The following is a 576716-nucleotide window of genomic DNA, read 5'->3' on the forward strand; positions in this document are numbered from 1 at the left end:
GACTGAATGTGATGATCCATCGAAAGTCCCAAGGTATGCTGGCAGGAGTGGAGCCGTCCACAGCAGGCACCCTGACCAGAAGGAACCAGAAGGAATGTATTATCCAAAAAAAAAAATTCTTTCTCTTCCAGTTCAGTTTAATCATACCTTTATCAGTACAGCGATCCTAATCATTTTGGTAAAGTAGCTATAACAATTTCGCAAGTGTGGTGTGTGTGTGTGTGTGTGTGTGTGTGTGTGAGTTTTGTAGGGAGGTAATTATTGCCTAGGTGGCATTGTCTGTTCATCTAGGTAGAGACTGTAGTTCATTCATACCATTGGGTAATTGCAGTGAAGCAATTGTGTATCGCATTTTGAAAGTGGCATTTAAAAAAAATCCACTGTTGAGATGATTCAGACTTAATTATCTTGGCTTTTCGGCAGCTGAGTTCAAGGCACAAGGTGGAGAACACATCGGCTTCCAAAGCAGAAGGCATCAAAGGTGTTCCTCAGCTGTGGATACGTCTTCTGCTTGAGGTAAGACTCAGGAACAACCTTCAGGGCTCTGCCAGCGCATGATCTCCAGACAGGACCTCTCACTGGAGATGTCCCAGCTCTGGCAGAACCCTGAACAAGCAGCTGTCCATATCCTGGGTGGTTATTATGGTCTGCCTAGGGTTTTCTGTGTTTTTGTTCATTCATTCGTGTGTTTGATGTCATGCATGACCACAGGGATGCTTATTAGGCAAGAGGTTAGTGAATATTGAATAGCTCTAAGAAAGAGAAAAGAGTTGGTTTGGACCACATATTCAGTTTTGCATCCTGGAGCAAAGTTAAGATGATTGCTCAGTGGTCTGGACTTATTTTTGCCTCCATTTCAGAGAAGAACCTAGTGTAATGGCAGAGAATTCTGTCTCATCTCTTGGTCAGTGTGGTTAGAACTAAGGAGCTGTGATGATCCAAAGGCTTTGGAGGCAGATCTCAAAGCACATCAATGACCTAGATCCTGTCAGAGCAAAACCACCCTCCCACTTGCCTGAATCGTTGAACTTGTTGGTGTTAAGCCTGGAGTTTTGGGAGGAAAGATGCAGCAGGAATTTTCAAGGTCCTTTGTCACTGGAGATCTTGCTATAAAATCAGATGTATGGGCTGGATCCCTTGAAATATTCCCCAATTCTGCCCATATTCCGTACTTATTGATTTAAATTTCTTATGTATGTTTTGCCTTAGCCAGTATGTTGGAATACTCTTATATTCTAGACATCTTTAAACCTGTTGAACTTAACTTTTCAACCTGTGCCTCTGTTTCGAATGCTGCGTTTCACTCACTCATCACTCCCTGAAGCAGTTTTTCCAGAGTCTGTCAAAGCTCTTGCCCATGAGCAGTCGTGGTGAGCCAACCTGTGAGTTTCAGGAATGTTCTAAATTGGACTGGCATTTTCTTATTCCCCGTCATCAGAATGGCTCAGGTGAGGACCATTGAATTTAGGAGTGTTATTCTGTCTGTATGTTGGTATGGAAACATAATGACTACTGAGGTTTTGAATCTTGGAAAGAAGCAACTCCTCAGAAGTCACAAAATAGGTAGCTTGCTGGCAGGGTTTTTAAGTCATCTTGGAGCCTTTCCTTTAACAGACGACTAGCCCTGCCCTCGCTTGTCAGCCAAATTACTTAACCTTTTAGGAGTCATCACCTTGCTTGACAAGGTTCCTTTCCTCCCCTGCCCATAAATTATCATCCTAACCAAACAAGTGAACTGAAAGTTATATCCAATCCACCCCTTTATACCCCAGCCATTTCCTCCACTCATAGAATTTCTAGAGGAAAAATATGTTTTTCTATCTGCAATTTGGGTTCCTGGATCATCATCAAAGTATACCACTTCAGAAACTTCCTTTATCCAAGAAGAGAAAACAGGTTTTACTGCTGGAAGGGAATTTAAAACTCCACTTGTGCCCAAGAAAATACAAAAGGATTTGCACTTTGATGCTTAAGAATTTCCAGATGCTTGTTGAATTTTTTCACGATGAAAATGGCATCAAGCAACTCCTATTTAAAATTCCTAAATGAAAATGAAAAACCTTTTCATTTGATGAAAAGAAATTCATAAACACTAGGATTAGAAGCCAGAAGAATATGGCTTGATTCCCAGGTGCCTGACTTACTGTGGGATCCAGATTCTCTAAGCCTCCATGTGTCTAAACTGGGGGTTAGATCATCATAACATCCACCTCAAAGAATTATGAATTTTGTAAATGGTAAAGAAGTACAAATTTATCATTTCAGTTGTTAATAAGTAATATCTCTGCTTTCGTTTATTATGCTTTTACACTGTGGAAACAGAGAACTCTATATATGATGATTTAGTTTTTCATTTTTTTCCAACCTTTCCTAGAACCTTTCTTAGTTAACAAGAATCTTGTGAGCCAGCCAGTTGGCCAGTTAGCAAAACATTTATTGAGGTCCTACCGTGTGCCGGGCAGAGATATCCTTTCTGCCTTAATTTCCATACAGTCTAATAGGTACAGACATTTTCATCTAATATTCTTTCCCATTGCTTTCCAATGCTATGAAAATATTTTTCTGTTTAAAAAAAAAAAATCCCTCTGCTGCATGCTTTGGCATGATACATCCATTTATAATTCTTTGCCTACAGTGATATCAACATAACTATGTATTAGTATGGCCTCATCATTTGTTAAAATATAGAAATGCTTCTATGTTGCTTGGTAAGTAGACACTAACCTGAGCCCCAGGAGTGTTCCCCTCACTCCCATAGTCCCACCCATCTCAGCCTATTCCCCTCTCCAGGACCCCTTGACCACCCCCCAGGACAACTAAAGGATCAAGGAAGGCCCAGCACAGCAGGAGACCCACTGGACCTAGTCCTGCAGGAGGGACCTGCATCCATTCTGATGTAAGATGGTGTTAATATCACCCTGCCTGCAGGACGCAGAGGGCTTCACACTGCCCTCTCCCACTCCTCACATTTCCTCCCACCCTCCAGTCACGCACTGCTTGGCTAGAGACCCTCCCCTCCCACCCAAGTCCTTTCCCCTCGGCTCTCACTGCCATTCTTCTATGCTTCCCCTAGTGTTGTCTACACCCTGACCATCCCCAAGCCACCCCTGCTTAGCCTCCCCCAGCCCTGCTGCCCAGGTTCTTTCTGCAGCTTATCCTGCAGAACCCAAACCAACTCCGCAGGACTGAAACATCACACTGGATGCATATGGCCATATCAGTATTAAAATATTGAAATGCCTCAGTATCTAATGGTAAAGAGCCTCTGCTCTGAGTGCCTCCCTCCAAGCCCCAGTGCCCCATCTGGCCACTCCTCCAAGACATCCTCTATCCTCCCCCAATCCAGCAGCCAACCTCCTAGACCCCGCTCTGGGCCTGTGTTCAACATCAGTTCCAATGGGTGCCTATGCTCTACTCGTATGTAAATGCTTTGTTAATCACCTCTGCAAAGAACTACAATACAATGCAGAGTAAGGTAAGGGCTTCTCCTTCATTTATTAATTAACTAATTCATTCCACCAGCTCTTCCAATCACCCACTGTATGCCAGGTAGTGAGCCAGATCTGAGACCTCCAAAACAAATGCAGTCTCTGCCTTCATGCACTTACGTTCTGGTAAGGGAAAGGCAGATCCTAAGCAAGGAAAGAAATATGCACACATGGATAAATGTATATTCTGATCAAGCGTTCAGGAGAAAATGAGATTTTTCTCAGGGAAATCAGACATGGCTTCTGATAAAAGACTGTGTTTAAAGTGGACCTTAAGGATGCACAAGGTTTCTGCAGGCCTGGCTGGAGAGGGACAGCATAGGGAACCACATTAAGCAGAAAACATGGCATGTGTTTAGGGACCAGGACTTCAGTTTGGCTGGACAGTGGGGTACACAGAGGGGGCTCCTGGGAGATCAGGTGAGAGATGTAACAGGTTGACCAAGCCAGCCTTCTCAGACCTAAAGATGGACTTATCCACAGACAGGTCAAGATGCTAATTCTGAACCTCATGGCCCTCCAGCACAATACCCAAATGAACATGCACTAATCTGAGCACAGGACCACTGTGACAGTCAGGCAGTTTGTGCACTAGACAGAATGCCAGCCAAGAGGGTAAGTGGGGCTGTCCTCGCTCTCCCTGCCCAGCTGCATACACTGGGGTGAGGGTTCCCAAAGCACTTTCCACTGGCCCCACTTTGTGCCAACAGGCTGGCATCTCTCCAGAGGGGCACTTTTTCCCATTTCACACAAAAGTCCAAGATAGTCTAGCAATAGCCTTGCCTGGACACTTCCATCCCTAATCAGACTGCTCTGTTCTTTCCAAGCAAATTCTCTGGAAAACTCTTCTCTATATCATCCCATTCCCACCTCCATGGCCTCACCTTTAAGCCTACACAAACCCCTTAATCAAACCTCTCACCTACTCTGGCCAAGCACCCCCTACCTCTTACAGTGACCTCTTTCCCTTCACCCCGGGCTGCTCCTGAATCCTAGTCCTCTTTGGATCCTTACGTGACCACCTGGCCTGACCCCTCGCTCTGTCTAAACACTTGGTTCTCATGACTTCCTCTTCCTTGCCCACTCCACAAGGTCACCTTCCTTGGCCTTCCTTGATTTGTTCCATGTTGTGTGTTAACCCAGTGGTACCAGCCACCTGTGGGTCTGTAGTATGAGTGAATGTGGCAGTGAGATCTCATCCAGATTGTAAACTTCCAAAACTAGAAACAAGGCCTATGAATGTGTTGCTCACTTGGCTGTCATTAAAAGAAACCCACATCACTGTTGCTGTTGGGTCCTGTGCTTCATATTTCAAGAAAATGGGATGGCATTAATTCACTGGGTCCACTAATTCAACAAGCATGTATTGATCATTCACATATGCGAAGCAAGGCTATATAACAGTGAATAAGATGTGGTTTCTCTCCACGTTTATTTAATCAAAATTTTTTTATGTGTCTACTATGTGCCAGGCATGGTGCTAGACTCTGAAGTTATAAAGGTAAGACACAATCCCTGTGACAAAGGGACAGACAAATAAAAAGACAATCACAATACAGAGTGGTACATACCAAGACCAAGGATTTCCCCAAGTGCTGTGGGAACCCATAAAGTTCATATGGCCCAGTTCACAGCCTCGTGAAGAGACATTCATTCATTCAACATTTTGCCCATTGCCTACTGTGTGCCAGTCACTGTTCAGGGTGCTGAAGTGATGGAGTCCTCCCCAGGAAGTCCAACAAATCCAGTAGAGGAGACACACAATAAACAAATCAACCAAGACCCTATCTCTACAAAAAATGTTTAAAAATTAGCTGAGTGTGGTGGTGCACACTTGTAGTCCCAGCTACTAGGGAGGCTGAGGCAGGAGGATTACTTGAGCCCAGGAATTCGAGGCTGCAGTGAGCTATGATCACACCACTGCACTCCAGCCTGGGTGAAAGAGCAAGACTCTGTCTCTAAAAAAAAAAAAAATTAAACAAATTATCAGCTATATACTACACTAGATGATAAGTGTTTTGGAGGAAATATTAAGCAGTGGGGGAGGCATAGGGAATATCGGAGTCACAGGGAAGGTGTCCTTGTTCTGCGTGGAGTGATAAGGAAATGCTTCACTGAGATGACACTTGAGATATCTGAAGACACGAAAGACCTAGACATGTGGTTATCTGAGAAAGACTGACCAGGCAGAGGGAACAGCAAGTGCAAAGACCCTGGGGCACGGGCTACTTAGAATATTAAAAAAAGCTAAAGCTAACCAGTGGTGCTGGGGCCATGTGAGCCAGACATGTATGTTAAGGACAGAGGTCAATGAGGAAGGGATGTGTGGAGTGGGGAAGGCCTGTAACTGGTGGAAGGGCTTTGGCTTTTACACTGAGTAAGAAGGGGAACCACTGGAAGGCTTTAACAGGGTGGGGTGACATGATCTGACTTTCATTTCAAGAAGCCCACCCTGGCTGTGGTGTGGAAAACAGCCAGAAAGGGGAAAGGATGGAGCCGGGAGACCAGTGAGGAGGCATCACAAACATCCGCGTGAAATGGCGCTGGCTTGGACCAGGGTGTAGTGCTGGAGGGAGGAGATGAGGCCCGCCTGCAGTAGGCAGCATCGTGTGTCAGATGTTCCAATGGAAGCGCGTGCACTGCACAAAGAGTGGTGAGAACGCAAAGGAGAGTGTGAGGAGCCAGATGTGGAATGACATGGGGAGGGAAGTTTTCACAGAGGGGGACGTTGGAGCTGACCCTGGAAGACAGAATGTGTACATGTGTGTGTGTTTACATTGGGAGGATTGAACAAGAAGCCTCCGGGCATGAGAGAACTGGCAAATTGAGGAGCAGCAAATAGCTCAGTGTGGCCAGCTCAGGATAGCATCACTTGGGCAGGAGAGGAGGGACAGGAGCTAAGAAGTTTGGGGGCAGTTGTGTAAGATCTTGATTGTCAAGCTAAGAGTTTAAACCGCGTCCTATGGGTAAGGGGAGTCACCAAGGGTCATCAAGCAGGTGGGTGATTGCCTCACAGCCACAAAGGCCATTTTTGTAAACTATCTGCTAGTTTGTTCTAAAACTGTCAAGAATCCCCAACCCCCCAGCATCCTTCTCAGGGTATATCTCAATCACTGAGTTTACTGTAAGGCTACTGTATTGTATTGTACTATATTGCATTGTATTGTACTGTACTATATTGTATTGTATTGTATTGTATTGTATTGTATTGCATTATTGTATTGTGTCATCGTGTGTGTGTGTGTGTGTGTGTGTATCTGTGTGTGTGTGTGTGACTCACCCACTAGCCTGTGAGAAGCAGAGGTCAGGGGCCATGTGTAGCTCACCTTGACATCCTCAGCACCTAGAACACATTCTGGTGTGCTAGTACATGATGACTGAATGGATGAACTGATGGGTGGGTGGCTGGGCGGATGGATGGATGGATAGATGGATGGATGGATGGATGGATGGATGGATGGAGTTTAAGAAGTGAACAATGAAAATAGGAAAGCCTAGAAATGTTGGATGAAATTGACCAATGAGAAAGCCAAGAATAACAAAGGAACCATAAATGTTGGTTAATTGCAGATGCATACAAAGACAATCCCAGTCCTCTGGGGATGTTTCTTCCTGTGGAATCTCAGCATCTCGTCCTCTCAGACCACTTACCCTGGAATCAAGGCAAGGGCTACCCAGCGGGCACTGGACTACGGTGAGTTGGATGCTTTCCAAAGCCAGCCTGCAGCCCCCTAGGTGGGGTCCATGATCCAAACCCAGCAGCTCATAACTTGGGCTGTCTCATAACTGAGACGTGTTCTACTGTGGGGGGATCCAGTCCCTTATGCAAAGGCTGCAAAGGTGGCTGGGAAGAAAGTACTGCCTGAAAAAGGCTCACCTTGATGGGAAGCATATCCAAACACAGCCACAGATTCTTTCTCTTTTTCTCTCCTTCCCCCACACATACATAATGAATATCTCAGGGCTCTAAATATTATAAGAATGCATTATAGAATAGAAGTAAGGAGATTTGAGTAAAGCTGACACCTTAGAACTTCAGAAAAGGCTTGATTTCAAAAAAGACTTAAAATCCCCTAAGATTGTGTGCAAAATGTAATGTAGAAGATGATTTGTGCATTTTTTCTTGAGAGAGGCTCCATGATATTTATTAGACGTGCCAAAGAGTCTGAGGCACTGACAGGTTAAGAACCACTCCTTTAGGGGCTAGAGGGTGTTTATAAACACTGTGGAGAGAAAAATGTTGGAATGTGATTTTACCTTGGCTAAGGTGGGTGCAGATTGTGGAGAGCAGAGGGACTGCAAAGTCAAAGTACATGGGCCTGTTTGACTGCTGTAAAATTTTGCCTATGATTAGTTCAATGTACATTGACAGATTTTGCCCAGTCCTCTTTAACTAAAGCAATCAACCCAAGCACTACCAGTCCAACCAAGAAATGCCTCCCCTGCTATACCAGAAAACAAATAAATGAGAGAAGGAAAGAAGAAAGAAAGGAAAGGAGAGGGGGAGATTAATTTGGGAAAAACTCCTTGTTTCTCCCCTAGTACCTGGTCTGGCACAGGGGATCTGAAATTGACCCATCTTACACAATTGTTATGTGAACCATGATGTGTGTAGAAATACATACCAGGAACATGTATGTGCACGCATGTGTATCTTGTTTCTATATTGATGTGCTGACGTGGATAGAAATGCATATGAGAAATAGATATCTTGTAACACTATTAAAGTTGTGCAGTGTTTTTCACCCACTAGAGCAGAGCAGTTAAAAGAGCATATCTAAAATCCATCCACATGGGTGTGAATGTCAGTTCTGCCCCTTCCCTCAATTCATGGCCTTGGGCAAGTGGATTTTCTCATGTGGAAAATGGGGTAATGAAAATGGTGCCTACCTACCTCTAGTGTAACATGAGGATCAAATGTGATCATCCGTGGAAATATAGCATCAGGTGGTGGAGACTCTTTGAAGTCAGAATCATTTCTTGAGCATCTACCAAGGCAAAGCTCTTTGGATGTGCTTTTGGGGACTTATGTTGACTTAATTCCAACAAGAACCCTTTGAAGAAATTGTTGTCATTTTTCAGAGAAGGAATCTGAAATTTCCCAAGTCACACACCTGTAAGGGGCTGAGGCAAGATATGAACTCAGGTCTGTTCTCCCTGATCTTGAAACTTACGTTCTATCCTCCACTCCCTGTTCGTCCAAGCTCTGGCTAATGCCGCTCACTGGTGGTGGACTCCTGGGCAAGTCAGTGAACCTCTCTGGGCCTGAGCTGCCTCCTATGTGAAATAGGGATAATAAGACCTGTGTCATTCGGTTGCTGTGAAGATCCAACGAGAGATGTACGTGGAGTATGTACAGTCTTGGCACATACAGGCACTCAATACAAATTAGCTACTATTATTTTATCTCATCAATTAGTTATGCCCCTACATTTTCCAGAAAGAGATCTGATGTGTCTATTTATTAGTAGTACCTGCACAATATTTATTAAAATGGAGGTGGTAATAATAGTACCTACCCATGCGGTTGTTAGGGAACATAAATGAATTAACATATTACATAAAGCACTTAGAATAGGGTCTGGCAATAGCAAACGTCTAACAAATATTGGCTACTGTTATTCTTACATGTGTGAACAGACCCTTCATGGTTACTATTGTCCTTATGTCACAGATGAGGAAACTGAGGGACAGACACAATGTAACTTGCACAGTCACACAAGCTAGTAAGTGGCAAAGTCAGGATTCAAACCTAACCTCTCTGATAGTGTCATAGGTTCTATCTTTACATCCTTTATATTCCATCTTTGTAGCCCCATGTTATTAATACAATATTATTCATGGTCTTTTAGAGGATAAAATCTGCTCTTCTTCACAGCCAACAAAGACAGAATAACTGGAAATGAACTTAAACTGCAAAATAAGGGATAAAGACAAAATTTTCTCCTTGAGAAGATTAAAATTAAAAGATCATACTCAGAAAGCTGAGGTGGGAGGATTGCTTGAGCCCAGGAGTTTGAGAAAAGCCAGGGAAACAGAGCAAGACCCCATCTCTAAAAACATTCTTTTAAATTAAAAGATTATTCTTCATTAACTATGGAAGTTACTTTTCTCAAGCTCTTTAATGTGGGCAAGGGCTCTTTTACCCCATGAGCTCAGAGAAATGTGTTCTATAGTGCTTCCATATAAAGAAACCGATGGGTTATTCAGGATGACATAAAAGCAATGGTGTAACCTTTTTTGAGTCTTGGGATCCCTTGAGGATATGGTGAAAATGTGGCTCCTCTCCCCTGAAAAATGAGACACATACGCACACGCAACGTACTCAGTCTTTCATTAGAATTTCAGGTAGCTCAAGAGTTCCCTACAGCCCATGGACCTCAGGACAAAAATTCTTAAGCTTAAAGAATCTGGAAGGAATGAAGAATGTGGAATTTTCTAGAACTGGCCATAGCACACAGATTCCAGAGCCAAAGAGCTTAGCTTTGACTACTGGTTCCCCTAGTTCTTAGCTGTATGATTTGGGCAAGAATTAACCTCTCTGAGACTGTTTCCTTATCTGTAAAATGTGCATACTGATAATAGTAGCATACGTTAAAGAATATTTTGCAATTTTCCTATCACACGGTCATATAATAAAACTCTTTAGCCCTGGCCACATAATGAAAATCTCTCATGATGTTAGCTCTGTGGTCTTGGGTAAATTCTTTAGCCTCTCTGAGGACCAGTGTTTTCATCTTTAAAGCGGGGACTGTAATACCCACTTCGCAGGGTTGCTATTTTCTAAGTACCTAAGAGCATGTCTCAATAAATTACATTTGTGTGGTTAATGATATTATGCATGATCATCTTTGTTATTATCAATAGATACTTTCTCATTTCCTTCACAGGTGTTCAAGCTGGGTTGGAGATGATTGAACAAATGGTTAAGGAAAGGAACATACCAGATATAAATGGTTCTGAGTCTCTTGAATTTCTAAAGGTTGATTATGTGAACTACAATTTTTCAAAGTAAGTGAAAGAAAAGAGCATTTTGTCTCAGCTATGAGAAGCTCAAAAGAAACAGTGAAGGGACTTGGGGCTTTTGGCCCCATGACTTCATCAGAATCCTGCCTCCTTGTCATTTTCTGCTTCAGCAGCCTCAGCTCTGACTCCTACTCTCAGGTTTGCCTCATGGCTCAACATGGCCACTCCAGTTCCAGCCATCAAATCCATGTTTCAGGCAGCTGGAAGGAGGGGAAGGCAAGGGTAAAAGGGCTCTTGTAAGCTCAGTCAGGCTCCTTTAGTGAGGTTTTTCTGAAGCTCTACCCTAATAAAATTCTGCCCATATAACAATTGTCAGAACTTAGTCATATGGCCACTTATTAGCAAGGAAGACTGAGAAATCAGTTTTCCAACCAGACAACTTCGTAATCCCCAAGAAATTCACGTATGTTTAGGATAGAATGGAAATGGATGTTCAGCAACTGACAACCTCTGCCATAATCACCAATAAGAGCCCCAAAAGCAGTATAGAGAGAGGATGTCTTTGTCCATCTTGAGCTCAATCTTCAAAGTTAGGGGAGAGCCAAGCTTTTCTACAGAGTTCTCTGTGACTCTCATTCACAACTTGCTCCAACACTTTAACAATCCAGTGATCATTCCCTGCTACTCCAACCCTTTGGAGTAATAATTTCCCTGCTGTCAGTGATAAAATTCCATAAATCCAAGAGGATCTTTTTATGGAGGAAGAGAGATGGTGATACAGGGACAGTTCCTGCCAATGCCCTCATCTGTATAAAGTTAGCCATTCAACAAGTATTTATTGAGCACCTACTATATACCAGGCTTTGTTCTAGGCATAGGGAATAATGTAGTGAACAGCATACCTTCCCATAATGTCCAGTGGGAGAGATGAACATTAAATATTATTGTGCAAACATGATAGATTGCACTTACACAAACCTAGAGAGTATAGCCTACTACACACCTAGACTATATGGTATAGCCTATTGCTCCTAGGCTACAAATCTGCACAGCATGTTGCTATACTGAATACTGTAACACAGTGGTATTTGTGTGTCTAAACATATCTTAACATAGAAAAGTACAGTAAAAATACAATATTATAATTTTATGAGACCAATGTTGTATATGCAGTTCGTCATTGACTGAAATGTCGTTATGCAGTGCTCACATTCCTACTAGAAGGTGCTATTTTAGAAGGTGATTTACAAATATTATTTATATACATAGATGGAGATATAGAAATATAGATACATAGATATACACACACATGCCCTTTGACCCAACAATTCTACTCCTCAGCATCCTCCCTAAGGAAGCGCGTGTACAAAAGCAGTAGGTATGAGGATGTTCACTGTAGCATTGTTTATAATACAGAAGTACTGGAAACAACCTAGATTTCCACCAACAAAGGAATGGAATTTTTAATGGTCCATCCACAGCTCTGAACACTTTGCAGCAGTTATAAAGAATTGGGTAGACTTGTATGTATCAAAACAAAAATATTTCCAAGATATATGAAATGAATCTCAGTCATCCTCCTCCCACAGTGGGACTTGTGATGTGTGATAGAGAGTAGGTAGAAAAGGATGCATAAAAGAGGAAACAGCAAATAATCATTTGTTATCAGCTATCACATTTATGTTTTAATATTTTCCTAATCTCAATTCAGAACAATGCCTTTCTCCTATGCAGCAATTACACACACATGAACTCATTTTGTCTCCCCAACCTATTATACCTGTGAGTAACACTGCTTTTGAGTGATTAACTGGAAGAGATTAAGTGCCTTGCCCAAGGTTGTTCAGCTAGTACAAAATTTGGCTCCAACTCAAGTGCTCTTTTGCACAGTATGTGAAGTAGCGTAGCCTTGTGGTTAAAAGCACAGTCTGAAGTCAGACTGAGGAGAGTTCCAGGTCTGGTTCTACCGCTTATATATGACTTCAACCACTTTTCTTATCTTCTAATTTCTGAAATGGAGATTGCAAAAACAGCAACTACCTCATGGGATTATTGTGAGAGTTGAGATGATCTAATGCATGTAAGGTGCTTACCACAATTCCTGGCAGATAGTAATCACTCAATAGATGTTCACAATAATTTATCATAATGCATACATCCATCCACCTATGTAGATAACATGCAACCCACTCCCTCCCAGCTTCCTGTTTGACAGCCCAGAGAATCCTAGGGGAAGTCAACTCTCTAAGTTTCTCAACTAGAGAAGATACTATCTACACAGAGGGCATTTGCAGGAGGGAAGACCCATTTCTGGTTGTCCCAGTGACAGGTGGGGAGAGACATTTTTGGCATATGTGTCAAAATCTCCTGCAATGAATACAACAGTCCTCTTCAAAAATAGCTGTCCATTCCAAAATACTAATATCACTCCCTCTGAGAAACACTGGAACTACTGAAGGCAAAATAATGATAGCAATGCTGTACCTGTTTTTGCCTCTAAAGATACTAAAGAAGTAGATTACTGGATTATTTACAAATTTATTTCTAAGCTTGTTCATTTCCCCCTCAACCAGATACAAGGGACTTCCTGCCAATAGTTTGAGGGAAATGAAGGGGCAGTGCCTAGAGACCACACTGCAGATGGGAGGTTCCTCAATTGTGAATCCAAGAATTCACAATTGAATTCACAATTGCTTAGTGTGGGAGTTTGACAACTGCATTTCTGATTTTGCTTGACTTAAGTGATGTGCCTGAAGAGTTACCCTAACTTACCTGCTTCTTGTTTTACAGCATAAAAATCATTGCCTTTTCATTTCCAAATACTTCATTAGCCTTTGTGCCTGGGGTGGGAATCAAAGCGCTGACCAACCATGGCACTGCCAACATCAGCACAAATTGGGAAATCAAGTCTCCACTCTTGTAAGTATTCCACTGAAATGTCTGCTGCTGTTCTGGGGGCAAGTGGAGCCCAAATGGAAAGTGTATAAATTTACTGATGTTTTCAGTGTTAGGCTTCTTTCTCTCAGTATTAACAATCTTTCTCAAGAGCTTTTTTTTTTTTTTTTTTTTTTTGAGACAGAGTCTCACTTTGCCCGGGCTAGAGTGAGTGCCATGGCGTCAGCCTAGCTCACAGCAACCTCAAACTCCTGGGCTCAAGCAATCCTACTGCCTCAGTCTCCCGAGTAGCTGGGACTACAGGCATGCGCCACCATGCCCGGCTAATTTTTTCTATATATATTTTAGTTGTCCAGATAATTTATTTCTATTTTTAGTAGAGACAGGGTCTTGCTCAGGCTGGTCTCAAACTCCTGACCTCGTGCGATCCACCCACCTCGGCCTCCCATTGGGCTAGGATTACAGGCATGAGCCACTGCGCCCAGCCTCAAGAGCTTTTTATTCCAGGTGAGATTTAAATCAGGAAATCCATGCAGGGGTGTAACAAAGGGCGTGGAAAGCATCCTTCCCTTAAAGGCAGAGCAACTGATCAAATGTCACTTAAGATTTCCTAAGAACTAGAAGTCCCTGACTATAGGAGGAACTGACCTGTGCCCAGCATTTTAGATCCACCAACAAATCGCTGCATATTCTTGAGCCATACAACACACTTCCCCATCTACAGGGGCAATTAATGGGAAATGGAGCCTTCCTAACTCACACAGAGACAGGTTGAAGGATGGTTGTCAGCTTAAGCCCAATTCTCCCCCAACCAAAAAGCCTTTGCACCCTCATATAGAAGAAACAGTCAAATTCAAGGTACGTCTACAGACCACCTACCATGAACAAGTTACTGTCCTGGGTGTCATGCTTATTTCTTCCTTGGCTGATGGCCCAGAAGAACACATAACACATTCATTTATCCAGCAGGTCAGTCAATATGCAATTATTGAGTGCCTGCTGCATACCATTATCCCCGTCCTAAGCACTTCAGTATTGTAGATGAAAATGTCATGTTTCCCCATAAACAACATAGATTCATGTGTTCATTCATTTATTTGATGACTCATCAACCATATATTGAATGTTTATTCTGTGTCAGGCCATGCACACAGTCCATTCCCTCAAGGAGTTCACAGACTGCATCTAACTGACACTTCCCTGTCTGTGCCACTCCTGAATAAGGTGTTGCCAACTTTACCCCTGATGTTCTTTCTCCAAACAAACATTGTATATGAATGGTGCTCAATATGTGCTCAACCACCACCAGGGCCAGAGCACTCAGGATGAAATACCTACAATATCCCCAAAGCTGTTATCATGCACATGTTCATTACTTCATTTGTTCAGTAAATCTTCATTCAGCACCTACTCCGTTCCTACCTGTTGTAGGTGCCAGCAATCCAGAGGTGAACATGACAAAGTCCCTGCCCTCCAGGAGCTTGGAGAGTCTCTGGGTTATTAGAGAAACAAGATCTATCTCCGTGCCTGGCCCAAGCTTGGGTAACCTTGCACTTTTTCTCTACACAGCCAAGATGCAGGAGGAGCTGATCTCTTTCTCTCCGGGGTCTACTTTACCGGTATTGTTATCCTGACCCGAAATGTCTCTGGTCATCCAACCCTGAAGCTCCAGGACTGCTATGCCCAAGTGAGCCATGCCCACGTCTCATTTTCTGGAGAGCTCAGGTGAGTGGGACCACCGTGTGGGCAGTGGATGGTCTGGGCTGGATACTCATGCAGCACCCAGGGGAGGTTTATGACTGACAGAATATGCTTCCTGAGTAAGTTTTTTTTCTCTTTTTTTCCTAGTGTCTTATACAACTCCTTTGCTGAGCCCATGGAAAAACCCATTTTAAAGAACTTAAATGAAATGGTAAGTCTTTTGCAACTTAATAACTGTTTCTCAAGTCCCTTTTATGTGGCAGACTCTCTGGTAGGTGCTGAAAATGCAGAGATGAATAAAACAACAGCCTCTCCTTCAAGTTTCTCACCATAGGGCAGGCAAACAATCCACACAAATTTATTAATTATGTACCTACTGCACGCCCAGCACTTGACTAGGCTCTGTTGGGGATATGAAAGAGGAATAAACTTGTCTTTTTAGAAAAACCAAATTTAAGCTTGTGAAACAATAATGGAATGAGTACTTGAATTTAATACGTAGTTGCATGATATTCGGATTAAACTGAAGAGGTTCAGAGGAATGAAAAAGTTAAAGAAATAGGACCTGGAAGTGTCCTGGGATATATATTTTTTAGAGAATGCAGAACTTGAACTAGACATTGAAGTACAGTCAGGATTTGTACAGGTAAGCAATGAGGGAGAAGGAAAATTATTTCCAGGAAATGGAATAAGGAAAGTAGAATTATCTTCCAAAGCTATAAATATCCTGGTTCCAGAAGTCAGTGTTTGAGGAAGGGAATGATAGAATTGGCTGTGCACTTTCTGATCCTGACCGCATCTTTCCTGAACCCTTTACCTGTATTTTCGGGGAGACAAACAGGGATGAGGAGGACTGGAAAAGAAGGAGGACTCTTCTGGAAAACGCCAGGACAGTGTCTGGCTATCGCCATGTCTCTGGTGCTCAGCTTGGTGCTTTGCAGACAGCAGGTGCTTAATGAAAGTCAGTGAAGAAATCAACACTCAAAAGCATCAAGCAGCTTGTCCAGGCAGGTTGCACGGCTGGTCAGAGAACTCTGAAGCCTCACAGTCCCTCTCCATCCTTACCTGACAGGTGCTGAGTGCCAGTGAATGGGCACATTAAGGAGTCACTGGGAAAGTGTACTGTCACCTCAAGGACCCCACACTTGACCATTCCTCTGTGTGAAACGAGGTGTGATTGTTTGGCCGCTGTCAGGAGGCCAGTGAAGAATGAATTATGTCATAGCAGCCAATAGTCAAGTTTGCCTGAAGTTTATAGATGGCTTAGAGATCACAGATGCTTTGCTTCTGTGGTTTTGTCTGTGCCACTGGAAGATAGAAAAGAATTCTCAGACCACAGCTATCTAGCTGTGTCAGACAGATCTCAAATCCTAGCTGTACAACTCCTGCCAACTCGCTTGGCCTCTCTAAGCTTGGCTCTTCCTGTCTGTAAATGGGGACAATAATGCCTATCTCTCAAGGCTGCAGTCAGGATGAAACGGGGTTAAAACAATAGCTAATGTTTACTGGATGCTTCCTATGAGCTGGGCCATTTCCCATGAATTACCTTGATTTCTACTCACAACAACTTGATAAGGTAGACACAATGATCATCCTCATGTTGCAGATGAGGAAACTGAGGCCAGAGGGTACAAGTAACTTGCCCAATCAAGATTCACCCCCAGGCCACAGCAACCACTCTGCTGCGCACATCAGTGAGCACACAATAGGCACTTGTGCCCCTTCCTAAAGATATTAGTCTGATTCAAGACTAATTTTCTAATTCCAGAAAGGGAAAAGCACAATGTATCTCCAAATAGGTCTCTGGTCTAATGGGCTCTCAAACTAGCCCCGGGGGGTAGCTGGTAAAGGTTCCAGCTCTAACCACTCCAGGCAGGACATGGCAGGTGGGTGGCAGCCTCAGCAGTCAGGAAAGACACAGTGACTCCAGCAGCAGGTTCCCCAGGAGTGACAGCAGCAGCATGGACTGGGTGCATGCCCTATCATGTCACAGAGAGAAAAGCCAAGGCTCTTTTATGGGGCTGACTGGGTGTAGTCCCAGCTGCTATGAAGTTTAGCCAACATTCAATGACATGCTGCCCATACATATGTAACTTGAGACCCATAAGCATCAACTAATTTAAGGGGAAGTCTTGATGGCCAAAGGGACAGTGTCTCCTAGCCAGAAGGCCTTTGTTTGCAAGGTCTAGACCCGTCAACAAGGGTTTCCAGTACAATATGATAACCTGCATTTTTTTTTATTTCTTTTGTGGCCAGCTCTGTCCCATTATCGCAGGTGAGGTTGAAGCTCTAAACACCAATCTGAGCACACTGGAAGGTGAGTCCTAGAACTGTCTGTTCTGGTTGTTTCTCTTCCCACCTTCAAACGCGGGTGCTCTCTGAGTTTGCTTTTCAAGAAAGTCTCTAGCTCCATTCTGCTTGATGCTCTGCAAATGAGAGTCCTTGGAAGGTGTGTGGGAAGATGCACCCTGTGCATAGAACATGCTCTCTTTGGTGGCTCCAGGTGACAAGGTGCAGGTCCAGGAATTAAACCCTCAAGAGCTCTAATCCAAGATGTGGCACTAAACTCATTCTCTTCAGAAGGATTAACACTAATCTTGACCAGGCTATTCTTGGGTTCTAACCCCTGCGGTGGCTGCCTTCAGCACCAAGTCCAAGGACCTTAGCATGGACTACGAGGCTCACCATGCCCTGCTTCCTGCTCACCTCCCTCTGCTTCATCTTGCACCTTCCTCTGCCGCAGCAATCCACTGCCCCCTCACCCCTTGCCCTTCCCTTGCTGTTGTCTCTGCCTGAGAGCTTCCTCTGCCCTCCATCTATTCATTCCTTTCACAGATACGTATTGAATGCCCGGTTCTGTGCCAGTGCTGTGCTAAGCCCTGCAGGGTTCAATCCCTACCACTCTTCACCCGTCAACCTCCCCTTGTCAGATCCACTCCTCTTTATCTTTAATACTCAGATCAAGGCCGGGCGAGGTGGCTTACACCTGTAATCCTAGCACTCTGGGAGGCCAAGGCGGGAGGATCGCTTGAGCCCAGGAGTTTGAGGTTGCTGTGAGCTAGGTTGACACCATGGCACTCTAGCCTGGGTGACAGAGTGAGACTCTATCTCAAACAAACAAACAAACAAAAAAACCTCAGATCAAGCATGGTCTCTTCCAAGAAATCTTACCAGATGCTGAAATCATGCTTTCTGGGAACTTCACCCACCACTGTCCCCTGGTCTCCTTGTCTTCTACTTTGTCCTAAAAATTATAATACAAAAAATTACTTGAATTAGAAGCACTGTGCAGGAGAATTCCCTTGGCCTCTTGAACTTCATGGATTTTATTTTCTATCTCACAATCTCTTTTTTAAAAATATTTCTAATTACAACAGCAATGCATACTTTTATAAAAATATGAAGCACTAACCACATAGAAATTCATAACATCAAACTGGAAAATCTTTCATTATACCAACCCAATGTATAGGGCTTAATATTGGTAAGGGACTTTTGTTTGTGCTGATTCACTTTTTTAAAAAGAACTATGTATGCATTTTGTGTGTTTATGTGTGTGTGCACCGAAAAAGGTATACAGTAGTCTCCCCTTATCTGTGATTTTGCTTTCCATGGTTTCATTTGCCTGCAGTCAATGGTGGTCCAAAAATATTACAATATCTCAATTTGTATCTGAGAGAAAGAGAGAGAGAGACAGACCATGTTCACATAATTGTTATCACATTGTATCAGGGTTTAGTACTGTCCACAGTTTCAGACATCCACTTGGGGTCTTGGAATGTATCCACCAGGGATAAGGGGGGACTACTGTATACCAAAAATTTACTGACGTTTCTCTCAGAGGAATATGATTGAGGAAGATGTTTACTTTCTTCTCTATCTACTTTTCCTGGATTTTCAAAAGTGAACAGGAATGACTTATGAAAAGGGAGAATTGATATTTTAAACAGAAAATTAGCAATTATATTATCCTGGATAGACATCATACATATACTATGCTTTTAATGAATGTAGATTTTGTTTTTCCTTTGTCGGTTATTTAGTTTTAAGGAAGATTGACAACTATACTCTGCTGGATTATTCCCTAATCGATTCTCCAGAAGTTACTGAAAACTATCTTGACCTGAATTTGAAGGTAACTTTCATTAGAATCCTCATCCTGGCTGTGAACAGCCAATATTTAGAGCAGCAGTCCCCATCCTTTTTGGCACCAGGGACCAGTTTCATGGAAAACAATTTTTCCACAGGGGTAGGGGTTGGAGGGAGGTGGAGCTCAGGCGGTGATGCAAGTGATGGGGAGCGGCTGTAAATACAGATGAAGCTTCGCTCACTCGCCCACCACTCACCTCCTGCTGTGCAGCACACTTCCTAAGTTTCGTGGAAGACAATTTTTCCATGGACCACAGATCAGGGAGTGGGTGGAGGGTGGAGCTCAGGCGGTAATGCACAGTCCGGTTCCTAACAAGCCATGCACCAGTACCGGGCCACGGCCCAGGGGTTGGGGACCACAGATTTAGAGAACAAAGATTATGTGCAGAAGGAGTTATATATACATGCTCTTCAAATGATTAAATTTTCTTTTGAGCAACTCCCTCATGTTTATACCTTTTCAAAAGACTGTTTTTTCTGATTTGGATTGTACAACATATGTCTTCCTTCTTCAAAAGAGGTATCAGGATGTGTTTGCCTCTAGGAGGAGGTTTGAGGCTAGGAGGCAGCAAGTAGAGTGGTCTGCATTTACTAGAACTTGATGCACCAGTTGGTAGTACATGTTGGTACTTCCATTCCTAACTGTCAGGTTAATGGATTTAACTGAGGGCTGCTGACCTCCCTCAGGGCCATAAGCACAAGGAAATGGTGTTCACTGATCCTAGAAAAACAGTTGTTGTGCTTATGTTTAATTTTGCCCCAATGCTAATATCATTGTCTTTTAAAAATGCATATTAGCTTATATTTCATTCACCAGGGTCTTTCAAATCAGTTCAATGGTGTACAAGACAACATTTTGTAATAATGCCCTATAACTAATGAGAGCAGCCTGAGAAATGCCACAAAAATGCTTTAAACCATTTGGAGTCTTGGGTTTTTCTGAGTCTATCTATGACTCCCCAGGTACCCAACAGACACCGATTTTGAAGGTCAAGGGTTTGACACGTCTACACGGCACCTCAGGAACTACTCAGAGGTGTCCCCACCAGCTAAATGCACCTTCTTTCTTTGTCTGAGAAAAGTGCCGACAGGACCTTCTCACTGGGTCACTGGGTCCCTCACTGGTCCTGGGGGGAAATAATTAGGGTTAGGGTTAGGGTAAACAGATGTGCCCAATTATGCTCAAAAATCATCAGAGCTTTGAAACATAGTCCCCGGTCAAGGAATCAGAAGGCCTTATCATTTTTTCATCCCTACTGAGTTTCTGGAATTTTCCTTTCCTTACTTGAAAGGCTCCACCTTCTTAGTCCTGCACATTTGAGTTCTCACCTGATGCACTGGTCTTTCTCTCTGTTTCCCCATAGGGCGTGTTCTACCCACTGGAAAACCTCGCCGACCCCCCCTTCTCACCAGTTCCTTTCATGCTCCCAGAAAGAAGCGACTCCATGCTCTACATTGGGATCTCCGAGTATTTCTTCAAATCTGCGTCCTTTGCTTATTTCACAGCGGGGGCTTTTGACGTCACTCTCTCCACCAAAGAGGTGAGGAGAGTCAACTGATGAAGACAATTGGCGTCATTATTCAACCTTTTTATGAGTATCCCAGTGTGGGATTTTTATTCCATAGTTTCTATTCCTGGGCCTTTTAGGCTCTTGCTCCCAGCCAGACAATGAGTGAAGGAAGGAATTGTGGAAGGAATGTTGTTACAGGTTGTGTATCCCTTGTTCGAAATGCTTGGGACCAGAAGTGTTTTGGCTTTGGGATTTTTTTTTTAAGATTTTGGAATATTTGCAATATATACTTACCAGCTCAGCATCCCTAATCTGAAAATCCAAAATCCAAAATGCTCCAGTGAGCATTTCCTTTGAGTGTCATGTTGGCACTCAAAAATTTTCAGATTTTGGAGCATTTCGGACTTCAGGTTTTCAGATTAAGGATCCTCAACCTGTATTCACTGGGGAGTTGTTGGGCTTCCAGATCTGCTAAATTTCAGTTTTTTCATGATAGCTGCTGTCTGTTCTAGATTAATCTTAAATATTGCCAAGACCCCCTTCCACCATTTCTTTCCTGTGACCTTAGGTAATTTCAATTTATTTAAAATAACTTCTGTGTGCCAAAGTTTTCTCATTTGGAAAGGGGGGATAATAATAGTTCCACACTTATAGGGTTGATATGGGCATTAAGAGATTTAAATATATGTAAAGCATTCAGACCAATGCCCAGCACAAATTAAGTGTTATATAACTGTTACCTATCGTCATTGTCATTATTCTTTGTGTTATGCTAGCATAGAGTTATCCTGATTGTAATCACAATGACTTATCTACAGTGACCAGTAATAGTAAAGATACTCTGATTCCCCTGGTCATGCACCTCCCTTTTGTAATGGAGCACTCTCTCCAGCCAGTCAGCCAAAAAGTTATTGAGTATCCCTTTTAAATCTTCTCATTCTGTACATCTTAGTTATACAAGTCATTAGAAATCTTATGTTCAAAATGTTAAGTGTGGCAGCACCAGCTACTTCACAATACTGAGAATTAGACACCTCTGGCTTCAGAATTGAAAACTATCCATCTGTGAAGGTAAATTACTTAAGCATCCTGTATCTCAGTAATCTCTGAAAACAAGGACAATAGCACAAGACCTACTGTTAATGACTGTAGAATATTTATACATGGATTGTACATATACAGTATCTACAGTGTTCCCAAGGTCAAAAGGAATATAACTTCCTGTGTGACCTTGGGCAAGTCACTTTACTTTGCTGGGCCTCAGATTCCCTATGGTTAAGCTATAAAATGATAGGTCACCTTCAAACACTACACATTTCGTCATGCAACAGATTCACAATTCATAAAACTATAGGGAACACTACATTTTCCCTGAAAAGACAACCCAGGTATAAAAACCTTACAGTGACATGATGGACTTTATTTTCCAGATTTCCAACCACTTCGTTCAAAACTCTCAGGGCCTTGGCAACGTGCTCTCCCGGGTGAGTGCTCAGGTTTGATTTTCACTGTGATTACTTCTGGGAGACTTGTGGGTTCTTCATATTCCTTTTTTGTCCAAGCATGAGTCCATCTTTCCATTCTTAAGAGCTGTTTTCTCTTAATCAAATATTTACCGAACAGTACAAGTTAAAATACAATTAAAGGCATTGTAAGCTCACAAAATAAATCACCTGTTCCTTCCACAAGGTTCCACCACACTTAAAATACTTAGCTTAAATAAAAGATTTATTCACTTAAATGAAGTACTTAATCTTTAAATGAGGGATTAGTGCACTGCCTGTGACTTTAGTAAAGCAACTATTAGTATTACGCCTTCATAGCATACTAAGTATTGAACGTAATGTACCTATAGGCTCAGGTTTGCCCTTGAGGACAAGGACATGTTCATGTAGCATCCTGATTTTAGAGCAAGGACTTAGAGTCAGGCAAACCTAGGTTTGAATCCCAGTTCTACAACTCATTCTCCTAGAACCTTGAGAAAAGCATTTAACCTCTCCGAGACTCATATTCTCCATTATAAACCAGGGATACTGATAGAATCTGCCTCACAGGGAGTTTGGAAGATTAAATGAGAGAATGCATGAAGCCCCTGGCACGGCAGGCAGCATGAAGTATTGTGTTCAATAACTGTTGGCTGTTATTATTGCTTTGTTTTTGTTTGTAATTTTTATTATTATTAAAGAGCTTTTTTCTATTTTAACTGCATGATGTAAGATTTAATAAGCACAGACCACCCTAAATTTTTTATTTCTCCTCATCAACTCATGGCTCCCAATCTCCATTTCTTCCCCTGAACTTGGGCAGATTGCTGAGATATACATCTTGTCCCAGCCCTTCATGGTACGGATCATGGCCACGGAGCCTCCCGTGATCAGCTTGCAACCAGGCAACTTCACCCTGGACATCCCTGCCTCCATCATCATGCTCACTCAGCCCAAGAACTCCACGGTGGAAACCATCGTTTCCATGGACTTTGTAAGTCTGGGGAGACAACCAGGCAGCGTGTGGGTGCCGATCCTCTTCCTGGCATGGACCACTGACCAGCAGCTTCTAAATGTTGGAGGGCTGGAGGGGAGGTGGTGATACATCAGTTAAGAGTGAAGACCAAGCTGAGACTCAGGGAAGGGTGTGTGGCTGGATGGGAGGCCTGTGCTCACACTCCCAAACATCATAAAATCTCTCTCCAATCTCTATTTCATGTATGCTCTTCCCATCACCTCAGTTACATGGATAGCTAAATTTCTTTTTTCCTTAAAATAAGTCAATCAAGGAGGAACTCTAGTTTATTTGAGCATATGAAGACCAAATACAATGTGATAGAAAGGAACTAATACAATGAACCTAATCAAAATGTCACACACACACACACAGACACACACACACACATAGTGAAGAGAGATTAGGAGAAAAAAAAAATAATTCGAAGACGGCCTTCAAACAAAAAGAATTTACAGTTAGTTTCCCTACCTGAAAACAGGATATTCAGAGCCATTTCTTTTCAATGTCTTCTGAGAATAAAAGGGAAAGTTGGGCTTATGATGTTTCTGCTCTAGGAAGTTATGTGGGGCCCAAATGGACAGATTTACTCATCTTAGTAATGAATGCTTTTGTCATCTGCAGGTTGCTAGTACCAGTGTTGGCCTAGTTATTTTGGGACAAAGACTCATCTGCTCCTTGTCTCTGAACAGGTAAGATCAGTTGATTTGATTGTTGGAAACCTTAGTAATAAGTGAGTCAAAGGTCACAGAGACAAAGTGTCCAATAAGAGAACAAATTAAGTTACCCATCATATGAGCGTGAGTCAGTTAAGCGCTTCTCCTGCAATGGACCAGATCATTTTGCAGTACAGACTTAACTAAAAATTGCGTTGTAAAGTTCTTTTTTCTTCCCATTAGAATCATATTAAAGTAAAAAGGGGAACAAAATAATTATAAATATAATTCTGTAGTATAAGTGCATATTCTCATGGTACAGCAGTATAAACTAAATGACCTCTTCATCAAACGCAGAGTGTAATATGGAGGAAAGAGCATAAAATTTGGGGGTTAAGAAGCCAAGTTTCAAGTCCTGCTCACCAGCTCTATAACCATGATCAAGTCTATTAGCCTCTTCAAGCCTCAGTTTCCTTATCTGTAAAATAATGAAGTTGGCCTGGATCACGTCTAAGTTACTTTCAGACTCTGACGATCTGATCCCATTACTAGAGCATGGAATTTAACAAGATCTTGCCCCATGTGGCCCAGCTGGCCCGCAGATGCAAGGGAGGCGGTGTGAAAGGGCAAGAGCAGGTCATAGACAGAGATCGCTGAGCACTAGGTGACATTTGGAAGAACCACCTTCAAAGCTCATTTTCCTGGGCCCTGTAAGCTGGCGGTTGAAGTCATCAATCAGGCTACCTGCGGGAGGATTTATAGCAGGAGCAGATGGCCCAGACTGAGTTTGTAGAAGAAAGAAAAGAAAGCAATAAAACAGACTTAAAGCAGAGCCAGAAAAGAATTGAGAAACCAACGGGCAGAGGGAAGTAAGTCAATCATCGTAAGTCAACACAATGGTTGTAGAGACTATTGTATAATATAAACATGGAAAATGTTTTCGATAAAGCCATGTTAAATGGAAAAAGCAGAATACAAAACTGCATGAACACAACATCCATCAGTGATGTAAAACAGCTGCACATTTAGAAGAGGAAAACAGCTTTGCATTTGGACAAAGAAGGGAATCACACAAATGAAAATGAAGAGTTGTGTTAGGATATGGGATTATGAGTGGTTTTGTTTTTCGTTAAAATTTTCTTTGTAGCTATACTGTTTTTCCAAAGAAAGGAATAGATTTTTCTTAAAAGATAGTATGGGCCGGGTGCAGTGACTCATGCCTGTAATCCTAGCATTCCATGGGAGGCCAAGGCAGGAGGATTGCTTGAAATCAGGAGTTTGAGTCCAGCCTGAGCAAGAGTGAGGCCCCATCTCTACTAAAAATAGAAAAAATTAGCTGGGCATGGTGGCACATGCTTGTAGTCCCAGCTACTCGGGAGACTGAGACAGAAGGATTGCTTGAGCCCAGGAGTTTGAGGTTGCTGTGAGCTAGGCTGACGCCACGGCACTCTAGCCCGGGCAACAGAGTGAGACTCTGTCTCAAGAAAAAAATAAATAAATAAAGGTAGTATGGTTTCCCAGAGAGAAAAAGTTTCAAGAAGGCTTCACTCAAATTTACCCAGCCCTTCAAAGCAGAGCTGACTTCTCTTTTAGGCTGAACGGGGACAGTTCCCAGAGCCCACGATGCTATAGGGACCCATGAAAATGTTTTAATATATTTTAAAATAAGAATTTTAAAAATGAATACAATCCAGACTTGGTTATATTTATCTTTTTACCAATACAGTTGTAAAATAAATATATATATATATATATTTTTTTTTTTCCGGAAGAGCGTCACCCCACAAGGTAAAGTGCCTCAGACCTCGAGAAGTCACAGGTGGCCCTATTTCTAGGAGATGGGCTGATGAAACCTGCATCATGATGGGTGATCTTTACTTGGCAGTTCTAATGCTGAGAGGAGGGAAGGCAGAGAGCAGGAGGGAGAGGAGGGGAAGGACTGAAGGTGAGGCACTGGCTGCGTCTGAGGCCACCAGAAGGAGAGTTTGGATTGCACTGCCTGAGCAGCAGGACTGTGCATGCAGGTGAGACCTCAGTCTGTTCGCAGGCAGAGAGGAAAGGCCCAGGCGGAATAGAGAGGCTGACTGGGGAGGAGTGGGGCAGAGCTGCTAACTGAGGCAGCCAGCTCCTGGGGAAGGTGGAAATGACGTGTGCGTTTGAGCAGGTGTCCAGAAGGAAGGATGGAATAACGGTGGGATTTCAAGCTTGTGGTGGGCAGGTGGGAAAGACCACCTGCAGGGAGACCAGGTTCACGTCTGCTTCAGTCAAGCCGACCCTCATCTCTTAACGTTCCTAACTAATAAGCAACGGTGCGTTCAATGGGTGTGATGTTTATTTATGGGAATAATTGAAAAAACTGATTTTGATCCCCTGAATTCACATCATGCCAAGAAATGTGTGAATTCGTTCTCTGGTTTCCTGTGGTCCACAGTGTGTTTTGACCTCACAAACACGAACCCTGAAATTAGGATCCCTGCCTCCTCCACTCCCCTGCGGTGTCCTGCGCTCTGATGTATAATCTGCAGGGCCCAAGGCCACATGAAAATAGGGGGTCCCATTTCCAAAAATTATTAAGAATTTCAAGATGGAGACAGCAGGGCGTTAAAGCAAGCGTGGGGCCCCTGTTAGCACAAGGTCCTGTTGCACAGCCATTGAGTTTGAGGGTAGTTCCGGCAGGGGCTGTTTCAGCAAACCGCAGGCAGTGAGCTGGCTCGGGCAAGGCGGGTGGGCCAGGCCCCACTCCAGCCTAAGGCAGCCAAACGAGAGGAGGCCTGGCCCTGCCCTCTGCTCCAGCCGGCTCCTCCACCCCCGGGCTCCCCAAGGGCGGCTTTTCAGGATGAGCTGGTTTGGTCCTGGGTGATGTCAGAGAGACACAGCAGGAAAGGCGTACAGTGGGTGGGGATCAGTAGAACGTCTCTGAGAAGAATCGGGAATACAGGTGCACCAGGGCCCTTCTGACCATCCTGCCTCTTCCTGGAGCCACATGGGGCTGGCTGCATAGACACGAGATGCAGAAATCAGAGACAAACTGAATGTGCTGGTTTAGAGACATGGTAGGATCACAAGCTTTGGAGTCAGATTAGCTGGGTTCAGCCCTGGTATTTATTAGTGTGGGGTATTAGGCAAGTTTCTCACCTCTCTAGGTCTCCACTTCCTCTTCTATAAAATGATGATGTAATAAAACCTACTGCAAGAGATTGTGGTGAGGAGTATGTGAGTTATTATATGTGAAGTGTATGGTAAGTGCTCAAGAAATGTTGGCTATGACTATTATTTGAAATTCAGGGCTAGTCTTAGCCTAGGAGGTCCTCAATTATACAAGGCAATTTCCAGAATCTTCCTATTCAGAATATACCTCACTCCCCTGTCTCTTGCCCAGTGACAGCTAAGAGAGAATCAGCCTTTTGTTCTACAGTTTGTGACTACTCTTCATTATTGAGCCTTTGTTGTCTATTAGGTCCTGTGCCAATCATAGCACCTATATTGTTTCATTTAAACCTTACAACTCTACCTACGGGGCCTGGCACATTGTTCAATAAATGTCAGTAGATTAAATAAACAGTCAGGTAGGTAGTATTATCCCCATTTTACTGTTTAAAGAGTTTAAATAACTTACTCAAGGTTACACAGCCATTGAATGTCTGAGCAGAACTTGAACCTGGGTGGGTCTGTTTTCAAAGCCATGGGTCTTACTGCATTATACTGCCTTTGATGTGGTGGAAAGCTAAGACTTAGGGAATAAATACTCTTGCCTGGAAGAGGGAAGCCATGAACTTGGAGCCACACTAAACTGAAACAGGTAGCGTGCCCTTTTTCAATATTAAGTATTGATAGAAGAAAGAGTAGACATTGGAACTGGGTGTCCTAAAATGGGAAAAATACACCAACTCTTTTTTCATTTCGTCAAGGAATTGAGTGGAAGAAAGGATAAAGAAAGCAAAAGCTAGAAGTATTAATAATAAACTTGACCTCTTTGGGTATGTTTAGTTAAGAGCACAATCTCTAGAGTCAGGCATATTTGGATTTGAATTCTACATCAGTCCCTTGCTAGCTGTGTGACCTTCAACAAGTTACTTAACCTTTTTAAATATCAGTTTCCTCATCTGTAAAACAGAGAACCTCTGACCACAGGGTTATTGTATGGGTAGATGAGATAACATATGTAAATCATTTTGTACAACATCCAGCACATAATCATTGCTCAAGAAATATTTGTTACTAGTAGTAGTAGTTCATTCTCTTTCCCCATTCTAGAATCAAAGTTTGAGCAAATAAGAGGGAGAAATTGATCCCAAGAGACTTGACATGTCAGGATGGTTTTAAAAGCTGTGGAGTTGGCCACAAAGTCATAAACTAGATTCTTTTTTTTTTTTTTTGAGACAGAGTCTCACTTTGTTGCCCGGGCTAGAGTGAGTGCCGTGGCGTCAGCCTAGCTCACAGCAACCTCAGACTCCTGGGCTTAAGCGATCCTACTGCCTCAGCCTCCCGAGTAGCTAGGACTACAGGCATGAGCCACCATGCCCGGCTAATTTTTTTTTTTTTTGTATATATATTTTTAGTTGGCCAGATAATTTCTTTCTATTTTTAGTAGAGACGGGGTCTCACTGTTGCTCAGGCTGGTCTCGAACTCCTGACCTCGAGCGATCCACCCGCCTCGGCCTCCCAGAGCTAGGATTACAGGCGTGAGCCACCGCGCCCGGCCATAAACTAGATTCTTACAGCTCCATCTACAACTGAGATTTTTGTGGCAAATGCGGTTCTATTTGGAGGCAACCTCAGTACAGGTTAGACCAGATAGTAGACATTCTTTAGATCAGTTCAGAGGCCAAGTTAAATGACACTTTCCCTTTTTTGATCTTTATCCAAATGACTTATTAATAATTCTAACCCTCTTTTCCTAGTCATATGCAAAGCTCAAGGCAATCAAATGTGCCTTACTATTGAATCATTTAGAACTTCGGAACATTTTTTTGGCATTGCTTTGATTGAGGCTTTAGATGCTCCCAAACTGCACCCCACCCCACTACCATCAACACATACACACACACACATGCTCATACACACACACACCCTACAACCCCTCCCAAGCAACATAGTCAGAGAATGCAAATATAGCTGACTACAAGCAGATGGAATCACTACCTAACTCCACTCCTTGCAGCTTGGGAAGATAAACATTTCCCAGTGTGAGCCATCTGGAAAGAAACCGAGAAAAGAAAACAGGTCCAGGCTTCTATTGGAATGACGCTCTGAACAAGTCAGTGGAGCTCACCCTTGTCACCTGGGCTGACCCACAACACCACCCTTCCTCTGAGCTGCTGTTGAAGCCGAGGCAGAGGAATGCCACAGTGGGATGGCTTCATGGGAGGAGGAAACCCTGAATAGAACCTTCTACCAGAATTTCTAGGCTGCAGAAGACAACGAGGTTAAAACATTGGGAAACTCTTACTCAACAAGAGGATCCTTCAATAGTGGAATAGGTTCAACACATTCCTTCACTCAAAATTTCTCATTGTTGGATTAAATGCACAGCCTGGAATTTTCGAGTTCTTCCTTTACTGGACCTACCTCTCAAGCCAGCCAATCTCATCTCCCTCAGCTCCCTAAAATGGTCATTCTGCTTTGGACTGGCTCACCCTCAAAGAGACCCTAATTCCAACAAACATTCCATCCCCCACCATGTTCTTTATCTGCTCATCTATTCATGAATTCATTCAATTAGATTTATTGAACACCTATTATATGCTCTTCACTGTTCTTAACACAGAGAGTAGAGAGAAGGATAATGGTTCCTACCTTCCAGGCCACGGACTGGTAAGAGAAACACTACATTAACAGGCAATTACAATACTGGGTGCTAAGGGGCATGCTAGAGATGTGTACAGACTGCTTCTGTCTAAGGGCAACTTATCCCCTCCACACACATTCCCCATATCATACACACACACACACACACACACGCAAACTATAGCCCACACTGGTTTCTTTATCTCTTCATGCCTTTTCAGAATTCCTGCAGCAAGTCTGTGTGGCTCCTAAACCCACAAAGCAGCACCTAAATACACATCGCTTTGTATTGTTCTCTAATTGTTTCCTACATACTGCTTCTCTCCATCCCTTGTAATTATAGATTGTAAATTAAATTCTTCACATTGCCCAGCACATTACTGAGCACAGAATGAACACCTGGGAAATCTCGTAGCCTGCCAGTTTTTTTCTCCATACTGCAGCCAGTGTGATCTTTACAAAACACAGACATTATCTCCTTTAAACCTTCAATGGATCCCTTGCTTTGAGGATAAAGATCAAAATTCTAACAAGGCTGGAAACACCAAGCCTGGTCAATCCCGTCTGCTTCTCCAATATCGTCTTGCTACGCTCTCCCGAGCTCTCTGTTCCCTCCACGGGCTCTTTGCAACCCCTGCCTGGACCCCTGCCCCCTTCTTTCCCCATTTGCCTTTTGAATCCTACTCATCCTTCCTATTTCAGCCCAAGGATTCCTCCCTTGGAAACCTTCCCACATCCACCTAGTGAGGTCAAGTTCCTTTGTCACTTGAATCAATGAACTTCTTTCTTTCCTTCAGAGCACTTATCTCATTTTGTACTTAAGCCTTAATTAGTGAAGTTATTCGATTAAGGACTTCCTCCCCATTAGGCTGTTAGCTACATGAGAACAGTGGCTGTGTCTGGTTTTGCTCACAATGGTATCTTCAGCACCTGCCCCGGTACTGACACATATTAAGTGTTCAATAAATATCTGCTGGATGAATCAACCAATGAATAAAAGAAAACTAGGTGCCTGAAGGTGCCAAGCTCTGTGCTCAATCCTGGGAATACAAAGATAATTAAGACCGGCTCTCTACCCTCAAGGAGTTCAGAATCAAGGGACAAAGAGATCTTGAAACTTAACCTTGACATTTGACCTTCATTATGTCATGTTTGTTATGTTGACCAGATTATGAATGGCCTTTGCCATGCTTAAGAGTTTGCACTGTAGTTTTCAATCAAGGTAGTAAACCTTCAAAACTTTTTTTAAAGTTTTATTTTGTCTTTAACTGACATATAATAATTGTGCATATGTATGGGCTGTGGTATAAAATGGGCTCTGCTTTTATGTCTGCAAAGTAAGGCTGTTTGTGCTCCCTTCCTCCCTAAGGACTCCATGGTTCACCGTAAGAACCAGTTCCCAGTAGCAGGGCTCTGAATAACACGTTAGGGACCTGGTGGAGGCTGAAAGGGCAAAGGACTGAAGTCGGGCGCCACCTAGTGCCTCAGTTGAGCTTATCTGTTTTTCAGAGCCAGGGGCGAGGAGAGTTTGGTTTTTGCTCCACCTGTTCCTCTGCAGTTAGTGAAAAGTGTCCATAAGTAAAACCAACCTGGGAAGTGTGCCTAGAGAACCAGAATTAAGATGTCCATAGGATGAAAGGACAGCCTGGCTCGCGGGAAACCCCAGACATGCTTACCCATATCAGGCGGTCTAGAGGTGGCCTGACATGACTTGGGCTTGTGATGAAACAGAAGAAAGGAAATTCACAGGTGTGTCCCACCATTACACGGGCTGAATTTCTACACTGGAATAGCTTTGCCCATCATAAGAGGCAGTGTGGCCACGAGGAGGCATCTCCCTCTCATTTCATCTGCATTGCCTTCAAAGATGCCCTACGGATTCTGGTCCTCACTTTTTATGGCAATCTGTTTGAGCCTCAGTGCCACTCTGTGATGTCATCTCTGATCCTTGCCAGACATAACTGTCCTTATGGTTTTGATTTTTAATTGTCACTTTGAAGGAATCTCAAAACCTAGTTCATACTAACATGGTATCAGCTAATAACATGAAAACTTACCTCTTCTATGAATATCTGTTCTTTAAACATAGTAATAAAAGATTCTTAGAAGAGGTAACACCTGAGTTAAATCTTAAGCAGCTAAAAGGGGTTAATTTCTTTTTCCTTTTCTGAGACAGAGTCTCACTCTGTCTCCCAGGATAGAGTGCTGTGGCGTCAGCCTAGATCCAGCAACCTCAAACTCCTGGACTCAAGCTATCCTCCTGCCTCAGCCTCCCAAGTAGCTGGGAATACAGACACGCACCACCATGCCTGGATAAATTTTTTTTCTATTTTTAGTAGAGACGGGGTCTCACTCTTACTGAGGCTGGGCTCAAACTCCTGAGCTCAAGAGATCCTCCCACCTCAGCCTCCCAGAGTGCTAGGATTACAGGTATGAGCCACTGCGCCCAGCCCTAAAAGGAGTTAACCAGTCAAAGATAAAGGGAAAGGGCAAGTCTATAAAGAGGGAACAGAATGAGCAAAGACATCGAGGCCAGAAGTATCATGGAATGTGCAAGGAAATGCCTCACAATTGTTTTAAGATCTCCTTTGACTTTTGCCACACTAATGTTTGGAGACTCTAGCCCAAAATATATTGCATATATTCAAATTCAGTCCACATTAAATATATCTAACTATGAATGGGACTGAGTTGTAGTGACTTGTGGCCATGGGGTTATTTTTTATAGACATTACTGATTTTAATTTTTCAGGATTTTTTTGGTATGTATGTTGAAGCCAATACATTTTTTTAACCTTAGGTCTATAGCACCTGATGAATAAAACAGCATAGCACCAAGCAGTTCAGAGTTACTGAGAATAAAATTCAAGGTAGAGAACAAAGAGGTGAGGGCAGAGAGGCAACTGGGGGCCAGGGTATGGGAAATCTCATGTGCCATTCAAGTGACTTGGACTTTATCACAAGCCATTAAAGAATTTTGATCAGGAGAGCACCTTCATCAGACCTGTCTGTAATATAGCTCATTCTAGGGGTGGTGTGGAAGGTGGGTTGGAGAAGATCAAGACTGGAGACAGGAAGAGTCATTAGAAGGCTGGTGCAGAAGTGAGGTGTGGAAAGCTCAACAAGGCAGCATCCTTTAACTGAAGGGAGCTCTAAGATGGGCATCAGGATATCTGAGTCCCTGTCCCAAATCTGCCATTAATATTCCCCCCCTCCCCCGGATCTCAGTTTCCACATCTGCAAATTGAAAGATTTCCCCCTATCAATTACTATTTCTTCATGTTACTAATACGATTGCACAGAAAATCAAGTGTCTATATTGGGAGGACCCTATGGAGCAGTCTTTGGCAAAATTGGGAAAGAGACAATGTTGGCCTTCAGCTTTCTCATGAAAATCCCCAGAATATCAAGCATCAGGACATGCTGTCACCCACCCTTACCAGGTTGGGGGTGGGAGGACTCCCTGCCACTTGGACCTGCAGCAAGTGCTCTGTTGGTATTTGACAAAGAATATCAAGGACTTTATGTGCTTTCCGACCTGTTAGCATTTCTCCTCATTATAAAAATGGCTCTCATTTATAGAGTGATAGGCTATGTTAGGCACATAAGAATTTTATGTGCATGACCTCATTCAATTTTTTTTTTTTTTTTTTTTTTTTTTTTTTGAGACAGAGTGTCACTTTGTTGCCCGGGCTAGAGTGAGTGCCGTGGCATCAGCCTAGCTCACAGCAACCTCAGACTCCTGGGCTTAAGCGATCCTACTGCCTCAGCCTCCCGAGTAGCTGGGACTACAGGCATGAGCCACCATGCCCGGCTAATTTTTTTGTATATATATTTTTAGTTGGCCAGATAATTTCTTTCTATTTTTAGTAGAGACGAGGTCTCACTCTTGCTCAGGCTGGTCTCGAACTCCTGACCTCGAGCGATCCACCCGCCTCGGCCTCCCAGAGCTAGGATTACAGGCGTGAGCCACCGCGCCCGGCCTTCATTCAATTTTTACTACAGCCCTATAAGGCAGGTATTATTCTCTTTTAATTTTATTTTTAATCAACATATAATAATTGTACATATTCATGGGGTAAATAGCGATGCTTCAAAGAATATAATGTGTAGTGATCAGATCAGAGCAATCAGTATATCCATTATCTCAAACATTTATCACTTCTTTGTGTTGGGAACATTCAATATTCTCCCTCTAGCTATTTGAAACTACATAATACATTATTGTTAAATATAGTCATCCCACGTATGCTTACCCATATTTTATAGTAGAGAAAATTAAGATCCAGAGAAATGAGGTAAATCTACAGTTAGTAAGAGGCAGAAATGAGGTCCAAACTCAGGCATTCTGCTAAAAATTATACTGTATTTCCTTTCAAATCAGCTAGGTCTCTTAGCTAATGTGCTATGACTAAACAACTAAAAAACTGGCATGGCCTTCTAAGGGGTGCAACCTAGACTGAGCATAGGATTTAGAGTCAAGTAGACTGGCATTATAAGGGGCCAGGAAAGTTATAGGATTAAATTCAGAGCCAGAAGACCTAGGAACTGCTTCTTAGGATTATTCTGCATTCCAAGTTGCCAACACTAAGTCCCATATAGCAAATGCACTTGGGGAACCCACCTGGTTACAAACTCAGGACTCCTGCTGTTCCTGCTCTGCTTCTTAAACAACAAAATATAGGGGTAGAAGATGTAATGGAACTCTGTGTCCTCCCAGGTTTGTGTTTTTTTAAATAGTGACTTTTTGGACAACAAAAAAATCCCCTTTCCTTTTTGTTTCTTTCTACTAAAGTTGTTGTTTTTAAATCTACCCTCTTTTAACGTTTTCCTCTTTTCTTTTAGATTCCGCCTCTCTTTGCCAGAGCCCAATCACAGCAATATTGAGGTAGGAATCAGCTCTCAGGTTCCCTAGCAATGGAAGAATGATAATTCTCCTGCTGTATATGGTAGCAGGTTGATTGTTTTTTATGCCTCTGAGTTCCTGATTTTTCCTTGACTGTAGGTTTTAACTTTGAACTTCTTTATTACACATAGATTGAACCCATCAACTATTAAACAAGAGAACTCTCCAATTTAATTTATGCAGAAAAACTTTTTTAAAATACTCAGAGGACTGTTAAGACTTTGTATAATGCTAGAAAAATAAGCATTCTTGGGAGATTTCATTTTCACAATAAAATAATCCTCTGGAGTTAAATTTATAGTCCAGAATCCCAGAGGAAGAGGCCATGTGTAAATTATTAGATCATGATTAGGTTTTCTGATTGAATGCTTTCTACTCATCTCCTAAAATTAGGTCAAGACTGGCTGTGTAGGTAGCTTTGTTGAGGGGTGGAGGTCTAGCCTAGTGAATTCCTGATTGGAAGAGAACACCCCAACATGCAACTTGGAAACCCCCTTCCCCCGGGTCTTCAGGAAAAGCAGCCAAATCACTACTTTATCCTTTTATGGATGACACTATCATAGAGAAGCTAAGTGCATGGGTATTGGTGTCAGAATGCCTGGGCAGAAGAGTGCCTAGTTCATGAGCAGCCCTACTTAAATGTTAAATATTAGTATTAACGGTATTCATTTGTTTACATATACTTATTGAGCCTGGCACTGTTCTAGACAAAATAGATAAAGTCCCTACCCTCAAGGTACTTACATTCTAGAACATTGGTTCTGAACTAGGGTCAGTTTTGCCACCCAGGGACATTTGGCAATGTCTGAAGACATTTTTCATTGTCATGACCTGGGGTGAGAAGAGGGATGCTATAAGCACTTAATGGGTAGAGCTGTGTGTGACAGGCTGAGGGCAGCAAACAACGAACATATTGTACGTACTGAAAAATACTACATAGAAAAATAAGTCAGAATAGGCAGTGCTGAGTTGGTATGGAGCTGGGGATTACAACCTTGGTTGATGAGAGGATTTGATGAGATTATGTATGAAATACACTTAGCACATTGACTACATGGTAGGTATTAAATAGATGATGGCCATTGTTTTTATATTTATAATAATTATTTCCATCATTGCCACATCTGTGTCAAGGGGCAGTATAGCATAATAGTTTCATACATAAACTCTGAGGCCAAACTGCAAGAGTGAATGAACTCCCACTTATTGGCTGTGTGGCCTTGGACAAGTCACTTACTTTCTCACAAGGAAGTGCCAGGGACATTATAAATACTGAAAATATTATCATGTTCAACAGAAATAGCTATAAGGTAGTGATATATCTTGAGAAAATAGCCAAGAAGTCAGAGAATTTGGCCAGGAGGCCAAATAGATGTATATATGTATGTTTGTTTATTTAATTTTAGAGGAGCGTCCTGATTTTCAGGTTGGGAAGATTAGGAGCCAGGAGCAGTAGTGCCAATAAGCTGAAAATAAGTCATACATTTCACAATTGAGTTCTAAAATATCAGTATTGTCCCGTGCACTGTGGGTTAGCAACCCTATGACATAGCCATTTGGTAAGTGACAGACTTTTGTCAATAAGAATGCAAAGCTGACTTCCTCATACATAGTATTTCCTGAGTCCAGAGAAGAAGAATCAAAATGAATCCAACGCTTCCAGGAAGACCCAGGTAAACTGCTTAGTTTCCACAACAGAATGTGCTAACCATGGCATTTCTTGGAAAAAATGACAATAGTATATACCAAGCATTTCATGTAATACAAACTTATTTAATCCTGACAACAACCCTATGAGATTAGTACTATTATCTTCATTTTACAGTTGAGGAAATTGAGGCACAGAAAGGTTAAGTAACTTCCCCAACATCACATGGTTAGTAAATGGTAAAACAAGAGGTAAACCTGGCAAGTCTGACTTCAGAGCAACCCTTGCTAAGCTGCAAAAAGGTTCTTATTATTGTTAAGCATATAAGATGCTCAACAAGTATTCACTGAATGAATTGATGTTCATCTTGGTTCATTTGTTTTTAATACCTGAATCTTCCCAGGAACAGACACTTTGCTTAGGTTATAGAACTATCATAGTTTATTAAAGATAAATTGGGTGTTCTGGTGATGCCATTAGTATCAGAGCGTAAGTGATGCAAGGGAACTCCTGTAGCTGAGGTTCCCAATAACTAAAGGAAGACTGCTAATTGGGAAATGTATCAGTTGTTCTTGATTGTTTTGGTATATATCTGAGCTGCCACATGTGCTGCCACCATGTGGTCCCCCTGCATTTGCCATCACCAAGATCCAATGCAAAGGGGAGCAGAAATCCATCCTCAAGGGGGAAAATTTAGGAAACCTTGTGATACGGTTTCCTACAAAGCTACTATATCCCTAGGGGATATTCTAGGTATCGCTTGCTATCCAGATAAGGTGTGGAAAAGTGCACGTCCAGACCAAACGTGGTACTTTCAAAGTGCCCTCATTTGTCAACTGATTGTATTTCCTCTTTTATTTTAGGTCTTGAGATTTGAAAATATTCTGTCCTCCATTCTTCACTTTGGAGTCCTCCCTCTGGCCAACGGTAAGGAATCCTTGGGGAACGCTGTGACTCTGATTTGGCTAAACATTGGGGGTTTTCTGGGGCTTTCCACCCTGAAACCTATGCTTCTAGAGTGTTATTATGAATCCAGGCCAGAGCCAGAATTTAGAAAATTTGTACCATCAATGATATGGTTGCAAAATGAGTTATTCTAGGCCTAAGCCTTGTTGGCAACTCTATTTGCAAACTCAGCAAGAATGGCTAACTCTGGTTGAGTTAAGGGGATTGAAAGCACTCTTTTGAGGCAATAAAGAGTCTCCTTCAAGTCAACTAGAAATGAGATTATTTTCTCTAAAGAGTATCTTTGTGGTTCTTATGCAAGGACCATTAACTAGATAGACACAGTTTTAATGAATGACAGTCCTGGGCCTTCTCCTTGCACCTCGATTGTTCACAAACTTCAGCATCTGGAGTTTGGCTCAATTAAAATACTTTTAATATTAGACACTGAAATGTTCTCAAGACCTACTAATTAGTTATTTTCAAAATAAATTGAGCAAGTTGAAAACGGACAGCATTTTTCTGCTTTCCAAATGCACTTAATAGCAGGTGCATTTTTATTAAACATGGATTAATTAACAATTCTTCCAGGAGATGCTAGGGACAGATCAGAAAGAATGGAAATATGGAGCCAGGAGGGATGAAAAGATAAATTATTAAAAAGCTGCTTGTCAGTCTCTTACTAAAAAGTTTGCTAAAACCTCTGTGCTTGTGCCCAATTATTTTACATCTTGTTCTCTATTTCAGCAAAATTGCAGCAAGGATTTCCTCTGCCTAACCCACACAAAATCTCATTTGTCAATTCAGATATTGAAGTTCTTGAGGTAAGAATGCAAATTGCCTCTTAACTGACCCTGTTTTTTATAGTAGAATAAGCCTCGTCCTGCTTTATTTTTTATTTTGTCTGCTTTATTTTTTCCAGACTAAGGAATTTTATGAACAAAATGTTTAGCTCTTAAATCACAAATAACAGTGAAAAACTTCGGTTTAAAAATCAGACCAAGACCAATTTCACTTAGCAGCCAAATTTATTCACTCCACAGTACAGGAAGAAGCTCTTTAGCATGCCTTGTTTTGCTTACTCCACAAGACAACCTGTAAGGCTGGGATTATTAGTCCCGTTTATAGGTGAGGAAAGTAGAACTCGGAGAGGAGTAGTGGCTCAGATGTCTGGAAAAGAGTGTGGCTGGGTCAAGACTGGCCCTTCTGATTCTCCCAGTCAGTGTACTTTCCCCTAAACCAAAGACCCTCCTCTGGGTTCAGGGATCTGTTGAGAGCTGTTTCCTGGTTAATCATTATAAACTAACTTCACAATACCTTTTTTTCTTTCTTCTCGGCATTTTTTTTTTAATTGAGGAGATAGAAATAAGTTTCTGAAGGAATTCTCCAATCCTGTACACTACCCTACACCCCCTCTTATCTCCCTGCCTCTCCTCCTACCCCTTCTACAGCTTCTTAAGTCACATCAGGTGACAGTACTCCAAAATGGGCTGTTCCTTTGTCTGAGGCATTCACAAAGAGGGCAGGGGTAGGGGAAGGCCTGATGCAGCAGAACCTGGAAAAGAAACCATCCGTCACCCCTCAGGCAAACCCAGATGTGCCCGGAGTTTGACGTTATCTTCATTGTTGCATCCTTTCCAGGGCTTCCTTTTGATTTCCACCGACCTGAAGTATGAAACATCCTCAAAGCGGCAGCCAAGCTTCCATGGTTGGGAAGGTCTGAACCTGATAAGCAGACAGTGGAGGGGGAAGCCAGCCCCTTGATTTCCATTCGCACTCTACCCCAGCAATACATGGCCCTTAATCCCACAGCTACTGTGAACCCAGAGAGGGAAGACAGCGCACACTGGAATTTTAAAGCCCTTGTGAATTGCTTAGGCAGAAAGTTTTCCTTCTCAAGCCTTCAGGGACTTAGAACGTGGCAGGCTGTGTTAATGGACTGGATAGAGTGTTTGAATGTGAGTGTATGCATGCCGTGTGTGCCTGTGTTTATGTTTGTTTGTTTGTTTGTTTGTTTGGGACAAAAAAAGATTCTGGGGCAAGAGCTAGGCATATACTTCTGACCAGGTAGGTAAGAAACTAAACTCTTAAGTCCATATTTATATTGATTGTGTTTGTATTTGTATTGGTGCAGATCCCTCCAGTTCTCTAGGGCTTTTCCCTTACCTGCATATTAGATATTATGTTTTTTTTGTTTTTTGTTTCCCGCCCCCACCCCAGAGCCTTCAGATAAAATGGATGTTATGTTTTATATTCACTGTTACTGCTCCCTGTGTTTCATTAAAATTGTGTTTTATCAATGTCAATATTGTTTCTTTATTTGAGAAATTTCCTGCTCTGAACTTTTTTAATAAAATAAGACAAAGAAAATGGAAGAGAATTTAGATTTTTTTCACATTGACAAAACTGAGGTTGTGCAGATGTCAAGGCTTGATTTTAAAAAGGAATTCTTTGCCTCTGAAATTTTTCCAGTAAGAAATAGGGTGACCACAGGAAACTGTGGAATGTGTATTATTTTTTTTTAAGTTTTAGGATGTTCCCCTCCCCCACAACAGATTCAATGAAAAGGCAGTGCAGGGTACCAAACCTCAACAATTCATAGTTGATATGAATGTTGTCAAAGCACCTAATCAATGCGTGAAATAGGGGCAGAGGAGGAAAGGGGAATTCATGTAGATAATGTAAGAAATGAATAGATACAACAAACTGCGATTTGTAGGGCTAACAGTCTTAGGAAAACGGAAGAGAGCCGTTCACAGAGTGCTTGCCTGCTTGCCGTTTGCCCAGCCCCTTGCTGGTTACTCCATTTCATTTAGTCTTCACAACCACTCTGTGAGGAATTAGGATCCCATTTTGTAGATGAGGAAACAGAAGTCAAGAAGGTTTCATCCCACAAAGACAGTAAATGGCACAGAGAGAAACTGAATCCAAGTCTTCCCGATTCAAAAGTTGCTGATCCTTACATGAGGCCAGATTGGAAATTGAAATTGCTTAAAGCTCACTTATCACTGTGAACAAGAAGCATTATTTGTAAAAGCATGACCACAGAGGACTTAATCATCAAGGAAGGCTAGACTGGGAAGCCCTGGCAATCCGCAAGGACTGAGATTTACTCATCTTTGCAGCAGCTGTCTGGCCATAACAAATGCTCCCACAAGTGTCTGTTGGAATAAATGATAAACTGTCATGTTTCAGTCTTTGGGATGCTCTTTTCTGATGGAAAAGTTATTTGATGTGTATCCACAGGTTCATTCTGAAACATCATAAATTTTCGGATGTGGTGTTTATTCAAACATGCTTATCTTCCTCAGCTGCAGGCATATCTTTTTCTCCTTACTGCTGGGGATGTAAATTCCAAGCCGATGCATTCACTAGATGAGTTGAACTTGACCCAGATTCAAGGTGTTCTCATCAGATGCTGAAAAGCACTTCCAAAACGAAGCGCAACCTAGATCATACTAAAAACCACTGGATTTAGCTTAGCTGTAGCCTAGAGGAAATCGACGCATGGAGATCCAAAAAGCTAAACACTAGAGGGCAGTCTAACTAAATGAGAGGAAATCGGTTGGTGCGAAGAGTTTCGAGCCTCGGCGCTTGCCGTCGCCCATCCTGCCGCGGAGCCGGCCGCGCCTGCGCACTACTTCCTAGGAGGCGGTGCTCGGGCAAGCCGGACAGCGCGGCAGCTGCTCTTAGAAGTTTTCGACACCGCTGTTGCCACCATGAGTCGCAACTATAATGATGAGCTTCAGTTCTTGGAAAAGATCAATAAAAACTGCTGGAGGATCAAGAAGGGCTTCGTGCCCAACATGCAGGTGAGGCGGCAGAGCAGGACCCGGTGACCGGGCCTTTCCTGCTTGGGGCCCGCGGCGTTTCCCTCCCTGCCTGGCGGGCGTCCTCCGAGCCCTCGGCTCCTCTCCTGAGCTCTGGGCCCGCCCCCGGCCCCGGCAGGGTTCCCTCTTCCTCTCCTCCACCGCTCGTGTTTCTGAGACCGCCCAACCTGTGCCGGCCCCACTGCCCCGCCGGAGAGGCCCCCGAACCACGAGGACCACCCAAGCGGGGCGTATCTGGGGAATCCAATAAATACGAAATCGGCGTTTACAAAGTTTTCACTCTTAAGTCTCATCAACACACCGCGAGATGTGTTATGTCCCTTGTCTTTTCCAGGGTGGCACAGCCAGCCCCGGGCAGAGTTGCTGGGACTGGAACTCAGTTCTTCTGAGTCATGCTGGGTTTTGTTTGTTTTTTTTTTCCCCCCCAGTGGCGTTTATTGACCTGTGTTCTCTGAACCAAGTTTTCAGCATTAACTACTCCATGTTGGTTTTTAATAAAACGATTTTGTTCCTTGTAACAGCCTAGAAGATTAACAGAGCAGGGGTTGTTTTTTAATATTCACTTCGCAGAAGGACCTTGAGGATCTGTAGATGACACAGCTTCCTCTACCCACCTGGGAAGAAGCTCAGCCAGGACTTGATGTCCAGATCACTTCTTTTTCCTCTGACAGAAGGATGTATCCCAGGTGGATACTTGGAAGCCCAAGACCAGATGGCTTGAAAGCCTGAGCTCACTGTATCTCTCAGAGTTTATCACCAGTTGTGCTCGTATCTTGTATTAATGTGAAGGAAACCATTTGTGAGGTTTTGGTACATATGTTATTAAAATAATTTTTGAAATCCCTAAAGGTACCGTATAAGTGCACCAAAGGTTTGCGATCCTGTGTCTTGGTAAAACGTTCCTGATAGCCACTCCACTCTTTTATTCAAGATCAGAGTTTATTGAGTGCCCCTTGTCTGCAAATCACTTAGCCAGATACTGAGGGTAGAAGAAGTCCACAGTGATAAAACAGTGCTTTGTTTCCTGTTTGGCCAGTTTCTTTGTATGGAATCTGGTACCTGAAGGAAGGAGTAGAAAATTAAAAACACCATGATGTGATTGTCTTTAGGGTATGATAACAAACTGTCATTCTCTGGCAGCTATTCTGGCTCAACTTTTTTGCAAAAACTGCTGCTAATTCTATCTAGGAGTAAGTCTAATTTTGCTAGGCAATTCTGGTTTAACTATTTATACAACACTTTAGTACCACCTCTTTAGGAATGGAGACTTGAAATCTTCTGACCTCTGTGCTAAAGTTGAAGTGTTTCCATCCTCATGAGAGCACACTAATAATTACCTCTCTCTAATGTCCATTTCTCCCCTAAGACCTATGTGCTACACTAAAAATTTCTCTTTGTTCCCTTAAAACACTTGCCTCCCATCTTTATGTCTTCTTTGTGTTCAGTTCCTAAATGTTCTGCTGCTCTGGTGATGTCTCTTTGTCGTTAAAGAGCCGGCTCAAGCAAGACCTCTGTGAAGCCTCTCGCAGCTCCCTAGATTATTGAGCCACTTCCTCATTAGATTATTCCATAGCACTGTGTACTCCTTTTATAGCACTTTCCTCATTGCACTCTAACTTTCTTGTCTGGGCTGCATCCTGCACTGGAAGCTCCTCAAAACCAAGATCTTATTATATTCTTTTGTCTCACCTTGTGTCCAGTACAGTGTCTCATGCATAGTAAATCTTCAATTAATGTTTAGTGAATTAATAAATGTGACCCCTAGAAAACTGTACTGGAAATATTTTCTCTCAACTGATATTGTTATTCATGCAGTGGTGAAGAAGTCTTTTCTGATAAAAGAAATTTATTTGTCCAGATGATTGACCAAGTTATTTTAGTTCTCCATTACTGGACATAATATTGGATCTCTGATAAAAATGTTCTGCCCTTTGTGTGCCTCCTGTATTATCAAGCTTCTTTAAAACTGTATGGATTATAGAACTTAGCACACAGCTGAATAACTACATATTAAATGTTTTTTTTTTACTCACTATTTACCTAAGTATAGATTTAAAAATCAACATAGACCGCGAAAAAAGTGTAATTTGCTGTTGTCTTAAACATGGGAAAAAATACTAAGGTCTGATGACTAAAATTTTATATATAGAATTTGAGTTTTTGACTTGTCTGGTCTTTCAAACTCCATTAATATTTTAGAAACTTGAGAATACGGAGACATTTGGCCTTTGTGAGAGCATAGTTGGAAGACATTTCTTTATCACATACAAAAATGCTTTGTCTGTTGGAGCCTTAAATCTGGCTTTGAGTTCAAGAGAATAAACAAAATGTTTTTTCAACAGTGCAAAATATATGTTTAAGGTATATTTAAAGTTGGGAGCAGCTTGTAGTCTTTGATAGGAAGTTTTCTGCTTGCTTAAGGTAATGTGAAAGTGTTTGATAAGGAGTAAAGCAAAATAAATATTACATACAGTGTATTCTATCCAGTGCCTGTAGTTCCTATGCATGTACTCAGATACCATTTTTCCTTTTCTTTGGTACCAGGTTGAAGGAGTTTTCTATGTGAATGATGCTCTGGAGAAATTAATGTTTGAGGAATTAAGGAATGCCTGTCGAGGTGGTGGTGAGTGTGTTAAAATTTCATTTGTGGTAGTACAGTGGTGCCTTTCCTGTGGCCTGAAAAAATGGTAACACAAATAATTATAATTTTAAAATATTGTCAAGCAGCAAGCACAACTTGAAATGAGGCCAAAAAATTCATTTGTGATCACATTGTTAGCCACTTGGCCTGTAGAAAGGGTTTGGAGCTAGGTAGACTGGTTTGTTTCTCAGCAAACCTTGAACAATAATAGCAGGATCTACCATTTAATTTGCACTTAGTATGTGCCAGGCATTTCACTAGATGCTTTACATAGATTATCCCATGTAATACTTAAAATAACTTTAAAAGGAAGATATTATTATCTCCATTTTACAGATGTGTAAGTCAAAGCTCAGTGAAATTAAATCATTTTAATTTGCCCAAGGTCACACAGCTTCTTCTTGGTGGCAGAGCCATAATTCAGATTCAAGAGTGTCTGATTTCAAAGCCAGCGTTCCTAACGAGTACACTAATTAGGCTTACCAAACCTCAGTTATCTCATCTACAAAAGAGGACATTATACCTATCTTACAGGGCTGCAGCAAGGTGTAGATAAAATGTATAAAGCTCTGTGATAATACTTTAACAGTGATGATAATATAAATCACCTAGTTTTAGTGCTTTCGTTTTTGGATCAGCAAACTAAAGCCCTCCCTGCCCTTCCACCAGGGTATGCTCACCTATCTGAGATGACACAGTTACCTAATAACAGAGGTGGGACTGGCCCCCACACCCCCTGACTCTCAATCCAGTGTTTCTCAGCTCTTCCACATTGCCTTTCTTTGTCACTTAGAATAAAACCTGTGTTGGTTTTTTTGATAAATAATGTGGACTATTGAAAGAGTACATTTTTTATATTGACAATATAAAATTTGATAGTTATGTTTTACATCTCCCAGTACAACATTTACTAGCAGCCTTCTTGTGGTATACACAGAACAGTGACAGCACGTCTGTGACTCTTTCCTGTATGTGTGCTTCCTTCTTGAAAAAGCTCCCTTCCCATTTGCATCTCAAATATCTTTCTGTCCTTTGTTGTTTTAGTACCCCTGACCACTACCCCCTCATGTAATGCAGTCTAGAAACATGAATGTAATTAATGCTAAAAATCAGGCATGTCCTCTTTTCTAATATTCAATTTTTGTTTTCAGGTGTTGGTGGCTTCCTGCCAGCCATGAAACAGATTGGCAATGTGGCAGCCCTGCCTGGGATTGTTCATGTGAGTCAGAGTTCAGAGCTTTAACCATTTATATTTCTTCTTAGTCTAAAGTCTGTTGAATGGATGAATGGGCACGCCCAACTGATAGTGGTATCATTTAGACCAGCCAACCTTTTTGGCACCAGGGACCGTTTTCATGGAAGACAATTTTCCATAGAGAAGGCACTGGTTTGGGGATGATTAAAGCACATTACATTTATTGTGTACTTTATTTCTATTATTATTACATTGTAATATATAATGAAATAATTATACAACACACCATAGGTTGGGGACCCCTGATTTAGACAGTAACTTTTGAACATCTAGAAATAACCACGGACCTAAGGAAATAATTGAGTCTGGATAGCACCTCTGCTTCTAGATGCCTTTAACTAGAATCTGTAGCCATTCGAGAACCTTTGAATGGTTTTATGTTTTCTTGTTTCTTTGGCATAGTAACATCATTATTCCTGGGTCAGTGCACCACTGTTGTAGGTTTCACTGTGGCCCTATAAAGAGGATGGTTGGAGAAGCAATGGAAAGTTTAAGGGATAGGACTGAGGGGAGGGAGAGGGGACAACATACCTATTCTGGAGATGCTTGGAAAAGAAGGGTGGTGGCAGTAACAGTGATAGAACTGGATGGTACATGTGGGCCCCCACTGCAGTGTGACAATCATATACCACCTTTAGAGGTAGATGTTGAAAATGGATCCATTCAGCAGTCATTTTCTGAGGTCTTTATGCCAGTTACTATGCTGAGCTGGGGTGTAGCCATGAAATAACATGGCTTTTGCATTTAAGGAACTTGTTTGTGTCTAGGTATCTCCATATATCTTTGCCATGTTTGACCTGCACTCTTCTGGGTCAGGGTCATTTTCCAGGTCCCAGATGGAGAAGGTCTACAATATTCATACCATCAAATGAATTACATTTGTCTGATTACTTTAAAGTAATTATCTGTATAAATTGGATATTTCCCCCTTTCTAACCTGGCATGACCATGATTCGTCAATGTCTTAAGATCATCTTTAAAATGTAGTAGTACATTAAAGTTAGTTTGTGGTCCTCCTATATCATGTTATTCTGAGGCCTTTCTGTTTGTGATTCCCTTAGCAGTCAGACTTTATAATAAGTTTTTTTCTTACTGTATTTAGCTTTGTGATTAGAAGTTCTTACACCTAATTTGCACCGATAGGGAAGATTTTGTGAAACAGAACCTTGATTTGGGTCAGGCTCCAGCCTGCAGCCTATTTAGGAATTGGTATCCGGTCCGTCAGGCAACCAGAGTGCCAGGTGGAAACAGCTGCATTTCATTTTCCAATTCTCTTTCAGCGATCTATTGGGCTTCCTGATGTCCATTCAGGCTATGGGTTTGCTATTGGGAATATGGCAGCCTTTGACATGAACGACCCTGAAGCAGTGGTATCCCCAGGTAAGCTCACTGTGCATGTCTTCTGTTAGGTATGTAGCTTCTCTCTGTGGCCCTTAACCTTTCTGTAACATTACACTGCTTCTCTTTGTGTACATAACTCAGTCTGATCATATTCTATCATTTTTTTCCCTCACATTTACTGAGAATTGATTGTGGACCCTGAAAGGCCATTAAAATATCAAGCAAAGTATATATTTATTGAAAATTTTGGGGCACTCCTACCAAATGCCACACGCTGTTCAGACATTGGCTATAAAACAAGCAAATTTTATATCTTTGTGACTCTGTTACCTTATAGGCAAACCAGGTCTAATAGTGTTACTTACAACACAGCATTATGATGATTAAATGAGTTAGCTGTGTAAAATACTTAGAACAGTGCTAAGCACATAGGCCATATTCAGTAAGTGTTTACTCTTACCATTGTTGTTCATCTCTAGTTGTATATACCTTTTCTGCCGTGGTTATGGGATGCTTTCACTGAAAACATTCCATACCAGGAGTAATATCTTTTGCTTTCAAAGAGTCTGAATAATGAAAGTTTAAATGACATCTTGAGGGTTCTGCTTCAAGTGATGGAGGACTAGGCTGTTTCAGACCAATCCCCTGCTGAAAATAATGAGAAAGGCTATTTAATATTTAAACATAGAAAAACTGTTTGAAGGCACAGGGAAGTTGCTAAAGCAATAAAAAATTTGTGAGGTCAGGATCCAGAGGAAAAGAGAAAAATGCGGATATGTGAGCCCAACATTTAACAGTGTTTTTCTCTTGAGGTAATGGCAGATTTCAGTCAGTAAGAATGTAGATGATTTGAGTGATCTAGTTAACAAATTTGACAGCTTGACCTCTAATATACATGTGTGGTTGGGTGTGCACATGCAGTGCACCCAAAGAGTGCAACGTACACATTTTTTTCAAGTGGGCACAGAGTTTTTGCTGATATTGACTACATGCTGAGCCATAAAGCAGGTCGCAAATTTCAAAGCATTGAAATCATGTAGACCGGCAGTTCTCAGACTTTTTGTGCTCAGGACCACTTTACACTCATTAAAATTATTAAGCGTTGGTCTTAAAGGCTTTACCAATGTTTACCTTATTAGAAATTTTATTTTTAAAAGACAAGAATACACAAGTACATGTTTTATTTTCTATCAGAGGAAAGATGTTATCACATGTCATATATCCTTTGGAAAATCTCACTTGTATACTCATGAGAAAATATGAGTAAAAAAGACAAATAGTTTATCATTATTATAAAATAAATCTTACAGACCTCAAAGGGTCTTGTTCCCCCACTGTCACTCCGGGGTTTGTGGACTACACTTGAGAACCACTGATGTAGAGGATATTATCTGATCACACAAGGGAATTAAGTTAGAAATCAGTTTAAAAAAAAAAAACAGAAACCAACCAAATAGGGAATTAAGCATTATGCTTTTTAATAACCTATGAGTCAAAAAAAAATGGAAATTAGAAAATAATTTTAATGTTAATAAAAAATACTTATGTCTGAAAATTGAGAATGTAAATTGGTACACCCATTATGGAAAACAGTATGGTTTTTCCTCAGAAAATTAGCAGTAGAACTACCATGTGATCCCGCAATCCTCTTCTGGGCGTGTAGCCATAGGAACTGATGTCATTATCTTGAAGCAATGTCTGCACCCCCATGTTCACTGCAGCATTATTCACAGTAGCCAAGATATGGAAACAACATAAGTGTTTGTTGACAAGTGAATAGATAAAGAAAATATATATATATATATAATGGAATATTATTCAACCTTTAAAAGAAGGAAACCAGTTTTAGAAATTGGAGGGGAAAATGTGGATGAACCTGGAGGACAATATGCTGAGAAATAAGCCAGACACAGAAGGGTGACAGGACAGGCACACCTATAGCCAGGACTCAAGCATTACAAAAACATCCATGTAACCTAAAACATTTGTACCCCCTTAATATTTTGAAATTAAAAAAAAATTCTGTATGACCTCACTCGTGTGGATTCTAAAAAACTTGAATTCATAGAGACAGAGAAGAATGGTGGTTACAGGGACAGTGGGATAACGAGGAGATGTTGGCCAAAGGATACAAAATGTCAGTTGTAAGATGAATAAGTTCTGGAAATCTAATGTACAACATGGTGACTACAGTTAGTAATAATGTATACTTGAAATTTGCTGAGACAGTAGGTCTAAATAGGGGGTAACTATGTAAATTGATTAGCTTGATTTTGGCAGTCCTTTTACAATGTATATGTACATTGTATACACCTAAATGTAAATAATTTTTATTTGCCAATCTCAAAGCAATGGAAAAAAATGATTTTAAAAATACTTATGTCTAAAAACTTGATTACTGTTAATGCCATCCTTGGATGGAAACATAAAGCTTTTTTTTTTTTTTTTTTTTTTTTTGAGACAGATTGCCCAGGCTGGAATGTAGTGGCATCATCATAGCTCACTGCAACATCAAACTTCTGGGCTCAAGCGATTCTTCTGCCTCAGCCTCCAGAGTAGCTGGGACTAGAGGTGCACGCCACCACGCCCGGCTAAGTTTTTCTATTTTTAGTAGAAACAGCATCTTGCTCTTGCTCAGGCTGGTCTTCAACTCCTGAGCTCAAGCGATCCTCATGCCTCGGCATCCCAGAATGCTAGGATTACAGGCATGAGCCACAGTGCCCAGCCCAGAAACATACAACCTTAAATGCACAAAGTAGGGAAAAAGAAAGGCTGAAATATCAATGATCTAAGCATCTAGCTCAAAAAGTTAAAGAACAACAAAGTACACCCCAAAAAGTAGAAAGATACACATAATTAAGACTAAAATTAATGAAATGTAAAGATATACAATAGAAAGAACCCACAAAGCCAAAAGTTGGTTATTTAAAAAGACTAATAGAATTCATCAACCCCTGATAAGAGTGGTCAAGAAAAAAAGAGGCACATTATTGATGTTTTGATGTCTATATTAGATGTTGGTCGTTGTTCATTACTGCCTCCCTAGCCCATAAAATACCTTTAGTATGTATGTTACTTTAGGTTATTTTGGTATCATCAGACTTTACCCAGCAGAGAACCACTTTGTTGGCTACTTTAAAACATAGTAATTTTTAAAAGAATGGATATCTTTTTAGCCCAGTATTAACGGTGAGACACTGTGGGTAACAACGCCTGACCACCTGGTTTTGCTAATATTTGACTAACTGTTCCCTATTTTGTAGGTGGTGTCGGATTTGACATCAACTGTGGTGTCCGCTTGCTAAGAACCAATTTAGATGAAAGTGATGTCCAGCCTGTGAAGGAGCAACTTGCCCAAGCTATGTTTGACCACATTCCTGTTGGGGTGGGATCAAAAGGTGTCATCCCAATGAATGCCAAGTAAGAGCACAAGTTTCCAGTAAATCAAATAAGAGAGATAATAATAACCACATGACCCTCAGCTTCATTTCCAACATAGGACACATGAGAAATGAGGATTGGTCAGTCACTTTTCAGGAAGTAGTAAGAATTGTTTGTTTAAGCATGAGGTCCAGCCCATTTATTAGAGATGGTAGTTGACTGATGTTCATTATAGCAGCCTTTTACATAGGGTAATATCTGTAATAGAGTAATATACACTGGTATTTATTGAGCACTTTCTATTTGCAAGGCAGTGGCATCATGTCGTTTCATCTAGGCAGTAATCCTATGATCCCTAATTTACAAAAAAGAAAAGTGAGGTTTAGAGAGATAATAAGTTTAGTAAGTGATATCAGGATTCAAACCAAATATCCTTTGACTTCAGAGACTGTATTCTGAATCCCACTGCCTTTTGTCAGTGAACCTATTCATCCACAGTCTTCCTTTTTGAATGATAGCACTACTCTTCTTTAGCTAAGTGGAGAATTAAATGTAATGCCACAGTGTACCTACCTCTCAGACGGCCACTGACTGTACTGTATCATAGCTTATGCAAAGCAGTGCATCTTCCACTTTGCAGAGTACTTCAGTAGCAGAATAGTGTGCCAAGTATATTTCTTTGATGTCTACTTTGTCTTTTTTTTTCTTTTTTCCCTTTTTCTTTTGAGATAGGGTCTCACTCTGTTGCCTGGTTTGGAGTGCAGTGGCGTCATCATAGTTCACTGCAGCCTCCAACTCCTGGGCTCAAGCGATCCTCCCACCTTGGCCTCCCAAAGTGCTAGGATTACAGGTGTGAGCCACTGTGTTTGGCCTTATCTTTAAAATATAAATGACTTTGCATTCTAATCAAATATGTGTGCATAATTAATAGAAAAATGTTTTTAGCTATTACCTGTTATATAGCTCCCCCCAAAAAAAACTTGATGTAAAATTCAAGTACTTGGAAGATATTTGGTCTGTGATTTCACATGATCCCTGACATGCAGCCCCAATTTGAAAAGCATACATGAAACATATGAATAAATTCTAAGCATCTTTACAAATATTTTAGATAGGAATTTTGTCCTAGTAAAAAATGTTTGAAATGGGCTGTCATCTGGGGTAGTGGGAGGGGAACATTGAAAAGTGTAGTCTTTCCTGATAGTGTTTGAAAAAGAACTAGATCTTAGATAAAAATTAAAGCGTTTTCCCTGTAAAGATTTAATGTATGTGCACCTCTGCTTTAAAATGCAGGTACAGTAAGCCACTCAGTACTGTTAACAAGGTGGGAGTACGCCTTAAAATTTAAATTGTGTCTCCTGGGGAAATCTAGATAACTTTTCATTTATTATTTGACCATAATTTTTTATAAATTATTAATGTAAGTGTGTAGCTGGTCAGATTAGTCATAGAAAGTGATACCTGATTAAGGTTGTAAATTTTCTTTGGCTGCTTAATCACCACCTAATAGAATTCAAGAGAGGCAAATCCAATGTAAAAATGATTTGAAAATTATGAGGGGCCATATAAATGTCAAGTGGAACTATAATTATGTCTAATAAGGCATTGACCATTTTATATTGCAATTATACATGTGACCACTTTCCTCAAAAAACTAGAGTTGCTGAGAGCTTAAGCTCAAACTTTATATCTAGCATAAGGCCTGGTACATAGGAGACAGCAGATGCAGAGCTTTCCTCTGCCCTTTCAGGATGTGGTCATACTTAGGTTGTGATCTGCCTTTGCTGTGAAATGACTGGCACCTTTTACTGCGTACCCAGAGACCTAGAGGAGGCCTTGGAGATGGGTGTGGACTGGTCCCTAAGAGAAGGCTATGCCTGGGCTGAAGACAAGGAGCACTGTGAGGAGTACGGAAGGATGCTGCAAGCTGATCCCAATAAGGTCTCTGCAAGGGCTAAAAAAAGAGGCCTTCCTCAGGTAATTCTCACTTTGGAGGGGTAACATATTAATTTTTTTCATATTTTGTTGTTGGGGATAAAAAATTGATATCTTCCATTTAGCAAACATATCCCCAGGGTTTTTTGACAGTATATCAAAAAATACAAATTTGTTTATGCTTCATACTTACTCTAAAAAGCTATCAAGAGCTTGTAAATTGTTCATAAAATAAAACAAGATATCATGAATTAGAAGTGGATGGGAGAAAAATGGGGTATGATTATAAGGCTTACAACATATGTCAAGATTACATATGTACATACTTTGACAATCTATGGATTTGACCAAAAGTTTTCTGGCATCTAAGATGGAAAGAGGTACCTTGTTAATGCATGGTGTCCATGAGATAAGAATATACTAGATGTTCAAAATTTATAGCTAATTATGATGGCTTTGCCACTAATTCACTGTGACCTTGGGCAAGACTCTTTGGCCTCTCTGGGTCTTATTTTCTTATTGAAAGTTGGGATAGTTAAAAGTAGGCAACCACTAAAAACTATTCCAACACTGCCATTCTCTGGTTCTCTGAATCATTTATTGGCTCTGGTTGTGGGATATATTTTTTCAGTTAGAGATAATCATTGTTTTACATGAACTCATATGTTTCAAAAATCATTTGAACTTGGACCTTCTCTAAGAGTCAAGGTTCACCAGCATTCATCCCAAAATTTTATCCTTCCTTCATGAGGTTTAAAATGTCCCATGAGCCATTTAATGGCCTGGGTTGTTTTTGGTGGGCGGTGGTTATCAAGCTTTTTATATTGGTGTATCTTGAGCATATAATGATATAATAAAATTCAGGAGCTAGTCTATTTTTGTTTTGTAGAATATCATTTTAAATGAATGAAGCATTTCAAAGACTTAGGAAATTTTGTTTGTATGGTTATTTTGTTGTTGTCAGTTTGTTTTTACCTATTTGCCTTTGAAATACATTTTTTTAAAAAACTGGAATAAGAACTATTTTATCTGATATTCTAGTTGGGGACCCTGGGAGCAGGCAACCACTATGCAGAAATCCAGGTTGTGGATGAGATTTTCAATGAGTACGCTGCTAAGAAAATGGGCATCGACCATAAGGGACAGGTGTGTGTGATGATCCACAGCGGAAGTAGAGGCTTGGGCCACCAAGTAGCCACAGGTATATTCTAAATTGGGTGCTAAAAATGTACATTTTGTGAGAACCAAATGGAAGTTTAAGAGAGAAAGCTCTGGAATTATACTGTATGCATTTTATCCTGGGTCTTCTAGTTTGTGACCTCAAACAAATTAAATAACTTCACTGGGCTTAAACTTTCTTGTCTGAAAAAAAATGGGTATAATAATTATTTCATATGGCATTGTCATGAACAGTTAATGAAATAAAATATGTAAAGCATTTAAGTCAGTGCCTGACATTAGTAAGCACTCGATAAATGTTAGCTCCAGTTGCCAATCTGTTTACTCTTATGGGTTACATAATGTTCGAGCTGGGCTGTGAAGTTTGGATAATTACACACAAAGGACATTCATGAACAAAAACAGGAGGCAGGAAAGTAATGCAAAGGTCACTTTAGATGACTTATGGGGTGTGTGAAAGGATTTATGAATATATGAAAAAATATATATAGCTGGAAATTATTATAAACTTTAAATTTCATGTTACAGGTCAGCCTTGTCTGTACATTTTATTCTGTGAGAATTTAATAATTTGTACCAACCTGACCCTTTAAGCTGTTTAATCTATCAGATATATAAAACACTGACTAGTGTTTCAGAACATTTTGCTGAGTGTTTCTCTGTACTTTGTCATGGATTTGATCTTCATGCAGAAGATCTAGCAACTTGTCTCCAGCTGTTTTATGTTAAAGCATTAAAAATTATTTTTAAAAACCATGATGGTAATAAAATGTGTTTTACCATTTCTCTTTCCTTCACATGTTGGGAAGGAAGTAACTAAGACCACATTGTTGCTATTTGTATGCACATCTCATTCTCCTTATAAGTTCCTAGAGGGCACGTGTTGACTTTGTATCCCACAAAGTGTCACCACACTGACAGAGAAGATTCTTAATAAATATATCTTAACTGAGCAAATAGATGAACTCAGAAACACATTAAAGGGAAATTTGTATTTCACTTGATTTTTTTGTAGAATGAGTTTGAAAGTAGCCTACCTTTCTGCAATAAATGTGAATTATTTAAGGGAAATCTAACTGCTCTCTTGTTTCAGATGCACTGGTAGCTATGGAAAAGGCCATGAAGAGAGACAAGATTATAGTTAATGACCGTCAGTTGGCTTGTGCGCGAATCGCTTCCCCAGAGGGTCAGGACTACCTAAAGGGAATGGCAGCAGCTGGGAACTATGCCTGGGTCAACCGCTCTTCCATGACCTTCTTAACCCGTCAGGTACAGTTGAAGTCGCTCTTCTGTTCCAACTTATTCATGATGAAGTTAAGTCGTTTGACACATGGTATAGTTAAATCAAAGCCTGTGGTTTTGGAAATTTACATAAGAAACATTCAAAATATTGGAGAAGCGCCCACGGATTTGGTGTCTTCTTAAACTAAACCAGCAGAGTATCAGGGGTGGGGAATGAGAGAAGAGAAATCAAAATTATTTCTAGAATTTGTCTTGAGCAACAGAGAAAATAGAAGTGCCCAGCAAGATGGCTCACACCTGTAATCATAGCACTGTGGGAGGCCGAGGCAGAAGGACTGCTTGAGGCCAGGAGCTCAAGTCCAGCCTGAGCAAGAGTGAGACCCTGTTTCTACAAAAAATAGAAAAATTAGCCCGGCATGTTGCATGTGCCTGTAGTCCCAGCTACTCAGGAGGCTGAGATAAGAGGATCACCTGAGCCCAGGAGTTTGAGGTTGCAGTGAGCTGTGATCGTGACACTGCGCTCCAGCCTGGGTAACAGTGAGACCGTGTCTCTATTAAAAAAAGAAAAGAAAAGAAAATTATGGAGTGGAATTTGCTATCTGGTCTAACAGGCAGTTTTTGTCCTTTACAGGAAGGTTAATTGTACTGCTATTTTTGAATCCTTAAATCCTTTACTCCTAGCTTTACTAGCTGAAATCAGTAAGTTCTGAAGAGCTGGTTCTGGCTGCATTTAATGTCAACTTTTTCTCTTAGGCTTTTGCCAAGGTCTTCAACACAACGCCCGATGACTTGGACCTGCATGTGATCTATGATGTTTCTCACAACATTGCCAAAGTAGAGCAGCATGTGGTGGACGGAAAGGAACGGACACTGTTAGTGCACAGGAAGGGATCCACCCGCGCTTTCCCTCCTCACCATCCCCTCATTGCTGTTGATTACCAAGTATGTACCCCTGCGTTTGTGGTTTTATTTATTAATAAGTAGTACAGCATGATTTAGATAGTTCTGAATGTGGATTGCATTTAAACAGGAAACCGGCAGTTGTGAAAAGAAAATATTCTGTCACCCGTGAAGGCAGTGATTCCCAGTCTTCTCTGAAGCAGTGACTCCTCCCCATCTCTTGTGCTTGCAGTGTTGCTGTGTGCTATCTAAAAAATGCTGCGTTCACTCTGGGAGGCTGAGGCCAAGAGCCAGACCCCGTTTCTAAAAAAATAGAAAAATTAGCCAGGCGTGGTGGCACGCACCTGTGCTGCCAGCTACTCGGGAGGCTGAGGCAGGAGAATTGCTTGAACTCAGCAGTTTGAGGTTGCAGGGAGCTATGATGACATCACCGCACTCTACCTGGGGCGACAGAGCAAGACTCTGTCTCAAAAAAAAAAAAAGTGCCGTGTGAAGTACATTTTACTTCATTAAAATGAAGTCAGTCCTTTGGATTATTGGAAGACAGGATAGAGAATAAACTGTTTTATTCCTACTCTCCTTTGGTGTTGGCTGTGGTAGATTTAGAAAAAACCTATAGTCTACTGTCTCCTTTATAGATTGGGAAACTGAAGCCAAGAGATTCCTTGTGCAGGATAGTTGTTCTAGTAACACTTCCCTATACTTTTGGATTTTGCTTTGCTCTTAAATCTACTCTGTCTTCTACATATTCCCTGGTCCTCACGTTTCCACCCCCTTTCTCTTCACTCCATCCAAATTATCAAAGAACCAAAGTAATGTATTAATATAGTTGTAAGAGCAATGTGTTTAGAGGTCTATGTTTATCCTACAATGCAAGAAGAAATTTAAATTTCAGACATAAAAAGCTTAAGCTTTTCTAAATTTTAATTGTTTGACTTGTGTACATCCTCAGCTTACTGGACAACCAGTGCTCATTGGTGGCACCATGGGAACCTGTAGTTACGTTCTTACAGGCACTGAACAGGGCATGACTGAGACCTTTGGAACAACCTGTCATGGAGCGGTAAGGAAAACAGAAAATTCCTTAGAAAACTCTTGTCAGTTTAGCTGTTGTTTTGCATTTTGACTGGTAAATGTACCTGATTGAGCATTAACAAAGTTACGGTTTGGGTCTGTCATGTCTTCTACTTGAAATTATTCCCCATAATGTATACTGTTTAGTGAACTAACTGACTGAGGTCACCTAGTAGTGTCTCCACCTTAGTGAAGTCATGGTGGGGCCAGGGACTGTTTCTCATCTCTGCAAGTTTAGAAAATCCGAACTGGGAAATAGTCATGCTAGCTGAGCCTACTGTAACTGGTTTATAAGTGACGTAACTAACTAGTGCAGATTTACATCACTGCTTATCTCAGTGAGCCACTGGACCTGCTCATTCCTGTTTGCTTAATTTGCTCCTTCCTATTGTGTACTTGTCCACTCAAGATTGCGGGATAGGCCCTGTTTGCAAATCAGAGCCATGTGTAGTCTGCATACACATTTCAGCACATCGCTTCTCATCTTCTAAGCCCGGGGGTCAGGAAACTTTTTCTGTAAAGGGCCAGACAGCAAATATTTTAGGCTTTTGGGGCCATGTGGTGTTTGTGCCAGCTATTTGCTATGCCGTTTTAGTGCAAAAGCAACCTTAAGTATTACATAAATGGACTTTGCTATGTTCTAATAAAACTTTATTTTAAAAAATACTTGGTGGGTCAGATGTAGCGCACCAACTGTTGTTTGCCAGCCCTTATTCTAAGCCACGAGAGTGCTTAGCCAGTGTTGGAATAGCAAAAAGAAACTTTCCAGAATACTTTCTCTTAGGACAGACCCTCACAAATATATTTTAACCCTACTTTTTTCTTTGATTATTTCTCACTTCCAGCTGCCTCCCAACTCTTAGTTTTAACCCAGTGATTCCCAACCAAGATGAACTCCCTACTCCCACAGGGACATTGGCAGTATCTGGAGGCATTTTTGATTGTCATGATTTTTAGGGCAGTTGCTATTGTCATCTGGTGGGTAGAAGCCAGGGATGCTGCTAAACATCCTATAGTGCACAGCCCCCACAACAAACAGTTATCTGGTCCAAAATGTCAGTAGTTCTGAGGTTAAAAAACCATCTCAAACCACGAAAGAATAGTTTTTGTGGTGACAGACACACCGTTTCCAATTAAAAGCTCACATATTTATATTGAATTAGTAATTAGAAATACACAAAACTAAATCTTTAAATACAAAATGCCTTACGTAGATAGAAATTTATTTTCCAAAAGGCTATGATGAAGTTTATGACAAAAGGTATGTAATAAGTTTCATAAAATAGAAGATTGTTTTATAAACTCCTTTTTAGTCTTTAAAAAAAATTAAGGAAAAGGCATCTAACCCTAAGAGTTTAACACATTAACAACCATGTGAGTTGTATTTAATTCACACTAGCTTTGAGCCCAGGGCCTCCTGAAGCATAAGTAACTCACATTTCTTCACCTTGGGAACTATGAGAACTATTTTTCAAGTTGCATGTAACTCACACACCAAAAACAAAAAATAACAAATTTTTCATTAAGTTAAAATGGATCATTTTGTTTTCGAAATTTTTATTCTATTTTCATAATAAAACAACCATGGCCCCAAGGAAAAATGTTTTTGTAGTGTGGCAGTCAATGTGTTAAGTAATAACTGGGGTCAAACATACAATTTAGCTCAGAATTTATAAAGTGCTTTTCCCACACCTTTCCTGTTCTAGGGCCGTGCATTGTCCCGAGCAAAATCTCGACGTAATTTAGATTTCCAGGATGTCTTAGACAAATTGGCAGACATGGGGATCGCAATCCGTGTTGCCTCACCCAAACTGGTTATGGAAGAGGTAAGCGAAATTTTGATAAGTATTCAGCATGTTCACCATTTATGATTTATGCCAGTGCACAGAGACAGCAATTTTTGTATTATTAACAGAAATTATTGGGGTTTTTCTTTTTTTTTCCATGACCTCAGTTTCTGTTTATCTTCCTTGGTTTATCTTATTTTGGTTTTAATTGTCTTCTCTTTTGTTTGGGGATTAATTACAAGCCAAGTTCATAAAAGATTTTCTTTAAATTATCAAATTACCTGTATATATATGTACACATATGAACATATTCAAGTTTGAAGCAACATAACTCCTTTCTTAAAAATTCAAGAGAGACTAGAAGCCATTATCTTAAGTGAAATAAATCAGACACAGAAAGACAAGTGGGAGCTAAATAATGTATACCATGGAAGTAGACAGTGGAACAATGGACAATAAAGACTTGAAGGAGTGAGGAGGTGGAGGCTGGTGGATGGTGGGAGGTTGCTTGGTGGGTACGATGTACATTGCTTGAGTGGTGTATGCACTGAACTGACTTCACCACAGTGCGATATATCAGTGTAGAGAAATTGCATTTGTACCCCTGAATCTATATTATACAAATAAAAAATAAATGGGAAAAAATTAAGAGAAAAGAAAAATACTCATCCAGAAATCAGTGCCCTGACACAAATACCACCTTATTTTTTACGATACTTAACTGCCATATTTTTCCCTAAGTGCTTTTTTAAGCTAGTTATAATTATTGCTTACAAACACTTTTTGTTGTCCTTTTTTAGATTCAGCGCATTATTATAAAATTGTTTGTGTAACCTTTTAAATCATTGCTATATATCCTTAGTTTCTGCCCATAGTGGATATTCAAGTAGCTTCCACATTTTTGCTGCTATAAATTAAGTTGTAATGAGTGTCTTCATGAAGCTTTTTTCCAGATGTTTTAACAACTAGAATGAAGTCTCAAAATAGATTTATTGAGTCAGAGTATGAGAAAGCATTATTTTTCTTAATAACTGTGAATTTTCACCCAATCTTAAGAATAATATGTTTAATTTAAAAGATTTGGAAAATACAAAGAAGAAAACAGAAAACATCTAGAATTCAACCAGCCAGAGATAACAATTGTTAACATTTGTTTTTTTAATTTTGGGGGTTTTTTTTTGTTTGTTTTTTTGTTTTTTTCCTCACTTTGCAACACATGATTTTTTTCATTCATTCATTAAACTTCTGCTATAGTTAGCTACTTTTCTACATGGTAGAGATACTGTAGTGAACAAAACTAATTTAAATTCCTTCCTTTGGCAGTCACCCAATAGTAAAATGTGTAGTGAGTTAAAGACCATGTAAGTGCGATGGAGTAAACACCAAGGCCGGAAAGGGGATAAGGACAGGTGGGGAGGGGTGCAGTTTTCAGTAGGGTGGCCAGGGAAGACTTTAGTGAGGTGAGGAAAGACCTGAAGGGACTGAGGGAACAGGCTATGTGGGTCTCTGGGAGCATGCTTTCCGTGCAGAGAGAACAGCAAGTGCTGAAGCAAGTGCTGAACCCCTGAGCTGAGATTATGCAAGAATGTTCAAGACACAGCAAGGAGTCCAGGAGTGAGGAGTGCAAGCAAGAGGGAGAGTGGGCAGCGGGGAGGCCAGAGTATGTGGGTCCTTTTTTTCCTCTCTCTCTCTCTCTCTCTCTCTCACAAAAGGAGTTTTGCTTTTACTCTGATTAAAATGGAAAGATGGAGGATTTTGAGCAGAAGAGTGACATGATCTGAATGGTGTGTTTCCATACTGATAAGAATCTAAACAGAAATTGATGATACAGAAAAGGGGGAAATTACAGAAGGAGTGTCTTTGAGCAGATGAGAGGAGGGGGATCTGGTGTCCAACTTGATGGGGTTGGTCTTTGCTAGGAGTGCAGATAATTCATCCTTAATAAAAGGACAGAGTTCACAGATGCAGATAGGTGGGAAGATAAAGTAAGAGTTTATGAAAATTCTATGCTGGCTGCCTTTATTTTTTTCAGTTTATTAGGAAGTAGGGTCAGCAACTGAGAGCCTGGGTGCAGGAGAAGGTGTGAAATAGTCATCTAGGAGAGAGGATAATTGGCTCAGTGAAATTTTGGATGATTGTGCGCAGTACTAAGGACCTCCTTAGGCTAAATTCAGTGGTTGGTTGTTTTTTACAGTGCAGGCATGAAACAGGTGCTGAGCTACCTTTATCCAGGGTCATAAGTACAGCACAGTGAAAGAGAAGCAAGGTTATTGAGGGTGTTGCAAAGGGATTGTGGGTCCTAGATGGGTTAAAGGATTGTTGGAGATAGGAGACAAGGGGGAATGAGCAGGAAACCTGGGCTGTGATCACCAGCCTGGAATGCTTGGAAGTGAGATTATGGAGGGGTAGTAATTTTAGTAATGATAGGCTGTGGGGTATGACCCTGTGGGTAAAGGGCTGGGGTAAGTAGAGCCACAGTCACTGGAGGAGCAGACTGAGAAGCCACAGTACTGAAAGAATCCTCTCCCTGGATAGTGAAATCATTCAGAATTATATAGCAGGAGAGTGACAATGAGCCAGGAGCTAAAAATCAAGTAATGCTGGGAGTGATTCAGACTCCAGCAGATAACCACAAGAAGAGGTAGCAGGTGGTATAACATGGCTGTAAGATTCAAAGCCAGGAGCACTTAGGGAGGAAGGTTGGAAATGCAAACAACAGTCAAAGCCAGGAGGACATCTGTCCCACTTCTTGGGCCAATGGCATGACCTGGTTTGGGGAAGAAAACAACTATCACTTAAGAAAGTTGGGAGCCAAAGATAATATCCTCAGGGGAGATCCGTGTTTCGGTAAGAACAAGAAGGTAAAGAGAACATTCAAAGAAGAAGGGAAGGAAGAGAGGATTTTGCTCCTTCCTCTGGAAGGAGTTCCAGACTCCTGAGTGGGAAAGTATTAGAAACTGAGGAACTGGGACATGGGCTAGAAGAGGGTATGTACAGAGCCTGTGTGAGTCAGTCTGGGTGGCCTTCTTGTGTTGACATGAATAGAGGTAAAGGAGGGGTGTGATGAGGTTGGTTCTAATGGCAAGACAGTGAGTGTGGGTGCAATGGAAAGGTGGGAGTCTTGCTAGCAACTCACAGAAATAAATTGTGAGTGTAGGTACATACACATACCCACCTATATATTCGTATACACGTACAGTTTTGGTTAGTTTTATTTATATATGAATTTAATAACTTTGCCTTATTGTGACAGTAATACATGTTCACTCCAGAAATTTTGACAACCATAGAAATATATAAAGAAAGAAAGTTAAAACTGCCAATAACTCTACCATCCAGAGATAATTACCACTGACATATGATGGTTTGGTGCATTTCCTTCCAGTCAGGTATTGGTGTGTATGTTTTATTTCATCACATTTACTGCTTTGTGTTGTAATGATGCAAGTAATAAATGCTCTTTGGAGAAATTTTGAGAAATACAGAAAAAATATAAAACAAGATGAGAGTGTTTATCTCACTACCCTTTACCAATATCAAGCTACTCATTTTTTAAACTTTTGCTAATTCAACAGACCAAAAAAACCCTCAGCTTTATTTTAGTGTACATTTCTTTAATTACAAGTGAAATATAATGGATTTTAGAAATGGCATTTTCAGCAGACTTTTATATTATAATGGTTAATTCCTCCCATGCAGGCTCCTGAGTCCTATAAGAACGTGACAGATGTGGTGAACACCTGCCATGATGCTGGCATCAGCAAGAAGGCCATTAAACTGAGACCAATCGCTGTTATCAAAGGATAGAGCCTGAACAACAGGACTGCAGACACCACTGATCCTCTGAAGTGGAAGTGAACTGAAGCGCTCTTCAGACATCAGACTCGAGAACTGACAGGTTCCAAAGTATGCAGCTATAACTGCTCGTGCCAAAATGGCTGGCGGGGAGGCTGCTGCTTTTAGGAGCCAGAATTTTAAAATCACTTCTGGAAGGAGGCACGTTGCACCCATTTGGAAAGGGAGAAATATGCCTCCTCCGTTGTCCCCAGATTTTTAGGAAAATCTATTAGCAGGTGGGTAGGGGTCAAGAAACTGCCTTACTCAGTCATACAAGCCTTTAGCCATCAGAATGAACTTCTTTACACCAAGCTCTGTTAACATCCCAAGAGGTGTCATGAAGAACATTCTATTAAATAATAAGTTTTGGGGATGTTTCCCTTCCCTCGCTTTGTCAGTTTGTCCATTCAGCCACCCGTCATTACCACCCCTGCACTGAGCAAAACCATAAATACCCCCCTTCCTTGGAGAGCACCAGGGGATTGTAATCAAGATATTAGATAAATGGGTGCATGGGAAAGGAGTGTGTCCAGAGATGTAAGGGAAGGGTGCCCAAAAGAGAAAATAAGTTTTCATGCCCTTGCTACCTTTCTCGTGCTAACGCAAGGCAGGGTTTTGACTGACCTGCAATATGGCATCGCTAGTATCCTGGCAAAATTTTTTTGAGTAACGCCTTGCACAGCAGCTGCAAAGAACCCTCAAGTAAGACTGAATATCTTTACATTTTGTGGTTAAATTATTATAAAACCAAAGCTGCCATAGTTGTTAACAGTTGCTCTGTATGGACAGGTTGACTGGTCTTGTGCCACCTAATCAGATTTCATATTACGTACAGTGACACCTCAAAGATGTTAAAGGACTATAGTCACAGGTTACGAAGGCCTTAGTTGAATCTGAACAGCCAGTAAAATAGAAAGTCTAATAAAGTTGTAATATGTTGCTTACGTTTTGTGCTTAATGATTTATAGCTTAGGAAAATTCACTTTGGACAGTGTTGCTGTGCAGGTTCCCTTTAGAGACTCACCCAAAAAAATACTCTTTCCTAAAATATATCCCTCAGTTTATAATAAAAATCCCCATTAGAGTATCTTCTAGATCCTGCTGTTTGGAAGGCTGGAGAAGAGTAGACTTCCTCTGAAAAATGTATGAGATAAGAAATAGCATTAACTTTTCTTTACTCTGAGTACTCAGTAACTTAAATTTTTTTGATGGTGGAGTTTGCAAGTTATCTTAATGTGATAATTGTGGATTACTCATGCCTTCAGACTGGCCCAGCCACTATCATACACAGATGACTTAAGGATACAGCGAACACCAGCGGGCACATAGAGATGAGAAACAGGCTCCTGGCAGGATGCTGGATTCTTTAGAGATGAGGCAGCATTGGATTGCCTGTGTAGACTCACTGTAACTGGGCTTGCCTAATGATGTATCATTTCAAACTAATTCAATGCAAGGTCCTCTCCCAAAACTAACTGATGTCAGTGTAGGAAGCACTGTAGATCATCTTTAATACGTAAGTTGGGTTTTATTAGATGCACTGAGGAAGGAGTGTGTGTGGAGGTGTAAGGAAAGGGGGCCCAAAAGAGAAGATAATTTTCATGCCCTTTGAGTAATTTCCAAAGGTGTGAGAGGAGCAGGGGAGGAGGGGAAAGAATGGTTTATGCAGTGGAGTCTTCTGCTTCAGTAAACTGTTCTCATATGTAGCATTCTCTAGCAAACTTGGCCCTAACCACAACCATAGAAAGTAATGGTTTTCCAAACCACAGTAGAATTCATAAGAAAAAAAAAGTAATAGTTAATATACTGAGTTCAAAAAGGAGAATATATTGTTTTCCCTGTTCTAATGATGTTAATTTCGCATTCAAGGGAAAAGCCACTTAAAAATAAATCTTTAAATGAAGCTAAAGTAACCAGCTATTTTTATGACACCCTAAGTAAAAAAAAAAAAAACCATACCTGTGCACATGCGTGCAGCTAGGAGCACCCTTCGAGGGAGCACGGTCTGGTTCTCCGAGTTGTGAAGGATGAGCCTGATTGCTGTGCACATCGTAGTCCCTTTTTAAAGGCCTCTAAAGTCAGTCAGTTTATAATTAATACTCCTAAAAGTACTGACATTTCACATACTGACGATGGGTTTTGTCATTCCTATTATCACCATATGGTTGGGAAAACTAATTCATAAAGTAGAAACAAAATGTGGACACTCACTAATTTTCTAATTTTGTGAGTATTTCTTGGAGCAGCAAGGAAATGAAGATTTAAATATAGAATAAAATCTAGCAGATCTTAAGATGCTCCCATTTTGATCTTCAGATTATATTTCATGTAACCTCTGGAAACTTAAGCAGGAGAAAACTAAACGTGGGGGTTTTTAGCTTTTCCTGTTCCTATTTTTTGTGTGTGTAAGACTGAATTTTTTCCCCTCATGTTTATTATAAGGTTTCTGTCCTATTTGTGAAAATTCCTTGCAAGGATCATCAATATCGCTGAAACATTCTCTTTTATACTCTTGTGTTTGATTCCAATGCACAACTTACACAGCACCTTATGTCCTATTCTTTTTGCATCTGCTCCAGTGCCTGACTGTATGGGATTTTCATGTTGTCCCAAGAGCACGAAAGATTTGTGTCCATCTGGATTGGTAAAGTATGAAAATGCTGTTAATTATCAATCAGGTACCTTGGAAATATGCCAGGTCCCTTTGATAAATTCTCATCTTCAAAAGTTTTTGCTCTAAAACTTGTATCTGAAACACCAGCAATCCAAGGAGAAGATAATGTTGTAAGAGGGGCATGTCCCAGGGAAGTGAGTAATGATTTAAGTTTAACCTTGCAGATATGTAGTAAATGAACAGTGCCAAGCGTATTGTATAGGTGCTTACCATGTTAAAGATCACCTTTCATGCTTTGCAGCTTATCAAACGTTTTTACATATGGTTTTGGTTCTTAATGAATGAGGGAGGGAGGATTATGTGAGCCATTCACTAGAATTTAATGAAGTTGGGAAGGCAGGTATTAGCCCCCCTTACAGATTAAAACGCAGCCTCAAAAAGGTCTAGCAACTTGCCCAAGGGCACCCAACCAGTGACAAAGCCAGACCTGGAGAGCCAGGTGTTTTGACTCCCAAGTTTAATGCTGTTTTCCTGAGGTCACACTGCCTCCCTTAGCTATTTTGTGCTGTTTTTTCTATTCAGTACAAGAACCGGCCAGCTCCAGTCTGAAAAAACTTTTTTAAGTAATGCAGAGCACTCATAAAAATTTCTTGTAAACGGGATTAGTCCTCTTGGTTGGCCTTGTCAAGGCAGGTCAGAGATCCTCACCACCATCAAGGAGTCTAAACAGTAAAGACTTTACTATGCTTGATGAATGTGTATAAAACAGACCTCTCCTTTTGTTTTGTTTTTTAGTTCACAAATCAGTAAATTCCAGGTGACTCTCAAAACAATGAGGACTCTCCAGAGACCCCAGCACTTGTTTCCCCACTTTTGGTGTTAGGGTGAGGTCTTCCTGGAGTTTGCCTCACCTTAGTTGCTACAAATTTCTTTACCAAAGTGGAAGAAAAACTGTATAGATAGGTACCAAGACACTTGCCCAAGTTACTGAAAGGAGACCCCTTTGCTCCAGACTCCAAATCAGTGTTTTATCTAATCAATAAATAATTTTACTCTTACTGTGGGCAGAGCACTGTGCTGGGTCTTTATGAGGGTCACAAAGATTATCACACTCTGCCTTCAACAACTTACAGTCTGGTTGGGAATGTGGAACAGATGTGCATACTTTTTAGACCACAGCATGTCAAGGCAGTTTAAGTGTCGATTGAAAGACACAAGGGATAAGTTCCATAGGGAAAAGACACCGGATCATGGCCCATGTGTACACAGCTAAGCTACTGTAGAGGGATGTCCTCACTCAGTCTCTACCTCCTCCGCTCCCATTCTGTCCTGGATTCTCCTTAATCCGGGCCTGTGCCCTTACCACTCCCATGAAACTACTCACCAAAGTCACCCGTTACCTTTAGTCGCTAAATCCGTGGACCAATTCCAGTTTAATTTTTTATTTGCCTTCTGCAGTATTTGATACTATTACTCATTCTCTTGGAACACTCTCTTAAAATATATTCCCTAGGCTTGGTCCTGGCCCTCTTATTACGCATATTCTTCATGGCTCATTTTCATCCACTCCCATGACTGCAGCCGTCATCTATGGCCAACGACCCCACTTACATACATCCAGCCCACATCTGTATATCCCTAACTAGAAATCCCATAAATGTCTCAAAATTGACATGTAAACTCCACATCTTTCCTCTTTTAAAATCTGTTCCCAATCTCAGGGAAGGTAATACCACCCACCCATCCCTTAAGCCAAAAATCAGTGTCACCTTTTGATTCTTACCTCTCCCCTACCCTCTTAAGTCTATCCATTTCTATTAATAACTCCTCGGTATCTCTTAAGTCCTTTCCTTCTTCCTTCTCAGTCCCTACCACTTGTCCATATCCTTATCTGCCTTCTGTCAGACTATGACAAGTGTCTCCTTAGCTGGTAGCCTGACCCACATAAATCCCTTTTCTCTTCTGGTAGCTGAACCTATGTTTCATAGAGAACCATCCACCTTTATTCTTGGTTCATGTGGTTTGGGTCAGACCTGGATACTCAGAGCGTCACTTCCTCCAGTTCCTGGTTGAGGAATTGGCACGTGATCCAGTTAGAATAAAAGATAATTCTAGGGGTTCTATATTACCCAAGAGCAAGGGACTCTATTTCCCCCAGTGTTGCTAAGAGAATATGACGTAAGCCTGGACCCGTTGACAGCCGTCTTGCCTCGTCTTGCCTGAGAACAGAGCTCACATAAAGGAAAGCAGAGGTAGAGCTGAGGGGTGGAAAGACAAGAGATTGGGACTCCCAGATTCATTGGTGCCTGAATTCAGGATATCTTTGAATTTCCCAGGTATGTGAGGGGGAAAAATTATCTTTGCACTAAGCCAGTTTTGAGTTGAGTTTTCTTGCAACCAAAAGGTTCATGGTAGTAAGATGATAAAAGTACTGGGAGAAAGGAGTCCACGGTGAATCTGATTTTGCACCAGAGTTACTGAAAGAATAGTTCCCCTCTCAAAAACAGGGATGTGCTGAGGAAAATTGATTCCAAGCGGATCATGAGTTTGTAGTTAGATGTGTTGAATTTAAAATGCTACAGGACATTTGGCCTGCAAATGAAAAGCATTATGGAGTTCAAAAGGGAGGTTCGAAATGGAGCATGAGATGTCAAAGCTAATGAGATTTGCAAGAGAACCAATACAAAGAGAGAAGAGCAGAAGGCTAAGAATGCAACTTAGGATAGAGCTCTGTTTATGGGGTTGGGAGGAAGAAGCCAAAGTAATGACACAATAGCAAGCAGAACCATTTTGCTATTGTGTCCTCACTTCGACTTGTCTTTCTACATACCAGGAGCTCTGGTCTAAGCCTTTTACACATAGCAACTCACTTTATCCTCAGAACAATCCTAGGAAGTAGGTGTAATTCCTATCTTGCATACTATCATCCTCATTTTACACCTGCTTGCCCTAAAAGAATAAATGTTTCCTACCAAACTTTTAGAAGAGCATGAATTGAAAAGATCTTTAAAGTAATGTTCATGTGACTTTCAAATGATTCGTGCCCCAAACAAAAATTTCATGTCAGTACAAACTCAATGAAAAATCCCCAGAAAGCTCAAGTTGCCAAGTGCAGGTTCAACTAAAAAATGTTCTTTAAATATTTGCACTTCTTTATTAAATCCCAAAATGATAAGATTTAGCAACTAAATTTGGCAACTGAACTTGGAAGGAAATCACCTTGGGTTGGCTGATATCACCAGTCATACCCTCAGCGTTGGAAAGGGAAATGCCTAATGGGTGTGCAGAGCTCTCGGGTTTATTCATTCTGCGAGAATGTTGCTTAGCTATATGTGCCTGTAGCTCTTGGGAGCATGACTCAACCAGTTTAAGTAAGACAGACCACTCCTACATCCAAACCCATCACCTGGCCTTCTCAGCACCCCTGGCCCACATGAAACATGAAGGATCACTGTGAGTCCTTCTCTTTATTAGGTACATACGCCTGGAGCAGGCCTCGTACTTTTCTCTTGGGTTGAACCCAGCCTTCCAGGAACTGAATCACAAAGGGGCTTTATGCAATGGTGACAGTGGCTCATCTGACGGCTCCCTGATTTATAGATGTGTAAACAGGCTTATGAAAGGCAAAATGTGCCCTTCAGAGAAGTGACCACATTTAGAACATCTGATGCCACCCATCACTCTACCATTCTTGAATCCACCATTTTCATTACTTTTTTAAAATAATAGTAATACCAGGCCAGGCGCAGTGGCTCACGCCTGTAATCCTAGCACTCTGGGAGGCTGAGGCAGGTGGATCGCTCGAGGTCAGGAGTTCGAGACCAGCCTGAGCAAGAGCAACACCCCGTCTCTACTAAACATAGAAAGAAATTATCTGGCCAACTAAAAATATATAGAAAAAAAATTAGCCGGGCATGGTGGCGCATGCCTGTAGTCCCAGTTACTTGGAGGCTGAGGCAGGAGGATCGCTTAAGCCCAGGAGTTTGAGGTTGCTGAGAGCTAGGCTGACGCCACTGCACTCTAGCTGGGGCAACAGAGTAAGACTGTCTCTAAAAAAAAAAAAAAAAAGAAATTCGGAAAACAACTCAGGGTAATCAGTACTTAGAGAGTGGGCAAAGGAACAAAAGAAATAAAATACAAGTTCTCTGTACTATTCTGGCAGCTTCAATGTAAGTTTAAAATTATTTAAAAATAGATTATTTTAAAAACAAAGAATGACACCACATATACAAAGTACTTGTGGTAGATCATTTACCAAAGTGGCCACAATTTCTCCCACCCCAGATGCCTCTTGGCAATGTGACTGTGCAGCCTCTCCCATTAAGAGGTGGAGACTATTATTGTCCTGCCTTTTGAATCTAGGTGGCTTTGTGACTTGCTTTGACCAGGAGAATGCAGACATTAAGTGACTCCTGAGCCTTGGCCTTGAAAGGCCTTGCAGCCTCCCTTCTTGCCCTCCTGCTGCTCTGAGATCATCATGGGAAGAAGCCCAGACCTCCTGGAGCATGAATGACCACATGGAGAGGGAGGCCCAACCACCGAACATGCAAGTGAGGCCACCTTGAACCGTTCCTTCCAGCTGCATTCTGACCGTAACCGCAGATGGGAGCCCCACAGGACACCAGCAGAGGAACCACCAGTCAACACACAGACTTGGGAGAAATAATGAATCATTGTTGTAAGTTTTGGGGTGGCTTGTTACACAACATTAGATAACCTAGGATGCTACTGTTTCTGTCAGTATAATTAAGGACAGAATCAGCACGACTGACCATGTTGATTAGAATTTTTCTTCAGACCAGATAGAGTACTGCAGTTGTATTTCTCTGCAAAGCTATCTCAGTCTTCCATTAGAGAATGTATTTGCACGTGGATTAATAGTGACGAGAGCACTTTATAATTTATAGAGGTCTTTTACTTATGTAATCTCATTTCACCTTTACCATAATCCTATGAGATGGATAGATGTCACTATATTTAACTTGACAAATGAGGAAATAGGTTCAGAGAGGTCATGTCACTTACCAAAGGAAACACAGCCCTTAAGTGCTAAAGTCAAGACCAGAATCAAGGTCTTTTCTACTTTGTCAGGTTGTCCCTAAAGTTATGGGCTTTCTGGGAAAAACAGTTTGTTCTCCCTTCAGATGTCAAAACAAAAATAGATCAGGAAATGTTCTGAATCAGCCTTGGTTGCTATGAATATGACTAAGGGTTGAGAGTCCTCTAATCAACCAGGACCCCAAATGTACTTTATTACACTGATCTCTCCTTTTTTTACATGTATATTAAGCTACGAGTATGGCAGTCATAGGTCTCAAACAAGAACGTAGGGGGACTTAATGTCAGTCTTCAGATATGCTCTTATCTAAAGTCATCTAGTCATTTGAATCTGCATAGGCTGAGCCTCACAACAGGGAAAGGAGAAGAGATGTTGGTTCAAAATAAGGGTGTAGGCTGGGCGTGGTGGCTCATGCCTGTAATCCCAGCGCGTTGGGAGGCCAAGGCAGGAGGATCACTTGAGGCCAGGGGGCAACATAGCGAGACCCTATCTCTAAAAAAAAATAGAAACATTAGCCAGGTGTGGTGGCACATACCTATAATCCCAGCTACTCAGGAGGCTGAGGAAGGAGGATTGCTTGAGCCCAGGAGTTTGAGGTTGCAGTGAGCTATGACTGTGCCACTGTATTCCTGCCTGGGTGACAGAGCAAGACTCTGTTGCTACAGGCAAAAAAAAAAAAGGAAATAAGGGTGAAAAGGAATTGAACTGTAAAATTCTTGCTTTGGTTTTCTTCTTTGTCATTATGTTTATTGACATTCTTCTTCTTTCTAGAACTAAACTTCATGTAGGCAATCAATAAATATTTGCTGATTGACGAATGGATGGATGGACGGAGGGACAGATTAGTGGATGAAGACCAAATGAATGACATAGTGGAGGCTGAGCACACAGGTTTTGCAATCACATGTGGTTTTCGACCACTTATCTGTGTGATGTTACTTAACCTCCCTAAGCCTCAGTTTTCTCATCCTTAAAATGGAAATGATATATAATTCATTTAGAGGATGGTTATGAAGTTCAGATGAGAATAACAGATATAAGGACTACCCTGCCTTAAAATAGGCCCTTAGGAAATGTTAGCTGGTATGAGAATCTCTGTCGTTAGCGGTCTTTTAAGAGAGAACAGATATGCTTCTGACCTGCAAGGTTTAAACCTTATTTCTCTAAAACTCCCAGGGGTTGGATCAGGTCATTTCCCAAGGCCCTTCCTAGTCCTGTGACTCTGAGATGGGATTCCTTCTTCAGAGATTTTTTTTTACTGTCAGAGAAATGAGAAATATCTTCAGGAGTGGTCCCCTCGAGGCCCGCTCTGTAGGCAAAAACCAGTTTGGAGAGTTTTATCATCTGGACACACTTCCTTCTGCAGCATCTGAAGTTTCATTCTGGCCATTTTGACAGTGAGTAACCCACCATAAAAAGGCCGCTGACAGTTCTTCACCAAAGGATGCAGCTAAAAAGCTATGGAAGGATTAAAAACCAATCTCACCACCCAGAGAGCTTGTGAGTAAAACACACATACACAACTCGGTGATAATAATCTAAGAGCTGGAAACAGTTCTATGGTTTCATGGTCCAATAAAGAAAATATAAAGCAACTTTAGACCCTCTGCTCTCTCCCAGCACCCTGTCTGCCTGACGTGGAGATGAAAGAGTTGGGTTGAAAGAGCTCGCCTAGGGGTAGAGCCTGCCTGTAGAGTGATCACTCTGCAGAGGAGGAGTCTGCAGGTCAACATTGCTCTCAAAAGTTTCATTCCTGGGGTGACAAATGGGATTGTTATCCATTTTTGGAGATGACAGTGATAACTTTGAAAGCTTTGAAGAAAACCTTTGTCTAGACAGAAACGGTTCAGAAAGCTCTTGGCACACACCAGCCATCTGAAACCTTTGTTGACTCGGTGACAGCTGGGTAATGCTGACACATCCTGTAAATGCTTTCCCCAGCCTGATGTGACTTGGCTTGCAAATTCAATTGAAGACTTTGTCACAGTCAGTTTGGGCTGCTATAACAAAGTACCATAGACTGCATAGCTTAAACAACAATTTATTTCTCACAGTTCTAGAGGCCAGAAGTCCAAGGTCAGGGTGCCAGCCTGGTCAGGTTCTGGGAAGGGCCCTCTGATGGGCTGCAGGCTGCCGTCTTCTCGTTGTATCTTCACATGGGAGAAAGAGGGTGAGAGAACTCTCTGGGGCCCTTTTATAAGGGCGCTAATCTCATTCATAAGGGCTCCACCCTCATGACCTAATCACCTCCCCAAAGCCCCATCACATTGGGGGGTTAAGATTTCAACATATAAACTTAGAGGGAGGGGAACAAACATTCAGTCCATTGCAGGCTTAGAGCACCTGGAGGCAGGAGGACAGGAACTAAGTTCAAGGGTCCAGGATTGAAGTTATGTTGCCCACAGATCAAAAACTGCTGCTCCATGAAAGGAGTAGACTCCATCTCTTCAAGACCTAGTTGACTGAAGGGCATCTCCATTCTACTCTCCTACAAAATCTGTTCTTTTTTGCTAGGTTTTTTATTCTTCTTCCCTTGTCCCCAAAAAATTCCACAAAGGGAAGAAAATAAGGCACTGGTTTGTTTTGTTTTGTTTTGTTTCTTTCTGTCTAGCCCTTAATCTATTGCATTTACCCTGTGCTTTGTTGATGCTTTATTTTTTTTCTACATGAGAAAGTGTATTTTTTTTTACCCCAGAAGCCACAGACAAAAGGAAACTAATAAATTTTTGAGCACTTATTATTTGTTGCCAAACTCTTGGGCAAGGTGTGTTGCCTATATTATCATCATCTCACATAATAAGTGTTGTGGAACTTTCTGGAGTTACTTATAGCCACAAATCTTTAAACTATAAAACAAACATGAATATAATTTAAAATTTTGTGTCATCTGCAGTGATTTGTACAACTTTTTTAACCAAGTTATTAAAAACTGTTAACAGTGCTTTTGAAACTAGCCAGCACCTAAGAAACAATACAGTCTTAATTTTCATAAGACCCTCTCGTTTTCATTTTCATTGTCTGTAAATGGCAGACTCAGCTCCATGTTCTACAATGACTTAAACACCTATCTTAGTCTCAACTCATTACCTTCCAGCCTTCTGCCCTCCCAGTCCTTTAATCCCTCCAATTCCTAGGACCTTCACCTCTACGTGAGACTTCAGGCTCCTTGAAGCCTTGTCATCTTTGGTCCTTTGAACCAACTAGAAACTGTTTCACCTGCAAGATCTCGGGCTCAGAACTAGCTTTGATATTTGATACACCATCTTTCCCCCGTCTGGGTCCTTATCACATCACCTCAGCTTTCTTTCTCCATTCACTGCAAAGCATCATGAAAGGGCAGTCTTCAAGTTTACCTCTGCTGCTCATCTCCCATTTATTATTCAATCCACTGCGCCTTTTATGCTCTTACAAAGGTCTCCAGTGATCTTTTCATGGCTCCACCCAATGGGTACCCCTCGTACTTAAACCTGACACCCCTGATTCAAGGGATGCTGTCAACCACTCCCTCCTTCTTATAAGATTATATCCTCATTTAATTGCCATGATCTCATACTAGCCTGGTTCTCCTTTCAACTTCTCTGGCTCCTGCTTCTCGGTTCTCTTCAAAGACATTTCTTTTTCTGCCACACCTTCCATGCAGGCCTGCCCCGGCAGCTTTCTTCTCTCCTTCTCATCAACATTGTCCCGTGGAGACAGGATCTATGGCTGTTACTCCCTGAACGCTACCTACACGTGTATGACTCTCAAACCCCCAGCTATCCTTGACTTCCCTCCTGACCTCAACATCAGCATTTCCAGCTGCTTGCGGACAGGAGTAGCCTGCCAGTATGTTAAATTCAGCATTTCCAAACCAAGACGTTCACCTTCTAGATCTGCTTATCTTTCTGTGTTCCCGATTTCAGTGGATGGGAACTCACCAGAGCTGTCTTTAGCTTCTCCCCCTCCCTCAGCCCCTCCCCCTCCTCCGAGTTGCCAAGAACTGTCAGTTCCATTCCCACATCTTCCGTCACCCCATCCCTTCCTTTCTGTTCCCACTGCCACTGCCTCAGTTTAGGCCCTCACTTCACTTCTTCTCCCTTAACTATGGCAAATACCCTGTTGGGCTGCTGCTTCCACATCCACACCTTCTCTCCAAACCAAAAAAAAAATTCATGGTTCTCCATTGGTTAAAAGATAAAGTCCAAGCTTTCTTTACTCAGCCTCTCTGTGCTCTCCAAACAGCTGCCTTCTCTGCTACTTTGTCTGCCTGTCATTATTCCATTTTCACCTGCCAAATGCTGCAGCCCCAACAGCCTTTCCTCCTTGTTCTCTGCTCTCTCGAAGCTGGACCAAATCCCTCTTTTCTCTGGATCCTCATAGCATTTCCGTTTTGGACATCAGGTAGACCACTTATAACTTTCCTTCATATTGCGGTAAAATGGGTCTATTTTTGCATCAGTTTGCAAGATTCCTCAAATTCTATTCAACAAAAAATTATAAAATTTGTGAGTTTGTGTTGTTCTTGTTTTGGTTTGGTTTTGTTTTTTAATTAGGCACAGTAACAGAAACTAGGACTCAAAGTAGGCTGCAGCCCCCAGGGCTGGATAGTGCTAGTGGGAAAAGAGAAATACAGGAACAGAAAGCCACTGTGCTGTGTGGCAGGAAGTGGGCATGCCTTATTACAATTGTTTCCCCCCAGCCGAGGACTTTGTACATGTTGGATGAGGTATTTTAGGCTGGAAGAGTCTAAAAGATAATGTAATCCAATCTTCATGTGTCGTAGCGTAGGGAACTGAGACCACAGAAGCTGGGGACTTGCCCAAAGTCACCAAGTTGGAGGGTGGCGGAGCTGGACCAAGCCCCAGGGCCAGGGCACACTCTGCCACGCCCCAACACAGCACCTTCTTCTCTGCACACTTGGGGTGGGGGCAGGGTCACACAGCTATCACTCAGGGTTAGGAACCACAGTAAATATTCTAAAAGCAATAAAGTGTAATCAAGGGATATGTCCAGGCTGAGTGACTAGAAAAACAGGGAAGATGTTGAAGAACATGTAATGTTTTCTCCTTTCTTGAATGCTTCATTTCCACAAAACTCCCCTGCACTCCATTGCTTCCATAAAACTCATGGGGAATCTGTTTTGTTCTTTTTGCAAGTCAGATTGTCCTATGGTTAATGAAGTGATCATTCATAGGGAAGGGACATTTTATAAGGTCTCACTCCTGGATTGGTGCTTCTCCTGTAAGCGATCAGGAAGGTTTCAGAAAAACTGCCTGATTTATTTTTTCTCTAAAAAAAGTTATAGGATTAAGATGAGGTTTTTTGTTGTTGTTGTTGTTATTGTTGTTTTGTTTTGTTTTTGAGACAGAATCTTGCTCTGTCACCCTGAGTAGAGTGCCATGGTGTCACTGTAGCTTACTGCAACCTCAGACCCCTGGGCTCAAGTGATCCTCTTGCCTCAGCCTCTTGAGTAGCTGGGACTACAGGCATGTGCCATGACACCTGGCTAATTTTTCTATTTTTTAGTAGAAATGGGGTCTCACTCTTGCTCAGACTGGTCTCAAACTTCTGAGCTCAAGCAATCCTTCCACCTCGGCCTCCCAGAGTGCTAGGATTACAGGTGTGAGCCACCATGCCCAGCCAAGATTTTATTATTTTTCAAAAGGTTTCTCAAAATCCGTTGCTTTGGTAGAGCTTCAAACAAAACCACATTAAGGTTTCCAGCCTCTTGGTCGATTAGCTTCTCCTTTAACTCTGCCAGGAAGGTAACATGAGCATTTTCTCCTTTTTTCTCCTGATTAATAAATATACCTCACTTAGGCTTGCTTCATGGAAGCCTCCATTTGAAATAACAACCTACCTAGAAAGCACAGTGGATACAATGTAGGAGTTTGTGAGGATTTAAATGAGTAATGGGTGACCCAAAATAACTGATACATCTTGCTAATTCAAGCCAAAAGGCCTTAGCTTTTAAGAAAAGTGAAAGTTTGGTCGTGAATCACTGCACAGCATTTATCTATGCAGCCCCAAGCAATAGAATTCCACTGTAAGTCATCATTACAGATACTAGTAATTATAGGTTTTAAACTGGATTCAGTATTCAAGTCATGTCCCCTAGAACTTTATCTTTTGAAATATTGAAGAAATCACACCAACTCCATCTAGAGATTATTCTTAACCAGGCTTTACTTTCCATACAACTGAGAAATAGTATTTTCCCCAAATAATGATAACGCTATTAACTTATCATTGGTTAGCGCCTTGCAGATTACCAAGATCTTTCACCTACAGTTCTGTGAAATAGTAGCAGCAAGGAAACTGAGTTGCAGAGAAGGAACGTTTGCTCTAGTCACCCAGCTAGCAATGACAGCAAGAGAGAGCCTGGTAAGGGAGAAAGAAATCCCCGGCTTTGGGGTCAGACAGACTCAGAATTGGGTCTCAGCTCAACTAATCCTAGCAACACGAAACTGCTCAAGGTATGTAACCTCTTTGAGCTTCGTTTTTTTTTTTTTAAACTACAAAATGTATGTACTATCCACCCCATAAATTTATGACAATTAGGACAAAATGAAAAAAGCACACAACAAAATTCCTAGCATGGAAAAGATGCCCCCTGAATTGTAGCCTACTTCAGTCGATACATCTGTAAAAGGAGGTGATAATGAGGCCATATGAGGATTAAGTGAAATAATACCTGGAAAGTGCTGTTTCTCCTTGTCAATTCCATACCCCCTTTGCCCACCCCTGCATACCAAAGCTGCCTTCAGGGAAAGGACAATTCAACATATTAGAGGATGAACTTTAGAGAGAAGTTTACCTTCATATGTCAACAAGCATTTCACTTACCTACTGAATTCAAAATTGTTTCTCAGGAAAAAAATAAGCAAAATTAAATATTTTTAAAAAGACTTTTAGCATAGCTGAAGCTGCTACATAATTTCAGTATAAGGTACCTGGAAGCCCTCAAAGTGATAAAGAGTTTGAGATGTACCAACCTTCATCCATCTCTCTTGTTCCACATCCCTTTCCCCATCCAGGTTAACCGTCAAAAGGCACTTTCAAGTATATTTCCTTTTTATTTTTCAAGTCACAGTGTCACTTTAGTTTAACCAAAGGTTAGATGGAGTGAGAACTACAAAGGGGAATGCAAGGAAAAGGAAAAAACAGTGGACAAAAACAACCAAGAAGGAAAATAAGTTTTCATACAAATCTGGGTTCTCTTCCAAAGAGATGGTTAACTCTTAAGATATTTTATCATCTGCTAAATGCTACAAAGTTTCCAAGTGGCCACTTGTTGATAAAACAGTAAGTATCAAACAGAATGGCTTCTCTAGGGCCATATCATTCACATAGTCAACAGTGTGTGCTGTCAAATTCGGTCTTAACCCAAAGTACCACGTCAATTAAATTTTTTAAAAAATTGTCTTTTTTTCTAATTAAAAATGTAATACAATTCCCAAAGGATGGAATGCAAGAAAATATTCCTCTCATCTTAAGGGCTGGGGCTTTTTCCTTAGGGTTTTTTTGTTTTTGTTTTTGGTGGGGGTAGTGGTAAAGTTCTTCTTTGGTTAAGGTTTAATATTTAGGTATATAATTTACTCACATTTACCACTGACCGTGGGAAATTCTAGTTATCACTCTTTGAATTTTTAGAGTAATTGCATTTAGAATGAGGTGCTCAGAATCTGGAACAGTTTGCATTTTAGAAGTACAAGAAAAGACTTTTCTTAATAAGCACCTGTAAGTTTCAGGCGTGTAAACCAATAAGGGCAGGGGGGAAAGAACCCTAAATGTCAAAATACCCTTTCCCTCCTGCAAGTACTCATTTCTTTTTCCTAAGGCTTAGGCCTGGAGAAGAAATCAGATTAAAAATGCAAACCAGACCACCTTCGGAGAGCGCCCAAACGCGCGCTGCGCAGTGGGCGCGCGGGTCCCGGCCTGGGGTCGGCGCCCGCTAGCTGGACCGCTCCTCGGGCTCGCTGCCGGGCGACGGCGCGGAGGACGCCTTGGACTCGCCGTCGCTGTTGCATTCCGCCCCGGCGCCCGCCGGACCCTCGGGGCCCCGGGCGTGGCGCTCCAGCAGCTCCTGGAGGTGCTTGATGTAGCCGATGGCGGCGCGGAGCGTCTCCACTTTGCTGAGGTGCCTGTCGGCCAGCTCCCGGGGCAGGTGGTCTCGGAGGCGCGCGTAGCCCTCGTTCACGCAGCGCACCCGCTGCCGCTCGCGCTCGTTGCGCTTGCGGAGGAAGGCGGGCTCGAAGGCGCCGGCCAGCGGCAGGGGCAGGCACTGGCGTCTCCGCGCGCAGCCCCCGTGCGCCCGCTCCCAGCACGCGGCATCCAGGCGTAAGGACAATCTGAAGGGGTCCCTCCGAGGGAGTCCGGGCAGGGTCCCTGGCATGCCCAGGGGCACGGTGCGCAGGGGGTACGGCAAGGACAGCAGTCCTGCCGCTTTACATTTCTCCATCACTCGCCGAAAAGCAAACAAATCACCCAAGACAGTGATCTCTCAGCAGAAGATGAGACTTAAATCTTCGAAGCAGAGATGCTGGTCTATCCAGACTGCCTGGCACAGCAGGTCAGTGTTTGGAGAAGTGTGTTGGGTCCAGAAGCTAGGTTCCAGGACCGGCGTCAAGGGAACTTTGCATGATTCCCGATGTTCATTGCACCCCTCGATCTTTTTATAAAGATCCAGACGGAGGGAGTAGGCAAAGATTTAGGACCCTCTAATCCACACTTCAAACCCGGTCTTCCCCTCTGATCTTCTTATTTCAATAGATAACAAAGCGAGTTCCTCTGCTGGGTCCCCTAGCCTGGAAACGTGAGCGCACACCAAACACAGAGTAATCTTCCAAAACCACCGGAGCTTTTCAGCTCCTGTAATCCACCGCTCTGGGTCTTCGAGAGATGAGTCGTTCGCAAAGAGCCCTGGAATCTTGAAGATTTGAGAAGAGCTCCTCCCAGGAACCTACAGATCTCCTGGCGGCAGAGCCAGAGGTTACCACAGGCTTTCTTGAAAATCAAAACTTGACTGCCCTTTGTGGTTTCCGGCATCCAGGTCTAATGGAAGGAGCTTTTAGAGTGTTTGCAAACTTGCTCTTTCATTTCTGGGGAGGTGGAGGGAAGCCCTCATCAAAGGAAAGACTGCTCTCTTGTGGTTATGTGTCAAGTGAAGGAGGACCCCTGAGGGGGGGGAGGCTTGAGGTTTTCTTCTCTAAAGCCAAATCTTTTAAACGCTCAATTTGACATTTCTTCAAGAGAACAGAAAAAAATAAACACTTTAGCAACGAATATAAGGGTCCACATATTATTTTCCAACTTAATGTTTAACGCAGGGGATTTTATGCATATATAATACTTTTAAAGAGCACATCAAAAGACAGAGCAATAACAAACACTTTTAGCCGGTTATTTCTCACAGTGCTTACTGTAAACACAGCTTAAATACTGCTTCCCGACCTCTTCTGATCCCACCCAGGATATAAGAACATCATCTTTCCATAGTGCAAAGAGTATTTTTCCATTGGATTCTTCTTTAAAAACAAAAAAAGAATGCAATTTTTTTGTCCCTTGGGGGCAAGAAAACAACATTTGAAAGGTGGAGAGCCCCAATTCCAAGGAGAAAGGATGATGGCTTTGAAGACTTGTCTTTTTACACACAACCGAAAAATGAATAATTAATCCATCCGTGTTGGTAAAGGGCTTTGAAGATGAAAGTGCCATTAAAAATCCAACTGTACTGGCTAATGTGAAAGAATGTGTTATCACACTGAAAATCAGATTTCCTCTTCTGCACACCAGCACATTAAAGGCATCTTCTACTTTAAAAGTCCGACTTGAAAACAAGACAAGCAAAAACCCCCTACATTTATGATCAGACCTTCTGCCTATTCCTCAGGAACCAAAGTGATTGCCCTAACATGTTTTCTTCCCCCCTGTTTACTCTAAATGATCTGCCCGAAGCAACTGGGAAAACAAGGCAAATAAATGAGAAATAATTATTCCTTTCAGGCATAAATTAGTCGCATTTTAAAAGATGCAGCTCCCTATAAGGCTTGCACTGGCAAACAACCTAATATGTCATCATGATTTCTCAGCAGACTTGAGAAAGGCCTTTCTATTAGGAGAAAAGCCCACTAGAGAGGCTGATAGGTTGTTGGACCACAAGGTGCTTTTTGGCCATGTCAAAGATTTTGACCTTTATTCTAAGAGTGACAGGAAGGTAATGAGGTATTTTGAGCAGGGAAGTGACATAGTAAGATTTGTGTTTCAAAAAAGACCACTCTTTCTGCAGAGGAAAGAAAAGATTGGAAAAGAGCAAAAGGGAGAACAGTTGAAATACCATTTTTCATTCTCAGATTGGCAAAAATTAAAAAGATTGCTAACATCCATGTTAGGCAAGGGTTTGAGGAAGGGGTGGAACAGAAATTGCTGCAAGCTTCTGGGAAAGAAACTATTAAAACTAATAATGCACATCACATACTCTTTAACCATACAATTTTTTCCTGTAAGAATAAATACACCATACAGATGTATATATGTATAATATTTATTGCAGCATTTGTAATAATTAAAAAAAATAAGGGAACAGTCTGAATGTTCATCAATAGGGAAAGGGTTAATGTTTTAGAATATTATGCTATTATTAAAAATAATGAGTATGATCTATATGTAAGAACTTACAGAGCTGTCTATGATGCATTAAGTGAAAAAAGCAAATTGCAGAGTAATGTACACAGCATGAACATCAAACGAACAATTCTACGTGATGTGTATGTCTTCTTTATATGTGTTTGAGCACAGAGAATGAAGTGGAAAGACACACACCAAACATTTCTTTTTTTGTCATTGGCTATCTAAAAAGGGTAGCATTGGCATTGGGGGGTGTTCATTTTTCTTTATAGATCTCTCTATTGCTTAACTTATTACAAACAGTACATATTACTTTTGTACTTTTATAGTTTAATGAAATTTAAAATAATAAGAGGAAAATGTATAGAAAACTCAAATGACACTCTGATCTGACCCAAACCAACAGACTTATCATTATAAATTCAAGCTCTTGGACCAGGTTTTCTGGCTCCTTAAAAATTCTGTGTCTGAGGAATAAATATCTACAGGTCTCTCTCTCTCTCTCTCTCTCTCTCTCTCTCTCTCTCTCTCTCTCTCTCTCCCCCCTCCACCTCCCCTTCCAATACCATAATCAAAAATGGCAAAAATGGTCAGATCCTGATGCTATAGTAGTCTTTTTATAGGTTCCAAGTAATGTGATGATATAACTGCATGGTCACAAAGAATACGGACAGAGTCTTTCCTAAAGCACAAAAGCATTGGAAATAAGTGGCTTTTCCAGTGATCATAGCACTGTTTTACTCACATGATGAGGGGCGTAAGTGGGTGGGGGCTACTTTCTTCTTTGTGTAAGGGATCAAGAGAGGAAGTTTTGACTCCCAATCACTCTCCAGTCAGTTTTGACGCAGATAAATGTTCTCTCCCACTTAAAGATGTCTCACAAAAGGCTGGCTAGATCATGTTACAGATTTGGTAACCTGCCAAGAACACTTGGAACTGGGTTTGTGTAGTCCTATTCGGATCTGCTCTTAAAAGGAGGAATGAGAATTCACTAAAAATCAAGCTCAATAGATTTTAAGGTATTTCTAAGGATGAGGAAAATTTTCATGTCTAAAACTCAGGTCCCTCATCACCTGCTTGAAATGTGAGAAGTGAAGAAACTTAGATTGGCTCCTCTTATGAAATATCTGATATCACATTACAGATTTGGGTTTCCTAGGCTCATGACTCAGAGGTGTACGTACCCTTCCGGCCCCATACCAGCAATTTGGGTCAGCTGCCACAAGGGAGAGCAGGGATACCTATACGGTATTGTGATCTCATCCTAGCTGTAAGATTTCTCATAGGTGTAGTTAACTAAATCTTAAATTGATTATCTAACATGATTGTATTCAATTCTTCCTTTTCTATATAGCTCAAGTATAAATTCTCTGTATTACCATGGGCAACATCCACCAGGGGTCTTCCTAGGTACAACTAAACATCTGGACTCATTAAGACTAGCATGGGCCATTTGGCATCAGATTCATTTAGGAGGATATAGATCAGGAACGACAGCTGGCAGCAGAGCACAGCTATGCATTCCACCTCCCTGGGCATCTTTGTGGTAGTCTGTGCAGCAATCCACACAGCTGCTCCCTCCAGCTCCCCTACAGCCAAGTAATAGCTCAGGTACAAGGAAACAAGACTCACATCAGCCTGGTGTGGCAGCTGCCCTAACTTAGAACTCTCCTACCCCTCAGGAGCCAGTATTTCTTGCAAGGACTCCATGGGCATAACTTCCAGGGAGCCCAGGGGGCCCAATTAAAGAGTCCCCATACTCAGGGAAGCCCAAAGTTATGCACCCCTATCAGCTATTTATAGTTGTGCCAGTCCAGATGCAACTTACCCATCAGGTAATTGCTTTGATATAAATGAGATTGCCTAATAACATAGTTGGCATCAGCTTTCCCCGAGGAGCAGATAACAGAAAGTTAACTGAAGGTCAAATTGCCATGCAGAAAAAGGAAAGCCTTATTAATCCTTTTCTCGTACCATTACATTCAATTTTAAAGATAATACTCGCATAATTTACAGCAAGAGTTAAAGAACCATAAATATTTAGGTACAATTTATTACTGTTTTTTCTTTCCTTCTCAAACACTATTTGAATTTTAACCTAGTCTATGCAGTCTTTTGTCATATAAAAATTTAAAGTTTTGATGTAGTCAAATGTATTAATCCTTTCCTTATAGCTTTTGTGTTTTCTCTCTTGTTTAAGGCTACCTTCTCCTACCACAAGTTTTACAGGCCTCTTCTTGTCTATATGACACCTTGGTGTGAATTAGACACCAAACTCAAGGCTTACACAATGAATGACTGATTCTTAAATTCATCTGGAAGAACTGTTGGGTAAGAATGCTCAAATTCGGAAAAGAAGAACAAAGAAAACAACGTGCACTTTTAATATCCATGAGGAACAAAACGACCATCACTGATTGGGATTCTGTTGAATATAAACATTAATTTGGAGAAAACTGACTTTTTTTAACATTGTATCTCTCCATATATGAACATAGTAGAACTCATTTATTCATGCCTTGTTTTTTGCCTTTTAGTAAAATTCACAGGTTTCTCCATGTAGATCTTGCATATTTATTATTATGTTTAGTTTAAGATATTTCATAGGTTTTGTTGCCATGGTGAAGAGGATTTTTTTCTGTTATTCAAAGCTACTGACTTATTTCATGTTAATCTTTAGTGATTTTACTGGACTCTCTAATTAGTTCTAATGCTTTTCTACACACAGTTAAATGCACAGATGTTAAATATACAATTCAATGAGTTTTGAATAAATGTATGAAACAACACCCACTCAGGATAGTTCTAATAGTTTTTTTAAAAAGATGATTTTCTAGGATTTCTTAAACCATAATCATATGGTCTACTAATACTAATAGTTTTGTTTCCCCCTTTCTAATATAACTCATTTCTTATTCAGTTGAGTTTCATTGCCTAAGATCTCCAGTCCAATACTAATAGTAGTAGTAATAGTTAGCATCTTTGAATTTTAATGGAAAAGCTTCTAATGTTTCACTATCTAGTAGATATTTTTTACCAAGTTAAGGAAACTTTCTTAAGCCAACTAAGAGTATTATCAGGAAGGCAGATTCAATTTTATAAAATGCTTTTTAGCATCTATGGAGATAATCATGTATATTTTATTCTTTTATTTGTTATTGTTTATTGTGAATTGCTTTAATAGATTCTCTGATGTTGAGCCACCTTGCATTCCTGGGATTGAATCCTATGACATCAAAATTCCTTTATACACTGCTGGATTCAATCTGTTAACATTTTATTTAGAAATTTCATTCCTACAGTCCCAAGTCATAATGGCTATAGTTTTATTTTCTTGTGCTCTCGTTTTTTGGTACTAGTATTATTTCAAACTCTTAAAAATAATTTTAGCAGTTTTCCATCTATTTCTAGGCCTTGCAACCATTTGTAAAAGATGGAAATTATCTATTCCTTGGAGGGTTGGTAAAACCCATCCTAGAAAACATACAGACCTTCTTTAGAGGTAAATTTTCAATTACTTTTTCAGTTTCCTTTATCATTACAGTTGGACTTTTAGGAGGCCATTAATAACAGTCTTGGGTTTTGTTTTTGTTTTTGACAGACAAGGTCTCTTGCTCTATTGGCCAGGCTAGAGTGCAGTGGCATCATTATAGCTCACTGCAACCTCAAACTCCTGGCCTCAAGTGATCCTCTTGCCTCAGCCTCCCAACATTAATAACATTCTTGTTTTTCTCTCTCAAGTTCCCACCCTGCTTCAATGGCAACTATTGCACCTTTGTGTATCATCCTAGAATCACAGATGGGCAGTTTAGTTTCTGAGCCATAAAACCTCTAAAGTGGATCAGAACAGTACATCAGTTATTAATAAATTAACCCTAAAGTGTGGTGAACTCCAGGCCAAAAACTCATTCCTGATTCTCTTTGCTATTTCTAATAAAGACCACTCTAATGTAGCTGGCCAGAGGTTATGCAGTCAAATAAATTAGGAATAGAATCATTCCCCAAATTTAAAAATATCCCCATTATCAAATTATTAGGCATAAATTAAAACCCAAAGCTTAACTAACCTTATCCTGTAGGTTGAAAATCAAAGATATCAACAGTAAAATTTCTTTGGTTAAACTCCACAAATCATTCCCTCTGTGATATTATATTTAATATGTATATATAAGTATGTATCTAGGTATGTATATATAGCTTTTCATCCACAGTTCCTGGCTCATAACTCCCATAGCCCTTGTTACCAGTCCTTTGTTATAGTGCTGGGTGTACTTTAGACCTCAGAAAATAGAATCTCGTTCTTTCTGACCTCCTCTCACCAGCCCAAGGTAGGATTCTAATCTTCCCCTGACTTTATTGTGGGTCATAAGACCCTCAGTTCAGAAGGGTTCCTGCCCCATACCCTGGAGGAAGGAATGCTTCACAGAGAGGCCAGAAAGAATCTGAACAGACAGGACTCGCTGGGTTTCCCCACTCAGTCTATTAGCATTAGATCACATCCTTTTTGTCCAATTACATTTCTACACGATAGTCAATCATGCCTATCCAATAAAGTCTCCATAAAAGGGCCAAGAGGACAGGATTCAGAGTGTCTGGATAGCTAAACACCTGGAAGTTCCTGGAAGGTGGTGCCCAGAGAGGGCATGGAAGCTCCACGCCGCTTCCCCCATACCTTGCCCTATGCATCTCTTCATCCATATCCTTTGTAATATCCTTTATAAAAAAAAAAAAACAGTAAATTTCTTTCCCTAAGTTCTGTGAGCTGCTCTAGCAAATTAATTGAACCCAAAGAGGGGGCCATAGGAACCCCAACTTGAAGCCAGTCAGTCAGAACTTCCAGAGGCCTGGACTTCCAACTGGTATCTGATGGGGCAGGGGAGGAAGTCTTGTGGAACTGGGCCCTCAACCCGCGGAATCTGATGCTATTTCCAGGTAGATAGTAGTGTTGGAACTGAACTGGAGGACACCCAGCTGGTATCTGCTGCAGAATGGCTTGCTTGCTTGGTATGTGGGGGAAACCCCACACACATTTTGGCACAGAAGTCTTCTGTGTTATTGTGCTGATGGTGTTGAGTGAGAAAATAGAAAAAACATATTTGAGTGTGTTTTTTTCCACTCCTCAATTTCTTATTCTGCTCAGTCTCGAGGGGCGTTACTCCAAAGCCTGAGTAGAGTCAGGATTCATCCCAGCCTGGGTGACCCTCCACTGAAATGAGGATAGTTCCTTCAGATCTGCTCGACACCATGTGTGTTCTGCTTTTAAAGTCCTAAGAGTTAAAAGAACACACAAGATCACCCCAGTTCTACCTCCACATCCGCTACATTTAGAAAACAAGTAATTCTTCAGCCTTTAGAGGAGTTAAACAATGTACTTGGAGCAAATCCAAGAGAAATAATGTTTCAAGTACTAGTGCTTAATCTTCTATACCCATGAATTAGTTTCCAAAGATTAGAGCAGAGACTCAGAGCCGAGAAAAGGAGGGTCGCCTCCTCAGAATGGCCACTGATGAAACAATAAGCATCTATTTAGTTCTTGAGCCCCAGTGTCAAGGATTTAAGCTGAGCTGAGCTGAGCTCTAGCACATGTCTGGCATGGCAAACTCAGATTCAAGGGGCAGACAAGTAGACTTCACCTTTTCCCGAAAAGAAAGGGCTAAAGAATTGGGGCCATAATACAATCGATCTGTTTTACTCCCCCAGTCTAAAATAACTATACAATTTAAATGAGGCCCATTTCAAGTGATCAATAGCCACAGGTGGCTAGAGGCTACCACATTAGACAGTATAGTTCTAGTTACTGGTCTCCTTGCAATTCTTCAGACGTGCCAGGCATTCCTGCCTCAGGGCCTTTGTACACTTACCCTTGTTTCTGACTGAGACATTCTTCCTCTAGATGTCCACATGAATCATTCCCTCCCCTCCTTTAGTTCGTGTGTCACCTTTTCAGTAATGACTCTCTGTGTACTGCATTTAAAATTGCAGCCTCCATTTTCTTTCCTTCTTCTTCTTCTTCTTTTTTTTTTTTTTTTTTTAAGAAACAGGGTCTTTCTATGTTGCCCAGGCTAGTCTCCAACTCTTGGCCTCAGGCGATGCTCCTCCCTCCTAAATTGCTGGCACTGCAGGCGTGTGCTACTGTGCCTGGCTCAGAACTGGTATTTTTTGCCTATTTTGTTTACCGCTATTCCCCATTTCCTAGAGCAATGCCTGGCACATAGTAGACACTCAACTTATATTTGTTGAATTAACTCTAGCCTTCCCATGCCTTTCAGCAAATATTAAATAAAGAAATGGATCAGTTAGAATCTGACACAATACATTATAATCGTATAGGACTTCTGGGGGAGAATCCCAAAAATGCTAAAGAACGGGTTTAACCACATAAAAAGTCATACTTCCAGACCCTCCTTACCATGAGAGATCAGAAGCGAGATTTGAATCCTTAATTAGGGTCAGTTGAAAGAAAGATCCTGAGCAGCTCAATCTAGGCCCAATTTTACCCATTACTGTCCTTGTTTTTAGTGCTAGGTGACCTTTAAAGGTAAGTTGCCCTCTGCATCTGTCTTTGACATTCAGGAAAAATGTTAATGGTTGTGATCTGGTCTTGGTTTCAGTTATCTCTAAGGTTTACTCTTGATTGTACCCTATGTCTTTATTTCACTGTCTTTCTAATACATTCATGCACCACATAATGATGTTTTGGTCAATGATGAATAGCATTTACAATGGCGGTCCCATATGATTATAATGGTGCTGCTCTATACAGGTGTACCATTTCTTATCTTTTATACTGTATTTTTACTATACCTTTCTATATGTAGATATGGTTTTTTGTTTGTTGGTTGGTGGGTTTTTTTGAGACAAGGTCTTGCTTTGTTGCCCAGGTATGAGGCCAGTGGTATGATCATAGCTCACTGCAACCTCAAATTCCTGGACTCAAGTGATCCTCCTGCCTCAGCCTCCCAAGTAGGTGGGACTACAGGCTTAAACCACCATTACCAGTTAATAGATAGGTTTAGCTATACAAATACTACCATTGTGTTATAATTGCCTATAGTATTCAGTACAGAAAACATGTTGTACAAGTTTGTAGCTTAAAGGCAAGGCCATACCATATAGGCTAGGTGTGTAGTAGGCTAGACCATCTAGGTTTGTGTAAGTACACCCTACAGTGACAAAATCTAATGATGCATTTCTCAAAATGTATCCTTAACATATGACTATACTTGGGCTCCCAAAGAAGGGCTACACTCTTCATTTCTACTTGTCTGATTGATCTAATTCTTTCATTGTTTTTATTATCTTAATGGCACCAGGAGTCTCCTTAAAGGGGTAGGTCATCCTAAATCAGCAGCTAAGGCAATATTTGGGCATCTGTTTGCTATACATCTCCAAGTAAATAGATATGTGAGTCAAAACGCATGGCTTCAAATTATGACATTTTGATTTTCCTTCACTCATCAAATATTCATTGAGCACCTATTATGTGCCAGGCATTGTGCTTTGTTGTGTAGCATTAAATAAGGTAGACATGGATCTTGTCCCCAAAATTTAAAATCTATTTGGCAAGGTAGAAGATTAACTAATTAATTATAATAAAGATAGGTACAATGAGAGAGCATACAGTGGACCTAGTCTGGGGAGTGGGGTCAGAATGCTTCAATTTTTTTGGTAATGCTGACATGATTTTTTTCAAATCTACTTTTTGAGATCATAAGACTCACCAATGCTAAGTTTACCATTTGATTAATTTTGACAAATTTATACAGTCATATAGTCACCACCACAATTGAGGCCATTTGCATCAGCCCTAAAACTTCCCTTATGTCCCTTTGTAGGTAACGTCATCCCTCTACCCATCCTCAACTTCTAACAATCATTTATATGCCTTCTGTTACTAGACTTTTGCTTTTTAAAGAATTTCTTATAGATAGACTCATATGTAGCCTATTGTGTCTGGGTTCTTTCACTTAGCATAAGGTTTTTAAGTTTCCCTGGATCACTAGCTTCTCCCTTTTTATTTCAGAGTAGAATTCCACAATACAGATACTGTATACAGTCATTATTCATTCACCAGTTGATGGACATTTGGGTTGTTTCCAGTTTTGGGCTATTAAAAATAAAGTGGCTATGAACATTTGTGTACAAGTCTTTGTACATGTTTTTTTCTCCTGAGTAAATACATATGAGTGTAATTACTGAATTGTAATTGCCAAGTTGTTTTCTAAAATGGATATAGCATTTTGCATTCCCACCAGCAAAGTGTGAGGGTTCCAGTTGCTCTGTATCTGTACCAACACTTGTTATAGTTGGTCTTTTTAACTTCAGCCATTCTAGTAGGTATACAATGTTGCCTCATTGTGCTTTGATTTGCATTTCTTTGATATCTAATGATGTCGCACATCTTTTTGTGTGCTTAATTGCCATCCATATATCTTCTTTGGTCAAGCAGCTGTTCAATTATTTTGTGCAATTTTAAAAAATTGGGTTGTTTGTCTTCTTTTTATTGAGTTTAAAGGGTTTTTTAAAAAAAATATAAATATATATTCAAGATAAAAATCCTTTGTCAGATATTTGTTTTGAAAATATTTTCTCCCAATCTCTGGCTTGTCTCATTTTGCTGATAGTATCTTTTCAAGACCAAACGTTTTAATTCTGATGAAGTTCAATTTGTCAAGTTTTTAATAGTTTGTGATTTTTCTGCTCTATCAAGGTCACAAAGATTTTTGGCTATATTTTCTTCTATATATATTATAGTTTTAGCTCTTATATTTATCTGACCCAATTTTTATGGACACCGCTGAACTTAACAAAATTGTTCAAAAAGAAGGGACACCGAGAGAGTGCAAGCATTCAGCCCTGGATAAGATACATCATCATCCTCCAGGCCTCAGGTTCGAAGTGGTATTTCAAGGAATACTGTCTCTCCCTTGTGATATGATGACTTTCTCGATTTAGATTTCTATTCGTTGTCAACAGAGAGTGAAACCAGTGTGACCTGCCAACGTTCAGTTTCCTCATCCGGAATGTGCTTTCTCCTTCTGAGAAGTGAAGGAAGGGAAACATTATGAGAGTTGACACCGCTCCTGGCTCTCGTCCAAAACATTGTGTATGTCTCTGCTCTTTTATGTTAGATTGAATTTTCAAAATTCACCAGTCCCCACTAGACGGCAAGCAGTTGAAGGTCAGGACCTGAGTGTTCTTCTGTAACGTCGTGTTCGAGATGTATTCAATAAGCGCTAACTGAATGCAAGGAGGAATTGCTGGGTCTGCCGCTGGGCGGATTAGGGACGCTGCCAGGCAGTGTGGTGCAGTTGCAAGGTCCACGCCTCTGGAGCTCGGGGCCGTTTTCCTTTAAAGCCGTCTCAGCAGTCCCAGTGTCTAGCACAGTACCTGACATGCAGTAGGGAACGAACGGCAAAGAGAAAAGGGGAAGGAAATTTGTATAAAATCCCAAACATCACCATTTATGACGTGAAGCTGGGAAACTGGACAATCTTCAAGCGTAACATACAGCGACAAATATTCGGGATATAATCCCAATTCCTCCTGGGCAACACCGCTAACTCTCTGGGCTAAATCCTTTACTTCGAGTATTGGGGCTTTGTGTGGACCCACGCTTCCCAAGTAGGAGAATGTCATCAAGACTGAAACCCTGAGTCTCCGGGCTTTAGGCGACTCAGAACGCACCCCTTGCTTGCACCGGCAGCCCTGGTCGCCTAGCAACTGTGGGTCGATCGCTCGGCGTTCGATTCGATCGAGCTGCATAGAGAAGCGGCGCTCCACGCCGAGCCTCTCGCTGCCCTACCGCTCCGGCCCGGGTCCCGGCGGTGCGCACGCGCAGAGGGGGGCGGGCGGAGCGGCGGGCGCCGGGAGTGGCTGAGGGGCCGGAAACGCGCAGCCGAGGGTGCGGCCCTGAGGAGGCGTCGGGCCGGGCGGGAAACGTTAGGCCAGCGGCCCCCGGGGCTAGGGGGCCGAGCGGGCGGGGAGGGCCTGAGGCGAGCTCCGCCCGGATGAAGAACAAAACAGTGGGGCAGGCGCGCGCGCCCCCCGCGCAGCCGGCAGGTGGGCTGCGCGCGGCCCGGCCGGGGCGGGGCGAGGCGGCTCTGCCCGGCCTGCGGGCCCCGTGCCGGCGGGGGAGTTGGCTGCCCTTGGGAGGCGGTGACCGCAGCGCCTCGGGCTCGCCGGTGGCGAGAAGACAGGGGCTGCATCCTCCTCGTGTTTTTGGTGACGGCTCTTGTCCCTCCCTTCCCCCAGGTTGGGCAGCCCCCCTCCCGAAGCTTCTGGAGGAAAGGCCTCGGGTGTCCCCCGGCATGCCCCATCCCGTGGCGGGGTGCGCGGCCACCGGCCGTCGGGAGAAGTTGGGCGGCCCCGGCCGGCCCCGGGGACGAGTGGCCGCGTTGGTCCAGCGGTTGTAGACAAGATGCGGTAGCACGTGACCCTGGAACGCAAACCCTGATGCTGGTTCCCCGCCACCCCAGCGCTCTTTTCTCTGACGCTTGGCCCCTAGCAGATGCATCACAGGTGAGTGGGGAGGTGGACTTCAGCGCCGGTGACGTCTTTGGAAACCCTTTGGCAAGTGAATGTCCAGAGTTGATGCTTTCGTGTGTGCGGCTTTGGGAAGGTTACAGGTATGATTGGAAATGAGTTTCTGTTCCTAAGGGAACAAGAAATCCAGAAACTAGTTGGGTTGAATGTGCTCTTCATGCATCCTAATTTACTCCAAATGTGAAAAGTTGTTCCAAGTAGCCACACATTTGTTGTTGGCTGCTTGACACCTTTTTCTTATGTCTTTGAGTTATTTGAGTGTCTAATAATATATTTCTCGGGCTTCCAACATGTATTTTTATCTCATTATCATGCTTCACCTTGAGTTTTGGGGGTTACTGTATGGTGGGATTGATGGGGGGTTGGAAATTAAGTTCTTAATTCTTCACGCTTCATGCTGATGTTTATAGCACTTTAAGATACCATCCCAGTACAGTTAACAGAAGCAGGCCAAAGAAATAATTGTATTTCTCTGTTTTTTCAGGGCCCTTTCAAAGCTTGTGTGTTTAGAATGAGGAAGATAAGACATGAATTCACTGATGTTATTGAAACTGTCCATTGCATTTTGCAAAGTGGCTGCATTTTAGTTAGCTTCTTATATGTCATTGTAAGAAAAAGATGTGAAATCAGAAACTGGCAGATGGTTACATAGTTTAATTAGAAACACATACATAAACTATGGAAGTATGTGGGAAATGATTTTACCACAAATGCGTTGGGAAGAAGAGAGGGCTTAGTATCTTGATTCCATCCCTTCTTCCAAGATTGCTTCTTAGAATCCCATATAAGAAAGGTAGTTAGAATAGAATCGCACTTTAGAATGAGAAAGTCTTATGAAGATCATTTGTACATTCCCTTCTTATCTGCTTTCTCTCTGTGGGATACTAGTTACCTTTGGTTTATGGCTGCTGAGGTCATCACATTTTAATGACTCACAACAAAGCAGAAATCTGCTGAGCTTCTCTCATTAAACTCTGGTTTGAACTGGTTTGAGAAAGCCTAGGACTCAACCTAGACACACCATTTTGATTTTTATCTTGAGATTAGGTACATAGATTAATATTCAGGAATTTTCAGAATAAAAGTTGAAGCTACAGACTTTTAGTTGTACTTTTAAAAAATTATTGTGACCAATTGGTTGTAGGCTCCAGTGATTGTAGTGTTTTAGTTATGGTTGTAGCAATAAAGAATTACAGAAAAACTCTGTTTTAAACCAACTAAAGTCCAGAAACTTTCGGAATTAATGTAGCTTTGTCTTCTTTAGGCTACAGGGATTTTTTGCATTCTTTTATAGCATAAAGTCTTTTCATTAATGTGCTGTCCTTTATAAGGTATACCTCTTTTGCTGTGTGTTTCTAGCTGTCTTTTTGATAAGGATAATGCATTTGCTTCGCTCTATCCAATCAGAAAAAAAAATATCAGAGTGCCTATTCTATACAGAGTACTGTACTTGATCGGCCTTGTACATTTTATTGATGTTTGAGAGTTTAGTTTTATGGCATACCTGGCCAGGGATAAAGGTGAAGCCTATGGATGTAGAATAATGCAGGAAACAGGTCTATGTGGAACTTTTAAATACATCCTACAATATAAATAGGGCCTAGTGTATTGTAACTATGTAAAAGGCAATGTAGTTCTTTTACTGCAGTTGTCTTCTTATTGTAGTTAAGAACTTGGGTTTCTTAAATTAGACATATCTGGATTTAAATCGCAACTCTGCTTCTTACTAGTTAATGTGATTCTGGGTTAAGTTTCTTAGCTTCTATGAATCTTAGTTTCCTTATCTTTAAAATGGGATTAAGGTGGGATGAGGTGGCTCATGCCTGTAATCCTGGCACTCTGGTAGGCCAAGGCAGGAGGATTGCTTGAGTTTCAGGAGTTCAGAGACCAGCCTGAGCAAGAGTGAGACCCTGTCTCTGCTAAAAATAGAGAAATTAGCCTGGTGTCAGTGGCACACACCTATAGTCCCAGCTACTGGGAGACTGAGGCAAGAGGATCACTTGAGCCCAGAAGTTTGAGGTTGCAGTGAGCTATGATGACACCACTGCACTCTAGCCAGGGTGACAGAGTGAGACTCTGTCTGGAAAACAAAACAAAACAAAAAAAATGGGAGTTATGAGGATTAGAAGAGAGAGTTACATGGAAATCACTTAGCCCAGTGCCTAGCACATGGTAAGGGAGTAATAAATTTTAGCTGTTACTATTTTCAGGTTGACTGTTAAATGGCATTGCCATTTTTCAAAATTAAAAATGTATTTAGGTTTGCTTTCACTGCTAAAGAATATGTAGGCCCATTTGATTTTTCTCCCTTGCTTCATATACACAGAGAAGAATCCAATACTATGATACCTGGTGTAAGCATTACAAGTCATTAGAGACCTCCTTTGGATAGCCTATTGGCTACCCTTTTGGAATTATAATGTTTATAATATGGCAGTCTTTAAATTCTGACATAGGAAGTAATACTTTATGATAACAACCTCCGATGATATGTTCAAATCAATATTACTCTTTTTATTTATTTATTTTTTTTGAGACAGGATCTTGCTTTGTTTCCTGGGCTAGAGTGTAGTGGCATCATCATAGCTCACTGCACCCTCAAACACCTGGCCTCAAGTGATCTTCCTGCCTCTGCTTTCTGAGTAGCTGGTACTACAGGTGCACGCCACCACGCCTGGCTAATTTTTTTATTTTTTCTTTTATTTTTTGTAAAGATGGAGTCTTGCTATGTTGCTCAGGCTAGTCTCAAACTCCTGGCCTCAAGTGATCCTCCTTTCTCAGCCTCCCAAATTGCTAGAATTACAGGTATGAGCCATCACGCCCAGCCAGTATTATTAAGACATTTTTAATGGCAGTTCAAGATGGATTGCATAGAAATCATGATTCCTAGATTCTTCAGCCTGCCAGAGTGGTCTGTAGATTTAAAAAAGTTTGATGTATTGAAAAGCTTTTTGGCAGTATTTTACAGGATGATCTTTTACTTGATTGCTGTGTGATTTGGGGCATATGACATGTCCTCTTTGAGCCATATAGTTCCCTCATCTACCTTATTTTATAGAAGTGGTATAATTTGAAGTAATTTCTTTTTTCTTTTTCTTTTTTTTTTTTTTGAGACAGAATCTTGCTCTGTTGCCCGGGCTAGAGTGCAGTGTCATCATCATAGCTCACTGTAACCTCAAACTCTTGGGCTCAAGCGATCCTCCTGCCTCAGCCTCCCAAGCAGTGGGGACTACAGGCGCAAGCCGCAACGCCAGGCTAATTTTTCTATTTTTAGTAGAAACGGAGTCTCGCTCTTGCTCAGGCTGGTTTCAAACTCCTGAGCTCAAGCAATCCTCCAGTCTTGGCTTCCCGGAGTGCTAGAATTACAGGCGTGAGCCACCGTGCCTTGCCTGAAATAATTTTTAATAAAATTCTATTAAAGCTTACATGATGAACCTTGGTATGTGGAGGATATTATGTGATTAATTAAGATATTGGTACAGAATTTTAATAAAATGTTGACCCATGGGAAAGATATGGTGCTTCTTCATACCATTGATAATCTGAATCAGACCCCTTATCACTTTAACTCCTGGTAAATGATTAGTAAAAATTCCTTGAGAAGATTAAAACAAACTGCCTAAAAAACTACTGGTTTGAAGTATAAGCCAATTGGAGAAAATAAATATTGTAAAAGGAAAAGCTCAGGCGATTTAAAAAAAAACACACTCTCATTGCCAGTGTGCTCTAAGGATTGCAAACTTCGCTTTAGATGGGGTGCAGAGGGTTTGGATCAAGGCAAACCTGAATTCAAATCCTGTTTCTGCTATGTGACATTAACAAGTTAGTTAATGTCTCTGAATCCCAGTTTCCTTATCAGTAGAAAGACTATGGCACTACCTGTCTAAGAGAATTGTGAGCACAAAAATGAAGTAAAGTCCCATTTCCCCATCTGCATTGTTTTAGGTTCTTCAATATCGTAATACAGAGTCAGTCACCGAGGTAATTTTTTGCATAACCAGTTGTATATGCTCTTTTCCCAGGATGAATGAAATGAACCTGAGCCCAGTGGGGATGGAGCAACTGACTTCATCCTCTGTGAGCAATGCCTTGCCAGTCTCAGGGAGTCACCTGGGGTTGGCTGCCTCACCCACTCACAGTGCCATCCCTGCCCCAGGTGAGTGGTAAGGGAAAGCCTCTGCATTTTAGTACTTAACTGTGCTACCAGTTCTAAATGGAGCCTAGAGGAGATCAGAGCCCCTTTAGGGATGGAAGAGGAAACCCAAGCAGGCCTCAATGGTGGTTCCACATGTGGTAGATAATGGAAGAAAACATTTTTGTCGAATATTAGAGTTCTAGTGGATAGAAGTAGCAGTTTTTTCTGATAGTCCTCTTTTGGGTTGGTAGCCTTTTGTCCAGAGCTGTGATGAACTTGGCATTTTATATAGGGTTACCCATTCATCTGGTTCACACCTTGGCACCTTGTCCCTGGGTTAATAGAAGAGAATCAGTGAAAGTTACTCTAATAATTATTCCCAGAAAACATGGGGAATTGAGCTTTATTTTCTCCTGGATTTGAAACTGAATGGCAACAACTGCAAATGCATCAGGCCTAGGATTATGAGGAAAGAGATGTATCAGAGGTGCAGCAGCTACGTGGAAGTCCAAATGAGCCTCCACCCTCAGGAGAATAGTGTAGGAAAAACATATTTTTCCCCATTACTGTACTTTTAAAACTTTTTTTTTCTTCCTAGTTTCATTTTCTTTTTCTGTTGAAATGGAAAAGAAATGAATAAGCTATTCTTGAGGATCTGTGATACTGTAATGTATTAGACTTTATCAAAATAGGAGTTAATGTTTAGGAGTATTTTAAATAATTCTATAAGTTCTTTAAATAGTTTTCTGTAGAGAATTACCTGCTTAATTAGTAAAATGCAGCAGTTAAATAAGACCTAGAGTCTGTTCACATTCCTTTAAGTGTCCACAAAAGAAATTTTTAAAAAATTTTATTAGTTGTTAGCCCATTTGATTGTCTCTTAGGCATTCCTTTTAGTGGACACTCTTGTTAAGGAGGAAAAGCCTATTAAAAAATATTGCCCCTGGCCGGGCGCGGTGGCTCACGCCTGTAATCCTAGCACTCTGGGAGGCCGAGGTGGGTGGATCGCTCGAGGTCAGAAGTTAGAGACCAGCCTGAGCAAGAGCGAGACCCCGTCTCTGCTAAAAATAGAAAGGAAAATTATCTGGCCAACTAAAATATATATAGAAAAAAAATTAGCCAAGCATGGTGGCGTATGCCTGTAGTCCCAGCTACTCGGGAGGCTGAGGCAGTAGGATCGCTTAAGCCCAGGAGTTTGAGGTTGCTGTGAGCTAGGCTAACGCCACAGCACTCACTCTAGCCCCAGACAAAGCAAGACTCTGTCTCAAAAAAAAAAAAATATTGCCCCTGGCAAAAATATGCAAATCAGCACTGCCCAAGTTGGTGAGTATTCATGATACTTAGGCACAGTAAGAGTCACTTCAACACTTTGCAAGTAGATATAATCCAAGGTTTAAATTTTTTACCAATTGTGAAGTACAGCATATATACAAAAGACTGTATTAAAGTGTATATGTATATTAATAGTTTTAAATTTAATTTTAAATTAGATTATTTTCCAAGTAGAAATGATATATTCTCACCATAAAAAATGGAAGATGTAATAACATTTTAAAATGTAAAAAAGGGTCATAATATCACTAATCAGGGACCACTCCTGTGAACATTTTGTTTTCTTCCATTGTTTTTTTCTGTATATAATTTGCTTTCTTAAATTGTATTTAAACTAGATTTTTAATTGTAAATTAAATGTTTTGGCATTTAATAGCAATACACACAACTGGAGGATCAACTTGGCAGTTTAAAACTAACTTTGAGAACTAACTTTCGGACTAGGGCTACTTTGTTTAGTCCTATTTGTGGATGTTTACACAGCATCATCTGTCTAGGGATGAAAAGGGTTACTAGGTGAGATTTTTGCCCGTATGCATAAACCTTTCTGAGAGTTTAGCCAGTGGATGTACAGAGAATTTTTAAGTGCTTATCTTTTTTTAATCGGGGGAAAAACATCTTTTTCTAGGTTTGCCAGTGGCAATTCCAAACCTGGGTCCCTCCCTGAGCTCTCTGCCTTCTGCCTTGTCTCTCATGCTCCCAATGGGTATTGGGGATCGAGGGGTGATGTGTGGGTTACCTGAAAGAAACTACACCCTACCTCCACCACCTTACCCTCACCTGGAGAGCAGTTACTTCAGAACCATTCTACCTGGTAAGTGCTATAGTTAATTGGGATGTTAGAAAAAAAAGGATAGAGCCAGCTTTTAACCTCAGTTCCTAAAGATTTGAATAACATTCTTTTCTGTTTGTCACTATTAGATGCTAATCTCTAGGTGGGAAAAAATATCTTTGTATTTTTGTACTTTTCCTCTTAGAATGTACATATAACACATTAATACAGCATTTTGATTAAACTAAATTTCTTAATTGCACACAAATAGTTTCTCTTCTTTCTCCTTCGTTCAGTGTTCATAATTCTGCCGTTATAATTCCTGTCAACCACTACAGCATCCTGCTGCAGTGTTGTTTTTAAAGTTTATTGAATTTCATTCTATTATAAAAGTATATACTCATTTGAGAAAATTAAGCAAATAATAAAGGAGGGGAACCACTCAGTTCCATCATCTATCTTTTTGATGTACCACCTTCCTTTCTTTTATATTAGTATACAATACAGGTTTTGACCATTTTTCATAATTTTTCATTTTTTAGAGACAGGGTCTCACTCTCTTGCCCAGGCTGGAGTGCAGTGGCATGATCATAGCTCACTGCAACCTCAAACTCCTGGGCTTAAGCAATCCTCTCACCTCAGCCTCCCAAAGTGCTGGGTTTACAGGCATGAGCCACTGTGCCTGGCCTGTTTTTCATGATTTAATACCATGTCTTTTTTGTCTTTTAAAAGAGATGGGATCTCAATATGTTGCCCATGCTGCATTCAAACTCCTGGGTTCAAGTGATCCTCTTGCCTTAGCTTGCCAATAGCTGGGACTATAGGCACACCACCATGCCTGGCTTAAGACCGTGTTTTCTAAACAGTTGTTTTTTGGTTTTTTTTTTTCACTTAATATTTTTCTCTGCTTTTACATATTTTCTTTTGCTGCTACATGGTTTTCATACTTATTGTTTTTAATGATGTGTTACATTCTAATAATGGATATTTGGTGGTTAATTATATCAGGTTTTATTATTGAACAGTTTGGTTTTTCTAGTTTTTTATTACCATTGTGGCTAAAGCTCTCAAGAATTTCTTTGTGTATAACGTTTACAAAATGTATTTAGAGAAGATTACCTTAAGTGGAATTTTTTGTGCAAGAGGGTATGAACGTTTTTGAGGTTCTTAATAGATATACTTTCCAAGCCGGGTATGTTGGGTGCACGCCTGTAGCCCTAGCTACATAGGAGGCTGAGGCAGGAGGATCCCTTGAGCCCAGGAATTTAAGGCTGCAATGAGCTATGATCACGTCATTGTACTCTAGCCTGGGTGAAAGATGAGAACTTGTTTCTTAAAAAATGCATATATTTATACATATATACACACTCTTTCCAAAGAGGTTTTAGTAATTTACACTCCCAGTGGCAGGGAAGCACGTACCATTTCACCACAACCTTACAAGCATGAGTGTTAATTTTTTGTTTGTTTTAATAAAGCAGGTACAATTGTAAATTGTTTTGAGTATATTGATGTGCTATAATAGTTTAATAAAGTAAAAATTACATCTAATTAAATTTTATTTTTCACATAGAAAATCTACTTTTAAATCATTTTACCTTTTAATAATAATTAGTAGAGCAAATTTTAGCCTCTTAGGACTCAGGAATCGTAACCATGTATATATTAAAGGCAGCATTTAAATGATTAATTTCTTGTCAGCTTCAAAGGAATATATAATATATGTTTATATATTATATAAAATATATAATTTTTTAGGATTTCTGAGTTTTATAGGAAATAATTATGGCATATGTATGTTGGTATTTATAAAGTATGTCTATTGATTAAATTAAAGAAGTGGGAGGTTATTTTAGCTTAGTTACATTTCAAGGAAAAGAGCTATTGGTACTTGGAATTCTTTATATTTAACAATGTACTAAAAAGTATCTGATATCTCATCATTTCCTTTTCCCAGGCATTTTATCTTATTTAGCTGACAGACCACCTCCTCAGTATATCCACCCCAACTCTATAAATGTTGATGGTAATACAGCGTTATCAATTGCCAATAACCCTTCAGCACTAGATCCCTATCAGTCCAATGGAAATGTTGGATTAGAACCAGGCATTGTTTCAATAGACTCTCGCTCTGTGAACACACATGGTGCCCAAAGTCTTCATCCCAGTGATGGCCATGAGGTGGCCTTGGACACAACAATCACTATGGAGAACGTTTCTAGGGTTGCCAGCCCGATCTCTTCAGATGGAATGGCAGAGGAGCTTACAATGGATGGTGTTGCAGGCGAGCATTCCCAAATCCCAAATGGCTCCAGAAGTCATGAACCTCTGTCTGTGGATTCTGTGAGCAACAACCTTGCAGCAGACCCTGTAGGACATGGTGGTGTGATACCCATTCATGGGAATGGCCTGGAGCTCCCTGTGGTCATGGAGACAGACCACATTGCAAGCCGGGTCAACGGGATGTCTGACAGTGCCCTCAGTGACTCCATCCACACTGTGGCCATGAGCACCAACTCTGTAAGCGTGGCACTCTCTACCTCACACAACCTCGCCTCCCTAGAATCTGTTTCCCTCCATGAAGTTGGCCTGAGCCTAGAACCTGTGGCTGTTTCTTCCATCACCCAGGAGGTTGCTATGGGGGCAGGTCATGTAGATGTATCTTCAGACAGTCTTTCTTTTGTACCATCTTCACTGCAAATGGAAGACTCCAATTCAAACAAGGAAAACATGGCAACCTTGTTTTCAATTTGTGAGTTTGTTTAGCCTTTCTGTTTTGGAAATACTGATAAAAAGGGCCATCATCCCTAACAAGTTTAGTCGCAAATTTTTGGCATTGATTAAGGGAATATAGAAAGTAACTAGACTTTGGAATTTTTCTTTGTCTTTGTATTGTCCTTCATATTAAGTACCTTTTCTTTAAGTAAGCCAAATGATATATAACCATTTAGTTGGTTCTTGCAACATCCTCCTGAAGAAATGAAACATAAAGTAGTCATTTCTGTGTTTTACAAATAAGCATAGCCAGGTGTGGTGGTATGTGCCTGTATTCCCAGCTACTCAGGAGGCTGAACCAGGAGGATCTATTAAGCCCAGGAGTTTGAGACTGTGCACTATGATCGTGCCTATAAATAGCTATTGCACTCCAGTCTGGGCAATGTAGCAAGACCCCATCTCTAAAAAATAAAAAAACAGATAAATTTAATTAGCTCAGTAATATTTAAGGTATTTTCCAAATTTTACAAATAGAGAGTTATAGGAGTACACTACAGTAAAGCTATTCTGTGCAACATGCCTTGTACTTTTTAAACATAAGTCCAAAAACAAATTATTAGATCACTTTATAACCCAATGGAAAAATGTAAGAGAATATAAATGTCATTTCTTTTTTTTTGCTCAGAATGAACATAAATTACCATAGTTAGGCATATAAAAGTTTTTCTTATTGGGCAACAACAACAACAACAACAAAAAATCAATATAAAACAGTTGATTTTGGCTGGGCACAGTGTGGCTCACACCTGTAATCCTGGCACTCTGGGAGGCTGAGGTGGGAGGATTGCTTGAGCTCAGGAGTTTGAGACCAGCCTGAGCAAGAGTGAGATCCCGTTTCTACTAAAACTGGAAAAAGTTAGCCAGGCATGGTGGCGCATGCCTGTAGTCCCAGCTACTCGGGAGGCCGAGACAGGAGGATTGCTTGAGCCCAGGAGTTTGAGGTTGCTGTGAGCTAGGCTGATGCCATGCGCTCTAGCCAGGGTGACAGAATAAGACTCTGTATCAAAAAAATATATATATAGTTGATTTTTTGTTGTCACTGTGTACTTCGTACAGGAAAAGTGTTGAGTGCTTACTATATGCCAACCTCTTTGCTAGATGCTACAAAGAGTACATGTACATACGTTTAAGGGATTATAGTCTAATAGGAAGTATAGGCAAGTGAACAGTCTGTCACAATACAGTATGGTAAGTGCAAAGATGGGGGTAATTGCATGGTACTAAAGTAGCCTGAAGGGGAGCAGCTAACCAGGCCATGGAAGGATCAAGGAGGACTTCACCAGATGAGGTAACTTACACATTAGCATAGACATTAAGGACAAGAAAGATGTAGGCAGTTGAGAGGAAGACAGGAGTCGGCACCTATAAATGCCTAGAATCATGAATTGGTCAGAATTGCTGAAGCATAAAATAGAGGTGAGGAGAGGGGTCATGTGATGAGAGAACTAGGAGCTAGAATACAAAGGGTCTAATAAGACCAGTCAAAGGTTATAATGAGTGAAGGTTGGAGTGGGGTTCTGTTGCAATGTGAGGATAAATTTGTTAGAGGCAAGCAGGATCTGGTCTGGAAGATGATGCCATAATTTAAGTGAAGGATTATGATTTTCCAGCCTAGAGTACAGGTAATTAGGATGAGGAAAAGTGGAAGACACATACCTAGAACTCAGTTGAGCTTGTTGATCGGATGCAGTTGGGGGAAGGGAAGGAAGGATTAGGGAGAAAACCCCGGTTTCTGACATGGAAAACTAGGTAGATAGGAAAATGCAAGGCGAAGGAGGATTGGATGATTATTTTTTTTCTGGAAGAGTGATGGTGAGTCCAGTTTTAAACATGTTGATTTCAGTGTCTGTAAGAAAACCGCTAGAGATGTCTAATGAAAAGTTGACTGTGGATCTCAGAGAGAGATCTCTCTGGAAATATTTAGGGATCATGAACATTAAGATGTTAATTGTGGCCATGGAACTGGGATGAGGTAAGAGTGGGGAATGAGAAGAGAGGAGGGCAAAGGATACCAGGGTACAGCAGCTCAGGAAGAGCTACCAGAGTAGACTGAACAGGAGCGTCAGGCAAGCAGGAGGAAGCCCAGACGACATGGTGCCACAGAAGCCAGGCAGTGGGGAGACCTGTACTAACCTTTTAAAGTCTTGAATTTAGAATTTTTAAATATTTGAATCCAGGAATATAATTAATGTGAGGCTCATGAATTTAGTAAACAATAAGAGGTGACCTAAATAAGCCTATTGATCCTTTCCTAAGTGGGCAAGCAGAACTACTTCTAAATATGTGTATCTTTTTTAATGAAATATAATTTACATGTACATTCTAAAGTGTACAATTTAGTGGTTTTTAGTTTATTCACAAGGTTGTGCAAACATCACCACTACCTATTTCCGAAACATTTTAATCACCCCCGTAAAGAAACCTCAGACCCATTAGTAGTCATTCCCCATTCCTTCCTCCCCGCCATTCTCAGGCAACCTCTAATTGTCTTTTTATCTCTATGGATTTGCCTATTGTGGACATTTCATTTAAATGGAATCCTAATGATATATATGTAGCCTTCTGTGTTTAGCTTCTTTCCCTTAGCATAATGTTGTCGGTCATCCATGTTATAACACGTATAAGTATGTCATTCCTTTTTGTGGCTGAATAATATTCTGTAATAGGGGTATATCACATTTTGTTTATCCATTTATCAGCTGATGGACATTTGGGTTGTTTCTACTTTGGCCATTATGAGTAATGCTGCTATGAACCACTACCTTCATGTACAAGATTTTGTATGAACATATATTCTCAAATATATATCTAGGAGTAGAATTGCTCTATATTTAACTTTTTGAAGGAGTGGCAGACTGTTTTCTGTGTCATTTTATAATCCTGGCAGCAGTGTATGACAGTTCCAGTTTCTCCACATTTTTGCCAACACTTCATTTCTTTCTTTCTTTCTTTTTTTTTATTATAAGCATCCTTGTGAGTGTGAAGTGGCTTGTCATTGTGGGGTGGTTTGATTTTTTTTTTTTTAAGAGTTGGGGTCTTGCTATATTGCGCAGGCTAGACTTGAACTCCTGGGCTCAAATGATCCTCCACCTTAGCCTCCCGAGTAGCTGGGCCTACAGATGTGTGACACTATGCCCGGCTGCATAGTAGTTTTGATTTGCATTTCTCCAGTGACTAACGATGTTAAACATCTTTTATGTACCTAGTGGCCATGTGTATATCTTCTATGGAGAAATTTTCTAAGCATTTTTTGCAGTATGTTATCTGAATCTCCTCTGTTTGGAGGTGATTCCCCTACTTAAGAGCAGTGGAGCATCTGTTCTCATTGTGTATAGAGGATCTTGAATCTGATAATTCAAAGAATTTTTAATCAAGTAGTAGTTGAAGAAGTAATGTTATTACTGTTTTGTCTAAATATGAAAACTTATTGTTTTATGGCATTAGTAGAAGTTTCTAATGTGTTGCTTAAGAAAATAAGATGCTTAGATGGCTGTGGTTTATGTATTCTAACTATTTTGTGAATGAATTTGGAAGGTTTGAACTTAATCATTTACTAATAGTGTCATAAGTACTATTCCTTAACAGAGGGAAAGGAAAGTGTAAAGAATAGAACAAAAGAAGATTTATGGAAGACACTGATAGGCTGGTAAAAGTGAACTTGTAGTAAGAATAGAGAATAGTATATGAAGGTAGCACTCTCTCTGACAGTGCAAAAGGAAAGACCATGTGAACAATAAGAAATTAAGAGTTTAAAGCAAATATGTCTGAAAGAATATGATTTTGCCTGCCTTTTAAAAGAGCAGATTGCATTTTTTTTTTGACTTAAGAATGTGTTATCAAAACTTGGTTGAGCATTCTGTAGTGAAGCAAAAGAGTGCAGGGGTACAGCTGGCTCTGACTCCATTGTCCTATAATGTCATCTGCATGTTGGCTTTGCATGACTAGCATTTCAACTTAGTTTCCTCTTGCAGTTCAGAATTGGGGTCTTTTGGACTTTAGGGCATCATATCTAAATGTATTACTTGTCTACTTAATATAAGGGACAATGTACTTGATCGTGGAAGTAATAATCAATGTTTCTCTTATGCACTGAATAGGAAACTAGTCCTATTGGATAAAAAGAAAAAAAATTCATGTCTTATTGAAGTCTAAAGAGTGGTATAAAAGTGGTTTATATATTTTAGTGTAAGAAAGTGGTTCTTTGATCAGAATATTTTTACTAGAACCTTGCTTCTTACTGGTTACATGTTAGTAATTTGCATTTAAATAAAAAGCCGTGTGGTAGTTTAGCCTGCTCAAAGTAAACCCATTTGAGTTGCTCACATTTGCTATCCACAGGGTGTACTCTGTGTGACCGAGCCTATCCCTCAGACTGCCCTGATCATGGACCAGTGACTTTTGTTCCTGACACTCCAATAGAGAGCAGAGCAAGGCTTTCTCTCCCAAAGCAGCTTGTTCTCCGCCAGTCAATTGTGGGAGCAGAAGTTGGTAAGAACTTTGGAACCATAAAACTCCATCAAGTCTCTCCGTCCTTTGTAGGATAGAGTTGTAAAAGTGGCTGTGTATAATTTATTGATTATTTTTGGTTGATCCAAAAAGTCAATTTATGGCTTAAGATTTATGCTTTTAGGGAATATTTGTTTCGTCCACTGGTGATAACAGTAAATCAAGTTGAAAACTTTATTGGGAAACTTCCTCTCTTAGAATCAGAATTGAATGGAGGAAAGAATCCTGGCCTGAGTCCTTGAAGCCTTGACTTCTATTCTCAGCTCTCTCATCCTCTAACAATTATCCTAACAATACACTCCTTGGAATTTCGTTTCTTTTATAGAAACATGGAGAATTCACCACTGATAACTTTATGGCACAAAAGGTATTTAGATCAAATGTTTATAAATTGTCTAATAACTCCTTAGGAATAAGAAATGTAGACTGCCAGAGTTTACTTACCCTTATTTGAATTTAGCATGGCTTTGAGTTACTGTGCCATTTCTTTGAAAATATAACATTAGGTTCATTATTCTTTCAGCTTCAGCTTGAGCATGAGTTATTTGAAAGCACTGAATAGCTTAGATAATACAGAGTAGAGCTTTAAGCACAGATTTTAGAAGTTTATTTTATAGTAATTGCTTTATATTTTTACAATAGAATAATGTTTTCTAGATTTTTCAACATATTAACTCTAAAATTATATATTTAGAAAGACACAGTTAGGTTTCTAGGTATAAAAGTGAGTTACAGGGTCAAGAATTTTTTTTTTTTTTTTTAAGAGATAGGGTCTCATTCTGGCACCCAGGCTGAAGTGCAGTGGTGAGATCATGGTTCATTGCAGCCTCCAATTCCTGGACTCAAGCAATCCTCCTGCCTCACTCTTCCTTGTAGTTAGGACTACAGGAGCATACCACTACGCCTGGCTACTTTTTAAAAAATTTTTTGTAGAGACAGGGTCTTGCTGTGTTGCCCAGGCTAGGCTGGTCTTGACATCCTGACCTCAAGCAAGCAATAATCACATCTCGGCCTCCCAAAGTGCTGGGATTACAGGTGTGAGCCACTGTGCCTGGCCAAGAATTTCTGATACCACTTCTTGCTCAGCATTTCTTCTGAGCCCCATGTAATCTGTTCATTACGTTTCATATATTTATAGGCTAGGACACAGAAGGCTTAGCTACCTCTCAGGAGTGCTAGCGTGTCAGTTCTTAGGTTCACTGAAAATTAGATTGTTTGTGTAGGTTAAGCACCTCTGTCTCTACTCCCATGTTAGACCGGGGAGCGGGGGAAAGCACCTCTCTCTTCTGTTCTATTACTTGTTTAAATAATTGATTGTGTAGCTGGTATCCTTCCACTGATAGGTGTATGGACAGGAGAAACCATTCCTGTGCGGACTTGCTTTGGGCCTCTTATTGGCCAGCAGAGTCACTCCATGGAAGTAGCAGAATGGACAGACAAAGCAGTTAACCATATCTGGAAGGTCAGTGTTGATGAAAGTTTTCTGTGACTTTTGGCTGTTTTTATTATGATGAAATATTTAAAAAGTGATATAAAGTCAAAATCAGCCAGGACAGATACAGTGCCATTCACCTGCCAGTCATTTATTTAATATTACATCCTCTCTATTATTCTTGGTAGCCAAGGTATGATATATAGCAAAGCACCAGCTGTTGGAAATAGAGGACAAACTGTTTTAGTCTCCATTTTGTGAGGTAATCCAATGATTTTAATCATTTTATGCATTTTAAGTACTTGTGGCAGCGGAGGCCATGGACTTTGTTTATATAATAAAAGTCTTATTTTGTAATCAGCTAAAACATTCCTCAAATATTTACGTTGGGAAACAATTTTAGAATTAGAAGCTAAGGTTATTTCTTTAGTTTTCTAGTGGGATGAGCTAGAAATGCAAGGTTTTGACATAAATAGCTATTCCTGTAACGTGTTTATCTAAAAATCTTAGTCAATGTGTTGGGAATGAGGCTTACAGAATTGAAGAGGGGAAAATGAATCTTGCAATAATTGGAAAGGTAAGGTACCACTGTCATCAGGGACTTCAATTTTGGTGTCCAAAATAGAATGTAAGAATGCTAGATCCAGTTGGAAAAATGAGAGGGAATGGTCCTCTGCCCTTAATGGACATTCATTCATTCATTGCCTATTGTGTGGTAGGTGATTAAGACAGGTAGACAAGTAGACTAGTTTTTTGTCTTTTCTAGGGAAAAGGTGAATAATCAAGAACAAAGTCATTCTCTTCACTGAGCACTAACTGTAGGTCTTTAATGGTCTTTACCATGTTGCTGGGAATAGGGGGGTTGGTGAAATGACAAGCATGTTGGAGAAGGCAATCCTGTATTTTCACACTGACTGAGAAAGCTGTGACCTACTGCAAATGAGTGAATGAAATGATTGTTGACTGAATTTAGTGTGGTACTTCATTGCTTGTCAGATCATTTGACACGTGTTGGCTTTCCATTGGCAGATATACCACAACGGTGTCCTAGAATTCTGCATCGTTACAACTGACGAAAACGAATGTAATTGGATGATGTTTGTGCGCAAAGCCAGGTAAGAGTAGTGTTGGATGAGAGAAATAGTTACCATTCAGATGTTTTTAAATAGGAAGCTTTGCATGAAATGGGAAAGAATCGAAGAATCCAAATTACACCAGTACCTGGGCATGCTTAAAAGCTAACGATTTTAAACTTCTTCACTCTGGTAGTGGTTGACTAATAGTGATTATGAATTAAAACATATGAAACTGTACTTGTTTAAATGAACAGTTTATTCAGTTTACCAATGCAATAAGGAACAATATATTCACCACTAAATGTGTAAGTGGGTGCCTTTTTGTTGTATTGGCTATGAGTTACCCTGTCAGACTGTTATGGGAGTTAATTCTTGTTCATCTAACTATCTCTGAGTCTTTTGTCACATTGTTTAAGACTTCATTGTATTTCCTTTTTTTGCTTCCAATAACAGACTCTAGTGTTTCTAACTATAAAAGGTAATCAACTGATATATGGAAGTAAGAATTCTGTTTCACTACTAGTCTCTCCTTTTAGGTGGTATAGGGAATTACAAAATTGTTCCAGAGAAAATATTTCTACCTTTGCTTTCATATAGGATTTCGCCATGGGGAGAATGGTGTGTTTAGTATACATTTCAAAATTAATATGCTTGATCTATTAAATGTGATAACTTAGGAATCGGGAAGAGCAGAATTTGGTGGCTTATCCTCATGATGGAAAAATCTTTTTCTGCACCTCACAAGATATCCCTCCTGAAAACGAACTGCTTTTTTATTATAGCCGGGATTATGCTCAGCAAATGGGTAAGTTAATGTAAGACTTGTTTGTCATGAATCTAGCATAGGAAAAGCGCCAGAACCAGGAATAAAGTTTTGATAATGATTTGCATATTAGCTGAAGCAAATCACATGCCTTTGTATATATAAAAGCAAGCTATTACCTTTATATTTGAGGTATTTAAAATCTGTGAGATTCTGCATAAGCTGAATGTTATTGACCAAGCAGTATTCATATGAAATGATCTTTTACTTTGGTTTGGAGCTTTGAAGTTCCTAAGGCTACTTTCTGAGCCAGTACCATTGAGATTTAAGTTCATGAAGTACAGCAATGACCTTTGATTTGATTTAACCTGCATAGGCTTTCTCTTTGCATTGTTTTATGATGACAAGTGATGTGTAAGAGTTTGTGCTATAAAATCTAAATATTTTACCTAGGAAAGAGAACTTATAATCCAGTATTTACCAAGTGCTTTCTATGTGCCTGGTACACTATTTTGGATGCTGGGGATAGAGCGTTGAATAAGACATTTTAATTTTATAGGTAGTGGGCAAATTGGAAATTCTGGTAGAAGGGGGAATCACAAGCAACAATTGTTAACATCAAGAACAAGTTTCAAGATTTATACATCAGGAGACATTGAGTAATTTTTTTTAATAGGTGTTCCTGAACACCCAGATGTACACCTCTGTAACTGTGGCAAGGAATGCAATTCTTACGCAGAGTTCAAAGCCCATCTGACCAGCCACATCCATAACCACATTCCTAGCCAGGGCCACAGCAGCAGCCATAGGCCAAGACACAACAAAGAAAGGAAGTGGAAGTGCTCGATGTGCCCCCAAGCTTTTATCTCTCCTTCCAAACTTCATGTCCACTTTATGGGTCACATGGGTATGAAGCCCCACAAGTGTGATTTCTGTAGCAAGGCTTTTTGTGATCCCAGCAACCTGCGGACCCACCTCAAGATACATACAGGTAAGTTGTATTGGACTATCAGAATGGAATTTTCCCAGCAATTAGAAAATGCAGTAGTAAAGGCTTTGCAGAGGGAGAGTATTGCAGTTAGAGTTACGATTTTCAGAGAAAGAATCCAGATTGCTTTCAGCAGGACCTCACTGGATGGTGAACCTTGGTTGGATAATTGAGGTTCTTTGGAGGGTGTTACTTCCAGTTATTAAGATGACTCTCCAGGTGCCCCCACCGTAGTTTGAAGGTGCCTGGAAAAAATACAATTAATAATCAGGAAGTTGATAAATGTGTTTGGAATTCAATTGAAGGGAATTCTGTAGAAGCAGCCTGAGCTTCCCATTAGTGCTCACCCCTGCTCACCAGTCAGAGCTAATTTTTCTCCTTTGAATATAACTTGATAAACACTGCCAAGATTTGTTTTTTGAAATTCCATTTTCTAAAATCTCTTTCTTTTAGTACTTATTTTATTTCATGCATACTACAAATAACTGAAAGTTTTAGCTTTCTTGGTTGGGTCATTTGTTCTCCAGATCTTTAAAAGGAGGTTTCTTCGTCATCCTTTTGCATTAAGACTGAGGAGTTGCAACAGAGACCATATGGCTCACAAAGCCTAAAATACTATATAGCCTTTTAAGAAAGGGTTTGCCAACCCCTAGCTTAGTAGGGACTTATTTTTGCATTCTTGGATGGATTTTATTTCATCCCTGGTTTATGAGGTCATACTATATGTTTAAACAAGATAGGGAAATAACCATACAATGTAGCTTATAAAAATATGTTTGCCTTTAGATAAGTTCTAGAATAACTGAGTTGTTTTTTGTTTAATAATTGTGTTAGGCAGGGCACTAGGATTTTGAATGATTTTTTTTTCAAATTTTATATCATGTATCAGCTATGAACATAAAAATTATACATATTTATGTCACAGGTACTAAAGGAGGTTATTTATTAGCTTTACTCACTTTGGTTGCAGAATACAAACTCAGTGGCTCTGAGTGGTTGTGGGTAGACAGCCCTAGAAAGTAAAGATCCACTTACCAGTCAGCTCTGCATTATTCCTGCCTCTGCTGCATACTCATGCATGTGCCTATTTGTCTTGGGAATGCCAGCAGTTCTTGTATTTACAGGTTGATAATTTGGGTCAATTTACAGGTCAGAAGAACTACAGGTGTACTTTATGTGACAAGTCTTTCACCCAGAAGGCTCACCTGGAGACCCACATGGTCATCCACACGGGCGAGAAGAATCTTAAGTGTGATTACTGTGACAAGTTGTTTATGCGGAGGCAGGACCTCAAGCAGCACGTGCTCATCCACACACAGTAAGTTACCCTGTGGCCAAGACGTTGTCCCTCAGGTGGTGAGCTGTTGTGTGGCTGCAGCCAGGCCTACCAACCCAAGGGTTTGGAAGTGCTGACTCATCTCATCATCTGTTTCCTGCCTTGATGCTGTGGGAGGTTGATGCCTCCTGTGTTGCACATAGCCAAGCCAAGGTTGGAACACTGAGTTTTTGGTTTCATCCTGGAAGGTTTCACTTGCTTGCTTTTCTAAAAATTTTTCATATCTACTGTCTGTATTTTCTTTTACTCATGTTTTCAAAACATAATCTCATTTATTTATTAATGTAACAATTTTCTTAAATACTTCCTTGATGCCCAGCCTTGTGCTAAGTGGTAGAACAACAGAGATGAGAGAGACACTGTCCCTGTCTCTAAAGAGCTCACAGTCCAGTAAAAGAAACAGACAAGTAAACATTTATCATGCTGTGTTGCAATTGTTAGAATAAGCGTTGGATGCTGAAAGACTATAGAAGAGGGGCACCTAACCCTGGGGGGATCTGGGAAAGCTTCCTGGTAGTTAGAGCTAAGTTGTAAAGAGGATAAATCAGAATTATGCAGGGAGGCAAAGAAGAGAAAGGAATTAGAATGGTGTTCTAGACAGGGGAAATGGCATAGGCAGAAACATAGATGCAGGAAGGACTATTGAATGCAAGTGGTTCTTTATACTTAGAACATAGTGTGCCTGTGAGAGAGTGATGGAGTGAGAGGCAGCAGCCACACCATGAAGAGCCTTTTGTCTTGTTAAGAAAATTAAATTTCATTCCAGAACTAGAGGGGAGCCACTGAAGGATCCACCATTCTCCTTCACCCTCATGGATATCAGGAACTGTTCCATTGCTGTGTTTGTGTGTTAATTGCATAAACATTTTACCATCTTAACCATTTTTAAGTGTCCAGTTCAGTATTCACATTGTTATGCAAGCACTGAAGGATTTTAAGAAAAGGAGTGACATGGTGAGATACCCATTCTATAAAGATTACTCTGGCAGGTGAACAGAGGATGATTGAAGGAAGAGGAGACCAAATAATGAGAGACTGATTAGGAATTTATTACTTGAATCCATGTGTAATTAAAGGTCTAGCCTGTGTTAGTCATGGTGGTAGAGAGAAGAAATGTTTTGGGGGGAGAAAAATTTAAAAAAATGTTTTGTGGACTTCAGCTTTTAGCAAGTGTTAGAAGAGGGAGAAGACATGATGAGCTTGTGTTATTGAGGTATTCTTTAGAAATCCATGTTCACTGGAAACTTTATATATTATTGTAGAATTTGGATAAACACTTCGCTTTAATTTCAGCTCTTTTGTCTGCTTCTTAATCACAATGCAACCTGAAACACTGAGCAGCCAAAGAGTCTGGATTTACATTCTTAACTCTCAAAAGGACCTTTTAAAACAAAGACTTCGTTAGTTTCATTATTAGTGTGAAATTTTAGAAAATTAGGACTCATCAAATATTATATAGAATTGTACGGTGTTAGAGCTGAAAGAGATCTCTGGGATCATCTAGTCTACTTGCCTGTCTAATCAGCCTGTTGCCATAACAAAATATCACAGATCGAGTGGCTCAGACAAGGGGAGAGACAGCAAGAGATGGCAGCCATTGAGTAAGCCAGGAAGAGAGCACTCACCAGAACCCAGCCCTGCTGGTACCCTGATCGTAGACTTCCAGCGTGCAGATCTGTGAGAAAGCAAATTTCTTTTGAGAGAGAATGAGAGCTCTGATCTCTTCTTATGAGGACATTGATCCCATCATGGAGGGCCCACCCTTGTGACCTCCTCTAACCTTAATTATCTTCCAAAGGCCCCACGTCACACTGGGGGTTAGGGCTACCATCACATTGTTAAGGCTTCAACATATGAATTTGGGGCTGAGGGGACAAATATGCAGTCTGTAACACTGCCCCTTGTAATTGCCTCGGGAATGCAAAAAACAATAATTGCTGCCAAGGACCTCACCCTTGGGAATTCTAATTTAATTGATCAGGAGTAGAGCCCTGACCTTGGTATTCCTAAAAGCTCTGCAAGTGATTCTAATGTCCAGCCAGGGTTAAGAACTGCTGAGTTTGTCCAAGTGAAAGACTGATTTCCACAATATTTCTGGCAGGTGGATATATTATTTCTTAAATATCATACAAATGTAGTTTTTTTTTGTTTGTTTTTTTGTTTTTTTTTTTTTGAGACAGAGTGTCACTTTGTTGCCCTGGCTAGAGTGAGTGCCGTGGCGTCAGCCTAGCTCACAGCAACCTCAAACTCCTGGGCTTAAGCGATCCTTCTGCCTCAGCCTCCCGAGTAGCTGGGACTACAGGCATGCGCCACCATGCCCGGCTAATTTTTTTCTATATATATTTTTAGCTCTCCAGATCATTTTGTTTCTATTTTTAGTAGAGACGGGGTCTCACTCAGGCTGGTCTCGAACTCCTGACCTTGAGCAATCCACCCGCCTCGGCCTCCCAGAGGGCTAGGATTATAGGCGTGACAAATGTAGTTCTGAAGAAAAGTTTTGCTTGAACCAAGTGATATCACCCTCTATTTTTTCATTCTACATCTGCCCTTTATTAAACTTACTATGCACGTAAGTTTAATATTCCTTTAATTTGGCAGCCTTTCATACAGAGTTTATGGTCACTGTCATGTTCCTATTAAACCCTCTTTTCCTCAGGCCAAACGTCCCTAATTTCTGTAACTTTTCTTCGTATCACCTAGTTTCAAATTTGGTACCCAAAAGTGAACACAGTATTCCAGATATGATCTGTCCAGTACACAGTAAAGTTGCATTATTGTCTTTTTTTTTTTTTTTTTTTTTTTTTTTTTAAGAGACAGGATCTTGCTCTGTTGCCTGGGCTGGAGTGCAGCGGTGTCATCATAGCTCACTGCAGCCTGGAACTTCTGGGTTCAAGTGATCCTCCTGCCTCAGCCTCCCATGTAGCTGGGACTATAGGTGCATGCTACCACACCTTGCTATTTTATTTATTGGTTTTGTAGAGATAGGGTCTTGCTTTGCTGCACAGGCTGGTCTCAAACTCCTGGCCTCAAGCAGTCCTGTGTCAGCCTCCCAAAGTCCTATGGTCTTTCTTGGTCTTGACCTTGACTCTGTTCCTTCAAGTGATGCCTAATTTGCACTTGGTTTTTTTGTAGCCACTTCACAGCATAATGCTGGTGTAAGTCATTCACATAAAAAACACTATTCACTCAAAATATTTTTGAATGACACTTTAGGCTTCCTATAGAGATCATTACTAAAATTTTCAGATGTTTGTATTTTTACTTTTGGGTATTTCAAGGTGGATATAGTAGTATTGGCATTCTTTTTATTTATCTGCTTAAAAAGTAAACAGCTGCAACCCTAAAGACAAATGTAAGAAGAGTTCCTCTCCCCCGAGAGTAGAAGAGTTGTGGCAGAAACTGGCTTTGCCCTTCCTCTAAGAAAGAAGAATTTGAGAGGAAGAGTGGTGAAGTTGACTTCCTAGGTCATCTCCTTAGTCTCATGGCCTTGCACACCATCTTCATGATTTGTATCTCCGGCCTCATACATGTAACCATCATACAGCAGCTCTGATGCTTTGGATGTCTACCAGGCAACTCAAACCTAACATGTCTAAAACTTTTTTTTTTTTTTTTAAAGAGATTGGGTCTCTGCACTCTGGAAGGCCAAGGGAGGAGGATCACTTGAGATCAGGAGTTTGAGACCAGCCCGAGCAAGAGCGAGACCCCCATCTCTACCAAAAATAGAAAAAATTAGCCTGGCATTGTGGTACGCACCTGTAGTCCCAGCTACTCTGGAGGCTGAGGCAGGAGGATCACTTGAGCCCAGGTGTTTTGAGGTGGTGAGCTGCGATGCTGCTACTGCACCCAGGGCAACAGGGTGAGACTCTGTCTCCAAAAAAAAAAAAAAAAAAGAGAGATGGGGTCTCACTCTGTTACCTAGGCTGGAGTGCAGTCTCAGGATCATGGCTTACTGTAGCCTCAAACTCCTGGGCTCAAAGGATCCTCCCACCTCAGCCTCCCAAGTAGCTGGGATGACAGGCATGTACCACTACACCTGATGAAAACTCAACTCTTAATATTACCCCACAAACTTGATTTTTCCCAGTGTTCACCAGCTCATTGAATGGCATCGCCATTCAACCCAGTGGCTCAAGTACAAACACCTTGGAGTAATCCTCACCTCAGTCTTTCCTTCTTTCCTTCCTTCAACTATCATCTTGTCCAAACTACCAGATTCTCTTGTGTGGACCACTTCAATAGTCTCCCAGTTGATCTCCTTGCTACTGCTCCCGTCTCATCTGTTCCCCCAAACAGATGCATACACACACAGTATTCTGTCCACAGGTGCCAGAGCAATCCCTTTCAGATATGTCAGATTGTGCCCATCTCCACTTGTAAGTGTCTAGTGGCTTTTCACCATATTTGTGTTAAAAAGTTTTTACCATAGCCTGGAAATGCCTTCATAATGTGGTAGTGGTGGTATGTGGCTACCTCTCCCACTTCATCTTTTATTACTTTTCTTCTCATATTCTGCTCTAGCCACACTGGCTCTCGCCTTGCTACTACTTGATCGTACTGAACACACTGTAGTCTCAGGGCCTTTGCATTGCACTGCCTCTGCCTAGAAACTGCTCCCTCCATGTACCTACGTGTCTTCCCCCCTTCACTGCATTAAGGTTTCTGCTCAAATGTTACTTCCTCAGAATGGCCTTCCTTGATTGTCTTACCTAAAATAGGACCTCATCACTCTTAACCTGGCTTCATTTTTTTTCATCTGATAATCATGTTACATATTTTTTAGTTGTTTATGGTATAACCTTTCCACTAGAATGCTAGCTCCATGAAGGCAGAGACTGAGTTTATCCACATCCTGTAGCCCTAGCATCTAGACAGTGCCTGGCATATATTAGACACATCGTAAATATGTGTTGAATGGACATACAAAAACCACTGGACTGGACAGTGAGAGATCAGACTTCTAATTTGGGTTTTGTTGTGGCCTTGAGCAAGTTAGTTAATTTTCATGCATATGATGTTTCTCATCTACAGAATTAAAATGTTAGATTACACTGGTGGTTTTAAAATTGCTCCAGAGAATTCCAAGGGCTCCACAGAATTCTTTGGTGCCAAATCTTGCTAAGAGAGGGTGGTAGAAATGCTAAGGTGGCCAGGCTTCAGAACTCCCCACTGCACCCTGCCACTTCTTCAAGGATTTTAACTCCCTTTGTCTGTTTCATATTGGGCTTTCATTAAGACATACAGTTTAGCTGTTCAAAAAAAGAGTTTAAAAATTCCTGGTCTATGTGATCTCTAAAGTTCTTTTCAACTCTAAAATGTATAGGCCGGTGTTACTCAAACCTTGACACTGTTGCTGTTTTGACCCAGTTAATTTTTGGGGGGGGGGGCAGGGGTGGTGGCCTGCCCTGTACAGTGTAAAATGTTTAGCAGCATCTTTGGCCTTTAGATGTCAATAGCACTGCCCCTCCCCTGTTATGACAACCAGAAATGCCTCCAGATGTTGCCGGGTGCCCCCACAGAGGCAGAGTCACGCCTAGTTGAGAAGCATTAGTCTAAGCAAAGGACAGAAAATGGCAATTTCATAAAAGTAGTGTTTAGGAAAATATAAATTAACACCATAGTGAGATAGCATTATATACTGGCCAATTGGCAAACGTTTTTTAAATTTGAGTCTTCCAATTGTTGTTAAGAATATGGGGCAACAGGAATTCTCAATGATTGACATGTATATTGATACAACTGCATTGGAAAACAGTTTGGCATGATCTAGTAAAGTTGAAGATATGCATATCCTTTGATCCAACTGTATTGCTCTTGGATATATACCCTAGAGAAATTGATACATAATGCAAAGTAACTTAACGTGTATGGAATTGTTCATAGGACTCTTGCTTATGATAAAAAAAAACCTGGAAACCACCAAAACATTCCATTAGCAATAGACAAATCCATTACCACGGATAATTTGTGGTATGTTTATAAATAGTATGCAGCGGTAGAAGGGAACTAACAACTTACACTGGCAGCAACTTGAATGAATTTCACAAGCATCTTACTGAGTGAAGGAAGCAAGACACAAAAGAAATATACATAGTATGGTCCTATTTACATAGAATTCTAAAACAGGCAAAATCAGCCTATGCTGTTTAAAGTATACAAATGTTTTATGACTTCTGTATGACAGATCTCCTATTAAAAAAGTCTGATTCTAGAAGGGTAGAGCTCTGATAAAGTCCCGAGGTTGTGAAGAATAAGTGTGTGCCTCACTTGTCATTTATAACCCCAAATCAAATGTTTTTTCTTGTATCCCTCTTAGAGAACGCCAGATCAAGTGTCCCCAGTGTGATAAGCTGTTCTTGAGAACAAATCACTTAAAGAAGCATCTCAATTCTCATGAAGGAAAACGGGATTATGTCTGTGAAAAATGTACAAAGGCTTATCTAACCAAATACCATCTCACCCGCCACCTGAAAACCTGCAAAGGACCCACCTCCAGTTCATCAGCACAAGAGGAGGAGGAAGAGGATGACTCAGAAGAGGAAGATCTAGCAGACTGCGTGGGGACAGAAGACTGCAAGATTAACAGTGCTGTATATTCAGCGGATGAGTCTCTCTCTGCACATAAATAAAAGAAAAAGAAGCAAGCTATTTTGGATGGATAATGCAAAGGGAAAAACACACATAACCAATTATCCACTACAGTGGTTTTTTATATAAAGTCGTTCCTGATTTCTTTTCAGCCAGTAGTCAAAACAGACTGAATGGGAATGGATAAAGCACTTATAGAAGAGTATCCTAATGAAAACGCTTTAAAACATTGGGAAAAGAGAGCATGTGTCCTATTTTTAAGTGATGGATGGGGAGGAAAGTGTCAACTTTTGAGGTCTGTTCCTTATATACATGATAATCTGGGAGATGCATTTATGCCAGAGTCAAAGCTGTCTTCTGCCCATATTTATTTCAGGTTCTTCCATTATTCCATTTTCCTCCTCGCCCTATGACTTGGTAATACTCTAAACTTGGTCCCTGCGCCATAGCCATCCTGATTGTTAATTGTGTTTTATGCAGATTCTTGTGACTTATACTCATCCCAGAATGGGTTGGAACACAGCAGCGTGTCATTTTGCAGGTAAAAAGCTTAAAGCAGCACCTGCCTTATCTTCTCTTGGCTACTTAGGGTAGATCTTGCCTCCCAAATTTTCAGCAGGTACCTACAGGGCAAATAAAAAAGGACAGTCAGTTAATAGGCAGCGATGGGAGAAGAAAAGGAGGGAAGCCTGGCCACTGTCCAAGAAGCTAGCTTTGATGGAAGCCAGAGCAAATCACCTCGTTATGGTTGCATATTATTACAAAGTCAGAGGCTTAGACATTTGTCTCTCTGACTCCAGTAAAGCCTTCAGCCATTCAGACAAAGGGGACCTGGAGGGCTAGAGAGCCCAAATAATGCCTGCTGGATTGCCTCCCGACAGCAAGTACATGTGGACTCACCTGACAAAGTGGTACCTCAGCCCATGGAAGGGAAAGAAGGGTTTACCCTATGAAAAGTATCAAGACACCATTAAAATGTTGCCAATTCACAACAACAAATGACTCCAAATACATTGGTGTATTTGCATAGTTAGGCCTTCCCAGTTGTCTCTGTGCTGAAGAACCTCACCAGAGAAGCATGGACGATGCCAGAGCATTTGGAAGGTAAAGAAGGCTTAGTGGTCACCACATGGGTCTGTTTTCAGGTTCCCAGCTTAGTTAATTTATCCATCCACCTGGGCTTTGTGTCTCCCATGCACATCCAACTTTTAGAAAGAAGCAGACCCATCCTTAAGTTGACAGGGTTGATGGAATATGCGCTCCTGCTCAAAGGCACAACCTCTGGGCTGGAGTAGAGGACTCTGCTGGGAAGGTTTTGCTGCTAATGTATTTGTGGAATGAATGTATTTCATTCAAATCTGTATTCCTCTAGGAAGGATTAAAATAAAAACTTTTTTAAAATATAGGATTCTTCTCATAATCTGGTTTTGTGGAGGAAGAAGAAGATGAGTTTTCTGGAGAAAATCAAGAACAATTTGATTTTTTCTGATGTTGGAAGGGAGAAAGTATTTCTTAAGTATTATAGCTTTGAGATCATATTCTAATTGTTTCTGTGTAATAGTGTTTAGACAAACTATGTTTCCTGTGTTTCCAGCCTTCTGCCCTCTGCCTCCGAAGGGCAGAGCCTTCACTGTGCTTCCTCCCTGGAGAATTATGGCAGGTCTACAGTTGGGGGCAGGGGTGGCTGCTGACACTGGGTCATGAAGCCTTTGTTAGGGCAGTTGTGGTGCGAAGAAGGGCAGCTTCAAGCTTAGCCTTTTGTCAAAGGCAGCCTGGTGGCAGGCTCCTCCTGTCCCCAGGAAACTACTGATGCTGGAACTACAAGTTCCCTTTCTTCCTTTATCTCAAATGCACACTGGGTTAAATTCCTTCATTTCCCAACACTGAAGTAATGCCCAGAGTATTTAATAGTTATGCTCAACATCAGAAAAACAGCAGAGGAAGCCTGAAAAACTGAGTGAGAATGTAGCTGGTTTTCCTTATTATTTACAATCATCTCTTCCATTTTTTACCTCTTAGATTTAAATGGCACATTCCAAGTTATTCTCACAGGTGAATGAACGAGTCGCTGCCCTTTAGACAGGATTGTGCTCAGCCTTCTCTGCCCGTGGCAGGTGGGCTCCTACATTGCTGCTGTTGGGTAAACGGTCACGTTGAGGAGCAGCATGTGATGAATGTGGGCTCTGGAGTCCTGCTGACTGTTCTCTAATCTGGGCTTTGCTGCATGATGATGGTTTGTAACCTTGGCCAAATTATGCAGTCTCTCTGTGCTGCTTTACTTAACTGTAAATGGGGAGTAATGAGTTCCCACTTCATAATACTATTGGGATGTTAAGTTAGTTAATACATGTTAGTGGCTACCACGGTGCTCAACATATAGTTAACAGTAGCTAATCTTCAGTTTCGTATTAGTCTAAATTTTTCGTATTAGCATAGATTTCTGTGCTAAAAAAATTGGGCTATAGATGACTCAAGAAGCCCTACATTTTAGTAATACTAGTAAATTTGGAGTAATTTGAGTTTTCAAGGCCAAAGTCTAGAAACTAATTCATAGTGTTCTTGTAGATAGTGTATGCTTTGTGTTTCATTCCTTAAAAGGTGAGTTGCTCATAATCACTGCGAGTGTTGTGCTGAGGTTCTCAGCCACATCAGAGGGCAAAGAGGTGACAGGAGGTAGAGTCTTCATCAGCCTTTTCAAACTGTTGACCAGTATACACACTTTCTAGTAAATACTTCTCTACCTGTGTCCTGAGAAGCATGAACATGCCAAATGCTATCAGCCCCTCATGAAGTATGTAAACTTACATTATCTGATCACCAAATTGCATCTTGGAGGCAAACACTGAAGAACAGTATATCTTCATGTACACAGGTGATTACTGTCTGTTACAGGCTGAACTGTATCTTCCACTCTCCGCTCCATGAAGTTCATATGTTGAAGCGCCAACCAGCAGTATCTCAGACTGTGACGGTGTTTGGAGATACGGTCTTTTTTTAAAAAAATTTTATTTATTTTTTTCTTTTTGAAGTTTCAGAGCCCGTAAGAGATACATACGGTCTTTAAAGAAGTAAATAAGTTTAAATGAGGTCCTTAAGTTGGCCTCTAATTCAGTATGACTGGTGTCCTTATAAAATTGGGACACAGCTTCATACAGAGGAAAGATGATGTGAAGACACAGAGAGAAGCCAGCCATCTGCAAGCCCAAGGAAAGGCTACAACAGATCCTTCCCTCACAACCCTGAAGTGGTACTGCTGACGCCTTGATCTCAGACTTAGAGCCTCCAGAACTGTGAGACAATTAATGTTGTTTAGGGCCACCCAGCCTGTGGTAATTTGTTGTAGCAGCCCTGGCAAACTGAGCAGTTCCTAACCAAATATACCCTCTCTATAATGGTGGCTTCAAGAGGATCAGCTTCCAGAATAGTGTAACTTCAGTTTTACAGATTATCATGAGCAATATAAAAGGCAGTAACAATTTATAGTGGTATATATTCCCACCAAGCAAATTTCTCTGAATGGGATGGAATCGCTCAACTGTTTTTTTGCTCCTTTGTTTTTCTTGCACATGTGCACTTGAGGATCACCAAGCACTCAGGCCTGTGTAGCCCTCAGACAAGGACAGCCTTCTTTCCCAAAACCACTTATTAAGTGCTAGCACAGTTTAAGGCATTGTAGAGGGGAACAGAAAAATGACTAGGACTCTGCTTTTGCCTGTAGATACTCAAAATCTTGCAGTAGCTTCGAGACCTGGCCTCACATCTGGATTACCTAAGGACATGAAAAACTTTTAAGTGTCCAGGTGAACCACAGCCCTGCTTATGAGCCTCCTGGGCTCCCTGGGTGATTCTGAAGCAGCCCACAGGGGTCTTATGCTGGGAACCGTGCAAGATACACAGGCTGACTCAGTTTCTGATGTAAGCCAGAGTACAGCCAGTGTTACAGTATAGCTACAAAGTATTCTTAAAGTCTGGCAGCAGGAGTGAAAAGTTACTTCTAAGGAGAGAAGACGGGTAAAGAAAGTGGGCAGGATAAGCCTGCATCTGCCATGTAGTGAGAGAGGGCTGGGCTTTGAGAAGAGAGTGAAGAGATGGTGTCTGACAAACCAGATCGTACATTTGGATACAGGACTGAACATTTTAGAATACCTTGTTTACCAAATCAGTAACAGTTTTTTCATTATTTTGTTTTTAATTACAATAATAGTGTTTATTTGTGGCAGGCGTTGTTCTAAGGCTTTATATATAACACACTTAATCTACTCAGAAGACCTGTGATTCTTCCTAGTTTACAGACGAGACTGAGGGGCAGAGAGGTTAAGTATTAATTATTGGCCCATAGTTACACTGCTATTTTAAGTGGCAGAGCTCAGATTTAAATAGTCTATTCCTTGCCACTGAGCTTTATTGATTCTTTAAGGGTGGCACAAATCTAAACTATTCTGTGTAGATAAAGAATATTTATATCTGTGAGTTAGGGAGCTCATGGAAAGCATGTTCTTTGTGTTTTCTGTCACCTGAAACCCCCCTTCATCACCCCGCAGCACACATTTTTGCCGCTACGTACTTGCTGGGGCTCAGCCTGGACATGGGCTTTGGGGTAGGACTAACAAGATCAGTTTATGGTCAGAATAGGGAGAGAAGCCAGGTGCGGTGGCTCTCGCCTGTAATCCCAGCACTCTGGGAGGCTGAGGCGGGAGGATTGCTTGAGCTCAGGAGTTCAAGACCCGCCTGAGCAAGAGCAAGACCCCATCTCTACTAAAAATAGAAAAATTATTCGGGCGTGGTGGTGTGCACCTGTAGTCCCAGCTACTCAGGAGGTTGGGGCAGGAGGATTGTTTGAGCCCAGGCATTGGAGGTTGCAGTGAGCTATGATGATGCCACTGCACTCTACTCAGGGCGACAGAGTGAGACTCTGTCTCAAAAAAAAAAAGGGGAGGGGGAGAGAAAACCACTTATGATGAAAGGTACTTACTTTGGGAAAATTTATCTCTTGAATGATCTGTTATTGGTCAATAGACATGACTTTTGGTCCTTAGCACTATCTAGGCACTGGTGATACATTTGCTTGCAGACAGTCTCTAACAGTAGTAGTACATTTTAGTTTATCATTTGTTTAGTCCTCATAGAGCATTATAAAAGTAGGTTTTACCCTGATTTTCTAGATGTTGAAAACTAAGTTCAGAAAAATTAATTTTCTGCATTTCATATTCATTGATTTACTGCCTGGGAATATTTTTATAAATGCATGTATTTCTCCTCCAGCAGTCTCCTTCATGTTAATCTACATGAAACAAAATTATTTTGACTCTGCTGTTGTTCTGACACTTCATTTCAGGGTGCATCACACCACTACCTATACTAGTTATATATTTGTACTGGGTTGTGAAATACATATTTATTTTTTTCTTTTTTGAAGGGAGGCAGGGAAAGAATCTCGCTCTCTCCCCCAGGCTAGAGTGCAGTGGCCTCATCATAGCTCACTGCAATCTCAGACTCCTGGGCTCAGGTGATTCTCCTGCCTCAGCCTCCAGTACAGCTGGGACTATAGGTGCACGCCTGACTAACTTTTCTATTTTTAGTAGAGATGGAGTCTCTTGCTCAGGCTCGTCTTGAACTCCTGAGCTCAAGCCTCCCAGAGTAGAGTGCCAGGATTACAGGTGTGAGCCACTACACCTGGCCTGAAATATATTAATATTTTTTATAAGCAAAGAACATCTTTGTGGGCCATTGCTCTTAACTGGTTATAGCCTACTGGCACTTGGCTATGAAAAATGAATTAGTCAAAAGCATGTGAGATGACATTCTATTAGGGACTTTTGAGACAGAGTCTCACTCTTGTTGCCCAGGCTAGAGTGCCATGGCATCCGCCTAGCTCACAGCAACCTCAAACTCCTGGACTCAAGCAATCCTCCTGCCTCAGCCTGCTGAGTAGCTGGGACTACAGGTGTGTGCCACTGTGCCTAGCTAATTTTTTCTATTTTAGTTTCCTGGCTAATTTCTTTCTATTTTCTTTTAGTAGAGATGGGGTTGGAGGGGAGGTCTCATTTTTGCTGATGCTGGTCTCAAACTCCTGACCTCAAGTGATCCTTCCGCCTTGGCCTCCCTGAATGGGATTACAGGCGTGAGCCACCACTCCCAACCAAGATTTTGCTGATACGTTAGGAAATGTTTACAAGCTTTCTTTTCCAAGGTTTGACTTTGGAATGATCTCATAGAGAATTTGAGGGTTTCACCTGTTCATATGTCAGAGGCAATAAGAGATGGTAGGTGGGGTAAATGAGGAGAATTGGAATTATTTTGGAGGATAACCACCTCAGATGTGGTCGTTACAAGATATTCAAGAAAATCAGAACCATTCTCATTAGATAGGGGAGGAGCTGCTTCTGTGGGCAAGGGTTTTGGGTACTTGTCATTGGAATCCTCTCAAATATCACCATTTGACTTTTTGGGTTTGCATTATTTCTTCCAAAATAGTCTAATTTTTAAGAAACCTGATGAAACAGTGAATTTAGCCTATGTTGTAAATCAGTAACCTGGAGGATCAGGCTCTCTTCTGGTTTATCACTGTGTCACTCTTATGGCTACAAGAGAAGAAACTATCTCAGGGCAATCACAGATGACTCCCTGGTTCTCTGACCTAGCTGATGCGTCTGTTGGGTATGACTATGAAGCATGCTTCAACATCCAGATTTTCTATTCTATCAGTTTTAAGGTTTTTTTTTCTAGTAATTTGTCTATTTAATATACATTTCCAAATTTCACGTAAAATTGTTTGTAATATTGTTAGATAGAGAGTTAGGATCTCCAGCTCTTCTTGGGATAAGGGTTCCCTGTTTGGGGGCTGTTTCTAGCAACTGCTCCACCCAGGAGGAAGGATAAGGGCAGGCACTCCATTTGGTGTTGCCCACACGTAATCGTATCCTGAGCAAATGCTACACCTGCGGAAGCAGGGAATGCTTTATCAATCTAGGAATTCCCCAGCCCAGGCATAATAAGATTTAGAAAGTGACCTAGAGTAACCTAAGGGTGATTAGTATGCCATTACTTGAATGTGCATTGCAGGTCCCCTCCTCCCTCTGCAGGTGGGCTTTCTTGGAGCTCATATAAACAGATGGATTTTGACACCTGTTGATCATCTGATAACATCCTACACCTCCCAAGAGCCCTCCTCCAGACTGGGCTAATAAAAGGAAACAATCCCAGAAGTTAATAGTAAGTGAGTGGGTGAGTCAGTGAATGAGTTGGTCTGTCTCTCTCCACTCTTATGAAACTGCTCCCTGCTTGAGGTTACTCTGTAGTATTGGCCTTGATGGTGATTTTTCCAAGAAAGGAGTCAGAGTACTGGGATAACAGTCTGGACCTGACACTTTGGTGTGTCTGGTTGTTATTTGGCCAAGAGCATAAGAAGAACCGAGGGCAGACTCCCACCCGGACATCTTCGGTGCCGAAAACCCGGGATTCTGACAGTATCTTCTGTTTAGCGTCAGTAGGGTCTGTAAGTGATATCCCCCTTTCACCTCTGATGTTGATACTTTGTGTTTTTGTGATCACTATTGCTATTAACTTTCTTGGTATTCTAAATAATGCTTTTACTTTAATTTTGTGTATTTTCTGACAATTTCTACTGTTCTTTCCTTCTGTACACATTTTTAGGTTTAAGTTGCTGTTCTTTTTCTAACTACGTAAAATGGCTTCTTGAATACTGACCTTCAGTTTTTTTTTTCTAATATGCATTTAAGGGTATAAAACCATCTGAATGCAGCTTTAGTTACATCCTGTAAGATTTTATATGCCATACATTGCTATTCAATTAAAATATTTCCTAATTTCAGTTGTGCCTTCTCCTTTGACCCATGGATTTTTTAGAAATGAATTGCATAATTTCTAAATATTTGGGAATTTTGTTTGTTTTCAAGTTGATTTCTAGCTTAATTCCACAAGAGAGACCATACTCTGAATAATTTTAATTCTTTAAAATTTGTCAGTACTTGCTTTATGGCCCTGCATAGTTAATTTTGGAAAATGTTCCACGTGTTGCTTGTAAAGGATACATTTTGTTATTGAATTCAGTGTTCCGTGAGTCACAATTAGGACTTGACAATGACGTTATTGAGGCCTCTATCTTTACGGTTTTGTCTGCTTGTTCCCTCAGATACTGAAAAATGTTAAATCTCCCATTGTGATTGTAGATTTTTCTTTTAGTTCTGTCATTTTTGCTACGTTACTGGATGTTTAAAATATCTTTTATGTTGGATTAATACTTCTATTGTTATAAAATGGACACTATTTTTATCTTTCCCTAACATCTACTTTGATGTTGGGTTAGCTGTACCACCCTAATTTTGGTATTTGAATAATGTATTTTTCTACTCTTATATTCACCCTTCTGTGTCCTTGTATTTAAGTTCTTGTAAGCAGCAGTTATGTATTTTAATAATCTGCCTTTTAATTAGATGACTTACATATAATTATGAATATGTTTGGGTTTAAATCTTCCATTACATTGTTTGTCTTCTATCAATTCCACCCATTCTATATTTTTTCCTTCTTGCTGCTTTTGGATTAATCAAGTATTTATTATTCACTTTCCCTGCTTCTGGCTCGTTGTATGTTTTCTGTATTCTTTTAATAGTTAGCCTGTAGGTTACAACATGCACCTTTGCCTTATTAGGGTAGAATACTTATCCTTTCCAAAAGAATGCTGGGATCTTAGAATACCTTAACTTTGTCTCCTTCCACCCTTTTGTTGTTGTCAGGCATTTTAATTTTACAGACATTTTAAGCCCTATATAACATTATTAATTTTTTGATTATAGCCTTTTTAGTGTCTGAAGAAGTATCTCATTGTGGTTTTGATTTGCATTTCTTTCATGACCAATGTTTAACATCTTTCCAGTGCTTCTTGGCCTGATGTCTTTTACCAGTTTTGGAAAAATTCTTTTTTTTTTTTTTTGAGACAGAGTCTTCCTCTGTTGCCCAGGCTAGAGTGCCGTGGCATCAGCCTAGCTCACAGCAACCTCAAACTTCTGGGCTCAAGCAATCCTCCTGCCTCAGCCTCCTAAGTAGCTGGGACTATGGGAATGCACCACCACACCTGGCTAGTTTTTTCTATATATATTTTTAGTTGTCCAGCTAATTTCTTTCTACTTTTAGTAGAGATGGGGTCTCGCTCTTGCTCAGGCTGGTCTCGAACTCCTGACCTCGAGCGATCCTCCCACCTCGGCCTCCCAGAGTGCTAGGATTACAGGCGTGAGCCACCGCGCCCGGCCTTGGAAAAATTCTTAGCCATAGTCTTCTTGGATATGGCTTTCCCTCATCCCATTTTAATTCCAATTACTTGTATGTTAAACTTTTGTACCATTCCTGATATGCATCCTAGTCTTTTATATATACTTTTTTCTTTGTACTTTAGTGTGGTATTTTCTATTGACCTAATCTCAAATTCACTTAATCCTTCTTCAGCTATGTCTAATTTTTCATTAATCCTATATATAAAATTCTCTAAATTATAGAATTTCCATTTGATTGGTTATAGACTCCAGTTCTTTGATATATTGAAACTTTTTTTTACCTGGACTTCTCAATCCTGGCTATTTCAAACTTCATGTCCCATATAAATACAATGTGTGAATTGCTTAGAGGGCTTGTCTCTCTTTTGGTCCTATTTCTTAGAATGCTTAGTAATTTTTACTGGAGTGCCAGATTGTATGAAAAACTGTAGAAGCTGTGGATGAAATTATACTCTTCCAGAGACATTTACCTGGCAAACTAGAGTGGGTGCACCGCAATCCATTCAAAAACTGAGCCTACTGAATGAAGGCTGGGCGTCAGATTTTATAAAGTTGGCTCTACCTCTGGTTTACCTCAATTTTTAGGTTATAATCTTTGAGGGGTCACAATGAGAAAGGCTGGAGTGTTTTTAGAGACCTTCCTCTTTGAGGTTCTTAAGTTCAGTGTTTGTTTTTCCAGTATTGTGAGACTGTCAAATGCTCTGCTGCCCCCTTTTTTTTTTTTAACTTGTACAACATAAAAATTGGTAAATGCCTAAGAAAACTAGCATAGTGTAAAGGGTTACTTCTCCACATGTCCCTTCTCCTAGGACCTTTGCCTGCCCTTCAAGTCCTGGCTGCCTTAGAAATACTCCAGTGACTTCATAGACATTGCATGCATTCTCTTCAGCTTTTCTTGTTTTCAGGGGCAGAGCAGTGTCACAGCTAGAAAAGGAAGTATATAACAAGTTATTTTTGAGCTCAAATTCTGGATATTTGCCCTGACAGTATTTTTCTGTCTTATTAGTTTACTTATCCTGAAAAGACCCCCCATAAGTATATATTTAAAACATCACTTTTATTGAAAATAGCTTTTTGACATGTAGTTGGGGTTGTCCTGAAAAATTGAGGCCTTATGGGTATAACTGCATAATGTTCCGCTACCCAAATAACTTGATATTTCTACTTTGAGACAATTGGTCTCAGTGAATTTGAATTCCAGGATATAATTAGCTAGAGCCTACCTACATCTGGGTAGAATTTTTAAGTTAATATGGCTCCATAGCATCTCCATGTGCCACTAAAACACCAATCGCCAACTATCAGTGACAAAAGAAATATATCTTGTTTCTTCACTTTCCATGCCAGATAGGCATTCTCTTAGACCACAAATCTTTGGGCTCAGGTCTGTCCACACTCGGGCGCAACACATTCCCATGGTAGGAGGTGATGGGAACTCTTTCCTCAGTCTGCATGAAAACTGAGCCTCCAATTAAAATCAGTAATCCTGGTTTGCATTTGAATCTCCATATTACTCAATCCCCAGGGCTTGACCACTCCTGCTGTCTTCTCTGTCTACTCAGATGTCTCATCCACTGCCTGCAAGGGCTGTCAGCAGCAACTCCAAGCCCAGGCCAGCATTCTTCAGGTCTCAGGCACGTATAGGTTCACAGGCACATTCTCTTGGCTCTGAAAACACCCCCTCCTTAGCATTCATCACACCTAGTACTTTCAAGTTAGAAATAGAAGTGTCAATCCCATTTACCATCTAAAATTTTTGGTATGTATTAAATATGAATTATTATTTTAGGCAGATGCATATGACTGTGTAACAGCGAAAGTTCTTTACTTTTTATACGTAAGTCTTCTGAGAACTGAAAGTCCTGGAAAGATATATTTTTTTAGAGATATTCTTTATAGGAGAAAACATTTGAGAGAAATTTTTTTTAAGGGTGTGAGATGTTTTATTTTAATGATATTCAAAATAATCTAATAATTATGACATTTACTTAAGCCTCACAATCTGTTACAATTTTGTCTTTATTTTTTTTATTTCAGCTTATTATGGGGGTACAAAAGTTTAGGTTATGTATATTGCCCTTGCCCCCCCACCCCGAGTCAGAGCTTCAAGCCTGTCCATTCCCCAGAGAGTGTGCATTGCACTCATTATGTAGGTATACATCCATCCCCTCCCCCCACATCTGCCCGACACTCAATTGGTGTTATTCCCAAATGTGCACTTAGGTGATGATCAGGGAAACTAATCTGCTGGTGAGTACATGTGGTGCTTATTTTTCCATTCCTGGGATACTTCACTTAGTAGAATGGGTTCCAACTCTATCCAGGAGAACACAAGAGATTCTATATCACCGTTATTTCTTATAGTTAATACTCTATGGTATACATATACCACATTTTACTAATACACTCATGTATTGACAGGCATTTGGGTTGTTTCCACACCTTTGCAATTGTGAATTGTGCTGCTATAAACATTCGGGTGCAGATGTCTTTTTTATAGAATGCTTTTGTTCTTTTGGGTAGATGCCCAATAATGGGATTGCTGGATCAAATGGTAGGTCTACTTGTATCTGTTTAAGTTATCTCCATTATTGCTTTCCACAGAGGTTGCACTAGTTTGCAGTCCCACCAGCAGTGTATGAGTGTTCCTGTCTGTCTGCATCCACGCCAACATTTATTGTTTTGGGACTCTTTCATAAAGGCCATTCTCACTGGAGTTAAGTGATATCTCATTGTGGTTTTGATTTGCATTTCCCTGATGATTAGAGATGCTGAGCATTTTTCATATGTTTGTTGGCCATTCTTCTATCTTCTTTTGAAAAATTTCTATTCATGTCCTTTGCCAACTTTCTGATAGGGTTGTTTGATTTTTTTCTTGCTGATTTTCCTGAGTTCTAAGTAGATTCTAGTTATCAGTGCTTTATTGATGTGTAGCATGCAAAAATTTTTTCCCATTCTATAGGTTGTCTGTTTGCTCTCGTGATTGTTTCTTTGGCTGTGCAGAAGCTTTTTAATTTAATCAGGCCCTATTTATTTTTGTTGTTGCTGTGATTGCTTTTGGGGGTCTTCTTCATAAATTCTTTGCCTAGGCCAATGTCTATAAGAGTCTTTCCCACGTTTTCTTCTAGAATTCTAATAGTTTCACACCTAAGGTTTAAGTCTGTTATCCACCGTGATTTGATTTTTGTGAGAGGTGAAAGGTGTGGGTCCTCTTTCAGTCTTCTACGTGTGGCTATCCAGTTTTCCCAACACCATTTATTGAATATGGATTCTTTTCCCCAGAGTATGTTTTTGTCTGCTTTGTCAAAGATTAGATGGCTATATGAGGATGGTTTTATATCTGGATTTTCTGTTCTGTTCCACTGGTCTATGTCCCTGCACTTGTGCCAATACCATACAGTTTTAATAACCACAGCCTTGTAGTATAGTTTGAAGTCTGGTAAATTAATACCTCCCATTTTGTTCTTATTGCCTAAAATTGCTTTTGCTAAATGGGGTCTTCTCTGGTTCCATACAAAGCGTAAAATTATTTTTTCTATATCTGTGAAAAATGATGTTGGTAATTTAATAGGGATTGCATTGAATCTGTAGATCATTTTCAGTAGTATAGACATTTTAACAATGTTGAGTCTTCCAATCCACGAGCATGGTATGGTTTTCCAACTGTTTACATGCTCTGCGATTTCCTTCCTCAGTGTTTCGTAGTGCTCCCTGTAGCAGTCCTTTACCTCTCTAGTTAAATATATTCCTAGGTATTTTATTTTCTTTGTTGTTATTGTGAAGGATATTGAGTCCTTAATTTGGTTCTCCGTTTGACTGTTATTGGCATATATGAATGCCTCTGATTTGTGTGTATTGATTTTGTATCCTGAGACTTTACTGAATTCGTTTATCAATTCCAGGAGTCTCTTGGTTGAATCCTTGGGGTTTTCCAGATATCATATCATCAGCAACGAGTGAGAGTTTGATCGCTTCCATCCCTATTTGGACACCCTTGATTGAGAGAAAATTATTGAGTTTAAACCTGTAAGGCCTCCCTCTGTTATTAATAAATAATTTTTAGTGATTTGGAGCTTGTTTTTATATATAAAAGCCAAATCAAAACAAAAAGAACCAAAATAGTTACTCCATTTTTTAATCTCTTTAATTCACACATCTGTCTTGTAGAAAGAGAGGTTTGGGTGAACTCAAACTGCTACACCAATGACATTCTGTAATATTAACACTAAAATGAAGTCACATTCATGAATTATACAGGAAATATTAATGGCTCATGAACTGGTAACTCTTCTACCAAGTTAGGGTTGGGTCTCATAAATCAAACTATTAATACCTGCTAAAATTCATACTTAATAGGAAGACTTTAATTGGAATCATCCCTTGTTAGGTGGAAAGATTTTCTTATTGACATTGAATCTCCCCATGCCCTGAATAGTGCTAGGCACAGAATAGGTATTATTTTGAGAATAAATGAATGAATGGTCTCTCTCTACTCCTTGATGACACTGCATGTCACTTTTAATTTACTTACCAAATTCTACGAGTAGCACTGGGAATGCTTCTAAATCATGAGCACTGATTTGAGAACAGTTAGGAAAGTGGAGTTTCTGGGGTACCTGCCTCTGTTCATGGCCTCCTGTGCCAAACCACAACCTTTCCAGGCCCAGGTTTACTCATCTTTTAAGACCACAGGATTTTCCCCTCTTAAAACTCTAAATTACTACCTATTTTACAGACCTAGATTACCTGTGACAGATGCCATGTTTAAGGAATTAACTTTTTAAAATCTTTTTTATTCTTTTTAAGAAATGCAACAAGAGCCCTATACGTCACCTGTTTGAAATGCAATCACAAAGACTGGCTCTGTCTGTATCACCACAGTTGCAGAAAGGAATGTCAGGCAGTAGGAAGGAAGTCTTAGGCCAGCTGTTTAAAACTCTCAGTTAAGGTTAACAAAACAGGAAATTATGTGATCTTCATTAAGACTCCATTGGTGTATCTGAGCTCCTGCTCCCAAAAGGGCCACTAACAGATGAATTTCTTGCATTGCCGAGAACAAGCCTCTCTCGTCTTCCAAATGCTTCATTTACTAAAACACAAACAGTGAAGAAAGTGAGCAATAAGGTTCTCTACTCTGGGGTAGAAATTTTGCTTATGAAAATATATTTAAGTAGTACTTTATAAATGGGAAAATAAGTAAAAAAACTCAAAGTTCATGTTCTGGATGAAGTAAATCATTTTAAAAAATGGTCCAATTTTTTTTGTACTTTACTTTTTTTGCTATAAGACTTATCTAATCTACCTTAATAACAGATGTCCCATCCTTTATAACAGTGACTATCCTTCCCTCATTCTACTGCTGATTGTTTCCCCCTATATCATGACCAGCATAGAACTTTTTGGATTTAGTATACATTTTTTACACACCCCACCCCCAAGAATAACCCAGAAAGAAATCAGGAATTATACAGTGGGGACATATTATCTGTTTATTTATTACTTTCAGGTAGTCCAGTGTACTACAAACAGCCAGGATCCCCTGAAGGGAGGGGAGTAGCACCCTCAGGAAAGCTGGATTGTATAGAAAGTAGTTGAGAAGGACGGACACAGTGGCTCACGCCTGTAATCCTAGCACTCTGGGAGGCCTAGGCGGGCAGATCGTTTGAGCTCAGGAGTTCGAGACCAGCCTGAGCAAGAGCGAGACCCCGTCTCTACTAAAAATAGAAAGAAATTATATGGACAGCTAAAAAAAAATATATAAAAATTAGCCAGGCATGGTGGCACATGCCTCTGTAGTCCCAGCTACTCGGGAGGCTGAGGCAGGAGGATTGCTTGAGCCCAGGAGTTTGAGGTTGTGAGCTAGGCTGACGCCACAGCACTCTAGCCCTGGCAACACAGTGAGAGTCTGTCTCAAAAAAAAAAAAAAAACAAAACAAAGTAGTTGAGAAAAGGACAGACTTATTCACAATAGTAAGGGAAAAGGCCATTCTTTGAGACCATGCTACATTTTCTTCCAGCTTTCTCAGAAGATCTTTCAATTTAAAAATTTTAATTGCATAATTCTCTGAATATGGAAATATATTTTTTAAATGATCTACACTTAAAGTATGAAGACAAACTTATTTGTGAACATGAACATTTCCAAATTACATTTGATCTTATCTGTTTCCTACGCAGACCATACTACCTTTGCTCTCTACCTGATGTATTCAAGTCACACACATTCTGTGTTAGTCCTTACAGAATTCATTCAAAAAGAACAGGTGCTAAAGATTCTCACCTGACGAGACTGTGCTTATATCCCAGACCCGAAGCCCTTCTTTCTGACCTCCAAAGGCATAAATAAATGGCAAATCCGGGCAACATGAAGAACAGAAGAGAACTCCCTGAAGAGAAAAGAACAGTAAGTCAGTGATTTTGATCTTTTCAGAGAGCCCTAAGGTCTAGACCCTACTCTTACCTCTAAGAACCTATGACTTAAAATGTTTACTTAAAACCAACTCACCAGTGTCTCTTTCAAGCCCACTGCAAATGTAGCTAATGGTCAAGTTGCAAGGGATATTACCGCCCTATGAAGCCGGACAAGTTCAGCATGATGGCCATTCCATGGGGACATGTGCATGTTCTGACCACTCAGGTCTCTCATCTTCAGTATCATTCTATTAGAGATTCCTTAATAAATCTAATCTGCTATATATTCCCAGAAATATTAGCTCTCCTTAAAACAATGACAACGATACCAGAGGTCACTAATAAGTCTTTTTAAAACTTTTAATGTTTTCTTTTTTATAATTGTAGTAATAGATAATACATATGCATTATAGAAAATATGAACAAAAAAATATAAAAATCTCTCAGCAAGATAACCACTGTTCATTTTCTGGAATATAATCTGCTAGATTTAAATTTAAGCAATTAGGCATTTAAACGTAAGCATGGGATGGTCCTATAACAATTGATTCTGTAACCTGCCTTTCCATTTTTATATATACACACACATAAACATATGATTTTGAAGAGCTGTGCAGTGTTCTATTCCTTCTTGGTCTTACCAACCAACTGTTAATGATGTGGGTTAGAAAAGAACAGATAGTCACTGAATTCCCCCAAACTGTCCCAAATCAGAAAACTCCCACCAAATTTGATGACTTAAGCTCAAAATGAACTCCCTTAACACATCCATATTCGTTAATGCAGTGATTCCCAGAGAAAGACAAACAATAGTCCCAGAGGAAGACAAGGTCAGAAACAGAAAAAACAAAGACGCCCAGGGAAATTCTTACCATTTTCATGTCCCTAGAATGAACTAGACTTGGCCTATCTCCTAAGATGTCCCAGATCTTCACATATTTGTCTGCTGAAGCAGTCACAAGACAGCCCTTGATTTGACTGCTTAGATCAAGACCTAGAGGAAGATAAGATTAGTTCAGAGAATCTCACTTTAAAATATAGACTTATTTCATCCTAAGTTAATAAAAATAGAAGAAACACTATTCTTGCTCACCAGAGATTTCATCATTGTGGGCATTAAGTGTAAAAATTGGCTTATCTGAACGTGCATCCAAATTATATACAAAGCCATCATCTGTACTGGCCTGGAAAGAGTAAAAGATGGGCAAGATCATGCTACATGACAATAAACTTCAGCAGTGGGTAAAAAGTATAAGTCATAGTAAAAATCAGCTATGTATCTGACTTACTGGCGGAGCTAATTACTAGAAGTTGACATGGACATAAAGAATTTACTTTTGGAGGAGCTGAGTTTGCACCCACATGGACTAATTCAGTTGACATGTCTGTTAGGCCGCTGGCTATGAGCATGAAGCTATGGTGAGCAGCAGGGAACGGGGTTAGGATGTGGAGGCAGATGTGAGCGTTACATCCACGAGAACACAGGGGATACACCTGGGAGTGTAAAGTTAGAAGAGCAGTGACCTGGTGAGCACAGCTACCCCAGGTGCAGGCTGAGGAGCCCACAGCAGTGGGTCAGAAAGGGAGGGAATAAGGAAGAGTGTCAAGGAAGAGCAACACTGGCACTATGGAAGCAGAGAAATTCAATCAGATAAGGACAGAATGGCCGATTAGAGAGGGTTGTCATATAATCAAAAAAGGGAAAGGAAATGAAGGAATTAAGAGACAGACATAGAGTCAAGGATGGGAGAGAGACCTGAGCCTGTATACAGGCCAAGGGCAATAACCAGTATAAGAAAAAAGGATAAGGGAAGGACAACCGAGGAGGCTTGAAGGCTGGGCTGGGGAGGAGGAGGGTGGTCTCTTCCTTTGAGACTGGAGGGAGAAGGTGAACCATTTTATCTTCCACTTCCCTAAATATTTGTGATTTTAGTATCTATGACCATTTGTTAGCAAATAACTTTAGGAAATCTGTATGCCTGACTGCCGAGAGCCCAAGTACAACATGCAGATATAACTGGAACTTCATTCCTGACAACTGTAAAATGGAATCTGGCTTCAGGCAGCTTGGCCGGGAACAGCATTGCCTCTAATAAGGATGCAGAGTTGACACTAAGTGTCTCAGAATCATTACTTCAGGAACCTTGTTAAAACTGTCCACATCTTTTATAAAAGTTATTTTTTAGAAACTCTTTCCCTCTTTTGCAAAGCACTACATACTTACTTTAGGAAAACTAGGAAACATGGATTTCTTATATCTTCCCTTCTGGATGAAAGTTGGGATTTTATTTCTCTATGTATTGAACTGTCAGTGGAATTTTGTGATGCTACCTGGAAAATCATTATCCTACAGACAATAAGGGCATTTACAGAAAGGTCTTACATTGTTTTCCCTAATTTGGGAGACAGCTATTAAATAGGCTGGCATTCTCATCACTAGAGCTCCTCGTACTAGAGTATGAGGATTTATATAAAAGAATATGTTTGATTTAACCATTAAAAACATAAAATAATATGTGGCATACTTTGGAATGGTTGGCAATTGGCAAGACCATTTACATGTTAACTAATTTTTTGTGGCTGCCATTCTGTTTAAGAAAAAACCTTATTTTTTTAACCATAAATGCAAGTTTCACACTGTTAATACAGGAAAAACTTCTCAGAGATTGTCTCTACCATGGAATTAAAGAAAAATAAGTTGTTAGTAACTTAGAAAAGCACAACAGTCACATGTATACTATTACCAAAAAATGACAAGGTGAAAAGTGATTCCAAGTCACTCTCTCAATCTGCCCACTGAATCGCCACATTCGATGGCTTTCATCTGGACTTCGGCAGTCATACAAAGCCACTGACCTAGACACATTCAGACAAAACGAGAGTTTTAAGCGTCCGATTCTCCTGTATGTTTTAAGTTTACATAAAACAAAATGGTAATAAATTAGCATTGTGAAGTCAAAATTCAGTTAAAGGCTGTTTTAAGGTTCTAAAATAAAGTAGAAAAAAAAAGAATTGAGTTTCACTAATTGGTAGATTCTGGTCCTAACGCTTGATGGCATTGGTGACTCTGATGGCACAGTGCTCTTGACCTTCTCCAGGTCAAATCTTCCACTTACAAGATGAATCCTATTTCCAGAAGTCCAGGACAATGTCTAATGTCCCCTTCCCTGGTCAAGCTCAGAACCAGATAACTCACATCGTAGCCACACTTACAGTCCATAACCAGGTTATTATGTTGGCGGAACCAAGGGACAGAAACACTATTATAATGTTGTATGAATCACAACTAAAAATGTAAACATATCATTCCTCAAAAGGATAAGAAATTGGTTTCAGCTTCTACTAGCTGTCTCTCCCACCTTCAGACCCAGTCTGTAAAAAAGGAGCACAGACATAAATGGAAACAACCCTATAGTTAACTGTAGTGGCCCCAATTCTTCACTTCTCCCTGTATCTGTGCCCTGTGTCATGTGACATGAGAATTCTTCCCATAAAGTCAGAGTCCATCCCCCTGCTCCATGTGACCAGTTTTAGCCAAGAGAACAAGACAGAAGTGTACTAGTTCTAGGCTAGGTCTCAGGAGGTCTTGGTATCCCTGCTGTGCTTCTGACTGTGCCCTGAGAAACAGGTGTGGGCTGGCCTGCTGGGACCAGGAGGATGTGAACCACCAGGAGAGCCACAGGTCTCTGGCCCAGCCTGGACACACCCATGTTAGCAGAGCTATCAGCTGAATCCAGCCTAGATTAGCTCAACCTCACAGGGGTGTAAGAAATAAGTGCTTATTTAAGCCACTCAATTTTGGGATGGTTTGTTTCACAGCAATAGCTATACTCATACACCCTCAAAATCAAAGCAGCTTCTAGTTCTATAATTACATTATTATGACAGAAAACCATGTTTCTTTACAGACTCAAAGGACCAGAATTGAAAAGGAAAAATAAATAGTGCTAACAATTTAAACATGTAGGTGACTTCAGTAATATATTCTGTCTGGGTATTTTTTTTTTTTTTTTTGAGATAGAATCTTGCTCTGTTGCCCAGGCTAGGGGGCAATAGTGTTGTCATGGCTCACTGTAACCTCCAACTCCTGGGCTCAAGTGATACTCCCACTTCAGCTTCCTGAGTAGCTGGGACTACAGTATGTGCCCACCATGGCTGGCTAATTTTTTTTTTTTTTTTTTTTGAGACAGAGTCTCACTCTCTTGCCCAGGATAGAGTGTCATGGCATCAGCCTAGTTCACAGCAACCTCAAACTCCTGGGCTCAAGCAATCCTTCTGCCTCAGCCTCCCAAGTAGCTGGGACCACAGGCATGTGCCACCATGCCTGGCTACTTTCCTTTCTATATATTTTTAGTTAGCTAATTTCTTCCTTTTTTAGTAGAGATGGGGTCTCGCTCTTGCTCAGGCTGGTCTCGAACTCCTGACCTCGAGCAATCCTCCAGCCTCGGCCTCCCAGAGTGCTAGTATTACAGGTGAGAGCCATCGCACCTGGCCTAATTTTCTATTTTTTGAGAGATGAGGTCTTGCTATGTTGGCCAGGCTGTTCTGGAACTCCTGGCCTCAACCCAATCCTTCTGCCTCGGCCTCCCACAGTGTTAGGGTTACAGTCATGAGCCATCATGCCTGGCCTTGTGTGGATATTAAGTGGTATTCTTTTGAATTAGTTCCAGAGGATAAAAACAGAGCAGCAGTAATTCCTGATGGGCTTTCTTACTTATCATATGATCCAGAAATCAGAGTCTGTGCTTCAAATGGATGAAACTGAAGAGTCTGGACCTAAAGGGAGGAAACATAAATGAAGAGATCTGTGTTTAGTTACTCTTGGTAAAAATTACCTAATATGTGGCAAGAACAAGTTTGGCAGTGTTTCTGTAAATTTTTCCCTTTGAAATTCAGTAGTATTTGTGTTTTTTTTTTTTTTTTTTTTTTTTTTGAGACAGAGTCTCACTTTGTTGCCCGGGCTAGAGTGAGTGCCGTGGGTCAGCCTAGCTCACAGCAACCTCAAACTCCTGGGCTTAAGCGATCCTACTGCCTCAGCCTCCCGAGTAGCTGGGACTACAAGCATGTGCCACCATGCCCGGCTAATTTTTTTTGTATATATATTTTTAGTTGGCCAGATAATTTCTTTCCATTTTTAGTAGAGATGGGGTCTCGCTCAGGCCGGTCTCGAACTCCTGACCTGTAGGGATCCACCCGCCTCGGCCTCCCAGAGGGCTAGGATTACAGGTGTGAGCCACCGCGCCCGGCCAAATTCAGTAGTATTTGAAGAAACATAAATGTATTTCATAATCAAAAGGGCAAACTGTATTCCCAAGTAAAGACTGGCACTTAAAGACACAATGCAGCATTCCCCAAACTGTGTTTGGCAGAATACTTATTGTTCCTTAAATGTTAAAGGATATTTGGGGGAGAAAAAGGGAAGTGACCAAACATATCTGGACAACTCCACGTGCCCCAGAAGTCCCAAAAGGTGCATTAGTCAATTAGACCCCTGAGGCATGCTGTAGTAATGGAACTGCTAGACTCTTTAAAATCATTGTGACTGACCCCCTCCCTCCATCCCATCCTTTTTTAGGAGCCTCTGTAAAAATGTTACAGGGTACTACTGTTCCCAGTCATACCTTTCTGCATCCATTTTTGCATCTCTAAGATGGGTATTATACCCATCACAGAGGGCTTTGTGAAAATCCAATGACAGAATATGTCAAAGTGCTTTGTAAGCCATATAAAATTACATAAAAAGCCATATATAAATGTTTGGGATTATTTTTGGCCAATATTTGTCCCAGATTTTTTAGAATCCCTTTGATCCACTAAGTCACCATACCTTGTCTGTGTGTACGGCGAGGCTAGCTGCTGGTTTCCCCAAGGACATATCCCACAGAATTACAGTATTGTCAGCTGATGCACTTGCCAACACATTTCTGAGAAAGATAAGAATCAAATCAGCTAATCTTTTAAAAAACCAAAAGCATTAAATATAAGAAAAGAATTGCATTTACAGTAACATGAAGAATAAAATACTTAGGAATAAAGTTAACAAAAGAAATGTAAGACCTATATACTGAAATTACCAAAGATTGTCAAAAAAGAGTATCTAAGAAAGTGGAAAGACACCATGTTCGTGTACTTTAAGACGATTTTGTTAATATGGAAACACTACATGTACAGATTGAGCTACAAACTGATGTACAGATTCAACCAATCCCTTTCAAAATCCCAGCTGATTCTAAAATTCATATGGAAATGCAAAGGACTCAGAATAACCAAAATAATACTGAAAAAGAACAGCAAAGTTGGAAAGCTCATACTTCCTGATTTCAAAACTTACTGAAAGCTACAGTAATCACAAAAATGTGGTACTGGTATAATAAGGACAGACATACAGATTAATGGAACAGAATTAAGAGTCCAGAAATGAACCTGTACATTTACAAGGGTTTTTCACAAGGGTGCCAAGACAATAATGTTCAGTGGTGAAAAGAACAGTCTTTTCAACAAACGGTTCAGTGATAACTGAATGTCCTCAAGCAAAAGAATGAAGACGGACCCCTTCATTACATCAGACACACAGAAAACTCAAAATGGATCACAGACTTAAATGTAAGAGCTAATACTAGAAAACTATCAGAAAAAAACATAGATGTTAATGTTCATGACCTCTAGGCAATGGTTTCTTACAACAACAAAAGAAATAAGATATCACCGATATGAAAAAGCTGTGCTGCAAATAATGACACCAAGAAAGTGAAAAGACAACCCACAGAATGGGAGAAATATTTGCAAATCATGTATACGATAAGGGGTTACTATCCAGAATTTATGCAAACACCAACTCAACAAACACTACAATTAAAAAATGGGCAAAGGACCTGAATAAACATTTCTTCCAAAGAAGACATACAAATGGCAAATAAGCACAAAGATGCTCACCATCACTAATCATTAAGAAATGCAAATTAAAACTACAATGAGATACCACTCCATACCCATTAGGATGGCTGTTATCAAAAAAATAGGAAATAACAAATGTTGGGAGAGTATGGAGAAATTGGAACCCTTGTGTGAGCACTGCTGGTGGGATTGTAAAATGGTGCAACCACTACAGAAAATAGTATGGTGGTTCCTCAAAAAATTAAAAACAGGGCCAGGTATGGTGGCTCGCACCTATAATCCTAGTACTCTAGGAGACCGAGGGAGGAGGATTGCTTGAGGTCAGGAGTTTGAGACAAGCCTGAGCAAGAATGAGACCCTGTCTCTTTGAAAAACAGAAAAAATTAGCCAGGCGTGGTGGCATGTGCCTGTAGTCCCAGCTACTTGGGAGGCTGAGGCAGGAGGATGACTTGAACCCAGGAGTTTGAGGTTGCAGTGAGCTATGATCATGCCACTGCACTCCAGTCCGGGCGACAGAGCAAGACTGTCTCCAAAGAAAAATAAAATAAAAATAGAATTACTATAAGATCCAACAAGAACAATTCTGAGTACATAACCCAGGGGGACTTGAAGAGGTATTTGTACACCCATGTTCACAGCACCATTATTTCCGGTAGCCAAAAGGCGGAAGCAACCCAAGTGTCCACTGATGGATGAATGGATAACACAATATGGTATATAAAGAGTATTATTATTCAGCTTCAAAAGAGAAGGAAACTCTGACACATATTACAACATGGATGAATTTGAAGATGCTATGCTAAGTGAAATAAGCCAACCATAAAGATACAAATACTGTATGATTCCACTCACATAAGGTACTTAGAATAGTCAAATTCAGAGACAGAAAGTAGAATGGTGGCTGTCAGGGGCTGGAGGAGCGGGGAATGAGGAGTTAGTGTTTAAAGGGTACACAGTTTCGGTTTGGGAAGATGGAAAGGTTCTGGAGATGGATGATGGTGATGGCTGCATAACAATGTGACTGTATTGAATGCTACTGAACTGTATACTTAATAGTGGTTAAAGTGATAAACTTTATGTTATGTATATTTTGCCATAACAAAGAAAAAAGAATAAAAGAATGTGGATGAGGTGTGAAAACTAAATGGAGTTAATAAAAAGTCTTCTGGGAAGAAACACATCCTACTGTAGCAGCCGCACTGCAGTATACACTGTTTTTCCCCCGTGGTGGTAGAGAGGAGGGTACTTGGTCACCAACGTGTAACGAGCACCTACAGTGAAGAGCTGGCAGGTGGTGTGGGGGACGCAAAGATACAGACAGCAGAGCCCCTCCCCGCAGGCAACGTGGACTGCAGGGAAGGAAGACAGGATGGACACAAAGGCCCACAACACATGAAGCAGAGAGTACGGTGTAGGCATGAGGTAAGACCACATGGTGACAGTCTTTTACAATTGTTCAAATGTCATTTCTTTTTACCTGATTAGCTTATTCCATGAAAGGTCAAGGACAGCATCAGTATGCCCTTCTGTTGAGGAACTCTGTAATAATTGTTTTAATTACTTTTTGTTTTAAAGTCCTCCATTATTAAATTGATATGTTAATTTGCAAGATTCTTTAAACCTTAAGATTATTTTTTGATATTATTAAACTTGCCTGAAGAACTAAAGAAATAAACTTTAAATCCCTGTTACTTTAGATATCCATGATAAATATTCTTTACAGGGAAGAAACTATAGTAGCCCTTTTATTTTTATTTATTCAGTTTTTTGGAGACAGGGCCTCACTATGTTGCCCAAGCTGGTCTTAAACTCCTAGACTCAAGCAGTGCTCCCGACTCAGCCTCCCAAGCTGCTGGAGCTACAGGTGTGTGCTACTGAGCCCAGCTATGGCAGTTCTTAATCTCTAGGTACTATAATTCTACAAATATTAATATTGTTCATCATCACCCCAAAAACCTACCAGTTTAAAAAGCTACAGCAATTAATACAGATATTTAGAATTCAACACATTAAAGGCTAATTAGAAATTTTTTAAAAGTGCAAAACTAGTATATTAGTATGAATATCTAGAATATGTGAAGGAAGACTGTAACTTGAGAGTCTTTCATATATGGTAGCTATTCATACTAATACACTAATTTTGAACTCGTGTAATAAAGAATAACATGTCAATGGAGGTTTTACACAATCAGAAATAAGTTTTCCTTGGATAGACTTTTTGAAACTAGACATTGCAGTAACTTCATAACCACCTGTCCTGTTTCACCAAGAATATCTTGTTGGAAAAGTATATGTTCTTCACTCTCCCACCCGCATCCCATGCCCCTACTCCCCTGTACACTTATTTCCATTTGTCATTAGAGTTTAAATATCTGTTAACTTCTTTACCTTCTTTCCTTTCTTTTTCTTCTTTTTTGAAAGCTTACTTCCAAGAGTGAATACTGGTTCTAAAGAGTCCACTATATCAAGGTCCCACACTTCAATAACGGGGGTCATGTTTCCCACAGCAATATAATTTCCTACAGGAAGAAACAATGCACTTATGATTATAAAAAAAGAAAAAAAAGACATATAATTTCTAATCAAATACATTACGTTGTAGATTAACTAAGTAATGGTTTAGAGTAGTGCTTCTGAAACTTCTGTATGCATACGCATCACGTGAATATTGTTAAGATGCAAATTTCGGGCGGTCTTGGGTGGGCCCCAAGTCTGAACTTCAGCCAGTTCACAGATGATGCCAATGCTGGGCTGTTAGTCTTTGAATCACAATTTGAATAACAAAGAGTCAATCTCTTGGCCCCAGCATCCTCACTTACATAGTGAGAATAACCCCTTTCCCTTCCTCTCATGGGGTATGACGGGCATGAAGATCAGGTCAGAATGTGAACAAGCTTTGCAAACAAGATGTAAGATGTCAGTATTATCAGTGTTTACTAAGAAGTACAGAAAAGGGCAACTAATAGTGTGCAGATGTGGTTAAAAAGACTTATGTGAGAACCTAATTATTTGTGCCAAGTCTCTTCACTTCAGTTTTATCTGATGTTTTGTAAAACAGATTATGCCACCGAACTCAAGCTGGTAACATGAGACACATCACACCATTTTATACGGGGTCTTTATGGGACCTTAACAGTTCCACAGTCCAAAAGGCTTTCAGGCCCTGTCCTTCAGCTGCAGTGGAGTAGCTACCTCCTTAGCCTCTCTCAAGTCTAGAGATATACAGACCCCAAACAATTAAGTGATAGTGTGTTAAGAACTACATAACTGTAACTTCATAAATGACAGTAGCTTCATAAAATATCAGCAACAATTCTGAAACCATTCAAGAGAACACAGAATTTAAGTAGCTAGAAAAAAACATACAGGACTAGTAACCATTGAGCAACCTTAAGTTTTTCAATTACCAGTAGAATCATCTGGGCTAGGATCAAAATTCAGCCATTCCACACTCAGAGGATATGCAGACAAGAGTATATCATGGTGCACATAAAAAGAGTCTTCTTCTTGATTGTAAACTGAAAGATTGGGAAAAGGGACTTTATTGCATCAGAACAAGAGTCATCAGAAATCACTTCCCACCCAAAAGTAGACTATTAAACCAATAGGAGCCATAATGCTTACAGTGAGACACATGTGATGACATTAAAAGGAGATTCCAAAGTCATTATTGCTAGGTGACAATCTGCCTAATCTATTCCCACCATGTATCATGTCCCAAAAAGGAACATGAACACTGACAGACACTCCACCTGCATGCTTGCCAGATAAATGGTCCTGTTGTCTAGGTCATTCATTATAGAAAACAAACACTCATAAGTACTTACTTTATCTTCTAAAGATCTAGCTGATTATAAGGAAAAAAGAACAAACATAAAACAGCACTGGAGGGAATCTATATATAGAAATCTAAATGCTTGTCAAAAATTATTCTTCTTTAATATTTAAAAAAGTTTATGGGCTAGGTGTGGTGGCTCACTCCTGTATTCCTAACACTCTGGGAGGCTGAGGTAGGAGGATTGCTTGAGGCCAGGAGTTTAAGGTTGCAGTGAGCTGTGATGAGGCCACTGCACTCTAGCCTGGGTGACAAGAGTGAGACCCTGTCTCAAAAAAAAAAAAAAAAAAACTTTATGAAGGCCAACACTGTAAAGAAAGCTCTTGAGGACACCCTTTTGGAATATAGCAACTAACAGAATTAGCCCTTTAACATTCACGGTTATAATGTTTTTTTATTTTTTCATGGTCATGATGTAAAAGAACAAAAATATTGTTAAAATCTATGACTAAGATTTTTTTATTTTTTTTGAGACAGAGTCTTACTCTGTCACCTTGGCTAGAGTGCAGTAGTGTCAGGACAGCTCACTGCAACCTCAAACTCCTGGGGTCAAGTGATCCTCTTGCCTCTGCCTCCCAGAGTATTAGGATCACAAGCGTGAGCCACCACAACTAGCCTAAGAAGTCTTCTAAAAATTATACAGTGAAACACTGACAAAATACAGCCCAAAAGTCAGAATTCCCCTCCTCAGTATACTTTTTATTAAGATAGAAGTAAATGATAAAATAAGCATTTTTTTTTTAAATTCCTCAGACCTCTGCTTCTGGGATAGATTTTGGGATTAGCAGATTCCATGTGATGTTCTATCAGACTGGACTATGATGAGAATGCATATTCAAAATGATTAGGTTGTGGTCCTGCAAAAACCTCAACCACGTTCAATGTACTTGGCTTACATTTTAAATAAAGTTGGTAATAATTGAAAACGTACCCTCCTTTAACCATGAGAGATCAATATTCATATTTAGAATATAATTTTGAAATTATTCTTCAATAGATATGCTGGGCAGTTCAAAGATTCCCTCCAAACCAAAGTAATAAAGTACATCTATAATGATCTAACTTAGAAGGAAGTAGAAATAAAATTGCTTTATTTCACTTCTTTCTCAACTCCTCTCTGATCCTCATTGAATTCAAAGGAATGATTATAAGTTCTCAGATGAGAATGCATAAAAATCAAGACAAATTGTAACAGGGTTTCAACTTCCTGAAATGAGAATTAGTACTTTTTTTTTTTTTTTTGAGACAGAGTCTTGCTCTGTTGCCGGGGCTAGAGTGCCATGGTGTCAGCCTAGCTCACAGCAACCTCAAACTCCTGGGCTCAAGCAATCCTTCTGCCTCAAACTCCCAAGTAGCTGGGACTACAGGCATGCGCCACCATGCCCGGCTAATTTTTTCTATATATTTTTAGTTGTCTAGCTAATTTCTTTCCATTTTCAGTAGAGACAGGGTCTCGCTCTTGCTCAGGCTGGTCTCAAACTCCTGACCTCAAGTGATCCTCCTGCCTTGGCCTTCCAGAGTGCTAGGATAATAGGCGTTAGCCACCGTGTCCAGCCTGAAATTAGTCTTAAAAAGCAAATTAACACCAAATGGTTTTCATTCAAAATATGTAAAAGTTCTAAGATACCAAGAGTTAAAGAGTATAACTTCATATTAAAGTGCCTGCTATTTAAAGCCTTTTTAAGAATGACTTCAAAAATAGATGACAATGAGCCATGGGATAAAATGGGCCTAATCTATAGGCTTCCCACAGGCAGCCTTAAGGATTCTGAAGAGTTACACAAATCCGAGCTAATCAATGGGACCAGTGATGAAGCAACCTAGAAGACAGCAATAAACATTAAGCCTTTTATTTTTTCAAACTGTACAACTGTGTCTCTCCTATAATAAAAGGCCTTATCAACCCAATAATCTCTTTAAATCTTCAAAGTTTTAAGACAGATGAAGAGAAGATTGCGAGGAGTGGAAGGTACCTGGGCAAGGATGGACTTGTCTGAGGATATGTGCACAGAGAAGCGGGCAAGAAAAACAACAGGGAAAATCTGCAGAGTATATTCCACATATCTTAGAAGTCTATTTTAGCATATAAAAAATGAAATAGATTTTATATAAAAAATACCAAAGTAAGGCAAATCATTCAATTAATGTTTATTAAATTAATAAATATCAACATTAAAAAATATGATTTAAAAATTCATATTTTCATGCCTATTTCAGATTACTGCAAAGCATTCACCTCTGGCTTTGGTGCAAACATTCCCTGAAGTGGGAAAGGTGACCAAGATGTTTTGATTCCAAAAGAGAAATTAGTATGAAGAAAATAAAAATGTTTTGCAAAGGGGAAATATCTGAAATAACTATAAAAAAGCAGGATAAAATCCTATCTAGTATAGTCTATGTAAAGAAAAAGTGGCCAAGAAAAAAAGACTAGGAGTGAAAAACCAGGGTGGCAAATTATTACCTCAGGGTAACAGGATTATATGTTTTTCTTATATTTTATATATAGTTTTACTTTCATGTTTTTTACATTGGGGGGAAGAAGCAAAAAACTGGCAAACGTGTTTAAATAAAAGATTAAGCTGGGAATGGTGGCTCATACCTGTAACCCTAGCACTCTGGGAGGCAGAGACAGGAGGATCACTTGAGCTTAGGAGTTCCAGACCAGCTGGAGCAAGAGCTGGTCTCTACTAAAAATAGAAAAATTAGCTGGGTGTGGTGGTGTGTGTGCCGGTAGTCCCAGCCACTAGTGAGGCTGAGGCAGGAGGATCGCTTGAGCCCAGGAGTTTGAGGTTGTGGTAAGCTATGATGACGGCAAGAGTGAGACTGTCCCCCCCCCCACCAAAAAAAGATTAAAAACCCCTATAAGAAGTTTCCAGGGGACCTACTTCCATAAAACAAAGTTGGGTACGAAAGTGATATATCCAACTACACGTGCCCAGAACAATAACCAGTAAATTGTAGGCTGTGCAGAATTTAACTATATAACCAATTTAAATGAGGTACAACAGGATCCTAACAGTAACTATTACTGTTATTATTTTAATGTCACTTAGAAAACCTTTTAGTAAGGGATTTAATTCACTTACCATGCACCTCTAAATTGCACTGGTCCTGTTCAGCTCGGCCACAAACTATAAGATTGTCACTGGGCTTAATCAAGAAATCTTCACGTTCATATTGTTCCTAAGTAGAGAGAAAAGAAGTCATTGGCTAGAAGTAGATATCCAGTAAGGTTTCCCAAACACTTAAGAGCATAATTAGCCCGGCGCAGTAGCTCATGCCTGTAATCCCAGAGCTTTGGGAGACCAAGGTGGGAGGACCGCCTGAGACTAGGAGTTTGAGACCAGCCTGGGCAAAACAATGAGACTCAGTCTCTATAAAAAATTTAAAAATTAGCTAGGCATGGTGGTGTGCACCTGTAGTCCCAGCTACTAGGAGGCTGAGGCGGGAGGACTCAAGCAAGTTCAAGGTTACAGGTGGTAGCTCACACCTGCCTGTAATCCTAGCACTCTGGGAGGCCGAGGCAGGAGGACTGCTTGAACTCAAGAGTTCGAGACCAGCCTGAGCAAGAGCGAGCCCCAATCTCTACTAAAAACAGAAAAATTAGCTGGATGTCGTGGCGTGCACTGATAGTCCCAGCTACTCAGGAGGCTGAGCCAAGGAGCTTGATGTTGCCGTGAGCTACGATGATGCCACTGCACTCTACCCAGGGCAACAGAGTGAGAAAAAAAAAAAAAAAGAAAGACATTGAACCTCACTCCCCCCACCCCTTATTAAAAACATTTAAAAATTTTTAAAAAAGGTTACAGTAAGCTATGATTACGCCACTGCACTCTAGTCTGGATGACAGAGCAAGATCCTGTCTCTAAAAAAATTTTTTTTTAATTAAAAAAAAAGGAAACACAATTAGAAAAGTGATATAAATATTTACTGTATCTTTCAGAGTAACGTAAGGATCTTGATCGTTACTCCCATAGACCGTAAGACCCAAGAGAGATTCACCAAGAGTCTCCGCATCTGTAAGAATTCATAAATTGAAATGAATAATCATCTTGACAAAAACATTTTTTCTAAAACACCCATCTTTGGACTTGGATCCAACCATCTATTTCATAACTCACTCTGGATCATCCACGATTGGGAAAGGAAACTGCATAATAATAAACAGGAATTTAAAAGCCATTTATAGTTGACCTATGGAAGGCATTTCTTTTTATGGTTTTTTTTTGTTTGTTTGTTTCTTTTAACTCTCATTACTGGTCTGGATGGAAGGCATTTCTGATAGTCTTGGAATTCACAATCTTCCAATGGAAAAGAAGTAAATCAGGGAATTAAACCCTTTTAGCAAATATTAGAACTCTCTTCACATTCTCTAGCTTGCTCCTTGCAATCATGATTGAAGGTGCTACAGAGAGGCAGCCTTGAGAACCTGGAAATAAAATGACCCTGAAACACTGAAATCAACACAGAATAAACAAGGGTTGCCTGGTCAAATAAAATTGAGAAATGATGTATTTCACAAAGTTAACCAGGTTGCTTTATTGCATGCACTCTCAGAACTGTTGATATGCTAATATGCCTTAAAAATCTGAAAAACGAAATACTGTGTACCCTTTTCACTAAACTTACTTGAAAACGGAATTATTCTTTCATGGCACAGTGTGACAGAGTAGATGCAGAGTAACATCATTCAGGAAAAGGAAGATACCCTGAACTGTTAGAGAAAGCTACTTTAAGAAGGCAGTACTGATGGGTCTTAAATGTCTGATATACAACAGAGAAGGGAATTTCTATTGTATGAGAAAACTAATTCTGAATGCCATCTCTTCAGGCTGAGTTAGCTCTTCCTTTCTCTGTATTCCCACGGCACTCTGTCCCTAACAAGGCTAGGGCCCACAACCCAAAGTCCACTGGGAACAACTATCCTTTGCTGGACTGCACCTAGTGAAGTACACTGAAAAGAAGAGCCAGAGAATGTTCAAACCTCAGCATCATCTTTTACCAGCTGTGTGCCACTGGTAAGTGGAGGTAATATGTTCTCAGTACTGCCCATAAAGAAAAATGAGGTCAGCAGTAGTGCATAGGAGAGATGGCCAGGGAAATGAGGAATAAGGAGGAATGATCATCTAGATGGAAAAATGGATAAATGACAATAAAATTTGATGTAGACGGAGCAAAAAAGTCAGGGTTACTTCTTGTCTAGAGGAAAAGAGGCATACCAGTGATGATGAAAAGTAGGGGTACCAATTCTGGAAGAAAGCCATCTATGAGTATGATGCAAAACTCCCAGCTACCTCAGTAATCTCTTTTTTCCATGCCCTTCTCCTCATTCCTAGTGTCCCAAGCCAGGCCCTCACTGCTTCTGGCCTAATTCTTTTTTTTAATTTTTTTATTTTTTAAGGGTGGTCAAATGAAGCAGTGTGGCCCAATTCATCTTAAGTCTCCTGCTCCTCCAGGGAGAAGTTCACCCTATCTCCCAACCCATTCTCCACTGCTGCCTGCGTTGACTTCTAAAGTTCATATCCAATTATCATGTGTCCCATGCTCAGAAACTTTTAATGATTTTCCTCTGCACAGAGGACACAGAGACTCCTAAGCCTGGTATTCTAACCTCTCTGGGACCCAGCTAGTTTTTCTAGACATTCTACCAACTCCCCATCCATCTTCTCTGTGCTTCACGCACATAGATCAAAACGTTCAGCATTTCCCCCACTTTCCGTCTTTATCCAGGCTGTTTCCTCTCCCCATCGTACACATTAGGTCAAGCTCAATATTGCTTCGACACTGAAAACTTCCTATAGATTGCCACATTACACTAAATTTTCCTCTCATTTGGCTCAGTTCTAACTCCATAATGTTGTCTACAATGCTCAAACACGCCCCGTTTGAGGCATCCAGGCCAAGGCTGCTAATTTTCACCCTGACTACTGTGGTCAATTCTGTCTCCACTCAGAACCTACTTCCTTGTTTCTCCTTACCTGTCCATTATTTACTGATTTTCCTGTGCCCAACACACACCACATCTCCATGACCTATTCTTCAAACATGCCAACGATACTGACTGCTCTTCCAAATAGCCCACTGTGCCCACTATCAAGCCATTTTTTAAAAAACTTTGTATTATGGAAATTTTCAAACACAAACAAAAGTAGAGAGGGCATAATGAACCTTGTATCACCTAGCTTTGACAATTAATATTTTCTCAATGTTGTTTTTTCTACCCTCCCTCTTCTCCCATCTCTGGACTTAAAGCAAATCCTAGAGAACATAATATTTTCCTCAACTTTTCAATATGATACTCTTAATAGATAAGGACATTTTTTAGTGCCTGATTATAATCGCAACAAGACTTGCTTATGTAGTATTGTAACCATCAGTGATATGGCTGTGATTTTGCTTTGTTGCAGATAACATTAGTATCAAGAGTTAATTTTTTGTGTCAGATCATCTACACTTCCTGATTTTATGATTTGGGAGTTGCTGATTTTAGCTGTCGGATTCCCACCAGGTCCAAGAGATGCAGACTAACTGGAATTTGTAAGTTAAATAAATAACTTATTTAACCTGCTCAGTGTGCTAAAGCTGAATGCCTATTTCTCAAACCCCAAGACTGGAGGTTAGTGCCACCCAGGGCAGCACTGGACAAGCATGTCCAGAAGACAAGCAAGCGAGCTCCTCCAGCTTTTGCCAGCTCCTTTTCCCAGAAGAGAATATGCATAGCTTTCTTCCTAGCTCACTTTATTCCCCCCAAGGCTTTCTACATGAACTTCTCCTAATCTGCCTTCTGCTCTACCTCCTTTCTCTCTTCCCACCTGTGATTCTAGTCTTCTATTATGATTATCTCCAACAACAGTGTCTCAAAATGCACATATCCTTACTTATCCTTGGGGAATGCATTCCAAGACTCCCGGTGGATGCCTGAAACCATGGATAGTACTGAACTATATACACACTACGTTTTTTTCCTATGTATACACATACCTATGAGAAAGTTTAATTTATAAATTAGGCACAGTAAGAGATTAACAACAATAATAAAATATAACAATTATAAAGATACACTGTAATAAAAGTTGTGTGAATGTGGTCTCTCTCAAAATACTGTACTGTAGTCAACTATTTCCAGACCGAGGTTGACCGCGGGTAACTGAAAACTGGAAAGCAGATGGGGGGACTACTGTACTCTGAAAAAATTCATTGCATTGGAGGAAAAGGTATACAGATATAAGTTCAAGTACACTCAAATTGCACACAAAAACTCATAAGTGGGTTACAGATTATTCCTGATATATGCAATAAAATATACAATATTATTTTTTTCTAGATCTCGGATTTACAGCTTAGATTAGTGAGTTAGAGCTTATCTTCCAAACTGGCTTAGGAAAGATGTTCTCTAAGTCTTGAACTAGACTATTTAATTGATGTCAAGGACAATAAAATCTCAGAGTAAACCTCTGGAACACCACAAGCATGATCTAATGCATTGAGCTTGTAATTACAAACCAGTAGAAGTGAATGAATTCTAACCTGGGTCACCCTCCTCATCATATTTATCTAAGTCGTACTCAGCCAGCTCATCATCATCTAGTGTCCTGTCATCCTCTGGGTCACCATCCTCCAAGGGCTCCCTTGGTCGAGCCTGGGTGCGTGCACTCTGCATGCCATCTTCTGAAGGATTGCCTGGCTCCTCTTCATCACTGCCACCTTCTTCTCTGTGGGAATGAAAACACAAGGAAAAAAAAATCACTCAAATGGCACCTTCAATAACAAGACCACCTCGTCATCATTAAGATATATACTTTATTTGGACTTTACTACAGACATCAACATTCCTAAACTTACTGCAATTTTTCCTTTGCTTCAGCAATGAGACGTTTTACTTCTTCTTTACTTAGCTCTACCTATAAGAGAGCAAACATTTCATTACAATATGTTTAAGGAAATCAGAAGTTTTTCAATTAAAAAGAAGTTTGCAAACAAGTGTAATATAACTTCAAGATAAGAATCAAACATCAATCTAGACTCTTCTATATTTAACAGAAAGGGAGTTTTTACAGGTCTTTATAATTAAGATCCCTTCCCACCTTGAAACTACTCAAAAACCATGCTCATTCTACTCTACCTCTCTGTCTTTAAAACAAACAAAAGTCCAAAATTGATTTTTGTAAAGTGGCTCTATGGCAGTGCATCTGGTTTTCTTCTATCTCAGGCTCCTTCTAGAGCACCTCTCCCTCTCTTCCCTGTGGACATTCATTTCTTAACAAACCACCATTGCATTGGTTCTCTGCTCTTTTCCCTATTATCACTGCTAAGTAGTCCTTCATTAGGCTCACATCTTTGTAAAACTCATTCATTCTCAAGACTAAAATTACCACCTCTGAACTGATTACTCCAAAATTTCCCTTCTCATCTTATACTCCAGTTCCATTCCCCCGACTGCCTGTAAGACTTCTCACTTGAACATCCTTTATCCGAATATTAACAAATTCAAAACTGAAGTCACTCTCTCTACTTCAAAACTGACATTCCCTCACCAAACAATACTTCAGTACCTTTAAAACACCCCATCATTACTAAACTGTTAGTTCCTTGAAGACAGAAACTGAACTGTCTAAGCACATAGTTTAATGCCTGGCCCATGGCAGCAATGCTTAATGACTGATGATCAATCACCCAATTTCTACTAAAGTGCCTCTAGTAACATGGAAATCCTCTTGAGAATGACTTTTCAGTGTAGGACAGCTCCAGAAATTAAAGGATTAAAGTTTTGTTTTGTTTTTTAAACAGATGGGGGGTCTCTTGCTATATCAACCAGGCTGGTCTGAGATGCCCAACTTCACACATCAGCCTCCCAAGTAACTGGGACTACAGGCACGAGCCACCACACCAGCTAAAGGTTATTTCAAGTTTAATTAAAAGATACTTATTTGTTCAATATTTCTTACTGGTCTAAGTTTTCCCTTCTGGGATTTCATAAAATAAGTTCAATCTCTTCTTCCTATAAACTCTTCAAGCAGTGGTTCCCAAACTTGTCTGCACATTAGAATCATCTAGGGGATCTTTTAAAGATTTTAGGCTACACTCCAGACTAATTAAATCACAATACTCAGGAGTGGAACACAGGCATCAGTTATTTCTGAAGCTGCCCAAGTGTTTTCAATGAGTAGACTCATGTAGAAATCACTGTCTTTAAGTATTTCAAAGGATATATGTCCCTTTTTAATAACAACTGTTTCCTCCTTCAACAATTTTTAATATGAAATAATTTTCTGTCCCTATTCTACAAATAAATATTTAGTGCCTACTGTTAGCCAAACACTGAAGAAACAGTGGTGAATGAAACAGTCCGTGCCCTTGCGGAATTTAAAACTATTGGGACTATTCCAATCCCTCATTACTGTTAACTCCATGCCAGTCTACTCACACAGCTATCACCTTATCTATCTCTGTCGTCATTGCCCCAATCAATTACATTCAAATCACCCCCTTTACTTCTTTAATAGCACTCACTCCCACTGACATACCATAAGTGAGTATGTCAACTCCACAAAGGCAGGGACTTTCCTGTTTTGTTCGTGACTATCCCAGGACCCCGAACGATGCCTGGCATGCAGAAAGCACTTAGAATTTGAGTAATAAATTACTTAAGTAACCGTCACCTGTTAGACTTAGTCTCCAACTCCTGTAGGTTTTTCATTACGTGTCACATTTACCTCTCATCCCCACTGCCATCATCATCTCACTTGGATTACGTCCAAAAACTCCTAATTCAACTTCCAGCCTCACGACATCTTAGCCTGCACACCCGTTTTTCTACACCACATTCATCCTTACTCCGTCGAACACCGAGCACAGGAGCGGAAAGCGGAGTTTTCCCAGCTGTGCTCCCTTCCCAGTTACGCCTGAAAATGCACTGGGATGGGAAGGAAGCTGTGGTGCTGCCAAAAAGCCTTTTGGGGTATGTCTCAACCAAAGCAGCAGCCCACCACACCCCCCTTTTCCAGTCCGCGAAGTCCACGTGCGTGCGAATTTGGGGGTGGGGCTGGGCTTGGGGGTAGGTGCGGTGAAGGGCGCGGCCCCTGACTGCCCAGGCCCAGGAGATCCAGACGCCCCGAGCCGAGCTCTAGTCACGACAATCGGGCCAGAGCCGGCCTCCCCGCAGCAAGTCGTACTAGGCTGGCCGAGGCCCAGCGTTCCGGGTCCAGGGTCCCCAGGCGGGGCTGACCCCGCATGCCGTGAAGAAGCCGCTCCCGCTCTCTCCCAGCGACCAGGCCTCACCTTGTCTGGCGTCTCTTTGGCCACGCCGCAGCGGACCCAGGCCACGCATGTCACCTGGCGGCTGCGGTTCATGGTCCTCGGCTTAAGGACCTGTCAGGCTACAGACCCGGCCGCAGCCACTCCGGTAGCAGTCACGCTCGGGAGTCCGCCCCAGGCCGCCGCCAGGGCAGAGCGCAGGCGCGGACACTTGCTGCTGCAGTGTCGGCGCCCGCTTCTGACGTCACTGGGGGGCGCCGAAGGGGAAAGGGGTGGAGAAACGATTGAAGCGGAAGCAGCGGGGCGAGGAGTCCACGTGGGGTGGACTGTGCTGGGTCAAGTAGGATGAAAAGGCTTTTTGGGATCGCTTGTAATGGGGTCTGCTAGAGGCACAGAAACTATTTGGTACTGTGGGGGTTAGTTAGAGGCAAAGTTCCACCTTTATTTTGCCGCAGTTCCATAGACTTAAAGCTGACAAATGGTAGAGTTTTGTGGGTTTGTGGGTTGTTTTTTTTTTAAGATTTCTCCAAAATAAACTTGTCATTTCAAGGGAATTCCACCATTATATTTCGTTCCTTTTTTTTTTTTTTTTTTGAGACAGAGTCTCACTCTGTTGCCCAGCCTAGAGTGCAGTGGTCTCATCATATCTCACAGCAACTTCAAACTCCGAGGTTCAAGCCTCCTCCTGCCTCAGCCTTCCAAGTGGCTGGGACTACAGGCAGGCGCCACTGCACCTGGTCTGCGTTCTTGAATGTTACTTTCTCACCTTAAAACATTTCTCACCTATTGTTTACCAAGTATGCAGTAATGATTGTAGCATTGGCAAACACAAAGTGCTTGTTAGGTTGAAGGCACCATTGTAAGTGCCTTATGTTGATGTGGTTACTTCTTAACCCTATGTGGGACGTCTGATTTCCATTTACACATGGGGAAGTGATGAACTTTCCCGAGGTCACGCTGCTAGTAAGTGGTGTAGCTAGGATATGAGCCCAGACAGTGTGAATCCAGATACCCGGCTACCATGTTATGCTTCGTAGCTAAGGTCAGAGTCACCTATTGGAAAATATCAGTGGCTGGGAGACTTTAGAATGGAAAGTCTTAACCTAGCATCCCAGAAAGATCTGAATTTTGATCTTTCTTGGCTTCTTGGCTGTGTGACCCTATCTGGGTTATTTGCCCTCTCTGATCTTCAACATGCCCACTTCTGAGACAGGCAAACAAAAGGAACAGGAGAGTGACCGCCATGGAGAAAAAGTGGTGGCAAAGATAAGTCTTCCACAGTTGCATTGTCAAAAGGGAGGGGTCCACTGTGGGGTCAATTTGTGGACATTTTTGCAACAAGTTTATTTTTACATACAGCATTTTACTTGTTTCTCACAACACTGATGAAATATGTTCAAGAATTATCTTTATTTTAAAGATGAAGTTAGAGGTTCCAGTGGTTAAATACCTTACTACCCTGAGATCACACACATGGTTAGGAACTGATAGAACTACAAGTAGTTCTTTTTTATTTTATTTTAATTTTAATTTTTGTCTTTGCAATCGCTTTGTCATAATACAGGTAGTTCTATTACCAACTCTACACTAAGCCTAATACCCTTGGCCTTCTACCAGCCTGAGGAGGGATCCTTTCAGGAGTAAATTGCTCATTGTTGGGGAGGCAGATTATGTGTTTACTAAGGCCTCTTCCAGTGCTCTGTTTCTCTAAACAGATCCTTCGCTTTTGGCCCATTTAGAAAAATGGTAGGTGGAACCCATTCTACTAAGTGAAGTATCCCAAGAATGGAAAAACAAGCACCACATGTACTCACCATCAAAATTGGTTTTAACTGATCAACACTTAAGCGCATATATAGTAATAACATTCATCAGGTGTTGGGCAGATAGGAGGGGGGTGGAGGGGATGGGTATATTCACACCTAATGGGTGCAGTGCGCACCGTCTGGGGGATGGACATACTTGAAGCTCTGACTCGGTGGGGCAAGGGCAATATATGTAACCTGAACATTTGTACCCCCGTAATATGCTGAAATAAAAATAAATAAAAAATAAAAAACAACAAAGAAGAAAAATGATAGGACAGATTGTGTTTTTCAAAGATGGATGTAACAATATCATCCTTCACACATTTTTATAGAATGTGATCTTAATGCTCCTCCATCAAAGCATGAACTGCCCCCCACCCCCTGCCTTGAATCTGGGTAGGCTTATGACTGCTTTGACCAGTGGAGTATTGGAGTATGACAGAAGTGACACTTCCAAGATTAGGTCATAAATGGGATGCAAGTTTTGCTTTTTTTCTGCTGGAACACTCATGTTTGAAGCCCTGAGGCTATCATGTTGTCAGGAAGCCGAGCCACCTGGAGAGGCCACATGTGGGTGCTCTAGTAGACAGTCCTAGTTTTTGAGTTAACCCAGACATGTAGATGAAAGAGACTTCAGATGATTCCAGCTCCCAGACATTGATTCACCCCTAGCCCTTGAGTTTTCCCAGCTGAGACCCAGCCACCGTGGAGCAAAGACAAGCTATCCCCACTGTGCCCTGACCAAAGTTCTGAGCCTCAGAATCCATGAGCTTAGTGAAATGGTCGTTTAAAACCACTAAGTGTTTTTTTTTTATCCTTCCATAATTTTTTTTTGTTATGGTAAAATACCCATAACATAAAATTTACCATTGAAGAGTACAGTTTAGTGGCATTAAGTACCAACTCACTAAGTTTTGAGGTTTTTAAATACAGCAATAATAATGAACAGGTGAGAACTACGCTGTATTTAGAATAGAGCACATGAACTGATTTATTAGTAGGGGCTGATTTATTAACACCTGGCTGAGCTTAGTCAGGTGGCCTCACCTGGTACACAGGAGTGGGCTTGTGTTGAAATATTTGACTCTGGGCTTTTCCCTCTGGGGGTTGCCCTCTTGTGAGCCAGCTACTGCTCTGTGATGGCCCAGTCTCTGGTTTGCTGCCATACCCAGCTCGGTGCCGGGTGCAGAATGGACACTTGATAAATATTTGTTAAATGAGTGAATAAATCAAAGAGTAGAAGGTAGGCCAGGACTCTGGTTATCCTGGGCCTGCCAAGCCCACCCTCTTTTGTGGGATTTATTTCTGACATTCTGCCACCTCAGTCCAAGCTATGAATTCCCTTTAAAAATGAGAATCCAAATGTAGCAGGCATTATTAGCTCCTTAAAACGAGAATTGAAAGAGATCCAAGTTTAAGTAGCTCTGTTTCCAAGCCTGATTCTTGGGAGCTGATGAGCATATTTAACTCAGAAAAGCTTCTTTGCCAGAGGCTGGGAAAAAAATGTGCTTGGTGGCACGTTGGCTATTCTTAGAGTTAAAAGTCCCAGAGGATTGAACCCAGGCCCATGCTGGGCTCTTGTTACACCCTCTAGCTCAGTGTCATATGTGATTAGGCTCATAAACATTACTTCTAATTGGCCATGAGTGCTGGGAAGGCAGTGAAGCCTATAGTAGCCTCCTCGCCCATTATAGGAGGCTGTGTTCCTTGCCCCTCCTCTAGCTAACCCTGCAATTTAGCTGATAAAGCGCCGAAGGAATAATAATAGCTACCAGTTATCAAGTGCTAGAAACTTATACTATGAACAGATTTTACAGTGACAAAATCAGATGTACAAAAATGAAAGTTTATTTTTCTAGAACTGAACTTAATTTTCAGTTTCATGAGAACAAGAACCATGAGGATCTTGTTACCACAGTACTGCTAACACCTAGCAGAGTACCTGGCACGACAAATGCTAATAAATATTTCTTGAATAAGTGAATGATATTTGAGTTCTAAAATGAAATTCAAAGACAATAGGAAACTTGCCCAATGCCCTGTAGTTAATAATGGCAAGATATTAATACCATCCTGACTCTGGTATAGAATTCTTTCCTTTCTGCCACACAGGTTTTCTGGTAGAGTTGCTTGACCATTCATTCATTACTTGGTCTGCCAGGACCCTTTTGAATGCAAGTGACAGATAACGCAACTCTAATTGCCTTAGGCAAGAAATGCAATTTATGTGCTCAGATGACTCAAGAATCTACTGACATAAATGGCTTCAGACATAGATGGACCCAAGGGCTTAAACCTTGGTCATCAGGATCTGACCTCCCTCCCATATTTTCTGTCTCTGTCTTCCAATATGTTGGCCTAATTTTAAACCTTCAGCAGCTTCGGGCTTGCAGCATCGTTACGATTTGCAGCCCTAGCACAAAAAGCATTTGCCCTTCTCACTGCTTCTCTCTGTCTCATTTGTCTCTCTGGTTCTGGAATGGCCACCAGTCACTGTGGTCAGGAGAAGGTGATGTTCTGCTTGGCTGGGCCTGAACCACATATCCAGCCTGGGAGCCAGGAAGGGACTTATGTCTACGTGGAACACATGGACTGAGAGTGGGGAAGGAAGAGTTCTCTTGAGGACATTTGGGATGCTGCTACCAGGAGTGGGCTGGCGGAAGGACTCATGACATTCACCAAACATTTTCTCTACCATCTTTATGCAGAGCAGGGGTTGGGAGACAGGGAGCTACAAAGATGAACGTGACACAGTCCTTCCCGCCTGAGAAACTTGTATCTAATGGAGGACCAGAGGGGTATAGTCAGGGAAAATTAAGATGCAAGCAAATGTCGGTGCGGCAGCCTGATTGGTGACTGCCTCCCCCTGTTCACCTTCCAGTTGCCGAGTGACAGCTGAGGTTTCTGACCACTTACCCTTCTCTGGGAACTGCATTTCTCCAGACCCCTCCTCCGTAATTCCACCACCATCACCACTTCTTAGAAAAACTCCTTTCCCCAGGTTTTAGCTTTCCGCCTCACCTACCTTCTGGGAAACACTTCCATGTTTATCTTAAAGCGAAACTTCAACCTCATACGCTTTCCAACTCAAGTTCTCCCTTGGTTTTCTGTTCCAGTCTTTCTCCAAATGACCAGCTGTGTGGTGGTAGCAGGGTCACAATCCCAGATGTGAGGCTGGAGCAGTGTGAACAAGGAGAGAGGGCAGAGAGGTGACAGGGAGCCAGATGGTGTGGTCTCGCTGTTGCTGGTTAGGCAGACATGGGGCTGTGAGTAAGGGCGTAGGATGACGAATGACACGATCCGACTTACGTTTCAGGTCACCGGAGCTCCTGTGTGCACATCGCCAGGGCAGGGCAGAGAGAATGCAGACGTGAGGATATGAGGAGGCCATTGCAGTAATCGGTGACTTGGATGAGCGTGTTGGCTGGCTGTGGGATCTAGGGAAGCGGGAACGATCCCATCTTCTGATGGGAGGGTCTGTAAAGAATTTGTGCCATACTTAATCTGCCACAGCTGAGAAGCCTGATGAGAAAACAGGAAGTGACTGATCTAAGACCACACGTCATGTAAGTGTCAAGATGGGGACAGGGCCTGGGTTTTCCAACTTAAGTCCGGTGTGGTTCCTCCCGTGCCCAGACAGCCTCTTTTTAGAAGGGAAGACAGAAATGTGTACCCAGGTGAGAAGGGAGGGCTTTCACCAAAGTCCTAGATATGATGCAATCAGTCACATCCTTGCCATCTCAAACCCTACCTACGTGGCACTAACAGAAATTTCTGAGGGGACAGGGAGGCGGGCCACATTGTTCCCAAGAAGCAGAGGAAGGATGAGTTGGGCAAAGATTTCCATCTTTTTCTTCAGGATGCCAAAGGACAAAGGATGTGGATTTGTTTCAGAGGATCCTGAGCGTGGTTTCCAGGCTCCTGCAGGCTGAATGGACACTGGTCACATGTTTGTCTTCACCACTAGATTGTCTTGCCCATCTTAGCACACCCAGGGGCTGGCAGAGGGCACATGCCAAATAAACATTTAAGAAAGAAATGGAAGAATGACTTCTCTTGACCCTTGTTAAGGATGGAATGAATGGAATGATGTCGTTGCACGGCTATGAGATACATTGCAGAAGCAGAGGAGTTGTTGACAGATTATATTAATAATTACAGTGCTCGTGAGTACAGTGTCTAGTGTTGCATCCCCATGCCTGGCAAAGATAGATGCTCAGTACAGATTTATTGAATGAATGAATGGATGAGTGAATCAGTGAACTCAATCCCTCACTTAGGAGCCAGATTAATGCTCTTCCCTGGAAAAAAACGTGGGAACCCCTGAATGGCGGACATGTGGCTCCACCTAGTGGACACTCTAGGGTTTTGCCTGGACTGTGAACATCCCCCCCCCCCCGCCCCCCCCGCCCCTTAGTTTATTCTGGAGTTGCTTGTTCCTGTTTTACCTACTTTGTCATAGGCTGCTGAGTATGGCAGCATGGCCTTGCAGGTGAGCAGAAGCCTAGATGTCACTCTGAAATGGGCAAGATGTCATTAGGGGGCAGAATGGACTAGATGAGATGGGTTGTCTTAGAGCTGCTGGTGCCCTGAGGCCTGTCATTAGTTTGCTGTGTGGCGTGGGCAGCCCACGTTCTCTCTCTGAGCCACAGTTTTATGAGGACACAGAGGCTGAGATTAGACACACCTGTGATGATCGAGCCCTTGCTCTGTGCTCCTGGGCTAGTTCTCAGGTCCCAACATAGCCTCACTTGACATGTTCATGTTACAGCCGAGGAAACTGGCAGTAGATTAAGTAGAAAGCCCGAGGCCTCACAGCTACTAAGGGTCCGAATCAGGATTTGAACTCAGTTCTGTTTGACTCCAGTGCCTGTATTGTTGGCATTGCATGGTACCACTCTTGAGATGCTCTCTAAAGCCCTTCTATGATTCTACACATCTTGGGCTTGCCCTTTCCTTTGGAGAGCCTGTATACCAAACTGGTCAAGGGTGGTGGTCTCTGGAGCCAAACTCCCTCAATCTCAATCCTGATTCCACTTGCATACCTACTCATGAGATGCATGAGCTTGAGCAAGTCACTTAATCTCTCTGGCCTTCTCCATCTGTAAAATGGGAGACAACAACAAAGGGTTGCTATAAAACTCTGTGCACCCCCACACAGCACTTAGAATACCACCCAGCATATAAGTACATAGTTATATATACGTGTATATAAATATGAGGTTTTCTGCCTCTGACCTTTTGCAGCTCCTTATGATATGACTTCAAAGAGCTGTAAATTTAGACCTTTAATATTAGTTCCAGTTAAGGTTATATTTATAGTTACAGAGACACACTGGCAGGACTGAAGAAAAGAAACCTTTCTCTGTGCATCTTTAAGGTTGTATCCCATTCCAGGGCAATCCTGTCTGTAGGGCACTATGAGTTAATATATGAATTTTTATAAATATTGCAATTGTATTGTGAATGGTACAAGTATATTGCATTCCATTATTTGATGGGTAGAAATATTAATTTCTTTATTTTTTTAATTTTTTGTCACCCAGGCTTGGAGTGCAGTGGTGTGATTGTAGCTCATTGCAGCCTTGAACTTCTGAGCTCAAGCCATCTTCCCACCTCAGCCTCCTGAGTAGCTAGGACTACAGGCACAAGTCACCATGGCCAGCTAACTTAAAAATTGTTTGTAGAGACAGGGTCTTACTATGTTGTCCAGGCTGGTCTTGAAAACCGGCCTCAAGTGATCCTTCCACTTCAGCCTCCCAAAGTGCTAGGATTACAGGCAGCACCCTGTCCAAATCAGTTTCTCATTAGTACTTTTACACTCTCAAAGGACATACGTAAAGAAGACATTTTAGATTGCAACTTCTGCCCCCTAGAGGTACCATTCAAACGTCCTCTTTTAAGCTTTCTTAGTCTGTTTAGGCTGCTGCATAGCCTGAGTGGCTTAAACAACAAATATTTATTTCTCACAGTTCTAGAGACTGGGAAGTCCAAGACCAACACACTGGCAGATTCAGTGTCTGGTCAGAGCCTATATCCTTGTTCACAGACTGTGGTCTTCTCTCTGTGTTCTTACACGACAGAAGGGGTGAGGGAGCTCTCTGGGGTCTCTCTTATAGAGGCATTGATCCCATTCATGTGGGCTCTGTCCTCATGACCTAGTCACCTCCTAAAGGCTCCACCTCCTAATACCACCATATTGGTGATTAGGTTTCAGCACATGGATTTGGGACACGACATTTAGTCTATAGCACAAGCCTTACAAAAACTTCCGTCTCTTCAATCCCTTTCCCTGCTCCTTCCCATGTAGTGGGCAAGCTGTCCTACCTTGGACACAAGCTGCTTTTGGCAAACCTCACACATGTGTGTGTGGTTTTATAAAAAGCCCTTACCCTTCTGTGTCATCCTTCCCCAGAGTGGAATGGTTTTTAGCTAATGATTGGTAAGGAAGATATTCATAAAGTTGTCAGCAGAAACAGGTGGCAGGAAAGGATGATTGCACGTACAGTGTTCCACAGCTTTTTCACACTATTCCCCTGGTGAGAAACAGCAGGGGAAAGCCCCATCTAATGGGTAAGGTAATTTAACAGAGATTCAGAGCAGGCTTGAAAAACATCTCACACCTTTAGTCAGCGAGAAATCATTGGCAATAGAAGTATGCACAAATGACTACCAGAAGATGTCTCAGAGAACACAGTTCTTAAAATGACTTATTACAGTTGAATACATAAAACAACGGTGATGGTCTCTGCAGGCACACTTTGAAAACTCCTCGGAGACGGGGGAGTAGAAGAGCCTGATACGTCTCGGTGACCTGGGAGGACAGATGCTCCTCAGACCCAGCAGCCACCCGGGGCTCTGGTTAAAATGCAGATTCCACGGTGGCTGGTCTTGGGTCGGAGCTGAGATTCTGCACTCCCTAACAAACTCCTGGTGACGCCCTGTGTCTATCTGTGGACCCCACTTTGTAAGGTGAGGGAGTAAAGCACTTATTTTGGAAAAAGCTACACATGCTTATACAGATGGAGAAACAGTGGCAGCGCAGAGAAGTTACCTGACTTGCCCAAAGTCACAAACAACAGTGAGGGTGAGTGAGGTCCGGGGCTGGCACTCCTGGTTCCTGAGCCACCTGCCTTCGCCTCCCGAGTAGCTGGGACTTACAGGCCTCTGTGCCTGGCTTCTTATTTCCTGGTTTTGCCAAAGAAAAACAAAAAACAAAAAACCCAAACCCCAAAACCCCTCACGTGCTGGGCTTCCTCAATCTGCCCTCGCGCTCTTGCTCCCCAAGAACACAGGCATCTCGAAGACGAACTACTGCATGTACAGCAGGAAATGGGAACAAACCAAACAGTGTTTCAGCTCAAACTGGCCCATATTTTAAAAACCCACCAACCGTGAAAAGACTGGAATGCCTACATAAGCTCGAGGGTTTTTTGCTAGTTTATTCTTTTGAGTAAACGCTTTTGAAAGGTTGCAGATAAAAGGAACTTTTGTTTTCATAGCAGTCTCAGCAACAGAAAGCAAATTAATCTCTCGTCCTCCCCATGCAAGTAAACATAAGAAGCCCAGTTGCTGCTCCGCAGGCCCTGGCCTCTGAACGCTCCGTCTTCGTCCTCAGGAGCGTAAAGGCGGCTGTCATCAGCAGGCCGTGCAGGGCTTTTCTGATTTGGAAAGCTCTAGAAGCAGTTGAGTCTTTGAGGTCTTTCTCATCTCTAACAAAAGACTAAGAGCCAAACTTCTCAAGTTCAGATTATTCACTGGGCCTGGAAAGAGGCATCAAATCCAGCTTTGTGGTCACACAACCACACCCTGTTCCACCACCCCCTGCGGTGACAGGATGAGACTAGGGGGCCAGGAGGTGCCCCTTGGGTGTGTGTCCCTGGTAAGTGAAGCACATCACTGAGTCGCTATTTGGGGTGAAACCAGCTTTTATTTATTTGTTTATTGTTTTAGAGGTAAGGTCTCGCTCTGTCACCCGATCACAGCTCACTGTCATCTTGAACTCCTGGGCTCAAGCCATCCTCCCGCCTCAGCCTCCCAGGTAGCTGGGACTACAGGTGTGCACCCTCATGTCCAGCTAACTTTTCTATGTTTTGGTAGAGACGGGGTCTCGACATGTTGCTCAGGCTGGTCTCAAACTCCTGGCCTCAAGTGATCCTCCCTCCTAGGCCTCCCAAAGTGCTGGAATTATAGGCATGAGCCACCGTACCCAGCCTGACACCAGCTTTCAGGGAACTCTTCCCAGACACATTACTTTATTTACCCATGAGGCTGAGCACCCAGGTCAGTGAGACCTTGGCCCAATAAAAGCCAAAAATCTGAGTTGGGAGAGGTGGGGGCTCCCATCAAGGAAGCAAAATGGGCCAGTCACATTGCTGTTTGACCCAGCACCCTTCCGAGCAGGAACACGACAGTCAGTACCTTGGGCCCATCTGCCAGAGGTGCTGGTGGGCCTGGGGTGGAGGGTCCTCAGTGCTGGTCTGGCCTCTCCCGCCATCTCACTTTTCCCCAGGAGTTGGCTTGTGGCAACTCAGGCCCCTAGGCTGTGTCTGTGTGCTGGGGAGCTCCTTGAGGGACCCCATCTTCTGCATCTCTGTTCCCAGTGATAATCAATGCTCATTAAGTATCAGGGGGTCTGAATCCTTACACCCTTAACACCTCTGTCTCCCCCAACCAATACAACAACAACAACAAAACAACAAATGACATCCAGAGGAAGTGGACCTTGTCACACAGCTCAGCCTAGACATGCATGACTAACATTTGTCTTAGCTCATAAGGCTTTTTCTTCCTCTTCTAAATAGTTATCTGAATGCTCATATTTTTTAAAGCAGTAGAGACGAGAGTAGCATCATATTCCGTCCTCTCTCCTTAGACGAGGCATTATAAATGAAGGGGCACGTAAAAGGAAGGCTCAGAGGTCAGATCAATGGGGATCCACATTCCAGCTCTGCCACTTTTTATAGTTTTGCTGTCTGCACCTCATCTTCCCTACCTGTAAAGTGGGAATGAAAATTCTTACCACGTAGAATTTATTGTGAGGATTGAGACAAATGCATATGAAGAGGAACACGACATAGAAAGGAATGGGAAACACACCAGCCTTCCGTGCCCTGAAAATAGTCCATGATGTTTCAGTCTCACAGAAGCATCTGTGGCATAGCGTGGTACTCAGGCATGGTTTCCATTGCCTCTGGGATGAAATGTGACAACCAGCTGACAGCCATACAGTCAAATGCCCTACCTGAGAGCTAGAGCAGGAGATGAACAAAATGCTGGGGTCTCCGGGGATTCCAGGGAACGAGGCTGCCAAGAGTTTCATGAATCAAACTAGTGGATGACTCCTCACACTCCACAGTGCAGTGAGTGGTGCCATTAGGCTGCCTTGGGCTGGATGGCTTACAGAGCCACTGCTGGCCTTTGGGGACCTGAGATGCCGGGGAGGTGGATTTAACCAACCAAGATCAGAGGGGCCAGCTCCAGGGCGCGAACAGTCCCTGGCTTCCCTCTTGCTTCTCGCTGCTTGCACGACCCTCAGTGAACAAGCCCACTGCATTTTCACAGAGCTCTCCCTCCCGCCATGGTTGCAAGAGTGCCCCTCTGTCACCTGTGCATCAATGCAGTGACATTCCCATCCTGCAGGAGGGAAGACTGAGGATGACAGGGGAACTCACTCACCAGGCACTCGTGGTTTTTCTCTGATGAGTCCAGTTTTAAAAATGATTATCAGATGCGGCTGACATGTGCAAATTCACACGCCTGGATTTCATTCTGCTCTCAAAAATGGCCCTTACCTGACTTGATTGCTTCACTGAAATCCATTTTTTTCCCTTTATGAAAAGAAGTCTCATTTTTCAGTGACCAAATGGCTTCTAGCTACTTTCTCTCTTCCCAGCTGGTTCTGTGGACCATTTCTCTTCCTTCTGTATTAGATAAGTAAGAATAATGAATTGATCTGCTGCCTCACTAACGATGAGGATAAATAGGGTACCAGGCTTTAATAAAATGCAGCAGTGGCCCAAAAAAATGAAGGCTGGAAGGTTATTACATATTCTACATAATATATATCAAGATTAATATCCATTTTTCTGAAGCCAAATAGATCATTCATATCAGAAGGAGAAAACTAATAGTGACAACATCCCTGAGTTGTAAGGGACCTTTAAATTCTACCCCATTTATTTCTTGAATCTCTATCAAGGGGTTAACTGGCATTTTCTTGAATGCCTCCTATAATGGGGAACTCACTACCCCTTCATGCCATCTTTGGGAGGCTTTTCTGTGCCTGTTCAGAGTTCCTATTTATGCTTAGATGAAATCTGAATCCTTGAAAGGCCCATCATTGGAACAGCTCTAATCCCTGTGGCCATACTGAACAAGCCAATTCCTCTTGTCTATGAAACCTCTCCTGCTGTTTGAAGACAGCTATGAGGATCACCTAAATCTTCTCTTCTGTAGGCCAAACATCCCAGTTCCTTGAGCTGTTCTTTCACCTTCTAATTCCTTCCTTCTGATGAGGCCGCAGTTTCTCTGTGACCTTCATCAAGCGTAGGGGACATTCATCATGTTCATGGTTACCCATCATCTTTCTATATTTGTAGGAATCACACAGTACATTTCCTGTTTCCCTCTTGTAGCAGTGAGAACTGAAACTGCCAGCCTCCCCTGCAGCGAAGCCACAGTCACATGACCTAGGTTCTGCCAGTTGGATGCACCCAAATGAAACTCTGGTGCTGAAGGGAACGTGTGTAAATGGGAGCTTCCATTATGCAGTGCAAGTGGAGGCAGCATCGTCAAGCTTTTTGGGGTAGGTTGAGTTCCTGATGCAGGGATGGCATTGGTGCTTGAGGAAGTAGTAGTCACCAAAGTCAAGTTCCCGGGAATTCCAGAACTGCCATTATTAACTTCTGCCTCCGTAGTGTTTGGTGGGAGCAGTGGCAGCAATGACCCCATCAGGCCAGTTCTGTGTCGTGGTTTGTAAGTTATTCCTAAAGGCTCTGCCTTTAATGGCTTCTTCAGCCCTCTCAACAATTGTATGAATCCTCTAATATCTTTGAATTACTCCCCTTTCTTCCTAAATTAGCCAGAGTTGCATGCTGCTAGAAGCCTTGATTCATACGGGCCCTGAACTGAATGCAGAACTCCAGCACAGAGCACGCAAATGCACAGAGAACCATCACCTCCCTCATTCTGGCAATCATGCTTCTATTAACGTAGCCCAGAGGTAAATTGACTCATCTAAGCAACCACATCCCACAGTGACTTACATTAAACTCACTGGTCAACTGAAACCCTCACATTTTAGGGGAAGAGAGTCACTCCCTGGCCAAAGGAATTTCTAGAAAATCAGACTTTATGTACTATCTTATTACTTATTCAACAGAAAACACTATCTGAGCTTTCCCCCTCCTTTTAAGCAAAATATTTAATGTATGAGAGTGAGTTTTCTGAAGTGCTGACAATGCAGTCATTCCCCTGACAAGAAAAGAAAATAATGAGTAGTTATGGATAAAATCCTGCTACTTTTTCTCCACCCGCTCGTTCCTTACAGCGTAAGGCCGGCTGGGAAGTCTCAAGGTCACCCAGCAGCCGTTCTGAGCCAGATCCTTCACTCCTCCCTCGGCACCATCAAAGTGTTTTAAAGGGCGCATGGAAGGGACAGCTGTCTTTGATTCCTCCCTTGTTGATCCTCCCGGGGGTCCCTACCACCCCCAGGGGGCCTCTGTGAGAGTGGAAAGAAGCCTCATCACACAATCTGAAGATAAACAAGAATCTTCTCCTTTCCTTTTGCTGCCAACCCTGAAGGAAAAAGGACAAACAAAGGGGGGGGGGAGGCTTAATGCCACAGCAGAGGGGTGGGTCCCTAATGTACATTTATTACAGCATCGGCAAATACCTGTGAAATAAACAAATTCGATTTAGACCAACAACAGACAGGGGAAAAGCGAAGGTTGAATGAGGTTATTAAGCCTAATTCCTTAGGCTTAATTCAGACTGTTTTAACCTTCCACCTAGGAAAATATAATTTTTTTTTGAGATCGAGTCTCACTCTGTTGGTCAGAGTGCAGTGGCGTCATCATAGCTCACTGCAGCCTCAAACTCCTGGGCTCAAACGATCCTCCTGCCTCAGCCTCCCGAGTAGCTGGGACTATAGGTGCACACCACCACATCTAGCTAATTAGAAAATATAATTTCAAATGATTTTCTCAGATGTATTGCTAAAATGTCCTCACTGTCTGGGTCAGAAAGAGAGGTTCATAATAACCCTCGGGTTGAGATTCCAGAAAGGCCAGGTGACAGGACAGAAGCCACAGGTGGGTCAGGCAGCAGAAAGGGTTTGAGATGGGTCTCTGACCTGTAGACTCTACACCTTCGCTACTCAAAGTGTGGTCCCTGGACCAGCAGCATCGGCACCACCTGGATGCTTGTTAGAAATGCTGACCCTCAGGCCCAACCCCTGCCCCACTGAATCATTTTAACAAGATCCTCAGCGACTGGTGTACGGAGGGCGTGTGTAGGGAAGCCCTGCCCTCCGCCGTCAGCGGGATGTGGGGGAGTCAGTCAATGGCAGGAGGACCTGCTGCAGAGCTGAAACACCATTTAGCCCGGACGGGAGTGTGGCCTGCAGGGTCCCTCATCAACACAGAATTGCTGGACTAACGTCATGGAACAGGCTTCCTCAGTGCTGCAGGAAGTTCCTTTTGACATGCGCTACAGGATGAGGAACTCCTGCCCGGCTCTCAGGAGACAGAACTGTTTCCTAACGGCGATCACCAGACAGCCGGAGCCAACCTGTCTTACCGCCGTACTTCCTGACATGCTCACGGATTGTTAGAAGAAGGGACGGCAGGGAATACCACTCAGCAACAAAAGGGAACACTTGCTACATGCAACATCCTTGGGTGGATCTCGAGGGCATGATGCTGAGTGAAAACAAGCTAATCTCCAAAGGCCACTTACTGTGTGGTTCCATTTATGTAACATTCTGGAAGTGACAAAACTACAGAGATGGAAATCAGATTAGTGGGCACCAGGGGTTAGGGCTGGAGTACGTGGAGGAAGGGGCAGGGGTGAGCAGAAGGGACAGCATGTGGGAAATCTCTGTGGTGATCACTGTGTAAGGCACCGTGCTAGGAGTCAGAATTCAAGAACAGCTTGGCTTTGGGGGAACTCCCCAATAACCCCTAGAATAAGTACCATAACCCTAGAGAATCACAAATCACCTTGGGAATTTTAAGTGATTGCAGTGGTGGTTATACAAATCTACACGTGGTAAGATGTAGAACTACACACACATTTTGTACCCATGTCAGTTTCCTGGTTTTGACACTGTACTGCAGTTGTCAAGATGTCACCATTGGGGAAACTGGATGAAGGGTACACAGGACTTCTCGCCACTATCTTTGCAACTTCCTGCAAATCTGTAATTGTGTCAAAATAAAAAGTGAAAAAAGCCAAAAACCAAAAAGGAGCGTGGCCATGATCTAGTGAGACGCAATCTTCGCGATCAAACAGCCCTGGAGCCTTGGTGTAAGGCTTTTATTTGGTTTCTTGCTGGGAGCCTGTTTTATTGAAGGCCTCATTGTACACTGAGGTCCCTTTTTCTAAGTCCTCCTGGATGCAATCCAGAATGTTCTATCACATTAATTGGTGTTACCACCAGGTTCTAATATCTGACTGTAGTAAGGAGAGTGTGATGTGTCCCAGTCTAGGCCCACAGAACATCGGCTCAAAAGGACCCTCATTGCAGAGTTGAAGAAACAGGCCCATATGGGGAAGAGGCCTGGCCAAGGTCACCCAGGGAGCAGGTGGCAGAAGCAGGACCGAGGTGAGAGGTGGTGCCCAGCACAGAGCCCCTCTATGGTACCAACCAGCCTCTCCTCCCTTTGGGGCTCTTCATCCGACAGGTTTGAGATGGCATTAACATTCAGAACTCATCCTAGGTTAACTCTGAAAAGCACCATCCCGAGAACGTGTCAATGACATCGGGGCATCTCTTTTAATTGCCTATTCACGCAGACAGATTATCTTTTCATACTCAGGGCTAAACTTGGAGATGTGTCCTTTCCCAGGGCATTATCTGACTGCCTCATCAGGAACGCGAACCAAAGCGCAATGTGATTGCCGAATATCAGTTCTATTTTTTTTTTCTACCCAGCAGGAAGTTCACAATCTGCTGAGTTATTTTTAAAGAGGGTTAAAAAAAAATAGGCATCATAGCAGCTTCTGTAACGGTCCCGTCCGAAGGCACGTGCTGCTTTATTCAAGGCATTGGCCAGGCTGGAGGAACGGAGGTGACGTGAAGTTCCACCAGGGAGACTTCTCTGTGGAGGCGGGGGGACGAGCGTGCACATGCTCAAGTGGCAGCAAAGGACAAAGGACACACGGGCTTCACTGCTGATTCGAGGACAGTGGTCCCAGATTTTTCTGGAGTTGACATCTACCAGTTTGCATCATGTGGGGGTTTGTGGCTACCCTCTCCCCCTCTCCACAGAGCCGAGGTCCTCAAGCCCTGGACCCAGTTGGCTCTGGACCCTGGGGCCTTGGACCCGAGGCACACACCATGTGTGGCTCATGTGCCTGAGTAGACAAGGAATTTGGAAGAGCTAATCCCTGCAACTGTAATATTTAGGACATATCATATTTATATGAAAGGAAATCTAGGTGAATTTGGCTTCCATTGACTTAAGCATTTTTTTCTTTTTCTTTGTTTTGAGACAGGGTCTCCCTCTGTCGCCCAGGCTAGAGTGCAGTGGCACACCATAGCTCACTGCAGCCTCAAACACCTGGGCTCAAGTGGTCCTCCTGCCTCAGCCTTCTGAGTAGCTGGGACTACAGGTGCAAGCTACCTCACCTGGCTGATTTTTTCTACTTTTTGTAGAGACGGGGTCTCACCATCTTGCTCAGGCTGGTCTCGAACTCCTGTCCTCAAGCAATCCTCCCGCCTCGGCCTCCCACAGTGCTAGGATTATAGGCGTGAGCCAGCACGCCTGGCTAAACATTTCCCGACTGCTGAGTTTGTGTGAGACACTGTACCAGGAACGAGAATTGCAAAAGAGCTCAGTTTTGGGGGAATTTCCCCACACCCCTTGGAATAAGTAGCAAAACCCTAGAGAATCACAAACCACCATGGGAATTGCTGTAGTAGAAAGTTTTAAAAATGAAGGACAAAATCATTCCTCATCCCCCACCCTCCTTGTATGAATTGTCACTTTCTCCTTCCATTTGTTCAGTCCTAAAGATTTAGAAATGCCTTTTCTCTGCTACTAATATTGTGGGGCCTGTACAAAGCATCTCCTTTAATCCTCCCAACAACCCTATTAACTGGTTATAGTTAAACCCAATCTTTCAGAAGAGGAAAATGAAACTAGGTAGCGTGGGTAACTTGTCCAGTGTCCCAGAGCTACTCAGGGGCTGAATCTGGTTGGAACGGGGTTTTCAGGTCTCCATTAGAGTCCGAAGCTCCGTGAGCAGTAGGTCCTCAGTAAATGTCTCCCTGAATGGAACCCAGGAAATGACGGCTAGCGTTGGAGGCTGTCTGTGCAGGGCCAGGCAGAAAGGGAGTTAGAAGCAGTAGGATGTGACCACTTCTGCGACCGTTCATTCATCTGTGACCCAGGTGGCAAGTGCAAGGGCGGGGGTGGAGGGAGGCGAGCACTGAATTCTGAAGCCGGAGAACCCGGGTCTGGTGAAACAGATTTTCTCAAAGAACCCTTTATCCACAGAGCCCGATGTTAGCAAAACACCGTGTGATCAAAGAGGCCAGATGTGACAACACCCAGGTAGGGTAGCACTTTTTGCCTGGGCCTTGACAGGAAGAAACAGTGCGAGATCCCAAAGCAGAATCACAGGACAGGAAACACAAACAGACCGCAGAATCTTAGGGGAAAAAGACCCCAGATGTCCTCCTCCAACCCTGCCCTGATGTCCGGCTGTACTGTGTTTGGGTTTGTGCTTGGGCCCCCCTGGCTGGGAGCTTACCCCCCATTTCCATTTTGGGTAGGGGATTCTTCTCTTGAGAATGCACGACACTCAGGTGTGGTACATGTAAAACCGACGACATGGGGGTGGGCACGGAAGCTAAGTCGGGGCCTTTGTGTTTGCCGGGGCAGCTGCACGTACACGCTCCTTCCACTGTCCCATGGCAAATGGAAGCGGTGGAGGGGACCAATGGCAGGCAGGCCGGCCCCCTCCTCCCCAGATGCTAAGGGGCCCTGGTACAGGCTTTGGTGAGTCCTGAATGACAAAGACGCCTGCCAGGCAAGCAAAAGACAAATGTGGCAGCACACTTTATCTTCCTAAAAGGCATAAATCAAATGCCTCCTCACCCTGAGGCTACACAGAGGGCGACATAGTCAAAAATAAACCGACCTTCTGTTCTGGCCTGACAGAGCTCTGGCCCCTGGCATTTGGTTGCTTCTTAAAGAAGAAACAGACCCAGATTGCTAAACAGTGGTGAGCACTCTCGGCAGGTGGGGGATGTGAGCCTCTGCCCCACCCCTAGCTTCTTGCAGGCCTTCGTGGACTAGCCAGGGGCATTCATCCCCACACAGGCCTGGGCTGGAGGCAGGCCGGGTCGGAGCAGACCAGCTGGGGACTTGGTTTGACCTCAGTGATAATGACACCAAGAAGAGAGCTGCTTGTTCCTCCCTGACCCCCCAGCCCCTCCCAGAATGCTGACACCCTCCACTAGCATCAGCTGGTGCTGGCCCTCGGCGGGGGCACACCACGTGGAAATAACGCATCTTCCTCATCCCCCACCCTCAAAAAGCGTCATCAAGGGACGGGAATGGCAGCCAGAACTCCACCCTCTGCAGGCGAGTTGGCTGCAGCAGGCAGTAGGTACTAAGGCAGGGGCCCTGGTGACAGTGACGGCACCTGTAGTTCCTCTGCTTGATGGGAAGGGAGTCTGAGGGCACTGCCCGGGAGAGTACGCAGTCCTGGGGACCACAGCGGGGTCAGCCCCCTGCCACGCGGCCAACAACAGGAACACCTACTTTTTTTAATCTAGTGTCTTCATTTCCCTCGACTTTTTCTGCAGGGCCACATTTTCCAATCTCTTAGACGAGTGAAGTTCTCAGGCTTGAACACTGGGTAAAGAACACACTCACACCATACAAACGATGCGCGGCTTGGGAAAATCGTTTCTTTTAATGACAGAGAAAGCACACCAAACTATAACAGAAGCCCTGTTGGGAGTTGCCACTGTACAAATCAATGCCTGGAGGTCCTGAACTAGCATTAGACATTCACAGGGAGTCTGCTGAGGTTAAGGAAACATCCGCACAGCATCTCTGAGCATCCGGAGGAGGGAGGAGGCAGACGACAGCCACGACGCATGGGCTGTGTGTCTGGAACGGGGACTCCTCTGCAGGCAGTTTCTTTTCCTTCCTCATTCGATGGTAGGGGCTGGGGGAGGTTTGCAAATGACCACGTGGAAGACAGGCCTTGCTTATCGGCATTGCAGAGGAGCCAATACTGTAGACAGACCCAGCCCGGGTGCTGCAGGGGCCACACCCATGAATCCATGTGACATCAGTCCTCTGAACAACGGCTCAGGGAGCAAGTGTGACAGAAGAACAGCAGCTCCTTTAGAACCTAGGGTCTGGCACAACTTCCTGAAGGCATGCTAGGAAATAGGTTTATCAACAAAACTTGGCCATCCCCAAGGGTAAAAGTCATTCTCCTAGTTTTTACTGCATGTATCTAGGTTTCAAATGAAAGGACAAGAAAATAGGCCGCAACTGAAAAATTATTTGGAATATCGTGGCACTTCACCAATCTCTTTTGCTAATGATATATGGCAGAGCCAACGGAACCCTGTTGATATAAACTTTCATTATAATAACCCTATACTGTACACTCTCTGAATACAGAAAGAATCCATCCTATCATACATGTTTCGTTTTTAAAAATAATCTAACATAGTCATACTCTCTGTCTAGTAACAAACTATTAACATCTTCTGAGAATACAGAGAAAACTCTGGCGTTAATAGTAAATTCTCTGACGTGCTCCCCCACCCCCCTCCAGCATCATCTATGAACACATTTCTGCAAAAGCATCCTAGAATCATCCGTAATTAGAAGAAATGGATATGTTGGTTTCACCAAATGGACTTTTAGCAAGAAGTAATGGAACATTTTTACCTTGGCAGAAATGAAGCACAAACGTAACGTTTCACAGGTTCGGGCCCATGCAAATGCATGTTTGGTTATGTGGGGGTGTTTTATTTCACCCCGAAACCACGATTGGCATGCAGGTTGTTTTCAACTACTGAGTTAGAGATACTTATTGGCAGTGCACCTCTTTTGTGTAACCATGATCACTAAGGCAAGATTATTTCCCCTTGTACAGAATATCAGCAGTATCTTGTCAGATGCACGTTTACACAGAGTGGACCTGCGACTTACTGTTTAAAAAAAAAGAAAGAAAAGAAAACCTCAAAACACAGATCCCTAAACACAATTTAGTTGAAAATGAACTGTTAAGCTTTTAGAAATATAGTTTAAACTACAAGACTGCCCTGTTTTGTTTTGTTTTTTTATGAACATTTTAAAAAGTTCCCACCCCTAAAAATTCGCCAAATTATTTCCTCATTGCGGGTCACAGTCTCACCGATTTGGAACCATGGTTGACGCTCGCTGAACTGCAGCTACCAAGGTCCTTAGTGTGTAATACAATGCTCTTCAGGGTCGGGACAGTTAAGTCCTCTGACTGTCAACCCGGAATTGGAGTGGCTGTTAGGCCTCCGTCCATCCAGTCAAGAGTGGTCCCGGCAGTGGGTGTTCGGCAGCCCAGGGCGCCTTCAGCAGGGCTCAGCGTGGTCGCCCCGTGCTGCCCTTCAAGCTCTGGACTCAGCTGATCTGATCTGCAGACCAATGGAATGTCCTTTGGTTTTCAACGGGAACACGTGGGAGCTGAATTTGCTTATTCAAGAGAAGCTGAGGCAGTAGAGGCAGCTCCTTGGCCCAGCGGAAAAACAGACACCAGGTGGAATTGGTACGTGTTTGTGTAAAGCCAACGTGGCAGGAGAACTGGAAAGTTCCTGGGAAGCATTCGCTGCACTGGACGTTTCATACAACAGAACCTTTGGAAGACGACAAGTGGATGGACTGAATCCTGATGGCCAACGTCCTCTGCAAGTCCTGGAGCACATCCTGGCCCGTCCCTTCACCATTTTTGTCATATAGGAGCTGCTTGAATGCTTCGTTTTCGATGAGGACCATCATGTTTTTGAGAAAGTAGCCTTCACAATATGCCGAGAGCTCTGTGACTCCAAGAAACTGTGGAGAGTGGAGAGGAAGCAGGAGACGGTTAAGCTTCTGAAATGCACCTCTTGGATTATGCCTTCAGATACAAGGATGGCGAACACCAGCTAAGGCAGACTGACTACAGAAAGGGCCCTGGTACTCCACACTTTGCTGTAGCACACCCTGGGGTCTGGCTTTGCAGCTCATCCCATCAAAGGGCTGGAGTCCGTTCCTCCACTCTGTGGCCTTGTGCAAGTCACAACACTTCTCTGGGCCTCAGTTTCCCAAGTTACAAAATGAAAAGGGTGGACTAGAGGGGTACTGTACTCTGCTGTGCCATTTAGGACAGGGACACACGAGGTAATTCTGTGGCCTCCAAGAGGCTTATGAAGCTTGATGAAGTTTCTCAGTGCGAAGACTTGTTATCCCACAAGTGTTCACAGAGGCACAGAGCCCAGGGAATGGCGGAGCTCATAGCATGCTTTCACGCTTTCAGCACGAACCCTGCTCTTAGGGTCACAGAGCACAAGGCCTCCTTGCACAGGTGGGGAAACTGAGACTCAGAGTTGCTCATCTCTGACTCTGTGGCCACAGTGAGCATCTCCCCACCACATTTGGCACTTTTTTGATAGATGAGTGTCACTCAGCACAGGTTAGTGTGAGTGGGGAATAATGAGCATAATAACTACTTACATTTAAAATATTTGGTAATATTTATTGAATATACCAGCCACTTGCTGGTATCACTACCACCACTAATTACTGACAGAACTCGGATAGGCCTGCGGGCCAAATCGGCCCACCACCTGTTTTTGTAAATAAAGTTTTATTGGAACACAGCCACACTGTTCATTTAGATATCATCTATGACTGCTTTTTGCAAAGTTGAGTAGGCACAGAAGCGACCATATGGTCTGCAAAGTTGAAAATATTTATCTGGCCCTTCACAGAACATGTCTGCTGACCTCTGCCCTCCAGGGGTGGGGAACCTGCAGCCTTAAGGTCACATGTGGCCTTCTAGGTCCTTAAGTGTGGCCTTTTGACTGAATCTGAATTTTACAGAACACATCCTTTTATTAAAAGGGGTGCAGCAGAGAAACATGAAGCTTTTCTTGCCTCCTTTGGTGCTTAAAAAAGAAAAATCTTGACATCAGAAGGCCATGGGGTCCCCACCCCTGCCAGAGACCATGTCTTACTATTCACAGTGTCTTACTATATTTTGATGAATACAGCTCCTAGTAAATCATGGGTGCTCAATAAACACTAGTGAACGAATCCCCTGGTCTCCAAACCTGTGTTCTTTCCATCACGGTGCCCTGTTGAGCTTATTGCATCAGCCGAGATTCAATTTGATGAACCAGCTTGTTCTTTTTTCCTCATGTTGAGAGGCACCCTGAAACGGCCGTCAGAAGCTCCAGGGCCTCTTTTCACGACTGACTATAGTTTGGGACAGCTTTACTGGGAAAGGAGATGGCTGAGCTGTGCATTCGGGAGGTGGATTTCTCATCTGTGTCAAATTGCACAGCTGTCTCAAACGGTTTGATGTAGTACAGAGGTAATGTTGCCGAGGTCTTTGCTGACATCTGGAACGTGGCTGTTAGCATCTTAACGCCTGTATTTTCTGGGGTTTCAAACCAAGTGTTGGTTTCTTTCTTTCCCACTCTTTTACTAAATAGCCTCCATTTGCAGCACAATCTGCCAGTAGCGGAATCCACATGGCATGCGGGCACAGGAGGGGCTGCAGGGCCCGTGGCAAGGGGAAGCAGTGCCCTGCCCTCCACGCAGCTATCACGAAGCGCAGGTATTTCTGTTGGAAACACTGCAGGATGTGGCCTGGAGGGCCAAGGCCCTGGCTGCAAAGGTATGTAAATGAAACAGGCAGTTTCTCTGCCATCACTGTTCTAAGCCTGTATTCCCAGCCGGGGCTCACGTTGCATCTGGCTGCAATATTAAATAACGAGATGCACCACAGAAGCTGCCTGCCAAGGAGCTTGTGGAACACAAGCCTTGCTGCCAAGGTGATAGGTCACAGAAAAGCAATGTGGGGATGTTGGGTTCATGGGGCAATTTGAGTGACCATGGCCAGGAAGGAGGGCAGAGGACCTCGAGGCTAATCAGGCCCTCTTCCTGGTACAGAGAGAGTTTCTGTGGATGCTCTTCTGCAAAGTAATGAGTTTAAGATAAAAAAGTTGCTTGTGTCCTAATAAAACAGATTTTGGCATAATCCTCACTTAACCACAACACCCTGTGTGTGTGTGTGTGTGTGTGTGTGTACAAAGCAGACTGACTGTACCTTTTGATATACTGATGCCTAATCAGAAAACCTTTTTTGAGTATCAAGATGATGGAAAAGATTTCAAACACTTAATAGGCCAGACAGTGAACACAGGGTTAAGAGCCTGTGCTTTGGAGTGAGACATCAAATCTCAGTAGTACACTTCCGGGAAGATACCTCAAAGAATTGAAAGCTGGGACTTGAACAGATTTTGTACACCCATGTGTATACAAATGTGTACTCAAGCGTACATTGATAGATGAACGGATATGCAAAATATGGCACATACATACAATGGAATATTACTCAGCCCTAAAAAGGAAGGACATTCTGACACATGCGACAACATGGATGAACCTTGAAGACATTATGCTGAGTGACACAAGCCAGTCACAAAAGGACAACTATTGTATGATCCCACTTACGTTAGGTCCCTAGGGTAGCCAAATTCATGGAGACAGGAAGTAGAATGGTGGTCGCCAGGGTCTGAGAGGCAGGGTGTGGGGATGCGAAGTTAGTGTTTAAAGGGTACAGAGTTTCAATTAGGGAAGATGATGGTTGCACAGCAATGCGAATGTATTTAATGCCACTGAACTGTAGACTTAGAAATGGTGAAAGTGGAAAATTCGATGTTATGCATATTTTATCATAATAGGAAAAGATCTCTTTACTGGCTGTGTAACCTTAAGCAAGTTACTTTGCCTCTCTGTGCCTCCATTTCCTTATTATGACATGGGACTCATGACAGAATTTCTGTAAAAGGGTTGTGGTGAGGATTAAAAAGAAGCTGCAACAAGGCTCTTAGCGCAGCTACCTGCGCATTAAAAGGGCTCACTGAACGCTGGCGTAAGACAAGCAAATAACATCTCACAGCTGTCTGACTGTTCACAAGGAGCATGAGAACATCAGCTGTCACTCTAGAGAGCTGGGGACATGGGAGGCATGAGCACTGAGCGCCGGTTATACAAACGAAGGGAATTTGTTTTGAACCAACTCCTTATCTTAACTGGTTTCACTCTTTCTTCCTAGACTTGTCAATCCCCCTGTGCTCACACGTGAAGCAAAATGAAGTGGAAACTGGACAAATTATTTTACTTCTCTCGGGCCCAGTTTCCTACTTGTGAAATGAATTGGATGAAATCAGTGGTTCCCCAAAACTGGCCTGAAGATTGGCCTCGGGGCTGATGTCACTCTGGGAGCTTGTTATGAATACAGATCTCGGGGCTCCCCCAGGGGTACTGCTGGGTCATCGGGGGTGTGGGGGCTGCCTGGGCATTTAGGAAGCTCCCCAGGTGACTGTGACTAGCAGCCGGGTGCTGGGTCCTCCGAAGGGGACTCCAAGGACTCCTCCAGTGCTGACAGGCTGTCCTCAGCCTCGGCCACATCTGAGCATCACGTGGGGGAAGCTTGGAGAATTACCTTTCCCCGGCTCCATTCCCAGAGGTTGATTTAATGGGTCCGTGATAGGTCCCAGGCGTGGGGGTTTTGAGTGAGTGCCCAGGTGATTCTAACATGCAGCCCGAAAGGAGGACAATTCTAGAATAGTGGTTCTCGCCCTTAGGCGGCATCGGAATCAGCTGGAGGGCGTGGGGAGCCATAGATGGCTGAGCCCCCTGAGGTTCTGAGTCAGCAGGTCTGCGGTAGGGGCGGAAAATTTACATTTCTGACAAGTTTCCAATGATGCTGATGCTGCTGGATTGGAGAACAGTGTTTTAGAGCCTTAGAGGGTATCGCTTAGACTAGCAGCAGAGACGTCACCCAGGGGCTTGTTAGAAAAGCAGAACCCAGGGCCCAGCCCAGGCCTGCAGAATCAGAGGCTGCAGTGAGATCCGAGTCTGAGAACAACTCTGCTTTCAAAGCTTCCGGGTTCCTACTTTCCTTGTATTCTAGAGAGGAGGGAGGAGAAGGACGGCATCTTTTCTAGAGCAAGAAGCAGTTTTTGGAAGAGCCCAGCGGCTCAGCCCTGAGCGAACAGGCGCAGCCTCCGATCGCCCGACTGGTGTTTGCCAAGGCCCCACGCACCCCTCCAGCGCCCCTGCGTGTGCCCCGCGGCGAGAACGGGCCGATTACCTTGGCGTGGTTGTAAATATCCACGCAGTTGTCGGTGTTGATGCTCTTTGCGCAGATGATCTCACAGTGTCGCTGCAAAGCCTCCAGCTGGAAGAACTTGGCGGCAGACAGAAGCTATAAACCATAAGAAGAGCCGGTTAGGGGTGGGGAGGTGGACGGCAAGGGGCGAACAGCACGGAAATACAGGGGTGAGAAAACCCCCCTCTGCCACCGCGGCGTCACAGGTGAGGGCACGGGAAATAAAGCACAAAGGTGACACTAGAGGAATGGGACAACGATGGGACTCCACTGTGGGGGAGGATGGGGGACGGGAGGGCCCAAGTGCACCAGATTCACGCCTATCACAGCTGAAGGGCAAACCCCGAATGCCCAAAATCATGTCCAGAAATAAGGGTGAAAATAAGAGTCTATCATTAGCAAGGCGGACATGGACCTGGCTCATGTCCTCTGCTGTCCAGGGCTCCGCTCAGACGTCGCCTCTTCAGAGGAGCCCCCTGGACCACCCGCCCTGCAGCTCCCTCCACCCCGTCTCGCTCCTCACGCCAGACGTGACGTCATGGCTGCCTCCTCGCTGGGGTCCGGGAGGGCAGGGATCCTTGTCCCTTTCCATCTCTGCCGCATCCCTGCGCACAGTGCCACCGCGGCAGAGCCTCAGCCGTTGTGTTCACAGAGTGACGGGCTTTGGGGAGGGAAGAAGAGCTGAGAGCCAGAGTTCGAAGCTCTGCCCTTGGGGAAGGACTGGATGGAGGGCAGGGAGGGGCTGGGGCGCTGCTTTGGTTGACAAGCCCTTCTGTGTGGTTTCCGTGATTTCAACGTACATCCATTATTACAATTTTAAAATAATTTAAATTATTTTTGGTTTTGTTGAGGTTAGTCAACAGAAACAGCAGGAGTAGAGAAGGAACAAAGAATCTGTAACTGGTTGTGATCAAGCAGTTGTAAATATCCCTGTACTTGGACCGGCCTGAAGTCATTTCAAAAAGTCAGTAACCGTGTGTGTACATGTATTGGGGGTTGGGGGCCATGACCACAGGTTTCACAGAGTAAAAACAGGACAACTGGGCCACGCAAAGGACACACAGCCCTCATGGCACTCACTGTGCTCCAGGCACTGTTCCAAGCATAGAACTTCTAAAATCCTCTCAGAAGCCCAATGAGGTACATATTATCTTCATTTTATAGATGAGGAACCTGAGGCTCAGAGAAGTTAAATCACTTGTCCAGGGTCACATAGCTCAGAAATGGCAGAGCCTGGATTTAAACCAGTCCGGCCCAGAGTCCACGCTTGAATCACAGCTGGACAGTTGATCATGTCCCGACATCTCTAGACAGCCAGGCACCTTGGACTTCAGACAGCTGAGGATTCCTGGGGTGAATTCTGGCTTCTGGTCAAAGCTCCCAGCTTTGAATAGGAAAACTGAAAAGAGTTCCACTCTGGAGGGGAGCAGGGGAAATCGTGGCCTTGCACAGAAGGGAGCAGAAGCCAGGCTCCTGGTCAGGGGAGGCTAGAACTGGCTGGATTACATGATGGGGACAGGGATGGCGTGGGGGAGAGAGGAAGGCAGGCGTGGGCAGGGGCGTGCTGCACGGCCAACGGATGGTCAGCCGGAGGAAGGCCGGGTGCCTCTGCCCTCAGCTTCTGAGTCTTGGAAGAATGGACAGCCTTGTGATTGGAGGAATGTTTTTAGAGGATATAATTCTTTTATAAACGACAATGGAAAAGAAATCACCTGGGATATTTCCTGGTAACACCAGTAGAGCCCCAGCTGTGCCCAGAGCTAAAGCTAGCCTCAGACTTTCCAGTAAATTTCCTGCCCCCCAATGCCAGTTAAAATGGGGTTTCACTCAGTGGCTCTGGAAAGGCTTAGGTGAGCACACTAGCACCCCCATTCTTCCAGGGAGGGGCTCTGATGAAAGGCCCTTCCCGTGTGGGAGGACTAAGCAGTCAGGAAAGAGCAAGAGCTCCAAACCCTCAGCCAAATGAAAACCCGACACAAGTCCCTCCAGACACCACTGATGCATGGTGTCCGTTTGCAGAGGTGCCACACACCCAAGGGGAGCCGTGACAGGCCCATGGCGTGACGGATTCCTTACCTCCATTATCTCGTTGTTTTTAATGAGCAGTGACTCTGGGCCACCATAGTAGAGGTACTGCATGACCAGCTGGAAGAAAGGACACAGTGAAGAGTGTCAGTGGCACAAACACAGTCATCTTAAAGCCATCAACAAACATCTCAGCTCAGGCTAGGTTTTTTTTTTTTCTTTCTTTTGAGACAAAGTGTCTTGCTCTGTTGCCTGGGCTGGAGTGCAGTGGCATCATCAGCTCACTGCAGCCTCAAACTCCTGGGTTCAAGCGATCCTCCTGCCTCAGCCTCCCGAGTAGCTGGGACTGCAGGTGTGCACCACCATGCTCAGATATCAGGCTGGTTCTTGAGACCTCCAGACATCATCATGAGTGGTTGCCCGTGCCCATCTAACCACCCCCAGTGACCCAGAGCTCACTGCCTTAGGGAGGGAAGTTCCATTGTGAACAGACTCATCGGCCAGATAGTCTGTCCTGAGAGCATGTTGAAATTTGTCTCCCTGTGGCTTCCAGTCCCAGGTTTCAAGTCCACCCCAAGGCCAAAGCAAACAATCCTAACTTCTGCTCCTCATGATGATTTTCCCCACCTATGGATGATAATTATGGGTTGCACTCCCACCTCCCAGCCTGGTCACACTGTCCAGAACTGCTGAACAGGTGGCATGGCTCAAAGAACCCACACCAGCAGGTCATTCCCTGGGAATATGGCCCGGCTCGACTCAAAGGCTCATGCTGAAGTCCCAGAGGGTGACTCTGGGATACCATGAGATCACCTGCTCCTATTACAGCTAGACAAGATCCAAGATGAAGCCATCAGGGGTGCCGGGTTTCTGTGCTTCACTAATAATATGGATGGTCCCAGCCAGGCTGTTCTTTGTTCATGCGACTCACGATGTCTGAATGGTGTGCTAAGTTCCAGAGCTTTGTGAACTGGTGTGCCTCAAAGGGAATGAGGTCCATGGATGTGACTGAGTTTGCTGTCACCACCTCCCATGACAACTGAGTGTGAATTTTTTAGGTGGTGTGTGCACTCTTCAATTTGTCCCAGGCTCCTCCAGTCCCCATCGTCATCTACCTGCAGGCCTGACAAACCATTTTGCCTCCCTGGCTCTAAGGCAGCTGTGTTGGCTAAACCTAGAGACTGGTTACATCCCCTTTTGGGTCCCTGTAACATGACAAGCTTGGACTGGGCTGCTCTCTGTGGTTCCTTCAGGCTCTGATAGTCTGTGACCAACATAGGACAGCGGCTAAGAGCAATGACCCTGGAGTTGGGCTGCCTCACTTTCTCATCTCGCTCGGCTACTTAAAAGCTGGGTGACAGGATTAAGTGAGGCTCTACTTATCTCAGTTTCATCAAAGTGGGCTTAATCCTCATGGGGTTATGAAGAGGATTACATGAGTTACAACATGTAACAGGCCCAGCAGGGCCTAGCACGTGGCAAGCACTGAGTGTTAGCTCTTTAATTTTCTCTGAGGTTGAAAAAATCTTTTTTCAATATGCTTCTGCTAGATGCTGCCACCTTCTTGCCCAGGCCATTTGAGACCCTTGTTGGTTGGCCTCAATGTACCTATGTAAAGTGTACCACACAGTAGTTTTAGCACATTCGCAATGTGGTACAACCATCACCACCATCTAATTTTACAGCATTTTCAACACCACCTCCCCACAAAGAAACTCTGTACCCATTAGCAGTCAGTTCCATCCCCCTCACCCGCCAGCCCCTGACAACCGCCTGGGTTTGGCTATTGTGGACATTTCGTATAAATGGAATCATACACCATGTGCTCTTTTGTGTCTGGCTTCTTTTACTTAGCATGATGCTTCGAGGTTTTTCCCTGTTGTCCCAGGCATGGATACTTCACTCTTTTTCATAGCTGAACAATCCCATTGTCTGGATACACCACATTTTGTATACCCATCCATCAACGGATGGAAATTTGGGTTGTTTCCACTTTTTGGCCATTATGAAGATTGCTGCTATGGACTTTTGTGTATCAATTTCCTTTCTTGGATCTCATCTGCCCTCTGCCCTTCCCTCCTCCTCAACCTGATCGTCCTGCCTTTTATGCTCTGACCACTCCCAACCACTCGCCTGTGTCAGAACTTCCCACCCTCTCTTCTGGCCCCAAGCTTTTGCCCACACTGTTCCCTCTGCTACGATGCCCTCCCCTTCTCTGTCTTTTGAGCTCAGTCCCCCTCCTCTGGATCTAGCTCAGTGGTCACCTCCACCAAGAAGTCTCCTGTGATCTCCTCGCTGCTTTTCACCCTGTGTCTTGCCAGGCACCAGGACTGCAGGGTTATTTCTCACTGGGGTGTGAGGGCACAGACTGGCTCTTGCCCGTTGTCGTGTCCTGGTGCCTAGCATGGTGCCCGGCACACAGCAAGCGAACAGCGTGCAGGATGCACACGTCGAACATAAGCGTGGGCCCTCCTGTCCCTCTTTTGTGTTTGAGTCTCCCATGTACCGACTCTGGGCTTTGGTGACCACCTGCCCGTTGCAGAGACGGTGGAGCGCTGACGGTGGCTGCGGCCGCGGCTTTGTGAAGCGACACAGCTTGGGTTACCCTCCCCTCTCTCGCCCTGATGGGTTATAAGCATTTGAAATACCAAGTCAGCGGATGCTGGGATATTGTCCTTATTAAAATCCGTTTATAAAAAAAATCAATTTATTCCCCTAGCACCTCTCATTTATAAAGGCCAAACCAATAATAGCAACAAGAACCGTAATAATGACTGCCCTGAGCTCTGGGCCTCTCCATTGACAGAGCACTTCTTGTCGCCTTGTCTCATTTATTCCAGGTTGGGCTGTGGACTGGAAATCCTGCTTCTCAGCGGAGGGGGATCCTGGGCTGATGGAAGTGGAATTGGGCTGTCACACGTCACCTTCAGACTCTGCCGGCACAAGCCCTTCTGCAAGGGAGCGACGCAGACCCTCATCAGGCCTGTTCTCAGCGTTGTTTTTCTTGGCAGCCGCCAACGTGCATGAAGCAGGGACTCAAATGGTGCCACAGCCTCACGGAGGCCCCCGCGTCCAGGTGCAGCCCCAGCTGCGTCCGGCTCTTGCCTGCATGTGACGTTAAATGAACTTGGGGGCGGAAACCCGAAGCAGGCTCATTTACTAAAATGCCTCTGTCAGCGTGGACGCAAGTGAGCAGGCCCCTGGGAGCCTCCATCTGGGTCGTGCTCAGCCCTCCTTGGCCTATTTCAAGCCACAAATGAGGCTTTTCTTCTTTTATGGGGAAGGGGCAGGCACACGGGAAAGTCCCCAGGGCCTATTAAATCGTCCCTTCCCATTACAGTAACTTGAGGCTAATGTGGCCAGGAAACCCTCCCCAGTCAAAAGCAATTATAGGCCTCGGATTCTTGGAGGCCGCCCTTCCCCTGTAGGTCTCTGGCTCAGTGAAGCCGCGCAGCAGACATGTGCTGAGTCCCGAGGGCAGCCAAGTCCTATTACGGGACCCTCCCCCTTAGTCCCACGCTTAATGGCATTTAAGTGCCCCCTTCACGAGCACCCAGAGCTGGGGGAGCCAGCATTTTCCAGCATCCAGCTCATGCTCCAAACTCTAATGGGCTGGAAGATTCTTTCCTGAGGGCTGGGTGAGTTTAGGGAGGGCCCAAGTGCCCGCAGCAGGGAGGAAGTTAAGGAACAGCTCTGGGAGTCACTGGGCCTGGTCTGAACCTCAGCTACTCACTCCCCTGAGTGCCTGCCCTGGTCCGTAAGAGGGGGGACAATGGCTGCCTTGCAGGGCGGCTGGAAGGAGCCAGTGAGGTGGTGGGCAGCAGTGGTTCTCAGAGTGGGGTCCCTGGAGCAGCAGTACCTGGGCTCCTGGTGGAAATGTGAATTCTCACACCCACACAATCAGAAACTCTGGGTGTGGGGCTCGGGAATCTGCATTTCAACAAGTTGTCTGTGTTGAGCAAGCATCTCACCCCTTTCCAGGTGATTCTGAGAACTGCTAACGTGCCAGACGTGCTGTAACTTAGGGCGCAGGCTCTCTGCCTTGGCTGCACACTGGGATAAGGGGCAGAGGGGCGAGACTTCAAAATGTTGACACCTGGTGGGACCCCACCCCTAGATTCTGCCTTAATTGGTCTGATTAATGGCCTGGGTGTTAGGAATTGTCAAAGCTCCCCAGGTGATTCTAACATGCAGCTGAAGTTGAGAACCATGGGCTTCGAGCCTTATCCCCTAGCTAATACTTAAGAAATGGAAATTGTCCTTATTCCCACTTAGAAAGGGCATTCTAGAACAAAGTCACCAGGCTTTGCTACCAGACAGACTGAGTTCAAATCCTGGCTCTGTCACTAACTAGGACTAAGACTTCAGGCATAGCATTTTTCTGGGCCTTGGTTTGTCTCTAAAAATGGGAATAACAGTCACATGCCAGCACAGGTCACTGCCCCGGTCACAGCTCCATAAACATTTCTTCATCCCCCTCCCCCTCCCTAACCCTGAACCAAAAAATGTTTCATGGAAATTTTCAAACCCAACAGCTGCCATTCAAGAAAGGGCTGTGGCCACTTTGCTCTCAGTAGAAAAGGGTCCAAGGGGCTGGGAAAAGGGGAAAAAGGCACTTGGATGTCTGGGGTGTGCCCACTCCCAGGCCCACCGTGGGGGTCCAGCCTCGTCACTGCTCCCTCCCACTTCCCCCATCCCCGTGGGAGCTCACCCCCAGGCTGGCCCTGTTTTGGTCCTACTTGATTTCTGCAAGAGATTCTAATCTCTACAAGAAGATAAGACATAGAGGTGATAATGATTTGCATGTTAAAAATGGGGAAGCTGAGGCTCAGTTTCCTGTGCATGGTTATTTAAGAAAGAATCTTTATTTTGAAGTTTCAATCTCAGCCAAAGGAATATGTCTCTAATGGTGGAAATTCAGCACCTCCACAGGCTTTAGGGGCTAAAGTGAGAGCACAGTGCCTTCCTGGCAGCCCTCTGAGCAGCAGGAAGGGGGCCCAGGGTCAATGGCGGGGGGAGAACCCTTCCTGGCACTGTGGTGTGCAAGGCCCCAACGTGTCTCTTCAGTCTCCTAAAGACCTAAAGACCCAGCTGATTGAGCTGTCACCTTCCCTCAGACACACCCCATGACCTTCTGCTGTCGTGCCTTTGCTTATGTTGATCGTGCAGGGCTCAGGCAGAGTTTTGGGACATAATACGTCCTGTTCTCTTTGCCTGGAACACTCTAGCCCTGACCTTCCTTTGGCCCTGGTGTTTTGGCTCCTAACACCTCGTCCGGGTGGCCTGCCCCATTTCCTGGTGTGAGCTGCCACAGCCGGCAGGGTGAGCTGGCTCACTCCTCTCATGCACCCCACAGTATACAGTATACAGCAGTCCTCCCTCATCTGCTGTTTCACCTTCTGCGGTTCCAGTTACCTGCAGCCAACCAAGGTCTGAAAATATTAAATGGAAAATTCCAGAAATAAATAGTTCCTAAGTTTTAAATTTCACGCCATCTGAGTAGTATGATGAATCTTGCTCTGTCCCACCCAGGAGCTGAACCATGCCTTTGTCCAGCGTCTCCATACAGTCTACACCACACACCTGAGTCACTCAGTAGCCGTCTTGGTTCTTACATTGACTACGGGGGTGTTGCGCTGCCTGTGTTCAAGTCACCCTTATTTTACTTCATAATAGCCCCAAAGCACAAGAGTGGTGATGTTGGCATATTGTTATAATTGTTCTATTTTATTATCAGTTATTGTTGTTAATCTCTTTGCCTAATTTATAAGTTAAACTTTATCACAGGGTTCCATGCTATCTGCGGTTTCAGGCACCCACTGGGGGGCTTGGAACATATCCCGTGTGGATAAGGGGGAACCACTGTATTGTAATCGACAGATTCCTGGGAGTCACCCCTCTAGTCTCTGAGCCCCTCTATGCTCTGAGCCAGACACAACAGGTGCTGGCTCTGTTAATGCTGTGGGGATGAACGGATGGAGATGAAATGGGGGTGCGAGGAGGGGCTGGGTTCAGGAGGCTGATGGCGCATTGCAGGGACTTCTCCAAGGGGCCAACCCACAGGCTGAGGATCAGAGGCAACCGCCTGTGCCCTGTGCCCACCAGCACAGAGGCCAGGCCACAGCCAGGGCTCACCTGAAAGATGGGGTACTTCACGTAGCCGATCTCTATGCAGGTGCTGTCATTTGTCGGCTTGCTGGAGAGGAGCGCTTTGAACCTGAACAAGGACACACACAGGGAGATAAAGAGACTCACACACACATCCACGGCTTACAAAAAGCTCAGTGCTCCTGATGATGGAAATCCCCCCCGCCCCACCAACTCTGAAATACAGCAGTCATATACCCCTGCGTTTCTTAATTCAAAACCCGCTTATTATACCATGATGTCATTTGAAATTAAAACTCTACAGCTAAACCCAGTGGTTTGAACTAATACTCTTCTTAAAAAAAATAAATTTAGTACTCTTTCTCTGGCAACGACACTATTTCTTACCCTGGTGACAGGGAAAGAATGAATGCCTTGTAGGACGCCGTCTAGCTCTCGGGCCTGTCACACGGCTGCCTCCTTCATAGCGTCTTCCTGAGCTTGGGGGACGGCTTCACTGCCCTCTGGTGCCTATGGAGCTTTTAGCCCCCTTCTCCCTCCTCCCCGCCAAGCTCTGCTCCATGAGGGCAGGGACTTCGGCAGTTTCTGTCTCTGCTGCAACCCCAGAGCCTGTCCCAGTAGGGACCCGACACATCACAGGTATTTAATCAATGTTTATTGACTACCTAATATTCTCGCTTCTGGGTGACCTTCTGTCTTGGGTTTTAGATGTACTTTCCTGTGCCCATCAACTAAACTAAAAGCTCCTGGTGGGTAGAGATCCTATCGGTGGAACACAATGGTACTCAATGCATTTAGGAACAAGCTAAGATGTGACTCTGTTTTGTTTTTAAACTCTTAATTTTGCAATTATAGGTTTCCAGAAGAGTTGCAAGGATAGTACAGAGAGTTCCTGTTTACCCTTCACCCAGCTTCCCCTAATGTTAACACCATACACAGCCACGAACCTTTGTCAAAACGAAACTAAGAAATTAACATGGGTACAGTATCAATCTGGTTTGTCTATGCTACGGTGTCACAACCAAGAACTGTGCAAGGGAGAGCACATTTTTCTTATGGTGGCAAAGCAGACATCTGGGGTTTGTATTTGGTTTTGGGAGGGGGCACTGGAGATGCCAGGAACCCAACGAGTGCTGGTCACACACATTCCCTTAGCAAATTTCCTGGAAGGGGGGTTCCATTCTTGGGTTCCCAGTGTCCTTACCCAATTTGGCACCTCCTGCTCACCACGCAGCAGACTGCCTCCTCCTCATTTCAGCATCAGTCTCCCCCCTGCCCAGCCCCACTGCTCCCTGTTCAGGTCCTCGGATAACGTGGTTGGAAATTGTCGACCCAATCTCAGCTCAAATTGAAAGGAGGAGAAAGGGCAGTCACAGAGCTAGCAAGGAGGTTGAACAATTTCTCATTCCTATTGCCGTTAACTCCACAGGTAGGGAAAAGCAAGGCCAGAACCTGTGTACTTCAGTGGTTTATGCCTAAGTCTGTTCCCTGACATTTGGAGTGGACCTCTCAAGGCTGCCGTGTATGGGATCTCAGGCTGTTCACTACACAAGGGCACCTGGCTGAGGGAGCCAAAATCCAATTCTTGCTTTGCTCCCAAAGATCTGCCCTTGGTACAGGCCTTTATCTGCCCAGAGGAAGGGGTGCCTTGTTCTAGGCTGTTTGCACCAGTGGCTGCCTGTCCTCTTGACTCCCTGATTTTATGAAGACAGTCTGCCAGTCCAGTGAAGACACCACCAAAAATTGAACTTTGAAAAACAGGAATAGCAACAGCCACAGTCATACCAGCTGCTTGCAAAACTGATGATACATACCTTGGAGAAGCTGTAAATAACAGCACTTTGTGAGCATAAAATGGTCTTCCTTCTACCAGAAAGGTAACATCAGACATTTCTTTATTATTAAGAAAATGAGGATCTAGAACAGGAAAGGGAAAAAGGGCAGCTTTAGTGGAAAAAAGGGTGAAGTTTAGATTTGTCTTGCAGACAGTGCAAATAAGAGCAGACAGGAAAACCGCAGTGATAAAACACTCATCGGCGAGACAGCAACCCACCAGGAGCCAGGGCCCAGCCGAGGAACACTCACGTCACTGAAATTCACCTTTTCATAGGAAATCTTTACAGCCTATTTGTGATTAAAAGTAGCGGCATTAAGATTCACCTACAGCCAGAGTTTAGATGACTTTCAGGTGTGCAAGGTGAACACCTGTCCCCTTGTCTCTAAGAGCAAGTCACCCCCACCTCTGCTCCCCTCTCTCGAGGCCCAGTGCCCTCCTGCCCGATGGAAGTGGTTTACAAGAGCTGCCCCTGGCCACTGTGCTCCAGGTGATTTCAATCTAAGCCCTTCTCTGCTAGGGTCAGCAGCAAATGAGCCAGTCCCCTGTCCCCATCGTCTATTTAACAAAGTATTAATAACACTTCCTGAGCACTTACGATGTGCCAGGCTCTGTGCAAGCTGGCAGGGACCACGTTATCCCCACCGCACAGGTGACGGGACGCAGGCAGACAGAAGTCAGAGCGACTTGTTCAAGCTAGTGACAGGTGGAGAAGGCAGGATTTGAACTTGGACATTCTGATTCGACAGCCTGCTTTTGTTAAACACTAGGGTCCTTCAGTTTGCCTGTCGTTTCAGCCATTTAGACGCAAGGCTCCAGAAGGTGCCGGTCTGTTCCCAGCTCAGCGCTTCTGACTTGTTGGGAATGTCCGCCAACACCCCCTGCCCTCCTCGGCGTTTCTTGGATCCTCCATTTCCCTCTGATGCTACGTTCATTCGGGCCACGTCATCTCTGCCTGGGAACCTGCAGGAGCTTCCGCTGGTCTCTGCCTCCGCTTTCGGCCCCCTCAATCCGATGTCCCACCTCACTGCGGGAGTCACCCTTCCGAAAGCCAGATCCGATCATGCCCTCCCCTCCTCTGCTATAAACCTGTCGACAGCTCCCCAGAGCTCCCAGGACGGAGTCCAGACGTCTTAGCAAGGCCGCTGTGATAGGGCTGCACAGGCTTCTCCGGCCTCTCCCTAGTCACATCCCCCTGTCAAACCGTGTGTGTGTTTCAGCCACACGTGACGGTTCTCAGGTCCCCCCCAGGTGCCACGTGCTTTCCCACCTCTGAGCCTCTGCACATGCTGTTCCTTCTACCTAAAACACTCTTCCAGCCCCTTCCAGACCTGGCTCATCCCTACGTGGTCTTCAAGTTTCAGCACAGAAAGCCTGCATCAGTAAGCCTTGCCTGAGGCCCCACCCTCCTCAAACTGCCCAAGTGTCAGTCGTGGCTGAATCTTTGTCTGTCCCTCTCATGCCCTTTCTCCTGTGTCTAGCACAGAAAGGTGGTGGGGCACAGTAAGAGTGAGGGCTCTGAAGCCAGAACTCTCAGCTGTGTGACATTGGGCAAGTTATTTATCCTCTCCGTGCCTCAGTTTCTCCTTCTGTAAAATGGGAATGGTGATACCTATTACATTCCTACATCAGAGTTGTAATGAGGATTAAATGCATTCATATAAATGCCTGACACATGAGTCTCCCTCAATAACCATGACCATTACAGTAGATGCTCAATTAGTATTTTTAAAAATAATTTTTTATTTTTAGTTATTATACGGACATAATAGTTGTGTATACTATTTTTTGAATGAATAAAAGATGCCTCGACTCTTGCTTCAGAATCTTGTTCTAGGAGCCTGCCGAGGACATTGGTCCCTTTTTAGCCTAGAGGCCTGTTTGCTGTTGATGGGCCCTTCCCAAGGGGTTCAAGGCTGTCCTGAAATGAAACCCAGCTGCTTCCTCTGGCTGGGTTTAGGAGTCCTAAATTGTTGAAGGCAGGAACCAATGCCCTGCATTCCTGGGGGCTGCAGCCCCTCAGTTGTTGGGGCCACCCTGGCTGACTACACCTTGGGTCCCCAGCCTGTCCCCATTTTTCCAAACTGTTGTCACTTGGACCTGGAATTCGCCTTCCTGGCTGACTCTCTTCACCCAGCCCTCGAAGGTGGGATGGCCCCCTCGGGCCCTGTGCTGCCTCAGACCGGTGGTCCTGGTGGTCTTCCACTCATTTTCTTCTGTCAGTACAGTTACCTCACCTCTTCCCATTAAAAAAAAAAGGCTTTTGGCTGGGTGTGGTGGCTCACGCCTTTAATCCCAGCACTTTGGGAGGCTGAAGTGGGAGGATCGCTTGAGGCCAAGAGTTCGAGACCAGCCTGGGCAACACAGCAAGACCCCATCTCTTAAAAAAAAATGAAAAAATTAGCCAGCTGTGATAGTGTATGCTATAGTCTCAGCTACTCAGGAGGCTGAGGCAGGAGGATCCCTTGAGCCCAGGAGTTTGAGGCTGCAGTGAGCTATGATCAAGCCACTGTACTCCAGCCTGGGTGACAGAGTGAAACCCTGTCTCAAAAAAAAAAAAAAAAGGTTTTTATTTAAAAAATAGCAGAAAAGCGTAAAAAATTCAAAATCACCTATAATTTCTCTCTCTTTAAATTTTTTAATTAAAAAAACCCCCCAATTTATCCTAGTTTGAGATGCAAAACATACCTCCTCCATATTCTGTTTGTTAATAATTACACAGTGCCCTCTATCTTTCATAAAGTGAGCTTTGAGCCTCCCAGGTCTGCCTTTTTTTCCTCTCTTGGTGCTAACCCTTGGAATTCTAATGCTTGGCCTGTGCTTCTAACTGCTGGAGAAAGAAATCTCAGCAAATTCAGAAGGAGAAAATTTTCCCTCCTCTCCTGTAGCTGCAGGAAAGCAGATTTTACGCTGTGCCATTGAAACGGCCCTTGCAAACATGCGCTCTGAGGAGAGTGTCTTAGGAGGGCACCTGGGCACCAGAGAGGGTTGCTATGTCCTGGGAATGTGACCCTTGATTTCCAACATCTGTTAATTTGATTGCTCCTTATATTTTGTTGCCCTGATAATATTTTAATTCACATTGTTTTCTACGAGGTAGAAGGACTTGTGACTCTGGCACGTCCCACTTTTCCTACATGGACACAGACAGCTTTCAACTCAGCTGCTAGAATTTTCCATTTCAGCAGAAAGTTGTGTCTCATTTAAATTAACAAGTTATTCATGGCAGGAACAAAAATACTTTACAACATTTCCATGCGTTCAGCCTTTTAATTAATTTAAACTGGCCCCACCTCGTTCACATTTTGCTACTGGGTAGCATTTTCAGATGCTTCCATTTCTCAAATGTCCCCCAATCTTCTTAGGAAAAGGAAATAGGAAGCAGGAAAGTTCGCCAGTCTCTATCAGAAAAACAATCCTTCATCTTTAATATTTGATAACTCCCCAGGCAGCAAGGAGACAGGCCCTTGCAGTAACCGAAGGCTCATGTTGCAGGTTGCAGAGCAGCCTGGTATTTCTTTGCAATTTTTTCTAGGTAGATCGACCAGGTGGCCGCAGCCCCGGGATCCTCTGAAAGCAGGTATGGCCGGTGGAAAGGCTTCTCCTGGAAAATCTCAGAAGCTGGGGCCGCAGAATGATGGAATTACAGTTTGGGGCAGAGCTGGGCTCAAGTCCCAGCTCCACCCTGTGCTGATAACGCAGCCATAACGGGGGATGAGTCACGGTGCCTGCCACCTGGGGTGGCCCGAAGAGCACTGAGATAGGGCAGGTCAAGTGTGTGGCTGGAGCCTGCTCAGCGCAGGCCTCCAGGAAGGATAAGAAGTGACTATCATCACTCTCCTGGGCTTTCAGAGCGTCCAGCCTCCTCGGCTCAGGTACGTCCCCCTCGTGTTTTTACAGGTGTGTGTGGGGGGGCTTTGTTCCCTGTTCTCCTACTTCCCTGTGGAAGGATTCCATTGCAGGAACTCTGAGGGCCTGTCACTGACCCCTGCTCACTCTTCAGGGAGGAAGAGGGACTCCGTAGAGGGGAGAGTTCGGGAAGAGCTGCCATGTGCAGCGTGGGCTTCTTTCGGGATCTGCCTGTGCATGGTGTGTGCATGGCGTGTGCATGGACGCCATCAGGGGGCCTCAGGCGATCCCCGCTGTCCAGGACTATGGGAGAAAATCTGCCTAACTGGCAAGTCTCCTTGTCCACATTCCAAGGCATCTTCTCCAAACAGTTTTATCACGTAATAAAGGAGATACTCTGATCTCCATCGGCCTGACTCCTGCCTCTCTCTCTTGTGTGTCTTTAAAACCCCCCACCCCATTTTATCATTTGCTTGCTCCCACCCTTACATGACAGAGCGACAGCCCACGCGGGCCTGGGGACCACTCACCCAGGCGCGAGGTCTGCTTTCGTTTGATCTCCGCGAGCTTGGGGATGGGGTAGGGCCCATAGCAGTGTGTGAAGATGACGCACAGCTGCTGGCTGATCACCTCGTTCTGCGGAGAAGAAAGAGTAGCTCTCGTGACTGGGGGCTGGGGGTGGCCTCAGCCAGGCTGTCCCCCCAGGAATGCAACGACCCCCAGGTGAGAGGCCTGCATGCAGGTACTGCAGGTTCCAGGAGGAACGGCCGGACGGCACACATTCAGTATGCCCCAGCAACCCAGATTTATTGGCTCTGTCTGTCCACTATTTCTAGTGGGTTCCCTGGTAAACCTTAAGAAATTTGTAATTATATTCTTCTGTCTTGCCCTAATCAGTTACTATCCACTGGAAGACAGGTTTGTGTAATTCATAGGATGAAAAATAAGTTTTTATCCCAAACCCACCTTTATCAATACTCGAAAATTCTGGAAGCAGCCAATTATCCTGAAATTAGCAGCAGGAAGCCCTTTGGGTTGTGCTCTCCATTAACAAGACAAATGCTCCTGATTCGGCTTTATTATGGATTTGATTCTGGTGCTGAGGCATTTCCGACCAAGAAGTGCTCAGCTGAATCACTTCCAAAAAAAAACCACTACAGCCACCCTTGGCTGCTCAGGGACAAAGCAGCCTGCCTGGTTCTGATGGACGCTTGTCTATCACGTTTTGCCTCTTCCCACTTCGCATCCATTTCCAGGCGCTGACCTCCCTCCAACTGCAGGATGTGCAGGAGGGAGGACACGACCCACCGCAGTTTGTTGCTTGGAAATAGGGGCTCAAAAGGGGGGCAGATGGAAAAATATTTACAATATAGCAAATAAGAAAAGTAGGTTACAACACAGTTTGTGCCATGTCTTTTTGGAAATAAAACCCTACAAGTATATTTGGGTTGACATATATGTCTAGAAAAAGGTCTAGAAAAATTGCTACCTTTGGGTAAGATTATGTTTTCTTTTTATTTATACTTTCTACAACAAACAAGCAGTGCTTTTGTGATAAAAACAGTAAGTACTATTTTGGATTTTAAGAGATGGGTCTGGGGCCACTAGTGGTGTCAGTGATTCGAGCTATTCTTAAATCTACCTGCTTCACGGTGCTCCCAGGCAGGAGGACGCACGCAGCTCAGCGTATGAAAAGAAAACCGAAACCCTTCCGTGATATTGGATAGATCGCAGAAGGCACAGCGTCCCCTCAGATATGATTCCCATAGACACAATCGCATTGAAAGGACAAGGGGACTCTACTTTCAAAGATGATGCCTTACAATCCAAGGGTGTCAAGTGCTCCTCTCATTCAACACTCATAAAAGTGACTACCTGCCTCTCGGCTTAACATGGTGGCGGTTCTCTAAGTGCAGTCCCTGGACCAGCTGCATGAGCATCACCTGGAGCTTGTTAGAAAGCAAATTCTCGGTCTCACCCCACACCTTCGGACTCAGAAGCGCTGGGGGTGGGGCCCAGGATTCTGTATATGAATACACTTAATTAGTACAGATCTGGGAAAAATCCTGACAGTGGGATACAGATGACAGGGTTGGGGAAGTCATCAGGCCAGATGGTTTCCAAGGTTCCCTCCAGTGCAGACTCCACGGGCCGCCTATGACTGCACCAGACTTGGGATGACCCTCCTACCAAAACCAGGCTCCATGGCCTCACACCAATGTCTGCTTTTGCCATCAAAGGGGATGAAGCTGTCATTCCACAGTGACACATGCACTGCAGGCAAAACTCGGAAAGGGAGCAGAGGGACAGGGTGACTTTCCTGTCATTACATATATATGATGTAATTCTGAAATTTAAATGGCATTCTTGACAAAATTAGAGAAATGGGGACTAGGAGGGGCTAAAGCGGGGGGTGGGGGCAGGGGGAAGTAGGTGTGGCTATAAAAGGGCGACATGAAGGATCCTTGTGGTGATGGGAATTTTTCACATACTGACTATGACGTCAATATATTGGTTGTGATGTTTTACTGTACTTTTGCAAGATATTGCCATTGGGGGAAACTGAGATACCCCGGTGTGAAGAGTACAGAGGATCTCCCCACACTATTTCTCACAATTGCATGGATCTACAATTATCTCAAAATAAGAAGTTTTAAAACTCCCTGAAATGTAAAAACCATAAAAATCCAAAACAAAACATAGCCCATACCTCAGCCCTGTCTAAAACCAGTGGTGTCCCATGCATTGCACATGGGGGAAAATCCAAACCTTCCTGGGCCCTACGAAGTCTGATTTTGATCTCCTACGCTTTTCCCTTTGTCCCAATACGCAAAGCATATTCCTACTAAGAGCCTTAGCACCACAGTCCCCTCGCTTGAAATGCTTTTGCCCCAGATCTCTGCATGGCTGGAAGTTCTTCCTTACTTAGGTGGTCGCTCACATGCCACCTTCCCAAGGAGACCTTCCTGACCATCTTGTCTAAGTTAGACGTCACCTGCCCCACCCCCAGAGACTGTATCACTGTCCAATTTGACTTTTTAAAATATCACCGATCATGCTCTGTTTTGTTGCTTATTTCCTTGCTTACCATCAGTGAGCCCCACAAGGATGAAGAGCGTGCCTGTCCCATTACCACGGTGGCGCCTGCAGCAGGGCGGGCACACCTGGCTACCATGAAATAAACGCCCAGAGGAATTAGTGTTGGAAAAGTGGGCCAGGAGCTCTCTTTAAACAGATCTATTTTTTAAAAATGACTGTATTGTTCTGCTCGTGGGGAAGTCTAGAGAAAATGAACTCATTTGAAGTTAAAATTTCGAAGAGGGAGGAAGCAAGCAGCTCTGCAACCAGATGTCAAGTCCGGTGTGAATGAACGAGCACAAGTCGGGGCGGGAGGAGGTTTACGCCCCACTGTGCAGGACAGCTGCACTTCTAGGAGCTGACCATAAACTGAGTTTATTTACGGGAATCTTATTCAATACTCTGATAAAACCAGATATTTGTTCAGATAGAACAGCAGACACGATCTGAACAGGAATCCTTGAGTGAAGGGAGGACCAATGCTGGCAGCTGTGTGATGTATGGCTACTACTGTCCTCCGATAGGAAACTGTCTTCTCAACTGTGAATTTCTCTGCCATCGTCTGTCTCCAGTTTTTCTTTTGACCACACGAATATCACCCACGCCTGGGGAATGCCTGACTTCACAACCGCAGTCTTGGGAAATTGAGTGCCTCTTTTTGCCCCCGGGGCCAGTGCCTGCGATGTGTAACGCCACATTTCACCTGTAGGGGATGCCATCGAACCCCCTGTAAAAGCGAAACACCCCCTCCTCACTCACTCCCTACTCTTGCAGGGCATCCTTCCTGGGCTGTCCCTTCCAGACAAGGAGCTGCCCTGCCCCAACTCTGGCTCCTCCCACCCTTGATGACAAGTACAGCTGCCAGGGAGCTGACTCCAGGCCATGTCTCCTGGCAGAGGCCACTTCCTCCTCCCCATCCCCGGCTGTTGCTGTCGGAGCTGCTGGTGACCTCTCCTGATGCCACCACACTGAACTTGCCCTGCTCTCTCCCTGTCAGACACGCTGGAGTACCAGTCGGGGGTCTCCGCAGACCCTGCTGGCCCACGAAACACTAGCCCCCTCGGGGCTCCGAGGCTCTGGGGCCCGGGAGAGTTTCAGGTGGCCTTTTGGGCTCTGTTAGGACAATCTCTGTCACACCATGAGTAAAGCAGGCATTCGTGGTCTGACCTGGGCACCTGAGCATTGTTCTAGAATCATCTCTGCAGGGAAAAAAATTCAGTGTGATTTTCAAATGACTAACTGTAAATGATGGGGCATCACCCATTCGCGAGCTGAGGGTGGTCTGTGCGAGCTAGCCTGTAGATTCTTATCATCATGGGCTCAGCTTCCGAGAAGCTACCCACACAAGCCACAGCTCCAGCAAAATGAGGTACAGTGTTAGAAGTCAGGAAAGTGGTGGCCCCTTGAGGGACAGTGGCTGAGGGGGCATGAGGGGCCCGCTGGGGTGCTAGTCCTGTTCTGTTTCTTGGTCTGGGTGCTGACTGCACAGTACATTTACCTTGTGGAAATCCACCAGGGTCTCTAGTGCTGATCTGGGCACTGCTCTGTATGTACGTCATAACTCAAAGTCAAGTTTACTTTACGAAGCCACAGATCAGGTTTACTTAATACACAGGATGCCTCAGTTAATTCCCCACTGCAGCTTGAAGGAAAGTTCAAAACAAAAAACCAGCAAACAATCCGCCTCCAAAAAAGATAGATTACCAGACCCTGGGAACAGACCTAACAATGTTTTTCCCTATGATGGTTCTTAGGTAATTTCAAGTGAAAGCCTTTTTATTCATTTATTCTTAAGTTGGCTGGGGGGGGGAGTTTGGTTTTGAAATGCTTCCAGCAGGTTTTGCTCTTTGTGGACTCGCTGAGGCTTGTTACCGTAGGCCTGGTGCACCTGCTCCCATCTGGGGCCTCGGTGGGTCTGGATGTCAAGCACGAGTCCACCCTGCAGGGGGCCCAGAGACGCCCGGCTAAGGATGGGCACTAATGAGGACACCTAATGGGACTTTCTTTGGACCCAAGGCCAGGTGCTCCGAAAGCAGATGGGCTGTGTTGCTGCTTCCTTACTGAAGGGCCAGCCCTGCTGTCTGGAGAAGGCAGCTCCGTGTCCCCTGTTTGCTCTAGGGGGCCGCCCAGTAGCCCAGCCTGGCAGGGAAACCCACACTGCCCTTTGGCTCAGAGGCCAATTTCCCCAGAGTTCCACAAAGGCTGTTTGGAGGCAAAGCTCTAAGAGGGGCTGGTGCTGGGGCCCAGCTGCCTGGGTTCACTTCCAGCCCTGCCATTTACCCGCTGCGTGACCTTGGGCATGTTGGTCACTCTCTCTGTGCCTCAGTTTCCCCATCTGTTAAATGGGGATAAGATTAGTACCTCCTTCAAAAGTTGCTTATGAAGATTAAATGAGTGAATCCTTATACCATGCTTAGATTAGTGCCTGGCATGTAGCTTTAAAAAAAATCCTCATTTGTGTCTTGAGGTAGTTCATTATAGAAGGGTGCTGAAGTCAAATGAGTTTGGGAAACATGCCATTCCCTTTGTGAATTAGGGTATTCAAGACTCTGCAGTAGTGAAATTGGCATAAGCCGATGTTATTCCAAGGAGAGGAGCCGACATCTGGCCTGTTCACGGGCCAGTATTCCCAGCTGGCTGGTGCCTGTGCCGCACTGTAGTGTTAATATTTCGATACCATCCCTGCTGTGGGGGTGGTTTTATGCAGAACACCTTAGGGAAACACTGGAGGTGCCAGCCCCCTGGTGAGGCCATCCTCATGGTACAGACACTTAGCAAAAGCATTTACTATGTGTCAGGGACGATTCAAGGGGCATTACGGTATTGACTCATTTTATCCTTACAATCACCCTAAAAGGTTAGTGCAATTATAGTCCCCATTTTCAGACAGGGCAGTCGAGGCAGAGGGAAGTTAAGAAGCTTGGATAAGGCCATGACGCCACTAAGTGGCAGAACCAGGATTTGAAACCTGGCTCGAGTCCATGTTCTCAACCACTGCGCCCTACTGAGAAGCTGCTGGGGTAGGTGACGGTTGATGGCACAAACTCCTCAGAGCCTCTCGGGCAGACTGGTCCTCCCTGGTGTCTCTCATGGTCACAGTGCAGGGGCATTTGCCACGGCCTCCCCCCCGGCCTGTGGCTGTCGACCCCGATGGCTGGCTGGGGGAACGCTGAGCATCCGTGGGAGCACCAAGGCTGTCTGTTCTCTGTGTGCTCCACCAACACACACAACGGGGCCACCTGGCCACCAGCAGGGACCAGAGTGTCTACATGGTATTGCCTGCCAAGCGAATGAACCCAAAGAGATTTTTAAGAGTTAATCTCCTAAGAGTCCCAGGGCCGGACTGATGTTTTGAAGGGGTTGCGGCATTTCCGTGTTGCTGGGGATGCAGGTGTCAGCAGGGGTGAATCCCAAGGAGTCAGAGCTGGGCTCATTGGACCCTCCCTACCTGAAAGGCCTTCTCCCAGGCCTGGCATCCAGCTGCCTTGGCAGGGTTTGCACTCTGTTTATGTAGAAAGCTGCACCCATTTCCCTCTTCCTGCTTGGTTCCTGTCAGCCATCCAGGCCTGGTCTAGTCCCAGCACCTGAGGGAAGCTCACCCTCACCTTACGAACTCTCACCCCTCTCCTAGCCTGCACCTCCCAATTTAACACCGTTGTATAAGCTGCCTCACACGCTGTCGGGGTGCACATGCTGGTATCATCTCCCCAGCTGTAGTGCAAGCTCCTTGAGTTAGAAGATATCTAATTTCCCCATGTGCCCAACTACCTTGGGACATGCAGATGCTCAGCAAAACAGATGCCCCACACATGACTGCATAGGCAGCACTAGCCAGCTGGGGAGCACTCGCCTCCAGTGGCTGTGACTGCAGCATCCCACCCGAAGTGCAGTACCAGGCTAAGGGACCATTCAGATTTGTGGACCTCTGGCCTGTTCCCGGCCAACAACCACGACAGCTTCACGCCCCTCGCACCTTGCTCGCCTTCAAGATCTCAAACATGAGGGGCAGGCCTTGGGTGATGAGCTCCTCCGTGTATTCCTCCTCCTGGATGGTCTTGAACTCCTTCAACAAGCACTGGATGAGGGGCCTGCGGTGCTGCTGGAAGGCGATCCGCAAGGACTCCAGCCACGTGTGCAGAGTCCACGGGACACCTGGAAGGGGGAGAGGAACAGGGGAGGTGGGAGGGGAGGGGGGCAGAAGGGAAGGCAGAAAACAACCAGAGGCGGCGGCGTGTTTTTATCTGGAAGTTGGCCTTTCCCCAGGACATTTCCAAGTTATGAGACCAAGGACCTGACTGCCCATGAATAGAGCTGGTGTTGGTTTTTTCCCGAAGACTTGCGGAAGTTGAAATTAAAGGTCATAATTCCATTCCTTTAACTATAGGTGTCCATCTCCGCATGCTACTCATATTATTAGGGGCTGCATTTCACATATAATCATTGTGTAACACACTGGGATTATTACGCACACTGCTTATGCACATTACACGCCTCTGGGTTCTGAGTTCATAGCCTCCATCCTACTTACTCTGCTTACTGGGGAGGGACGCTCAGGGAGGGGAGCATTAAAGAGCGGACGTGGCTGAGGATCTGGGACACATCCAGGCCCAGATGAGAGCTTAGCGCTGGCGAAACCCATGGTGGACGTCACCATCCACAGCTCTGGCTGAGATGGGTATTTGTATATGAAGAAGAAGACCCGCGAGGCTGTTCCCGCTGCTCCCCTGTGCAAAACAACATTTGCATCTGCAGGTACTTCAGTAGGCCCTCCTGCTCCAGCAGAAGCTGCCCCAGCAGCTGATTGCTGTAATTGGCTTCTGCTCTCACGGGGAGGCACAGACCAAGGGGACGCGTCTCACTACTGTTTATAACAAGTAGACCACGCGGAGCCTCAAGCTTCGTAATCATGCAAAATAGGCTCTCATAGCAGTGGCATCAACGTCCCACATACCAACCAGCCACCCATCTGAGAGGCCTGTTTCTAGAACAGTGTCACAAGGGCCTCTCCTCAGCCCCCAGCCAGCCTCGATCCACCACACCCTTGTGTTTAGGACCTGCTGCTCCCGTGCCGGGGCTAAAGCCACCACACTGGTGGAGGCTAGCCTAGCCTCGTCCCCCGGACGCTCACAGAAGGTGGCATTGGGCTAGCTCACTCAGGGCAGAGCCAGCCCTAACTTTCTTTCCTGAAACTCCATGGGAGGGTCCTTGCTAAGGAGGAGTGCCTGCACCCTGAAGGCCGCCCGCCGCCGCATCCTGGAGCTGGGTGCTCTAGCGCAGCGGTTCCTCAACTGCTGGGAACCACCTGGGATGATTGTTAAACATAAAGATTTCCGGCCTTTATCCATCCAGACCCTCGACAGCAGAGCCTCTGGGTGTAGGGCCTGGCAATCTGTATTCACACAAGCTCCCCAGGTGATCTGAATTCCTGCCCCAGGGTCCAGAGTTTGGGGATCGTGGAAAGATGATGTGAGTGCGGGTCTTTGGGGCGGGTGGGATGCTGCTATCTATGGGGACAGTGTGGGCGTCTGGCCTGGATGTGTTCCAATCAGTGAAGGAGAAGCTCCCTGGGGCCCCGTGTGTGTGCATGTGTGTGTGTGTGTGTGCATGTGTGTGCACGCGTGTGCATGTGTGTGCGTGTGTGTGAGTGTGCATGTGTGCGTGCGTGTGTGTGTGAGTGTGCATGTGTGTGTGTGAGTGTGCATGTGTGTGTGCGTGTGCGTGTAGACCTAGAGCTGGCGGCAGCGCCGTGCCTGCGTGGAGGGCGCCGGCACTGACCTATGCTCCTGATATCAATTGTGACATCCACGTAGCCGTGCTCGGCACTGTGATACATGGCCTCCCTCAGGGCCCTCAGTTTGGCCTTGCTGTTGCGGCTGGCGCACAGGGGGGGCGGGGCTGTCTCCGCCAGGTCAGTCCCCTCGGCCAGAATCTCCTCCAGGGACAGGATATCACTCTTCTCCTTCTCTGGCTGGGCGAGCAGTTTGCGGAACACATTCCTGTCAATCATAAACCCAGAGAGGAAGACACTCAGAGATGGAAGTGGCTTTGCCAGGGCGGGGTGGGGGTGGATGTGGGGTGGCCACTCACTGGGGACGAGGGAAGGGCAGGAACAACAGGGTGGGGGCTTCAGGGGCCTGGCCGTGGGGGCTACGTTTTGGGGTGGAGATGGTGGGGCGTGACAGGCCCTGTTTCCTTGAGGCAACTTGGAGCTAAGTGATTTCCTCAAATGTATAGAAGGCTCTAGAACTCTGCCCTTTTAACCGTTAGCCTGCACTCCCTCCACGGTGAATTTGCTTTACTCGAGGTTGTGGGTGAGAAAATCTGATGTGGGTAAATCCTGAAGGAAACTTAGAAGGGAAGTAGCCAAACATGAGCGGTTTTATTATTTTTAAAATGGATTCTTCTGACTTCGTGACAGCTGATGTGATGTACTCTGACCAAAACTGGCAAAGGGTGACAGCTCTGTGAGGTCAAGCTGGCTGAGAACGGGCAAAACGAGCCGGTCTGAGCGGACGTGCGCTGCAGGGAGTTGGCTCTGAGGTGGCAGTTAAGGTCGCTCTGGCCAGGCCTGGGGACTGGACCACCTCGCACTGCCTCTGGGCCCCACATCCAGAGATACAATGGGTCTGGGGTAGGCCTGGGAATCTGCATTTTTAACAAGCACCACTCGGGGCCTTGTGGCTTTGGCCCATCCTAGCCTACCTGTGTCCGTGGGCTGCGGCCTGGCTGAAAGAGTTCATATCACCCTGGGGGGTTGTAGAAATTCCGTTCCTGTACATGGTTCCTATCAGGGGATCCGCACCACGCTCCAACAGCAAACTAACCAGCTCAAAATTTCCTGCAAGCCCAGAGAAGGGGGTTTCATAAGAGAATAAAGCAAAAATATAGTCATAGGCACTTCGAGGGCCAGGGTGCTGGAGACCCTCGGCCGGGATGAGAGCCGATGGCGCTTACCTACAGCGGCCGCCAGCTGGAGGGGCGTTTCTGAGTAGTTCTCCTCTCCGTGCTCCACGGAGCCTTCCACCTTGGCCCCAGCGTCCAGGAGGAGCTGCAGGGGAAGAGCGGCCATTGAGACATTCAGGGGACGCTCACCGTGTGCAGGCGCCAGCGAAGACTGGTGGGACCAGCGAGAGGCCAGCGCCGCTTCCCTCCCTCCGCGTCAGTGTGCATAGGGCTGGAGGGCAACTGCGCCTCAGAAGATGAACTGAGGGCTTCTCGTATTTTCTAGAACCCCAGACTACTCAGAGTGTGGTCCATGCACAACAGCATCAGCATCGCCCGGGAGTTTGTTGGAAATGCTGACTCTCGGGCCCCACTCAGACCTACTGAACGTGAGTCTGCATTGCAACAAGATCTCCCGGGATTTACACGTGCATTAGAGTTTCCAGAAGCACTGAGCTAGAAGTCCTTGGCACCAGAACGCTGGAAGACTCCCTTCTTGGGCCGGCTGCACAAAGCCTCAGGGGGTATCAGTGTGGTCTCTTAGAACCACAGACTCTCAAGAGACCGGAAGGACTTTGGGGGCCTCCTGGGCCAACCAGGACAAGAATTCCTGCTAGGACACCCTGGGTGGCTCTGAGTTTAGTCAATGCTAGGTTTTCTGGCCATCAGGATCAGTTAATGGAGTGGCAGAGTGAACTTCCGGAAGTTTGCTTCATATGACTTTATTCTGTGCATTCCCTATGGCATCTGGGCTTTTTAAAGAGGCAGAGGTTCTGTCCATGCTGGGTCTCACTCAAACTGAATGTGCTGTCAGTGCTGCTGACATAAAATAGGAAGAAAAAATCAGCCATCTTTACTACCTACCTAAGGCTGCCCAAGGGCACAGCCTGGCGGGAGCTGCCGACTGGCATTCCGCGACCCTGGCCACTGTGTGGCTGTGCCTGGCTGCCCGCTGTTCCCAGTCCTGAATTAAAGGCTAGGGATGCCCTTGCATGTTGGGGGATGACATCTGTGTCCACCAGACCACCATCCAACCCCTTCTTTCTTAGATTCCTCTACGAGGAGTGGACTGGGCATGCTGTTCTAGAGGCAGAAGCCAGCTCTCAGTGTGACTTGTCACCTTCTCAGCATCCTGAAACATGACTTGGGGTTTTGTCTGAAAAATTATCATGACCCAGGAAACAACAAAGCATTCCTGTGAAATTCCAACATTGCTGAGCTGTCCCTGCAACCCTGTTCCCTGCTCTGCATGGAATCAAGAGCCGTGGACCACACCAAAGGTGAGCTCCTAATGTGCCCAAAGCTCAGCACCCGCTACGGCGGGGCCAGGTGTGGTCAAGAACCTGGATGCTGGTCTCTCTTTTCCGATGGAGTAAAGACCGAGATTAAGATCTAGAACATACTAGATGGCTGTTCACTGAACACCAACTCTACAACAGCCAGAAAAAGTGCAATCGATGCACATTTTATACACCCACAGGACTTCTAATGGGGACGTGTCACCACATTTGGAGCTGTTTCAGAAGACACATGGCTAAGGCTCTACTCTCGACCTCCTGGATCCAATTCTCAAGAAGTGGCATCCAAGCAAACATCTTTTGGAAACACTCCCTTGGCGACTTGGATGCTTCCTCCCACTGGCTGGATTCTACACAAACACCGGATTGCACCTTAGTGGAGGTTCCCAGGTATCGACACCAGCCAAGTCTTACGTTCATTTTATGACAAGCAAAATGAACAAATCCACCGAAACGGCTGAAGCCCCACCCCGGAGCAACCAGGAAGAACTCTGTAGGTTTGCCACTGTGTATGTGAGGCTGAATGTGGGTACATGGTAATTTCATATTGGTTAAAGCTGGGCCATGTAGATCATTACATATAATATTTTTATTGGTATGATACGAATAGGCTATATTTCATTGCAATTAACCAATATGAATATCTTAGGGAATATGCATGCTGGGAGAGGTATAGATTTTGGTTATGGAAGAGGTAAAATTAAAGGTCAGATGTGGATAGGGAAATCCGTTAATACCTGAACTACAGGAATATGTCCATGCAACACAGCAAAAGTCAGAGCCGTCCAATGGCGGGTCTCAGGGTGGACGGATGGATATTTATGAGGAGTACTGACAACCTATAAACAAATTGAGGTTATTTTCAAAATGTGACCTTCACAATTCTTAGGCTAGCAAATCTGACCTATCTGTGGCTGGGCGCAAGGGCTCTAGATGTACAAGACATTCTGGAAGATGCCTTGAGAAATGGTTATGATACAGGGTAGGGATTTTCCCTTGCTGGATGCCCCAAACACCTCTCACCAGAACTAGGCATCTACCCTGCTTGTGTTTGTAAGAACAGAGACTGAACCAATCCTCCAAAAACCATCAGAAGACCATGTTACATTTTGGAGATTTTACTCCCTGGGGCAGTGAGAACATTTCTCAGTGACTTCGCATCCTCTGTGCATAGTAAGGACTCCTTTGCTTCTCCTTTGAAAGGAATTAATGGATGACTTCTGATGGCCTCCAAGGTGCCCTGGAGGCTGTAATGGTTACAGTGAGCCAGCTCCCCTGCCTGTCTCTTTCCTCTCTCTGCTTAAGGGAAGGTGGTGGTTCTGAGAGCTACAGGATGTCAGAGAGTGCGAGATGCCACTACTCTGCCACCCGCTTTTTAAGAGAGGTTCTCAGTGGCGGCGAACCCCAGGCAAGGGGCAGTCTGCTTGGAGCTTTGAAGCCAGGGGAGCCCATCACTCATCTGATGGAGGAACTTCAACATCTGCTCACAGCTCACCCCACACCGTTCTCACTTCACTCGTCTGCCGCCCTCCTGGTTGACAAGAACCCTCGCGATACTGACACGTGGGCATGAAGCTCTCCCTGGACACAGCACGAGTGAGCAGTCTAAGGCTGGTCTTTCAGGATGGGCGCCTCAAAGCACCCCAGGTAAAGAGAGAGGAGGCAGGGCAGCCAAAGGCCGAGGTCTTGCAAGGTTAGCACTCCCCATGGCTCTTCTCCCAAACATTCATGGGGCCATGTAACCGCAATGCCTGCTTTGCTCACAGCAGTTCAGCTCACTAAGCACCCGCTGGAGGAAGGCCCTGAGCTGAGATCATGGGGTGGGCTAGAGAGAAGGAGCAGAGAACCCCAGCACCCTACCCTGAGGAGCCCTTGCAGGGGTCTGCAAGGTGCTTAGGGATTCACAGAAAGGGGAAAAGTCCCCACATGTTTGAAAGTTATAAGATCCAAAATACTTCTGGATCCAAAACTATGTCTATTGTCTGATTTCCTCAGATGACTATAAAACTCATTAATTAAAAAACCAGCACAGTACAAAGACTGCATGGGCATCTATTTTGAACTAAAAAGGTTTCCCAGGGTTGCTGAGTGACGACTGCAGCATGTCAATCTTTCTGCTGAAGGCTGCCAGTGTCTGGCTGTCAGGGAGAGATCTTCAAATAGCACAGAACAGGGTAAAAACAAAGTGGGATTTCACCTATTATGAGACTTGGGGTGTGAGCGGAGGGGCTGAGATGAACTGAGTCCCAAACCCACACTGGGTACACTCTTCATTCCCTCCAGCAGCTGTCTGAAGTGGGTGTGACTGTTCTCCCATTTTGTAGGTGTGGACAGGAAGCTTCAACCACGTGCCCAAGCACAAAAGCAAGTCACTATGACAGCGATGGTTTCAGAACGTGAACCCAAGTCTGTCAAACTCTAAAGCTGCTGCAGGGGCAGGGAGGGGGGCAGGAGAGGCTGGAGTGGGGGTATGCACTTTCCACTATACCACACTGCCTCAGGGAAGCTTTGAGATTAGCTTTAAGATCTGTCACCTGAGCCAACAAGGTGAGCCCGTCAGGATTTGGTGGGGGAGGCGGAGGATCAGGGGAGGGAAACCTCAGCTCAGGGGACTGGGCCAGCATTTCCTCTGCTTTGTGTCGGGCAGAGGGAAAGGGCTGCTGGCTCAGGGAGCTCTTTCTGCCCCCGTCCCAGGAGGAATGGCGCAGCAGCCGGAATCAGAGACTCGGGGCTGATGCAAGGAAAAGCTGGTCTCCTTGCAGCTGTGTTGGTTGTGTTTAAACAAAACACACGTGCAAGCGGTTCCTTGGAATCCGGCTGGGCTGGAGCCCGGGGATGGACAGAATCTGTCAGGTGGTCTCACCAGGGCCACAGCGACTGAAAGGGCGGAGGAATGATCTGTTTGTTGAACTGAGGTCCCTGAGGTGGCTCTCGGGAGAAAACGCCCCCCTCTCGCCCGCCTGCTGCAGGCCTGTGCACCCTCACCTCCACATTCAGGTCAGCTCCGGCATCCAGCAGCATCTGAACCATCGCCTCGTCCCCGCGGACGCAGGCGTACATCAGGGGGGTCATGCCCTGCGGTGAGTTAGAAATCAGAGAACGGAGAACGTTTACAACGATAATAAATGGCAGCTCTCACTTGAGTTTAGCAGGCTATGTGTGTGCTCAAAATCCAGCATGCCAAACATACACGTGCAGCCCTGTGACTCGGAAAGTCACACCCTCCGCATTTGGGAAACCAAAACGGTGGGGAGAAGGGAGCTTCCATTGCCTTTCCAGCATTTATCTTGGCCTAAATCAGAGAATTTTCATTTGTCTGTCTGTCTTAGGGTGCGGTAGACCTAAGAGTGTTTGCTAAAACAAGTGGTTGATTTTAACTTATGGCCCTTAGGAACTTGCTAGATTGATTCTGCAATATCAGCCCTAAGCTGTCTCATTGGTAAACACTGTTTCTTTGACATTTTCTCTTTCACAATATAACAGGTGTCATCTTTGCTCTATATAAGCTGCTGGTCAGCGTCAAGGGAAATTGGATGACTCTGAGCATGTGGCATCACCCGTCACCGATGGGTTTGACATTATCATTTACAAGGAAAAGGCAAGCGAATGAGAAACGGCCTTAGGAACACCGTAGCTGCCCACCATGCCTGCTTATTACTAACAAAGCACCCAACCAACAGGAGGAACGCATGGATGTTCAATAAATAGTGTTGTGAAGGTGGTTATTTGGGAAAACATCCAAGTTAAAGCCTTGTTTCACGCCATAGACCAAAATCATTTCTAGTTGGATTAGAGATATATAGGACAAATTACAACCATAAAAGATACCTAGCTGATCTCTGGGTCTGCTTCTAGGCATAGATTTAATGGATGAAATCACAGAGGAAAATCATTACAGCATTGAGGATATATAATGGAAAACATTATAAACAAAATTAAAAGGTAAACAATAAATTGAGACACATTTGTCACATTATAAACAAAAAATTATGTGCCAAATATATAAAGAGTTTTTCTAAATTAAAGAAAACAGTAAAGTTCCAATGAAAAACAGGCAAAAGATATGCAGAAGATTAATAGGGAACACATATATAGCTGGAGGGTGTGTAAAAGGAATCAAAGGTCGTGGGAAAGTAATTTAAGATTGAGAACCTTAAGAAAGGCTGATGGGTTTGAGCCACTATTTCCATTTAAAAAATTTTCCCTAATGAAATAATCAGAGATTTGAACAGGGGACTTGTATATTTAGCCTACCATTATTAATAAAAGTAATTAGAAACAACCTAAATCTCTAACAATAAAGGTATGGTTAATGAATAAACAATATGACCATTTTACACAGCCATTAAAAGTGATTTAAAAAAAATAAGGCAGGGTACAGAGATTTGTGCCTATAATCCCAGCTACTTGGGAGGCTGAGGCAAGAGGACTGCTTGAGCCCAGGAGTTCAAGGCCAGCCTGCACAACATAGTGAGACCCTGTCTCTTAAAACAAACAAACAAAAAGAACAGGTAACAATATTATAAAGTACCTTTAATATAAGATATGGAAAAAGCAAGATATAATAAATCCTTGAGCTTTTAAAAATAACGTAAGTGTGTGTGTGTGTGTGTGTGTGTTTTAGAGGGCTCCTTGGTGTTGCTCAAGAAAATTATTAGCTGTAATTAAACGGTCCTTCTGTCCCCTCTCTGGAACTTGCTGCATGAGCTGCCCATGGGGGAAGCAGCCCCATTTGTCCTTTGTGATGTTCCACGTGGGACTCACTTTTAAAGCTGCTGCTTGTTTTCTGTGTCCGTGACTGTTCACCCACACAAGACATCCCCTTGATTGCTGGACACAAGCATCCCTCACTGTACCTCAGCTTCAGGAGTTTGGGGGCATGGCTGCCCATCTCTGAGGTGCCTCCCAGGGTCCCCAGAATGACTTCTGCGCACTTGAACACACCCCGACAGTGTGGTGGAATTTGCCTGGACGTGTCCTGTGCACAGGCAGGGAACTAATTTTAACCAGGCTGGAAGAAGGACGTGAGGGACACATACTAAATATAAATGATGGTTCCATGGGTGATGGCATTATTTCCTTTCTGGAATAGCTCTATTTTTCTCTCTTTTTCATTTCAGCTGCAATGATCATGTGCTACTTCTATAAAGACGAATGGGAGTATTTTTATATTTTAAAAACTTCAAAATCAAAAAGCGAGCAACCCAGGCGGCCAGCAGGGGGCGCGTGTGCCCAGCGCCTGCCGGGATCAGCGGCCGCCGCGTCCCGCCAGGGGTGGCGCGCGGGGAGCGGGCGCCCGCTCGGCCCCTCGGCCCCTGTACCTGTTCGCTCATGGTGTTGATGCCGTCGGGCCCCAGCAGCGACACCGCCTGCTTCACCAGGTCGGTCCGCCCGCAGTTCAGCATCCGGAAGCCCAGGTCCTGCTTGAACTTGGCTTCGATGGCCACTGCGTCCAGCTTGCGAGAGGCGCAGAAGCAGTCGTCGGCCCTAGGGAAGGGAGAGATCGTCACGCGGGGGCAGCGGCCCCCAGAGGCCGGTCCCGAGGGCCGCAGGCGCAAACTCCTTAGCAGGCACCGCGGAGCTTTGCATCTGCTGTTCCCCGGCTGCAATTAAAACGATGGCCTCCTGATGTCTCTTGGTCCTTTGTCCTTTATAACTGCTGCGGATCTGAATTGTCTCCTCTGCGCTCCCAGACCATACTGAGCTGAGTATCCTAAAGGCTAATATTTACTGAATGTTTACTGTGGGCGAGGCACTCTGCTAAACTCTTTATGTGAATCCCCACACAACCCCAAACTCGGGGAAACAGACACAAGCAAGGGACTTGCCCAAGGCCACACAGTCTGAAAGGCTTGGAGCTGGGATTTGAACCAAGGTAGTCTGTGTGGAGAGCTGGCCTGCGTACCTACTGTGTCACTCTGTCCCCCAATCTCAGCACCCACTGTCTGCCTGTTTACTTGTCTGCCTGCCCACTCTAAGCTGGGGACTTCTGAGAGCAAGACCCATGTCCGGTGGGTCTCTCCTTCCCAGGGCCAGACAGCGCACAGCACGTGGAGGTGTGAATGAATACACAATGGGTGGATTCTCCACACTGAAAACAGAAGCAAGACAGAGAACCGGTGAGATGAAACGAGAGTATAAATGGCAAGGCGCACTGAACGCTGTCATCCAGCCAGCCCGGTGCATGGAGAAAGAGGTTAGGGGAAGAGTGAAGAGAAGTAGCCGAATTGAGAAGGCAATACACACTCTGCTTGTAAAGGATGTTACCTCCTTCTCACAGTCAATTAATTATTAAATCAAATCATTAAGCATTTATTGAGCACATGTTTTGCACCAAGCTCTGCTCTAGGTGCTGAAAACATAAAGGTAAACATGTCACCGTCCTTGCCCTGGGAGAGCCCTGCCTGGGAGGTAAGAGATGCAGGCGCGGGTTGTTACTCAGTGTGGCAAACGCACGGATCGAGGGACAAGAGACGTGCACTATTGCAGAACACAGGCGCTGTGGCAGTACAAGAAAGCTGCACCAAGCACAGCCCAGGGCATCCAGCAAGGCCTCCCAGGGAAGGTGACAGCATTGCTGAGCTGTCTTAAATCAGCAAATAGGAGAAAAGAAGGCAGAAGAACTTTCAGCAGGGCCAGTATGAGCAAAAGCATGGAGGTGAGACACGGCAGGCTGAGTGAGGGTAACTATGGAGGTTTCGGTGTTTCTGGGGCATAAACTTCTAGGCAGACAGTGCCAGAAGCTGAGGGTGGTGGGGTAGTCAGAGGCCAGGTCACAGAGGACCTTTGACTTAAGGCTTTATCCTTAACAGCCAGCAGGGGAGTGATACGGTTGGGTGGCCAACCCCAGGCGAGGGTGGAGGATGGTTTGAGGGGAGCCAAGCCTAGAGGTGGGGAGACTGTCAGCGCTGAGTGAACCAGCTGAGCAGACAGCAGCAGCCTCTGCCAAAGCGTGAAAGGACAAGGGCTGAGTCAAGGCGGTAGTTGCTAGGATGGAGCAGAGGGTGTGGACTCTGCCTTCTCCACGTGCGGGTGCCCTTGCCCAGGGGCTGGTGAGCCACTCGTGCCAGCTGGCGTCAGCGCTGCCCCGGGCCCTTCCTACCCCCTCTGCTCGCCAACACAGGGGGCGGGGACTGAGGAAAGGGGCCAGGTGTGCAGAATTTCTGGTTCTGTTCCTGCTTCTAACTGACCCACACTGTGACAAAAAGAAGGGCAAAGTCTGTGAGGCAACTCCCTTCTTTTTCACCCTTGGAGGACATGGGAGGTGCTCTGGCTCCAGAATGTTTATGGCACTGAGACTTATGTTTACCAGGAAGGCTAGGACGCAGGGGAAGCCGCTGAGGGGTGAACGACGAAGAGAGCCTCGGGAAGTGGATGGGATGTTGTTGGGTTCCTGACATGTCATTCATCTCTGCTTGGCAGAGGAGCCTGGGCCCGAAGACCACCCTGGAGCAGGAACTCGGTGGCAGATGCCAGGGCGCTGGATACTAGAGGAGCTTGCATCTGGCCACCAGGGGGAGCTGGTGCAGTGCGGACGGACTCCGAGGACCGCAGCTGCGAGCCTGGTGCTGAGATGGAGTCGGGTCTGCACACCTGCCTCCGAAACTAAGCGTCGGGCCAGGCCTCCAGAGGCCTATTTGTATGAGAGCCCTGGGAGGGACAATGAAAGGTGTTCAGGGGCCCATAGCTGGCCAGGACCTAGACTCCAGGATTAAGAGCTTTTCATGGCAGGTGGGGGACTTGAGGCCACTCCAGCACTGCGGAAAGACTCTTGGGGAAGTCCAAGGGCTGCCCCGGTGGTGGTGGTGGGGGGGGACGGGCAGACTCCGGGCCTGGCCTCAGACATGGCATCGGCATCCCAGAGGGCACGGAATGGGGCTGTGCCCTGGGGCTTTTGGCCCGGCTCGTGGGAGCTTTGAACTTGGCTCTCCTGGAGCTAGGGTTGCCTGATTTAGCAAATAAAAATACTTTAGAAATATTGCACAGGATATACTTATACTAAAACATTATTCATTGTTTATCTGAAATTGAAATTTAACTGGTGTCTTGTCTTTTTCTGGGAAAGGGCAGAGCTACCTACCAAGGGCCCAGAAAAAAAAAAAAACAACAACACAAGGAGAAACCATAAGTCTCTTCAAAACATAAACAGCATCTATGTCCAGAGGGAAGAGGGGAGACCCTTGGTGTGACCGCAAGCTTCGTCCAAGGGACCAATGGTCCCTGCAAAGTGGGTAAGGAAGAAGGCTCGGGCCAAATGAATAGGACAGAGGGAAGTGGGGCAGAGTAGCAGGGCACGGTCCCAGGGCATACATCACAGACGTGTCCAGGAGATGTAGGGACGGGGTCTGTGTGTGTTGTACTTGAGAGTCTGGACCCTCGACTAGGGGTGTATGCAAATCTTGGCAAGGTATCAGATTTTACTCAGTGTAGGAAAAAACCTTTTTTCTAACAGACCGCTATCCAGTTCTGGAAGAGGCTGCTTTGTGAAATCAAGAGCTCCCTTCTTGGGAGCAAAGATGCTGTAAATTATCACCGTCACAGAAAAACACCCATTGCAGTTTCCTCTTCTACATGTCTAAGTCCCTTCTTATAGACTCCATGCTTGATGGACTCATTCAAATAAGCATTTTTTTTTTCTGTAGTCAAGCTAAATTGCATGTGACTGGATAAACATTACTGAGCACCTACTGTGTGCGGGGCCCCACGCTAGGGGGCTCCTGGAGAAGGGAGATAGACGCCGTGTACACAGAGCTCACAGACTCATAAATGGATGATTCCAAGAACATCACAAGTGTTTACCAGCAACCTAGGTCCTTGATTTTAATTAGAAAGAGACAAATGGCAAGAAAATTACTGTAGCTGAGATGATGATAATTGTTATTACAGGAAGCTGACATTTACTGAATAGTTACTATTGAAATCTAAGCTCTTTCCATGTATTAACTCATACAATCATCAAGAGTCCTGATGCAGAGCTATTAGAAGCCCCGCTCCACAGATGACGAAACCAAGGTGAGGGACCTGCCCAAGTCACAGAGCTCGTAAGTGGTGAGCCAGGAGCTGACCGGGGTGACCTGACCTCCAAGCTGCCCCCGCAGTGGGACCTGGCTCTCCCACACCCCATGTGTCCACACAAACAACTGCCTGCTTGAGCTCATCTCTCAAATGACTCTCAGATCCTCGAATTTAGCAGGTCCAAAATGGAAATTTTATTAACACATCCACCCCCTACCCTTCAAACCTGTCCCTCAGCCATCCCATCTCGGTAACTGGCACCACTGCCTACCCAGCTGCTAAGGCCAGAACCTTCTCTCACGCCCATGTCCATCCACCAGCTGTTGATTTTGCCACCCAGATCCAAATCCACCCACTTTCCTTCACCTCTGCTGCCCCTACCTGGATTCCACCAGCAGCATCTGTGTCTTGCATAGTTAGATCAGTGCAGTAGCCTCCGCACTGGTTTTCCTGCTTTCATTCTCCCCATCCAAACCAGTCTCTTCTACAAGGTCAGAATGAGCTTAAGACATAAATAGGACCATGCTAAGCCTCTCCTTAAAGCCCTCCAATGCTTTCCAGTGTATTGAGGATAAAATCCAGCTCTCCACACGTGGCCTACTGGGCTCTGCAGGCACTGGGCGCCGCCCCGCCACCAATTCCCTTCCTCCTTCACTCTGCACCAGCAACTCTCCTCTTTCTTCTGTCCCTTCAACAGGCAAGGTCTTTTCTACTTCAAGGACTTTGCTCCCACAGTTCCCTCTTCCTGGAGTGCCCTCCCCCAGCTCTTTGCAGGTCTGGCTCCTTCTCATCCTTCAAGTGTAAGTTTGAACGTCATGTCCAGAGGAGGCCTTCACTGACCAGCCCATCCAAACCAGGGCCTGCCCCCTCCTGCCTTTAACGCCCCTCCCCGGGCCAACTTCATCTGTCTCCTAGTTAACACCTTTCACAGCTTGTGACCATCTTATTTGTTTACTTATTTTAAAAGTTTTTTTTTCCCCCACTAGCATGTCAGCCTCCTGGGGGCAGGGCCACATCTGTCTTGTTCTCTGTTGTGTCCCCAATGGTGTGTGATGCGTGGGGAGACATGCATAATCTACGATTCATTCTTTTTAAAAAGTTACTTAAATTTTAATTGACCATTATACTTATGGTGTACAACATAATGTTTTGAAATATGTCTACCTTGTAGTATGGCTAAATCAAGCTATTTAGCATATGCATTACCTCACATATTTATTTGTGGTGAGAACCCAAAATCTACTAGCAATTTTCAAGTATGTAATACATGGTTATTGACCATAGTTACCGTGTTGTACAACAGGTCTCTTAAACTTATTCCTCTTTACTTGAAAATCTGCATCACTTGACCAACATCTCCCCAATTCCCCTCCGTCCCTTCAGCCCCTGGTAACCACCACTCTACTCTCTGCTTCTATGAATTAAACATTTTTAGATCCCACATATAAGTGAGATCATGTGGTATTTGCCCGGCTTATTTCACTTATAATGTCCTCCAGGTTCATCCACTTTGTCACAAATGACAGGATTTCCTTCTTTTTTAAGGCTGAATAATATTCCACTGTGTATATAGAATACACCACATTTTCTTAACCATTCATCTGTTGATGGGAAGTTAGGTTGTTTCCACATCTTGGCTATTGTGAATAGAACTGCAATAAACATTGGAGTGCAGTGATCTCTTTGACATACTGATTTCATTTCCTTTGGATATATACCCAGTAGTGGGATTACTGGATCATATGGTAGTTCTGTTTTTAATTTTTTAAGGAACCTCCATACTGTTTTCCAAAATGGCTGCTCTAATTTACATTCCCACCAGCAGTGTACAAAGGTTCCCTTTTCTTCCTTGCCAACACTTCTTTTGGCTTTTTGATAACAGTAACAGGTGTGAAGTGATATCTCTTTGTGGTTTTAATCTGCATTTCCTGATGATTAGTGATATTGAACAGCTTCTCATATACCTCTTGGCCACTAGTATGTCTTCTCTGGAGAAATATCTATTTAGGTTCTTTGCTCATTTTTAAATCAGGTTATTTGTTTTCTTGCTATTGAGTTGTTTGAATTCCTTATATATTTTGGATATTAACTCCCCATCAGATGTATGGTTTACAAATACTTTCTTTCATTCTGTAGGGTTGTCTCTTCACTCTGTTGGTTCTTTCCTTTGCTGTGAAGAAGCTTTTTAATTTGATGCAGTCCCATTTGTTTGTCTATTTTTGTTTTTGTTGCCTGTGCTTTTGGGGTCGCAGTCAAAACAATCATTGCCCAGACCAATGTTGTGGAAATCTCCCCCCTATGTTTCTTCTAGTAGTTTTATAGTTTCAGGTCTTACACTTAAGTCTTCAATCCATTTTGAGTTGATTTGTGTTTGTGGGTGAGATAGGGTCTAATTTCGTTCTTCTGCATGTGGATATCCAGTTTTCCAACATTCTTCACTGAAGAGACTGTCCTTTCACCATTGTGTGGTCTTGGCGCCATTCATTCTTGAAAGCAGGCCCCCCAAAGCACATGTTTATCAAGAATCCCTTGGTTATCCAAAGTAAATCATGGTTCTGGTTATTGAATTTTACCAGCTAAATCAAGCAAGTAAATTCAAGCAGGTAAGAAACATTTTCTATAAGTCTTGAAAACATGGGTTGAACTTGGTTAGAAAATTTTAGCTCTTGCAAAAAAAAAAAAAAAAAAACCCCAAAACCCAAAAACAAAAACCATTCCTGCAGCATTCCTGTAAACATGGCTCAGAACTTCATTTACTCTTTCTGAAAAGTCCCCGAAGGATCACTACCGCTGTAAACCAACAGATCCCCCTGTGGCCTGGACAAGTAAGTGTGCCCTCCTAAGTGCTTGACTTATTTATACAGAAATCTATTAGGCCAGTCGCCTGGGGCTTCACTGGAAGGCAACCAACTTTGTGGCTTCCAATGTTGCAATAAAAAACCTGACCAATTTAAGGACAACGTCTGCTGCCTAGGTGGTCAATTTCTCTGATTTCTCAAGTGCCCCAGCCCCACGAGGCACTGGCTCAATATCCTCCACCACTTCAGGGATGTGACTTCAGAAAGATGTCTTCCAGGGGGCCTGCAGGCCTGAGGATGGCAAGTGACTGCCTTGCCTTTTCTGCCCTGGGAAGGAGGTGGCGCTGAGGCAGAGGTTAATGCATTCTGCGGCTCCCTGGACGCACTGCGAGTGCCAAATGCAAGCTAGCGAGGCCTCAGACACCTTTATACATTTATGATTTTTTAAAGCTGCATAGAAGTTATGAGCATGACCTCTGGCATCTCACTACCTGGCTTCAAATCCTAGCTCTGCTGCTTAGCATCTCTGTGATCTTGGGGCCAGTTACTTAAACACGTTATGGTTTGGTTTTCTTATCTGTAAAATGAGCTTATTGATATCTTCCTCACAGGGTTTTGGGTGCGGATTAAATGAGATAATTCATGACAGTGCTTACAAGAATACACAGCTCTCATTAAATGTTATAAATCTATCATACTCATTATTATAAATTACAAAGCAAAGTGCAGGCTTTGGAAAGAATATACTGTATTTGGAAGAGGCAAATACAGAGACATGGAGACTAAAGAACATTATAGTCCAAGTGCTTCTTAGGTCTCAAATTAGACACTGTATCTAATAAATACCACGAGAATCAAGGCAATCCTTTTGCCAGTGGGGAGACCCCGGCCCCCAGAGAGGCTGCCGTCCCTGTCCAGCACAGTTTTGCAGGCAAATTGTCTGTGACGGCAGAGGGTGGGGAGGGAGTCAGTGCCAGATGAAAGCACAGTTTCTGGAACAGTTCAGAGCCCCTTAGGGTGCTGTGAGCCTGCCCAACCAGACTCCTGCCCCTCCGTTCTCCCTGCTCCCAGGACCAACCCTGACCCCACGGGTGCTAGGAGCTAACTCGCAGCTCCAGCGAGGTTCACAGTGAAGGTTTCACTCCAGCGTAAGTCTGGTAAGCCCATTCTGGAGGACAGTGTGGGTCTGGAAGCCACACTGCCTGCTGTATCTCTTGGCTGTGTCCCTCACTAATGGTGATAGATAACTTAATTTCATTTCCTTTTCTCGTTTGTAAAACAGGGACCCTAACCTTACTTAATATGCTTTACTTAACAAATACTTACATAGTGCTTACAATGTACCAGACCTATTATAAGCTTTTTACAAACATTAACTTGTTTAATTCTCACGATAACCCTGTGAAGGAGGCATTAATATTTTTAATCTATTTTAGGGATAAGGAAAATGGGGCACAGTGAGGTTCATTAACTTGCTCATTGTCACACAGCAAAGTAGGAGTCAGGATTTGAACCCAGCAGTCTGGCTAGAGTCTGTCCCATTAGTCTCCCTGTGTGGCCCCGTTCTTGGTGACGTGCTGCCACACACTGGGCTGCTGGGGTTTGGAAGCACAGGTTTCCAATGGGATTCCTCATGCCATGACTCTGGAATCTATACCCCAAAAGGCCCAAACAGCCCCCACAACCATGATCAGTAACACCAAAGCCACCCTTTTTTGCATGCTTATCAAGTGCCAGGCATTGGGCTAAGTGCTCAATTTCTACCGCTTCAACTGATCCTCCCCTGGGAGGAGATCATCACATTATTATTGTTATGGTTATTCCCATTCTATTGGCAAGGAAACTGAGGCTCAGGTGTGAGTGTCTGACACCAAGCCTGTGCCCTCAGGGAGGCAGCAGAGCTACTGAGAGCAGAGTTCACATCCCAGCTCTGCTGCTTACTTGCTGTGGGATCTTGGGCAGGTAACCACCTCTCTAAGCCTCAGTTTCCCCCTCTGAAAAACAGGGATGATGACAATAGTACTCACTGCCTATATCTGTAATGAGGTTTAAAAGACCTAATACTTTTAAACCACACAGCACAGTGTGTGATGATGATAATTGTCCAATACATGGAATGCATACTCAATGCTATGATTTTGTGATCTAAGTCTTCTCTCCAGGGATTTAATGGGGCCATCTGGAAGCCCCTCCCCACTCAACCACACAATCCTTCCAGCCCAGGGCAGGTCTTTCCTTGCTGCCAAGGCCTTTTCCAATTGTTCTGGAGTCGGGCCCCTCTGAGCTCACCCCTCACCGCAGCCCCTCGCTCGCTGGGTCTGGTGAGAGCCCTGTGCTGCCCTGTTGCTGCTCCGTGGCTTCTCTGTCCCCTGTCCCTGTGCCTCTGTTCGCGTTCACCAGGCTCTCGCCTGCAGGCTGGCCATCCGTGGCGGAGAAACGTCCACGACGCCTCTCAGAGGCAGCAGCATGGGCCTGCCTGGAAGCTGTGTGGGGGAGAAGACACATTCCCTGCTCACACGGAAGGTGCCTGACGCCCACTGCGGGGTGCAGGGTGCTGTGGGGATGAATCTGAGAGGGGCGGCCCCACCCTGCTGCTTGGGCCCTGTGCCCCTTGATTCGGGTTATAATAGGGCCCCTCCAGACCAGCAGTCAGATTAGTTGCCTTGGAAGAAAGCACAGATAATAAGAATGATCAAAGGCACAGTAAACATTTACAAACAGCTTCCCTAACTCACTGTAGTTAATATAATAATAATATTAACTGGCATTTATAGATAGCTTTTCATTTGTTAAGCATTTCACACATAACAGCTCGCTTAAATCTCCAAAATAACCCCATAAACTGGGGATTGTTATCCTCATTTTACAGAGGGAAGAAAGCTGAAGCACCTTGGTTATGTGTATCACTTGCTCGAGGTCACACGGCTTGTAGGTGACAGAGCTGGCATTCAACCTCTGCAGTCTGACTCCCGGGCCCACGCATCTATCTTGCTTAAACTCTCACAGGAAGCCCAAAAGGCAAGTTTTCATATCCCCATTTTACAGATGAGGAAACAGAGACTCAGAGTCACATATCTGTCCCTAATGCCACTTGGCTCCTTATACGTCCATGTCAACCCAGGCCTGTCACATTCCAAAGTCCAGGCTTCAGTAAGGTTTGTGTTGGTGGGTGACTGCCCACACCCTGTCCCGGCGCAACCCACAGAATTCGCCAATACTGAATACGGCTCTGCCACACCTGCGGGACACAGAGAGCCCAACAGGTTGGGATTTCTGCCCTGGGGAAGCTCAGAGTCTAAGGGAAGTGCCATCATTCATTCACTCATACATGCTTTTTTTCTTGCTTTTATTATTATTTTGACACATAATAATAATTCATACGCACATAGTTATTGGGCACCAGCACTGGCCAGGCAGGGGGTGAGGGCCCCGCCCTCACAGTCTGTCACGGAGAAGGATATTGAGCGGGCTGTTTGGTTACACAGGTAATGACAGAATTGAAAATGAATGTACCAGGCGAGAAAAATGAGAGTGCAACACTAACGCAAAATAGTAATTAAGGGCCAAGTCGCCAGCCTTTCAGATTTCTCTGTGGGCACAAACAGGGATTGATGCTATCCAGGAGTGGACAGTAATGCTGATTTCACTGGTCTGGGCACTCAGCGAAGGGTGGCAGGGAAACTACTGGTGCTGCAGTGTGTGCTGACGCAGCACATGTCCTTGCTGTAGGACCGCGGGCAAGTTATCCCATCATGCTGTCACTTCCTCGTCTACAAAATGGGGAGAACAGCACCTATGTGTTAAGATTTTTGCGAGAAGTGAGAGCGTGCTCACGGATCTGTTTTTGATACGATGGGGCACTGCTGAATGTGGACACGCACCTAGAGAAGTGGGATTGTGTAATACTGACATAGATTATGAATATCTAGATGGCATGGACCTAGGTCAACCATCTGAAACGCAGGAAAAAATGTCCCAGGCAATCAACACACCACCACCTCTTCAGGATCTCTGGGGAATCTCCTGTGGCTGTGAACACCCAACCCAAGGATGGCAAACAGGGTTTGCATCGTGCATCAACTCTGATGCGTTGTAATGTCTGATTGGAGTATGGTGTTGAGGGGGATTCTGAGGCCATGTCCTGACGTTGCCAGAGAAGGACACCCAGGCCCTAGAGAACAGTTCTGAAGGCAACTGGTAAGGGCTCAGATGGGTCATGGCTGTATCACCTGTTAGCTGTGTGACCTTGGACAAATCACATTTCTTCTGACAGTCTTAGTTTCCTTACCTGTAAAACAGGGATGTTCGGCTAGTCAAGCTCTTGGGTGCCTCCAAGCATGGACATTCCCTGAGTTTTTCACAAGTTTTCTAGTGCTCATATACCATTCTTTTTTTTTTTTTTTTTCTCTTTAAGAGACAGGGTCTTGCTCTGTCGCCTGGACTACAGGTGTGCTAGGACTACAGGTGTGCCCACCATGCCAGCTAATTTTAAAATTTTTTATAGAGATGGGGTCTTGCTATGTTGCTTAGGCTGGTCTCAAACTCTTGGCCTCAGGTAATCTTCCCACCTTGGCCCCCCAAAGTGCTGGGATTTGGACCAGCCTCATGTACCATTTTTAACTATGCAATAGCTTTTTGTCCCTTACTCCATTCCAACATTTTAGCTTCTTGGCTTTTGCTTTCCTCTTATTACTGTGGCCAAAAGGATCACCTGGGAAAGAATGTGTGGCCACGAATGCTAACTGTCCCCAGCATCCATTCTCCACTTCTTCTTTATGGTAATATAGAATTGCCTGGCCTCACTGAGGTTTGGTTGGGCACATGGCCATCCAGCTAGGGACTCCATTTTCCAGACTCTGTGTGACTAGCTACAGCCATGCGACTAAGTTCTCACCAATAAAACATGAGCAGAAGCGATGCACAAAACTTCTGCATCCAGTATTATGCTGGAGCTGGATCTTACTGGCTCTTGAAAGTCAATTGTGTGCATCATCCCTACTCTGTGTTCAGTGACATCTCATTGCTAACTTGAAATCAGCCACAGTGGGAATATTTACATCATGGTCATTGGCAAACGCTACAAACCACAGTGCCAGGTGCCCTCCGGGGACAGCTGGCTGTTAAACATTTACCAAGACACCATTGCCTATGCCATTTGCTTAAAAGGAAGGTCCTAGCCCTGGCTTTCCCTTTGTCCCCTTCCCTAGCTGACAAGTAGAACTGTCAACATCCTAGTTCTGACCATGCAGGTGAACCCAATGCTCTAGGGCAGAATTTTTCTTAAAATGCAAGACAGCCTATATTTTAGGCTTATAGGCCAGATGGTCTGTGTTATGACTACCCAGCTCTGCTGTTTGAGCTTGAAAACAGCCATACACAACAAGCAAATATATGTGGCTGTGTTCCAATAAAACTTTATTTAAAAAAACACGAGGTGGTTCAGTGTCCATAGTTTGCTGACCCCTGCTCTAAAAAAATTGCAGAGTAACAAGATGGAAGGAACCTGGGTTTTCCAAAGATCCTGTCTGGAAGAGTTACCCCACAGCCTGCAATGGCCGATCTATTACACGAGAAGGAAATAACGTCTGTCTTAGTTAAGCCACTGTACTCTGGAGTCACCTGTTACAGCAGCTTGTCATCTATCTAATACATGAACTAAGCAAATAACTGTCTGCTATGGTTTGAATGTTCCTGCCAAAACTCATGTTGAAATTTAATTTCCATTGTGGCGGTGTTGGGAGATGGGACCTCTGGGAGGTGACTGGGCCACGAGGGCTCTCATGAATGGATTAATGCTGTTATTGCAGAGTGAGCTCCTGACAAGAGGATAAGTTTGGCTGACATTCTCTCTGTCTTGCATGCTTGCTTGCCCGTCCACCATGGGCTGACCCTTGCCAGATTCTGGCACCATGCTTTTGGACTTCCCAGGCTCCAGAACCATGAGCTGAATAAATCTCCTTTCTTTGTAAATTACCCAGTTTGTGTTATTCTGTTATAGCAACAGAAAACGGACTAAGACACTGTCCATTATGCTACTCTAGTAGGTCAGAATGGAAACATGTCTTTCCTGGAATTTAAAGGGCCAGATCTGGCTGCTTTCACCAATTTTCTAATTTCTGGGGTTCTAGAAAAGAATGCTAGAGTCTGCAGACACAGAGTATCTAGGAGAGGAGGGGTTTCATTTCCAAGAGTGTGGTGATGCATTCATGGCTCACAGGGACAAAAGCAGGACAATGTGCCCCGAGTGTGCCTGTGGTTCCACCTTAGGCTACTTGGCAGGACTCTGAGGGCTGCTCCAGCTCTGACTTCCCAGGTTGCTGTCCACCTGAATGAGGCCAGCCTGGGCGGGACAAGACTAAGATTTATTGCTTTGAACTTTTAGTTAAAAGCAGCCCAGCAATTTGTAAAGAGCTGCAAAGAAAGCCACATTCTGTTCTTGTTGTGAGGCAAGGAGGTGTGACTGGAAGAGAACTTAAGGAAGAGGGAAGGTTGAGGGGTGAGGAGGGGAGGGAACGAAGGAGGGAGAGGTGTTTGGCCTGGGTGCAGAGGGCAAACTCTAGGGCTTGCTGTGTGCCCACACAGCGTTTCAAAAGAGTTTGAATCAGAAAACTTTTACGTGGAGCACACACTCGTGCAGTTCTCCCTGTTGCCTTATGTCCAGCTGGGTCTACCCATTTGTGTTTCCTGCCTGGCCCTGGAGATATTTGTGATTGGGCCCTGGACTAGGAAGGGTAAAATGTGATATATTCTAGAATCAGAGATGAATATTAAGGAGATAATATTTTAAGAAATCCTTATTAATTCATTCTGGTCACTTATATGTAATGCAGTGTGCTAGGCATTGAGTGCTTCTATACTCAAAATATTTTATTGGTTCTCAAATAATAATAATTATAGCAAACACATATAGTATTTATTGTGTGTCAGGAACTATTCTAATTATATATATGTACACAATATATACTCATATATATTACCTATACCTACCTATATGTGAATGAGTATATACATGTGTATAATATATAAATACACATGCACCCATATATATACACACATATATGATCTTACCCAATACTTACTTTAACCCTATAAAATTTACATTTATTTTTCAGAAGAGGAAACTACAGCACAGAGAGGCTAAGAAACTTGCCCAAGATCACACAGCCAGTCCATGGTAGAACTGAGATTTGAAACCAGGCAGGCTATTGGTGGGGCCCTGTTCTTCCCACCCCACTCTGCTGCCCCTCTGTGCTGACAAAGGCCTTCCACATTCTCTTAGATTCTCTTCAAATGCTGCTGCCTGGGTAACTACTAGATGCCAGGTACTGGGCTGGATGCCAAAGAAATATAAACTCCCAACCACAGGCTTCAAGTTTAAGGTTCTCTTGCAATTGGCTCCTGCAGAGAGTTCCCCACCTCCCAACTGTTTCTTCCTTCCCCCCAATTCCAGCCAGCAAGGCCTGTGTCCCACTCCATACACACATTCCACAGAATAGCGCCTTATCGCCTGCGTGCATGGTGTGACCCTCACTTCAAATCTGCCCCACCCCCATGTCTTGCTTCCTTCAAATAATATTCTGGACAGAGGTCCCACGTAACAGCTTCTCACTTGTGGGATCCCAAAAGGTCAGTGCTGAAAGAGGTCACTCAGCTCAACTCCTTACCTTAAGACCAGGAAACTGGAAGCCTGAGAAGAGTCGACTCATTTGTACGAGTCAGAGTCATATTTAGGAATAGAATCCATGTCTTTTTTCTAAAGTCATTCACAAGTCTCTCTATGAACAAATTTAGGTTTGTGTAGGTCAGCGATTCTTAACCAGGGGTGATTTTGTCACCCAGGGGACATTTGGCAATATCTGGAGAGATTTCTGGTTGTCACACTAGGGAGGTGCTACTAGCATCTAGTAGGTAGAGGCAAGGGTGCTGCTAAACATCCCATAATACACAGGACAGCCCCCCCCACCCAGCCCCCAGCCACAAAGAATTATCCAGCCCCAAATGTCACAGTGCTGAGAATGAGAAACCCTGGTGCAGGGTAATACGGGATAATAAAATTGTTTTGCATCATCTCTTATATGTCAAGCAGTTCCCATTACAAGACTTTGTAAGTGTGACAATAAAATGGTGCCTTCAGAAATGAATCATGAAATGGCAAATTCACAGGACTGCAGGCCTGACTTGGATACCAGCCCCCGGCCCCCTCCTCTACATACTTTCCCAAGAAAGCCTTAGTCAAATTCCCTTTCACAGGCTTCAAGTCTCACAGCTGATGATTTGTTTCCTTTTTTTTTGGATAACAAAAAGATGAACAAATTCAAAGTGTTTTGTGCTGAGATAAGTCACACCAAGATCTCTGTGCACTTTTCTAAGAAAGAAAAAAAAATTATATTATCTCAGCAAATGGAACATGTAATGCTTGCAAAAGTTCCTGGGAGAAATCTTTGTCCAAAAATTGTGCTCACTTGCTGTTTCATGTTGCTACTAAAGTACAGAAAAGAACCAGCTCATTAAACCTGCCTTGGATAAGGTAATGTGTGATTCCACGTCCTCCTCCTGGCCAGTTCTTTCGGCCTTAGGAGAGATACCAAGGGGGCCAGAACCCCTCTCTCCTTACAAGAGGATGCCTAGTTAGCGGCAAAACCCACTGTCTTCAGCTCCTTCCAAAACATAGGCCTCCTGGATCTGTTTGAATATGTTTAAAAAGATTTATCTCAAAAGCAAGGGCTGCAAATACCCAGGAGAATGAAACTAGTGCACTCATATCTGAATGTGTTGTCATGTTCTTTTCAGTAGAAAATGATGAAGCAGCATTACAGGTTTCTTGCTTCAGTATCATGGCTTATGTTAGAGTCAAAAATAAGGTTCACCTCTAGAGAAAGGAGTCACCTCTGATTAAGGATGCAAGCCCCCAATGCATCCTGGTTATTGTCCTCTAGAGTCTCTTATCTTCTTTATGCATTGTTGCAGGACTTGAATTTTTAGCTGGGCACATGGCTGCTCTGATAAAGACTGTATTTCCCAGAGTCTCTTATAGCTATGTATGGTCATATGACCAAGTGCTGGCCAATAGGAAGCAAGGGGAAGTTATGTGTGGAATTTCTGGGGCATGCCTTGCCCTCCTGCTTTCCCTCTTCCAACTAGATAGACAAGAGAGAAGGTGCCTGTGTCCCTGACCTTGTGGACTGCTTACGCCTGGATTGTTATACGAGGGAGAATTTTAAACACCTATCTTATCCAAGCCCCAGATATTTCGCATGTCCATCACAGCTAATGAATCTATATCCTAATTAATCCATTCCACAAATGGTTTTTAAGTTTAAATCAGTTCAGTGAAGCACATGGAAAGTGCTAAAGTATATGCCAGCTATCGGGCTTGGTGCTAGAGATTCAAGATGAATGCACATACACCATCCTCCAAGGAATTATAGAAAGAACTGGTGGTTTTCTTTCTAACAGTTTTCACCAATAAATAGACCAATTCCTGAGATGTGAGGGCAAAGTTCTAGTGTTACAATCCCCAAGTGCACACCCGATAACACCGGTCCTTTAAGATGCTCTATGATGGGTCCACAAGTTTTTTCTGTAAAGGGCCAGATAAGTAGATATTTTAGCCATTGTGGGCCACATGGTCTCTGTTATAACTACTCGACTCTGCCACTGTAGTGAGAAAGCAGCCACAGGATAGCGAACAAATGGGAATGGCTGTTTTCCTATACAACCTTATTGACAAAAATAGGTGGCAAGTGGCTGTAGTTTGCTGACCCCTGCTCTATGGTAAAATATTTAAACCGAAAACCTTCTCTTTGAGATTTATAACAAACAGGATTTTAAAAGCACTGAGAAATTTTTTAGAAAGCCTATTTAATTTTATTTAAGCCAGTGTTTCCCAAATTTATTGAACCATTTAACACTTTTTTATAATGCTTATTAATATCCCAGAACTGGCCTTCTGAGTGTGCTATTGCAAATACTTGCTAAGTAGGTAACTTTTACTGTTAATAAATTACTTTCAGCACAAAAAATATAGAGCAATATACTGACCACCTTCACGCTGGCCATCCAACACAGCTGAACAAAATAAAGTCTTACAAGCACAGAGGCCCCTGCAGCCCCGCCCAGATTCCATCATCTCCTCCACCGTCCCGAGAGCACACTCTCTCCTGAACTGGACATCTACCATCCCGATGCACGCTTTATACTTTTTGTTACATATATCAATCAATTCCTAACAATGTATAGGCTGTTTTGCATATCAGTAAACTTTATATAAATGTTAGCATACTACATAAGTCCTTTTTCAACTTGCTTTTTTTGCACAGTATCTGGGAGTTAGGCATGTAATAAGAGGTCAATCTGGTTCATTTATTTTCATTGCCACTTGGTTTTGCATTGAATGAACATACCATAATTTATTTACCTGTTCTCCTACAGACAGCTTTTTTTTCTTTTGCTATTACAAATACTGCATCTATGAATATCCATATACACATCTCCTTATTTCCATATGAGCACCTTTCTCTAGGGTCTAGACCTAGAGTCGAATTATGTTTTTTCAAGTTTACATTGAAGTGGATCCAGAGTCCCCATCCAACGGTGTTTAAGAGTTCTCACTGTTCTATATCTGTGCTTAAGTCTGGCATTGTCAGACTTTAATTTTTTCCCAATCTGACCAGTAGGACACGCACGCGTGGGTGTGATTTTGAAGTGCATTTGTGGGATGACTAGTAAGGCTGAGCCCTTTTCACATATTTCTTGGCCACTTGGTAGAATGTTGCTGTGTGAAGTCTTCACAGGGGGTCTGGCACTGGGCAGTGCTGACGATGCTACCTGGACCCCAGAGGCTGCAGTGCCTCTGAGTCCCCAAGAGGGACTGAGGCTGGAGGCTCAGCCTTTCCAGGTGGACCCGAGGGCCTGGTGCACAAGTGACTTTCACATCGCTTCTTTGATCGGGCTGCCTATATAGTAGAGAGAACATGGGGAGTCAGATAGACTTGGCTCAAATCCCAGATGGGTCACATTCTCCACATAACCGTGGGCAGGTTTCCTAACCTCCCAGAGCTCTGGTTTCCTCGGGTATGAAGAAGAAAAGGAAGCCCCTTGAATCTCTGGGGGAGAACTGACTGGAGCGGAGTGTGAGAAACACCCAGAACTGTGTGGCTCATGCAGGCTCTCGATCGTTCCTTCTATGATCTTGCAGAGATATGAGGGAGGAGGTGAGCTGAAGCTATAGTTACTTCATTCACCTGCTACGTGCTTCAGTGTCCCCCACAGGTAAGAGTGTCACTGCCATTTTGCACATCTAACATTTGATCACAAAGCTGAATGGTTTTCAGAGCTAGAAAGGACTCTGGAGATCATTCATTTGGGTGGTTGTTAACCTTTTGTAGGGTTAATGAACCGATGAAAGGACAGTCTGTTTGGAAAAATGGCACATATGCACCGAACATGGTGATGTCCATGAGCTTCTTGAGGGATGGGACTGTTACCAAAAACACTTTTGTGCTGGCTTTATACTAAACAATTTGTACCAAGTACATGGCTTTGTAATAAGTACTGGTGTCCTGACTAATTACTAAGGAAAGATAATGTTCCCATGTTAACTAATATTTTAAACTAGAGTTTGGGAGGTTTACTGGCATGAGCAAGTAAGTACCTCGAGCAGAAATTTAACAGACTCAAGAGTCGGCCAAAAACAGATCAATAAATAATCAATAAACCCCTGTTTCCCAGGAAGCCAAATCCCACAGGGCAAACTCCAAACCCTCGAACTGCCAGCCTGGATCTCAAGCCCTAATCTGGAAGCGAGCCCTCCGCGCCATTTAAGATGTAGTTCTCTGTGTTGCTGTTAAGTACCAAATGTGTTTCTGTTTTGCTTTTAACACTTCGGAAGTGCAGAACACGTTCCGAGTGTTGGCAAACTGTCTGCCGCCTGCAGTCTGGTTTCCACCCACACCAGGCTGTCCAGACGGCTGCTGCAAAGGGCACTGATGACTTCCTCACTGCCAGGCCCAGTGGCCTCCTTTCTCGGCTGGCACTGCCACCTTGGATTCTGGTGACCCCTCTCCATCTTAGCTTCTCTTGTGCCTGCACCTGCTTCCTCACTTTCTCTGGGCTCTTCTCTGACGGGGGACCACTCTCCACTGTCTCTATCAGTCACTTTCCAGGACAACCTCATTCCATGGCTTCAACAGCACCTGTCTGCCAGAGTCCCCCAAAGGCTTCTTAAGTTAAGACCTCTCTTCTGAGTTCTACACCTGAATTCTCCCCTGCCTACCACTGTGTTCATGCTGAAGTCTTTCTGCATCTTAATCAGTCCAGGAAAAGTCTTACTCTGTTCACTTACAGTACCACCAGCACACTTCGTAACAGCCCTTTGCACTATTTATTTATTCATTCAACAAACATTTATTGGGCCCCAACAATGTGTCAAGGCCCACGGTCAAGGCAACTGATTTCTGCCCCAGCCCTAGAGAGAAAAGGAAGCCAAGTATCTGAGGCAAAAGTCCATACTGTGACCCTTTCTTCTGGAATAGTGCATGTACCCTGGCGTCTCCCCTAGCCTCTGCTCACTTGGACAAGGCCCAGGCAATCAGGGGCCACACTTGCTGTCTACACATGTCCTCCCCCACTCTGCTATCTCTTCCCACCAGTGACCTCATCGCTGGTTCAGATGCAGCCACAATGGACGTCCGACTGCTTTGGATATGGTTTGGGACTCCAGCCAGTGATGGCCTCCGAGATCTCAGACCTCAGAGAAAATACAAAACCTGAGTTGCACAGAGGATGTATGTAGTCACAGGGTGGGGACAGTGGCTCCCAAGCTGGGGCAGAAGGTCTGAGACACGCCACACCTCAGCCAGGCTACCAACCCCATCCCCGATGGTGTACTGTCAGCTCTCTTCAAGGTATTTCCCCTCTCTCCCAGCTATTTCTGGCTACCAGGAACAGCTCATCTTCATGGTCCAGAGGGGAGAAAATAAGGATAATAGCTAACATTTAATGTTCATTTACTATAACACAAGTATTGTACTAAATATGTTATTTCATTTAATCCTCCCCACAATCTTATGAGGTGGGTATATTATTGTTCCATTTTACAGATACAGAAACTGAGGCCCAGAGAGGTAAGTAACTTGCCTAAGGTCACACGGAGAGTAAGTGGTCCAGCCAGGATTTGAACTCAGGCAGTTAAGCTGCAAGTCCTATGCTCCTCACCACCGTGCTCTGTGTGCTTTCTTGCTAAGCAGAAGCCAGGGCATGGACTTAATCCCCCGGTGGGAGCCATGCTCCCGTGGAAAAGGACTCTCATTTGGACAGACAACCAACATTTTTAACAGCCAAACCCATTGTTACTTCTCCTGCATTGTCCTTGCGCTGTATTTGTCAAAACCATCCCTAGCTACACACTCTTCCAAGCTAGAAACTTCAGAATCAACTTTTAACATAGAAAGCTGGCGAGGGGACTAGGCAGTACATGCACATGCTACAAAACCCAACAGTCAATCCTGTTTCCCTGCCACCTCTGTCCTTCAATATTACGGAATAGGGTCTTTGCAGATGTAGTCAAGTTAAGACGAGGTCAGTAAGGTGGGCCCCAACCTAGTACAACTGCTGTCCTTATAAAAAGATGGAAATTCGGACACAGACACCGAGGGCAGACAGCCATATGAAGGCAGAGGCAGAGACAGAGCGATGCTGCCACAAGCCAAGGAATGCCTGCGGTGACCAGAAGCTGGAAAAGACAAGGAAGGGTCCTCCACTGAAGGCTTCAGAGGGAGCAGGGCCCTGTGGGTGTCTTGATTTTGGACTGTTAGTCTCCAGAACTATAAGACAATAAATGCCTGTTGCTTTGAGACACCCAGTGTGTTACCGCATCCCTAGGAAACTGATATGCCTGCTTTCCAGTCCCCTTCCTTGGAGACAACTGTGTTACCCGTTTCTTATCCATCCCTCCATGACAGCCTGAGCGCGTATGGCAAACACATGTCTTTCACACAGGGCCGACACTGACACCTTGAACACTGCTCTGTATGGAGTTTTTTCAGTTGAGAACATCCCAGGGCCATATTTTTATTGTGATAAGATACACGTAACATCAAATTTATCATTTTAACCATCTTTTAGTGTACAGGTCTATGGCTTAGGTATATTCACACTGCCGTGCGACCATCCCACCATCCACGGTACCTGAAACTCTGTACCCATTAAACACCAGCTCCCCAACCCTGCTCCTGGCCCACTCCCTCACCCCTGCGTTCATCACTAAGTCCTGCCGCTTGTCCCTTCTCTGTTGCTCTCGCATCCTTCCCGGTCTCCCTGTCCTCGTCCTCACCGCTTCTGCCTTTGTTCCACTGTCAGTGTCTCCCCTGGATCACTCGACGCCAGGCTCCCCTGCCCAAGCCCATCTCAGCCCACTGTCCACACCAAGCAGCTCTTCTTTCTAAAATACAGACCTGATGTTTTTTCCCTGCTTTAAAATCTGTGACGGCTCCTACCTCCTGCAGGAGATAGCCCAAGTTCTTCGGCATGGCACAAAAGACCCTCCAGCAGCTGAGTGTGGCCCCGCTTTTGGCTCTTGTCCAAGGCCTGGTGTTTGCTGAATCCTTTGCTCTCTCTGTCTGAATCCTTGTGTTTCCTCCAACATGCTTTCCCACCTTGAGGCCTTCGCATATGCAGTTCCCTCTGTGTGGATGTATTTCTCTAAGGCCTTTCCCCCTCTCCCCTCCCTTCCCCTTCTCCACCAGAGACATCTGTTCATTCTTTGGGATTCAGATCAAATGGTGCCTCTGCAGGGAGGTCATTCCTGGCTCCCTCAAACCTAGATCACTGCTGACCTCTACGAGAGCAGTCGCCACGTTCTCCTGGAATTTCTTGTACCTCTCTGCCCACCTCCCGCCCAGCCGAGCACAGAGCAGGCGGCCACCCGCTAGGTGCTCCGTATGTGTTTGCTGAGTGCAAGGCTGTCTCTTGCTAGCCTGGCTCCTCAAGCAGGCCCAGTGGCCTGTCCCTGACTCTGTTAGGGGAGGACAGTTGAGCCCCAGAGCGACTCCCCAGCCATCAGGGAGAGGGCAGTTTTTTGTTTTCCAGGAGGCGCTAATGCATTGACATCGGTGTGGGGGAGGCAGCAGCTCCAACTGGGTCACTGCGGGGCTGCAGCGTGGAGTTTAATGTCTGCTGGAGGTGATGAAGGGGCAGGCAGCCCAGCCGGAGAGTCCATGGGGAGCTGCAGGATTTGTCCAGGGCTAGGGAAGGACAAGGACATTCAAGGGGAGAGGAGAGAGCAGCTCCTGACTCTGTGAGAGGCTGGGGCGCTTTCCAGGGCCCTACAGAGCCACACGCCGGGCCCAGGTGCTCAGCCTCTGCAGGCGACCTTGTGAGGGAGAGAATGGGGAGGTCCAAGGTCTGAATTCAGGGGTTGGTGTGGACATGACCTAGGGAAATGGCTCCAGATCTGCTCTCCCCTCCACTCCTGCCAGTTTCTCCATGAGCCCCTTGCCCTGTAAGATACCAGGCATTCCTTTAAAGCAGGAGCATGACACTGTCCCTTTCCCTGCAAGGTCCCCAGGTGCTCTCTGAACACCTGATCGATATGTCCCTCCCTCCTCAATTCCTTCCTACCCAAGCACAGTTTCACTTTCTTTGTGACACTCATACTCTGTGAAATTTCCTTGCTGATTTGTTCGCCGTTGTTTATAGTCTGCATCTCCCCCAGTGGCATGCAAGTCCTGGGGACCCCCAACTCCAGAACAAGATTGGTCTCATACAGGTCCAGGGAAGGAGTGGGTCGTCCCTTCTGACACCACGGTTGAAATTTCCCTGACCTGGATCATCTTCTTCCCAAGGGCCACAGATGTTATCCTGGGTGGGCCCGGCAGGCCACCAGCACCCCATACATGTTTGGTAAATGAACCTGAACTTCCAGCTGTCATTATAGGGCTGCATTTCAAGAAAAGTGCTGTTGTAGCTCAACCTTCGCCTTGGAATCCAGTTTGGTCCATACTGGATAAGTAAGAAACCCTGCCAGTCAGCCTCAAAAGGTGCCCAGGGGACGTGAGAAGGGTTGTAAGTTAGCAGGTCAGACAGTGGTGCAACTGGTTAAATTCATCCCTGACCCCTACTGCAGTTCCCAAGCCCAGGAAGCAGGTGTCACTCCCATCTTTACAGAGGATGAACCAAGCCCTGAGAGATGGGGGAGGGGACTTGCCCAAGGTGACCTGCTAGAAACCAGCAGACCTAGACGAGAGCCTCTGTGGGGGGATTGGCACTTAGTAGGTGCCCAATAAATATGACAAAAGAAGGCAAAAAGGGAATGGCCCAGGTCTCCCGGGTCCCATTCTAAAACTCTTCGCACCTCACCACCCCTGAACTTTTCCATTCTGGAACAGCTCAAAATCTGGTTTGCATTAAAGAAACACTTGCAAAAAGATTAACCATTGCCTGGAATGAGCTCATAGTTCCAGCAGCCCCCAAATCCTGTTGAGAGGTACCATTTCTCAGCTGCCAGACGACTTGAGAACACCTCCGACTACCTTTATTTTCATGCAGCCTCCACTCCAGAGCAGAAAAACTGCCTCTTACAAACATGAAGAAAACAACAGTATTTACTCTTTCTATTTATGAAATGTTTCAAAACCAATAATTAAGAAAACATATGCACCCTGCCAGGATGTATTGAGTGCTCTTTCCTCTCCTTCCACTGCCCAACCCCCCTTCCCAAAGGACAAGAAAAAGAAAAACAAGGCAGAATTCACCAGCTTTAGATGACCTGATACTTTAATTAAGGAAGAATAAATGGGTCACCAATGCCAGCACAGGAATAGGGCTTCATGGAATGGTATTCCTTTTAAAATTAACCTGATCACCATGGCGAGGCTTTTCTGTAGCTGCATAAAGACAAAAGCAAATCTCTGGCAGCTTTGGATCAAGGTCACTCTGAAAATCAATGGCAGTACTAGCATCGGACCTGGGAATCCTTGACTCTGGTCATTCTGTCCCAGCTGGTATCCAGGCTGCCTCCCACCAGGAAACCTCGGCCAGCTGGTAGGTAATTATATGTGCTAATAGTCACTGACACTCTGGCCCCTGACACCATGTCCCAGGTTCCTGCATTTGGTAGAATGCCAGACTGCCCTCACCTTCCTAGGGCTGTTTACTTAGAGAGGGAAGCTCCGCTCTGATAGATTCAGAACTAGGTGCCCACCTGGAAACTTCCAAGATGAACATCTGGGACAGCAGAGAGGTAAGGACACTGTATTTTCACCTCATTTGCCAAGTTCTAGACCCGCTCTGCCTCACAGCAGCTGCGTGACCTTGGACATGTCCCACAACCTTGTTGAGCCTCAGCCTTCTCATCTGTAAAATGGGATAACAAAGGCTGCCTTGCACATTTGTTGGGGACAGCTATATCCATGCTGCAAGAACTGTGCAAGTAGGTCCCTGGTGTCTATTTGTTGGATGTCTGAATGAACAAAACTTCTTTGATCCTGTTCCCACTTCATGTCACCTTAAATGAGACTGGGAAATATATGTGCAGATGCATCTGTATGTTGATTAGACTGAAAAATAAGTACTCTTTTTAAAAGAACTGGTTTATCTTTTCATGTACCGAATTTTTTCTAGTTAATGGAGCTTGTAAATCTCACATTTATTATTTAGGAAAGCTAACTGAATACTCTTAGTTTTCTCTTTGAAGATGATTTCCAAATTTGATGAACATTTAGCTGGAACAATCAATTAGTATATTTTCTTTACATGAATCATCGTTCAGGAGACAAATGAGTCAAGAATGCAGAGAAGAGTGACTAAAAAGAGCCCAGGGACTCAAATGCAACTGACTTCCTTCGCTCCCCTGTGCATTTCGGTCTGCATTCGTATCACACTCATATCCTGAATGCCAGGGCAGAGGCTTCAAGCTGGATAGATGCTGAAATTGAAATCCTTGGTGTGACTGTCAGAATGACCCACATGTGGTCACCGGACCATGCAGTGAAATCTCTGTGCCAGACGAGGGGCGCAGAGCTGGACAGTGGCCCCTGAGGCTTGGGCTCAGTCTACGGACTTTTGGAAAGGAACAGAGCTATCTGGAAGAGGGTTATCAGCATCCCCTGGGAGGGCTTGTCTAGGTCTAGGATGAGGGACCAGAAAAATGACACGTGGTTTTAACTGCGGGTGTCTGGGTTTGCTATCTGGCTTATAACTCTGTCACTATCTGTGCAATGTTGGGAGAGTTACCTGATCTTGCTGGGCCTTGATTTCCTCCTCTGTAAAATGGGGCAGCATGACTTTTCTGGATAACAATGGTTGTTTTGAGGCTCACAAGAGAAAGTGTTAAAGGCCTTCCAAAATTATAAAGCCATACCTAAGTGGGAGCCTCCATTATTATTGCAGAGGTAGTAGAAATGTGGGGATTCTTGCTAAAAATGACCAGTTGGTGGGCACTTATTTCCTTTCGGGCATTGTTCGTATAGTCCTCCCTAGGAAACGGGAGGCAGGAGAGTCCAGTGGGCAGAGGCTGGTCTATGGAGTAGGAGCCACAAGGATCTCTTCCCTGGCATCTCCACCTACAAGCAGTCCCGCCAATGGCTTCCTAACCTGTAAAATGGGAAGATGATGCTAACCTCATGAGGCTGCTGCAGAGATGAAAGGAGACAAGTAATGAATGCAAATCTCTTGTGGCAATTGATACTGAGCACATAGTAAGTGCTCAGTAAATGGCCACTCCCTAGCCTCTCCCTGAGACCTGCTGTTATTCTAGGTGACAAGGTGTAAATCATGGTGGCACAGCCAGAAACTGCCTAAACAGAAACCTGAAGGCAGAAGAGCTCAGTGGTTAGAACACTGGTCCCACGGCTCTAGTTTGCCTGAATTCATATCCTGACTCTACCATTTACTAGTCCTGTGACCTTGGTCTTGTTACTTAACCTATCTGTGCCTCAGGTTCCTTATCTTTGAAGTGGGCATAATAACAGTACCCACTTCATAGGGTTTGGGAATATTAGATATTAATCTATGTGAATCACTTAGCATGGTGCCTACCACATGGTAAGCATTTGGCAAATGCTAGCAATCATGACTGATCAGCCCCTGCGTGTTGCTGGGCTAGGGGCAGCTCTGGGCCTTTGCTGGGTTGTGTTTTATCTGCCAACCCTCCATTTCCTCGCAGAACCCCAATCAGACCCTGGAAGAAGAGAAACCTCTGCAGCCCTGGCTGCATGACTGGGTTAGATGAACTGTGGAGGGAGGGCAGTTTCTCATCAGGTAGGTGGGAGGGGATTTGAAAATGATGAGGATGACACCTGGAACACAGCTGGGGGGTGGTTTCAGGAAAGTGCACTTTCTCACACACACACCCCCCCCACTGGGTTTCTGTGCTTTTCATATTTAGAGGCAGGTTATGACTCACCAGAGTGAATGAGTTGTTTGAATTCTTTTGCTTTGGATTACAAGGAGCCCCCATGCACCGGGTCCCTGAGCGGACCCATGAGTGATTCCCACCTCGATGGAGGAGAGCCCTGGATACAGGCATGAGAGATGCAGGGGGACCACTCCATCCTCATGCGTGGTAAAGCGGAGGCACTGTCTTACCCAGCCAGAAATTGTACTCTGCAAGGCTGGGTTAGAAAACTCCAGGAGATGGTATTTTCCTGGGGTGGGGGAGGGGCGGGGAGAGGCGAGAATGCGAACGGGAATAGGAAGGTAAGGACAGAGCGGCCAGCGAGGACACACCCATTCCTGTAATCTAAGAATCCGGCCCTCCCCCGCGAGCCTGGCTGCCCTCCTCTTTCATCCTGGCACTCCGGGACCTGCTTATTGTTAAGCCCGCGTGTGCCATTTGAACCCGGGGCCGCCGCCGCAGGGACTGGAGTGCGGGGCGCCGCCGCCGCAGGGCTGTGATTGGAGCGGCGGGTGGCAGCAGCCCCGGCCCGCGCCCGCCCGCGCCCGCCGCCCCGGCCCCTACCTGAGCTGGCGCGGCTCGCAGTCCACGCCGGGCAGCAGCAGCCGGGCCGCCTGGCGGACGTCGTCGCTGTCCATGGAGAAGCTGCGGCGGTGGCCGGCGTGCGCCACGGCCACCCGGATCCACTCCATCAGCGGCGGCAGCACGAGGAAGGGCCTGCAGCGGGCGGAGGGGCGGGAGACGCGCGGTTAGGGCGGCCCAGCGCCGGGGCTGCCGGCTCAGCCGCACCCCACGCTCATGGACCCCTCGCCCCCTACCCCCCCGGCCCTGCCCGGCCCACCCCGCTTTCCCTGGAGACCCTGCCTCTGAATCCCGGAGCCGTGGGAGAGCCTCTGGAGACATCCAGACCTCGCCGGGGACCCCAAGGCAGGCTCTCTCGAATCTTTGGGCCTCAGTTTCCTCATCTGTAACACGGCGGGTACTGTGACTATGAAAAGATACGCGGTAACTATTCCATGAATATCATCTCTCTCAGCGATCATGTGCGCTCAGAGATGACTCACTGAAAGCACTCAGCACGGGGGCTGGAGCCGTGGAAAACCAATGAACTCTGGCGTTATTACCACTTGGGGCTCCTTGATTCTGGGCCCAAACCTAAGTGTCCTTTAACTCTCCCTTCACACCCTCAGCAGGGTCCCTGCCGTCTTTCTGGAGCTGTCCCCGGCCCTAGCTCTGCCCAGGCACCATGCTGCCAAAAGGCTTCAGCACCTGGAAGAGGCGTAAGGGCAGCCAAGTCAAGAGCCAGCCTTCCCAGAGAGCCAGGCTGGGCAGTGGCCCAGCAGCAGCCAACAAAGACATGCTCCTGGGACCTCGTTCACACCCCTGAAACTCTGGGAAACTCAGGTTCCTCACCTGCTAATGGAATCACGCTAGGCTGTTGCAAGCTTCTTGCAAGCATTCACTGAAACAATGCCTATGACTGAACACAACTTTCTAAGTGTAATACCTTTGTGGCACCTTGCTATTTCTTCCAGTGATCACAAACTCTGTTGTGACGTTAGGATTGCTGGGAGGGCTTTTGAAAAATTCTGATTTAACTGGCACAGGGTGGGGCTGGACATTGGTAGTTTTTAAAACCTCCCCATGTGAGTTTAATGTGCATTAGAACTATCTGGAAGGCTTAAAACACAGATTGCTGGGCCCCACCCATAGCGTTTCTGATTCAGTAGATCAGGGGAAGTACCCAACAACTGTATTTCTAACCAATTCCTGACACTGATGCGGCTGGTCTGGGGACCACACTCAAAATTCTACTCTAAAGCAATCAGGAGAGGGCCTAGGAATCGCCTGGCAGGGGCTGGGAGAGGAGTTAAAATGCAGATTCCCTGGCCTTATCTCTAGAGATGCTGATTGTGTCAACTCCAAGAATGTTTTGTTTTGTTTTGGTTTTCAGGAGAAGGAAAGCGAAGTTTATTATTTTCCTGGTGAAGGAGGAAGATGGAGACTACTGCCTGAAAAATGCCATCGTCCTCATAATCAGCAGAAATACAGAGCTTTTAAAGGGTGGGTTCTCAGCTTCCCAAGAATATAATTTTAATAAGCATGTAGGTGGACCAAGGACCACACTTTGAGAAATGCACTATGTAGATCCAAAAGGTTTCCTACCATTCAGCAGGTGCAAGTGAAATAAGTGGAGTTTCTTGGGTACAAAATTAAAGGAGGCCAGGTTGTGCAAACACGTTCCAGGTACCTCTCTTGCCGCCCCCAGTCCTGGGGCTGCCATTCAGTCCAGCACAGCTGCCACAGCATTGAGAAGAGGGGTACAAGGAGGTGGGTTTACAAGGTGGCTGGCCACCCTGTAGAATGCAAATGTCATAAGCTTCCCACAAAGTTTTTAGAGGCAGGTACCAGTTCTCCTAGAGTCAGACCTATTTATCTGATGTTAACAATATTCAACAGCTCAGCCTTTTACATTCATTTCTGTTAATCTCATTCATGATCTCACCTGAATGCTTAGGACCAACCTTCGAGCTACTTACGATTATATCCATTTTATAGATCAGGAGAATGAGGTTTATTCAGGTTACGTATCATGCCCTGGATTGCAAGGTTAGCAAGCATGAGAGCTGGGAGTCAGAGTCAAGTTATTTGACTACGTGGCCATGTGCCGTAACCCCATGTGATACTAACATTCTGTCGTCCAGCTTCCCAGCATGCACCCTACTACCCAGCATGCACCTGTTGGCCCAGGGAGCTGATGTGATCATGGACCCTGGGTGGCATGCCATGTTCATCCTGCTCATGTAGCTCAGCCCCGTCTCTGAGGCCACCAGCTCTTTAAAAACCCACACCCCACTTAACCGTCAAACCACAGTTCAAATGCACCCCACGTGGACCCCTTCCATGGTGGACCCCAGAGGACTCCTCGGGCCTCACCCGCTGGCCCTGCAGGTGCCACATTAGAGTAAGGTCCACGAGGGCACAGATCTGGGACTGCTTTGTTTACGGCTGTGGCTTCAGCCCCAGAACAGTGCCTGGCAGACTGCAGGCACTTAATAAATATTTGTTCATGACACAGACTAAGATTTACCAATTTCTTACTGGGTGAAACTGATAAAATTAAATTTCTGGACCTGTGGACTTCCCTGTGGGGCAGATTCCCGGGGAATTTCTGCCTGCTACTTTGGCTGTCTCCCTCGTTCTCTCATTCCCTCCATCACCTAAACCGAATCAGGCACTCAATAAACACACACTGACTCGAAATTGAATTGGATTCTACTGGCTCAGGTGAGCAGGACTTATTTTTGTCACTGTGTCTCCATCACCGTTGGAAACCAGCCAGAAAGGCTGGGAGAACTCTCCAATGGGTTGTTTTCCAGAGGTGCCCTCTCCTGCCATTCCTTTGTTCAGTGGCCCCGAGCACAGCCCACAGCTGTAGTCCCCAGGGGGCGGGGGAGGGCTGCGTCTCCATCACAGAACTGCCCTTGGGCTGCCGCCTTTCATGTTAGATGGCAAGCGAGGCCCAGGGCACACAGCCAGCGCCTGGTGAATACCGAAGAGGAGCAAAAAGAGGCTCTTCTGCCTTCAAAATAATACCTTTACCAAGGCAGCTGGCAAGTCCCAGAATAAGAAACCTTGAACCCCAGGATTCCAGCCTCTTCTGGAATTTTCTATGTACCTATTCTCTCTTTTCAACATTGCCTTCTTTTCATCATTCTGACCTTAATAGTTTATAAGCTCATGAATTCTTTGCCAGCAACTCATTTAAAAATCTTCTTATCTTGTCTACTCAGAGGGGGGAAATAGCATTTTTTTGTGATATTTTCTTTGGAGTGGAGCTGGGAAAGGATTCTAGGGCCTTATGCCAAGGAGAGGGTAGAGAATGTTGAGCAGAAAAATATTGTATTCTCCTCGTATATTTTTTAAGAGAACAGTGTTGCACTGGCTACCTACTTTATGCTGAAGCTGTTTACAGTGATTAAAGGCTAGAAGCAGCTTGAGGAGCTCATGGTTTAGTGAAATGGTTCTTAGACTTTGTCGAACACCTTCTAGAATCACATGGGAAGCTTGTTTAAATCCCATGATTTCACACCAGAGTTTTGGCTTAATAGGTTTTGGCTTAATCGGCCTGGGCATCTGCATTCCAAATGAGCTCCGTTGGGAATTCTGGAGCCAGCCAGGGTTGGTAACCCCTGACTGGGTGGCCTGAGATGAACTGAGGAGGAAGAGGTCAATGCAAACAGGACTGTGGCCATCTGACTCTACACTCTGGCGTCAGGAGAGGCATGTGGGGTGGGACCAGAGGCTCTGGAAGGGAAGAGAGCCTAGATAGGCTTCTTGCAAGGTTAAGCCTGCAAGTTTCAGCTCAAGAAGGCTGTTGAACCCTGATTCAAGTAGAAAATGGAGAACATAAATGCGTGTGGCCTTTCTCCTAAATGGTGAAGAGAGAGTTGGTGATGAGGGTGAACACCCAGGATTGAAAGTCTGGCCAGGCGTGGTGGTATGCACCTGTAGTCCCAGCTACTCAGGAGGCTGAGGCAGGAGGATCATTTGAGCCCAGGAGTTTGGGGTTGCAGTGAGCTATGATGACGCCACTGCACTGCAGCGTGGGCGATGGAATGAGACCTTGTCTCAAAAAAAAAAAAAAAACAAAAAAAAAAAACAAAACACAAAACAAAACAAAACAAAAAACTAATTTGGTTGGGAGTTTGGGTACTAAAGAGGATGTTATGGTATATGAGAAAAGCCTGGTCTGGGATTCTGCAGAACTGAATTCTGGTCTAGGATGTGCCAGTAACTCACTGTAGGACTCTGGCCCATAAATGTTTTGGCCCTTAGTGTCTTCATATGTAAAGCAGGGTGGGTTTGGATCAGATGGTCTCTTTCAGGGGTCAGCAAACCTTCTTGTAAAGGCTACGTATGTTAGGCTCTGTGGGCCATATGGTCTCCATTGCTACGACTCAACTCTGCTGTTGTAGTGAGAAAACAGCCAGAGATGATACACAGTGAATGAACTTGGCTGCGTTCCAATAAAACTTCGTTTGCAAAATCAGATGGTAGGTCAGAGTTCACTGACATTGGTCTGTTTGGTTCTCCAATTCTAATATTCTTTGATTCTACTGGAAAATCCAGTTGCCTGGGGGCTCAGGAAGGGTCCAGTGTGTGGCCCAGGGAAGACAGGGAGACCGTGAAGGTCCTAGTGATGGGGACAGACAGCTCTGGGGAGATGAGAAGATAGGACCCTCCCACAAAGAGGTCATGGCTGGATTTGGGGAATGCAGAACCACCGGCATATCCAGAGTAGTATCTTAAAAGAGAAAAAACTCAAGACCTGGCCATGGGTGCACACCTGATGAAACGTCATCTATTAATGTTACTTATTCCTCTAATGAGGAATCCCTCCATGGGTTAGGGTTAGGGTTAGGATTAGGGTTAGGGTTAGAGAGCACCCAGATTCCAGGCATGCTTCCAGGGGCTGGGGATATGGTGGAGAACAGGATGCGCCAGGTCCCTGCTCTCACAGGCTGACAGTCTAAGAGGCTAAGAGGGAGAAGACAGATAAGAAACACATAAACCAACAAGTAATGATAAAGCAACGACAAATGGTGATCGGTGCCAGGGTGCTGGGATAGAGTAAACAATGTTGAGGTGGGGTGCTGGGAAGGCCTCTCTGAGGACGGGACAAAACCTCAATGATTCGAAGGACTAGGCCATGTGTAAATGTGTATGTAGAGGGATGGGCATTCCAGGCAGCAGGAACAGACTGTGCAAAGGCCCTGAGGCAGAAAAGACCTTTACAACTCACCGAGGGCTTTCACCTACATCAACTCCTATGTGGCTCTGCAGAGCTGGAGTGGAGCTAGGGTGGCCAGGACGTATGTGAGGAAGGACCACTGCTGTAGGCTGAGTAACGGCCCCCTGAGATACCAGGTCCTTTCCCCTGGAGCCTATGAGTGTTGATGGCAAAAGAGACTCTGCAGATGTGATTAAGTTAAGGATCCTGCAAAGGGAAGATTATCCAGGTGGGCCCTAAATGCCATGGGTCCTTAGAAGAGGGAGACAGAGGGAGATCTGACACAGAGGAATGTGACGCTAAAGCAAGATGCACCGCTGCTGGCTCTGGAGATGAGGACGGGGCCGCAGGCTGTGGGGTGCAGCTCTAGAAGCTGGGAAAGACCAGGAAACGGACTCAGACCGCCCCCCAACCCCAGGAGAAAACAGCGCTGCGCACGTCTTGATTTCTGCCCAGGTTGGAACTGATTTCCGACTTCTGGCCTCCAGAACTGTGAGAGAATAAATATGTGTTGTTTGAACCCACCTCGTTGGTGGTAATTGTTACAGCAGCCTCAGGGAACTAAGAGTCCTGAAGCCAGGGGGTACCGAGGGGCACTGAGGGTGAGGCTGGAGACACAGTGGTTAAAGAACGTGGAGTGCATGTTAAACCCGGGGGTGAGGACAGCCGCGGGCTCTGGACTTCGTCTCAGACACGGCTCTGCCTTCTTGCTGGGGTCAGACACGATCCCGGTTGTTATGGTCTGAATTGCGTTCCCCCAAATTCATGTGTTGAAGCCCTAACCCCCAGTACTCAGAATGTGCCTGTATTTGGAGAGAGAGCCTTGGAGGAGGTAATTAAGTTAAAATGAGGCCACTAGGGTGGGCCCTAACCCACTATGACTGCTGTCCTCATAAGACGAGGAGAGAAGGACTCAGATGCCAAGGTCGTGCATGCACAAGCGGCCACCACGTGAAGTGGCAGCAAGAGGGAGGCCGTCTGCAAGCCAAGGAGAGAGGCCTCAGAGGACACCAAGCCTGCCCACAGCTCGATCTGGGACTGTCAGCCTCCAAAACAGTGAGAAAATACATTTCTGTTGCTTGAGCTGCTTAGTCTGTGGTATTTTGTTACGGCAGCCCCAGCAAACTAACACACCTGTGGTTTGACATTCTGAAGATCACTTGGGCAAAGGGTCCCCAAACCAAGAAATCCTACCCTTGAGGTTTCAGTCTTCTGTAGAGTCACTTCAGATGGGAGCTCGAACTCTTCAGAGACCTGATGGTTTTTGGTTCATTTCCTCCAAACTAGTGATAATAGAGGATGAGGTCAGAGCCATTTGTAGGCCGTACAGTGGTTACGAGCGTGGGCTTTGGAGAGAAATTGACCAAGAACTGGATTCCAGCTCTACCTTCTGGCTGTGTGACTTTGAACAAGGTATTCCAATTGTCATGCCTCAGTTCTCTCATTAGGAAAATGGGGATAACAATGATAGCCACTTTAGAGGGTGTGATTGGCTGAATAATGACCCCCCCACCCCCTGCAAAGATGTCCACATCCTAATCCCTGAAACCTGTGAATGAGCATTGCTTTATCAGGCAAAATGGACTTTGCACATGTGATTAACAATCTTGAGAAGATTATCCCAAATTATCCAGGTGGGCCCTAAATGCAACGACGAGGTCCGTATAAGAGGGAGAATGACGTCAAAGGAGGAATTAGGGAACATACAGAGGCAAAAAGCTGCAGTAATGAGAGGCCACGAGCCAAGGGATGCAGGAGACTCCGGAAGCTGGGAAGGCAAGGAAACGGATCCTCCCCCTCCTCCAGGGGGAACCAGCTCTACCCGTTCCTTGACGTTAGCCCAGTGGGACTGATGTTAGTTAGACTTCTGGCCTCCAGAAGAGAATGATTTAAGAGAAGAATTTTGGGTTGTGTTAAGCCTGCGTGTTTGTGGTAATTTTCTGCAGCAGCCACAGGGAACAAATACAGAGGGTTATTGTGGGAATTGAACACACTGATGTCCACAGTAGCCTGGTGCCGGGTATCAAGAAACGGTTGCTGTTACGATCATTATCACCAACGCTGTTTTTAGCGTCACTCAACCTTCCCTGCCAGGTGGAGGGGAAGGCTTTGCTGCACGGAGTGACGTGGAGGGATGTTCCTGCCTTGTCTTTTCAAAGAGATGCAAACCTCTGCAGTCGCTACCGACTTTCCTTTACAAACTGTGTGGCCCTGACTTTTCATCTTTGTTGCTTGTTGAGTGTTTCTTAGGCTAGAGAGAAATTTAGATGTTTGACTGTGGTTTAGGATGCTCATAATTCCAGAGATACAGCGAGGGAAGGAAAAGCAGCTACATCGATAGTAGACAATATCCAGCGCTGGTTTCTATAGCAATATCATTGTAATCTCACTGTATCTGTGGGCACCACGGCCAGGAAGATGGCAGAGGTACGAGGTGGCCGTGGCTGGTTACTATAGCGATAGCCCCACTGTGAAAGGTGGGGTCAGACTGCCCACTGGCGTGGTGTCTGCCTGGTGTGGGAGGGGCCAAAGGGAATGTTCCAAGTCAGCGCTTCTTAAATATTAATGTGCACGTGAATCGCCTGGGATCTTGTTAAAATGCAGATACCGATTCAGAGGGTCTGGGGCAGGGCCCGAGATTCTGCATACATAATGGGCTCCCAGCACATTTTGAGTAGCCAGGCCCTAGGGAGCACCATGACTTGAGCCAGGAACCAGGGAAGCTGAATTCCTTTATTGTGTTTAAGGGGGAGAAAGAGAGGCCAGACACGAAAGAGCTTTAAAGACGGGCGAGGGGCCCAGGAGACGCCGGGAGGAAAGGAGTTGGGCTGGTGCATCAGCTTGGCGGAGCCCGGTTCACCGGCCCGTGCCAAGCTGCAGGCGAGGCTGGGAAAGCTGGTGTCTGGTGGTTTCATCTTTTATTACAGAGGTGGGGTCTGTCTCCACCAGGAGGCTTGTTTAGTCTTCCAACAATCTTATGAAATCCTTCAGTCTTGGGGGGTTCATTGTGAACCAAACATTGTCTGAGGAGTATTTTGTATTCATGACAGTGTTTGAATCATCCTGGGAATGTTAACATTGAAAAACACACCTTGTGATGTTAATTTTAGGAGTCTACTTGGCTAGGTCACAGCATCCTGATATTTGGCAAATGCTAGTCTGGATGTCACTGTGGAGGTATTTTTTTCAGATGAGATTGATATTTAAATCAGTAGGTTTTGAGGAAAGTGGGTGGGTTGCCCTCCATAATGTGGGTGGGCCTCATCCAATACGCTGGAGGGGTTCAGAGAAAAAAGGACTGACTTTCCTGAGAGAAGAGGGAATTGTGCTGGCCGAGTACTGAGGACTCTTCCCCTACCCTGCAGATTTTGGACTTGTCAGCATCCACAGTTACATGAGCCAATCCCTTAAATTAAATCAATCTCTCTCTCTCTCTCTCTCTCTCTCTCTCTCTCTCTCTCTCTCTCTCTCTCTCTCTCTCACACACACACACACAAAAATGTGTTAGTCAGGGTTCTCCAGAGAAACAAAACCAACAGGACTTGTGTCTGTCCATCCACCCAATCTACCTTTCTATGTTCCGACACACACGCAGCCCATTGGCTCTGTTTCTCTGGAGAACCTGGGCTGCCGCACACCTGCAGTGGGACGTGATTTGTGGCAGGGAGGCAGCCTCCCCTTTCTACTGCTGATCCCACCCCCTTCACTGTCATACACAACTGGCCTAGCAGGGAGGAAGCTCCAAATTCCCAACATCCTGCGTGTGCAGACACACAGCTTGGGGACCATGAAATGAAGGCATCATGGGTAGGGTCAGTGCTTTTAGGGAAAAGTAAACCCTTTTGTACCAAAAGGACAAGTCTTTTGCAGAGTGAAAGTCAGCCCTCTTTATGGGCAATTGCATAAATTGCCTGAAATGGGGCAAGTGACACAGGTCACTGGGTGAGGAGGCGATTTCTGCTGGTGGTGCCCACAGGCGCGTGTGACTGGACAAGGAGCCTCCTGCGGCTCTCCTGTCACACATTCCAAGGAGGGTGGCTTAGAGGGCTGAAGGGCTGTAAACAGAGTGCTAAGGTACAAGCAGGTTCAGGCAGAGCGAACAAAAGTGACATACAAATAACAAGCTCCACCCTGCCTGCGATGACACATCCCCCGGCCTTCATCTTCCCTCCCCATCCTGGAGGATTCCTCCCCAGTCCTGCTTCCCTGGGGACCTGGCTCCATCATTCATTTTCCTGCAGTCCCCTAACTTCAATTTCTATCTCCTCTCTGCATCTTTTCTATCAGCATTGAACATGCTCTCATCTTCCTCAGTCTCAATAGGATGGGAGCAAAACTGTAAGAATTCAGTCGTTCTGGAGCATCAGTCCAGATATTGCATTGAGTTCTCCATCTTTAGTGGGGAGGCCTCCAAATCACCCGGGGAGCTGGCGGAACTTCATATTCCTGGGTCTGTGCCCATTTGCTTGGCATATTCGTTTCCTAGGGCTACTGTAACAAACTGCCACAAACTTGGTGGCTTAAAACAACAAAAACTTATTCTCTCACAGTTCTGGAGGCCAGAAGTCCAAAATCAAGGTGTTAACGGGGCTTCTCCCCTTCAAACCGGAAGACCTAAGAGAGAGTCCGTTCCTTGCCTCTTCTAGCTCTTGGTGGTTGCTAGCATTCCTTGGCTCGTGGCCACATCACTCCAGTCCTGCATCTGTCTTCACATCACCTTCTCCTCTTCCGTACATGTTAAATCTCTCTTATAAGGACACTTGTGATCGGATTTAGGGACCACTAAGATAATCCAGGAAAATCTCCCCATGTCAAGATCCTTAACTGAATCACATCTGCAAAGATGCTTTTTCTTTATAAAATAACATTTATAGGTTCTGGGGATTAGGACCTGTTTATCATTTAGCCTACTGCATGTGGCATCTGCATCTTATTCATTCTCTGATGCCTCCCAAAGGCTGAGACCCTCGGGTCTAGACAGTGCTGGCTCTGAGCTGCAGGATGCTCGGCACGCCCAGTGTCCTTCCTCATATACCACGTGGGGACCAGCAGACCAGCCTGTGCCTCTGCTCTCTAGCCTGCTGGCTGCGCTCGGCTTGGCTTAGGGGTGCAGAGGCCTCTGTGGCGGGAACCTGATCTCAAATGGGGTGGGATGATGATGGGGCCCAGGATATAAATGGCCCAGGGAGGGGAGCTGCAGCTTCAGAAGTGGGGAAGCCACAGGCTGTGTGCGAGGCTGTGGCTGAACCCTCCTCGCTGCCTTGGGCACAAACAATAAACATCCGGGAGGCAGCAGAGCCTTGCACAGCTTCATATCCTGGGAGAAGTGGCTCTAGCAGCCTAAAAGGGGAGGGCCTGGCCTGGCCAAGGCTAAGAGGCAAAGGCCAGGATGGGCCCCCAGTGGTTATGCGGGCCTGCCTCTGCCTCCAAAAAGATTATCACAAGAAGTCTGCAAAAGGCAGCAGGCAGCCTTACAAAGGAAACCCATCATGCCTTCAAATCTGGTGCCAGTGTGGTGGACAGGGAATGCTCCAGGAAGATGTTTGAGTCCAGGCTCCATTACTTGCTGGCTGTGGGACCTTGAGCAAGTTACTTAATCTCTCTGTGCCTCAGCTTCCTTGTAAGTAAAAGAGGGGGACTGTAAGGGCACCCACAGGCCTTACAGTCACTTTACCTTCTTGTTTTGAAGATTAAGTGAGGGAATTTCTGTAAGGTGCTCAGCACATAGTAAATGCTCAATAAAGTTGCTACCACTGAAGGCTCATTATATGCAAGACATCACTCTAAGCATTTTTCTTTCATTGGCTCTTTTGATAATGACAAGAACCCTAAAGTAAGTGCTATTATTATCTTCATCCTACAGATAATGAAACTGAGGCACAGAGAGGTTATCTAACTTACTTAAAGGCACACAGTTATAACCAGCAGTGCTGTGATATACATGCAGGCAGTTGGGCTCAGGGACAGAGCTATTAGCCATGCATAATGTCATTTCCAGGCAGAGCCTACAGCATGTGCAAAGGTCCAGTGGCAGGTTGGGGCACAGTGCTTTGGAACTAAGATTGGTGTGACTGAAGCTGAGAGGGAGGAAGGAGCAATGGAAGGAGATGGACTTCTGGAATAAAATTGTAAGTTCCCAATACTTTAATTCTTCCTCAGTTAGAACTGTAGTTGAAAAACACAAAATCAGAAAAGTATTGAAAAAGAAACATCAAGAATGGTTGACAAAAATACCTTTAAGAATGTAAAACAACAGATTATTACTAGCTATAACCCTTTGTGTAGAAAAGTTAACAAAGAATATTTTCATGCGGTGGCAGAGACTGCTGGGTATCCCTCTGTATGTGTTCTCCTCTTCTTCCTTAGGACTAAAATCCCAAATCTTTGGTTGGGCTCATGATTGCCTAGCATGAAGAGTGTATTTTTAGCTTCCCTTGCACTCAGGAGACTGGTTCTTATGATGAGGTATAAGCAGAATTTCTTGTGATACTTCCAGGAAGAGCTCTGAAGGGAAGAGGCTCAACCTTCTCTGGTTTTCCTTCATTCTGTAGGCAAGAATGTGAATGTGAGGGCTGGCACACAAGCAGCCAAACTGGACCATGAGGTGGAAGCCACACGTTGATGAAGACAGAGCAACAAGAAAGAAGGACATGGATTTTTGATGATTCTTTAAGTGGCCATATCTGCCCTGGATTTTTATTTCCAGACTTTGTTTACACGAGAAATAAATTTTTATCTTGCTTAAACATCTGCTGTTTAGGTTTTTTTTTTTTGTCACAGGTAACTTAATCTAATTCTAAGTGACACTTGTTATCAGTTCCCATAACATTTAAGTTAAATCTGTATTTATCCTTGACTGTATCACCATCGATTTGAGTTTCTCTCCATTTACCAAAAAAGGACAGAAATCTTTTAACAGTTATCTTCTAAGCATTATGAACTTGTAACCTTAAGACTCTGTATTTGTTTGAGCAACTACCTTTGTCAAAATATTTGTTATAATACAATGTGTTTGTTCATTTACAGGTGGAAACTATGTCACAGAAAGTTGAATTTGTTCATTGACCTTGTAAAAATTTACCGACAATGCCTTTGAACTTATCATAATCAACCCAACCAATAAAAATAACAATACAGATGCTCTCGGAGGCAGAAACGCATCTCAAAGTCTTTATCCTTGCAAAAGTTCACTTGCAAGCACACGTTTTAAATTTAAAATTAACAGATCAATTTTAAAGCACCATGCAGAATCTCCTTCTTCCACAACCCAAACCAGAAGGGAATCTAAAGAGAGGCTGAGCATGGTCTAGAGCTTCCCCCATGCTGTCTCTGGTGTCCTTGTCACTGGGCTGTGGCTTTGAGAAAATGATATTCTAGTTCCCTTGTAATGAACCCCTTGAACTCACATTACCTGCATTTGGCAGTATGACAGGATGGGTTAAATTTACACTCCAGCCCCGATCAATCAGAACTACTTATCAAAACACGGACTCAGACAGCTGATTCCCTGGGCCTCCTGGGCCACCAAAGAGGGATTCATGCATTGGGGTGAGGAGCCTGTTTTGGACCAGGCTCTGTGATTAACTAGCTGTGTGACTCGTGCATCCATTCCACCCCTCTGGGCCTGTGTCTACAAAGGTCAAGTTAAGAGACCACAGAATCTTCTCTTCTTTTTTTTTTTTTTTTTTTTTTGGGAAGAAAACATTTTTAATGAGGATTGGGAATTGCAATATGATCTTTTTTTTTTAGAACCTTCTCTTCTAACTTAAAATGATAGTATAATCTTTTGAAATAAAGAAATAACAAAAATATTGATATATGTAAGTGATGAAAAAAAAAAACCTGTGAAGGCAGTTTCCAATAGAAACTTTCTGTCCAATAAAATGTTCTGCTCTGATGAAAATGTTCTATATCTGTGCTGTCCAGTATGGGAGCCACTTGGAATGTGAATGTGGTACCTGAGGAACTAAAATTTTAATTAATTTAACTTTAAAGAGCCACATGTGGTTAGCGGCTCCCTCCTGGATGGTGCAGCTCTAAGGGATGTCTTTGGGTGGGTATGATTTCAGCCAAGAACCTTAGCAGAGTGGAGTGGTGTAATAGAAAGAGGGCTACAGTAGGTATTAGGCAACGAATTTTAGACTTTGTCTTTCCATTGTCATAACCTCCATCACCATCACCATGATGTTATAGCTCCCCCATTTCTTGAGTGCTTACAATATTCTGGGCTCTGTGCAAAATGCTTCAATACACATATCACATCCCCATTTTACAGATGAGCAGATAGTTAAGGCTTAGCTAGATTCAGTAACTCGCACAGGATGTCACAGCTCTTGGGGCAGAGCTGGGGTCTGATCTCCAGTCAGACAGAATCCAAAGTCCAGGTGCTGACTCATTATTTTACTGAGTCTCCAAAGACCAGTGTGACACTTGACAGAGTCTCTGAGCATCAAGAGACAGTCACGTGTCGCTTAATGACAGGGATATAGTCTCAGAAAGGCACCATTGGGCGATTTTATCATTGTGTGAACACCAAAGAGTGTACTTACACAAACCCAGATGATCTGAGTCCACAACTAGGTGATACAGTGTGGCCAATTGCTCCTGGGCCACAAACCTGTGCAGCGTGTGACTGCACTGAATACTGTAGGCAACTGTGACACAATGGTAAGTATTTGTGCATCTAAACATATCTCAACATGGAGAAGGTACAGTAAAAATATAGATTGTAATCTTATGGGACCACCATGGTGTATGTGGCGCATAACTGTACTTTGGTTCGTCATCTGTGACATGGGGAGTGTGGGCCATGGGAACTCTAAGTTCCACTTGAGTAGAAAAAGGTCATGATTCCCACACCCTCAAGGGGGGCATGTTTATATTAATATAATTAATGCTGTTATTTACAGATGTGACCATGTGACTTGGAAAGACCCTGACTATACCGAGCACAGTTCAATGATTTCTCTACCTCTTGACTTGATAATAGACTGTTTAAAATTTGCCAGGTGATTCATATCTCCAGAAAGGTCTAAGAGTATTAGCCCTGGACTGAACTAAAGTCAGAAAAGAATCTTTTGTGAACAATTTTGTGGTAAAGATTATGGGGGCTGTGTGCGTGTGTGTGTGTGTGTGTGTGTGTGTTTAAATTAGATGATGACATCTATATAATGCCTGTTTCCCTTTTTGTCTTTGTAGCTGGGAAACTCCAAGCTAAATTTTGTGCTCCATTGCAGTAAAAAACCTTAGGAGAGATATTTTCTGGCATAGTGGTCTTCCTTCTTCTTAATGTCATGTCTCATGTACTGTTATCTTTGTTCTACAGTTATGCTGTAACTAACTCATACTTTGAGTCTAGCTCAAGCCCCTTTCAGAGTTAGATGGGTTATAGATGATGAATGAACAAACATCTGTTTCAGATTACACCAAAGTCCCCAAAAGTAACTGGGATAATAAGAATAAGAAAATAAAAAATAGAATGTTACTATGTAGAATGAGAGGGGTTCTTTGAAAAGGTAGGGGATGGAAATAGGATAGAATTTCCCAGTAAAAGGGAAAATGAAAAAGAAACACAGAGAAAGAAAAAAGAGAAATCCCCAGGAGTCTTAAAAATCAAGGAAGAGACAAGGGGAGGAAAGGAGACCAGCTTGGTGCCTGCACAGAACAACGATTTGGCTGTTCAGCAGATTTATGGGCTCTCTATGTGCATGAAAAGGAAACATATGTGCAATGTACTTCTCAGACTAAATGTTACCCATTTCACATTTTGCTGAACCTGGAGGTGAGGGGTGACAGAAACCAGGAAGGAAGCTTGTGATTTTAATAAATGGGAAATCGAAATGGCTGCTTATCAAGCTGGACTTTGGGGCTATCTAGGGAAGGACTCTGAGAACAGGTCGGTACTGCAGGGCAACTTGCTCCATCGACACACACAAAACATTCAGGTCTGAGGATGTGGTGAGACGGAAAGGGGACAGGGTGTGCCTGTCTAATCCCTCTCGGGAGAATCCTGCAGCCCCTCTCTCCAAGGGAAGGGGCTGAGTTCCAAGGCCAGCCCAAGGGTGGCAGAGTGACTGCCAACCAGGGTGAGAGTGGAAAGCCTGTGACCAAGGAAGAACCAGAGCAGGTCTCATCAAGGGATGGAGGCCCGGCCAGGCGAGGAGCCGCACCTCACGGAGCTCGAAAGCAGGCGGGAGTGTCTGGATTTGGCTGGGGTGCGGGGCTGGTTCTGAATGGGGACTGGGCACAAGGTGAGTGGATCCCTTAGACGCCTCTTTCACCCAAAGGGTGAGGATGACGGAGGGGAAATGAGGTAACGGGGGCAATTGTATGGAAGGCTCACATTCAGCCCTCATCTCTCTGGCAGGTAATAGATATGGTTGGAATTGTTACAGATTGAAACATTATAGTCAGAAAAAATAATTAGCTAACAAAGGCGCCACCTTGTCAGGGTCCTGCCTGTTTCCTTAAAGTCCTCCAGCCACGACTGTGCAATACCGCGAGCTGCCTGACGGGGGCGCCTGCACGCTCAGTGCACAGGCTTGGTTCTCAGGGCTTTTCCCACCGGTCCTTACACCTGTTCTCATCTTGCTTCCAGCTTTCCAGCCTCTTGGTCTTGCTATCTGTTCCTCTTTGTTCATCACCGTGACATGTCCAAGTTGAAGCTTTGCTTTATTCACATCTGATTATACGCACCGGTCGCATGCCTTCTGCCTTTCTAGGTACACCCCCTCCTGTATCCTGGCATACAGATCTTTTTTCCCAGGCACGGACTGTGTGGGGTAGTTCCCGCATGGGGCTTGCCCCGGCGTTACAAGCAGGAACCAGGCCTGAGCAATGGGCTAAACAGAAATCACTTTCCTCTTCTGGAACAGCCCAGGTTGCAGGCCAAAGCCACAGACATTATTATGATGCTTGAGTGTTGCCTCTACTGTCCCAACCACTAGACTCAGGACCTCTGGAATGCGGTATTCACCACTGGCTCCACCCCCTGCTTGAATACCCAGGGCAGGGGATTTCACAGGAGTAGGTGCTAAGTAAATGTTTGTCAAGTTAAATTGATAACCGTTTTCAAGGGTGCAGGCTCTGGAGCCAGACGGCTTTGGGTTTTAAGGCTGGTGCTGCCAAATAGCTGGGTGAGTGACCAAATTTCAGCAAGTCATGTGGCCGAGCCCCAGATTCCAATCTGGAAATGGGGTAATACGAGCCCTGCAGGCATGCCTGGCACACACAAGGTGCTCAGTAAGTTACAGCTGTTTTTAAACAGTGACTAGTTGCATCCAAATTAGGAACTAGGCTGGTTCTATACGCCCCAAAGAGCAAAAGTAGTAGTGGTGGTAGCGCCGGGGAGCAGATCTCTGCTCCACATAAGGAAGACGTGTAGGAGTCTCTGCCCTCTGAAGCTGGGAGGGAAGCCTCAGGGCTGGTGTCTTGGACGATCCCTTGGGGAGGATGTTGGGAAGGAGATTCAAACATACTGCAAGTGGTCAGATTAGATGACTTTTGGAAGCCCTCCCAACCTAACAGTCTAACACTCTAAATTTAACTGATTGGCGTCCAGGTGCAGTGGGTCACACCTGTAATCCTAGCACTCTGGGAAGCCGAGGTGGGAGGATCCCTTGAGCCCAGGAGTTCAAAACCAGCCTGGGCAACATAATGAGACCCCGTTTCTACAAAAAATAAAAAAATTAGCTGGCCGTCGTGCTGTGTACCTGTAGCCCCAGCTACTCAGGAGGCTGAGGCAGGAGGATTCCCTGAGCCTGGGAGTTTGAGGCTGCAGTGAGCTATGATCACGCCACTGCACTCTAGCCAGGGCAACAGAGCAAGACCCTGTCTCTAAATAAGTAAATAAATTTAAGTTATTGGCTATATATATATGTACACACACACACACATACACTGATATATATATATATACATGCTTATTTTAAGATCAGATCATTGCATTTTTTCATAATAATTTCCTGATTCTAGTTTCTCTCTTCAATCCTTTCACATTGCTGCTGGGATGAATGCACTAACATGTGAATCTGGTCATCTGATAAAAGCACACATTTCTTAGCCTGGCCATTTATTAACTGGCCTCAGCCTCTGTCTTCATTCTCTCATGTTCCCACTCCACGCCTGTCTAGCACCAGTGTGCTTTGGTCACACCAAATGTCCAGCCATTCCTGGAACACAGTTTTTTCACCTCTCCCTGTCTTTGCCCCTGCTGTGGTTTCCTTTCTCTTTCCCTCCTCTCCACCCAGTAAAGTCCTACTTATCTGTCAAGATACTGATCAAGCGTCATGTCCTCTGGGCAATGCTCTCCAAGAGCCCCCACACCCACCCTACAGTTAGCCATTATTCCCCTCCACCTCCACAGCATTCTGTGCACAATCCACAATACCGTTTGTATCGTATTTCTGTTACAACTCATGCCTGCCACCACCCCAACCACACTGTAGGGGGCGTGACTTATCCATCTTTGTATCCTCCAAACCTGCACATAGTAGCACTTGTCACTACTCAAGATGACATTTTATATTGATTTCCTGGTTTGTTCTGTTTCCTCTGCTAGACTGTCAGCTTCATGAGGGCAGGGACTTGCCCTGTGTTCTGCTATATCCCCAGCACTTAGAATAAATAGTGTTGGTACTTTGTAGGACCTCAGTCAACTTTCTTTGAGTGAATGAATGAATGTTTGTTAAATGAATCAATGAACATACAATTGAATTCTTGTGAACTCGCTTAGCTTAAATTCTGGTGGGTTTCCCACTTTACTCTGGGGAATGGTTCACTGAAATGGTTTATACAGACTAAGTAAAATGATAAAAATAGCAAACTGAGGCTCATTTTCAGCTGCATTAAGGGGAGGAATTCCATGTAATTTAGATTTAATGAGAACCAGGCTTGGGTAAAAACTACGTTAAGAGTCAGGCCCAGGACACGGCCAAAGGCCCAGAATAAATCAAAGTGACCCTCAAAGACTTGAGACTCTGGGAAAGACAGAAACAGAAATGTCGGGCCGGCATTAGGACCATATTCAAGCATTCAGATGTTCCCTGGACTAGATCTCCCATCACAATGAAACTGGTGCCTACAGGAAGGGCTGGCAAAAGTGTCACTGGCCAAAAAGCGTTTGGAACAATCTACAAGGCTGTGCTAGTTCCAGAACGGGCAAACTCACACGTGAACAGGTTTTAAGATTGAAACAGGACTGTTCACAATGCTTTCGTGTTTGTAGGTAATTAGGGCGGACTTAACATGGTCCAAAAATCATTTACCATCTATACTAAGGTGAGACCCAATCCCTGTTTGTTTTAGTTCAATTCAACTCAATATAAATAATTCAATATAAGAAACATTTACTGAGCTTCTCATCCCACATGGAATACAAATCAAATTCCTTGGCATGCTTAAAAGGCCCTGCAGGATCTGACTCTGCCCACCTTGGACTTCATCTCCTATCACACTCCCCACTCATTCACTCTGCTCCAGTCTCCTTGCTGGTCCTTGCATGTGCCAAGAATGCACCTGCCCCAGGGCCTTTGCACTTACAATTCTCTCTGCCTGGCAAGATCTTTCCTCAGATATCCATGTGGCTTATTGCCTCACTTTCTTTAGGTCTCTGCTCAAATGCTATCTCCTTAGAGAAACCTGCCCTGACCACCTACCTGAAGTAGCACCTCTCATCACTTGTACCTGGTTCAAGTACCCAGCTTTATTTTTCTTTATGCCACTTATATGTGCCTGATATTTTATTGTTTATGCATTTGTTTCTTTTCTGTCTCCTTTCATAGACTATAAGCTCCAAGAAGGCAGGCACTTTGGCATATGGTAATGCTCTATAAGTATCTGTTGAATGGATGAATGAATAAACAAGCACCTTCTATGGACAAACTTCTTCACTTGGTGATACTGCAGAAGTCCTAGTCCTCAATGAACTCAAAGTCTAATGTGAAAGGCATGAGAAAACAAGCTATTATGTTACCCTCTGAAAAGTTTATGATAACGGAATGCACAGTCTTATGAGAGCACGAAGTAGGAGCACCCAACTCAGCCCCAGCGGAGAGGAGGGGGCCTGGGCTGGGAACTGCTGCCTGGCCCTGGAAGGGGGAGGGAGAAGGGTTCAGAAAAAAGAACCCAGGCAAGGGAACCCCACGAGGCAACGCAGGGCAATCCCAGGCGATTGAACGGGAGTAGCCGAAGGAGCAGGAGGATGGCAGACATTGTGGAAGATGAACCTGATAAATAATAAATACATGAGCAGGGAGAGCCATTTAGGAGTAGACCGAACACTTAACTGGCTCCTGATTTATTGGCTCTCTCCTTGGAGCAAGGGTCTGTGTTGAGTTTTATGCAGGGCACGAGGATTTAAAACCTGGTCCCTGGTGTTCAGTCTAGCAAGAGTAGGTTTAGTGTGGCCACACAACCCCGGTTTTCCAGGGCAGCCCCAGTGGCAGAAAGTCTGTTTGATTCTCCTTAATTATCCTCGCGTGCCTACTGGATCAGGACTTTTGACCGGGGGACTGGGCCATCAAGGAGACAAGGGCAGATAAGTCTCATGCAAGGCAGACCAGGAAAAGTGCCCTGCGGGATGTTGCTGTAAAGTGCTCTGGCGGTTGAGGAGGGCTAGTACCTCCAGGGAAGGATTTTAGAGGCAGTGGACGCTTAGTCATTGTATGTTTTCAACCAGTTGGTCATTGATGTGCCCATTTACTGGTTTCCATTTTATTCATAAAAACGTCCTTTCCACACTCTGCTGCCCCAGGGTCTGGGGAGTGGGCATGCAAGGAAGGGGTGGGATTCCGTAATTCCATGTAGAGACTAATACAGAGCAGGGTGACAAAAGACTGCAAAAAGGTCTCGCTCCGGCCTTGGAGTTTACTTATCAGTGAGGAGAGAATGGAAGCTTGGGAACATATCCACCTTCTTCTGCCAGCATGCTCAGCCTAAATTCCTGGGCAGGCCTGAACCTGACTGGCTGAATCTTGACCGAATTCCTCACACCAGTTTGAAAAACCTGAGGAAGGCTTCCCTGGCGATGTTTCTTATACCCAGGGAAAACAGCACAGAGCAGACATTTTAAATCCAGAATTATACACAAGCAAACACGACCACCAAACAAACAGAAAACCTCCTGGCATTGTGGAGTCCTCCTCACCTACAGAGTTGGCCGAGTGTATGTGCAATGAACTTTGTACACAGAACAGGCTCAGAACTTGCTCTCTGATGTCATGCTCCTTTGCATTCTAGAAGCAATCCAGGCAGGTGGGTGGGGATTCCCAGGAATCCTGAGAGCAGCCCTCCGGTTTCAATTTGGCCAGTCAGTGCATGACTCTGGGTAAATCTTATGACTTTTCTAAGAGTCAGTCTCTGGAGATGTGAAAATCCCCAACTTTGCTGTGAGAATCTTCCTTAGTGCAGAAGATTCCTGGAACCAGGAAGTGCTCACTCCAAGAGATTCTGATCATTTCTGTGCTGGGCCCCTCGCAGGCCAGTGGGCACCACTGCTCCTTAAGCTTCCCAAGGGCCTCACTTCCTGGAAGACACAACAGCTGAAATGGGGCTGGGGAAGGCTTCCTCCCAGGGCTCTCTCTCTTGTGCAATTTCTTGCTCACACAGGCCAACACAGCCCCCGGGAATTAACCCCTCAGTTGCTCTACTGCAAACAGACTCCTCTTTTGATATCTGCTTCCTTTCCATTGATCTTTTAGTCATGCTACTGAGGGGGGTTTTTTAAAGAAAAGCAATTCACAAATTGGAAATAACCCAAATGACCAGCAACCCGGGAACCATTAGGCAAATTATGGTACATTCACAAGATGGAATATTTTGCAGCCATTAAAAATGATGTTTATGAATGTTCTATAGTAGCACCAGGAAAATGCTTATGGTATACTATTAAATGAAATAAAAATAAGATATAAAATTATATATACACAGAATAACTACTTTAAAAACTCTCCCTGTTTGTATTAAAAAAGATAAGAAAATGCACTCAATAACAATTTCGGCTACCTCTTGCCGGCAGAATTATAGATAACTTTAATTTTCTTTCTTATATTTTTCCATATTTTCCCAAAATTAAAAAAATAAGCATATATACCTTTTTCAGTAAAAAGTATAAAAATTTGAATTTATGGCACCTTGTATTGTAGTTGTAAAAAGGTGCAGTCTATGAGGAGCGCAAAATGGAAGGTGGGGGAGGATGTAATTAAGTCAGTAAAAATCCAGGAAAGTCAGACTTTGCAGAATGCAAAATCAACTCAGATGCAGAGTCCACTGGGCCGATGAGCAGAATTACTGCCTCGGCTATTTCCCATAACATGTGAAACCCAGCTATGTTCTGGCAGTTGTCAATATCACTATTTCTGAAAGGATGAAAAAAGAGTGGAAACCTGGCCCAGGGGTGGATGGTTCGAAAGCAGGCTGAGCTCAGAGAATGCTCTCTCCCTGCAAGCCTGCGGCTCCCGGGCATCTGGGCTCCCAGCAGCCCCTGCCCTGCTGGGCCAGCCTTTGGTTTGCACTAGACAGGACAGCTTGAAAGGTTAATTCTCACTAATGTTCTTTTTTTCCCCGAGTGCTGGCCACAGACACAGGGCATGCAAGGGGCTGCCAGTTCCAGGCATATGACAAAGAGCCAACAATCCAGAGAGGCCTGTGTGGCTTCCCTTGGGGCCATTCAGGAGAAGGGAGGAGGCCAACTGGTGATCTCTCTCCCTGGGAGACACAGAAGAGGGCACTTAGTCTGCCACGGTCTTGTCTTCTCTCTTTGGGACTCTTGCAGGAAGCTTCTAGCAGGCTCCTGCATCTCTCCTTGCTCCATCCCTGTGGGGCTGTGTCCTAACTGATCTTTCTCTCCCCAGGCCCTGGCTGGTTGCCAAAGAGCTTGAGAGATGATCAAAGCCCAATCCCTGCCTGTGCGGAGCTCAAAGTCTGGCCGCAGAGACTGACATGGGAGCAAATAATGCCAGAGCAGTGATGGGGCCACGTGAGAAGTGGGCAAGAGGACACAGGCTCTGGAATCACAGTGCTGGGCCTCAACTTCCAGCCCAGCCACGTCCTAACTTAGCTGTGTGACCTTGGGCAAGTCCTTGAGCTTCTCACTGTCCTCTTCTGTAAAACAGGCAGCATAACACCAGCTGAGAGAGCGATTGTGAAGTGTAAGCGGGGTACTCTGGGAAAGCTCTATCGCACGGCCTGGCATGAGCTGGCACCCAAGAGCTGTTTTAGTGATTCAGGGCAGGCTTCGTGGGGAACAGAGGGGCGAGTCAGCAACACTTTCACAGGAGAGGGGAGGCTGCAGCTGAGTGGTGGACGACAAGCAGGAGTTTGCATTTTACTTATGCTTCTCCCCCGGTCCCAGCCTTCAGCCCTAACCCTGTTGTTGAAGGAACAAGGGCCCCAGTGACATCTGCAGGATATAATTTTCTCCCGCTCACTTTCAACTCAGGGATGATGCTCTGAATTATTTAACTGCCGGTAAGGCCCGGGCACCACCCAGCTCCTCTGACCTTGGCGCAGACAGAGCATCCCGGAATCTCCTGCAGAACCAGAGGCCAAGGTGTTGCTACTGGATGGCAGGGACATTGTGCAGGTGGGGGCACTTGGAGCAGTGGCTCTTTACCAACCCTCAGACAGAGCATTTCGGCATTTTAACCACTGGTTAAACAGCCACACCCCTGCAAACCAGCAGAAGGTCCGTCTAGCTCCTATGCTAGTCCAACTCAGCTGATTCATGTCCCCCCCACATATCTCCAGAGTTCTACCTGGAGCCTTTGCCAGTGGTGCCTCTCGCCTGGGTGACTTCCCCCTCCAATAGTCACCTGTCTGATCCTACCAAACACCACCTTCCCTGCCCCTGCCTGACTCCCTGCAGTTTATCTGGCCCTTCCTGCTGATGCTTTGCACCTTCTCACTCTAGCTGTGCTGAGCAGGAGCCATGTAAGGCCTCCTGGGGTCCCCTCTCTAGCAGGGGGCCCGACACAGCCGCAAAGTGTAATGGTTCAGGGAGAGAGTTCTGGAGCCCGGCCACTGGGTGTGGATCCTGCATTACCCCTTTTGAGCCCTGTGACCTTGAGCAAATTACCTCTCTGCCTCCCTTTCCTCATCTATGAACTAGGGGTGATAACGGTAATACCTTCCTCACGGAGTGATCATGAGGGATAAATGAGTTAATTCATGTAAAGTACTTAGCATGGGGCCTGGCACATCAGGGATTCTAGGAACATTGGCTCCCACTGGAATGGTCCTGACAGCAGGCACTTAATGATGTTTGCTGAACAAAGGGACAATAAAACATTTAATAATAAATAAATAATGAAAAAACTTAAATAAAATAAAAAATGAAAAGCTCAAGTAATAGGTAAAGATTGAAGAAGCAGGCTCTGTGTTTACTGTAAGTCATGTGATGCATAACTATGTACACGTGTGGCCCATTGCTGACATTTTGGCCAATGATGGACCACTTATATGATGATGATCCCATAAGATTAGAATATTGTATCTTTACTGCACCTTTTCTATGTTTAGACATGTTTAGAGACACAAATCCTTATCACTGTGTTACAACTGCCTACAGAATGCAGGACAGTAACACGCTGTCTCGGTTTGTCATCTGGGAGCCATGGGCTGTGCCACAGAAGATAGCTGTGTAGCAGGCCATACCATCTCGGTTTGCACAATGACGAAATCGCCTAACGGCACCTTTGTCAGAATGTACCCTGGCCATTAAGTGATGCATGACTGTACACAGCAACTTGTGTCAGGAGGTTAACGTGTTTCTCAAAGGTTTTCAACTGTTGTCCAATGAGATGAAGTGATTTGATTGTCATTATTCCATTTGTATTAGCAATGTTTGCAATATTTGTTGAAGCCTAGGCCTGGGAAAAAACTACAAGGAAAAAGGAAGAGGGAGGGGAAGCCTATTAAAGCAAGAATGTTCCTGGCCACAGATTTTCAGGCTTTGAACCTGAGCAGGGAATTCCATGCCTTCTTCCTTATGCCCTGCGTCCCTCTCACCCCCATGGTGTGCATGACACAGGGTTGAGAGGGTGCGCTCCGTTCTCAAGCTTCCTGCCTTTGCATCCCAGCTCCGCCCCTGACGAGCTGTATAACCCGGGGAAGCTGCACAACCTCTCTGAGCCTGAAGTTCTTCATCAGCAAGGCAGGGACAACAATAGTATACAACGATGCTGCAGACTCATAAAATGCTTGTGCGAATTCAACGAACTAATGTACTTAGCAGAGAGCCTGGCACATCGTACACTCCTAATGTACTTAGGAGAAATACCTGGCAAAACTGGATGGTGATGATGGTTGCTTTAAGAAACTCAGCTCTAAGATGACCGAAACGTGGGAACATGGCATATGCTTCAGTACGTCAGCTGGTCCCTGGTCACTAAAATGACTGCTTCTGTGTTGCTTTAGGCCTGTTTTGCTAAAAGGGGGACACTACCTGCCTTGATTCTCTAGCTCAAAGCTGTCCCATAGAAGTTTCTGTCATGATGGAAATGTCCTATACAGGACAATACAGGAGCCACTAGCCATGTGTAGCTACTGAGCATTTGAAATGAGGCTCATGGTACTGAGGCTTCAGTTGTATTTCACTTTAATTCATTTAAATTTATACAGCACACATGGTTGGTTAGTGGTTACCATACTGGACTGTGCAGCTCTGGTTCCTTAGTCATAAAAGTAAGGTCTTTCTTCCATTCCCCATAAAATAAGGAGAAACTGGCATTAGACCAGACGAGATTGCTGTGAGATTCAGAAAAGAACTGGACATTGAAATGAATAAGTACAGCCTATGCATCTGAGCAGTCTAAGCCTGCTTGCTGGCAGAGAGAGCTGTTCTTAAATTTCAGCCTAGTAGCTTGTCACCTGTGGTCAGGAACACCCTCTCCCCCTTAGGTGGGAAAAATCTCTTGGGCATTGGAGACTGAAGCTGTTTGACAAGCCCCAGAGGCTGGAGGTGTTAAACAGCCCCGAAGCCATGAAGTTTAGGATCTGCCCTGATGCTCCCCCCAGGCAGAACACCTGTCAAATCCTGCCTCACCTTTCCCTTGCACAGCTTGTCACTAATTTGCCGTTCCTGCGCCACGTTAGAGGAGCTGGCCACCTTGTTAGGCTGAGATGGTCATTAAATCTGGATGCTCCAAGCTGTCCTTGGCGGCTGCTGCTCCAAAGCCTGAGCTCTGCAGGCTGGCCACAACCGGCCTCTGGAACCCATCCGTTTCAGCAAACTGCAGAGGGACCCAGCATCTCATGAAGTAAGGGGGGTCGAGACCCTGCAAGGCTCAATCCAGCCCCGAAAGTCTGAGAATATATATTAATACTAGGCATCTATTATAGGTGAAGCTCTACCAGGGAGACAAAAGTCACTATAAAAGCTTATTTATTGCCTTTATATAACTTAAAAATGGAGGCTGGTGTAGATTGGGGAACAAAGATGAGACAAATACACAAAAAACTATTCTTGTGACTTACAGCGTTGCCCATGGAGCTGCGGCGTCAGCCTCACCTGGGAGCCAGTTAAACTGGAGCCCCTCAGGCCCCTCCCCAGGCCTAATGAATAGAATCTGCATCGTAACAAGATCCCCGGGGATTCAAATCCTTGCAGTTTGAGAGGCCCTGTTATCACATACATCAGGTTATAAACACTGTGACGGTGACAATGATAATGGCCATTATTTATACGAAGATTGAAGTGTGCTGAGTTTTAAGGGCTTTAAATATATTAACACAAAAAAAGCATCCTAACAGCCCTCTGATGTAGATTCTATGGTTATCTCCCATTTTACGGATAAGGAAACTGAGGTTCAGAGTGGTTAAGTAACTTGTCCAAGGTGGCACAGCTAGAGTGTTAGAGCCAGGATGTGAACCAAGGCATTCTGGCTCCAGAATAAAAAATATCTAGAATTTATTCCTCCTGTCTAACTGATGTATACATGTATCAAAATATCACACTGAACCCCATAAATATATACAATTATTATTTGCTGATTTTTTTTAAAGAGACAGGGTCTTGCTCTGTTGCCCAGGCTGGTGTACAGTTGCACCATCATAGCTCACTGCAGTCTCAAACTCCTGGGCTCAAGTGGTCCTCCTGCTTCAGCCTCCCGAGTAGCTGCAACTACAGGTATGTGGCACCACCATGCCCAGCTAATATTGTTTCATTTTTTGTAAAGATGAGGTCTCACTATATTGTGCAGGCTGGTCTCGAACTCCTGACCTCAAGTGATCCCCCCACCTCAGCCTCCCAAAGTGCTGGGATTACAAGTGTGAGCCACTGTGCCCAGTTTATCAATTAAAATAAACAAATAAATAAAACAAATCCAGAGATATAATTAATGTGCTATGAAGATCCTTAGCTTCCAAATAGCATTTTCCTACTAAGTAGCAATTTAGAGTCAAAGACTTCATTTTCTCATCAGTAGATGAGGATATTCCTACCTCACAAGGTTGATGTGAGGATTAAATTAAACTCTGCATGTGAAGTGCCACACATCGTCCTCGGCACATAGGAGACACTCATCACATGTTCAGTACCTTTTGTTACCGTCCCTTATGCCTCTATTGAGGTCTCAGACACAGTTCTGGTCTCTTCACCTCCCTGCTCAGTGTCCCCTTCTGAGCTCTTCTAAGTTCTTTACTGCTTGCAGGGGAAAGTCCTCATGCCTTAGTGAGTCTCTCAGCCTTACTTCCAGCCTAGTCTGCTGCTGCATCCAACCAACGCCTCTTCTGGACAAGCTCTCACTCTCTGTTCACTCACTTTCCTGCCACTGATGGTGCACATGCTGTTCCCTTAGGATATAGCTCTCTTCCCTGCAGTCACCCAGCACTCATTTAACTTTTTTTGAGACAGGGTCTTCCTCTGTTTCCCAGGTTAGAGTGCAATGCCATGAGCACAGCTCACTGCAACCTCAAACTCATGGGTTCGAGCAATTCTCCTGCCTCAGCCTCCTGAGTAGCTGGACTATAGGCGCACACCACCATTCCCAGCTAATTTTTCTATTTTTTGTAGAGACAGGGTCTCACTCTGTTACCCAGGCTGGTCTCAAACTCCTGGCCTCAAGCAATCCTCCTGCCTCGGCCTCCCAAAGTGCTAAGATTACAGGTACGAGCCACCATGCCCAGCCTTATTTGGACTCCTTAAAAAACTTTTTAAAAATTAAAAAATTGTATAGATTTAGGGGATAGAAGTGAAGTTTTGTTACATGGATATACTGTGCAGTGGTGGAGTCTGGGCTTTTAGGTAACCATCACCTGAATAGTGTAGACTGTACCCATTGAGTAATTTCTCATCCCTTACCCACTCCCACCCTTCTGAGTCTCCAAAGTCTATGTCCATGTGTAACGTTATTTAGTTCCTACTTATAAGTGAGAACATGTGTATTTGACTTTATGTTTGAGTTTTTTCACTTAAGATAGCAGCCTCCAGTTCTATCCATGTTGCTGCAGAAGACATGATTTCATTTCATTTTATGGCTAAGTAGTATTCCAGTGTGTGTGTGTGTGTATGTGTGTGTGTGTGTGTATACATGCACATTTTCTTTATCCACTCATCCATTGATGGACACTTAGGTTGATTCCATATCTTTGCTATTGTGAATAATGTTGTACTAAACATACACGTGCAGGCATCTCTTTGACACATTGATTTCTTTTCCTTTGGGTAGATACCAGGTAGTGGGATTGCTGGATTCAATGGTAATTCTATTTTTAGTTTTTTGAGAAATCTCCATACTCTTTTCCATAGTGGCCTTACTAGTTTACGTTCCCAGCAACAGTGTATCAGAGTTCCTTTTTCTCCACATCCTCACTAACATCTGTTGTCTTTTGTCTTTTTAATAATAGCTATGCTAACTGGGGTAAGATGATATCTCATTGTGGTTTTAATTTGCATTTCTGTGATGATTAGTGATGTTGAACATTTTTTCATATATATACACATATATACACACACACACACACATATTGGCCATCTGTATGTTCTTTTAAGAAATGTCTATTCATGTCCTTTGCCCAGTATTTACTGAGATTATTTGTTTTTTTTCCTGTTGAGCTGTTTGAGTTCCTTGTATATTCTGGATATCAGTCCCCATCAGATGAATAGTTTGCAAATATTTTCCCCTATTCAACAGGCTGTCTCTCCACTCTGGTGATTTGTTTGACATTTTTGACACTTACAGACTTGCCCTAATGTGCATGACCTTGAGCAACTGACTTGACTTTGTTGTATCTCGGTTTCCTCATCCGTAAAATGGGAAGAGGTAAGGCTAGCAGCTTCTGCCCCAAGGGGCATTGTGAGGACTGGAAATAAAATATTTAGAGTAGGGCCTGCCACATAGTAACCGTTAATGAAAATATCTTGCTATATTGAAGAGGTCAATCTGGATTAAAGGAGTAAAGAGTAATCCTTGCTATTTATGGATCACCTGCTCTGTGTCGGTGATTGTACGTGGCACTTACATAAGTTAGTTCGTTAGTCATTGAAACAGCCCCATGAAGTAGGAATTATTATTTCTGGTTTATAGTTGAGGAAACTGAGACCTAGAGGTCAGACAGCACGTGGCGAAAGTCAGTACCCAGCTGGGGGCTGCCTGAGCCGATACTGGCAACAGCTCTCTGAGCTAGATGCAGGGACACCTGGGTTTCGGACTCAGCTTTGCTCAGTTCTGCAAGCCTTTACTGAGCACTTAGTACATGCAATGCACTGATCGCTCAGTGCCTTCTCAGATGGTGGGGAAGGGTTCCTGGAGGAGGTGATGCCTAAGTTAATCCTGACGGATGGACTGAGGGAGGTAGCCAGATGATGGCACAGAGGGGAGAAAGTGTTCTAAGAAGAGGGCAAAGCCTGTGCAAAGGCACTGAGATACTGCCTTGCAGATCCTCTGCAGATGTGCCTGTGACTCCACACAAGTCCCCAAATCCCTTGAGCCTTCAGATTCACCATCTTTGACACGAAGCAAATGAACCCTCTCTGTTCCAAGATCTCTCTTGAGTTTAAATTTCATGTCCAATGATACAACAGTCTATTGAAAAATCATGCTTTTAAAGGATACTCAATGAAATGGATCAACAAAACGATGTGTCCCCATATTGTGAAACAACCCAAACAGTTTTGTATGTACACAGAAAACTGAGAATAGAAGGAAGTCCCTCGTATAGTCATAGCTCTCACAGTCATGAGTGATCCAAAGCTGCTTCTTTCAGTTTTTTGTATGTATAAAATTTTATTTAATAAATGGATTCATTTTATATTCTGTAAACATTCATGAAGATTATGAAAAAAAATTCCAGAGATTAGAGATGAGGCATTCAAACATTATTATTTCTTTAAAACCACAGCCCATGGTCAGCAAAACAGCCTAGTGAATATGATCTAGACCAGGGCTTGACTCCAAGGGTTCAAGTACTAGTTCACCAACTTTGGCCACATGACCTTGGGCAAGTAAATCAACTCCAGTTAGGTTAATATATCTGGGGGAAAAAGGTTTCATGATACATACCTCATGCAAAATACTCTAATTTTTAAAATCCAATTCTAGTTCATTTTACAAAAATGAAAATTACAACCAACATTGGAGGTCAACAAACTTTTTCTGGAAAGGGCCAAATACTATTTTCAGCTTTGTGGGCCTTAAAGTCTCTGTCACAACGAATCAACACTGCCACCATAAAACAGCAGCCATAAATAATATGTAAACAAATGGGTGTGGCTGTGTTCCAATAAAACTTTACCTATAAAAGCAGGCAGTGGGCCAGATTTGGCCTGTGGAAAGTTGTTTGCTAATCTTTTCATCATATTGATTTAACGGCCCACTCATGGACTGTAATCTGCAGTTTGAAACACATCAGGACTAGAAGAATTTTTACCCTGGTCAGATGAGATAAATTGCTTCTATGCTCAAGTTACAAATGGATTATGTTTTAAAACTTTGTTTCCTGAGTCAATTACTTAAAATCCAACATGCATTTTTTTCTTAGAAACACTTATATGGTGTTTGGGATTCCAGGCATGCAGAAAACAGGTCTAATACCTGGTCTTCTTACTCTAGCATGTCCCCATTCACCCAGTGACTCAGAATTTCTCCAGACCCACCAGCTCTGGGCTGGGCATTTCAGGGAACTGCAAAATGAGCCAGGTGTGATCACTCCCTCAGGAAGATGAGGAAGCTGCATTCTTCCCATGAGAAAAGGCACTCTGAATCCCACTCAGGATGCCAGGAACAGCTCTCCTCTCTCTCCTCCTTGCTACTGAGGCTTCCAGAGTGCCAGCCCAAGGAGTCCTTATGTTGGGGCAGCATTTTGGTTCTCAATTGTGGTGTCTAAGTCAATCAGTGTTACTTGTTTGATTAATAATGGCCGTTAAGTACTGAACTGTGCAAATTATTGACTTGTGTGTTATTTATTTAAAAAAAAGTAAATTATTGGCCGGGTGCGGTGGCTCACGCCTGTAATCCTAGCACTCTGGAAGGCCGAGGTGGGTGGATCGCTCGAGGTCAGGAGTTCGAGACCAGCCTGAGCAAGAGCGAGACCCCGTCTCTACTAAAAAAATAGAAACAAATTAGCTGGCCAACCAAAATATATATAGAAAAAATTAGCTGGGCATGGTGGCGCATGCCTGTAGTCCCAGCTACTCGGGAGGCTGAGGCAGTAGGATCGCTTAAGCCCAGGAGTTTGAGGTTGCTGTGAGCTAGGCTGACGCCATGGCACTCACTCTAGCCAGGGCAACAAAGTGACACTCTGTCTCAAAAAAAAAAAAAAAAAAAAAAAAAAAGTAAATTAGAAGAGTATAGTGGACCTTAGTTAATTTTTTGGTTCCTGTGTTTGGAGAATTTCTTGTATTTTGAATCCATGGTTCTACAAGGTACAAATTCACCTTCCCAGAGTCCCTTGCTAGGGTGTAGGCTGGTGGTGTGACCCAGGTGGTCCATGGAGCTGGTGGGAGGTGACAGAGACATTTGGCCTTCAGGGGCAACAGTGGCAGAGGTCCTGCTGGAGTGTCCAATGGCCAGCATCAGTGGTTGAGGTCAAGTGTCTGTGCCCAGGACTAGTGGCTGTGAGATCTCTGCTGGAACAGTCCTGGGGTGTGACTTGGGCACTGTTCCAGGTTGTGTAGCCTCGAAGTCTGGCTCTCTGGCTTCAACGCACCACAAATCTTAAGTTCTACTAAACATTTAGACTCATGGGACTATCATAGGCCACACTTGGCTCAGCAGCACAGCCTCAGAGGTTTCTTTCAGCGGGAGTCCTTGTAGCAGTTCATGCAGCCATCCGGGAGCTATCTTCTGCCCACGTGACACTCAGGTGCAAAGAGAAGAGATCCACTTGGGGTGGTTGTGGAAGCTTCCCTGGTTTATGAACCCCCATATCTCTTATAATAGATCCATAGAAATAGCTTCCAAGGTCCCTTAAAAGGACCTGGCCAGTTATAAGAGTCAAAGTATTCAAGGAAGACCAAAGCTCTGGGTCTTTGACAAGTATTTCTAGCACTACTAGGCCAGATGTAGTTTACCAGTCTGGGGTCATTTTGACCATAAGCAGTGTTGCCTAGTAACATAGTTGACACTGCAATTTTTATCAGGTTTCCAGGGGAACAGAGCTAGAGAATTAGCCTAAGGTCAAATTCTCATGTAGAAGCGGGAAGGATTTGCTAAGCTTCTGCCAATACTGGGCCTCCCAGAGGTTTTCTTTCTGTTTTAAGCATTCATGGTGGGTTCAACTTTTGCAGCTGAGTACCCTGCTTGGTAGTGCTACTGTATCAGGGATACCTTCACTCCCTTGCATTCTGATACATATTCCTTAGTGGAAAAGAACAGAGCACAGTTATAGCCAGCAGCTGGATGTTTTACATGAACCCCAGGATGTCCATGGGAATATGCTAAAATTTAAGTCTCACTAGTCACATATGTCACAGATGAAAAAAAACTTAAGAAGTGATGTATTGGGGTGATCTTTTGGTAGAGTATCATGACAGATGTATTTGGGTGCCATTAACTTCTAATATCTGTTATGTTTGCTTTATTAACTCTGTTTCCTCAAAGGTAAATTCTTAAATTTGTTAACACTGTTTTCTTTTACTCCCTGAGTTTTCCCCTAACAGTGGGTCACTGGTGATTGGATACTCATATTTGTGGTGTGACTCCCCTTGAAGACAGTCTGCCACATCTGTTTGTACATCCTGTCTGCAAAAGGGGCAACAGCCGCCACTGCCTAGGGATAAATCCTGGTTTGTTTTCAGTGAGATTGGAGGAGGGCAGGACTACTGAATTTTCTCATCTTCTGAGTAAAGCTGTTCCCTGTTCCTTCCAGGCATTACCAGTTACCGGAGGCAAGAAAATATTCCTATTTATCCTACTATTTTTTCATTTTATGGTAACAAACTACTGAAATCACCCATAGCCAATATCAGGAATCACTGATATTTCCAGTAATGATATATGGGAGGAAGAACTTGTCCTAAACTTAAGATGATTCTATTTAAAAACAGTAGCCTCACATGGCCCCTATCATCACGATTAAGTTGTCTACATCTGTCATTACTATTTGGAAAATAAATATTGCCTGAGTATAATCTATCTGAATTTTTTAGTTTTTATTTATTTTTTAATGTTTTAGAGACAGGCTCTTGCTATGTCGCCCAGGCTGAAGTGCAGTGGTACAATCATAGGTCACTGCAGCCTTGAATTACTAGGCTCAAGTGATCCTCCTGCCACAGCCTCCTGAGTAGCTGGAACGACAGGTGTGCACCACCATGCCCAGCTAATTTTAAAGATTTTTTTTTGTAGAGATGGAGTTTTGCTGTGTTGCCCAGGCTGGTTTCGAACTTCTGGACACAAGTGAACCTCCCACTTCAGCCTCCCAAAGTGCTGGGATTACAAGTGTGAGCCGCCATACCCAGTCTGAATTTTTTTTTTTTTTAATAAAAATATATGAGGTACCTGAAAAATGTTTAAAGTTCAAGAAATAGTAGCCAAAGTTCTGGAAAAACTTAGACTACAGAAATCTCACACTGGCACTGAGCTTCTTTAAAAATCCCACAATGAAAAATGAAACTATCCAAAACAAACGCAGCAAGTCTAAAGCTGTGCCCACATGAAACAGTAAAATGGCGCACATAGGCCAACTTCCAAATACTTCAGCCAGGAAAGGCTCTTTGGACAAGAGGAGATGGTTTGAGGAATAAAACAATCCATATTTCACCATTATTTCTCACGCTCTCTGCTGGGCATGGACAAAAAACAGATAATATACAGCCCCTGTTCTTGAAGAGCTTATAGTCTAATGGAAAATACTATAAGCATGAGAGAGAGAGAGAAAGGAATAACTCCAAACCAGAGTCCTTACTCCCACTGAAAATGCTTGTTTGGAGATTTTTGTAAAGAGCTGGTGTAAATATACACTTGTCTGAAACACTTAGAGGCCCTCTCTCCTCTGAAGTTGTTCCATGTGTGTTTTCAGATGGTAAACACCAAAAACTATTCCATCAGGAAACAGGAAGAAATAGCTATTCCTCTAGAAAGAATCATACACAGGATTCAGTAGGGGCAGTGATAACAGCATTATAGATTAAAAAAAAAGATATATAATATAAGCTACTTTTGGCGGGGCAGGGGTTCCCCTTGTTTCAGGAAAGGCACTGGGTGTCTTAGCTATGATTTCTAATTCATTGCTTACACCACTCCCATGAAGATGGTCTTGTTCTTATTTTACAGATGACAGAAAAAGGTTCAAAGGGGTGAGGTAACATCTTCAAGGTCTCCGAGTTACAAGAAGCTGAGCTGGGATCCAAATCTAAAGGACCGACTCCCAAATTCATATGCTTTGCAGAGGACCAAAGCTACAGAACTCAGAAAATGTTACGTTCCACTTTGTGTTTTGTGCTGACTCTGGAAAATTCAACCACGGATGAATGGAAAGAATAAGATAAATGATTCCAGCAAATTCTGCGATAGGTTCTCTTTGCTCTATTTCCCAGCTCATGCCCTTTAAAACTTGTCCCAGGAGGTTCGGAATCCTTAGGGGGTCCCCTTCGACTTACAGCAGCTCCAGCGACACTCTGAATCCAGAAATAGATTTGAGAAGTAAAAAAGGACACTGCATAATAGAAAACGTAATGGAGGCCACACAACTGTGTTGAGTGGGAGCAGGGAGGATGTCACATAAGGAGATTTACATTTTAGAAGTTTCAGTCCAGTGGCCATGAGGGGGATGGAGCTGGTTAGAGGACCATGAAGGCTCCATGCAGGGAGGCCACTCAGGCATCAGCCGCGGGAACTGAAGCAGAAGGAATGGGGTCTCGTGCCATGCTGTGGCAGTGGTCCCATGGGCTGGGGAGGAAGGACTAGAAAAATGTCGCAGATGTAGCCTCAGTAAGACCTGCTGACCAGCTGGAGGTGGTTAGGGAGAGGGAGCAGTGTGGGCCAAATCCCAGTCTCCTAACTGGGTGACCAGGTTGATGGTGGCGCCATTCTTAGAGACTGTGAAAAAAGGAGGGACAGTGGGTTCTGGGGGAAAGACGATGGTTTTTAGCTTTGAGGTGGTTGTGAGCGCTCCAGATGGAAATGTTCCACAGGCAGGTGGATCAACGGATTTGTTCGTTCTGTCACATACTAGGTGTGGAGCTTGGCATCGGCTATGGCGCGATGGCCAGAACAGATGCGCTCCCTGCCCTCACGAAGCTTGCAGGCAATACACAATCACGGAAAATCGCACATGATTATGGCTCACAGGAGGCAGGAGGCAGAGGAGAGTAAGGTGCCAGGGGGAGAAGCACCCTGAGAGTGAGAGACTGCACAGCGGAAACCAGAAGGTGGCCAAGTCGGGGGAGAAGGTTCTGGAGCTCAGCGGAGGCAGTGTCTGACCGGAGAGATGGAGAGGGGCCACCTGCACGGAGGCAGGACCTGAAGGTGACGTGCGGTGGGTGACTAGAGAAACTGCCCCCCTGTACAGGCTCCCTGGGTCGGGGCAGAAGAGCTGGACACCCCGCAGGCTGCGGCTGCGGTTTCCATCCTCTCAGCCCTTAGCGTTCACGCTCAGAGAAAGCAAATTTTGGTGTGTCCGACAGATGAATTTTTGCCCGTGGGCACTTTACCACCTTTTCCATTTTGAGCATGTTTGCACATGAAAATACACACAGGTACCTATGATTTGTTAACCCAAACCGGATTGAAACTACAGACTGGATTGAAATATTGATGCTAACTTGGGATTCTTAAAAAAAAAAAACAAACCCCAAAACAAACAAACAAACAAAAAACAAGCCATTTCTGTCTAGTCCATGTTCCAATTAAGCCCCAATCCATCCTGGCAGAAACAAAGCATCCAATGAGATTTTGACATCCACTCGCCACTGAGTAACAAAGGAAAACCATAATGCGCCCCAGCTGGGAGCGGTTCAGCTGTGTGCAGATAACATCTATGATAATAATAATAAAAGCTAACATTTATTGAGCACTTACTATGTGCTGGGCACTGTTCATTTAACTTCCAAACAGCCCTGTGAAGGATTTGCTCTTTGCATCCCTACTTTGCAGATGAAGAAACTGAGGCACAGAGGAGTTAAGGCACTTTCCCCAGGCTTTTAATGAGAGGAGCCTGGATTTGAACTCAGGAAGCGTGGATCACAAAGCCTGCTCTCTTAGCCACTCTTTCTGATCAACAGAGGTCACACGGATAGTCCTTAGAGCAAGGAGTGGCCTGATGTGTTCGACACTGGGGAGAGATGATCTTTGAACTGGTGCTAAAGCAAGCGGGGAGGGAGAGGGGATGGAATCTCCTTCTCCTCTCCAGGCGGGCAGCCTCCTCTTTCTTTCTCACCCGCAACCTCCAACAGAGAAACTGTCCTCGGAGAATCCTGGGATTCTCCAGACAGAAGGGAACCTCAGTGACCGTTCAGTTCAGCCCTCTGGTTCACAGAAGGGGAGGCTGAGGCCCTGAGAAGTGGGCGGACAGAGCTAGGGTCCTCCTGGTTCCTTCCTTCCCTGCAGGGATTCTGCTTTGCAGAGCAGCTGCCCTGCCTCCCCCAGAACAACCTGGATGAGAGGCCCACTTCTGGCTGGGCAGGTGCATCTGGTCCCCCCCTGGGAGCCCCAGGGCAGCCAGGATGAAAGATAACTACTACCCAAGGAGGTGACATCCCCCAAGAATGCCTTCACACGAAGCCATCCTCACTGCAGAGGCCCTCACCCCTCTGGAATTTGCAGACCACTCACCTGACCCAGCCATTTTGATCCTGAACGGAACCAGCCCTATATAAACCCATTTCAAAGATCCCGCAGGGGTGTAAGATACCCCCTCATGGCACAAAGTTCCCATCTGGACCCCTCTAGCAAGTTTTGGGGACTGACTCATTCTTACCCCCAGCATCCTTCCCCTCCCTGCCACCTGCCACACCGTGGAGGCAGTACCCACCCCCCAGAGGGCCGTGCAAGGCCAAGCGGTCCTTACCTTTCCACCTGGAGGTTGACTTTGGAAGGCTCCACGTTGGGGTTTTCCCATTCCATTTGAGGGCAGTGCATGAAGTAGCAAAGGGTGTACAGGGCCTCGGGCTCCCAGTAGAGCGCCCCCTGCTTGTTGTGCAGGGGGGTGCCGTTGCCATGGTGCTTGGCGTTGAGGGGCTGCAGGTGATGCATCGCTCGGGACACCAGGTCACCTGCGGACAGAAGGAAGATTTCAGATCCTCTGGGCAGTCTACCTTGCAGAGACGCTGTACCCCAAGATCTCTGCAGAGATTCTGATCTCTGGAGTCCCTTATTCAACTGACGTGGTCCCATGGAACCTCCAGGTCACACATTCATTCATTTACCACATAAGGGCTCACCGGAACTGCGGTGTCGTCTCAGACCTTTTCAATCCTACGCTTCTGGGACCCAGTGTTTCTAACAAGGCACAGGAAGCCCTTCGTGCCCGGCTCCTGCTTGCTGCCTCCCTTGCCTTGTGACATGCCCTCTGTCACATCCCATGCTGTGGTCAATACTGCCTGGCATGTAGTCACAAGAGTGGGCAATACTCTCTCTTGCCTCTGAGCCTATGCATATGCTATTCCTTCTTCCCAGAACATTCTCTCCCCCTTCTTTTCAGGCTAACTCCTACTAATCATCCAGGTATCTGCTTATAAATTAATTTCTCCAGGAAACAATCCTGGAACTGCCCCCAACCCTGACTCGGTCATCACACTGCATTTTCCTTATTAAGGCACTTCGGGTGCTGTGTTAGAATTACCTATTTTTTTCTTATTTTGCTTTCTTTCTTTTTTTTCTTTCTAGAGATGGGGTCTTGCTCTGTGGCCAGGCTGTAGTGAGACTGTGTGATTACAGCTCACTGTAGTCTTGAACTCCTGGGCTCAAGTGATCCTGCCACCTTAGCCTTCTGAGTAGCTGGGACTACAGGCACAAGGCACAGCGTGCCACTAGAATTGCCTGTATCCTTGTCAGTCTTTCCTAAGACTAGCAACTCACTCTTATATGGTACTTGCATTGTGCCAGGCACAGCTCTGAGCACTTTAATTCATACCTACAAAGCAAGCACCTTTATAAACCCATTTTAGAGATGAGGAAATGGAGGCCCAAAGAGGTTCAATAACTTCTCAAGTTCACATAGCCGTAAGTGGTAGAGCCAGGATTTGAACCCAGGCAGTCTGGCTCCAGGATCCACGTACCTAACCACGCTCCTTGAGGACTGGGGCTCTGTCTTACCCCCCTCCACTCTAGCAGACCCTGGGAACACTTTGATCTTTCTCTTGCTTTCTCAGAAGGAAACCAGCCTTCTCCTTAATCAAATCAAACCTGCATATTTTCAGACTGTTGCACATGCAGGGTCCTCCTGTGGGGAGGCTGGCTGGGCCTGGAAGCCCTGACTTTTCTTGGCTAAAATGGTGTTTCCCAAACTTGGATGGTTGTATACCACCTTCCTGAGTGTAACTGTATCCAAGTATCACCTGTACCATTCTTTACTCAATTTCAAATGGGCCCCTTTTGTTTTAAGTATGTCTACCTAAAAAGGAAACATTATGTCACTATCATAAATGGAAAATCAATATCAGAATAAGTTAACAGAAATAAGTCGCTGTAAAAGTAAATTTGAGAAAAGAAAGTGTAATTAATTCCCAGCTGAATTCTATTCCTGCTTTCTTTTGTTATAAATAACAAGTATTAGAAAGGTGTTAGGGGCTCATATCAAATGGAGCCTTTCTTCTTAAAGTAATTAGGATTAAAATGAATTTAAAAGAATCACTCTATAATCAATGATGTTTAATGTACTGCCCCATCCTACTTAAAGTCATCTCATGCACAGTGGAATGTGTTGCACAATTTGGGAGACACTTGCCTAAGAGATCTGTAATGGTTAATTTTATGTGTCAACTTGGCTAGGATAGGATGCCCAGCTGTTTGGTCAAACACCAGGCTAGATGTTGCGATGAAGGTATTTTTTAGATGTGATTAACATTTAAATCAGCAGACTTTGAGTGAAGCAGATTATCTTGCCTAATGTGGTAGACCTCATGCAATCAGTTGAAGGCCTTAAAAGAAAACACTCAGGTTTCCCAAAGAGGAGGGAATTCCGCCTCCAGACTGCAACATCGACTCCTGCTAGAATTTCCAGCCTGCTGGTCTGCCCTGCAAACTTTGGACTTGCCAGCCCCCACAATCACGGGAGCCAAGTCCTTAAAATACATCTCTCTCTCTTGCCCCCCTCCGTCTCCACACACACACACACACACACACACACACACACACACACACCCTCTATTGGTTCTGTTTCTCTGGAGAATCCTAACACAGTATCTGACATCACGCCAGCTCCTGGTGGGGGGTGGGCTTGTCTTCTCCAGCTCCCAGCCCTCATTGTCCAGCGGAAACCAGGCCTTAAGACCCCACCTGTCCCCCACCATCCTGCTGTGCCTTTCAACATGACACTTCTACCTGAAATCCAAACCCAAGGAAGTGAGGCAAAGTGAGAGGCAATGAGTTTCTCCTCTGAAAGCTCGAGACTCACCCCCTAGGTTCCCGTGTCCTGTCTGAGGGAGGGCCCCTACCTCAAAAGATGATTGACGAGAGGACCGTGTGCCCCCTTTTGGGGGAGTCAAATATGGGAATGAGGCCTACAGAGCTCTTTTCCACCAAGTATAGATGCAGCCTGAAAATCCTTCTGAAGACAAGATTCCAAGCAGCCACTCTTTCTGATAGGAGTTGTCAAAAGAAAGGCAATTTCTTTGTTCTCTGAGTCCTGAGGCTTCACCACACAACCTAACCAGAGGCCAAACCACTGAGCTCAGTACCCGGCCGACAGACACAGGGGGTTAGCAGACGGCAGCAGGGGTGCGGTGGTTCATTGTAGGAGTCAACCTGACTGGGTTAAGGGATACCCAGAGAGCTGGTAAAGCACCGTTTCTGGGTGTGTCTGTGAGGATGTTTCTGGAAGGGACTGGCTTTTGAACCGGCAGACTGAGTAAGGAAGACCTCCCCTCACCCCACGTGGCGGGCACCAGCCAGTCAGCTGAGGACCCCACGAGAGCAAAAAGGCAGAGGAAAGTGAATTCACTGTCTTCTCCTGCCCTTCCGCCTTCTGCCATCTGAAGACCCAGCAACAAGGTGCCATCTTGGAAGCAGAGGGAGCCAGACCACACCATTTCAAACCTTCCAGCACCTCGATCTTGGACATCCCAGCCTCCAGAGCTGCGAGGAAATAAATTTCTGTTCTTTATAAATTACCCAGTCTCAGGAATTTTGTCACAGCAGCACAAATGGATTAAGACACGGGCTGCTTCCCTACACCTCTCTGCATCTTCCCACACCCAGCCCAGAGCCCCCCTCTCCTCTCTCCATTTCCCACGTCTGGAAAATACACCCAAGAAATTAAAAATAGAGTTAGGGAAGAAAATTCTCTTTTAGAAGCAGATGGGCAGGGAAGACCCAAGGGGACCTGCAGATGGAAAATGCAGAGAACTACTGCTCAAAGTTACGTATGAGTCAGGGGACAGAGTTCAAATCCCAGCCCTGCCACTTATCTGTATAAAACACAGGCCAGTCACTTAACTCTCAGGTGAGGAAATAATATTCACCTCTCAGGTGGCCGTGAGGGTTAAGTGCAAAATGCAGAAATGTCTGGCACACTGTTGGCACTAACTAAGTAGTTCTCTCGGGCACATGGTCTGCCTGCTCCCGGACTCCTGGGCACCTGATTTGCTGTTTCACGCTGGGGCTGACATTTTTAGGACTCTACACTGCAAAGCTGCTCAGTCCAGCCAACCCTTGGAGTGCATTTGGATCCTGGGCTGCTCCGTCTTCCCTTTTCTCTCTGCTCTCATCTTCTGGGGACCTCACTCCCTGGGAGGAAGGACGAAGGGAAGCCAGGGCCTGCCTAGAGACAGTCACACCAGTCCAGTCTAGAGAGGGCAGCTCTGTTCACTGGGCAGAATAAGGGACCTAGAAGACAACCCAAAGATAGGAGGTTTGGGGTGGGATCGGGCACAATGACAATATTTTAAATTTCTCAACGAGGACATTGACAGAGTGGAGGAAGAGGAGGCAGCAGAGGTAGGAACCCAATAGGTCTTTGACTTTTGACGGTGTGACTGTAATGTTCCTCAAAGAAGACCTTTTCGGGTTGAATCCATTTGGAGATCTTTGAGCTTCCTGTATCTGAGTGTATATATAACTCACAAGACTGGGAAAGCTTCCAGCCATTATTTCATTAAATAGGTTTTCCATATCTTTTCCTATCTCTTCCTTTTCTGGAACTCCCAAAATGCAAATATTTATTTGCTTAACCATGCTCAATATGTCACACAGGGTTTCTTAATTTTTTTTTATTCTGTATTCTTTTATTTGTCTGAAGGGATCATTTCAAAAGCCTGTCTTCAATTTCAGAAATTCTTCTGCTTGACTAGTCTATTGTTGAAGCTCTTGATTTTATTTTTTATTTCATTCATTGAATCCTTCAGTTCTAGGATTTCTGTTTGGTTCTTTTTATATTCATCTCTGTTTAATTTCTTATTCAGATCATGAACTGATTTCCTGATTTCTTTGTACTCCCTACCTGTGTCCTTTTGTATCTTGCTAAGTTTCCTTAAGAACATTATTTTGAATTCTTTTTCAGGCTTTTATAGATTTCCTTTTCTTTGGGGGTCTATTATTGGAGAATTACTGTTTCCTTTGGAGGTGTCATGTTTCCTTACATTTTCATGTTTTTCATATCCTCATGTTGATATTTGTGCATCTGGTATAACAGCTACTTCTTCTAATTTTATGGAACCTTTCATCAGGAAAGACTTTTTTCTGTAGATATATCTATAGTGTTGGTTGGATAAGTGCTTTGAGTGCAGTAGTCTCTGTATGATTTCTTCAGCTATAGTCAACATTAGCAGTGTCTGCAAGTTCCTCAGTGACTTAGGCTGTGCTTGTTTGTGAAGGCTGTGGTATGGCTTTGCTGGGGACAGGGATGCTGGGTGGGCTGGTCCTCGGGACCCTGAGGGACACACACAGGCACTGGCGGTGGTGGCAGTAGGCTTGGCAGGCCAGTATTTGGGCTCCTAAATGGCATGCAAAGGTGCACAGTGGTCCCACTGCTGAAGGCAGGGATTCACTGGGCATTGGAGGTAGCAGGCTCTGGTCAGACAGGTCCTCAGGCCTCTGAATGGTGCATATGGCTGCTGGCAGTGGCAGCAGCGGGCTTTAGATGGGCTGATCCTCAGTCTGCTGGCCAGTGCATGCAGGCACTAACGTTGGTGGCCAGGTCCTGGCCCTCAGGTCCTTGGGTGGCATGTGCAGGACTGCTGGAAGGGATGAGGTCATTATCAGCAGAAGGTCAGGGGAAATAGCTCTCAGGTTCTGGATTGTGCATACTTTGGCTCCCCCTGTCCTGGAAGCAGCTTCCCTGATATTCAGGACTGCCTGTTCCCCGGGGTATAGACTACTGAGTGGGTTTGGGTGCCGGGGATGTGGCTAACCAACTGGCTCCATCTGATGTTGCAATGCTGCAGCCCTCTGGGTGGATGTAGCCGGTTGTCAGCTGGGTACTAAGGATATGGAGACGCAGGGACTATCAGGCCCCATGGCAGGATGTAGGTTGGTGGTGAGTTTCCTCACAAAATGGTGCCATGCTGTGGTGGCTTGGGTCCCAGGGGGTGGCCCAGAGTGAATTCCCTCTCTGGCACAATACAGTTTCCTGGACTCTAGGCAGCTCCCTATGCTAGGCTCAGGGCCTGTGAGGGCTAAGGGGCTTTCCTGTAGCTAGGATTGCAGGAGTCTGTTGCAATTCCATTTCTAAATAGCACGCCATACTATGATCACTGGATTGAGAGGACAGGGAAACTGCTGGATGCTTGGCCGAAGAATCAAAGAACCAAAGACTCCTAGAGCTGGGAGAAGCCTTTGAGCTGATCCAGTCTGTCCTCTCCAGAGTCCTCTCTGTGGCATCCAGCAGTGGGAAACCATTATTATTAATAATAGTAACATATGCCAGGCGCTGTGAAAAGCACCTAACAATACATTGTTTTGAATCCTCACAGTGCTCTATGAGGTCTGTATGATAAATCATTTAAATTTTATAGTAGTGGTCCTCATCCGGGCTGATTTTAAATCCCAGGGGACATTTAGCAATGACTGGAGGCATTTTTGATGGCCACATTGGGGGCTGCAACTGGCATCTAGTGGGTAGGGGCTGGAGATGCTGCTGCACACCCTAAAATGCACAGGACAGTCCTTTCGACATAGAATTCAGCCCAAAATGTCAACAGTGCCAAAGCTGAGAAATGATGTTTTACAGATAAGAAAGCTGAGGTCAAAGATTACAAGTTAGTAAGAGGCAGACAAGATTCCAACCCAGGTCTGTCTGACTCTAATATCTGTGCCTTTCCCAGTGACCTGAGTCCCTCTTGCAAAGGCAGCCCTATGCAGCCTTGGCCAGCTCTCAGTCCATCTTGAGGCAATTTAGCATTATGTAGCAAAGGTATTAACAAATACTCTTAACTCCTGATTCAGTAAGTCTATTTCTGGGAATCTTTCCCAATGTTTGAATTCAAAATGCAGCAAAATATTCATGCACAAGGATTTGCACCCAAACCTTACTTTTAGGATCCAAAATTTGACAAACAAATGTTCAAAAATAAAGAGAATGATTAAATAAACTCTAGTATAAACACACGATAAAACAATAAACTTATACAGTCATTAAGAGTGTTTATATAGAACTTCAATATCATAAAAAGAATCCTCAAGTTAAAATATTAAGTAGAAAAAAAAACAAAATTCAAAATCGCATGCACCATAATCAGGATTATGTTATTAAATCCTATGCACTAAGTCAACACCAGGAAAAAACCCCCAAAGTATTGACCAAAGATTTCTCTGCCTAATGGGACTGTGGGTGACATTCTCATCCAACTTTTCTGTGGCTTCTGAACTTTGAATTATGAACTTTTGAATAATAAGCCTGCTGAGGTGGTGTTTACTTTCTTGCACCTGTCATCTGGGGTGAGGGTGGCATATATTAATACTTATCTTTCCATCTGTTTCCCTCAAAAGCTCCCATTAAAAAGCTCAGAACAAGAAAAAATCAAAAGGGAGTGGAGAAGAGAGTCCATATTTTGGGCCCCTCCACTTCCTCAGGGTGCTGGGAAGCACAGCAGGTGGGTATCTTTGGCCTTGGTTGGGATAACCATCTCACCATCTCCTCAGAGCACCATTCAGCTAGCTCTGTACTCCCAGGTTCCCTGCTTTTGTTCTTGTTGTTTCTGCACCTTGGATTGTCCTTTCAGGCATTTTCCCAACTACTAAAGACCTTCAAAGCTGTGGCCAAATGCCACCCCCTCCATGGAGCCCTCCAGGATGCTCTCAGTCAGAATCAAGTTCCTCTTTTCCCTTTGTACCTGCAACACCTACTAATAAAGTCTAACATGTTACTTGTTTAATTCTGTTGCATTTCACGGTTAATTGTCCATGCCTAGTTCATTGTCCCATTCCAGAGAGAGTGAGGAGCAGTGTGGCATGTGGCTAGGGACATGTTCTTTTTTTTTTTTTTTTTTTGAGACAGAGTCTCACTTTGTTGCCCGGGCTAGAGTGAGTGCCGTGGCATCAGCCTAGCTCACAGCAACCTCAGACTCCTGGGCTTAAGCGATCCTACTGCCTCAGCCTCCCGAGTAGCTGGGACTACAGGCATGAGCCACCATGCCCGGCTAATTTTTTTGTATATATATTTTTAGTTGGCCAGATAATTTCTTTCTATTTTTAGTAGAGACGGGGTCTCACTCTTGCTCAGGCTGGTCTCGAACTCCTGACCTCGAGCGATCCACCCGCCTCGGCCTCCCAGAGCTAGGATTACAGGCGTGAGCCACCGCGCCCGGCTGGGACATGTTCTTTGGACTCAGACTGATCGAGTCTGAGCTTCCAACCTGCCACTAACTAGCCACTAACCTTGGGTGAGTTATTTAACATCTCTGCAAGTGGGGATGATTATGACCTAATGGATCTGTTGTGTGGATTAAACAAGTAATACATATAAAGTACCTAACCTTGGTTTTCTCATCTGTAAAATGGGGATAATAATAGTACCTACTTCATAGCATTAAATGATTAAATCCATCTAAAGTGTTTGAAGCACTTGGAACAGGGTCTGGTATACTCTAAGTACTTAATAAGTATTTGGTATTATTCTTCTTTGTATCACTACCATCATCATCTTCATCATCATGACCACCACTGTCATCATTCCCATCATTCCCATCATTCCCATCATCACCATCATCATCTTTATCATAATGACCATCACTGTCATCATTCCTATCATTCCCATCAGCACCAGCACCATCATCATCTCATCACCATCATCAACATCATCATCACCACCATCACCATCATGACCATCATCATCATCATCATCTCATCACCATCACCATCATCATCACCACCATCACTCCCATGAGCAGCAGCAGCAGCCGAGCCCCAAGATCAGAGGTCCCAAAGATGTCTCTGAGGACATCCGGCCCTGGGAGACGGAACTGGCGCAGGGAGCCCTGCAATCACCAGCTCCAGGTCAAACCCTGCTCTCTCTATGCCATCTGCCGCTTCCCCTGTCAGTGTCATACGCCCCAAACAACAAATCCATTGTGTCACTAGCTGCCCTGAGTTTGGGTAGCTGGAGTTTTGTTCTAGGAGCCTACCTGAAAATCAGTCCACTAATGACTATGCTTCCCAAATGTCGCCATCTGGGGATCTCCATCATCATGACTCTCATGTCTGTGAGCTGCTCATACAATTTATTTACTTAATATTTTTCTTTAAATTGGTTCATCCTTTCACACAAATAAATTCATTTTAAAAGGAAACTTCCTATCAGTGCCATAAATGGAAAACCAATATTTTTCTAGTACTCATAAAAAACCCATAACAATTAAAATCGGAATAGAAAGTGTTTTGTGCATCACCTATGATCATTTCCTGCGCCACCCTTGGGGAAACGCTAGTCTAACCTGCCTGACTCAGGCTCATCTGTGCAGCCCCCAGGAAACCATTGCTCCTGCATGCCAGGTGTGATCACCCTGGGACGAAGGGTCACACATTCCTTCTGCCCAAACCCACGCTGAGACAACACCTTCACTTCCTTCCCTACTCTTCCTTTCATCCACAGTCAGCTACCACTTCCTGTTCCCCAAACCTCCCGCAACCCTGGGAGAGAGATATCACCATCTTCTTTTCACAAATGGGAAAACTAGGGATCAGAGTGATCAAGTCACTTGCTCTAAGTCACACAGTATAGAAGAGAAAACCAAGGCACTCTCTAGCATGATGAACTGCTGTGTAGCTCACCTCACCAAAACACCTGCCCTTGAGAAGGAGGGGGGAGGGAGAGAGAGAGAGAGAGAGACAGAGAAAGGAAAGGAAAGGAAGGGAAAGGAAAGGAAAGGAAAGGAAAGGAAAGGAAAGGAAGAGAAGGAAGGAAGGAAGGAAGGAAGGAAGGAAGGAAGGAAGGAAGGAAGGAAGGAAGGAAGGAAGGAAGGAAGCCATATATCAGCTAGGTCATTAAGTACAGAGTAATGAGAGATTGGGTTTTATGGCGAAGGAGAGGTGGAGGAACAGAGATGAAACAACAGAAGGCTCAACTCTGGATTCAGCAGGAAACTTGCCATTCATTCATTCATCCATTCATCAAATATTTATTGAGTCCTACTGTGTGTCAGATATTGTTCTAGGCACTGAGTACACAGTGATGTTAATAAAAGTCTCAGCTCTCATGGGATTTATGGTCTTGGCGAGTGAGACAGAAAATAAACAAATACAGATATAGAATGTCAGGTGATAGTAAGTGCTAAGAAGAAAATTAAAGCAGAAGAGGGTATAGAGAGTGGTGGGGGAGGGGTAGGTGGTCACAGGAGGGCCTCTCTGAGGAGGTGACATTTTGGCAAAGGCTTGAAGGAAGTGAGGGAGGAGCCTCGAGCACATCAGTGGAATAGCTCTGCAGCCAGTGCAAAGGCCCTGTGGCGGAACCATGAGTGGAATATTCAAGAAATATCAAGACTCCAGTGGCCACTTTGCCACCTGCAAGGGCTGTAGGTCCACCCTAGGGGCTGGAGGCAGCAGGGCTCTCTGAACAGAGCCCACGTGCATTTCACACAAGGGAGACCCCTCTGTCCAAGCAAGAAGGGCTGTTTTTGTGTATTTTTTTTTCTTTCTGGTGACACCGAGCAGAGACAATCCAGAAAACCTTTTTATGCACAGTCGTAAATTTATGGTCCTGTTTTAATTGCCTGTTCAGTGGGACAACAAGTTCACAGTCTAGTGTGAAAAGGCAACGGGAAGAGGCATTTTACAATAAAACCCTTATTTTTTTTCCCTTTGAACAACAGAAAGCAAACACTGTAATTAATGACTGTCAGCTGAGGGTTAACTGGGAACTTGGGGGCAAGGCTGGGTGGCAGGCAGAAGAACCAAGACAAGGTCTCAGGGGACACAAACATGGACTGGACGAGACCAGAGGGAGAGGAGCCAAGGGCCTCTGCTTCTCCATGGCCCCATAAGAATGGGGGGGACCTGCCTTCCCCTGCCCCCACTCATGGGTTCAGGGAAGGAGACCCAACGCCCACTACACTCTTAAGCCAACTGTGAAGTTCAGCAACGTGCATATTTCCTAGGGCTCAGGGCCAAAGAATTACCAGCCTGTGTCCGTTGGGGGACCTTCGTCCTGTTAGGTCACTGTGGCCTGATTTAGCTTCCCAGCCGAATATTTAAAAACCTGCCTAGGTTCAACTCTAGGTCCCTGAGCTCAAAATTCAGTTCAATAGAAAATTTAATATTTGACTGGGGTTTCATTAAGAGTCCCAGTCACCTGCCACATTTTCTTCAGGTTTTGTTTCACAGACTGGTTCACTTCAGGTCATTCATTTACTCATTTGATATTCAATGGGCATTGCCTGAGCTGTGGGTGCTGTGTTAGGTGTTCAGAATACAAAGCTGATTTGAACACAGCCTAGCAGAGGGGAAACAAAAAACAAGACAAAACCAAAAAACAGAAACAAAAAGCCTTGAATTACAACTCTGCCACTTACTGGTTGTCTGGCCTTGGGCAAGACATTTATCCTCCCTAAGTCTCAGTTTTCTTATCTGTGAAATGGGAATAATAATACCCTGAATTTATTCAAAGCAGTTGGTACACAGTAGGTGCTCCAGAAATAAGTGGATGTATTTTTGTCCCAAGCTGGAACAGGCTGGACAAAAACAAGTGCTCTGGACATTCCAGTCAATCAGGGCAGTTCTGGATTTTAATATGATGCCCTGAGAAGGCAGGCAGGGGTCACCAGGAGGAGTCCTCGTCTGCAGGGCTGGTCCCCTATCTAGGTCCATTCGTGGTCGCTTGACAACACGGACACGTCCTGAGAAATGTGTCCTTAGGCAATTCCATTGTTCTGTGAACACCGGAGTGCACTTACACAAGCCTCGATGGTCTAGCCTGCGACACACCTGGGCCACACGGTTCGGCCTGGTGCCCTACAGCCTATAACTCTTACTGCATGTTGCTGTGCTGAACACTTTAGGCAACTGTAACACAGTAGGAAGTATTTGTTTATCTAAACCTATCTAAACACAGAAAAGTATGAACTAAAAATAAAATTCTAAGCCGTCTTTTAAATGAACTGACCCTTCTTGGCCAAAGGACCCCAGAAACACCTTAAAACCGAGTTCCCAGCCACGACAGGATGGGAGAGATAAAACACATGCGCATGTTGTCTCTGTTCATAAATACTCGTGACTCCTCCTACAGATTATGAAATATGTATATTTAGCCACCCTGCTCAGTATACTGATAAAATCCTGTTGCTTTTGTCTCTGCCTGGAAGCACGCGTTCCCGGCTTGTGGCAGAGAGCCGTGTGTCCCAGCCTGCCAGAACGGCCACCGTGAGCTGTAAAAAGACCCTTTATGAGAAATAAAGCTCTCCTTTTTCCAAAGTATAAACCTCATTACTTTTTTTTTTTTTTTTTTTTAGCTTAAATGGTACAGTAAAAATACAGTATTATAATCTTAGGGGACCACCGTCATATCTGTGGCCCATCAGTGACCAGAACATCACGTGGTGCATGACTGTGCTCGTTGCAGTACTCGGTCACCCTTGTGAATGTTCACATCGCCAGCAGAGACCACACCAACACCCTGACCTTACAGAGGGCGCCTGGCTCGCAGGTCTCAGTGGAAACATCTGCTGGGCTTCCCCGGCGGGGAGTAGTTTGGGGGTAGGTGTGAAAGCTTCGCGTGGAGGAGCCTGGATCCCATCTTGAGCTCTTCAACTCAGGGGTATGGTTCATCTTGGACAAGTTGTTTGACCTCCTCTGCCTTCCATTCCCACATCATAAAATAGGGATAATAATAAGACAGTAGAAGTATTAATAATTCTTGTAAAGATTTATCATAGATCCAAGTTCATGAAACATCTGCTGCTTCTCCTATTATTATTAGCTATTAAGAAGGGGCTCTGCTCTTGGCCCTGGCCAGCCATGTCCCTGTTTCAACAAGAGCAGGGATGGCTGGGAACATACTTTCTCCATCTCTCCTTTGCCGAGAAAACAGTGGTTTCTATCACCGACATTGGCTGAGCAACCTTTGAATATGAAGAACAGCTCTCTATGTACACAGAGAGAGCAAGGCTATATTGATTTAGACTACAGAGCAAGCCAGTCTAAATTACAGTCAGATCAGAAAAGAAGCAATTTTATTACCTTCAGCAGCTGACGTGACTTATCAAAGTGCGTCTCTGTGCACACATTCTAGGGGCTGACTTAATAAATATGTACAAGATCCATCTGCAATTAGCAACACCCATGTGTGTGCCAACAATTCATATGCAAAAGTCAACATTCAACGCGGACAGTGTTTAATTTACGGAGCAAATTGTCCTTAAAAACAATTTATGCAGCAGTCACTCCTGCAGGCGGCCTGCTGAGGTGAAGTGCAGATTTGTTTAGCAAATCTTTTCTTGGGAGAGACTGCCAGAATTATGCAGGGCTCTAGAGCAGGAGCTAGGGGCCAGCAGGGGGCTTTGAGATATCCCAGGACAAACCTTTTTAGGGGCCATCTCCTGTGGGGACTTCTTCCTGGGTTATGGCCATGAAACCATGTCCCAACTCTGTAGCCAGGTTCTATCCATATTTCCAGGGTCATGAGCATGTCCTAGAAATTAGTGGAGTCCCAAACAGGTGGCATTTCTTCTTAGAGCAATGTTTCCTTAAGGGTGCTGTTTGAACTCTCTGCGTCTGAATGCCCTACCTGGGAGTATGTTAAAATGCAGGTTATTTCCTTATCACATTCCATTTGTTGCAGATATCTCAAAATATTCACACACATCACTACCTCAAAATTAGGGAGGTAGATCATCAGACCTGCTGTTAGATCTTGTAGTATCATGTGCTAATAAAAAAGCATAGAAATATTATATCATAATTTAGACTAAAAATATTTTGACAACTGACTTCTGATACAATTGGTTTCCTTTGTAATCCTATGCATGTTACACATTTAAAAATATTATTCTGAGGCAGGGTCCACAGGCTTCACCAGATTGCCAAAGGGGGGACGTCACCCAAAAGTTTAAGAACAACTGAACAACCAGCTGGCAGCTGGAAGACCCTTGACTGGAGGGATCTTGTGACTTCAGGGGTCTGAAGGGAATGAAGTGCCACTTTCATATTCAGGTGTCAGGAAAGTAGCTCTCTGGTGACCGTAGGGCTCCCTGTGGCTTGAATCAGCTCCTGGTTCCCTTTCCAGAGGTGCAGGCCACGTGCTTAACGGACGAGGCCCGTCCTGGGTGTGCAGGGAGCTCCTCTGGGAAGAGGCACAAGTTGCATTCTGGGCCCCGAATCCTTTCATAGTTCAGGATTTGCTGGAGTTTCAACACCAACTTCTACTTGAACATAATCCAGCATTGCTGTGATCAATGCCTCAATTCCATTAAGAACTAATATTCAGCTAAATTATTTGATAATCAATTGGATCATAAGTAAATACAGTATTATTTTCCCTTAGCTGCTCAGATTCAGAGAGCACAGCCCTGAGTTAGAGGGTGCACAGGCATGGCGAATTAATGCTCCAACTTGGGACACCCCAGCTGTGACCATCCCTCCCTTATTTCCACATTTCCCCTCCCTCCCTTCCTCCCTCCCTCCCCCTTCCTTCCTCCCTCCCTCCCTTCCTTTCTTCTGTTTCTTCTTCTTCTCTCTCTCTCTTCATATCTCCTGAGGACCTACTTTGTGCCAAGCAGTATTCTTGGTGCTGGGGTTATATCAGTGAACAAATCAACTATTCCTACCTTCAGGGAGAATATACTCTAGTAGGGAGAGAGAGAGACAATCAAAGAAAATAAGTAAAACACAGAGTGTGAGTGCAGGGGGCAGGAAGGGGAGTGCTCACTAATGGGTACCGGGTTACTTGTTAGGGTGATAGAAATGTTCTAAAATTCATTGTGGTTGTGGCTGCACAACTTGGTACATACACTAAAACTGCTGAACTGTAAACCTTACATAGGTAAACTGTACATGACTTGTATCTCAATGATGCTGTTATTAAAAGATAAAAAATACATAGATTAGGTCACAGAATGATAACTGCTGGGGACATAAAGCAGTGAAGGGGGATAGGAGTTGTTAGGGCCTGAACGTTTGCTGAAACCCTGACACTCAGTGTCAGTTTGGGAGGTGGGGCCTTTGATGGATGATTAGGGTTAGATGAGTCCATAAGGGTGGGGCCCTCACGATGGGATTAATGGCCTTATAAGAGGAAGATTGATCTCTAACTCTCTCTCTTTCTCTTTCTCCCACCATGTGAAAACACAGTGAGAAGGCACCCATCTGCAAGCCAGAAACAGGGCCCTCACCAGGAACTGAATCACCCAGCACCTTGATCTTGGACTTCCCAACCTCCATAACTGTGAGATATAAACCTCTCTTTTGAGTAACCCTGTCTACAGTATTTCGTTATAGCAGATTGAGCTGACTAAGACAAGGGTCCTCACGGTGTAACAACTTTAAATAGAGTGATCAGGGAACGCCTCACTGAGAAGGTAACATTTGGGTGAAACTTGAAGGTAATGAGGGAGCAAGCCATGTGGATATCTGGCAGAAGAGTGGTTCAGGCAGAGGTAACAGTATGTGCAAAGGTCCTGCGGTATGCCTGCTATGTTCAACAACAGCAAGGGGCCAGAGGGAGGGTGGAAGAAGGAGGTGTCTGGGGAATAGGGAGTGTGGAGGCCTGGAAGCAATTCTGGGGACTTTGGCTTTTCCTGTGGGTCAGACGAGAAGCCAGCGGAGGATTCTGAACAGAGAAGAGATGTGATCTGACATACACTTTAAATGGATCCCACTGTGGAAATCAATGGTGACCAGCCACCATTTATAGAGTATTTTACTGTGTACCAGGAAAACCCCTTTGTGAAAGTTTTCAGAATCAAAATGGAATCACTTGTGTAAAAAACTCTGACAAATAGAGCCCAGGAAGGCCATGAAGGGAGGGTTCTCAGGCACGAATGCCTGGTAACAAAAGACGCTGCAAAAATCACAACTTTCCACAAAGGCCATCGCAACCTTACACACACACACACACACACACACACACACACAACTTCTACAAGGACATCTGTCCCGCAACTGCCTGTCCGGCCTCAGATTGGTGCCACCTTTGTTATTAATCTTTGTAGCCGAGGATAATTATCTCAAAACAATTATGCAATCCTCCTCATTTTCCTTTAAAAACTTGTCTTCCTTTACCTCCCTGAATATGCATGTGTTTCCTATGGCACACGGCTTCCCATTGCAATGCCTATTCCCAAATACCCATCATTTTCTTTTAGAGGGTCTCCCTGTCTGTTTGTTATTTAGGTTGACAGCTTTATGCACACGACCTCATTGAATCACCACAACTACACTCTGAGTTAGGTACTGCTGTTTTCTCTATTTTATAGAAAAAGGAAACTGAGGCTCAGAAAGGATTAGGAACTTGACCTACATTAGTGGCAGAGCCAGGAAATTTACCAGGCTGCCCCAGCTCCAGAGCCCCCACCTCCTCCACAGACATCAGCACTGTCTAGGGTACACAGCAGGTGCTCAATAAAAGGTGGCACCTGGCTGGTTACAAAGTAGTGGGGTTGATGGATGCTGTGTCACTTTAGGTGCATAGAGGCCGCGTGTCAGCATGGGGGCTGAAGGAGCAGCGCCTACTTACTCAGCTCCGCGATGCTGCCCACGCGGGTGGCCAGCAAGGACTGCTCGATGGTCCTCAACTCCGACTGGCTGAACATGGGCAGTTCCCCCGGCTTGTTCGCCCGCTGCGGGTCTCTGTGGAGATTCAGGCTGTCTGGCAGGCACAGCACCCCTGCAGTCAGAAGGGAGAGAGAGAATGAAAGGAAAAATGATTGCTATTTTTCAATCAACCGAGGGAGGGGTGCAAAACCTCGCACAACCTCAAATTGCACCAGAGTCGGTACTGCAAAGCCGACGTGGGAACCGACGCTCTGGAATCCTTTCGTCATAGAGAGAGCTGTCCGGCTGTGTGAAAAGGTCTCCTCAAAGTCCTGACTTCCTGATTTCCACAGGCGTGTGGGCATTTGTCTGGATGCGCACAGTTCCAAAGGACACACAACAGAATCCTCTCCTCGGGCCTGGCGGGGTTTCTACCCACTCAGAGGCGCTTCCTGTGACCCTGGGGGTCACTGCCCTCACTCTCCCTCCCAGAGGCAGCCGTGGTCCCCAAGCACCCGGAGGAACAGTCTTTGCTGGCAATTGCTCCGAGGGCTTGCTTTACTTGCCCAGTAAATTGAACTCCGGGTGGCTGGGCTGCTATCTGCTAGACAAGCTTCCGGCTTTCTCTGTAGAGCTGTATGTCAGGCGGCAGAGGAGTCCCCATGGACTTCTGTAACTTGTATAGGGAATACTCATGGGAAATCCCTGGAATCCAATTATCTTCTTCCCTTCCTGTCCATTCCATAAGTATTTAGCAAGAATCTGAGAACCTACTTGGGTGGCTTACTGAGAAATAGCCCCTCGCCCCTTCACCACCCCAACCTACTGAGGCAGAGTATAATTCCTTGCTTCTTGACTTTGGGCTTCACTCTTTGTTTTTTTTTTTTTTTGAGACAGAGTGTCACTTTGTTGCCCGGGCTAGAGTGAGTGCCGTGGCGTCAGCCTAGCTCACAGCAACCTCAAACTCCTGGGCCTAAGCAATCCGACTGCTTCAGCCTCCCCAGTAGCTGGGACTACAGGCATGCGCCACCATGCCCAGCTAATTTTTTCTATATATATATATTTTAGTTGGCCAGATAATTTCTTTCTATTTTTAGTAGAGACGTGGGTTAAATCCACCCGCCTCGGCCTCCCAGAGGGCTTCACTCTTTGAACTTAACTTTGGTCAAAGGTACATTAAAGGACACAGTGGAATCAAAGGCCTGAAAAGCGATTGTAAAATTTAACTTGCTGTCTTGTGCCTCGCCTCTGTCCTGAGAAAAACATGCCCTGCTTAGCCTGCTGGTCTAAGGAGGGTGAGAGCCACAGAGAGCAAATCCAGAACTGACCCGCAACTTACAGCTGCCCTGCCTGACCCGTAAAAACAAATGTTTATTTGGTAGAGCACTGAAACAGTGGGGCTGTTTGTTACTCACCATTATTGTGGTGAAAGCTAACAGATACACCTGCCAAGTGGCAATCACTGAGGACACAATGAACAAGGGCTAAGGATACAGTGATGCATGAAACACACATAGTCCGTGTGCTCAGGGAGCTCCCAGTCTAAGTGAAGAAGACAGACTGCTACAGATGCAGCCACGAAACCATTTGATAAATGCTCTATGATAGGAGGAGATTAGGAACAAAGGGGTGTTTCAGGGACCTGAAGAATGAGTAGTTGTCAATAACTAGGAAGCACTTATTGAATGCCTACTGTGTTTCCAACCCTGCTGGGCATTTTGGAGATGCAAAGAAGCAGAAGACATACTCAAATCATTTATGAATTCACTGAAAAGATCAGACTGGCACTGACAAAATAATGTAGGAACAATAAAACAGTGTCCATATACAAGTGCTGAATGATTTAAACCGACTGGCAAGGTCAGGGGAGATAGAACGTCAAGGCCAGTAGTCCAAATCCCCTCCTCCCCCTGCCTGGACCCCACAGTCTCAGCAGACAAAGCCTCACCCTTTGAAGAGGGCACCCGTGTGAGGTGGGCCTGTGACACCCCCTCCTCTGGCCCCCACTGCCTATTCAGTGGCTCCAGCCACACTGAGCCACTCACTTTTCCCTAAATGTTTCACCTTCACACCTAACCGAGGCTGAGACAATGGGGAAGGCAATTCGAGCAGATGTTTTTTTTTTTTGGTATGAATAATGAATAATGGATGAATGATCCAAATGACCCTTAGATTTAATGTTCCCGTAATCAGGAAATGGAAGTAAATGTTTTTCTAAAATTGTTCTCCAACCATTTTTTCCCAAACATTTTTGACTGTGAATCAGAATAAGAGTATTTATATCACAGCCCAGTACACACACACACACACACACACTCTTCATGGTTTCCATAACCATGAAGTTATGGAAACCATATGGGAAAAAAATCATGGAAAATAACACTGACTCTGTGTGATGCACTATCATTTCTTTTTTCTTTTCATTTCTCTCTCTTCTATCTTATTATAAAAAATGCTGGCTGTAGCAGCAAAAGTGACTTCATGACCCACTCCTGGGGCACGATGGCAGTTTGGAAACACTGTGGCCTGTGCTGGTGCCTCACCTGGCGCTGACCGGATGTCACAGTCACCACTTACTGGGCCCTACCGAGTGCTGCACTTTAGGGACCCTCCGCTTTCAGGGAAGACAAGACCTTCCCAGAAATGCCCACCGTCCCAGGCCAGCCTCCCGCTGCTACATCACTCTCCTGCGCGGCCCAGGCCGGGAGACACTGAGTCATCCTTGCTTCCTCCAGTTTGCTTACCTGCCGAGACATTAAGTCAGAGGCTAAGTCAAGTAGCCCGTTGCCATGGCAACGAATCTTGGGCCAGTTCCTTAGCTGATGCCCCTGAGGTCTCTGACTCTAATTCCGGGACTTACTACCCCTTGAAGAGCTCACTGCAAAAAGCACCAGATATTCTTGACCCGGTATGACATGCGACACAAGTTTCGGGGTAGCGAGGCCCTGCGCTTAGGGGAAGGGGAGGGTGGTTGAGGAGCTTCACAGCAAAGAAGACCCGAGCGCTGGGCCCTGAATGTTGGGCAGAGGTTGTCTAATTAATAGTACAAATGACTCGCGCATTCTCACGGGATTGTTTTCTCGGTATTTGTATAATTCGCAGCGCGTTAACCCAGATCTGCATTTTAAAATGTTGCTTCACACGTTGGTTGAGGCACAAGCAAACAGGACTTGGAGTCTGGAACCCAGAGCTTCAGTCCTGGCTCTGCCACTTCCCACTGTGTTTGACCTTGGGCAGGTCAGAGAACCTCTCTGGACTTCAGTTTCCTCTTCTGTGAAATAGGGGTGATGTGAACAGTAACGGCCTTGTTTTCCTCATGGGACTTCTGGGGACGGGGGTGGAAGACGGGAGTTAATGAAATAATGTGTGTCGAAGTATTTTGCATGTGCTAAGCAAACAGTAGGTTCTCAACACATATTAAATGAGATAAAAAAATCAGTTAATGTGTACTAACCCAGCTTTGGGCTGCTTTATGCTTTATCACAAGAATCAACAATTTCCCTTGGAATTAGTTCTCCTTCTTTTAGAGGGCTATGAAATTTAAATGTGGAAATATAATTACTCAAAGAGGCTTTAAGAGCTAGATTACAGAGATTTGGGAAATCTATAATTGATCTATTAGGCAAAGATTATATACCAGGGTTTTCTTTTTTCTTTTTGAGGCCTTTCTATGGGGTATACACATAAACTGGAGTTATTTATTTATTTTTTGCATAAAAATCAACCCAGTCAAAAGAAGGCCCCAGCATCATATCTTAGAGTCAGGTGCAGGGCTGAGTTTCGGACAACTCATCAATTCCCATTATTGGAGCCAAGGAGACCCACAGCCAGACCCAGGTTTAAAGACAGAGGGAATTGAGGTTCAGATATGACTTTGACTAGACCTAAAGGAAGTAATTTCCCAGGAGAGCAGGTACTCATAAGCCAGCAGCCACGGAGGGCTTGAAGGGTCATGGTCTCCCTGAAATTCTATTACTGTGGCGTGTTGTGCATTTGTCTAAGGGGGGAGTTCATTCGAATTCTCAAAGGGGTTTATGAGTCTTGAAAAACGACGAATCAGTGCCTTTGAACGTCCACATTCCCACCATAAGAGGCTGCTCTGCTGTGGGACTGGCCTGGTGGGGCCGAGCGAGCCGGGCATGATGGGGGCCCCCAGCACCGAGATCCAACCTGCTGCTGCCCTTTGCACGCACCGAACGAGAACTCCCTGCTCTCCGGTCAGCTCCTGCATCTGCAAAGAGGGGTTACGCTATCTACTGCCCAGGTTTATTGTGGTGATTAAGCAAGATAATATACTTACAGCCTCTGGCCTGTAGTAAGAGTCTGATAAATACCCTGTTCCCACAAATGTGCAGTTTTGTTTATTTAATGTCTGGATTCAAGCAGCCTAGAGGATCATCTTTCCAAAATCATGTGCAACTGGAGACCGACAGCCTTTCGGTTAGGAGGTCATTCTGAACATAAAACATGACAGCCTCTGCTCTGGCTGGAACCCCGGGCCAACCACGTCTGGCCTTCTGTCTCTGAGGGGGACCGTCGGGGGTGCACTTCTGCCCCCTGTGTGCCCACCTTCCTATCTGCACAGGACCACCCTTTGGCAAATAAAGTGCCCCGATGTCCTTTCATTCTCCCTTCGGCTTTTCTCTGTGTCTACATTCTATTACTGGGCCCAGGGAACAGGGATGCTATTTACCCACAAAGAGAAAACCAAGTCAGACAGACATCAACGTTCATCCATTGAACCCTCAGTGATGACGGTGATGATGGTGATGAAGGAGGATGAGAAGGAGGAGACCAGCCAACTTTTACTGAGTACCAACTATGGGCAGCCACCGTGCCAAGCGCTTTACATATTTAAATTCAGATTTATTTTAACGCTCACAGCCACACTACAAGATAGGGAATCCAACATTTATTGGGAGACAATATGAGGTAACAGTTAAGAGTGAAGGCTCTGGGCCGGGCGCGGTGGCTCACGCCTGTAATCCTAGCACTCTGGGAGGCCGAGGCAAGAGGATTGCTCGAGGTCAGGAGTTCGAGACCAGCCTGAGCAAGAGTGAGACCCCGTCTCTACTAAAAATAGAAAGAAATTAGCCGGACAACTAAAAATATATAGAAAAAATTAGCCGGGCATGGTGGCACATGCCTGTAGTCCCAGCTACTGGGGAGGCTGAGGCAGAAGGATCCCTTGAGCCCAGGAGTTTGAGGTTGCTGTGAGCTAGGCTAACACCATGGCACTCTAGCCCAGGCAACAGAGCCAGACTCTGTCTCAAAAAAGAAAAAAGAAAAAAAAAAAAGAGTGAAGCCTCTGGGTTTAAATTGCCTGGGTTTGAACCCTGATTGCATTACTTACTGTTTGTGTAGCCTTAGGCAACTGAACATAACCATGTATAGTACGTGGTATAGAGGAAGTACTATAAAATATATTCTATTATTATCTCCATTTCGTAGGAAAAGCAACAGAAACTTGGAGAATGTTCAATAACTTGCCTAAAGTCGCACACATTCTACAAATGGAGCTGGGCTTTGAACACCTAGCCTTCTGACTTCAGAGCCCCATCTCTTAGCCACTCAGCATAGTGTTTCCTGGTTACTCAACCCCTACTCTCTGCCAGGCACTACTATGGAGAAATGTGGTTGTGCACAGACAGCTGGATCCCTGCTGTCATGGAATTCACAGTGTAACCACATGTGAGAAGTCTTCCTTGGTACTATCACCCAGGAGATGATAGGCAAGAATGCAAACCTTGCTGGATCCTTCAAACTTCAAATGAGAGAACATTCACCATTTGCCCCCATGGGACAAAAGACAAAATGTACAGCTACATAGCCTAGATGTGTTTCCTACTTTGCATTTGCTACTAGGAAGCTCAAAGTCAAATTTGCAGCCCACATGTCAATAAGGAAATGCATTTTTTATATTTTGCCTTTCATCATCTATGGTACACTGTTACAATGTACATATTTTTATAAGCTGCCTCAAAATCATTTTGAAATGAACACATTAAGCATAAACAGTGAAATAACTCATTAGCTCTGGTTCTTTTCCTTCCTGGAGGACTTAGGGGATCATGGCTGGTAGGTGAGCAGAACCATGTGGATTTATCAAATATGCAGTTAGTTTTCTTTGCCAGTAGCTATTAACAAAAACCTCTGGGCTTCATCCAGGGCAATTACCAGGATGCAGAGCCCTCCAAGGCCTCTTGAACTTAACTGACATTCTTAAAACTCCCAGACTGACCAGGATTAAAGAAGCTTTGATGATGGGGCTTCCTTCAGAATAGGAAGAATATTCTAGACTCCCCACTAAAACCTGAAGGCCAGAAGTCATAGTCACGCTCCAGAATTAAGCAGCATCATGCTTTCCTGCCTCTGATCCCGTATCTATTGGGGTTGACTCATTGTACAAATGCCCTCCATTTTCTGCCCCCACCTGTACACATGCAACAAGACTTTGAAGTTCTTTCCTTGCTCTGTTTCCCCAACCCTTAAATCTTGGCTGGCTGGTGATTTGCTTTGGCCACCAGCGTGTGACAGGAGTGATGGGATACCGGTTCCAAGCCTTGAAGCCTGGGTTTCAAGAGGTCTTGCATGTTTCCTCTCTCTTAGCCCTGCCAGCCTGCTGGAGGATGAGAAGAATGTCTGGAGAAGTACTAAGGCCCTCCTAGACCAGCCACCTGCTAAAACTGTGAGTGAGCCCACCCAAGGTCAGCCGAGCTGCCTGTCCAACCCATAACTGACCACAGACTGATGATCGAGCCTGGCCAAGATCAAAGAACAACCCAGCTAACCCACATACTACCGAGGCAATAGAAAATGGTTGAAGTTTCAGGCCACTGAATTTGGAGGCCATTTGTTATGCAGCGTATGCACAGTAGCTAACTGATAAGTCTATGAAACCAATAGTTGGTTAACTTATCATCTTAGAATGCTTTTCACTTTTCCCTGCGTTGCTTTGTAGAACCTAGTAGCAGACCAATTTCTACAGGAACTGGCCTAGGGAAGAAGCCACCCCTAGTGTCTGGGCGGGGATGGTAAAGCTCAGAGGATGGCTCTCCTGGCAGTTTCTTGGGCATACCAAGCACATTTCCATCTCAGGGCCTTTGCACTTGCTCTTCCGTCTTCCTGAACTCTCCTCCCCTGGGTATATGCACAGCTTACTCCCTCAGTCAGTTAAGGCTCTCTCTGCTCAAATGTCACCTCTTCAGAGATACCTTTCTGACTATTCTACTAAAAATAACACCCCACATCACTCTCCCATCCCCTTACTTTCCTTTCTTCTTTACAGCGCTTACCACTACCCGATACTATATCATGTGTTATTTGTTTATGGTTTGTCTGTGTCCAGCACCAGAATGTAAGCAACCAAGGGTTTGCTCTGCCTGTGTGAGTGGGCGGTTACGGTGTAGTAACGGGAAGGAGCTAGAATCAGGAGGCGACCTGCAAGGCTGTGCTGGAGAGGGACGGGCTGTGTAAGCTTTGGCACAGGCTTGGGCTCTGCCTTGTCTGTCTCTGGCTCCAAGAGGAGAACAGACTCTGCTAAGTCCTGCCTGCCGAGCTAGACATGGTCTTCTGTAAAGTTATCCCCAGAATGTAAAGGGGAAGGTCCTCGCACCAACCTCAGCTTTACCAGAGGCGAAGAAAGCAGTTGGGTGCAGCGGACCAGCCCTCGAACAGGCATCGGACAGACCCGGCCAGGCGCAGGTTCCCACCTTGCCATCTTCCAGCTGGGTGTCCAGGGCTCTTGATGTGGCTTCTCTGAGCCTAGTTCTCCCTCTGTAAAGTGTCTGACGCTATCTACCTCCTAGCGTGGCCAGCAGGCTGTAATGGGATAATATACATACAGACAACCTGACACAGAGGAGGAGGTCGATAAATGCTAATAATCTAAGTGAAGTTCTCTAATGCTAATAATCTAAGTGAATTTCTCTAATGCTAAAGATTTCAGAATTCGATAACAGTGTCGGAAGGCTTTCTTTTACTGTTAAATTTATTAAGAAACAAGATAGGAAGTTATCAGATTTTTAAAAAACGTTTGTACACTGACTTGGAAATCCCTTTTTATTGTAAGAGACTCAGCAATGGGAAACAAGTTCAGGGCTGGCTTGTGGAACCCATCGGTCTGGGAGAGGCATGCCCTACTCCAGTTAGGACAAGGATCTGCTTCTGCAAGTCCCAGCCCCCGCACTGAGCTCCTGGGCAGCGTCCCTGAAGCTCCTGGGCTGACTTGAGGCTGGCCGCTGTGCTGCCCGGGCACCGCACACCTCCGAGCTACTGCTTCTCACGTAGTGTACCAGTGGGAGGGGGGACAGACGAGAAACCTGTGAGGACAGGAATGTGTCCTGTGGTGCACAGTGTTCATGGCTGAATTCATGAATGATCCACGAGTATCTTCTTGCTTCTTTTGGAAGGTCAGCACCTTATTCTTCATGTCTGGGCATGTTCTTGGACGCATTTCTGAAGATTCTCCATCTTTGCATTTTCTACATCTTATGTCTTTTGGTAGTATGGCTTCAGACTGCCTGAGAATTTTCCCTTTGGATGTAATCCATCGTGGGGACCACAAGATTGCTGCCGACCTTGTTTGCCCTCCCTCCTCTCCCAGGGTCCTTCCTTTCTTGTATTACCCCTGCAACTTCCCCACACAGTCCTGAGAGACATCCGTCTCACAGTGGCTTAAGAGGAAAGAGAGACTCATTCTCCCAGTTTCCTCATCTCTGCAGCAAAGTGCTCCTGGGCCTGGCGGGACTTGTGAACATCTGCTTTACCCACCTGATGTCTCCTCACCTCTGCCTGTGCCTCCAGAGCTCAACCAGTCCCCCGGGCATGGCCGAACAGGACGCCTGGCCGGATCCTCTGCACTCCTGGGTGCTATCCTGACGGCTTCCATCCCAGACTGGCCCTCTGCCTCCCCATCAACGTGCTGAGATAATGTGGTGCATCGCAAGTTGGCCTCCTTATACCTTTGATCCCGTCTTCACTACCCCACGCCCATCTTGGGCATTCATTTAAAAAATGTAAGCTACTTTCAAAACATTAATTACAAAGTTACACACGCCCATTTCAGAAACTTCAATAGTAAGAAGGGGATAAACATGGTCAACTAAAGCAACCTCCTTTCCTCTCTCTACACCTAGTCCCCCTCTCTAGCAGTAACTCCTTGTTACCGATTTCTTGTGTAAGATTCCAGAACTTTCTATCCATTCTCATTCATCAATTCATTCACTCACTCAACAATTGTTTATTAAGTTCAAACAAGGTGCAGGTTCTGCAGGGGACAAAGGTGTGAGCAAAACGACACATAAGCCCTATCCTCATGGAGCTTGCTGTGGTTTGGGTGTTTGTCCCCCAAACCTCATGTCGAAATTTGATCCTCAGTGTTGGAGATGGGGACTTAAGGGGATGTGTTTGGCTCATGGAGCAGATCGCTCATGAATGGCTTGGTGCCATCCTTGAGGCAATGAGTAAGTTCTTGCTTTATCAGTTCTTGAGAGAGCTGGTTGTTAAAAAAGAACCTGGCACCCCTCCCTTCCTGGCACCCCTCTGTCTCGCCATGGGATCTCTGCACACACCTGCTCTCATTCGATTTCCACCACGAGTGGAAGCTGGCACCATGCTTTGCATACAGTCTGCAGAACCATGAGCCAAACAAACCTCTTGTCTTTAAAAACTACCCAGTCTCAGGTATTCCTTTATAACAACGTAAATGGACTAACACAGAGCCCAAAGTCTAGCTGGAGGGTGGGGGAGGGGGCAGCGAGACAAACATCCATCAAATAATAACATAAATAAATGTACAAGCACAACCATGTACAGTGTCATGAAGAAAAAGTACGTATGTGTGCACTCTACCCCAACCAATATCATAGCTGCAAAATGCTACCTAATTTATTTGATTTTATGTAATTACAAGAAAGATAAAATTTTTTCATAGTTATTAATATTACCATGTTTCCCTTTGTTTGTGAACTGCTTTTGTATATTATTTGCCCAGTTTTCTATAAAAATATCAAATTCTTACTGATTTGTAAAAATTCTTTCTATATTAAGGAAATTAGCCCTTTGCCTGACATGTGTTTTCCCAGTTGACATCTGCCTTTCGAATGTGTTTACAGTATTTTTCCAAGTAGAGGTATTTTCATTCAATGCAGACAAATGTATCCATCTTTCTCTCCGTGGGTTCTGGGTTTGGGGTTATATTCAGAAAGCCCTTCCCCTATTCAAGATTATTAAAAATTAACCATGATTTCTTCTGGTAATTTTAGTTTCATTTTTAACATTAAAACTTTGGATCTGTCTGGTGTGAGGTAGGGACCCAGTTTTTGTTTTTCCCAAATGATTAACCAGTTGAGCCAATCTTTGCTGACTAACCCATCTTTTGTTCACTGATTTAAAATAATTACACTTTATCATGTGCTTTAGCTTCAGATATAGTTGAGTCTATCTCAGTACTTCCTGATGTATTTTATCCCACTCATCTAGTTTTTTTTGTGTCGGAACCAAACTGTTTAATTATTATAGCTTCATAAATGTTTTAAAAATTAGGCAGGGCTGGTCCTGCATCATTACTTCTTATTTTGTTTTGTTTTTTTCCTGAGACAGGGTCTTGCTCTGTTGCCTGGGCTAGAGTGCCATGGCATCGGCCTAACTCACAGCAATCTCAAACTCCTGGCTTCAAGTGATCCTCCTGCCTCAGCCTCCCGAGTAGCTGGGACTACAGATGTGCACCACCACACCCAGCTAATTTTTTCTATTTTCAGTGCAGATGGGGTCTCACTTGTGCTGAGGCTGGTCTCAAACACCTGACCTCAAGTGATCCTCCCACCTTGGCCTCCCAGAGTTCTAGGATTATAGGCATGAGCCACTGTGCCTGGCCTACTTCTTGTTTTTGAAAGATTTTTTGAGGCTACTTTTAGCTATTTCTTTCCCAGATTAATTCTAATTCCAATTCCTTAAGTATCTGAATATGGTTCAACTGGTGAAGGTAGTCACATGAGAAGCAAAGGGAGGAAGGAGATGATGGGCAGAGTGTGGTTAGGAGATACATATCCACTTAAGAAACATTCTCTGTTCATTATGTGACTATACATTATGTTCCCTGAAATGAATTTAGCTGTACCTCTTCCTGCTAACAATTCTCTAATTCTACTGTGTCTCACTGAGACTTGTTTAATAAACACAAGTTGAATTAATGAATGAGTCCTGGGTCGAGTTCTTGGCGAAAAATAAAGATTACTAAGTATTAAAGAAAGGTGTTATTGCCATATTAGCACCCCACTGAGGATTCCTCCCTGTTACAGAAATTAAAGGCGACCGAAAAATGGAGCGATTTCACGCCAGCTGTCAGAAGCATTTTATGCCAAGGACAAATATTCACAGATTTGTCTCGTCCCAGGGATATCTAGAAACCATTTCCAGGTAATGACAAGGATACCCTCTAAAGTGGAAGCTGGTATACCTGGCAGGCCTCCAACCAGAAATCTCTTTCCAATGGAACTTCTGCAGAGTAAGAATGTAAGTAAGGATCATTTATATTCATAACAAAAGCTCCCAAGGCCTGTAAGATCCTGAGTCACCCAAGAAAGGAAAGATTAAATCATGTTCAACCAAGCCTTAGTGTTAAGTACATTTAATTGTATTCTAAATCTTCAAAGACTGATTATCTTTAATTAAACGGCCTGATGACTATAGACTTATTACTTACTTGATATGATATAGTGGGGAACTATTCACTAGAATGTTTAATGAGTTGAAATACCCTGTGGCTGACCACACGGAATGACAGAGGGCTGCGTGTGCGTGTGTGTGTGCACGTGTGCGTGCAGGCACAGAGGAGATTAGGCCAGGGTTTTGAGAGCGGGCTGAATGCTGCTGTTGACGTAGCGTATGTAGATGTTAATGGCACATAAAAGCATAAATCTGCCATTTGCAGCCATGCATGTGTACGCTGATATGAAGAACTAATAGGCCTTTCACAATCCATCGAAAATACAAAGATTACTAAATTGGCTTTTAAAAACATTAGAATCCCATTAGACCCAAATCAGGAGCTGATTACAGAGTAAAACAAACCACAAGAGAACTCTAAATTCTCATTTGTGGTTGCTGTTAAAAGGTACTGCACTTTTGACAAGGCCATGGGCCCTTGGGGAAGTGAGCCCCATCCAGCCACACATCCGCACAAGGATGCTTGCACGGAGATGCTCTTCCTCCTAGCACCTGTTCTGGGAGCTGCATCTGGGAATATATGACGGAGCCCAGATATAACTCAACGTTTCTCAACTTTTTATTATTATTGTCCCCTCCCCTGCAGGAAGCCTTTATGGACATTTTCTTCCCCACCTCTCCACCCCCGCCCCACTGTATCACCCATGTCTTTTATTGTCTGTGTTCTGATGCTTTGACATCTGGGGCCTTGGTGACCCTGGAGGGACTGCCCCTCCCCGGGCTGGCCACTTCCTAGAGACGGAAAGCAGCTGCCAGCAAGTACGCTTTTCACACGCAAACAACCAATCCAGAGCCCACACCCCAGCCGCCGCCTCTGTGGGCCTCTCACCCTCTGGGCCACGTCCACCTGGCTAATCTCTCCAGGGCCAGGCCCCAGACAACTAGGGACAGTCTCTCGGCCTCAGAGTCGGCTGGGATTATTCAAATCAGCCCGTCCTAAGCCTGCATGTCCTGCCTCTCCTGTTCCTTCCGGGGGAAGCCACAATAAAGGCTCCTGCCCACAGCCCCTCTGTATCCTGACCGGCCCTGCTGCTTCCCGAGTGCCCCCCATGGGTGCGGCAGCCCCTCCTCTTGGGAACTGTGAGTAACAAACCATCTCTTCAACGACAATCGTTTCCTTATCTGTTGGCCCTTTTGCACCTCAATAGAATTTTCTATTAATACATAAGATTTTAAAACATTCCACCCCCTGAAATTTTAATACCCTAGACACACTGTGTATATGTTTATGTACTGTGGCCCTTTCGAAGGTCACAAACCATTGTAATACCTATGTTTTTGGGAGACCTAAGAACCAATTTTCACTCCCGTGCCCCTCTATTGCCACCTCTTTCCCCAACACTGAGAACAGATGAGAATAACACATGGCATTTTAGCAAGTACCAACACTCGGTCCCCACTCCAGACTAATTAAACCGGAGTCTCTGGGGGCACTGCCCAGGCAGTGGTATTTTTTTTTTTTTCAACATTTTTCGTGGTAATTCTAATGTGCCTCCAGGTTGCGAACCTCTGAGTTAACTCAAATCAGTTGTCCCCCACCCACACCCGCCAAGCCCCGCCTGGCACAGCACATTCACACTTACAGACCAGAAAAAACACAGGAAAAAAACAAATGATTCAGGGCTCCGTGGCGCTTCCGCACTTCTGGGAGCTCTATCCCATCTAATCCCAGGGGTTTGACATTTAAGTATAGACACCTGAACAATTGCAATAGCTGCCTGTAGTGTGCTGAATGGTGGCCCCAAAAAGATACGTCCCTGTCCTAATCTCCAGAACCTACAAATGTGACCTTATTTGGGAAAAGGGTCTTTGCCGCTGTAATTGAGTTACAGATCTCAAGATGAGCTCGTCCCAGATTTAGGGTGGGCCCTGACTCCAATGACAGGTGTGTCCTTATAAGAGAAAGGCAGGAGGAGATTTGAGACACAGACACACAGGGGAGACAGCCATGTGATGACAGAGACAGAGGTTGAAATGATGTGTCTACAAGCCAAGGAACACCAAAGAGTGCTGGCAGCCCCCAGAAGCTGGGAGAGAAGCATGGAACAGACTGTCCCTCGCAGCCTCCAGTAGGAACCAGCCCTGCCAACACCTTGATTTCAGATTCCTGTCCTCTAGAACTAGAAAAAAATAAATATCCGTTGTTTTAAGCCACTTGGCTTGTGGTAATTTGTTATGGCAGCTCTAAGACTAACTGATATCTCTGTAATTTTAAATGTCTCTTACTGCCTAGAGCAAAGCTTTGAGATCACAACCCTCCCTCTTCCATGTCAACAACCTTCAATGGCTCCCCATTGCCTAGAGGACAAGACTAAAACTTCTTAACCAGGGTTTCGGGTCCTCTGAACTTTTCCTAACCTAGCTGTCCAGCTGAACTTCAAACCACTCCCCAACTGACTGAGCTGCTCACTTTCCTTGCTGTCACTTCCCACCCGCACGGTTCCTCCCATCCAGAATGCCCCTCCCTCGGTTTCTTACAGTGACCGATTCTGCCTGATCTTCAAGATACAAACTGAATGCCACTTCCTTCAGCAAGCTGCCCCAAATGGCTGGGATCCGCTCCCGCTTCTCCCACAGCAGGGTGCCTTATGGAACTTCCACATCCATCCGGTGCTGTGGCAAGATAATAATAATACTGACGAAAACCCATAATTAAGACTTTCTATTGGCCAGGCGCAGTGGCTCATGCCTGTGATCCTAGCACTTTGGGAGGCTGAGGTGAGAGGATCATTTGAGCCCAGGAGTTTGAGGTTGCAGTGAGCTATGGTGACGCCACTGCACTCTAGCCCGGGAGGCAGAGCAAGACCCTGTCTCAGAGGGAAAAAAAAAGACTTTATATGGCACTTACTGTGAGCCAGGCACTATTCTAAGTGCCTTACATGCATTAACTATTCTAATTCTTACAACATCCCTCTGCAGTTGGTGTTATTATTGTTGTCATCTTACAACGGATGACACTGAGGCACAGAGAGGTTAGGTTACTTTCCCAAGGTCACACAGCTTGTAATACGCAGAGCTGGGACAGGCTTTGGCTTCAGAGTTTCTGCTGCTTGGAGAGAAAGGCAGGAGCCAAGTCAGGAAAGGGCTCATGAGGCATGTCAAAAGTCTAGATTTTATTCTCAGATTAATGAAGAGCCATTGAAAGGCTCTCACAGAGGCACAGAATCAGGTAGGCACAGTGTAAACACGGCTGAACTGCCATCATCTGGGTGAGAGAAGGTGGTGGCTGGGCCAGGGGAGAGAAGCCGCCCATGGGAGCAGAGCTTCTCAGAGGGGAGTCTGCCCACTGCCTGCAGCAGAATCATCCCTGGCTGCTTGGCAAAACAGAACGTAGATTCTCATGGGCAGTCGGGAAGGACAGTGCCTTGTTTGTACAGCCCCGTGGTCTGCACGGGGCAGGGAGGCCACTCCTGGAGACGGTAGGGCTGGGGGTGGGGTAACCAGCCCAGAGCCTTTAGTGACTTGCCCCAGGTCACGAAGCTGATACACGTGGGAGCGGGGGCTTGAACGGACTCTGTATCCCAGGCCAGACACTGCACACATAACAACTGGAAGTCACAGTCATGGAGAGAAAGCTCAGGAGAGAATTAGAGGACAGTGGCCTATCTGGAAGAACGCTGTCTTCGCTGCCTGGAAGCAGCCCCAAGACCACATGGTGAAAAGTGGACGAAGGTAACCGAGCGGCGGGCGTGGAGAAGCCAACCAGGTAAGAGAGGTTAGCGGGGAGCCAGTGGAGGGAGAAGCAGGGTGCTCACCCCCTCCAATCCCAGGGGGCTGTCCCCATGGTCTTCCCTCGCCCATGGCCGCTCTCAGCAGAAGAGCCAGGCCTCAGGGGCAGCAGGCTCCTCTACAAATAAATGGCCCTTGTCCTGCCGGGGCAAATTCATAAGCTGGTTTATCAGAGATCCTCTGTTCAGGGAGCCTCAGTTGCTGCTTAGGTGACTATTTTTTGCTATCTGAGGTTTGCACACAGGCACACTTGCAGCCACTCACAGAAACTCCTGTGTGTGTGTACGCATACATGTACATAGACACACATGCACACATTCCCACTGCCCATCCATCCATTTGCTGTATGCATGTGTGTGTGTGTGTGTGTGTGTGTATGCATGCACGCGCATGTGTAATCAAGTGTCTTCTTGATTTTGCTACAGAGAAAAATGACATACTTTTTGCCCAGGGGGCTTTCTTAACAAACGTGATCACCCACTTCAAAAATGTGTGCTCTGTCATTTAGAACCAGTAAGTTATGAAATCACAGGCCTTGAAAGCTGGGAAACCCTGGACGCCACGAAATCCAGCTCCCCACAGTCTGTCACGAGCATTTCCTCAGCGCCAGACCCTGGGCATGAGATGGCAAACTCGCGGTCCCTCGGGGTCCCTGAAGGTTGACAGCTGAACTCTTTATCAGAGAGATCAGAAAACAAAGTTCCAGAGAGGTTAAGTGACTCCCCTGAGGTCACACTGACTTGGTTTAAGTCTATTTCTGGATAATGGGGAGCTACTTCCAGTTCCAGGCAGGATTTACCAATTTGGAAAGAGTCAGAATACAGTACTGTGTTCCTAACAGTGTGGTCAGCAGAAGAGTCCTAGTCCCCAGAACCAGGGAGGACGTTATGTGACATGGTAAGGGGGAATCAGGCAGTGGATGGAAGTAATGCTGCCAGTAATCTGACCTTCGGATGAAGAGATGATCCAGGGGGCCCAGTGTGATCACAAGGGTCCTTTAAATGTGGAGGAGGGAGGCACAGGGCTCAGTGTCAGAGAGGTACAGCGTGAGGAGACTTAACCGGCCATTGCTAGCTTTGAAGATGGCAGGGGCCACGAGCCAAGGGATGTGGGCGGCTTCTCAAAGCTGGAAAAGGCAAGGAAATGGATTTGCCCCTGGAGTCTCCAAAAAGGAACAGAGCCCTGTGTACACCTTAATTTTAGCTCAGTGAGACCCACTTTGGACTTAGGGCCTCCAGAACTATAAGAGAATAAATTCATGTTGTTTTAGGCCACTGAGTTTGTGCAATCTGCTGTAGCAGCAGCCACGGGACGCTAAGACACTCTGCAATCAGACTGAGCCTCGCGTGGCTCCTCGGAGTGCTGGGGGCCTGCCAGTGTCATTCTGAAACGAACATCACTCATCCTTCTAGAAGTCCAGATACCTAATTTCACTTTAAGATTTAGGATCTGTTTTCAGTCAAGATACCTTTCTCACCCTTTGCCTTTTTCTCCTCTGGGTAAATTCCAGGATTTAATGCAGAAATAAAGGGAAGACCAAAGAATGCCATTTTTCATAACTTTCTTCCTCATAACTTCTCTCTGCCTCTGGAACATTGTCCCTGGCATTTTATTTTCAGAAATGGTCTTGGTGTTCCCTCCTCCCAGCCCGTTGAATAAGTGACTTGGTGGCCAGGGCTGCCCCCCACAGCCCCGGGCCCCTCCCTTTCTCAGCCTCTGTTCCGAGCCTGTCTTCTGCTTCCGGGACGTGCCTCAGCGCAAGGCCCTCCTGACACGGGGGGAAGAACAGGGGCTTACAGGGGCCAGGCTCTGTGTCCTGGCGTGTGAAGGAGGGAACATCCCTCCTCCCCAGGGAGGCAGAGAGTTGAGGTGGGAATGGGCCCCGTTCAGGAGAAGGAAGGATGTGCCCACCGTCTCGGGGGAGGAAGAAGGGTGGCAAATGGCTTCTCTGGGGATTCACTGAATCAGAGCATGGATTTTCTGACACTGAAAATCTGTCCCTCAAGGGAATGTGAGTAATGGTGAGAAATGTCTCATCATCCTTCATCCAACAAAATGTTCATTAAAAACTTTCTTAGCATCAGATTCTGTGTATGAGATATAGATGGTGATGATGGTGATGATGATCATGATGGTGATGATGATGATCATGATGGCGATGATGATGGCGATGATGATGGAGATGATCACAATGATGATGATGATGGTGATGATGATCATGATGGCGATGATGATGGCGATGATGATGGAGATGATCACAATGATGATGATGATGGTGATGATGGTCAGGATCATGATCATGATCACGATGGTGATGATGATGATGATAATGATGGTGATGATGACGGTGATGATCACGAAGATGATGATGTTGATGATAATGATGATGGTAATGATTACGATGGTGATGATGACGATGACGGTGATGATGATGTTGGTGGTGAGGATGGTGGTGGTGGTTGTCGTGGGGACAGTGATGATAACAGTGATGATGATGATGATGTTGATAATGAAGATGATGGCGGTGGTGGCAATGGTGGTGGTGGTGATGACGATGGTTGGCTAACAACCACTATGTGCCAGACACTGTTCTAAGTACTTGCCAGAGACTCACTCGTTTTATATTTTCAGGTAGTGGGCACAAAACCATAGCTGAATTAATGAATAGAGATGACCTGGCTCCTATAACCCTAGGCTCACGCCCAGGGTAGGAGGTAGGGGTAGTAGAATGAAGGTAAGATGGGAGAGGGGAAACTGAAATAGAAACAATAATTATGATGCAATAAGACAGAGCAGTGGTTTGGTGCATGAGCTCTAGAACCAGGCTTCCCTGGTGTAAATCCAGGCTCTATTGCTTATTAACTCTTTGACCAAATCATTAATCTCTTTGTGCCTCAGTTTCCTAATCTGTAAAGTACAGATGATATTAATAATGACAGCATCTACCCCATGGGCCGGTGTGAGACTGCATTAGTTGGTAGGTATCCACACCGGAACTGCACCTGGCACACAGGAAATGCTCAGTGATCCGTATTTCTTGTTGTTATAAGGCGCTTAGCAGAATTTACCTAAGCCACTCGGAGGCAGACTTTGTCCCTCGGGTTCCTGACTTGGCTCCTCCCCCAGAGCAGCTCTCAACATTTTATTGGTCGGCTTTGCTGCCCGCATTTGTGCTCCATCCTGGACGAAGTGCCCACTTCTAATTAAACCTGATTTCCTATTTCGCATCCCTATTTCTCCCCAGCCCTCTCCCATGCAGAGAATTCCAGGGAGGCCTTATGCAAATAGGTGACTTTCTGAGCTGAGCCTTTGAGAATGTGTAATTTTAATTAAGACCAAAGGGATTAATAACAAAGGAAGAGGGCTGGTCTGGCTGGAGGAAGAAAGCCGCAGAGGGCTGTGTCGCTGGCGGAAGTGCTGGGACAGGCTGTGCCTGGGGATAAGGCAGGAGCTGGGGACAGGGGGCAGAACTAGAATATGAAAAGCCTTGACCACCCATTAATGTTTTAGAAGTTTAACGGGCAGCTATTAAAGGTTCCAAAGCTTTATAAACCCATAGTTGTTACACACATCCTGGAGGGTGGTGTTTATCCTAGTAGGGTATTAGCACCAGCATGAATAGTAGTGATAGTTATAATGGCATTAATTGTCACAGGGGCAATGACAGTAGTAACAGCAATAGTAGCAGATTGAGGGGGCTGAGACATCATCATTATCATCTTCATATCATCATTGTCTTTACAGTTAACTTTTATTTAGCACTTACTATGTGCCATTCTAAATACTTTAAGATCTTATCTCATTTAATCCTCATAATAACCCTATGAGGTAGCTACTATTATTATTCCCATTTTACAGATGAGAAAACAGAGGCAGGGAAGAGTTCTGTGACCTGGGCAGAGGTGCACTGGAACCCAGAGCCCCAGGGCCTAGATGCCCATGACAGAGTATGTTAGGCACAGTGAGAAGCTACTCAGACTTGCCTAGTCAGAAATAGATGCCAGGAAGTGATTCCGCAAGACGCAGTACCAGCTACAGGTAGGAAGGGCCTCCTCAAAATTTAGGAGGTATTCATGGAGGGAGCCCCCAGGAGATGGTTGCAGGATCCAGCTATAACTTGGGGGTGGGCATGGAGGGAGCAGCCAGCCCCAGCCTCCCTGATGCCCATCTGGTCCCTGTTCTAGTCACGCCCAAGCCTGGGCCCCAAAACAGCACACCAGGGCAGCCAGGAGCCCCTCTGCAGGCTTCCCTCCAGCTAGGGCTGGCCTGCCCGGCCACCACCCCCAGGGCACAGGGGCAAGCTGGTCCCTGAGCCCCACTGCTGCCGGCCTCGAGTCTGGTCTACCTGCAGCGCACGTGAACATGAGGGCACCCCCGCGAGGCTGAGCCAGTGCAGGTGTCGCCTGGCCTCCCCCCACAGGCCGGACACTGTCCGAGTGGTCTGGCAGGAGGCAATGTCTAAGGCGAGATGGAATCGCCCCAACCGCAGTTTGGTCCTGCTGACTGCAAAACACGTGGCGTCCTCTTCCCACTCCCCCTTTCTAGCCACCAAGGGAGGGGGAGTGGTGTGGACAAGCCTCAGTCTGCAAGCAACCCTGGGAGAGGACCCCTCAGCACTGGGGGTGTTGGCTGTCCCCCGCCTTCGCCTGGTTCCTGAAAAGTGACAGCCAGCCTTGCTCCCTTCGCTCCCTATCTCTGCAATCCCTGGCTGTGTTAGTGACAGCTCCCCTGCGATGCCATCTTCCCGTGCTTTGATTGAGAATGATCCTCGGGGCCCTGCTGTAAGGACGAGCTCCCCTAACGCTGCCAGATGCAGGGAAGGAAGAGCCCGTGGCTGCAGAGCCAGGCCTCAGCAGGAAGGGGAGGCCCTGCCTGGGGACAGCTCTCAGGCCCAAGGGAGGTGGCAAGGGCAAGGGAAGGCCTGTTGGGAACAATCTGGCATTCTAGAGCAGTCGGGAGGAGGCCCAGGCTCTGAAAGCTCCCGAGAGGAACAGTAAAGAGATCCAGAGGCGGCTGCTCAGGCCTCTTACGGACACTAGTGACCTTTTGGCTGCTGGCACCTGCAAGGCCAAGTCTTACAACTGGGGCCAGTTGGCTCCCTGGCCATGCCAGCCCAGGCTGGGAGAAACCTTCTGTCCCGGGCCACATGCCAAACACCCCTGGCCTTCAGTCAGCTGGCTGAGGGGCTCCTCTGGTTCCTGGCTGGCTCCCACCTCCTGGTTGCTGCCTTCCCAAACCCCTCACCAGACTGAGCTCAGCTCCCTCTGGGACCGTCCTGACTTTTCTGTCCTAGTCCCCCTTATTGTGGAAGGTGCAGGGACTTGGCAGGACTCACTTTGTAGGCAGATCCCAGGTTGCCTGCTGCTCCCCTGGGGATCCCACGGTGCTTCTCAGATCAAAGTCGGCTCCAGTCGAGACCCAGGACTCAACGTTCTAGCGAATCTTACACTGTCCGTGGCTCGGAGGTAAACAAAGCTGGGCTCGTACACGAGCTCTTTTCTTATTCACTGTGTGGCTTTGGACAAGTCACTTGACCCCTCTGAGATCAATTCCTAAGTTTATAAAGGGGGGGTCTTGACACCTCCCCTTGCAGTGCTGTTGTTGGGCCTAAGAAGGTCACACACTGCGGGGGCTTAGGCTGTCGTCACCAAGCACCACACACGCAAGTGGCTTAAACGATAGACACTTACTGTCTCCTAGTTCTGGAAACTAGACACCCAAGATCAAGGTGCTGGCAGAGTTGGTTCCTTCTAAGGGCTGGGAGAATCTGAACCACGCCTCTCCCTCGCTTAGGGTGGTCTGCGGGCGTCCTCGACACCCCTCGGCAGGTAGAAGGAGCACCCTGATCTTTGCCTGCGTCTCCACGTGGCTTTCTGCTGTGCGCACGTCTAGGTCCCAATTTCCCCCTTTTCCTAAGGACATCAGTCCTCTTGGATTAGGGGCCCACCTTCCTCCAGCACGACCTCATCTCAACTAGTGACATCCGCAATGAACCTCTTTCCAAATAAGGTCACGGTCTGAGGTACAGGAGGTTTACGACTCCAACCTACCCATTTTGGCGGGTCCACAGTTCAGACCACAACACCCATGTAAAGGGACCAAGCACAGAATGGGCTCTCAAGAAAGGCCAGGTCCCTTCGCCTCCCATGAAAGAGAAGCTCCCTCAGAGGCCGGGAGACGGTTCCAGCATCGGGCTGCTTTGGTGATGGATGCGAGCCCTGCTTGCTAGGAGAACGCTGCCTGCAAGCGCTGCCAGAGGGTCCGCCGGCACGCTTGGGCCCGACTTTCGCAAAATCGATGATGCCCTGCCCCAGGGAACACATCCACGTTCCACATCGAGGCTGTCCCCTGTTGCCACCCTGGCCCGTGACAGTGAGGCGTGGGCCCCAGCTCTGCAGGGAGAGGCTGCCCAGTCCTGGCTTCTCGCCCACGCGTCTCTGCCAGGACCCTGAGTGGGAGGGGGGGGTCCTGAGAGCTGTCTCCATCCCCAGGTGACTCCCCTCTGCTGTCGCCTGGCCTTCCCCGCCCCCCTGTTTTCTATCACAGAGAGGTTCCTGTGCTCTGTGGCTTGGCCCTGGGGAAGCTCAGCTCAGCTCTCCAGCCCGGGGGGTTAATGTGCTTCCTGTTTGTCTAATGTCATTCTGGCTAAAGGCAGCACCACATAAACACCACCAGCTAAACGCGGGTGATGGTTAGCACAGAGCTCTCCTTCCTGCCCTTGGTGCAAGTGGCACCAGCAGCCGCTGGCGAGCTGGTTTATCTCTGGGAAGGTGGGTGGCTGCCCAAGGGCACAAAGCTAATAAATAGGCAGAGAAGTGGCACTAGGTTTTCCCTGTGGCTGTCCTCAAAATGTGGTGGCTTTAACGGCAACACTGTTTTCTTTGGTTGGGTTAAGAGTGGTTGGTTCAGCCTCCTCTGGAAGGGCTGGGCAGGCCTCCCGCAGGGCCCCTAACTCACGCTGCCAGGGAGACGAAAGCATCTCCAGGGAGGATGCAGAGACAGGCAGGGCACAGGGCAGAAGTGGGAGGGTGTGGGGGCTTGGCCAAAGGTACCCTAGGGTTATGGAAGAACATGCCCTAGCCACAGTGTTATCAGAAGCCCCTGAGCATGGTGGGAAAGGTGCCAGCTTTGAGGCCCAAGGGAGCCAGTGCACAATCTGCATTTCCTCTGTCTTCCCGAGGGACCTTGGGTAGAAGCTTAGTCCTCTAGTTCTTCCCTTTGCATCCACGAGATGGAGAGAGGCATCGAGCATAGTGCAGACGAGTGTGGCAAAGCCCTGGTAGCCAGCACCATCCCCGTTCCTCAGATGAGAAAATGGTGAATGGTTAATAAATTATCATTATTAGGACGTTTCAGTCAGTGGAGGAAAACACAAAGCACGACAGGAAGGGGGCGAGACAGGCAGGAGCCCTTTCAGGCTCAAAATCTAAGTTCTCATCCAAGGTCTTTAGGCTTGAGAAGCATCATTCTATAAAGGTTCTTCAGAGAATCACTGCATTTTATAACCCTCTCCCAAAGTCCCTGAACCCCAACAGGCTAGCACAGGGCTCAACCCAGTTCTTGGATGAGAATGGCTCATCGTGGGTCATCCCCATCCCTTGCATGGGACAGTGTTCTGCGAGGGTGAGGACCAGGGTGTGTTCTGTTCAGCCTTGCAGTCTCAGTTCTTAGCACAAGGCCTGGTACAAAGGTAATGCCTGGCTATGTTTGTTGAATGAATAAATGAATGACTGGGCATGAATGAATCAAAGAATGAACGCATTTAAAAGGAAATTACATACTTCTGGTTCCACCTTCTCTCCTATTTATTGATGGTGTGAGCAGGTCTGAAGAACAGAGGCTGAAGGCTGGGAGTGTGGGGCTGCAATGACATCAACAGGACGACCGAGGTGCCGGGGCACGGTGCTAGGGAGCTGTTCACTTGGCTGAGAAAGAATGAATGGATCTTGGAGGGCTGGCCTCCTAATCTTTGGTCTTGGAGGCGGGCTGGTTCCTCTGCCACAGAGGCCCACATACGCAGATGGAAGGTCGTCATTATGCGCACGGTGACCCCTGGAAGGTGTGGCCCAGCACAGCTTTAGAGTCAGGCAGATCTAAGTTCTAAACCCAGTTCTGCCTCTCCCACGCTGTGTGGTTCTGGCCAGTGATTTGACCTCTCTGAGCCTCTTCCCTCATCTACAGAAGGGGCTACCAATAGCTCAGGGTGGTTGTGAAGAATGAATCTGGTGAGACAATCATTCTGAAGCTCTGAGCCCAGGCCTGGAAACACTGCACACGGCTAACACACGCCAGCACCCTTTCTCCCCTGACCCTCAGCTGTAGGTGGAAAAGCAAACTGCTCTGCCCCACTGTGCCTCAGTTTCTCCTTATGTGAAGCAGGGCTAATTATACCTGCCCAGTCTCCCTCATAGGACTATTGTAAAGAGATGAAGAAAATGAAAATGCGTCAGAAATTTACATGAGCCAAGGGACAGGGTTGTTTTTATTTTGTAGTTAATTTTTATGGGCATTTGTTCCAATTCGATTCCTACAGGCATTCACGAGACTTCCTGGGTTGGACTCTTCCTGGTAAATATCCACATCCCTCTGTCCCACCACGATCATTTCTAATCCTACAGCCTAAGAAGTTTAGAGGCGTACCATGCCACCATCAGTGCCAACTCCCCCAGTCCAGATGGAATAATATTCTTACGAAAGTGGATAGAAGATGCCCTCTCCAATCCATCGCCTGGGCTACTTCCAGTCTCAGTGGTGACAGTGGAGCTGTCAACCAGCAGGGGGTTGTCACCGCATCCTGATACATGCCTTCTTAGGAGCACTGACTGATCTCAGGGACTAGGAATAGGCGCAAGTAGGAACCTGTGGTCTCCTTAAGCAGCCCTGGCTTCAGGAAATGAACTTGGGAAAGTGCACAGAACTAGAGAACAGTGGCCCATGCCTTCACTTGAACTGGGGGTCACTCTCTCAGTCATGTCAAGGCACCTGGAGCAGGGTATCAGTAAGGTGTCTAAGGACAGAGATCCACTACAAGTGGGTTTCAATTTTGGAATGGGTCTATTTTTCCCTGTTGTATAAAAATGTAATTTTTGTCTAACTACATATATACATATATATATATACATATATATATATATATTTTTTTTTTGAGACAGACTTCTCACTCTGTCACCTGGGCTACAGTTAGAGTGCCGTGGCGTCAGCGTAGCTCACAGCAACCTCAAACTCCTGAGCTCAAGCGATCCTCCTGCCTCAGCCTTTGGCTTATGATGCTGGTGGCTGGAAAGTTCAAGGTCGGGCAGCTGCATCTGGTGAGGGCCTCAGGCTGCTTCAATTTATGGTGGAAAATGGAAGGGGAGTGGGTGTGTGCAAAGAGACCACGTGGCGAGAGAGAAGCAAGAGAGAAACCGAGGAAGCTAGACTCTTTACCAACCAAGGGAACTAATCCATTCCTGAGACACCGAGAACTCATTAATCCATTTATGAGGGATTTGTCCCCACAACCCAGATACTTCCCACTAGGTCCCATCTCCAACATGGCCACATTGAGGACCAAATTTCAACGTGAGTTTTGTCCGGGACAAGCCACATCCGAACCACAGCACTGGGAACAATGTCCAACACGTTACCAGGAATCCAAGAATCCTCTTCATCTTTATGTCATCTGTACAGCCCTCCCAGCCAGTCTGTCCTGCTCCAGATTCACGTATCTCTGGTATCTATACTTCATGTGTTTGTCAGCCGGGACTTGGAGTCAAAAAAATTCCCTGCCACCTCAGCATGCCTTGGAGAAACATTTAAGAGAGTAAAATAGATACATGAAATCGTTTGTTCAGATTTCCATACAGACATTATTTTCTTTCACTAAAATAATTTCAACTATAGTTTTGTGCAGTCTGGGAAACATTGCTTTCAAAAGAGAAAGTTATGTTGTGTGTCAAGAGAATAAGAAAAAAAAAGAAAGAAATCAAAAAACAATGATCTCATTTATTGTCCTATAGGTATTATCTTTCTTAGGTGGGTAGAGTGGTTGAGTTATTTGTGATGTTGGGTTATTCATTTCAGAAGGCCATGGGATCTCTTTGTGTGACTGTCACCCAGACCACCCAGGGCACAGCAGGAACAGGGAAGGACTTGGGATCTTGAGGTGCAGGTGGCAGTTCTCCTCCCTTGCCTGGGCATGACAATGACAACATTCACTGGTCAATCATTTTCCCACTAATTTTTTAATCTCTTGAAAAACAAAGGAAGCAATGTGATGGGGGGGAAAGCAGCAATGGATCTGGAATCAGAGACGGGGTCAAGCCTTGCTGTGCCACATACGCACCCTGTGAGCTTTGGCCTGTTATCTACCCTTGTCATCCTCAGTTTCCTCACCTCTGAAATGGGTATAATATAATCTACCAGCCTGGGATTCTTGTACACATGGAAGGAGAAAATGCGTGCGCAGGTCTTTTTCCTCCCACAGCTTTGTGACCCGGACATCTAATAGACATTGTCACTCAGTGTCCAGTGGGCGTTTCGGAGAGAACATGTCCAGCACTGACCTGCTGACCTCTGCCCTACCCCCAAACCTGTTTTTCCAGTATCTTCCCCATGTCAGTAAACAACAACTTCATCCTTCCCGGGCTCCGGTCAACACCCTGGAGTCAGCCTGGAATCCTTGGTTCTCCTACATCCCACATCTAACCCACCAGCAAATCCTGTTGCCACTCTCCTCAGTATGAGCCCAGAGCTTCTCAGTACCCCCGGGGCTACCACCTGGTCCCACCACCTTCACGTGCCACTCCCCTCTAACGGATTGTTGCGTGAGTGGTCTCCCTGCACTGTCCCTGCCTCGCCCCTGCCCCGCCCCGACCAGCGGCTGATCTCAACACAGCAGCCAGAGTGATTCTGTCAAAAAAACTAAGTCGGATCAGGTCCCTCATCTGCTCAAAACCCTCCATGGCCACCACCCCACTTAGGGTAAAGGCCAAAGTCCTTCCGATGCCTGCAGAGGGTCCTTTCACCCCTGGACTCACTTTTCTCTCTTCCTCAGGGTCACTCAGCCCCAGGCACCTTGGCCCCTTCGCTGTTCTTTGAACTCCTACCTCACTCGCCCTCCGGTTGTTAGACCAACTCGCCCCTCTCCCTGGAGCCACCTCCCCAGACCCTCACTCCCTCACCTCCGTGCATGTGTGCAAATGCCACCTTCTGAGAGGCTTTGGGATTCCCTGTTTGAAGTTTCAGCTCAGCCCCTGGCTCTCCAAGTCCCCGAGCTGCTTTGCTTTTCTCTGCTGAGCTGTCCCCAGCGGACACACCATATACTTGACTTGTTATACGTCCACAGTCGACTCCGCAAAGGCAGCGATGTTTGTCCCTGGGCTTCCTTCTCCGTCCCCAGTACCTAGGGTGGTGGCTGGCACAGATTAGGTGCTCAGTGGACATCCATCCAAGGACTTACAGATACTTCTTTATAGACAGCGGCATATTTATCCATGGTTTGGAATGGAGTAAAAGTAAACAGCTCCTTCAGCCATCTAAGCAATGCCATCTCCTCTATGTCTGGAAAGAGCTCAGGCAAGCATTTGGGAATCAGACCGACCAAGTTCATTCTGCCTCTAGCTGATGCCACTCAGGGAGCTGCGAGTGGCCTGCTGGGGCAGGGGGGCTGCAGGGAGAAAGCCTGGGGACTGGCACCTGGCAGGGTGCCTGGGCACAGGCAGCGGGTGGCTGCAATGCCAGAGGGTCTGACGACCCACTGGTCCCCAGGGAAGAGCCGGGGCCACAGAAATCATGCTGGCAGGACCCACCCTCCCCAGCATCCCCTGCAGATAAAATGGGATGAAAGTAAGCACTAAAGTGAGCTGTGAAGGGGGCCAAGAAGAGGAGCAGGGATCCTGAGCCGGCCCGTGGCCTGGACTGGAAGGTGAGGAGGTGGCATGCCAGCAGGGGCCGAGCCAGTGCCGCAGCAAAGGGTCGTGGGCAGACCCAGCGCAGGCACTAGACGCATGCTTACCAGAAGGAAGGTCGACGGGCAGGAGGGGAGGGAGCCAAGAAATAAAGGGCTGTTAGGCCATGTCCCAACTCCTGGATGTGGGCCCTTCTTGTCCTCTGTCTCCCTGAGTCACCACCCAAGTGCAAGTCATCTGCCCCCACTCCCTACCCCACGCCGAATCCCAGCCTGGGCCCCAGATCCCAGCCACGCAGAGAGCAGAGTCAGAGCTCAGATGCCTTCCTCCATCCTTACTCCCATCCTCCTTTTGCAAGGCCCAGCCAAAGCCCACCTCCTTTGGTGGTCCCTCCCCCAAGTCCCCATAGCACACGGCATCGTATGTTCTGTCTGTATCCCATACCAGGAGTTTTTAAAATAATATTTAGGGGTCTCCCCCTGTGTAGTGGTTGAGAACATGGGATCTGAGGTTGACTATCCCTGATCAAATCCCGGGTGTCATTTGCTTTCTCAGTTCCTCTCTGAACTTTCTTTTCCTTCCCTGGAAACGGAGCTGACAACAGTGCCTACCTCAAAGCATCACAGTAGGCGTAAACTCCGTGTTGGGAATCGAACCGAGCTACGGCCTCTCCCCTAAGCTACACTGTCCAGTGCTTATCACCGTGCCTGGCTCAGAGGAGGTGTCAGTACATTTCAGTACGACCATCGCCATCACTGTCACCCCCTGGGGAGAGATTAGGAAAAGAACATTTCCACAGGGCTGGGGTGAAATGATAACAACCAATTAAAGGATATGGACCAACTTCTAATTCCATAGTGACCTCCAGAGGAGGAGGAGGAAATTAGGAATCGTAAAAAGTGCTCAGTATGTGCCGGGCACCATCCAAAGCCTTTTATGTGCATTAACTCTGAAATTCTCACACCAGCCCTATAAAGTGGGGACCATTAGCTCGCTTTGCAGATGTGGGCACTGAGACACAGACACGGCAGATCACACCGCTGAGCTGGGATTCTGCCCGAGCTCCCGAACGCTGTACTAAAGACCCTGCATCCTAACAGAGCGTGTTAACGATGTCTCTCAGGACAGAGACGCCACGCAGCATCCTAGATCGGGAACAGACAGTGGCCAAGGGCACAGAGGAGCCTGAAAGGTGCCTTTATGTGTGGCTGTCTGCACCCTCACGTGTTTAGTCTGAGCTCTGTCTACAACCACCTGAAATTGGCTACTGCTCTGCAGGGCTGGAAAACATCTGGAGCCCAGATGTGTTCACCAGTCCCTGGGCAAAGTCAATGTATGCACAGTTTTCAAAATCTGTTGGTTCTCCCAGCATCGTAAAATACTTTATGGGAAGGACGGGAAAGGAGGTAGGGGCCGAGTCAGAAAGAACATCTCTGGGAAGAATCTCAAACAAACCCTGGACCTCCTGTTAGCCTCAAAGTCCTGGAGGCTCAGGCAGTTCAAAGGCAGCTCCTGGTTCAGTGTGTACTGGGACAAGCCTAGAAGCTGGTGGGGCCCGAGGGCCATTCTAAGGGACCAGTGGCTGAGATGGTGGGAATCCTTCTCGGTCAGGGCAAGGAAACAGCTCTCAGATTCCAGATGATGATGAGACCAGGGTCCTCACTCTTACGGGTGAGCTGAGAGGGGTTTCAAGCTCCCCGCACCCCAAATATACTAGTTATACAATATATTAACATGAGGGTGGGGAAGGTAAGGCTAGACTGTTATCTGAGATCTAATCCTTCTAGAATTGAAGACACAGCCTCATCATTCGAACTCTTCAAATGATGAAAAAGGCGAAAGGTCCAGCAGCTGTCCGCTATGACTGTCTCAGCCACCTGGGTTAATCCACTCTTTTCTGCTACCAGTTATTCATTTGCTTGTCAAACTTCTATTCAAACCACATCCAAACCCATGCATTCGACAAACACCTGCTGTGAGTACCTACTGTGTGCCCGATGCATGACCAGGCGTGGGAGGCACAGCAGTACACTAGAATGTGGGCCCGCGCCTTCCGGGCCTGGCTAAATGGCCTAGCTTGATGCCCTTCCAGCCCCTCTCCTTCCAACAGTCAGAGCTTCCGAAACTCAAACACGACCATGTCTCCTTAAAAAAAAGTATGATATATAATTAAACACCAGTTTTAAAATAACTGTGTGTAGTTTCAGCCCCGGCACGGGAGTCCCTGTGCTGAACAGACCGACACGATCGTGGGAGCGGCAGAGCCGGGCATCTAGGCCGTAGCGTATCGCTGCGAACTGTGCTGTCTACGGAGGCTGCTCCTCACCACACTGGGTCCTCTTCACAAAAGGCCTGAAGGAAACCCCCTCGGGTCTCACTACCAGCCGTAGTTTGCTTGTCCTGATCAACAGGTTTGTTCGATGACCACTCGGACAGTGTAAATGACCAGGTTTCCCTTTTCTTAATGGCTCCCTGGAAGCTCAGAGCCCCGTTTATAGCTCCCCAGACCAAGCATACATATAGAATGGTGTATCACTCACTTTAAAATTCTTCTCATTTCTGGCTCCTTTTTGTGTCTTCATTCTCGTTTTTCTTTTATCTCTGCCACTGAGTTCACATTTAGTTTATCTTATATTATATATATATGTATATATATGTGTATTAATGTATATGTGTATGTGTATATATATATATAACCTTGTGAGCAAACTTCAATTCTTTTTGGAGCATGTTGGTGCATAAAACAAAATGGAATTGAATCTAATAAGATAGAATAAACTAGCATAAAACAAAATAACAGTTTTAAGCTTGAACTTTTGAAAAATTCCAGGTCTACCCATATACCAGAATGGCATGCCTACGGCATTCACACTAAAGCACACACAAAGATTAACTTCATGACAATATTCTAGCATCTTCTTTCCAAGGCCCCTCAACCCTGGCAGATGAGAATTCCCATCTCAAATGGCGCATCTGGCAGGGGCAAGTCTTAGTGCCATCATGCCTGCTAACCCACATGGCCCTCCCGCCCCATGAAGAATAGCTTTCTTTGCCATTTTCACACTAACAAGCATTAAGAGGTAGTCAGCTTTTTGTCTGCTTGCTTTTCACAGTGATGTCTCCTGACCTACCCATTGAACTCTGTATCAGGGACTCGTGCTAAGGGCAACAGCAGGACAGAGGCCACAAGCCCCGCGACCTGACTTCAGTCAGTGGGGCAGAGGTGAGAGACGCATGTGGCCTTTTGCAATCTTTAAGGCATGAGCACAAGCACCTTGATGTTTAAGCACAAAGACTCAGTATTTTCTGACACAGGGCACAGACTTATTTATGATAAATAAATGTCTCTGAGAAGCCAGCACGGAGCACCAGCAATCCTGGGGACACAGCTGATGTGGATTTCTCCCAAAAGCTGGAACCACCCCCACAACTAGAAAACAGAGCTGCTTTTCTTTAGTCTAGTAACAAATACTATTGAGCACCTTCTGTATGAACATCATGTTAGGCGCGTGCATGTGGACGTGGAATGAATCAAGAGCACACACATGTATTCATGCACACACAAAGAAGCAAGCTGGCGCACAAGTAAGGCCACGCACACATACTTCACGTGTTCCCTCATGCGCACACATTGCCTGCCTTCAAGGAGCTCACGGTCCAGCTGGGGGTGTGGTGGGAGCAGACACTTGCCTGCAATCCTGGCCCCCTACAGTTTACTAATCTCTACGGAGACTCTACAATGTAGCTCAGACATCGCCTCCTCTGGGAAGCCTGCCTTGATCACCTCCTCCTCTGCACCTCCTCTTCCCAGCAGGCTCAGGTGTCTCATAGGTATGGTGTTATAAATATACCTGACACTCAAGTTGTGCTTAGTGAGTTTCTCCCTTATTATCTCCATTTTGCAGATGGCAAAACTGAGACCCCTTGAGATTGTCTGAGATGCCCAGGTTTCACCTCCAGGCAAAGGAGGAGCCAGAACTAAATCCAGGTCTCCTAATACTCAAAGGTGAAGATGAGGGATCAGATGATTAAATGCCTCCAATGTGCTCACCTTGGGCTTTGGTAACTTTAAGTTTCATGATTTTTCAGGAAACCAAAGTCTCTAGACTGCAATTAAGAAGGGGGGTTGGGGTGGCAGAGACCCAGTCTGGTAGCTCCCAGCTCACATCTGACATCTCACTGCACCCCAGGAAATCTTACCAGCCACTGGGCTGAGCAGCCTGAGATAACCCTGCACAGCCCGGGGCCCCAGCCAGCCAGCCCCCTGCCCTACTGCAAACCTCTCTCCAGCCTCCTAAAGGAAGTGATGGTTTGATGCTGCGTAATAAACAAATCAGGGCCCCAACTGCTGAGGGACATTTGCATGATGCTCCACTCTGCAGAAATGGGACCCATGGCTTTAATCCCAATCACCAAGGACCAGTATCTCAGACGCAACACAGTGGGCTCCAGGGGCCTGGGGAGACGTGGAAATGTTCTCTGGTTGGGAAGGCCTATCCTGAGGCATTTTGGAAACTTCAGCTGCCGAGACGTGCTCTACTGTCAAAAATTCACCCCCAGTGTCCAAACTGGCATAAAGGCTTTGGTGTCAGGAGCCTTGGGTGAAAGGCGCAGCTTTATTCCTTACTTTTTAGTGCCTCAGTTTCTTCATTTTAAGAAACGAATATAGGGCGGGTGAGTGCAGTGGTTCACACCTGACATCCCGGCACTCTGGGAAGCCAAGGCAGGAGGATTGCTTGAGACCAGGAGTTCAAGACCAGCCTGAGCAAGAGTGAGACCCTGTCTCTACAAGAAATAGAAAAATTAGCTGGGCGTGGTGGCACATGCCTGTAGTCCCAGCTACTCGTGAGGATGAGGCAGGAGGATCACTTGAGCCCAGGAGTTTGAGGTTGCTATGATGACACCACTGCACTCTAGCCTGGGCTACAGAATGAGACTCTGTCTCAAAAAAACAAAAACAAAAACCCAGCAAACCGCGAATATAACAATACCATCTGTGTAGGTTTGCTGTTAAGAGGAAATGAAGTAACCGTGTAAAGTCCTGCCCAAAGGGCCAGGCCCAGAGACGCTGTGGATTCACCCTGGTTTCCTTGCTCCTGGGGGACTGCAGTGCACGAAAGGTCTGGGTCACATCTGAGTCCTGCAGAATCTCTCCATGAGCTGTGTGGAGGGGACAAGACTGGAGACAGGGCCACCAGGCCAGAGGCTGGTGCAACAGGCCCCGGGATTCTGACTGCTCCAAGTGCCTAACTGGTCAGGTGAGCCGTGTTCCACATCTTCTTCTCATCGTGTCCTTTGGCAGTAATAACTTGGTGATCCACGTCTTCTTATGCCCACTCTACAGATGAGGAAGCTCAGGCTGGGAAGGGCCAAGGTCAAGTCAAACGTCCACCCTGCACCCAGCAGCACACAGAGGCTGCTTCCTGACCTTGGCCCAGGGAGATTCTTTCCCTTAAAAGGTACCAGAGGGAGCCCAGAGGGAAGCGGCTTCACTCAAAGGCAGCCCGAGGCAGCCGGGCCAGGAGGGAGGTTCACTGCTGAGTTGAGCTCTGCTGCAGCCAGATAGGATGCATGGCAAAAAACTCCCCTTGAGAGAGCAGGGGGCTTGTGCTGGGAGAGCTTAGGAAGCAGGGAGGAAAGGCGGGGTGCGGGGCGAGGGGCACCGGGAAACCCAAGCCCCTTTCTGATGAGCCTAGGGTGGGCTGAGGGGACTGGTCCCTTAAAACAGTAGTTTTCGGACCTGCCTGGGCCTGGGAATCACTGCTTTGGCCCGCACTGTACCGCACCCCAAGCCCCAGCCTGAGAGAATATGGGTGGAGGGAGGGAGGTTTCCAGGGAGGGAGATCTGGGTTAAACTCACCCCAGCAGCGCATCCGTCACCCCAAGAGCTGGAAACCAAGCACCGCACTAAAGGCTGGTCACGTGGTAACAAATGAAGGCTCTTCGTATTGTTCTGTTTAACTCAATGTATGTTTGGCCATCCCCTCCTCACCTGTCCTTCCAGGGTCAAGGGCTTCCTAATCCCCCACCTGCCTGGACTTCCCTCCAATGCCTCCCCCGCCCTCTGTGGCCGACCACGCCCCTTCCCAGCACCCGAGGGCCAGCCCCAGGTCCTGTCCGGGTTCCCAGGGCCCTTTTGCAAGAGCACAGCTTCTGATTTCTTAATCTTTGCCCAAGCATCCCTGCTTCCCACGGCTTTTAATCTTCCGAAAGGACCTGCTGTTCGGAGCAGTACTCCCTTAAACATGTCGATATCTTGTTATAAATCTTCCATGCTGCTCTGTCCCAGGGGCCTGACTCAGGGTCACACCCTCATTAGAGAAACGGTGAGCCGAGGTGGCTGGCGGCGGCGGCAGACGGCTGGGAGCCCCGCGCCGGGTCTGGCTCGGAGTCTGAGCTCAATAAATGTGGGCTGAGCGGCCGGGTGTTGGATGTCAAGTACAGAGGACTCGGCCATTCCGCTCCCAGGTACACACGCGACAGGACTGCGTGCAGTCACCAGAAGCGTGTTCTGGGGTGTTCCCCGCAGCCCCGTACATGGCAGCCCTGAACTAGAAACAGCCGAACGCCCGTGCACAGCAGAATGGATAAATCAAAGTGTGGTTTCTTCACCCAGTGCTACAAAATACAGCCGCACACGACGACACGGATGAATCAAACAAAGATAATGTTGAGCAAAAGAAGCCAGACACTAAAGAGTACATATTTTATGAGTCCATTTACGGGGGTTCAAAGGCAGGTGAATCTAATCTGCGCTGCAGGAGTCAGGACAGCGTCACTCCCGGGAGGGGCAGTGACTGCAGGGAGGACGGGGGGGTGGCCGTGCTCGGATTCCTGATGTGGGGACTGGTCGCGTCGGTGTGTTCAGGCGGTAAAAGGCACTGAGCTGTACACATCTGATGTGTGCACGTTCTGTAGGTACATTGCATTTTGATTTTTTTAAAACTCTCCCCAAAGACATTCATGAATGAAAGGAGAAAAAAGGTACAAAGGACCCAAAAAGCTGTCACGCAGGACCCTTGTGTCCCCATTCGGCTACTAGCTTACTGTGGCCTCCCCTGGTTGCTGGGGCTTCCGGGCCTCAGTGTTGTCCTTCCTCTGTAGAGGGGGGCACTGGAATGGGATGGCCTCTGTCGTCTGGTGGGGACTGTCTCTGGTGACATCAAAGGCCAAGGTCACCCCATAGACATCTCTGACTTCCTCCAACGATCCCACTGAACATCCCTGGAGTCAGCTAAACCTATGGGACCCTTCATGCTCCAGTCTGTCATCATGCCTCGTCCCCGCCAGCCTGTGAGCTCCTCTGGGGACCGCTCCTCTGTGCACCGTGAGGGCCCAGCACTGCGTGTGGCCCGAGCACAGGACCAGATATAAGCATCTGTGGCAATGAACAGCCGATGTCCCCCGCTGGTGCAGCAACTACAACATGACAACCAGTGCTCGTGCACCCCTCGCCACGTGCCAGGCACTCTTCTGAGCCCTTCCCAGGCAGTGTCTCCTTCACTCATCGGAGCAACCCTGCGGGGGAGGTTCTATCTCCTGGCTGAAGTTTACAGATATAAACTGAAGAACAGAGAGGCCAAGGGAACTGCCTAAGGTCACACAGCTATTAAATGGCACAGAGGGATTTCGAGCCAAGGGAGTCTGGCTGCAGAGTCCAGTGTTTGAGCCTCTCCCTGCAGCTGGCTGGGCTTGTCCTGGCCTCTGGCACAGCCATGGGGTCCCTCCTCCTGGGTTTGCTCTATGCCTGCTTTCCCTTCGCCATTGTATAGGCTTCCGTGATAGCCCCTCTTGGCCCCTACCCTCCTAGACCAGAGGCCTGTAAGGTTCATCCTCACATGAGTATGTATGCCCGAGGGCACACGTGCGCACGCACACACGCGCACGCATGCACGCCCGCCACTCAGAGCCTTTCATCCCTGTGCCCGCCTCACTCTGCAGCTTCTCCAGTCTGAACCTGTCTCTGCTGCAGAAATGGCAGGAATGGGTGGGGGGCTGTGTTCTGGGCTCCAGCCATGCTCGGGAGCCCCTCGGGGCTTTCTTTTTGGTCCCCAATATCCTTCCTGATAATGGCCAGCTCTTTTCTTTATTGGGTTCAAGAGGTACCAAGGAGCTCCAGAAACTACACTGGGCAGGGAGCCCTGGGTCCAGTCTCCTCCTGAGTCTCAGTTTCTGCATCTGCAAAGTGGGGAGATTGTGCGGGCTCTCTCCACCCTGGGGGCTGGGGGTTCTAACCAGGCCTAAGAGGAAGTGGGGAGCCTCACTGTCCGGGCTCAACGTGCGGTCATGTAGAAAGCTTTAGCAGCTACTGTGCCACTGGGTCTGCCCACAGCTCTGTGAAGAGAGGCAGTCTTGCTCCCATGTCACAGAGGAGGATACTGAGGCGGGGCACTGTCCCCTGCTGTGAGTGGGCATCAGGATGGACTGCCCCAGGGAGCCCCAGTATTCCACCCTAAAGCCTGACCCCATGGATTGTGGAGGGGGCAGCTGCTGCTGTGTCTCCTGCCCAGAGACTCCAGGGCCATTCTGCAATGTGTCTCATTTATTAAAGCCACACACAGGAGACAAAACTCACACCAATCTCAAAGCATTGCTCCTCTAAGGACTAAATACAATGAAACATAGAGAGGGCTGAGTACAGAACTCAGCACACAGTAAGGGTTCACTACCTGTTAGCTATTATTTTTGCTACGGCTGCCTTCTCTCCTCTCTGTTTTTCTCCTCTTGAACTGCAGTGGGAGCCCCTACTTCTGTCCCCAAGCCTCAAAGTCCAGGGAAGTGAAAAACAAACTTCTTTTCTGGAAGATTAGGTTCACCCAGATAATCCCTTAGAAGCTCCCAAATCTTGTGATCCTTCTCTGACCCCTAATGCTTCCCAGCTGTGTGACATTGTGATGGTTACTTAACTTCTCTGTGCCTTAGTTTCCTCATCTGTAAAATGGGGCAATGACGTTTTTCATAGAGTTTTTGTGAGAAGCACAAGAATATACAGAAATGTTTACAATAACACCTGACTCCAAGCTAGGAGTTTGCTTTAATATAATTTACATTGAAAACACTAGGCACTTACGGCTCCATCCATCAAACTATTTAACCATTGATTATTTATTAAAAGCTCCCTTTGTGCCCACGCTTCACGTCTGTCCTCTCTGATCACGACAGCCATTGTAAGGTGCCCACATCTCACCCTCCTGCTCCTGTCACCCCCCGATCGGACCAAGATCTCATTTCACCCAGCTGGCCAGTGAGGTGCTGAGCCGGCCCCAGCTTTCCAGATAGATGGTTTGGCACATTCTCCATTCTGGGTGGGTTCCCCAACTCTGGCCACCATCCCAAGTAGCAGGGCCCGCCCTTCCCGGCTGCGGCCCAGCCAGCCACAGCCAGGTGCTGGGAGAGGTGCCACCAGGTCGGGGGCGGTTAATCATGTCTTTAATTAGCAGTCGTGATACGTGACGGGGCCCAGGGGTGACCCCACAGATGGCAGCCTGCTCTGCTCCGATGATAAATTGGGAGCATCCCCGTCTGTGAAGGGCATGTCCACACTGGGTGCTGTGACTGCCCTTCCTGCACCACAGCAGTGGGGCGAGGCCTGGCCAGCCCAGGGCCTCCCTGGGGAAAAGGACTCTGGGCCGGAGGGAGGGTGGGCTCTCTGCTTTCCCTGGGCCCCGGGCTGGCTTGTCCCAGCCAGATTGTTTGAGAGGAAGGAACCAAACATTTATTGAGTCCTCCCATAAGCACCTTGCTAGGACATAGCACGGATAATAGCTACTATATGAAGCTGTCATTTTTGAAGGTCAAACAGAATTAAATATTGGTAACTTCTTCATATGATTCTACCTATTATTACCTAGGAAGTGCTCAGATGTGCCAGGCACTGTTCTTGCACTAACCAGTGGAGTCTTCCCAACTGCCCTGCGAGGTGGGAACCACGTGCTGCTGGCAACCTCCTCTCTGTGGCTTTGAGCTCCTGCTGCCTCGCCCCCTCCACCCCGGCACGTGCCAGGCACTGCCCTAAGTAACCAGCTCGTGCCACCTCATTTAGTCCTCACAGGAACCCCAGCAGTGGGTGTCAGTGCTGCTCCCATTCTAGGGATGGGAAAATCAAGTCTCAGAAAGGTTGGACAGCTTGGTCAAGGTCACAGCTCGCAACAGGCAGAGCCAGGATTGGAACCCGGGCTATCTGGTGCTGCGTTCATGCTTCTGCTGGTGAGCTGGCTCATGTGAGAGCAGGGAGAAGAGCCGCATGCCCAGTTCAGCCCCTTCCTCCCTCTTTCTTTTCTGTTTTTGGGAGCCAGCTGCCCACAGGAAACGCACATTCTGCTCCTGGGATCCCCTCAGACTCTGCCTGCAGGGAGGCCTGGGCCTGGGGTGGGGTGAGTCATGGCCGCTCGTGCCGGGGTCTGGTGTTAGGGAGCTCACGCAATGTCCCACAGGTACGCCACGTCCTTCAACCCAGCCTTCACCCACCAGCAAGGAAGTGCTGGTATCCGTGTCTGCCTGCCTGCTTTCTGGGGTGTGGGAAGAGGGCTGTTATTTATCGAACCCCTGAAGTCCCTACACTAATCATCCCCATTTCACAGCTGAGAAAGCTGAGGCAAAGGTCGGTTGTATGACCCAGACGTAAGCCTTCAAGGTGGCCCTTTCATGTCTGCTGCACGCTTTAGCTGTGCCGTGGGGGCTGGGTACATAATGCCGCCACTGCCCGAGGGTGACACGGGAACAACATCACTCATGTCCCAGAGTGGCTGTGAGGGTTAAATGCCATAAGTCATGGGCTTATGTCTCCTAGAAAACGGTTTGGTGAGAGTAAACCCTCCACTAACGTTAAATAATAGAGAGCAACAGAAGGACACGGCCCTGCCTTCCACCCGACGTCCTTCTCTGTTCTTTTCGCAGCGCTTAGCATCATCAGAAGTTATAGTATTCAGTCTTTATTTGCTTATTCATCTTTATATCCCCCTTGCCTAAAACAGTGCCTAACACACAGTAGGAACTCTATAAATACCTGCTGAGTAGCCCCATATATTAGGAAACGCGAGCTCTCTCCCCCTCCACTCGGTATGAAATGCCCCTCAGCTCACAATTCACAGCGCGGAAGCAGCTCATTTTTATAGACTGTCCTCTCCCACCCAGCCGGGTCCACAGTGGGTCTCTGACGCGGCACTGTTTGATTTCAAGGTCACCTTCAAGGGCTCTCGTGCCCAGCCCCCACCTCCCAGCAGCAGGCTGCTCCCACTCGGGTCCCTGGCTACCTGCAACTTCCCGTGGCCCGTGTGGTCTCCTGCCAGAGCCGGAGCCCCCCTGAAGCTTTACACACCCACAAGGCCACCGACCGGCCAGCGTCCCCCTCTCCCAGCATAAGGCAGAGAGGAGCCCCTTCCTCCTGCCAGGCCCACAGACGGGGAAAATCATCACCCCACGCTGGCCCCAGCTCGCTGCACCCCGCCAGCGACCGCTGGGTCTTCAGGCTTTCCCCTCTTCTGCTTGGTTAATACAACACCAGCTCCCCGCTGCCCGGCCTTCTGGGAGGCCTGTTTCCCTCTTAATTCTGCTGACCTCAGCTCAGGAAGGGCTCCTAAGCGAAAAGCAAGGAGCAACGGATGGATTTGGTGTCACCGGGTTGTGAAAACCACGGATGAGTTTGAGCAGAGCCTGAGACTCTTTCACGCGGCTTCTTCCTGCACGTGGAGGGGGAAGGAGGCTTTTCTGGTCTCGTTAGGCAGATCACATCCGGAGGGGTCGGTTGGTGGCCACATCTGGAGCCCTCTGAAGCCGCTGCTCTTGTTTACTGGCGGGCAGCAGGCGGCAAAGCGGCTCCAGAAGGGGAAAACGTGCAGGGAAGCAGTTCTTCGTAAACAAAAGCAGGGGCAACCTTGATGGAAAAGAAGCGTTATCTCCTGGTCCTTTCCCTAAAGTCTCCTTCTCTGACAGAGAAAAGCAAGAGAAAATGAGCGTCGCTCCAAGAAACTGGTTTCTTGGGAGCGCTGAGTGGGTCAAGGTATAATTGGGTCTTGATGTGTGTTTGTATGTCTGTGTGTGTGTGCGTGTGAATGTGTGTGCATGCATGTGTCGGGGCTGGGGTACAACGCAGCGTCCAGGTGTTTCCTAAGCAGGTCTCGAGGTAGCTTCTGCTGAGAGCCAATAGCTGAGATTCAATTCAGTGAGCAATTATCCAGTACTCTGGCTGGCGCTGAGGACAAGAGGGTGACAAGATGGTCCAGGCTGCCAGGAGCTTGCAGGCTGTTGGTAACACGCCAGGCCAGGCCAGGCGGGGCTTGCTGTGGGCCAGAGGTGAGCGTGAGTGCTTGTCTTTGGAATGGCCCACTCGGCAATAACAAAACACAAAGGTTTGCTTTCACGCGGCCCCGGCTAAGCCAAGGGTGGCCAGCTGTGCAGATGGCTTCTCCACCCCACCTGGCTGGTCAGTGCACCCAGCTCTGCAAATAACAAGCTCTAGCCAGACCCTGGCTCCAAAAGATTTCAGAGTTTGAGAGCTCATTAAATCAACAACACGGACAGCTCCCATTTATTGAGTGTTTGCCACGTGCTGTCTGGACTGGACAGTGCTTCACTTGAACACACTGATTTTTATCCCCCTCAACAACCCTATGAGTCAGATGCTACAGATACACAATCCCTTTTCCAATACTGTTGGGGCCAGATGGGTTTCAGAATTAGGAAACGTTTGACTTTCAGGAAGATGATATAGCGTAAGCACTGTGTATTACATATAACATTTGTGGAGGATCCCGGATGATGCCCGTGATCAAGCACCTGAACGCTTCTGCAGCCACGTGGAGGAATATCTGCACTCGGAATAATGAGACTACAGACAGCCTTGTGTCCTGTGGGCCAGGTTTAGCTGCCTCATGAATTTGTACCAAGCTTATTAAAAAAACAACTTCTGGTTTCCGGAGCTTTTGGCGGTTTTGGAATTGCAGATAAAGGAGTGTAACAGAGTAGCCAGCCCTCCTCCCATAGACAGGGAAGGGAAATATTGGCAGTGGGGAATACGTAACACAGAAAATGTCCTGAAAAAAATGTCTTATGTCCCTTTAAAACATCCCTCACTTCTTTTGGTCATCTTCAGTGAGAAGGGACGATTAGAAGCATCAACTGTAGTTGAACAGCAACTGCCTGCAGCTGAGAACCCCCCTTTAAAAGCTCTGTATTTCTGCTTATTATTAGGACGATGGCATTTTTGGAAAGTAGTCTCCATCCTCCTCATTTACTGGCAAATTAATAAACTCTTTCCTTCTCAAAACACTTGTCCTCATTCTTCTGATGCGGCCTTGGGAACAAGTGCCGAGCTTCCGGCAACAGAAGCATGAAGCCCTGTTTTGCAGAGTAGACAGTGAAACATGGAGACTTGAGGCTGCTTAGCGGGAGAACCAGGCTTCACACACTCAGCCCCTAAGCACTGCACGGCCTCCCTTATAGGAGCCACCCACACGGTTTGGAAACATAGGTCTTTTGCTCCCCTTGGCTTTTGCAAATTCTTTTCCTACTGCCTTGAATGCTTCCAACAACTCTCACTGTATGGCCAACTCCTATTCATCCTTCAAAGGCCACTTAAATGCCCCTTCCTCGATGAGGCGTATGCTGACCCTGCTCAGCTCAGAATGAGCTGTCATATCCTCCTTGGCTCTGCTCAGAGCTGCACAGCTCCTCGTTAAACTGTCCAGGAACACTTGCCAGGAAGCTTTAACCAGATGCCAGGGCCCCCGTCTGTACTCTGGGATCTGGACAAGCCTGGCATCAACGCCTTCAGAAGTCTGCAGACCCCCAGGGGCAGTTCTCATCTGTGGCCACTGTGGCCTCCTCATTTCTCTCCCTCTGAGCTGTTGTTTTCACACAATAACCAGCCCCGCTTTGATGCTCACTGAGAATCCACTTCCCAGAGCACATGGGAGAAGAGCTGCCTCTTCTGGACGTTTGTGATTGGGGACGGTGGGATGGAGGGGACACTGATGCTGTAGGAACACAGCCCAGCTCAAACTGAAGGTGGGTCTTGTTCCTAAATGTCCTCTGCAGGACAACCTGGCCCTCCACCCCCCAGTGTCCCAAACCTCCCAGCTCTCTGGCCTCATCTGTCCCTTCGCTTCCCTCCACCTTCTTCTAGCCTCCGTTCCTTCTTGTAGGCAAACTGGCTCCTGTTTCCTCCCTGCAGCAAAACTGGCCAGCTCTTTCCCTTGCTTGGGCCCCTCCTGACACACTCCCACCCATCCCCTGGGCCTAAGCCACCAAATTTCTACCACAAGCATAATCAAAGCTTCTCCTCAGAGCAGGCAGCATCCTCCCCGGGGGGGGGGGGGGGGGGGGGGATAATGAAAGCAGCAGCTACAATGATAAAAATGGTTCAGTTTATTTCAGTTGTTGACCTGCCTGTCTTCCCTACACTGGATGCATAGTAGGGCTTCAGTAAGTGCTTACAAAGTGAATGCATGCATGATAAACGAAGAGTAACCCCAAGAGGCAGTACAAAGGGGAGAGAAGACTGAGCATGGAAGACACAAACAGGGGAGGGGGGAGGGAGGGAGGGGGGGAGAGAGAGAGAGATTTTGTGTGTGTATATTTTCTGGGAGGGAAAGTCATGGACGTTAGGCCTGGGAATGTGTGAAGGAAGAGACCAGATGATGCCTAAGGGCGGGTGGGCAAACCCAGAGGCCTGAGGCTTGAGACAACAGAGCAGGCTAGTGATTCAGGGACAGCAGTGGCGAGCTTGACCCCAGGGCAAAAGCCCTGGTTGTGGCCTCTTCCTCCTGGGTATGTAAATGAGGATGGAGCAGCACGGGGAGGAATTCCTTCAACACCCCCTTTCCCCTGAGCAGGATGCCTGCACTGCGCAGAAGGAGGGACTGTTTTTGGTATTAAATTTAAGATGCCCACCTGCATCTGATAAACCACAACTGAGTCCCTGCTATGTGCCAAGCCCTATGTTGGGTGCGGGGCATATAAAGGCATGAAGGGCCTCACAGTTTAGGGGAGGAGCAGAGATGTAAACAGATGCCCTAGCACAGCAGAGCCTCGTGACCACGAGCTTGCACTTTGGAGCTGGGCTCCCTAGTAAGGTACTGAGCAACACCACCTAAACATGTGACCTTGCAAAAGTCATTTTACCCCTGCGTCCTCCTCACTGGGATGCTGTGAATGGTAAATGAGTTAATATGCATCAAGTCCTTGGAGCACTGTGGGGCACACAGCATGTTCTGCCTGAGTTTGCTATACTGATATACTACTGCTGCTAATGACAATAGTAATTATTAGTGCACACGACGAAGGCTATGGCAGTCTTGCCATGGCCCCCAAGGCCCTACATGGTCTAGCCCTGACCTCAACTCTTAACACACTGCCCACCTGCTCGCTCTGGACCAGGTTTCTCAATCTAAGCATGACTGGCATTTGGGGTCCCAGATAATTCTTTGCTGTGCATGTGTGTGGAAGCGGGGAGGCATCCTGTGCACTGTGGGAGGTTTAGCAGCGCCCTTGGCCTCTACTCACCAGATATCAGTAGCATCACTCCCCACTCCATTGATGTCACTTAGAAATGTTTCCAGATGTTGCCCAACATCCCCTGGGTGCAGGGGATGGGGAGTGAAATGGCCCCCGATAGAGAACACTGCTCCAGGAACACCCATCTTCCTGCTGTTCCTCAATTAAATAAGTTTACTCAACCGTGGGGCCGTAGCACCTGCTGTTCCCTCTACCTGGGATGCTCTTCCCCCAGATAATCAGATGGCTCAGTGCCTCGCTGTTTCCAGATCTCTGCTCAATACCACCAACTTCTCACAGAGGCCTTCTCTGACCACTGTGTACACGCATGAGCATGTATGCACACACACACACACACACACACACACTCCAAAGCCTGTACCTAAGCCACACGGACTCAGTAGGAGTCATGCTCACAGACTCCCTTTCGCCGCCTCGCCCTGTAGCAGCAAATCGCGTCTGACCAGAGTCAGAGCCGGCCTGATCGGGAAGACTGTGAGCCCGGTCAAGCCAAGACAGGCGCCAGGCTGTGTCTGCCCCTCCAGATTGAGCTTCCCCTCCTCCTTGGGGCTGACCAAGATGGGCCTTGGAGAGCGTCTGTATCTCCCCCTTGTTTTTGGATGAAGTGACAGAGGTCCAGAGACAGGGACAGATCTGCCCACAGTGCCACAGAGACTTGGTGGCAGCACAGAATCTCCATCTTTTCTGCTCCCGGGCAGGAATGGTGCTCTCTAGAACATGGAAAGAGGCTGGTTGCAGCCTCTTAACACAGCATTAGGGGAACTCCTTTATCTGCAGGATGAGGGTAGAAGCCCCTCGTGAGGTTGCCGAGGAGATTAAATGAGAAGGTTTATGAAGCATCCAGTGTGTGCCTGTGCGAAGGAGATGAACAGATAGTGTTTGCTTTTGCTGTTGTCATCATCATTGCAAGCACTTGTCTCATATTGAGTTTATGTGGCTTAGGTACAGGTTTTGGAGTCGGACTATCTTAGGCCAAATTTCAGCTCTGTTGCTTACTGGCTGTGTGACTCTGGTCAAGTTACGTAACCCCTCTGTGCCTTCGTTATCTCCTGTAAAATGGAAATAATCATCACTGCCATCAACATTGCCATCATCACCAGTACCACCACCATCATCATCATCACTACCATCATCATTGTCATCATCACCATCCCCATCATCATCACCATCCCCATCACCATTCCGAACTTCCCATGAAGTCTAGCACAGTGGGGCTCACAGAAGGGCTCTACAAATCTACTTGCTGACTAACTTTCAAATTCCTACCCCTTGGTTTCCAGGGAAGCTTCTACTTTCCCCAAAACACCTGTGTAGAGGATTCCTCAGCTCTCAGAAACTCTTCTGAATATGAGAGAAACTCCAGGAGGACCAAAAAATGCACTTACGATGGTTTTATTCATTGAATATTAAACTAATATTAAAATCTCATCCCTTTTTTAAGGCATAAATGAAAATAAGACTTCAAATTTTCTGCAAATAGAAAGGTACAAAGATGAAGAAAATTTCCAGGATCTGCAAAGCTCCACTTTCTTCTCTGCGAAAGGGATTTCTAAACTAAGGCTCATTTAAGTCTCAAAATTCTCCCCAGGGATCCCACAGGGAAACAATGCATCGGGAAGGGCCTCGACTCTTCTCCTCGTTCAGACCACGTTCTTCTTCACCCCAACACAATGATGCAAAATCAGACAGAACTCTCTAGAGAAACCATGGCTTCCTCCTTATTTACTCATTAGCACACTGGAACACTGGCTGTCTGTGGACTCATGCCAGGAGGGGAACCTGACTATGCCCAGGGTGTAATGCTCAAGATCTCCGGGTGAACACAAATCTCTCGAGGTTTGGGTTTCTAACTCTAGGCTTATCCATGTCCTCCACCTCCCCAACTGCCCCACCCTCAAAACTGTCTTTCTTTTTCAGGGCAAATCTGCAACAGAAGTCTCGGGCAGGAAGTGGATTATTCAGAAGCCACAAGAGTCAAGGATTGATGATACAAGGAGGGACATGTTAGTTTCCTGGGGTTGCCACAACAAATTCCCACTGACTGGGTGGCTTAGAACAGAAATTTATTCTCTTGAAGTCTGGAGGCCATAAGTTCAAAATCAAGGTGTCAGCAGGGTTGGTTCCTTTTGGAAGCTCTGCGGGAGAATCTGTCCCTTGCCTCTCTCCTGGCTCCTGGTAACCTTGGTATTCCTTGGCTTGTAGCCGCATCAGTCTCATCTCCGCCTCTGCCTTCACATGGCATTCTTCCACCTGTGTCTGTGTCTCTGTGTGTCCTCTCCTTCTCATAAGGACACCAGTCATGGGAGTTAAGGCCAGTCTGAATCCACTATGACCTCATCTTAACTAATCACAAGTGCAAAGCCCCTGTTTCCAAATAAGATCATATTCTGAGGTTCCAGGGGGACATGAATTTTAGGGGACACACTATTCTACCCAGTACAGGGACAAGGATTTAAAGAAATTATTTAATAGCTTCCCCCCCACTGGGACCCTCTCTGAGTGCCTCCCACAGCCCTCAGGCCCCGGATGTAGGATGGAAATGGGAGATACCGAGTCAGCATCGGAAGCAGCATCATGGCCCCTCTGAGGGAGAACTAGAGTTTTCAAACCATTTTCCCAGCCAGTATCTCAGTATAGTCTCACAGTGGCCACAGAGGGAGAGTGGGCTTTCCCATCTTCCAATGAGGTAATAGCTCAGAGAGGTTAGACCACTTGCCTAAGGTCACACAGCTGCTAAATGGAGAACAGGGCCTAAAACCCATGCCTTCTCCCCGAGTCCAAGGCTCTTTCTTTCTCTGCATTTGCTTTCTAGGTGAAGAACATTGGTGAGTTTGCAACGGAAAATGGGAGGCTTGGAAACCTGCTGGGGGTCTGGGGAGAAACTGCCCCTTGAGAAAACAGCCACCCCCAAGAACGTGAGTCACAGGCTGCTGGCAGGGTACAGGGAGCCAGCCCATTTTCCCTCGAAAAGAAAATATCAGGAGGAGCCAAAGGTTGGGCCCCTTTTCCTGCCATTGCCTCAGACACGCTCCCCCCGGAACCTGCTGCAAGCTCCGGTTCTGACTCCTGTCCTTACCCAGCGCAGCTTCAGGGTCGCTGAGAGATGGACTGGAGGGCTGTGTTCGGAGGCCGGACCTGGGCACAGGGTGCTGCCCCGAACACGGCCCACGCGTGCCGCCCGCGAGCCCTGGCTTCCCTCTGCAGTAAGCGCGGGCCTACTGCAGGTCCTTTACTAAATGGCTAAGGATCCAGAGATTGATAACTGGCCTCCCTGCCTGCACCCACGCTGGGGTCGTTGCACCTGCTGCCCCCTCTGCCTGGAATGTTCTTCCCCCAGAAGGGCACACGGTGCTTCCTCACTTGCTCCAGTCCATCTCTCAGCGGCCCTGAAACTGCGCTGGGTAAGGATAGGAGTCAGAACCAGAGCTTGCCCCAGGTTCTGGGGGGAGCGTGTCTGAGGCAATGGCAGGAAAAGGGGCCCAACCTTTGGCTCCTCCTGATATTTTCTTTTCGAGGGAAAACGGGCTGGCTCCCTGTACCCTGCCAGCAGCCTGTGACTCACATTCTTGGGGGTGGCTGTTTTCTCAAGGGTCAGTTTCTCCCCAGACCCCCAGCAGGTTTCCAAGCCACGTATTTTCCTTTGCAAACTCCCCAACGTTCTTCACCTAGAAAGCAAATGCAGAGAAAGAAAGAGCCTTGGACTTGGGGAGGGCTCTGCTCAAGATCACCTCGTCTCTGAGGCCATCTCTGACAGCCTTCCTACAATTGCACCCCAGAACTACCTCACTCCCTCCCTGCTTCATTTTTTTCCATCTGACCTCCTACGTATTTTAATTTTTAATTGTGCTCATTGTCTGTCTCTGTAGATGGTAAGGTCCACAAGAACAGGGATTTTTGCCTGTTCTGCTCACTGTGGGATCCCTAGTGCCTGCCATGGTAGCTGGCACTCATATTTGCCGAATCAATCAATCATGAATGAACTTACTATGGGGGGCTCTGTGCAGCGATGTGAGCAAGCTCTGGATTCAGATTTTCTGAGTTTGAATCTAACCCCTCACTGCCTAGCATGTGACCTTGGGCAAGTCACTTAATGCCTCTGGGCCTCAGTTTCCTAATCTGTAAAATGGGGATAATACCAGTGCCTACTCCATAGGGCTGTGGGAAAGGTCAGCTGAGATGAGTCTGATGTGTCGGATATGCCACCAACCCTACATGTCTATATTAGCTTTTACTGGATTACTTTTATTATCTGGGGCAGAACACTGCAAAGCTGTGCAGGGGAGGAGGAGGAGAAGGAACAGGCCTCCTGTTTCAAGGCACCCACCAAGCTACCAACACCTATTCCAGTGCCTGGCAAGGAGGGGGACTACGGGGGTGGCAGGTGAATAAGGGAAAAGGGCCCCATTGCCCAGAGTCCCCGACAGAGGATGGTTCAGTGTGTCATGGCCTCGTCCATGGGGGGCAGCAAACAACTGGGTGGTGGGGGGAGTTGGGGGGAGGGTGTCCAGAGGAGGGTTGTCTGGTGGCTTTCCCTCGCCCTGCAGATGCTCCCTAGGGCTTCTAGGGTTCAAGGCCTGGCTCTGCCCCCAACTGGCTGTGTGGCTCTGGGCTACTCTGGGTCTCACTTTCCCATCAGAATTGTGAGGGGGTGACCCTCCCAGGTGTGGCACCCTGTGGTCCTTGGTGGTCCTCATTGGCCCCGCCATGCTAGTTTCCACCTTGAAGACTTCCAGAAGCAGCCCCATCCCCCAGGTTCTGTCCTGTCCCATTGAACGAGTATCGATGGGGCTGCTGTTCTGGTCCAGTCCTGCCGCCGACTGCCCAGAAGTGTGGACCTCAGTGCTGGCCCCGCGTGGTCCAGTCCCAGCTCTGCCCTTGCTTGCTGAGTGGCCGTGTGCAAGTCATTTAACTTCTCTGACCCCGTTCTCTTCACCTGTCAAATCACAACCAAACCTCTGTCTCACAGGGTGTTGTGACAATGAACTAACAGAGCCTGCATAAAACACCCAAACAGTGCCTGGCATACAGTAGGCACTCAGACATACTACTTCCCTTTTCCTCCAGGCTGGGCAGAAGTGGAACATTAGACAGGGCATGAAACAGCCTCAGCAGTGAGGATGAGGATGAGGAGAAAGAGCATGAAGATGGCAGCAGAGAACAGTCATCGACTATTTGCACCCTACCGTACTGTGCGAAGTTTCGCTCATTTGAATCTTCATCGCATTATTCCCATTCTACAGAGGAAGAAACTGAGGCTCAGCGAGGTCAAGCAAGCTGCCCAAGGTCATGCAGCTACTAAGGGACAGGGCAGGGACTTGAACCCATTTCTTTCTCACTGTAATGTACTGACGGCCTCCCACAGAGTGAACATTTGAGCCATTTGAGCTCTCTGCCCCGCTGCCAAGCAGGAAGGTACAGATGGAAGAACAGAGCATGAGGCTTGGCAAGCAACAGGCAGCTGAGGTCATGCCTGCAGGGCCCTGGGTGACAGTGCTGCTTTTTATCCAGCTGAAGAGGGCCATGTTATTGCTGTCTGCCCAGAAGGACGCTGTCCCTGGGCTGGGAATTGGGACAGCTCTGAGCTTGCAGAATCCTTTCTGTTCTAACAAGATTGAATGCTGTGAATTTGTACCTAGAGACCCCATCCATTAGTTGATTAAAAGCCATAGATCAGCCTGCCTGGGACCCGCCAGTACCATTATGAATAAGAAGTGTCAGGAAATCTTTCCACATAACCAATGTCTTCGAAATTGCCATGGTGACAGTTAATAAAACTTCGGAGTCTATCTTTCGGCAAGCCAGCTCTGCTGCCAGGCAATAAAATTTGGGATAGCCTTTGAAGCATTTTGTATTTAAATGAGCTGTGAGTGCCATATCTCAAAGTTCCACACCCTCGGATTAAAAACAACCACTGCCATCAAAGACGAGCTTGTCAAACCGTGATTCCCGGCCAACACAGGCAGCTGTGAACAATGTTACCGTTTTCCCAAGATGATCGAGAGGCAGAAAGACTACAGCAGTGGCCACATGCATGGTCACTGGTCACTAGAGCCAAACTGCCCAAGTTCAAATCCAGGTTCTATCACCTCCTAGCTGTGTGGCCTTGAGCAAGTAACATAACCTTTCTGTGCTTCTGTTTCTTCCTCTATAAAATGGAGATAAAACGTAGTAACAACTTTAGGGGGCAGTTGTCAGGATCAAATGTGTTAATATGGACAAAGCTTAGAGTGGCTTCTGGCACATGTTAAGTGCATATTCATTTAATTAATAACTGTTTATTATGCATCTGTCTTCAATTTCTGGCGCCTCTCCGATCTGTGCTCTTTGGCAGTGTCCTTCCACACTGACTCCGAGCTGGACCTTGTGTCTTCATTTGGCCAAGAGAATTCAGCAGATGTGATCGTCTACACCTAAAGAAACCTTGTTCTATTCTGCTTGCTCTCTTGGGCCCTAGTGTGGCCCTGTGTATAGGCCTGGGCTAGCCTGCTACAGGACCAGAGACAGTGAAGGAGAGCCCAGCTGTCCCCTCTGAGGCCAGCCTAGATCAGCCTGAAGCCAGCTGACCCCCAAACCTGTGAGATAGCCCAGCCCAGAAAGCAGAACCGACTCCCCGACCTGCAGCTGACCTAGAAGATACATGTGAAAGCCCAGCTGAGACCAGAAGAGCCACCCAGCTGTCCCCCAGACTTGTATTAATACGTGCTGACTGTTTAAGTCATTTGGAGTTTTGAAATGGTTGGTTCTACATGATATCTAACTGACACAGGACCGATTACGTACTGTAATCGGCAAGGAGGAGACAGTGGTGAATGAGACGTGGCTCACAACCCTTAGGGGTTCGCTGCCCTGTAGGGGAAACACCAAAAAAAGTCCCACCCCCACCAGGCCTTGTAGGATCCCCACCAAGAGGCAGAAGGGGCACCTCCAGGCAGAAAGACCAGCATGGGCAAAAGCACAGTTATGAAAGGACCATGAACCTGACCTCTCCTTGGGTTTGGAGAGATGCAGATGTTGAAGTATTTCTTTAGGAAATTTGCCTAAAATCATACAGCTAAGCGGCACAGATTCATCCCCACCCATGTGGCACGGTGCCCCAGTTTCAGAATCAGAGGGACAGGGGTTCCCTCACACTAGCTTTGCCTCTCACTAGCTATGTGACCTTAGACCACATGATTGAGCTCTCTGATCCCACTGTCTTGCACCCTCACTGAGAGCACTAACATAGGATTTGAGATGTGTAGGAGGTGCTAAGTCCATAATAGCAATGTCTTTTCTTCTTCTCCTCCCGTGCACACAGCCCTAGGCGTTGGCACGTACAATCACTACCAATCGTCCCTGGACCAGCAACTTGACCTTGCTAAGCCACACTTTCCTCCTCTGTCAAATGGAGATGGGGAATACCCAGTTTGGCTGGGAACATTACACCAGATGTGAGGGTATGAAAGTGCCGAGCTCAGTGGCTGGCGTGCAGTAAATACCCAACACCTGTTAGCTGTTGTTACAGCATCGTTAGTCTTATTCTCTGATGTGTTGATAGTTGAGCAGAGTCTTGCAGGGCAAATGGGAGTTAAAGAGAGAGGGGAGACGGGCCGTGTAAACCAGGCAGGTAGGGAAGAGCATGTGTGTTTAGCTGTCCGGGAGGAGAGCTGGGTGTGGGGGGAGAGCAGCGAGGGACACAGGTGGGACTGTAGGCAGGGGTCAGGTCCCAAAGGCCTTGTCTGCCATGCTAAGGGGCCCAGACTGCTCTGTGAGGGCAGCTGGAAACCTCTGGAGAATTTTAAATGAGACATGATCTGGTTTTGATCGTGTGCGCTGGCGGTGGTGTGCAGGATGAATTAGAGGGGACCAGGCGAAGATAGTTATTTATTAACTGTAGGCAGCACATCCATCCATTACACGCCGCCCCGCGGAGGGCTCAGCTCTGCGCAGGGTGGCAGAGGCTGGCGGGGAGTCTCAGACAACCCTGCCCTCAACATTCTCCAAACAGACTTGCCTTTGGAGTCGCAGCATTCAGCCGGAAAAAAAAAATGAGGTTTCCACCTTGTGGTTTGCAAGGAAGCAGGTGAAAGAGCTACCAAAGCGAACCAATCTCATCTCAGATTAAATCATGAGCAAGAGAAAGTAAGAAAATCCATCCTCTGTGGTGCCATATTCTTCTCTCTTTAATGTCACTTCTTTCAAACCTATCAAAGCAAAACGTGCTGTACATGGCGGTTGCATAATGTCACAGGGACTGCTGTACAGCATCCATCTGCCCCGCAAAAGGGCACCGTTTCTAATGCTGAATTACTTGACCTGAGAATCTTTAAAAGTACTTCACATGCTTTAAAAAAAATATATAAATACATATTGAAGGAGCGCAGGGAACTTCACCCCAAAATATGGGTGCCTGGGATAACGAGTATTTTGGATTAAAGACCCTTAGAGATCAACAGATGCTAGAAGAGATGTTTCCCTCATCTAAGTAAAGACCAGATCGATCCACTACAGAGAGCAACTGTTTTTACTCTCCACCCCCCTGTGTTAGCCTCACATTTTTCCTTCAGGAGTGGGGACCTCACTTCAGGTGCAAAAACAGAAGTCTGAAAAATTAAGTGATGTGGCTAAGGGGACACAGACGGTATGCGACTGTGACGCTATTGTGTTCCATGGTCAATGGAGTACGGTGCTTAGAGCGATTCCAAAGACACTGAAGGTAGGTGGGGTCCCTCCCTCCAGAAGCTCGGAGCCTCCTGGGCTGGGAAGGAAGATTTAGGCAGTGAAACGAGACGCATAGGAGGGGGTTCCTGCAGCCTTACAGTTCCACATTTTGGGATATCTGTTTGTTACTTGTCCCATCTGGGGACATGATGCTAATATGGCTGGTTTAGATTTGCGGAGTTCTGCTTCATCAGAGCGTACTTACAAAACACACATGACCAACACGAAGCAGAGAAATCCCATTTGCAGGGAGGAGACATCCCAACTGCACCCTCTGGTGTTGCCTGGGTCTCCGGGAGCCAAGCACGCTGGGTCTAACAGCTCTGAGTCTAGCCTGCCCCAGACACATGGCCGCCCCACCCAAGGTCACACGACTGACAAGTGGCTGCACAAGGGTGGTTCTAGGTCACCTCGCTGCAGCCAGGGCTTCCTCTTAGACTTCCTCCTCTTACTTCTCAGCACTGGGCCTGCATTTCATGATAGCCTTCCTCATGCTTTCCCAGACACTGCTTGGACTCATTCATTCATTCATTCATTCATTCACTCAGGAACTCATCACCTGCTCTGCGGTCCTGAGCTCCACAGTGAACAAATGCACACTCGGCTCAGATGCTCCTTGTGGATACAGTTGATGGTGGGTGCTTTGCAAGCCATGCCTTGGGCTTGGTTTAGAGTTTTGCTTTAAGTTTAAATAATTTTTGTCCTTGTCTCTTCTCATGTATTTGGGAGCTGCCCTCCTTTCTTTCTGGGTGCCATTTACAGAGATGGGAATCAGTGTTAGCGCTCAGGCTCTGAACGGTGCCCCCTGGAGGCAGAGCGTGGAATTGGTGGTGAGAGATGAGGGTGTCTCCAAACCCTGGGTGTGAGACTAGGGCAACTCAAACAATTACAAAGTGGACCACCGTAATTACACACTTTAATTCACCTACTCCTTGCAGCATCCCTTAAAGTCAATAAAAGATTCTCATTTTTGCAGGTGAGTAAACCAAAACTAGACGATCGATATTTCGTGCAATCTTAAGTGTTGGAGCCTGATATGGGAGACAAATTTCCAACTCAGATCAGTACGATTCCTGCTTCCTTCTGGGCCTCATTCTTCTAATCTCGAAAGTCATTACAGAATTTACTTTCACAAGGTTGCTCTGAAGTTCACGTAAGACAACTATGGAAAAGTCTTTAGCCCACGTTGATTCCAGCTTACAATCTCGGCCCAGGCGATCCCTTTGTAAATATCTGGAGAGAGAGTGAAACCCCCTGCACCTGTGGCTCCTGGGACTTGCCCGGGGCCAGCACTGCAGGGCCCACCTGGAGGTGGGTCAGAAGTTGAAGCTCAAGTTCTCTTGGCCTCACTAAGCAATTCCAGAATTGTGTTTTGAGCTTGCAGGAGGTCTTAATGAAGAGGCTGTTCTTGGCGTCTGTGATCTCTCTCTTGAGGGGGGCGGGCTCCATAATTCATGTGGCGAAAACCATTACCTGGGTTGACCTGCGGGTCCTGTTGTCAGCCTTTCTACCTGGTAATTGCAAAACTAACACAGCGCTGGGAAACACTGCCGCTATTTGAATTTCAAATGTGGCGACGCTGCTTGAAATATCCCAGTTGCAGGTGAGGACACGTTTCCCTCTCTCACTACCCCCACCCGCCAACCGCCAGCTTGGGGTGCAGGTTCGGCAGACCTGGATTCTCAGGTAACCACCAACAATGAAAAACCAGGCAGGGCTCAGGGAGCGGGGGAGAAGGTTCAAAAAGTCGATCAAATGGCCTCGGCCTCCTCTTCTCATGAGGGCTTAACTGAGAGGGGCTATGAAATTCTGAGTGGATAACCACCTTCTAAAGAATTAAAATATCCTTTTTAAAATCCTATCCTTTTAAGAATTATAAAGCTCTCTTTTAGAAGGCACTTTCCAATACATTATGACATCAAATCTTTCCACCAGCCCCCTGGAGTAGAAGTTATTAGCCACATTTTCCAGATGAGGAAACTGAGGCTCAGAGAGGTTAAGTAACTTGCCTTGTGCCACACAGTGTGCCAGCAAGACAGCTGGGATCTATCTGGGCACAATCTGCACAATTTGAGTCTGGCCTCTTTTTGCCACCCTGTGTCCACTGGAAACTTCATTTCTGTGGTTCTTTTCTCTGGGATTAAGGACTTTGTTGGCATCAGTCACTCTAGGGATGGACACAGAGGCTGCTGGAGCCCAGGCTGGAGCTCTGCTAACCTCAGGATGGACCCAGGAGCTGCTCTGACCTCCTTCTGGTTACCTGGGGTTTACCTCCCTGCCTCCATGTAGGGGACACGAGGAGAAAGTGATCCTGTCCTTTAGGATGTCAGAGGTTTGCCTTTCTAACAAATGCTCACTGGGCCCATGCTGTAGGGCACACCAGATTTCCAGTCTCCATAATTCACAAAACCTGACCAAAGATGTGCCTGGTTCCTCTCCACTCTCTAAACTGTCCCTCCCTTCAATAAGCCACTACGAATAAACATGCCATCCAAGTGAAGGCGGCATGCTTGTTACCTGACATGGAGTCCCCTGGCCTCGTTCTACCCAGACCAACTCTCAGACACTCTGATCTAGGAGCCCAAATCTTCTCACGTAGGAGAAGGCCAGGAGGGCTCCGGTTCTTCTTCCTGTGCATTCGCTGCTGTGCTTGCTGTGCCTGTGCTGAAGCAGAACCCCGCCTGGGTGCCTTCCCACCATGGCAGGCAGAGTAACGGCTCCCCAAAGACGCTACACCCTAATCCCCAGAACCTGCAAGTGTGTAACCTTACAGGGCAAAGGGGGGTTGCAGATGTGACTAAGTTGAGGGTCTCGAGATTGGGGGCTACCTGGGTTATCCAGGTGGGGCCAACGTAATCACAAGGCTCCTTGTAAGAGGGAGGCAGGAGGGTCAGAGACAGGAAACGGGATGACACGGCAGAGTGCTAGTAAAGGAAGGGGCCACAAGCCAAGGAGTGCGGGGACCTCTAGAAACAGGAAAAGGCAAGGAAGCGGATTCTCCCCTAAGCCTTTCGGAGGAAGGCAGCCCTACTGACACCTTGATTCTAGGGCTTCTGACTTCCAGAACTGTAAAATAAAAAACTTGTGATGACTTGTTACGGCAACAACAGAAAGCTAGTAGACCACCCGTCTCTCCCTGCTGAATATGTTCCCTTCCCTGAGACGACGTGAGCTTTCCTGCCAGTATGAGAGCTGCTTGCACACTGCAGGTGTCTCTGAGCACCCACTCCTGAGCCTGCTCACAGCAGGCGCTCGACAGCTGTTTAAGAAAACGAATGAGTGAATGAATAAATGCTAATGAATGAGTTTCTTGAGGGCAGCATCTCTGCGTTATTCATCTTCACATCCGCAGTGCCCGGTGCAGTGTGCCTGGCACGGGGGAGGTGTGCCATAAATGCTGACCGAATGAACTGCAAAATGAATGAATACACCGTAGATCGTAAGTTCCTTGAGGCCAAGAAACTGTCTTAGAATTTACATTCTTGAATTCTCAGGGCCCTGGGCTGGAGGTTTTGCCGAGTAAATGCTTGTGGATGGACAGCCAGAGCTAGTGGGCTTAGACTTACACGTAAGGATCAGCACCCTTCCCTAAGGTCTGAAAAATCTGGACGGAGACCCGCGCGTCAGCGTGCGATTGTCAGAGCGGTGGAGCTAACTAAGGAGGGTGAGGTTGCAGGCTAGGGGGAGAGCCGTGACCAGAGGCAAACTGGCAGGGATACCGGTCTCTAGGGCTGCACCCCTAAACTCTCCCGAACCTCTTCCCCCTCTCCGGAGCATTCCATGGTCCCCCCGACCCGCCACTCGCCTTTGATGGGGCTCCTCTCCCTCTCCCTCCCGCGCACAGCCCCTCGCTGGCCTCGCAGACAGCAGACAGCCCAACCTCAAACTGCCCCTTTAGAAACAAATCCCTGCTCCTCATTTCCACATCGGCGATACGATCTCCCTTTCTCCCCCACAGGCTGAGCGCGTATTTTCTAGGTGTATTCATTAACTTGCCAGACATTTTGCGGTACACATAAGTGAGCACAGGTTTGCAGACACTGTTACTTTTATCTCAAATAGACACACCCGGGGTTTGGACGCCACCTCCCTCATGACTAACTGTGTGATTTCTACGGCGAGTCACCAGCTTCCCCTGATCTCAATGTTCTTGCACGTAAAACAGCAATAATGCCTACCTTTGGAAGGCATTGTGTTCATTTGCTGATTCATTCATTCATTCATCCACTCATGGCTCCAGTAAGTGTCTCGGTGCCTGGTCTGTACTACCCCTGGGCTGGCCACTGAGCACAGTTAGGTGCTGGTTCCAGGGTTAACCTGGTCGGCACTGGCTGGGCCGCGCCAGCGTCTGACACACAGCAGGTGGCCAGTGGATCCGGGCTTGCTTTCCTTGCCCCTTCTCTGTGTAGGCTGAATTCTCTGACTTAGCTCCCAGGATACAGTCTAGAAAGCTAAGAACCCCAGATATGCTGTGGAAAGGGCAAAGAGAAGCCAGGGCAGGGGACTGGCAGCCCCACCCCACTGCCACGCTTCTCTGCAGGCCCCTGACCACCCGCAGCTCCCCCAGCCCCTGTGGACGCCATCCCACCTCCCATGGTTCCTGTGCCACCCCCACTTTGGCTGCCATATTCCCTACGCCCCCGTGGGCAGGCCTGCAGGGTAGGGGGGCCAAGCCACCTTCTGGGTCCAGAGACTCGAGGCCGAGGCTCTGAGTTCACCTCTGGGTGCCTACTTGTCCCCCTCCCCATGTGGCCGACCCTGCCCATGAGCCAAGGGTTCAGGATTTTGCCTTTGTTCTTGAACCTATCTCAGCACCCGGCAGAGCCTCAGACACCCACATGTCACAGTGAGGGGAGGAGTCAGTCCTTTCCAAGGGCAGGAGGCGGGAACCAGCTGTCTAGGTCCCCGCACCGTCGGGGTCTCCATCACCTCATCCTGGACCTACCACCACAGACTGTAGCTCGGATTATGAATGTGCCCCTTGTGGGTCTTGAATATTGAGAGTCTACAGTCTATTTCCAACACAGCACTTGGAGAAAAGCCAAAGTCCTTCCAAGGGTCTACAGGCTCTCTGCAATCCAGCCCTCAAAGCCCCTCTGATCTCTTTTCTTACTCCCCTGCCCCACTCACTCTGCCTGCTTCCGCCACGCTGACTTCCTTGCTGTTCTTTAAACATACCTGCCATGTGCCTACCTCAGGGCCTTTGCACTCGCTGTTCTCTCTGCCTGGAATGCTCTTCCATCAGAAATCCACCTGGCTTGTTCCCTCCCCTCTTTCGGGTCTGTGGTGGACCCAATCATGCACTACTAAGATCTGCCTTCGAAACAGCTGCCTCAGGGGTCAGCCTCCCTCAGGGACCACCCCCCCCACCCCCGCCACCAGCTGAAGCGAGCCCCTCCCCTGAAGCCGTGCAGGCTTCCAGCACAGCCCGCACCCAGGGAGTGCAGGATGCAGGCGGGAAAGGCCAGGGACAGCGCTGAAGGGCTGGCCGTCTTCAGAACTGAAGGATTAGCTGCAGCTTTCCCGGGGCCAGCTGCACAGCTCATTTCCCCCTCTGCCCTTCTAGCTTCCCTTCCCTTCCCTTCCCTTCCCCAGGTGTTGGTCCCTAAGAAGCCTCCGTGAGAATTGCTGTCTTGGAATCGGCTTCCCAGGAAGCCAACCCTGACCAGGTCTTTGCTCCAACGTGACATCTCAGGGAGACCTTTCCTCATAGCCCTGTGAAAACTACTGCTTCCTGCCTCAGCACCTCTCGGCCTCCCCCATCCTTGCTTTTTCTCCGTTGAACCTATTACCGGCCAGCATATTCTGCAGTTTACATATATATTTTCTGTCTCCCCAACTAGACATAAGCTCCACGAGGACAGGGACTTTGTTTTGTTCATGGCTATTTCCCTTTCTAGGCGCCGAGGCCACAGCCACAAAGACAACACAAACAATTGTCGAAAGAACGAACGAATGGATGAATAAATGAGTGGCTGCACACTTTTCTAGTTGACTCCTCCAGTTTTGGGCTTCCTGGCTGCCCAGCCTCCCTCGTCAGTTTGGGGGCATCCCTGCCCCCTGGCCCTGCCTGCTCCCAGGGAATCATTCCCCCTCCATTTCCTGTGGTCTGTCATCTGCCTGATTTTCCCCTTTGCTCCTGAAGAATCTGAGAAAACAAGCCATGCCTTTTCATTTTCTGCAGCTCATTCTCACCCAATGCACCCACTCTCCTGTGGATTTTCAATAGACTATGGCTACTGCTGTGGTCTAAATGTGTCCCCCCCAAATTCATATGTTGAAATCCTTACCTCCAGGTGATGCTATCCGGAGGGGGTGCCTTTGGGAGGTGATTAGGTCAGGAGGGTGGGGCCCTCCTGAATGGGATTAGGGCCCTTATAGAAGAAGACTGAGAGAGACGCCTCCCCTCCACCATGAGAGGACACAGCATGAAGACATTGGGAAGGGGCCTCACCAGACACCTCATCTGCCGCTGCCTTGATCTTGGACTTCCCAGCCCCCAGAATTGTGAGAAATAAATGTCTGTTGTTTATAAGCCACCTAGTTTATGGTATTTTGTCTTAGCAACCCTAACAGTCTAAGACAGCTGCCGTAGGATTGCAGCCCACCAAATCCAGGAGAGAAGGTTCCAGCATGGCAAGCAGGCCAAGTCTCCCCACCACCCAGCCCTCCCTGCTGCTCTTTACTTAAGAGTCCTCCTGGGCCTCCGGGAAGCTTAATTATCTAACAGGATTTACATGCTTTAAGCTTTTCAGGAGTCCTGGAACCATTACCAGCTGGGAGGAAAAGAAAGGAACAACAGAGGAAAGAAACCCCCTCCCTACCGCTTCATTTACTCCTCCATTTCCTAAAATTTAGGAGCCTGGTGAGAAAAAAGGCATGAGATGTTAAGATATTCTGCCAGATAAATATTATCCAAAAAACATCAAACCCCCACATTTTGCAAAACACGATTACACAAACAAACAAAAAGTGTTTGGCTTCCGACAGGCAAAAAAAAAAAAAAAATGAAATCTACAGCCCTCTCTACTTTCCAGACACAAATTAGGTTACAGCCCAGAAAGGAGGAAAGTGATTAGAGCTAACACTCTATTAAATTCTAACAGGACTCGAATTACTTTGAAAATTTCTTGCTTAATTGGAAAAAAAATCCAAAATAAAAACATCCATTCACTCTCTCATTCATGTATCCACTTAGCTAATGTTTACTGGGTCCCAGCTACGCATCTTGAGCTAGGTCCTGGAAACCCAAAGACGGGAAGACTCCTCACTGCCCTCAAGAATAAGAAAATAAAAGGGTTTCTCAGAGTGTAGACCAAGGGTGTTTAAAAAAACTTGGGCTCCATCCCAGACTTACTAACATCAGAACTCAGGGAAGAGTGTGGGGATGGGAAACAGCTTTCTGCAATTTAAGCAAAAACCCCAGGTGATTCTTATGCACTTGAAAGTTTTGAGACTAACTGGCCTACTGTCCCCACCTCAGCTGTGGCTGGGTCTGTCCCCAGTGCCACCAGCTCAGGCATTTCAACTAGTTGGCTGACCTGGGATTGAACACTAACCCTAACACAACCTAGCTGTGTGATCCGAACAAGTCCCTTCCAGCTGGGGCCTCGTTTGCCTCATCTTGTAAAATGGGAGAAAAGCTACAAAGTTGCTCAGGTTATTGTGAGGATTAAAGGAGGTTAGCTGTGGCATGGCCCTGGCGGGCTCAGGGATCACTCAATGCAGCTGTTAACTTTATCGTCATCACATGGGGGTGCCTCACCCCTTCCACTCACTTCCACTCTCTTTTTTCTTCTCTGTCCTTTCCCTGTGTCCTGTCCTTCCTTCTTCCATTCGAGAACAATCATCACATGCCACATAGGTTCCTGGTGCTGTATGAGGCAGCTGAGGAGTTGAGATGAGACCATCAGAGACATGGTTTCAGGCCTGGTGGAGCACGCATTCTCATGGGCAAGCGTTCATAAAAACACATGAACAAACCAAGAAAACAGTCACGGCTGGACCAACTTCTACAAATGAAATAAAGAAGGAGCAGAGGTAGAGAATAAAGGAGGGACCCTAACTAGGAGGCCAGGTAAGGGGGGCTTCTGAGGAGGCGACAGGCAAACAGAGGCAGGAAGGATGAGAAGGGCTTGGAGATTCTAACCTTCCAGGCAGAAGCAATAGGATGGATACATGCACTGAAAAGTCAGCGTGAACCTGGGGTGTCTGGGGAACTGAAAGAAGGCCAGTGTGGCCAAGCGGGGGCCACCGAGGCGTGAACCTGGAGGGGGAAGCAGCGATCAGATGAAGTGGGGCCTTATGCGCCGGGCTGACTATGTAACGGGCCCACACACAACAGAATGGGTGCTGGCTGCAGTGCTGAAGGGCCGAGACCCCAAATGTGCCAGGTGTTAGCCCTTCACGGCTGTATTGAGAGGCGACGGGGGCAGGGTTCCCAGGTAATGAACCACACTAGACTTCTAATAACCAGTTGAGCCTTGCCAATAATATCAGCTAAATATCAGGCCATCAGATAAATCATACGCAGGCATTTATATTTTATTCTAGGCACAATGGGAGGCCACTGATGAGTAACCCAGCAGGGGATTAATACCAGCAGGCTGACATTTAAAAAGCACACTCTGTTAGCAAATTTCAAGTATAATAAAAACAAAACAAAACAACCCAATAATAATAATAATAAAAGGGGGCAGGAGGAAACTCTGGAAGATGACGGATATATTTATGGCCTTGGTGGTGGTGATGATTTCACAGGTGTATATTTAACCCCAAACGCACTGAGATGTATAATACATAGTATGTGCAGCTTTTTATATATCAATCATACCTCCATAAAGCAGCTAATAAAATAAAATAAAAAACCCATTCTGGTTACTCAGAGTGGGAGAGGACATGGGGAGAAGCCCTCTGGGCTGGGCCAGGAGAGAAGGGGGAGGAGGGGGAGGGACGGGGAGGAGAGGAGGAGGGGCCAGTGGGCGGGGCCTCAGCCCCACCTGTGTGGTACCCAAAGCACAGGGGGCCCCGCCCCACCAATAGCCTCAGGCATCCACGAACACTCACCGGACTGGAATGTGTAGCATGAACATTCCAGACAACGACCAGAGACCCAGGGAGAGGTGAGATTTCTGACTTGCAGATGCCTCCCCGGCCCCCAAGAAGCAGGAGGCTTGAGTCAAGAAATGAGGGGCTAATTGGTCCGACTGCTTCCCTACACATTCTGAATATTCCCAGAGCTAAAGTTCAGACCCAGCTCCCATCAAACTGAGTCGGCCCACCTTATCATTAAGCCAGGGCATGCCTGGCTAAGGTTAAATTCTGGAAGAAGAAAAACACCAGACAACAGAAGTGCCGTTATCTACAAATTACAGCACCATTAAAGACGCGCAATTATTAGCACTTCATGTGTGTGGGTGACTGTCTTGATGTTCTAGCAACAAACAAACTGTTTGTTCTTCAAGAGGCAAATGTTATCCACACTTCCAAGGCTGTTAACAACCACAATAATAAATAAAACGGGTGATGCCTTACATTTGCAAAACACATTACCATGTACTAATTGCCTAATACTGGCACAGGCAGGAGTGTTTTCTTCAGCTAAACAGATATTAAATAAGAATTTTTTGAATGGTCGTGAGACTACTTGGCATTCTACGTTATTCCACCTGGAGCAACTGTCCTCTGAGAGGCGAGCAGCTTCTGATGCCAGAATTTATTTTCCCATCAGGGTTATCACTAAAAGGATCTGGTGCTAATGTGTCTCATCTTCGGTGAGAACTTTGGAGACACTAAATTGAAAGGCTGCAAGAATCGAAGGGGGGAGTGAGGGCAATGATAGCAATTTAAAGACGTTTTCAGATGGCTGATGCTTTTCATCTGTCAGAAGATGTGTTTCCAGAAAGCACAGACATTTGCATTTCCTGAAGACAAGGCATCAAGCATGTAAAGAATATTCTGATGCCACTCGAGGCTGCAGTGTAAAGGCTTCTGAAAGGCCAACAGCAGCAAAGCAGGATGGGGCCAGGCTCCCGCTGTCCCCGCACAGCCACACCCCACCTAAAGGGTTCCATCCCGCAAGGTTCTTCTGCACAGTTGACAGAAAACAATCTTTGAATGCAAACCTGTTCCTGTGGCCTGGAAAGGCACGACTTGATAACTACCCACCCTCAGTAGAAAGGCTTATAGGTGGTCTCCTCCACTGTGCCGCAGTGCATGGAAGAAGGGTGCCGTGAGACCCCTCCCCCACTCAGTCCCCCTTCTCTCCTTTGAAAGGGAAGAACCTCACACAGAGGGGTCACAGTGACTGTAGCCCAGGGCAAAGTCAGGAACACAGGAGTAACTCCGTGGCTTGGGCCTCAGGCCCAGCTCAGAGTCTCTGGATCACCTTCGAATGGTCTCCCCATGAGAAAATATCCTCTGGAGAGACCCGCTGGGGCCAGAGGAAACAGGCAAAATGCAAATCAGTCCCTGTTGTTTGGACTTAGCAGCCCTGATCAAGGTCAAGGCTGTTTCGGGGTGAGTCAAGGTCAAGAAACGGCAAACAACCCCCCATACCCACGGTGGTAATAGGTTAAATGGTGACCCTCCCAAAAAATATGTCCACCTTCTAATCCCCAGAACCTTATTCTGGGAAAAGGGTCTCTGCAGATGTATTATAATTAATTCAGTTAAGGATCTTGAGGTGAGAAATCACCCAGGATTATCCAGGTGGGCCCCTATATCCAATAACAAGTATCGTTCTAAGAGGAAAGCAGAGGGAGATTGAGACAGAGAGGAGGAGGCAACGTGACCATGGAGGCAGAAACTGGAGAAATGCCAGTGGCCCCAGAAGCCAGAAGAGGCCAAGAACCAATTCTCGCCTAGAACCTCCAGAATGAGTGCTGCCCTCCTGACACCTTGACCTTGAACTTCTGGCTTCCAGAACTGGAAGAGAATAAAGTTTTGTGGTTTTAAGCTTATGGTAATGTTGTTACAGCAGCCACAGGAAACTAATATGCATCATCGGAGGACATTAACCGAAGGGGCTTATACCATTTACAGCCCAGGCTTTCTCAGGAAGGCTCCATGGACCCCTAGGAGTTCAAGAATGACTTTTATACCCCTGCAGTCAAATGCAAAATTCTGTGTGACTGAGCACTTAGGCATTTTGGGGGTGGAGGGGGAAGTGTCCATAGCTTTCATAAGACTCTCGAATGGGACCAGGACCCAAAAATATCCAACACCAAAGACCCTCTCCATGAAGGCCCAGAGCTGTCCAGGGTCAGTCAGACAGCTCATCAATCATTCACTCACTTATTCTAGCAATCATTCCACAAGGATTTTTTTTTTTAGTTTATCAGTAAAATACAGATTTTATTAAATTATCATTCCAGGTTCCGAGACATGAGGCTGGCTATGATAACCTGTCATGTTTTTCTGTCCTTATAAAATTAATTTGTTTCTAAAATTGCAAACTTACTTTCCTGCATCTTATACTCTAGCAATGTTTTTGTATTTATTTTCCACAAGCTTTTATTGATATATAATAGTTTTACCTATTTTGGGCATACATGTTCCACAAGGATTTATTATGTGCTAGGTGCTCCACTGTGCTGGGAAAATACAGACATACAGAAACAAGCTCAACATCTGGATATTGTGCCCAGTAGGACCAAATTCCTTTAGGCCTTGACTGCTTGTCAGATCTGCCAGACTGTCAGACTTACCTGGCAGGCAGGTTAGGCGTCCTGGACTCTCTGAGTCACTCATGGCATACGTGGTCATGTGAAATCCTCACATCCGTAGAATGTTCCAGAAATTCCAATATGGGAACCACACTCCTGACGGCCTGTCCCCCAGCAGTGGCTCCAAATTCTTGTGTGACCACGTGATCACATTAGTGGTATAGGAAGCACAATCCCAGAGCTGACTGCGGCTCACACTCAGATCCCTAAGCCCAACCTGTCACTCTCTGCTTAGGATCCCGTTGATGAGGCCTCTTTTAGCATCTGTCACATTATTGCCAGAAGGAGCACAGTGACTCCTTGGTCCGTAGCTGCTTGAGGCCAGGGGTTGAGTGTCATTTTTGGATTCTCCCTCCTAGCCCCAAATATGACACCTTGGGGAGTATTCAGTAGATGTTTCCAGAATGAAGAACGTGCCAGTGGACCTTCCCCTGTTCCCCTTCCTTCCACCGCAGCTTAGGAAGAAGCATAAAAACTCCACCCTGGCAGGTGTGGGGAAATGTGCGCATGTGAACCGTGCGGGTGGCACAGCAAGTGGCCTTCATTTTGAGGAGGAGGCCATGGAAACACAGAGTTTAACACAGTCTGTATCTGCACTGTCCAATATGGCCACATGTGGGTACTTAAATTTAAATTAAAATTTAAAAAAATTAAAAATTCACTTGCCACATTTCGAGTCCTTAATAGCCACAGGTGGCTAATAGCTGCTGTATGGGACAGTACAGACATAGAACATTTCCGTCAGTGCAGAATGTTCTACTGCGCAGAGCAGAGCTGGGCCCTCTGGCTCCATAATTCCACTGCAGGAACTATATCCTGAGGAAGTAATAAAGGAAGCACAAAGTATCCTGTGCAGAGGCACCATTTAGAATAAGGGGAAGTTGGAAACATCCCAAATGCTTCTACATAGGAGACTGGCTTCTACATTTGTATTCATTCATTCATTCAATAAATATTTATTGAACACCTACTGTGTGCCAGGCCCTGGGCAGACTGCAAGAGACAGATGCCAAACAAGGCAGAGAAGCCCTCTGACCTTATGGTCTTTTCATTCCAGGGCAGGGGAGCCAGATTATAAACAAGTAGGTGAGTGAACAAAGATTATATCGAAGTGTGTTAAGTGTGGTCAAAGAAATAAAAGCGTTGGACCCATAGAGAGTGACTGGCGGGGCAGAGAGAGCTGTGTACAAAGTGTTCTCGTGTGTATTACTTCCCTAATCCCGAGAAGGTGCAGTGGGTTCTCAGGGTATGTGGATTAAAGTCAGAGCCTGGGAATGTGTGTACTCAGTGTCGAGTGTAAGCAGCCAGAGAAATGGCTGGTGTGCACTGACTATATTTCCATAAAAACATGTGCCCATGGAGTAACAACAACTGGAAGAGAATTCCGAGGCACATAGCTCTGCAAGGCTGGTTTTGGTTTGTTTTTATAACACTGTTGCAGTTCATAGTTTCAAAGAAGAAACTTCAGCTAAGCATAAAGTGCTCCAAAATGAGGGTCAAGCCAATGAGTACATAAGGGACAAGGTGACTGCCTAGGGACGGTGCTGGTCACATGCAAGAGACAACTGGCCACCTCCCAGGCTACCCTCCCACCCCACCAGGGGAAGAATTATTTTCTCCTCCATGTTCTCATCAATAAGCCTTTAATTTCAGAATATTACAGGGGTACAAACACTGGTTACACATACTGCCTTTGCACTGCCCAAGCCAGAGCTACAAGCGTGTCTATCCCCCAGAAAGTGCACACCACAACCATTAGGTGTGGATTTACCCATCCCCTCCTCCCCCTCCTACCTGCTTGGCACCCGACGAATGTTCCTTCCGTATGTGCACATAAGTGTTGATCAATTAGTGCCAATTTAAAGGTGAATACATATGGTGTCTGTTTTTCCATTCTTGTGATATTTAAGCCTTTATTCTTAATGCAGATATAGTTCTTGGACATTGGATTATGATTAACATCTGTCTCCCAGGTTTTGCTTTAACTATTTGGATGGAGCATCTGAGAATTTGGTGGGTGCTATGAATGCAAAGATGAACAAGACAAAGGTCCTCCCTTGAAGGCTCACAGGGAGGGACTGCAGCAGACACTGTGGATGTCTTTCCCATGTGCCTTTGACTTAATGGTTCGGTGCATGCCAGCTGGCTTCCCACTGCCAGCACCTGCGTTGCTTTGCCTATAAGCTTTCTTGTGCCGCTGGAGGCCACTTTGTGTGGCAGGATAGAAGTGCCTGCTGGGAGCAGTCCTCGACCAAAGACTGATGGAAGCTGGTGTATAAATACCCCGGCTGTCTTGCCCCACAGATGGGATAACTCTGAGACACGTGTTCTGCCATGGCTACCAGTTTCCCTGGTAGGAATAAGCTCCAGTCCCCGTGGTGGTAGCTGGTATTATGGACTGAATGCCTGTGTTCTCCAAAATCCATACGCTGAAATCCTTACCTCCAATCTGATGGTATTAGGAGATGGGGCCTTTAGGAGGTGATAAGGTCACGAGGGTGGAGCCCTCATGAATGGGATTAGTGCCCCAATAAAAGGGACCCTAGACAGCCCTTTAGCTCTCTTTCCACCATGTGAGGATAGAACATGAAGTTGGCAGTCTGCAATCTAGAAAAAGATCTTCACCAGAACCTGACTATGCTGGTGTCCTGAGCTCAGACTTTCAGCCTCCGGAACTGTGAGAGGTAAGTTTCTGTTGTGTATGAGCCACCCAGTCGATGGCACGTTGTTACAGCAGCCTGAAGGGACTAGGACAGCCGGCTTGTGAGCACTCCCTTTGCGGGTTGTCTTCCCTTTCCTGACTCACTTCTCCACTCCTCCACTGTCACCTCCCGTACACATTTCTAGTGCTTGAATCTTTGCTTATGGCCTTCTGGGGGAAACCCAACCTGAGACAAGGGCCTACCCGACTGAGGGCTGTTACGAGGATTCCAATAAGGGAACAAACATGACACCCCCAGAGTGACACACAGCAGGCACTCAGCAAATCCAGTTCCCTTCCCATAGGCGCTGCTACCTCCTAGGCTGTTCTGTCTGCACCCAGGGCCATCTTGCCTGTCAAGCTCTGCAAAGCCTTGCTGGAACGCCCATGTCATGCTCTGCTATTTCCCCAACAGCTGTCTGTGTAATTACAATTTCTAATTATAACTCATCTTTATGATTTGGATAAATCCATTAGAGCCACCTCTGACAAACCCCCTTCCCTCCTCCCCTGCTCTTCTTGTCTTGAATGTGTTAACCCTGCCCTGCCGTGAAGAAGAGTCAGGCAAATGGGTGTGTTTGTTAATGAGTGGGCTGTGAAAAGGGAAGCTTTTCACAACATAATCTCATTAAGAATGATCACCCAGAGCACGGGTCTCTAACTGAAGCGAGCCTCTGAACCTCCAGGGAGCTATTATGAATGCACATAACCGCCCTCTCCTAGAGAGATTCGGACACAGAAAGTCTGGATGGAGCCCAGGAAGTTGCAGCTTAGCAACTTCCCTTAGGGATTCCAGTGCAGGGACACAGTACACACTTAGGGAAGCACGGTCCTTTTGTTCTTCTTGACTTGCACTGCTGTTTGCTGGCCCACTGCCTGGGTGAGAGTAAACTCCCGTCCACTCATCCATTCAACATCTCTTACTAGACACCTCCTCTGTCCCAGCCATGAAGCTAGACGCTGGCACTACCGTAAAGATTTGCCAAATGACACTGGGGCCCATATCTGCTACCCTCAGCACACTGGGAACCAGCTTCAAATACATAGTAGGTCCGCAAGGAAGACTTAAGAAATGCCAGGGCATTCCCAAGAGTTGGCAGGCCTGTCTCCCTGAGGACTCAATAGTTTTATGGTGACTCAGAGAAGTAAAAGTGTACCAGAGTCTTTACACAAGATCAGCTCATAACCCACTTCCTTCTTTCCTTCTCTCCCAATTCCATCAGTCAAGCCTCGGTGTCACCTCTGAGCTCTAGGCCTTCCACCCTCAGTATCACCTGGCTACACCAGGGAGGAAGACGCGATGGAGGAGGTAACGCGAGCCACGTGGATCTGACTTACATACATGTTGCCCCCACAGTTTTCAGTCTTTGGGTTGACTTCTTAAACTACCTACTATGTGCCAGGCCTCCTGGGAGTGCAGAGGTGACTAAGCCCAGCCTGCTTATGGAATGGAATAAATGTTTTCCTTTGGGCTTTGCCACTCACTAGTCAGTGTTAAACAAGAACAGAAATCAAACGGAATGAGACATTTTTTCAGCACAGAATCACAGTCCCCACCCGGGTCTAACAGGCCTCGCCTTCCCCTCATCCAGGTCACGTAGATCCTGATGCATTTACTAAACATACTTGGGAAGGGCATCAACACGTGCTCATTTAACATGTTTATGGTGAATATTTCTGAGAGTGGAGAGCCAGGAAGCTTTTCCTTTATTTTATGAAGTACACACAACCTTCACACCATAGGCAGTGGTATGTTTTAAAAATTATAATAATAAGTCTTGACTAAGAAGAGTTCATTCTAATAATAAACCGTGGTTCAATATTAGGAAATTAATAATACAGTTCAATCACACTGATGGATCAAAGGAGACTGGATCTCTGTAGATGACAGGATATTTCATAGTCTGCTTAAAGATCTGAAAAATGAAGAGCACATGACATTCTTAATGGTGTGGGGAACATCTCTCTAATAATCAACATCACACTTAATAATAAAACACAAGAGATATTCCCACCTAAAGTCAAGCACAAAAAAGTAACCCACCGTGATTATATTTTAACATTATTCTGGATGTTATAGCCAATACATTGAGGAGAGGACGGGTGAGTGGGTGGATGGATGGATGGATGGAAGACAAATATTAGAAAGAAGAGGCCAAGTCATGATTATATGCAGGTACAGTGCTAGTCAACACAGAATGCCATGAGTGTAGGAAATGGGCACTCTTAAATACTGATTATTAGAGTATAAATTGTACAGAGTTTTCAAGTGTAATACTGAAACAGCAAACATCAAAAGCTAAAGCCATTTTCACACCCTTTAATCCAGTAATTGCACATCTGTCTTCAGAAAATAATCTGAGATGCAGAGGCAAATGTCATGTTCAAGGACATTCAACATTATGCTACTTATAAAAGTGCAGAAGCAGAAACAATTTAAATACCCAGCAAAAGGGGACTGAGTAAATAAATTATGATTTCTCTAGGAGATGGATGGAATATGAAATAGCACTTTAAAATTATATTTTAGGTGAGCAATACTTATTGCAGGAAAGAGGTCGCGCTACACTACCAAATGAAAAAGGCACAGTGCAGTGTGCATAGTAGAACACGATTCTGTAAATTACAGTTATAAGCATACAAAACAGACCAAGAAGACTCCTACACAAATTGGGGTTACGTTTTCTTCATGCTTATTAGTAAATAATTAGAAAACAAAACGTGCTATTTAAAAAAAAAAATCGATGCGATGTTTATAAGAGGTAAGGCTGCAGAGCCGATCTCAAGCGCTATTTGCTATGCTTGGGAAAGCCACGCCTGGGTTCAAAAGCTCACAGCTGCAAAGGACACCAACGCCAGACGTAGCAAAGCCTGTCTCCAGACCGCTGACAGGCTAACGGTTTTTTTCTGCATTATGACTGACTTGGACCATGTATATCTGTGAATTAAAACCAGAGCTATGCATTCATAAAACAGAGTGTCTTGTGTGCTAATCCCTGGAGAAAACCTAATCCATTGGGTCAAATTTCTCATAAACTCCCTTTTGCTCGGTGGCAGCTATGGATTTTCAAGAAATGTGCGGCTTCTGTGGAGCTGACCTTGCACTTCAAACCTGGCAGGGGAGGACAAATGCCTAAGGGCCCAGCCCATGGCGGGAGGAGCCATGGGGCTCAGGTGAGCAGATGAGACAGCTGTGATTCACTGCACACTCCATTTCCTACATCCTAGTGAAGAGGGCAGACCGGGAAAGAAAATGAAAATTTAAAAATTGGCATGAGCTGAGAAGTGTGGCCGACAAGTTGTCCAGGTTGACGGCAGAGCAGTCGCACATCTGAAGCCCAGAGAAAGGAGAAACCGTGGGCTACTGGCATGCAGAGCCCAGGTCAGCTCGGCAGCTGGTCCCAGCCCCCTTCACAGGCTCTGCCCAGGCTGGAGCAGAACTGACTCCGCCCAGAAGCAATGCAGACAAGGCGAGAGGGGACACCTGCCAGCTGCTGCTAACAGAGGCCCAGAACTTTCTGTGCTTTCAGCCAGAGAAACAACCCCACCCCCATCTCCACCCTCACCTCACATAGTCCTTCTAATCTAAGAACGGTTCCTTTTCTCCCTCCCTCTCTCTCCCCTGACCTCCCTGCCCCAGCTGCCAGGATGCTTCAACTGGCGGCTTGGGGAAACCACATGGCAGCTTCGTGCCTTGGAACAAACCTCATCACCTCTCTCAGCCTCTGTTTTCTCACCTCTAAAAGAGGACAGTAACTGGCCCCTTGCTGGGGCGCTGCGAGCATTAAATTATAGGACAGTGGCCTTGGCCTGTCACCGTGCCTGGCACTGAGCAAGTGCTCAATAAACGTTAGACTTTATTTTAATTGGATTTTGCCTCTTCACAGTGTGTGGTGTTTCAGTTTGGATTCCCCCCAAAGGCAGACCCTGGGGCAGGGATTTGGGAGGCAATCCCAGGAAGCCCAGCGAGGGAATGGAGAGTGGGAGGGATAGGAAGGCAGCCCACCAAGGGTCACCGCTATGGCACAGGGGCTCAGTCTTGCTGTCAAGCACACTGTAGGACTGTCCCCCCACGGGGGAGGGGTGCCTTGGTGTTTATCCACTAACTCCCATCCCTCACTGGTGGAGGTCGCTCCCCGGGTGTAAACTGCCTGTCTTCTCCAGCCTGCCAGGGTGCAGACTGCACAGGCCCCTGCGCCCAGAGGACGCCCAGGGCAGACAGACACAGGAGGTGTCTGCAAACAGTCTGCAGAAGTACTCAGAGATGGCCAAGGACATGGGTGGGGAACTGACAGCATCTGGGATACGGGGACAGGCGGTGTTGGGTGGTGAGATCCCTGGATGCCGACCACATCGAAATCTAGGAGCCGTTTCAGGGTGTAGCCAGGTAAGCTGCTCTTCCTTACACCATTCATTTATTTGCCCATTTCTTCCATCCTTCATCCAGCCACTCAGCAAACATCTACTGAGCACCTACTGACTGCTGTGTGCCAGACACCGTGTGAGATGCTGCAGGAGGCAGAGTCAGGAGTTGGGTTCTGGAAGGCGGCAAGTGGTTTGGCCTGGCTGGACCTGGGACACATGAAGAGATGAGGTGGAAACAAGAGGACGAGGGGGTTAAGGCCATGCTGGAGGATTCTGACTTGAGTGCAAAGGTGCTAACATGCCAGGCAAAGCCCTGAAATGACTTCCAGATTTTTACATGGTTAATGTCCAGGGATCACACCGTCGTCACACCTCGCCCACTGTAACAGACGTACATGTGAACACTCAATCCATTCTGACTGTCAGAAAAGACTTTGATCTACAGGCCACTGCGAGCCATCGTAGATTTCTAAGGAAAGAAGCAGTGAGTATTTTAGGAAGATAGCTGTGATAGGCCCCCCGAGACTGTCCACGTCCTAATCTCCAGAACTCATGTCACCTTACTTTACAAAAGAGACTCTGTAGATGTGATTAAATTCACAATCTCCAGATGGGAAGATTATCCTGTAAGGCCCAGTATTATCACAAAAGTCTTTATAGAGGGAAAGGAGAGGGTCAGAGGTCAGAGAGGAGAAGGCGATGTGTAATGGAAGCAGAGAATGGAGCGATGCAGCCACAAGCCGAGGAATGCAGGCAGCCTCTACACGCCAGAAGAGGCAAGAAACGGATTCTCCCCAGGAGCCTCCAAAAGGAAACAGCACTGCTGGTGTCTTGGCTTTAGCCCAGGAAGACCCATTTCGGACACGTGACCTCCGTAACTGTTAGAGAATACATTGTGGTAATTTGTTACAGCAGCAACAGGACAACTGATACAATGGCTCTGAGGCCAGTGGGGAAAATAGACGGAATAGATGAAATTGAGAAAAAAGCAGAATGAGGAGCCTACTGCCCGGTCACAGGCGATGGTGACCTAAAGGTGAAACAGTGGCAGCAGGCGTGGAGGAAGTGGGTTCTGTCCTCTTAGAGAGGAATGAAGAGGACAGAAACTCCAGGACTTGGCAGAGGTGGGAGCGGAGGGCTGGGGAGAGGCAGAGACGTGGGCAGCTCTGGTTTGAGTGACTGAGCAGATGGCGGTAGCAGAAGAAGGCAAGGCTGAGCTGCAGGCCCCTTGCTCTTGGGCGTCAAGGCAGAGCCGACCCTCCCTCTCCACGGTGGCTGCCTTCCGTCGCAGCCTGACTCTCAGCAAGGCTAGGGGGTACCGAAGAGCTCATCAGGAAACCCAACTTTGTCAAGATGTGCAAGGAGACCCAGGTGGGGTCCTGCAGGGGACAATGTCTGCATGTTGCCTGGGTGACTCTGGAAAGGCAGGAGAGAGGAGTCGGGCTCGGTGGGCAGGAAGAGAGGCCAGCAGCGCCCCTCGATGCTAGCTTTGGAATTGACCCTGCCACAGCAGGCCGGGAGCCCCCTCCAGGCCCCGAGCTGGAACCAATCCAAGCACAGATTCCTGGGCTATGTCCATTGGGGCTGTGGAGAGTGGCCCATCGGGCTCCACACAGACTCACAGCAGGCTCACACCACGGCTGCAGGCTTGGGGTCCACACCCACCCTTCCTTGTCCCCATCCATCCATGTTTGTCCTGCCTAGACACAATGGGGCCAGCAGGCCACTGCTTGTTCTTAATCATTCTAAACTGCTCCAGGAAGGGGGACATGGTACTGCTGTGAAGTGCTGATGGCACAAAATTGGAGAGAATAGTAAATAAAAAGGAAACACCCAGGAGAGGAGTGGAAAAAGAGATGCCAGCATTTATGCAACTAGGCCAGAGCTCTGCGAATCCCCCTCGCTGGGGGTGGGAGGGCGGGAGGCTGGGAAGCCCGTGCTGGAAATGCAAATGCCTTCTGCAGCCGCAGAACGGAGCTGCAGAGGACTACACTCAGGTGTCGCATGAGGCTGTGATGGATGGTCGAACCCAACTGGGCAGAGGGATTCTCCCTCTTCTGAAACATGAGGACTTGAAAGGTTACAACCTTCCAGGAAGGCAAGGGTAGGGGAGGATTAACACCAGCTGGGCATTGCCACATGCCTGGCCCTGTGCTGGCTGCAGAGGGTGGAGCTCAAGGAGCCCACAGGCCGCTGGGGGCACAGACATGGGAATAATGAGTGCAGCCAAGTCCTGCAAGTGGTTTGATAAAAACCTACATGGCATATGGTGGGTAAGGGGGCCACCATGAAAACAGGATCTGTTCCACCTGGCAGTTCTGGAAAGTCTTTGCAGAAGAAGCAATTCTTTGTGTTTAATTGAGGAGAAATTCACATAATACAAAATAAACATTTTTTTTTTTTAAGACACGGGGTCTCTCTCTGTCACCCAGGCTTGAGGGCAGTGGATCGTAGCTCACTGCAACCTTGAACTCCCAGGCTCAAGTGATCCTCTTGCCTCAGCCTCCTGAGTAGCTGGGACTATAGGCCTGTGCCACCACACTCAGCTAATTTTTATCCTTTTTGCACAGACAGGGTCTCACAATATTGTCCAGGCTGGTCTCAAACTCCTGGCCTCAAGCCATCCTCTGGTCTACAGGCCTGAGCCACCACGCCCAGCCTAATTAGCCTGTTTAAAGTGAACAATCTAGTGGCATTTAGGACATTTACAATTTTGCACAACCATCACCTCCATCTAGCTCCAAAACAGTTTCATCACCCCAAAAAGAAATCTGTACCCATTAAGTAGATGCGCCTACTCCTCCCTTCCCAATCTGCTTCCTGTCTCTATGGATTACCCTATTCTGGATATTTCCTAGAAACGGAACCATATGATATGTGACTTCTGTGTCTGGCTTCTTTCACTAGCATAGAGTTTCTGAGGTTCATCCACATGACAGTAACAATCAGTACTTCATTCCTTTTAATGGCTGGATAATAGAGGAGGTGATTCTTGAGCTGATCTTTAAACAAGAAGAGGTGTGTGGAAGCCAGGAGGCACAGGGGGAAGGACATTCCTAGCAGAGGAGGTGGGACAGGCAAAAGCATGCCTACCTGAACCACGAGTCACAGTGGTGGGGAGGGAGGGGTGCGGGCAGTGGGGCAAGGAGCGTGAGAGACGAAGCTTGGAAGTGAGGCGGGGCCTAGCCAGCTAAATGGTTGTGGCTTTATGCTCAGGTAGTGGGATCCATGGTAGGCAATCGAAGTGTGAGATGACCAGACCTGGATTTTAGAAAAGATGTTCTAGCTGCAGCCTGGACCACCGTAGCGGGCAGAGAGGTTAGGCAGCTACAGGGAGGTGACGGGGCCAGGACTGAGGCAGGAGCTGCAGGACACAGAGGGGCCTGCAGATGTGTTAAGCAGGCAAACCTGACAGGCGTGGCCTGCTCACCTTGCATGTGAAGGTGGCAGATATGCAGGAGTCTCAGATGACCTGGGAGGAGCCGGCCTGGCAGGCGGCTATGACGGGGATGAGGTGTTCTGCGGTCAGGGATTTAGGTTGTAGGGTTCTGGGGGGTCATTCAGCCGGGACCCTCCAGCAGCTGGAGGGTGGGACACAGGTCTGGCTCGGGAGAGGAGTCTGGGCTGAAGAGTGCATTTCTGAATCTTGCTTCATTTATTCCTTACCGCCACCCCATGGGGCACCTGTGATGCCCGTCCTACAGCCAGGAAAACAGAGACTCAGAGGGGATTAGGCCACAAGCCCAAAGCCACACAGCTAATAAGTGGCACAGCCGGGGCTCGAATCTGCCTGGGCTGATTCCAAAGCCTCGGGGCTGTCCATTAACCCAGGTAGCCTTTTAAATTCTTTCACCGCCTCTCCTGCTCCCCTCCCCAGTCTAAATCTGCTCAGCACGTCCACAGCAGAAGGAACAGGGACCGAACACACCACAGAGTGGCAAATGCCATCGTGATGCTCACCTGCGGCGGGCGGGGGCGGAGAAAGGAGAGCGAGGCAGGAGGACACTGTTTTCCAAGTAAACACTTAAAATTCCCAAGGATGCACTGGAAGCGTGGCTGAGCCTGAATTAGACCCCAGGGTCTCGAGGATGAAGCAGCCGCAGATAAAGGTAACCAGGGAGACATCCCCACGGGGGGACAGTCTGAACGGCTTTTTCACACCACTTAAGTGCCCGCTCTGGCATCTCAAGGTAAGGGCATCAGCTGCTTCCTCCCATCACGTGGCCCAGCTTACGGTGCCATGGTGGGTAGGAAGATGCAAGTTAACAATTTCACGGGCAAATTTGGGGCTTTCGGGACCTTCTTAACTGACAAGAATAAATCAGCCCCAGAGGCAGACAAAACCCAGGCAAGAACAAAACTACCCAAAGAAAACAACTCGGGGACGTGATCAGGTGCCATTGAAAGCAAGAGACGCAATGGAGGGACTGTTACTTTAATGAAGCAAAACAGCATCTTCTCGGAATGTTTCTTTAAATGAGTCCAGGTTGCATCCTCAAGGCCAAACAGCCCAGGCTGACGAGGGACAGGCTTGGAGTGGTATCAGGTTGTCGCTGAACTTCTGTCTGAATAATTCAGTGTGACTCAGCTATCCTCTTGAACAGAAAATCTGATGTCCAGGGTCATTAGGCATCACTGGCTCCAAATCTGGACCTCTGTCCAACGCTCCCCGCTGGCCCCACACGCCGCCCCGCCCCGCACCATCTCTGTTGTGGGTCTCCACTCTCCCTGCACAATAGTGCTCTCCCGTCTGAATGGAACCGCTATTGTACTCTCTGCTCTCTCTGGGCTCATCAGGTGGCTGTAGAACATGTGACTGTCAGCTTTTCAGGTTCAAGTTCTTTTTCTTGGCATGGAGCTATCATGTTCTGCAGCTGGATAATGTGTGGGGAAGCACTTTTGAAACCTGGTATCAAGCACCATGTAGTTCTCTTTACTACAATTACATTTTATGTCTCCAGGAAAGCATGCTTTGTGACACAAGAAAAACGAGAAGGCAAAATTCTCATTTACTAAAAAAAAAAAAAAAATCATTATTCTCAGGTACTATAAATCAGTTATTCTTGCCTACTCAGCATCCATTTTCTCACTCCTCGCAATGCACAATTTTTTTTTCCAGGGGTGGAGGGACATTTCTTCCCTGCCACCACCCCTGATTCCATATTGGGACGTGACAAGGCTCAGCCAATCTGCATATCCTATTTCCTTGGACAGAGTGATTGAGTTAGGGATGGGCAGGTGACTTAAGCTGGGTGAATCATGAATTTTGTGGAAACTATTGAGGAAGAAATATTCTTTTCCCATGGCCATTGCTATCTATAAGGTTCATGTAAGCATGGAGCCACTGGGAGCTATACGTAAAGTATAGCTAAGGTACAAAGTAAAGCCAAGCTAAGGTACAAAGAGAAAGAGTGATTAAATCCTGATAATATCATTTGCACTCCTGAACCAGCTATGCCTGAAACCCATGTACGGCTGGACTACTCAATTATGGGAGCCAGTGTGAGTTGGGTTTCTGCTCTTACAAGCAAAAAAGTTCTAATTAACACAACCTAGTACAGTGCTTTGCACAAAGTATAAGAAGTTATCTCCTCATCCAATGTATTTGCAAATCTGGCTGGATCTGCCTACAAAATAGATCCCAAACCTTACCAACTTCTTATTACCTCCACTGCTATCATCAAGCCCCAATATCTCCCACCTAAACCACTGTGACAATCTCCTACTTGGTCTCACTGTTCCCTTCTCATCTCTCTACAGCCTATTCTCCACTTAGCAGGAAGGCAGAATGATCCTGTTAAAGCCTAATTCGGACCTTGTCACTCTTTGGCTCAGAACCATTCAATGGCTCCCATCCCACTTTGGGTAAGATCCAAAGGCCTTGCATGACCTGCAGGGCCTTAGCATGGCCTGGAGGCCTTGCAGATCTGGCCCGGCTCCCCCTCTGACCCATCTCCCATCACTCTGGTCCTTGCTCACTCAGCCCTGGCCATATTGACCTTCTTACTGGCCTTGTTTACATCATGCACATTCTCACCGTAGAGCCTTTGCACCTGCTCTTTCCTCGGTCTAGAGCTCTCTTCCCCCAGTATTTTCCTGGCTCCCTCTCTTTGTTCAAATTTCACCTCCTAGAGGTCCTTCCTTGACCATCACATTGAAAATAGCCCCCCAAACCCATCTTCCTCCTGGCCTTACCTTCCTCTGTAGCACTCTACTACCTGACATTACATTATATATTTTTTTCTTTGTATGTTACCTTGTCTTCCCCACTAGAGTGTAAGTTCCAAAAGGACAGGGACTTTGTCTCTCTTGTTCACTGCTGTAGCCTAATACCCAGAACAGCACCTCGCGCATCAAAGGTGCTCGATAAATATCTGTCAAGAGGCTCGGAGCTGAATGTGATGAATGGCCTTGGGCGATTAGCAACCTCTCTGGTCCCTCAGTTTTCCCATCTGCACAATGAAGAGACTGGATGCGACTCACGGTCTGCAAAGTGTAGCTCAGGCTGGTGGTGGGTGGGAGTGTCTTGGGCCACTTCCCTGCTTCAACCAAGCAGCTCAACTTTTAATTTTATATATTGGGGCTCCAAAGAAGAAACAAAAGTGTACTTCTGTCAAAAGTGGCTTATACAGCCTTCAGAATGACTCGGTGCAAGGCCTATAAATCCAGTTTCCTTTTCTCTGAGGCATTTCAGCACTTTTTACATTTTCTCTTAGCAGAAGAGCTTTGCAGCCTTTTTCTCTTTGCCTTAAATTCTGCGAAAGTCTAAGCAGATTCTCTTCTCTTCATTAACGAGGCACAGAGGGGATACTCCCTCCCAGCATCCATATATTATCCGATCAGTACTTGCCATCCCCCTGCGCCGTGAAAGGGCCCAGCAGAGAAGTCCCGGGGCTGGGGGCGTTTAAAGGAAATCCCTTCCCTCTTCCTCATTTGGCAACATATCTCTCCTCTTCTTTTATCCCATGCAATTTAGAGAAAGTGGCAACTTTCTCTAAAACTATAAAAATGTTAAGTTTAAATAGGAAGGAAACAATCAATCCATGTATGGCGCTAATTAAAAAACTTCTCTGCAGGACTATGTTCCTTGCCTATTCTTGCACCTTCTCTTGGAGACAAATTTTTTCTCCGTAGAATCAGCATATTGAGAAATGTACATGGAACAAAAAAAAAAAAAAAAAGAAAGAAAGAAAGAAAGCAAGCAAGCTCAGAGCAAGTCTTACACAATAATCCTTCAGTAGTCTTCCCCTAGGAAAGGGGCTATGAAACCTTTCTTCTCTTCTACAACAGCTTAGAAAGTTGGTAGAAGAGATAAGAAAAATTTGGAAGCAAGGCTAATATAATCTGAACAGTATTGATTTGGGCAGCTCCCTTGGAAAACAGCTGCATTGAGGGGCAGGAGGAGAAATGGAAGGCAGAGGAGGCAGAAGGGGGCAGGGGGATGGGGACAGACCTCTACATACATAAAGCCAATACTCAGCCAGGTCTCTTAATCCCCAGGGTTAAAGAGAAGCTTCTGAAGGCGAGAGGTTGGGTAACTTGCCTGAGTCCCACAACTAAGGCAGTGACGGAATTGTGGTTCCAACCCAGGACTGAAGTCAAGCTTCCCTCCAGCACAATGCACTGCCTCCCAGGAGACCGGATAAGGTGTCAGAGAAGCCAAAATGCAGCAGGGTTTAGGAGGGATGGCGTGGTCAACTCTCAAGTGCAACAGGAAGATCAAGAAGGATATCACCTGAAATCCCCCCACTGGCTTGGCAAACCGGGTTCCCCGAGAGAGCAGTTGCAGTGGAATAATGAGGACCTTCACCTTGGGTTGGATCCTCATGTGGGAAAAACAGTACAGGGCCATCTTTCCCTCATGCAAATCTGCTGGAAACCCTTCTCTGGTTCCCCACTGCCAACCAATCAACTTGGCCTACAAGGTCTTCTGTGACTGCTCCATCCTCAGCTCCCTCGTCACTTCTCAAGCACTATGCTTTATTAATACCACTCTGTTAATGATGAGGGTGACAATGAAAATAACTAGCATTCAGTGAGCACCCCCTACCGTGCTAGACCCTGGTCTAAATATTCTCCCTGTATTAACTCCTTCAGTCCTCACACCCATCCTAAGTGGTAAGGCACCATTACTGCAGAGGTGAGAAGCCACAGCACAGAGGGGTCAGGAGCTGGGGGAACAGGATGGAGAACCTGCTCCAGGCAGGTCTCTCAGAGGAGGTGGCATCTCAGCTGAGACCTCAAAGAGGACAGTGGGTGGTCATGGGAATATCGGGGGAAAGAGCCCATGATGGACGCCCCAGTGCAAATGTCCGGAGAAGGAATCAATTTCTCACATTGGAGAAACAGAAGTGCAGTAGTGCAGTAAGTAAAGGGAGGTTGGTGCTAGGAGGGCCTGCAGAGGCAGGGAGGGGCCAGGTCACGGAGGGCCCCTCAGCCCGTGAAAGAGTCTGGATTTATTCTAAGTGCCCCACTGGCCTGGACCAAGTAGGTCAGTGCCAGGGGGGAAGGTCACAGGACAAACATCTCTCCCTCCCTTGTAAGCCACTGCACATGGCCATGCAGGCCTCACTCCACCCAGCTGCTCCCTGGTCCCTGCTGTAAATGGGGTCCCCTGGGGCTGTGCAACCTCGTGACCTTGCTCCCCTAGTCCTCGAAGCTGTCTTTAAGAACAAGTATTCTCAAAGTGCTTGTTTCTTAATTAAATTCCAGTGAGCTGCTCCTTTGAACTGCATTAAATTTTCAGGCCATCTGCTACCTGGGCAAGCAGGGACACTTGAGAAAAACCCTGGGGAAGCCACTGGACTCCCATGGGAGGAGGACTGAGGACGGGGAGCCCTCGGCAGACATCTGAGTTATACAAAATGGGATTCCCGGAAAGATTTTAAAGCAGGTCTAGTGTTTTGTTTGTTTTGTTTTTTAAGTTGCAAAACCGCTCTAAATCAACCCCATCAATCTCTAGCTGCGTATCTGAGCCTTAGAGAAGTGTAGAGTCTTGCTCAAGGTCACATGAGGGGACTGCAGAGCAGGGACAGACAATCCTGCCAGCTCTCTGTCAGGCCAACTCCCTTCTTGGCTGCCCAGTTTCTAGGCTACGACATGTCCCTGCTCTCAGAGTGCTCACAGCCCTGTCCCCTGAGGAATGCCTACCGTGTGAGCAGTGTCCTTGTCAATGTCCTTGTCAATTCTAAGACCATAAGAAAAGACCATGGTGGCTAGGCTGGGTGGGCTGGGGTTGGGGACAGGATGCAGACCTAGCATGACTTCTAATAGCCAGATGCTGGTTCCCTCTGTCCCGAAAATTGCCAGAAAGGTGTCTTGGAATGAGCTGAGGAATTTTCTAGAACTGTCTTCACAACTGTTCCCTACTGGTGGGGCTGTGTGTCATTCTACACATCTGCAGGAAAATGGCTTTGCAGAGTTGCTGGGCACTCACATCACCGGGTGGACCTCAGGTGCACACAGGAATTAAACACAGGTTCTGCAGACGGTATCAGGAAAGGCATGGGACGGAGCACCTCCGGGGATGCGGTGTGAGCCCAGTGCAATGTTTTAGCCCATGACGGACGCTCAGTAAGCGCAAGTAACTGCCACTGATGGTGCAGGTGCTACGCTCGGGCACTGAAGAAGCTTCCATATATACCCCCTAGGAGGTAGGTACACAGAAGCGCCATCTCCATTTTACAGCTAAAACCGCTGCAGTGCAGAGAGGCTGAATACCTTGCCTATGGTTGTTTAGTGGGTTGAATGGTGGCTTCCCCAGAAGACATGTCCGTGTCCCTGAACCTATGAATTCAACTTTCTTTGAAAAAAGGGACTTTGGAGAAGTAATCAAGGTTTATAAGATGAGATCATCCTTGATTACCCAAGGGGCACTAAATCCAATGACAAGTATCCTTAGAAGGGACAGAAGAGAAGACAGATAAGGAAGTCATGTGAAGACAGAGGCAGGGTTTGGGGAGATGTGGCCACAAGTCAAACAACAGCTGGAGCCACCGGAAGCCGGAAGCGGTGAGTAAGGATTCTCCGCAGAGCCCCCGAGGGAGCGCAGCCCCCTGAAGCCCTCCTGCAGTGGGAGGCCGACACCTTGACTTTGGACGTCCAGGCTCCAGAACGGGAGAGTGTGCATTTCTGCTGTGTTAATACCACCCAGTTTGTGGTATTTTGTCACAGCAGCCCTAGGACACTGAGACAGGTCTCAAGGCCAGTTGGAGGCAGAGGAGGTTCTGTTTGGCTTCAAAGGCCGTGCTTTTAGCCAGAATGGGTGGACTCATGCTTGAACGAATGAATGAGGAAACCTCATTACAGCAGAGTATCATCAATATTGTTTTGGTGACAGGATGTAGAAGAAGGAGATCCAGATAGGGAAAACCAATCGCTAATTTCTTTGCCTTCAGGTGTCAAATGTGATGCTCTTAATTCTGTCTACTCAACAATAAACAGACAAAAATGTAAAGATCCCGTGCTCAGCGGAAAGGGACGGGAAGGGAGCAGTAGGTCCTGCATGAGGTGAGAATAAGACGGAAACCCCTGCCTGGTGCATGAACCACGTGTTTCCCAGGTCAACGGTGAGTGGGTTCCTCCTGGAAAGAGAGGAAGTAACACAGGGAGGTGACCTGTTCTTAACAAACACACCTAACTAAGCACTCAAGCAGTTGAACATCTGTCCTGCAAAAGGCCACAGGGCGTCAGGTGTTCATCCCCTTTCTGCTTCCTCCTTCCCCTCCCCCAGCCCAAGGGAGTGGGTGGGGCACCTTCTGGGCGGGGGTAGCCAGCTGGGTTTCCAGAACCTGCTAATAGAACCCGCTCCTGGCAGGTGCTCAGTAGATGGAAGGAAGGTAAATGGTCAATACGTCTCTATCTAGGTGCCAGGTCTTGACATCACACTTCAAAACTGCACAGGAAATGGAAGGGAAGGTGCAAGAACTTCCTTCCTACTTCAGCAGACACGTCTACCCCAGCACCTCTCCTCGGGTTCTGGGCTTCGTTATGACAAGGGGCAAGCATTTCTCCAGGCTACGTTCACCTACTGCTGCTCCTGACCACAGACTTTTCTAATTTGTAGCTGGGCCTGCCTGAATTATTTCAGACTCCGGAATTTTTCCAACCTCCCATTACCGGCTGGCTGTGAAACAGAGCGTAAAATGCCAGTCATTTTTTTTCCCTTTCAAATTCCATAGTCATCTGACATCATAACAGATTTCAGACTCAGACTGTCAGAGTCTGGACTCCAACAGCTCTCGCCAGCCTCTGAAGGACAAGGGGCAGCTTGGCATAATGCAAAGAACCTTGAACTTGGGGGTCACTGTAGGTTGGGGGTTCAAATCCTAGCTCTACCATTTACTGACAGCAGGGCCTAAACAAGCGTTCTAACCTCCCCAAGTCTCAGTTTGTGTGTTTATCCAACAAAGAGTCCCTGAGCTCTTCTGCTGTGGCAGACACGGCTCTTCTCTGCTGGAGGGGGGAAGGCCACAAACAAACCAACAAGAAAAATATCAGATGGGGATAAGTGCTCCTCAGAGAATTAAAATGGGCGATGTCAGAGAGAATGGGTGACTCAGCTTCAGATGGCGGCTGTGAAAGGCCCCTCTGAAAAGGAAACAATGAAAATAAGACCTGAGTGACAAGAAGAAGCCAACCACACAAAAAGCAGGAGGAACATTCTAAGCAGAGGGAGCAGATAGTGCATGACCCGAAGGCTGAGCTGCACTTGAAGTTCAGAAAGAAGCTGTGGAGCCGGGGTGTAGTGTGTGTGGGAGGGGTAAGAGGGTGAAAGTTGATGCTGGAGACAGGCAGGGACCAGATCACGTAGTGGCTCGAAAGTGGGGCTGCTCGTGACGATTGACCAGATGCAGGAAAAAATATTTGAATTTCTAGCTACATTTACCTTTGAACCTAAAAATGTAATATATAAATAAAACTCAATTAATTTTACTATTTACTAATTTACTACTCTACTGGTAGTATGTCTTTAATTTCTAAATGAATATGCCTATAATGACGGTGTATGCTCAAAATTTGGGGGTTGGGGTATACAATAAAAAAATGTAGACACCACTAATGTAGGGCTTTGTAAGAAAGTGAGGAATGGGCCCAGTGCAGTGGCTCTCTCCTGTGATCCTAGCACTTTGGGAGGATGAGGCAGGAGGATCGCTTGAGGCCAGGAGTTCAAGACCAGCCTGAGCAAGAGCAAGATCCCATCTCTACGAAAAACAGAAAAATTAGCCAGGTGTGGTGGCACACGCCTGTAGTCCCAACTACTCAGGAGGCTGAGGCAGGAGGATCTCTTGAGCCCAGCAGTTTGAGATGACAGTGAGCTATGATGATGCCACTGCACTCTAGCCTGGGAGACAGAGCAGGACCCTGTCTCTAAAAGAAAAAAAAAGTGAGGAATGGGATGGGGAAGTGTCAAAGAGTGTTAATTAGGGGAATGACAGGAGCTGGCTGATAATTTTTAAGCATCACTCTCCATAGAATGGAACCAACATCCCAATCCATATGGTCTACACAGTGTGTTTGGAGCCCCACTAAGATAATACATTTGACACTGTTTTTATTGCATACAGAAGTGCTGTGTAGCCTAAAAAGTATCAGAGCTATCACTAATTACCAAATTATCCCTGATCCTCTAATCAATCTAACAGAAAATACTCATGTTCATTTGAGTTAAAAAATTCAACTGGCCTCTAATTGCACATTGCCTACCCTCACCTCCTCTTACTGACACTGTCTCCATATTCACCATTCCCTTCCTTTCCTAGTGATGCCTATTTTTCTCTCCTATGTCCCTGAAGCCCAGGCTGAGAAAATAATCTGTTTATTTCTCCTTTTAGAGCTTCATAATGTACCTTGTGTGTTGAATGCCCTGAGAAGTTCTGCAATTTAAAAAGCCAGTTTAACTTTGTCTAACCTAGTGGTTCTCAACCTGGCCACACCTTAGAATCACCTGGGGAGCTTTTCAAACCACTCATGCCTACGTCCTGTCCCTAAGAGGGACTCAGGATTGTCACCTGGGCAGTAGGGGCTGTCAAAGCTTTCCAGGTGACTCCAATGGCAGCTGCAGTGGGAAGTATCCCTCAATTCAATAGTTTCCAAACTTACTTGCATAGATTTTTTTTTTTTTACGTAACACCTATCCATACCCCCATGGCACTGAGCTGGTGTTCCATGGAACACACTTTGGGGAATGCTGGACTAAGGCAGCAGTTCCCAAATTTGACTGTGCATTGGAGGCAGCCGGGTACTGCAAGGAAGAGCCATTTCCCAGTTCAAACCCCAGACAGGCCACCTCTGGAGCTCCAGGGCTGTGGCCTGGGAATCTGAAGTTTTAACAGGTCCCCCACATGATTCTGATGATCTGATGAGTTTGGGACCATCAATCGTGGTAACTCAGGCACTAGATGGGCAGGGTGGAGGGTGAGGGGCAACCAACTGAGGGTGAGCTCCCTCAACTCAGAGTTTCTTTGATTCAGGGGTTTCTGACCTTCCTACCACCTCTACCCCCAGGCTGCTGCCCCCCAGAGAGAGCCCCCTAAGTAGGCCAGAGACACCAGGCAGGCACCAGACTATGGGTTTGACTGGGTGGTCAGGGAAGAGTGTGTCTTCATCAATCTGTGGGTTCCCTGGCACAGCCCTGCTCTCTCTGGGCCCCAGGTTTCTGATCTGTGAACTAATAAAACGATCTCTAAGGCCCCTGCTCAAACCTCCTACATCCCTGTGTTCCTCTGTCAATGCAATTTCATGAACGGCATCGCCATGGGGTGGACATTGAGCACAAAGGCCTCCCCTTCACTGCCTCTTTCAACCTTGCAGGACTAACGCGTCCTGCTTGGGTGAATAACCTCCCACCATAAGCATAAAGGCTCAGGCATCTGAGCCTGGCTCTGACTATGAGCTGTGTGGCCTTGGGCAAGTTACTTGAACTTGCCAAACCTCAGCTTCCTCTTCTGCAAAATGGGAAGAATTGTATTACGCACACCACACGGGCTGCTGCAGGAATAGAATGAGAGGTTGTACACAGCGTGTTAGCTCAGTGCCTGGTACCCATTAAGAGCTCAATAAATGTCTGCTGGTGGTGGTAGAATTAAAGTAGAGTAACAGAGGGCCACCCTATAAACCTGGTCATTTGTTGTAATAAGATCCACAATTCCTAAACGACATGGCAGTTACTCATTCCTCATGATGAGTCAGGGCTTGCTGGGGCCCTGGCATCCTTGGAGCAGGAATAAACAATCCCAGCTCAAAGTGAGTCATTGTCCTCTGGCTCCGGGGCTGCAGGCCACAAGAGGACTTGCTCTCCATCCTCAGAACCAGCCGTGTGCATGGCAAGCTGGAGCTCAGAAGATCCGAAACCATGCCATCCGTGCCAGTGAACTTTCGGCACAGTTAAAACTTACCCCACTGGACAAAACTGGTCAGTCCCGCAAGGTGAGGGAAGTCGTCAGGGGAAGCCACTTGGCCCTGCTCTGTCAGGCCCTCGGGCTGACGGGCCACAGAGTCAGGGATGGCAGCTCAGGGGGCTCACAGTCCTCCTACTGTGGGGGAATAAGGGGAATGAGCCTCACTGAGGTGCCACAACCTGCCAGTTGAAGGCTATGAAGGAAGAGGGCAGGGGACGCTAACATTTACTCGGCACCTGCTGAATGTCCCACCTGCATTCTGGCGATGTTTAAGACGCCAGACACTGCACGAGTTGCCTTACATAGATTTTGGCATTTAATCCACATAATACCCCCAACGAGGTCGGTATTAACGTCTACACAGAGGAGACTACTAAGGCTTGAGCAGGCAGCCAAGGAATTGAATTTTAAATTGTACTTCATTTCAGTTAATTTAGATATTAGCAACCACGTGTGGCCAGTGGCTGCTGCATTGGATAGCGCGGCTCCAGACGCTGCGCACAGGTGATTTCATCGACACTCAGGGCTTCAATCTCTGTCTACACCCTGAGCTCTCCCCAAATTCCAGCTCCAGCTTGATCTGTCCAACTGTTCGGTTAGCATCTCTTTTAGCAAAAGCACCTTAAATCCAGCTAGTCTAGAATGAAACCCACGACCTTCTTCACCCCGCTCTGCTCCCTCTACCCTTCTCTGGAAACAGCAGCTCACTCGCCCTCCTCCATTCCCCTCTCTTTCCCCTACAAATCCCTCACCATGTCTCGTTCAATTCCATCTTCAAAATCTGCCCAATTCCCCCCCAGCTCCACTGCCACCCCCTGGTTCAGTCCACCACCGTCCCCTTCCTTCCACAGCCTCTTAACCAGCCCACCCACTTGCGTTCCAGCAACTCCGTCCTCTCCTCCACTGGGCAGCCAGTGATCTTTACACAGGCAAATCCAGGCGAGTTCTTCCCTTCTGTACCCACCAACGGCTGCTTGTGCTCTCAGGATCAAAACCAAGATCCCTGGGTCCTCCTCTCCCCGCTCTGCCCACGCCCTGGGTGGCTCTCACACAGTCACGGTCAGGCAGTAGCAGGGCCTGGGCTTCTCTTGGGGACCTCTGCCGGGGCCAGGGCTTCACGGGTAGGGCACTTGCAGTTGCTAAAGGCACAACACTTAGAAGGACTCTAGGCTTGGTTTAATGCTCTGTTGTCACCAATTTTGAATAGGAGGCCCCACACTTTCATCGTGCACTGGAGCCCACAGATCAAGAAGCCAGTCCTGACTGGGGCTGTTGGCCACGACGTCTACACATGGCCTTTCTGTGTGGCCTGGGCTCTCTCACAGCATGGCAGCTGGGTTCCAAGTACAGGAGGCGGGGGAGAGAGAGATGGCCTAGCTGCTGGGGGAAGCCTTCCCAGACCCCCCCAGTTTCGCTGGCCATACACCCTTACAGGATTATGTTTCTTCCTAGCAGCTCTGTACTTCTGGGGGGGCTACAAAGCCCACGAGGGCAGGAGGCTGGGTCTCGCTCATCCCTGTGCTCTGGTGCCAAGCACAGCACCTGGCACATGGTACAATCTCATCGAACACTTGCTGAGTAGATGGACGGATGAAAAGTCAGAGTCCAAAGGAACCCACAGAGCTTGGATCTGAATCCCACACTGTCTGACTCTGAGGCTCACGCCCTCTCCCTGAGCCAGGGAAGCAATGGGTGGGCTCAAGGCATCAAAGTCAAGTGCCAGGTTCCAATGCCAGCTTTGCCACTTAGGAGCTTCGTGACCTTGGGCAATTATTTAACCTTCCAGACCCTTATCATCGTCATCTGTAGAATGGAAATTACAGGCTTGTGTAAGATAAAATAAAATATGTGTATAAAACACTTAGAAGAGTCTCTGACACTAAGTGCTCAGTAAATGTGAGCTATTCCCAGGTATCCCTAACCTCAGCCCAGCTCTCCTCCCCTGCCCCTAATATCTTCCCGGAAATGAGCCGACCCTTGTCACCAACAGTCAAAAGGCTCCCCAATCATGCTGAGTATTTAAACCATTTCCTGACAATCTTCAAATTTGCAAATTAGAAATGTCAACGCTCACCTTGAATGAGCCCGATAAGGATGGATGGCAGTCTGCAGGGCTCCAGATTTTAATAAAAGAAAAAATAACCAACAATATCAATTTTTTTAAAAATGCACCTGATATACACTTTCCAAATTACTGCTCTTTGCTTTCCTTTCTTTATGTGCATTGCAGTTAAATTACCTTTTCCAGAAAATCTCGGCCACACGGAGCACGCTTGTCTCCTCACAAAGCTGCACACATTTTTAGCATCCGCTTGGGGTTTCATTGTAGAGTACAATATGCAGCAAGACGGTTTATCACATTTGGTAGGCTTGCCCCACATTTTTCCAGCTGCCAGTTTTATTTATTTCGTCGCAAGGACAGGTTTGACGTGGAGGTTGGGGTTGGGGGTGTAAGGTTGGTATTCCAGGGCTTTGCAGCCCAGCCTTCCTGCACCTTTCCTCTAAGGCTGCACAACATTCCTGGGAGCAAAACCCCACCCGACATTCCGGGCGCAGAAAGGGAGGGATCCCGAGCAGCGATCAGAGAGTGAGTCAGGGCTGCTGCCCTCATGGTACAGCTAAAAACACCGAGGATCTCCCTGAATCAGTGCCTGTCACCAGCAGCTTACGCTGGTCTTCGGGGGGTTCTTGGGAGGCCCAGTAGACTCCATTAATGTCTCTTCACCTCTGCCTTCACTCACGCACACCCCCTGCCATGTGACTCTGCAGTTCCTTCCACTAAAGGGAAACCATTTCTCTGTCCCTTGACTTGGGGTTTGACCATGTGACTGCTTTTTCTGATTCCCAAGAGAATGAGGCAGAAGTGACGACATCTGCCCCAGCCCGAGCCTTGCAAGGCCTTGCATACTGACCCTCTTACACCTCTGCACGGCCACGAGAAGCGTGTCCCCTGGTAGCTGTTGGATACATGTGGAGCAGATCAGAGCCCAAACCTCAGCGAGGAGCCAAGCCTTGCTGGATCTGTGGCTTAAAACACAGCGGTCCAGCTGAGCCTAGAATATTTCAGCTGCCTCGCCTGACCCGCAGATATGTAAAGCAATTATAAATAGTTGTTGCTTTCAGCCACTGGGTTTCAGAGAGCTTTGTTATGCACCAATAACACAGGAGAGGAGAATGAGCACCCACTGTGTGCTAAGTACAGTGCCAGGCATTTTCAATACATTATCACATTTAAGCCTGCCAGACCCCCTGTGAGTTAGGAAATATTTTACACTCATTTTACAGATGAGCAAACTGAGGCTCAAAGAGTGACCTGCCCAAGATCAGACAGGGGCAAGCACTATTCTAAGTGCTTTACATGTATTAACTCATTGAATGCTCATGACAGTCCTAGGACAGGGGCAATGTTATTTTAAAGATGAGGAACTAGTAATGAAAAGGTTGATTTGTCCAAGGTCAAAGCAGCCAGCCCAGTGGGGTAGAGTCGGGACTCAAAGCCCAGGCCCGCCTGAGTCCAGAGCCCAAGCTCACAGGGGACACGGGGTGAGGGCCTAGTGGGGAGGAGGGTGGGACAGAACACCTACAGGAATACACCAGGAGCCGGGGCTGGGAGAGTTCAGACTTTACACACCTGAGAGTTTCCGCCGGGGGTGGGGCAGTAGGAATCAGAAAATCACCTTTGGTTTTTTCAAAGCAACACCTGGAGATACATGCTTACATTTCACTCATTTGTTTAGTGTCTGACTTCCCCATATTAGACTGTAAGCTCCATAAGGACAGGGATTTCTGCCTGTTTGGGTCACTAACCTGTCCCCAGAGCCTAGAACAGTGCCCGGCACATAGCAGATGCTCCTCAGGCAGCGCTGAGCGAATGAAGGCAGGGTCAGGGAGCACTGGCTATGAATTGGCTGAGACCATCTCATGCTCTGAGCTCACTTAAGGAACATGCCTGGTGAGGCTCCTGGGCTCACGGACTTTGAGTCCCGGGACGGTGGGACTGACCCTTTCAGCAGGAAAGCCAGGGCGTCTTCAAGGAGCGGCCCAGGAAGTAACCAGCTCCATTTACGGAGCGCTTCTGGCGCAGCCACTGTTCCGAGCACTCTGCGTACAAACTCATAATCCTCTCAACAACCCTGTGCCCCGCCTGTTTTACAGATGAGGACACGGATACCCAGAGAGGTGACGGGACTTGTTCCCCAGCTAAGAGAAGTGGCAAAGCCAGAACTAGAACCCAGGAGTGACTCCACTTAACCATTACCCTTTGCTGCCCCTCAAACAAACTAGAGGGGGAAAGAACAAACTTTTCAAGGTAATCCGGTCCAATGCCTTCACTTACAAATGGGGAAACTGAGGACACGGAACGGAAGCACTATGCCCAAACAAGGGAGCTGCCCAGGAGCACAGTAGGGACTGCACCTGGGTCTCCAGTTGCCCGGCTAGATCCCTCTTCCATGCAGACAGCGGGCCCTGGGAGGACAGGGAAGGCGAGGAAGCCAACCCCAGGCGGGGAGGGCTCCTTGGCTGGCAGCCATGCCAGGCTGTGTGTGTTCTCAGCACAGCACCCCCAGGGACTGGCTTCCCTGCGCAGCGTGAGCTGGCGGATCAGACGCCTGCCGCCGTGGCTCCAGCCCAGACTCGAGGATTTCCAAGTGTCTGCCGATTGCAGCTCTCCTGCAGTCGCTCGGCAGGCAGGACAACCCGGGCAGCCGTGCCAGCACTGATCCCTCGCCAGCCCCCACCGCTCCACTCGGATGGTGGTGCCTTCAAGAAAGGATGAGGCTAAATAAAGGAGAAAACGTGCATCAATCTAAAGAAAAACACTAGTAAATACAAACAGTGACCATTTGGACCATTTAATGACTACTTACTATTTGATCCTTACCATTACCCTGATAGGTTGCTGTTACCATTATCTCCATTTAACAGATGTGGCAAGTGAAGTACAGAGCCGAGGTAACACTGCTTAAGTAATAATCATAACGGTTGACAGCACTAAACATGTGCCGCCATTTTGGTTGTGCAGTTTGTGCACTGCTTAATTCTAGAGGCCGCCATTCACATAGACTACACTGTGACCAGTGCCCTCTAGAGTTGAGCAGTGTACAACTTGGCCAACTGTATGCCGTGGCCCAGACAGAGGTGACTCTTGAGGCAGGCAACTCAAGCCAGTGCTTTGTCTATGTCACTCCAAGATCTGCTCACCGAAGCAGAGTGCTGCAGAGAAACAGCAGGGCCCTGGGTTCACACCAACCTGAGTTTGCATCCTGGATCTGCTACTTCATACTGATGTGAGGCCCCGGGGGACTTCTTGAACTGTACCCTGTCTCACTCTCCTCATCTGCAAAATGAACAATACTAATAGTGCCTTCCCTGTGGGCGGCTACGAGGTTTCCATGAGCAGAGACACATGACCCGTCCCCAACACAGCCGGCATTTGGGACACAGCAGCTACTGCGATGAGTAAGGCCTGGAGTGGGGAGAGGGAGCCCCGATCAGCGCCGCCCCAGCCAGGGAAGAGGCGGTGCCATCCATCACGGCAGGCCATGGCAGTGAAAAAGCGCCTGCCTCGAACGGGTGTCAGGGCACCATTAATCAGTGCTCCCCAAACCGACAGAAAAACTGGGTATGCATCACTCCTGGAAGCCAGAGGAAGTCCCTGGAGAGCCAAACCCAGCAAGTTGTTCACAAAATACTCCATCTTGCAGGGTGCTACGTGAGACGCTGGGGCTGCTTTCAAAGGCATCCTGAGCAGATCCGTCTCTATTACGCATTTTAGACAGGATGCAGCGACAGGGAGGGGCTCGTGGGAGGCAAAGCGGAGACGGCCCAGCAGCCACACTGTGTGCCTTAGGCAGAGACCATGTCCTGGTGGGGCCAGTTCCCCAAACTATAATTGTTAGTGGCCCCTCTCCCCCTACACAACAGAGTATGGAAAGATTTTGCTGTGGAAACAAGTTCTTTCCAGCAGATGGGACATGGATCATTAGGATAAAATCTGGTTGCCATCGACTCTGTATTCTGCATAAATTCCAAAGACTTCCAGGCATTCCATTGGGTCTCCTTTTGTTTATGTCATTTACGGATGGTTTGGGTAGGGAGCCAGGATAGGAGGGTCCCCACTGGCATCCTTCGAGTTCCTAGTAAATATGCGGCCTATGGAGAGGCGTGTTCATTGCCTGAAGCTTCCTCTGCCCTCTGGTATCTGCAACTTCCAGCCTGGCCTGACCTCACAACACTCCCTGCCCATCCAGTCTGCGTCCCCGGAGAGCTGTATTTTTCTTTTAAACAAGAATGTTGTATCGGTGGAAGGCTTTGTCAAGGGTAAGGTGAACAACGTGTATTAAGTGTACTGTTGGTGAACATTTTACAGACATGATCTCATTTTATCCTCCCTCCAGCCGTAGGAGGTGTGTTACTAGGTATTTGTGGGCCCACTTGAGGGGAGAGCAAATCGAGGCTCGTGGGAGCGGTGAAGACACCCCTGGGCAGGGGTGGCTGGTAGGGAGGTGGTGCCACCCCCCGCCAAGCTTCTGGAAATGGAGCCTGGTGAAACAACGCACTATGTTCCTGGCCTGCATCAGGCCAGGTGAGCAAGCAGATGGTGCCATATCCCAAGAGCCTTCATCACCTCACTTTAGCCTTACGACAACCCTAGGAGAGAACAGAGGCTCGCAGAGGTTGAGACCCAGCCTATCAGGTAGTCAAGCTGGGATTTGAATCTGGGCCTGCCTTCCTCCCCTGCCACGCTTTGCCACGTGGGAGGCGGTATAGAGTGTGGGCTCCCGGGTCAGGCCATCTGGGTTCACATTCTAGCTCTGCCATGCAAAGTTGTGTGGCTTGCAGTGAGAGATTTAACCTCTGTAAGCCTCAGTTTTTCCATCTGTAAAATAGGGATAGTACTGCTAATAACAGTGCCTACCTCCCAGTGTTGCTGCGAGACTGAACAAAGCCTATCACATGATGAGCACATAGTAAGGACCCAGCCAATGGTGGCTGTTGTTATAATTACCTTTCTACACCCACCCCATCAAGACCAGCTGAGGGGTCTAGACAGGACTAGGCCAGCGGGCAAGGAGGCTTGAGGGCAGCGGCACTGGGAGGGCAGAGACAGGGAAGCGAAGCAGGAAGTGGCAGCAAGAATCCCCAAACCGCTGTCACCTGCTGCGTAAGAAGAGGGCGAGGGTAAAAATGCTCTGCACACGGGATTTCAAAAAGAAAGAGATTCCTTTTATTCCTTATGATTTTATTTTGCTTATTCTGTTATCCTTTATGTATAAAGCAGTGATCCTCAGAATCTAGGGTCAGGAATTTCTCCCCCACGTGGAGACTAACATCTAACACCAGGGGCCGAATTTGTGTTATGTCAAAATGACAGAGGCAACCACGGATAATCATCACCATCACTTTGGAGTTTTTTAAAGGACATCTTAACACTAGGGCATCAGCTCAAGATCAAGCACCAGCCTTTAAACTTAATACATTTTGCATCATGGAAGAACTCACTACTGTGCCATTATTTCTGTCTCCTGCCACAGACTGTCGAAAACTTGGGCAGCAACCGGCCCCCTGCGATCGGGTGTTAGTGGTACTGAATATCCCCCGTCCCGCCACTTGGGAATGCTGATGGCTGAGTGTTAATGTAATCACCCGAGCGGAGAGCCAGCTGGAAAGGTTGGAGTCTGACATCCCGAAAAGACAGACAGCTAAATAAGTCATACGGCTTGCAGACAGCCCGGCTGCTGGGGTTATGTAACCGCCTCCCCTTGGCTCCCTTTCGGTTGGTCTATTTCTTGGTTTGGCCTTTTTGTGCTTTTGCTTTCTGAGGCTGAGCCTCTACAATAGGCAGAGAAAATGTTGGACATGAAAAAGAACCCATTTGGGGACATGGTACAGACAGCCACCTCATTTGTCTCCAGGCACAGAACCAAACCCCACGTTTCCATGGGAGCCGGGATGCGGCCACAAGAGAAGTCTCGGCACTTCGTGGTCCTGCATGTGAATGTGGGCACAGTCGCCGGCCTGGCACACGTGGGCAGCAGGAGGCAGGGGACAGCCCTTCCCAGATGGCTGGTCACTCCTTGACAAACTCAGTTAATGCATTTTAATTTGACCAGGGCCTTTTGAAACCAGGCTGCTTAGGAAGCCAGGAAGTAATCAATTCTCTGCCAATCCATTTTCCTCTGGGTACCGGATCTACATGTAGGAACCAGCGAAAGGAGATTAGCTTGAGCATATCTCAGCAGGAAACTGAGTAAAGGTCACTCCACTCAGGTAACCCTCTTGCAGGGGTGTTAAGTCTCTCTTTGTGTGCTCTGGGCATCCCTAAATAACCAATAACAATGATAGCACTGACCATTTACCACGTCCCGGCAGTGATGCTTTGAATGCTTCATCTCACTGAATGCTCACACATGGTAGGAAGTAGATCCCATTATATTTCCCATTTTAGGAGACTTAGACTCAAAAGGTGAAGTTCAGGGGAATGGTCACGTACGTGCAAAAGGACACAGACCAGCTCAGCAAACATCAACAAGAACAGAGAGAAATAATGACTCAGCGTTTCCCAAACTCACCTGCATATAAGGGTTACTCATGGTACTTGTTAAAAACACAGATTCCTAGGCCCCAGTCCAGACCAGCTCAATCAGAAATTCTAAGAGAAAGGCCTGGCAATCTGGATAGTGTCCCCCGGCTATCTTATCAACGGCCCATCTGAGTGTTTACTACATTGTAAAGCATTTGGAACAGAGCTGGACACAGAGAGGTTGCTGCTATAATGTTAGTGATCATAGTTATTACTATTTTTTGTAATGCCTACAATGTGGGGGGACAGGAGCCTTGAGTCTTCTGCTTCCTTGAGGTCTCCCTGTCACCCGAGTGTGCTCCTCTTCCAGCCCTCTGTGTGAGTCCAGTGCTCAAAGACAGAGGCAGAGCCAAGTTCAAACAACCGAGGGAATGGGCTTGGGGAGCGGGGTGCATTGCCCCCACTAGGGGAGATTCTTGGGGTCCTATTTTCACACTGCTGCCCTCGTGTCCTTTGTGCATGGTCTTAGCAACTGTCGTGCTGCTGTGTTTCCTAAATATCTTCAGAAAGGAGTCACTCCTGGAGAATGTGCTCAGTGGGCACCGTTGCATCCCACTTTTCCAGCCAGCTGGGTTCTGTTCAGAGATAACTGGTTTTTAAATGCATCCCCTAAACACACAAGCCACCTACTTCAGCTGGTGCTCAACCAAAGAAAGCACGATGGGCTCCAATGCTGCAGGAAAACTAGCAGTGGTGGACCTATTTTGAGCATGTATGTCTGTATATTACACCTCAAAGGGATTTCTCTAGGGTAATTTTGACTGTCACTTGATGCAGTGGTGTTGGACATAGTCCCCCCATCCCCACCCCATGCAAGACAGGATGTGAGTGTAGCTTGTTTAGCTAGGATCATACAGGACTCAACCCCAGGCTGTGGTCTCCAGAGTCCAGCACTCTGAACGTTTTACTGATTGTACTGATTCCTAGAAGGTACTGGTAGGCCAAGCTGTACTTTGGAAACTGCACATAGCAATTTACTCCGTGAGCTCCCTGTTAAACAAGGCCTGTGTGGCGTGAGTTTAGGCCCCTTGTGTAAGATGTAAACAATCATCTAACCCCCCTCCCCAGGCCCCAGCCCCAATTTAGCGGTCTCCTAAACTGCTGTTTCATGCACTGGATGTTAAAGTGAGGTTGAAGAGCACGAGAACCGTGTGCCGATGCAGTGCTCTGGCATTCAGGAACCCCAGAATGGAGGGACATTCTGACTGCCCTGGATCGCATGCAAACACCACACAAAGGGTCCAGCATTACAAAATGCAGCTTCTCCAGGTGGTCCTGGCAACCTGCACGTGTGCTCCCCAAGCCTCCCATTTGAGTTGGAAGATGCCCGCTTGGCCTGCCAATGAGCTCCGAGACTTTAAATATTTCTCTGGGAACCAACTTGTGCTGTTGCGTGTCTGTGTTATCTAATCTCTGTGGGGACAGGCCCATGGCCATGGTTAAATTGCTCTGAAAAATGACTCCACTGCAGTAAGGACAGGCATGCATAAACACCAGGCTCCAGGGAACAAACCCGGGCCCTGCATGCACACTTGCCTCCCAGACTGGGGTGGCATCTGTCACTGCTCGAAGGATCAGGCTTTCTTCTCCCTGTGGGCACACACCCCAGCCCCAACCCAACGCCACGGCAGACAGGCTGCGCAGGCTGCATAATGAAAAGGTCTGTAATTCACATAAAACCTAAGAAAGCAAGAAAACAGAGCAAAGGAATAAGAGGCCTGCTAAATACCCTTGCTGTGTATACACACAGCATCCTAGGCTGTTTCTTTTACAGCGTGGCCTGTGATTACGATTAAGCAATTATTTCATCGACATAAAGAGAAGAAAACAGTGAGCCTAGAAAAAGACCCATATTATACAGTAATCTATGTTTATGTCAATTTAGTAGACAACAGAGGTGGCACTGCAAAACAGTGTGGACACGATGCGCTGTTCAAACCAAGATGTTCGGACAAATGACTTTCCTTCGAGAAAAGAAAAAATGAGATCTCACACTACACACAGAAAGAAGTTCCAAATAGACGAATGACCCAAACATGAACCTGAAACACAACTTCAACATCATTAGAAGAAAATATAGGAGAGTATCTTTATACTCTGGGGCCTTAATCAAGGCAAAATCATAAAAGAAAAGATCAATCCATTTGATCATAACAAAATGTAAAACTTCTGTATGAGAAAAAGCCTAAAGAACAAAGCTCCGTGAAAGGCAATATACCAGAAAAAGGCATTTGCAACATATATAACAGATAATGAATCAGTCTCCGAAATATATCAAGAACTCTCACCAAAAAATAAATAAAAGACAAGCCATCCAATAATGTGTAAAGAATTCGAACAGGTATTTTACTGAATCGGAGACCCACAGATTCAGAAAACATGGAGTAATGTTCACCTTAGTCATGATCGGAAATATGTAAAGGAAAACAAGTCTGAGCTACCATTCCACACCCAATCTGGGTGGCAAAAATTAAAATGTCTAATAATACCAAGCAGTGGTGAGAATGGGGAGAAACACGAACTCTCAGGTGTTGCTGGTATAAATCGGCGCACACACTTTGGAAACCAGACTGGCGCTGACCAGGCAGGCTGCAGACGTGCGTGCCCCGTGATTCAGCAGTTCTGCTTCTAGGAATTCCTCCCCCTGGAGCCCGGAGAGAGGCACACAGGACAGATTACTGCAGCCTTGCCTGTGAGAGCAAAGGCTGGGGAGGGATAAAAGAGTGTGGAGCAATCAAAACGAATGAGCCAACGCAACCTTTTAACATAGACGATATCAGAAGAACAATATTGGGTGAAAAAACTGAGTTGCAGAATATCAGCCACAGTTTGATGTTCTATATGTAAATGAAAAGCACAGAAAGATCATTTATGATTTATGAACACACAGAGAGAGCAAAACATAAAGACCGATTGGAAGACTGTGTCCCAAATTCAAGATAAAGGCTGCCTCGAGGGAAGGAGGAAGGACCGGGTGGGTGCCTAACAAGAGGGGTTTCGGCTTTAGTTAAAATGTTTTACTTCTTTTATGTGAGAAAATCATGCAAATATGAGAAATTAGCAACCTCTGTTCATTCTGCTGGATGGTTTTACATTCCCTGCGTCTTTAATTATTGAAAAGAGCATTAATCCCAAAGCAAATAAAATTAAAATTTATCATGTGAGAAAATCATCTTTGTCACTGTTTATTTCGGATCCACCCCACCCCCAAGGGTGGGGCTTGGGTCTACCTTGTCTTTTGCTACAAATCCAGAGCTCAGCAAAGGCTGCTAGAGGAAGAGACCTTTTTAATGCACTGCCTCATTCAGTTGTCACAATGCCAGGAAGTGTCCTCATTGTATAGATGAGAAAACTGCAGTTTGGCAAGAATAAACCATGTGCCAAAGCTTGGAAGGCTAGCAGCATTTGAACTTGGACCTAACTCTACAGACTGGGACAGGGGACGTTCAGAGCAAACAGCGAAGACGGTGGGGGCAGAGTGTGTGATCAGCAGGCATTGTTCAAAATGCTTCATATGCATTAAGTTATTTAAACAGCACAACCACCCTGTGAGAAAGGTATTATTATTAACTTGCAGAGGACAATGAGGAGAGGCAGAGGGAGGTTGGGTTGGGTTGTAAAGGGCCTGAAATACAAGAGCTGGCCAAGGCGCACTCTCAGTTTCTGTGGGCCCCACACTTGGCTAAGGATTTCCCAGGCTTAGGCCAGGGTGGTGCCAGGAGGAGGACCTGCAGGAGTCAGGACTAACAGGAAACATGTGTTTGCCCCAGCAGGGTCTGCACCTTCACGCTCTCTCCCCACTGTCAGTGAGGGAACTCCCTGGTCCGGGGTCCGGGGTCCCATCATCTCCAGCATCCTTCCAGGCCCAGCCTCCTGGTGCACATCACACCGTGCTCTGAGTGTCTCTGGTCACCACCCCTTTGCCCCACAGTGCGGACATGTGGCCTTCTGCCAATTACTCATCCTCTCTGTGCCTTGGCTCCTTCCTGTGCAAAAATGGGAACTTGGGGAGCAGAGGGTGGGACAGGGGAGGCAACTGGGAACGGGCAGGTCTAGACAGAGGGAAGACAGAGGCTGGCCCCTGCTGGGGGTGGGCAGCAAGCCACAGCACCTGGGGAGCATGGCTGACTCAGGAGGCTGTGGACATACACAGAAAGGCCATCTGATTGGGTGGGTGGCAGCATCCCTCTGAGCAGGGGGTGCATGTGATTGGGAAAATGCTTGGATATGGTTGGTACAGATGGCCCTCCTTGAACAGCGCACAGAGTAGGTGCTCAATAAACAGATTTAACAGCAGTTTGGAGCTGCTGGTTATGGGAAATGGGGGGCAGGTACATGAAGAATGTGTCAAGACCACAGGCAAATAGCCTAGACCCCTAGACAGTGTCAGCAGGCCACCTAAATACCAAGCCAGGAAACAGCGGCAGAAACCCTGGCATAAGTGGGGCAGAGAATGAAGCTCAGTATACGTGCAGGTGGGTGTTTGGGTTCTAATCAGGTGAGGACAACAGGAGCACTTCCAGATGCCACCTGCTGATGCGGGTGGGGGTACCCTGCACATACACTGGCTACCTTGGTCAGAGGCTAGACTGGGCCAGGCACGCAAGTGGGCCGTGCTCAGAGCTCCACGGAGAGGCCAGAAGACAGAGAGTAAAACATAAAGGAAAGAAGGACCCTGGTAAAACCCAGGACCTCTGCACAGTGTGGTCCCCAGGGCTGACTGCATGGCTGCAGCTGGTTCCACTGGGAGCCACAGGCCACCCCGAGGGAAGCCCCTGGCCTGCCTCTATTCGGGGGAATAATGATGTTACGCTCGATGGTGCTGATCACAATGATGACAATGACAACAGCTACCCCTTACTGAGAGCTTGCTCTATACCATTGCTCTAAATGCTCTACAGGCATTAATTTATTCAAATAGCACAACAACCCTATGAGGAAAGTATTATTATCTTGCAGAAGAAGAAACTGAGGCACAAAGAAGTTAGGTAACACAGCTAGTAACAGTTAGAGCTGGGATATGAACCCGTATAATTTGGCTCTAAACCCCATACTCCTAGCAGTCAGGCTATTAAAAAAAAAAAAAAAAAAAAAAAAAACAGCTCACATTTGAATAGCACTGTAGTTTTACAAAAGCCTGTCTGCATCCATTCCTCATTTGAGCCTCACGTGGTCTTCATGCAGGGATGCTGTGACACCATTGCCAGGGCGGCTGGGATCAGAAAGGACAGAGATCGTGGTGCCAGGAGGCAGTACTAACCTAAAGGGATGCAAATTTTCCCAACAAAAATGCTGCGTCTTTATAATTCCTGGAATTCTTTTGCCTACTATTCTGTGACCTTGGGTAAGTTGATTATCCTCTCTAGGCCTTAGTTTCCCTCTCTGAAAAATGGGCCAATAGGGGCAACCTCCAAGAACTCCTGGAAGAATTTTGTGAGATGATGTATACGCATTGTTTGGAGAAACCTCAATTTGGGGGTGATTGGTGAGGCTTCAAGAAGCATCAGTGTGGATGTTCACTAATGGAGCAACGGTTAAGGACTCTGGCTTTTGGAGTCAGGTGGTCGTGGGTGGGAATCCAGGTCCTGCTTGCTGTGCAATCTTAAGTTAGTTTATCTCTCTGTGCCTTGGTTTTATCATTCATTCAACAAACATTTACTGAGAGCCTGCTATGACCCAAGCACCATGACAGGTGTGCTTCTGTAAATTGGGGTGGACTGTGGTGAGGCTTAAATGACGTCACCTCTGTGGAGGGCATCACATGGTGCCTGGCCACGGTCAGTGCTGTTGGGTCGCTGCTGCAAGTGGCTCAGGCCCTGTCAGTTACCAGGAGCTCTCTGTCTCATGGCTGCAGCTCTGTGCAGGGAGTCGAAGCGCTTTGGCTGCCTATGGATTTGCATGTCCCCGGCTCTCCCTGGCACCACCCCACCCCAAAGAGCCTCTGTCTGAAACATGAAACGAGACCCAGAGATCACATTCCCTGCCCAGCTCAGCCTTCCTACTAGAAAGCACAGAGCAATTCTTCCTGTGACCTCATTAGAAAACCACAAAAGATTTATTTTTAAGATGAGAGGTGATGATTGCAGTTTGCAGAGCAGAGCTCCCATCCCTGCCACCCCCAGGGCCCCTGAAGGAAGCAGTTCCTGAGTCACCTACGTACAAATCACCAGCTTCCTCAATGGCAGCTACAGAGGCCCTGGGCTGGGCACGGCCTGGGCACCTGCCTCCTCCCTTCACCTTGCCAGCGGCGGTTCCTCCCGTTCTGAGACCACATCCGCAAGAGCCAGCCCGCCTCGCAACTCCCCGGCCATCGTCTCCCTCGGCCTCTAGCGTGTGTCCACTGTGAGTCTGTAAGAAGCACCTCCCACAGGGCAGCAGAACTTCCCCAAGTCAGAGAATCTCTTTCTAATACGCTCAGGAAGAATTTACCCTGTCTCTAGGAATACAACCTTTTCACTTCACTTTACTGAACACGTATTAAGTGCCAACTATGTGCCCAACACTGGGCTTGGTTCATCAAGGGGTGTGATTCCTGACCGCATGGAGCTTACAGTCTTGTAGCAGAGACCAGCATTAATTGCAAATTTAGATGGTAGCTATGGAAACCCAGAGTCCTATGGAAGAGAAGGACAGAGATGGAGTTTGGTCAAGGATGGCCCCTCTGAGAGACTGAGGTTGACACGGAGGATTAGGCTGTCAAAGAGACGGGAGAAAAGAGGGTCCCGCTCAGGAATAATAACGAACGAAGGCTCAGTGATGAGAAAGAGCTTGGCCCATACACAGAATGAGACGGCCCTTGTGGCCAGGGAAGAGAGAATGAGGGGCAGAGCCCAGGGAGGTGAGGCAGGAGACAGATCACACAGTGACTGTGGGCCACAGTAAGGGTTTTAACCACCTCTCTCAAAGGGGCCCAGGTCAGATCCTCAGGAACAGTTAGGAGAAGTTTCCCACAAAGGAAGGACAGAAAATGCCAGAGCACTGGGCTCTACTTCCAGGCTCAGAGAGCAGGAAAGTCCAAAGAAGTTAACCTACGTAGGGACCCCTGCCTGCCATAAGCCCAGGAAGGCAGAGACGTATAAATGTCATGGCTGGCATTTATTAATCACTTACTGTGTGCTATGTATAGTGCTAGACAGCATCCATTCACTCACAACCAGCCCGTGGGGTTGGTACTGCCAGTCCCGTCTGCAGGTGCCAAAACCAGAGCTCAGAGAGGCTGAGTAACTTGCCTAGAATCACACAGCTAACAAGTGGCAGAACCCATATCTGAAGTCAGAAAATCCAGTTCCAGAAGCCAAGTACCCTTTGTTGGTCACAAGTGTTTCTGACAAACTGTCAAATGCTATGGACACTCTTCCTAGAAAACACACATGTGTGTGCGCACACACACACATACACGTACACACACACACACGCCCATCACAGACTTGCAGGGGGACCAGAGGCTTCCATGAAGTGGATCTCTAGACCCTGGGCTAAGAACCCCTGGACAAGAGCCACCACCAACATACACTTTGGAGTTCCCGAGATTTAAAGTCAAGACTTTCTGCAGTTTGGACCCTCAAATTAGGTTATTTTCTCTTTATATGAAAGAAAGAGGCAGGGCTTGGACAGAGAAGATGTAGGTTAAGGGTTTGGGGTCCACATGTGTACCTTGGGCAAGTTATTTGGCCTGTCTAAGTCTTGGAGGCTCTACCTGTAAAACTGGGACCACAATGCCTTTACCGGGGACAGAAGGTGAGGAGGACCTAGAATGATAAACTGTCACAGTGGCACTATTTATGTGCTAGTCATTGCTATGCCTGTTCCCTCTACAGCATGCCATGTTTTGGCCAAACTGGTTTACTTACTCTCTCCCCCAAAAGCCCCCCACCCCAACAATCAGCCTCCCTTACAAGATGTGGTAAAGCTTGATGACCACAACACCGACTGTGGTGCCAGAATGCACACAACTAGAATCTGAATCCAGTTCCATGACTTTTCAAGCTGTGTGAATTTGGGTAAGTTGCCTAACCTCTCTGTGCCCGTTTCCTCATCTGTAAAGTGGCAATAATGATGGTACCCAGCTCACTGGACTGCTTGAGGGTTAAATGAATTCATTCATGTAAAGTGCTTATACCCCTGTGAAGCACATAGTATGTTTTATGTAAGTTCAACTATTACCATCCCAGGCCTCTTAGACCTTTCTCCAACTCCGAATCTCTTTTTCAGTCCCAATTCCTCTGAGAAGCAGCCTCCAAGGTCGTCAGTCCGTGGCCTCCTCCTCCATCCTCAGAAGGACCATGTCAGCACTAACCAGTATTGTTGGTTTTACCTTTTCCTGTTGACCTGTCCTATGCCTGCAGAAACTCTAAGCTCTCTAAGGGCAGAACCTGAACCGGTACCACCTCTTACCTCCCCCTAGGACCAGGTACATCCTAATACCTCAGCGAGTATTTGTTGACTCATCTAATAAGGTTTGATGGAAAGTTGGGGGTGCTGGAGAGGGAACAACGTAGGCTTTGCAGTCAGGCTACCCTCAGTCAGAACCCAGGATCCCCTACTCCAGGCTGGGTGGCCTTGGGCAAATTATTTAGTCTCTGAGGTGGTTCTCTTGTCCATAAAAGGGAAATAATAATATCTACCTCCCTGGGTTGGTGCGAGTTTTAAATAAGATATACTATAGGTAAACCACACAGTAGGTACTTTTAAAACTCCTCATAGGTTCATTGCCCTGAGCTGTGTGGAAGCAGAAGTCTCACTGTGGTAGCTGGACCACCCCTCTCAGTGCCAGGCCCTTATTAATCTCCTCCCACCCTGAATCTACACAGGACTTTGACCAAAGAATAAGGCTTGGAAGCTGTTGCTTCTGAGTTCTGGAAGCCCTGAATACCATGTGAGAAGTCTAGTTACCATGCTGGAAAGACCATGCAGAGAAAACACATGGAGAGACATAATGGAAAGGCTTTGGAAGAGGAAGTAAAGGCTTTGGAAGAGGAAGTAGCCCTCTACCAGGGAAGGAGGACAGACAGACACCCCTCCCCACAGGCGTCCCAGAATCCCACTTGACCTCAGACTTGCAACCATCTCCCACCAAGGCATCAGACATGTCAGTGATCCATCCTAGATGTCCCACTCCAACAGAGCCTCCAGCTGACTGCAGCCTCAGCTGACATCATTGGAGCAGAAGAACCACCCAGCTGAGCTCAGCCTACACCCAGAATTCTGAGAGATAAGATGGTTGTTGTTTTAAGTCACTATGTTTGGGGTGGTTTGTTCTGCAGCAATTAGTAACCAAAAGAGTAACTCTGGATAGGAGTGTTGTAGGAGGCCTAACCCAGGAGTTTGAGTTGCCATGTCGGTTTCAGAATCTTCAATCTAAACAGGTTCTCACTGGGGGGCAGAATACCACTATGGGGAAGTGTGCTAGATTGCCTGGCTCTGTCATTTATAAGCTGTGTGATCCTTGGGGAATATTTCTGCTAATACCTTGGTGTTCTTGTCTGTAAAATGGGATGATAGAGTTGTTCTGAGCTTAAATGAGATAAAGGATGTAAAATGCCTAGTGATAAGTATTAAAAGTTTTTAGCTATTATGGAGGAGAGACTGGAAGAGTTAAGTGGCTAAAGCCTGAGTAATGCAGCTTCTTCAAAGAGTTTTTGTTTAATTTTTAAAAATTTATCAAATATTGCTGCAAATTTGTTCAGGTGATTCCCACAGCCTCTGGCTCCATTTTCCAACCCCAAATATTAAAAATAAGCTTGTGTTCTTTGAAGTACAGAGGTGCAGTCCCAATGACTACAGGTTAACACTCACCTACAGCTCATATACGTTTCTTTGAAAAATGAAATTTAAAAAGTTGAACTCTGATTTTTAAATGTTGATTTACTCTAAAATAGAAAAAATGTAAACACGATGCTTTTCCTCCAAGGAATACAGAACACAAAATCCGAGCAAACCCATTTGATCTTTGTTAAATTATTGTATCCACAGAAAAATTAAAGAGGAAAGCTTGGCCCCTAATAACCATCACCATCATCACCAACACGGGCATGTTCACCATTTGTTTCTGAGTGCCTACTATGCGCCGGGCACCATACAAGCACTTGACCTCTATTAGCAGAGCCCTGGGGCAACTCAGAATATGAAGGTCAGTGAGACAAGGAACCCCCAACAAGGGAGCCCCGCTGGAGCTGCACAGATGCCACTCCCCAGTCCCTGCACGGGCCTTCAAGGGCTCAGGGACAGCTGAGCCAGGCCTCCAGCAGGAGGGAGGAGGAAGAGGGAGGAGAGAGAAAGAAAGGGTAGGAGAAAGGGCAGGAGGAGGAAAAGGAAGATGAACAGGAGGAGAAGAAATGGGGGAGGCAGAAGAGAGGGGAATATGAGGAGGGACGAGGAGGAAGAGTAGGGAGGACTCCTCAAACTATTTGGTGGAATAAGCACCAAACTCATCAAAAAGGCAACAGAGCTCCCGTATGAGACGTGTATTTCTATCGGTGCTAAATTTAAACGAATTGCACAAGTTAAAAACTTCCAAGTCCCAGATGGGAGGGGCAGGTGTCATGGGCTGTTTGGAGGAAAGAGTCATGACTGTGGCCTGGTGGTCTAAGAAGGTTGCAGGAGGAGATGCACCTAACCTTGCACACTGCCCGGCACAGAGCAGAGGCTTCAAGATACTGTGGAACAAATGAATGAATGTACTCCAACATGAGACACCTCCCCTGCCTGTCCCCCTTCTTTGCAGCACCTGGAACACTTGTTACCATATCATTATTGCATCTGGTGATTTATTTACCATCTGCCTTCCCCACTGAACGGTCACCTACAAGCTGGCAAAGACACTGCCTGGATTGCCACCACTCAGTCCTCAGCACCTAGCCCAGCACCCGACACAGAGTAGCTCCTCCACAAATAAGCACTCACTGGCTTAGGGACAGACTGATCAAGGACAGAGACTGCCTCATATCAACAGGGGCAGGAGAGACCCACCTCCGGGAGCAGGCTCAGGTGTGAATGTTAAAGTGGGTTTAGAACTTAGCTGCTTGTCTCAGCCACACCCTCCCCTCTGCAAGCACACGTATGCACGCACGCATGCACACACACACACACACACACACACACACACACACTCTTCATTTCCTTTGACTTCTCAGCCTCCCACCTGGGAAGCCCAGGCCGCTGTGACACACCAAGGATGTCACCATGACATGACACAATTAGAAAGCTGCATGTGGCAGCTGCAGTAAAAGGACATAGCGGGGAACAGCTGAGCGAGACCCATCTGCCAGAACGCCTACCCGGGCTGCTCTTATTATAACCAAGGCCGAGGGAACGATCGGTCAGTATTGTTGGCTGGCTAGGCACAGGCCAACCCAGGACAGAGCCCAGCTAGTCCTCTTTTAGGTCCTAGAAAAGTCACTCAAATCCCTGAAGATCCTGATTTGTGTCCCTCAGGCCAATGTTTTTATCACACTGGTAATAACACACCTCCCTTCTGTGTCCTGCTTTACTTTCATACAGGGCCTTTTTCTTTGTAATCTCATTTGAATAATCACTCTGCAATAAAATTGTATTGATGGACATCTACTCTATGCCAAGCTCTGTGCTGTGTGCTAAGGAGACAGCTGCAGACAAGACAGCAGGTGCCTGCCCTCGTTGGGGCATGTAAAGACGGTCACTGGTCAAGGATCCCACAAACAAACATCACTGACAACTGACCAAAAGCAAAGGGACAGAATAGAGCCCTCTGTAGGTAAGAGAGTGGATAATGGGGAACTAACCTGGTTAGGCAGGTGCGATGATTGGCTGAGACCCGAAGGAGGGATGGAGTCAGCTGGGTGAAAGGGAAAGGGCTGGGGAAGAACATTCCAGCAGGGGGAAGAGCCTGTGCAAAGGCCCTGAGGCAGGAGAGTGCACTCTTGTGAGCTGGGGAGAAGGTAAGCACGGCAAAGCCTCGTTTTTTACAGATGAGGAACTAAAAGCCAGAGAACACTTGGTCAAGGTCACACACCAGGACCAGAACTCGGAGTTTTCACTCAAACCCTGGTCTCGTGAAACTCCAGAGTCCTCACAGCCCCAGGGTCCCCCTTCAGGCCTGCTGTGGCCCTGGCTCAGGCCAGGCTGGGCATGTCAGGGAGGGCAGCAGGAGGGTGGGGGCAGGGCTGCCTTACCAGGCCCTCCAGGCCAGCGCAGAGCAAGAAAGGCCAGAGAACGCCCGTTCTCACACGATTGCCCAACCTCAGCCGGCGCTTGCAGAGGGTGCACGTAGCCATCGGGCCCCGTGAGCTGTCACACTGCCAGCGCTGCTCTGACTGGCACCTCTGGGGGGCCTGGGCAAGGACTTAGGCGGGAGGCTTTCCAGGGAACATCGCAGCCCTGCCAGGCAGAGCTCCGCTGAGTCAGCGGGCACCACACCTCGGGCTTCTCAGAACCCCACCCCAGCCGGCAGGAAGGAAGGACAGGCTCCCCAACCCTGACGATGACAATTAGGCCAGCCTGTCATTCAGTTATGTTCAAATAATTAATATTTGTCATGTACTGGGAGACTGCACCAGGCACGGCTCCAAGTAGGGGGTGCCAGAATGTGTAAGTCATCGGCTCGTTCTTGTCCCTGGGAGGCTCTCGGTCCCTACCCCAACACTCTGCTTTATTTCCGCCACTGTACTCGTCGCTCCTGAGATTACTCCGTGTGGGGACTTGTCTCCTGTCTGTCTGGCCCACAGAAGGCAGACTCCACGAGGACAGAGCCCATCCTTGTCACCTTCTCCTGGCTACATCCCCAGCACCTGGCACTTCTCTGATATGTAACTCCAATGAGTGAACAATAAAATGCATGAATGAATGAATGACTGCCCTCCAGGAAGGAGGAAGGTAGGCTTATTCCCACCCCCCGTGAGTGGGCATCAGAGCCCCCATCCAGTCCAGGGAGAGCCAAGCCCACCGTGGAGTGGGGGAAGTGGAGGCAGGCAGCAGGTACACGAAGGAAAAGCGACACAACGCGAGTGTAGGGGCTGAGAAAGAGAGAAAGTCCAAGCTTCGCCCTGGTTTCTGCTTATGACCTCTGATTCCACAGTGACTCCACAGTGATTCAAAAGAAGCTGTCAGAGTCAGCACTGCCTCCTCGCAAGCCCCACCTGCAGGTTCAAGGCACTCTGTCCCCAGCCACCGAGTCTCTTCCCAGGAACTGCTCAGACTAAGGGAAACCTCGCCCAAGGTCACACTCTGCCTGGGGCAGCTGTGTGCAATGACTAGACAAAGGCTTGGCGCCCTCGTCTGAACTGGGGACAACTCCGAAGGGCTATTCCCCCTTCAGAGCTCCCTGTGGGATCGGCTGCGGCCTCTGTTGTGAGTGCACCGCAGCTCAGCTTCTCCCTCTGTCCGGTTCTGCATCCCGAGTCGACCCCAGGGGCACCCCCCAGTAACGCTCCTGCAGGCATTTCTCACCGTCTTTCTTCCAGGAAACCCAACCTGAGCCACCTCCCAAGATGCACTGTGGAAACCCAGGAAACCCAACCAGGATCTCCAGCCTGGGCCAGTGCCACCGCGCCCAGTCAGCGTATCTTTCCCTCCACTGGGACTTGAGGAAGCTTCTTGTTCCTCGTCCGAAATGCTCACGTGTTGGTTAAGGATCCTGTTGGCTCTTCCAGGCTGCCTGAGTTGAGGTGGAATCCCAGCTTCACTCCTCCCAGCTACATGACCCTAAGCAAGTCTTTTCTGTTTCCTCACTTGTTTTCTTGTTTTGTTTTGTTTTGTTTTCTTTTTTCTTGAGTCAGGGTCTTGCTATGTTGCCCAGGTTGGACTCCAACTCTTCAAGGGATCCTCCTGCATAACCTCCCAAGTACCTGGGATTACAGGCACACCTGGCTTGTTTCCTCATGTGTAAAATGGGTTTCTGCCTCCTGGCCATTGAGAATCACACACCTTGATACATTGCAAGTCTTCAGAACATCACTAGGCACTCAGCAGCTACCTCAGACATGTTAGTTCTCAGCTACTGCCGTTTTTGCAAGGGGTACGCTTGTCTTCTCACTCCCGCAGGGACCACAGGTGTGCAGGTCTGTAGCCCAGCGTGCCCGGCACACCTGGGCCCGCTGCTAATCACTGGCTGGGTGGCCAGATGCAGGCGCACACAGCTGGATGCCTGGAGCCCTGCTTGGATGGGCGCGCTCTCGCTGTTCCACCTTACACAGCCCTGGAAGCTTTCAGAATGAAAGACCCTGAGCAGATGGAAGACACTGTTATTATCTGAACTGTCTGAAATTTGCTTATCACTAATGCAGATCACCTAGGGACACGCCATTTCCATAAATCAGCCAACCACAATAGGCCTGCCCAGGCGAAGCATAAAGATGACAATAATAATCATGTGTATTTATGCAGTGCCTTTGTTCTGCAAAGCTCCAAACAGTCGACAGTCATTATCTCATTAATCCTGCAGCCATCTCTGAAAGGTAGGCCGAGAACAGGCGCCTCTCCCCTTGAGTAGGCAGGAAAATGACACCGACAGTCACGGCGAACACTTACGGACCACTTACTATGTGCTGGGCCCTACTTCAAGGGCTTTATGAATGTTAACTCACTTAGAACTCCGTGAGGTAGTTGCTATTGGTATCCTCATTTTCCAGAGGAGAAAACCAGGCCCTAAAGAGGTTAAAGAAGTTGCCCAAGGTCACCACCCGGCCACCCAAGAGTGGAAGCAGGATTCCATTCCAGGCAGCGTGTCTTGGTGACCTGCTGGCACCAGAGGCAAATGCTAAAGTCAGAGCTGGGGATGGAAGACGCTGACGTGGGGGTCTCAGGCCAGCCACACCTGTAGGGCCTACAGGCCCCGCCTTTGGGAGTGCATCTGCACCCCAAACGTGGCTCTCGCATGCTGGCTAACCCCAAAACCAAGAACGAAGCAAGCTATTGCCGTCATTTGGAACTTAGCCTTCAGAGTGGGCCTCGGCACAGGTTGGGGAGAACACAAGTGCACTGGAAGCTATGGAGGGTGAAAGGACCACTGAGAACGTGAAGGGACGCAGAATGGGGACACAGGCAAGCCCATTTTCTTCTCCATCTCAGGGACCTGCAATGAGTCCAGGCAGTGGCTACAAGGACCTTTCAAAAAGGAGTCAAATCACACCATGTTCCAGCATAAAACCCTCTGGTGGCTTTCCACCTGAGCCCGTCCCTTGACAGACAAGCCCCATGTGACTGAGTCCTGGCCTCCCTGCCCTTTCCCCTCTATGTACCACACACTCTGATTCTTTTGGGCCCCTGAACACACTCCATCACATTCCAAGTAAGTCACCTCCTCCAGGGGGCCCTCCTGGAATGCCCAACCTAAGGGAGCCCCGGTCACCTCTGCACAATCCCTACTCTAATTCTCTTCTTGGTCTCATCGCTGGCTGATTTGTTCTTGTTAATACATTTATTATTTTTCTCCTCTAATTGGAATGTGAGCTCCATGTCAGCATGGTTTATGTAGGATTTGGTCATGACTGTATCCCCAGCCCGGAGAACAGGAGGGGGCTCAGTAAATAGTTTGGATGAATTATAATAAATAACACTCATAGAGCAGTTATTACATGCCAGGAACCATCGTTGGGACTTACATAAATGACCCGTTTAATCCTCCCAGTGTCCTGCTGGGAGACCCTGCCCCCTCTGCCCTCTCTTGTCCCTGCCATTTGCCCCTGCTGCTCCCACGTGGAGTACTCCTCCTTCTTGGCCGACTCCTTTCTCACCCTCCAAGAGCCAGCTCAGGTGGCCTCTCCTCAGGCAGCCTCCACTGACCCCTCAGGCCTCAGCCAGGTACCCCCTTGACATCCCCAGATCACCCTGCACGGCCCTAACCCTGTCCATGGCCCGCCCTGGTGGCACGTGTCTCTCCCTGTCTGCAGGGGCTCCACACCCGTTCATCTGTTCCAGCAAACACTGCAGCACGGCCACTATGTGCCCAGCCTGCACTTCTAGGCACTGGGGAGACAGCAGTGGACAAACCAAAGACTCCACCCATGCAGAGCTGCCCTTCTGGTGAGGGAGACAGACGACAGGCAAACACACATGCAATAAAATGTTGGGGAGAATGAGAAGACAAAGGCAGAGTAGAGGAAAAGAGAGTAACGGGGTGGGGCTGTGGCGGACAGAATGGTCAGGACGGCTGTGCATCCACTAAACCATGGTCTCCAGACTTCTCTGCTCATAAACCCCTATATTGTTATGCAGTCTCCCCAGTATAGATTACTTATGTCTAATCTATAATTAAATATGTAATATACTATTATGTACATATACACACACCATATATAACATAATATATACACACACAGTATACCTCTGTACTACCATATTATATAGTTCATCATAAAATATACACAAAGTATAAAAATACTGAAAGGATGAGAAGAAAATGAATAGGAAGAGATGTTCTGGAACGTTCTTCTTGCCCCCTAGTACACCATCCTGCACACTTGTGCATGCACCCTGTTTTGGAGACGATTTTGCCAGAATATCAGCTCGGCTCAGTGTTAAAAAGAAAAATGCAAACAAAGAAACAAGGCCGCTCCCTGATCCTATCTAATTACACACAGCAGGCACCTAAAAATAATTTGTCTAATGACTCAGGCCATGGGGTTCGGTAGATGCTAGGTAAGCCAGTCTCAGACAGGTCACTTCCCAGTTCTGGGTCTCAGCTTCCCCTTCTGTAAACACAGGGTGTGATCTAAACCCCCAAGGGCCTCTTTGAGTCTACATAGGCACAAAAACCTAGATTCAAGTTCACTCATCCTGAACCCCATCACTGTTCCCTGACCAAGAAGGGACCAACTCAGTCATGTTGGGACGTGCAGCCAAGTTCCGGTGTGGGCAGGGCTTTCATTGCTGGCCTTTTATTGATTTTACGGGTTTACCCACAAGGAAAAGAATGCAAACAAAGAAACAAAGGCACTCCATCCCTAATCCCAGCGTATTATGCAGAGATTCAGGAGAGTAATGAAAACCATAAAGCATTCTCTGAAATAAGAGCTCCCAATCTTCCATAATCTTTGGTGATAAAATGCAAAACAGCAGGCCAGTGACACCCATTCATAAATACCAGGTCTGTTTACCAGCGCTCGGTTCAGAACTCATTTGCCAAGCGCTGAGAACCTACTCCGTTGTGCTGCACCCAGGAGTTCAGGGCAGGTCCTTTACGGGTCACAGATGAATCACAGCGTCGCGCCACTCGGGGCTGCAAGGGACCTGAGAATTCTGTTCCCGCCGTAAGGTGGCCAGATGGCTGTGGGTGGCCGTAGGCTGCCTCCCTTCTGGACTGCAGCCAGACACAGCACCGCGAGTCCTGAGGGTCAGTGTGAGTAATCCCACCGGCCAGGAACAGGAGCTCAGAGAAATCAACCTGCTCCAGAGTTAGGCGGGGAGCGAGACTCAGAGCCCAGGCTTCCCGGCAGCCTGTTCCACAGATGCTCATTCTCCTGGAAGGCTCTGGAAGCTCCTTCGAGGCTGAGTCGGTCTTTGTCATCTCTCTGTCTCCAACCACCTCAGCACAAGGCTTTGCTGGTAGTGGGTGATGACTAATACCGAGGAGCGAAAAAAGGGAGTGAGAGAGGAAAGGAAGGTGGGGGAAATTCAATTTATGGTAACACCAAGAACGATGCTGACAGGCAGCGTTTACGTTGATGGAGCCCTAACCCTGCTCCAGGTGGAGCAACCAGTCCTTTCAGTGCCACATCTCATCTACTCTTCCAGCAACCCCACTGGCAGGGACTGCGGGGTTGGGGACTGTTATTATCTTGGTTGTACAGAAGGGAAAACAGAGGCTCAGAGAGGTCCAGTAACTTGCCCAAGGTCACTCAGCAGGTAGATGGGAAGCCCAGGATGGCAGCTTTGACAGCTCCAGTGTTTAGCCACCGCCCTACACTGCCTGCCGCTGGGACCCTAAATCAGACTTCTCAAACTCTTCTGGCACCGTCTGCTGCTCTGTGCTCTGAGGGCAGGAGCAGCTCTCACATCCCAGTGACTCCTGTTTTACAGCCTCCTGGGGAACCCCGATGTCTGTCCGCAGGGCAGGGCATGCAGCCAAAGACCCATCGGGGGACATTTTCACAAGTGACAGAAGATCCATTCTCATTCGCAAAGGCAGAAGGAGCCAGAGCAGTTGTAGGTTTGGGCATGAACAAACCTACAGGACAGGGATGTGAAAATGGGACATAAGGAAGACCGGCCAGTGTGTGGAGACGGGACCAGGAAGCTCAAGGGCCACGAGGGCCTGTTAGGGGACACGCTGAGGTGTCAAGGTGGGAGCCGAAAGGATGGGACGGTGGGCTTCTCCTGCTGGAGGGCACCGTGAGGATCCCCTTGCTGAGAACTTAGACAAGTCACCTATCCTTCCAGAGCTTCAGAGCCTCATCTGTAAAACAGGATGGTAACAGCACCTTCCTTACAGAGTTGTTAGAAGGATTAAATACAATCATATTTATAAATACGTAAACTGCTTTAAGCACAGGGCCTGGCGTATGGTAACTGCTCAAGAAGCAATGGCAATGGGTGGTAGTGGTGCTGTCACACTCAATGAGGCATAGAGGGGGGAAGCCAAAGACATGAGCAGGTGAGATCTAAGGATGGAGCAATCACGTCACCTCCCAATCTTTAAGTGACACAAGCCAAGCCAAAGAAAGTGGTTAAGGGACATGCCCAAGGCTGAGTCACAGCATTTTCTGGACAGGGACCACAGCTGAATCACCTGATATTCCAGCCCCTGGCACAGCCTTTGCATGGAGAGAGCGCTCCACTAATATTTGAGAAATTTACAAGTCACTGGGTCCCCTGAGATCTACAAGGAGATTATAGTCCCTACTTTCTCCCTTTATTTGGTTCCTTTTGCTTCCCTGCCTGCTGATACATTTACCTTCTTCCCACACTTCTTGAGCAAGTATGTGCTGTGGTCCTTCTGGAAATCAGAAGGGTATTAAAAGAAGTCCAGGATGGGGTTGTCACTGAGGCAACCAGACTTAAACGCTCAACAACCAAGATGTGGACTACTCATGACAGTTGGCCACATCCCACCGCCTTCCCTCCGCCCGCGTGGGCTGTGAAATGGTAATAACCCCATTGCTGCCTTTCTCAGTCCCAAACCACCCAGTCTTCAACAGGCGTCTGTGCAAGACCACGGTGTGGGCTCACGGCAGCCTCAGCAAAGAGTTACTCACCTAACCGGGCAACACCGAGACGCAGAGCCACAATGAGGAAGTACACTGAGTCTGCACCTGACAGTCACCTCCAAGCATGGGGTCACCTCCAGCACACGGGGCCCCCCAAGACCCAAGACACTTCCACGAGGATCCAGGGGGGATGTCAATGAGGCAGGCAGGCTGAGTTCCCCAAGAGATAAGTGAGGTGATGGAGATTGGCGTGAGAGGTGTGTATATGGGGTACACACATACACACATGCACACAAACACACTCTCAAGGAAGTGCTCTTGGGCTCGACCCCTGTGTCAAGCAAGGGTGAGAAGCAGAACTGAACAGAGGGAGAAGCTGGGTTGTGATGCAGTCTCAACAGGGGCCTCAGCCCGGTCTACTGGGTGCAAGAAAGCAGGGATGACGGATCAGAGTGGCCCTGAGGTGGTGTGTGGGGGCTGGGCTCTTGTCTCCCCGTGTCAGTCGGTCACTGGACACGGGCTGCCTAGGGAGGGGGTGCAACTTTGGCACAGGAGCGCTCTCAAGCAGGGGCAATTTGCAAAGGGGGCCTTGAGCCGAGCGCTGTGCCAGCAGTGTGCTCCACACCGCTGTGGGGAAAGGGGTATTGAGGGGCAGTACATCTCTGTCCAAGCCAGGCCAGGTGGCAGCCACCGACTCTTTTTCTCCACTGAAGACCAGGAAAACAGAGCAGTGGTGAGAGGGGGCTGTGGAGTCAGACGGGCCTGGGCTTAAATGGAGAATCTACCTGGACGCCTCCAGGCCCCGCACCCGTACGATGGGCGCCGACAGCACCTGGCACACCGCCTATTGCAGGGTTGAATAAAACAACATGTGGACCTGACACACAGTAACCTCTCACGCAGAGGCAGCTATGATCATTACTGCACACCCAGGACAAAGGAGAAAACCTCACGCCAGGCCACGGCGGTAGTATTTCTGTTTCTCAGTCTCACAAAGTCTGCAGTATAAATGTAAATTCACTCATCCGATATATAGTCAGGGCCTACAGTTACATGCCGGAAACAGTTCTAGGTCCTGGGGACACAGTGGTGATCAAAACAGAAAACGTCTGGCCCTCTTGGAGTTGAGCACAACAAAAGAGCCAATATGTTTCTAACACATGCCCTGTGAAGGGAAATACGGCCAGGCAAGAGGACAGGAGGGGACGGCTGGGGACAGGACGGTGGGGAGGGAGGGAGAGGCTATTGCTGTTGTCACTGCTATTATTCTAAAGGGAACCCCTGACACTTAGCCGTGGTGTTTTCATTTCAGGGAGGTTCCTCAGTCCAGGCAGCTAAGAGTGTCTCTGTGTGTCATGTGACCAGAGGAGGCCAAAAGACTGAACCTTTCCCCAAAGCCAGCTACCTCCTCCATCACGAAGCCGTCACTCAGGGCCCAAGAGAGAAAACAGTCAAAACCTCCGGTGGGTTTGGATACCAGAGCATGAGGAATAATCAAATCATTCACCATAGAGGGAATCAAATTTTGGTTTGTTTGTTTTTTTCCATCAGAGCTGTTGGCATTCATGGACACTCTCAGATGTCCCTACCAACACTGGCTTCCTCAAAGACTAACAGTCTAAATGTGTCAGCTGGGTGGTGCCTGCGGGGAAAAAACACGAGAAGATTCAGGGTCCGTAAGCAAAGATGCCACTAGCTCGAGCCCATCTTCCCCCGCCAGGGCCCAGAAAGCAAATGCTGTCCCGGGGTTCACTGTACATACACAAAGCATCACTTTCAGGCAGAGCAGACAAAAACCCCTGTCCCAGCGGGCTGGGTGGAGCTGCGAGGAGAAGAGGAGAACACAATCCTTTTGAAAAGGCCAAGAAGGATGAAAGCGCCCAGAGGAAGTGCCTCCCCGGGCCCCAGAGTGCAAAGATTTGAAAGGCCACCCTTGGGCTTGGTGTGGGGAGGGTCTCAACCTGGGAGGGGAGGGGAGGGGATTGAGCAAGGCCTCAAACCCACCCCTGCAGGGCAGGGGAGAAATCCTTCCCAGCAGGAAGTGGGAAATGTAGGTTAGACAACTAGGGCAGTTCTGAAGCCGGAACTGCGTCTGCTGCGAAGTCAGGCAGGTGCCGTAAGATGTAGGAAGTAGAAAAGGAAAGGACCGAGCGGGCCTCAAAGCCTCCGATTTGGAAAAGGAGCAGAGGGGAGAAAAAGCAAGCGCTCTGATGAAGCAGGGGGAGGGCTTCCGGGAGGCAGACTGAGGAGAGAGGCTGTGGCTGCCCCAGCCCCCTGCCCTGCCCACGCTGCGGGGAAGACAGGGCCACAGATTCCAGGGCCCTCCCTCCATGGAGACCTCAGGCCCTCGGGCTCACCCAGGCCTCTGCACACAGGTGCAACAGGAAGTAGGAGAGAAGCTTGCCAGTGCTTAGCACACAGTAGGAATGCGACCAACGCAGAGTTAATTCATTCTCTCGTCACAGATCTGAGTTCACTATGTGCTAACTGTTGTTCTAGGCCAGTGGTTCTCAACCAGAGGTGATTCTGGGCCTCCCCAGGGCACACTCGGCAATGTCTGGAGACATTCTTGACTGTCAGGGATTGCCAGGATTCGGGGCAGGGGGTGCTACAGGCATCTAATGGGCGGGTTGGGGATGCTGCTCATCCCCTTAGGATGCACCAGACAGTCCTCCCACAACACAGAATCACCCGGTCCAGAATGGCCGCAGGGCTCAGGCTGAGAAACCCTGCTCTGAGCACTGGGGAGACAGCAACTACAATGTCCCTGGAGAGCACGTCCCAGGGCAGGAGACAGAGAATGAACAAAAAAGAAGTAACGGTCTAGAGGTCCAGTGGTTACAAGTACTAAGAAAATGAGGAAAGAGAGTGATGGTGCCAGGAGGACATAAGGGGACACTGGGGAAGAGAGTAGAGGCAGATGAAGGGTTGGACCTGTGGCTGCCCAACAGGAGGGACAGGGCCCTGGGCAGGTGTACGTGGTACCCTCAGGGGTAGCAGGAGGTCCACCTGGCCGAGCACAGTGAGCATGGAAGTGAATGGTCGTAGGTGAGGTCAGGGTTACTGTGACAATTCCACTGTGTGACATCGTATGGCCCCCGTGGTCACATACGCCTTGAGTACACAGGTTGTATCCAACCTCTCAGTGCCACACACTTGCTGCAATGAAGCTGAGAAAGATGTCAAGTTGAGTTGCATTTTGGCTCAGGGGAAGCAGTTTCCTGTATTATGAAATATACATGAGACAAATTGTCCCCACTTTGTTCTGGTTTTGGGCAGGAAATGGGCTTAAATGTGCTGTCAGCTTTTATTTGGTAATTGTTGGTTGGCTTTCATTCATTTCAGGGCAGAGAATATATAATGACACGTGTCACTGAGGAGGGAGCTGCAAGACCTAAAGCTGATCCTGAATACGACTGCAACACTGTCCCCTTAGTCTTAACGAGAAGACGTCGTCATTCACTGATCCAATGAAGAGGTATTGAAGGTGAGCATAGCGCACAGTTGGGATGATGCAAAGATGAATGAAACACAGATTCTTCTCTCAAGCCACTTATAGAGTGGCAAAAAAGTAAAGACATATATCTTCACTTTTTTATGAAGGTACAAAGTACAAAGTACTTTTTTATAAGGTACAAAGTACCAATTAGAGGTAATTAACAAAGAACTATAAAGATGACTTGGTGGCTACTTACAAGGCAGGAAAGCAAATAGCTTACATCTCACATGCTAATTCTGATCAGCAGTGGTTGCCTTGAACAGTGTTGAGAAGGATTCTGAAGTCCCATCTGAGCTCAGTGAGAGAAAGTGTTGCGCTCAATTACCTATGTCTGCGATGAACAAAGAAGCCATGGGGCAGAAGTACCAAGTATCTTCGCCACCCAAGCTGAAGTGGAAATGGAAATGTAGCTAGCTGTAAGAGTGAATTATGTCCTTCCTCTTAACGTTTAACACAGAAATGTAATAAGTATACTGCACTATTAATGTGGAAATGGAGTAGTAAAAAACTCAATTTCATAATCTATCTTGAGTATACATTTATTTATGTATTTAAGAAATAAGAGGATAAAGCAGGGAATTTTCTGCTACCAAGTGAATAACTACAAAAGACTCAGTGAGGCATTACTGCTTAAAATCAGAAGGCAACTGGCTGACACAGGGCCAAACTCCGGGCCTCTGGGCTAAGGGCCCCTCCTCAACCCATCCCCACACTTCCTCTCCCCCAGAGCTTCATAGGAGCCCAGCAGGAGAGCAGCGAAATTGCATTCTAGAACGGGATCTGCCAGTCAAACCCTTCCTTCCCAGGGGCTGGACAGACAGTGCGAGACGTCCTTCTGCTGCTGCCTCCTCCTTTAAGAGACTATTTAGCAACAGGTTTGGCCAGACTTCCTAAATCTCCTTCCTCTGGGATCCTGTCCATAGCCCATCTTTCGGCTGTTTGAAGACTGCTGTCGGCATGGTAGACACAACCCAGAGATGGGATTTAGTCTCATTCTGACACAGCACAGCTCCAGAATGATCTCCCTACTTGCTAGACGAGCTGGGATTAAGCCAAAGGCAGGGCACACAGGTCCCAGAATCCAGAGAGAGAAGAAATTGCTTCATTAATATCACAAAGTGGAGAGGGGAGAAGAGGGTTCTGGATTGCTGTGCCGGCTCGAGTCCGAAACATAATCCGAAGGGAGGAGGGGAGGAGGGAAGAAGGGGTCCATGCCCCCCAGATAAACACGCTCTGAGGACCACCATATCGGGAGGAGGTGGTCGCCCTTCTTGGCAGGTGACAGCCCTTCTTGGCCAGTGTGCTGAGTCAGTAACTGCTGGGTCCTCCCACCTAGACCACCAGCCTTCCAAGGCCAGGAAAGAAGGTGAGAGAACAGAGCCACAACCAAGGGATCAAAAGCTTAAATCACAAAAGTAAAAAAAAAAAATTTTTTTTTAAATCTCTTTTTTGAAAGGCAGCCAAAGAAGGCAGCCAAAGAAGCACCTTCACAGAGCCAGCTCTGTGCAGCCTTTAAACCAAACTATTTCCAGCAGCACAGGCTAAGCGGCCCCCAGGCCACCTGTCCCAGAGCCTGGCTGCGAAGCCTCGGTGCTCAAGCCCACAGCCCAGAGACCCTGCTTTATTTTGATTTTATTTTTATTTTGTCAGGGGAAAGGGCTGAGAGGGGAGCCAGGCAGAATTACTACGTGTTCCTAAAGCCCACGTGCAGAAATGCACAGGCAGGAGGAGCACCCTGATGACTCGTCCAACACTCCCAGCTAAGCACCTACTGTGTGCCAGGCCTGTGTTGCCAAGCTCAGGGGACTGACTGGGTGACTTTGGACGAGGAGAAAGCACGTGTTCCGTGGAGGCCTCAGCAGTACCCACAGAGGTGTGCTGTCAGAGGGAAAGGCGATGGGAAGCTTCCGTGAGCCCCCATGGGGCGCAGACACCCAGAAACAACTGAGTAGCAATAATGAATTAGCAGGTAGGGACACGAGGCAATGACATTTGGGGGATTAGGGGGTAACGTGTCCCTCACTTGCACCTCCCTTAGTGAGACCTGAGGAAAACTGCTTACAGCATCATTAAAAATCATTGTCCGGTGACGGTGATCAAAGGGAAAATAACATTTACTGAAAGCTATGCTTTTACATATATTCTAGCAATTAACTCTTGGAAAAATCCCAGGAGGTACATATTATCATTTACAGATGGAGAAATGGAGGCTCGGAGAGGTTGAAGAGATTATTCACGTTCACATGGCCGGTAGGCAGGGAAGCCAGGACTGAGCTGGGTTCATCTGCCCCCAGCTTCGTGTCTGTTTCATTATGCCTCACCACCTCCTGGCGCTACAGGAAGTCATCGGGGCTCCCCTGCTCAGAACACACCAGACAAATCCTGCCAAACAAAATTCACTCTGTTTTAATTTTTGAATAGTATGGTTCAGAGAGCTCAGAACAGAAGAGGAAGCTCAGAAACAAATCTATGTTCAGAAGAAGTTGATTTATGAGAAAGGTTGCATCTCAACACAATGGGGAAAGGAATGATTCTATAATAATGTCAAGAAAACTGGCTCCCTAAATAAATTTGGATCCCTCCCTTACGCCATATATAAAATTAGCCTCTAAGTGGGTAAAAAAACTAAATGTGAAAAGAAAACTACAAAGCTAACAGAAGAAAGAGAGATGTCTTTGTGAACTTAGGATATAGAAAGGCCTCTTAAATAAAAATCCCCAAAACACAAACCAAGCAGCAAAAAGGAACAAGTTGGTAGATTTGATTACATCAACACTAAGGGCTTCTGTTCAACAAAAGACACTATGGACAAAGTTAACAGAGAGGTGGCAGAGTGGAAAATGGTATTTGCAATGTCTAAACCCAACGAAGCATTAAGATCTAGCAACATTAAGTAACTCCAGCAAATCAACAGGAAATGACAAAAAACACAATAGAAAAATGGTCTGTGAATCAGAATGGGCAGTTCGCAGAAGTGTAAACTAGAATGGTTAACAAGTAGATGAAAAGATGTGCAAATTCATTAGTCATGAGAGAAATGAAAATGAAAGCAACAGTGAGACTCCACATTATACTCAACATTGGCAAAATGAGAATGTTGAGTAATATGGAGTATTGGAGAAGATGTGGATGAGTGGGAAGGCTCACATGCTCATTTGGTACTGATTATTGAAACCAAGTATGTATGAACCTTACAACCGAAAAAACCCACCTCCTGGGTACAGAGCCCAGAGAGATCGTGCACCAGTCCATAAAACGACAAGTAAAAGCATGTTCTTGCCAGCATTATTGTTCGTGGTAGTGGGGAATTGGAAGCAACTAGTTGCCCATCACTAAAGAATAGATCAACACAAAATATGACGAGTGCTTACTTACTATGTGATAGTCGCTACACTGTTCACCAAATATTTCCAGTTTTTTCCTCCACTAGACTCATGGTGGGATTGCAGTTCCCACCCCTTATGAAGTTGGGAATAACCACATGATTTGTTTTGGCCACTGCTGGACGGAAGGCTTTAAAAATCAGTGTGCTATTTGCCACCTCCTGGACAGAGCCTTTAAGAGCCAGTGAGTGATTTGTCACTTTCTCTTCTTCCTGCCGTGGTGAATGCTGGAAGCTCCATCAGCCTAAGTCCCCAAAGCAAAGCTCCTATGGACCCGATGGACATGCAAGATGGCCAAGCAGTAAAGCTACATTACATCAAGCTGGTGAGATTGTGGCGTGGTTACTGCAACATAACTTAGCCTACGTTGATTGATTCAGCTATGCAGCTATCAGAAGCAATAAACTAGATGTGCAGCCAACAACATGGAAAGATCTTAAAAACACAGTGAGAACATGGGTGAAAATGGTAAGATCAGAATAAGTTCTTTCACACAATATCGTTTCTATAAATCAATAACACACACACAAAGCAACAGTACATGTTTTACAAAGACATATACCTATTCAAGAGCACATATTAAACACCTTAGATGGGTACTTATAGGAGAGTGGAGATCATAGGAAGAAAAAAATTAAGAACTAAAGCAAGAGAAAGCCTTGCACTGGTGATGAAACTTCAACACAGCAAGTGGCTCGATGGGAGAGACGAAAACTGGGCTGCACCAACTGTGGCCAACTCTGAGCAAATGGCTTTGATCACCTGCGTCCCCACTATTGGGGGAGTAGCTGGGGAATGCCCTCTAGCTGCCTGACAGGACCTCAGCTGAGAGCAAATGGCCAGCTGGAACGGCCAGGTGGGCAAGCCCGCAAGTCCTCCGCGGGCCGCACCTGCAGGAGCGATGCCAGGCTCTCGGTCGAGTGCTCCTAGCAGCCCGAGTCTGCAACGACCCTCTTCTCTGGCCCCAGGATGCTCTCAGATCCCTTCCTAGCAAGAAAGAATAATCAGTAATTCACATGAAGGGGGTTACTTGCCTTCTCAAACATTAAAGAAAATACTTTCTGTTGATTGGGTACCAATATATACTCAACGTGGATTATCAAATTAAGACTATTTTCCACCCCATTTTCACTTTAATAGTAAAACACATTTGCTAAATATCCCCATTAGAGGTTGAAGAAAAGGCCATACTTCACTCTTAAAGCTGCATTTTCACTAATTTTGTCTCTAGTTAAGGGCTGAGGAGAGATGAAGGCTCTCAGGCCTAGGTGCTGCCCTCCTCCTAGCCCGCTACCCAGCAGGCATGACTAATCAATCTCCATGCACTTTTCTCCCAAGCCTGCATCTTTTCTGCAGCCTCAAGTGGTATCCTACAGAGTTGTTTCCTGGTGTTAGGTTTCATTCCTTTTTTACTCTTTTTCCTTTTTTTTAAAGACATTAGAAGAGGAGCAAAATGTTCACTCTTCTATTCCTATATCCAAAGAGCTTATATAAAGATGATTTCTCTGGAAAACAGTTGTTTTCAAGGTCCCTGATTTCCGCCCTTAATTATTCATTCAGCAATCATCTGCTGACTGCCTACTGTGTGCTGGTACCAGGGTGTCAGGTGCTGAAAGATATTGACAAGCAGGGGCACAAAGCAAGGGGTGGCCAACCAGCCGGGAAGCGGGGGGGAAAGGCTTCAGAGAGGAGGTGGCAGACTCCCAGAAGCCTTCTAGAACAGTGAGGGTGGCCTGCAAGGTGCTCATGGTAGCAATGTTATCAGGGATGGGTGGTGTGTTCTCATGATGTCTGATCCCTATTCTGGCTTTACCAGCTCCCAGGGGCACCTGTGGGTGCCTAAGCCAATGGCTGGTGGATCCCAGTGTGAGGTGGTTGTTGGCTGCCTTTGGAAGCTGCCAAATTATTAGCTCCCAGAGGTGCCTGTGGGTGCCTAAGCCAATTGTTGGTGGATCCCAGTGTGAGGTGGTTGTTGGCTGCCAGCATTCTTTGGAGGCTGTCAAATTCCATGAATGCTACCCAGGTGTGCATGAAGTCTAACCTTTCGTTCTGCGAGGGGTCAGTTTGCTTCAGGCAGCATCATTCACTGCAGCAGGTGGAGTCATACACTGCGGCACAGTTGTCTGCTATGATCTGTGTAGTGCCTAGTTGCACTTGCCCAACATCGTAAAACCTCTGAGTCTCTGATGCCTAAAATTCCATCCCATCATGGGAATGGCACTTTAGGGAGGGCAGGACATGGTGGAATAGGGTGAGGGTCACAGAAACCAATATTTACTGTGCAGCTACTATGTACCCACATCGGTAGGTGTTTACATCACCTCATTCAACCCTCAACAACCTTGAGAGCAAGGAGGAGTTGAAGAAGGTATCTATCCCAAATGTTCTCCTACAGCTGGATCAGGATCAAAATATGACATAATTATGAAGTAGGTGGAGAGAAGATGAAAAGACCTATTTTCTGATGTCTACTCTGTATATTAAGTGTCCATGTATGTGACTCCCTCGGACCCCCAAAACTCTAAAAGGTAAGTATTATCATTTCCACTTTGCAGAGGAGCAAGTTGAGGGTTCCAGAAAATTTGTCCATCATCCTCATCATCACAACACAAATAACAGTTACTATCCATTAACTTTGTATCAAGCTCTGCAAACATTTTGTATCTATTAATATCTTATTTAGTTATCACAGCAACCCTGTAATGTGGTTAACTGTGAAGTCACTGAGTCTAAGAAAGGTCAGGCAACCTAGTCAAGGTTATACATCAGTAGGTGTTGGCTCTGGGCTGCAGTTCAAGTCTGTCTGACTCTAAGTCCACATTCTCAAACACTGCTAATGCTACCTCCCAAATGTGTGCCACCTACTATGTGCCGGAGCACTGGAGCAACCACTGTGACAGTGAGCGACTCACACTACCTCCCAGGGGAGTCCATTTGGGCCTCTTTGGGTGGTGGGAGTTATTCCTTAGATCAAATCTTTAAAAGAAAGAAAAAGCAGCTTCAATAAAAATTAAAATAATATTTTGAAAGTGTCAGCCTTTAGCAACAACAGCTTATGTTAATACTTATTTCATGCTTACTATGTGCACTCTTTCTAATAAGCACTGTACATATGCTGGTAGACATACTGCTGTTCGTCAATATTCTTAGTTTCCCTGTGCTTCCGGGCCCTTTCCATCGCCTTGAATTCGTGCATTGCAACTTGCTTTGGCCAATGAAGTGTAAACAGTGATTTGTGGTTTGTGATTTGTGTCATTGTCTTTGGAAGCGTTTGAGAGCCAGTACATAATTCTCCATAATCTGTCTTCACTGTTGCAGCAAGAACGGAAACACACTGATATGAAGGGGCTATAAAACTGAGGCAGCATGGAAAACATTAAGGCAACACATGGAGGGCAACTGCTCTGGAGTTATCTAGATGTTCACAGAAATTTGCATGAGCGAGATATACACTTTGGTTGCATTAAACCTGTGAGATTTGGGATTTGTCTGTTGCTGCAGCATAACCTAGCTTATGCTAACTAATAATCATCAAATCCCCATAACAACTCTATGATGGGGGTGCTATTGTTACCCCCCCATTTTGCAGGAAAGAAACTAAAGCAAAGAAGGGTTGGGTAACTTGCCAAAGATCACACAGCTATTAAGTCATTAAATATGAAATGTCCGATTTCAAGTCAAAAGTTTAATTTATTATATCTCAAACAAGAAGCAGTACAATTAATCAAAGTATGCGACTAAACTGTCAACATCATTTTGCCATCTTAAAGGTAACTTGTTTATGCCAGCAGTGAAGAAGCCTGGAGAGCGAGTGGCAATGAAATTGCAAAAGGCAATTTCCACAGCTTGTTGAGAATGGAATATTTTTCCTTGTAAGAAGTGGTCCAAAGCCTGGAAGAAGTGGTAGTCAGTTGGTGCAAGGTCTCGTGACTATGGTGGATGATAAAAAGTTTCCAAGTCTAGCCTCTGTAGTTCAAGCAGAATTGTTTGTGTGACTTGTGGTTGAGCATTGTCTTGAAAGAGGATTGGCCTGTCTCTATTGATCAATCTCGGCAGCTTAATCGCAAGCATCGTCATCATTTCATCCAACTGGTTGCAGTAGACATCCGCTGTAATTGACTGACCAGGTTTCATGCACCTGTAGTGGATAATACCAGCGCTGGACCACCAAACATACACCATTAGCTTTTTTTTGATGAATATTCGGTTTTGGACTGTGTTTCAGCACTTCATCTTTATCCAGCCATTGTGCCAAATGCTTGCAATTGTCAAAAAGAATCCAATTTTCATCATACATAACACTGCAGTGTAGATATCGTTTGCCTTTATGTCAAGACAGCAAAGAAAGGCAAGCTTCGAGACGATTTCTCTTCTGATGCTCGTTTAATTCATGCAGAACCCATCTATCCAGCCTCTTTACCTTGCCAATTTGTTTCCAATGGTCCAATACTGTTAGAATAGTACCGTCAAACCTTGCTGCTAATTCACAGTTGAGACGGATTCGCTTCCACTACAGCTTCCAGGTCTCATCATTATCCACCTTGGTCTTAGGTCGCCCACATGGCTCATTTTCAAGATTAAAATTACCAGAACGGAACTTCTTAAACCATCGATGTACTGTGCATTCATTAGCCACATCCTTCTCAGATACTTCATTGATATTGCAAGCTGTCTGTGCAGCATTGGTTCCATGACAAAACTCATATTTGAAAATAACATGAATTTTTTATATATCCATGAATTCACAAAAATTACTCTAAAAAAATTTGAAAGATAATCACAAGCCAAACCATGGGTTTGAAAGTCTAAGGATGTACCTTCACAATAAAAATAAAACAAGAAGTGTCAAAGTGAAATGTCAGAGATATCAACCGTTAAACTTAGTACATGAGGAAATCAGACATTTCATTGTTAACCTTAATGGTAAACGGTACAGCCAACTGTGGACCTCAATATTGAGACTCCAGAATCCATACTCTTAATCAGTTTCCTATATTTCCTCACCAACATTTTTACCAATCAGATATACTAATGCATAAACATCTAGGTCTATAAATTTCTTAGTAGACCTCAGCCAATGTTTAAAGAATAAGACAGCTATAACAACATATAATCAAAGAAATACCAAAATTTCTTGCCTTAAAAAAGAAAAAAATAACAGCCTGGTTTCAGCTTGTAAGGCAAATTAAAACTGAAAATGGGTTACAACAGAGGTAACAGTTCTTTGGAGAATTTCCTGGAACAATGGAAAACCACTTAAAGAAAACCTCAGTTTGTCTTTCCTTAGAGTTTACCCTAACAGGCAACAGACACAATTAAAAGTCTAATTACTGTTCTCATCCCCCCTCTCAAATTACATGTTTTCTTTCTAATCAGAAAATTATTTCTTTATTTCATTGTTTTCTCCCCAAATCAAAGCAGATCCTTACTGAGTCACTGCAATCCTTAAGTCAAAATGGAATCATCAGAAACCTCTTTTGTGAACTTGAGTGTGTCCCTCTCAGTCCTCTTTGCAGCAAGGACACTTGTCAAAGTCCTCTCTGTTGTGTGTGGTCCACCATAATTGCTGCTCATGGTAATTTAGGGCACTTGAAGTGGTTCTTTCAAAAGCAATTAATGAATTTCACGGGAACAGGGCTGGTCAGAAGGTCTGCCCCAGGGCCGTGAGAGGCCATTTCAACCTGGGGACAACGACAAGCTGGCAGGTATGGCTCTTAGCTGGCTCCTCCTCTAAATTTTATTAACCTTTCAAAAGTCAAGTGATGCTGATGTGAGGGAAGGAAGGCAGCCTAATAATGGCTAAATGAGAGAGTGGTCTCTTGAGTCCGCTTGCCTGGGTTCAAATCCCAGCTCTTCCATGTACTACACCTAGGAGATTTGGAACAGGATACTTAATTCTCTAACTCTCAGTTTCCTTATCTACCAGATGGAAATGGACAGAATATCTATCTCATTATTCAGAGAATCAAAAGAGAAGATGTACGCAAAAGGCCTAGCTTAATGCTCAGTACAAATTAGCTATCATTTTTAGAGTTATTATTAGAGAACACTTATTCCCATTTCCCGATGTTTCCTGCCGTGTGGAGGGACATCCATTTGTATAGGATCCCTAGCATTTCTTTACTCCCTTACTCCTTCCCTGGAGGGTGGAATGACTCATATGACTCAATGAGTTTGGGAAGAGAAGCAGGCATAGCTCAGCCCTTCTGCTCATCCTCTGGGATCCAACTGCCTGTGGGAAGCAAGCATTCTGCCCAACTCCTGCACTGCCAGAGTTTCCAGGGTGAGGGCTGCAGCTTTCCAGCCCATGAGCAGGTGCTTACACCTGATAAGTCGCAGGTTCAGTATTAGGAAGCCAGCCAATCGCTGTTGCACAACTAAGCCACTGTGTTAGTCTGTTTGAGCTGCTGTAACAAAAATACCTGGATAGCTCAATAGACTGGATAGCTCAATAAACAACTGTTTCTTTCTCACAGTTCTAGAGGCTGGAAAGTCAAGATCAAGGCACCAGAAGATTCCGTGTCTGATGAGGGCCCATTTCCTGGTTCATAAACAGCGATCTTCTCACTGTGTCCTCACATGGTGGAAGGGGCAAGTGAGCTATCTGGGGTCTCTTTTTGAGGACACCACCCTCATGACCTAATCACCTCCCAAAGGCCCCGCCTCCTAATTGTCTCTCCTTAGGGAAAATTCAATATATGAGTTTTGGGAAGGACACAAACATTCATTCTATAGCAGCCACATTCTCCAAACCAGTCTTTATTAGTAATAAAGTGACAAGTTGGTCTCCACCTCCCTGACATACCTTCTGTCTACTTAAGCTATATCAGCACTAGGGTAGGGAAAGGAGGTGCTATTTATTGGATTCTCTCAAACATCAATGGTTGTCACTGCAATCTTTCTGGAGGGCATTCAAGGCCTTTTATGAACTGGAATCCAGCAATTCCACATTTAGGAATTTATCCTTGGGATATAATCAACCATATATGAAAAGTTACACTGCAGAGTCATTTAATCCAGAACTGTTTACAGAACTGAGAAATGAGAAACAACCTAAATGTCCAATATCACAGAATTCTATAAGATAGAACATTATGCAAACATTTTAAATGACACTGTCAAACAGTATGTCATGACAAGTAAAGATGGTCATAATCTGATAAGGGAAAAAAGCAAGTATAGAACAGTATGTACAATATGGTTCTATTTTGTAAGGAAAAAATACAGATGCATAAAAACATTGGGAAAGGTTATACACCAAGTTGGTGACACTGTTTATCTCTAGATGGTGGGATGGTGGGTCACTTACATTTTTTCCTTTTAATTGCTTACGTAAGTGCTCTAATTTTTCTCTGAGGTACATGTATTTAGAAATATGAAAACAGGGTATTTTTCATTTTTCAAAAATCCAGGTACCCAGTCACCTGAGCTGATGGAGACAGCTCCTTTGGAGAGCAGCCTCTGCCTCCTGCCTTCAGATGTGCCTGGCTCCTCCTTGGAAGCAGAGCCATGAGGTAAACAGAACTGTGTCCAGATTGTCCAGCATCTTCCCTGACTTTCCCAGTTAAGGGACTGGTGTTCTGACTCTGTCCTGAAAGAAGTCAGCACAGGGATCTGTTGGAGCCTGGGGCACTTGCAGACTGTCAGTGCTGGCCGGGGAACAGAGGTGGTGACCAAAGCAAGGAGCTTAGAACAGCATAGAAACAGCATTCAGGAAATGGGAACCTGAGACTTTGGGGCCTTCATTGCCCACAGGTTAAAGTCCCAACAGCTCAGCATGGCATTTGAAGCCTTTGTGATCTGACCCCAGCCCTGCCTTTTCAATCTTACATCCTACCCCACTGGCTGGGCTCCAGACCAATAAAACTCTTGCTGTCTCCCAAACGGTCCATAACCTAATCCCCTGAGGCTCCAATGAGCTGTTTCTACTCCTCACCTTTCTCCAGTCACCTCCCATGTCTTTCTGATAGACTTCTACTCATCCTGCAAAGCCCAACTTGGCTATCACCTCTTCTAGGAAGACTTTCATCACCTTTATTCCCACTGTACTTTGTTTAGACCCTGATTATAATAGTGACTAAACAGTGTGACAACTATCTAGATATCTGATTGTGTTCTCTAACCAGCCTGGGGGCTCTTTGAGAGAAGGGACCATCCCTCATCACTGGATTCTCATAACCCAGAGTAAGTTCAGCACATGGTAGGCACCTGATAAAGTTCTGAGGTAGGAAAAAAAGAAAGAATGAATGATGGCAGGAAGAGAGCACAGGAGGGAGGGAAGACAAAGGAAGGGAAGAGAGAAAATTGGCAATAACCCCATTGCCAAACTGGTGCCCAAACCATAGGCTGGCAGATGACTACAAAAGTGGCAGAGAGAAGTGGAAAGATCCCCAGCTTTGGTTTACACTGAGGTGGGGTCAAATCCCAGTGTGGGGCAAGTTACTTAAAATTTCTGAGCCTTGGCTTTCTTGTCTGTAGAATGGGAATGGCATCACCCTACCTGACAAGATTAGAAATAAGCTCTACACAGTGCCCAGCACATAGGAAGGGGTCAACACCTGAGAGCTATCATTTGGTGACTCACAAGCTACTCTGTGACTCAGCAGAAAGTCCACAAGAACAAAAACAAAGTCATAAGTGACCTCCAGGTCTGCCCGGTGACAGGCTGCAGTGCTCACCTCCAGGAACCTTTCATTTGAATATGACATCACGTGAGAGGCAGCGATCGTCCCTGCCATCCGGGGTTCCGCTCCACTTGGAGCCAGCACATACCAGCATCCCCGACACCCGCCGAGCAGCAGTGTTCTCCGGGAGCCCCTGAGCCCAGAGTCTAGAGGCACGATTTGAAAGACAGCAAATACCCAGAAGCCCAGAGGACCCACAGCAACCTCACATGGATCTAACGAGCAGTCATTTCCCCTTTCTAGGCCTCAGTGTTCTCGTCTGTCAAGTGAGAGGACTGGATCAATGTCCTAAGGGTCTCTCCACCCTGACAGTCAATGACCCCATCTCTCGAGCATCGGCCCCACCTCCCTGCCTCCCACCCTTCACCCTTGCGGTCATCCAACCTCAGCTGGAGCAAAGCATCTGACTTATTTTTTAGTCTAAATGTCAACTTTCAGATATTGAGATGATGGCATTTCTTGGGATCAGGTGGTCAGGTCAACAAGGATGCCCCTTCTGTCCTGGGCCACACCTGCTGCTGCACACAGCCTGCCAGGGACACAGGAGGGGACGGCAGACTCTACAGGGAGTGTGCCAGGCATGGCCTGGCTGTTGCAGAGTGATGGTCCCACATTTTAGCAGGTATCAGAATCCCCAGGGAAGGCTCCTTAAAACAGATGTGGACACACCCCCAGAGTTTCTGATTCAGTGGGTCTAGGGTGGTTTAGGGACCACATTTTGAGAATCATTATTTGGGACAGGAATCCTAAACCCTTCCAAGATCTGGCCCCCACCCCTATTACCTGCCTGAACTCATCTCCTACACTTTCCCTCCTCAACCCACTCCAGCCAGACTTCTCACTATTCTCCAAACATGCCAGGCACATTCCTGCCTCAGGGCCTTTGTACATACTGTCCCTGCTGCCCAGAGAGCCTTTCTCCAGTTCTGTGCAGCTCATTCCCTAATTTCTTTGAAGGTCTACTACAATGTCACTCCCTCAGTGAGGCTGTCCCCTGCTACCTCTGCTAAAATCACCATCTCCCAACATATCCTCATTCCCTGCTTCACTTTCCTCTGTAGCACTTATCCCCCCCTGACATATTATATATTTTATATTATGGATTTTATTTATTTCTGTCTCTTCCTCCCCCACTAGAATGTGGGCTCCATCGAGGGCAGAAGGCTTTGTCTGTGCTATTAACTGCTGTATCACAGAGTAGTGTCTGGTGCATTGTAGGCAATTTAATATTTGTCGGTGGAAGAGAGAGAGGACAGAGGAAGAGAGGCAAGGGAAGAAGGGAAGGAAAAGAGGGAGAGAAGGAGGGAAAGGAAGTAGGAGAAGGGAGCAAGGAGGGAAGGGATTTCACAGACATGTGATTTTTTTGATAGGTATAGAGGATCAAGAACATGGGTGCCAACTATGTTATTTTGCCAAGTAAGGACTTTAAAAGCCCAGAAACATCAACTGCCATCTCCTATCCCATTCGGGACTCACAGGAGGGACCAGAGACTGCAGAGCACACAGCAGCCTGGGTGAACGGTGCCCTGGGAGTTGGATGCCACGCAGCATGCACGGTGCCATGCTCGCTCTGAGCACCATCATTTCATGAAAGAAAAGACATTTTAGCTCCAGTGCATTTCAAGTAAAAGAGCAGGGGCAGTAAGTGAGTGTCACTTTAAATACCAACTGAATGCCCGGGGCACTGGGTGGAGAAGGATGCTGAGGTCACCTCTGGTACACCCATCCCAGAGAAGTTGGTGGAAATAGAATCACACCTTTGCCATAAGTTTGCCATTCCTGCAGAAGATGCCCCAGAAATGCTGGCTAAATTCACTAGTGTCACTTGCCTGCCGAATGTACCCGTAATATGCTGGCTGTCTAAGGGAACAAGTACAGTGACGGTTCAGGATGCTGCCCAATGTACATGCAACTTCCCAAGTTGTCATTCAATAAGATTCCTCAGGTTCCTCTGAGTTCCTTGAGGGTAGAAACTTAATTTTGTATTCTCAAGACTGAGTTTGGAGCCCTGCATATAGCTGGCCTTCAATCAGTATTTGTTGAGCTGATTTTTTCCCCTTTTTAACTCAAAAGTCAAGTTCTAGCTTCAGTGCCTATGCCCAGGTAGTCCGAATCCGACACATGGGAGAACCCAGTGGCATCAGCCCAGTGCTTGGCACGTAGTAGGTCCTCAATAAATGCTGACTGGATCACTGACAGATTTGACTTGTCCAAATACTAAACACAGCTCTGCGGTCTTGACTCCTGCTGAGACTTCGCTGCTGCATTTGCTTCTAGAAAAGATGGTGGGGAATTTGTCAAGAGTGCCGGGGGCTTTATGAGAAAGCTGAAGGGGGAAGGAAGGCAGCGAGTGGCACACAGAGTAGGAACCCTTTTGGCTAAAGAAACAACCAGATGTGAGCTGATTTTCCCACATCAGGGGTCAAAGTGGCAGAAGGGACTGTAATGACGTGACAACATCCACAGTGCCACAAACCAAGAGCTTGAGACAGCTGGAAGGGCTTCACACAGCGAATGTCGGCCTGCTGACATTGCGGTGGCCACAGCCATCGTGGCTCCTGAGCACTCTGGTCCCCTGGTGCTGGTCAGGGAAACAGGCTTCCTTCCGACCTTCTCCATAAAGAAGGGGCAGCGTTACCCAATGTTCACCTTCCCCTCTGCAACTCCACGCATTCTGTCGCCTCCTCCTTCATCACTCAACAAAGGCCTGTAATAAGTCTGTTATTGGCCAGGGTGCTGAGGATACCAAGACGAATAAAGCACAGGCACACCTGTTATTTCCTACCAAGGGAAAAAGAAAGACAGACCCATAAATAAATCCCTGAATGCCATGCCATTGCCCACCTCCCAAGCTGTGGCCCACACTGGTGGATACGAGCTGGTTTTAGGTGACGTACGGATGAGCATTTGTATTTTGAGTTATGTTTATTTAACGTGTATTACAAAAATAAAACTAGCCCATCAAGCCCTCTGTGTCATGGGCTTTTTTGTATAGAACATGTCTTTGCAGAACAAAAAATGTGAATTTGAATTCAATTTTGATTTTAAAAATTTGATAAATAATAGCACAAGTGGTAGAAGGAATTCATAAAGGTGCTACACAAATAACTGAGGTTTAGGGCACACCGGTGGCGGATGAAGGCACAGGTCACGGTGGGTTCAAAGTCCAGCCCTGCTGTTAACCAGCAATGTAACCTTGAACGAATTACTTAACCACCTGGGACCTCGACTTCTTCTTGCGTAAAGTTATTTTGTCTGCTTCGTGGGTTCTGATGTATATAATGAACCCGATAGCTGCAAATCATTATTATTTTATATCATTACATCGTATCCCCCCCGGCCCTGTAATAGAAAGTTGGAAAACTACAGCATTGGGTGGTGGGGGGTGGCTGGCAGGGCTCAAAGCCCCAAGTTGCAAGTTCGCCAAGAAAAGATCAAAACAGATAAGGAACAAGAAAATGGTTTTGTTTATCAGCCCAAGGAGCATCTGGGGGCTCCCTGAAGAGAAGGGAGACAGCTGGACGGTGGAGGCCCGGGGCTCCCAAGTACCAGCTGTCCCAGGCGGTCCAGGCCCCACCTGCCTCACTGGGCTGTGGCCCACACACACCACTTCCCACAAATGGCATGTCAGAGCCATGACGCAGAGAAATTCTAATCCCAGGTGGGTCTCCGCTCCACAGGGGCTCCAGATCGCAGATGGTAGCCTAGCTCTGCAGCTCAGAGGGACCTGCACGAGGAACAGGCTGGGTCTCCTGCAACGCTGGCAGCCTGGGGAGGCACGGGCAAGGTCTCTCAAACTAAAAAAGCCTCTGGCATGGGGAGAGGATTTGGTCCCTGCCTGGTTCATTTGGGCAAGAGACCCCTCAACATTAACTGGGCACAAGAACAGGCACACGTAGGGTAGTGCACCCATGCAATGGAATGCTACTACTTAGCACCAAAACGGAATGCAATAACTTGGATGAATCTCAAGTGCATAATACTAGGTGGAAGATAGTAGAGTCAAAAATCTATATAATGTATGATTATAGCTATCACATTCTGGAAAAAGCAAAACTATAGGGCCAGGAAATGTATCAATGAATTGCCAAGGGTTAAGGGTTTGTATAGAGAGACATCACGTCATATTACGGGCAGGACAGGAGGGGGTAGATAAAGAGAGTGGAGAGTGACTGCTAAAGGACATGGAGGTTTCTTTGGGGGGTGATCAAAGTGTCCCAAGATTGTCTGTGGTGATGGCTGAATATCCCAAAAACTATTGAACTGCACACCTTAAATAGGTGAATTGTACAGTATGTGAATTATATCTTGAGAAAGCTATTGCAAAAACTAAGAGATAATAAATTATCACAAGGAAAAAACAGTATGAGAGGGTTTAACTCTCAAAGGTGTAGGACAAGGGAATTTGGGGGGGAGGAAGTGGAACTATTCTGTTTGTGGCATTGGTTACATGGCTCTATCATTTGTTAAAATTCTTAGAACTGTACAACAAAGATGCCAAAAAAAAAAAATTGGCCTATCCTAAACAATATTAAAAATGGTTACCCTCTACTGGTCTACCAGAGTATAAACCACACTAAGCACTTTATATGCCTTGAATCATGCAATCCTGAAAGTAAACCACTTACATATTACCATCCCATGTTACAGAAGGGCACACTGAGGCTCAGAGAGGTTATGTGATTTGCCCAGGATCACAGGTAGGAAATGCTTTCAAAACCAGAAGTTGAGCCCAGTTCTGTTTGACTCCAGCTGTCATGTCACTCTCTGATGCCTTCCTACAAAGCTGATAATCTGGAACATTCCTTGATCACCTCTCAGGTGGTCTTTGATGGTTAACTATCCACTTATTATTGCCCCATTGGTGAGTTCCTTAAGGTCCCAGATTGTGTCCCATGGTTCTGTACTCCCCCAGCCACGCTGGGCGCAGAGCCAGGCACTTAGCAGGCACTCCATAAATGTTTGAGATGAAGTATCATGGAGGAGAGGTAGGGCCATGATGTTCAGAACCTCAGAAGAGCAATCTACGATGAGCTGAATGCCTGGGTCTCCTGACTCTTGGCTTTGAGTGTGGCCACTAGGCCACACAGCCATAGTCTCCTGCAGCTGGATCAAACGTCTGAGCCAGAGTTGGGGAGCTGGCGACCAAACCCAACTCTGCTCTCTCAGCAGCCTGGGGGAAAAGCACTTATCCTCTTAGCTGTGTTCCTCCGTCATTTAGTATTTTTGCTTCTGAAAGACTTTTCCCACCTCACTAACTCACAGGATGTAAGGAGATCTGGGCAGTTCACACGGGCCACCGGACATCCTCAGTACTCAGATTCTTTCTCTCCATTCCCACTGCTTCCCCAGGCCCCCACTATCTCTTCTCTGCCTCCCCATTCTCCATCAGTCAACAAATGATGATGGATGGAAAGGCTCCCTGCAGCCAGAGAAAAGGCTCAAAAACACAAATCTCATCATATCATTCTCCTGATATCAAGGATAGCACTGGCCCTTAAGCCTCCTTGATAAGAATCAGAAAAAGGTGCTGGGTTCTCCAGGTAGACACAGGCCCTGCACTGGGGCTCATGGCTTGGTGTGCAGAGGGGCCTCCCTTAGTTGCGCACTCTTGTGCAAGACACAACCTGGGTAACCACCCAGGACAGCCCTGTCCTTCAATGTGTGCCCACTGCCTTGAGAATAGACACTGATCTCTTCCCAGGGACCTCTGAGGTCCTGCACAATGTGGTCCCCGTCTTCTTCAGCATCCTCTTCTCTCTCCAGACTATTGCCTTCCCACTGCACTCTATCCTCCGTCCAGACGGTCAGCATAGCTCTCAATTCCCCAAGTGTTCCATGCCTGCCCTCCCTTTGCACAAATTGTTCCCTCTAAGCCTGGAAACTGAACACCTGTCAGCTCTTACCTTGGATGTCCCTCCCTTTACCAGAGCCTCACCTGATCCCACCAAGTCCTAGATGGGGTATCCCACAGTGCCCTGCATCTGCCACCGAATAGCCTCTTTCATCCATCATAAGAGCCTGTTCACTGGGCTGTCTTTCCCCTAGACTCCGAGCTCTGCAAGGGCAGGAAGCGTTTGCTTAGTCACCAGTGTACATACTTGGCATGAAGTAGGCATTTATTGAATGAATTAATTAATCAATTAATAAAGAAGTGAGTGAATGAAACAAAATGGCTTGCCACTGGTAGGACACACAGGATTTCAGATCAGGAAAGGACTTCTGCTCACTCAGCCTGCCCATCGTTTTACTGAGACTGATGCCTTAGCGAGGTCCCACCACTTTCCTCATGTCACACACAAACGGATACGGATCGGGAGAGGGCATGTCTTAGTCTATTTCATGTTACTGTAACAGAGTTTGTGAGACTCGGTAATTTATCATGAACAGAAATTTATTTAGCTCGTGATTCTAGAGACTGGGAAGTCCAAGACCACAGCGCTGCATCTGTTGAGGGCTTTCTTGCTGTGCCATAACGTGGCAAGAGAGAGCACACGTGAGTGACGGAAGGGGTTGAACTCATCCTTTTTTATCAGGAATTAATCCATTCGCGAGGGCACAGCCCTCACGACTTTATTACCCAGTAAAGGTCCCACCTCTCAGTACCATTGCATTGTGGATTAAGTTTCCAACACATGAACTTTGGGGGACAAATTCAAATCATAGCAGGGTATTAGAAGCCAGGCCAATCCTCTACCCACCACAGTGAGCAGAAAGAGCAGCAATACCTATAGCAAACGGGGACAGGCCTTCAGGAGAAAGTCTGATGGCGAAGTGTAGTAGTGGAAAGCTCAAGGGCATTCCATTCAGACGGCCTAGGGCTACTCATTAGCCACGCGGCCTCAGCAAGTAACTCAAACGCTCTGGGTCTACAGTCTGCAGCATGGATACCCGGGCACCTACAGCGTGAGGAAGAGGTGAGGATCAGAGGGATACTGTATGAAAAGCACCTTGGCACAGTGCCCGGTACTTACTAACAATTAGAATTTGCTGCAAATCCTGTTGAATAAATGCCTGTAATAACCTTGTGAAGCCCCTTCCTCCCTCCCCCTCAGCCCCCTGTCCTATTTTGTCTCCTTTTCAATCCTATTAGCACGAGCCCCACGGCTGACTCCTGCCCATCCATCACTGTGGCGCAGTGGAAAACTCAACCCTCACGGGGCTCTTGGTTTCTAGAGGTGGCTGAAAGCAACTGAGAGGACTCCAGAATAGTCTTTAGGTTTTCAGGGTTTTAAAACAACCATCGAGATCTAAAATATTCCTTTGTCACATCTGGGAAAGAAAAGGGACCCTTCAGTAATGCTGATGGGACCGTGGTCAACACCAGGCCATTCATCTGCAAGAGAAGACAAGCATGTGTCTGGTGGATACCACCTTTTAAAAAATGTTCCCAACCTATTCTCCTAGCATGTTGATGCTTGGAGCTTTACCCAAAGAGAGGCTTTGGGAAATTTTCAGTTTGGAGCCAGAAACTCCAATTTTGTTTCTCCTATTAGATTCTGGGGTGGCAAGTGGCAAATTTAGTCCTGGGTCTTCAGGGAAGCAGAATAAATGAATTCTTAGCATTTTATCTGAGAAATGCACACTCCACAAAGTCAGTGAACAATGTGATGTTTCCCAAGTTAGTTTCATTTTATTTTTTTAAATGGCCTATAGAAAATGAGTAAAAGTAATGAATTATCTGTTTCCTATTCAACAAAGGTCACCCTTTGCCTTGAGAGGGAAGGAAACAGAGTTCATCTTCCTGGATTACTCAATGGAAAAGCAAATTTGAACGGTCCATCCAAGGAATGTGCTAGCATTTTATGCTCTCACACTGTCAATCCCACAGTCAGTGGGGGCGTTTGACAAGCCTGCCAGGAAGCAGCAATAGTGAGTCTGGATTTTTTCTTAAGAGCCCAAACAGAGATGTCTACGTTTCTACAACACTCTAAGCCTCTGCCATGAGTCAAATCACCCTTTGATGCAATTACGTGTGTTGTTCGTGTTTATTCTAGCATGTGCTCCTGGAACTCAGGCATTTTGTAAAATTCGTCTTTACCCCTGGGTACGGTTGCCAGTTAAAATACAGGATGCACAGTTAAAACTGAATGTCAGATAAACATGCAATACGTGGGACATATTTATACTAAAAGAAGAAAAATCATTCCTCGTTTATATGACATTTGGATTTATCTTTATTTACTACGTCTGGCAATCCTATCTCCAGGGATTCTTCCCATCTAATCTTCACAACTCTGGAAAACAGACATTATACCCATTTTACAATGAAAGAAACAAAGACTCAGAGAGATTCAACCTGCTGAGGTTACACAGCTAGCAGGCGGCAGAGCTGAGTTGCAACCTCTACCTTCCCGTCTGCGTGCTCAGTAGGTGTCTGAGCAATGAGAGGATGAATGAATGCAGATGAGTAGCCAGGGAACCTGTTATGCACCTTCCTGTGAGTCATCACTCCTTCTTTGGAATCCCAGCACACTTCCTTATTAGTGAAATTGCTCACCGTCATGACGCTGCCCCACATTCCTCCTCTTGGGAAAGGGCCAGCTTCCCGAGAACAACAGTGATGTTATGGATGAGGCCAGGTTCTCTATAAGTGAAAACAAATCTCCTAGAGCCAGGAACAGCAGGGAGGTGAGGTGCCTGGACAGAACAGGCTGTTCGCCCTGAGACGCCACTGCCCTGGAGTTCAAGGCATGGAGGCTGGCCACCCACCACCTGCAGCTGCCCTCCTCTGTGGCCAAGAACAGGCAGAGGGCACTGGACTCCAGCCATGTGACCTCAGAGAGCCTGCAGGGTGACAAAGGGGGTTCACAGGTACAGAGAGAACCACAGCGCAAGGTGGAAGATAAGTGCCAGGCAATTCAACATGCTCACGCCTGAGGTCTTGTCTCAAGCTGTTCCTCTGCCTGGAACTCAGCCCAAGATCCCCTCCACTGCTGCCTAAGTGTCACCTCCCAAGGGAGGCCTTCCCAGATGCCCTGTCTAAAATAGCACCCTTGGCTAGGCTCTATCTTATGGCTTAGCGTTACCCGAAATCACATCCCACATTTCAATGTTAATTTATGTATTTGTGGTCTCCATCACAGACCATAAGGTCCGTGAACAGGCCTCTTTTCACTGCTTTTGTTCTCTTCAACCAACACATCCTGAGCACCTAGAATACTGTCTGGCATACATTAGGTGCTCAGGGCACATTTGATGAATGAAATACTGAATAAAAGTCTCTGTTAAAAAAAAAAAATATATATATATATATGTGCACATAGAAACAAAATATATGTGGATATGATATACAGAAATACATACATATATGTAGATATCCACATCCATATATATCTACATATGCACACATATGTGTATGTGCATATATATAACATAAACCCAACTAAAATTAAATATAAGTGATGAAGTATGAGGGACATTCTGGGTAAATTCCAACCACCATGCCTCCATATATGCTGTTCCCTCTCTCTGGAATGCACAAACTCTTCATATTCTGAAGCCCAGCTTGGTTGCCTCTTTCTCCCAGAAGCCTTCTGTGACCCTCTCCCCACCCCCACCCCATTAGAGAGCCTGTTAGACCGTCTCTGGGCTCTTCTTTCAACCTGTTGGGGCTTCATTGTTGTGGTTGTCACCCTACATTATAATTTACTAAATTGCACATCTGGATGTCCTTTGTGGCCAACTGCATTTTCCAAAGAGGCAAACAATGTCTCCCATTGCACATGCTTTTCAGCAGGGTGACCTCGCCCCTCCCCTCATCAGGGGTGGAATTCCTCCTTCTCCCTTGAAAGTGGGCAGGCCTTGTGATCGCTGTGGCCAATGATGGAAGTGACACTGCACCAGTTTTGGACGTAGCCCTTAACTGACCTGGAAGTTTCCAATACCTGACTCTTAGAAGCCAGCCACCAATGTAAGAAGGGCCATTACACTGAGATTTCCATGCTGTGAGATGCCCAAGTCCTATGGAGAGGCCCTGGAAGACCAGATGCAAGGTAGAGAGAACGGGGTCATAAGGCATCAAGGCATCAGGTGCGTGAGTAAAGAAGCCATCTTGGGAACAGGTGCTCCAGCCCCAGCCACCCCAGCTGACACCACGTGCATCACAGATGAACTGCCCGGCTGAGCCCTTCCCAGGTTCCTGAGACACAAAACTGAGAGCAAAATTAAATGGTTGCTTTGAGCTATTAAGTTCTGGAGTACCTGTTATATGGCAACAGTTAATTGAAACAACCTCTAAAGCCAGAACTCTATCTTATTTAACTTTATATCTTCTTGCCTAAAACAGTGTGAGGCTCATCATAGCTGGCTCAATAAAATTTGGCTGAACTGAACCAGCTTGTACTGAATGAAATATTCCCCAAGTTTAGAAGGACTGCTTCAGTAAATACAGCCAAAATGTCCTCAGCGATCAGCTGAAGCTACTTCCTGGCCCAAGTGAAAAATGGGTGGGTAACATTTATATGGAGATTTACAGACTATTATACGCTGCTCTAAACTAAAGACTTTTATAGGGATAAAATAAAACTACCATTACCCCAAGTAAGTTTTAAGAATATTGCTGGTTATGACAGTCACTGTAAAAACATCACATAAAAATACTGCATTTTTGTGCCTGGTACTAGGAAGCCCTGACATATCTCTTCATTCCCTGCAGGACCAGAATGGAGCTGTGATCTTATGGCTTCAGCTAGTTACTCTCAAGCATTCGGACACAAAGTCTGGCAAGCCAAGGTCTCTGTCTCCCATAAAAATTGCACTTTTATCGGATAAAATTAAGAGCAGCCTCAGTTTGAAGGGCTTTCTGTTATATCTTTTGTAACTAAGAGATCAGACTATAGGATGCCTTCTTTGGAACATCACAAAAGGCCATTCCCTGGCCTGGGACGCCTCTCCTCATGGACACCCCAGATTTCTCTCGATGTGGGTGCCTCCACAAAGCCCTCATCTAGACCGTCCATCTTCCCCAAAATCATAAAACTCAGAACCAGAGGCCACCTATTTATTTCAGTACCCCCTAGTTGAATCCCTGCTCTGGAGCATGGGCCTTTCACTACCGGACCCTTCCAGTGTGCGGGGCAGCCTTCGGGGAGTGAGCACAGCTCTGCTCCCAGCAGCCCCAGGCGTGAGTCCTGATTCTGCTACTTACTGACCACAGGACCTTAGACAAGTCAGTGAACCTCTCTCTGGATCTGTTTCCTCATCAGTGCAACAAGGCCAATACCAGTTCATACCTCATGGGATCACTATGAAGATTAAGTGAGATAATGTCTCATAAAATGCTTAGAACACAGTAACTACTGAATGAAAAGAGCTGTTATGGTTGAACAGACGACAGAGAGCAGGGGTGGGCGGCCATCTCCTCACTTAGGAAGAAATGTTCATCTCTAGCTCGATGTTCACTTTCTTCTACCCACTGTTCCCTCTTAGCTCTCTCTCTGTTTGTCCCACCCCCAAGCCCTACTCCCAACACCTGCCCAAAGTCAGTTCAAATTTGAAGGAAGAATGCAACTGCAATGGGCAATTATTTTTTTGTTTCCTTGGGTTCCCTCCTTTTCCTTTGGGGAATTCAGCCCTTCCTCCGCGCTCAGTGTGGTCTGGGAGTAGCTGATCCAGCTACGCCAGGCAGCAAGGTCAAGCCCCTGCCACAGTGACTGAGCCAGGGATGGGCCCGGCCAACGCTTGGTCAGAAACAGTGAGCACCAGGACACATTTATAGGGATATCTGGGAAAGAGAATCTCTCTCTTTCTCTCTCTCTTTTCCTGATATAATCGAGGAAGTCAGGTCTGGTATAGCTACAGCCATCTGGCTACCACATGAGAAGCCAAGCTGAAGATATGCCCACACATGGTGCCACTGAGGCCTAAGGACATCAATGGAGTCCTCAACCAAGCAGCCCCTGAAGGCAACGCTGTCCCTGGACTTCTCGTGTACATGAACCAGTAATCCCCATTTCTGCTTAAGTGAATTTGGGTTGGATTATTTTTAGCACTTGCAACTAAAAGAATCCAAAGATACCAAGCCCATTTTATCTAAGGACAAAATCAAATTTACTTGCGATGCTCTTTGTTGGGCAAATCCTATAAAACCCTCCCTTCATAGAGAGCTCTAAAGCCAGAGAAAGGAGCATCTACTTGCTTCATGAGTGGCCTTGGAGGTACATTTTTCAGACCCGTCAAAGTGCCTCCTTATCTGTAAAGGGCCTCCTGCCTCTATCACACTTGATTTTGCCCATCTTTTCAACCCTGGGACAGTCCATGATCATTCACAAACAAAACACTTCACACTCAGCTCCACACTCTAAATCCCCTGAAAAGAGAAAACTTTCAGGTGGGTAACATGGGGCTCTCCTTCCAGGCAGAAAGAACCTCATGAGCAACAGCAGAAGCAAGGGCAGCGCCCAGCCGAAGGCTGATCTGTCGAGCCAGGACAAAGGACCGGGCTAAACGATGGTTGCCTTCCCTTGGAAATATATAAGGTCTGGCCACAAAATTATGAGGCTGAGTGTTTTCTGAAGCTAATTTCTTTTAAAGCCCTTCACCCATCAGGATGATTTTTAAAGCAGATCAATCATTTTTAAAAATCAGAATTCACTCCTATTAATCAGAGTGTTATATTAAAACCACAGAACTATTAAATTAAATCTGTGTTACAGCTCAGAGTTGCATGGCATCAAGATTACGCTTCTCATCAAGCACGAGGGACAATGAATTTAATATGGAGGCTGCAGCCTGGCTCCACAGGTGCTTTAACCAATCTTTAAAGTGACCCGGAATGCCAGGACCGTTCCTCAGTGCTAAACGATGAGCTGGCCAGGACAGGGGTGTCAGCCACCGCCCCTCCACGAGGCCAATTACAGTTCAGTGATTTGAGGGGCTCAGGCTGAATCATTTAAGAAACACTCATCTGAGGATGCAGTCTTAGAGAAACCTGACCTCTGAAGTCCTGGGACTCACTAGCAGAAAACTGCAAAGTGGGGCTGGAAATAGCTACAGCCTCCTTTTGACAGGCACCTACCCAGCCTGAGACACAAAGTTCATTAACCAGCTACAGCAGGCACTGTGGGCTGCCAACCCAATCAATATTTCTTCTTGTTCTCTTCTTCCCTAACAGAACCCTAACTGGGTGGCAGTGGTAGGAACAATGTATAACATGTTCCGCTAAAGAACTAAAATTCTCAGCCTCCCTCAGTGACTGGGAGACAGAGTGCTAGCCAAAGAGATATAAGAAGGATTACTGGGTGGGCATCCAGTGAAGCTCCTTAAAATAAGGGCTGACTCCACTAGCAGGTACCTTTTTCCCCACCCTTCACCATTCTTCATCTTGCTTAAAATGCACAAGTGATGACTGGAGCTGTGGCAGCCATCTTGGGACCATGTGGCTACCGGGAGACTAGAAACCTTGTGCTAAGGATGGCAGAGCAGAAAGACAGAAGGAGCCTGAGTTGTTGTAGAACTACCATCCTGGCCTTGGACTACCTACCTGCCTTGGACTGTTAAAAGAGAGAAAAACAACTTGTTTAAGCCACTGCTAGTTTGTTCTCTGACACTAGCAGCCAAATACATTGTGGCATCAGACTGGCCAATATATTAAAACCAAGTGTTATTATTGATCAAGTATGGCACATTCATCTCCAGCCACTTTTGGCAATTAGAATGTTCTAATTGAATGCATGGGTTTGTTCTTTAATTGAGGGAGTATTGACCGAGGGACATCTTTGTTGAATCAAGAGCTGGAAAGAGATACAACACCAGGAGATACAAACCAGCTACAACTGAGAATTTTAGTTCTTCAGTGGAATATGTTATACATTGTTCCTACCACTGCCACCCAGTTAGGGGTTCTGTTAGGGAAGAAGAGAGCGAGAAGAAATATTGATTGGGTTGGCAGCCAACAGTGCCTGTTTTAGCTGGTTAAGGCCTGCCCTCCAAGACCTTCCAGTCTAACGGAGAGGCAGGTCATAGCCACAGCAACAGGTTCCTAACAGCGTAAAGACAAACACAATCCACTCCCCAGGCTGCATGGCAGACACCAAACAAAGGCCATGAGTTCAAAGAAGGAAAAATCTGCTTGGCTGAGGGCAGCACCAAGAAGGATGTAGGCTTGATTTGGAGCAGTGAAGCTCAGAGGAAGAGAGGGAAGGAGCCATTCCAGGTGGGCAATCAATCACCTGAGCAGAAGCTTAGACTTGGCAATGAAAGTGTGCCGGGAGGATGGGAGTTCTTTCTGGGAGGAACAGAGGCTCCACTGAGGCAGGATTAGGGGGTGCCAGGATGAAGAGTTTGGACTTGACCCTGCAGCCAACAGAGAAATATCAGAGTGGGGCTGACCTGGGGTGTTGGGAGGGAAGGACTTGGTGAGGACAGGACAGAGGGTGAGAGCAAACTGGGGCTCCAGTGAGGAGACAGGCTGTGCCCTCAGGTCCTGGGGTGTTCTGAGTGGGGAGGAGCAGAGCTCAGTGGCTCTGGCCATTGCAGTAGATGGGAGGACAGTGACAGCAGCACCAGCATGGTCCTCCCAGCTGAGAGCCGCTCCGGGCAGCCAGAGGGGCAGAGCAAGCCAAAGACACATTGGCCCTCCTCCCCTCCTCTCTCCCCAGTCCCCCAGGCAGGCTCCTCCCACCCCCCAGAGAAAACTACAGAGTGTGAATCTGGCATCCACCTACAAAGAAGGGTGCCAGCCCCGATCCGACAGGGCCCGGGATTCCAGACACAGGATCGTGGTGGCTTAGAAAGGGACTTTCCCCGTCATCAGGAAGTCACAAAATTCTAGGAGAGTATGGGCTCCTGGACGGCCCCTCATGGATAGTCTCACCCACCGGTTTTCAAACTGAGTTCCGCTGGGCAGTAAGCTCCACTGTACACAAAGGGGATGCTGATCAGACCCAAACGACCCTGCCTCTTCATGTTTCATGTATTAAGGTTCCCGGAAAAACCGCATGGCAAACAAAAGGGTTACTACTAAGTCTGAAAACCACTGAAACCCGACTCCCTCCCTCGTTTACCGGATGAAGAGACCGAGGCTCATAGAACACTGCACGCCCTTGCTTCGTACCCCCATCAGTCCTGCACTGACTCGGTCGATGTTTACACTTCCTGGGCGGCCTCATGAGGGTTGGGCAGTGACGTTCTTATTCGCTGCGGGACCCCCAGCCCCTGGCACAAAACCTGCCGAGAAGTAGATGTTTCACAAGTACCTGCTACGGCACCGTGGACGGGTGGAGATGGAGGGGCCCCAGCACGTCAGGGGCAGAGCCATTGTTACCCAACCCCAGTCCACACCTACAGCTTGGCGTGGTCCAGTTACTGCAGGTGACAGCGCTCAGGTGTGCAGTAACAGAGCATCCTGACTCCTCTGCTTGCAGAGCTCCCAGCGACCTGTGACAGGGCTTGGAGTCCATGCCCAGCCTTTCCCGGGGCCACTGTCGCACCCTCCATTGCAGCCCACATTGCCCTGGGCTTGAGCAATGCTGTGAGCTTTGCAAGGGCACCAACTGCAGCGGCCTCATCTTCGTCTCTCCAGCGCCCAGCCTGGCCAGGAACGGGCACTCAGCACTGCCCTTCTGTGTCTCTTCACCAAATCCCTCCTTTGTGTAAACATTTGGCAAATTTTCCAAAACACGCCTGGCGACATACAGACTGTAAAGTGACTTAGCTAGGAAAGGCCTCCATCCTGGGAGGTCTCTGGTGAATCTCCCAGGAGAGAGAGAGAGAGAGAGAGAGAGAGAGAGAGAGAGAGAGAGAGAGAGAGAGAGAGAGAGAGAGAGAGAGAGAGAGTGTGTGTGTGTGTGTGTGTGTGTGTGTGTGTGTGTGTGTGTGTTTTCCCTTGCCTACTGCTCGTTTTTTCTTCTCTCTAAAATGGGAAGTTTGGCCACTTCATCAATTCCTGAGGGTTGCATCAATGCTTTGCGTAGCTGTAGGAAAAAGGAGCAGCGAACTGTAAAAATAAGAAATCACATCACAGGCACCAATTGTTGTTCCCTTCCCCATCTGCAGATGTCTGAACCTCACCGTCTTCCTGTCCAGATTCATAGACAACACGCAGCACCATCCACAGGGAAGGGGGTAGAGGCAGAAGAGGGCTCCCTGTTTGGTTGTGTTTAAATTTCGCACTAGATTCTATTTATTGTTGACAACTGCATAGCACAGGTGTGAGCGTGCATGTAAGTACGTGGCAGATGCCTCAGTCGGGGAAAGAAACTCTCCGAGCGACCTTCCTGGGGCCAATCTTGTCTGGGTTTCCTTTTATCACGAGCACAGGAATATTATTTTTCCCCTAGACAACTGAGTTCCTGGGCCTTCTTGCACCCAAGAAAATATCCCACACCTTAAAAGAAAAAATTATCAGCTCCAAAACAGCATTCTTTCAAACTGCAACACCATAATTCATAACCATATAACTAAGTGACTGACACTCTTAATGTGAAGTCAATATCATGAGTTGTTTACTTCAGTAGTCACAACAATTTCATTACGTTTGGGGAAAAAAGATTTTTCTGTCATGATAATGGCAGAGAACTCAGAGTCCCCCCCTCAAGACAAGCATGATATACACACAACAAAATAATTCCAAAAGCAAAACCATTATAAATTTTTCTAGCCATAAATGTAAATTTCATGGTTTGTGTTTAAGTGTGACACGAGACAGCACCTCCACAGATAAGGAGGGTGGAGTCTATGAAGATGTTAGAATTGCCTACATGACAGTCTGCAAATACCAGCTATCAAAACCCAACCCAAACTCAAAAGCTATGGAAAATGTCTAATTTCTGACAATTCAGCTGAGCTGATACAGGCGCCAGCACATGCAACATACACACATGTGCACGCATGCACACACGCACACGTACACACGTACAGGCCGCCTGTTTCCCGGGGACGCCTGCAATAACAAATACTTCCCATCACTTCACCCAAATGAAAACACACTGAAGGCTTCCTTGATGGACGACGTACAATCAATAACCTCCTACTTCTCCTTTCATAGAAAACTCATTTTAAGGAAAACATGATGAGTGATTAAGATCCATAACAGAGGCCCTGTGAACAGAATACATAAGGATCTTTGCCTGTGGCAGTCCTTTCAATGGAAAACTTTGGCAAAATGAAAGCAAAAAAGGTAGGAAACCTGTCTAGAGGCATGTGTCTCAGCGGGCAGGCCTCATCTTTTCAAGTAGCCAGTCGCACGCGGGACGAGCTCTCTTGTGTGGGAGCAGAATGGGTTTACAGCTAAGCCACGGCACACGGGGCCCTGTGAGCTCTGCACTTGCGTTTTCCTTCAGAAGGACCTTGATCAGGCAGGGCCACAGGCTCCTCCAGAAAGGCCCACTACGGGGACACCCAGGCTGGCAGCCCATTCTTTCCGGGCCAGCGAGAAGTTGCCTAAGGGGCTGGCTGTGTTCCGGGGAGCCCAGCTGAAGCACTGACGACCCAGAGGTGACTTCCTCCCCACAGCCCTCCTCTCCTTTCTGAGCGGACTTTCCGTGAACTTCCTGACCTTCAGGTGGCAGCATCTGAGGCCCAAATCAAAATGTTCTAGAACGCCAGGTGCGGTGGCGTGCGCCTGTAGCCCCGGCTACTCGGGAGGCTGAGGCAGGAGGGTCTCCTGAACCCAGAAGTTCAAGGCTGTGGACTGTGGTGTGCTATGATCATGCCTGTGAATAGCCACTGCACTCTAGCCTGGGCAACATAGTGAGATCCTGTTTCTAATTAATTAATTAAATGTTCTGGGTGGCCATGAGGAGCCCCTTCCCCTCTCATAGCTGCTGATGGAAGGGTGGGGCCAGGGTCAGGCTCTAGGTTCCACCAATTAGAGGTTACAGGGCAGGGACGGAATGACTCCATATGTCCAAGAATTGTGGAATCTAAAGGCTGAGGTGACCTCCATATCCTGATTAGCCTTCAGATGCGCACCCCCCCCCCGGTGTACTTCCCCAACCTTGGAATATTCAATCCAGGTCCTCAAAACATTTGAGCACAAACAGGGTGCACAGAGTGGTATTGGGAAGCACAGAAAGAGCACTGGACTAGGAGTCAGGCGTCTGCCCAGGCTGCCCCATACTCAGTAACCCTGAGCAAGATACGTCCCCTCTCCCACGCTCAGCTTCTTCTTGTGTGAATCAGGATACTAACACCTACCCCCCTCCTGCATAGGGCTGTTGGGAATATCAACAGAAATAATTGATAGGACTTTGTAAGCTGTGCAAGTCTAAAGAATTAATAATAATAAAGTGTTGTCGGGTTCAAAATTACTGTCAGTATAGCATGATAAATATTAAACATCTCTTCCCATCTTCCAGTGCCCCCTGTTTACGTTCTGCTCAATCGGCAGGTGAGTTCGGTCCCTGGGGAAGGGGGAAGAAGAGCCAGACCTGAGTCAGGCAGTAGGAACATTAGCTTAAACCAGCTCAAACGAAGTATGTGAATCAATAAGTATCACAGTGCTCTGGAAAAAAAATGGTTCTGGTTTTTCCAATCACAAAATTGAACTAGAGACTGGCAACAGTACATGCTTTTCCTGTTACACCAGGGCCTGGCACTCAGTAGGCAATGAACTATCTCCCAAATGAAGGGTTAGAAGGAGAGATGGAGAGAGAACAGCAAGACCACAAACAACTCATACCGGAGAGGATTAGGCAAGCGTCTGCTTTATTTGTCAATTCCATATCACTAATCTGATCAAATCAATTGATTATTCTCCTGATGGCTGATTTCTACCCCCCACCCCCATGAAATTGACCAGCTGCATTAGCACTGTCCAGACACAGTCTTAGTATCATCAGAGCCTTAAAGGAAGTTATTTTTTTGAGACAGGGTCTTGCTCTATTGCCCAGGCTAGACTGCAGTGGCACAAGCACAGCTCACTGCAACCTTGAACTCCTGGGTTCAAGTGATCCTCCTGCCTCAGCCTCCTGAGTAGCTGGGACTACAGGTGCGTGCCACCATGCCTGGTTAATTGTTTTATTTTTTGTAGAGATGAGGTCTCACTATGTTGCTCAGGCTGGTTTCAAACTCCTGGCCTCAAGCGATCCTCCTGCCTTAGCCTCCCAAAGTGCTGGTATTACAAGCATGAGCCACCGTGCCTGGCCTGAGCCCTTAAAGGAATTTTCAATGCATCACGTTGCACCCTTGCCATATGCGGCCACGATGGTCAACAGGAGAGTCTGGTAACCCTGAGCTGGGTGGCTGGGTGGGAACCCCAGCTCCTGCACTCCTACTGCATGCCCTTGAGTGAGTCCCTTAGGCCCTCTTGAGTCAGTTCCTCGGTTGTGCAGTGGAACTAATGGCACCAACCTCTTTGGTGGTATTGGAGGGACTAAGTAAGATGATATTGGGAAAGTGCTCAGCAGTGTCTGGCACGTGGCTGACTTCCACAAATGCAAACCTGTGTTAATCACAACTAAGGAAAGAGAACAAAGCCTTCTTTCCTATTTCCTGGGGCGGTGTGGCATCATGGAGACACCAACCTGGGAATTCAGAGAGCTGAGATCCAGGCCCAGCTGAAAAGTGAGGGCTTCCCACCCCTCAAACTCAGGACTTGTATCACCCACCAGACCCGCTCACCTGCCAGCAGCTGTGACCCCACGAAGAGCTATTAATTCCCCTGATTCTCAGTGTCTAGTCTGCAAAATCCATCTTAGAGCCAGACTGAAGGCAGCAGGGCTACACAAGAACTGTGAAGCCTTCTTCCAGCTCTCAGATCCAAGAGTCTATGCAGACACGGCTTTCGACTTTGAATTAGAGCAAGGTGCTGTCTCATGTGCAGAAACTGGGTACAAAGGAATAATGAGCGATCATTTCTTTTCTGTTCTTCAAAGAGAAAAAAGCTTTGAAAAAGAGAGTTTTTCGGGGCCAAGAATTCAGAAATATAGAGGAAGACTCCCAGCCAGTAAGCCAATGGTTAGCGATGGGCTCTTGGTTTGCCTGTTAGTGAAGCCCCATTAATTCACAGCTCATTTCGCAGGCCAGAAATACTCAGTACACACTGCGTGCCGGCAGGGTTCCAAGTGCTGGGGTGATGACAATGAATACAACACACAGATACCCCTGGCTCACACGGAGCTTACGTTCTATGTCCTCATTCACTCATGAACAAATACGCTTAAGTGCCTACTGTGTGCCAGATGCTGTACTAGAGACACAGAGATGACCTGTAAAGATTAACAGGTCAGTATAATCTGATGAGTGCCATGATAGAGGTTGTTGATGGCTGGGGAAGGATGATCCCAACAGTAATGGCCAACATGTATCAAACACCCACTGCCACACACTAAGTGCTAATGATTGTCATGTCATTTAGTGTTATCCACAAACACGCCTATGAGGTGGGCAGGCTTCCAAGGGAAGAACCAAGTCTCAGAGTCTCTGCCCAAGGTGGCACAGCCAGGAGGATGACACTGGGATTTCCACCCAGGCTGTCTGACCTCAGATGCTTGATCATAACTGTTAATACTACATGATGCTCCCTCCCCTTTAAACCAACCACATTAGACATTTTGGTGCGTAAATAACTTGCACTGCACAAGTCACAATATCCCAAAATCACCATTTGCCTACATCAAGGTTTGGGGATTCAGGACTGATCCTTTCTGTTTATGTAAAATTGCCTTAGCCACAAAATTTCTTAGGAGAAAAACCAAACCAACAAACCTCCTTTAGGTACAGAAGTTTTTAAACCTCAGACCTTTGTGAGGCAGAGGTGAATGTGTCGACTTTGACAAATGACAGCAAGCACTTTGGCACAGAGGGTCGGGAGTGTCTGGCTGGACAGGCTATTTTTGGTTCAGAGATAGCTTTGATGAGTTCCACCTCTGCTCCCTCCGATCAGAAATGCCACCTGGGAGGTGAGGATGCAGCCGTGAAGGAGGAGCAAAAAGAGCTTTGCATCAGGAAAAAAAGCAGACTGCAAATTATCATGGGTAGGAGGAGGGGAGAGTCATCTTCAACTCCGAGACATCCAGTAGTTGGACCCTGAATTCTACCAGTTCAGTTTATTTCCAGTCGTGGTTCTCCTCACTCCCTGTCTTCTCTCTTCTGTCCCTCCGGGCCCTGCCAGGACTCCAAGCAGAGCACTCACCTTCCTCATCCCTCCCCAGCCCTGCCTCACTGGCTGATTCTCTGAGCCAGAGCAGGACACACCTTCCCAGCTTGTCTCCTTGGCTGAAGCAAAGCACAGACCCGCTGTGGGATCCCAGCTCCCTGGGTAGCCTGAGCCTCCCTGGATGCCAGAGCAGGAAGGGCTCGCTCTGCATCCAGGCCAGTGCTTTGCAAACTATACATCTTGTGCAGAAGCCCCATATATTAATACATAAACAGATACAAGCGGAGCCACTCTGGTAAAGTGTGTGTGTAGGGTGGGGGTGGGAAGCCTCCCAGCACACCCCCGCGGGGCTCCCAGGGCACTTTACGGAGCCCTAATTGAAATCACTCATTTGGCCTAATCTCTCCAGTTTATAGATGACTTAACATACTAAGGGCTTTGTCCCTCCATCCCCTTAAGAAAATGTCACAAACATTCTTCTGGCTCATTATGGTTAGTTGGTTCCCGTTAAGTACACGGATGCTACTTCTTTGATGGGCCTGAAACAGTCCCCAACGGCTGCAGGCAGAAATACTCCTCTTGCTTGGGGCTGTCAGGAGTGTAACTACCTCGAATGCCACCTGACACATTTGGTCACCTCCTCTTCTGGGATACACTGTCATCCATTGGCTTTTAGGACACTCCTGGTTCTGCTCCTCAGCCTCCTCTGCTGGTTGCCCCTCTCTGTCTGGCTCAAGGCAGGGCTCAGTCCTCGGTCCTCTCGTCTCTTCTCCACTCACTCCGTCCACACCCTCTCAACTCCCAAATTTATTATCTCCAAACGATCCCGTCTCCTGAACACGAGCCAGTGATTATCCACCTGCCTAGTTAACATCTCCCCCCGAACATCGAAAAGGCACCTCAAACTTAGCGTCTCCCAACCTGGACTCCTGCCCTCCTCGCTGTCTCCTAACTTGTTCTTTCTGCAGGCTGTGGCAACTCCCTCCTTCCCGCTGTGCAGACCAAAAATGCTTGAGTCATCGTTCCTCCTCCTGTTCCCTCACAACCCACACCCAATGCATCAACACAATCTTGTTGTCTCCACCTTTTAGTTACGGCCAGAAGCCAACCTCTTTCCAGTGCACCTCCACTGCCACCACCCTGGCTCGGCCGCCATCCTCTGCCCCTGATTATCACGAGAGCCTCCCCACCCTGGTCCCCTGGCCTTCACCCTGGTCCCCTGGCCTTCACCCTTGCTCCTCTGGAGTCACTTTTCAACCAGCAGCCAAAGTGACCCTTTTACTCATCACTCAGACCTGCCAATCCTTACTCAAACCCTATAGTGGCTTCCCAGTTCACTAAGAATAAAAGCCAAAGTCTACAATGGCCTAAGAGGACCTACCCTGACCTGGCTTCTGATTCACCTCTTACCTTCTTGGCTCACTCATGCTTCTCTACTATAATGGCTTCTTAGCTATTCCCACCTCAGGGCCTTTGCACTGGCTGTTCCCTCTGCCTGGAACACTCTTTCCCAGATACCGACATGACCAATTCCCTTACCTCCTTCTCGGCCAATGTCATCTTCAAAGTGAGGCCACCCTGACCGCACTCTAATCACAACTTACTACCCTCAGTCCTCCCAATCCCCCTTACTCAGATTCATTTTTCCATGGCAAATGGCACCTCCTAACATGCTATGTCCTTCATTTACATAGTGTCTTTATTGTTTAGGGTCTCCCCCAACTAGAATGTAAGTTCTGTGAAGGCAACAATTTTGTCTATGGAAGTAATGGATGCTAAGTATGTAGAACCACACTCATACATAGTAGCCTCTCAATAAATACTTGTTGAATATTTTACAGTTTACAGAGCACTTTTACATCTGATGACTCCCTTGAGCCTCAAAACAATCCTGGAAACCACTCTGGTGCAATGTCTCCAAAGCCCAGGCCCCATCCAGCTCTCTCCTGCCTCCCCAAACTCTCACCTGGCTTGCTGGTGAGTGTATTTGCAGGTGCAATGCCCAGGCTGCTTATCTTGTCCCACAGGAGCATACGAACTCACACCTTATCTCTAGACCATTCCACGTGGACGTATCAGGCCAGCTTCCGACCCCCAAACCCTCCTCCAGATCACAGGAGGGAGAGTGAGATGCTGCCCCTGCCCCGGCCTTCTGTTTACACACATCACAACAACTGGATATTTTGTAACGTGGGAGGGTGAGAAGGTGGCAGGGAGGTGGGAGAGACCCTCTGCAGAACAAGAAACGGCTCTCCTTGCTCTCCTTAACAACCATGGGCTGAAATGTGAGGTCGCTAAGTGCGACTTAATAACTGCTTCTGGTCTCCTGCTGAAATCTCTTCCTGCCCTAAGCAGCAGGCACAGCTACAGTGGCTGGTTTATTTCTGTCACATCCACCATACTATGAATTGTGTACGGGCTCCTGATTGCTCCTTTTCCACAGGCTACCAGGAAGCTCACAGGTGGCAAATCTGTAGCCCAACCCCAGTAGGGCGAACAGGAGAGTAGGACCTTGCCACAGAGGTCACGGCATGGCATGGCTTGGGGAGACCCATAACCTTTTCCATTCCTGCCCTCACGTGTGCTCAGGCTTTGAGTTAGGGTGGCCTAGGTCCAATCCCCAGCTCTGCTGCTACTGTCTGTGCGGTCTTGGGCCAGCTGCCTCACTTGTCAGCTTCCGACAGCGGTAATGTTACTTCCCTAGGTGCCCGAGTAAGTACTTCTCGGTCATCACCCTCGTCAGAGATCTCTCTCTCACATCCCATGGTCCCTCCTCATGGTTTGGTGGTTAGGGGACAGGGGCCAAGACCAGGGGCTGAATCCCAGCTCTGCATTTTACTAACTGCGGGACTTTGAGCAAGTCCCTCCATCTCTCTAGCCCTGGGTTTCCTCATCTGTAAAACAGAGATAGTGACACCTCTCTCACAGAGGGGCTGATGCTTCCATTACTTAGAACAGCGCTGGGAGGAGTGTTTACCATTACTGTGTGCCGGGCTGCACAGTTTTCCAAACACAGCCTCATCCGACACTTGCAACTCCCTCAACAGCAGAGCCTGGTACGATCCTTATTTCTGATTCCCATGGGAGGGAAGTGAGGTTCAGAGAGGACGGGCGAGTGAGGTCACACAGCACAGCACGGGCCCACCCTCCCAGGCCTGGGCCAAGGGAGGCCGTCCCACTCACTTGGGGGCTCAGGCACCTTCCTGCCCCCTGCAGGCTCCCAGCTGCCCCGTGAGGTTCCACATCGTGGGGCTGTGAGAGGCCAGCTTGCTGTTGGTCTGTTTCCTTAATCCATAGCTCTCATGCTGGGAGAAGAGAAAGCTCAGAGCAGCAGGCGAAACAGCAGCAGGACCAGGTGGGGAGAAGTGAGGCTGGGCAGAGGACGAGAGACCCCCGACTCGGCCCCCAACAGGCCTCTCCCCTGAACCATGTTGGTTCCGGTGAGCCGGACAAGAGGCACCGAGAGACTCAACATCTGGCCCCGAAAGCACCTGCTGCGATGGGAACAGGAGGAGTGCAGGGCTGGCTTCCCAAGAGAAGGGAAGAGTTGCAGAATCAGAGATGCTGCCATGGGGGCGAGACCCCCTGCTCTCCCTCCCTGCCTGCCCGGACCCACTCCCCTCCTCACGACTCACACCCTTGCCACCCCTACCTCTGCAGGCTTCCCTGGTGCCTGCGTCACCCCCAGGACAAGGTCAGAGAAGTCGACAGGGAGACTCCCTGGCCCTGATGTCTGGGGTCCCAGTGCTGCGGTCACAGCCACCCCTGGAAGCACAAGGGAGGGCAGCTGCCCTGCTCCCAGGCACTGTCCCAGGCCTCACCCCACAGTCTGAGGTGGCTTTGTCCCCCTCAGACGCTCCTGGTCCCATGAACCTCTCCCGAGTAACACCTGTCACAGACGCTATTTGACATCTGTGTATTATTTGTGAATAAACTAAACCCACCCAGGCCTGCAAGCTCCACGAGGGCAAGAAGCCAGAGTGGCTTTGCCCACAAGGGTGAGCCCAGCACCCAAACCTCCAAGTCAGCAAAGAAAAGGCTGGAAGCGGGTGAGGGGAGCAGCCAAGGGGGGGAAAGGCTGTGCCTGCACCCCAATACCTGAAATACTCAGCAGCATGGAGTGAAAGAGAAGTGATTTAAGTCTGTGTGCTTCTCCTGCACATCACGACTGCCTGGGTGGTTCCCTGAGCGGGGATTAGGAAGAAACAATGACACAAACCACCCAAAGAAAACCAGTTAATCCACGCGACCTCAACCTCTGAGGCAGGCGCTGTTTTTTTAAGAGTTCACTTGCCCCTCCTCAGAGCTGCCTCTCTCTGATTTGCTTTCAGATGTTAATGCACTGGGGAACGGTTAATTTGATTCTGCATTTAGCACACCTGATCTTCACAGTAATTGCTTTCATTGGCTCAGCCACACTCTAACGGGGACCTCCACAAGCTTGCAGACTAGCATTTATTTTATTGTGAGATGTACAGTAAGACCGGAGATATTACAGCCCGATCATAAATTAATCTCCAAGCTGCTGTCGACAACACAGGTTCTCGTCCCACTGTGCTTCCCAGCAGTGATCTGGTTTAGAGGACACAGTATATCACAGTGGATGAGAGATGGGCTAAGAATCCAGAAACCGGGGACACTGGTTCCAGCACTGCTGTGTGACACTGGACAGAGCAGTATCCCACTCTGGGCCTCAGTTTCCCCATCTGCAAAATGTAAGAGCTAAGCCAGATGCTTCCTTGGGATGAGGCATGGCATGGTAAGAGGAAGGTAGAATTTGAAGTCCCTTGGGTTTGAATTCTCTGTTTTCTTAATTTCTCTGCTATTTATTATCTTAGCAACTCTGGGCAAGAGACTTAAAGTCTGGCAGCCTCAAAGTCTTCTTGGGTGAGATGGGGGTGATAACAATAGCTAACCAGCCTTCCCACATTTACCATTCCTTTCTAGGCTGTTCTCTGAACTGCAACCAACATGAGCTTCTTAGAACACAATCTGATCATAGCGTCTCCCTCCTCAAAATCTTTCGATGGTTCTCCAGTGCCCTCTGGAAAAGACAGACTTTTTAATCCTGTGGATTAACCTCGTCTAACCTCCACCAGGCTCCCCTTGCAATCCTCTCCCATTCCAGCCACACTGGCTATTCATTCTGCTTTCTCACCATGTTCCCTTCTGCCACAGGCCCTTTGCACATGCAGTTTGCGTTCACAGAGTGCACTTCCCACCTTTTCCACCAAATTGGTCATGCTTTAGCCTCACTCAAGCCTCACACACGCTTCCCTTCCTCACTCCCTTAGTGGAGCCTCTCCTTACTCCCAACCACAACTGGAGGCCTAGTAACGACTCTCACAGCCCTGTGCATCTCCCCTTTGTAGCACCTGTCACAGCTGTAAATTTACATCTGCCTGATTATTTGATGAATAAATTAAATCCATCACAGGGCTTCAAGTTCCACCAAGGGAGGAATCATGTTGCTTAACATCTAACATGGTGTCTGCAGAAACACTCATAATGAATATAATAAAATCCAACAACGGCCAACATTTATTAAGCAATGTCTGTAAGTCAGACCCTTCCCAACAGCCCTAAGAATTAGGTTTCATTATTATTCTCATGTAACAGAGGTCTGAGTCACAGAGAGGTTAGACAAGTTGCCCAATGTCACATAGCCCAATAAGTGGTCAAAGCCCAGAAGTCTGGTTACTGACAGACCACTGAAACCCTTTCACTCACTCAGCAAATGAAGCAGCGTCCAGGGAGCAGATCTTTAAGCAAGGAGGCTGGCACTGCTTAAACACTTAATAATAATAATGGTAATGGTTAACAGACATTGAGTATTTACGATTGATGATGTGCCCAATATTATTCTAAGGACTTTTACATGAATTGACTCATTTTCTCCTCCCAACAACCCTATAAGGGAGTAGCACTGTTATGCTCATTAGTAAACGTTTAAGAAAAATTGAGGCCAGGAAACATCAACTGACAAGCCCAAGGTCACCAGCTCATAGGAGGTGGAGCCAGAATCTGAACCTTGATCCACCTAACTCCAGAGTGTGGGAAAAACGCCAGCTCTGTGATGCTCAAGAAAGACCCGGCTCCATCTCCACCATAGGAGAACGGGAATGAATCCTCCACTCCACCGCGGGTTCCTGCGTTCGGATCTACTGGTGAGAAGGCCTGCGCTCCTGCTGGCACTGAGCCTACCCAGCCAGGCAGAGCTGTCCCCAGGAGCCTATAAAGCCAGCCACTGCCCTGGGGCCTCGGCTGAGGAGGCACTCTGGGAGCTCCTGGACGGCTGAGCAGTGACTCATGGGGCAGCCGGGGAGGAGGAAGCTGGTGGGGGCTAAAAAAAGCCCTGCGACCACATATTATACACGAGGACAGTCATCAACCATAACCGCCAGCACCAAGGCAAACCCCGCCCGCCACCCCACAGCCCCTCTGGCTACACTAGAGTCCTGCGATCCCCTTAGAGGCTCCTGCCGTCCAGACTGCACCGCTGGGCTGTGGCGGTTCAGAGCACAGGCCTCTGCAGCCCAAATCCCAACTCTGCCACTTTAGCAGCTGTGGCACCTTGAACCAGTCACTGAACTTTTCTGAGCCTCAGTCTCCTCCCCAGTAAAATGGGGCTAAGAAACACCCACTTCACAAAAACAGCACGGAGAACAGCGTAATGTATGTGGAAGGCCTAGCACAGTAACTGGCTCAGCAACTCGTGGTTCCCCCTGTGGGTAAAATGTAGTTGATGGCAGGGGGGAAAAGTCAGGCACATAATACAATTTTCCTGGAGCACTCGCTCTTTCGGATTCATATGTTACCCAGGCCTGAGAGCTTCACACCTGTTCACTGTTAATCCATTCCACTTTCAGTACAGGATGATGCTATCAAGAATAATAAAGATAAAGATAAGAGTTATTAAGTGCATGCCATGAATGAGATACTGACATAAATATTTTGCATCCATTATATCATCTTAAGCCTCGCAAGCATTCTGTGAGGCAGACCAGAGCCAGACTGCATAATTTAAATCTGGTCCAGCCACTTACAAGCCATGTCACCTTAGGCAAATTCATTAAACTTTTTGTTCCTCAACTTTCTAATCTGTAAAATGGGGATAATAATAGCACCTGCTTTGTAAAGTTGTTGAGATGGCTAGCTCTCTATCCAAAATGTATGCCTCTCTGATAGTACAGAATTGTGGGTGTGGGTGGCTGCTCTGCCAGGGACTGTAATTCTCAGCTCCCTTGCATCTAGTTGAGGTCATGTGACTGAGTTCTGGTCATTAAAATGTGGAACTGATGTACCCACATCGGGACTATCCCATAAAAATCTCCCACATGGTCCTCCACACTCTCTGTCATCTTCAATCAAAGAAGTTTCTGGGAGTCATGTGTTCTAGATGGCAGAGCCTCTATCAACTTCTGTGGACAGAGCACATCCTTCCCCTGCTATCAATTGGACTCTACATGAACGAGAAAACAACTTTTATTGTGTTCAACCAAGAGATTGTCTGATGTATCAGCTAGCATTACCCTGATACAGAAATTAGTTCCAGAAGTGGGGTGTTTAAAACATGTGACATTGGCTTAGAAGTCAGGCAGCAGGTTATATAAGAGGCTGGTAAACGGAAGACCCATGTCATACAGTGGTAAAATGTTTGGTTAAACTGTCATCTATAATAACTTAGCAGTCAGAACTCATGCCTGCTAAGCCTGTGAGCACTAGAGAAAGAGACTAGAAAAAAATGACGGTAATAGAGTTTGCTAATTGTTCCTGGCTGAGTTTAGCAAGGTATTAGGGAAAGACAGAAACTCAGGCATAAATTGGCCAATATGCAAGTAAAATTAAAAAGGAATAATGGAGAGGTTTAAAAAAAAAGACAATTATTTATAGATCCCACACATGAAGTAAATATCAGGATATAAGCTTCCCACCTAAGGCTGATGGCCTTAAGGTGGCTGCCACTAAATTGAGAAAGAAAGGAAGGTATGTGGATAAGGAAGTAAAGAAATAATCCAGGCTTGAGAGTTAGGCTAGGAAATAACTTTGGGTGTGGCACAACAGACATCCTAGATGAAAATCGTACTAAGTTGTTGAGGGAATTATATTACAGAAATCTATAAACCTTGATTTTAAAAGTCTTTTATCATTACAGCATTAAAACAACCCTTGGACCCCTAAAAGTTCAAGGGCAAGAACTAGGTTACAAGAGCTTTATAGCCCCCAGGGAGGCCATACTTTCCAAGACCTACTTCAGGTGTGGCCACAGAAATAATAATAATGGACAAAGAAAACCCTCCCACTGGCAGAGATGAAAGTGTGGAGAACAATGACCCAGTAAATTCTTCCCAGAGAGAAGAATCAGGGCCTAATTCAGGAATTACACCCATTGTGACAACCATACAATGCCTGCTTGGTGAGATTTCATAACTACTAAGGACCAGTGACTGCTGTGTGTCTTCCACTGTTACCTCTTCCAAACAGGAGTTTTACTGTGGTTATTCTGCCCTGATCCACTGTAGGGGTGGCAGATAGTGTGTCTCTTTTGGCTCACAGGTCCCTGTACCATAAGGATCCACATGCAACTCCACGGCTAAAAGTGAGCTTCGCCCAGAGATCCTGAACTTTAAGAAGGAAGCAGTAATTGGCTAGAATGTGGAATCTTCTCTTAGGGTTTTGTGTGTAAGAAGAAGGATGCACCAGATATTTGGTGATCGGAGAGCCAATGATACATCTGGCCAACAATATATGGGCACAAGCGACGTAGGTCCCTTCCAGCCTATGCCACCTTTCTTAAGATCCTCCACACTCATTTTCTTCCTGTATCTATTGGCTGGATGAATGTCCAAGGAAGGGACTGAAAGCCACATGTTGAGGATAACAAAGGCAAAATCCCCATTAATCAGTCTTTGTACCTAAATGACCCTCCCACCTCCTCCCACCCCACTCCTCTCCCAATCAGAATTTAAATGAGTAAGAAATGACCTTTGAGTGTGTTGGGCTCCTGAGATTTGGGAATTGTCTTTTATAATAGCTGATGTAACTGTAACATTATAATACATAAAGCTCTTAAAACAGTGCCTGGCATATAACAAGCTATACAAGTGTAGCTATTACTATCACAATACCTATTTTACAGATAGAGAAACTGCAGCTTACAGGTGTGTCTGACTCCAGAGTCAATTACTGTTATATTTACCTAGATGATAATCAGACCAATTTCATAGATGAGTTTGGTGTCTGGCTCAAAGCCACAAATAATAACACACTTAGAGTCCTTTCACCGATTCAAAGGCCATCACCACCCTGTCCTTGACCCCAGGCCTCCACGTTGGTCCCTCCTGTTTTATTTTATTGTTATTTTTATTTTACATTTCAGAAAACATCCAACTTGCAAATACCCCAGCACTGAACTGGTAAGTCTGCATTTAAAACCAAATAACCCTCTACTGACCCAAATTCTAAGTTTTAATTTATATTGAGCCAATTAATTAAAAACGTGCTCTGTGAGCACAGACACTGCTATGGCTGTCTCTTGACATAGCTTTTGCTGTTCCTCTTAAGAAGTTGGGTTTCTTCTGTGACATTTTTGGTCCAGCACAGCAATGCTGCACCACGGAACAGCAAGACCAGCTCAGGGACAGGAAAACTGCTGAGCATGCATTTAGTGCAGAAGCAGAGTCTATCTGGCAACAGAAAGCAAAAGACCTAAAAGCCAACCTACCCACTAAGCCGGTGCTGGCAAGGCAAGGGCTCGTGTTAATTAATGTTTATAAAGTGACTGGGGATCCCTGACATGAAAGAGACTATTCAAAATCCCCACAGTATTATTATCACCAGCCCGAATAATGTTTTTTAAGGAAGGCATCATTACCAAGTGCCTGCTATGTAGCAGGTGTCTTCACATACTTTATCTGATTTAATCCTTGTAATCACCCTATGTGGTAGGTTTAGGCTTTCCTCCTTTTTTCATGTCTTCTTCTTTTTTGTAATTCTCACTGTACAGATGAGAAAACCAAGTTCAGCAAAATGAAGTCACTTTCTAGAAAGTGATAGAGCCAAAATTTGAGGCTAGATCTTTCTAAGTGTGAGCCCTTTCTCCCTTTCCCTTTCATCACACCACACTTCCCCTTCGTCTTCCTTTCGAACTCTTTCTATCTACATTTAAAACAAAATTTCATTCAGGGAAGCTTAAAGATTTTTTCTTATGTCTTGATTTTACTGAAGTATATTTTGCAATACAGTGAAGTGCACAAATCACAGCATAAGTTTTGACAAATGCATACACCTCTGAACTCACACCCCTATCAGTGTTAAGGGACCACTCCAGAAAGTCTCCTGATGCCCTGGCACTGAAACATCTTTCAAATTAATAAATATAGAAAATAAAATAAGCTACTTTCCTTTGACCAAAACAATCTCTTTATGACCTTGGTGTGGGGCTGTGCCCACGGGGGTCAAGCCCTGAGGTGGGTGCGCTGAGTTGTCTGGTGTTGGGAATACTAAAATGGGGGATCCAGTTAAAATTCTGTGTCCTGTTGGCTCCATCCACACTGAGCATATGGGGATGAATTGATTTGGATGCAACAGAGATGAGAATTGTGCCTGGATTATCATAACTATCATCATCATTTTATCCCCTCTCGTGTGCCAGGCACCAGATTATAATATACTTAGACACATAATCTCATTTAATCCTCATAATTTTTGCCTCAATTTTACAGCTGAGTAAACTAGGGCTCAGAAGGTTAGGTAACATACCTAAGAACACACAGCTGGAAAATGACTGCCTTGAAATTCAAATCCAAGAGGCCTAACTTCGGAGGCCATTCCTGTAATAACTGCCTTTACAGATGCTTTTGGGTAAATTTTAAATGCCTGAGACTCAATATGCTGGTTATATTCACTCAACCAATAGTACAGAGCATCTACAAAGTGGCAGGCACTGTGCTGGGTGACGTGGAAGAAGATACAAAGATAAATGAGAGTGGGGGAGGGGTTGTGTCAAGGAAGCCCTCAGGGATGCCAGGAAGATCATTCCTGAGCCAAGTCTTCAAGGATGAGCAGGAACTGGCCAGCTCTGGAGGAGTTTAAGATACAATGACTAAGACATACAAAGGCACAGTGAAGCACTTCTGCCCACTCCTTATTTAGCGTTAGCAAAATCAATCAAGTCAAATTTTAAAACCCCACAGAAACATCAATGGGGTCTCTTAGCTGTCACCTGGCTCTTCCAAACAGCTGGAAATCAACGTAAAAAAACCCCAGCTCTGAAGGGTTTTTACATCACCACAAAGTTCATGCCCACAACAAGCCCATGCGTGTGATTTCTGAGAGCCACTAAGCCTTCCTTCGCTTAGGGCCAATTATCTTTTGTTTTCTGAGTCCAGTCCCATGTGACTAGTTTCATGATTCCTCTGCCTGGGCAGTTTAGCAGCGGCAAATGAGAAAGGTGGACAAAAGCAGAGATGGCAATAAGAAGGGGCAACTGAAGACTTGGAGCCATCGTGCACGTGCAGTCCCAGCTACACGGCAGAGGTGGGGAAGATCGCTGGAGCCCAGGAATTTGAGGCCAGGCTGGGGCAATATAGTGAGACCCTGTCTTTAAAAAAACAACAAAAACAGGGTAGAAAAACTTGAAAAGATGATTCAAGAAATTCAAAAAGCAATAGCTTCTTTCAGGACACCATTGTGTAACACAGCACAATAGCTTGCAAAACTCAACAGGCATCTAATAAGCTCCAACTATGTACTAGGGCCTCTCTTAGGCTTGGCAGAGGATGTAAACACACGTAAAATCCAGTTCTGCCCCATTCAGTTTGGGAGGAACAAAAGCAGATAAATTGGGACAGGAAGAATGCCAGCCGTGAAGGGTTCCTGTTCAACTGTGTAGGTAATGAAGGGCAGACACAATGGCCTGAAGGCAGGGAACTCATCTGTCACTATAGAGTCACATAGACAGTAGTTAAGAGTATGGACCCTGGCTGTCTGCATTCAAATAAAAAAGACCTTGAAGTTCCCTGTGCCTCAGTTTCTTCCTCTGTATAATGGGATAATAGTAGTACCTTTTCAAGAGAATGTTGAAGATAAAATGGTCAATATACAGAGCAGTGCTGGATACATGTTAGTTGTTGTTACTTCTTACCCAGCACTTGCTCAGTCCCTAGCATTTGGAAACTGCTCAATAAGTATTGACGAACAAATGAATTCACAAGTGAATAAATTAGCGATGCTACTGAGATAAAGAGGAAAAATCTATTATGTAAGTTATCTTCTCCTTAATAAGGCCTGCAGATCAGAAAGACTATGTGCAAAATAGTTTAAGAAATAGGTTTGATGTTTAATGTATGTTTCAGATACCAAAGGAATTAATCACTCATTCTTCAACTCTTCTGCATATATGACCTCCCATTTTCAACAAGCCCAAAGAAAAGAGAGAAAGAGATCCCAATGCAACTGCATACCCAGGGAAGGCTGGAAGGGCCCTGAAACCCAGGAGTTAATCTCCATGGTGTGGCAAAGGCCGCGATGGCAGCAAACCTCAACCGCCACACACTCACCCTACCCAAAACCAACTCTGTGGTCTTCTCCTTCCTTAAATTATACTTCCTCCAAAACGGATAAACACAAAAACTGTCTTTAAAAGATGTTAAGGATCGTAAAAGTAAAACCGATTTGAAAAGAGCACCTCGGGGTGGAATACATATCCACTGCTTACTTCACAGATGAGGAGGATTGAGGCCAAGAGAAGCGACGTGACTTGCCCAAAGTCACTTCAATAGAATGGCAATGAGCAGGGTGCCTGAATTTCCAGACTAGAGCTTGCTCCTCTCAAAGGGAAGTAGTGAGTGAGAAAACGGAGGAGGTTTCAGCCCCAGAAAGTGGGAATGGGGTTGAGGGGGCAGCAAGGAGTAAGGGACGATTGTAACCGGAGACACTGGCAGCACGCGGTGGGAAGGAAATTAAGCCCTTCTGTGCTGCTTGGTGGGGGTGGGGTTCCAAACAAAGAACAATCTAGTCCAAAGCTCCTGGGTTTTCCAGGTGAATCCTCTCATTCTGAACAGGCACATACAAAGCCCAGTGCCCTCTCCCCAGGTGTTTCCATCTTGGTCAAGATGGCACGTGTGTGCACGCACGCGTGTGTGCATGGCCTCAAAGATATCCTCTTTGGGGGTTGTGCCCTGGGCTGGCAGCAGAGGGGGAAGGGCTCTGGCAAAGAGATCCCGAAGAGTCTCCGAGATCAACGCGGACCCCCCTGTACGTACACACACACACACACACACACACACACACACACACACACACACGCTTTGCTCCCTCCTTCCCCTCCCCCACCGATGATCAAATCCAGGTGAAGGGACCGAGAGCTGCAGGGTTGGTTCCCAAAGGGCTTCCGCTGGAGCCGGGCACCCGGCGCGCACGTTCGCAGGCACACTTACACACGCACAGACTCACACATGCACACTCACATGCACACACTCGGCACCGCCCGCCGTATCTCTGCCACAGCCCGGGGGAAATAGACAGGCAGCAACATGAATGAAATCTGCCCAGAAAGACTGCATTTCAGCTGCAACCACGCAACCTCCGGCCAAACCGCCGAATATGTAACAAAGTTTTATTTCGCTTTTAGAGTCTCCAGTTACGCTTCTACCATTTCCTGTGGAAAATTGAAGCTTTGAAGTGTCTAGCTCCGGCTTTCGCAGACAGGCAGCACCGCCAGCGCGGGCTCTCGCAAACAAGCGCCCCCGGCCCCACCCCCTCCGCCGCTAGAACCGCGGGTTCAAACCCACCCAGCTCAGGCCTCCAAAACAGGGGGCGCGGAGAGGGGATGACAGAACCTGCTGTAGACAACGCCCTGAACTGACAACCCCCTGCAGAACCCTACCCCACCTCCATCCTGCCCGGGTCCCTAGTGGCCTTCCTTCAGCCAAGTGGTGACAGCTGCAGCTCCCTGCGAGAGGGAAGGGAGAGGGGCAAGACTTGGGAGGGCGGAGCTGGGGGCTATGGCCAATGCACTGCCCCCACCAGCTGTGTGCTCTGGCCCTCCAAAACTGCCCCGTAAAAACTTGGGACCGACAAGTCTTCCCGCTCCACCGTCTCACCACACACACCTCTCCCCGACTGTGTCCAGGCCCTTGAGCGAGCTCTCAACCATTGTGCCTTTACGACCGCCGGGCCCCTCCTTCCCGGTTGCAACGAGTGTCCTGGAGGGCGTGAGGGAAGTAGGTGCCCTGGGCAGCGGAGAGAGGAGCCCGCCCTCTCCCAAATCCTAGGGAGCCAAATTCGTGTGCCCAGGAATGTGGCATTTTCAAGGTCAAAACAAGCAGTTCTCTGATAGAAGATATATAGTAAGCGCAAAGGATCTCAAACCTGCTCCAAAAAACGGTGCTGGGTTTCGCCGGGCCCCCGCGGGAGGCAGCAGCCGCCCCGCCCTGCACCGGGGGCGGAACCGCGCGCTCGGGGACCAGGGACCTGGACAGCCGCGTGAAGTAAGCGGATCCCGAGCGCAGAATGAACAGGCGGGTTTCTGTCCGCCTCCAGCCCGGCCGCCTCCTCCGAGGCTTGGGACAGTAGCGGGTGGCTGGGAACACGCGGGAGGGAGACGCGAGACAAACTTGCGCCAAGAGTTGGCCGGGTTGGGTGGGGAGGAGTGGCACCCGCGCGGCCACTTACCGCTGGCGTTCTTCCCGCAGATGAGGTGCTGGTAGGGCTGCAGGAGCCCCCAGATCTCGGAGTCGTTGTTGACGGTGTGCTCCAGGGTCTCCACGGTGAACTTGGGCGCCTCGTGGAGCGCGTGGTGGTGGTGATGGTGATGGTTGGCGGCCGCTGCCGGCGGGACTGCGGCGGCCGCGGCGACCGGCGGGGCGCAACAGCTGCTGCCCCCACTGGCGCTGCTGGCTGCGCTGCAGGCGCCGCCGCTCGCCGCTCCTCCCCCGGGCGCCTCTCGCTCCTTATCCGCCGCAGGGGCCGTACCGGGGCCCGAGGCCGGGCCTGGGCCGGAGCCGGAGCCTGAGCCAGGGCCGCTGCAGCTCCGGGGCAGCCCGGAGGCCACGACTCGCGCGTAGATGTCCCGGAAGAGGCTCTCCATGCAGGCTGTCAGGTAGATGGCGGCGTGCTCGTGGATGCGCAGCGCCACGCGGCTGTCCACCATCCAGCGGTACACGCGGCCCACAGAGAAGGTGAGGCCGCAGCGCGCCGACTTTCCGCGGCCCAGGCGGTCGCCGCCGGCGCTGCTCATGTTATAGAGGGACAGTGCGGCCAGCGCGGCGGCTGTACAATGCGCCGCCAGGCCCCAGGACAGCACGATCTCCATGGCGCTCTGAATCTCGTACTTGGTGCACTTGGCGAATCGCAGGCTCAGGCGCTGCGCCTCTTTGGCGATGCGCACCAGCGCCCGGCTCACCAGCGTCGACAGCTTGGCCAGCGCGTCCTTAGGCAGGCCGCCGGGGACCGCCGGGCCTGCCCGGGGATCCCGAGAGCGCAGCAGCAGCGCCTCCAGCTCCTGGAGGGTCCAGGGGACCTCGTCGAGGTCCGGCAGCAGCCGCGAGCAGTGCTGGCCGGCGCAGTCCAGCCCCTCGGAGTCTTCCACCAGGGCAGTGTTGACGGTGTCAAAGCTGTTGTGCCGGCTGTGCATGGAGTCAGCTAGAGGCGGCCAGCAGCTCCCGCCATACGGGGACGCCGGGTGCGAGTCGGAACAGCACAGAGACAAGTTGGAGGAGCGCACCGAGTCCGCCGCGCCACCATAACCCGAGTCCAGCGTCAGATCCTCCAGCGTTCGCACCACGGGCTTCTTACCTCTCCTGGCCATCGCTGCGCCACTTCATGCTGCGGCCGCCCGGGAGCCAAGGGAAAGGAGCGGCGAGAGGCAGCGGGCGCCGGGGGCGCGGGGAGAGCCGAGTCCGCGCTGCCTCGGCTCACTTTTCCACCAGCTGCTCCTACTTAAGGATCACTACTTTCGGCTGCCTCCCCGAGCCGCCGCTGCTGGAATACACAGGGCAGACTCCGGAGTCATCTTCCGGAGTCCGTGCCGGAGCCGCGGCGCACTGAGGGGCGAGCCAGGCCGGGAGAGAAGCTCCCACCGGGACTTGCCCCTTTCTTCCAAAATAAAAAGTGTCCGGACCGCTCCTCGCTGGGCCTGGCTGGGCAGACGCCGCTGGGCGCTGGCCACAGTGTTCGTAGAACGGAGACTGCCCCAGATGTCGCCGCCGCAGCTCCGCGAGCAGCTGGCTCCGGGCTCCCGGCTCGCGGCGCCCGCCCGCCCGCACTGACGCGCAGCAGCTGCCGCGACGACTGCAAACCCTGCCGAGCCCCTCAAACCCCGGGCGGCTAGCGGGGCGGGCGTATGCAAAGCAGGGCCGGCGGAGAGCCAATGGGATTGGGGGATGTTAATTACTTCGCCCCTTTTTTTTTTAAATCCCGCCTCTCCCCGCGGCCCCGCCCCTCACACACGCGCCGGGCAGTGAGCTGGGCTGCAGGAAGTGGGGAGCGGCGGCTGGGAGTTGGGGGACCCGTGGGAGCGTACGGACCCGGATGCCACCCCTAGGCTGCTGTCCCTGCCCTCGGGCTCCCGGTTTTGATACCAGAACCGGACGGTATAGGTTAGGCAGGTGACCTGCCCACCGAAGTGTGCTCCCCCCAGCGGTTCACAAAGTGTCTGCCTAAGGGCTGCTCTGTGCCCCTGCCTTTCCGATTTCACTTTCTTTCTTTCTTTTTTCTTTGATACCTGAAACATGTTTTTCCTTCCTCTCTCTACCCCCCGCCCCCCGTTTTCAGGTACCCAGACCAATTAACGTGGCCCTCTTTCAGCCCGGGTTTGCTCCAGCGTGGAGGGAAATAAGCCAGGCGAGCTGAGCCCAGGGCGACGGACACCACTGGGAGGCCGAATCTCCGGACATTAGCCACCTGCCACCAAGGCGCAGTAACTAGGTTCCTTTCAGTAGCCAGTGGGACCCTGCGCCCCTCCGCCAAAGTCCTGGGGGTGTGCTGCAGGGAGGGCTCAGGCACCACTCTGCTGTCCTGCTGGGCATTGTTCCAGATAGCTCAGCCTCAAAAGGGGTCAATTTGCTGAGAGAATTTTCTTTTTTGACTAAAGATAGAATGTATATGCATGACTTAGCTGCATTTCTGTGTCAAATGGCATCGTGCTGTTTAATTGTCTGTCCCCACCCACCGGGACAGAAACCCTATCTTAGTCACCCGGGGATCCCCAGCTCCCCACAGTGTCTCTTGGCTTAGAAGTCCCCTCCTACAGGAAACCCACCCAGATACCCCAAGACTGGCTTGGGTGCTTCCACTGCCACACCCCCTTCTGTGGCTGCTGATTTCTGGGCCCTTGGGACACTAGGTTGCTGCAGTCTGATTACTTGTCTGGATCCCAGACTGGGCTAGGAATTCCCATGCTCAGGCCCGGCACAGTGTAGGCGCTCAGTAAATACTCGTTGTAAATTATGAAGAGAGGAAGGATGGACATGCCTGTGAACGTGCCTTGGATGTTCAACAATGGCTAACAGGTATATGAAAAGATGCTTGACATTCTTAATCATCAGGGAAATGCAAATCAAAACCACAATGAGATATCACTTCACACATGTCAGGATGACTATTATCAAAAAGTCAAAAGACGATAAGTGTTGGCAAGGATGTAAAGAAAAGGCAACCCTTGTACCCTGATGGTGGGAATGTAAATTGGTACAGCCATTGTGGAAAACAGTATGGAGGTTCCTCAAAAAATAAAAATAAAAATAGAACTACCATATGATCCAGCAATCTCTCTTCTGAGTATATATCCAAAGGAAATAAAATCACTGTCTCAAAGAGATATTTGCACTTCCATGTTCATTGCAGCATTATTCACAATAGCCAAGATGTGCAAACTACCTAAGTGTTCATCCACACACGAATGGATAAGGAAAAGGTAGTATGTGTGTATATGCAATGGAATATTATTTAGCCTTTAAAAAACCAAAAATCCTGCCATTTGCCACAATGTCATGAACCTGGAGGTCATTATGGTAAGTGAAATAAGCCAGACACAGAAAGACAAATAGTGTATGATCTCACTTTTATGTGGAATCAAAATTTTTTTAAAAATTTTATTCATAGTAACAGAGAGTAGAATCACCAGGGCCTCAGGGTGGGTGGGGGAAAAAGAGGTGATATTGGCCAAAGGGCACAGACTTTCATTTGTAAGACAAATACATTCTAGAGACCTCATGTACAGCATGGTGTCTATAGTTAATGATAATGTATGATATAGTTGAAATTTGCCAAGAGAGTAGATATTAAGTGTTCTCACCACACACACACAAAAAGGTAACTATGTGAGGTGATGCATCTGTTAATTAGCTTAATCGTGGTAATCATTCACAATGTATACATATATCAAAACATCACAGTGTACACCTTAAATATATACAATTTTTATTTGCCAGTTATACCTCAGTAAAGCTGGGGGTGGGAGGAGCCAATGGACTTTCTCAGATAAATTGTAGCCACCATCCTAATGCGTGTGCTCATCACCTCCCATTTTGACTGTCATAATATCCTACCAACTGGTCTCCTGCTCTCCTGCCACTTCCTTCTCCAAACCATCCAGTCCAAGCACCCTCTGAAAGCTCAGTTCTCATTTTATCATTTTAAAAAATTATAATATCAAAAAAAATTCAAAGACTCCCCATTGTCTTGCAGATAAATAAAGTTTGCACTGAGCTGGCTTTCAGGATCTCCTCACTCTGATTCCAGACCCTCTTTTCATAATATTCTAAACTTTGAATAAGGGAGTGATGGTCTTTAACCATCTTAACCCTGCCTTCTCTGTAGACTCTCATGACCCCAGCCTTCTGAACACACACCCACACTCATGTAGACACACAGACATACACAGATACCCTCACACACCTGCACACACACAGACATGCACACACTCACATGCAGACACACCCACACCATGTGTGCCCTGTGCTCTAGCCATCCTGAAATCACTTGCTGGCTTTCCAAGGTTGAACATGCTGTCTCTGGCACCTGATATGCCTTTGCAGATGCCATTCCCTTTGCTTGGGACACTCTTCCCCCTACTCCACCAGGAAAACTCCCTCATTGTCATCCACTAAGGGTCCACTCCAAGCTTATCACCGCTGTAAAGTTTTCCCTGATGGCTGCCTCCCCTCCACTTAGCCCGAATCTGGTAAGCTGTCCCCATCTCTGAGCTTGGGGCTTGCTCCTAGGGCCTTTTTCTCTTCTCTGTATGTTTCCTGCTTATTTCATCTACCCCATGGCTCCTTATAGGGTTGCTGAGGGGGTTAGATGAGATTTTTCATATACTGTATAGGATTGAGCACAGTGTCCCACACATGATAATAACCCCATGAATGTCTGTTATCTCCTACATTTTCCTATTTTCTGCAATAAACATTTATTTCTTATAGTGTCAGAAGAAAAAAAAAACAAATGTTACATTAAAAAAGTCAATTTATCCTTCAAGGCTGTGCTGAAATGCCACCTCCTCCAGGTAGCTTTACCATACCTTAGCAGACGTGCTCTCTGCTCTCCTTGTGCTATATATACATGTTGTGTGTTAGGCTTCTCTCCCCTTCAACATGGCACATTCCTTAAAAGCAGGGATCTTGCCCCCTAACATAGTGCCAGTACTAATGAACATGTTCCTTAGTATTATGGATAAACCAAAGCATGTGCCCATTTAATTTACAAAAGTAAATCATTTATGATTAATGTTAAGTGACTGAGAATGAGTGACCCCAAACACTGACAATAAACACAGAAGCCAAATATTAAATATTAGCCCCATATTATAAGAAAATTTAGTGTCCACAAAAAAATAGAGGAGAATTTAAATCATCCAAAATTCCATCTCATGCAGATAACCAACAATAATAACTTCTTGTAGTATTTCCTTCTGCTCTTTTAAATTTTTTCCCTAGTCTTTTTCTCCTAAATACATGTATTTTAACATAGCTGGGATTTTTCTGTAAATTATTTTGCATCCTGATTTTTCCTCAAAAAATTTTCTCAAACTATAGTATAATCATTTCCCCATGCTATTAAATATTCATCCAAAATATTCTTTTTGGGGGCATACAAGATATTCTGTTGCATTTTACACCTTCATTGATATATTGATTCCCCATGTGGTTGCTTCTGTTCAACAACTGCTGTAAGTCATGCAGGGAGGAAACTTTTTGTACCTAAATAACCATTCAAAACTGTAAGTTTTATATGTGTTATCCTCTAAGAAATTCTAATAGACAATAAACATACTAAAGATTAAAAATAAACAAAAAGTCCAGGTGTGTTGGCTGACACCTGTAATCCTAGCACTTTGGGAGGCTGAGGTGATGGGAGGATTGCTTGAGGTCAGGAGTTTGAGACCAGCCTGAGCAATGTAGCAAGACCCCATCTTTATAAAAAATAGAAAAATTAGCCGGATGTGGTGGTGCGTACCTGTAGTCCCAGCTACTCAGGAGTCTGAGGCAGGAGGATTGCTTGAGCCCAAGAGTTTGAGGTTGCGGTGAGCTATGATGATGCCACTGCACTCTAGGCTGGGCAACAGAGCAAGACCCTGTCTCAAAAAATAAAAATAAAAAAACAAAAAACAAGAAATTGAATTACTTGTATTATTTTGCCTATTAGATTAGCAAAGATGTATAAAATCAGTGATGATGAATGTGTGTCATGACAAGACATAAATTGGGACAATCTTTTGGGAGTATAGCTTGCCAATATGTACCAAAATGGTAATGAGCATTCTTGTGACTTCCCAGAAATCATACTTTCTGAGATTACCCAAGGTGATCTTGGTACAGTTTTTAAAAATATACAAGATGCTCTTGGAAATGTTTTAACATAGGACTTTGGGAAACAACCTTGCACGGTTGCAAAGAATAATGATGGTGACCTTTATTTCCACAACATATTAGCACATGAAGGAATTTTTAAGAAATAGGTTTTGAAAAAAAGAACACATGCAGTATGATCCTATTTATGTACAATGCTTTATGTAGAGCTAAAAATGTATATAAGTATGTAAACTTGCCTAAATAGATGGAAATAACAGTGATAACTAGATAACTACTTTGTTGGATTTCTGATTTTTTAAAAAGGAGTTTTATTTATTCTATTTCTATACCTAATGTCTTCTTCTTTTTATTTTTTTAACCTTCTGAACTTTATAAACAGGTATCATTTTTACCAGAGCCATAAAGTTATTTTTATATATATATATAGAGAGAGAGAGAGAGTTTGTCTCTGTTGCCAGGGCTAGAGTGCCATGGCATCAGCCTAGCTCTCAGCAACCTCAAACTCCCGGGCTCAAGCAATCCTCCTGCATCAGCCTCCTGAGTAGCTGGGACTACAGTTGCACATCATCACACCCACCTAATTTTTCCATTTTTAGTAGAGACAGGGTCTCTCGCTCTTGCTCAGGCTGGTCTTGAACTCCTGGCCTCAAGCGATCCTCCTGCCTCAGCCTCCCAGAGGGCTAGGATTACAGGCATGAGCCATGGTGCCCTGCCCTTAAAGGTATTTTCAAAAGAAAATAAAATTATTTTCTCCCACTGTTCTGAATCCTTCCTGTCCATCAAAGTGCTAATATAATATTTTGTCCTTCTGCATTCTAGAAATCGAACAGCAAGCACAGCAACTAACCCAACAACCATAAGGCAAACTAGCCTCATCAGCTGAACTCACACATAGTGTGTTTTTTATCACGTTCTAGAGTCTCTACCATGTATGATAGTTCCAAGCAATGCCACTTGGCTTTGAAGTCTGTCTCTGCTACTTACTAGTTTTGTAGCCTTGAGCAATGCGTTCCTCAGAGGCGTGGCTGTGAGGTTTAACACATTGACTGCCACACTAGAAAAAAAATTTTTTTTGCTTGGGGCCATGGTGTTTTATTACAAAAATAGAATAAAAACTTTGAAAACAAAATGATCCTTTCTAATTTAATGAAAAATTTGTTATTTTTTATTGTTTTCTGTGTGTGAGTTATATGCAACTTGAAAAATAGTTCACGTGGCTCCCAAGATGAAGAGACGTGAGCTACATATGCTTCACGATGCCCTGGGCCCAAAGCTAGCATGAGTTAAATACAACTCACGTGGCAGTTAACATGTTAAAACAGAGTATTAGAACAGTGTCTGGCTAGTGCTGTAAATGCTCAACAGTGTTGTTACTTTTATTACAGGTCAGGCATGGTGCCAGTTGTAGGGAAACAGGGGACTCAGTTTCCCTTCTGGATTCTGCCCTTGTTGAGATTTTAGTTGAAAAACAGACATTAATAAGAGCTGCAAGTGCAATGAGTTTCAGAAAAGGGGAAGTTCTAGAATGGCACACGTGAATGAACAGATTGTGTATGTTTCACTGCACCATTTCTGAGAAAATATCAGCTGTTTCTTAAACAGATAGACAATGTGTGCAAACCTCAGCAATGATCCCTTTGCTATAGCTAACATCTTTGTGAGTAGAAGATGCTCTCACTGAGTAGATTATAAATGAATCCACCCAATTTCAGTCATCTCCAAATCAGAAAGGGATGTGTGTGCCCATTTCTGAACTCTCTCCTGAAAGAATCACTCCCGTCAACATAATGGCTTGCTCATTTGCAGAGCAGATAGGTCATGTGACTCAAAGAGCTTTAAAACAGCAATTTTTTTAGCAAGGGGCATAGTTGCCCCTGTTAACATTCAGAGGCTCTCTGAGCAGATCCCAATGTGAACGGTGATTCTTTCTGTCTTAGGGGTCATGTATCCTTTGGCACACTGGTAAAGCTGTCAACTCTCTTCCTAGAAAAGTCCACATATTGCATAAACATTATTTGTATACAATTGATATACAATATCTGGGGTTCACTGACCCGCAGATTCCATCCACAGGTTTCCTTATGGTCCATTAGTATGATAACATTGTCATCTCTGATGCGTGCTTCATGCCAGGCACTGTTTTAAGCACTTTACATGTACCTACCCTACAACATCCCTACTTTATAGATGAGAAAACTGAGCTTCAAAGAAGTTGAGGAATTTACCCAAGGTTAAAGAGCTACGGAGTCATGAACATCGAATTTTAAGCCAGACATTCTTACTCCAAAGCCTAATCCCTTGCCCAGTACCACAGGGCCAAGCTAGGGGGCTTTAAGTGGGCCATGGAAACTCCAAGGTGGGGTTCCTAACCCAGACTGGGTGGGGCAAAGGTAGTTTACTGAAAGGAGTGACATGAATGCTCAGACTTTAAGGATGTGTAGGATTTAACCAAGTTTGGAAAATATTCCAAAAAGAGGAAACTGCATGTGCAATGGTCCCAGGGCAAAAGGAAATTTAGTCATTTGGAGGAACTGGCAGAATATCAGTGTAGCTGAGCTCAGAGATGATGGAAGGGAGTCATAAGAGATGAGGCTGAAGAAGAAGGCCCAGGCCAACATAAAGGCTGTAAGGGCATTTTTAAGGAGTTTGAACTTAATCCTGAAAGTAATTAGGAGCCCATGGTTAGCTGACATGCCTTACCTCCCTGAAATCCAAAAATAGTAAACCTGTGAGATTGACTGTGAGAGGGAAGGCAGGGCCACAGGCATTCAGAGCCAACTCACCCTACTCCCCTCAGAGCCCAGAGATTTTATGTAAAGCTGGAAATGGCATTTTTCAAACAAAAGCACGTTTTCCCCTTTTCACAGCTCCATAAACCTCTTTCTCTTCTTCCTCAGGAGCCAGGCAGCGTTGCATAGTGAGTGGGAAAAGTGTGCACATTAGAATTAGTCTGTCTTGTGTTCAAAACAGAGTTCCCACTTTATCTGCTGTGTGCTTGCTTTTGACTTCCATCTGTAAAACAGGGATGATACTGCTTATCTCGAATAGTTGTTAGGAGAGTTCATCAATGTCACTTATGTAATATGCCTGGGTTTTCCCTTTGAGATCAGCTAGTCACTCATCACTGAAGCAAGGGGGAAAAAATATACAAACATCATGTATCAGTCAGGATAGATGAGGTTATGCTGTAGTAACAAACAATCCCTAAAGCTCAGAGGCCAAAAACTGTAAAGGTTTATTTCTTACTCAGGTTACAATGTGCAATGTGGGTCGATAGGGTTACTCGACTTCTTGTGTTCACTTAGGGACCCAGGCTGCTGGAAGCACCCTCTCAACACATGCTTCCAAAATTGATTAGGCAGAAAAAGTGTTGGAGGCCATAAGAATAACTCTTTGACTTTTAAAGTTTTCACCTGGAAGTTACATGCACACATCACTTCTGCTCATATATCATTGGCTAAAGCCAGTCATACAGCCACATCTAACCTAGAGCAGCAGGGAAGTACAATTTTACCATCTGCCCAGAAACTGAGCTGGGGTATTTGTGAACAATCGTAATGACAAAACGAAGCCTTCTGTTGCAGCAGGAGTGTTATTCTATAGGAGGGCAGTTTGTTTAATTCACAGATTCTGGAGGGGATGCTGGCCTTTCCAGGTTCATTACGTGCAAGCAATCTGGACTGTTAAAATCTGAGACTGCTGGTGACCAGCACACAGAGAGCAGTAAGAAAGCAGGATGGGTGTTTCTTGGGTCTCTAGTATGGGGGCTAAATGAGATGGCAAATGCAAATGGCCCCAGAGCACTCCGCACGCACAGCACACCAGGCATCCAGCCTCACTGTCTCGGGGAGGCTTCCCCTGATCTCCAAAACCCCAGGCTAAGTCAAGCTCCCTAGTATCAGCTCTCATTATACATTCACTTTTCCTTTAGTGCGTGTGCCCCAGTTTTTAATTATATGTTCATCTCATTATTTACTTATATCTGTCACCCCGACTAGACTGTGTGATCCACGCGGGTGTGGAGCTGTTTGTCTTACAGCTGTAAAATCCATCACCTAGTGCATAGTAGGTACATAAGAAGCACCTATTGGAGTGGATGGATAGGGGACTCAGCACAGAATATGCCCCCAAATGACACTACTGTTGTTATTTTCATCCTGAAAGTCTCCACCTCCTAACCAGATTCTCTAATGGGGGAACTCCAGTCAGTGACTCCAAGAAAAATGGGCCAGTCCTGTGCCTCCAGAGGCTTATTGGTGTACCAGAGTTCTCTGCGAATGTGTGAGCTCCACGAGGAAAGGATCGTTGCTATCACCCCAGCACCAGAAAAGTGCCAGCACTTACTAGGTACTCAATACACGTTTGTTGATTGACTGAATGAATGAATGAGTGGAAACAACACCACTACCCGAGCGAAGCACCTGGAATAAGGAATAACAACTCCTTCCCCTGCCTCCATGTCTTCTCCTTTCAGACCCCCACAGGTCAGCCAGTGAGAGTCACCGGTGGGATCCAAGGCCAGGAATCAATCAAATGTTTCTTGAGTAACTGCAGTGTCCCTCCTGTGGAATTCTAAAAATGGAGATATAGTCTCTGTGCATTAGGAACTTCTGCTCTGGGTGGGGAGTGTGTCAATCAGAGTCCAGCCTGGGAACAGAAACCACCGTAGGTGTTTTAATCTGAAAGAATTTAATACACAGGATCAGTTACAGAGCACATGGGAGAGCTGAGGGGCTAAGTGGACAGGGAGGCGGCAGCTGGGAAATTAGCATCAGCAGGCAGCCTCTGCCACCCCCAAGGCTGGAGGGACAGACCACGCAGGGGGAAGGTGGCTCCGTGTTGGGAGGGGCTGCCTGGCAGGGTCTGGACTCAAAGGTAAACACAGTCGCTGCCAGGAACACAACCTGAAGCACACAGAGAAGGACAGACAAACCCAGGGCTGTCCTCTCCACGCACCTCCCATCTTCTGCCAGTGCCTCCCACTGGCTAAACCTGCCAGGCAGCTAGAGGGCGAGGGACTCTGGGAAGGGAGTTCCCTGGGATGCAAAGTAGAGGAAGCAGAGCAGGAGAATGGCAGGTGTGGATAAGAGTACAGACAAGCAAAGGACAAGCCAAGAAGACAAGACATATGTAGGTAATTTATGGTATTTATTGCAAGACAGGTATTTATTATGCAGGGTCCCAAAGTAACGCCACAAGCTTTCAGAGGAGGAAGCTTCAATTCTGTCCTCTCTTTCTTCGCACTGACCTTACCTGGGTGAAATTGCTCATCATTTCCCGCTGGAACTGTTCCCAAGAGCCCCTCACTTGGTGTCCCCAGTGTCAGTCTCATTTTCCACCCAAACTCACCTCTGATGTGCTTCCTAGGCTAGTTTTCTAAAATAGCTCCCACCACCGTGAGAAAGAAGTAGTGCTGATCTCTCTGGCTACCCACCACCAACGCTCCCTAAAAACAAACTATAGTTTCTTAAACGTAGTGTGTGTCTTTATTCGTGCGGTTACCTCTGTATTGAATGCTATTACTTTTTTATTTTTATTTTTGCTTATTGTACTCCTATGCATCCCTCAAAGCCCAGCTCAAATATTACCACTTTGGAAAGAACTACCACACTCCTACCCTATAAAACTGGCCTCTCCTTTTGCTTTGCTTCTTAAAAGCATTGAGCATGTAGCTCCATTACAATGCTTATCAATAATTATTAAAGTATAATCAATATCATTGTCAACAGCTACAGCAGCCTTCTGCTCTTTTCTTTGTTCAATAGAGTGATGGTTAAGAGTGTGGACGTGAGGTCATACAGACCCGTGTTTAAGTACCAGTGGCTAGCTGTGTGATTTGAAGATAAGTTTTTAACATCTGAATTTCCATCTGTTGATACTAGTTTTTTATGTGGGTAAAATCATAACCTCATAGGGTTATAATGACATGAGACAATGCATGTAAGTGCTTAGCACAGCATGTGACACATAGAAAGTCTCCAATAACTACCAGCTACTGTTATCTAACCTGGATCTCTTAACCAAAAGTGTGATCATACTGTGTATACTGATTTGTAATCTACTTTTTTCATTGAAATATATCATTGTGTTTCTGTCTCTAAATTGCTTGCATTTTTCCAGCTTTTCATTTTAAAAAATTTTAAACAGAAAAGTTGATAAACACTCCATCAGTCCTTCACTCAGATTCATCACTATGAGCATCTGGTTTCTCTCTCTCTCCTTGATATATTTATGTATATATATGAGATATGTGTTCTTTTCTCCCCTGAACCTTTTGAAAGTGAGCTGCAGACACCACGACACTTTAGCATGTATCCTATATTCTCCCACAAGGAACTACAATATCATTACCACACCATGAAATAGAATCGATTTAATAATATTATCTAATAATATATAGTTCTTAGTCCAACTGTCTCCAACATGCCCTTTATAGTGATTTTGCTTATGTTATCTGTAATGACCACATAGAATTCTCTACTGAATTGATGTCCAATAATTTGCTCAATTAATCTATTATCCTTGGACATTTGGGTTCTTTCCAGTATTGCATAAATAAATGTACAGCTCTGAAAAAAAATACTTTACAGCTATTTCTTTATATACTTGACTTGTTATTTCCTTGGGAAAAATTCCGACAATGGAATTTGGTCCAAGGCAATGCAGCATTCTAAGAGCTTGATGCACAGTGCTAAATTGCCCTCCAAGAAGACTGGACCCATTTATGCCCCTCCAGCAGTGTGTAAGAGTGCCTGGGTCTCTACTACTCCAGACCACTTGCCATATACTTTTTTACATTTATTAATTTAATAGGAGAAATCATAACAGCTAACACTTGTACACCACTCCTGATGTGTCAGGCACTACTCCACGTGTATGACACATACCAGCTTATCCAACCTTTACAAGAAACCTGCAATGTTGATTTCACAGGCCAGAAAAATGAGGCCCAGAGTTCCAGCAGCTTTCCCAGAGCCCACAGCTAGGAAGCAGCCACCCAGGCAGGCTGAATCTAGAGACTGGGCCATTATCTACTTTATGAGATTGCTTCTCAATAAATACAGTGGACATATTTACTTGATCGCTCCTGAAATTGAATTTTTTCCTTGTTTGTCTTTTATATCTTTGCTTGTGAGAATCACTCTTTATGTAATTTCCTTCTTTCTCTCTCTCTTTTTTTTTTTTTTTGGTCCTAAGATGTCTTTTTCTTACTGCTTTTTATGAACTCCTTAGAGAATTAAAATACTAACTCTTGGTCATATAAATGGCACATAATTCTTCACGGCTTGTCATTTTCTCCCCTTCAAATGCATTTATTTATTTTGCTGTCATAAGATTTTAATTTTCTCTTAGTTAAATTTGTCCCTGTTTCCTTTTAAGGTTGGTTAAGTTAAAAAGGTTTGCCCAATTCTCAAGCAGGTAAAGATTGTCCTATATTTTATCTTATCTATCTTCACATTTTACTTGGGAATCTTCAATCCATCCGATCCTTACCCTTACCAACACTGGCACTGCCTTATTTCTAAACCAGACCCCAAGTGGCTCCCAAGGACAGAAATGGGACCTTGTTAGCTGAGTGGCTGGTCCCAGACCAACTTTACTACTTCATCGAACCTGGGAATGTCATGTGAATTCCTCAGGAGCGGTGCACCAAAGACACAGTAGGTTTATCATTTCAGTCTGTTTCTGAAACAAGGTATCCCTTTCCCCCTGCCTTCCATCCAAAATACAAACCACTTGGAAAATGTCAGACGATCCAGACCAAAGCCCTGCTCTCCTCACTGCTTCTCTGACGCAGGCTATTGTGAGGAAGTCAGTAGTAGTAAAGGGGAAAGCATGCCAAGAATTCATTTCAGTGTGAAAGACCTTTTCAGGGCTTTATTTGTTCCATGCTTTCTTGAAACATTTTAAATGCAGTCCGATGAAGTGTTTCAGGCACTATTTCAATACAGATTGTGTCTCCTCTCCTAGAGGACAATGCTTTGCTTCAATACACATTACTGTTTTCAGCAAGGCTTTGCTTTTAACAGTCACCAATTCCATTCTTTCTCTCCTTTGCTCTCTGCCCAAATATTGTGGCTGAAACCGACCATTACTCTCAAAATGAAACAATTAGCAAATTTCCAAATATACTTCAGAAGAACCACAGCAGCCCCATCACCCAGGCAATAATTCTGGGCTTGTGGTGCCTGCAGTGTAGCAGATAATCAGTCAATGTTTGCTAAATAAATTAGTGAAAGTGTGCGCGGGGGCCGGGGAAAGAAGAGCGGCTATTAAGACTGTAATGAACAAAGGGGGGCATACTCTGAAATTTTGCAGGGGAGCTTAAGCCTTCAAAATTACAAGTTTAATTCATTCACTCGTTTAGCTAATAGAGAATTTTCTAATGTGTGTTCCACAAAACATTAGCCCTATAAAATGCAGAGCAAAAAAAAAAAAAAAGTTTAAAAGTTTGGGATCCACTGAACACTTTCTCCCCTTTTTAGAGATTCATGATGAACATTTGCATATTAAAGCCTCTGTTTATTCCTGCAGCATAGAAAGATGTTTAAATTAATTAACTCCATAAGGGCAGAAGTCAGTTCTATTGTGATCACTGAAATGTCCCAGGGCCTCACATAGTGCTTTTTGATATTTATGGAATGATTGAAAGAATGTACTACTATTGCTGTGTAAAGAATTATTCCAAACTTGGCATTTAAAAAAAAACAAACATTCATTATCTCACAGTTGCTGTCAGGAATCTAAGCACGGCTTAACTGGGTTCTCTCCATCAGAGTATGACAGGCTGCGATCAAGGCGTTGGCCTGGCTGCAGTCATCTCAAGCCTCACTTGGGGATGAACCACTTGCAAGATCATTCATATGGCTGTTAATAGGCCTCAGGCCCTCGTTGGCTATTGGCTGGAGGCTTCGGTTCCTTGTCACGTAGGCAACTCCCAACAGGACAGCTGGCTTCCCCCAAAGCATAGAGAGAGCACCCAAGATGGAAGCCATAGTCTTTGTATAACCTAATCTCAGAACTGACATCCTATCACTTCTGTCATAGTCTATTTGTCAGAAGTGAGTCGATAAATCCAGCCCACACTCAAGGGAGAGGGTACTGCACAAGGGTACGAATACCAGGAGATGGGGCCATTGACGAGCTTAGAGGCTGCCTATCACAAAGAATGACTAAACGAATCAAGCACATTCCATGATTACTTAGCCCCCATACTTTTTCCAATAGTTTTTAATCTAGGAAAACACTTTAGGAAACATGTATGACTAATATGTATTGAGTGCTAAGTTCTAGGGCATAAGAATAAATGAGATGCATTCCTATGGGAATTTATTCTTTTTTAGAAAACAATTAAGCTTTGAGTACCTAGCACTAGCTCTTTGAAGAGCTCAGTGGTTAGCCCAAATCTAGGAATCCCTTTTAGAATGCATCACCCTGGTAGAAACAGGCTTGTTTGATCAGCAGTTTAGATTCCAGCTAAAAAAACAAGAGGAATAGTTTGGTCATTTCTGTGGTCTTATGACGACTAGCATGCACCCTCTCTCATGGGCCTTCCTGATAAAGCACTGGACGTGACCTAACCTTGGCCAGTGGGATACTCCTGCCAGGATTTGGAATTTTAAATGAGTGACACAAATTACAGAGCTAGTAAGCAAACACTCATGGTGAAGGTGGCATTGGAGGCTGTGGAGTTATCAAAGCTGCTGGCAAATATAAAAATTCTCTTCCAGAGTGCTTAATAGAATTGTACTTCACTACCCCCTAAGAAATTAGACAAGGTCATGTGCCTTGCTTTGGTTAGTGAAATGTGAGGGGCAAGTCATGTGTGTTACATCAGAAAGAAGCTTTAAGAACTATTGTGCTGGCTGGGCACAGTGGCTCACACCCGTAATCCTAGCACTCTGGGAGGCCGAGGCAGGCAGATTGCTTGAGGTCAGAAGTTCGAGACCAGCCTGAGCAAGAGTGAGACCCTGTCTCTAAAAAAATAAAAATATAAAAAGAACTGATGTGCAATTGGCCTCTTGCCCTTCCCTTTTCCACCTGTTGGGATCACGGAAGCATGAATTGAGACGAAGTCTTCATCAACCTGAGATCTTGAGCAATTCTGATAAGCAGAGTCACCCTTTTAACTGTGGTAGAGAGATAATGAGAGTGGGAAATTAACCTTTGTCATTTAAGACATTGAGATGATGGGGCTGTTTGTCACTGCAGCATAACCCAGCTCATGCAGTAGTCTAGCAGCGAACATCAGCTCTCAGTATCCAGCCATGGCAGACTGAGTGCCCAGTTTAACTAGCCGTGACTTTGGCTGTATTCTTGCTGCATAACCTCTTGGTTCCTGCCTATGTTTTGAAGTTGGTTCTGTGAACTATATCCTTCTAATAAATCCCTTTCCTGCTTAAATCACTCAGGGCAGGTTTCCATTATTTGCAGCCAAAAATCCTGCCTAATACCGTTCTGTTTCATCCAACAGGAATCTATTGAGCTCAGGATGCTCATTACTGTCCTAACTGCAGGCAATGCAGGCAAGTTTAAGATTGAAACTCAATAATGCATAAGACATACTCCCTAATCTCAAGTAATTTATAATCTTGTAAACAAATAATATGTACAGAAATGAAACTAGTTGAAAAACTTAAAATACGAATGTGACAATGCAGGTACATGGGTATGTTCTTTATCTAGAAACTTTCAGAAAAAACATACAGATAAAACCAGATAGGATATGTACATTTTAATTTCTTTGTACTACCCTTCACATGCCAAAATGTAAGGCTTTTGACTTGATAAATATTTTCTAAACATAGGAAATATGATTATTACAACAGTGCCTGGCATGTAGTAAGTGCTAAGTATATGTTTGTTGTATGACTAAACAAATGAAGGTAATCAAGGGTACCTGGGGTTCAGAGTCAGTCGCCTCAGTTTTTAGTCTTGCCTCTACCGCTTATTAGCTCCTGTGCCGGTTCCTTAGGTTACTGAGTCTTGAAATGGAGACTTCTGTAATCCTCACCACAAAATGCGAGTGCTGCTGTTGGTTTCGCAGGGCTGTTGGCAGAATTGAATAGATGCTATTAATATAGGATTGGCATGTAGGAAGCATGCAATAAAGGGAGTCTAGGCATTTAGACACCCGTATATAGGTATCCATGTGTGTATTCACACTGCCCAGAATGAAATTCCACCTTATCTATTAAATCTTTTAGGAATAGTTCCTGAGCATCTGCCAGAGGCTATTAATACATGTGCTGCTAAGGACTGAGAATCGATGGTGGGCACGACCCAAGCCTGATGACGAGGGAAGTTCAGGGAGCTCTGAGACTACGCTGCAGAGGAACTTTGGACCAACTGCTGGGAAAATCAGCAATTCTGGCCTTAGTGCTTTTCCAAAGCTCTGGGAGTTCTCCAAATTCCACCCTCTCTTCTTCTCCCAGCTGAGAACAACATCAAAGTCTAGATGTGGCAGATGCTGAAAGTCACCTCTCCAATGTCCATTTCCCCTTCTCCTTGGGAACTTGGTTCCTTGAGGATGTTAATACATCCTGCTAGGAGACTAAATCAGTTCCGGCCAAAGAGATGTGAACAAAGTGCGCTGGGCATTTCTAGAAAGCTTTGCTTTCCTGATGTAGGTGGTACCTCTTCCTCCCAGTCACTTCCGTCTTTTACAGCCTGGAACATGAAGGGGAGGCAAGAGGTGAAGTGAACAGCCTGTGCTCGTGTGAACACCATGGGGAGAGAGGAAGCCACCTCCCGAAGATGGAGGAGAAGAAAGCTGGAGAAGCGGGCACTGATGGCACCGTGCATCCACCCTACTGGCCCCAATAAGCCACTAGTGTTTGAGTTTTCTGTTGTGCAGCAAGATTCTAAACCTATCATGACATGTGTGCTGACATGATACATGACAAACATTTATTGAGCACCTACTTATACCCAAGGCACTACTCTAGGCCTTGGGGATATAGCAAAGTGCAAAAAAGACAAAGAGACCTATTTTCAAGGAACTGACTTTTGGGGCAGAGAAGTGTAAACAAGATAAGTAAGTAAAATATACAGTATGTTAGTGAAAAGGCCTGAGAAACACAAACCACGGAAAGAGGATACAGGCTGTCAAGGGAGGGAGGGTTGCGATTTAAATAGGGTGACCAGGGAAGCCCCTGGCGAGAAGGTGACCATCAAATGAAGACCTGAGGGGTGGAAGAGGCAAGTCGTGAGGATACACAGGGGAAGAACAATCCCAGCAGAGGGACCAGCCAGTGCCAATGCCAAGGTGAAAGGGAGTGTGGTGAGTTAGAGGAATAGCAAAGAGCCAGCGTGGATGCAGCCAAGTGAGCAAGGACGAGATAAGCTTTGAGAGGTGGTGGTGGTGACTGGGATGGGGGATCCCCGGTCTGGGCAGGGATCAGCAAGCTTTTCCTATAAAAGGCCGATAGCAAGTAACCCAGGCTTTGCAGGATGCATGGTCTCTGCCACAACTGCTCAACTCTGCTGTTGTAGCAGGAAAGCAGCCCTCGACAATATGCAAACAAATGGCCATGGCTGTGTTCTGAAACTTTATTTATAAAACCGGCAACAGGCAGCTGAATTTGGAGCATAATATGGAGGCCCCTGATGCAGGGCCTTGTAGATCAGGGTAAGAACTTTGGGTTTTACTGGAAGTAATGGATCAGCTGTTGAAAGGATTTGAGCATGGTGACATGATCTGAATTGCATTCTAACAGGATCATTCTGGATGTTGGGTACAGAACAGAAAATAGAGAGGAGGAGACAAAGGCGGAAGCAGGGAGACCAGTTTGGAGGCTACTGCAATACTCCAGGCTTATGCCACATAAAATATTTCCTGGGTTTCCAAATCTTTGGAAAGAGTATGACAGTGTTACTCCAATGATTTATTCAACCCACCACAGCTTATGCATAATTACTGACACCCACCTCCCCTACAAACCAGGAGGACCCCAAGTGCTTTGCAACCTGATTTGCTATGCAGAACATGCAGAACTCTTCGTCTAATTGAAACAGTGGGGGGAGATTTTAAATAGGCAACATGCAATTAGCCAAATTAGAATAGACACAGGACACCAAGGCTCACACCCTACAAAAATCAAAGACAAAAGCAGCCTAGCCCCAAGCTTAGGTGACTGGCAAATAATAAGACCTGGGGCCAGGATATTTTGTTGGTTTCATGTTGTAACAGGTGTATCTCAAATACTGAAACTTGGACAACATAATGGAGCTATTTTCTTCCTTCTACTGCAAACATGGTGCTGGCCCTGGGATCAGGAAAGGCACCTATTTAGGGAGCAGCCGTGTCCGTGTCAGGCCTGGCTGAGATGGACATGCTCAATGGCCATCTTTTGGGACAAGAACTTTGCTGAGGGGTGGCACAGAGGAAGGAGATTGGCAGGCCCTGTTGTCACCTCCCCGTCACAATTCCTCCCTTCGTCCACTAAAGGAATCCTCACCTTTGTTCTCTCTGCTCTGAGTAGCCACGTCCTTCAGCCAGGCTGGGCTCTTCCCTGCCCCAGGGATGAACCTTATTGGTGTATGTAAGTCTTGGGGTTCTCACGCTCCTTGCTAAATGTGGTGGATGAGAATGTGCTTTCAGATCCTTCACTGCAAGGAGTGTTACTGGACATCAGCCCATGTGCTGTGCTCCAAAATCTCTCACTGCTTCGGTGACGACCCACGTTTCACAGGGGCTGCTCCTGGATGCTAAGACAGGCTTGCTCCCGGGAGACACGGAACTCCACCCACAGGTCGTTCTGCCTCAGCAAAGGCCTTGAACTGCACCAGCGTCTCAAATGCATTCACCCAACCTCCCTTCCTTCCCTCTCTCCTTCACCCGGGGTAAACCTGCCTATTGTCTGATAACTTTCCCAGCCTCTTCTGGCTCTCTCCCCATTTTCTTGCACAGCCATTTCCCCTAATATTGTTTAACCCTATCTTGGCATCTGCTTCTTAGAGAACATGGACCAACATACCAAGTAATAATTAAATCATGGGCATGTTTTAAAATTTTGGCTAATACAATGCAAAGGAAGTCTAAGGGAAAATGAAAACAGGCAGTGGGCCTGACTTGCCCTGTGGGCCATCGCTTGCTGACCCCTGTACCATGTCAGCACACACCCACTTCGCCTACTGGCACTCCACTGATTCTACCGCCCCGTTGCCACAGTGAGTTGCAGAGTCCAGATGACTCCAGTTCAGTGTGACAGGGGAGGTGGATTACCTACCGCAAAGCTATTGAAGCTGTAGCTTCATAAGCTCACTTGTATAGACTCCTTCTAAGGCTATGAGTGGGCCCCTAGCAATGGGATTGCATGGTTTATATTGCATATATATACACACACAATTTGCAAAAGGGAGATTTTTTTTTTTTTTTTGAGACAAGGTCTCACTCTGTTGCCCAAGCTAGAGTGCAGTGGTGCCATCGTAGCTCACTGCCGCCTCCAACTCCTGAACTCAGGTGATCCTCCTATCAGAGCCTCCCGAGTAGCTGGGACTACAGGCCCTCACCATCACACCCCACTAATTTTTTTGCTATTTTTGGTAGAGACAGGGTCTCACTATGTTGCCCAGGCTGGTCTCAAACTCCTGGGCTCAAACGATCCTCCTGCCTCAGCCCCACAAAGTGCTAGGATTACAGACATGAGCCACTATGCCCAGCCAAAAGGAAGATATTTTAACAATATTTCCTCTCCCTCCTAGTGTTCCTCATGCCAGCTGGCATGGAAGTGGTCTTGGGTATTTGGGGGGAATGGCCAAAGGGGAACGTAGAGGTAGGGAAACATGTAGTTTAGGTCTGGTGGGTGTTTATGGGTTCACAGTACGTTGTGTGTATCACCAGCCTATTCTTGCTGCGTTAGTGTGGGAATGGCTTCCAGAGCCTCCCCACCACCCACTGTGACGCTCACCCACCCTCTCTGGCCCTGAAGGTGCAGGTGCTATGACAGTGTCCTACAGTTCCTGGTACTGGACGGGGCTGGAGGGGAGAAACAAGGCTTGAAAGGTGGGAAGGCAGAACTCCGTCTGTGGAGAATTCCTTTAATCATCAGACATGTAAAACTCTAAGTGGAGGATTGGGTTCTCAACCATGCCCAATCAAATCAAAATTTTTCTCTTTTCAGGAAAATACTTGATAAGGTGGCGTGCACAACTGCGAACACAACTACACAGTTTTTATGGATATTGCAGAAGATAGTAAGGCGCTTAATGAATGTTAGCTATTTTATTTCATTTTGCTCTCATTGTTCTATAAAAATGAGTGGAAAGTAGAAAATTGATAATGTTGATATGAGTACTAAGAAACATAGGTCTCAGAAATGTAATACTATTAAGAAACTAGAGAGACTACATGGAGCAGACCAAATCAGTGAATTTTCAACTTCAGTGTGACACTTACTGATATAAACTGGCCAACTTGAACTCATTTGTGAAGGAAGAGAACAAGATGAACGAACTTGCACTAAGCACAGGAGCCACGTCCAAGAGATGATGCTTAAATAGGAATTCCAAGGTGTTTTTGGAACCGGGAAGAAGCTGCCCATCCTTGGTCTCTTGTAACATTCATCATACACATTTCCAGTAGCTGATGTGCATGAAAGTCAGGCACTGACTAGAGACACTTGATCTCCCTGAGCCTCAGTTTCTTGATCTGTAAAATGGGGCATAAGAATATGATTGTTGTGAGACTTCCACTAGGCCACGTTCTTGAAACTGCCTAGCAGAGGGTGGGGCCCCTGTGAGTGCTCAATACACTGGATTCTCTTCCCCATACGGGGTTGAACACGGAGGAAAGAGTCGGGCGACTTTGCAGGCCTTGTTTGCCAGTGTTCGCCAGTGTCTGCGTCGTTTCTCAGACTGACCATTGGCTTAGGGATGAGGCCAAGGAGCATCCTGCACTTGCTCAGAAACGATGTAAACCGTCTGCAGTAGATACAGACCCCTGGTCTAAAACAAGGGTGTCTGGCCACCATACGGTGCTAGGAATAGGCCCAGAGTGATGAGTGCTCCAGAAGAGGTTCAAGAAGGAAGAGAAACGTGGAGCCTGTTTGGGAAAGAGAAAATAATGGGGAGCCCACCCATATTGAACTGGCTTCTATGAGAGATGAACTTAAGCCACGTGCATTTCACCCTCACATCTATCCTGCAAGCTGGGGATTATTACACCCATTTTATGGAGGAAGAAACTGAGGCACACAGATTCCAAGGGGCTTGCCCAAGGACACACAGGAGCACGTGGCAAAGCAGGGCTAGAGCCCAAATTCCCTGAATCCATCTCTGTGGCTCTTACTCATTTCCCCATCACAGATTCCACGGCTCTGTCACCTGCTCGTGGTGGAGGCTGTGAGATGGCATCCCTGGTCCTGCCCCTCAGCTGCCCACCAAATATAGAGGAAAGGTGCTCTATAATTTTGCTCTGATAAAATTGCTCTCTTCTATGCTCTTTACATATCAAAGAAAAAGGAAAAAAATGCTCTCACTACTGAGCCAAGCATCTAGAAATTCTAAATTCATAGGGGTGTCTCTGAGGATGAAGGACATTGAATTCCAAGTCCAGAGAGCTTGAACCCTACTTTTAAGAGTTTCTCTGGAAGAAGACACTCTATTACAGATCTTCACTCACACATTCGTTCATTCATTCACTTATTCATATGTGCATAGAGGGCCCGCTGTCCATCAAGTGCTGTGCTAGGCACTGGGACACAATGGCGAACATCACCGATGAAACTCCTGTCCTGGACCAGCACCCCAGCAGGCAAGACAGACAAAAAAACAGGCACACAGGTAAAAAACATTATTGCAAAGTGTGCTGAGAGTTACGTGGGGACACAAATAGGAGGCTGAGATAGACACTGCCACTCTGGGTCAGGTGGTGCAGGAAGGTAGCATTTAAGCCTCGCCCTGAAGGATGAGGATGAGGCAGCCAATCTAAGGGAGAGAGATGTGGGAGGGGGCACTTTCCAGGTAGAGGGAACAGCATGCGCCAAGCCGTGACATGGGGAAGCAGAGTGGGGGAGCACGGGGAGAGACGGGGAGAGTGGCTGGAGTTGAGTTTGGGGTTGTCAGGGACCCCCTAATGAAGGGCCTTGTCATGATCCCAAGGAGCTTGGATTTTACTGCGGTTGCCACAGGAAGCCACTGGACTTAAAAAGCATTGCCTCCTACAATAACCGTGTTTCAGTGGAGCAGTAAACCGGTAGACACGGGAACGTTTTGATTCGGATGTTTGCCTCGAGGCAGGCTCCTGTTCTTCACCCTGTCTATATCCATGCCCCTTGCCAGGTGACTTTCCAATTCCTGTCGGTAAAGAGTCACCTAGATCTGAGCTGGGCATGAGACTTACTTTGGCCAAAGGACTGTTAGCAAACGTGATGCGGGCAGAGACTTGAAAAAGCACTCGCATGTTTCTGCTAGTTCTGTCATCATCATAAATCATATCTGGACTCAGTGGAAGAAGAAACACACGGACCAGAGCTGGGACCGTCCTGGATCAGCACCAGCCAGCTCTCACACCTACGAGTGACCTGGCCAGACTAGCTGAAACACAACTGACCACAGGCACATGAACAGCTGAACCTTGCAGACTTGTGAGCTAAATAAATATTCACTGTTATGTGTCATTGAGGTTTTGTGGTTGGTTGTCACACAGCATTACAGTGGCTGTAGATGACTGACACACGCCTCAAACTCTAACTGCTTAAGTTTAAACCCCTGAAGCCTCAAAATTAAAGAGTTCAGGTGGAATGTTTGGGCAGTTTAGCTCCTTCTGGCATGATGTCTGGAGTCTTGGGGTCTTCTCTGCCATTTATTAGCTGCCAATGCTTGCACGAGATACTTGACTTCTCTGAATCTCAGTGTCTTTATCTGTAGGATGGGTTCAATGATCACACTCACCCAGTAGGGGTGTTAAGAACGAAATGAGAAAGCACTTTGTAAATGTTAAATTCTCTCCTTGAGACTTTAAGCTATAATCATTGACATCTTCATATATGGAGAACAGAGGATAACAGTGAAAAGGAAATAAAAGCAGCTATGGGGAGCACAGCATGGGGAAGAGAGATGGGAATGTGCAGAGTCCCGTGTTGAGAATGCACTCTGGGCAGCAAGTTGACTCCGTCCTAGGGAAGAACAAGAGAACAATGGTTTTTACCTGGGTATTGTAACATGTTTTGCTTGTAAATCACTTCTTAGGTGATGGATTAAGTAAGAAACTGTGAGGCTCGTGTTAAAAGAGCCCCACAGGCGGCCTCCAGGGCCAGCGGCAGCCGGGCAGCACGAGGAAGCCTTGCCCAGGAGGGCTCCACTGGCAGATCAAGGTGCCCTAATTGTCAGAGGCTGATTCAGATTTAGGATCGCTGCTCTCTCGCTGGTCAGGCAGCTCAGGGCAATTCTTCCTCCTGCGCTCTGGGCCCACCTCCTGCTGCCCGTTGCTTTCTCTCCCTCTCCTCCCCCCCTAAGTCCCCGCCCCTTCACTCCATTCTCTTCCTCCTAGTCTACAAACATGTCTTCCCTCCTTTTTCCTTTGCTGCCACACTTCTTCAGAGATGTCTATGTTTCCTGCGGCTTCCTGACTCTCCACTTCTGCCCTGACCTCTCAGAAGCATTTAACACCACATTGCTTCCTGCCTTGACCCCAACGGTCCCAGAGATTTTACGTCCTTAATACCTCCCACTTCCATCGTCTCCTTGTTGTTCTGACTGCTACGAAATTGGCTGTTACTTATTACTTTTGATTTAGAGGACTGCAATGATCTCTGGTCTCTCTCTTTACCGATCTACATCCCATATCATTTCCGGACTCTTCTTTCTGAATAACAGCTCTGAGTCTGCCTATCTCCTGTGCAAAATCTTTCAGCGTCCACGGAAAAAGTTTAAACTCTCTAGATTCTTTCAAAGACCTCCATGCTTTGGTCTCATCCAGCTTTCCAATTTCATCTCCCACCACTCTCATTCCTGAATCCTGTGCTCGCATCGAAGTGAGTTATTCTCTTTTCCTTGCTGAGAACTTGAATACTTCCCGGCCTCAGCGTGTGCTGTTCAACCTTCCTAGCAGCCCATCTCTGAAATTTCTTCTACACACCTAAATCGTACCAAATCTTCAAAGCCAAGCATAAATGCTTCTTCCTCCATGAAACTTTATTTTATCTTTCAAGGAGAAATAAATCTTTCCCTTCTCCTTTCCTAGAAATTGATAGTTTTGTATCTGTTAGTGTAGTGTTTTGCATATTTTATCTCCCTTTTGGACTGAGGGCTGCTTAGGGTAGGATTCATCTTTGTTTCATGGCAATACTTAGCATAGTGCATTGCACGTAGCAGCTATCCAATTAACATTTCTTGAACAATAAACAAATATTTTTCAAAATATCATAGGCATAAAGATGGTAGCCGTAAGTCATAATCACCAACAATTTTACCATATGGTAAAGTCATGTTTATCATACCAGTTAACCTAAGGGTGGCAAACTCAGATGATTAAAGATGGTAGGCAAATAATATAAATGTTAAAAGAGCTGGATAAGTCCTGTGGCAAATGTTATTGTGCCTGCCATGTATAACAGGGCAGCGGCTACTCCGCACCCGGCAATTGTGGCCATTGGCAAATATGGGTCCAGAATTACCAGGTCATTTGATTATTAGAGAAATGCTAGAAATCTAAATATTTATGTGAAATCTTTCAGTTTTTAAAAGTTGGCAACTAGCTCAATTTTAGCAATTGGGTTGTCAATTTGCAAGTTCTGGGTTGGAGAATGCTGTATTCTGTTCAAGTGGAAATGCTACTTAATTGACTTACCAGATACAATGTATCCAGGCAAAGGTGCTTGGCTCTCATGCATTCTGTAATGCACTTAATGCTCACCCCATGGTTGACTCAGAAGGCACTTCGCGGCTTTGCCACGTCTAGGCTTCTCATTTCCAACATCAGTCATCATCAGGGAAAACAGAAGAGCTCTTTGGGAACTGGAACTCTCTGCTGTCTGTATTCTGGAAACAACTGCATTGCTTTCTTGCGACTGCATCTATTTCCAAGGCTGCTCTCATTTTCCCTGTCTCCTGCATTGAGCAACCATTCTGCTGGCCTCTTGGCAGGTATCAGAGAACTCCAAGGTCAGGTCTCCCAGCCCCTCAAGCTCCATATGATCTCAGTGGCTGGCAGGGCTCAGACTAAAGGAACCAGGGCCAGACAGGAACCCCAGCCCCCACCCCTGAAGCCCCAGATCATTTGTTGAGCACTGTTCTCACAGGACTTATTAATAATCTTTATGGTCACATTGATTACTATGTATTGAGTACCTAAGCTAGGCATTATCACAAGCTTGTTGAATTCTCATGACACTGCAAAGTAGATAATTGCATTAGCTAGGATAAGTTAATGGCTATAACAAGACAAATCCAAAATTCCAGTGGCTAAACCCAATGAAAGTTTATTTCTTGTTCATGTAAGAATCTCACGTGACTTGGGTTAGGAGGGGAGCTCTGGTCCACGCAGCCATTCAGGGACTCAGGATCCCTCCACCTTGCGGCTGGACCTTCCTCCAGGATCTCAGGCTTCTCTCTCTTCAGCTGGCATATGGGGAAAGAGAACGAAAATCGCACATAAAATATTTTTATCAACCAGGCCTGGAAGGGGTTCACATCATTTCTACTCATGTCATACATACCAGAATTCAATCATGAGGCCATAACTAACTGCATATATATTCCAGGTGTGTGCCAGGAAGAAGAGAGGAACTAGATATTGATGAGCTCTAGCAGCCTCTGCCACAGTGGTCATTCCCATTTCCCAGATGAGGGAAATGAGTCTTAGAGAAGTCATGTCACTTGCCTAAGGTCACATTCCGCTAAGCGGCAGAGCTGGGCCTAACACCCAAGCTGGCCTGGCACCTGACATCTACCTTTTCCCACTGCTCCACTCGGTCCTTTCCTCACCTCCCACCCCGTCTTACACTGTTGGCACTAACCAATGTGATGCACCCACTCCTGGAAGACCACTTGCTTCTGGGGAATGTTTTGTTGGCGCACTCCATGGGACTTTGCCTAAAGAGGCTCTCAACTCTTACATCTTTGAAACTTCCTAAAGATGCACACACGGCTTGCTCCTAGGAGAGAAAGAGGAAAGGAGTGGGCCACAGGTGATGTGCACCTCACCTACCCATCACTGCTCACCTGAGCCCATCTCAGGTGTGATGGTGTGCCGATCCATGTTGCTGGTTAGCGTGTGTTGTGTTTCTATATTGCTTCCCCTCCCCCAGTAGCCTGAGAACATGTTTAGTCTCATATTTCCAGAATGTTTCAGAGCCCCACCATGGATTTGTGCATATTATAAATACCAATTAATATGTTTTGGTTGATTAATTTCTTAGAGTTAAGGTGGCTTACAAGGTCCATACAGATGCAACAACATTAACTATGTGAGGGAATTTGGGAGTGTAATTTGCTCCAGGTAGTTACAGAGAAATTAAAGATAAACTTGATTAGGTGCTTCTGTCCCACACTCTGCCAGCATTCTGTATTCTCATGTCCTTCCTTCATGACACCCAGCACAGTTACAGTTGTAAAAATTGTCTGTATCATTATTGGTTTAATGTCTGCCTGATCCCCACACACTATAAACTCCATGAGGGCAGAGATCATGTCATTCTCATTCACCACTTGTATCAGTCAGTTAATGCTGCATGATAAGCAATCCCCAAACTCAGTAACTTACAATAACAATTGTGTATTCTCACTCACATATCTACAGGTTGGCTGGGGTTTGACTGATCTAGGCTAGTTTCCACTGAACTTAACTCCAAGCTGATGGAGAAGTTTCTTATTTTTCAGAGACCTGTTGGTGTGTTTTTCTCACGGCAACGACAAAAGTGCAAGAGGCAGTGAAAGCAATGGCCTAGTTTTGGAACTGACATCCTGTCACTTCTGCCCATACTCTGTAGGCTAACGTGAGCCACATGGTTAAGCCCAATCTTGGTGGGAAGGTACATTCTGCTTCTTGTAGGAGCAACTGCAAAGTCACACAACATAGGGTGCAGATAGAGACATGAGTGAACAATTTCAAGCAATAAAGCAAGGCATCGCATGGCTGTATCTCAATTAGCCAACTCATTGCATTGCACATCAGAGTTATGAAATAAATATTGTTTGAATGAATGTATAGGATATTCTAAGTAAATAAATCTCTCTGGGTTGAAAAAAAAAGCAAACCACTGGTTGGTGAGGTTTAACTAATGTGGCAGGATAACACATTAAGAGATTAATTTGTATAATAATTATATATTTATAATTATAATATACAAATCATATGTTGTAATTTGTATATTAATTATATTAAGAGATTAATTCCCTCCCTGAAGTTCAAGCTGGGGGATGGGTGGAGTTTGTGTGCCTGCTCACAGGGCAAAAGAACAGAAGAAACCTGGAGCCAAGAGCTCCTTCAATCTTTTGTTCAAGTCTCAGCCAGATGAAGAGAGAATGTTGGTCTCTCTGAAAGAGAAGGACGGGTAGAAGAGACTTTTGAGAGAGGAAGACTTGCCTAGCCAGGAAGGGGAGAGCTGGGCATGGATTCTTGATGCAGTAGACACACACACACACACACACACACACTGCTCTAGGCCTCTTCTGAGAAGATACAGGAGCTTCAGCAAGGACAGCCGTTGGGTGTGCCTGAGCAGGGAGACTCCAGGCCTATCTGGAAAGATTCCCAAACCCTATGGATGGCCCACAAGCAGAGACTTGCAAACATCAAGAGGTCCCTTTGGCTTAGGCAGTGAGGACACCTGACCACTTAAGCCTCCCAGATCCTAAGACCCTGGGACATGAAGGAGTCTCCAGTTAAGGTTTGAGATTAAATTTCCCACATCCCAGTGGGATAAGGGTCTAGTAGTGTCATAGTTAAGCTGATTTAAAAGAAGGAATGAAAATGCTATTTCCTATGCATCTGAGTTAGAGAGCAGTCATTCACACCCATTAAACTATAAAAAGTGTAGCTGGAAATTGGCAAACCAAGGCTCTTTGTGAGCTTAACATAATAATACTACTTAAACATTTGAGGACATGTTTTTACCATTTTTATGTGAAACCTTATAAATGCATGCAAAGTCCTGCTCAGAGTACCAGGGAGAGATGCCCGATGATAAAACAAAAGACGTCTTTCCCCATCTTCTAGAGTTTGAGGACTCTATTGTAAAGCCCACACAGTCCCAGAGCGTGAAGTTAAATTAGCGATAATGTTTAAATTATGCAGGTTCCCAACTGTGCTGTGATGTTTGCACACTTTCTAGGAAGTGACTAATTATGATTAGTGCTTAAATACAAAAGAGGTGCTGTCATTAAAAGAAAAGGAGAGAAATGAATCTTACATGTTTAGACCTTGGTCTCCCAGCGCAGCTATTTTTCTTCGCTCACGCTGGGGCTGCTGGCTGAAGGACAGGCAGGAAATGAATGCTCGTTTCCACGCTACATGTAAGAAGATGGATTTAGATGTTCATGGGTCAGGTGAGGACGTGAGACACAGAACAATCCCCAGCACTGAGAATCTGATGTCACAAGTCGCCTCATCAGAAAGGCAGTGAAGAATAGAGACTAGGAACACGCCATCCTCAGAGCTGGGTTCTTATCCCATTATTCATGCAAGGTCATTTAGCTTTTCTGGGTCTCAGTTTCTTAAGTTGCAAAATATGCCAAGAACGCCTGCCCTGAATGTTTGATAAGCTTTTTCATGACTATTTTTTTCTCCTGACACAATAGTCACTGTATTTTGAGTGCTTCCAAAGTCCCAGGACCTGGGCTGAATGCTGTGGGTTTGGGTGCAAAGGAGAAACATGGAACCTTCCTCCATGCTCCCTAGCCTCCTACTTACCTGTATCATGGCGGTTTTCTCGTTGACACCCTCACTGGCCCTTGACCGTGAAAGGCCCCAGTCTTGTTAGCTGTTCACTGTTGCACGCCCGGCACCTACCATACTGTCTGCACATTGCAGCCACTTGATAAGTAGTATTTGGAAGAAAGAAGGGAAATGCCTTATCTCATATTGATAGAAAATGGTTTAAATGTGTTAAATGTGACATTCCTTCTGGTATTTTCTACAATGTCCAGCAATTCCGAGCATGTAATTATTCCTGTATCCCCATGCATAATCCCTGGACTCCTACTATGAGGGAGGCACGTTGGTAGATGCTGGGTCACAGCACTGAACAACATGGCCACACATCCTGCCTCATGGCACTTACATTGGACAGGAGAGTCAGGTCATTAATGAGTCATCAAACCAAAAAATACTCAACCACAAATTGTGAACCGTTCTGTAGCGAACATTGCAAGCTGCTTGTTGAACATCATGGCCCGCTTCTTTCTTTTGCAGACAGAACCTTGATTTTATTTCAAGGCCATACCCCTGGTTCCAAGTGGTTCACCGTCATTTAGTTGAGCTGGACTAAGCTGTCATGACACTTCCACTTCCCGGTGCCAGTCATCAGTCTATGCGGACGTGTGACCAAGTCTGGCCCATAGGCTGTAAGGGGGAGTCTGCGAAGGGGCTTCTGGGAATTATATTCCTCCCAATAAAAGAGAAAGCTACCTGGGGAAAAGCAACTTAGCCCCTTTCCCTGTACTTGCTGCCCAAGAAGGAAGGGATGTGTCATGTGATAATGTGATATTTGCCATCTTGTGACACTACGGGGACATACTGTTGACACATGATGATGGCACAGAAGGTGGATTGAACAAATCTGGGCTCCCGGTGGTGTCTGTTGGAGTCCCTAAAGAAGCCTGAGGAATTGCTCCTTTCTTCCCCTTCTGCGTTCTGGACAGATTGGGAAATCGGAGAGTGGCGGTGGAGATGAAGGGAAAATGCCATCTTGGTTACTGATAAATGCTAGGTGTGTGGCTGCAGCTTAATGAGGGAACCAGTCAGGCTTGAACTCCGAGTTAGGCATAGTTAGCACCTACTTACAGACCATACCTGGCGTGGCAGAGACCAGGCGCTGCATGTGGCAGGCTCAGTCCCAACCAGGCTTAACCAGATTTACCAAACGGCCACCCTTCCTCCCCAGGGATGGAGTGAATAAAGGGGGAGAAATAAACCAGGATTTACAGTGGCTGAGCTTCCTTCACATGGCAGGAAGCTTCCGGAATGGACATGAAGCACCCCTCCCTCACCCCGACCACAGAGCTGAGCCAACCCCAGAATTGCCTTCAAACCTCTTATTACAAGAGGATTATAAACCTCTATGATTGAAGCTGCTTTTAGTCAGGCCTTATGTTCATTGCAGCCCAAATCATCCTCACTGGTCCAAGCACCACAAAGGAAAAGCAAATGCTAGTAAAAGGGACTTGCGAAAGGGAACTTCATTCGTATTTGGAGTGGAGGTGATCAAGGGAAAGTGTCTCTAAGTTCATGCCACTCAAAGGGGCCCTGAAGGATGGGGATGGACAGGGTTGGGGGAGGTTTCAGGAAGGAACGAGAAAGTGAGAAGAACCTGCGGCATGGAAGGAAGATCGGTGCAACCGCAGTGGACTCGGTGAGAAGATTCTCGAGATAAGCTATCAGAGAGGGCGGCAAGGGCTGGAGCATGGCCTTGAAGAAGGGATGTGGCAGCTGGCATTCCCAGGAAGCAATGAGATGGAGCTTTGTATGCAAGGGTGTGTATTAAGGAGAGCCCTTGAGACCCATACAAGCAAGAGGGAGCGGGGGACAGAAGTGGAAATGGACAGCGGGCCTAGTTGAGCCACAATGCTGGCTCGACAGCAGTCCCAGCTGACCCCATGGGAGTTTTGGATCTGGAATAGCCCTTCAGAACTGTCCCAAAATTGGTCAAGACAACCAACTTTGTACCCCTGAATAGAACCTTCAGTGCATGTGGGGAACCTGGGGAAGGTGGCACTGAAGCTGGGCTGCCAGCTGGAGTAATGAGACCCAGGCAGCCCATCATTTTGCCCCTGTGCCCAGAGCTAGCCAAACTGCAAGGTCTCAGGGCACCGTCTCCCACAAGTGCCTTCACTTCTGACATCAGCCTCAAGTTCAGGCGATGCCCCCAACCCCCCCTCAGATTTAATAGTTCACTAGAAGGACTCTTGGAGCTCACTGAAAGCTATTACATTCATGGTTATGGTTTATTACGGAGAAAGGATGCAGACTAAAGTCAGCCAAAGGGAGAGATGCATGGGCCCGAGTCTGGGAGGGTTCCGGATGTAAAGTTTCTTATTCTCTCCCCATGGAGTCAGGACTTACTGCCCTCCCAGCATCATTCTGTGACAATATGCAAAGTGCTGATGGCTAGGAAAGTTCGCCCAGGCTTGGTGTCCAGAGTCACTGGCCTCCATGACATAGGCATGACTGACAGAGTGACTGACTGCTCATGGGGTTGATCTCACTGTCCGTGCAGACTAATGCTGCTCGACCCACAGCCCTCACCCTGACTCACGCAGTTGTCTTTCCAGCGTGGTCAGCTCCCACCTAAGACGGCCGGGTGTGGTCAACTCCTATCCTAAGCAAAGACACTCCCACTTGGTACCACACTGATTACCTCCCAGAAGCTGCAGGCAAAAACCACACCTCTCCTGGGACTTGGCCAGGCTCTTTACTGCACACCTCTGCCCTATGGTAAAGATTCTGGTTTATTTCCTAAGCGCTACAGAAGCCACCACAGGCTGGCTCTCGGGCGGTTCTAAGGAAATTGTTTGGACTGTAAGGTGGTGTGCTGTGGAGAGGACTGGTCATTAGGAAGCCCAGATACAGTCCTCGCTTGGCTTCCAAAGTGCTATGTGACCCGAGTCTCAGCCACTTCCCTGCTCAGGACCTCAACTGCTACTAAATAAGCAGGTTGACCTGATCTCTGAGACCCTTCCCAGTTTTCACAGTCTGTGCCTCTCTCATTAGCCTCTTTTCCTGTCTATAGTTTTCCCTGGGGCAGTTGTTTTAGCCCAAGGCTTCTCAACCTCATGACTGTTGACATTTTGGACATTATTTGTTCTGGGGCTGGCCTGTGCCTTGTAAATGTTTAGCAGCGTCCCTGGCCTCTAGATGCAGTAGCTTCTCTCCCCCATTGTGACAACCAAAAATCTCTCCAGACTTCGCCAAATGTCTCCTGGGGGAAAATTGCCCAGGTTGAGGACCACTGTTTTACCTTAAAATATTTGAATAATTTGCTTAAAGGCAAAGACACATCTTATATGGCCTCCAGCCGTATTCAAGCTCCTTGGGCTTCTGCTTGGGGTAGGGTGGGGATTGGGCCTTAACAAATGCTTTAGAACTTCCCAGAGGGAGGGGACACTAGAGATTCCAATAAGACTGGCACTTCCTGAAAACCTCTCCTGCTCTCAGCTGCTCACAAGCCAGCCGATTATTTACTGGTACTCGATGAGTTTGGTGAATAAAAGCAAGATCACCTCTCCCAGATCCTCCTGCCCACTTACTAAACAAGCTCATCGTTTTCCCTTCTGGCATTTTCTTAGAGCTTTTTGTCAATGCTGACTCAGCAATTGCCTCCCTTCAGATTTCTCCGCCCAGCTTTGGACTCTGAATCAGGTCCCAGCACATACTCTGAATCTGAATTAATGTGCATTGTGCCAACTTCTGCTCCTGCAAAGAATTAGCCATCCACTGGCCTTTGCTTTTTCTGAACATTGCCTCTGGGACAGAACGGAGCTCTCAGAACCGGAAGGTGTGCCTAAGAGTGGGGACACTTAGACATTTGAGGCTGAGTTCTGTAGTTGGCATCTAATGGGGATATTTGGGTCCCCATAGCTCACTCCTTCAAATAATAACCATTTCTCCCACCTTTCAGGGAGCCACTCCTTGGTGGAATCTACTAGACATGTTCTGGTCTCTGTGTTGCCACTGTCACACTAGATGGACCAATAAGAGAGTCAATATCTCTGGTCACAGTGATTCATTTGATGACAAGCATGTGACCTCAGCTGAGCCAATCACTGCTCAGCTTTTCTTTCCTTCTTTTTTATTTTTAGAGACCCTGTGGGTCTCCAACTCCTGGGCTCAAGTAGGTGGGTCTACAGGTGTGCCCCACTGTGCCGGCTCAGGTTCTTTCTTTCTGGTCACAGATTCAGATGACACTGGAGCTGCTGGTGGCCAGGTACCACTCAGAGGGAGAATAAACCCCATGCAAAGAAAGGTAGCAGCACAAGAAGCAGGAGACATAATGACAACTGAGACCCGTTGCCGCCGAGGTCCTGGAGGCCAGCCCACCCATCTCCTTGGTTATTCAAGGCCAAAATTTCCATGTCCCTCCCCTCCCTGGCCTCTTATAAATTTTTCTTAAGATAGTTTGAGTTGCTTTCTGTTACTTACAGGGGAAATCTCCTGACCAATACAGATTAAGCCACGACCTGCATTTCTATAGCAATATAGGATATTAGAACAGAAAGGGATAGTTTTACCCGCTTATTTATGTGATCGTCAACTACTAGCTGCCAAGTTCAAGACAATATAATAGTGGTGACGGCTGTAGCTGAGAAGTCAGACTCTTGGGTTTAGATCCTGGCTTTACCTCTCTGTGACATTGGGCAAGTAAACTGGCAGAGCCCTGATTTTCTCATACCATTATGTAGAGGTCAAAGGTATCTACATTGGGTTGTTATGCAACTTAAATAACCTTGTTTAACACGTTCATTCATTGAGCCTGGCATATTCTCGTTGCTTACAAAATGATAGTTCATAATGTATATAACATGCACCACATAAAGATTAGTGGGTTTCCCAAAGTCACCCAGCTATCTAAGATATCGATTTATCTCTATTTTGCTCAGATTTAGCAAATTCCCTTGAAGAATCAAAGAATTTAGATCTAACTCACCATCCGTTGTTTTGAAGGGGTTGTCATTAATTTAAATTTAGCCAAGCATAAGGCAAGGTTACTAGCGCTTCAAAATTCTCCTTCCAACACTCTGACATCAATTATAATAATTTGCATCAGCTTAAGCAACAGAAACTCCAGGTTGCAGTGGATTAAGCACATAGGGATTTATTTTTCTCAGATAACCAAATGTTGGGGGAAGGCAGTGCAGGTCTGTGTGAGAACTCTGCAATGCCATCAGGGATCCCAGACCCTCCTGTCTATCTGCTCTGCCATCCCCATCCACGGATGTGTGGCTTTTATCTTCATGGTCACAGCGTGGGCTATGCCTCTAAACATCACTTTTACATTCCAACCAGGGCAAAGTAGAGGGAAGCAGGAAGAGGTGGGACCTGTATCAGAAAAATAAAAGCTTTCCCAGCAAAAGCTTACACATCCTTGTTCCAAACATAGTCACAGGGAGTCTAGGGAAGTGATTATTTTTACCTGGGTACATGGCCACCCTAGAGAAAATCAAGGCTCTGTAGAAAGGAAGACAGAGGATGGATGTTGGGTAGAAAACGAGCTATTTGTTGTGCTCCTGTCTTCCGCTTGGCAGAGACATCCACCTAAGCCCCAAAGGACTCAAACTCTTACATCCTGTCAAACTCTCAGTTACAACAAATACGAATTAAGCTGTTCACTCATTTATTCATTCAACAAATTGCCAGGGATCGTGCTAAGCAATGTGAAATTACAGAAATAATAATAGATGGTTTCTACATTGAAGGAGATCTCAAGCTAATGGAGAAGATTTAAAAAAATGATTACAGGCCGGGCGCAGTGGCTCACACCTCTAATCCTAGCACTTGGGAGGCTGAGGCGGGAGGATCGCTTGAGCACAGGAGTTTGAGGTTACAATGAGCGATGATGACGCCACTGCACTCTACCCCCAGCAACAGAGTGAGACCCTGTCTGCAAAAAACAATGATTACAATATAAATATGATGAACAGGGTATTAGAGGTAGATTCACAGAGCACCCGGAGGAGCACAGTCCAGGGAGTGGCAGCTGACCCTGCATATATAAGCAAGTCAGGGGAAGTTTTGCAGAGGAGTTGACCTTTGGTCTGAGCCTTGAAAAGTGAGTATGTAAGCCAGCCTAGGCTGTGCTGTGCTGTGGTAACAAATAAATCCCCAAATCTAAGGGGACTGACACAATAAAAGTTTATTTCACATTCATGCAAAGTTGAATACAGACACACCTGGTCAGGGGGTTCTCCTGGGTACCTCTCCACCAACTGGTGACTCAAGGGACCCAGGCTCTTCCAGCTAGTGGCTCCACTGTCCCCTGAGGCCCCAGAGCTGGCTACTGAGTGAAGAGATAGTGTGTGGAGGACTATGAACCACAAACTGAACTACATCACCTGCAAGTGTCACACGCCATTTCTGCTCACAGTCCATTGGTAAGTACTAGCACCCGGTCACCTAGATGCATTCGATACTGGGACATGTGATCCCTGACTGGGCAAAGACTCTGCAATAGGGAAGGGCCCTACCATGGTTGCCGACCAGCTAGCTGTCTCTGCTACTGCAGGTAGGAGTCTGCTGGGCAGAAGAGGGAGATAAAGGGCATTGAAGGAGGAAGGTGAGGCTTATGCAAAATCCTGGAAGTTTGGTTTATTGGGGACATCCAGAGTAAGTAGCTGTGATTGGGTTTCAGGAAGGTAGGGGTACGGTCTAAAGAAGAGGTTGGAAAGGCAGATATGACAGGATAAGGAGGGTCCTTGAAGGAGTTGGAGTTACATGCTAAAAATACAAGACCTTGCCCTATAGGGAGTGAGAAGACATTAGAGGCTTGATATACGAGCAGGGCTTTGGTGGTTAAGTGGAGGATGGATTAGAGGATGCAGAGACAGGAGGAAGGGGCCACGTTTGAGAGACAAAAGCAAAAGTCTGAGTGAGAAACGATGAAAGTCTGACCTAGGCTGATGGCTGGGACCTGGAGAGGCGAAGGCTTTGGGAAATACCATGGAGCACAGCTGGTTGGACAGGGAGTGTCCAGGTGAGTGTAAGATTCCCCGCTCAAACAGGATTCCCTTCTGTGCTCCCATCTTATTTTCTACTGTGGTGACCTATACTGAGTCTATAGGAAAATCAAAGAACTCCTTTCTTCTCTTGTCAGTTTGGAAATAACCCATACAGGCTGGGCATCACCGTCCCCCTGTCCTCATGGTAAGCTACCCCATCCCAGTACTCTTTTTTTGCTCAGTAATTCAATAGCAACACAAAATGATCCGGGCAGAGCAGCATAGTGGTTAATACAGCACTAGCATGAGGCTGCCTGGGTTTGCATCCCAGCTTTCCCAGTTACTAGTTATAAAACTCTGAGCAAATTAAAGACTTTCTGTGCTTCATTTCTAAGGAAATGAGGCAATTCACAGTATCTACCTCATAAGGACGTTGCAAGGGTTAAATGACAGAATGTGACATAAAACATTTATTATAATAACAGAATGTTGCCCAGCTCTTGGTAGGCCCTCACTAAACATTGGCTGCTGTTATGTTTTTATTGAGCACATACAACCAGGCCGGCACTGGTTATTGTATCTCACCAAGATGAAACTCAAGAAAGAACACACTCCTACACCTCCTTGCATGTCATCCTTCACTCTTAACTCTAGCACTTCCATTTAGACCTGGGCTAGGAGGGCCTCTGCCCTGGGCCATGCTCTCAGGAGCACGTTGCATGTCATAAACATGAAAGATAGATGTAACAAAACAAATAAACCTATAAATAAATATAAATAAGTTTAATATATACATAAATTTAATGAATACATAAAAATTAAAGAACACACAGTCACTCTGGATTTGGTGTTTACCTCTGTTATAGCACAAGCCTCAACCCTAAACATCCACTCCATAATCTACACTGTTCAGGCTCCAGGGAAATGCTTCTCTGTATCACCTTAAAAAAGTGACTGTGTCCAAATGCCATGAGGGTTTTAAGTTGTGTGGCAGCTGATGTCAGAGAGGGACAGAGGTGGAGTGTGGGAAGAACAGAAAGGATGGAGGTTAGATAAGATAACAGATAAATGAAATAGCTGAGCAGATTTTTCCTCTCACATGCATGAATACAGTGTGTTCTTGTCTAATAAAGTTTTGTTTCCCAGTAGTGCCAAATGTCCACTTTCTGTTTCTCTTCCTGTTCCAATGAGAAGTTCCAGAGATACTGATGATTTAGGGTAGTACTTGCTGTACAAACATTAGACTTCCTGGTAAGATTAAAAAAAAAAATAGAGTGGTACTTGCAAGAGCTGCATGTGGAGGTGTGGGACATTTTACAACATTAAATAATTCATATTGCTTTTACATTTCCATAAAATTCATGAAGCGAGATACTAATTATTTACATTGGCAGCTACATGGATATTGAATGCTAAGATTGTAAAAAGTTTAATTTTACCAAATTAGTTTTAATTAAAATTTCAAAACCTTAAATAATAAGTTCAATCATTTAGACAGCATAATTCAGAAATAATGTTGATTTAAATTTTAATATCATTAATATTAATTTGTATTTTGCCTTTGAATTTTAATAGATACTTCTGAATATTTTAGAAGAAAAAAGCTTTTTTAAACATATAAAGTATTTTTAACTTTTGTTTTGCACATTATATTCGTTTCCCATTGTCTTATAATAGATTGTCACAAATCACATTGCTTAACACAACACACGTAAATTGTGTCACGGGTTCCCTGGGGCAGGCAAAGAGCCTGGGTCCTAGCTGGGTCTTCTGCTCAGGGCCCAGCGAGGCTGCAGTCAAGCTGACAGCTGGAGCTTCCTCTTCATCTGGAGTTGGGGACCTCTTCTAACTGCATATGGCTGTTGGCAGAATTTAGCTCCTTGTGGTTGTAGGACTGAAGTCCTCAGCTCCTGAGATCACGTGCAGTTCCCTGCCATGTGGCCCTCTCCATTGGTAGCTCACATCATAGCAGCTTCTTCAAAGCCAGCAGGAAAGTCTCTCTCTTTACTCTGCTAAAAAGGGGTCTTATATAATGTAACCTAATCAAGGGAGCGACCCTCTCATCACCTTTGCTGTATTCTATTGGTGAGAAGCAATAATATGTCCCATAACGATAAACAAGTCCTGTCTAAACTCAAGGGGAGGGGATTACACAAAGGTGCGGACTCTTTGGGGGCTGAGCACAGTGGCTCACACCTGTAATCCTAGCACTCTGGGAAGCAGACGTGGGAGGATTGCTTGAGGCCAGGAGTTAGAGACCAGCCCGAGCAACGAGGCCCTGTCTCTACAAAAAATAAAAAATTTAGCCGGGCATGGTAGCACACGCACGTAGTCCCAGCTATTTGAGAGGCTGAGGCAGGAGGATCATTTGAGCCTGGGAGTTTGAGGTTGCAGTGAGCTATGACGATGCCACTACACTCTAGCCCCAGCAACAGAGTGAGACCCTGTCTCAAAAAAAAAAAAAAAAAAATCATTAGGGTCACCTTATAGTCTGGATTCTGCACTCACACCAGCCTTTCTAAAAAGCAAGATTTAGGTACTAATATGTTCATAAATTTTCTTTGTAGAATATACAAACAGGCAAAAAGAAAAAATAAAGAAAATCCATAAAATTCCATTCATCAGATATAATTACTTAATATTTTGGGGTGTATTCCTTCTAGACTTTTCCCCAAGTATCTATGTGTTGATCTATTTCTTTTTAAAGAGCAAATAGGAGATCATATAAGTATTTTATAGTTGTTTAAAACATTTAATATCCCATGACCATTTCTCACACGAGTACGTTTTTCTATGATTTTGTATATTTCACCTATGGATATGCCATAATTTATCTACCCAATCCTACATTCTTAGACATTTAGTATTTTTCCTTTCTCTGTGTGTGCTATTTTAGACAACATCAAGATGAACATCTTAATAGCTAAAATTTGTTTCACATTTTACATTTTTTCCTTCAAGTTAAGTCCTAGAAGCATAACTGTTAGGTTAACAGGTATATACTTTTTAAAGGATTCTGACATATATTGTCAAATTGTCTTCCTTATGCTAATTTTCTTAAACATTGTTTTCTCTTTGTTATTCCTATATTCAAGAACTCACAGCGAATGGTTTCCAATGACCCAATGTCTGTCTGTGGCATTCAGGAACCTCTATAAATTGTCCCCAACCTTTCTTTATACATTTACTTCCCACCAGATCCCACAAATATCCTTTCTGCCAACCCAGATGTTCCGTGTAATTTCTCCTTTGGGCTTTTGTTCATATCCTTCTTCCTGGCCCTTCTCCTAACTAAATCCTACTTCAAGGATTTAGTCAAGGACTAACTCAGATGTCACTTTTCTAGGAAGTCTGATGCCCAGGCTAATCCCTTCTCTAAATTTCTGTTGCATTCATGGCTCTGCCATTGTTCCATCTGGGTTAGGAATGTTTCCCTCGCTAGACTGAGACACCTTCAGCAAATGGCAAGATTGCTATACTGAAAACTAATATTCTAGAAAAGGAAGTGATGCTCTCAGCCTGTCAGCATGGGCTCGCTATGATTGAGTTTATCAGATTAACATCATTTTCTCATTTGAACGGCTTGCTAGACTAAGGAAACAAAGGAAGAAAACTAATACCCATGCAGTTTACTTTATGTATATATATATATATGACATATGTATATGTGTGTGTGTGTGTGTAAGGAATTGTTTAGCTCATTTTTTCCATGTGTTTACTATATTCTAGTTACTCTGCTAAACTCCCTGTAAGTACTACTTAAGGTTAAGCTTACAACAGCCCTATGAAGTGGATGTTAGCACTATTCCTATGTTCCAGATGAGGAAATGGATGCTCTGAGAAGTTTAGTGACTTGCCTATAGTCACAGGTTAAGTTAGCAGTAGAACTGGAATTTGGACCAAGATAGTCTGTCTCTGCACACAGCAATCATAACCACTATGCTCTGCTAACCTCATGAGTTATGTACATAGCCCATTTAATGTTCACAATGATCACAAGAGGTAGGAAACAATTTTATCTTTGATCTGCATATAAGAAATCCGAGAGTGAAAGACATTGAGACATTCATATGAGATCACAATAGAAAATAGGAGGTGGTGTTAGAATCCAAACTGGATTATCTGATTCCAAGTCTACTTTTGTGGTGTATCCGCAGTTAAGACCGGGATTTATCAGGGTCTCCTTGAGTATTGCATATAAGATAGAGATGCAAGGTCTGGATGATGTGGATGCCTAACTGGCTTAATGACCATGCCCAAAAGATATTGATCAATGGGTTGCAGTCCCTCCTTTGAAGAAGATTTCTAATGTGGTGTCATAGAACTCCAGCTGCAGCACTGTTCAAACTAAGGAGCCTGCATCATCCATGTCTAGTCTGGTTTCTCTGTGGATTTCCACAGGGTTACACCTGGACAGCAGGGCAAGGCTCAGAAGATGGACTCCTGTGTCGAATTTCTCAGCGCCTGATGAATATCAAAGCCATAGACCAGTATGGTGTGTTGGAGAGATGAGAAGGATGTCAGGACCAGCCTACCATGTACATCTCAAGTTCTGTAACTGAGACCAATAGGGAGAGTTACAAGGAGCCCACTGAGATTCAAAGTCAGGAAGAACCTCCCTAAAGTCAGAGCAGTTTGTTACTAGGATGGACTTTGTGGACCCACATAGTCAGTGTCAAGAGATTCACAGTGGGTTTGCTTTTCCCATAATATTCCAAAATAATGTCTGAATATCCCAGAAGGAAAAAAAAAATCATAAGAATTGGAAATGTCATAGGCCTGACAAAAGAACATGAAAACAAAAATGTGAAATATAAAGCCGGCTTCTATTTGTTTCACAGTAATATAAAATTGCAAAATTTTCAGCAAAATAGAAGATAAAAACAAAGAGTGTGAACACCATCTCACAGAGAGCCCCGCCCCATCTGAATTAGCACCAGGTGTTTTCCATTCTGCGCTACGTCTGAGTTAGCACCAGGCGTTTTCCATCCTGTGCCACGTCTGAGTTAGCACCAGACGTTTTCCATTCTGTGCTACGTTGCGCTGTGCTGTGCTGTGCTGTGCTGTGCTGTGCTATGGGGGACGGTGAGTTTCTCATCAATGATGAATCCAAGCAGAGGGTGCATGGCCATTTGGCAGGGAGGTGATGCTGTAGATATTTTCATGCACTGATGGAAAAGCAGATTCAGTGGGTTTCGGGGCTTCTCTCAAACCTCACATTCCAGGATTGAAACAAAAGGAGGCAAGAACTTTTCAAGGAAAGGCTAAAATGGAAGGAAGGGGAGATGGGCAACACCTGCCTAATGGCAGCGCCTTGCCCACGCTCTTCCTCCACGGGGAGAACTTCCCCCAGCAGCAGCGTGCTCCCTGCCACTACGGCTGTGACAAGGCTGTGCTTGTGTTCTCACCTCAGTAACAGCTGTTGCGAGGAGGGGAAGATGGTCATGTCGTTTTAGCCCAAGAGAGTTCTTTTTGATGAAAGAACGGTGTCTAGGTGATATCAGAAGTGAGAATGTCTCTGAGGAGTTTCGGGTATACACAATGCTACTTCTCAAAATTCCTCATGTTAAGGACTCTGCCCTTTTCTCATGAACAGCAAGCACTGGTGCCAAGGCCTTCCGTGTTCTTTTACCCATTCTGTTAGAGAATCTTTCCAACCCGGTTCTGATTCTGTCTGGTTGCAGCTTGTGGAACCAGGGCCTTCTGAGTAGGAGCTCAGTAAATGGTGGGTATGTATTAGGTAGGAACTTCCTTTTCCCCTTGCTTCATGTTTGCAAATGGAGGGACCACTATTAGAGTAACACTCTGCCCTCTCTCCCCAGAGGAGGAGTGATAGCTGTGAGTTTAGTAAGCATGCTCAGTTCTCTCTCTCTCTCTCTCTCTCTCTCTCTCTCTCTCCCTCTCTCCCTCTCTCCCTCTCTCCCTCTCTCCCCCTCTCCCTCTCCCTCTCCCTCTCTCTTTCTCTGTCTCTGGGGGCCAGATGCTTGTGAAACACGATCATCAGCTCCAAGCAGATCTGTCCCTGTAGGAGAGGCCTGCATTTTGGGAATTAAGTTCAGTACTGGGAAGTGTTAGCAAGCAATTTGGCCAGATCTAAGCCATGTTTATTGTTTTATCAGTAATGAAGCTGACATTTTAATCTCCATCTGCCTGACTCCTTGGGATGTCTCTCAATTAATTAGGAACTCGGGCAGGGAACAGGGGTGTCATTTATTAGCTCCTTAAATCCCAAAAGTAGAATTATCTCACTTAAAGACAAGGCCCTCCTGCTTTGGTTCACCCATCTCTCCAGCCTTATCCCACACTACTCCTGCCCTCTGTTTTATCCTTTAAGAACATCAGGATGCTTGTCATTTTCTTTCGTATCCCTTACTATTTCATGCTTTTATGCCTTTGCTTATGTCGTTCCTTCTGCCTGCACACCCATTCACCTCCACCCCACTGCCCCACCTGCTAGTGCTTATCCACTGACCTGTCCCAAGGCTTCCTTTCAGGGAACACCACATCCAGGAAGTCTTCCCTGACTGTCACCTTCCCACCACTCTTGACTCAGTTTTGGGCTCCCATAGGAATAAAGCTCTGAAACCAACACATTTACTATATTGTTTTCAAATCTCTCTCACACACCACTAGATTATGAGCTTATTGAGTAGGAACTAACTGATCTTCATCTCTGAATCTTTCAGGAGTCAGAAACTTTCACAGAAGACCAGCACAGTAAATGCTTTCTAAATTAATGCATAAATTAGTCAATAGTGGGCAATACACTGTCCTGAGGCCAGCCTGAACTGGGAAAGGTATTTACACTAAGCTAGAGGTCAAGAGCAGGATCAAGGTTATAGCCAAGGAGACAGGGACAAGCATTTAGTCCCTGGAGCAACCACAAAGTGAGCAGAAGTACAAACAGACGGGAGGAAGAAGCCACTGAAAAGGAATGTAGTGCAAGGAATGGGTTAGGGCAAGTGGCATAGAACCCAGGCTGTGAGGAGCAAATAAGCTCTAGTGTCAGGTGCGTGGTCTTGGGAGGGAATGGAAGCTTACGACAAGGATTTAGCGGCAGCAGAGTGCAGAAAAAAATCATAGGCATGAGAAGAAGGAGGTGTGGAACCTGGTCCCAGCTCTGCCGCCAAATGCTAGAAACTTGGGTGAACTTGGAGAAGTCGCTTCCTTTCCTAGGAGAGTTTCCTCATCTACAAACCTGAACAGTGTGTCCTGGATCACTTCCAAGTTCCCCTCCAGCTTGAACATACGATTCTGCAACAACTGTTCCATGGTATCATGGGAAAGGATTCTTCTGTTACATAAATAGTACATATTTGATCTCCGTTTTATGGTATTTGAGCAACCAAAGCTGTTTCTTCTATTTTGACCTCAGTTCATCTTCTAAAATCAAGATTAGACTGAAGTATATTTAAGATCCCTTCCAGATATAAAATGTTTATTGTGCTGTAATTTTCTTTTTTTTTTCCTTTTTCTTTTTCCTTATTATTATTTTTTTTTTCAGGCTGTGTCTTGCTCTGTTGCCTGGTATAGTAGTATCACCATAGCTCACTGCAACCTCAAAGTCCTGGGCTCGAGGGATCCTCCTGCCTCAGCCTCCCAAGTAGCTGAGACCACAGGTGCATGCTGCCATGCCCAGCTAATTTTTCTATTTTTTTTTATAGAGACAGCGTCTCACTATTACCCAGGCTGGTCTTGAACTCCTGGCCTCAAACAATCCTCCCGCCTTGGCCTCCCAAAGTGTTAGGATTACAGGTGTGAGCCACTGCACCCAACCTGTGCTGTAATTTTCTCTGCTCCTTGATTACTAACTCTTTGCCCCTCTTTGTACTTGGCACTGTGGTACCCTCTGGTCTGAATGAATTTATAATCTAGTTGAAACATCGTCAAAGTGATTGAGAGAAAAGCTTAAGTCATTGAATAATTTAGTGCTAGGTTGTGTGTTATAGACTCTAAGGAATTGGCAGAAATAAGGAGATGAAGAGGAGTTGAAGATATCAGGGAAGATTTCCTGGAGGAAGTGGTCCTGTGAGGGAAAATAGGACATAGATAGGTAAAAAGGAAGACAGAGATGGATGGATGGATATGGTAGGATACCCTTAGTAAGATGTATAGCTCAAGCAAAAATGAAAATCTAAAGGTAATCCTGAATGTACACGTGCTCATTATGGAAACCTGCTCGGCTAGAGTATGGAGGGGAGGAGGGATGGAGGCTGATATTTGTGGTGCTCCTACTGGTGTCAGGTACTTGTGGCAGAAATGTGTTGGGGCACCTGCTCTCCTGCAGGCCCTCTCTCTAGGAACATCCCCATACAGAGCTGAAGGGGTGGGCCTAGGGTCATGTTTATGCCCTGTGACCAGTCTCACAACCTGGCCACAGACAACTGGACCAGGGGCAGACACTGGACCTAAGCTCAGTCGATCACTTCTTCTCCCAGAAACTTGGCACTGAGACACAGAAGAACCGAACAGGGGGATTTTGCACAGAAAGGCTGGGGTATAGACAAGTCTCAAGAGGGAAATAGCGGAAAGTGGAAGAGAGCTGAGGAACGCTGAGGAGATCAGTCTGCAGAGAGATTAGAGGGGAGAATTGCACAGACAGAAGGATGGGACACCAAGAGACAGATTCTGTAGCTCCTGGGAGACAGAGCACATTCCTGGATCCCAACAATCCGGTTCCTGCTTCCTCTCCCGAGGACTCTGTATTTCATCGCTTATTACTTGATTTCAGCTGAGCTACTTTAAGGGCTTTTCCATTCCTTACACTAAAAACAGCCTTGGCCAGGAAAGTTCGTTTACATTTTTCCAGGTTAATCCTCATAACAATGAAATGGGTGTCATCTCCACATTGCTAGTGTGGACACCAAGGCTTTGAGAGGTGGCATGATCTACTCGAACACTCAGCTGGTCGTGGTTGAGCTGAGATTCAAACCCATGCCTGTCTGGCTCCAAAGACCTTCCACTTGACCACACACCTCCCTAGGGGACTTTCGTTGGTGTTGGAAAAAACAGTTGATCCCAAGAACACTTTCTCTATAACCTGTATGGCATATCTTCAGCTCTGATGCTGTGTTTATTCACAGGCAATCTGATAACTTTTAGTCATTCAGCAATTCTCCTGAGGAGGTTCAAGTTTAGAAAGTTTATTTAATGCATGAATTCAGTTTGTAAGAAGTCAGATGCTATATTTGTGACTCTTACTGGGTCAAATTCAAAGCAAACTTGTCTTCATAGAATAGCCACAATCTGATGAATAAAGAGAGACTGGTTAAAATTAGTAGAATTTTATCAAACCAAGAAGATTGAGAATTTCTTTAATTTGGGGGTCAACTAAGTAATTCATTCCTCCTAAGCAATGGTCACTAAACGGTTGATACGCCTGATTCTTACGTTGTAATAACCCGTTACAAATACACTTTCTTTGTGCAATCCACATTCTAGTCGTGGTCGCCTCTTACAATCCTCTCACATAACGTAATAACTTGAACCTGTATGCCATAATATGTGTGAAAATTCATTTCCCTTCCCCTGTCCATCTGGAAAACGTCCATTCTCCCATCAGGATTAAGCTAAATCTGTCACCTCCTCCATAAAGCTGCCCATTACCTCTCTGCCGCATACAGGTTAGTGGCTCTTTCCACTAAGGTTCCAGGAAACCCTGACTTTAACGCTCATCATGGCATTACAATTCTACTGTCCCTTTGCTGTTGAAGTGACGTGTTCTCCTCCCTCCCTTGCCGGGACACTCTCTTTCCTGTCTAATGCCCACATTTCCCCCCATCTCTCGCCTAATGGGAAAGGAATTGCTAATCTGATGAGCTTCACATAGTGATTAGGCCACATTTCATTAGTGACTGAGGTTACCATGGTCAAGACCACTCTATCCTTCCTGCAAGGTCAGGACTTTCCTCGCCTTCCCTTGCCATCTGCAGAAAGTCTGGGATGGAACTCAGGCAAACTTCTTATCCTTCCACTTCTTTTCTGGAGCGTTGGTAAAGTAAGAGATCATGTGGCCACTTGTATGGCGGAATGAGGCAGCCCTGCCCTGCAGGCCCAGCCATCCTCCCCCACTCTGTGCCTGCGTAGGTTCGCCAGGTGGGGTATGCACTGCAAGCTTTGCTGTCTTTTTGGGGAGGAGAAATAGGAAGCCCTACTTCAGTTTCCCAGCAGAAGTCCAGTGGTCCAGCTCCGTTGACCAGGGTACCATAATTTGCATGAGTGGTGGGGGGTAATTGAGCACCCACCCATCCATTAACCCCCTAGAACTTGTGTTTCATTTAAGTCTGTTTCCTGATAAGTTCTAGACTCACAGTTGGAATTCTGGGGCTAGGAGACTCACGGAGCAGGGTGTGGCACTCATACCCTGCCCCACAACCCCCACAACACACTTCCTAGTGAAATACTCTAAGCCAGTGTTTTTTGACCCTGGCAGCACATTAGAACCACCTTCCCCACCAGAAATCCAGATGGTTCTACTGTGAAGTTAAATTTGAGAACCCTTGCGAAGGAGAGCTTAAAAATTGCCCCCAGCCCTGCCTATCCAAGGACATGAGTTCTGCTACGAGGCAGTAAAAAGAAGCTTCAGGAATCAGCAGATTTAAGTAAAGCTCTGAGTGACCATGAGTCACTTCATCTCTCTGTGCCATGGACCCATCACTTATGAAGTAAGAGGTTTCACTGAGAACTCTTCTGTTAACGTTTTGGAAGTCATGGGCACCTTTGAAATTATCACGCAAGCTATAACATCTCCCCAGAAAAATGAACTTTTGCCCATACTCGCACATTTACATTCAGCTTTGGGGTACTTGGATCCCCCCTGGAGACCTTGGACTAAAGGACCCTTGAGGAACTTTCCAGCTTTCAGCTCCATGAGGCTAAGCTCTTTAATGTGTTAGAGCGGAGCATTGGGCCAGCCAGGCTTCACTCCTTTTTCACTCTTGTTCAAAATACACGTGCTGTATCTTTAAACAGTAGCACCAGCAAAGATGCTCGTGCTGTGAGAAGCAGGTGGCATCTCATAACAACTGAGGGAACAGCAGAGCTGTTTATTAGTCAAATATTTATTGACATCTGCAAGGCACCAGGCTCTGGGGATATAGTCGCTAAGCAAAACAAAACAAAAATCCCCACATTCATGGTTTCTATAGCCTGATGGGGGATTTGTGTCTCCCATCTCACACTTAGCACAGGACGTATGCTCATTGAGTGGAATTCACTCATTCTACTTAAATCTCTCTCTTTGTCTTTCTCTGTTTCTGTCTTTCTAGTAGCTGAAAGTGCATAGTTGGCTTTTTAAAAGAAAATGCAAAATTTCCTTTAAAAGTGGGCAAAAGCCCCTGCCCTTGTTCTGCTTTTTAGAGGGTCCTGCTCTGATGCTCCCTTCCCTGTGCCCCTCCACCCAGAGTGCGGAGTCCATGAGGCTAGGACATGCTGCCTTAGGGTCTGCACTCCATCATTCCATACCGTGCTCTTGGTATCCGTGACCTTGTATTCCCTGCCCCAATGTCCCTGAGTCTGTTCCCAGGGCCCATGCAGGCTTCCTCTTCAAATGTGTCCTCCTGAAGCTGGACCATACCACTGGCTTATGTGTCTCTGGATTGGAGGGGTGGCCACGGGGCAGCCATTGCTGGACTGTGAAGGAACTCGCACGTGCAGGCTGCCATATCCAGTGAGTGAGAACGAGGCCCCTTGCAGGGAGCCAGAAGTGGGAAGAGATGGCATGGGCTGGGGCTGGGGACTGCCTCGCTCCAGGTTGTCATTTTACAGCTCCAAAACTGACAATTCTAAATTGAAAACTGGACTTCTAGAGCATGATAAAAGTATATCTGTCAAAGTAGGTGGGTAAAACCTATTTTAGTTAACAGTCTCTTAGCCTGATTATAACTTTAAAATATTTATATAAATGGCATTTGAGCCTTTATTTGTACCCTTGTTCTGGGCCCCAGAAGTGTTAGGAGAGAGTCTAGGGAAATATACGTATGATATGCACCACCCAAGCTGCTTTGGTTTCTGACAGCTTTCCTTCACCAGTCCCTTATAATAAAACAACAGTAATAGCTAACATGTTAAAAGTAAAAATCTTACTGAAGTATAATATACATACATAAAAGTGCATGATCATGGAGTAAACACATCTATGTAACAGCCAACTGGATCAAGACAGAACATTACCAGCACCTCTTATGCCCCCTTTCAATAACTATATCCTCCATCCTTCCCAAAGGTGACCAGTATTCTCTCACTTTGCCTATTTTTGAACTTTACATAAATGGAATCACATCATATGTATATTCTTTGTATCTGGCTTCTTTCCTTCAAAATTATGTTTATGGTATTCATGCATGTTATTGCATGTAGAAATAGTCCATTCACTTTCAGTGCAATATAGTATTCTATTGAATGAATATACCACTGCTCATTTGCTCATTCAGTTCTGGATAGATGTTTGGATTGTTTTCATTAGGAGCTACCAAGAATAATGCTGCTATGATTATTCTTACACAAGTCTTTGGCATCCATATAAATTCATTTATGTTAAGCATGTATTCCTAGAAGTGGGATTGCAGGATCTTAGGGTATAAATACATTCAGCTTTACTAGACACTGCAAAAAGTTTTCCTGAGAGGTTGTATAGGAAGATTTTAAGATAATTCTTTTATAGATAAATACTGTTCAGATTTTCCATTTTCTCATGTGTCAGTTGTGTTAAGTTTTGATTTCCTTGGGATTTGTTCATTTCCTTTAAATTTCCAAATTTTTAAATAGCCATGAGTTGTTTGTAACAGTCTCTTCTAATGTTTCTAATACCCATAGGAAGTATAATTTTCTTTTTTATTCTTAAAATCTGTGTCTTTCTGTCTTTTTTTTCTTTTTCCTTTTTTCCTTATTTTTTGCAAATGATTTATTGATTTTATGAGATTTTTCAAAGAAATAACTTTTGGTTTTGTTGGTTTTCTCTATTGAACGTTTGTTTTCAATTTTATTAATTTATACTTTTATATTTATTACTTCTTTCCTTCTACCTTCTGTGGCTTGCTAGATATTTTTCTAACTTCTTAAAATAGATACTTAAATAATTGAGTTTCAGCCTTTCTTCTTTTCTATATGTTTTAAAATCTCTATATATTTATCCTTTTAAGCACTGTTTTAGATGCAATGACAAGTTTTGATATGTCATATTTTCATAACTATTTCATTCTAAATACTTTCTGATTTCCAATGTGATTTTATTTTTGATTATTTAGAAGTATATTGCTTAGTTTCCAAATATTTAGAAATTTCTGTTAATAATTACCCATTGTTATTTTATTTCTAGCTCAAGTACATTTTGGTCAGAAAGCATAGTTCTTTATTTCAACCCTTTGAAACTTGTTGAGATTTGCTTTATGGCTCGGTACATGGTTGGTTTTAGTAAATGTCCACATGCACTTGGAGACTAGGTATTCTGCGGTTGTCAGGTATGGTGTTCTATATATATCAACTAGACCAGGTTTTATAATCACGCTGACTTTTTTGCCTGCTTGTTCTATCAAGTGCTGAGACAGGTATATTAAAATTTCCAACTATTCTTCTGAATTTGTCTATTCTCTTTTTAGTTCTGTCTTTATTGCTTCATATATTTTGAGGTATTGGTAATAGGGTCATACAAACTTAGAATGTTTACATTCTCCTGTGGATTGACTTTTCTATCATTTTGAACTGCCCCTCTTTATCTCTAATAATTCTTCTTGCCTTAAAGTCTACCATATGTGATATTAATATATCAGCTGTCTTTTAGTTAGCATAACATAATATACTTTCTTTCATCTTACTCTCAATTTTCTGTATCTTAGTATTTAAAGTGTGTGTTATAAAATGAATATGGTGTTATTTCATATTTTTTATCCAGCTTGACACTCTTTGGCTTCGAATTGGAGTACTAAGTCTTTTTGCATTTTATGGAATTACCTACATATCTGGCTAATTTTGTTATTCCATTATTTGTTTTCTCTTTCGTCTGTTCTATGTTCCCTTTTGTTTGCTTTCTTTTGGATTAATTATGTGTTTTAATAATCCCATCTACCATTAGCATAGTTTTACATATGGTTACTGTTCTTTCATTGATTGTCCTGAGGACAACTGTATTTACCAAAATCTAATATAAATGAGTAATTTTGCCCCTTCCTGGACAATTCAAGGAACTTGAACACTCCATTTACTCCCCTACCACGTTTGGTGCTATTATTATCATATGTTTTAATTCTAAAAATATTTTAAACCATACAAGGCATTAATATTGTTGTTTTACAAATATTCAATATTCATTTAGATATACTCACATATTTATGCTTTCCATAAATCTTTGTTCTTTCCTGTATTTCAAGGTTTCATATGGTATCATTTACTTTCTGCCTAAATAACTCCCTTTAGTATTTTTTTTCTAGTGAGGATCTGCCAGTGATGAATTTTCTCATATTTTATTTGTCTATAAATGTGTTTACTTTACTTTTATTTTAAAAGTTGTTGTTGGTGGGTATAGAAGTGTAGGTGGCAACTATTATCTTTCATCGCTTTGAAGATGCCATTCACTGTCTTCTCCATTGTGAGCTTCCATTGTTTTGCTTTGTTTTGTTTTTTGAGAAATTATCTATCAGATTATTGTTGCTTCTTTAAAGGTAATATGTCTTTTATTCTCTGATTGCTTTTAAGACATTATGTTCATCTTTGATTTAGAGTAGTTTTACTACAATGTGCCTATGTGTGATTTCCTTTCTATTTATTTTCCTTGGAGTTCATGAAACTTCCTGAATCTGTGGTGCAAAGTCTTTTTTCAGTTTTTGAAAATTTTCAGCCATTCTCTTCACACATTGTTTCCCCCATTCTATTCCTCTTGTTGTTCTGGGACTCCACCTACTCCTTTCTTCAATCTTTCACTCTGTCCCATACGTTCCTTAGGTTCTTTTCTATATTTTTCATTCTTTTATCACTCCATGATTCAGTCCAGATGTTTTCTTCTGACAAATTCTTTAGTTCACTAATCCTTTCTCAGCTCTTTCTATCCTCCAGATAATTCCATGTGCTGAGTTTTTTTATTTTGGCTATTGTATTTTTCAGTTCTACAATTTTCCTGATCATTCTTAATAGTTTTTAATTCTATGCTGAAAATTACCGCCATGTTGTCTGATTTGTTGAATACATTTATGACAGTTATTTTAAAGTCCATTTTCACTCCAGTATCTATTTCCTGTTGTTTTCTTTATCTTGTCTGAGTTTCTTTTCCTCATGGTTTTTAAACATTTTGTCTTGTCTCCAGGTGAGTCTGGTAATTTTAGATTGATTATCAAACATTATATATAAGGCTCTTGATGTTATCTTCCTCCAATGAGAAATAACTTTTGCTTCTGTCATGTAGCTAGCTAAAGGCAGATTCGCCCACCTTAATTAAATCAGTGATTGAACAGGTTCAAAACTGGGCTTCAATCTTTATGAGGGTTGATATATTTCTAGTTAATCCATATTTCTGAATTATAACTCTTGGGAGTCCCAACTGAAAGCATAGGGTAAACACCACGGTTCCTCTTCTTTGACCCTGGACTCTAATTTTTGTCTCCTTCAGCCCCATAAAACGGCCACAAGAGATGTTTAACACTTCACCTTTCGGTCTTTCCCATTCAGCTTCTTAGTATCTTAGACAAAGCTTGTCAATCAGCAAATGCCTTGCGGGGAAAGCAGCATGTAGTGTCAGGTTCACTGCTCTTTCCTCTCCTTCTCTCTGAGATCTTAGGCTCTTAAGTCCTCCCAGCCTTGGTAGTTCTCCCAATACCTTTGAAATGGTTTATAAAATTTTTATCCAGCTTTTCTAGTTGTCCTTGGTGGGAGAATTGGTCTGAAACAGGATAGCTATTGTGGAAATCCTCAATAGCTAACATTTATAAAGGACTTAGTATGTGCCAGGCAATGCTCTGCACACTTTATGTGTATCTACTCATTTAAATTTCACAACAGTTCTAAAATGTAAGCTTTCTTACTTTCCCTGCTTTACAGAGAAGAGAAATGGAGCACAGACAGATGAGTAGTTTGTCCAAGGTCACATAGTATAAGTGATACATCCAGAATTTGAAGCTTGGCAGCTAGGATTTAGAACCCTACACTTAGCAATAGAACTATAAACCTCTTACTTCTCAGCTGTCCTGTATGCACTGGGGATCCATGAGGCGTACTTAGTGCCTCATACTAAATACACGTTTTACTTGAGTGAATCTGAGTGGGTTTCTGTTACTTGCAATCAAACGATTTCTGATCAAGCTCTTCAAACAAGCCACCTCTCCCACCAAAACGCTTCATTAGAATAAAATGCACTAATATCCTTTCCCCGAATAGACACTGTTTTTCTTCCCAGAGCATCTCATTTGTTATTATCCTCATGATCTCATTTACTTCCCTTATTCTTAAAAGGAAACTCACTGGCTGATTCCCTCACACCCATGATTCCAGCAAGCCTGTGAGAAGTAAAGGATATATTCAAGCTAAAAGTAGGCAGCTTCAGTGAAGGAACAAAGTCCTCCAGCAAGGTTAAAATTCCATCAGGCTTGTGTTTCAAGCCCCAAAGCACAGCTTGAAGAGGAGAGGTAATTGAGCCAGCTGCTGAGAGGCAGCAGCCACATCCCCCCAACTCATTAATCTGCCTCCCTCAGCTCTGAAAGGGACCCAGGGCGTCCATTTTAGCAGCATGAGGAAGCACACCATTTTCATGCATTGTTCCATAAAAATTCCCCCCTGGAACCCTTATCTAGAAAAAATAAAAGTCTCAAGAGAACAGTTTCTGCAGTGTCACATAACTTTTTATTTAGCAAATCTTACCTCATAAAATTCAGCCAGCTGTTTATTTTTTCCGCTATTGGCCAAACATGGTACCCCAGTGGTGGGTTTTTTGGGAGTCCATTCTGGCTCACACCAAGGTCTGGAATTGGGGAGAAGCCCAAAGGAGGGTGCTTTGCCTTGAGGGGAATTGGAGATATGAAAAAAAAGTCTCCAGGAAAAATGACCCTTCAACCATGCTGATAACATTTCCTCTTTGTCAGGGCAGAACAAGGAAGACGGTAATGTTCACCTTGTCCAATGGACCTGCTATTCCCTGACATTCAGATAGAAACCTGGAGTTTCCGGTGAGATAGGAAATAAGAGGCCACTAGAAACCTGGCAAGAGCACCAAAAAGGACTTAAACTGATTGTCTCAGAGGATTCCAGCAGACTCTCTTTCCCAACTCCTCTGTTAGGATAATGATGGTGAAGATGATGGTGATGATGACCGTTTATTTCATTTGCTATTATGTGTCAGATTATGTATATGCACTATCTCTAAGCAACCTGAAAGCTGGGTATGTTTTTCTAATTTTGCAGATGAGAAAATAAAGTTAGACAGATTATGTAATTTTCCCCCAGTTACTCTGTAAATGGTGAAGCTGGGATTCCAACCAAAGCCCATGTTCTTCTCAAAACTCCACCCTAGCTCCCAACTTATCTTTATTGTCACACCAAAATGGTAATGAATATTTTTAAGTGATGTCAAATTTATATAATGACAGAATAACTACTCTCCCACAAAGAAACAAAAATAAATACTGTAAAACCATTAAAGTTTGCTTTAAAAGATACTGAGCAGGAAAGTTCCTAGTTCCTGGAAAGGACAAATAAGACTGAACAAAGGTTCCAAATGCCCAACCTCTTAAATTGACCCACAAACAACTGGGCCAAATATCCACCCAGGACTTCTTACGAGTAGCAGAGGGACTAGTTCAGTATCAGGAGGAAGCGGGTGTGGGAGGTCTGGGTGATTGGCAACAGTGGTTTCTGCTGTATTTGGGGTCAGGGCCTTTCCTTCCACAGTAGGTGGGAGACGTACGTCATCTCCTAGTACACCGTTCTCAAAGTTTTTAGTCACAAGATTCTTTTGCACTCTTAAAAATTATTGATGACTCCAAAGAGCTTTTGTTTATGTGGATTATATCTATGAATATTCACGGTATTAAAAATTATAACCAGAACTTTAAAAATATTTCCTTATTAATGTATTTAAAAATAATAAAAATAAACCCATTCCATGTTAGCATAAACATTTTTATGAAAATAACTATATTTTCTAAAGCAAAAATAATTAATTAGAAGAGCAACACTGTTTTACATTTTTAAAAATCTCTTTAATGTGATTGAAGAATATGAAGAAAATCTGCCCTCACACTGATACGCAGTTGGACAAAAAGAAAATTTTAGTAGCCTTTTATTTAGCTGTGGATATCCTTCTTTGATATTATGCCGAAACTTGACAAGAGGTGATTTTTTAAGGATCATTTGCAATGTGGAATCAGAAACCATATAAATTTTTCTTGGTCTTTGATATATTAAGATCCATTGATCTTTCTTGCACTTGGAATGGATCTTTTACCTGTTTTTTTATAACATTGATTGGTCATTTGGAAATATTAGTTCACTGAGTTAGGCAGATCATCTAAATTGACACATTTCATTATACTAGTCAAAAATCACTTTCATTATCATTACCCTTGATGTCATCAGAAAAGTCTTTAAGTATGGGAAACTAGCAAGCTCATGGTTTCAAAGGCAAATTTTGCAAAATTCCAATTTCTGTTTGAAAACTCAACTTTTTTTCCATTGGCAACAAATACTCTTAGTTCTTTCTCTGGAAGTAATAGGCTTTCTTTGTACATTTTCAAGAAAATAGCTGCCAAATACCTAAGGCGGCACAGCAATAGTTTGTCCGTCATTGTTTCAAGTAAAAATGGTGTTCCATAAAGCAAATGACTAGTTCAGCTTACAACTCAGTTGCAAAAGAGTTTTATTCTGAAAATAACCATCATAGTTTGGTATGCAGTAGGAGTGCTTTATATGTATTTCCCATTCCATCACACAGAATATTATTATAAAGACATATACTCAAGGGTTGAGATTTATGAAATTTAATAATTTTTTACTGCTTCATTAAGGGAAACTGGAATTTGTTTTTTGTATTGGTGAATGCGCAGTGGTGAAGAACCCAGTGGCTGCTCATATGTTTGGGTACCACTGCCTTCATTCACACTGACATGCCAGCAGTTTCACCCACCATTATTGCACCATTAGTGCAAAAGTCAACACAGTGAGAAAGGCAAATAACATTATACTGTGAAAATAATTTTGACTTTGTGAATCCCCTGAAAATGTATTGAAGACCCGCAGGAATGCATGGACCACACGATAAGAACTGCTGTCCTGTCAAAATGAGGGAAGGTGAGGCTCCAGGAAAATCACCCAGAGTGGGGATGCGTGCTCGTGAAGACTGGCTCACTCTCTGGGTGCTCAGGCAACTGCAGAGTCAGTAGGCAAACCGTGGGCTGCCACCAGGGGTGAAGGGATTCTTGGGAGAACTTGGCATGTGTACCCTGGAATTTGGGAGGGCCACAGCATAGGATTGTGCATTTTTGCCATTCATTAAGATGGCTGGCTGAGGAACGAGGAGAAAGTGGAACTTTTTGGTAATTTGTCCACTCAGATGGGGTTCCCTTTTACAGTCTGCACAAGGCACAGTGTGTACTAGTGGCAGCTCTAGTTTGGAGGCATGCATGCACCCAGGGGCTTCTCACCTGAAGATTTCTGAAATCAGGAGGCTTGCTTCAGTAGCCCTTGATAGTAGGGAGAGATGGGACCGTGGATAACATGGGTCTTAGTCCTTTTGGGCTGCTATAATAAAAATACCATAGACTGGGTGGTTTATAAACAACAGAAACTTATTTCTCACTGTTCTGAAGGCTGGAAAGTCCAAGATCAAGGTGCTGGTAGATTCAGTGTCTGGTGAGGGCTGCTTCCTGGTTCATAGATGGCATCTTCTCACTGTGTCCTCACATGGTGGAAGGAACAAGGCAGCTTTCTTAGGGCCTCTTTTATAACGACACTAATCCCATTCATGAGGGCACCACCCTCATGACCCCATCAACTCCCAAAGGCCCCACCTCCTGATACCATCATATTGGGGATTAGGATTTCAACATATGAATTTTGGGGCGACACAGATATTCAGCCTATAGCATTGTACCTAGGAAGAAAATGGGGCACCCTCTGCCCCAGCCCAGTTCCCTGCAGCCACTGGAGAATGTCAAAGAGGATGTCAGAGATTCCCAGGGCTCCATGTCAGGCAGCAGGGTGTTAGAGGAAAGGGCAGGAGACACGGGGCTATCCAAGGCTGCCAGAAGGGATGCCCTATGATGTCAGGGGCCACTGGGAGAGATTAGAGGATGCAGGGTCAGCAGGGCAACACTGAGGTTCAATGTTATCTCTAGAAAACCAGCATATGGTCAGCACAGAGAGGACCAACCAAGGGAGGTCAAGGGCATCCCCCCACCCTCCACCAGCAGATGACTCATCTCCTCTTCTTGACTCTCAGGCTCCTGCAGGGAGTAGACCCAGGAGGAGGGGATGGGTGTTTTCCCATCCCCCCATTTTCCCATCCCCCCTTACAGTGCCCAGGGACTAGAAGAAGGAAGGGCAGCAACTGACAGTCCCCTTGTCTGAGCTGGGGCAGCTGGGGAGCCCCAAATGGACATTCAGAGCAACAGTTTTAAAATGAACAGAATTGATTTTCAATTGTCCAATGTGTCAGGAAAATTATTAGATCAGTTCATGCTATTGATAAGGAATCTACTACCAAGTAGGGAAGAAAGATTTAATACAGTATAAGTAGGGGTAGTGAATGAAATAAAATCATTATGTGTTTATTCCCCCAAAGACTGAGACTTCTCAAACCAGTGACATCTAAGCAAATAAGACTGGCTGAAAGACACAAGCACCACAATTCCTTCCAGTCATCCCCCTAAAGCCGCCATGGAAATAAAAATAAGTGTTGTCTCTTTTCCTGCCCATGGTTGGCTAGAATGAAGGGAATACTGGGTAAAATAAAGATACACACCTTCTAGCTGCCCAGAACCCTTCTTTCTGTCGTCATTGTACCTCCTGATCCCATGTGGTGCCAGTGGAAAGCTGATCACATCACCTTGCTTGCCCTCTGGCCACAGCGGTGGACGTATGACTCAGGCTTGGCCAACCGTGTCACCCCCACTTCGCTTCCAGTGATTAGTGTAATGGGAGGACACAAGACCCAAGCGGCCAATCAGAGGCCCATCCGGTGATTTGATTTATGGTTTCTAGGAGAGGAAGTTGTTCTCTGCTTTTTCTAAAATCATAGCCCTTCAAGGATGAACTAAGCCTGTTGCTGGTAGGGACAATATTGAGTGGATAAAGCCTATGGAAGAATAAAGAGAGGAGAAGAAAATAGGGCCAAGGGGTAGAGAGAGACAGACTGCTGATGCTGTCCTTGGACCCTGGGCTCAGCTTGGACTGAAACCCTGAAACCCACCCCTTGGACTTCCAAGTTTTAGGCCTATTGCTCTTTTCAGTTAAGCTTAGGTCGAGTTGGAGTTTTGCTGTTCTTTACTATCAGAAGCAATGTGAATACACTGGATTCTAGATTCAGCTATTTCAATTACTAACATATGAGCATGGGCAACTTATTAAATTTATCTATTCATTCTTTTATTTTCTTACTCATTCGCTTATCCAACAAATATTTATTAAACATGTACTATGTGCCAGACACTGAATGTAGCACTAAAGTTGAATGATAAAACTATTGGTCCTCAATGAGCTCACAGTTTTTTGGGGATTAAAAAATGATCAAAAAAATGATAAAAATTTTGTTTTACAATTCAAGAGGAGTATAGAGAAAGCACGTGAGTCTGTCTGAAAATATCAGACTAGGCTTTGAGCTTGAGACTTGCTGCCAGAGAAACAGGGCATTCCAGGCAAGGAAGAGCATCGGCAGAGGCATGGAGGCAGGAGGAGGGTGGGTGCAGGATGGCTCTAGTCGTGTGCACAGCAGGGAGAGGCGGGCCATAAGTCAAGAGCGGTGGATGGGGGCAGACTGTGAACTATGCCATGCAAATGGGTTTCACCTTTATTCTGAAAGTCATGGTGAGCCACTGAAGGATTTTCAGTAGGAGGGAGATAGGATGGGACTTGAAAGATTAAAAAAAAACCCAAGCAAACCAAAACAATTCCAGATGATTGAAACAGGCAAGATGAGAGACAAAGAGAACTAAGAGACTAAGTGGCAGTGGGAGTAGGGGGGGTTGGGGAATGCAACTGTTGAAATTGTTCAAGTGTGAGATGGTGAGTGATCTTAGTAAGTTTTGTATCTATGTGGTGAGTAGACACACTAATTGAATAAGTAGACATTGTGGCTCTTTGGATGTGGGTAAGCAGGGTGAAGATTATATATTACTTCATGGGTTTATGATGAGTATAGCTCCTGCATTTCTGAGATTCTTAACCTTTTTGGATCCCTTTCAGAATTTTATGAAAGCTATAACCTCTCTTCTCAGAAATATACATGATAGTAATAGCTGTAAATACTACATACAAACAGTAGTAACATTTGCTGAACACTTACTATGTTCCGGTCACTGTTCTAGAAGTTTTATTTATTTATTCATCACAGTAAACTTAAAATTTGGTACTATTATTATCCTCATTTTATGGTTAAGTAACTCAGAGAGGTTAAGAACTTGACCAAGTCACACAGTAAGCAGCAAGGCCATAGTCTGAGCCCAGGTCACCTGACTTAAGCTCCGGGATTTAATGACTGTGCTTCGTCACTCCTCATACAGGGTGCCTAGGTTGTGCCTATAATTCGGGGGGGTTACAGATTCCTCCACGCAAAGCCCATCCACCGTCACAGGTCTGACCCAGATCCAGGGGTAAGAACACCCACTATATATGAAGCTGTTGGTCACCTCTAGGGAGTGGGATCAGTGGAAGGGACTCTCATCAATGATTCTGGGTTCCCTCAAACCCACCTCACCTCACTGTGGTCGGAAGAGGCCAACTTTATGCCCTAATCCAGACATTATGGCTCTCCCTAAAGGAGCATTTGAAAACATTTTTTCCTAATAGATTCCTCACGAAAAGTTTATAACGGATACACTGTACATCTGTTTATGTACTGTGTGTGTATCTGTGTTTTATACATAAAAAATAAACAAGATTTTTTCAGTCCCCCCCCCACTAAGCTTGCCTCTGATTGGGGGTGTACTGTCCACACTGAGAATGCACACCCAGCGTGGGCGGCTGGCTAGAGGAGTGGGCACCAAAGGGAGCTCTAGCTGGAGATACATATTTGGCACAGAGTTGAGTTGGTCTCTAAAGCTGTGAGACAGGACAAGGTCACGTGGGACGTGAGGGTAGACAGAGGAGAGGACCAAAGACTGAGGACTTCCTTGTGGTGGACAGAAGAGGAGGAACCAACAAAGGAGACTGAGAAGGGGCAGTCAGGGGAGTAGAAGAGGAACCAGGAGAGTGCGACATTTTAGAAGCCAGGGGAAGAAATTGTTTCAAGGCGAAGAGAGAGTGGTCAGCTGTGTCGAATGCTGCGTCTGGTCAAATAAGACTCGAGACTGAGAATGGACCATTGGCTTCAGGAATGCGGAGGTCGTTGGTTACCTTGAGAAGAGCAGTTCGGCGGTAGAGTGAGGCAGAAGGCTGCCAGGGTAGCTGTGAATGAGAATGGTGGGAGATGTGGTCACTACAGCAAATACAAACTACTCTGGGGGGGATCTGTTGGTTTTCTATCACAAATTACCACACATACAGCAGCTTAAACACACACACATTTATCATCTCACATTTTCCACGGGTCAGGAGTCTGGCCAGGGGTTAGCTGTGTTCTCTGCTTGGGGTCTCACCAGGTGAAATCAAGGTGTTCGCTGGGCTGGGATCTTATCTGAGGCTCAGGGTCCTTTTCCAAGGTCATTTAACAACCTAATCGAGCTTTGGCTTGGCCAACAGGAGAGCATGTCTCTGACACTTCATCTGCTTATAAAAGGCTCCCCTAACTGGGTCAGGCCCCCTCAGCATCATCTGCTTTTGATAAACTCAAAGTTAGGGGATTAGTCGCAACCCAGTCAGGGCAGTAACTTCCCATCACATTCCCTGTCCGCCACCACAGTCAAGGAAAGAACAATATAAGGTGTGTCCACACAGGGGGGGCAGGGCTGAGAACGTTGGGGCCACCTTAGAATCCCACAAGGGGTTTTGCTACAGAGAAAAGGGAGTGATAAGGGAAAATGGGGCAGTGGGCAACCTCAGGATGGTCCCCAATGGGAGGGCCTGCCTCCTGCTGTTCCTGCCCTCCCTAGAGTGTAGGTTGACTGATTTTTTGGTACCATTTTTTAAAATGATAGTATAATAAAATATACTTAACATAAAATTTACCATTTTAACCATTTTTAAGTGTACAGTCAGCGGCATTAAGCACATTCACATTGTTGTGCAACCATCACGACCGTCCATCTCCAGAACTTTCTCATCTTCCCAAACTGAAACTCTGTATCCGTTAAACACTAACTCCCCATGCCCCCTCCCCCAGCCCCAGGTAACCACTGTTCTGCTTTCTTTCTGTCTCTATGAATTCAACATTCCAGGGGACTCACATAAGTGCACACTTATCCATTCCCTATTCTCTGCTAGGCACTATTCTCATTGCTTTATGTACAGTAACTCATTTGTTGAATCCTCACAACAAACCTATGAGGTAGGTACTGTTACTACTCCCTTTTTATAGATGAGGAAACTGGCACAGAGCAGTTAAGTAATTTGCCCAAAATCAAATTGCTGATAAGTGGAAGAGTTGGGATTTGAGCCCTAGAGTCTGGTTCTGGTGTCCTTACTTTCAATCACTAAACTATCCTGCTTCCTTCTCCTCTCTTCATCACTTTCCTCTTCTCTAGAAAGTTCCCAAGGCATTAGGGTCAGTGCCACACAACTTGTCACTTAATTATATTTTGTCTTGAACTAACTATACTTTCTTGTATGTTAGTCCTCCTTCCACAACTAAGCTAAGCTACATCTGTAATTCTCAGATACAGCTCAGCTACATCCTACGTCCTCCGCCTCTGATCCCAGCGTGTGCACGCACACTCCATCCATGCACACGTGCGCCCTTGCACGTCCCTCTGCCAAGCACAAAGCCGATGCACAGCTGGGTGTCTTCCTGGTGAGCGTGGAATGGGGCAGTGATGGTAAATGAGCTCTGGGGCCATCTGTTGGGCCTAAATCCTGGCTCTGCAGCCCCATATTGGTTTTGCGACCTTGGGGAAGCTCCTTTGTTTGGCTAAGTCTTGATTTCACAATTGGAAATGGGGACCTCTAATATCCCCTTCTTACAGAGCCCCTGAAGATAATGAGTATGAATCATCTGCCCCTGAGAAAGTGTTCAGTACAAGTTATTATCATGATTATTGGTATTATTATTACTATTGTCCTTCATCTCCCATCACCCTCCACCCTCCAGCCCATTGTCTTCCTTGTAATTCCTTGAATATGTTAAGCTACTTCTTGCCTCTTGGCCTTTTCATTTGCTGTGTCCTCTGCCTGAATCACTCTTGCTCTATATTTGCACGAGATAAGCTTCTTTGCTTCAGGTCTCTGCTCAGATGCCACCCTCTCTGGGGCCCTACTTCATTGTCCTGTCTAAAGCTCACACATGCGCATGCACACACACTCACATATTTGACTTTTTTAGGACCTGTGCAGCACCCATGGCTATCTGGAATTATTATATATATTCACTGTTTATTGTCTGTCTCCCTCCCTAAAATATAAGCTCCAGAAGGGCGAGAACTTTGTTTTCCTTGTTCATGGCCAGAATCCAGTGCTGGTCATAAGAAAACACTCAGTAAATCTTTGCCGAATGAGTGTTGAGTGAGCAGCCGTAACTGACCACCATTCACTGAGTGTCTACCCTGTGCAAGGCATTGCATTAAGTCCTTGATATGAATCGCTTCATTTAATACTCACAAGTACCCTAAGAAACAGCTATGATGGTGCCCAAATTTACATAAGACACACTTGCGGGGCCGAGCAGGTGACTGACGTGCTCAAGGTCATAAGCAGATAAAGGGAGGACCCAGGCTTGAAACACACAATTCCATGACCAACACCTGCAGTCCTGACAACCATGCCTTTTAGGGAAAAAACTTCTCCTATCTTTCTTTGCCATAACTTTTCCCTCTCACTTTCCAACCCAGCTGCTCCATCTGGCACTCAGACAGGCTGCCTTCAGGTCCACCAGGGAATATTCTGGAAAAGACCCAATGCAGCTCCTTGGAAAGGAGCCCCAACTAGGCCGGGAGCGTCAGGTCCTGTGAGGCCCCTGCTGGCTCAGCTCCCTGCCTGTTGGCAAATCACATGTCTGTGATCAAGTCTGAGGAGATCTGAACAGGCCCCTCATCCTTCACAGCCTCCCTGCTGGCCCCCTGACTTCTAGCTGTACTGGAATATTGGGTATTTCCACAAGACACCAACCTGTTTCTCTGCCCCTTGCCTCAGAATATTCTGTTCCCCTGCCTGCCATGCCCTTCCTGCCTCCTTGTCCTCAAGAAAACTCCTGCTCATCCTTCAAGACGCAGCTCAAGAGTCACCTCCTCCATGAAGCCTTCTGTGATCTTCTCCAAACAGATTAGACTGCCCTCCTCTGTCTCCTGCTCCTGTGCTGTACTGGAGAGGGATCAAGCAGGTGGGCTTGGAGCCAGGCGAATGAGAGTCACACATTTGCTCCTTGCCAGTAAGCTGTATGACCTCAGCAAAGGACTTAAATGACCCAAGCTGAAGTTTTCCCATCTGTAAAATGGGAACAATAATGATACTTACCTCATAGTATTGGTATTAGACTTAAATGAGATAACCCATGTAAAATGCACATGCCTGGTACACAGTGAACCCTCCATAAACATTAACAATGATCATTATTAACTCTACCTTCCTTAGAGAACCTATGTGCCCTTTGTCTCCCTCGGTAGACTAATCTTGGGACACTATCTTGTACCCCTGAGCCTTGTACCTTGTACTGTGCCTGGAACACACTATGTGCTCTTTAAAGATTTGTGGAATGGACCTAGCAACTTTTTAGGAAGCATGCATTGAGGGAGGGGCGGAGGGTGCTATCTTTAGGCTTGAGAAGCAATGTGATCGTAACGGATTTCTCTCTCTCTCCCATCTGTCCTCTTTCTTCTCTCCTCTCTCTTGGCAGGGCCAGAGTCTTGTTGGCATAAAATAGTAGGGATGGGAGGAGGTGGCAAGGAGCCCAAGCAAACCCTTGCAAATCATTGCATTTAAAGTGCAATGCAAATCCTTTGGGAAGATGGTTGCTGCAGGCATCTCAAAAAACCGAGGGCCCGGAGAAAGTTTCTGGCCCCTCTTCACCAGGATCATGTGACCAGGTTACTTCCTGAGGGTTTCCTGAGGATGTGTGTAATCAGATCCTCTATTGCCCTGGTGCTGGGGGACAGGAACGTTACCTTACAGGCTAATGCCGGGAAGGTCAGGTTTCTTCTCAGCTTCCTGTGCATGTGGTGGTCATGGCTTAACCGGGTGATGAATGAGTCCATGACCCAAAGTGCCACATTACAATGGTGTTCCCTGGGCATAGAAAGAGGATCCCTCTGCCATCCCCCTCTCCTGTCTCCCTCCCTACAGACAGGGCACCACGGCCCAGACTGTAACAGGGCACCGGCTTCCTCTCCCTTCCTCCCATTTCATCTCCCCATTGCCATGGTCCGTCCTTATTACCTGCTTCTGCTTGGTAAGAGTCACGCTTTCAAGAGAACCTCTTATAATAAATACTCTGTATCAACCTAGTACATTAGTGCCTCTCTTTTCTTTTTAAAAACTAATTTTCTCATCACAAAAGTAATAAATATTTATTACAGAAAATGTGGAAAACACGGGGACTTTTTAAAAAGAATATTTAAATCACCCATAATCTCATAGCCCTGAGGAAACCACAACGAACATGTTTGCACATTTCCTTCCAGACTGTTAGGTGTGCTTTTGTATATATTTGTACATAATCAGTGCCACACTACGTGTTAAACAGAGATGTACATCATACACTCGGCATTTATTTAGATCTCGTGGCTTTCCATGACATGTTCCCAGAATTTTCTTATTTTCCTGGCCACCATCATAGAAAGGAAAGCAGATATTAGTGTCCTGGAGTTCTGGATACAGGAAAACTGAGATGTAAAGGAATGAGTTTCTCAAGGTCATGGAGCTTGCTGGCACCATTGGGATTAGAGCCCAGGGCTCTTGGGTCATGGCCAAGTCTTCTTTCCATTGGCTTGAAAGAAAAAATTCTGCCCCAGGAGCACCAAGAAGAGTCTTAAATACCAGTGCCAAATTTATAAAATGTAGAATCAGAGTTCTTAGGTTGTTTACATGTTTACCCAAAGTCCAAAGATAGCAAATGCTGAAACGTTTCTGCGAAGCAAATCTAAAAATCCCGTGGTCACTGAGGGAGGTCAGGGACCCCCTCTGCGGGCCTGACTTTGGTGCTCTCATCCCTGCTGACCCTCTTTTAGTCAGGGTTTCAAGCTGCAAATTGATACATAACTTACTCTTATTTTGTGCAATTTATTCAGTGATATCAGGTACATTATAGAATCTGCAGAAAGGCTGGAGTACCAGGTTTGGAATCCTGGAACAACCAAATATTGATTGCCAAATATTTGGCAACCATGAGATGCAGGCTCCAACTAATCGGAAGACTGGAGGGTGGTAGATAACCTCTCCAGCTGTTCTAGGACATACTCACTAAACATCAGCCCTGCCCAAAATCCACCTCAGAAGCACTCCGGTGGGGAGATAGGATTAAGTCATGCGTCTTCTGTGATAATGCCACATGACAAACTCTTCTCCAATATCCACAACAAACATTTTCTGCTCCTGGATCTGTTGTGGTTTGGCTAATCTTGCCTAGGCTTAGCTGAACTAGATGGGGTTTGGGTCCAGAGTTCAGGTTGCATTCAGATCTGTTTCAAGTGTCTTCATTCGAGGACCCAGGTCAAAGGGGCAATGGCTACATGGAGTATATACCCTTCTCATGGGAAGGGAGGAGGCAGGGGGGGTGGGGGGGGCTGATGGAAAGTCACCATGCTTCTTAAGGCCTTTCTAAGACACTGTCCCTTCCACCTACTGTCTGTGGCTCAGAACAAGTCATACTGCCAAGCCCAAGGTCAACGGGTCTGGAATATAGACCCAGCCTTCTGTCTGGGAGCCTCTGCAAAGTTATGTGGCCAAAGGCATGGATTCTATTACAGGGAGAAAGTGAAGAGTGGGGACATTTATCCAGTCTACTATAGCACTACTGCTGCCAGCCCCGGGCACAGCCTCTTTATACCACCAACACTGAGCCCTACCTCTGATGAAAACTCTGTTCCTACTGCCACCAGCTTCGTCAGAGTGGGTTTACCCAGACGCACCTTTTCTGCTTCACTAGTTTCCAGTTCATTCTCTAGAAAAGATGCATCTCATTGACTGTGTTCTGGCCACCAAGGGGGCTGGAAAAGCAAGTTTCTGGCTGCTACCTAGGGTAGGGGTAGGGTAGTTCATTCATTAAAGGGGGAATTGGCTGAGTGCGGCGGCTCACATCTGTAATCCTAGCACTCTGGGAGGCTGAGGTGGGAGGATTGCTTCAGGCCAGGAGTTTGAGATCAACCTGAGCAAGAGTGACACCCCAGCTCTACCAAAAAATAGAAAAATTAGCCAGGTGTGGTGGTGCGCACATATAGTCCCAGCTACTTGGGAGGCTGAGGCAGGAGGATTGCTTGAGCCCAGGAGTTTGAGGTTGAAGTGAGCTATGATGCCACTGCACTCCAGCCTGGGCGACAGAGTGAGATTCTATCTCAAAAGAAATAAAGAAGTTATGGGGGAGTCGATTCAATGAGTGGGGAATTTCTCCCACATAGGAAGGATGGTCAGGGCACTGGGTTCACCCTCCTCCACAGCAGACCTCGGGTGCATGGAGATCCAGCTAAATCTGGCAACTCTAAACTTGGGAGGGGTAGGGGAGGCTTCAGGGAGGAATTGGCATTTGAACTGTGCCTTAAGGATGCCTCACCGCAGCAGCCACCACCGTCTTCCTGCTGTTTCCTTCTCCCTGAACTCATATTCTCCCACTCGTAACATCTGCTTGGCCTCCTTTACTCTGAAGACTGCCGCAGAGAATGCTGGATGTGCCCAGTACCCATTCTCCCCTTAGTCCTTCAGGTAAAGCACCCTTGAGCTTACCTTCAGGGTAGTCACCTGAAGACCACACTTCCCAGCCTTCCCTGGGGTGACGTGTGGCTCTGTGTCTCCACTGCGGGGCATGGATGTGAGTGGAAGGGACGTGTGAACGAAGGCTGGACCTCAGCCTTAAAAGGAGGTTGCTTGCCCCTCGCTTCCTACTTTCCCAGTCCCACAGATTGCAACGTAGACGTGGTGAGCTGACCTCAGTCACACAGGACAGGCAGTAGCCAAGGGGATTATGAGGCGGCAAGACGGAAGGAGCCAGGTCCCAGGGTGACCTCGGGGAGCAGACCTGCCTATCTCCCTGGACTCTGAGCTCTGGTTTATACATTAGAGAGGAGGGAACTTCCACCCATTTAAGACACTATAATTTTGATTACTATAAAAAACAGCTGAATCAATGTTCTGACAAAAGCGGAGATCTGCTGAGTCTTTCTTTCATGTGAGAGTAGGTAAGATTACCTCACCAGCTTTAGAGACAAGCAGGCCTGGGGTTGAACCCTGACTCTGCCAGCTCCTAGCTTTGTGACTGTGGACATAGCAAAACCTCTCCATCCTCAGTATTTTCACCTGTGAAATGGGCTTATACTCTCTACTTCATAAGGTTGCTGTAGGACTTAATTTTTTATATTGGATAAAAAGCACTTAGTACAGTGTCTGACATTTAACTGCTCAAATAAAGAACATGTATTCCTATTATTTGGGAGTAGAGTATGGACTTGGGTTACATACATACATCTCATATATGGGATAGCCAAAGGCCTAGGTTCAAGAAATTTTTCATTTACTAACTAAAATAGTAATTTTTGCTGTGTATAAGACATTCTCCCAGGTAATGTAGGAAATAAAAAGGTAAATAAGAGACAATTCTGCATTCATTTACAATTTAGCGAGAAAAAGGAAAACAGAAACAATCAACTAATTCATGGCAAAATAAAATAAATGTGAAAAAAGAGCATAGGCAAAATGTTGGGAACAAGAAGAGGTTGTACTAATCCCAACCGGAGTAGGGTTACCAGATAAAAATATAGGACATCCGATTACATTTGAATTTCAGATACACAGCGAATAATTTTTAATATAAGTATGTCCTAAATATTTCATAGGACATCCCATACTAAAAAATTATTCTCTGTGTATCTGAAATTCAAATTTAACTGGGCATTCTATATTTTATTTGCTAAATCTGGCAACTCTAGACTTGGGAGGATTAGGGGAGACTTCAGGGAGGAATTGGCATTTGAACTGTGCCTTAAGGATAATGAACAGGATTTCAATAGCTGGATTGAAATTTAAGGCTGTTCCTGACTGAGAAGACAACAAGAATAAAGGATGAAAGGTTGAAAACATCTGCCATATTTTGGTAAATATGCTTTCCAGTTCGGCGATTCATCTAATCCGGCCGGCATATTGAGGGATCTGGCCAATGTTGAACCCAGTGACAGATACAGAGAAATGTGCAGCCACGTTGCAGAATTCACAGACTAGGATCTGGGATCCTTAGCATTGTGCCCATCCAATAGTAGATATCCTGAATTCTGAAAGTACAATTAAACCAGAAAGTGGAGAATTTAAAGAAGGAGGGTATAGTGTTGGAATAGTGACATTCTGCTCTAGGAAGCATACGAATTGCCACCCAGATCATCTTTATTTGCAAGACAATTAAATACACACCACTTGTAGGTTCTGCTCTGCTCACAAGGACCCGAGTCTGTCCCCTCACGCACAAGGATGGGCCCCAGGCAGCCAGGTATGTCCTATAAGGCCCATGTCACCCTACACAAAGATGATTGTGCCAAGTGTGAATATGTGACTCAGGCTGAGCCAGTTGGACTCCATCTCCTGGCTGTTTGGAATCAGGACTAGAAGATTCTAGTTCATTCTGAGTCAGTCTCTTGTGAGGAGGTGTTAGAGTTATTAATAATTGCTGACTGTTACAGCAAAGTCTTGTCCCTACAGTGGCCTCATGAACTATGCTTACTGATGAGACTGGAAGCCTGGAGACCATTTGCTTCTGAGTTTGATTATCATAGGCTGATGAAGTTCTCTGCTGGGTCCTAAAAATTGATATAGTGTCAGACTATAAAATGTGCAAAAAGGCTGATAATTTCTTTTTGTTCTTCCCTAATTATTCCTTAGCCATTGCCAGGGTTGGCCTGGGCACCAGGAGTCCAAGGCAGGGTGCTGGCTGCCGCTTGCTCTCTGGGTCCCACGCTGGCCCCTTCTCCATATTTATTCTCTGGAACAGTGGGAGGGGCGTATCCTGATCCCTAGGAGTTTTCTGCTCAGTGCCTGCTCTAAGCCGTGAGGGCTGCTGTCTGCATTATTGATAAGGAGGCCGAGAATCTGAAAGGTCAACACAGCAGCCTGTCTCTAATACCTCGTTCAAGCATGGGCTTGCAGCCCACGCCCGGCTTCATGATTCTAGTTTGGCGAGCTTGGGATTTAATGAGACTCATCTTGGCCTTGAACTGGCTTTGCTTTGGTCCCTTGGAGCTCCCATAGAAAAGGATTCATCACACTTATCAGGTGAGCTCTCTCTGGATAAAATAAAAATTAATTGGCTACAGTGTCTTGCACGCATGGATCAGGAAATGAGTCAGGAAAAAAAACGCTTAGGAGTTAAAACTGCGGGCTGGTTTCTCTAACCTCACTGCCTAGATGTGGCTTTGAGCCCTATCAACTTCCATGTCACTTTGGAAGGAGGATGCTTTGAATTGAGAAACAGGAAAGACCATAAAGAGCAGATTCACTTGTTTCCTGGGGCCGGGGGCCGGGGTGCAAGGTGCAGGGGAGGTGGCATCTTTCTCCGGACACACTCTGGCATTCCACTGAAACTGGATTCTGTTTCAAAAGTCCTCATTAAAGACCTCAGTCAGGTATTGTTTACAGTAGAAACACCCAACTGGGGAGGATGTAACGCATCTTCGAATCACCCGAGAGGCTGGACAGAAATGATTTTCACAGCTGGGGCCCAGGAAGGCAGAATGACACAAAAGCAGCAGCCCTGTCGCACACCCGGCTCCACCAGACTCACCAAGGTTACCCGGGCTCTGCAGAAGTCCTGAAATGATCAGCTGGCCTCAAATTTAGTCCTTGCCTAATTGGTAAAACCCAAGTGTGGATTCGTGATTAGGAAGGGAAAATATCTTCTTGCTAATAATAATAATCTCTGTGGCAAGAAAAAGCCCCAGTTCTCCGAGCCAAAGTAATCTTTCATCAAGGCCCACGTTTAATGTGTTTCTGGGATGAGAGGGATTTTTTTCTTAATGCTTCTTATTTTGTGTGTGAGATTAATCTGATGTTTCATTTCTCACACCGAGCTCTAGGGAACAATAGTTATTTTCCACTTTGTAAAGCTTCCTGTCGCTTTTTATGCCACTCGAAGGCAGCTGTTCTAAATTTTGAGTCTTTTGTATAACACGGGCATTCCTTGGACTATTATGGATGGCTTTTTAGAAAAAGGTATTGTCAACTGACTGTAGCTACACCAGAGAAACAATCTTACCGGGTGAGGTTACATTCCTTCCCACTGCTGATACTCAGTGTTTTATAGACATCACCACTAACCCTGCACTTAATCAACTATCCATTTTATCCACTGTACATTAGACAGTGAAGCCTTCTAAATTATCAATAAATCACTAACACAGGACAACGCAGAAATGAATCACATACGTTTTATGCATTCATAAGTTCCCAAGGAGAAGAGCTTCATGAGAAAATGGCCTGGAGAAACTCCCAGAAGGGAGATAACCCCAGGATATCAAGAGGCATCCCTCCCCAGCTCATATACTGCCTATAAAGTGCAAAAAGAGGCTTCTCAAAGCACAGTGAGCGTACACACTTAATTGTACACATCTTACCTAATTGTACACATCTGGAACCAGACCTAAGGCAGACACATCTGGGTTTGTATTTTGGCTCCACCACTTACTATGTGGCTTGAGACAAATTTTTTAACCTTCTTCTGCCTCAGTTTCCCCATCTATAAAATGAAGATAATAGTAGCACCTACCTGATGGAATTGTTACACAGTTAAATGAGATACTAATATTAATATTAGCAACCAGGAAACATGAAGTACTCTATGTCTTTCAATCCAAAGGAATTTAATACAGGAAATAGATGATACAGGAGACGACAGAGATGAGAAATGAAACAGATGCCCGTAAGGCAGATCAGAAGGTTAGATATGGTGAGAAGCTGCTAGGGCTGGAGGGACAGTAGGAGGCTGTCCTGCAGGAGCTAAAACTGTATCCGGGTTCAAGCTGGAGCCACGGAGGAGATGCCACAGGCTGCAGAGAGAAAGGGGAGAAATAACTCTGGCCTCTCTCCAAATCCTGTCTTCCAGTCTCCCACCAGAGCCTTTCATGGCTTCATCTCCCTGGGAGTTTAGGGTAAGGGAGCCCAGGGAATGTAGTTCCCTGAAATACAGAGCAAAGGAAGAGTAGATCAAAGATGGATCTGTGTGCAAACAGGCAGTTAACCAGAAAATGCAGACACTTACGGAGCCCTTACCATGAGCCAGGCACTGAGCCGGGAGCCTCATGTGGATTATTCATTTAGAGCCGTCAGTGAATGGCTGAACCAGGGTTGGAAGTACCTAACGTATGTTAGATCTATTGTTGAAGTAATTAACGTGCAACCTAAAGAAAATAATAGCATGTGGGTACATCCCCCAGATTGAAAATAAATTGAGAGGAGGAACTATGTCTATCCATCTTTAAGTCCCCCGTGAACAGCAAGGTGCACTCCCCTTAGTAGTCACTCAACTCACATGCTAAGGTAAATGAAATCAGCAGCAATGAAATCAGTGAAGTGAGTCCAAGTAAAAGACTGTCTCCCACCCTTGCTAGTGACTTCTAAGGCTAGGCCATAAAAGAGTCCTGCCTGACTCTTTATCTTGAGATGGATTTGGGATCTGAGCCACCATGTAGAAGCCCATCATGTCCCCAGAGCTTATACTGGAAAGACCATATGGCCAGACCACAAAGAGGGAGAGAAAGATGCCGAAGGAGTCCCCAGGCAGAGGCAACAGACTTGTGAGTGAACAGGGCTTTGAGAGGAGCCCGGTCCCAGCCCAACTGCAGCCACATGATCAACCTGGAACCAGAACTCCCAGCCCAGCCACTCCTGAATTGATGACTCACAGTTAATAGACATGTGAATTGCCATTTGAAGGCATCAAGATTTAGTGCTAGTTATGCAGCAATAGATAATTAATATATAACTATATAAAATATGCAACACTATAAAATAGTGGCCCCCCCAAAACATTAAAAAGACGGGAAAAAGATGACTCAAAGTATAATAGTGATCGTCTCTGATAGGATTGTATATGTATGTTTTCTTCCTTCTCCTTTCTGAATTTTTGGAATGATCATATATTTTCTTGAAAAACTGAAAAAATTAAATTTGATGTTGAAAAACACTTAACTGTGGCTTTTTTGGCATTCAGGCTCTTTCAGCCAAGCTTTCGGCTTCCCCGCAGGGAATCCTAAGGATCACGGGCAGGTGCATGAAACCGAACACAGCCGAACCCTTGAGAGGTACTAGAGCTTGTCTCCTCCAGCCCCGGCTGCTCTAATTCTGCGTGTGCACCCATGGGATGGTTGTTGTCCAGCTTCTCCGTGAATTAAACATGTCCATGATGGGATTTATCCCAGCCAGAGCCAGCTCTTTCCATCTTCGGGCTCTGCTGACAGAAAGTCTTTCTTTCTAATGAACTGAAAAGTGCCTCCCTGGAGCTTCCACACACTGGTCTTAGTCATGAAACATTCATGAAGTCTCCATCGAGTGCCTGCTATGGGCCATTGTTCTAGGCCTTGGGTACAACAGAGAACAAGGTAGATCAAGTGCATATTCCCAAGGAGCTTAGATTCTAATGAGAAATATGCACAATTTTTTTTTTTTTTTGAAACAGAGTCTCACTCTCTTGCCTAGGCTAGAGTGCTGTGGCGTCAGCCTAGCTCACGGCAACCTCAAACTCCTGGGCTCAAGTGATCCTCCTGCCTCAGCCTCCCGGGTAGCTGGGACTACAAGCACACGCTGTCATGCCCAGCTAATTTTTTCTATTTTTAGTTGTTTGGCTAATTTCTTTCTAGTTTTAGTAGAGACAGGGTCTCACGCTTGCTCAGGCTGGTCTCGAACTCCTGAGCTCAAGCAATCCTCCCGCCTCAGCCTCCCAGAGTGCTAGGATTACAGGTGTGAGCCATCACGCCCGGACAGAAATATGCACAATTAAAAATATACCCACGAGGGCTGTCCAGAAAGTATCCGACCACTGTTAATGCAACGAGAACATACAGCCCTTGTATGTAATATAAAGACTTAGTACTAAATACTGTGAAGAAAAATAAATAGAGGCAAGAGAATTTAATTTTTTTAACTTTTTAATTTTTTTTTAAATAAATGGGTCTCCCTATGTTGCCCAGGCTGGAGTGCAGTAGCTATTCACAGGTGTGATTGTGGCTTCCTGCAGCCTCGAACTCCTGGGCTCAAGTGATCCTCCTTGCCTCACTCTCCTGAGTAGCTGGGACTATAGGCACACGCCACCATGCCCGGCTACAGCAAGAGGATTTAGAGTGAGAGGAGTAGGAGCATGATTTTAAATAGCATGGTCAATGAAGGTGACTTTGGGTGGAGACCTGACTGAATGAGAGAGGGTACCTTGTGAATATCTGGGGGAAGAACATTCTGGGTCATCAGGCATCAAGGGTGAAGTCCTGAAGCTGACGCCTGCTTGGCCAATCTGAGTAAGAACGAGAAGGCCAGGAGGCTGGGGAGTGGTGGAGACGGGGAGAGAAAGGAAGGGGAACGAGGTCAGGGAGGAATGAAAGGGCAGAGCATACAGACCTTGGGGCCGAGTTAAGGACTTTGGGTTTCACTCTAAGTGCGATGGGAAACCACCGCAGGGTTTTGCGCAGAGGGGTGACAGGCGCTGACTGCCGTTTTCAAAGCATCTCGCTGGCTGCCTCGTGGGAACAGGAGGACAGAGAAGAGGGGGACAGGGATTTCCACGGGGAGGTTGCTGCTGTTGTCCAGGCAGCTCATGAGTGAGAAGCGGTTGGATTCTGGAGACATTTTAAAGGTAGAACCAACAGGATTTGTTGGATCAGATGTGTGTGTGTGTGTGTGTGTGTGTGTGTGTGTGTGTGTGTGTGAGAGAGAGAGAGAGAGAGAGAGAAAATGAGAGGAGAGTCAAAGATAACCTCAAGTTTCTTCTAAACAAGCAACTTTGCATCAATAAATATTTGTGTATTGGGATGCTGGGGGTAGACCTATGAATAAAACATAGTTGGTTGAGGTACTCTGCAAAAAGAGAGAGGCAGACATAGTCCCAGGTCATTTTAATACATTATGCCCTGATATATTAAGTACACTGTGGTTAGACTAAATGTTAAAATGGACAAACTTAGGAACAGTATATTACAGGGGCGGTATGAGCTTCCTAGAGGAGCAAGGTCCGCGTGAGTGCTGGGTGAGGAAGAGTTGGCAGGCAAAGCTCTCTCCAGGGACCGGGAGGCAGGAAACCGAGGAGAGTGTTGAAGAGAACACTAAGCACTTGAGTAATACTAGAGCTTAAGGTGCAAGACAGGACACAGAAGGGAATGAGGATGGAAAAGCCCCCAGAGGCCAAGCTGAGGAGGGTACCGGCCACTCTCAGGAGCTTGGGTCTTACCCCGAGGACAGTGACAGCCATGGGTGGGTGTGAAACGGGAAGATCTGTGACGACAGGTGGGCCTCTGAAAGATCATTCTGGCAGCCAAAGTGTGGAGAGAGGAGACCAGAGATCAGATTGGAGACTGGTGTGGAAACCATAGTAGTCCAGGGGAAAAACGCCAAGAGACTGAACTAACACAATAGTGGCAAAGAAAGATGTGCTCAAGAAATGGGAGGTAACATGGGTGGGTCTTCACGCCTGGCTGGATGTTGGAGAGGGTGAGCGTGGTCGAGGATGCTCCCAAGGTCCTGGTGTGGGAGACCGAGGTGGAAAATAGGGTGACAGGCAGCGGGCGCACTCGGACATACGGAGCTTGCACTGCCCCGGGGACACACCCACGTGGGCCGGTCCCGCAGGCAGTTAGACACACAAGTCTGAGGCTCAAGGGAAAGGTCAGGGCTGGAAATAAAGACATGTCTGTGTCATTCTGTCCCTGGGGGCTGTGTAAGTCAAGTCTGATTTGCTTTTCACGTGGAGGGCCTTTAAATATTTCAGGACAGCCGTGACATTCTTCAGCTCCAGCCCAGGGAGCTGCCTCGAGGCTAAAACCCTTGGTTTCTCCCATCATGGCCCAGTTTGGGGCCCTCGAGCAGAGCGCCTGGAAGTCTGGCTGCTCCCAGAGTGGTCTGTGGTCCCACAGCATCACCTGGGAACTGTGAGAGGTGCAGACTCTCAGCCCCGGCCCAGATCTACTGCATCAGTCTGTGTTTTAGCAGAATCCCTCCGTGGTTCGTGCAAAGCACTGGTTTAAAGTGGGCTGAATTCACACTGCAGGGCCTGCACTCTGGCCAGGATACTTATCAGCTGTGGGTGAGCAGATTATTTAGCCTCTCTGTGCCTCAGTTTCTTTCTCTGTCAAGTGGGGATAATCTTGGAACTTACCCGATAGGGATGTTATAAAGGCGTAAATGAGATAAGACGAGTAAAGCACTTCAGTTGGGCACTGAGTAAGTGTGAGTTTGTTATTGATGACAAGGCTCTGGGCCCCTTCCTGACTAACAGCCTCCTCTGAATTGACTCCAATTTGTCTGCACCCCTTTTAAAGAAGAGCACCCAGAGCTGAGCACCTCCACTGAGTGTGGTCTGGCCAGCCCTGGGTAGATTGGACTAGTTCATTTTGGATGCCCCATTTTACAGCTACTGTTTTCAGGCCCCATAGAATAGAGTCAGTACCTTATAAGGGCTAAGAATTGAGCCAGGGAGCTAGACTGCCTGTGTTTGAACACTGTCCCTATAATGCAGCAGCTGGGTGGCCTTGCACAAGTCACTTAACCTCTCTGTACCTGTTTCCTCATCTGTAAAATGGGGGTAAAACTAGCTCCTACCTTAAAGGATTATTGTAAAGTTTAGATGACTAAAGCTGTGGTCCCCAACCCCAGGGCTGCAGACCAGTACTGGTCTGTGGCCTGTTAGGAACTGGGCCGAACAGCAGGAGGTGAGTGGCAGGCGAGCAAGTGAAGCTTCCTCTGTATTTACAGCCACTGCACTGCCGATGCCACTGCACTCCAGCCTGGGTGACAGAGTCTCAAACAAAAGTACTGGAGCATATAAAGTATCATTAACTGTGATCATCAATAAAATCCCGGCATAATGCATCTCACAAAATCATGGCATTTTAAAGGTGCAGAAAGGTTAAGATATTCCCAAGCCACAGCAGCTGGAGAGGTGTAGGCTCATAAACCAGGCCCCTTGACCCACATCTGTGTCCTCTCCTCACGCAGGTGTGTCACGGGCTGTGGGAATGGTGTCCCCATCATGGGGATCGTGCTGCTCAACCTACCCAGCTGTACACAGAGGACCTGCCCGCTCTGTGCTCAGAGCTTCAGAATCCAGCTGCTGGTGTGTAGGGTGTGGAGGGAGGAGGGGACTCCCCGTCTACATTCACAGAATCTTAAAATGTCTTTGGATTTTGCTTCAGGTCAGGAATGGGTTCTGTAATTATTACTTAAATGTGGAGTTAATTTTAGTGAGAAATATAATAATTTTGATTTCCCCCGCCCTTACTGCCTTAAGTCTTGAAAAATGTTGATGGCAGGGATTTTGTCCAGGAACATGGTGTTGAATGTATTAATTTCTCTACCTTTTCCTGCAAGCGCTGGTGAAGTGGCAAAGAAATAATCATCTCTTTCTGGTCTGATGGTGGGCCGGGGTTTTGTTTGATTTCAATTTGCTCATTCACCACTAGGAGCAGGGTGCTATGTCGGGGCAAGTTGGACCACCATGAATGACAGTGGCAACAAGATCATGAATATCAAACTCTAGTGAGCGTCAGAGCTGTCATTCCTGTCATCCTCCCCAGAAAGCTGATCCAGGAGGTCTGTATAGAGTCCAGGAGCCGGCATTTGAATAAGCACCCCAAATGTGTCTCATAAAGAACATTCATGCTGAGAAAACTGCAGTATAATGTAGATTAAGGGACTAGTCTTTTGAGTTAGATAAGGGTCAGGTTTCCTTGTAACTTCTCCAAGCGGTGGTTCCCCTTAGCATGGGCTAATAATTGGATCCACTTCACAAAGTTGCCGGATTAAATGAGACATAGCATATAAAACACTTAAAGTCTGTGCCTCAGTGGTCTGTGAATTCAATAAAAGTTAACTCACTGTTCTTGAAAAGCAGTATAGTCTTTTAGTACAAGCACCGATATTAGAACCAAACAGATCTGGTTTCAAATCCTGTTCTACCATTTACAAACTGTGTGACCTTGGTTTCCCATACTATTATCTGAAGAAATGGGACTGATACAGTTCCTCCAACATGGAGCTGTAAAGATAGAGACAATATGAGAGTTGAGTGCTTAACACAACATGTGGTATAATTATTAGTGCTTTTCCCCAAATATTTCTGGCTCTCCTCCTTCTTGGCACATGATAAGATTGTCCCTTCCCAATTTAAAGTTAGATGTGACCATATGACTTGCCTTGGCCCATGAAATGTGAGCAGAAAGGATGGGTCACTTCTGGGCAGAAGTTGTAAAAGACAGTGTGCAAACTGCCATGTCCCCTTTGTCCTGCTGGTAAAACTGTGGTGCACAAGTCATGATGGAGCCTCTGTTGGCCTGGATCTTGAGAGTCTACGTGGAGCAGATGCTGCCTGATGACCCCAACAGACATGTAGAATGAACAGATAAAAAACATTTGTCATGTTAAGCCATTGGGATTTTTGACGTCATTTGTTACTGCGGCATAACCTAGCTCATCCTGCCTAATACATTTGGTGCACATAACCTCTTAAGTTCTTAGCAACTATGACTATGATAATCATTGTCTTTGAGTGGCTTACAACTCAGGCAGTACACAAGCAAGACTTAAGAAAATGAGCATTAAAGAATAAGCCTTCAGGCTGGGCAGCCTGAGCGAGACCCCATCTCTATTAAAAATACAAAAACTTAGCCACGCCTGGTGGTGTGCACCTGTGGTCTCAGCTACTTGGGAGGCTGAGGCAAGAGGATGGCTTGAGTCCAGGAGTTGAGGTTGCTGTCAGCTATGATCATGCCACTGCACTCTAGCTGGGGCAACAGAGTGAGTCTCTGTCTCAAAAAAAAGAAAAAAGAAAAAACAAAAGGAAGAGTAAGCCTTCACTGCCTATGAGGAGTGCTAAATAAATGAAAATTTTCAATATAGTATATATTCTAGAAGGCAGTGAAGAGAAAGAGACTGTGGCCTGCAATGATTAGAAAAGGTCTGGTTTTACATTAAACCCAAATTTACTGAGACTTTTAATTTTTGTTCTATTTAAAGTAAAAAGAAATTTAATTCCTGATGTGTCTTGTCATATAACCTAGACCTGGGGTTCTTGGGAAGAATTTCGAATTAAATATTTAAGCAATTATATTATAGCAACCAGGGCCTTCCAGACAGTTACCTGCTTTCATTAAATCTCAATTTCCGAGACATATGTCTTCTCTTTTAGCTTTTCATTAAAGAAGAAAAAAAAAGCATGAAAGGAGGGAAGGAAGAAAGTATGGCAAAAATGGCTATGGGATAAATTGGTGTTGGTTCTTTCTTACTTAAAGCATTCCTCCTCTTTCCTCCTCCCTGGCTTGGAGTGTCTGGGGGGTCGTCTGCCATCCATGTCACTAGGATCCAAGGAGGTCTAGGCCGTAGGACTGAGATGAGAAGGCGGCAGTGGGCAGAAGCTGGGACAGCGACCACCAGCTCTCAGCAGCAGGTGCCAGTGCAAGGCACCAAGAGACCCAGTAAGAGCAGCCAGAGCCCAGAGCCTCCGAGCAGGGCCAGGTCTGTGAGCCCAGTGGGGGAAGCAGCATCCGCTGTGGGAGGACACTGAGCACGTGCAGAGACCTCTCCCCACGCGGTGAGGCTGCCTCTGCTCCCCCTGGCACCCAGATGCCTTCTTAGGAGGGAGGTGGGGGAGGAAGGAAAACAGCCCCTATAGGAGTTTGACCTTTGAACTAATGAAGTAAACTGAGACTTCCCCGGAGAATGGGGACTCCAGAGGAAGATGAGATCAGTTTTAGAAAACTAAAGCACTTTTTTTTTCACCTGACTAAAATGGGACGCCACCATGTATTTACTTGTAACCATATGCAGTGACATTATAATGATTGTACTCCCCACATTTGAACAAGTGTGGAAAAAATGAACCCATGGACAAAGTGGCTCTTGCCTTGCAAGACACTAAAATAGCATTCACAAATTCAGTGGCTCTCAAATTTTAAGTGTGCTTCAGAAATATATGGGGAGTTTGTTAGAATACTGATGACTGGGCCACACCCAGAGTTTCTGATTCAGTGCGTGTGGGGTGTGGACTTAGAATCTGCACGTCTGACAGGTTCCCAGGTGATGCCCCGGCTGCTGCTCTAAGGACTACGCTATGAGAACCACGGCACTCATTCCTCTGAGTTGTGTTCACCTAGCTCTTCCTTTCCATGTTCCTCCAGCTGATACTAAACACTGGGCGGACAGATGCTATATAACACAGCTGCTGCTACTTTGTTATTGTCATCATCATCGTCATCATCATCATCACCATCCCTGACATTTACTAAACAGTTACTATGAGCCAAGCAGTGCACTAAGTGTTCTATACAGCTGATCTCATTTAATCTCACAAACACTAGTATTCCCATTTTCCAGGTGAAGAACTGAAGCTTGGAGAAGTCAAGGAACTTATTCAAAGCTATAGAGCCCCCAAGTGGCACAGCCGGGTCTCACGGGGCAGTCTGGCCCAGAGCACAATTTCTAAACCATTGGTAGGTACCTCACTCTTTCCCTTGAACAAAGCTCTTTATAGTGGGGTCATCGAGGGGGCTACAGAGTCCCAGAGCTGATAATGACAAGCAGAAAAACCACAGAATATTAAAAAACTATGTTAGTATCCTTAAGCCATCTCAGACACTGGGACTTCTGGCCATGTTTCTCTGTAGCTGCCACACCTACCACTTTTAAAACTCTCTTCCCTTTTCTGAGCCCAAAAGTTTCTATTCATTTCCTATCAGAGAGTTTAGCTCTCTCAGTTTTCTGGTTACTTTTTTAACCATCCCTCTGGTTGGGGAGGGGGGCGGGGGTGGTGGTGCTTGCTTGAGGACCTAATTAAATTGAATTTTGCCAAACAAAAAAATCTCCTCTAGAGAGAAATTATATCACTGTTTGTGAGCAGAAGCAGCTGTCAGCAATTATGTTTTAAATAGCAGGGTTTATTTTCTGTTTGATATGCATAGTTTATAAAAACCCGCTTGTATGGAGAAGCAAGTCCAGTGATGAACTTGAACAAGAACAGCCCATATTCAAGTCCACCTTCTGCAATCTGTGTTAGGCCAAAAGGGTACTGTCATGGTCTCCCTTTATTCCAGCCCGCTGGTGTGCCCATTTTTGAGCTACCCCTGTCACCTGGCAGGTGGCCTCAGTAATGTGAGCAAACCTCAGACCCAAACTTTAACTTAAGAATGAATGGGGCCGTGAATGCCATGAATCATCTGCCAAGAACTTGCTCCCTAAGTTTTCTCCACAAGAATTTCCAATCTGGGTGTCACTCGGAACAAGACAAAGCTGTCTTCTGAGTTCATCTGAGCAGGAGAACATGTGTGTTCTTGTTCTCCCAGAGGCCTGACTCAGCTCTGCTTCCTGGGAACAGAAGAGGGGAAAAACCCCAATAGAAAGGCCACCTCTCCTTCCTCCTCTCCTGCCCCCTCCCCCTCTTCCTTCCCCTCCTCTTTCTCCTCCCAAAGGGGACAAGGCACATTCCATCTGGGCCAAATTCTGTAAGGGGTGGGGAGGCACCTTCCCAAGGATCAGCTGGACCATCCTCTATGCCAGGCAGCTGTGGGGACGGGGAGGGCAGGAGTAGGGGAAGGAGGACATTGGAACCACAAGGGTATAGCCACTGTTTGGCCACCGGTTGGCTGAGCATAGTCATTGGTTAGTTCTGGACTTCCAAACAGAACATTTTGCACCCTCTAAGACAGAATTTATAAATGTGCACTGGATTTTTATTTCATTCACTTCCTCTCATTCTTTCTCTCTTTTATATACATTCTCTCGCTCTTATTTTCCTGATTATAAAAGAAATACATGCTCACTGCAAAAAAGAAAAAATCAAAAATGAAGAAAAGAAAAAATAAGAAAATAAAGATCCTGCCATCCAAAACTAACCACTGGTCCACAGCAGTGGCTCATGCTGGTAATCCCAGCACTTTGGGAGGCCAAGGTGGGAGTATCACTTGAGCCAAGGAGTTTGAGACCAGCCTGGGCAACATAGCAAGACCCTGCCTCTACCAAACAAACAAAAAAAATTAGCTAGACGTGGTGGAACATGCCTGTAGTCTCAGCTACTTGGGAAGCTAAGGCTGGAGGATCACCTGAGCCCAGAAGTTTGAGGCTGCAGTGAGCTATGATCACAACACTGCACTCTAGCCTGGGCGACAGAGCCAGACTCTGTCTCTAAAAAAAAAACAAAAACAAAAAAAAGAAACAAAAATAACCAATGTTATTTTACTTATATATTAGTTACCTATTTTTCAATATTTCATAAAAATTCAGGTAATTTTGTATATCATCCATTGTTCATATATTTAAATATATGATTTTCAAAATAAAATTGTATCATACTTGTTAATGGAAAAAAACCCAAACACTGAAAAATAATTTTAAAAGGTTTATACTGAGTGTGTGTGACTGTGGCGAGGGGAAACACGGCCTCAAGAGGTCTTGAGAAAATGTGCCCGAGGTAGCTGGTTATAGTTTGCCTTTATACATTCGTGAAGACAGGAACTACACATAAAATCATAAATCAATACATGGAAGGCGTACATTGGCTTGGCTTGAAAAGGTGGGACATCTTGAAGGGAAGGGATTTACAGGTTATATAAGTAGGTTTAAAGATTGTTTGATTTGTAATTGGCTAAGGAAATGAATTTCTGTCTAAAGGCTTAGAACGTTTTAAGTTAAGATAAAGATGTCTGTTAATCAGAGATAAGCCGGACATTTCCCGACACTCAGTGATCTGTTAAGTAAATAGATGGTTTACAGGTATGATTTAAGCTTTGTCTTGCATGGCCATAGGCCTCTTAGTGATTTAGTAACATTAGTAATCTTAATGATACTAAACTTAATGATTAGTATCATTCAGATTATTGTTACGAGTGACTCCAAAAGAGAAGGGGCATAATGAGGTGTGTCTGATCTCCCTTTTCCTCATGGCCAGCAACTCAGCTTTAAGATTTCTCTGGGGTCCCCTTGGCCAAGAGGGGGGTCCATTCAGTCGACTGGGAGGCTTAAGGTTTTATTTTAGTTCCCATACTGCATGGACTATTTCACAGTCTACTTTTTCCCCCACCTCATAATAAATTGTGGGTCTCTTTCCAAGTCAATCGATATACATCTATGTCATTATTCCCCGTGGTACCTTATATGGCAGACAGTTATAATTGATTTAGATGGTTCCCGCTTGTTGAGCTCCGAGTTCACCAATTCACATAGACTAGAGTCCTCTTTCCACTCAATCCCTCAGCCCCAGCACGCTAACATATGGCAATTTTCTCCCTGCAGCTGTTACTGGTTTTCACTTTTCCCCCTGTGATGGCCCCTTAGGTCTTTCTCCTGATTCTCCCCATCTCCTTATAAGTTCCTGTGGGTGGACCTTGACCTCCATACATCTGAAATTCCCACACCACTGCCGGTCCAATGACTGACTGACTGATGGACAGCGGGCAGCCACCCAGGCTAAAGGGGGAGGATTTGCTCTTTTTTATTTAATTGAGTAGTTTATTTTTTAGAGATGGGGTATCTCTGTGTCACCCAGGCTAGAGGGCAGTGGTGAGATCATAGCTCACTGCAGCCTCCTGGCTCAAGCAATCCTCCCACTTCAGCCTCCCAAGTAGCTGGGACTACAGGTACACACCACCACACCTGGCTATTTTTTGCTTAGTTTTTGTAGAAACGGGGGTCTCGCTACATTACTCAGGCTGGTCTCAAACTCCTGGCCTCAAGCGATCCTCCTGCCTAGGTCTCCCAAAGTGCTGGGATTATGGGCATGATGAGACACCACACCCACCTGGCCTGAGGATTTGTTCTTAAATCTCTCCTCTCCCCCTCAAGACTTCTCCTGCCTCTGCTTTTCCTCCCTGCTCCCTCCCACACATTCTAATATCCTCTGTCATCTCATTTTCATCCCCGGATGCTCTCCTTAAGCTTACTTTGCCTAACACACATTCTAGAAGTCTTCCTCTTTTTCTTTATCATCTTAAATCACGTTCCTTTTTCTTCCCCTCCCACCATACAATACACACACCCATGTCACACCCCTCGCACTCCACACATCCAGGTCCCCTCACACCCACACCCCCCCCTCCACATACACACTCTTAACTGGACACAGTCGCACACAGTCTAGAGCCCTGCCTCTCTCCCTCCCGCCCCAGTGAAGGAAAGCCAGGCCGGGCAGGCCTGTTGCTGGATGCCCCTCTGATTGCAGTGCTGTTGAGGAGCTAATCTGTCCAGACTCTAGAGCTCATGGAATTCCTCCAGCCCCTCAATTAGCATTGAACTTGAGCTGAGAAAAGAAGAAAGAAAAGGAGAAAAAGCAATGTGTGTTACCCTGGGTCCTCATAGTGCCAACAGGAACAGAAATTTCCGATGCATCGAGTAACCCTTTGCATTGATTAACAGACAGAGACTGAGGGGTACTTCAGGGTGTTAGCAAGATTTATAGGAAGACTGGAAGTGATTAGGAGGTTTTTTTTTTTTTGGAGCATTACTTTGCTTTATCTAGGTGGAAGGATTTGTTGGGGTTCTGATTCTCCATACCTTTAATGAATTTCTAAGGAATCTTCAGAGTTTCTAGGTCTTTCCAGATGTGTTGTTCATTTTCTTGCCACTGCCCTCCACCAGGAAAATGGCAAATGATGGACTTAAGGGGGCCAGGCCTTATACCCATATGGTGGGGTATAACCTAGACACCCAATTCAAGTCACACCTCTGCTACTAGCTACTGGAGTGACCCTGGACAAGTCACCTGCTTTGAATCCCCATTGCTCCATCTGTAGAATCAGAAAGTTTTTTCTAGCTCCAAATTTCTATGTGAATAATGGCTTTGCTTTAGGGAGCAGAGAAAAGAAGTGAAAAGGAAGCGAACTTACACAAATTAAGGGACAACAATATATTTCTCAGATATAAAGTAAAAAGGCAGTCTGCCCACCAGCGGGTGAATACTAATTCATAATAAAACTCAGAGTCAGATAGAACTGTTCCTAGAGAGTTATGATGGAGCCTGTTAACTATTCCCCAGAGATTATTTTCCCCCTTTTTCTTTTAAGTAATACAGTCTCACCCCCATCCAAACAAATACATCAAATTTAGCTGGGCACATGACCACCCAGCCAAGGCCAAAATTTCCCAGAGTCCCTTGCAGCCATTGTGGAATGTGAACCGATGGACCATTCAGCACAATGGGATATGAGCAGAAGCAATGTGTGCAATTTCTGTATCATTTCCTTAAATTTGCTTGTCCTTGACTCTGTCTTTGTCCTCCTTCCCATCAGCTGATCAAAGGTGACCTAGGAGCAGCCTAGGAAGCCACATGAAGAGTGACAGAGACTTCCTGCTGGCCTGCACCACTCAACTCTGGACTTTTACATGAGAGAGAAACACATTCCTCCATGGTTTAAGCAGCTGCATTTTGGGTTTCTCTGTTAGAGCTGATTAACCTTTAGCTTAACCAACATGGAAATCTTCAGATAAAGCTCAAAGTTAGGAAGTAATTAATACCATCATCAGGAAAGAAGTTAGAAACAGCAATGGGATTATATTGAAAGAAGACAGGCTTAGGAACTGGACAGACCTGGATTTGAACTCTGGCTCTGTTGCTTATCAGCTCTGTGATCTTGAACAGATCATTTACCCTGTGTCTCTTTCCCCATCTATAAAACAGCAAAATGCTATCTGGTTTAGGATTATCATAAAGACTAGAGGTCAAAACGGAAAAGTGCCTGGGTGCAATAAATGATAGTTGCAGTTATTATTCAAAAGACATCATTGGGAGAGTCAATTCAAGGATGATTCAAGTAGCGGGGCTTGAAGGATGAGAGGCATTTTTATTATTTTTGTGGGGGGGCGGGCAATAGCTCTCAGTTTCAGAGCTGTCAGCATTCGCAAGTTCCACCCAATGTGAGAGAGAAGGTAGTTAGCAAAGTGACTAAAAGCCCAAAGGGGAACCAGAAAAGGAAATACCTTAACATAAAGGAGAGACTTTAGTGGAGCTGGGATCAAGAGACATTTCTACCTGGTCCTAGAATCAACACGTTACCGAAAGTTTGGCACTTTTCCCGAGACCGCATCAAAAGAATGAGAACGAGTGGTTGGAGAAGGAAAGGGAAGTTCATTAATTTGCCAACAAATGAGGAGGTTGTCAGACTTCCATCTTAAGGTACCAATGTCCTATCTATAAGCAGAAATACAGAGTTTTTAAAGGGGGGTTTTCAGCTTCAGGCGATTGCTGTTGAACTATAGTTGATGGTTCTGATCCATTCCATCTCCAGCGAAGACAATCTTGTGACCTCCACCCAGACAATTCTGTGGGGCCATCTCCTGTGGTACAAAGAACAAAGGACACTCCCCTACCCCTACGATTACTGAACTTGGGCAGGGATGCAGGTTTTAATTCCCAAAAAGAGTGGGGGAGGTCTTAAAGAGATAGCTGGTAAAACATTTTTAACGTTTTTTAAGTTCCTTCTGTTACAAAGAAGAACTGTGCCTAATGGGCACTTTAAATTGCGTCACTGAGCAAGTCTCCCTCTTGGCCTTGACTTCTGGAAAATTCAAAGTCAAATGTGACTCCTGGAAGGCTCAAAGGCTTTACACCTAGCAGTATATAGGCTGGCAAGACAGGCACTTTTGTATTTGCCTAACTCCTGATTTCATTTTATATCTCTAACCTGGATTATTTTTTCTTCTTTCTCACTTCTAATTTGTGTTCTCTGTGGGATTGTATAAATTGCTATAAGACTCTCAAATTTTTCCCTGGAACAAAGAATGAATGGATAGATAGGTAAATGAGTGAATAACAATAGAATCGTAGAGTAGGAAAGGATCTTAGAAGCCATGTAATTCAATTCAGCAGTTTCCTCTGCAATGTCCTTAACAGACGATCATTCCAATTGCCTAATTTTGATATTTGCAGTGATTAGAAGCTCACCACCTGAGAAAATATAGTCCATTCCAACTTTACTATTTGGATATTCTGGCTAATAGAACTGATATATGCTTCCTTATAGGGAGTAATATTATTCACAGCAAGAGGAGATAATGTTTTTAATAAGTAAGAAAAAAGGCATCAGAATGCAATTTAGGATATAAGAACAAAATGGAATCATGTTGGTTCTTATTCTCAGTGAACCCACACTAGCTCCAAGTGATCTCTTTAGTATTTTCTAAATACTCACAAACCATCTATGTTTGTGATTCTGTCAGTACTCAATTCAAGACTTATCCAGTTCTGTTTCATAAATAAAAAATGAAATATAGATAAAGAAAGTGAAAAGGCAACCCACAGAATGGGAGAAAATATTTGCAAATTATATATCTGATAAGGGACTTATAATATATCAAGAACTTTACAACTTAATAATGAAAACATGAATAACCCAATTTTAAAATGGACAAAGGGTATGAACAGACATTTTTCCAAAGAAGATATATAAATGGGCAATAAGCACAACAAAAGATGCTCAACATTATTAGCCATTAGGGAAATGCAAATCAAAACCACTATGAGATACGACTTCACACCCACTAGGATGGCTACAATTTTAAAGATTGATAATAAGTATTGGCAAGGATGTAGAGAAATTGGAACCCTCATATACTACTGAGGGATTGTAAAATGGTGCAGCCACTTTGAAAAGCAGTCTACACATTGCTCAAAAGATTAAATATAGAGTTATCATATAACCTAATAATTCTACTCCTAGGTGTATCCCCAAGATAAATGAAAAATATATATGCCCACAAAAAATACCTTGTACACAAACATTTATAACAGCATTATTCATAACAGTGAAAATAATGCAAATGTCATCAACTGATGAATGGATAATAAAATGAGGTATAGTCATACAACGGAATATTTTTCAGCAATGAGAAGAAATGAAATACTGACAAACGCTACAACATGGATAAAACTTGAAAACTTGAAGTTAAGTGAAAGAAGCCAGTTACAAAAGACCACATAATGTACGATTCTATCTACATGAAATACCCAGAATAGACAAATACAGAGAGACAGAAAATAGATTAGTAGTTGCCCAGGGCTTGAGGTGGAGTAGGGTGCAGGGTATTGAGAGAAAATAGAAAATGACTGCTGATGGCTACAGAGGTTCTTTTGGGGTGATAAATGCAAAATTGATTGATGGCTGCACAGCTTTGTGAGTATACTAAAAACTATTTATTGAAGCGTGTGTTTTAATTAGGTGAGTTGTATGGTGTATGCATTTTATCTCAATAAAGATGTTATTTTTAAAATGAGGTGCAGGTGTTGCATCAATCATTGTTCTTGGTTGCACACAGAAGAATCTATGGTTGATGGTTTAAGCAGAACAGGGAATTTATTAAGGCTATTAAGAATCTCATAGACTCTCCAGGAGGGTCAGGGTGTGAGTCCCCAGATCCCTCCTTGGGGACTCCTCCAGTGCACTCACCCCTCCCACAGACTCTACAGCTCTCACTGATGAGGCTTGAACTGCTGCTGATTTCCCTTCACTGTTACTCGTCAGGATCTGGTTATCTTTGTCACCGTGGTTTACACAAAGCTCCCTCGTAATGCTCTCTTCTCAATAGAAGTCCAGAGTGAAACCATATGACTGGCTGAGCCTAGGTCCCATGCCTGCCCCTAAGCTCCAAAGGAAACTACGAAAGCAAGTTTTTGGCTTTTGCTTTTGCCTTATAGGGGTAGGTTGCATAATGTGAGAAATACTCCAATCAAAGGAAGGGTGTTTTTTATATATCCTTTTTCTGCTTTCCATTGGATAGGGTAAGTTTGAGTTTGAGTTTTCTTCTGCTGGTTTAAAGGTTATATATTCTATTTTTGTTTTTAAGATAGTTCCATTAACTTAAGACCCATTTGTAGGTTTCTTAATACAATGGTGAGCTGCAGACAACTCGTGCACATCTGTTCTCTACTCTGCGTCCACTGGCTTCACCTTAGTAGCTCGAATTCCGTCAATAGAAATTGTCAAATGCTATTACTACAAATCAGAGCTTCCCCCCTACCCCAGAGAACCAATTTTTAACATTTACCAGCATGCCACTGTCTTTATTCCTGTTGATATCTAAACTGTCACTAAGAAGTATTTTAATACAGCCCTACCCAATGTGGGATTCATGGGCCTGAGGTGGCCTTCAAACTGCTTACTGCCAGTCTGTAATAGGTACAGAAATTTAGAGTAATTTATAGCAACTTGAAATTTCTGTGATACCCAAATGTGTGACTTTATATTTCACAAAAGCATCAGTCCAGGATGGATTGGAAAGTTAAAGCTGATCCACCACCACAGGTCATGCGAGAAGTACTGGTTTAGCTCACTCTCCTTGTTGGTTCTTCGTTATACTCCTCCCTCCTCATACAACAGGTAGTGATAATGTCTCTCCAGATATTAAAAGTCCTGTTATCTGGTTACGAGTGAATTCCTCATCGGCTTCTTACATCATGGCCTTTAAAAACGGATTCTGATATCTTTGATCAGGTTCCACTGTTCTGCCTTCTTGGCAGCCTCCTCTCCCAACTGAAGTAGCACCAAAAGGCTTAAAATAAATGTCAGACTTTAAAAAAACAGCAAAAACTTACATGGATTGTAAAATATCTCTTCTCTTCCTCTTTCCCATATATAAAACCAAGAAGTCTATATACCAACTTATATCAGTGGTTATCTTTGGGTGGTAAGATAATGAAAGAGTTAACATATAACCTGATAATTCTACTCCTAGGTGTATACCCAAGATAAATGAAAACATATGCCCACAAAAAATACCTTGTACACCAACATTTATAACAGCATTATTCATAACAGTGAAAATAACCAAATGTCTATCAACTGAAATATTCAGACTAGGTAAACCCATAGAGACAGAAAGCAGATGGTTGCAACGAGCTGAGGGTTGGATGCAGAGAACAGGGAGTGACTACTTAATGGGTAGAGGTTTTCTTCTGGAGTGTCATGTTTTGGAAGTAGCTGGGGTGGTGGTTACACAACAATGTGAATGTACTAAATGCCACTGAATTATACACTTTACAATGGTTAATTTTATGTTATATGAATTTCACCTCATTTCAAAAAAAAGGAAACATGATCTTATATGTTGCAAATCCTAAGGAATCTATCAATTTTTTAAAAAACTGTACCAGAACTAACATATGGTTTTAGCAAGTTTGCAGGAAATAACAACAGAAATCAATTGTATTTCTATATGCTAGCAACAAACAAACAATTTGGAAATGAAATTAAGAAAACAACTTTATTCTCAGCCACATCAAAAAGAGCAAAACACTTAGGACTATGACAAGATAAGCTATAGAATGAAATAAAATATTTTCAAATCACATGTCTGATAAAGGACTTGTATTCAGAATATATAAACAACTCTTACAACTCTAAAAAGACAAAAAAAATTCACCTTAAAAATTGGCAATATATTTTTTTGGCAAAATATTTGAATAGACATTTCACCAAAGAAGATATACTAACAGCTAATATGCATATGAAAAGATGCTAAAAATCATTAATCATTATGAAAATGCAAATTAATACTATAGTGGGTTACCACTACACATTTGCTAGAATGGCTATAACCGAAAAGATTGGTAATACCGAGTGTTTGCAAGGTTGTGGGGAAACTGGCACCCCACACATTGCCGGTGGGGATGTGGAATGGTATATCCACTTTGGGATTTTCCGGAGGGAGGGGCAAGATGGCCGACCAGACAAACCGCCAGCCACCGCGTCTCTGCAAGAAAGGCAGCTTTCAGAAGAAAGTAAAAAAAATAAACAGGCAGACAAACACAGATAGGATGAGGGTCGGAAGGAAGCGTGCCTGAAACTACAGGAGACTCCACGGGAATAAGTTGGGGAGAACTGGAAGGAGAAAGGCCCCCGAGAGGCTTGGAGACCGGCGACAAGGGTAGGTGGAGCGGCTGAGTTTCCCCTCCCTCGGCTCTGGGCCTGCGGGTGGGCTCCCGAGCGGGTGGGGAGACCTGCAACACCAGCCCCGAGACGGCCGCCGCCAGTGAGCGGGAGCCTCTTGCGGACGGGGCCCCGGGCTCCCGGCTCCCTCAGGGCGCCTCCCGCCCGCAGACCCGAGCCCATCGGCAGGCGCCATATTGCCTCATTCTCCCCTCCCCTTCCCTACCCACGGTGCCGAGGAGACAATTTAGCCACTACCGGGAGGCATCTGCAGGGAACGGGACCTTTCCTTTTGGGGCCCTACAGTGGACTGAGGGGTACTCAGACTGTGAGCTCCCTACCCGCCAGCCCTCCCAGGTGCCATTTGCCTGCTGATGTCAGGAGAGCGGGGCAAATTCTGAGGTGGAGAGACATCGATCCAGCTTGGGCACCCTGTGGGTGACTTGAGACCAGCACTCCTTTTCCTGTCAGGGTCAGGGATTGATCTCTGGGGCCCAGGGGACAGGTCTTCAGGCCAGATCCCGTACACCCAGGTCTCAATCGCATTGCCCTGGGGCATAGAAGGGATATTTATGAAAGAGCCTACTGAGCTGCATGTGCCTTCATGGGCAGATCTGCGTGCTTGAGGGCAACTCTCCTCCCATGCAAGGGCCGTGCGCCCAGCTCAGGCTGCGATCCTGGGCAGGGACCCTCTTGGCCAGCATCACAGCCAGGGGAGAAACACTGGCTTGAGGTCCTGCGTGCTGGCAGGAACCCGGGAGAAACCGTGGAATAGGGGAGGGTGGAAGGGAGCAAGGCCTGCTCCAGACTGCAGGTCTCAGACCGCCGTACCCCCCACACGCAGGCTTTTTGGCTGAGTGGGCCCATTTCAGCCCCTCCCTGGCAACTTTGCCCAGAAGCAGAGAACAGAACTTTGACCCCTGCTAACAGCATCCGTGGTGCTTGAGGGCAGGCTCACTTAACCCAGCTCCAGCCAGACTCACTCCCCCTACTGAGGTGGAGAATAAAGACACACCTGGAAGTCCCAGGCTACCACCCACCACCTGAGGCATTACAGTGCCTCTCCAGAGGAACAAGAGCTGGTTACAGGACCCAAAAACAACACTGCAGCCTGCTCCTCCCAGCATGCGCCACCTACTGACAGGGAGATTATTCTGCACACCCTTTTACTGCATCTACTGACTCAACCTACAGATTGTGGTCAAATCTAACCCACAAATACCATCTACTGGCTCAGAGAATAAACAGGGCATGCCATTATTCAAATGAAAATGTAAAGGTAAGAAGCAACAGCTGATCCAGATGGGAAGGAATCAGCGAAAGAACTCTGGAAGAATGAAGAATCAAATGGGGCTGGGTGAATGGATAAATACACACAAGCCAAGTATCTGCTGCCTTCAGGAAACACATCTAACCCACAAGGATGCATTTGGACTCAAGGTGAAGGGATGGAAAACAATATTTCAAGCAAATGGAAGTGAAAAGAAAGCTGGTGTGGTGGTTCTGACTTCAGATAACTTAGTCTTCAAATCAGCAAAAGTGATGAAAGACAAAGAGGGTCACTATATAATGGTGAAGGGTACAATTCAACAAGAAGACATAACAATTCTAAATATTTATGCACCTAACTCAGGTGCACCCAGATCCATAAAGCAAATCCTACTTGATCTAAACAAAATGATAAACAGCAACACCATAATAGCCAAAGACTTCAACACTCCTCTGACAGAACATGACAGATCCTCCAAACAGAAAATAAACAAAGAAACAATGGACTTAAACAAAACTCTACAACAAATGGGCCTGACTGACGTTTACAGAACATTCTACCCAAAAACCACTAAATATATGTTTTTCTCATCAGCTCGTGAGACATTGTCTAATACTGACCATATCCTAGGCCACAAAGCATGTCTCAAGAAATTTTGAAAAATAGAAATTATACCATGCATCTTCTCAGACCACAGTGGAATAAAATTAGAAATCAACTCCAACAGAAACTCTCATCTCTACACAGAGTCATGGAAGCTAAACAGCCTTCTGCTGAATGATTATTTCATTAAGGAGGAAATCAATACGGAAATCAAAAGAGTCTTTGAACTAAATGAGAAAGGTGACACAAGTTATCAAAATCTGTGGGACACAGATAAAGCAGTCCTGAGAGGAAAATTTATATCCATAAATGCCCGCATCCAAAAGACAGAAAGATCACAAATAAACAATCTAATGAATCAACTAAAAGAACTGGAAAAGGATAAGCAAGCTGACCCCAAACCCAGCAGAAGAAAAGAAATAACAAAGATCAGAGTAGAACTAAATGAACTTGGTAATGAAAAAACTATATGGAGGATTAATAAAACAAAAAGTTGGTTCTTTGAAAAATAAACAAAATTGACATGCCTCTGGCTAGACTAACAAGAATCAGGAAAGAAAGAACTCTAATAAGCTCCATCAGGAATGAAAAAGGAGAAATTACAATGGTGCCACGGAAATACAAAATATCATCTGTGAATACTATAAAAACCTTTATGCATATAAACTGGAAAATGTGGAGGAAATGGACAAATTCTTAGAAACATACAGCCTCCCTAGGCTCAATCAAGAAGAAATAGAATTCCTGAACAGACCAATATCAAGTACCAAAATTGAAACAGCAATAAAAATAATCTTCCTAAAAAGAAGTGCTGTACCAGACAGTTTCACACCTGAATTTTACAAGACCTACAAAGAAGAACCGTTGCCTATCCTGCAGAAATTATTCCACACATTAAGAAGGAATGAATCCTCCCCAATACATTTTATGAAGCCAATATCACCCTGATACCAAAACCAGGAAAGGACACAACAAGAAAACTACAGACCAATATCCCTTATGAACATAGATGCAAAAATTCTCAACAAAATCCTAGCAAACCAAATTCAGGGGTTTATAAAAAAAAATAATCCATCATGACCAAGTGGACTTCATCCCAGAGATGCAGGGATGGTTCAACATACACAAATCTGTAAATGTAATTCACCACATAAATAAAAGCAAAAACAAAGACCATATGATCCTCCCAATAGATGCAGGAAAAGCATTCGACAAAATTCAACACTGTTTTATGATAAGAACGCTTAACAAAATAGGCATAGACGGGACGTACCTAAAAATGATGCAAGCCACATATGACAAACCCACCACAACATCATCCTGAATGGGGAAAAATTGAAAGCATTCCCACTTAGAACTGGAATCAGACAAGATTGCCCTTTATCACTGCTTATATTCAACACAGTGCTGGAAGTCCTAGCCAGAGCAATCATACAAGAGAAAGAAATCAAGGGCATCCAAACAGGGGAAGAAGAGGTCAAACTGTCACTCTTTGCTGATGATATGATCTTATATCTAGAAACCCCCAAAGATTCTGCCATGAGACTACTGGAATTGATAAACAAATTCAGCAAAGTCTCGGGTTACAAAATTAATGTACAGAAATCAGTAGCATTCCTACACGCCAACAACAGTCAAACTGAGAACCAAATCAAAGACTCAGTGCCCTTCACAATAGCAACAAAGAAAATAAAATACCTAGGAATATATTTAACTAAGAAGGTAAAAGACCTCTACAGGGAGAACTATGAAAACTGAGGAAGGAAATAGTAGAGGATGTAAACAAGTGTAAAACCATACCATGCTCGCAGGTTGGCAGAATCAAAATTGTTAAAATGTCTATACTACCCAAAGTGATCTACAGATTCAATGCAATCCCTATTAAAATACCAACACCATTTTTCACAGATCTAGAAAAAATAATTCAACGCTGCTTATGGAACCAAAGAAGATCCTGTATCGCAAAAGCAATCTTAAGCAAAAAGTACAAATTGGGAGGCATCAATTTACCAGACTTCAAGCTATACTACAAGGCTATAGTAACTAAAACAGCATGGTACTGGCACAAGAACAGAGACATAGACCAATGGAACAGAACTGAGAACCCAGATATAAAACCATCCTCATCTAGCCATCTAATCTTTGACAAAGCCGACAGAAACATACACTGGGGAAAAGAATCCTTATTCAATAAATAGTGCTGGGAAAACTGGATAGCCACATGTAGAAGACTGAAACAGGATCTGCACCTTTCACCTCTCACAAAAATCAGCTCACGGTGGATAACACACTTGAACCTAAGGCGTGAAACTATAAGAATTCTAGAAGAAAATGTTGGTAAAACTCTTATAGACATTGGCCTAGGCAAAGAATTTATGAAGAAGACCCCAAAGGCAATCACAGCAACAACAAAAATAAATAAATGAGACCTGATCAAATTAAAAAGCTTCTGTACAGCCAAGGAAACTATCACAAGAGCAAATAGACAACCTACAGAATGTGAGAAAATATTCTCATGTTACACATCCGATAAAGGGTTGATAACTAGAATCTATATAGAACTCAGCATCTTCATTGTCACCATCCATGTCTGAGCATCGTGTCTCTAACCTGGACTACTTTGCTGTCATCTTAACTTCCCTCCCTATTTTCATTCTTACTCTCCTTTAATGAAATTCCTGCACAATCTCCTCAAAATGTTAATAGGAAAATGTTTCTCTTCCACTTCAACTGTTTAATGGTTTCTAATTTCATGTGGAATAAAACTCAAGCTTCTCACTTGAACCTATGCATCTCTGCAGGTGGTGGCTTGCATTTTTATCACCAGCCTAATTTCTTGGTGTTTTCCCCCAATGTCATCCTGCTGTAGCCACAGTGACCTCCTTTCAGTTTTCCCACAAACATGTATTTTTATATTTCCATATTCTTCATAGGGCTGCCTCCTTTTCATCCGTCAGGTCTCATCTTCAATATCACACTTTCTGAGCCTTCTTCAAACACGATATGTAAAGAAGTTTCCCTTTTTATTTTAAAACTTATTTATAATCTTATTGTAAAATAAAATATGCAGAAAACTGCAAAAAAAAAAAAAAAGAACTCAGGAAAATCAGCAAGAAAAAAATCAAACAACCCTATCAAAAAATGGGCAAAGGACATGAACAGAAACTTTTCAAAAGAAGATAAACTAATGGGTAACAAACATATGAAAAAATGCTCAACATCTCTAATCATCAGGGAAATGCAAATCAAAACCACAATGAGATATCATTTGTCTCCAGTGAGAACAGCCTTTATCAAAAAGTCTCAAAACAATAAATGTTGGCGTAGATGCGGAGAGATAGAACACTCACACACTGCTGATGGGACTGCAAACTAGTACAACCTCTCTAGAAAGCAATATAGAGATACCTCAAAGAGATACAAGTAGACCTACCATTTGATCCAGCAATCCCATTACTGGGCATCTACCCAGAAGAACAAAAGACATTCTATAAAAAAGACATCTGCACTAGAACGTTTATAGCAGCACAATTCACAATTGCAAAGATGTGGAAACAACCCAAGTGTCTACCAATACATGAGTGGATTAATAAAATGTGGTATATGTATACCATGGAGTTCTATTCAGCCACAAAAAACAACGGTGATCTAATACCTCTTGTATTAACCTGGGTAGAGCTGGAAGCCATTCTACTAAATGAAGTATCCCAAGAATGGAAAAACAAGCACCACATGTACTCACCATCAAATTGGTTTTAACTGATCAACGCTTAAGTGCACAGATAGTAGTAACATTCATCAGGTGTCGGGCAGATGGGAGAGGGGAAAAGGGGATGTGTATATACACACATAATGAGTGCAGTGTGCACCGTTTGGAGGATGGACATGCTTGAAGCTCTGACTTGGGTGGGGTAAGGACAATATTCATAACCTAAACATCTGTACCCCCATAATATGCTGAAATTAACAACAAAAAAATATTACACTTCATGCTTGTTGCATAACATTTCATAGCTCACAGCCTGCTTTCATGATAGGTTACACTCCATAATTCCTTTGGTCCTTACAATAACCCCATGAACAACAAGGAAGAGTACACATACACATACACACACATGCATGAAATAATTAATATATATTAGTATATACCAGTGTATATATTATATATACATTACTAATTAGTATATATTTACACTATATTCTATATATGTGTATATGTATTATAATTAATATATATTATGTATATTAATACATATGTATACCCCTCATTTAGTTTTCACAACAAACTCTCAGGCAGCTGTTATTATCCCTATGGTATAGGATGGAAAACAAAACTGAGTCACAGGTTAAGAGACTGGCAAAGGGACATTATTATCTCCATTTCAGAGATTGGAAAACAAGAACTGAGCCTTAGAAAGGTCGAGGAATGGCAAACGCACACCACTAGAGAGATGCAGAATAAGCACTTAAACTTTCCATAAGAATGAATCATGATTACAATATCCTCTCCAGAATCTTCTGTATTGTTTGAATGGTGGCTTTCTTTGGAAGTGGAGAAATAACAGGTGTTGATACCAATGGATTTGTTTCAGTGCTGGTAGCAAGTAAGAAAAGTTAAAAGAAATGGTGGATCTCTTCCAATAGTTTGTCCAGGAGGTGCTTGGCCTACTTTCTCTCCCCATGGAGTTTGGTCCTTTACAAAGGTTATTTTCTTTCTTCAGATTTAGACCTTAATTTGGATTTGAGTAAGTGCAAGCCACAATGCTCTGCTCTCGTAAAGGGCCTAATACAAATCGTTCAGGTCCATTTGTTGTTAGATTTAGGGCAAAAACTGCAATGTTAAAGATAAAAATGTAAAAGCATAAAGTTCTCCTGTTGGAATCCAAATGCTCCAAACATTGAAATACATGTTTGAATGCATTCAATATCTCCTAATGCCTTTTAGGAACCAGGCACTATAAATAAGTTCATGCATATTGTGAGCAGCCAAGGGAAGTTACAGCAGGTAGTCACTGGTGCTGAGCCCAGGGTTGTTTTTACGGCTGTCAAACCCAGAACACTCAGCAATAAAAATATCTACTTTTACTGAGTGTTGACTGTTGCCATGCATTGAGCTTAGTGTGTTATTAATATATGCAGGATCTTAGGAAATCCTTCTTCCAACAACCCTAGGTAGAAGTTACCATTTTTATCCCCTTTTTATAGATGAGGAAACTGAGGCCTATATATTGTAATAACTTACTCAAGATCACATGGCTAGCATTTGGCACAGGTAGAATTCAAACTCAGATCTGCTGGACTCTTAAGTTGAACTGCATTCTATAGTAGACTCTATCTGTTGTGCTCTATACTACCCCCTCTTGGAATTGTGGTCACAAGTTATCCCTGCATCTTTGAAAGTTTAACTTCATCAACTAGATATATTCTCTGAATAGTCCCAAAGATCTCTAAAGTAGTAAGAAATATTGCATTTGTATATCACACCAATTTCAACTAAAGTCTCTAAGCACAAAGGTGGTACCTACTTGCTAAAGTTGGAAGAGTTAACTGGCTGGTAAGGATTAGAAACATAGATATTTAAAGTCAATGAATTCATTTAACTCAAATTTCCAGATGGCATAGTAAAATGGCAGACCTCTTACTAATATTACATGTGTTTTGACAGTATTTACAGTATTATGTGTATTACATGTGTTACAGTGACAGCAGGGTGATGTTTAGCATCTTTAACCCCTGATATGGGCACTGACTATCAAGTAGAGCGGATCCTTGCCGTATACTACTGCTATGACTGTGAATTCCTACCAGTGAATGTCAGCTCTGCAGAGAAATGCCTGGGACAGGGGGGAGCTTCAAAGCAAAGTGGTATGATTAAAATTGACAAAGAGTTGCATTTCACTAGGTACAGAAGAGCCAAAAGGGCATTCTAGGAAAGAACAGCATAAACAAAGGAAAACCGAGGGCCGAGGGGACAAGAAGGTGTCTGATAATTGGACCAGTTTAGCTGGGAAGTGGGTGCTTTATGGGGACAGTAGGAGATAAATTAGGAAAGGCAGATCAGAGCAACATTCTGAAAGGCCTTGGGTATCACAATCAATAATTTGACCTTCCTTTATATTGTTGGCAATTTGGAGCCTTTGGGTATTTTTGAGCAGGAAAATTATGTGATTGCAAACTGGTAAGAATCATTAGACGTTTTCTAGTCCATCCACCTTAAAAACGCAAGTGTCAATCCTGAGAATTGGTCAGCCAACCTTTCCTTAAATATATTCAAGAATAAACAGCTCATTCTTCTTAAACTAGTCTAATTCTTCACTCGAGGAAATACTTTCTCAACTGCCTTGCTAAGGAAGATACTTTGTTTATTACATTTCATGACTGAATGAATGAATGGATTTCCATGTACTAGCTCTTCGGAATGACACAGAAGACAGGTGCAGTGGCTCATGCCCGTAATCCCAGTTACTCTGGAAGCTGAGGCAGAAGGATTGCCTGAGCTCAGGAGTTTGAGGCATCTTGAGCTATGATTGCTCCACTGTTCTCCAGCCTGGGCAACAGAGTTATCTGAAGAAAAAGATAACTCCCTATTTCACACACTGAACATTCAAAAATTTGAAGTTAGCTAAATCTGCTCAAAAATTCCCTCTATGACCTGATTGATGGCATCCTCCACCACGTTGATTTCCCTCCTCCCGAATACAATGCTTTAACTTACTGCTGTCCCTCTGATATGGCTAGACAGCAGACACTCCACACAGTCGTCTAGCACATGTGGCTGCTCCTGTTCTTCATCTGAACACTCTCCTATAACCTCAGTTTTTATTGATTATTATACTATTTTTTAAAAGTTTTAAATATTTGCTTATTACAAAATTAATAAAATGCTCATTGTAAAATAAATTAACTAATATGTACATATAAAGTAAAAAAAGTGTAGCCCTTTCTTCCTCCTAATTCCACCACCCAAAGGTAGCTACCATTAACAATTTTGTGAGTCCTTCTAGACTTTGTCTATATGCAAACACAATGTGATTGTACCACTGTTAGAATTTAATTAGGCTTTTAAGCATCTGTCTGGCCACCGTCTCTGCAGACTCATACAGAGATTGTGGTCAGCCAAACCTCCTCCCCTGCCCCACATCCTCAAGTTCTCAGAGAGCCTTGCTGGTTCTGTAGCTAGAAGCAGTGCTTTATTATTTCTCTTTGTTGAATTTTATCATATTTTGGCTTGGACATTTTGTCCCAACCTATAGTAGTTTCGCTGACTCTTTGCTTTGTATCACCCTTAGATTTAATCACCAAACTCAACAGGAGAGGCCCAAGGAGAGCCCTGTTGGCTCATCCCTGTAAGTAGTGGCTTCAGCGGCTTCCTTCAGCCCCTCTGAACTACAAATTCCTCATCTGTAAAGTTAGGGACTGTGATTTAACGGTCTTTGAGATCTCTCTCTGATTTAAAAGTCTGGGAAACCATGTGTGGTGTGACATGCCCCGCAAAGCCTCCTTCTAGCCATAGCTAACGCTTTACAACCTGGGAAAATCCACGTTTCCAAGACACATTACAGAAGGCAGAGGCAATTATTCTGAGAAGCTCACCAAGGGCAAAGCAAACGGCCTTGATTAAATTATACCAGGCTTTGGTTTCCAAAGACAGGACACAGTAAGGTCAGCTGAATGTGAGGACATTTGCAGCAGTTCTAGAGAGAAGGGGCTAGCTTGGTACTGTTTCCAAGTTTTGAGTGCTGGATACATTTTTTTCCTGGAGGGAGAGTTTGATCTTTAAAAAATTAAAATCTGTGAGTTACATCTGTGGCTCCAGCTTCCACTAAGTTCAGCTGGAAGTTGGTAACTTCTGAAGGTGAGTTAATTGCTTGGCTGGGCAATTCTTTTGGATGAGAATCTTAGCCGTACAAGCCTTGGGAGACTTTTCTTGAAATGGAATTCAGTGATACCTCAAAAAGCTTGTCCTCACTTAACCCCTGGAAAAGGAGAGCACCGCAGAGCAGAGGCAGGAGAGCCTGAAGTGTAATTAACAGATAAATACACTTTAATTATTTGGCTGAAATACATTATGGGAATAATTTTCATTTTTAAATGATTTAATTTTTTTTTGCCTCTTCCAAAGTACAGAATAAAAGCAGTCCCTAACTTTTTTCTCTCAAGGACATACTTTTAGGTTTCTGTTATGATCAGAAATTATTGCCCTTCCTCTTTGCACCACATGTCACAATATTGCAGCACCCGGCCTTGATTGATTTTAGGGAATAGATGGACAGAAGGACTCCTATGGAGAGGGAAGGTGATGGAAAGAGAAATACAGTACATAAGAAGTTACCAAAATGATTAGAATTAAGTAAAGCTCCTAGAACAGAAGGTGTATGAACATCATTTGGCAGAAGCAAGGATTCCGGAATCACACTGCTGAGTTCCAATCCCCACATACCAGCTGCATGACCTTAGGCAAGAGTTACTTCACCTCCACGTGCCTGCTTTCTCATCTATAAACTGGGAGTCGTAATACTACCTGCTGTCTGTGGCTGTTGAGCACTTCACATGAGTTAAGACATGTAAAGTGCTTAGGGCAGTGTCTGGCTCATAGTAAGTCTCAATAACAGTTTTATGTGCAGTATGTACTTATTATATGTTTATGAAATCTACTCGAGTACTAATGAGACCTTCACAGCCATTGGGATGGCAACTATATTAGCCAAGGTTCTCCAGAGAAACAGGACCAATATGTACCTATCTATGTCTATCTAGCTACATACATGTAAATATAGATACAGAGATTGAGATCTACTGTAAGGAGTTGTCTCACATGTTATGAACATGTGATTTACTGAATGGAGAGGACCTTTTCTTTTTGTCTCGATTTCATTTTTTAACTCAGTTTGTGGAGGGTGATTCCTGAGGCCCTCTCAGCCCCAGGCATGGTATGGGGACTCAGGCCTCACCTGGAAAGTCTCTGTGACCCTGAGGACGTCAGGTGATGCTCTGTGGTGCCTGGTAGCCATGGGACATACCCCTACTCTGCAGGACGTTTTGCCAGAGAGAATCCAGTAAGTCATTGCTTTCCAGATGATACGGCATTACCCCACCCCCACCCCAGATCATCTGTGCCCCTAACACCTGCTCCACTCAGGGGCGGGGAAGCTACCAGCCTTAGACCCTTACTCTGGCAACAACCACAGACTTGTGAAGCCTGATAATAATAGTAACAATAATAGCTAATTCTTATATATAACCTGGCCCAATTACTGTCTACCAGAAACAAGGTTTCCAAGTGCTTCACATGTATTAACTTGTCTTAATACAACAATCCTATAAATTAGATATTATTATGTCATTCCATTTTATAGGTGGAAAACCTGAGGTACACACCAAGGTCACATACCAAAGAAAATGACAGAGTCTGGGATTCCAACCCAGCCAGTCTGATTCCAAATTCCATGCTCTTCAGCACTGTACCTTATTCCCTAAGGGGCTTTAAACAAGTGATCCCCAACCTGTGACTACAGAGTGGCCATGGAATTACTGCAATGTGCCTGTGAATTCATACAGCAGGCAAACATAATCTGCAAACAAATATATAATGCGTAAGACATTTATGTACAGATATTTTTCAAACATATGTAGATGGTATTGTGAAGAATAAAAACATCAAATGCTGAGTACACTGTGCTTTTTATTCGTTATACAGTTTCTCAATCACAGACACAGGGGAGAAATCCAAACCCATGGTGATATATCCAATTACAGTCTTCTTTTGCCTTATGTGGAGACACAGATAGATTTGCTTTTCTCTAATATTTTAGAGAAACATAAATCAAATGAATAAATAAGTGCAAATTCTAAACAAAGGTGGCTTCGACAAATTTTTTTATTGAACCATAACATACGTAGAGAAAAGTATATATATCGTAAGGGAATAGCTGGGTGAATTTTCGTAAACTGAAGCCACTGTGTCACTGGAACCCACGTCAAGAAGCAGAACATCACCAGCACTCCTGAAGACTCCTCGTGCTTCTCAGTCACTCTCCGACCCTTCTGAAGGGCAGCCATTCGTATTATAGTAGAATTGTGTCCCCAAAAGGATACTTTCAGTCCTAACCCCTGGAACCTGTGAATGTGACCTTATTTGGAAAGAGGGTCTTTGCACATGTAATCAAATTAAGCTGAGGGCATACTGGATTAGGGTGGACCCTAATCTAATGACTGGTGTCCTCATAGAAAGAGGACAAAGACACAACACACAGAAGAGAACGCCATGTGAACACACAGGGAGACACATAGGGAAGTTGGCCACGTGACAATGGAAATAGATTATGATGCAGCCACACACCGAGAAACACCAAGGACCGCTGGCAGCCTCCCGAAGCCGGAAACAGAAAAGAAAGACCCTCCCCTAGAGCCCAGAGAGGGAGCATGACCTTGCTGACACCTTGATTTTGGACTTCTAGCCTCCAGAACTGTGAGAGAATAAATTACTGTTGTTTTAAGCCACCAGCTTGTGGCAATCTGTTATGGTAGCCCTGGGAACTTAATACAGCATTATTCTGCCTTCTAACACCAAAGAATCCTTTTTGCTTGCTTTACATTAGTGGAATCGTTTGTGTACATTATATAAAGGGAATCATGCGGGGGGCATTTCTTCATGTTTGTCTTCTTTCATTCAGTATCATGTTTGCGAGATTCACCCATGTCATATGTAGTTGTAAATCCTTCATTCTTTTGTTCTTAGTATTCTACGTATAGTAAACAAAAGGGCTTTTAACAGATCTGCCAACATCACACATTTTCTTGTCTCACCACAAGTTTGCAACTCACCTTTTATTAATAGTAATGGCAAAGAACCTTGGCAGACATTGTACAAGAACAGCAGTGAGAGTCTATACATCCCATTAGCTTCCTAAGGGAAGAAACAATGTTACGAAATGGTGTCAGAGTCTCACATTCCATGTAGGAGGGACCCCAAGGGTCTCCCAAAAGACTCTAAACATTGCAAGGAATCCTTTCACAGCATCTGCCTGCAAATGCAGGCCTTTGGCTGGGAAAAAAAGGATATTCAGAATTGAGGGGGGAAAGTTAATTTCAGAAAAATTGGTAGGAAAACTTCAGAGACCCATTCATTGACTTTCCAGCCCTTTCTGGGACTGTCTGATAAAGTTGTCATAGAGTTAAATTTTCTGGTCTTTTCTGTTGCTGGTTCAATGAGGCAAATTTACATGCAATAATGAATAATAAAATATAAAGTCCTCATACTCGAAAAGATGGGGCGTCACCAGAGAAAATGATTGTATTATTTTGCTGGGGCCACCGTAGCCAAACACCACAGGCTGGGTGGCTTAGACAACAGAAGTTAATGTTCTCACAATTTTGGAGGCTGCAAGTCCAAGGTCAAGGTGTCTGCAGGTTTGGTTTCTTCTGAGGGCTCACCCCCTGGCTTGCGGATGGCCACCCTCTCACTGTGCCCTCACATGGTCTTTCCTCTGTGTGCACGGGTCCTTGGGGTCTCTCTGTATGTCCAAATATCCTCGTCCTGTAAAGACTTGGTTAGACTGGATTAGAACCCACGATAATGGTCTCATTTTAACTTAATCACCTCTTTACTGTCCTGTCTCCAAATACAGTCACATTCTGAGGTCCTGAGGGTTAGCATTTGAGAGTGGAGGGGACAATCTAGTCCATAACAGTGATTTAATGTTGTCTGCATTTTAACTTCTATGGTCACTCGGACCTCACCACACGAGACTTTTGAACAAGCAGGTTCCAGACACTAAAGCCTGAGCCGAGGAGATTGTTGGTGCACCTCCCCTACACAGAAGCTCTCTCTCCTAGGCCACGGTCTCTGTGGTCTTCTTTATTTTTGTTCTTTTAATGTAAAGTCATTCAGATTTTAGAATGTGGAAGAAAATGCCAAGTGAAGTTCTAAATCATCTTTCAAAATGAGGTTTGACACCAGTATTTTCCCACGTGTAGCTGCACTGCCTATGACTGACAACGATAGCCTTAGAATGAAAAATTTTCCACTCTGAGTAACTTTCTAGGCAAGCACTTTTCAGGGTTTTTTTTTTTTTTCCTCTCTTTTCAGTGAAAGTATGTCCTTTCCAAGGCTATGCCTCAAGATGCTCGCTGTTGCTTTTTTCTTCCTTTCCCCCCCTAACTTATTGTGCTTTATTTTGTAGTGTTTTGTTGAGAGGTTTGTAAACAGGGGCTTTCATTATCATTTATGTATGAAAGTAAATGTATAAATGCTCATTTGTTCGAGGAGCCGTTGTTGAGTGCCCACACTGTACTGGGCAGTGTGCTTGACCCTGGAACTATAGAGATGAGTCCTGGGGGTTAAGGGTCTAGTGGAGGAGACAAGAATGTAGCCAGTGTTTTCCAAAAGACTTGCAGGTGTTTTGATACGGTTTTTTCAACCTGGGCTCCCATTTCTCTGAGAATTGCTCCTTCTGATCTATAGAAATAAGACCTGGCAACGATCTGGGTCAGTGATCCTGCCATCCGGCCCTACTAAACGGGGTAAGAGGTGTACAACTGTACCAAGCTGGGCAAATCATAGTCCCTCTCCTTTGGAACCGTGGTTCAGAGATGCACGTGAATTTGGGAGACCTGGGTGGTCACCCCCTGCTGCTGCTTAGAGAAACAGACAGCCAGTCTGTTAACAGGAGAGAATAAAACTCATGGTGTTCTTGGTATTCCAGGTCCTGTTCCGGAGCCTCGTGATAAGCTGCTCTTTCCCCTTATGCTAGACTGGCACCATGACAGTTTCGCCAGGTAAGTCTTTGTTGTTGGGGATTGTCCTGGGTACCGTAGTATGTTTTGCAGCATCCTTGTCCTCTGCCCACCAGATGCCAGGATCACCCTCCAGGTGTAATAATCAGAAATGTCTCCAGACAATGATAAATGTCTCTGGGGACAGAGAGGGGCAAAAATCACACCTCCCTGGAGAATCCCTGTGCTAGGTTTCCTTTGGTTGTTGTTGTTGTTGAGACAGAGTCTCACTCTGTCACCCTAGGTAGAGTACAATGGTGTTATTGTAACTCACTGCAACCTCCAACTCCTGGGCTCAAGGGATCCTCCTCCCTCAGCCTCCCAAGTAGATGGGACTACAGGCACGTGCCATGACACCCTGTGCTAGGCTGAGTGAGGTTCTGTTATCTGCAACTGAAAGAGCCCAGCTGGATATCCTTCCTGGAGGAAGCTGGGCTGGTGCTAAGCATTGCCAGGTGCACAGACTGCAGAAAGGGTGTCTCAGACAGAGGAACCAGGCTGGACTTGGGTGCTAGAACCTTAGAGAAGGCACAAAATTGAGAGAAACATAGTGGCCACTATTAGAGGCTACTAGAGGGAGAGTGATATAATTTTAGAATGAATGGCTCCTTTACATTTGAGATATCAAATATAGTCATATCTCTTTTATTTTCCTAAACCAAACTTAAAGGAGCTGGAACACTCCTCTGCCACCTTAGCAGATGAGTTCCCTTTCGGTTCCCTTTTCCATCTTGATTATCTGAAATAAACAAACAAACTCTGGGGGCTTAGACAACCCAAAAAGGGAGTCAATTCAACTTTTAACCCCAAAGGAAAGATTGGTTCTAATGCAAAGATCTTCAAACTTTATCGAGCATGAACTCCTATCAGTAAAGTCTTTTTGAGATTGTCTCTCCAATGTATGCATGTATGTATACATTTATTTATTTACAAACCATAGATGACGCAGTTTATAAATAAGGACAGATGAATTCTTTTACATTAATATATTAAATGATATACTAATGTACTATTGTTACTGAAAAACTGTGTTCTTTCCCTACTTTATATCAGCTGCAAAGAAAGTCCAATTGGTAAGGCATTCAGGTTATAATTCAGTGGCCAAAGAACGGAAAAAGGAGCTTGTGCTTTAAAGGCACCTTCTCCCTGAGCAAAGGGAGGTGGAGGAGTTTTAAAGAGTTTTAAAGAGTTAGGTACGGGGTGGAGGAGGTGTGTGGGTGCATACAGGTGGAGGTTCAGACACACAGACACAGTTAACAGACATGCTTTTTCATATATCACGTGTACAGAAAATGGTGGTGATTTTTTCTTAGGGGAGGGTTTTTAAGTATCATAACAACACGTTAATAAGCCAAAGGTAATTGGAGGTCACCTGCTCTAGTCTGCACTGGCTTTGTGCAGGTCTGGACTTCCTCCGGCATCTGCAGGGGGTCACATGGCTATTTGTAGCATTGGGACCATCTGGTGTCCTTGAGCAGCTGTGCCCATGGATGAAGAGACTAAAGAAAACCTGTTAAAATTTTCCACCTGTTCTGTTGAGGCTGTTGGTGACACTATGTTATAAAACACAGAAAATATCAACATTTTTAAGTGACTGGAGTGGTCCATCAATGAACAAGTGGATAAACAAAATGTGGCATGTTCAAACAACAAAATATTATTTGGCCATAAAAAGGAATGAAGTACTTACTGATACATTCTATAACATGGATGAACCTTGAAAACATGACACTAAGTGAAAGAAGCCAGTCACAAAAGACCACATATTGCATGATTCCATTCCTATGAAAGTCCAAAATAGGGGAATTTGTAGAGATAGAAAGTGATCAGTAATTGCGTAGGGCTGATAGGGATTCCAGGTGCTAGGAGGATGATAGCTAAAGAGTACGGGCTTACTTTTTGAGGTGACGAAAATGTTCTAAAATTGCCTGTGGCAATGGGTTGCACATACTGTGAATATGCTAAAAACCATCGAATTGTGCACAGTAATGGGTGAATTGTATGGTATGTGAGTTATAGCTCAATGAAGCTGTTTTAAAATACTTATAAATAGATGTTCTCTTCTCTCCCCTCGTCCCTTGTTTTGTGCTGTGCCCTCCTGGAGAAGCACATCTCCATTTGGAGACCACGAAAATGGTGGAACACACCCATTCTTGCCATCGCCTTCCACTGCCAAATAGAGGCACTATTAAAAGCTGGTCTCCACTGCAATTAACTGAAAATAAAAAATAAATAAATAAATAAAAGCCATTCATCTTACCACACACTCCATATGATGACTAAAATTAAGACATCTTTCAACTAAGCATTGGCAGTGATGTAAAGGAGTTGTGTGACACTGGTGCCCTTGTACACTCTTTGTGGGAGTATAAAGTGGCACAATCACTATACAATTTTTTTTCTAATTTTTTTTCTTTTGCTCCAGGCCCCCCCCCACTTTACTATTAAAACTAAATACATGCATATCCTAAGTTCCAACAATTCAATTTCTTGGCATTTACCCAATGGAAATGCAAACATGTGGGCATGAAAAGATATGTACTAGAATGCTCATAGCAGCATTGTTCGTAACAGCCCCAAACCAGAAACAACGCAAATGTCCATCAACAGGAGAATGGGCTGATAAATTGGGACCCATTTATACAATGAAATTCTATTCAGCCGTGAGAATGAATGAGATAATCCTACACAAAATAAATGAATGAATCTCATGAAAATAACTTGAGCAAAAAAAGCCAGACACAAAAGAGCACATACTTCATGATTCCATTTAGATGAAGAAAGGCAAAACTAATCTGTGTGGTTAGAAGTCAGGCTAGTGGTTGCTGCTCAGGGTGTGGGCGTGGATTCATGACGGCATAAGCAGGGAGTTCTGGGTTGTGGGTAATGTTTTATTTCTTGACTCAGGTGGCAGCCACATGGGTGAGTTCACTCTGTAAAAATATATGAGTGTTATATTTTGAGTTTTGCACTTTTCGTCCTGAGTGTTACACTTTAATGATACATTTATTAAAATAAAGTAAAACAATATAAATAAATGAAGTTGGGGGAGGAGGATCTGCCAGAGTCCTTTTAGCCCACTCCAAGGCGCTGCTTCTATGGCCCGGCTCAGCTCTCATGACACGAGGCTGCCAGGGTCCTCTGAGGGACCCCACTCCTTCCTCCTACCCCAAGCGGAGCGTGACCAAGGATGCCTCAGCCTCCCAAGGGCCTTAGCTTCTTCAGCCCCTTGGCACAGCCCTTTCCCACCCCCTCAACCACCACCACCACCCTCTAGCTGCCCCAGAGTGGGGGGGGGGTGTTATCAGAATCGGTCAAGCATCATCCTCTTTCATATCTAGAACTACTTGCCTAGGAAATACAGAGGGGTCAGACTAGTTCCTTTCAACAAAGGGTGAGTTTCCCAATTCACACCCTTCCAGCCAATCGCACTGTGCTGTCTGCCCCACCCTCCTGTGGGACACGCCCCTCGGGACGGGGAGCTACGTATCTATCTACCTTTCTGAACAGGGCGCTCCTGGGTGGCCATGGCTGTAACTTCTCTACTAAAAATAGAAAGAAATTATTCAGACAACTAAAAATAGAAAAAATTAGCAGGGCGTGGTGGCGCATGCCTGTAGTCCCAGCTACTTGGGAGGCTGAGGCAGGAGGATTGCTTGAGCCCAGGAGTTTGAGGTTGCTGTGAGCTAGGCTGACCCCACGGCACTCTAGCCCGGGCAAGAGAGTGAGACTCTGTCTCAAAAAAAGAAAGAAAGAAAGGAAGAAAGGAAGGAAGGAAGGAAGGAAGGAAGGAAGGAAGGAAGGAAGGAAGGAAGGAAGGAAGGAAGGAAGGAAGGGGAAGGGGAAGGGAAGGGAAGGGAAGGGAAGGGAAGAGGAAGGAAGGAAGGAAGGAAGGAAGGAAGGAAGGAAGGAAGGAAGGAAGGAAGGAAGGAAGGAAGGAAGGAAGGAAGGAAGAAAGAAAGCACCTCTTCAATTGGCTTTTATTATAATAGTTGGGAAGATCTTTGGTTAAAGAATTGGTCTGAACCTGCTGTGGTCTCCTGGCTCTAAAGGAATTCTAGCATCACATTCAGGTCATACGTGCCTCACACAAGCAAAGGCCCTTGACATATGGTTTAACGTTTTAAAGGCACAAGAACATCCAGCAAACTTCCCTTCCCACTCATTTCCCTCATCTACCTAGTTTCCTTCCCCAGAGGATTCCAATGTTAACAGCTTCCAGAAATATTTTATTCATATACATGCATATATTTTTCCTCACTTTTCTTACAAACAGGTAGTACAATAGACACATTATTTTTGAAGCTTTTGTTTTTTTCAGTTAATGATATATCTTGGAGATCATTCCTTACCAGTACATGAAGAGCCTCTTCATCTTTTTTGTGGCTATATAATATTCCATGGCAGGGATGTGCCAGAGTTTCATTTAACCAGCCCCCACAGGATGGGCATCTAAGTTGTTTTTATTCTTTCTCTGTCACAAATGATGCTTCAGTTTAAAAACAAATGAAAACCCTTGTATATATGCCACTTCATACATGTGCATGTATTTAGGTGACAGAAGTCAGACATCATCATTCCCCTGCTCGAGACCCTCCTCTGGCTTCCTGTCACATGCAGAACAATGACCAAAGTCCTTCCTGCAGCCTTCAAGGCCGCTCGCTATCTGGCTTCTGGCTCCTCGCCAGTTCCCCTGTTCCATGGCTCACTCTCCTCCAGCCACACTGGCCTCTTCCCTGTTCCACAAACACAAGCTCCCTCTCACCTCAGGGCCTTTGCATTTGCAGTTCCCTCTACCCAAGAAATTGGCACAGTCCTTTCTCTCCCTCAGCCCGGTCTCTGCTCAAAAGACTTCTCAGAGAGGCCTTTCCTGACCACCCTATGTAAAGTAGTCCTCTCTGTCACTTTTAATCCACCGTCCCTATTCTATTTTCTTCATAGCACTTACTGCTACCTGCTTAATTATATTCATTTGTTTTGTTTATTTTCTGTCTCTTCAATAGAACATAGTAGAATATAATCTCCATGAGGGAAGGGACTTCGTTTTGTTCACTGCTATATCCACTGCTTCAAAAACAGCAGCTGGCTTATACAGCTGGCGCTTCCATATCCATGGGTCCCACATCTGTGGATTCAACCAACTGTGGGTCAAAAATATACTGAACATGTACAGAGCATTTTTTTCTTGTCATTATTCCCTAAACAATATAGTATAATAACTACTTACATTGCATTTAGATCGCATTAGGCATTACAAGTAAACTGGAGATTATTTAAAGTATATAGAAGGGTTCATGTGGTTCATTTTATGCTATGTCATTTTATATCAGGGACTTGAGCACCCTTGGATTTTGGTATCGGGGTGGTTCTGGAACCAATCTCCCAAGATACACAGGGATGAGTGTAGTAGATGCTCAATAAATATTTGTTGAAAGAAAGAAGACATTTACTTGCATTCACCCTCATGAAGGGAAGTACAAGTTCTCCCTGGCTCATTCCTGCATCTCAATCATCTTAGCGAAGTACGTGGCCCATGAGAGGTGTTCAGGGAATGTATGTTGCACGGGCAATTGCCTGTGTTCTAGTTATCTCTAGACTTGCTTCTCTTTCACTCTAGATTACAAACTCTCTGAGGCCAGGGACCACCTATCTGTGCCCCACATCACCTATCACAGAGCATTGTGCATTGTAGCTGTGCATTTATTGGAGTCTGTGTCTCTAAAGTGATGGTAACTGCTGTGCACCTTCGAGGCTCTCCATCAATATTTTTAAATTACTACTGAACATTTCCACTTAAACGTTCCATTACTGGGTTCATTATGAAGAAGGAACACACACATTAAACTAGAGAATGACCACATGGGGAAGATTTGACCCTCATTTTGATTCATTGGGTGATTTTATGTCTACAGCATTAGCAACCTGCTATTTCACTATGCCACAATAATTTTGTTGAATGTAGAATCGGACCCACTTATAATGTGATTGGGTTCTTTTTAAAGTGCTACTTTCGCCATTTTTAAAGGATGCATCTTTGAACTAGCATTTCAGGACATCTTGTTTCAGAAACTTGCGTCTTCAGTGAAATTCAATAGCCTTGATGAGAAGCTTGTTTTGGAATAAGCAAGTGAAAGAGAGAAGAGACTTTTCTTTTTGATCCAAGGGTCACAAGAGAATGAAATTGTCAAACACTTTTGCCCCTGTGAGAGAGCTAAAGAGCTGAGTTTAAGCTATTTCATTATAGAGGGAAGTGAAGAGTGGAAAGGAGAGGAGGGAAACAACGTTGGTGTTATTTAGTTAATTTCCTACAGAAAACTCTAAGCATGAGACGCCAGCGAGCTTGCGCTGCAGCGTCCACCTGGAGCTTGGCTTCTTGCAGTGGAATCAGGGACTGTGCCCGGGCACTGAGGTGATGTGGGTTCTTGTTTCATCCAGACATTTGCTTCTTATACAAAAAGCTCAGGAGAATTTGTATTCTCTCTGATTCCAGGGAAATCAAATTTAGAAAGAGGACGGAGAAGGAATTTTTTAGAATCTAATGACTCCCATTATAAGCCAAAGGCAAAATGTTAGCTCAGGGGGCGTGATAATGAAATCGGTCATTAGCAGCTAGGAAATACCATTCCTGCAAATCCTGTACTGGTGAACCATGTGAAATTGGTTGGAAGGTTGCAGATTGCCAATTTATCCTGCTCTCACTGATCTGTCACATAGCAAGAGCTGGGTGTCGTCACTGGTTGCCTGTTTGCATGAAAACAAAAGAAGCTGAATAAAACTGAAAAGAATCTGTAAAAAACCTGGAAACAATACAGAAGGGTGAATGTCTTAAAAGGTGCAGTTTCCAAAGGATGGAACAGGATTTCTCATCCATGAGGCACATACGTATGCACCCAGTTTGAAAGAAAATAATGTCATCCCTCCCAACCAAAGAATTCATTTGCCATGAGAAACAAAGGCCTTTTTGCCAAATGGCTGTAAACTGCAAATCATTATGCTCAAAGAGAAGTTTTATCTTTGTAACTGATAAAGTATTTTAAGATTACCATGGAAAATACATACTAAATTTTAAAATCTGGTAGAAATTGCAGACACCAGGTTAGGAAATACTGTGTTGAAGATCTGGCTTCTGTCAACTTCAGCTTCTATCATATGGTCACTGGCTTATAACTGACATTTTTAGCATAAGCCTAAAAGTATGTTAACTATTAGTTAGAGGTAAAAGAGGAAAATGCATACAAATTTGGTGCATGTCTTTAATATGACTTTGCTTCTATTTCTGGGAGCCATGAAATATCAGGTTTTATAGGCATGTCTTCCCCTCAAAAATGTTTTATTGAGTTAGTATTACAGTTTAAAGTCCTCAATTAACCAGAACACTCAAGGATGCATGTGGTCCTAACTGGAACTTGGTAGTTTGATTCTAAAGACCAAGAGTAAAGGTCTTGAAAGAGTAAAAGTCTTTAAAGTAAAGGTCTCTAAAGACCAAGATTAAAGATACAACTTAAAGGCTTAAAAGCAGTGATGTGCTGGAGTTGCTATTACTGGATCATGAAGGCTATTTGCTAAGTAATCTGGAATTTTATAAGCTAGTTGTTAAAGTGATAGCAAATTGAGATCTGCTGTGGTGGGAATATTTACACCATGGAAATTGGCACACACTCCAGTACCTTGGCTTTTTTTTTTTTTTTTTTTTTTTGAGAGAGAGTAATTTTACCAGCATACCTCCCTGCATAGAATGGTTTTTGGAGGCATGCAAAACTAGTCCTTCAGGAGCTTCCAAGTTAAGCCCAGGATTCCAGGCTAACTGAGAAACATATAGTAGTCAAAAGCATTGGCCCTGGAGTTAGACACACAACGTTTCTAATCCCGGATTGTCACTTATAATTTTATGAGCCTGGTCCAATCATTTACCTGAGCCTGAGTTTTCTCATTTATAAAATGAAATAAGGATAACCACTTCACATGATTATGATGATTAGGTAAAACAATGTGTAGATAATCATAACCTCCCCTAAAGATAGTCCTTGGCACACAGTAGCCACATAGTGGACACATATGTGTTGAATGCTGAGTCCATTCCAAGCACACACTGGCACCTCACAGACCTTTGAGTCCAAGCCACTTCTTATCCAATTCTGATCACTCCTGAGGTCTGTATTTTTGATGACTTCCCTTGTCTTTAAGTTCCTGTTTGCCTGTTTGTGTCCTCCCTCAAGTTTGGGCTCTCTCTCTCCTTGTGTGTGTGTGTGTGTGTGTGTGTGTGTGTGTGTGTGTGTGTCTGTGTGTCTTTCTCCTGAAGTCTTCTGGTGCCAAACTCCAAGGTTTCAGTGGGTAGGGGGTGTGCAACAATTGCATTCACCTGTAATCAATATGTTGAACAAGCAGAACTTATGAAATAATGAAAACACTATTTTATATTTGTCCCCCAATATCCCTTTAAAAGTGATTCAGTAAACAGCCTGGCAGTTTCTCAAAAGGTTAAACATATAGTTATCATACAACCCAGAAATTCCACTTCCAGGTATATACCAAAAAAAAAAATGATGGCCAGGCACAGTGGCTCATACCTGTAATTCTAGCACTCTGGGAGGCCAAATCAGGAGGATTGCTTGAGGTCAGGAGTTCGAGACCAGCCTGAACAAGAGCGAAATTCTGTCTCTATTTTTAAAAAAGTAAATAAATAAAATTTTTTAAAAAAAGAAATGAAGATATATGTTCAAACAAAAACCTGTATACCAATGCTCATAGCAGCATTATTCACAATAGCCAAAAAGTAGAAACAACACAAATGTCAATCAACTGATGAATGGATAAACAAAATGTAGTCTATCCATACATGGATCTCCACTATCCATCTCATTTGTTAGAAAAATGAATGAAGTACTGATTCATGATATAACATAGACAAACCTTGAAAACATTATGCTAATTGAAAAAGCCAGTAGCAAAATACTACACAATGTATGATTCCATTTATATGAAATGCCCAGAATAAAAGCGAATCTATAGAGATAAGAAGTAGATTAGTGGTTAGCTAGCATTGGTGAGGGAAACGGGGCAACTGCTAGTGGATATGAGCTTTCTTTTGGGTGTAAAGAATATATAAAATTGATTGTGGCAATGATTGCATTAGACTTAGGGAATTAGAATCCCCCCTTACTTCCCTCCTGGGGGGAGAGGACTTGCACAGTACCTCCCCAAAGAACTCTCTCCACAGATCTCTTCCACACTGTCCCTTTTTTATGTCTTTCATCTGGTGGAGGGACTCAAGGATTACAGAATTGTTCTTAGAGATTTATGTAAATTGTCTATGTAAATCCTGCAATTGTAATGTGACCCTTTAGCCTTGAGGTTCTCAAATGTCTGGGCATGGTAACTACAAATGCCATACCTCCTTGTCACCTGGCCTGGTTCCTCAGGGGACAGCCCTACTCAGCAACTGCTTCTTAGAGCATCCTGAGACCTAGGAGACTCTGCTATGGTCTTGAAAAGTTAGCCACAGAGGTACCTGGACTAGCCTGGGCTTTTCACAGGAGCAACAGCAGGTATGCAAACGAGGAGAAAAGCAAATTCACTCCTTCACTCAATTGTTAACAGTGAATTTCAGAATAGAAGTTTAGCAGGCAAAGGATTTAGTCCTCAAATCTAGGGTACATGTCACAATACTTCATTTCTCAAAATCAAATGTGATCTGCTAACTACCCTCCACTCCAGCCTTCTCCTGGCTGGTGGGAGACATTGCGAGAATCCAGTAATCGGGGAATGGACGAAGGGACTCTCTCTCTTCCCCTGCATTAGGTGTTTCAAGAAGTCTAGAATTAGTGAGGCCAGAAAACCAGGGCAGGAGGCAGCTCATTGAATCATAGTGATCCCCAGCATTACACTGTCCCCTTGCGCTGTGCCTGCTGAGCAGGGTCTGAGCCCAGAGACATGGTGGCAGAAGCAGCGTTCCCATGGCACACGGGCATGGCATCCCACAGCCATCCCCCATCTGGGGTGCTCTTCGGGGCATTCGTCTCTGGCACCCCATCTCCACACTTCTCCCCAGTCTTAAATGACCAGTCCCACCTTCCCTGACCAAAAGCCCTTTCCTTCTCTCTCTCTCCAGCCTGATGTAACAAACTGAGTCTTAAGCTGGGTCCGTCTGACTCCTAAGCCTTCACTCTTAGCTTCCAAGAGTTACTGTAGGTCAGGTTACAGAGCAGAAAATGGAAGGCAGGGGTTACTGCTTAAATATTTCCTTTATAGACAAGCAATAATCCTAGGAAAGACTCCAAAACTCAGAAACTCCTGCCCCAATCCAACAATTTGTCCAGGGCAGAGAGGTGTACAAATGCAGGATTCCTTACCGCCAAGCCAGCACTCTTTAATCCACACCCTGGTGCTCTGCTCTATGACAAAAATGCTCCTTTTGGAAACTTAGTCTTTTTGTACTTTTCTACTGTAGAAAAAACTACCCTTTAGCAAAAACCAAAATAGTAATTTTCTGTGGAGTGGATAATCACTCACTCCAGTAAACTAAAACAACATACTATGGTTAGAGCAGGAGAAATGTGAAAAAATCTTTTGCTTTGTTTCTGTATATAAAAAGTATACATGTATGTCTGTGTGTACACATGTGTACACACTTTCCAGTTCTCCTAACTTACAAATAAGAGCCATTCCTGCTCCAGCCACCCACCCACTGCTGCGCTGAACTCTTTTCAGGGACTAGAGCAGAGCCAAATAGAATCAGTTTCTGTAACTATTATTTATAATGTTTAGTTTTAAAAATTCACATCCTGGAAAACTTTTGAACAGCGTGGCATCAACAAGGCGTGAGAGAGGATGACTAAGAGAAAGCGGAGGGGGAGAAATGGCTGAGGCCTCACGCTGCCCAAAATCCCCCTCCCAGCATCGATCCTCTGTAATAGAGGTCAGTTCAACAGACGTTCACTGAACGCTTTCTACTCGCCAGACTCTCTGCTAGGTGGTGGAGTTGCAAAAATGAGTAAGTTAATCTGCTTCAAAGGCTCATGCTGATGGGGTAAACGGACATGTCAGAATGAACACTCTTAAGGAAGATTAAGAGAACATAAAAAAGCCTTCAAGTAGGAAAGGTTTCATCTTAAGGAAGAGGTTTCTGGGGCAGTATAACATATGTAGCGGTCAGACCATCACACAGTCGGGGTTCACTGCCCAACGCCATTACTGACCCGACTGCTTTGCGCCTTAGTTCCTGCATCTGAAGAATAGGGGTAACATCCGTGTCCTGGAGTTGTTGTCAGAATTAGAGAAGACAGTGCACATCAAAGACGTACTGCGGTGCTTGGCATGTGGTAAGTGCTCAATAAATCATATAAAATAAAGCAGAGTAGGGGCTAAAGAGAGGTGGGTCGGAGAGTTTATTCTGAAAAGAGTAGTTGGAAAGACCTCTCCGAAGAGTTGCAACCCAAATGAGGTGATGGAGAGGGGACAAGAAGTGCAAAGACATGTTCGGGGGAGGGGGGGGAAGAACAAGCAGCTAGTGTGGCTGGAGTGGAGAGAAGAAGTGGGTGAGTGGTAGGAAGCTGTTAAGAGGTAGTCAAGGGCTACATCACATGTGGAAAGACTCGGACTTTTCTTTCAAGTGTGATGGAAGCCGTTTGTGGGTTTGGAGTAAGGGAGAACAATGATGTCATATCCCTGTGTGTTGCTGGGTAGAGAATAGACATTAGGAAAGCAGCAGTGGACACAGGGCAGCAAGTTAGGGGGCTGGTTCAGTAACCAGACAAGAAATGATGGTGATTTGTACAGTGGTGGCAGGAAAGGCAGTCAGCATGGTCAGGTTTCAGCTATACTTTGAAAATACAGTTCGTAAGGTTTGAGGATGTCATAGTATTCATTTCCTTGTTTATTGTCCATTTCTGACAGTAGAAAATGATCTTCAAGAGGGCAAAAATTTTGAAGTTTTTATTTTCTCTGATTTTTATTTTCATTGTTCTACCCCGAGTTCCTAAAATAGTGTCTGATGTATAACTAGCATTCAATATATATTTGTTCTGTATTTGTTTAATGAATAATATATGGAATATGGAGTATGAGGGAAAGCAAGTGTCAAAATGACTCCACCGTGGAGCTGACTTTGCCCATATGCCCTTATCCTGATTCATGATCCAGGGTCAGCTTTACTCCTCTGCCGTATGCTCAACACAAGTGGAGATACATATATAGTCATAATATACACATTCATTCAAGAATCATGGGACATGACCTTGGGAGGTCATCTAAGGAAGCCCCACGCCCTCAGATGAGTACAAACAGTCATGTTCCTTTTGACTTATGAGGCTGAAGTGACTTGCCTAATATAATTGAACATAACAATGGTAATAGATACATTTATTTTGTATTTATTGTGTGTCAGGCCTATTGCAAAGTGCTCTATAATCTTCACAGTTACTCACAGAAGTAGGGACTCTTATTATTCCCATTTTACAGATGAGGAAAATGCGGTGCCACAAGGCCATCTACCAGGAAATAATGGAGCCAGGATTCAAACCCAGGTCCAGACTGATGTTAAGGCCACAACCCTACACAGTTTCCAAGAGTTACATAAGTCATAGTGTTAGAACAGCCGGTATTGGTCTCCCATCCTCCTAGGTTAGGTAGATAAGAACAACACAAGAGCCCATGAACAATTAGCGTCTCTAGGTTCCTCCGCTGACTTAGTCGTCCTTGTGACCTCTTGGACTTGGCTCCTACTGAGCTGAGGAGGTGTGGTGAGCATCAGTCTATTACTTTTCTCTGTTCCCAGTCTTAATCTTCCCTTTAGATCATCTTGAATGAAATGTATTCCAGGTTAACTTAGACATGTGATATTGTCTGTTGTTACAACAAATTGCAAAGATCCATGCAACTGATTTCTATTGTTTTTTCAAAAGATTCAAAAGTGATGGTACTTGATCTTCCTTTTATGTCCAAATCAGTTATAAATGACCTAGGAGTTGGATAATCTTTCCATATACTACATAGGTCACTGGTTATCTTTGGCATCTTTTCGATATTTCCATGCATTTTAATGACATCTTGATTAAGACAGTTATTCAATTTGCAGTACTGACTTATGAAATATTTTATACGTAACTGACAGCTAACATAGAGCCACTAACTCAGAGAAGATATGGCATTGGTTGAAGAGAAGTAAAAATTCAAAGCACCTCATAGTATGCTAAATTTTCAAAAGCTAACAATTTGCTTTTTCTTTAACTTTTATAAGAATGTAGCTTTTATTTTAATAGTATTATATGGCTTTTAGAAATGATTTAACATTTTTAAACACTAGAGTATGTGAAATATCACAAAACCAAACATTTCGTATTAAATATAAAATATATACATGTGAAAAATCAGAAAGGGCAGGCATAGAACTTTAACATATGATTGATTATGGACCTACTGTTTATACAAAGCACTAGACTGATATGGCAATAATAAATTGCACGGAAGAAACCAAGACAGAGATACAGAGATTTTCCATTTTCTAACATGGAGAGTTCAACAGGTCCAGTATCACTTGGCCTATATTGAGTTATGATGGCTATTCAATGCTATTCTGTTTCATTTGAGAAAAAGATATAACAGGGCCAGGAGAACTTAAAACTACTACACTAACAGCTAACATTTTGGAGTGCTTAACTATGCTGGGTACTATTAAAAGCATTTTAAATGTATCGACTGAATCCTTATAATAACTGTGAAGCAGAAAGTAGTAGTATTGTCATTTTGCAGATGGGAACAATGTGCAATGTGAGATTAAGTGATTTATACAAATGATGCAACAAGTAAATGGCTGAGCAGGGATTTGAATGTAGGCAGTCTGGCTCCAAAGTCCAGGTTCTCTCAACAATAACAAGATAATAATTTAAATAACATCATTTTTAAGCTCTTAGTATGTGCTAGCCCTTACTGTTGAAGCATCTTATCTTTTATCTCATTGGTTTCTTCCAACATCCCAACATAGTTGGGTTTGCTGTCCCAATTCTATAGGTGAGGAACTAGAACTTTAAAGGGCTTAGATTTATCTTACTGATTTCCACTTTCCTCTCCCCATTGAGTTATTGGTATGAGGAGGCAGAAATAGGGTCAATGCTTGAGAACACAGAATCTCAAAACTGGAAAGGAATTAAAAACAACTAAACCCAATCTGGATATGAAGCTTCACCCTCTTTTCCAACATCTCTGGCTTGAACCTCTTACTGACAAGGTTGTTACTTCTAGACCATCCCCTCTGGATGGAAAAGGCAAATTCTGTTTCAGATGTTAAAAGGGAAACCTTTCCTCATTCTAAAGAAGCTGAAGTAAAACAAGAAGAAGCCATTTATTAAAACGAATCCATGGGAAAGAGTTAAAAATCTTTGAGAGTTCAAGACTATCCTCGAAGCTATTATTTTCCAAACCATATGAAGCTGAAAGGGGAAAAGTTGGAAATATTGTTCAACAATACGAACTACAGGAAAAATGACTAGTAGAGATGACCTTGCTCCCTGGCAAGAGCAGAAAGCGTTTTATAGCCAGATCTGGAAACAGCATACATTATATATGGTACAACCTAATTGCAAAGGAGGCTGGGAAATATAGTCTTCCTATGTGACTAAGAAGAGGAAAATAAAACAGGCTTTCAGAGATATGTGTTATCTCTGTTCCCAATTACAATGATTTCTACAACTCTACCCCTAGATTTCCACTTAATAGTTGAAGGGGCAATTATGAAAATGAGCCAAATGAACTATATCTCTGGCACCTAACAATATTCCTAACATATTGTAGGAAGGCATTTGTTGAATGACTGGGTGATGTAACCTCACAAATTTGGACATGAAAAGTCTATCACCCTGTAAGTCTGGAACATGGAAACAGGAAAAGAAATTGCCCCTGTCCTGGCTCTCCACCAACTTCCATTTCTTCCCCAGAACTTTTATGGTTAAAAGTTACTTCAAAGATTATAGAATGGAGGAATTAATTCTAGAGCATAAGACCAAGGGCTTAGTCTTGGTTTGACGCTTTCTAGGTATGTGGTCTTTAAGCAAAGGTTTAACCTCAATGGACCTCGGATTTCTCATCTATAAATGGCTGTGGGAGTAGGTGTGTGGAGACTACCCAGGTGCTTATCCAACTGTCCTTTCACCTTCTTACTGGAGAACAGTACCCCAATTGTTTGTAGGTGGCAACATGCCCACTCCCAGGGGATTAATTATTATTGGTTTGAGCCAAGGATGGCAATTCTTTTCTTTTCGACACTAATTAGTCTAAAGGTAGGCTTGTGATTGGGTTACAGCCAATGAGGGTAAGGGGAAGTCTGCTGAAGGCTGCCAGGAAAAGTTTGTCCTCTCTGATAAAATACAAAGCTACATGAGAAGGCGCTTTGGCCCTATCAACTTCCTTCTTGGGATATCGCAATGTGAGATTGTGATGTTTGGAATTGGTGCAGCTTGCCCACACCTTTAGAGAAGACATTACAAACACACTGGAGATCTCGTGTGAAAGATTAAGAGAGCCAGGGTCCTCATTGACATTGTCGAGCCTTTGACACACTAGGGATAACCTATTTCCAGCCCTAGTGTTACAAGAAAAATGTGCCCTTCTATGGTTTAAACCACTTTATTTGCATATCCTGTTACTTGCAGCTAAGAACATTCCAAACTGATGCAAAGTAGATGATTTTTAGAGGTCTTTCCAGCTCCAAAATTGTCAGAGTCTTAAATAACAGTTCAAAAGAAAAGAAAAGTGGCAAATGTCCTGAAATACATGAGTGGATAGGAAAAGTTTAAATGGGGGAAGAAACAATGGAAGGTAGCTAAACCCAGATACGTCAACCAGGTGACAGGCATGGCATAAAGAGCTTAAATGCAAATTGGAATGCCCACAAAAACAGAAAATTGGGCCAGATCCCTATGGAGGAGGGAAACGAGCTGGTGCAAGTCTGTGGGAGTAAAATTACAGAGTAAATATAACCTGAACAAACATGCAACTTTATCGAGAAACAAATGACCATTTAAAAAGCCTTTGAAATTATATTCGTTCAAAGTAAATGCTATCTTTTGATAAGCAAACGAGTATTACAGATGACTTTAAAATGATCCCTTCCATCTAAATCTTACATGTCTATGACTGGGTTTTTTTGTAATTATTATCTTTCCAGAAAACTGCCTATGATCAGATGAGTAGAACAAGTTGAAAGTCAAACCAGAGCAGGGAATAAAAGTGTTGAAGATTGTCTTGTACAAAGCAGGTATTCACTGCCTGTGTCTGATTCTGTAATTGGCATTAACCTTTTTTGTAGAGAATTCATGGAACATTGTTTGGCACCATATCTGGTATTTATAAAATGCTCCATAAATATTGGTTGCATCTGATTTTGTATACATATTTTAAGTGACTCTGCTCTATTTACAGCAATAACCAGAACAAATTGAAGGGTACTAGTCAGCAATGAACAAACATGAACACTTTTGGGATCTTGCAGAAGGGACATAATGACCTCGGGTCCCACTTTGAACAATAGATCAAATCTAGAACCCTGGCATTTGGGTAACATACAGAGGGTCATAATAAAAATGAACAGTGTCTTACTGAGTGTTCCAAACATTGTACATTCGCTTTCTTACTTAATCCTCATAATAGTCCTATGAACTGGGAAACTCTGCTATCTTCATTTCACAAATTGAGAGACTGAGAATCAGGTTCAGTAACATCACCAAGGTCACTCAGTCTAGAAAACGGCAGAACTCAAGCCCAATTCTATCTGACTCAAAAACTCTTTTGTTTACCACTATACTACACTGCCTGTCAGGAAAACGAAAAGAAGAAGATGAAAAAGAAGAGTGGGTTCTGTACCAGTCAAGGCTAGAAGAAAGTTGTTTCTCAGATAGGCAAGATCAAAAAAGTGTAGGCGAGGAGAAGGACCTGGAAATCAAACAGAATCTTCCTTGGAGAATAGAGAAAATTAGCAAAGGGAGATGACTCAGCATGAAGCTGGGATAAAAACAGGTAAAACTAAGAAAAAGTAAAATACAGCCCTCTAAAGTAATCAAGGAAGAAAAAGAACTGGACAAAGAACAGTTGAATTTAGATATCCAGTGTATCTGGATTTCTCTGGTAGCACAGGAAATCTCAAAACAAGTTTTTCCCTCCTATCTTGGATTCTTCCTAATTCAGCTTTTTTGATATCTGATGGAACTCTCATTCTGCAAAAAGCAAAACATTTGATGAATCCTCCGCTTGCCTTGTTAGCAATTTCTTCTTTTAGAAGATCCAGGGAGCAGTGATGAGGGACATATGACTGAGTGGAGACTGTGCTGATGAGCTCAGATTTTCAAAGGGCATGCACAAAAAGAGGGAATGAGGGACACATAATCAAGACTGAGAGCACAAAGTCTAGCACAAAGCCCTGTAAGAATAAAGTCCAGGACGCTAATGCTCTGAATCTCTGAGGTTTGTAAAAAATGCTCAGAACAATAAAAAGGGATTCTTTTAGTTTATTCAGAGAATAGACCTGCTGCTTGGGGCTGAAAATATAATGCTAACAGGTTTTAAAAAGAAAAAAAGCAAAAATGCAAACAAATGGGAAAATCAAATTAGAATAATTTTCTTGCAAAGAAACTAAGGACAAAAATGTGAATGAGATCTAGGAGGACCACAGGAGATAGTACAGAAACCCTGGGCTGGCAATGGCAGACCTGTTATCACCCCTAGGCTTGAAGAGACTTCAGGAGAGAGAAGTTATCAGAACCTGGAAGGAGAGAGGATCATGTAAAGCACACAAGATGTAGAGGAGCAGTAACCTTCTCTAGAAGGATGTGGCAAACCTAAGGCTACCTTGAAGGAATGAGGCCAGGGGCACAAATCCCTGACCCTCTCTCCTCCTCTCCTCCAGTTTCCTGCCAGGGCTCCCCATTGGCTAAACCCACCTGAGATCCAGAAGGCTAGGAGCCCTTCCAGGTAGAACACACTGGGAGGCCTCCTAGGACAGGGAGCAGAGTGGGACAGGCTAAAGTGAATCTCAGGGATCCACAGAGGTGATAGTTGGCACTCTGCCTCCATGACTTTGTGCTTCTAAACCTGCCACATAAAGTGGGCACTAAATGCCAACCAGAACACATCTTTAAAGCACAGAGTCTTCCCAACATTTCCCTGCTCTAAGTACTTCTTTTTTTTTTTTTCCAAAGGGCTATACAATTTTTTATTCACATCAGCTATATATGAGCATTCCTGTCGCTCCATTCCTTGCCAGCTCAGAGTCGTCAGCTGTTGTTTTTTTTTTATTTTTATTTCAGCTTATTATGGGGGTACAAAAGCTCAGGTTATATATATTGCCCATGTCCCTCCCATCCCCCTGAGTCAGAGCCTCAAGCGTGTTCTAAGTACTTCTGTTTCCTTTAGCTACTACTTATATCTGAGCCAATGCCAACGGTACAACTCTCCTCCAATGCTACAAATATTCCTGGTATGAAATGCCTTCTTTCTAGATTGCTGAAATGGAACAAGTTTTAGAGGACTCTCTAAGTTTCAAAGGGATGAGAAAAACCACATGTCCAATCACCTAGAGGTCTACAGCATAGACAGCTGATGCCAAAGATTCATGTGTCCTTTCTATTATGTAGCTTTGATACTTGGAAGCAGCTATCCAGCCAGGGAATCCATTTCTCAGCCCCACTTTCTTCTAGATGGGGGTCAGGTGACTAGTCCTGGCCAATGGAATGACAGCAAAAGTGATGTGTATCTCCATGGAGCCAAGGTGGCCGTTAAGTATGTGGTGTAACCTCATGTTCACTCTCCCTTCCATAGTGACATAGGTCATGTGTGAAGATGGTGATGGTGGTGTCAAAAGGTAGAAAGATCCTAATTCCTAAATTTCCATTTAAAAAAAACCACTCAGGAGAGTTTCTTGACCAAGAAAGTCCACATTTTGGAAATGAGAAGTAAACTTTTATATTGTTAAGAGTGACTGGTTGTTTGTCTTAGCAGTTAGCCTATCCTGTCTAATGTCAGGACCTGTCCACTGTAGTTAATTACTATAATCCCACTTCCAAATTCCCCACCCTTGGCTTCAAATTACAGTAAGTAGAATAAAAGACACAGGTAGAAAATTTGCTAGCTGCCTCTCCAAGATTTTGTTGCTTAAGTATTTTGTGCAGGAAACATTTGCACTGATGTTTTTGTTGTTAAAAGATGTGCAAATTATTTTCTTTTTGCTAAATTGCAGTTCAAGGCAGTTCTGGAATCATAAAAAGAATATGGTATTTGGACTATTTCAGTCCAAGTTCTATCACCTGCTTATGCTGCCTGACCTTGAGCAGATCCGATCAGCTCTCTTCTCTGTCAAATAAGGATATTAATAATGCTTCCCTGTCAGGTTGTTGTGAGGATCAAATAAGATAAGGGATATGAAAACATTTTGTTCACTAGAAAGCTTTAGACAAAATTAGTTCTCCAGTAAAAGGAAGTCAAGTTGCATTTGCCTTTTGAGATCATTCTCCCTGGTAGTGGTGCTGCCGATTAATTCCCGCCCCCTGCCTTTTCTCTCAGATGGTCAGGTTCACTTCCTTCCACTCTCTCTCACCTCTATTAACAGAAAGCAGTTCTCTTTATTGTTTGGAGTTTTTGCAATTTGAGTTTTGCCTAAGGAAAAATGATTTTTAAAAATGGATCCAAAAACAAATTAATAGAAATAACTTCTATACATTTTAGGGCCATGGTTTACAGTAAAGCTCATTCTTTGCCCTGGGCTGTAGTTTTGCATTGAATTTGTTGAGTTTCTCACATGTGCACACACGTGCACATACACACACAACATACACACACACACACACACACACACAAACCCATATCCAATGCCCTGTATAC

General features: G+C 45.3%; 6 protein-coding genes and 1 non-coding gene across 9 annotated transcripts; 3 read left to right on the forward strand and 4 right to left on the reverse strand.

Moving 5' to 3' along the window:
* Positions 1-447: 447 nt before the first annotated feature.
* Positions 448-39457, forward strand: BPIFC (BPI fold containing family C). The gene is made up of 16 exons (XM_045553016.1): positions 448-516; positions 7059-7182; positions 10379-10499; positions 13245-13373; positions 14919-15074; positions 15198-15261; positions 17307-17367; positions 19094-19185; positions 20564-20740; positions 22141-22194; positions 23018-23188; positions 23834-23901; positions 34498-34540; positions 37070-37133; positions 37899-37975; positions 38793-39457. The coding sequence occupies exons 2-16, from the start codon at positions 7059-7061 to the stop codon at positions 38913-38915; spliced, it is 1524 nt and encodes a 507-aa protein (XP_045408972.1). The 5' UTR covers positions 448-516; the 3' UTR covers positions 38916-39457.
* A 1310-nt stretch (positions 39458-40767) lies between these two features.
* Positions 40768-61932, forward strand: RTCB (RNA 2',3'-cyclic phosphate and 5'-OH ligase). Its single transcript, XM_045553017.1, has 12 exons — positions 40768-40963; positions 43526-43604; positions 44774-44841; positions 46158-46257; positions 49482-49638; positions 51420-51576; positions 52576-52735; positions 53807-53982; positions 54709-54897; positions 55808-55918; positions 57636-57755; positions 61416-61932. Exons 1-12 carry the CDS (start codon positions 40871-40873, stop codon positions 61521-61523), a joined length of 1518 nt encoding a protein of 505 aa, XP_045408973.1. The 5' UTR covers positions 40768-40870; the 3' UTR covers positions 61524-61932.
* Positions 61933-77159: 15227 nt separating this feature from the next.
* On the reverse strand, positions 77160-77692 carry ASCL4 (achaete-scute family bHLH transcription factor 4). Its single transcript, XM_045553018.1, has one exon. The coding sequence runs from the start codon at positions 77664-77666 to the stop codon at positions 77160-77162; it is 507 nt and encodes a 168-aa protein (XP_045408974.1). The 5' UTR covers positions 77667-77692.
* Positions 77693-89708: 12016 nt separating this feature from the next.
* On the forward strand, positions 89709-117484 carry PRDM4 (PR/SET domain 4). Of its 2 annotated transcripts, XM_045553019.1 has the most exons (12): positions 89709-89893; positions 90086-90352; positions 94399-94532; positions 96472-96657; positions 98573-99367; positions 103729-103878; positions 105240-105358; positions 106358-106443; positions 107082-107209; positions 107844-108158; positions 109305-109473; positions 115808-117484. In XM_045553019.1, the coding sequence occupies exons 2-12, from the start codon at positions 90342-90344 to the stop codon at positions 116118-116120; spliced, it is 2406 nt and encodes an 801-aa protein (XP_045408975.1). In that variant the 5' UTR covers positions 89709-89893; positions 90086-90341; the 3' UTR covers positions 116121-117484. The 2 variants fall into 2 exon arrangements, with proteins under 2 accessions (XP_045408975.1, XP_045408976.1); XM_045553020.1 differs by lacking the exons at positions 89709-89893; positions 90086-90352 and adding an exon at positions 93152-93181.
* A 12006-nt stretch (positions 117485-129490) lies between these two features.
* Positions 129491-153010, reverse strand: PWP1 (PWP1 homolog, endonuclein). Its single transcript, XM_045553021.1, has 15 exons — positions 152788-153010; positions 150352-150410; positions 150037-150221; positions 146441-146526; positions 145596-145692; positions 142082-142192; positions 141063-141193; positions 140152-140213; positions 137608-137704; positions 136495-136556; positions 134525-134636; positions 132874-132964; positions 132653-132774; positions 131650-131755; positions 129491-130458 (listed from the first exon to the last, which is right to left on the reverse strand). Exons 1-15 carry the CDS (start codon positions 152857-152859, stop codon positions 130349-130351), a joined length of 1503 nt encoding a protein of 500 aa, XP_045408977.1. The 5' UTR covers positions 152860-153010; the 3' UTR covers positions 129491-130348.
* Positions 153011-171703: 18693 nt separating this feature from the next.
* Positions 171704-453381, reverse strand: BTBD11 (BTB domain containing 11). 2 transcript variants are annotated; one of them, XR_006735691.1, is made up of 18 exons: positions 451759-453381; positions 288010-288159; positions 271762-271966; positions 235092-235244; positions 208643-208808; positions 206307-206396; positions 204059-204160; positions 202036-202129; positions 201784-201919; positions 200857-201077; positions 199055-199233; positions 192534-192639; positions 188135-188237; positions 186348-186429; positions 180264-180332; positions 178170-178283; positions 173190-173857; positions 171704-172983 (listed from the first exon to the last, which is right to left on the reverse strand). XR_006735691.1 is itself a non-coding variant. In XM_045553022.1 (17 exons), the coding sequence occupies exons 1-17, from the start codon at positions 452891-452893 to the stop codon at positions 173648-173650; spliced, it is 3315 nt and encodes a 1104-aa protein (XP_045408978.1). In that variant the 5' UTR covers positions 452894-453381; the 3' UTR covers positions 171704-173647. The 2 variants fall into 2 exon arrangements, 1 of the variants encoding a protein (XP_045408978.1); XM_045553022.1 differs by having other exon boundaries at positions 171704-173857.
* Positions 402015-402093, reverse strand: LOC123640916. The gene has a single exon (XR_006736144.1). It is a non-coding gene; the product is annotated as a small nucleolar RNA SNORD74 (small nucleolar RNA).
* Positions 453382-576716: the final 123335 nt, after the last annotated feature.

This window comes from Lemur catta, chromosome 6, assembly GCF_020740605.2.
Source record: "Lemur catta isolate mLemCat1 chromosome 6, mLemCat1.pri, whole genome shotgun sequence".
In the NCBI taxonomy this organism is placed as follows: Eukaryota; Metazoa; Chordata; class Mammalia; order Primates; family Lemuridae; genus Lemur; species Lemur catta.

Excerpts from the sequence above, each read along its gene's own strand:
- BPIFC (XM_045553016.1), top strand. The coding sequence starts at position 7,059 with ATGCATACAAAGACAATCCCAGTCCTCTGGGGATGTTTCTTCCTGTGG. Across the intron at positions 19,186-20,563 it reads ATCTTGACCTGAATTTGAAG|GGCGTGTTCTACCCACTGGA; the intron begins GTAACTTTCATT and ends GTTTCCCCATAG. Across the intron at positions 22,195-23,017 it reads TTGGCAACGTGCTCTCCCGG|ATTGCTGAGATATACATCTT; the intron begins GTGAGTGCTCAG and ends GAACTTGGGCAG.
- RTCB (XM_045553017.1), top strand. The coding sequence starts at position 40,871 with ATGAGTCGCAACTATAATGATGAGCTTCAGTTCTTGGAAAAGATCAAT. Across the intron at positions 40,964-43,525 it reads GCTTCGTGCCCAACATGCAG|GTTGAAGGAGTTTTCTATGT; the intron begins GTGAGGCGGCAG and ends CTTTGGTACCAG. Across the intron at positions 46,258-49,481 it reads TGAAGCAGTGGTATCCCCAG|GTGGTGTCGGATTTGACATC; the intron begins GTAAGCTCACTG and ends CCTATTTTGTAG.
- ASCL4 (XM_045553018.1), bottom strand. The coding sequence starts at position 77,666 with ATGGAGAAATGTAAAGCGGCAGGACTGCTGTCCTTGCCGTACCCCCTG.
- PRDM4 (XM_045553019.1), top strand. Across the intron at positions 105,359-106,357 it reads CAGTTAACCATATCTGGAAG|ATATACCACAACGGTGTCCT; the intron begins GTCAGTGTTGAT and ends TTCCATTGGCAG. Across the intron at positions 108,159-109,304 it reads CCACCTCAAGATACATACAG|GTCAGAAGAACTACAGGTGT; the intron begins GTAAGTTGTATT and ends GTCAATTTACAG.
- PWP1 (XM_045553021.1), bottom strand. The coding sequence starts at position 152,859 with ATGAACCGCAGCCGCCAGGTGACATGCGTGGCCTGGGTCCGCTGCGGC. Across the intron at positions 136,557-137,607 it reads TCGCCGTACACACAGACAAG|GTCCAGACTCTTCAGTTTCA; the intron begins GTATGGTGACTT and ends TCCTCCCTTTAG. Across the intron at positions 132,965-134,524 it reads TTTCACCTTGTCATTTTTTG|GCCAGTACAGATGATGGCTT; the intron begins GTAATAGTATAC and ends TACTCTTTCCAG.
- BTBD11 (XM_045553022.1), bottom strand. The coding sequence starts at position 452,893 with ATGGCCAGGAGAGGTAAGAAGCCCGTGGTGCGAACGCTGGAGGATCTG. Across the intron at positions 208,809-235,091 it reads TGCGAGCCGCGCCAGCTCAG|GGCCGACGACTGCTTCTGCG; the intron begins GTAGGGGCCGGG and ends TCCCTTCCCTAG. Across the intron at positions 206,397-208,642 it reads TCAACACCATGAGCGAACAG|GGCATGACCCCCCTGATGTA; the intron begins GTACAGGGGCCG and ends AACTCACCGCAG.